The sequence below is a fragment of the Desmodus rotundus genome, chromosome 1, assembly GCF_022682495.2.
Source record: "Desmodus rotundus isolate HL8 chromosome 1, HLdesRot8A.1, whole genome shotgun sequence".
Lineage (NCBI taxonomy): Eukaryota > Metazoa > Chordata > Mammalia > Chiroptera > Phyllostomidae > Desmodus > Desmodus rotundus.
The window spans coordinates 110,907,966-111,484,681 of record NC_071387.1 but is presented as its reverse complement, the minus strand read 5'-3'; the positions used below and the strand labels follow the sequence as shown (position 1 = coordinate 111,484,681).

Below are 576,716 nucleotides of genomic sequence, written 5' to 3'. Positions count from 1 at the left end.
CCAAAATGCAGCTGAAGGTTCTGGAAATACTCTGAGCACTGGAGAAAGGAGTAAGAAGGGCATAGAGCTGGATGTTGAAAATGCATATACATCTTGGCTCTGCCACAAAATGCTTTATGACCTTGCACAAGTCACATCATCTTCCCAAAAAGGAGTTTACTCTTCTGTAAAATGGGGGTTATCAAGAATCTTTCTATCCAGAACAATCCCTCCTTCAGTCCTGCTCTCTGGTAACAAGGCTGGGAGGCCACAAAGCTGCAGACCTGAACCCACAATCTTCAGCCCTCTGCTCTATCACTAATGAACTGTTAGTCACCTTGGGCTGCCATAACTGAATGCCATACACTGAGTGGCTCAAAAAACAGAGACTGATTTCTCAAAATTCTAGAGGCTGGGAAGTCTGAGATCAAGGTGCCTGCAGATCAAGGTGCCTGCAGATTAGTTCATGGTGAGGGCCCACTTCCTGGCTTGCAGACATCTGTCTTCTCACTGTGTCCTCACATGGGGGATAGAAACAGGGGAAGCTCTGGTGTCTCTTCCTCTTTTTATAAGGGCACTAATCCCATGGTGGCGGCTCCACACTCAGGATGTCACCTAAACCTAGCCACCTCCCAAAGGCCTCACCTCCTAATACCATCCCATCGGGGTTAGGACTTCAACATATGAATTTGGGGAGAACACAAACATTCAGTCCATAACAGACACCAAAGCTTCTTGTACAACAGCCAGAATCTCAGTATAAAAGAAGAAGGTCATTTGTGCACCCTTCCTTCCTCCAGTTCAGCAGACGCTGTCACTGCTGCTCACCCCTTCTCACCCCCAGCAAGGCTGTGCTGCAACCTTTAGTCATCCTCAAACCGTGAAGATGCCCCTGGACCCTTATTGTAACTTCAGTCTGTTCTATTTTTCCTTGACCCATAACCAAAGCCACTTTCTGTCTCCTTTATCCAAGTCTGAGATGAAAATAGGCAATTCGAGAAATAGGTTTCTCTCAGTTTCCCTATTCAAGGCTCCTGGCATTTTGCTCTGATTAACTAGAAGTGGCTGTCTGGTATTGAGAAGGATCCTGAGGCCATGTGTGGGCTGAACTGTGATTGGTCAGTGATGTCTGCCATGGATGCCATGTGGGAGATTGATGGTAGATACACATGCTTGTCATCTCTGACACCTAAAGCCTAAAGCAGTGGTTTACCAACCCTGCTGCACATCAAAACAACCTAGAGTGCTTGTATAAAGCACAGGTTCCAAGACCCCACTCAAGAAATTCTGATGTAGTAAGTGTGGTGGAGCCTGTGCATCTCGCTGTAGAAATGCTCTGTGTGACTCTGGTGCACACCAAAATCTGCATGGCAAAGATTTGGGAAGAAACTCATTCCCTTCCAATCTTAGTGACTTAGTAACCTGGGAATCATAGTCATCCAGCAATCTTTTAACATAGATTACTTAGAAATGTGTGCCTTGCCCACGTGCCTCTGGCCTTGCCACTTCAGCGTGAGTAGGGCTGACATCCAATGTCGGCATTTGCACCTTTCTGCAGAAGGGTTTTCTCAGGCCACAGGGCCCTGCTTTACACACATAAGGCAAAACAGAAGTGCCTGTGACCTTTTGTGCTCCAGAAAGCAGCAGCAACCACTGAAGCCCCACAAACACACATGAGATACTCCCCGAGTTCCCCAGTTGCCCATATCACTGCCCTGGTTGATGACACACCCTTTACTGGCCACCTTCCCTTCCCTGTCTCACATTCCAACTCATCTCCCCCAAAATATGTCCAGAGGTTATCACCTAAATACACTATCTGCCCTGTAATTCTTGACTTGGCAGCTGCATCTGGGTAAACCTGCATTGAAACAAAATAAAAAATAGAACTACCCTATGATACAGCAGTCCCTCTTCTGAGTATATATCCAAAGATAATTAAATCAGTACCTCCAAGAGATATATATACACCCCATGTATATATATGGGGTGTTCATTGTAGCATTGTTTGCAATAACCAAGTACAGAAGCAACCTAAGGGTTAGTCAGTGGGTAACATGGTTAAAACAGTGGTAAACATATACATAATTCAGCCTTTCATAAGGAAGGAAATTCTATCATTTGTACCAACATGGATGAAACTGGAGGACATTATGCTAAGTGGAACAAACCAGAAACAGAAATACAAATACTGTATAATCTCATTTATATGTGGAGTCTAAAAAAGTTGAACCCTTATAATCAGAGTACAACGGTGATTAACAGGGGGTGGGGGTGGGAGAGTTGGTTCATGAACTGGTCCCTGTATTCAGAGGGCAAGGAGAGACAGAAGGAAGAGGAAGGCCATGCAGACTGGTAGGTGGCAGGTTTAATAAGCAAGGGAACTCACATACAAAGTTTGTCTTGGGTGCCACAAAATGAGTAGATTTCTACATCCACCCACCAGAATCTCAAAAGTTTATTAAAAAGCCTTAACACAGTTAAGTAACATGCACCACCCAGATGATCTCAACACCTTACTCTCTCGAGGCTATGTCCTTGATACAGCTCTGGCTATGGGAACTTCGGGTGGAACATACACTCCAAGGAGAAGGGAGGGGTGAGGAGCCTCCAATTACCTGGGTTGAGCTCTCGGGTCAATGGGGGCCGCATCTTCTCAATGACCTCTGCCAACAGGGAGAAATCAGGAGATGGTGGTAGAAAGTTGCAGTTATGTAGGGTGAATAAGTTCTAGAGCTCAACGGTGACTACAGTTAATACTGTTGTATTATGTACTGGAAATTTGCTAAGAGTAGATTTCAGGTGCTCTCGTCACACAAACAAGAAATGGTAACTATGGGTGGGGATGGCAATGTTAATTAGCTTGACTGTTGTAATCATTTCACTGTGTATATTAAAATATCATGCTAGACATTGTAAATATACACAATTTTTATTAAATAAATAGAGTTAATTTCAGGCATAAACTTTGTGTAAAACATCATAGCCATGTCAACATTATAAGCATAATAGGTCATTTTCCCCTTACATTCCTTTCCCTCAAAACACGCAGCTGTAATTCTTTCTCCCAACTATACCCCACATTTCATTCATAACACAAATGATTCTGTGTATTTGCAGAGCAGCTTTAACTTTTCAAAGCACTTCTGCATTTAAACATCCTCTGGTATTTACAGAAGATCTGCCAGGTAGCAGAGGCAATAGCATTATTCTCTTTAGGTAAATAAGATCAGCCCTTTGAACACAGGCCCAGAGACACAAGTCAAACGGCACAAGGCCCCACACTGCGTTGGCCTCCAACCTGCCACTAGCATCCCCACCTCTCCAGGGCGGCATCATCTGTCGTGGCTCATGCAGTCCCAGGGGCAGGGATGGGGAGGGGCTGTTTCTAATGGGCAGCACAGCACTGTACCCAGCCAGAATCAGGCCTTCCTACGAGAACACTCTTAGAAGACAGTCACTCTGGGGCAAGGAGATTACTTTAAAAGAAGGGAAAACTGCTGTTCAGCTACCACCCTTGATGGCAGAAACAAACTAATTGAGCCAGTGTTTGTTGAGCTACAGCCAATGATATTCAATTCTTTATCTCCAAATCATGGATTCCCAACATTTTCAGAGGCAAATAGAAGTGAATGAGCTTATTTGATACAGCAATTCAAAGGTCAGGCCAGTGTATTTACAGGTATAAATGTCAGATACAGACTAGCACACCTGAAGAGAAGTCAGCTTGTTAAAAAAACAAACAAACAAACAAACAAGAACAACAACAAAAAACCCTCTAAGTCAATGGTTCTCTGACTCCAGTGTGCATGAGAATCCCCTGGAGGGCTTGTTAAAACCCTGATTCGTGGTTCTTCCCCAGGGCTTCTGATTCAATAGGTCTGTGTGGGGCCTGAGAATATGCATTTCTAAGAAGGTCCTAGGTGAGACCAAAGAGGCAAGTCTGCCTATGAGTCTGCTTTAAGACATGCTTTCCAAATTCAATGTCTACAAATAACCAGAGCTCTAGTTAAAATGCAGATTCAGCCTCAGGAGGTCCTGGCTGTCTTTCTAACAAACTCCTGGTGATGCTGACACTGCCGGTCTGTGGACCACAGTGAGTTCTGAGACTCTAAGCCAGCATCTCTAAAGGGATGTGCAGCTACCCCCATATATCAGAGTCATCAGCAAGCCTATTTAAAATGCAGATGGGAATTCTGTAATGACAAGAAGGTGAGTTGAGAATGATTGGAACCACACGATGGGGTGAATGGACACATTTGCCACACAGACTCATGGACAGTACAAAGGCTGCCTGGCAGGTCCCACATTGGTCCCCAGCTCTGTCTCCCCAGTAGCACCATCTCAGGGCCTTGAATGCAGCTCTGGCTCTCTTGGGTTTGCACCAAAGGTGGAATTCTCTGAGTGTCTTAAAAACCACAAATTGCAGAAACCGTCTCATAAGGGAAAAAGAGAGAGCCAGCAACCCGACTTGGCTTTGGAGTGCCACAGTCCTCGTGCTGGACACCAGTGCGGACTTTTAGCTGAGCCAGAGTCGAGTTGGACTATCATCACTTGGGCATCCCTGAGGATATTAATACAGCCCTTCTCATCTCGAGTAAAAAGAGAAAGACAGAGGGAAGAGAGGAGGGAGGGAGGCAAGGAGGGAGACAAAAAAAAATGGCAATTGTGCTCTCATAACAAGATGGCATTTGGAATAATGTAGAATTTCAAAACAAATATTGAACAACTTGCAAATTGAATTTTCCTGGGACTTCCTCTTGGCTTTTCGGGGTTTGCTTGCTTTAATTGAAAGCCATGTGCTGCAATGAGCTCACGTGACATGCCATATTCAGTTATTCCTAACGGCTGGAGCCACATGATGCTCTATTTCTCATCAGCTGCAGAACACATTTTATGTTCCAGGAACTACAATACAATCACTTTCTAACTATCTTATTGCACAGAAATGGTTTTGGCGCTCAGGTACAATGGCACTTCCTGAGTGATTGGCGGGGGTGGGGGTCATCCCTGGGTCAAAGATGAACAGGGATCATGAAAAGCAGATGCTTCCCTGCGTACCACCTGGGCAAGGGCAGGAAAGGAGACTGGGAAAACCAGCTGTGGGCAACAGCCCAAGAATGTGGCTGGAGAGCTGGACGTATTGGGGCAGAGAGGAGATATGAAGTCATCCACTTTATTTCCAGAGAAATTCCAACCAGCAGTGTTCCTTCTAAGTATCTACCCAAGACAAATGAAAACATATGCCCACAAAAGACTTTTAGGTGAGCATTCATAGCAGCATTATTCACAACCGCCAAAAACTGGAAATAACCTCAATATCTTCAAATGGTAATAGGTAAAGGAAATACCCATACAATGGAATACAAGTCAACAATAAAGAGGAATGAAATGCTGAAATATGTTAAAATATGGATGAATCTCAAAAACATTATGCTAAAAGACATTGTATACAAAAGGCTACGTATTGAATGGTTGTACATGAAGTATCAGGAAAGCTAAATCTATGAGCCAGAACACAGACTGTGGCTGCTTAGAGCTGGGGATGGGAACGGCAGTGCCTACAAAAGGGCGCAGGGGTCTTTTTAAAGCAGTGGAAACGTCCTGAAGTTGGGCTGTGGTGATGGTTGCACAACTCTGTAATTTATGTCATTAAATCATTTCCTTAAAATAGGTGAATGTTATGATATGTAATTTATATCTTCAAAAGCTGTTTTTAAAACCAGTTATGAGGAACAGAACGTGTCTCAGGGACCCCTGACCTTATAGTCAGAAAAATAGAAAAAGCTGAAACATCTAAAATCTAAATAAAAATTTAGAAAAAAATAAGTGGCCATTGATTGTCTGGCAAAGGACCTGACAAGCACATGCCAAGCACTGACAAATGTGAGGATGCCATTTAATTCTTGCTACAAGGCCTCCCTCCCTCACCACTAGTGCTGTATGATGTCACTCCATGCACAGAAGTTCCCATGTCCCTCTTGGGCAATACAGAACCTGACATGCAGGAGCCACTCAGTAAGTGCTTGCAGAACAGAGCAATACCGTTTCATGATTATGAGGTCAGTCAAATCCTGACTTACTAGTATTCTTCTAGGACCATTAGCTATTGTTAGTTTTAGAATTTGAATACGTTAAAACATATGTGGAATAGCATCTGTGGAAGGTAATGCTATTTGGCTGACCCTACAGCCATGTCAATCCTCCTTTCACTCCTGCCACTTTCCACTACTGCAGCAGGGAAAAGTTAAATACTCACTTTCCTAGATCCCCTCATTAGCCAGGTGTGACCCTAGCTAAGAGAGATATCAAGCTAATATGTGAAGGAAAGGGGGACAGATTCTGAAAAGTGTTTTTGCTCTCCTGATAAGAGCAGCAATTGCAGTTGGTGCCATCCCTGCCTCCTTCTCTCTGATTTGAATACAGACATGACATTAGGAGCACAGCAGCCACTTTGTGGTGATGAAGTGGGAGAAAAGTCACAAAAGTTCTGACTTTTCATTGCTGAACCATTAAACCAACACCAGCAGCCCCATGCCTGTAGACTTTTGGACATGTGAAAAAAAACTTGTTTAAGTCTCATTTACATTTTTCTATTACTTGAGGCTGAATGCATTTCTAAGTAATATTATTAAAGAATGTCCTTGTTCTTAGGAAAACCCAACTGGAATATTTTGTGAGTATGCAGATGCCTCTCGCTTAGTCTTGATGGTTTAGAAAGAGAAACAAAGAGAATCTGAAGGAATAATAATAGAGAAAAATGTAAACAATTGATGAGGGTATATGGAAGTTCTTGAAACTATTCTTGTAATTTTTCTGTGAAAATTCAATCTTAAAACTTCCTGGCTGCACACAGGAGAGGCAAATGCTTCCCGGAAAGACATTTAAAAATAATGTGTATATAGGTATATAGAGAGAATATGCAACTTGTAAACAGTGAGATTATGTGTACTTCTTTTTTGCTTTTAAAATTTTTCTCCCCAAATATTCTGTAATAAGCATGTATTACAGTTGAAATCAGAACAGAACAAATGAAGTGATAAAATGACTCTTTTCATGTACATACATAAAAAGAAGCTGAACTACAGTAGTGGTTTTCTTCCTTATTATATTGCAGGTCTCTTGCTTTGTTTTCTCTCTCTTTCTACCTTGCTCTTCCAACTGTATCTACTGCATTTTTTGGACTATAAGATGCACTTCCCCCCCCTAAATTTGGGAGGAAAATGGGGGTGCGTCTTATAGTCCAAATGTAGCTTACCTGGCTGGGGGCTTGGGGGCGGGGGGGGGGGGGGGGGGGCGGCGGTGGAGCAGAGTCACAGGAGGCAGGAGCAGGACCACATTTTTTGCTTCAGAATTTTTTTCCTGTTTCCCTCCTCTAAAACCTAGGTACATCTTATGGTCCAGTGCATCATATAGTCTGAAAAATATAGTAAGTTCTTTGTTGTCTCACTACAAGACTGAGGCACACGTCTGGGCTGTCCCTCCTTTAGCTCCGGTTCTAAATATCCACTTAAGTTCCTCTTTCTTGGTGCTAAATTCACTGGAAATGTCCCAAAGTAGCAGCCCCAGTGGGAAATGAGTCTAATTCCAGAAAAGACAAGCCCATTTTTCTCCTTACTAGCAACCTCATATAATACAATAGCAATCACCAATAACAACAATAGGCAGATACTGCAAATTCACCATAACCAATACTTCTCACCATGAGCATCTTTCATTTTTCTCATGCCCAATGTGGAAGAGGGAAATTTCACTGTGGTATATTCCAGAAACATGCACTAGCCCTTCAACTGGCCACCGTGATGGCACCTCCCTCAGTTTTCAGAATAGGAAGTCAGGACCCCCAACAGCACCAGAGTATTCTGCCTCTCTCTGCAGCCAGACACCCAGTGTGCTGATCTCAAGCAGGTTTGATTTAAATTGACAGAGCTTCTCTTTAGGTACCTGGGTGACTCATGATGGAGAAGCTCCTGAAACCTGACACTAAGGTTCAAGTAGTGATCCAGTCCAGTGGGAACCAGAGTGCAGCAGGATGTGTACCTAGAAGACAGCTGGGGTGAGAGGATGGGGTACAGGAGAGAGGATTAGGCATGTACGGTAGGCAGCTTCTGACACGGCCCCCAATGTCTCCTCCCCTTTGTGTGCATCAGACCAGGAGGCTCGCTTCCAACAGAGAGAATAACACTTTCCATCCTGCTATTATTCTCTCTGCAGCTCTTCTCACATGCTTGTTCCAATGGAGGGAGCCATATTGCAAAAGAAGTGAGGATGGTCTCTGGCCAACGGCCACCAAGAAACTGACATGCTAGGTCTGACAGACCATGAGGATGTAAATCCTACCAAAAAAACCCTGAGTAGGCCTGGGAGCAGAAAACTGCTGCAGTTGAACTTGAAATGATAAAGCCCCAGCCAACACCTTGATTGCAACCTATGAGAGACCCTGAAACTCAGGATCCAGCTGAGTCATTCCTAGAGTCTTCACCCACAGAACTGTATCATTTGAAACTGCTAAACTTTGGGATCATTTATTATGTAGCAATAGATAATACAGGGAGAGAGTTCTTAGTGAAAAAAATACACACATAAATTTGAGTATTAAAATCCTCTCTGTACTCCACATTAGAAGAGGTTTTTTTGTTTTGTTTTGTTTGAGAATTTCTTTTTGTCTGTTTGATTTTGTTTTGAAGGTTTTTTGTTTTGTTTTGTTTGTATGTTGTTTGTTGTGCTCAAGCAGCTGCTGATTGAATCTGGGCATTTTTGTGTTAATCAGGAATGTTAGGATGATTTATTTAACCCTCACAACAACCCAGCGGAAGAGGCACCATTATCTCTCCCCCTTTCACACACAAGGATGGGTTTAGAGAGTTACGTTCTTGCCCCCGTCATTTACCTAGTAAGTCACAGAGCCAGGATGCTAACTCAGGGACCATGACTCACAGCCTGTCCTAATCACTTACCTAAGCAGAGCCAAAGTGGGGAAAGGAGGCAGAAAGGCTAGAATGACATACCAGGAAGGGTACATATCCAGAAGTTTGGGGGTAGGGTAACATGGATGAGGATAGGGTGACTAGGATCTGGGAGAGAAAGGCTGGGCAGGTTGGAAGGAATAAAGGAGCGACTGGGGTCACCACCAGGCAAGCTGATGGGAGTGGGACTGGGGAGAGGAACTAAAGGAAAGGGGAGGAATGGAGAGAGGGAGGAAAGGAGAGACTGACTGAATAATCTGGCTGTACATTATGTACATAATCCCTTTCCCCGCATTTCCAGGAGATGCAGTAAAGATTTAAACTTCTTTTAATGTAAGAGACGGGCAATACACAAGACAACAAAAGAGATGGGCATTGCATCATCATTACTTTGTCTCTTCCCATTCAATTACTTTCCCCATTTGCAGTTTCTGTGATGCCGACTCTGTTTCTCTGACCCCCTTCTTTGTCTTATGCAGATCTGAGCTTACTCCTAATTATCTTTCCAATCTCTCTCCTCCAATGAATGCCACTGCCGATGCCCCAGTTCTAACCCTTGCCTTCTCCCTCCTGCACTAGGCCAACAGCCTCCTAAAGAAGCTTTCTGTCTCCATCTTAAGCATGACAATCTCTTTTCTTGACTAGTGACTAGGCAATCTGTTTATTATACAAATCCAATGAGGACGCCACTCTGCTTACAGCCTCACATGTCGAATCAGCTCCACACTTCTGCCCATCATAGGAAACACTGCCACCATCCTTGCTTGAACTACAGTGATCATTGCCATGGGGAATAAAAAAGAAGTAAAAGGTAATTCCTCTCCCAACTCCTGACCCCCAGGATCCACCTGCACCCTAGACGACTGTAAGTCTTGTTTATATTTCCAGAGATGTGGTGTGAATACATAAACGTTATATAGAGAACTCACAAAAACTCACCTGTAAAAAAAAAAGTGCCAAATACAGTCAATGGACCTTTGACAAAGGAGCAGAGGCAAACCAGTAGCACAAAGACGGTCACTTTAACACATGGCATTGGAAAAACTGGACATACAGGAAAAGGAATCTAGACTCAGACTTTGCCTTTCACAAAAATTAACTCAAAGTGTATCATAGATGTAAAGGTAAAGTGAAAAACTATAAAACTCCTAGAAGATAACATAGGAGTTTTAACTTACATGACCTTGGGTACAGGGATTTCTTTTTAAATATAACACCAAAGATATGATCCATGAAAGAAAGAGTTGATAAGCTATATTTCCTTAAAATTAAAAACTTCTGCTCTGTGAAAGACAAGAATTAGAAGACAAGCCACAGACTGAAAGAAAACATTTGCAAAAGTCACACATCTGATGGACTGCAATCCAAAATACACAGAGAACTTTAAAACGCAACAAGAAGAAAACAAACAACCAAGTTAGTAAATGGGACAAAGACCTTAACAGTTACTTCACAAAAAAAAAATGGCAAATAAGCACATGAAAGATGCTCCAGGGAATGCAAATTAAAGCAACAATAATATACAATTCCATACCTATTGAGGTGGCACCAAATGTTAGTGAGGATATGAAGCAACAGGAACTCTCATTGGTTGCTGGTGGGAATGTAAAATGATACGGCCACTCTGCAAAATTGTCTGGTGGTTTCTTACAAAACTACACATACTCTTACCATATAATCCAGCAAGCTCACTCCTTGGTATTTATCCAAGAGTTAAAAAGTATGTCTTCACAAAAACCTGCACGAGGATGTTTATAGCCACTTTATTCATAATTGCCGAAATTTAGAAGCAACCAAGGTATCTTTCAGTAAGTCTATGAGTAAATAGCCTGTGGTAAATTCAGGCAATGGAATATTATTCAGCACTAAAAAGTAATGAGCTATTAAGCAAGGAAAAGACATGGAAGAAACTTAAATGCATATAACTAAGTGAAAGAAGCCAATCTGAAAATGCTACATACTGTGTGATTCCAACTGTACAACATCCTGAAAAAGGAAATCTATGGAAATGACAAAAAGGTCCATGATTGCCATGGGTGGAGTTGGTGGGCAGAATGAATAGGTGGAGGACAGATTTTTAGGGAAATGAAAATATTCTGCGTGACACTAAAATTGTGGATACACATCATTATACATTTGTCCAAACCTGTAGAATGTACAGCACTGTGAGTGAACCTTAAAGTAAACTAGGGACCTTGGGTGACAATGACATGGCACTGTAGGTTCATCAGTTGCAACAAATGTAGCACTGTGGTGGGTGCTGTTGATAGCAGGGAAGCTGTGCTATATTATATGTGGGCAGGGAGTATGTCTATGGGGAGTCTCTGTACCTTCCTCTCAACTTTGCTGTAAACCTAAAACAGCTTCAGAAAAAGTCGTTTTAAAAATGCAGCAAACTTTATATTCCTTGATATCATCTAGTTCAGAGCCCATTCCAACTTGGTAGTGTGAAAAACACTAAATATGCCAGATTTTATATCCTCATCTCAGAAAATCTAAAACAGTCTTGAGTTGGTTCAAACTCTGAGATAAATATTCAGTCAAGCATAGAGAAGTTCCAACTCTATGCCAGAACCGTTTCTCTCTTCCACAAGACATCACACGGGTGCAGGAAAAGGTGTGTGTGTCCTCAGAGTGTTACAGAGCAGAAGGGGGGGTGGTTCCTTCATGATAAATTATTACAGAAAGGATTCCCCCTTTCTGTCTCTGGAGGTTCCTTCCCCCACGCCCACCTGCTAGGTTCGCAATGCCCGCCGCCAGAGGAAAGACGTCTCTCAATGCCAGAGACTGGTGAAAAGGAAAGGAATTGTTTATTCAAAAGTTACACAAACTTAGAATAATGACCTAATGTCTTCAATAAGATACTAAAGTCCTCTAGAATACCCACAGATGCACAGTCCTTCCCTCTCCCTGTGCCCAGTCCGGGGTACCGTGTCTCAGGAAAAGAAGTAGAAGTCCGTGATTCAGGCTCCCGGCACCATCAGCTGTGTGGCTGCTGCAATCTCCAGTTAATCCAAAGCCATGTGGCACCTTCTCATGGCCCAGCAGCAAGAGTCCTTTCTCCCCTTCTCTATGGCTGCAAAGTCTCTCCTGCTGCCTAAGCCGCGTGGCAAAAAGAAGAAGTCCAAAACCTCGTGGTCCTCTTCCTTTCCCTCAGAACCGCGTGGTCCTTTTCCCCACTTCAGAACCTCGTGGTACTCTCCTCTTTTACTTCAGAACCACATGGACCTTTATCTATCTACTTGCTTCAGAACCTCGTGGGTCTACTCTTTCCTTCAGAGCCGCATGGTCTCCTCCTTTTCTCCCCCAAAACCTTGTGGTCCTCCCCATTTACTACTATGGAGCCACGTGGTCTCTTCTTTGCGAGTGGTCTACTCTTTCTCCCCCAAAACCTTGTGGTCCTCCCTACTCTTTGAAGCCGCGTGGTCTCTTCTTTCCTTCCCCAAAACCTTTTGGTCCTCCCTACTACTATGGAGCCGCGTGGTCTCCTCTTTTCTCCCCCAAAACCTTGTGGTCCTCCTCATTTACTTTGGAGCCGCATGGTCTCTTCTTTTCTTCAGAGCCGCATGGTCTCCTCTTTTACTATGGCTGCCAGGCCTAGGTTTAAATCCCAGTGCCCATCTTCCTTTGCAGCCCCATTTCTGACTCCTCCTACAGTCAGCTACACCTGCCAGCATCCCTGTATTCTTCCAGCTTTACTGGGCTGCCATAGTAAGTCTGGGCAGGTGTGGCCCCATGGCATGGAGCCAATCATCTCCACGCTCTCACGCAGACCTTGTAACCAGGGGGAGTTACTTCCCAGTCCCATCCTGGGTGGAATTTGGTCCCATCCCCCTGGCTCAAAGCATGGCCACAGCTACTTAACACATCCATGAAACCAGTTAAAGGTTATAGATATGTTAAATGACTGTGCCAGGGGTTAGCTGCAAAGCTCTTGCTACCCAAAACAGCTCTGAATGGCCCTGTTCCATGTGTCCCATCCCCCTTGGCTCAGGCCTGTGGGGGTGAGGACATCCTACATACATTTTTCTAATATTTCCTGGACACCCCGAGCTCTGGACCCCATTACAAATCCCTTCTTGGGGCCCTCCTCTTGGCTGCACCCTGCTTCAAGAGGAGCAGAAGACAGCAGCCTCACATCCACCAGATTGCCTCTGGGACTTGTCTGATTCCTGGGCTGATCTGTTCCTGCTGTCCCCAGAAGGGATGGCAGGCCTCTTTTGAAGTTTGAGGTTTCATTCTCAGACCTACTTCTTTCTCTGGCCTCTTGCCTCTTGTTGCAAAGTCTCTGTCCTCTGAGTCCTGCTTGCTCTGGTCCCAGGTGGCCCACAGGTTCTCTCAGCATCTCCACATCACTTTGGACACAAGTGCAGGGAATTCATCCCCACCTTCCTCCTTCATTATCTACCAGGTTCAAAACAGGACTTCTAAAAGCCAGGGATATAAAAATATTCACCCAGCACTGCAGGAAATCAGGAACATGCCCCACAGTACTCTGTAAGACCCCCGCCCCCGACAGACTTACCTTCCTGTTTCGAATATCACTGAGACACACACACCTTTCCTTCTCCCAGGACCAGACAGCCTTCCTCCAGCACCTCTGCAGAGCAGGACAGTATGCCCTGCCATGAAACTTTATGATGTAAGTTGGCCAGGCTTGCCCGTTGGTGCATAAAAAAGCCTTTTGGAATTCAGAAAGAAAGAGGAAAGGAATATACAAAAACCTTTATCTCTTAATGAAGTTTAACTCAGAAGATTATTTTCTTGGCATTTACTGGGAAAAATACATACATCATCTTTGAGACTCCACATTGAATACAATCTCTTTGTTCCATTCTGTGTGGTCCTCTCCTTCTTTGGGGCAGTAAGCCTCATGGCTTTGTCTCCATAACCGTGGGAGTGCTGTGAAGAGAGAAACTGGCTTTTGAAGAAATATAATCACCAAGGGGTATTTCAAAAACATCACCCCTATCATCCTGTACTTGGTTTGTGTAAGTATATGTGTGTGCACTCTTTGTGTGTATTTGTAACACAAGTGGAGACATGTTCTACACCAAGCTTCTACAGACTATGGCCCACAGGCCAAATCCAGCCTGCCTCCTGTTTTCTTTGTATGGCCAGCAAGCCAAGAATTATGTTTTTCATTTTTAAATAGTTGGGGGGAAAGAAGGCTATTTGGTGACATGTGGAAAATTTTTGCATTTCACGTTCCAGTATGCATAAATAAAGTGCTGTTGGAACACAGGCGCAGTCCTTTATGTCTCGTCTATGGCTGCATCCGCAGGACAAGAGTAGAGACCATACAGGCTGCAGAGCCTAAAATAGTTACCATCTGGCCTTTTAAGGAAAAGTCTGCCAACCCTCACTTCTATACTCTTAAGGTTCTTCATTTGTTTTGTTTTTTTTTAATCTTCAACTTATCTTGGCGATCACTCCATACCATATGTTGGTCTACTAGATTCTTTCAGAAGGCTTTTTCCCTCAGGGTCTCCTATTGCCAACACCACAACAATGGATTTTCTTGGAAATCTGACTTGTTTAACACCCCACTCCTCTCTCCCTATTATTCCCCCTCTAGGACCATGAGCCCCTTGAGGATGGCAACCCTGTCTATTTATCTTTATGGTCCCAGAGTAAAACTAAATAAAAGCATTAATTGATTGATTACAATAATCTGGTTCTAAGTGTATAATTAAAATAGACTTGGAACCCTCTACAAAAGTTGAACATGGTTCAGACAAAGAGATTTGAACTTCAGTAAATTCCATGTCCTTTAATGTGGAAATCTATCTTTTGCACCTTTCTTTGTATGCATAAATATTTACTCTGACTCCCTTTTTCTTAGCAATTTGACTTATGTCTAGCAGCCATTTCCCAAGATAGCATATTCCTCTGTGACAAGATTTAATTAAACTTCCAGCAAAATAATTAGCAGGGCTATCTAAAAAGACTGTTTTAAAATACCAGAGTGATACCAAAGAGCAAATAGAGTTAACACTGTCATCAGAGATCAAAGCCATTCCAAGACGTGACTGAAAATTCAACCTCCGGCAGCCGGCTAATGAAGAAGTACACACTGGAACAGTTGTGATATCCTCCCTCTCAGGTCCCATCGACAAATTCATTTGACATGGAAAATTTCCCCGAGGAAGCTTAAAAATGGCACATTTCCATTAATTACATAGTAAAGAATGTTCTCTTCATAATTTATTATCCATTAGGAAACTTTTGAGGGAGCTCTATGGTCTCTTTTTATATAGACTATCCTTCTTTCCCTGGCGATGCTGATGGGAATTCTTAACTGATGTGGGAGCTCATTTGGGGTAAGACTCTTCACAAAACTACCTTGACCGTGAGGGTGGTGATTTCTATCTTGGCAATGGATCCTCTGGTGCTGGTGGCAATGGGGGTGGTGGTGGAATGGTGACAATTTCAACAAGCCCAGCTACCAATTTAGGACCCATACTCTCCACCAGGACTCTTGGGAAGAATGGAAAAATTCAGAAGATCCAAAATCAGGGGACTCAAGTTTGTACCTCTGTTATACCACTGGGTCACTCTATGGTCATGAAGAAGTTCTTTGTCTTCTTTAAGCCTGATTGTTCACCTGCACAGTGGGTATCCTACCATCCTCCTTACCTGTTTTGCCCAGTTGTGGAGATAACAGGACATGTTGTCAACACATGGTGTGGTGGTGAGAAGAGTGCTTCTACTCAGTGAACCCTGTTCTTACTTGTCATTTTCACAGTCTCCCATGAAACGTATCTATCTCCAGGCAGCCCCAAGAGATATAAAAGTGGAAGAACAAAGATCAGATTCTGGTTATTTTGCAATTAACATAGGAGTGTTGGGACTCTCATTTCTTTCTTGGGGTCCACAGTTGAATATTGTGCCTTAATTTTTCCCCTATTTTGGGACTATATTTACAAAGCTTTATTTACTTTTTTGGAGATGTAGATTGAAGTGCTTTCCAAACACTTGTTATTGATCTTTCATGTTTCTTAAGTACTCAGAAAATCACAATTATTATTATTCCATACAAGAGGTATTAATACCCAATACTTAAGCATGAATTATGTGTCAAGCATGATACTAAGTACCTTCAAAACCAGTACAATTATTGCCATTATATAAATGAGGAAACTAAGGGCTGTCAGTATATTTCCATGTCTGTAAGTTTTTCTTAATTTTCTCTACCTCTGACACCCATATGACTCTCCACTCTTGTCCAAATCACCATCTCCCTACTCACCAGCATCAACCTAACCATTAATCAGAGATTCACAGATCCTGCTCTTTTGTTCCTCATCTTCCAAATTGCAATGACACACATCTTAGCAAGCATTTAAATAGCTAACTGAACCAGTGCATGCAATGGACCTAGCTTGCTGCCCAAGAGAGAGTGACTGTTTAGTAGATGTTGGCTGTACTGTTGCCTGCTGGTTCAATACAGGAGCTCAGGGTTCCAAGGTCTTGGTTCGAACCCGGGCTCCTCCACTTAATAAGCAGGGAGATCTTAGCCAACATGCTTTATTTCACCAACATTCAACTTCCTCATGGGAATAATAATTCATTTAATCCTCTCCTGTTAGGATTAAATGAATCGGACACACATACTGTGCTTGGGACCTCCATCCAGCACAGCTAACAGTCCGCACATGCAACCCCCACTACTACTGTTATTTCCCAACAACACAAAGATTCTGTTAAGTGAGCTCTTTGCCCCCACTCCCCAATGCGGTGCTCATGCCAGATAAACCAAATTAACCTTAGGAAGCTTATTACCTTTAAATCTTGATTGTAAACATTTCCCTTCCCCCTCCCCCAGAAGACTCTCCCATCCTTTCAATTCCTCTGTTCATATTTCTGCTGATTATTTTGCTTAAATAGAGTTAGATTGTTTTTCCCCCAATAAGCTCAGTGGAGAAAATAGAGATGAAGGGGGCAAGTCTGTTTTAGCCATTAACTTTGTCTCTCATGCTGCTAGTGATTTCAGTGAGGCCCTTGCCAACCCTCATCAACTCCTACCCTCACTCAGGTTTCCTTTAATTTTAATAGAAACAGTAATAGGTCAACCTACCACAGCCTGTGACCTTGTGGACAAAACAAGCCCCTACAGTGTCACATGCAGTTCAGGGAGTGTCCAAGTGCAATTTAAGATAAATAGTCACATAGGTGTTACGGTCAGCTCTTGGTATTGGTCTCAAAGTGATTTGCATATTCAGAACCATATTCTCCAATGCTTTAGCCCATTGCAGAGTGATTTGCATTCAGAGAGGAAAGGCTAATATTCTAGTCTTAGCAATTATTGAAACACATCCAGTCAGTACACTAATAAATTATCTTAACCCAATTACTAAAAACATTGCAAAACACTACTGTGCATCGAAGATCATTCTGCCCAGAAATCTTTATTGGCAGGGTAATTAAAAACGTACTAGCTATGGCTGCTGCTGAAATACTTGGGGCTGTTTTGTGCCATTTGAATTAGCTCTATTGGACTCCCAGGAGAGAGAAAGAGCTGCCTGCTCCTTGTTTTCCCCATCCTTCCCTTTATTTATCCCCAATTCCTTGCTTTTGGAGCCACTCATCACTGGCGTCTCCTTCCCTCATTAATGCCACCTGCAAGTTCCTTCCTACCCTAATGCTTAGTACAGAAAGAAATACCATAGACAAGCTCAGTCCCCTTTTCTCCATCCTTTCTTTCTCTGTTCAAAGCAGAATATTTTTGTTAACTGTCATGTATTGGGTGCCAGAAACATTCATGTTATCAGAGTAAATCCTAGAATAATATTGTAAGGAATGATACTCTCATTCCATGGGTGAGAAAATTTAAGAAGTACAAAGATTAAGTGAACTTCCAATGTTCACAAAGCCGATAAGTGGCAAGGCCAGGACCAAACTTAGGTCTGGTGGTTCCACAGCCTTTCTTTCATCCTTCAACAAGTATTTATCAACTGCCTATATATGCCAGGCAATGTGCTAGGTTCTGGAAATTAGATATTGAACAAGACAAAGTCCCTTGTGGATCATGAATGCATCCCTCAGGTATATCAGTCAGGGTACATCAGTCATGCTGAATAACAAGCAAAACCAAAATCTCGACTGGATATAGCAAACACTGCTTTCCCATTCATGCTATATGTCCCCAGGGGTTGACTGGGACCATAGCAGGTCATAGGTCCACATCTAACTTTACTTTTTTTTTAAGATTTTATTTATTCATTCATTTATTTTAGAGACGGGGGATGGGGGAGAGAGAGAGAGGGAAAGAAACATCAATGTGTGGTTGCCTCTTGTGTGCCCCCAACCAGGAACCTGGCCCACAACCCAGGAATGTGCTCTACTGGGAATCCAACTAGCGACCCTTTGGTTCTCAGGCCAGCACTCAATCCACTGAGCCACACCAGCCAGGGCCCACATCTAACTTTAAACTAGATGGGGAAATATAATTCTACCAGAGGACTGAAAAGTTGAGGATATTTGGTAAATGGCACTAATGACAACCTCGGCTCCTGCCAGAGAGAGAGGAGGGATGACATTTTCATAACAGCAACTAGGAGCTCTGCAGTGAATTTACAAATGAGCTGTAATACTGGCCAGGGTCCCCAGCACTCCACTGACATATCCAACATTCATCTTCAAACACTATCTCTATCAGACCACGGGAATCCTAGGCATCAAACTCTGCCATGATCACAGGGACACAGGACAGTCACTCCTTCGTAATTAGGCTCATCGTCACACCCCCAGTGTGTACCAGGCAGCTAGACTCAGGAGCCAAGATCTAAGAGTGCAAATAAATTGTGCTTGGAGCCATAGAAAGGAGGTGATCTGGACAGCTCTGCCTACTGGATTAACTTTTTAGAATCCCTAAAAATTTATGAACTTTCTCACCAAACAGCCACAAAGATGGGGCTCTCCCTCAACATCATTAAGGACACCATTTGACATTGGTTCTCCTTTCACTATTGGCTAGGTCCTGGGCTGAACTGCACTATCTAATTTAATCTGCACCAATACTACAAGTAATATATTAATGGTTCCATTTTACAAATGGACGCAGGAACAAAAAAATTAACTAAACAGCTCACAAATGGCATAACAAAGCTTTGAACCCACATCTCTCTGACACCTGAGCACACAGCTGCCTGGGGCAGCCAGAGCCTCAGTCAGAAGCACCATAGCAGAGAAAAATCTACAGGGCCTGGTGCTGTGGCTAACTGAGACTAGAGATAAGCAAAATGGCCCAGAGCCCAAGTCAGAAGTGTCTGAAAATCCAAACTCACCAGCATTTAATGCAAAATGAAAAACTGGTTTGTAAACATCTACCAAATGCCAGAACACCAAACAAGTCCAGATTATGCACTTCCACAGTGCACATAACCTAGGCTCAAGGCATCAACTCATTTAATCTTCCCAACATCACTGCACTGGGTATTTAGTGGATATGAAACCTCAAAGAGGATGAGTAACTTGCGCAAGGCCACACAGCTTATAGGAGGCAGAGTTCACACATGCTATGCTACCTGACTTTATATTTTCTACTCCACCATGGTGCCTGTTGAGGGTCCCAGGGAAAGGCCAGGGATTCAAACATACACACACACACATACACACACACAGATTTTTATGATTGTCTCAGAAATAGCACAGCATTGCTTGGGAATGGGTTTCGGTCTTTCCCCCAAATTGAACTGTGAACACTCCAAACCGAGCCCATTAACTTGCCTGGGCATAGCAACTCTTCCACCTCTACCAACAACAGCAATAATATAGTAGGAAGAAGCAGGAGTAGGGGAAGGAAGTGAGAGGGAGAAGACAAAGGAAGACCATTGTCACTCCCTCTACCACCGTTTAGAATTTTGTAAGTACCAGAAATGTTCTGAGTATTGTACATGCACTACCTCATTAAATCTTCACAAAAAGCCCCAAAGGCAGTGAGTACCATCTTCCCATTTTACAGGCAAAGAGACTGGGGCACAGAAAGGTCAGGTACCCTTCCCAACGTAATCCAGCCAGTGGGTGGAAGAGCCAAGATTTAAACGCACATCTACACGCTCGTCCGTTCTCTGAATTAGCCACTGCCTCTGCCTCTGAGAAAAAGCAAAAAGGGCTTTATGTGGACAGGGCTTCAGGAGTGAGGGATATAATCTAGCTTCCTTTGGGGGTGGGGGGCAGTGAATAGACTTGGTTTCTTTCCAAAGGGGACTCTTTTTTAAGGGTCTTCCTGTAGCCGCTCCATCCTCCTTTTGTACCCCACACAGATGTCCTTTCTGGTTGGTGCATCCCTCCCCAGCTGCTGTGAGAGTTGGTTGACAGCAATTCACAGCTGCCTGTCCCTTTCTCCCAAGAATTTCTTGGACAGACAGAGGTGGGACTAACTTCATGCTATAATTCAAACTCCAGAGCTCCCCAGGGATCAGTGTGAAGCTGGTCTGCCCCTTTGCTGAGTCCCTTTGCACCCCCATCCTGCTTCCCTCACTCTCCTGTCTCCTGAGAGCTCCCTTTAAGAAATCATTTGCTTAAGAATCCACCTCAGGTTCTGCATCTGGAGAACCAGACTTGAGACACCCCACTTCTCCTGCTCCCCATTTCTGCTCTGTTCACATGGGATTCCAATACATGAGCTTCTGCTTCTCAGACTCAGAGGTGGGAGAGACAGGAGAGGTAAGTGAGGGACTCAGAATCTGGGGTTGCAGGGAGGCACGAGGCCAGGCAGCTGAGCAAGGGCAGCCAACTCAACCATGCTGGCAGTGCCTGCCGCCCCCATGCAAGCCTGCCCCCAGCCTCTGGGTAATTAAGAACAGATGGCCCAGCACCTCCACCAAGCCCCATTAACTCCTTAATGCTGCTCCTCTGGAAGCTGAACTGGCGGCCAGAAAAGCCAGCTTTGGAGGTCATCTCATTAAATGATGCCCGGCACAGAAGGTGCCCAGTCTCTCTTCTCAAGCTGGCAGCTGCCCCTGCTGCTTCATCAGAGCTTCCATCAGTGACCAAATGGGCTGGGAAAGGGGCCTGGGTATGCTTAATGGGGGAAATGTGTTAAGTGTGAGGAGTACTGGCTGAGGAGTCAGGGGGACAGGGATAGTTGTTGCCCTGTGGTCTTGGACAAGTCACTTAGTGTGGGTCTCAGTGTCATCATCTGCCAAATGGCAAGAGTTATAATAACAATAATATGAAGACCAATAGTACTAATCCTAATGTTGTTCTAATGGCAATTGTTATTCCTTTAATTATGATAATTATTCTAGTGGTCATAAAAATACTGTGTCAGACACCTTACATGTAATCTCTTCTTTAATCTTTATAACTGAACTCTGGGGTGGCATCTCTTATGATCTCCATTTACAGGTGGGAAAACAAAGGCTCAGAGAGATTAAGTAACTTGTCAAGTTCACATGCCTGGCAGGAATCAAAGGCAGGATTTGATCCCTGGTCTGACTGACTCTAGGAGCCCTGCTTTTCATTCACCAGCCTGCTATAGTGCCCCCTGCCACTTACCTTGCAGGATATTCAAATCTCAGAGAAAAAGAAGAAACCACAAGAGCATTCCCTGGTACTTGGCACACAAAAGAACGTTTGACTTTCCTTCCACCAAAAAAAAAAAAGGACTCCATTCTTTATTCAGTCCATTCTTCATCCAGATTATCTTCTCAGACCTAAAACCCTAAGACCCTAAGACTGTCCCAAAAATTCCAGATGCTTTGTAATGCTTCTAGCCACCTTGAACCAGGGAAAGGTAAGACATGCACATCTCCATGTTTTGGATAAAATTGATTAAGGAGGAGGCTCTGAGAAGGTGACTGTGTCCTTGGTCAATAAAAGAACCCAGGTAACTTAAATCTAGTGTCTCATTTGAGAATCATGGACAAATCAGAGGGGCTACCAGTGAACAGAGTAGAGCAAGAAATGTGGGATTCAGGGAGAGTCACGGGGTTGACCACAGAGGCACAGGGAACCAATTTCTGCACAAAGTTGGGGGTGGCTGACTGAGGTGGAGTTTGCTGACCGACTTTGCGCACTGCCAGGAGAGACCTCAAAGAAAGAGTTAATCCTAGTATCTGGTTTTGAAATTAAAAAATGCTTTGGCAGAAAATATTTTGTTTCTTGATCTGGGTGATTGTTACATGAATATATTCAGTTGGTGAAAATCCATTGAGCTGCTCACTTATGTAAATGTGCTTTTCCGAATGTATATTATCCTTCAATAAGAGCTTTTTAATGAAGGGAAAATACCCCTAATGAAATACAGAAAGTGCTTTGGAAAGCCCAAACTGCTACCCAGGTTTACTGTTTCAATGATCTTATCATGTTGTAAACAAGTCCCTGTCACCTAAAAAGTCTGTTGCTCATCTTAAAACAAATGGGTACTCAGCTCGCTGGATATCAGCTTACTTTAGTCTCCACATCTATGCAGGAATGGCCCCCAATCCACCTCCAGAAGAGTTCATAAGCATCTTCCAGGCAAAACTTTATTACTCTCTGCGTGCATCCCCTATCACACCCACTCCTTGAAGCTGGAGACCATGACACCACCTGGTGGAGTCCCTCACCCTGGCAAACACAAGCTTTGTTGCCACAAATGCTGGATGCTGAGAGCATTGGTCAGCACTCCCAATGTTGGTGGACCCCGTCTTTAGCCTCCTTCAACACCCCCACCCCATGTATCATCTCTGCCCTCTCTGACTTTGTCTTACTGTGTACCTTGACTTCTACACTTTGTCTTCTAATTCCACTTGGGTCTCCTCATTCTTTTTTTCATTGCTCCCTACCTCCCCCATTTGCCCCACTTCCCCCTCCAGTCATCCACAATCACCATCACCATCCACCTAGTTGTTCAGGCAAAAACCTCAGAACCACGCTTGATTCCTCCCTTTTCCTTAACCCTCAGTTCTTGACTCCTTCTCTCTACCTCCACTGACACCACTCCACAGCAGGCCACCTGCCGGACTGCGACAGCCCTCACTTACCCTCTTTCCAAACCACCTCACACCCAACAGCCAGAGTGAGCTTTGAAAATGGAAACCAGATTATGACAATTCCCTGAACCTCCACTCAGAGCAAAATCCAAACTTAGTGCTGTGCTTACAAGGCCCAGTCAGGTCGGCATCTGCTTGCTCATCTCAAGAGCGGCCTCTCTCAGCCCCAGTCACATTTCTTAATCATTCTAAGCTCATCCCTGACACAAACCTTTCACACATGCTGTTCCCACAGCCTGGAACACTTTTTCCCACAGCTGGTGCCTCCCTATCCTCAAGCCTCAAAGAACAGTTACCACCTTAGAAAGGCCTTCCTCGACCACTTATCTAAATTGTCCCCTGATTATCCTGCATCATACCATCCTGTTCTATCTCATTTATAGCACTTAATCAGAATTTGTCATCACCCTTATTTGCCTACTGTCTTCTGCCCAAACAGGAAGGATCATGTACCAGAGACCCTGTCTATCTTGCTCTGTCGTGAGCCCCTGTGCCTGGCACATGGTCAGAACCTGATGGATACACCTGGCACCCTCCAGTAATGCAGTAACAACAGTGTTACTTCTCTTGTAGTGTTGCTTACGAGAGAAGTGCCTGTCTCTGGCCCATTCCAGTTAACGAAGTGATAAATGGGACATGAGATAGTGGTTCCAGATCCTCCCTGAGATGCTTCTGCTTCCTTAACCTCACCCTTTGTGCTCATAATTCTAAAACCAATGAAAAAGCAAGGTCTGTCTTGACTCAGGCTTGTATCCTTCCTCTCCAAGTATCAGGGTCACTTGGGCTGATCCACACTCCCCATTCCACTAGAAACCAAAGGCCACCAAAGGAAATAATAGATCAAAGAGTCTGGATTCTGGGAGTGAAAGGGCCCAAGGCCAAATTCTGGCCCCATCACATTTATTGGCTATTGTATTAGCTATTGCACTAATAAGAATCCTCCCAAGTCTGAGTTTCCCCTTCTGTAAAATAACAATGTCCATCTGCCCAAGACAGCCTGTGACATTATGGAACTGTTCAGGGGGGTAAACAATCACTACCAGAGTGGCATGAGGTCTGTCTAGAAAGTGCTTAGTGTAGTAGATGACACAAAGCCCTCGATGAATGTTATCTATAATTAACTGTAATATCTCTGGGAAGCCTGCAGATCTCAGTTCACATTTTCCTTCCTCTGGGAAGACTCCTCTATCCCATCTCCCTCTAAGTCTGACTGAGAGTCTCCTTCCATATGCAGCTCTCAAACCCTGAACTCAATGCATTCAGTGGATCCATGACTCATTCAGAGTAGAAGCCAAATTCCTGTACTGAGACTCTACACAACCAAGTCCCGTCACCTCTTTGTCCGAGCTCACATCACTCTCCCCATCACTCAACTCTGCTCCAGTCACCTTGGCCTGTGCTATTCCTCAAACTTTCCCAACACTCTCCAAACTCACCCACTATTCCCTCTTCTAAGAACTCACTTCCCCCCAACTATTTGCATAGTGCCACCCCCCTCATCTCCTCAGGAACTTGATCAAAAAGCTCTTTCATGAGGTTTTCCTTGGCCACGCAGTGGGTTGATTGATGGCCCCTTAAAGATGCCCACGTCCTAATCCCTGGGACCTGTGAACATGTTGCCTTCTGTGACAAAAGTAACGTTACAGATGTGACATCAGGAGATTGTCCTGGATTATCCAGAAGGACCCCATGTGATCACAAAGGTACTTATAAGAGGTAGGCAGAGGGTCAGAGTCAGAGAGAGAGACTGGACAATGCTAAGATGCTGGAGGATGGGGCCATGAGCCAAGGAACGCACTGGCCTTCAGAAGCTAGAAAATGCAAGAAAACTGATTTTCCCCAGAGCCTCCAGAAATGATCCAGGCCTGCTGAACCATTTCAAACTTTTGCCTTCCAGAATTACAATATAATACCTTGGTGTTATTTTAAGCCACTAAATTAATGGTAATTTATTACAGCAACATTATAGAACTAATGCAGCCATGTAATCTAAAGTTACATTCACCGAATGTGCACATGTGCATATATTTACACAAACACATAAACATGTATGTGTGTGCACACAAAGCCCACACACTCCTTATCACCTTCCTCAATTTAGTTTTTACCACACCACTCACCATCTGTCAATCAAAATATATAAGAAAAGTATGGCACACATCTCCTACACATGCACATACACTTTTATCAGAGAAATAAAAGTTCTGTGGAATAAAAGTCACATTCACTATGAAGACAGTGAGTTCTATCGATTTTGGTCAATGCTACCTATAGCCACTGCGCCTAGAAAGAGGCCTGGAATTACTGCCTGGATAGACACTGGGTAGATTTGTTAACTGCATGCTTTCTTCATCTTAGTACTTATATTCTGTTCATATTATTTATATAAAATCTATCTCACACCCTGAAGTTTAGCCTGTGAGGGCAGGGACCTGTATCTCTTAGTCACTGCTGCTTGGCCCCATCACTAGCACAGAACTTTGCCCCAGCCCACAAGATCCCCACAAACACACTGAATGGTTGGGCCAATGCTACCACATTCTATACATCTGAGCCACACCGTTGTCAGAATTCCAATCCATGGGGAGCCCTCACATTTTATTTGATTGTAAATATGTCTAATTCTCAGTTCACTGAAGCCAGAAGAAAAAAGAATGACACTCGAATCCATAATTTACAAAGCAAATCTGCCCAGCCGAAATACTCATCTTCAGAAGACAGTGGGATTCAATCATTTTTAAAAAGGGAAAAGAGAGAAACCCACCCCACTCCTCGTACTTTCCAGCTGTATTGTTTGCAAACCTTTTGAAAGCAGTTTGAGGCTAAGGCTAATCATTTTGCTTCAAAGGGCTTATTTCCTGGGGCTGGTGGTACTTTTGTCACTGAGGAAGAAACGCAGCAGGCAGGAAAACTGAGCTTGTCCTTCCTGGGGAAAGGATGTATGAAAATCCAGTCAATTCCACTTGGCCTGCTAATTAGAATTCCAGGAGTACAGGAGCAGGGTGTCCCTTTGAATCCTTGGAACAATTAGATGAACAGGACTCTCTCTCTAAGAGGGAATGCGCAAGGGCATATCTAAATTACATTACTTTTATTTTAAGTACCCTATGTTGTCATGTATAATGCAGTTTTTTGCCCAAATTTTTGAGGGAAAAATAAGGATGCGCATTATACATGGGTGGTACCTGTACATAAATTTCTTGTACCCTGTATGTGTTCTTGCATTTTGTAAGTATTTGTTACATAAAATTTCTTGCACCATAAAATGTTAAAAAATAAATGCCAAAATTAATTTATCATACAAAAAGAAACCCCCAGGTATCTAAATATAAATAAGTAAATATTTGAATTAAAAAATCAAAATGAAAGATTTTTTTTCCTGAAAGTTAGTGCCAAAAACGTGGGTATGTATCATACATGGCAAAATATTTAACCACATAGAAGGAATTGGTGACTAGTACTTAAATTAGGTGGGTTTGAGGGAAATGGCGTGTATTAATTGCCTTTGCTTTTTTATTTCCTGTCATAGATTTATGTCATCATGCCACATTGTAAAGGACACTTCCTTCTCCATTTCCAGACCCATCTCTGGGCCCCTAAAGCTTAGGGATCATGTGTCATTTTTCTTTGCATTCCTGCTAGCCATGATAGTACCGGACACATACTAGACACTGTGTCGAATAACTAGATAGATGAATAGATGCCTGAAGGAATGGATGGACGGATGAAAGTTTTAAAACAGGAATGAGTGCACCTGCACCAAATGCCTGTGTCCCCATTTGCCTGATAAAAATCAGCAGCTTCCCAGGAACACTCCCCACCCCCGACAGAGCTTCTAATTCAGTCCAACTCCAACAGAACTTGAGAATGTTCTTGAACATTTAGTCCAGGTGGCTCTGCTCATCAGGCAAGCTTGAGCAACACGTGCTGCAACCACCTGTTCGATGCACCCTTACCTGAAACGTCCTTGTGTTTCCCATCACAGTGTAACCTTCTGATGAAGTTTCTCACATTCAAAATGGAAAGCAGGCCCTTTCCACTTACTAGCCACTGTATATTCCCTCCCCGCTGCCACTCAGTCATTCCAAATGCAGCCCCACATTTCCATTCTCCCCTCCTTCCCAGAGCATTCGAGTATTTCTAACATAAGACGGAGCCGGCAGAGCCCACAGGGTCTGCATTCCGTCTGACATCCACACAGCGATGGGACTCGATCCCCTGGAAGACCTTGCATCTAAAAGCAGGGTCTCCTGGCCCAGATTCCCTAGCACACAGTGGCCTTCATGCAGTTCAGTGAAGGTACCAACTTGGGAAATGGAGGTGGAGATCAAAGTGTATGTTCACTTTATCTCCTTTGAAAAATGAGGCCTAGCTGGAGAACCAAGATGGCGGCGTAGGTAGACACACTGCGCCTCCTCGCACAACCAGAACTGACAGAGAATTGAACAGCAAGGGGGACCAACACCAAGGAAACAGAAAATAATCATTCATCCAGACTGGTAGGAGGGGCGGAGACGGCACTGGGGTGGAGAGGACTCGCGTGGCTGTGGCGGGACTGAGACTGGCGGAGTGTGGGACAAATGGCGCAGGCAGTCCGAGCACTAGCAGACCCTGCGGTCCCACATTTGCACAGATAAACCCAGAGGGCCGGACTCAGAGTGGCGGAGAGTGGGGCAGGCAGAGTGGCGGATAGCACATTGCGGCACCACATTCGCCCACAGATATACCGGACGAACGGCGGGCAGCGAAGCAGACCGCTGCGCAACCCAGGGCTCCAGCTCGGGGAAATAAAGCCTCAAACCTCTGATTGAAAGCGCCCCTGGGGGTTGGGGCGGCAGGAGAGACTCCCAGCCTCACAGGAGAGGTTGTTGGAGAGACCCACAGGGGCCTAGAGTGTGCACAGGCCCACTTACTCGGGAACCAGCACCAGAGGGGCCCAGTTTGATTGTGGGTAGCCGAGTGAAAGACTGAAATCCGGAGGAGAGTGAAGCGGGCGCCATTGCTCCCTCTCGGCCCCGCCCCCACGTACAGCATCACAGCCCAGCGACCAGCATTACCCCGCCCCGGTGAACACCTAAGGCTCCGCCCCTTAAAGTAACAGAGGCGCCAAGACAAACAAACAAAAAAAATGGCCCAAATGACAGAACACTTCAAAGCTCCAGAAAAAATACAACTAAGCGACGAAGAGATAGCCAACCTATCGGATGCACAGTTCAAAGCACTGGTTATCAATATGCTCACAGACTTGGTTGAATCTATTCGAAAAACAGATGAAAAAATGAAGCCTATGCTAAGAGAAACAAAGGAAAATGTACAGGGAACCAATAGTGATGAGAAGGAAACTGGGACTCAAATCAATGGTATGGACCAGAAGGAAGAAACAAACATTCAACCAGAAAAGAATGAAGAAACAAGAACTTGGAAAAATGAGGAGAGGCTTAGGAACCTCCAGGACACCTTGAAACGTTCCAACATCCGAATTATAGGGGTGCCAGAAGGAGAAGAGGAAGAACAAAAAATTGAAAACTTATTTGAACAAATAATGGAGAACTTCCCCGATCTGGCAAAGGAATTAGACTTCCGGGAAGTCCAGGAAGCTCAGAGAGTCCCAAAGAAGCTGGACCCAAGGAGGAACACAACAAGACACATCATAATTACATTACCCAAGATTAAACGCAAGGACCTACGTCCAAGATTACTGTATCCAGCAAAGCTATCATTTAGAATGGAAGGGAGGATAAAGTGCTTCTCAGATAAGGTCAAGTTGAAGAGGCTCATCATCACCAAGCCCTTATTATATGAAATGTTAAAGGGAGTTACCTAAGAAAAAGATCAAAAATAGGAACAGTAAAAATGACAGCAAACTCACAGTTATTAACGACCACACATAAAACAAAAACGAGAGCAAACTAGGCAAACAACTAGAACATGAGGGTTGTCAATAAGGGAGTGGGAGGGGGAGAGGGGGGTAAAGGTACAGAGAATAAGTAGCATAGATGATAGGTGGAAAATAGACAGGGGGAGGGTAAAAATAGTGTAGGAAATGTAGAAGCCAAAGAACTTATAAGTATGACCCATGGACATGAACTATGGGGGGGGAATGTGGGAGGGAGGGGGTTGGGCAGGATGGAGTGGAGTGGGGGGGGAAATGGGACAACTGTAATAGCATAATCAATAAATATATTAAAAAAAAAAAAAAAAAAAAAAAAAAAAAAAGAAAAAAAAGAAAAATGAGGCCTAGGCAGTGGCCTTCAACTTGTGCTCTAAGGAGCCTTTAGGGACCAACCAGCCTCCAGGACTCCACCCTCTTTCCACTGGGGCACCAACCTGTTTTTCTAGGTTCTATAGTGGACCTCCCCCCTGCAAAATTTGATTCAAACAAAGTGATTCCATGGATCAAAACGATTTGAAAACTACTAGTCTAAAGTATCATTTTTAAGCCAATGGGTCATATGGACATTTCCTCTCTTACGCTAACATCACAACAGAAAGGAATTGCATTTTAGGTCATTGAGAAGCCAGACCCTAGGACTGTAGTTTCCACTTATACTGGGTGACCTACCAAACCATTCCCAATGCCTGGACATCACTTCCCCTCTCTCCTACTCCTGTTCTTTGAACCTGTCACATAAATCACTTGTACCCAAATCCTTGTCTCAGTGTCTGCTTCTGAGGAAACTCAAACTAAGACTATACTATTATCATTAACCCCATTTTCAGATGACAGAACTGAGGTGCAGGGAGGTTAAGTAACCTGCCCAAGGTCAGACAGCTGGGGAACAGTAGAGTCAGGATTCAAACCCAGGCAGTCTGGCTCTTAACATTAAACATGATGATAATTTTTTCTCTCTCTCTGAACTGGGGAGATAGAGTAAGAATAGTAGCCTTATGGGGCTGATGATAAACCTTCTACACCAAAGCACCCTGTACCCAGTGGCCGGGTATTCAAATGGTTTCATGCATTACTGCGAAGACCAACTCCATTCCCGAATGAAAATGTCATCAGCTCCCCAGCATAGCCAGCTGTGATCCCACTGAAAGATGTGATTACAGAAGCCATGCAAATGGTGTTATCATGTAGCAAGGCTTTCTGGTGTGCTTGTAAACCTAAAACTGTAATTGTCTAAAAGAACCCATCCCCCACACATCGAGTCCCTCTGCACTGACAATTACATCCGGTGTTGCATGGAATTTAATGCCTAAATAATGAAGTCAAAGAACAATGCTGGAGATGGAGCATGCGAATATACTTGATTGATTCATTTCTCACTCCCATTTAATAACCCACTTAGTCAGTAACGGTTAAGTGCAGCAGACTTAGAAAGAACATAACACACCAGAGAGAAAACATTTCACAGATTAATAACTGGATGTGGGTACAAGCTGGCGCTCCCCTAATAGCAGCACAAAAATAGGTTATCGTCAAAAATCTGGATTTAATGTGACAAAATGGGGATTCGTGCTTTTCTTTTATATGGTTCCATACTTATCGCCACAGGCTAATGAAACATAAATTAGAAATTGGGACCTAATAAATACAGTTCTTGGGGGGAGTATTTTTTTAATTTAGTACCTTCCAAGATTGTGATCTTTGTTCAAGATCTTTAATGTGCAAATTACAATGTGTGAATATTAGGGTATTTGATTATGATTGAACTCTCCAAAAGGCTAATTTATGAATCCTGCAGCCTAGCACGTGTGCCCCATTTGAAGGAGGACATGGCTACAGTTCGTCTACACCAGTTTCTCCAGTACAGAGATAAAAACCCTTCAACTGTCTGTATGAATAAAGTCACACCCAAATTTATCCAGCTGGTTTGTCTGATTTGTACAGAGGGACATACAATTAAATGATATTGACTCAGTGTTTCAAGCAATTTTGGCAGGAATTTTGCTTTGGGGAACATTACCTTAAGTTTCTTTCTTGCTGTTCCAGTGAAGGAAAGAGGTGGTTAGCTCAAGGAAGGGTACTCTCTCAGGTTGGACAGTGACAAAATGGGCTTCCTCTCCAAACACAATTATTTTTCTGAAATAATTTCATGACACCTGTGGGAAAATAGTTGCCCCCAATGAACTTGGTCTTAGTGGGAGTTTAACAACACCCTCATTCCCTTAATTCATTATGAGATTTGCTACCTTTTTTCCCTGTTTATCCTACAATGGCCAGGCCATTGGGCCTGATGAGAACTGCTTCATGACTTTCCAGGTGCCCAACCAGCCTGGAAGGACATATCACCAAACTTGCAGGAAACAAGTGGAAAAAAGTTAAAGGTGTTTCCCATGGGCAATGAATCATCCCAGTCTGGAGAGGACCTGATCCATTTATTCTGAAGGTTATTGACTTTTGCCATAGTATGATTTATGTATTTATTTTGTTGGCAAAGGGACTATATGATACTGAGTGGGTATAACTGAAATGTAAAATTAGAACCCAGATGCTAGGACAAGACTGGATAAAATATGATGTGGAGACTTACATTTCAACACCCTACCTATTTATTCCAGGGAAACCATTTGATGCTGAGCCCCCTGGCAGTCGAGATAGAAAGGGAAACGTGCCCCTTAAATGGCTCCCCCAGGAAAGCAGACATTTTCCAGGCCCTGAGCGAGCACTGCCGTGACCCTATAAAGTGCCTCTGGGAGATTTCGTCACGTCCTTCCTCACCTCCCCCCCACACCCCTCCCATGAGCAGGCTCCTCTTGTTGGCACGCAGAGTCTTTATCCATGTTTGCAATACATCTAACCCTGTCCTGCCAAAGCAGCCCTGTGGGTGGGTACAGGCAAGGTAACTGTGCCTTCCTGCAGGGAAGGAGGCATCTCTCCCCCTAGGAGGACCTGGCCAAGAAAAACAGCTCAGCAGGAAAATGCTATCTTGATACCAACTACCACTACTCTTTAGCTGGGCTGTGCACACAGACCTGGATTTAATTCCAAAACTTTTTAATGCAGGGCTTCAAATGCGGCCACGGAGAGATAGGATAAACAAAATCCCCAACAATGGGAACAATACTGGGTTCCCTGAAGCAATGTTTCTGCCTTTGGTGAAAGCCAAGAACAGTGTCTAAGGGAAATTTGAGGAAAAACAATCCCATGGGGGCCAAGATAATGTGGTTTTAAAGCCCCCAGCAGCCTACTTCAAAACTACCTCATAGAGTAGATGGACTGAGTGTGCTTCAGCCAATCCTCTAAAGCCCCACTTCCCCAACAAACTCAAGATGCTTCCAGATAGGTTGGATAATTGTGAACCATCCATTCGGCTAAGTCGTGGTGCTAGAGGAGCCATTCTAATGCAACCTCCAGGCCAGGGGTCATCTTGCCAGGACATTTGAGTTTTATACCATGGAGTGAGAATGGCAGAATGGAGGGATGGCTGAGCGATTGGGACAATTTCTATCTTCTCTCTTTTATTTCAATAAATAAGCCTCCTTTTCCTTCCTTAAATTCCCACTCTTGAGGTACTTGGTTTAATGAGCCATTATTCAGGCAGGCTTCAGAGCACAGAAACAGCCTATAAATTAAGAAATCGTTTGGTTGCATGGAGTCAAGGATAACATGAGGGCTCGATGCTTAAACAGGCATGCCAGAGTTAAGTCCCTTTGCCACTGGAGAAGAAACAGAAGGGAACAGAGAGGACAGACTGAAGTTCTGAGACTTGCTGATTTGCAGGAATCCTCTGTGGTCCCCTGACATTGAAGAGCCAACCAAAGACACCAAATTGGCATATTGGGCTATTATATTTTCTACAAACATGATGTCACACAGTGGGAGGGCTTCTTGTTCCTCAGAAGAGACCCTCCTTCTGGAAATCTCAGGAGCAACACCCTCAATCAGGAGGGGAGGAATCTACTGTTGATATAATTGATGCTGGCCATCTAGGAAGCAGGAAGCAAATTTTGACTGCCCTGATTGGCCAGAGCCTGGTAAGATGCCAACCAATGCCCATTTGGCAGGGTTTAACCCTTTCATTCCTGTTTTCACTGTCAATCTGGGACCGAGAATAGCTTCCGCCTCAGACTCTGAACTCATGAAGCTGGCAGGAAAGGTTTCACCAAGGTGGTGCTTGAGCTAAAAAAGGCCAGCTAGTACTGTAATGAAACACCCCAGGTCATACTGAGTGTTGTTTGTGACCTCTCATATTATGGTCAGCATCTGGAATGAACACTAATAATTGCAGCAGTGCCTGGAGGGGCTTTCACTATTTACATATAAATAGTTCCAACCAAAGCTGGCCACCAACAATGGTTAATTTAATTTACTATCCCCTGGCAAAAGAATAGTCATTGGTTTTCCAGCACTTTTAACCTTGGTAGACCCTTGGGAAATAAAAATTAGATTGAGAGAAAATTACCAGTGGTGGAGAGCAGTATAAAAGTGACAGTAACATATATAAACCTCCGGCAGGAGTGGAATAAACTGGCATATTATTGTTCGCTGCCTCCCAAAGTTCAATATTTCTTGTGTGATTTACACCTCCGCCATTGTCTTACCCCCTGGAGTAATTCTGGCCACTGCAGGCCATCTCTCCCAAGATTCATATCCTTGTTACTGTCAGAGAAAGGACAGATTACCTGGCTAAGCAGGGAGATATGTTTGGACAATGAGCCATGAGAAACAGAACTCAACAAATAAGAATTTAAAGAGATGTCTAGAATGAAGGAGCAGAGTGCCTGTGGTAGCTGAGTCTGTGGTTCTAGCACACGCTGTGGAGTTCTGTGACTAAGCACTATGTGGGAGCTCAGCTCTGGTTGAGGTTCCGGCCAACGCTGCCCTCTCAGCCTCCTTGCTCACCTCCGTATGCTTTCTCTACATGAAGCCTCCTGTATTTTCACACACATACACACACACACAACTATAACACAATTGTTTTTCTTCAAACCTTTGCTTATGTGGCAAACTCTACCTTTACCACCATTTCTCTCCTTACCTGTCTTGTTTGTCCAGCTCCTAACTGCACTTCAAAACTTAGCCAAGTTGCCCTGGCTGGTGTGGCTCAGTGGATTGAGCACTGGCCTATGAACCAAATGGTCGCTGGTTCAATTCCCAATCAGGGCACACACCTGGGTTGTGGGCCAGGCACCCAGTAGGGGTTGTGAAAGAGGCAACCACATGTTGATGTTTCTCTCTCTCCCTTCTCCTCTGTCTAAAAATAAATAAGTAAAATCTTAAAAAAAAATGCTTAGCCAACTTTCACCTCCAGTAGGGAGCTTTCCCTGATTACCTGCAGGCCAGGTGAGTGCCTTCTTTAGTATCAGACTCCTGAACTTGCCACTTACATTATTTGCATCCATATATTCACGTATCTTTCTACCCCACCTCCAGAACAACTAATAAGTCTATTCTGACCTCAAAAGAATAGAAAGTTTAAGTCCAATATATTTAGTATAGACAAACTTAAGTAATAAAAGTGTCTGGAATCCACCCACACATTTTACATGTAATGAGTTGGAGCAAGATTTCATCCACTTACCCAATGGCGTGGTAACTTCTCATGGAGAGAGCACTATATTTGTTTAGGACATACTCTGATTAACAGTTTGGAGTAGAGCATGAGACCCCAATTTATGCACAACTCCTAACAGAAGAAACATCAAAGGACCTTGGACAAGTGGTGATCACCATTAACCTTGAGTTCATTTATTTTGCCAAGTACTATGTGAGTTGAATTTGCAAGTTTGGGGCAGAAAAGAATTGCTCTGGTAATGGAGAAGAGGGGACCTGGGGCACCACACTGGGTGTTGGGGAAGAAAAGCATAGGGTTTTATAATAGTAAGAGATGGGGACCTTTCAATTTGCTTGCCATGAGCGATGAGAGTAAACTCTATCCTCTGTCTCCCCTAACAATATCTTCAGTAAATTCTGCTTGGTTCATTATTGCTCTAGTGTGAGTAGATTTTTATTCAAGCAGGAGGAAGGAGGACTTAAAGAGCCAAATAACTGAGCAATTGACATTGACATTTGGTTGTTTTTAAAAATGGGGAAAATGCTTCCTAGACAAGCTGGCCAACTTGGCAAAGGAGCCACCCAAATTTTACGACTCCCATTCCAGTGGTCTTTCATTGCAACAAGCATCAGACAGAAATGAAAGCTGTAGTTGAGGTATCTTTTGTTCTGTCCAAATACCTGAGTTGCCAATGTGGGCTGGATTTTGCTCCAAGAAAGTCCTGCTTCTTGGAGTATCATTAAAGGAAAGTACCTGACTAAGAAATGCTGCCTATGGATGTAGAAAGTTGACAGAACAGCTCTGGAGGGCCAGATGGACTCCAGACAGCTGTGACTTGATGGAAGCACTCCATTTGGCAGGACCAAGGAGAACCCAGTGTGAAGAGCATCAATTAGCAACCTCTTTCGAGAGAGGATGATTACAGCACATCACTACACTCCAGCTTCATGTAGCCACTACAAATAATGGTTATAAAGTCTCCATAGCAACATAGAGACATGTTGGATATCATTTTAAAAGAGAATACACCTGAATTATCCTTCATTACTAAAGGGATTATGAATTGATTGGTACATATTCTCTAAAAAGTAATTTTGCAATATGTATCAAAAACCTTCAAAATAAAAAAAAAATCATGACTTTTGATTTAGTAATTATCCTCATCTCCTGTGAGAATCTATCCTAAACAAGTAACCAGGAATGCAAACAGATTTTCTATGCAAGGATGTTCATCATAGTATTATTTACAATAGTGATAAAAGAAAATTGTGCCCAAACGCCAAAGGTAGAAAATTGATGAAATATAGTATGGTGTAAAGCCACAGGATGGAAAATTATGATAGCCATCAAGAATATGATTAAGAAGAATCTTAAATGACATGGGGAAATATTCACACTTTGGTAGGTTAAGAAGCAGGACACAAACTCATATATAATAGGATAATCAGTAAATAATACATAATGTGCATTTTCACTTTTACCTCCCTGCACATGGTGATGACATGTTTCTGCTGTGGACTCAGGACTCCTCTTATGGGTTTGTTTGCTTTTCTTCAGCTAAAGCGTCAGCAAGGAGATGGTAGGAGAGTTCCTAGAGAGAGAAGAAAGCAAGCACAATTAAAGGGATGTAACGATGTAACAGCATTTGATCCCAAACATTGATATTTTAGAGGCTCCCTTGCTGAGGGAAAGTTCTAGGCAGAATTGACAGATCTCAAATGTAACTTCTTTAGGGAAGCCTTCCCACACATCAGGTCCCATGCCTCTGATACATGCTGTCCAAGCACTTCATGTTTCTCCTTCTAAGCACATAATAAATGTTGTCGTCATATATTGAGATGATAAGACATTCTCACCAGTCCTGCCTCCTTGAATACAGTGGCCACTATTTTTAAATAGCATACGGCCACTGAAATATAAGTGTAAATAAAATAAAACAAAACAAAAATCCACCAGCCATACTTCAAGCGCCCCATAGCAGCATGTGACTAGGAGCCATCATCCTGGACAGTGGACAGTGCAGATACGAAATATTTCTGTCATTACAGTGTCTTAGGACAGTGCTGTCCTAACGGTGACCCCAAGTCTTGCAGGCTATCCCTACTTCCTAAAGTCTAGTACGTTTTGGGCACTCAATAAATATTTGCTGAATGAACACAGTAAGGACATGTTTAATTAAAAAAGAGGTCCTTGGTATAGCAAGAGAAATAAAATCACACCTTCCCTTTAGAGTTGTCCCTTTTTCTAACAACGAACACCTTCAAGATCTAGTTATGAACACACTTTGTCAGATAGAAACATAATAAATAGTAATAAATGAGCTCTGAACTTCAACTAGTCACCCCCGTGCGTGGCATCAGCCCTTGACAGCAAGGGTGGCATGATGACACAGATCACGTCCAACTGCTCAGGACTAAGTCTGTACTGGAAGTAGCATATCCCTGTCACTGGGGCCTGGGTGGTTGGGATGACAGAGCTGAGGAGCCGATGGTGGCCGGTTCATTCTCTCTTCACCACCACTCATTTTTTTTCTGACAGCAGAAGAACAAGAGTATTAACAACGTGGTCATGAGTGCTCTGAACTCAGGCGCTCTAGAAGACCCTCTCTGTTCAAGCTTTGTATGCTTCCCCCTCAAAATCAAACAAACAACAAAAAAGCCAACATTCAAGATCTTCAATGAGGCCTTGCCAGGTGGTTCAGTTTATTGGACTGTCATCCTGTGTACCAAAAAGTTGAGGGTTCAATCCCCAGTCAGGGCTCATACCCAGGTTGTGAGTTCATTCCCTGCTCAGGGCAAGTATGGGAGCCACCCAATCAATGTTTTTCTCTCTCTCCCTTCCTCTCTATCTAAAAGGAATGAAAAAATATCCTTGGGTAACACTTAAAAAATTTTTTTGATAGAAAAATCCAGCCCTGGCTGGTGCAGCTCAGTTGGTTGGGCATCATCCCCATACACAGAAGGATTGTGGGCTCGATCTCCAGTCCAGGAGCATAAGACCCCCAGTCTAGGCCCATACGGGAGGCTACCAATCAATGCTTTTCTCTCATCTCTCTCTATCTGTCTCTGGCTCTCTCTCAAAAAAGCCATGGGGTGAGGATTAAAAAAACAAAAAGATAGAAGAATACTGCTATCCATCTTTTCCCAAAGGCCTCCCACCAAGTCACTGACCCTGGACAGGTAACAAAAGAGCAGCCTCCCCAGGTTGGTCCCTGACCACCATGCTGCTGAATTTTCAGAGACTCTCGCCAGCCACTCAAGGCACTCCCTTGCTAACTGGGGCTCCTCTCCCCACTCAGTTCCCCAAGTAGCAACTCCTCCCCAAGTGCCAATAAACTGGCATATACATCTTGCAGCTGACTTCATTATAAGTCCCAAGTGTGACTGAACCCCAGCCAACTGATGTCCTGATCTCCCACAGGGCTGCAAGGAAAGCACATACAGTTGTACGCAGATGAATGACTCACAGTGGCACACACACCTGGAGCCTCATTTTACAAAACACACGTAAACACATTCCTACTCTAATCATCCATGTGAATGTCAGAAACACACAAGTATGCATAGCTCACTGTCAAGCGCACATATACACACATGCACACACACATATCATATTTTACCAGGGATTCTCAAATTTGTCTGCACATTGGCCTTACTTGGGAACTTAAAAAAATTCTGATGCCCAGGCCACAGCCCACACCAATAAATCAGGATCTCAAAGTAGGACACAGGTACCCATGGTCATAACAGCTACCTGAGTGGTTCCAATGTGCAGCCAAGGTTGAGAAATGATCCACACCATGGCCCCATGACACATAAGAACAAGGAGAAACAAGAGGGTCTCAGCTGCTTTAAGAAAGGAAGACATAAGAGCAAAGGAGCAAACTGGAATTCAAAGACTTCCAAGGTCTCCTATAGCATCCCTTGATTCGCAATTATCTGGGCCATGTCTAGCCAAGGCGGAGGTGTAGGTAGGTACACTTTGCCTCCTTGCACAACCAAAAGAAGGACAACAACAAATTTAAAAACAAAAAATAACCAGAACTGCCAGAAAATGGAATTGTACGGAAGTCCAACAACCAAAGAGTTAAAGAAGAAACATTCACCCAGACTGGTAGGAGGGGCGGAGACTGGCAGCCAGGACAGAGAGGACTTGCAGCAAGGCAGTGGCTGGAGGACCAGGCAATCCCACATTTGCATGCTGATAAACTGGGAGGAACAACTAGGGAATGACATAGACCGTGCAACCCAGGGTTCCACTGTGGGGAAATAAAGCTTCAAAACCTCTGACAGAAAAAAACCTGTGGGGGTTGAGGCAGCAGGAGAAATTCCTAGCCTCACAGGAGAATTCACTGGAGAGACCCACAGGGTCCTAGAGCATACATAAAATCACACACTTGGGAATTAGCACCAGAAGGGCCCAATTTGCTTGTGGGTAGTGGAGGAAGTGATTGAAAGCCAGTAGAGACCGGGCAAATGGCATTGCTCTGACACTTCCCCACATACAGCACCACAACACAGAGATATGGGTTGCCCCACCCTGGCGAATACCTAAGGCTCCACTCCTCACTACGTAACAGGTGTGCAAACATCTGTTTGTTTTGTGTTTGCAAACACACACAAAAAAATGGCCCAGATGAAAAAACAGATCAAAACTCCAGAAAAAATACAAGTAAGCAATGAAGAGATAGCTAACCTATTAGGTGCACAGTTCAAAACACTGGTAATCAGGATGCTCACAGAATTGGTTGAGTATGGTCACAAAACAGAGGAAAAAGTGAAGACTATGAAAAGCAAAATAAAGGAAAATATACAGGGAACCAACAGCGATGAGAAGGAAATGGGGACTCGAATCAATGATTTGGAGCAGAAGGAAGAAATAAGCATTCAACCAGAACAGAATGAAGAAACAAGAATTCAAAACAATGAGGAGAGACTGAGGAACCTCTGGAACAACTTTAAATGTTCCAACATCTGAATCATAGGGGTGTCAGAGGAGAAGTGGAAGAGGAAGAAATTGAAAACTTATTTGAAAACATAATGAAGGAGAACTTCCCCAATCTGGCAAAGGAAACAGACTTCCAGGATGTCCAGGAAGCTCAGAGAGCCCTAAAAAGTTGGACCCAAGGAAGCACACACCAAGGCATATCATAGTTACATTACCCAAGATTAAAGATAAGGAGAGAATCTTAAAAGCAGCAAGATATAAGGACACAGATACCTACAAAGAAGTTCCCATAAGACTGTCAGCTGATTTCTCAAAAGAGACCTTGCAGGCAAGAAGGGACTGGAAAGAAGTATTCGAAGTCATGAAAGGCAAGGACCTACATCCAAGATTACTCTATCCAGCAAAGTATAATTTAGAATGGAAGGGCAGATAAAGTGCTTCCCAGATAAGGTCAAGTTAAAGGAGTTCACCATCATTAAGCTCTCATTATATAAAATGTTAAAGGGACTTATATAGAAAAAAGAAGATCAAAAATATGAACAGTAAAATGACAACAAACTCACAACTATCAACAACTGAACCTAAAAAAACAAAAACAAAAGCAAACTAAGCAAACAACTAGAACAGGAACAGATTCACAGAAATAGAGATCACATGGAGGGTTATCAGTGGGAAGGGGGAAGGGGGAGAATGGGGGAAAATATACAGGGAATAAGAAGCATAAATTGTAGGTACAAACTAGAGAGGGGGGTGGGTTAAGAATAGTATGGGAAATGGAGGAGCCAAAAAACATATATATATGACCCATGGACATGAACTAAGGTGGGGGAATGATGGTGGGAGGGGGCATACAGAATGGAGGGGAATAAAAGGGAGAAAAAAATGGGACAACTGTAATAGCATAATCAATAAAATATATTTAAAAAATTAAAAAACCAATTATCTGGACCACTCATCTGTTGTTTCTTTTTTTAAATTTTAATATTTTTTTTATTTTTCAATTATAGTTGTCATACAGTATTACATTAGTTTTAGATGTACAATCCAGTGATTAGACACTTATATAACTTACAAAGTTATCACCCCAGTAAATCTACTACCCTCTGAATGACAATATGACCTATGTTGTACTTTATATTCCCGTGACTATTCCGTAACTACCAATTTGTACTTCTTAATCCCTTCACCTTTTCCACCCATCCCCCCAACACCCCTATCATCTGGCAACCATCAAAATATTCTCTGTGTCTACGAGTCTATTTCTGGTCTGCTCGTTTGTTGATTTTGTTTTTTTAGATTCCACATGTAGGTAAAATTATACGTCATTTGTCTTTCTCTCTCTGACTTATTTCACTTAGCATAATACCATCTAGATTCATCCATGTTGTCGCAGATGGAAAGATTTCATTGTTTTTTTTTTAAGGCTGCGCTGTATTTCAATGCATATCTGAGGGGGGACACAAAAAATGGAATTTATTTATAAAAAATTGTTTCTTTATTCTTACATGTTTAAACTCCAATCACCTTCAGAGTACCCTCCATTTGATGCAGTGCACCTATCGAGATGTTTTTTCCACTGCTCAGAACAGTTTAAACTTGTTGATTTTGATGCCTTTTGATTTTGAAGAGTGCTTCCAAAGTTTTTTTTTACCTCTTCCACTTCGGCAAAATGTTTCCTTTTGAAGACTTTTTCATCTGAGGAAACAAAAATCTTTAAAAAGGTTGCTTGGGGCAAGACTGGGTGAATAGGAAGGGTAAGGCATGGGAGTCATGCCATTTTTGGTCAAAAACTGCTGAACATGCCCCAAAGTGTGGGCAGGTGCACTCATAAATCTCCAATCATGAAATGGGAAAACACATTGAAGAGTCTTCAAAAAAAATTCACCAAGTCCAAACACAGCCTCTCACAACAATGCCAGCTGATACACTGATACACATGGGTTCCTAGAACACCCATCTAGAGGGGAAACCCTGTACTATAAGGGGTCTGCCACCCATAAGGTAATGCTGGGTTTTTTGGGTCCCTTCCTTGTATGCACCACTTTTTTTTAACCATTCATTTATCAGTGGACACTTAGGTTGCTTCCATATCTTGACTACTGTAAACAGTGCTGCAATGAACATATGGATGCATATGTCTTTTCAATTTAACGTTGTGGGATTCTTTGAATAAATACCCAGAAGTGAAACTGCTAGGTCCTTCTTTGTCTCTTGTTATAACCTTTGTTTTAAAGTCTATTTTGTCTGGTATAAGTATTGCTGTCTCAGCTCTTTGTTGTTGTTTCTATTTTCATGAAATATCGTTTTCCATCCCTTTACTTTCAGTCTGTGTGTCTTTCAGTCTGAAGTGAGTCTCTTGTACACAGCATATGTGAGGGTCTTGTTTTGTTACCCATTCAGCCACTGTAAGTCTTTTCATTGGAGCATTTAATCCATTTGCATTTAAAGTAATTGTTGATAGATATGTACTTATTGGCATTTTATTATTCATATTTTATATCATTTTTCTTCTTCTGAAAGAGGGACCTTTAACATTTTGTGTAATGCTTGTTCGGTGATGATGAACTCCTTTAGTTTTCTCTTGTTTGGGAAGATCTTTATCTGTCCGTCAATCCTAAATGATAGCTTTACTGGGTAGAGTAATCTTGGTTGTAGGTCTTTCTTTTTATCATTTTGCATATATCATGCCAATCCCTTCAGGCCTGCCAAGTTTGTTGACAAATAAATAGCATGAGCCAAGACAGGCCATTTCAATAGAAAACCTCCTGGAATCAGCTTATGTGAGCCCACAGTTTGGACGGGATGAGTTCTCAGGGAATCACCAGAGCAAGGTGAACAGTGTGAGCCAAGTTGATGGAGACTCAGATATGGCACCTGCCTGCTGGTTCTGTGGCAGGAGGGCTCAGCAAAGAAATAATGGCCTCTGTCAGCACTTCTATCTTGGAGAAAGCTGCTCCTCTGACCCCAGCCCCAAAGGCAGACAATTCAGTTCCTCCCTATATGACTCTGGCATCTTTTGAGCTGCTGCCCCAGCTCTGGAGCTCAGAATGAGTGAGTAAGTCTGAGTAAGTCCAGGCATGGGCCCTTTAAAAGGAATTCCTGGGACTCCAGAAGCCCTCTGTCTCACTCAGCCACAATCTCCCTGGTTTTCACAGCCAGAAGTTATGGGTACTTCTCTTTCAGGCATGGGAACCCTGGGCTGGGGGTCCTAGTGTGGGGCTGAGGCCCCTTGCTCCTCAGGGGAAACATCTCTGGGCAAGATATCCCTCTTGATTTTTAAATGCCAGACTTGGATGTGGAACCAGCCAGTTTCAAATCTCCACACTTCCTACCAGTCTCAGTGTGGCTGCTTCCTGCTCCGTGGAGTTCAGGCAGTTCTGAATGCTGGTTGTTCTGTAGCTTAGTTGGAATTTTGATGTGGTCATGGGAGGATGCAAGCACTGCATTTACCTACTCTGCCATTTTGACTGGAAGCCTCACCTGTTGTTTCCTGAATGCTTCTTACCAAGTCTTTTTCCATTTGTTGATGCCCACTAGTGAAAAGACCACTGGGAACACCTTTTGGTCAAAGTTGGTCAATAGACCCACTGCAGTGAAGGAGATGGCAAACCATGGAGAACCATGAGACATCTCAGTAAGAGACGGTTAGCAGGAACTTACTGTAGAATTTGGGCTGGTGTTATATAATTTGGGGGAGGTTTCACGGAAGCAGGTCTTTACTCTGGATTGGATGTGTCAAGAAGTAAGGATAATTCTATGAGTCAGCATCTTAATGAATTTTATCTAGAGGTCAAGAAGAATGAATTAGAGCTAAAGTTATAATTGATAAAAAAACAGAAGTAACTCCCATAAGCCAGGAAATAAGGATGCTTGGCCATTTTTGTGATTTTGACAGTGTTATCATTTTGTGCTAAGCTATGATTATAAAGTGTCTGGAATTTGTCTAGCCTCATTATAACCACACAGCAGCATTGTCTGATGTTGGTCACTTGTAGAATAGTTGGTATTCAACAGGAAAGCACCAGGGATTAGCTGCACATACCAGACCAGCTCCCAACTGTCAGGTACTGCTCTGCTCTTTCTCACATCTTTGTTCTCCGTGTTTACACTATGTTGTCTCTTTGCCTTTTAAATGTGTCTGTTTCTTCCTTTAGGAAATGAACATAAGAACACATAGCACATAGCTGGATATGCAGACAAGTCATTAGGCTCTGAAAATTACATTAGGTTTAGATTTGGAATCAGAAAGCCCAACTTTCAATTTCCACTTTCTACTTGCTAAGTGCACAACCTAGGCAAATGGCTCAGCTCCTCTGAGCTTCAGATGGGGATGACACTCACTGTCTACCCCACTGGGTTTCCGGTGGGAACAAAATGAGACAACTCCCAAACCAAAAGCATGGCAAAGCAGCCAATTCTCAAGAATTGCACATAGGGTAGGTAATTACAGTGCACAGGTGGTTGGTTTGATCAATACCTTCCTCATGGACAGCAAAGGACAATTGACTTAAGGGATCTCTAAAGACTACAGAGTAGGTCCAGGAAGTTGAATAGTAGGTGGAATTCCAGTCACTTAGGTGCCCCTTCAGCTCTTAGAAACAGGCTTCAAGGGAAGCGACCGGAGGTTGATTTTGCTTAGACTGTCACACTGTAACATTTTCTGGATACTTACTATGTGCCAGGCATTGTGATACAGAAATGGAAAAAAATACATAATTTCTTCCCAAAGATGTACCTAGTCTACTAGAAGAGAGACACAAGCAAAACAATTGCAATTCAATGTATTAAAAAATAGAAGCTCTTACAAGGTACAGAATAGCATAGAGAAGGGAGGAGTTCATTTTATCAGAGCCTGGGGAAAGAGTGATAAAATGTTAGGAAAAACTACACAGAAAGGGTAATGCTAAAACTGGGTTTTTAAAGGATGAATAGGAGTTTGCCAGGCAGATGGAGAAGGAAGTGTCAAGGGAAAGTAATTCTTAGCAGAAGGGGCAACAGATGTGAAGATATAAGAGCATGAAATACTCTGGTGTGTCCTGGGATCTTGAAACCCATTCATAAGTCAGGTTAAGGGGTCTAAGACTGTCGCATCAACTGGTATATCCCCAGGCCATAGCAAATTGTCTAGGGCACAGTGATTACTTGTCAATAGAGGAAGCAATGAATGAAGTTCATAGGTGTTACTATCAGAGGTTTTAACCACTGTGATAGAATTCCAACCACACAGAAAAGTGTGTGTGTGTTGAAAGTATAATTATAATTATAGCTACCTTATAATTATAGCTACATTATGTTTTCTTATTCCATATTTACAATTCTTTGGAATGAATTGCATGGCTAACTAGTTTCCGTACTCAAAAACAGCATTTTTTTTAACAACAACTGCACAAATATCAAGGGATTTTAAAAAAATACTTTATTCATTACTTAGTTGGTAGCTGCTGTCTGTCTGCCTTGAATAACTTATTTAGGAAGGGATGACCCAAGGGCACAAGACTCACTCCTCAGCCTCATCCCACTTTGGCTTCCAGAAAGTCAAATTCAGTTAGTTATTTGTAAGATAATAGGCCACCAGAGTGCCCTGGGCTCTTCCCACAGTCCTTGCTTTTTTAGCAGAGACTCAGAAGCTAATTCTAGTTGTAGCCTCCAAGAGATCTTTGGGCTTCACAGACTATGTGAGCAAACTTCCCCTGAGTGGGCCAAACTTAAACTGATCTATCTAGCCAAACATACTGGCCAGAGAGGTCTTCCTTGAAGGGTCCCTTTAGGATACAGTACGTACAGCTCACATGAGTGGGTACCCTTCCACCAGAGTGGATATACTCTCCAGCCACCCTGTCTGAATCTGCCACACAGCCACTAGCTCACCAACCACTCCCCACATGTCAGCTGTATCCAGAGCTGGCCAGCTGTGAGAGACAGATCTCCACTAGGGCCAGCAGAAGGTGGTGCTCACTGATAGATGCCTCTTCTGGGTAATTCAGGGAATGATGGAGACACAGATGCCGCAACACATAGGAAGAGTCCAAATGAAATGGTTTCATGATATGGGAGCATGAGGGGAAAAAAAAAAACATGTTCTAGAATAACCTATTATTTTACACACAAATTGAAATTGGCACGTTAACTAAATAAATTAAGTAGACAATTGATATTTTCATCTGCATCTCTGGAAGTTTTTGCACTTACGTTTGTCCCCCAAAAAGCATTTAAGCACTTCATTGAAGAAAATAGTGTCACTGTCACTGTATATTCAGGGATTCAGAATAATTTATTATTAAGTGCTATGAGACAGGACCAGAGACCTGGCCAGGACCAGGAAGGAATATTAGGGTGGCCATACCTTTAAGCTACTGCCCCTGTCCTCAGGTACCACGTATAAGGGGCACTTCACCCCCTTGTAGGGCTCACATTCCTGATCTGAACTTTTCCCCAGGACCTCTCCTCTAGCTCTCTATCCTGTCTTTGACATTCCCAAGTACTGACCTCACTTCCTGTTCTCCTGCTGTCACCCCCTCTCCTCTCTTTAAGCCTTAGGCTTAAAACTGCTTTCCTGACCATGTCCTTACTTTATTTTCCTTTTTACTGTTCACATCAGCATCATGGAGGTACAATTTATATATTGTACATTAAAATGTAACCATTGTAATTGTACAGCTTGATAAATTTTAACAAATGTTTAAACCCCATCTACCCACCATCCCATTCAAATGGAAACCCCAAGGTGTGCCCTCATGCTTCTTTCTGTTCAGTCCTTTCTGTCACTACAGTTTGTCTGTTCTAGGGTTTGACATGAATGGAGTCAGATTGCATGTGCTCCTTTGTGTCTGGGTCCTCTCCCTCAGAGTGACACTTCTGAGTTCATCCATGTTGTTCACATGCCGGTAGTTTATGCTTTTTTGTGGCTCAGGAGCATTCGATTGTGTGAATCCATCACTATTCACTTATCCATTCACACTGAAAGACACTTGAGTTTTCCCCGTTTTTGAGTTTGACATACACACAGAGTGTCTGTTAACATCATAGTCCTGTGAGGGCTTTGTCCAATGTTGGGAAGTGGTATTTCATGTGTCACATCCAGTTGTGTAACTGCTTACAGTGGCTCCACCATGGCCAGGGGTGGGATGGAATCATCTTTATTCTCGTCAGCAGATTTGCCTCATTGCCCCAGAGCTGCTGTGCCCATCCTCTTCAAGAAGGTGCTATTGGGCTCACCTCTCAAACCCTCCTACCCCAAAAGCATTCCCTAACTAGCTATGCTCCTGCCCTGAAGATGAAAAACAAATACTTAAAACTCAGACTTTGGTTACCAGGTTAACTTCACCACTGACAAGTCATGTTGGTGGCACATGGCCCCTGACATGATAGAACTGGAAGGGCACTCCACTGTGTCAAATCCTTCCCCAAAGCCCTTACCGCCAATCTCATCAAGAGCAGCCCAGACTGGGGGACAGTCTCCAGAACACCTGGCCAGTACTCTCAAGATCATGAAAAACAAAGACAAAAACTGTCACAGATCAGAAGAGACTAAGGAGAAATGACATCTAAATGTAATGTGATCTCCTGGACTGGATGCTGGAACAGAAAATGGACACAGTGGAAAAACCAATGATATCTTAATAAAGTATGGAGTTTAGCTAATAGTAATGCACCCTGTTGGTTACTTAGTTTTGATAAATACACATGATAATGTAAATCAACAGCACAGGAACCTGGGTAAGGGGTATACAGGAATGATCTGTAGCATTATTTGCAAATATTCAGCAAATATAAAATTATTCCAAATTTTTAAAAAAATATTTTTAAATGTCCAACTTTAACATTCTAAGCACATAAGAGCCAATAAAATAATAAACCTTATCAGTGGTCATCCCACTAAACCCGCTGTGCCTCCCCACTACGCCTGCACTTGCTGGGAGAGGCAGGATCATCCCTTGATTATTTGCACACTATATTCCACTCCTTATTTCCCCTTTGTGTAGATCTGCCTGGGATTTGTGATTATTAAATTGCTCCCCTGCTGACATAGAAATCCTTATTGTGACCTTTCTGCACAATAACCACCCCCAACCAAGGAGAAAGAGGCATGTCTGACCAAGGAAACATGTGTTCTAACACACATCAAACCCTAACTAGCTCCAGGAGGAGGAGGACAAAGCTGGAGGGGACACGTTTTATCCAAGGCTCTTTAGGTCACAATACACCACCTAATGCCCTGCCGTTTCCATCATTTTCTCTTTTCTGCTGCCAAGTAAAGAGCCCCAGTGTGGGTGAGGCGACCGTTTTACAAACCCTGCACTAGGCTCTAGTTTTATGTCCTGAGGTTAACAATCTAAATAAATCTGGTCTGCCTGACCTCTGCTAAGCTGCTTGAGAAATAACACCTTATAGTCAGCCTGGATCAGATCTATACTTTCTCCTGTTGAAAGCTGCCATTGTTAAAAGTTCTCATTCTATCTAATGAACCACTGTTAGTTTAACTACATGTTGTTAATTACAAGCAGAGTTCTATGCAAGTTTTTTTCCCTAGGGGGAAAAAAGAATAGTATACTTGCAAAGTTCCCGAAACATATCGTAGTTCTAGAATTTATGTTTCTCTTAATGGATATGGTAAAAATACCTTTTAAGAGTGTCTTACCCTTAGAGGTCTTATTCTTCTTCCAAGTAAGATCTGACCACAGATCACTCTCAATGTCCCAGGTCATTTAGCTTTTATGTGTGGGAGAAAACCTTTCATCCTAGGTTCTCAATCTTTTTTTAAAATATGGAACCATTTTCTTGGCAAGTCAACATGAATTGTATGCACAGGAAAACAAAAGCCACGGTCCTACTGGTTCCAGCTGAGACTTAAAGAAGCGTGTTCCTGTGGGTTCCTCCAGAAGTAAACCCTGAAATAAGGATTCAAGTCAAGTAATTTATCAGGAGGGTCCAAGAACACATGAATAGGAGGAAAGCCGTGAAACAGGGAGGGGAAGCAAACCAATATAAAGGGTGCCATCAGCTAAGTCACGACTGTGGGCAATCGGGGCTTAGCCACACTAGTGCACTTGGACCAGTGCAGAACATGCACTTTGGACTCACCTAGCAGAGAAACCCAAGAGCTGTGTACTGTTCCCCAGCTGTCAATCATCAGGGGATGGGGGCTGCTCCTGGGGCGTGTTTAGGTCCCCATCCTTCTAGACTCCCATAAGCACAGGCAAAGTGAGTGCAAGTGGCCACAGAGAGCCTTCAGGCAAAGAGACACAAGTGCCAGCCTTTCAAAGTTAGGCTAACATCCATGGAAATGGTGAGAGCTGAAGGAATGTTGGCAGGGCACCTGCAAGAACAGTGGGCCAGAGCAGAGATGCGGATGGAGCCCAGACCTCTAGCCTTATTGGGTAAGCCTCGTTTCTGCCTTTGGCAGCAAGAGAAGAAAGCCTGCCACACTTTCAAATATGGTGTGGTAGTTGGTTCGGCTCCAGGAACCTGCTGGGGGAAACAGCAGGCAGTGCCTGGCTTTCCCTCCTCTCCTTGTGTGGTCCTCGGAAATGGCACAGTAGACATAAAGTGGACAAGAGCTTTAAAGGATTGTAAGACACATTAAAGCCAAATATAACCCATTATTCTTATTTGCATCCTGGCTTTAAAAAATAAGTATAAGACAACTGGAGAAATTTGAAAATGAACTAACTAATTAGATGGTATTAAAAAACTACTGTTAATTTTTGTTGTGTGTAATAATGGTATTGTGATTATGTAGAAAAATGATCTTAGTCTTTAGAAATGCCAATTTGCATACTTAAGGGTGAAGTGTATGTGTCTGTATTTACTTTTAAATACGTAAGTAAAAATGGCAAAATGCTAACAAATTCTAGGTGATGTGTCTATGGGTGTTCATTATACTGCCTTTTCTATGTGTTTGAAAAGTTTCATAATAAAAACTTCACAACGTTTTTAAGAGTCGAAAATGTAATTGGGACATAAATGTTATTATGTTGAACCTTAGCTCATTTATTTTTAATTGTAATTTTTATTGAGATAATAGTAGATTTGCATACAGTTGTAAGAAATAATAGAGAGTCCTCATGCACACTTTGCCCGGTTTTCCCCAATGGTAACATTTTACAAAACTATAGTATACAGTTGGCCCTCCACATCCATGAATTCAGTATCTGCTGATTAACCAACTATAAAAAAATATTTTTTAAACTCCTAGAAACTTCCAAAAAGCAGAACGTGAAGTTGCCGCGCACTAAGCACTAACTACACTGAATCCACATAAATGAAGTGACGTGTACCCTGCTGCAGCCTATCTGCAAAGAAGCTATAGACAAATGCTGCTCCATTTTATCTAAGGGGCTCGAGCACCCCAGATGCTGGCTTCCAGAGAGGGTTCCGGAACCAATCCCCCTTGGATACAGAGGGACAACTGTAATATCATAACCAGAACATTGACAGTGATAAAATCTATTGATCTTATTCAGATTTCTCCATTTTCATCTATGCCCATTTTTTTAAATCCTCACCCGAGGATATATCTATTGATTTTAGAAAGAAAGGGGGCTGGAGAGAGAGAGAGCAGGACAGAGAAAGATAGGGAGAGGAATATCGATGTGATAGAAACATGGATTGGTTGCCTTCTGTATGGGCCCTAACTGGGGATTGAACCCACAACCTAGGTGTGTGCCCTGATCAGGAATGGAACCCACACCTTTTGGTGTATGGGATGACACTCAACCAAATGAGCCACCCAGCCAGGGCTATTCTCATTTTTGTGTGTATTTTTAGTTGTACACGATTTTATCACGTGTAGGTACATGTATGAACCATCACATCAAGGTACACAATATTTTCATCACCCCCAGTATCCCTCATGTTGGCCTTTTATAATTGTACCCACCTCTTTCCCAGCAGCACCTTCCCCTTCTCTAAACCTTATCTCATCTCTTTCTGAAATTACATTACTTCAAAAATGTTATATAAATAAGAGTCATATTGTATGTGACCTAAAAAGTCAACATGCAATGACAAGTAAGACTACACTAGGAACCAGAAGACATACATTTGAGCTCAATTCTGCCACTAGATAAATGTGTTTCTTTGGTATAGCGCCAATTTACCATGGCCTTTGTTTCTTCATTTGTAAAACCAAGTCGCCCCTGGCCTTCTAGGATACAGGGAGGGCTTTGTCCAGGAGAAAAAAAACTGTGTCCTTGGCAAGAACCCTAACGTGAATGGTACCCCCTAGAGTTATGCAGGGCACTGTCTGTGCAACTAAACGCAAAAACCTGGCTCCAGGCCGCTGTATTTCTTCATGTTAAGTGACTATGTTAGCATTTGGGTGTTTTCTCCATTTCTGCGAGCATCGTTGAATCAAGCTCTCCCCCAGCACCTGAGAGAATATCCTGCTCTCCTGCACTGATGTAGAAAGTCTCTGAGCCTGGGAGGTCCTGGACTGTGATAAATCAACCCCCCAAATAAAGGCCACCTTGTGGGGCCCCTTGTCGACAAATAAAACTCTCCTGGTGACACCCTGACTTTACTACTAACTTCTTTTACGTTTGAGCAAATGGTCCGACCTTTTCAGGGTCTGCCTTCCACCCGTGAAAAGAGTCTGCAACACTGAGAATCCCACACCCCCAGAAGAAGACAGACAACTGCAAGAAGAGGGTGCTTTGCACTCTTGGAGTTTCAGTCATGACACATGCACCTGTCTTCAGCCAAAGGGACTCCAATGCTGTTTAATTTATGTTCAATTATTTGTTATGCTGTAATGTCTTCTCCAATTACTAATAGATGATTGCATAAGAGGAAATGAAACCCAGCATGCTGTGCTAATGTGAGATCATTTTATGGGCAAATTCCTGGCTTAGAAACACTTGCCGAAATGGGGTCCAGGTGACTGAACGCAATGAAAGCAGGTAGACAGGACCTGCCTTACTTTCCTAACTTATTTAATGATGCACTGTGGATCCTGGAAGCTGTAATTGTTTTAGAGTCTAGCGTGCTGTACAAGTCAGGGACAGGAGCCTGGGAAGGAAAAAGGCAAGATGCTAACTGGTGACTCAGGTTCTTGGTGTGACTTGTTCAGTACCTCAAGCACTGCTGGCAATGGTTGTTTTGCTTTCTTTCTCCCTTCTCTATGTGTCAGGTATTAGTAGAAAGGTCCTTTTAGGAATTTTGTGCAGCCACTGGCCTCAAAAGTTTATAGTCTTGCAATTATGTGTATTTCTACTTCCTGCCTCAGCACATTCGCCACCATCAGCAACAAAGAACTAATTTTTTCCCTCTAAAGTTATTCTTTGTCTTGGGTAAAAATAAGATCCAAAGCAGATGAGCAAGAAATGTAATTATTTTCTAAAACTGAACTTACTTTGTATTTCCAGAGCTCATGTCAAAGGGAGGGTAGAAATGCAGTCCCAGTGACTTTGGGGTTCTCCTCTGCCTGGGGCTACCCGGTTACCTTTAAGTATGTATGGCTTCTCCTCTCCATGCAATGCCAAACTGTGTCTAGCCCCTGCTTTTCTGGGTGAGTGTCAGGACAAAACACAGCCTTCCTATCAGGGCAAGCATGTATATTCTAGGTAAGCAGTGCCTGGATTCAGTTGTTCTCCTTTTTCTCCTCTCTCTGGAGCCATCTCTATTTTCAGCAGTGTCCTCATCAATACATTCTCCCGTCTAAGTTCAGCTCCTCCTGTGTTTTTCCTCTCATTCAACTTATGCACCTTTTGTGGCCTTTCCCACATGAACCAAACACTGGGGATTACAAATCAGAGACTTTGAAACCTGGAAGAGAACTCAGAAATAACTTCATCCAATGCCCTTTACAGTGAGGTCAGCCGGAAGTCAAGGTGGAGTAGGACTATAGAAGAATAGGATAGGAGAGTTTTCTGGGGTGATAGAACTTTTCCATATCCAGATTGTGGTGGTGGTTAAATGAATATAAATATGCCTGTGTTCAAGTTCATTGAACTATACACCAAAAAAAGAAAAACAAAAAAACCACTTTTACTATATAACTTAAACAACACAGAACCAGCATAGTTGGTTGGGGTTTGGGATCCAAACCTTGGCCTCTTGAATTCTATAAAACTATTCCCTATAATAACTATGACTTAGTTGACAAAGCATATATACTCATGTTCCCCTGCCATCTTGACCTACTTAATACAAGTATCATATTATTTACATATGTGTTTTCTTCTCCCAAGAGCTTAGCATAGTGTCTGGTACAGAGTAAGTGGTCAAAAAACATCTGTTGAATGACAATGAACTAGCACTTTGCATAGAGGAAGCACCATGAAAGGACAGAAGTGAGAGACCAGATAGATACACAAGTAGGGATAGCTTAAAGCTTTGGTCTCCTGCACTCTATTTGCTTACTGCTCAAAGCCCCTGCCAGGTGGGACTCCTCTAATCATATGAATAAAAAGTCAGTGTTAACAGAAACTATCATATTCTGTCCTTCAGCTGGGAGCCTTTCAAGTCACCCATAATAATTTTTACTCTGACCTGTCCCTTGAAGTCTGGGTTTATATATGACCTGCAGTTTTAACAGCCCAGTTCCCATGATTTCCAGTCACTTCACACTCAAAAAACCTAAAGAGAATTCCTATCCCCTAGGTAAAACTCCAAGCAAAACCAAACTGCCTCTTTCCCATTTCAGTAAATAGCACCACCAGGCACCCAGTTGCTCAAGCCAAAACGAAAAGGTCACTCTTGATTCCTGCCATTCCCTCACCTTCCCATTGTCAGTCCATCCACTGTAGCAGGTCCACCACCCTCTAGCCATCCTTACCCCACCCCCTCACCCTGCTCATCATCTCTCACTTGGAAAACTGCCAGAATCTTCTCACTGACCTCCAGCTTCCACGCTTGCCCTGCTACCGGCCATTCTCTGCACAATGAACTGGTCTTTTAAATTTAAATTACATCATGAAAAAAAACCACCTTACGGATTTTCCTTTCACGTACAGACTACAGTCCATTGTCAGGCTCTCTGTGAGTTGACCCTTGCCCCCTCTCCAGTCTTGTCTCTTTGTACTGTCCCTCTTACTCACACTTCAGCCACTTGTGCCTTTTTTTTATTGTAGATCAAATATGCCAACCTTGTCCTTAGGTCCCTGTCCTTATTTTTCCTTGCCCTGGATTGTGTCTGGCTACTTCTTTTCATGCAGGTCTTGCTTCAGACTTGTACTCCACATAAGACTTCTTCGACCACCCAACCCAAAAGAGCCTCTTTTAAATTAAAGAGTATTTGTTATTTTCATCGAAGAATCTGATATTTTTATTTATAAAAATAAGTTGTCTGTTGTCCTCCTCTGGAATATAAGCCTCATAAGTATAGGGTTCTTTTCCACCTTATGCTCTGCTATACCTACATGCCAAGAACAGTGCACATAGGAGGGATGTAGTGAATGTTTAATGAATTAATTAATTGGAGAGGAAATGCAGGCACTGCATGCAAGAAAAAGTAATGAGATATCCTTGGAGAAACTCTGAAAGATTGCCTATACTAGCTTATATATCCCACAACACATTTAAAGGAACAGTCCCTAAAGTACAAAAGATTTCAGTGAAAAAAAAACAAAACTATAGCCCAGGGGCAAGAATGTCCTTCTCTTTGTGTTAAAACTTTAACACTGGATCCTTAGGAACTCTTCTGTCAGCCAGTAGGGCGCTTTCTCCTGGGTAAAGAGCATGGCAGGTATTCAGGGCATGAATTAGTATGTGTATTGGACGGCATCCCCAGAGACAGGCCACTTGTCTCCTCAAAGTTACAGCTGTCTCCAAAACGTGGAAAAGCTCTCCAATTGGCAATTTACATGGGTAAACTTAGCATGTTGTACGATGTTGATTTATGGTGACAATTAAGAACAAATTACCAAAGTCTATTTCACCATTAACATCCCTGGGGACAGGATAAATTTTAAATCTTCAGGCTGCTGCTCCCCTAAAGGCTTGGATCTTGGCTAAAGATTTAGAGATTGTAAATTTAACAAAGGATAGAAATTGCAAGAAGAGAGTCTTAAACAGCAAACAGTGAGTTTAACTGGCACTGCAAGTTCTCAGCCAGATTTACGATGCCTCCCTGCTTAAGGCCAAGGAATCTTTTGTTTTGAAGTTTATAGGCACTATCGCTTACTGTTTTCATTCCAGATGTGAGAGTCTGGACCTTAGATGGGATTCTTTATGAGAGCCACTGGTCATTGCTTCAACAAAACTTTCCTCCTAAGGACCTTTTTGAAGAATAGTACTGGGACCAGGCAGCCACAGCTGTCATTTCCAAACACCCAAAGAGGCACCTACGGTTTGAACAAGTGCTTAGCAAACAGACCATCAGTTGCACACTCACTTGACCAAAAAGCCCAATAGTAAGATTTCTAACACTCTGGCTTGAAAGAACCCTGGGGCTAAGAGAGGTTGGATTCTCACCTCAGGTGGGTTGGGTCACCTTTGAGATCACCAATCACAGCAAAGGAACACTAGAAAAAAAGAAGAAAAAAAGAACCTCTTGTAGTGGAACTGACAGAGTTTGAAGGTCAACTGAACCTAGTCACACTTTCCCAAAGTCCAATACAAAGCTCACCTCCATCAGAATCATCTGGAGTTCTTTACAAGGAAGTGAAAGTCCCTAGAGGAAACACCACCACACCCACAGAACAGCAGTCTTCGGGGGTGAGGTCTAGGAATCTTCATTCTTCACCTGCTCATCAGATTATTCTCATGCATACTAAATGCTGGGAAACCCTGATCAAGTGTTCTGAGGAGGGAGGAAAGCTGGCCTGGGGGAACAATGCACCTCCCCCGGGCAGAGCTCTCATGGGTACCTAAGTAAGCACTGCTGTTTGCTTTCAGTTATTTTCCTCTGAAGACGCAGCCACATCAGGGCCTGTGGAGAGGAAAGGAGAAAGATTCCTGAGGAACATTCATCTCTTCTGAGACATTCACCCTTAACTGCACCGCCCACTAACATGGCAATACTTCTGTATAATCCTACTCACATATCACTTAAAAATACGAATCTGCAATATCCTGGGTACCTCACTAGGTACTAGAATTTTTTAAAGACTAAAATAACTTGAGAACTCACATAATGAGTAGCCAGTAGAAGAATTTCAGGTGTTATGGACGCTGATGGGGAAAAATATTTTAACTCTGACTGTTTACAGGCAAATACTACCTTATCCCTTCTCTCAGTCTCTCCCAAGAGAGCCACACGAGGATTCGTTCCCGTGACCATGGATTGGTGACTGGAAGCTAGCTCTATCTAGAAGTGATGGCATTTTGAAAAGAGAGAATCACCCATCAGGTGCAGTGTGTATTATGTACACATACACACACATGCACAAAAATAAACTGAGGAAATGTAGTGTTCAGCTTGGCAGGTACTAGCAGAGGATGGTGGCTTAGTAGGTATGAAGTTTACCCATTCTTGTCACCAGAACCTTAACTACAATAATCGAAAGGTGTTCAGAAATACCAGATAGCCATGTATAATAATATAAATCCTTTTCTTACAGAATATATTTTCATAGCATGAAATTAATATAGTATGGCATGGTGGGGTGATGATTGTGGGAACTAACATTTGTTGGGAGCTTACTTTGTACTTAAGAATTTTACATGCATTGTGAGTGATTCTCACCACACTGTTAGGAGTTAGGTAACTTTTTTTTTTTTTTATTGTTATTCAATTACAGTTGTATGCCTTTTCTCCCCGTCCCTCCACCCCACCCCAGCTGAACCCACCTCCCTCCCCTCTCTCCACCCTCCCCCTTGGTTTTGTCCATGTGTCCTTTATAGTAGTTCCTGTAATCCCCTCTTCCCACTGTCCCCGCCCCCACCCCCCACCCCTGCCCTGGCTATTGTTAGATTGTTCTTAACTTCAATGACTCTGGTTATATTTTGTTTGCTTTTTCCTTCTATTGCTTATGTTCCAGTTAAAGGTGAGATCATATGGTATTTGTCCCTCACTTCCTGGCTTATTTCACTTAGCATAATGCTCTCCAGTTTCATCCATGCTGTTGCAAAGGGTATAAGCTCCTTCTTTCTCTCTGCTGCGTAGAATTCCATTGTGTAAATATACCATAGTTTTTGGATCCATTCGTTTGCTGATGGGCACTTCGGTTGCTTCCAGTACTTGGCTATTGTAAATTGTGCTGCTATGAACATTGGGGTACACAGATTCTTTTGGATTGGTGTTTCAGTGTTCTTAGGGTATAATCCCAGCAGCGGAATTACTGGGTCAAAGGGCAGTTCCATTTTTAGTTTTCTGAGGAAATTCCATACTGTTTTCCACAGTGGCCTCACCAGTCTGCATTCCCACCAACAGTGCACGAGGGTTCCCTTTTCTCCACATCCTCTCCAACATTTGTTTGTGGATTTGTTTATGTTGGCCATTCTGACTGGTGTGAGATGATACCTCATTGTGGTTTTAATTTGCATCTCTCTGATGGCTAGTGATGCTGAGCATCTTTTCATATGTCTCTGGGCCCTCTGTATGTCTTCCTTGGAGAGGTGTCTGTTCAAGTCTTTTGCCCATTTTTTAATTGGGTTGTTTGTCTTCCTGGAGTGGAGTCGTGTGAGTTCTTTATATATTTTGGAGATCAGGCCCTTGTCTGAGGTATCATTGGCAAATATGTTTTCCCATACTGTTGGTTCTCTTTGTAATTTGGTGCTGTTTTCTTTAGCCATGCAGAAGCTTTTTATTTTGATGAGGTCCCATTTGTTTATTCTTTCCTTTATGTCCCTTGCTTTAGGGGATGTGTCTGTGAGGATGTTGCTGCGTGGAATGTCTGAGATTTTCCTGCCAATGTTTTCCTCAAGGACTTTTATGGTGTTACTACTTATATTTAAGTCTTTTATCCATCTTGAGTTTATTTTCATGTATGGCGTAAGTTGGTGATCGAGTTTCATTTTTTTGCACGTAGCTGTCCAGATCTCCCAACACCATCTGTTGAAGAGACTGTTTTTGCTCCATTTTATGCTCCTGCCTCCTTTGTCAAATATTAATTGATCGTATAGGTTTGAGTTTATTTCTGGGCTCTCTATTCTGTTCCATTGGTCTATGTGCCTGTTTTTATGCCAGTACCAGGCTGTTTTGATGACAGTGGCCTTGTAATACAGTTTGATATCAGGTATTGTGATCCCTCCTGCTTTGTTCTTCTTTCTCAAAATTGCTGCTGCTATTCGAGGTCGTTTATGGTTCCATATGAATTTCTGCAATGTTTGTTCTATATCTGTGAAATATGTCATGGGTACTCTAATAGGGATTGCATTGAATCTATAAATTGCTTTGGGTAGTATGGCCATTTTGATGATGTTAATTCTTCCAATCCATGAACATGGTACATGCTTCCATTTGTTTGTATCTTCCTTAATTTCTTTCTTCAGTGTTGTGTAGTTTTCTGAGTACAGGTCTTTTACCTCCTTGGTTAGGTTTATTCCTAGGTACTTTATTTTTCTTGTTGCTATATCGAATGGGATTTTTTTCCTGATTTTTGTTTCTGCAGTTTCGTTGCTGGTGTACAGGAATGCCTTTGATTTCTGGGTATTGACTCTGTATCCAGCTGTTTTGCCAAATTCATTTATTAGGTCGAGTAGTTTTTGAGTGGAGTCTATAGGGTTTTCCATGTACACTATCATGTCGTCTGCAAACAGTGACAGTTTCATTTCCTCCTTTCCAATTTGGATGCCTTTTATTGCTTTTTCTTGTCTGATTGCTGTGGCTAGGACTTCCAATACTATGTTGAATAGGAGTGGTGAGAGAGGGCATCCTTGTCTAGTTCCTGATCTTAGTGGGAAAGCTCTAAGTTTTTGTCCATTGAGTGTGATGTTGGCTGTAGGTCTCTCATATATGGCCTTAATTATGTTGAGGACTGCTCCCTTTATTCCCACTTTGCTGAGTGTTTTTATCAGAAATGGATGCTGTATCTTATCGAACGCTTTTTCCGCATCTATTGATATGATCATGTGATTTTTGTCTTTGCTGTTGTTGATGTGATGTATTATGTTTATTGATTTGCGAATATTGTACCATCCTTGCATCCCTGGGATGAATCCCACTTGGTCATGGTGGATGATCTTTTTAATATATTGCTGGATGCGGTTTGCTAATATTTTGTTGAGAATTTTAGCGTCTATGTTCATCAGCAATATTGGCCTGAAGTTTTCTTTCTTCGTTGTGTCTTTATCTGGTTTTGGGATTAGGATGATGTTGGCTTCATAAAAAGAGTTTGGGAGTCTTCCATCAGTTTGGATTTTTTCGAATAGTCTGTGAAGGATAGGGGTTAGTTCTTCCTTAAATGCTTTGTAGAAATCTCCTGTGAAACCATCTGGTCCAGGGCTTTTGTGTGATGGGAGTTTCTTGATGACTGCTTCAATTTCCTTTACTGATATTGGTCTGTTCAGGTTTTCTGCTTCTTCTTCAGTCAGTTTTGGAAGATTATATTTTTCTAGAAATGTGTCCATTTCATCTAGGTTTTCAAATTTCTTAGCATACAGGTCTTCATAGTAATTACTTACGATCCTTTGTATTTCTGTGGTATCAGTTGTAATCTCTCCACTTTCATTTCTAATTCTGTTTATTTGGATCCTCTCTCTTTTCTTCTTGATAAGCCTACTTAAAGGCTTGTCGATTTTGTTTATCTTTTCAAAGAACCAGCTTCTGGATTCATTGATCCTTACAATTGTGCTTTTAGTCTCTATGTCATTTAGTTCTGCTCTGATCTTGGTTATTTCCTTCCTTCTGCTTGCTCTGGGCTGTCTTTGTTGTTGTTCCTCCAGTTCTTGTAGGCATAGGGTTAGGTTGTTTGTTTGAACTGTTTCTAACTTCTTAAGGTAGGCCTGTATTGCTATGAACTTCCCTCTCAGGACTGCCTTTGCTGTGTCCCATAGGTTTTGGGTTGTTGTGAGTTCGTTTTCATTTGTTTCCAGGAAGTTTTTGATTTCTTCCCTAATCTCGTTCTTGACCCATTCATTGTTTAATAGCATGCTATTCAGTCTCCATGTTTTTGAGTGTTTTGGGTTTTTACCCTTGGGGTTGGTTTCTAGTTTCAGACCCTTGTGGTCAGAGAAGATGCTTGATATGATTTCAATTTTCTTGAATTTGTTGAGGCTTGCTTTGTGTCCTATCATGTGGTCTATCTTTGAAAATGTTCCATGGACACTTGAAAAGAATGTGTATTTTGCTTCTTTGGGATGAAAAGCTCTGTATATATCAGTTAAGTCCATTTCCTCTAGGGTATTGTTAAGTGACACAATATCTTTGTTGATCTTTTGTTTGGAAGACCTGTCCATTTTTGATAGTGGGGTGTTAAAATCCCCTACTATAATTGTGTTGCTGTCAATATCTTTCTTGAAATCCTCCAAGATTTTCTTTATGTATTTGGGTGCTCCTATGTTGGGTGCATATATATTTACAATGTTTATGTCTTCTTGGTGGATTCTTCCTTTGAGTATTATGAAGTGACCTTCTGGGTCTCTCTTTATGGCCCTTCTTTGGAAGTCTATTTTGTCTGATATGAGTATTGCTACCCCTGCTTTTTTTTTCCTGTCCGTTTGCTTGGAAAACTTGTTTCCAGCCCTTCACTTTCAGTCTGTGTAAGTCTTTTGTCCTGAGATGGGTTTCTTGTAGGCAGCATATGTGTGGGTCATGTTTTCTTATCCATTCAGCTGTTCTATGTCTTTTGATTGGAGCATTTAATCCATTTACGTTTAAGGTTATTATCGATAGGTAGTTATTCACTGCCATTATTTCCTACCTGTGTTCCTCTGTCTTTCTCTTTTCCTTCCTTTCCTTAAAGCAGTCCCTTTAGCATCTCTTGCAGAGCTGGTTTGGTGGAGCTGTATTCTTTTAGACTTCTTTTGTCTGGGAAACTCTTTATTTGGTCTTCTATCTTGATTGAGAGCCTTGCTGGGTAAAGTAGTCTTGGTTGCAGGCCTCTGGTTCTCATTACTTGGAATATTTTTTGCCATTCTCTTCTGGCTTGGAGCGTTTCCATTGAGAAGTCAGTTGCCAACCTTATTGGGACTCCCTTGTATGTTACTTCCTTTTTCTCCCTTGCTGCCTTTAAGATCCTCTCTTTGTCTTGGAAATTTGCCATTTTAATTATGATGTGTCTTGCAGTGGGTCTCTTTGGGTTCCTCTTGTTTGGGACTCTCTGTGATTCCTGGATTTGGGTGGCTTTTTCTCTTCTCAGATTAGGGAAATTTTCCATCATTACTTTTGCAAACAGGTTTTCTATCCCTTGCTCTTCTTCTTCTCCTTCTGGTATCCCTATTATACGGATATTGTTACGTTTCATGTTGTCCTGCATTTCCCTTGTTGCCTCTTCATTCTTTCTGAGCCTCTTTTCCTTTTCTTGCTCCTTCTGGGTGTTTTTTCCTACTTTATCCTCCAGCTCGCTGATCTGATCCTCTGCTTCGTCAAGTCTGCTTTTCATTCCTTCTACTGTGTTCTTCAGTTCAGAAATTGTATTCTTCATTTCCTCTTGGCTCTTGTTGATATTTTCTATTTCCTTTTTCATGTTTATATAGTTTGCAGTGAGTTCATTGTAGTTTCCTTGTAGTTTCTGGTAGTTCTCTTTGAGCTCAGAGAGCTCAGTGAGCTTCCTGATGACCATTGCTTTGAACTCAGTATCTGATAGTTGAGTTGCCTCTTTTTCGGTTAGTATTCTTTCTGAGACTTCCTCCTTTCCTTTCATTTGGGAATTGTTTCTTTGTCTTCCCATTGTTTGTGAGGCTCTTCTTGTTGGCCTCTGCTTCTTAAATTGCTTTGTTCTGACTCCCTGGATTTATGATATGAACTTCTATGGTAGAATGCCAATGGGATTCGGTGGTGCTGTCTCCTTACTCTCCTGTGCTCACTGGTCTTGAGCTGACATTTATGTGTTTAACAGGGTCTAACTCTAGTCTTTTCAGCACTCCAGGTTTTGTTGTCTCACCTGTGGGAAAAAGAGAAAAGCGGGGCAGAAAGAAAAGGAAAAAAAAAAAACCCCACAAAAAAAACCAAAACAAAGATGGGAAGGAGGGAAAAAGGAAATAGGAAAGGAGGAAAGGAAGGAAGGAGGGAAGAAGGAATAAAGAAAGATCGGAGGCAAGATAAGAAGGAATTTTAACAAAAATTAAAACATAGAAATAGATAAAAGAAGGCAGGAAGAAGACATAAAAATGGTAAAGGATGGGAGGAAGAAGGAATGAAAAAAAAGAAAAAAAGAGAGAGGAAGAAGGAATTCAGGGGGAAAGAAAAAAAAAAAAGAAAAAAAAAGGATAAAAAAAAAAAAATCTTCTGTTGGCTTTAAACCGGTCAGGTTATTTCTGCTGGTGTCCTGTCTGTGCAACGGGAGGGGATGGTTAGAAGGATTGGTTTCACTTTTCTCCCTTCCTGGGTCACACTCTTCGCTGTTTTGTAGGTGTGGTCCCTGGCAGTCAATCAGACCGTTGATCAGCCAATCCAGCAGCTTTGTTCTTGGGACACGCAAGCGGCGGCTACAGGCGCTTTGGTTTGGGAAGTGCGTGCGCAGCAGGGGAATCCAGCCGCTTTGGGTTGTGACGCTATTTTGTGCGCTGAGCGTGCAGCGGGCCGACCAATCGAGCCGCCCGGGCTTGGGCCACTGGCGCGCAGGCGGCATGTTCAGCCGCCTTGGCGTTAGGACCCTCGCCAGCAGCTTTGTGTTTGGAAAACGCGAACCCAGCCGGCCCTGTGCTTGGTGAGCGCGCAACCGGCCGAGCCTGAGGTTCTAAGCTTGGGGGCCGTTCCAGCCGCCCTGGGCTTGAGTCTCTCGGGCGGGCGGGCCGCCCTGGGACTGAATCACGAGGCACTCGGTTCCGAGGTTTTGGGCCTGTGGGTGGAGCAGCTAGCCTCAGCTCCAAATGATCTCGGCGGTTTCAGGTGTGGGCGCCCCTCCGGGGTTTCTTGTATGGGCCCCGTTCGCTAATCTGCGCTCGCGCACGCGTGCGACCGGACCTCAGGTGAGCGCCGTCACTCCGTTGCTGCCCTTCCCCCGCTCGCAGTCCAGGGGCGGAGGGGGGAGGGGCGCCAGGGGCCTCGGCTACCACTGAGAGTTCTCTAACTAGCCCCTGAGTGTCTCTATTTTCTTTTTCTTTTTGAGAAATTCCTCCTTTTCAAGCTCCCCTGGTCCAATCAAGCACCTGGCTGCTCACAGCGCAGCCTGGCCCTCTCCCAAGACTCCTGCAGCCGCCCCTGCGCCAGGGCTGGCGCTTCTGCCGCCCTTGTACCGCGCGTCCCGGGTCCCGGGGACCTTATTGTCCTTGAGCACTCTTCTTACCGTCAGATCTTTCAATGTCCTCTATCTTTGGTCTCTGATCTTCGTATATGCTGGAATACTGTTGGCTGTTTGCTCTGCTCCTCAGATCAGCTAGGTATTTCCCTGGCGCTGAGGGGAAGTGGATTCCGCTCCCACCTATGTTGCTGCCATCTTCCTCCTTTTCTTCAGTCAGAACGAGTTATGAACCTGGGTGGTGTGGCTCAGTGGATTCAGCATCAGCCTTACCATTAATCCTTCTCGAACTTTACTTGGATTTTTAAAACTGTTCTAGGGCAATGCAATTGGTCTTCATGGGCTTGGTCTTCTTTATTTTTATGGAAAAGGAGTTCCTCTGATTGAAAACGCCCATTGGGGTTGGGGCGGCAGCAGGAGAAACTCCCAGCCTCACAGGAGAGGTCCTTGGAGCAGGAGTTAGGTAACTTTTTATCCCCATTTTACAGATGGAAAAAACAAAAAAGTTTAAGTGACGAGACTATACAGCAGAGAAGTAAACTGGGATTTGAATGTAGATGACCTGACTCCAGGGGCAGCTCTTTCTATACAACTCTAGATATTAAATGGTTTAGGCTTTGCAGGCCATATGGCCTTTGTCACAACTCCTGAATTCTGACACTGTGGCCTGAAAGCAGCTATTAGACAATAGGTGGCTTATGCAAATGAGCATGGCTATATGCCAATACAACTTTATTTATAGCACAGAAATTTGAATTTCCTATAACTTTTATACATTGTAAAATATTCTATTTTTGGTTTTCCCAACCAGTTAAAAATGTAAGAACTTCTGTTATGACATGGTTGATACAAAAATGGGTGATGAACTGGATTTTGCCAACAAGCCACAGTTTGCAGAGCCCTGACCCATACCCCTTTCCAGTCTTGGTATCTTGGGCAGAGTACTTAACTCTCAGCTCCCTCATTCTTAATCACTAGGCTATGACTCCTTGATTGACAGTGTGCAGTCAGTCATTTCCTTATCCACATGTTCATATTTTTATTTAACAAAGATTTATTGAACCATGCCGTGGGCGAGATGCTAAAGATGCTAGATTCAATCCCTGCCCTCATTAAGCTTATATTTCAATGGGAGTAATAGACAAGCAAGTGTTCTACTTTGTGACAAGTGTATGACAGCAAAGTACAGAGTGCTATGGGGCAACTAACTTGAGAATAAGGAGCTCAGAATGTCTCAAAGGTGTCATGGGAAAATAGAGACTTTTTGGACATAAGAGTCCCATACCAGAAGGAAGCTGCAGCTCATATTTTCACTTATCCTCCTCAGGTTGGGCCCTCTTGGAAGACTGATAAATTACCTTAATCACAGAATCCAGTCCATTACTCTAACCTCAAGGTAAGATGTATTTGGTTTTTTTATTGCTGCATGTAACAAATTACTACACACTTAGCACCTTAAAACCACATACATTTATTATCTCAGTTTCCATGGGTCAGGCGCCTGGAATGGCTTAGTTGGCCCCTCTCTTCAGGGTCTCAGTAGTCTGTAATTAGAGTATCAGCTGGGCTACGTTCTCATCCAGAGGTTTTACTGGAGAAAAATCTGCTTCCAAGCACATTCCTATTACTAGTAGAATTCATTCACTTGGGCTGTAGAACTCAAGGACAGCAGGAGAACAAGCTTGTCTTCTCAGAATCATATTAATATAAATATTTATAAGTACATATATAATAACATAATTAAGGGGATGATGTCACTCTTGCCATATAACATAGCTTAGTCAGGGAAGTGGCACTCCATCCATCACTTTTGCCACATTCTATTGGCTAGAAGCACATCACAGGGAAGGGCTCATCGACGACATTACACACAAGATCATAGGGGTCACCTTAGCATTCTGCAGCCACACAAGACTTCATCTGAAGCATAGGACTGACAGCGGTACCTGGGTCATGGGTTGGCTATTCCGTTAAAGAGCTTACAACACTGCCTGGCACATAGGAAAGGCTCATTGTCATTATCTTTATCACTTGCCACCACCATTATTAAGAAGGTTCCAGCCATATTCCATGCAGCTCAGAGCATCATTCAGTCTCTTCAAGATGATTTGGGGTATTACTCTGCAGAGGGCAACTCCTCTTCTTTATCTTCAGGTACTTCCTGCATCATACTGAGTCCACATTCCCTTTCACGTCTCGGGATCTTCAGGCTGGAGCTACTGGCTCTGTGCCATCTCATTTTCTAGGTAGAAATGTTTCTGTCAGGGCTGGGTTATGTCAACTTTTGCCCATAACCTCTGAGCTCCCAGATTCCAAATGCTAATTTGCTCTGATTCACAGAATTCATCCACAGTCTTTTATTGCCTGCCGACTGAATGTCAGGTGTTACGCTTTCTCCTTCTCAGTAGCTTTGCTTCAACACGTATCCCCAGAATTTTCTCATTTTGCCTGTTTTAATTTGGATTTAGTGTCACTTTTCCCCCATTCTATTTAGGATTGAGTCCATTTTAAAAAGCAATATCTACAGCTTTGAGGTGCTAAAGAAATGGTGCACCTCACTGACCCTCTCTTACACTGCATTGCAGTGCATCGCCTAAGCTTTACTCTCTCCCTCTCTTTTCCTACACTTTTTCCTGTTAAGATTCAAAATTGCTCCTTGCCTCCTCAAAAAAATTTAAAAAAAACCCTCTGGTAATTCAATTGACTGCTTTTTTTCTCTCTCTCTCTTTCATTCTTTCTCTTTCTTTCCTTTCCTTTTCTTTTTTTGGGGGGGGGCGGGGGGCTCTGATTTCCTAGGAATTCTTTCTAAAAGATTTCACTCACATTAAAAGATTCAAGTGAGTGTTACTATATCATTAGCAATAATGATGATGTTATTAATAACAACTAATACTGCTAGAACCCTAATTATATTCCAGGACATGTTCTAAGATCTTTGTACACATTAACCCATTAAACCTTACCTCAGAAATCAGAAAACTGAAGCACAGAGAATTTAAGTAACTTGCCAAAGGTCACACAGCTCCTAAGTGGCAGCAGGATTCACGTGTAAGTGGTCTAATTCCAAAGCTTATACTTTTTATTTATAAAGAATTATGTATTTATTCTTTTTTAATTGTTGTTCAAGTAGTTTTCTGCCTTTTCCCCCCACCCCAGTCCAACCTCCGGCCCTCCCCACCTCCCTCCCATTTTCACCCCCCCCCCCCCCCGTTATTGTCCATGTGTCCTTTATAATTGTTCCTACAAACCCTTCACACGTTTCCCCTGAAATTCCCTCCCCTTTCCCCTCTGGTCACTGTCAGCCTGTTCTAAATTTCAGTGTCTTTGGTTATATTTTGCTTGTTTGTTTGTTTTGTTGATTAGGTTCCTGATAAAGGTGAGATCATATGGTATTTGTCTTTCACCGCCTGGCTTATTTCACTTAGCATAATGCTCTCCAGTTCCATCCATGCTATTGCAAAGGGTAGGAGCTCCTTCTTTCTTTCTGCTGCATAGAATTCCATTGTGTAAATGTACCATAGTGTTTTGATCCACTTATGTACTGATGGGCACCTAAGTTGCTTCCAGCACTTGGCTATTGTAAATTGTGCTGCTATGAACAAAGGCTATACTTTTAACTGTTACGCTGTTCCACCTCTCTGCATAGACTTTAGGAAAATTTGAGGGGAGTGTGATTCCATTTCCAAAAACAAACTTTGACTGCAAATGAGGGCTGAGGTAGTAAGAAAACAAGGGAGAGAGGGGAGAAGTCTATCCCGTGACATGCGAGGGAGGGGCAGGCTCCTTCTCTAACACCTCAAAGCTCATATATTACTTTTAAAAAATTGGCTCAAATGAAATTGAATGGGACAAAAGGTGATACTGAGTCCAGATTAAAACAATGAGAGAAGGCAAAGAAACAGTGAGAAAAAGTGTTTGGGTATGGATTCCAGCAGAATTGCTTCAAATCCTGGCATGAGACTTAATATCCAGCTGAATGTTGAGGAACAAGGTCAGCCCCAAATTTGATTAAATAAATGTTTATTCCTTAAAGCAAGCTAGTGATCACAAATGGATTCCTTTATATTCATTAAAATATTTATTCTTGCATACTCTAGAAAGTGATATTTAATTTACTTTAGTCCTATTGCTTTATACTTTTCAAGACAACAAAATAAGTCTATATAGTCATATATAATATTTGACCATTAAATATTATATAATAGTACTCAATATTAGACTTTTTACTGTATTTATTTTTATAGAGGATTAAAGTTTTCCATGTTTTAACTTGTGATATTTGATGGGGGTAGACGTTCCATTCATTCAGTAAACAGATACTTACATTTACAAGGATAATAATATCTGCTAAGCTTCTATGTGACACTAGGTTCTGTGCTAAGCCCTGCATGTAGAATGGGTTGTCTAAACCAGACCCAATCTTACCTTCCAGTGCTGAACCAAGTGGGATTGTCAATGTTCAACTATTTTTTGCTTACAAGAGTGGCAATTTCCTATGTTTCAACCTAATAATAGGGATATACAGGGTCTGGCAGAAGTAACGCCTGCTTGAGTGTGGTTGGTAGGGTAATAATATGGGTGTAATAACTTATAGTTTTATTTTGAACATTTCATCTAAAATGTCATATGGTGTGCTTGAGTGCGGTGTTGTTATGCTTTAGAATTACATGCTTATGATTTTGTAATAAAAGATTTTATAATAAAAGGGGTATTATTTGTGTTGGACCCTGTATATTAAATGATTACACAAACAGAAGTACAATTATAATCTGAGATAAGAGCCATGAAAAAAAATATGGGATTCTATGTAAAATGGATGGGCAAGTGAGTAAATCCTGGTTTCAGGGTGATGTTGGGGGTGCCCCTTCTCCAGCCTTGTGTTGCTTCCCAAGTGCAGAGAATTCCATTAAAGAAACAGTCCCACCCTCCCTCCTGCCTCCTCCCAGGGTGAGTTAGGGAGAGACTGCTGCTGCTGAACCCCTGTCCTTCTTCCTTCCAGGAGTCACCCACTGCAGAAACATCTGCTTTGCTTGCTTCTTCACGCCTAAGTTTTTCTTTCCCTTTTTTGCAAAATACACATAATATGAAATTTACCATTTTGACCATTTTATGTGTAGAATTCAATGGCATTAAGTACATTCACACTGTTCTTCAACCATCATCGTCATTCACCTCCAGAACTTTTTTCATCAGGCCCAGATTTAGGTGTTCACCTCAGTCATTCACTGGAAACTCTATGAGGTGAACACTGTTATAATCTCTACCTTACAGATGGGTCAGCAGAAGCTTAAAGAGGAGTCTGTCTAAAGGCCTACAACTACTAAGCAGTGGATTCTGAACTTGAACCCAAGTAGCATGATTCCAGAATCTGTCTTGTAAGCACTAGTATTACTGCTCTTGGTATTAACTTCCAAGTTATTATAAACAGCAGAAATGGACTCTATTTTAACGAAACAGAAAATGGATTGTCAGAAGAGTCCCCACCAGCTTACATGGTCAAAGAAGAAACTGAAAATTAGAGTTGGAAATAGGAAAGAATCAGGGGAAACTAGATGGTCAAAATTATAGTGAAAATCTCACCCCAAGAAGAGTCCACTGAGAGTGTCTCTACCACCTCCACAGCCCATGTCTTTGTCTCAGTAGCTCTCAATTCAAGGTCCTAGGAAGGAGGATGGTATTGGCTGAACTGAGGTCTAGAGCCATCTTTTATTCTCCAGAAATCATGGGAAACGACTATCTAGCCTTTCAGCTTCTGTGGCAGAAGCACTGACCAGGCACGTCTCTCTCCAAGGCAGCCTGCAGCTGATGCCCAGTCAGAGGAATGTACTGCCTTCCCAATTTTCTGTCCTACTGGTGCACCCCTACCCCTATTATTTGCTTAATAATTCTCTTCAAACAGACTCTACATTCTATTTAATTTATTTTAAAAGGAAACTTTATATTACTGCTGAGGAGATGGGTTTGAAGTGCTAGCTATATTTTGTCTCCTAAGTAAGAGTCATTCAAATAAACATAAAACTCTGAAAATTCACCCAGGAACCACCCAAGAGCACCCTGTGCTCCAGGAGGTGCTGCTGTAGTATCAGTACCACCTTCTCCTTTGCTATGAGGTTGTGATGATAGGGTACAAATGATGATGTCCAGAGAGACTACAGGAGGCTCCACGTTTATCACTAAAATTCAGAGTCAGGGGCCTCTGGGAAATCCTCCTTTGCCATCACTCTTCTTTCTTATTTGGCCTTAATGGAGCCCCACAGCACCACTGCTTCTTGGACCACTAGACACTGGCGTTGAGTAACGAAGACGGAATGCAAGCACAGCCCCACCTTGGGTGGCAGGTGTGAATGCCCTTCTCTGCATTTCCCAAAATGTTATTTAGGCCTAACATTTATTTTCTATTAAGAAACAGAATTCAGTCTCTTAGACTCTCTCAATTTCTTCTTTCCCAGACCAACAGACTGACCAAATAAACAAGCAAACATGAGCCTTACCAAAAAACAGGGAGAGGGAATGGGAGATAGAAGCAATTTTGTTTAGGAAATATAGTCTTTGGCTTGCAGTTAAAGTGATGAACAAATTTATTTATATAATATATATATATATATATATATATATATATATATATATATATATATATATATATATATATCCATCCACCTAGGACTACCCTCACACTGCAAGAATATAAATGCTGCATAAAAACTGCCTTCTCTCTGCACAGAAAGTCCTGTAAACACACCTGCTGTGAATACAAAGCAGGACCCCAGGTGAAAGGAGAAAGGCCTTTGGAGGAATCTGAGGAGGAGATGCTACACATTCCAGCCCTGCACATGTCCTCCCATCCTCCCTCCCCAAGCCCTCTCCTTCATCTCCTTCTCCCTCCCTCTTTCTCCTCCTTCTCCTTCATCTTCTCCTCCCCTCCTCCTCCACATCCTCCTGCTTCCTACCTCTCCTCGAGAAGGTGGATGAGCTGGTGGCCTGGAGAATTCTAGACAGAGCTCCAGAGGTGCTGTGCTGGAACAAGAGCTCTCGTACTGGTTTCCCTAAACTGAGGGAGCCGCTCTCAGCATCTCTGATATTCTGCCCAAGAAGCAGACAGGCCACAGGAATTTATCTTGGAGCAGTTAGTCATAAATCCTCCTCCTTAATATAGTGGACCAAATGAGATAATCAATTAATTAATAAGTCATGATGCTCTCAACTAATACATATGCCAACACAGCAAGAAGCTGGAAAAGCACATGGGAAATGAAGAAAGCGAGAGGCTTCCTCTGTGAGACAGGAGTACTTACTTTGAGAGTAGCATCAGTTCAGCAAATGTTGGTTTATTCAGGATACAAGCAACCAGGGAACTCAAAATAAGCAGAAAGGTTTCTTGGAATTTTGAAAGAACAGTTAATGAGCATAACCATAAGGTGCTCAGGCCTTAAGAGATCTTGACGTACACTCCAAATCAAAAGGAGGTGTTTTTTTTGCCTATGGAGTTTTAGAATAAAATGGGTTCCAAGTTTCTGAAAATTAGCTATGAGGGTGTTTTCCCTGGGGCCATTCTCAGTTAATGTGGATATTCTGTCCACCAAATAATCTACTTTTCAATGATTCCAGGGCACAGGGGCTGAAGGATGAGGGAAACAGCATGTAAGCCATGTCCTGGGTTTCCACAGGAAAGGTTGTGTCACAGTTTAAAGAACACTGAACTTGAAGTCTAGAAAACTGGGTGGGAACTCTGGTTCTTCCACTTACCAGAAGAGAAGTGTCACTGTTAGGGCACGAGTCTCAGCTTCTCAATCTGTATGACGGGAAAATCATTTTGTCTTCACAAAGTGGCTATGGATGAAATAAGAAAGGGTGTGTGTGAGTGCTTCACATGTTATAAGCGTATGCAAATGCAAGGCAAAATTACTGTCATTTATAACAACAGACACTCAGGTTGGAATTACGCCCTCAATTCTCTCTCCCCTTCCCTCCCTCTCTCCCTCCTAGGGAGCATAATGATATTGGTGATAACTACTGCTCATGGAAATTACATCTCTGCGTTTGTTCTTCCTTCCAAATAAATTTCAACAAAATCCATTAAAATATTTTAGGCAATATGCCTACCCTAAAAGTGTTATTAATCACTATTTTATTTCAAGATGTTGGTCTAAGGACAAAGAAACGAGAGTTTAGCTATTTTGTGATGCAGTTTGATAGGGAGGTGAATTTCGTGAGACTTAGCCCACTCCCTTCAAACTGTCAACAAACAGAAAGACAGAGAAAGAAAGTTGGACAGCCATGAAATGTCCAGCAAGTAAGCCAATGTCAAGATCTCTAAGTGCTTAAAAGGTTGTGATAAGTTAAGAAGAGAATGTTTCCCACAGACTCAGCATCCACCCCAATGGCAAGTTTATACTCTGCTTAGTGTTGAGGGATTGAAATGTTTTAGAACTTTCCCCTATTATTTCTTGAGTCCTTACGGAATGGGCCCTGGAGACATGCTTGATGGATGATAGACAGATAGATGCAGAGATGGATTCCACTGAGATAGAGCCTTTCTTCTGTTCCGAGGGGACACAAGACAAAGGGATTTAAGAAGAAAAGTGTGCAATATGACTGAACTAGAAGGAACCTAAAAAAATAATCTTTAGCCCACCTTTTAATTTTTAAAAATAAGACAACTGACAAATGCAAAAAAAGATGTTGAACATCACTAGTCATTAGAAAAATGCAAATCGAAACCCCAATGAGATAGCACCTCTTACCTGTTAGATGGCTATTATCAAAAACCAAAACATAACAAATGCAGATGAGGATTTGGAGAAAAGGGAACCCTCATGCTCTGTTGATGAGAATGTAAACTGGTAGGGCCACGATGGAAAACAGTATTGAGGTTTCTCAAAAAATTAGAAGTAGAACTACCACACAACCCAGCAATTCTATTTCTGGGTATGTGTCCAGAGGAAATGAAATCATTATTTCAAGAGATATCAGCATTCTCATATTTATTACAGCATTATTCACAATAGCCAATGTACAGAAATACCCTAAGTGTCTGTTGACAGATGAATGGGTAAAAAATGTGGTATATACACACCATGGAATATTATTTAGCCTTAAAAAAGGAAATCCTATAATTTGCAACAATATGAATGAACTTGGAGGGTATTTTGTGAAGTAAAATATGCCACACAGAGAAAGACAAATGCTGCACGGTATCACTTATATGTGCAATCTTAAAAAAAAAAAAAAAGAGTCAAACTCATAAAAATAGAAAAGTGGTTGCCAGGGCCTGGGTGGGGGACTGGGATCAAAAGAGATTGGTAGAAGGGTACAAACTTTTAGTTATAAGATGAATATGATCTGAGGATCTTATGAAACACATGGTGTCTATGGTGGATAACACAATATTGTATATTTGAAATTTGCTGAGAGAGTAAAATGTAAATGTTCTCACAAAAAAAAGGTTAATATGTGAGATGATGGAAGGGTTAATTCTATGGGGGAATTCTTTCACAATGCATATCAAATCAAGGTGTACACTTTAAGTATCTTATAATTTTATCAATTATGCCTCAATAAAGCTGGGAAAGAATAAAATCTAAAAAAGAAAAGGTCACAAAGCCAGTCCTGCAACTGTTGTCTATAATAGCTGATGTTGCCCTGGCTAGTGTGTCTCAGTTGTTTGGGCACCATCCTATAAACTAGAAAGTTGCAGGTTTGATATCCGGTCAGGGCAAAAGCCTGGGTTGCAGGGTCAGTTCCCAGTTGGGGCACGTGCAAGGGGCAGCCAATCGGTGTTTCTCTCTCACATCAATGTTTCTCTCTATATATTTCTCTCCCTTCCCCTCTAAACATGTCCTCAGGTGAAGATAAAATAAAAGTAGCTAACGTTCCTTAGGCACCTACCATGTACCAGGTTTCACACTAAGCTCTCTATGTGTGATGTCTCATTGAACATTCCCAGAACAATCAGAATACCGTCTTACTGACAAGGAAACTGAGGCTCAAGAAAGGAAGGCAACTCAGCCAAGGTCACTCAGCTGATAAGACACAGAGACAGGATTAGAATCTGAGAGGAACACTGAGCTACACAGAACCCAAGACTCCTTCTAGTTTCCAATCTGGCACAAGTTCCCTTTACATATCTTAATCTGCAATTTTAATTTAAAATGTTTCTTTCATTCCAGTGGTAAGTGGAAAATTCCCTTTTTTTAATGAACATATGGAAAAATAATCACCTCCTCAAATTGCACATTCCCTTCCTTCTAGTAACATCTATTGCAAACACTGAAGACTACAAGCTCAGCTGGAGTCAGACTGCCCCATTAATAAGCCATGCCCTGGCTGAGTCTGTGTGGCTGTCACTGTTATAAAATAGACGAGACCATGTCAGAGAGCAGCCAGCACTCACCTCCACGAGCACTTGTTTCCAAATTGCCCTTGACAGGTTATGAGCAGAGTGTTTCAAAGGGATGCATTAAATATTGGCACAAGTGCTCTGAGAGTCTGCCCTTCCACTTCCTGGGGCTGGCACTTTGATTTCTTCCACTTCCATTTGGTTTTGCCTTTACTACCAGAAGGAAGGAAGCCGATAGCATCTCCTGGAGCAGCTGGTCTGGCTGCAGGGTTCTCTCCTGGCCTCTGAATAGCAGGAGGACATAACTATGAGTTGATGAGGTACATGGTCTCCAAGGCTAAGAGATGTGGGTTTGAATCTGAGCTCTATGATTTTCTAACCATGTGGCCCTGGGCAACTTCCTGAGCCTCACAGGTTTTCAACTATGGAATGGGGATAATGCTGGCCTCCAATGGCTGCAGTAAGGATGACAAAAGTGTGTTAATAATAGCCAATGTTTATTCAGAACTCGCTATATATGAGACTCTTCAATAAACACTGAACATGTATGTTTTACTTATTCTCACAAGAAGTAGACAATATTATTATCCCCATGTCATAGATAAGGGAAACTGAGGCATAGAGGTCATGTAACCAGTCCATTGTCCCATAGCAGACTTTGCACCAGGCAACCTGGCTCCACGTCCAACATCCTTTAGTGAACACAGTTAACAGGGTGCCTGGCTCATAGCAAGTGCTCAGAAGATTTTAGTTATGTTTTGTCACTGAGCTGCCTCCTAATTGCTCATCTATTCAGAAAGCACAATCATCAGTGTCTTGAGGGAAGAACAACAGAATTACCATTTATATACTACAGGTTTGTGCCAGAGGTTTTACTTCTACTTTCTCATATAATTATCACAGAATACTGTATATTAAGCCCTATTATCCACATTAAATATATGGGGAAATCATGATTCTAAAAGGCTGAGAAATTCTTCCAAGGCAAATAGGGACACTGGGATTGTAGTCCAAACCTGTACAACTCTGAGTCCACACTGGCAACCCCTTGTAACACACACCATCTAAATCAAGCAGATCCTTTCTATTCTGATTCACCAGGTCTTAGGTGGGAATTGAGACTCTGTAACTCTAACAAGTACCCAGGTGATTCCATTGATATTGGTGTATGGACAACACTTTGAATAGCAAAGAGGTAAGAGAGCCCTTCAGCTCCTCCATGTTTTCTCACTCCTTGCCACTTGAGTCTCGAGAGGCTTCTAAGGGTGTAGAATTGTGACTGAGAATTAGTTTTGCCTTCTTTATCTCTATGGAGTAGGATTTCCCAAACCACTCCTGCCTCCCACCCATGCCAGCCTCACCACCAACATTACTACATTGCACACACACACACACACACATTCTCTCTCTTCCTCTCATTCTCTCTCTCTCTCAACCTCTCTTACGTTTATATGTCTTTTGTCACATGGTTACTGCACACATTTCATATTAAATCATTCCAAGGTCAAATGAAAGTTCAAATTGTTACTAGGCATATTTAACGCCAAATGGAGAATTTCACCATAAGGCAAAAGGCAGCAGCACCAGCAATTTACCAGTAAATAATGACTTAAGTAATGATAACGAGCCTAATGACATTCAGTCGTACTACATGGTTAAACCTTTCACAGAGTAGTTAAATCTTTCCCATTCTCAAATTTAAAACTAGAAGTATATAAGAGGTTCTTCATAAAGCAGCCCTCCCTTTTGCTGCTACACCTGTTGCTAGCCTAGGATTTCATAGCTGTTGTCCTTCCAGTTCAGCCTTATTTCCCTATATGTTCCCCAAGACCCCCTTGGCCCAGCTGTGCAGGTCTTTCAGATCCTTGACTGCCATGATCATTCCTACTTCAGGGCCTTTGGCTAGATACTTCCCTCTTTCTGGATTCTCTTCTCCCATCTGTCATTCCCTGGAGGTCCCCCTGGCTCCAAGTCCAGAGTTTCCTTCCAGAGGACAGAGTCTGTGTACAGGACACACTCACTGACCCTGGTCATCATTCCAAGAGGTTGACTTCATAACCTCTCCAGGCAGAACGACCCTTTTTGGTGACCTGACAAGAAGGAAAGAAAGCAACCAAGGTGAAAGAATGTCAGAAGGGCTAGTAACCCAGGCCAACTCACAAAAGTCACTCGGATGACCTCTGTCACCACTCACTCAAGGATTTCCTTCACAAGTCAATGTCAAGAGGTAGGACAGGTGAAACAACATGAACTCACAAGCATTGCATTTGTATATGTGGTGGAAACAACACCAGTGGAAGAAATAATAAAAAGACACCACCACCAAGGGGACCTTGCACATAAAACCCAGTACATCCTCTCTTGGTCACAATTCAAACCTCTTGTATGATCTCCATTATTGTCCTCTAAGAACTTCCCCTGGATTCCCCTCAATGATTTTCTCTTTCTTGTGATGTGAAAATGTCAAACAGCAACATCACTTCCTCTTCATTGTGCTTGAGTCTTCACGCATCTCTCTAACAAAGACTTAGTCTTGCTGACCAGGTTATGTTTGCCTAATTCTACTGATTTAATATATGCTGTGTACAATAACAAAACAAAATATACAAAATAATCGCTAGCACATAGAATCTCTCCCAGTTACAATTATATACTTCCTAATAATAATTATTATAAGCAAACACTCGATCTGTGATGAGCACTGATCTAAGCACTTTATTTGTACTCGCTCATTAAACTTCAAAATAACTCTGGAGGAAGGTCCTATTATCTTCCCCATTTTACAAATTAAGAAGTTGAGACACAAAGAGGTGAAGTGATTTGTCCAATGTCATGCAGCCAGTAAGTAATAGTGTTTAAATTTGAACTCAGGCTGTCTGGACCCCACGCGCTTAGACCACTACACACAATGCTACTCTTGTTTACAGGATACGTATGCACACTTACTGCTTAACCTAATAATTTCTCCTTCTGTTAATTCATTTATCTCTTGGTCAGCACATTCTATCACACCATATGTTGTTTCAAGTGCCATGGAAATTTGAAGACAAAAAGAGCACTGTGCTGTGAGAGAGAGAAACGATAGGGATCTAATTTCAACTGGGAGAGTAAAGGAGGCACTTACTGAAGAATAAAACTTGAACTAAGGCCTGAAGAATGAGAAGGGGCCAAGAAGATGAGACCTGGGGTGGAAGAATGTTCTAAGAACCCCAAGGGCAGAAAAGTGACTGGCACCTTCAAAGAACAAATCTACCATATTTTTCAGACTATAACATGCACCCCCCCAAATTTGGGAGGGAAAGGGGGGTGCATCTTATAGTCCGAATGTAGCTTACCTGGCTTGCTGGGGGGGCGGGGGTGGCAGTGGAGCAGGGGTTTTTTTTTTTCCTATTTTCCTCCTCTAAAACCTAGGTGTGTCTTATGGTCCGGTGCATTTTATAGTCTGAAAAATACAGTAAAACCTTTGTGGTTATATTAGAGTAAGAGGAAAGTAGTGGGTGTGTTGTCAACCATTTCACAAAATGTGACAGTGAATTGGGACCAAGAACCGGTAACCAGAGAGATGTGGAATCAGGAATTATTTTTGTTTGGGGGATAGGCATTTGAATGTTTAAGGGATGATTGCTTAGAGAAGAGACTTAGATGAAGACCAGAGAAGAAAACAGTGTTGTATTAAGAGCTCCCCAGATGACTCCAGTGGGGGCCTAATCTTCAGAGGTGAAATGAGTACCAGCTGTGTGACCCTCAGGGAAACTCACCAGAATGATGGAATATTGAAATGGAGGGCAGAATGGAGTGAAGAGGAAAGAAGGAAATGAGGGAATCCCTCAACCCTAACACCAAATCTGTTTTTTCTGGAGATCCTCTTCCCACCTTTGCCTTCCATTGCTAATAGAAAGTCCATTGAATGACAGAACCACAGATAACAAAGCTGCTCATCCAACATTAAGGACCAGAGTGGGGGAGTCACGTAGCCAGATGGCTACATGGTTGGCTGTCTTTGCTCCTTCTGCCCTACAGGACTACGCACAGGAAACTCTGAAGGGATGTGTGACAGAGAAACATCAATTCAGCCACAGAGCCTCAACTCACACAGATCCCTTTAACAGGTCTTATTCGAGCACTCTCATAAAGCTGCAGACTATAGCTCCTCTTTCTTTTATACTGGAAGTGTCAGGAGCCTCTCGAGCCATTTATTTGATGGAGAGGTTGCTAAATGTTACAGCAAACGGCCACATCAATCTGGATAATAGCTGGGTGTTGGTGTCTGCTGAACCCTAAGACCTCACCAACCTGCAAGGAAAAGTTTTCCTGACTTCCAGACCATGGTCTGCATAAATATCAGGAACAGGATGGCCATGCAGTGCAATAGACTCTGGCCTAGATGTAAGGGGTGTTCTAGCTTAGCCCTGATTCTGCTGCCAGCCTGTGTGACCTGGAAGAAATCACTTATTCTCTCTGGGGAAGCTCTTACTAGAAGGGAAAAGAGCCTAATATAAATAGCCCCAAACGTTACACACAGACTTTAGAAGCAAGTGCATCCTCTTAGAATTGGGTGTTGCCAGTGAATTCCTTCACCCCTCTATCAGCTGACTGTGGCTACCATACTGCTTACTGCTGTGTAACAACCACAAAATCCCAGGGGTGTGCAACAATCAGAATTTACATAGCTCATGCATCTGCAGCTTGGCTAATGTAGGCTCAGCTGGGCTGGCTGATGTAATCCAAACTTGGTGGGGGTAGCTGGCTCTGCTCCATGGGTGTCTCATCATCTCCTGGCTCTGGCAGACTGGCCCAGGTATCTGCTTCTCATGGTGATAGCAGAGGTGCAAGAGAGCAGGCAGAAACACACAAGACCTCTTAAGGCTTAGGCTCAGAACTGGCACTCTGTGACTCTCACACTATTCTGTTGGCCAAAGCAGTCATCCACATGGGGAAACCCAGGGTTAAGGGGCAGGGAAATATAATCCATTCCTTTAATGCAAGAACCTACAAAGTCACGTGGGACAGGGCATGCACAGAGGGAGGAGCCAATGAATTGCTCCACCTGCCAAACCCAACAACCAGGCCACTGTTCTCCCAACTACATAGTACCCTCACCTGGAATGAGTCACCATCCACCTATTTAAACTACCTGTTCCACAAGTCCCAGATCAGCAGCCCACCTCCCCTACCATGAAAACTTCTCCAGCCCCACAGTTGACCACTTGGGGCTGTCAGTCCTCTGGTTTTAGGTATGTGCCTCCTATGTCTCTGGCCAGCTAGTGACTGCCTCCTGGAAGACCATATGAAATGTGTCTGCGTCAGTACCCAAGGCACTAGCCCCAGTCAACAGGGGTTGGTTGTTAGATTAGGCTTGTATGAAGGGGATGTGGTGTTGGTTCTTACTTTTCTAAGAAGAGGAGGAAATGTTGATTGTCTCTGATAAAATTGCCTTACCTAAAACCTGCGGGGAGCCAAAAGGTGTCATTCCCTTTCTGGAATAAGTGAGTGGGAACCAACCTATGGCTCATCTGTGGTCCCTGTACTTTCTCACATGGGCTTCAGAGCAGTGCTACTTGTGCATCAATTACCACAAGGCCCCCTTCAGCTTGTACAAAAAGCCTTCATTCTACTGACAGCCCAGACCTAGCCCATGCTGTGGGGCTAAGGAGCAGACCACATGGAGTCCCTCTAGGGGATCCTGAATCTCTCATGTGAACCATGATACTCAAACCTTTCTCACTGAGGAACGCTTCCCTCTACAAAGTCAACTGCTGCACAAAGACCCAAACATCCAGACCTCAACTTAGATTTATCCAATCTATACCCAACTACAAATTTAATCTTGTAAAAGTGAGAAAATTAGGTAGAAGAGAAAACAAAGGTAAATTTAGAAAATGAAATCAAGAGCATGTCTAACACTCACAATTAATTACATTGCATCTTTAATAATACCCGGCTTTCAGGGTGCTGGGAGGAATCAATGATAAAACATGTGTGGATGTGACCAGTCCAGTTTCTGCCACAGAGCCCAATGAATGATCTCCTTTCTCCCACTCTTTGGATCTTCCTTATCAGGCCCCTTCATTCTCAAGGTCTCTCTCCCCTCTGGCTGCAGGACCACACCTGGTGGGTCTCAAAATAAACACAGCCTGATCCCCACATAGATGCCTTATCATCCCCCAAGGCCACTCAACATTCTGTTCTGCCACTTTCTTCAAAGTCAGAGGCAGCCCAGCCCCCTGCACACCAGGCCATAGATCCTTTCCTCCCCTCTCTGTTAAGTGCCCAGGGACTACTTTTCACACACCTCTCAGCAGCAGCTGTAGCAGACAAACACTGTAGACCTACGAGCAGAATTTATTAGCTCCGTAAGTGCTTACCGTCCTCAGCACTCCCATTTCCACAGGCATCTGCAGGCTCTGGCAGAGTAAAGAGCGAGAGTCCAGCATCCCCTGATGCCCCGTCGTGGCTCCTGTGGTCACCTGGAGCACATCAAAGCAGCTTCCTGGTTTTGCAGGCACGAATTGGAGCCTGGCAGAGGCTCTTCAGGCCTGGCCGTGCTGCTCTGCTCAGAGTACAATTTAGCACGTTTTCCACACTATTCCAGAAAGTAGAGACCTGCAGAGATTTGGTAATTGGCATCCCAAGTCCTAGTATGCCCTTGTCCCCACAGAACGTCTTGTTACTCTAATTGCTTGGAGACCCATTTTCATATCCCAAGACCAGGAGCCAAAGACTGTAATAACCTGAAGGCGACAGGTACTAGACTATCTCATTGCCTCTGCTCTGGACAGAATGTTTTCTCCTGTGTACACCAAAAAGTCCATTTAGTTTCTTTTCCGTGTGATGGCTCTAGTCGTGCTTAGTTGTCTTTAACTTCATTCAAAACAATTTTGTTAGATTGTATTGTGATAGCTGTCATATCAGCGTGCATTTAAAAAACATCAAAAATTGGTAAATTTTTGTGTGGCCATTTTAACATTGAAGATGGAAGAAAATCTGTAACATTTTTGGCGTATTATGCTTCTTTATTTCAAGAAAGGTAAAAATGCAACTGAAACACACACACAAAAAAGATTTGCGCGTGTAGGGGGAAGGTGCTGTGACTGATCAAATGTGTCAAAAGGGTTTGCAAAGTTTCTTGGTACTATTGACATTTTGGCCAAAATCCTTTGCTGTGGGGCTGTCTTATATATTGGAAGATGGTTAGCATCACCCTTGGCCTCTACCAACCAGAAGCCAATAGCAGGAGATATCCAACATACTCAAAATATCCAAATCAATAGAGTTATTGGTGAAAATGAAAAATGTGTCTTTTATTTTACAGAAAAAAACTAAATGGACTTTTTGACCAACCCAATATTTCAGCTGTAGTGGCACGGCAGGATCATCCTAGGGACACCTGTGATCTAAGAAGGACACTTAGGTCAGGGTCCACAGGAGGAAGGAATGCATCAGAGTTACCCCAAAGTGGAATAAGCTGGCTTGGGAGGTTGTGAGCACTTGAGGGGTTCAAATTGACCCCCTCAGTCAAGCTAAAAACCTCAGCATTATATATAGTTCTTCTTTCTCTTAGGCTTGCTGACTCATCAAATCTGCAGTCCTGACAATGTTAACCTGCTACATAGCTCTTGAATCTCTCCCATCCTCTCCACTTCCATTACCACAGCCTCAATCCACGTCTTATCTAGACTATTCTCTGAACTCACTCCTCTCATCCCGTTTGAGTCTCCAGCCCTCTAAACCAGGGATCAGCAAACTACAGCTCAGGGACCAAATTGGGCCTGTCATGTGTAACTACAGATTTACTGGAATGTAGTCACACCCATTTTCATACACATTGTCTGTGTCTGTTTTTTATACTACAGAGTTGAGTAGTTGCAAGAGACCATGTGGCCCACAGAATAAAAAATATGTACTGGCCCTTTAAGAAAAAGCCTGCCAAGCTCTGCCCTAAACCACTGCTAGTCACTTATCTCAGTCAGGATTCACCAACTGTTCTCCCTGCCCAACAGGAAAAATTTGAATTCTTTGGCATACATGCAGCATTCTTTATGAATCACTCTTTAGCTACTGCAGGAATTATAAGTTTCTTGTGGCATATATCTTTTGCAGTTCACATAAAGTTTAAAATATTCAATTAATTGCCAATTTTTGAAAATTATAAGATTATACTTAAAACGCAGATGCTAACTTATCTTAAAAAATATGGAACTCTGGCAACAATTGGACCCCATTTCCACATGACATCTACCAGCCAGAATCAACAGCCTCTGCCCCTATTGGATGGTGCCTGCGCTTTCCAGGGCACCAGACTCCACACTCCCTAGCGCCATCACCAGGCCCACTTCGCTCATGCAGGCACGCATCTGACAGCCCCGGCCCTTCCTTCTTCCTTTACCAACCAGCCCTCTTCCTAGAACTGTTTCCTACAGTTATACCAAAAGACTGAGTTTCCAAAAGAGCCATGCTCTCTTCAATACACTTCTACACAAGCTATCCCCTTGTATCAGACTTCTAGGGCTGCCATCACAAAGTACCACAGACTGGGTGGTTGATACAACAGAAATTTATTTTTTCTCACAGTTCTGGAGGCTGGAATCTGAGAGCAAGGGTACAACAGGGTGGTTCCTTCTGAGGCCGCTTGTCGGTGGCCATTTTCTCCCTGCATCTTCACATGGTCTTCCCCGTATATGTCTGTGTCCTAACCTCCTCTTCTTATAAGGACACCAGTCATATAGTCATATTGGACCAGGGCCCACCTATGACCTCATTATACTAATTATCTTTTAAGGACCCTATCTCCAAATACAGTCACATTCTGAGTTACTGGGGGTTAGGACTTCAACCTGTGAATTTGGAAGAGATACAATTCAGCCCATAATACCTCTCTCCCAGAAATGCCCTCCCCTACCTTATTCATCTAAGAAAGGCTCACTCTTTCTTTGAGAATCAGATCAGGCACCACCTCCCCGGTGAGGCCTCCTCAGAAATCCCTTGCAAAAATCCATCTTATATTTCTTTGTAACTTGTGCACACCTTCACTAGAGAACTATCGCCTGGCCCTGTAGTGGTTTAATTTCCCTTTTTCTCCCATTGAACTGAGTGCTTCAGGGGCAGTAACTATGCTTTTCTATCTTTATTCATCCAATAAACGTCTATTGAGGCCCTACCATGTGTCAGGCGCTACTGATGTCACTGAAGATTCAGCCAAGAAGAAGTGGACCAAGTCCCTGCCTGCATGGTGTCTATATGTTAATGAGGGGAACGGACAATAATTAAGCACAGAAACAAAAGTGGTAAATCTCACGGCACCATGCTTAACTCATCAGAGGCGCTCCCAAAGCACTGAATGATGCTACGGGGGAAATGTATGAGAGGCGGGTCTGGACACCTTAGAACATTTTCAAATGTGGAATCCTGGGACTTTTTTGACTGAGTTGCTGAGGCAGTTATTGTATAGGATGTTAGGCAGCCTCCCCTTGTGCAGAAAGCTAGTGTCACCAGCCTGGTTTACTGTGTCTCAATACCCCTCCTTAAACTGTGGGACTCAAAACCATCCCTAGGAAAAGACATGAGACAAAGCTCACCAATGTTTTCTACTGCCCCTGACTCTACACCCACAGAGCCAAGGTCTGGCTTCCAGAGATCAGACCCCAGAGATGGGCTGTAGTTTCCTGTGTACAACTTTTGGGTGAATTTGTGAAGGAAATGGGAGTGAGGCTGGTGACTACCCCATTCCAAGTAAATGATACTCATTTTAGGTGCATCACAGACCTTATCACCCTGTAAAGAAGTGATGGACAGTCTCTAGAAATTGTCTGGTAATACATGAGAAGCAGTACACACCACCCTGGGATCCCCACTCTGCTAAAAGCACAAAGACAGTGGGAACTCAGTATGGCCACCCATAATGTCCACTCTCTTCCTATTTCCCATGATTTTCTTAAAGTATTTTTTGGGTACAACTGTATGTATTTTTAAAAATGTCTATTATAGAAAAATTTAAGTGGATTAGAATGTAGGCACAAAATTCACTCATGGAACTCTCTGTCCTCACATACTTATTCATACAGATAAAACTCAGAATCATTTTTGACACATAAAAATTTGTTAAATTTACAGATTAATGTTAAATTTATAGGTTAGCAGGAATTGGCTTAAAATTTGGGGTATTCCATTCTAGAATACATCTAATGGCCTTTTACAGTTTTTGGCAAATTTTATCAATATAATCCAATATGTCTTGTCTATCAATTACCTATTGCTAGGTGCTGTAGATTGTTGGTGCCCACTTTCAGTGAAATCTTTTAAAATTATTATATTTTCTACCAGATTATTGTTGGCAAAGAAAATGGAAAATTCAGAGAAACTGAATTCTCATTACTTCTAATAGTTTTAGGTGATTTTATGAGATTTTCTACATAGAGATGCCTATGCCTATCAGTGTATATAATCATTATTTTGCCATGTTCTTTCCAATAGTTATCCATAGTTTATTTCCTTCCATAATTGCATTGGAGAACACCCAAAGTGCTTGTAAACAACAACAGAGAGAGTAGTTTCTTCCCAGATTCAGGGGAAATGCTTTTAGTATCTCTCTGCATCAACAGCGGTAATATTGTCGGCTGTCCTATATCAGTAATAGGTGTCAGGTTTTATCAAATAGCTTTAGGGATCTGCCAAGATGATCTTAAGATTCATACAATACTTTTTGCTATGCTATAGAGTTCCACAATCCTACATTTTCCTGTGTTGCAGGCCCAGCAGTGGAATTACTGGATCAGAGATACAAACATTTGAAGGCTCTTCATGCATTTTGTCAAACTGTATCCCCAAAGGACTGAGCTAATTGACACTGGCCCAGCAGTGGGTGAAAATGCCCATTATACTAAATTCTCACCAGCACTGTGTTTTAACAACCAAAATCTCTGTTGACTGATACAACTATTGAATGTCAGCTGTAAAATACCCAAGATATAACACTCTTTCCCACTCTCCATGCATTCTCATGGGGCCAGTAGAAAATGCACTTGAGCAGGAATGAGAAGATCCAGGGTCTGGTGCCAACAGGCCAGAAAGGGAGGGTCCATCCTCAGATAACTCATAAATCCTGAGAGCCTCCCTTTTCACATCTGCAAAATAGGGAATAGCATTGTACAAGTATATTGTGCAGGGTTACATGTGTGTGTTGAAGACGGCATGCATGTGTTTTCAGTTATGGGGGTAGGTTGCATGGGAGGGAGCTGCATGTTGTTTATGATTCTGTACTTGGGTTGTGTGTGTGAGTTTTGCATGCATGTGTGTATTGGAAATAAAGCTAAAGGCTAGGCTGAGCCAGACTGCAGATGGCACAGGAGATGCCATTGGTATCCCACTGGTAGCCCTTCTTTGATGCAAGGTACCTGGACTCCAAATGCCTGCACAACACCACTTTGCCTGAGGACCTTCTCTGGAGCTGGGTCCCACTTTGGCCCCGCCCTCAGCCGGCTAGTTGTGCCACTGAATTCATGCTCCCCAATCAATGACTGATGAGGGTTGGAGAAGGTGACTCTGAAGTACCTGTTCTGCACCCTCCCCAGAGCTCCCTAGCAAGGATCACCCCCTAAGTGCCCATGGTGCTAATGCACAAGCCTGGCAGTGTCCCTGAATCACTTTCATGATCCTATAGGGGCTTTCCTGAGATCCTTCCCAAATAAATGACCCGTCCTGGTCCATTTCTGGATAAACATGAGCTAACACGGCCTTCTAAGCCACGCTGAACTTGACATTGTGGGCAATGTACAGTTGTGAGAATCATCCATAGGGACATCACACAATTTGGTATGTGTTTAAAAAAATTAAATAAATGAGACCAAAAGCTCCAGTGACTTTTCAGAACCCACAGTTCACACCCTGAGGGGGTGCTTGAAGCCCCCCAATCAAGGAAGGGTATTTGTACCTGCCAGGCAGGGGTGGTGTCACCTTCCAGGGGTAAGTGATTCATTGGAGACCTCAGCTAGGAGCAGCCAAGCCAACACTCAGGGCCAAGCAGCCTGCTTCTCAGCCCATTCTCACTGGATGTTTTTCCAGCAACACCTTCAAAATCATTTTTGTCCAGACAAGTCAGGAAAGGACCCTCAGCCAACTCAAAACCTGTTGGTCAGAGCTGCTACTACTGGTGGACTCTGTCACTTCCACTCAGCCTCCGCTTGGAAAAGGGAGACCAGAGCACATCTTACCCATGGACAGGAGCCAGGAGCCCATTTCCTTTGCAAGCCAGGCAGCTGCTGGTGAACCTGCTTTAAAGGCAGGAGTCCAGGCCATTACAGACTCTTAGTCCTGCCTGTGTGGCTCTCCTGGGGATCATTGTCACTGTCAGGCAGGTGAAGCCCGAGGGTCTGTCACCCGCTGAGTGTGATGGACAACACAGCCTTCCTGGCTGAGGCACTTTGAAGTTCTTCTGTGTCAGTCTTGTCCTTCATCCTTCAGCATGAAAGAGAAAGCACTGAGCTGCAGCCTCAGGGTAGCTGGAGGAGGCATCAGAGTAGCCTGTGCACAGGTGGGAAGGGAGGACATCGAATAAGAAGATGAGATGCCTTCAGGCCGCTGGGATGGATGGACCCTGTGCTGTTGTTGGGCTGGCATCATGGCAATAAAACGGGGCCAATAATACCTATTTTATGACATTGCTGAGAGGTTTAACTGCAGCAATGTGTGTGAAAACCCCAAACGGCATTCCTAACACATACTGTTAATTACAGACACTCTTCGAGTAACATCCCAATGAACCCATCATAGGTTGAAAATATCAGAAGTCAAAAATGCATTTAATACACCTCACCTAATGAACATCATAGCTTAGCCAACCTAACTTAAAGGTACTCAGAACTATATTAGCTTATAGTTGGGAAAATCACCTAACATAAAGTCAATTTTATACTAAAGTGTTGAACAGCACATGTAATTTATTATGCGTATCACTTTCACACAATCCTAACGTTGAAAAATTATAAGTTGAACCATCATAAATTGGGGACTGCCTGTATTCCTCTCCTTTACCATTATAACAACTAACATTTCGGGAATACTTACTACCTACCTGCCAGGCACTATTGAGAGGACACTATAAATATTACCCCCTCTAGTTCTCAACAACCCTGTGAAGGAGGTCCTACAATTCACCCCATTTTATAGATTAGCAAACTGAGTCGGAGAGGTTGCACACAGGCCATGAGTTCCTGCACTTGCAAGGAGTAGCACCAGAGTTTGGACCCACCAGTTGTGATTCCAGGGCCCAAGCTCTTCACGATTCTACCTCCCCCCACTTCCAGGAAAAACAAGAAGGCCACCTTTCCCAGGAAGAACACATATATCATTAGGCATCTAGTTAATCTCTTATTTATACTAGTTTCAAGACATAAGGCTACAGTAGTGTCACTGGTGTTGTATTTTATAAATCTGGCTTTAAAACCGAACAAAACAAAATAACAATGCTGTGCAGCAATGGTTTGCCAGTGGGTGGCCCATGAACCAGCCACATCAGTCTCACCTGGAAACTTGTTAGAATGCAGATTCTTGGGCTCCAGCCCCGACTTGCTGAATCAGAAACTCTGAGGGGGGAGCCCAGGCCCCTGTGTGTTACCCAGCCCTGCAGATGATGCTCATGGACACTGAAGTCTGAGCACCACTCTAGTAGTAGACTGACTGTACATTTTCATTCTGCAATCACTACAAAGCATGAAAATATAAACAAAAATACAAAGAAGCACACAAATTATAAGATTGCTATTGTTCTATTTCCAGCTGGGGTTGGTAGAAGACAGTGGTTAGTGGATGTGGCCATTGAGGACAGACAAATCCATTTATTCATTCATTCATTCATTCAATCATTCACTCAATATCTATTTTCTGAGCACTGCTTGTGTGCCAGGCATGATGCCAGGGAGCAGTAGTATATACTTAAAAAGACAGATGTATGAGGCTCCTAGTTTTACAGTCTAACAATAGAGTTGGGAAGCAGTTGCGTAACACATAATTACATAGCTACTACATTATACTTGGAGTGGGGAATGTAAAAGAGAGAAGGAGTGAGCCAGGAAAGCATGATGGGGGCTCTGATCTAATCTCCATTGCAAGTCACAGACATCCTCTGGGAAAGTGACATTTGAGGCAGGACCCTGTTTCATGAAGCAGGTTGAGCTGGGAAGACCATGATGGAAAGTGGGAACGAGCACACCTGGTAGGGGAGTGGCCTGTACAAAGACCCTGGGGCTGGAAGGTGCTCCCTGGGGTGGTCTTAGGTGGGCCCACCACAGTCTTTTGAGCCAGTTTTTACATGAATTCCTCCAGTCAGGGTTCCCAAGCTGTGTGATGGGCAAAGTCAGGACCTGCACCCACACACAGGGCTCCGTGTGATTCCAGCTCTACTCAGGGGACTCTTCCTACCCACAACCCAAGCTCACTTGCTTGCTACTCACCTACACCAGCAGGTGGGGAGTTTTGAGTTCCCATTCCACTGATGGGTAAGTTCTGCATGAAGCCAGGAGCTCAACACTCACAGGAGATACCTGGGCTGTCTAGATGCAGCTGCTGTTCCTCACTCTAGCTTTTAGTTTCCTCCTTATTCCTGCTACTGAAGCTCTCCTTCCTTTCTTCCAAACTCAGCTACATTTCTTTTCTCTTGTTATGGTTTACCTAGAATTTTTCTGTAATTAAAGAGAAGCTGTAAGAGTGGATTCACCACATCAACTCAATCCACTCTGATTACTTTTAAAATTCCCTAGTCGGGCTTCCAGCCGAGATGGAGGCGTAGGTAGACACACTGTGCCTCCTCACACAACCAAAAGAAGGACAACAACAATTTAAAAACAAAAAACACCCAGAACTGACAGAAAATCGAACTGTATGGAAGTCCGACAACCAAGGAGATAAAAAAGAAACATTCATCCAGACCGGTAGGAGAGGCAGAGATGGGCAGCTGGGGCACAGCAAGGTGGTGGCTCATGGACCCAGCAAGTGGCAGATTGTGGAATGGGAAAGGCCAGGCTGCAGCTAGCAGACCCCGTGGCCCCACATTCACACATAGATAAACTGGGAGGAATGGCGGGGAAGTGAAGCAGACCACGCAACCCAGGGCTCCAGCACAGGGAAATAAAGCCTCAAACCTCTGAGTGAAAACACCCGCGGGGGTTGAGGCAGCAGCAGAAGAAACTCCCAGCCCCACAAGAGAGTTCGTTGGAGAGACCCACAGGGGCCTAGAACGTACACACCCACCCACCCAGGAATCAGCACCAGAAGGGCACAATTTGATTGTGGGTAGTGTAGGGAGTTACTGAAAACCAGCAGAGAGTGGAGCAAGCGCCATTGCTCCCTATCGGACCTTCCCCCACATACAGCTTCACAGCACAGCAACCAGCATTATCCCGCCCCGGTGAACACCTAAGGCTATGCCCCTTTAAGTAACAGGCACGGCAAGACAAAAAAAAAAAAAAAAAGGCCCAAATGAAAGAACAGATCGAAGCTCCAGAAATAATACAACTAAGCAATGAAGAGATAGCCAACCTATCAGATGCACAGTTCAAAACACTGGTAATCAGGAAGCTCACAGAATTGGTTGAATTTGGCCGCAAATTAGATGAAAAAATGAAGGCTATGCTAAGAGAAAGAAAAATGTACAGGGAGCCAATAGTGATGGGATGGAAACTGGGACTCAAATCAACGGTATGGACCAGAAGGAAGAAAGAAACATCCAACCAGAAAAGAACGAAGAAAGAAGAATTCAAAAAAATGAGGAGAGGCTGAGGAACCTCCAGGACATCTTTAAATGTTCCAACATCTGAATTATAGGGGTACCAGAAGGAGAAGAGGAAGAACAAAAAATTGAAAACTTATTTGAACAAATAATGAAGGAGAACTTCCCTAATCTGGCAAAGGAAATAGACTTCCAGGAAGTCCAGGAAGCTCAGAGAGTCCCAAAGAAGAAGGACCCAAGGAGGAACACACCAAGCCACATCATAATTGCATTATCCAAGCTTAAACAGAAGGAGAGAATCTTAGAAGCAGCAAGAGAAAAGGACACAGTTACCTACAAAGGACTTCCCATAAGACTGTCAGCTAATTTCTCAAAAGAAACCTTGCAGGCAAGAAGGGGCTGGAAAGAAGTATTTGAAGTCATGAAAGGCAAGAACCTACATCCAAGATTACTCTATCCAGCAAAACTATCATTTAGAATGGAAGGGCAGATAAAGTGCTTCTCAGATAAGGTCAAGTTAAAGGAGTTCATCATCACCAAGCCCTTATTATAGGAAATGTTAAAGGGAATTTATCTAAGAAAAAGAAGATTAAAAATATGAACAGTAAAAATGACAGCAAACTCACAGTTATTAACAACCACACCTAAAAAAAAAAAAAGCAAACTAAGCAAACAACTAGAACAGGAACAGAACCACAGAAATGAAGATCACATGGAGGGTTATCAACAGGGGAGTGGGATGGGGAGAGAAGGGGGAAAGGTACAAAGAGTAAGTAGCATAAATGGTAGGTAGAAAATAGACAGGGGGAGGGTAAGAATAGTATAGGAAATGTAGAAGCCAAAGAACTTATATGTATGACCCATGGACATGAACTATAGGGGGGTAATGTGGGAGGGAGGGATGGGCAGGATGGAGTGGAGTGAAGGGGTGGGGAATGGGACAACTGTAATAGCATAATCAATAAATATATTTTAAAAAATAAAATAAAACCCCCCTAATCTATGTTAGGTTTCACTGCAGTGCATCTCCTGAGTATCATGGGCTCTGCATCTGAACCTGAACTATACAGATGATTGTAGTCTCATTATAATCTATACTTTCAGCAGCTCCCTATTAAACTGCAAATGGCCACACAGGAATGAGCTTTCTGGCTTGCTCACCAATATTCCTGCACTTAACACAGTCCATGACATACAACAGGTGTTCAATAAATATCTTGGAATAGATAAATGCATTCGTTGCTAACCTTCGTCCCATCCTACAAGGTGGATAACACTGTTCTTCTTCTTAAAGATGAGGAAACTGAGGTTCACAGCATTAGGTTGCTCACCAAGGGTGGATCATAAAGTAAGTTGCCGATCTTGGATTCAAAATCAGGACTGCTGGATCCCAAAGACCTCTGTTCTCCATGCCTTACACTGCCTCTTCAACAGCCCTGCAACTCCAGAAAGGCCAGATTTGTAGGTGAGCGCAACAAGATGGAAAATAGGGCTGCTCTGTCTGCCCTGAGTCAGGACAGTGTTGGCATGATTGAAAACGAAGGGCACGAGCCCAGGGGCAGGAAAGAGTAATTGGGTTGTTGACAGAATGGGGTAAAGGCAGACATCCCTGCACTGTCGCAACAGAGAGGAGATGCTGTCATCCTAATAATGAAGTTTAATCCCTCATAAAGAGAGCACCATATCTGCCCTGAAATGTAAAGAGCAGCAGGATCTTCCAGAGGAAAAGCCAGCTCAGACTGGCGCGTATGCCCTCAGGGCCCACCCCTGGAAGCTGGGCTCTCGAGCATGAAAAGCCGACCACTGAGGAACCAAACTGTTACTGAGAAAATCACAGGAAGGAGACCAGCAGCTCCCTGTGGCCCTCGGTCCAGGTGATCCACCTCCACTTTAGGAGACATTCAGAATTCTGAAACCTTAGCGGATTTGAAATAGTGGTTATTACCTCAACATCATGAAAGTTGAGTGAAGAAAAGCAGGGCATAAATTGTATTTCACGTTGATTTCAACTTTGGTTAAAAGCCAAATAAAAATATGTGCAGCATGAAAAAAAAAAAAAAAACTGAAGGCAATCCACTAAAAGTTAAAGGAGTAAAAGTCATTTTTCCCCCTCATTTTCTATATTGGCCTAATTTTCATTAATGAACCTACCTCTTCGAAATAAAACAAAATTCTACTTTAAAGGAATATAATGATACTTGCCTAGTGCTTGTTAGCTGCCTATTTTGTTCTACTTTACATAACCCAGGGAAGTACATATTATTATCTCCTTTCATAGGTGAGGCCTGCAATGGGCTGAGTAACTTGACCAAGCTGTAGCTGGTAAGTGCAAAGCCAAGGTTGAAAAATAAAGTGGTAAGTCCAACCTTGACTGCACATCAGAATCACATGGGAAGCTTTTAAAAATCCTGATGGCCAGGCCACACCAAATTAAATCCAAATCTCCCTGGGTGGGACTCAGGCATCAGCACTTGCATAATGTCCCCAGTGGTTACAGCATGTAGCAGAGATTGAGAACTATTGTTCTCAAGCCCGTGTGTTTAACCAGCATGCTACAGAATTGCTCAGTAAATGAGAACACCTGTCTCCAACAAATGAGAAATACAAACAATTTTTTAAGAACCCTGAGTATCAACAAATATTGCCTGAGCCCCTATGGATTTCAGAGCCTTGTCCATGTGTCCGTGTCAATGTGTGGAAGGAGCTAGTCGTCTGACAGTACCAGTGTTCACCAGTCTGAGTGGGGACGACGCTAAGAATGAGGCAAGACGCCTAAAGATGGAGCCCTTTTAAAAAGGTTTACTGGTTGACCACGTCCTGGAAAGAAGGGGATAACTTAAGCAACAAGGAGAGTCAATGACTAAAGGGAAAGTTCCAATGTATCAAGACCAGAGTGAATTCAAGTCAACAGCGCCTACCATGTAAAGGCTACCATGTGCTCCTGTAGGGCAGTCACACCAGGCAGCGACAGAGGGTGAGCTGCCTATTCACACAACTAAGCAAGTAAGCATGGAAGAGGAAACTGAGGCCTGAGGGAGAGGCAAATGAGAGATTTGAGACTGGTTCACAGGCAAGAGTTTTAAGCTAATGTACACATAGATCAATCAGAGGTTAGAGGACCAGGCTAGGGAACAAAGACTGAGCTAGTGCAGAGTAATGACTCATAAAACACATTTGCCGAGTCCTCACTGTGCATGAGAGGTTGTTTGGCTTATTGTTCTGCTCTCCTTCTTACTAGGGGCAGAGTATACCTCCCAGACCCAACAACTTGAGGCTTGGCCATATGACCCACTTTGGCCAGTGTGATGGGAGCAAATGTTAATAGACACAAAAGCTTGTACTGGTGTGGTTGGGCTTGCTCTCCTGTGCTCCTGCCATTCAACCTGTAAAAAACATGTCGTAGGTAGCTGCTAGTCCAAGGAGGATGAGAGATGTGGAATAGGCCTGGGTCAACCCCCAACGTTGGAGGCAAAACTAGTCTAAATCAACCTAGCAACCTGCTGGTGCATGGACAGGAGATGGATGCTGTATTAATCAGGGTTCTCCAGAGAAAGAGAACCAATAAGATTATATATATTTCAAAGGCCTACGAATCAGGAGAGCCAATGGTGTAAATTCCATCCAAGGGCAGGAGATCAATGTCCTAGTTCATGTCAACCAGGCAAATTTCCCTCTGACTCGGCCTTTATGTTCTAACCAGGCCTTTAATTGATAGATGAAGCCCATCCACATTAGGGAAAGCAATCTGATTTATTCAACCTACTCATTCAAATGCTAATTTCATCCAGAAACACCCTCTCAGACACACCCAGAATAGTGTTTAACCAAATGCTTGGGCACCCCACCCACGGTCCAGTCAAATAGACACCTAAAAGTAATCCTCACAGAAGCTTACTGTGATAGGCCACTGAAATTCTGAGGGTGTTGTTACAAGGAGTTATTGCAGCAAGAGCTAACTGAAACACAGGATTACCTCACTTCACCCTTTCCACAACCCAGGTTGGTAAGCATTGTCACTGTCCCCATTTCACAGTGATAGAAACAGAGTTTGGGGGGGGGGGGTAAGTAACTTGCCTGAGAGTAGTAGATGGCAGAATTGGGTTTCTAATTTAGATTCCCTTTTAAAGACCATATTTCAAACCGTTCTACTATGCTGCTTCCTTGAAGGTTCAGCACAAGAGCCAAGGGCTGCTCCAGCAGTGAAACTTTTCCAGAGCTCTTATCAAGGTCTTGTCTGAGCAGGTGAAATTTAAAAGCCAGAGAACAGAGGCTATCAAGTGGTCACAGTGACATTGCTCTGGAAATGTCCATCTCTGGGAAAGGACAACATGAGCATTGGGGCTATGTTCCAAATGGTCAACATTTAAAGGACTGGCATGTCCATAGCTCATACAAGCTGTTCTGTCTACATGCTAGAGCATGTTCTGTCTGTCTAGAGCATTAACATCTCTAGAACAATGATGTTGTAGGGTCTCGGCAAAAATGAGCACCCTTTAATGTAGGGTTTCTCAACATTAGTCCTATCCATATTCAGACTTGATAATTCTTTGTTAAGGTAGCCTGTCCTGTGCACTGTAGGTGTTCAGCAGCATCCTTGGCCTCTACAAATTAGATGCCAATATTATCACCTAGATGTGGCAACGAAAAATGTCATGTGAAACATCTTTTCAGAAGATAGCAACATGAGGAAGCAGGCATGAGGCAGAATCCACCTTTCTGGATTCTGGCAACAGTGGCTGGGGCAGCAACTCACTCTTGGAGCATCAAAACATGTTCAGACTCAGTACATGACCTGGGTGTCCACACCTTAGGACGGCAAGAATGAAGTCTTTAAAGACCAGCCTCTTGGTATGGGGAGGATCCTGGCAAGCCCAACCTCCTGCCCTTTGAAAGGGTCTCTGTGCTCCCTCAGAGCCTTTAATAAGGTATGAAGAAAAGGTAACCACTCCTCATCTGGAAAATAATTAGCAGCATTAGGAATATGATGTAGGTGTCCAGAGCTTGGAGAAGGAGATTGGACTGCCTGGACTCAAATCCCAGCTCTGTCACACTGTTGCTCAAGTCAGTGACATCGGCTTTCTGAACCTCGGTTTCCATTGTGTACAATGAAGATAACATATTTTACCAAGTGTTTCAAGGATCAAAATGGAGAGTTCAAATGATGCTTTGCACATATCAAGGGCTTGAATATTAGCCATTGCTATTGTTTGGAGTTGGTGCTATAAAGGTTTTACTTCCCACAAGACCACTACAACCCTATGCTCCAGGAAATCTAATCTCCTCCAAGATTTTTAGAGATCAAGCCATTCCTACTTTCCTTTGCCCCTGTGAGTCTCCTGCCTGGGATGACCACCCAGACTTTTTACTTCCACCTGTCCAAATCTTTCTGTTATCAAATGGCCTCCAAGAGATGGGCTGGCCCTGCCCAAGCAAGGTCTGGGACCTTTGGCATGTCAGGTGATCTCCAGGTTTTTGACTCAGGCAGGAAAAATCTCAAGACACGAGTCCAGGTGAAAGTGAGTATGTTTATTAAAGCTTGGGACAGACAGTGAGGCAAAGAAAGGGCCCCTGGAGACTGGATCAGGGGGTAAGCCCTTTCTCTTGGGGAGGCAGGACTTGTCAGGTAGAAATGTCCCTAATACACGAACACTGTTGTCCCAAAAGTGCCACTGCCCATTGCTTCCCCTGGGCTCCAGTCTCATAGGGACTCTTAGAGCTTAGGACAGAAGCAGCGAAGTACACACCTGAGGAAAAAGGTGTGTTGGGTGCTCAAAGAAGCAAAGAAGATTGCCTGCTGGTGTCATCTTGAGGGGTTTGTCTATTTTCTATAGGCAGGAATTTTAGGGGAGCCCCCAGGGAAGGATCTCAAACAGAATATTCATTAGATTTCTGGGTGTGTCACTTGGTATGCTGATGTATTAAAATGAGCAGGGAATAGAGTCAGGGGTCATTTTCTGGATTAGTCTGACTCTAATTTGTCGTTGTTGTTGTTGTTATCTATCTCCCTGACTTAGGTGATTTAAGCCACCTGCTCTTAGATATCTTTGGTTAGGGAGGATAGAGCCTTGTGATTTATTAGCTGACTTAATTGCTCAGCCTTCTGGCCATTTGTTCAGCTATTTCTCTTTTTTCATCCCACTTGCCAGGGAATTTTCCTAGCTTCTTACTAACCTCCCTCATTTCCAAACCCAACTAATCTTCCTCCTTCGCAAAGTCCACGCTACTATTTCCCTTCTTCAAACCTATATAGCATCTGGCAATTCCCGCTGCATAATTTAGTACTTAATTATGCGTGGCTGTGAGGGTCTAAGTGTTTCATTCTGGATGTGTCTTATCTCAACAGCTCAACTGTAGACTTCTGAGGGCAGGTCCCTCACCTCATATGTCTTGGTCAGCTTCACTGGGCTGGTGGGCACTTAGGAGGAAAGAAAAGAAAAATGAGTCACATTGAATTGAGCAATTCAACAGAGACCAAGTCAACGTCAGGTCACAGGAGCAGGGGAAAGTCCGAAGTGAAACCAGGAGTGGGCTTCCAGGCAGCCCTGAGCTCCACACAGCAGAAAAGACTCTGAGGCTGTTCGGCAATTTGCATACAGATGACATTCTACAAAATACAGGTGCCTGCCTTTTCACCACAGAGGCCAATTAAATGCTTTACATTTTAAAAGCAGTCTCTTTAAGAAATGCCTGTGAGAACAATTAAGAACACAAAACACAGTAAATGAAACTGGAAGTTAGCAAGAGCTACTGAACGAAGTTGAGGAAAATGGCCAGTGGCCAAATGGGAGGAAACAGAGTCCTAGGGGATCAGATTACGGACCATGGAAGCCAATAGTTACAGGTCCCACTCCCAGCAGAACCTCTCACAGACCAATTGTAAAACAGAAATAATAGTACTTGCCTCAGAGGGTGGTTGTTAAGTCGAATGTATTAATATATGTGAAGTAATTAAAACAGTGCCTAGTACTTAAGTGCTCAATGACTGTTGGTTGCTATGATTATAATGATTATTAATACAGTATTATATATGCTCCAAAATAGCAGGGACCTTTTCCGCCTTGTTTTCCCAGCACCCCAGCACTTCCAGCACACCGGAGGAAACTCAATAAATGTTTGTTGAATGATCGAATTAAATGGCAAGCTTAGCTGGTGACAAATTATGATCTGGAGAAGCTGCCCAAGTGCTTATAACTGCGCCTTCCTTCCCACGGCAAAGCCTCAGGAGCCTTTTGTAAGTTTCAGCCCCGGTTTGATAGCCTCCCAGGCCCCCTCCTGATTCACCCACTCAGTCTCCCGGCCAAGGGCCGCTCTTTTCCACAGCAGATCTGGTCCCGCATCTTGCCCAGCCCCCTTTCAACCTGAACTTTCTGAGTCCTCCCATGGCTCCAAGCTAGAGCTCTGGAATCTTCCAGAGCTGGGTTTAAATCCTGACATTTGGAGTAGTCTTGCTGTGGCTGAGTGAAATGCTTGGTCTCTCTGACTCTGTCCTAATTCTAGCCTGCAGTTTTTCCATGGCCTTCAGGCATAGGGCTCCTGCTATTGATGTGCTAATTATTAGAGGAATTCTGCTTGAGGCTTGAGTTTTTAGAAAAACGGCCTCTTGCCAGAAGGTACCTCTCCTGAAGAGGTGGAAAAACATGTACAAAATAATGACTGTTTATCACCTATATGCAGGAACCTCAAAGCCAGACTCAGATGGGCAGGGTCAACAGTCCTGGAGCAGAGACTCGGAGATTTCTGAATCCCCACCACACCCGGACGTCTGCGGTCCTGGGTCTCCTGCTGCCCTGCCCATTCTCCCTTCCCTAGACCTGAGAGAAGCCTGGATTCTGGGCTCTTGGAAAATGGATTTGAGGAGTCTCTAAGCTCCCCTATCTTCTCCAGTTGGCACCTTCTCAATCAATAAATCTTTCCTCACTCCAGACTCTGATGTTTTGAATACTGGCTTTTGAAACGTTGGGCACACGGACTTTGAACCAGTAACATTGCTAACCCGTATCCTTGGACGTTTTACCTCATCTCTCGGACCTCAGTTTCCTCACCTAAAGAGTGTATTAACAATGCCCACTTACGGATATAAATGCCTGTAACAAGCCCAGCATACCATCTGCACAGAAAAGGGGATGGCCCAAAGTTAATTCCTTCCCGGCCTGCTACTTCCACAATATGGTGAAATCACTAGAGCCCCATAAAAACACAAGATGAACCATTTGGCCAGCAAGAGCCTAGTGATTGAAATCACGAGCATCAGGTCTATTTTTCCAAAAGAGAGCAAAACTTTGTAATAAAACTGAGTTGTGGTGGAATGCTAGCAAAGGCTGTTCGCTGCAGCCTGAACGGGTAGGATATAAAGGGCACATTCTCAGAGGCCAGGGGACAGGTTTATTAATAGGATTAAAGCTGGGAGAGCCGCTGGAGAGTCAGGGTGGCTGATCAGCAAGAAATAGTGTGTACTCACAGATAAGATCACGCAAGGAGCGGCCACGAGGCCACTTCAGAAATTAAAAACGTGTAATGGGCTACAGGGATAGGAAGTCCCAGTGGTCCCCCAAGTGCTGACCCATAATCCTCTGTAAGGATGGCTACATAGGGGTTACCAGGGGAGGTTTGTCAAGTACAGAACCCAGACCCCATCCCTGGAGTTCCTAGTGCAGTGACTGTGTGCATGGTCCCCGGGAATTGGTTAGCAATTTTTAAAAGGATTGCAGGCGACAATGCTGAAGAGGCAGCCAAGTGTTGGACTGCTTGAGTTCCAATATGAGGATTATCTCATAACTACTTTAGTAGCAATCCAGACACCTGGATTTATCCATTCATTTATGTAACAAATACTCAATACATGTTTTTGCTAAGAAAGAAATAAGAAGAAAAAAATGGTCCCATTCCTCACTGAGCTTCCAGTTGACTAGTGGAGATACTGATCAAAGAGCCAAATAATCAGTCATTTATTCATTCGAAAATTAAGTGCTGACAGTGTGCCAGGCTCTGTGCTAAGGACCTTGGATTTTGATTGGGCCCTAAAAATGGGAAGCAACAAAAGACTTGGGAGGAAGTCATATTTTAGTTGGGAACCTACCCAAGGGAGGCATCACTGTTTCTTCTTTCTTTTTCAGAATTATGTCCTATATTACTCCCTGCAAGGGGAGAGAAATATTTCTTAAAATTCAGAGAAAAATATTATGTTTGGCAGAGAGGGTTGCACAATCGAAAGACTGATAGTAAGTTCTCAAATGATACTAATGAGGCAGAAAAACATGAGAAGACTAAGAGGGAAAAATAATAATAGCAGCAGTAATAATATCTAACATATTAACCATTCACTATGTACCAGGCACTGATCTCAGTGCCAAAGAAACGTTAAAAAAATAAAAAAGAAAATAAAAACATGCTTAGCATTTTCATTTGCTACTGGAGGGAGCAGCCATCCTTCAGAAAGGTGACTGCACATGGGCATCAGTGGTTATAAAAAGCATTTTTGCCATTTAACCATGTTGTTTCTTTTCAGACAAAGCATCTTTTGAAGCTAGCACAAAGTTATGCAGCACTGGTTTATAATGGCACAAAACCTGCACATAAACTGAGGGTCCAAAAAGAGAGGTTGGCTTAAATCACCTCTGGTGCGTCCACATAACAGAAGGAGGCGACTCTCGCACTGACATGGAACCCTTTCTGAGACTAACCGTTAAGTGAAAAATGCAAGATTCAGCAAAGTGTGTGCTATCTTTCAAATTTTATGTCATTTGCATATATTAACTTTGCAAAAACAATTTGAAGCAATATGCCACACTATTTATAGAGTGTAATCCAATAATCTATGCAAGGACAAGAAAAGTTGGGAAAGAATTTTGGGAAAGGGTTCACTGGTTTTGTTTGGGTAGTGCACCACTGGATTTTTTTCCCTCCCGTTTTTCTATATTTCTAAATTTAGATGTGTGGCAAAATGAAAAACTTTTATCACACATGCAAAAAAAGATTTTTAAGGAAAGAAATCATGGATCCAGGCTAAAGTTTAGCTTTGATTTCTAAAACCTTACAACATATATAAGAAGGAACCCATGATCAAGAAACAGACATCAAAGAATGGCAGAAAACATCAAGGATATGGTCAGAAAGGCATAAATCCTTGAATAATTCACCCCAAACCAAAAACCCAAGGGCCTCTCAAAATCAAGTTTTATAGTCCCAGTAATCAAAAACAAGGAAACGAGAAAATATCACAATCAAAGAGGATTGATTCTAAGGAGACATGACAACTAAATGTAATATGGTCTCCTCCTGGGCTCCCAGAACAGAGAAAGTATATTAGGTCAACACTAAAGAAATCTAAATAAAGTATGGACTTTAGCTAATAATACTGTATCAATATTAATTCATTAATTGTAACAAATATATCATGTCAATATAAAATGTTAATAACAAGGGATACTAAGTGCTACCTTCTGTTACTAGTTACCTGTCCCTGGGCAAGTCAATTGACATTGTACCATCTTCTTAATTTTTTTTTAATTTAAATCTGTTCTAAAAAATATAGTCTATTTTTTAAAAAATTGAGTTTTAAAACACCATTCAGAGGTTTGATTGTGTTTGTTTTTGTTTTTGTTTCAGGGTTTATATTGAAAGTGTATTGGTTAGGACTCTTTTTATTGCAATTGACAGGAATCCCAACTCAAAGAATATTAAACAAAAAAAAATAGATTTATCGGCTTACAGAATTAAAAAGTCCAGGGGAAGGCTGATTCCTGGAATAGCTTGGTTCTAGGGCTCACTTGCATCTTAACTTTCTCTTTCTTAGCTCAGTCCTCCGCTGTGTGGGTTTCACTATCAGGCCCCCCGTAGTGACTCTAGGAATGCTAGGCTCACTTCACTTTTATTACAAGCAGTTCTAGAAGAGCCTCAGCCTGTTTGCCTAACAGAGGCAATAAAACCTAATTCACAACAGCTGGGTCACATGCTCATGTCTGAACCAATCCCTGCCGTCAAGAGAATGCAATGCTCTGATTGGTCAGGGCAGGACACACAGCAGACCCTAGAATCCTGGGGAATCAACACCATCTGAAGCATATTGTTCCAGAGAAATAGCAGGTACCAGAAGAAGAGACTGGGCAACAAAACAAAAGCTGTCCCTTCAGGTAACAAAGAAAATTGCAAAATTCCTATGGGACCATTTCTTTGATTTAAAAAAAAGAATTGAGAGAAAAAATGAAAACACATGCACCATTAAGAACTTGAAATCTGACATAAATAAGCAGGTAGCTAAAAAAAGACTGCTTTACATAAGTTCAGAGGCCAGAGAACAGAGTCTCACAATTTGTGGTTATGTCTATGGAGCTGCCACCAAAGACCTGGACTTGGCACTTTTGGGGGAACAAAAAAACTAATGGGGCCACAAAGGAGACAGGGGTGAGTTGAAAGTTGATATCCAAGAACCAAAGACAGCTGCTGATTTCTGAAGAAATTATTGAACAGATTATAAAATAGCAGATTTCAGAGGGATTAGAGGGGAGTTGATCAATAAAACCCACCAAGCTCACCAAGAGCTTGTTGCCAAGTGCACTCCCTGCCTAGGAGTACCAGGATGGGGCCATTTTAAAGACAGCACATGTCGTTTTCGGAAGCGCTGGAGAATTTGAAAACAAGTTCTCATGATAAATCTTTGGATAGGTAGAAGGAATGTGGGTTTGATTTAACAGCGAATGGGCTCTCTGTACCAACTAAAAGCCACCACCGTCATCATCATAGGAACGGCTATGCAGTGTGTTTACTCTGAGCTAAGAGCCAGGCAGTACTGCAACACCATCTCACTTAACTGCCTCAGCAACATAGGAAGTGTGTACTTACTAGTTTCCTTTTACAGGTGAGAATGCTGAGGGGTTTAAGCGGCAAGATAGCTGGTCAGATTAGTAAATGATGGAGCCGGCATTCTGACCAGATCGGTCCAACTGCACAATTTTTCCCAATAAACACTCTCCTAGACCGATCTTGTGCACAGTGAGTGTTCATAACTGGCGGCTGCTCTCATGGGTCATTAGCATTATCCCAGACAAAGCACCTGAGTGGTGAGCAGCCCTGCCTAGTCTCTGGAATATGCATGTATCACTGCGGTGGACACTTCTCAGAAGCCATGTTTACTTCCCCTTTCATTTATTTTTCTACTAGTCAACAAATGCTTAAGTGCCTACTATGTGCCAGCTGCCATGCTAGGTTCTCAGAATACAGCTGTGAACCAGATAGACACAGTCCCTTCCTAGAAACAAAATCTGGGCCACCAGGAATGGTGGGTCTAATGCAGCTCAAGAAGTAGATTTACCAAGCACCTTCTCTGCACCAGCGCTTACAGAGGATGAGGCATGCCCAGGTAAATGAGACACAGCACCTGCTTGGGAGAGCACATGGAATAGTAGAAGAAACACATCAGAAAATGAGATAAATTATTTTTACTTTTTTACTAGCTTATTATTATTAACTGAATTTATTCAGCACTTACTATGTATCAGGCACTGCATTAACTCATTTAATCCTCACAAAACCCTTTGAGGTCAGTACGACGACTATCCCCACCTCACAGCTGCTGAGTGATGGGGTTGTGTGTGACTCAAGCCCAAAGCCATCTGTCTCTGAGACACTTTCCTTGTCTTTACCATGCTATCGCATTCCATGGCATTCACTTCTGCTCCTTCCCCAGCAGATTCCTCCAGGCTCACATGACTCTACCCTCTTCTAATCAATTTGTGCCTGAGTCTCCAAACCTTAGGGAAAAGCCTTACTTGAACTAGAGTCTATCAATAGCTACAATGACTGAAAATTGTGTCACGTACAACAAAGAATATCTGTTCCCAGGGCACCCAGTGAGACGGAAATAGGTCTCTGTTAATAGTATTGTATTCCACATTCCACTTGGAAGGTTAATATTCAGGGTCAAATTCCCCCTGAGTTTAAAACCAGGGACATCAAAGTAATGAGGGGTTCCAGCCTTCCATGAGGTATGGACTAATGGCCTGTGAGCCTCTATTCAGCCCTGGGCTCCTGTGATTTTGGTCAAAAGACGCCTTGATCATTTAATGAAAAAGACCAACTGGTCAATATCCCACTACCAATTTATTTTTAGACCAGTCTAAGTCATAATTCTATCCATTATTTTACCCCCAACACCTCCCTGTCCCAGCCACACACCCAATCACTGTCAGCCTCTCTGGGGTGTAAATGTTCTGCAGGCGTCTCCCTGCCCTGCACGATTCCCTAAACAGTGCTGCCTCAGCTGCAGGCGTGTCATTATCTGTCTTCATAAAGTATCTTTCTGCTGACTGCACTGACTGCTCGGTGGCTCCGCCAGGATCCCTTTCTTCACTGTGCCGGCCCTTCCCCAAGCTCCCATTCTCCAATCAGACCCTTCAGTTCATTTCAACAATGTTCTACAAAGCCTCTGCTCTGGGCTGGGCACCAGGCTAGGCTGGAATAGAAAGCTGAGTGAGACCCAGCCCTTACATAAGATCCATATACTCGTAGACAGAAAGAAAGGGTAAAGGACTTATACCAAAATTCAAAAGAAAAACAAAATAAAGAGGAAGGGTAGGAGACAACAAAAAAGAAGTTTTCACAAATGAGGGTTTTAAAGGTTGAATAGGAGTCTTCCAGGAAGAAAACGAGGAAACAAATGCAAGAAATTATGAAAGGCCATGCTTGGCAGGTTGGGGGTGGGGGGTGGGAAGAAGAAAAGACGGTTACACGTAACTCAACGCTGAACATGGGAGAGCAGAGTGGTGGGAGATGAGCAGGACGAATTGTGATGGCCCCCAACCACTTTGCCTGCTTTGTTTTGTAATTTTTTTTAGGTTTTGGAATGATTTCACACTAACAGGAAAGTTGTAAGATTCATATAAAGAACTCTCATGTACCCTTTTCATCTAGTTCCTCAGAACAGTCAAGGTTGTCCCGCACAAGCTGTGTCATCTTTCCTCTGTACATACAGATTCGTATTGTTTCTGAGCCATTTGAGAGTGAGTTGAGGTCATGATACTCCTTTACACTTACACACTTCGTTGTCTACTTCCTAAGACTAAAGTCATTTCCCTGGATAACTACTACATAAAGTCAGAAAATTTATATGGCTTAATAATATTATCTAACCCACAAACCTTATCCATATTCACCAGTTTTCTGAATAATTTCCTTTATAACAATAACAACAAAAAAGTTGACCACCCTCTTTTATTATTTTCTTAAATTTTTCATCTATAGTTGACAATATTATTTTATATTAGTTTCAGATGTACAGCATATTAATTAGACTATCATATACTTTACAACATGTTCCCCCGAATATTTCCAGGACCCCCTGATACCATATATAGTTATTACAATATTATTGACTTTATTCCCTATTCTGTATTTTACAGCTCCCTGACTATTCTGAAACTATCAATTTGTACTTCTTAATCTCTTCACCTTTTTCACGTATCCCTCCAACCCCCTACCCATCTGGCAACCATCAGTTTGTTCTTTGTATCTATGAGTCTGTTTTTGCTTTGTTTGTTTATTTTGTCCTTTAGATTCCATATATGAATGAAATCATATAATATTTGTCTTTCTCTGTCTGAAGTTATTTCACATAGCATAATACCCTCTGGGTCCATCCAAATTGTTACAAATAAGATTTTTCTTTTTTATAGCTGGAAAGTAATTACATTGTATACATGTACCAAATCTTCTTTATCCACTCATCTATTGATGAACACTTAGGTTGCTTCCATACCTTGGTTATTATAAATACTAGAACATAGGGATGCATATGTCTTTCAAGTTAGTGTTTTGGATTTCTTCAGATAAATACCCAGAAATGGAATTTCTAGGTCACAGGGGAGTTCTATTTTTAATTTTTTGAGGAACCTCCATACTGTTTTCCAAAGTGGCTGCACTAATTTACAGGCCAGCCAACAGTGCATGAGGATTCCCTTTTCTCTACATCCTTGACCACTTGCTGTTTGTTGACTTATTGATAATAGCCATTCTGACAGGTATGAGGTTACGTCTCATTGTGGTTTTAATTTGCCTTTCTATCATGATTAGTGACGTTGAGCATCTTTTCATATATTTATTGGACATCTGTACATCCTCTTTGAAGAAATGTCTCTTCAGGTCCTCTGCCCCTCTTTTAAATGCATTGTTTGATTTTTGATGTTCAGATGTATGAATTCTTTGTAAATTTTGGATATTAACCCCTTATCTAAACACCCTAATTTAAATTGGAACCCCACCACTCTCAACATGCCTTGGGCCTGTTCTATTTTTCTTCATAGCCCTTTCCACCATCTAACTTATAACATATTTTTCTTATTTTTAATTGTCTCTTCTTTCAGTCACCCCACTAGAATAAGTCCTATAAAGTCAAAAATGTTTATCTACTTTATTAACTGTTGTATCCCCAACACCCAAAATAGTGCCTGGCACATGGTAGTTATTTCATAAATATTCTTCATGCAACGTAATGGCCAAATCTGAAGGTATCTCTTCACAACCTTGTGTTCCCTTTATTTTTTTAAACAAAAAACCAGTGGGATACTCATGTGAATAACCCTGAGGTTTCATGTTAGTGCTTTCCCTCCTTCACAGTACTTTAGATTCTTTGTCCTTTTATATGTATGTAGTCCATGTTGCAAGGGAAAGGGCTACCCCAGGACAGCTAGGGCTTCTCCAAAGGCTAGCCCAAGTCAGCTGAATCCCCATTGGGCCATCCGGATAGATGCAAAAGTCTTTGAGATGCAACCGTATCTACCCCTCTGCAAACAGAGTTAGCATCTTTAGATCTAATGGAAAGATTCAAAGAAAATCCCCAACTGGAAGGTCAATTTATAGATTCAACTGTTAAATCAAGCCATATCATTAAGCACACAGGACACAGACCTCGTATTAAATCAAAGACTTAATCTGAGTTAAGCCACTTTGGTTGGGAATGTGAGCTGGAGGCATGTAATTAATATCAGCCAGTCCAGCTCCAGCTGCTTCAGCTGACAATGGGCAAACTGGACAACCTTGTTTCAATCTCCAGAGCACTTTAGGGATGCTTCCCTTCAAGTTGCAGAGATAGTGGGCTTCTTTCTGACTGACCTCATCTGCCAAGACTCACCCTGGGCTCACAACTCTCAAGCCCCATCTGCCTCTTTGTGCTTCTCAAACACATCAAGGATGCTTCAGTGTCATTTATATCTGCTCTCCACCTAATTTCCCTTTGGACTTTACTCAAATGTCACCTTCTCAGTGAGAACTTCTCTCTCACCCTATTTACCTGCTCCCCTCTTCCCTCCTTTATCCTTTCCCACAGCACGTACCATCTAACACACTGCGCATTTTATTTAATCATTTACTCTCTTCCCTGCAGTAATATTTATGACCTATGATGGCAGGGTCTTGCTTTTTCACTCAATGCTGCCTCCCCAGTCACCTAGAATAGTGTCTGGTATATATTAGGGATTCGACAGCTAAATATTTAATTAACTAATTGGTTATTTATTTGATTGATTGATAAAGGAATTAATTAAGTGGTGAGTTAATTAACTCCATTCCCATCCTGGCCCAGTATGGTCACTTAGATAATAAATTTCATCAAAGACTGTTCTGGTGCTCAGGTTACCAAGTCAAATAAGATCTACATAGGAAAACCCTAACCCCAGATGTCTCTAATATCCCACCTGAGTTATTGATGCAGATGAAGTTCAACTTCTCTGTCCCCAGAGTTTTCATCTCCTGGACACCCCACCCTCCACCACCCCCAATAGTTCCTCTGACCTCCAATGACCTCTAACTTCTTTCTGCTCTCGCATGTGAGAAGAGCCAAAGTCATTAGGTTCTTCTCACAGGCAATGCTGTTCTTCCTAGAACAGTCCTCTCCATCATCCCCTGCTCTTCCAGCCTGGCCACCTCCTACTCATCCGGCTCATCTCGTGTCACAGCACTCATCACACTCTGGTAATTTTCTCCTTGCAGGTCAGTCAGTCTGCTAGACTGTGGGTTCCAGGAAGCTAGAACTTCACCTTCTTCCTCCCCACTGTACCCAGTGTCTAGGGCATTGTCAAACTCCTAGTTGAATATTTGCTAATCTGGACAAAAGTTATCATCCATTCCACAGATGGAGGTTAAATATGGTGTAAGGTCATGACCTTGAAGACAGTTCTGAGTTCAAATCTTAGCTATCTTTTCCATTTAATGGCTGTGTAAACTTAAGCACATTTCTTAAGCTCTGTGAATTTTTTCTCATCCAATAAATAATGAACATAGTAAATTCATAACTCAGTACTGTTCTGATAGCTGGGAATGTGGCAGTAAAAAATAAGTCTGTAATAATATTTGACCCAAGTCCTAAGTGATCAGAAGGAGCTGGTGACCTTGAACACTAAAGGAAGAACATTAGAGGCAAAATGAACACAATACACCAAGACATTGAGGCAGAACAACCATGTAGTGTTCAGGCAAGAGAAAAGAAGGCCAGCAAGGCAACTGGCATTCTCAAAAGCAAGCCTCCCATACCCTTAAGAAGTGCAGAGCCACTTTTCCTGCCCTGCGTTCAGGCTGCTCACCCAGGGCTCCCAGCCCACCCAGCTTTAGACTCGGAGGGCCGTCTCGAGCTCTGATGAAGAATACTGCTTGTCCACCCACAGCTTTCTCATTTCTTCTCAACCACTGTTGGAATCTCCCTCTGCCTGTTCATGTTCACCCTGGTTATTTCCACTAACCTGACCTTCTCAATCCCCTACATCAGTGTCCCATTGGGTGTCACTGTTCACCAAGTTTGCCTGGTTCTCAGGCTGAAAATCCCTAATACAAAAATCAATGGGCAACGGGGAGATAAGTAACATGTGGGGAACAACAGCTCCAGATCTCGATGCCACTGGGATCTAGGCAGGTCAGAGAAAACTACAATTCCACACCCCCAAAACCCAGATTTCCATCCTCCTCTAACTCTACTACCCCTAAACATTACACTCGATGGCCTGGACCATGGGATATTTTATCTTTGATTACTACTGTCTGCTTCACTCTGGTCCCTTTACAGCACTGATTCTCAACTGGGCACACCTTTGCCCCCAAGAGGATACTCGGCAACGTCTACAGACGCTTTCAGTTGACACAGAAGGAGGAAGGTGGTCCTGGCCTGTGCTGAATATCTTACAATGACCAGGAGAGCCTGCCCCCTACAAAAAATTATCCAGCCCCAAAAGTCAACAGTTCCAAGGTTGAGAAACGCTGACTTAAGGGAACCCGACTCATATACATAAATGTAAATATATATAAATAGAAGCTAAAATGTATTTGTATGCAAAATGCAAATTAAAATGTTCATGAATTATTTCACACCTAGTATGCTGACAAAGTTCAAAAAGGACAAGTATTGGCAGGAACGTGGGAATATAGATGACTTTAGGCACAGTTGGTGGGAGTGGACACTGGTGTGCCCCAAGCAACCTGTTACTATTTAGTCAGAGAAAGAGTCACAGATCCAGTGATCAGCAAGCAGTTCTGCAAGAAGTTCTGACCGAGCTTCTTAAAAGGACATATGCAAAGACAGTCATTGCAATGTCATTAGTGGTTTCAGGAAGTTGAAGGCACCAACGGTGTCCATCACTGGGGAAGCAGGCAAGTCAAAGTGGATGAGTGAACACCATGGAATATTAGAAGTGACCTCTTAGATAATATATGGCAGTAGAGATGGACCTTCCAGCCATAATGAGAGGGGGAGGGGAAGTAAAAAGAGCGTGCGGTCATTAGTACAATTCCACATACATCAATTTGTTTAAGTGTACACATTAGGAGAGTACATTAACACAAGCACTTTGGAAAATTGTTTGGCAGTATATACTAAAGCCAAATATAAAAACTATGACCCAGCAAACCACTCCTGGTGGTGTACCCAAGAGAAATGAGTGTGTCCCCAAAACACATGTACAAGTATGTTCACAGCAGTTAAACCTATAATAGCCCCCAAACTTGCAACAGCCCATTGTTAAATAGAGGGGTACCTATACAATGGAACAGTACGTACAATTAAGACGGAAAAACTACCACTATATGCAACATGGATGATCTCATAGACATAATGTTCAGCCAAAGAAGCCAGATACCAAGAGTATATACTCTGTGATTCCTTTAATGAAGTTCAAAATCAGACAAAACTGATCAATAGTTTTAGAGGTCATTACAGTAGTTCCCTGTGGGGATGGTAGACTTTAAGAGTTCACAAGGGTTGATCTCTACAGTGCTGGAATGTTCTTTATCTTAATCGTGGTGGTGATTATGCAGGGATCTATACATATGCAAAAAATCAAGCTATGCATGTAAGATTTGTGCTCTTTATGTTAATTATAACTAAAAATAAAACTTGGAGGGGGCACTCTCAAAAGACATAGATTCACCTGACAATACTAAGTACTGGCAAACATGCAGTGCAATTAGAAATTCTGACACATTGCCGACAGGAATGCAAAATGGCACAGCCGCTCCGCAAAATAGTGTGGTGATTTCTCACAAAGTTAAGCATATTCTTACAATACGGTCCAGTAACTCCACTCCTGAGTATTTTAAAGAAATGAAAACTTATGTTCATACAAAAATCTGTATACAGATACACAAATGTTTATAGCAGCTTCCATTCATAATCACCAAAAACTGGAGACAATCCAAATGCCCTTCAGTGAGCAAATGGATAAACAAACATCCCTACCACAGAATACTACTCAGCACAAAAAGAAACAGCTGACACAGGCAACAACCTGAATGAATCTCAAAGGCAATATCCTGAGTGAAAGAAGCCAATCTCAAAATGTTACACACTGTATGAATGCATTTATATGACTTTCTTAAAAAAACAAAATTATAGTGGAAGAGACAGATCAGCGACTGCCAAGGGTTATGGGTGGGAGAGAGTGTGACTATAAAGAAATAACACAAAAGGAGTTCTTTGGGGTGATGGAAGTGTATCCTGACCGTGCTCGTAGTAGTTACATGAATTTACAATGTGTTAAAATTCACAGATCAATACACCAAAACAAAAAAGAGGCAACTGTACTGTGTGATAATTCAAGATATGAAATAAATAAGCTATTGATTCAGAGTCTTATCCCACAATTAATAAAGAACTATGTTAGAAATAGGATGAATACATTTTGGGAATCTACTGTACAGCACAGTGACTATAGTTAATAATGCTGTATTATAGATTTGAAAGTTGCTAAGAGAGTAAATCTTAAATGTTCTCACCACAACAAAGAAGTGGTAATTATGTGACAGGATGGAGGTGTTAGCTAACGCCACAGTGGCAATCATTTTGCAATATATAAGTGTACCAAATTGATGTGTCCTACCTTAGCTTACACAATGTTACATGTCAATTACATCTCAATAAAGCTGGAAAAAAATATGTAGATAGGCACACAAAATACAAATGCTGCACGAACACACACAAACAAAATGACATACATTAAGCACCAAATGGTGGCCTCTTAAGGGTAGTGAGTGTGAATGAAGGGTAGGGAGTCGGGCATGGGGATAAAAGGACGTGAACCTGAAGGACTGAGAGGCAATGTACTCACCGGGATAGTTCATCACAAGGATCAGCAAGGGGAGAAATACACACCAGCCACGACCTGGAGGAATCCACGCGCAGGCTCCCAACACTCCCCTGCCTCCCTCCGTCCCCAGGGATTACACCAAACGCGCCCCTTCCTCCAGCAACGTGCAGTGACCTGTGTGCAGTGTTTCTGCACGGGGAAGCCCACAACAGCCTCCGTTCAGGGGTTTTATTGAGAACTGGTCGTGTAGGCACAACAACCAGATGCAACTTTTGAAATGCCAGGCTCCTAAAAGGGAATCAGGTGTTCAGTGCCCCAGGTGAGCAAGACAGCCTTACCGAAGTTAGGGAACAATCCGGAAACTGAGTTCTCTGATGCAGTCAAGGGTCAAGCCCCAGAGCAGGCCCTTTGAAAGACAAGAGACGGCAACCGCAGGCCCGTTATGTTAACTTTCCCTTACACTGGAACTTTGCACTGACCAATGTTGATGTGTGATGAGCCTAACAGTTCAAAAGAAAAAGTAAAATAAAATCCACACTGTGTGAGCCAAACAAAACAATGGTTTGACCCGAAACAGCCATGGGCATGTGCTGTGACCCTGCTCTCAGGGCTGCCACCACGGGGAAAAGGAGCCCCATGGGGGCAGATTATGGCCACCAGTGACCGCAAGCCGAAGAGACCCTTCCCTTTTTCTTACTTTAAACCAGCACTGCCCTTGGCAAACCAATCTGAAGGTATTTTTCTCTCACCTGTGCCTCACAGGTGACAAACAAAAGTCACACACGTGTATCCTCAGCAAGCATTTAAAAATGGAGAAATACACAGGAGCAGGTCTCCTCAGGATAACATAATGATGGAATGATTCTCACCCTTCTGCAATGACCCTCCCAGCCCTGCAGCTCCAAACCATCTCAGATTAAAAGAAGAAATTCTCTAATGTTTGCAATTTCAGTTTTTTTACAGTTTCAGGCATGAAAGCGTTTTTGCTCCCTAATGATACCTCTCAGATGTAGCAGGACCTACGCGCTGTCTAGCTGAAGAAGTGCCTTTATATTCACCACAGACTTCCCTCACCTCAAAGACAGACCCTCTGATATTAATTAATCTGCTCCAAGTTGTCTGTTCTTCTGATCATTATGTAAGCCATGCTAGTGTGTTACCCAGGCTCACTATGGGTAGTGAATGAGTAGGTAAGTGAATGGATGGATGGATGGATGAATGGATGCATGCACATGTGGATGGGTGAGTGGATGCAGGGATGAATGCCTGGGTGGAGATAGGCAGATATAGACAGAATAGAGATAGAGATAAATAGTTCAAGACAGACAGAGAGAGGCGATTTATCCATTCATTTAATAAGCACTTGTTGAGTTATCTACTATGAGCCAGTCACTGTCCTGATGCTTGCCTCACCATTGCCTGGCCATGCACCTTCCCTTCCACAGCCCTGAAAGGAGAATGGCCACTGTCTATTTTGTAGAAATAGAACATCATACACTCCAATTCCTTTCAGAAAGCCCCCCAAGTCACCTGCTAGAGCTCTACTTCACTCTCCTTGAGAGGCACATGTTAGTCCATGAGCAGATGCACCATAACTTACTCAGTTATTGCCTTGTGGAGAGGCATGCACTTTGCTTCCCATTTTTCCCACATGAGAAACCAGACAGCAATAAACACAAGGTGGTCTGATGCTTGCAACCACCCTGTAAACCACAAATATCCACATGCATCTTTCTTCTCATCCCCAGAGACACAGCAAAATGCCTGGCAAGCCAGCCTTGACACCCTAAGACTCCATCTCTGGTTGAGGAGGATGATAATAATTTATATGAGATCATGAACACAAAAAAACACTTTACAATCCACAGAAGAATTTGTCAAAGTCGGCCATTCAGGCAGAGTGGCCCGGTTCTCCATGGCCAATCTATCCACAACCTGGCTTGGCGGAGAGCTGTTCAATAGCATCATTAACAGCCCATTGATCCAATTACCTTTCTTTCTGTTCCACTTCAGAATGACAATCTCTCACTCCCCACCCCACCCCCTGAAAGAACCCGGATAGATTCCTGATGATCAGTGGAAGAGGTAGCTGCCATCAGGACTCACTTAATGGACCCAAACACTCATCTAATTGCAGCACGGGATGAATTAATCTGATTTACACACCAGACCTCTCCGTGGGAATTTGCCATTTTCTCCAGTCTCTTTGTTTTTCTGGGGAGCTTTAGGGATGCAGCCAAACTTAGGTCAATTCAGGAACATCATTGGGCTGCTCTTATCATGTAGTGGGCACTCAATAAATAACTGTTGAATTGAAAATTGCCCAAAGGAACATATATTTGGGCTTAAAGTAGAGCAGATAAGCTGAATAAATAGGATTTGTCCAGATTATCTCTTTGCAGGATTGGCCAGTATGGGAATTGGAATCTGAATCCAAAAGTAATACATAAAATGAAAATATACTCTAAGGCAAGGCAAAGTCAAGACCTTCAGTGACAGCAGAGGGCAAAGTAGAGGGAACTAAATATACACTCTAAGTCCAATGGGCAGGATAATGAAGGAGAAATAGACAGAAATAGGACCAGAAGAGGAAGCATTCACTTACTTGACAACTAAACCTATATGGAATACCTACCAAATGCCAAGCACTGAGCTAAGCATTAGTGATATGGTGGGGCAGAAGTCATAATTCTAGCCCTCAACTGCTTGTAGTTTTATGGAGGAGACCAAGATATAACACACAGTAAAATAGAGCCATGATAAGACAGGACAAAGTGAGGCACCTAAGCCAACCAGGTGAGATATAGAAGGTTTCCTGGAGGAGGAGATAGATGAGGAAGAATTAGCAAAGACGAAGGGGAAGAGAGAGAAGATTGGCAAGTAAACAGTTTGTACCATGACGGGCCATGGACTCAAGTCCCCTTTGAGTCCCCTCTACCTTTGACTTCTACATCTAGACTCCTGAACAATGAGAATTTATGCCCATAATCATGTCCCTGAGGTGTGACCAGCCCAGTGCTCTTCAACCTCCATTGTCCATGCTGTTCCCTTTGCCTGGACAACACTATTCTGTCCTCTCTCCCCAGTCTGCAAAACCACCATGTCTACCCCCAATCAAGGCCCAATGCTTCCTCCTCCATGAAGTTTTTCCAAAATTTCACTACTTGGAATTAATCTCTGCCTTTCTCCCTGAATTCCATTAACACTTTGCTTGTACCTCTCTATAGTACACAGAATTCTTGACATTGTATTATAATTATTTGTGTATTTGCCTTATCTCCTCCACAAAACTATAACTCCACTGGGTCAGAAAACTTTGTCCTAACCATCTTTGTATTCCCCATAGTGCCTTATCCAAGGCAGGTGCTCAATACATGTTGAATGAAGATTATATTCACCAGATTCCAGGTGAATGGGGGAAAGTTATCAGACAGCACAGCTGGAATCAGTGGGCTGGGCCAACTTTCTAACAACTGCTGAAATTGCCTACTTGCTAAGGTAGTGAATTTCACATGAATAGAGAGATTCTTTAAAAAACAGTGGGACAAGATGATTTCTAAGCTAACCTCATCTTTACCAGGTTACTATGATGGAGAATAGTGATCTTCAAAGACAACAGAATCCCACTAACAGGTGAGACAGAAATAAATGTAAGTTAGTTGTCAGTGTTCTAGCACCTGGGCTGGATGACAGGTGCCAGGGCATTTATTTGATTATTAAATATTTAATCAATTAAAGTAAAATAGATTCATTCTTAGAGAAATGACAGTGCCTCATGAACACAGACTATAATTAACCTAAATTTGAACATCTGAGATCTATTTAAAAAGTTTAACCTAAATAAGAGCTGATCCCCCAATCTGATTTGGTGTGTCAATGGGGTCAAGTGATGAGGGCCTTCTAAAGCACAAATTTCAGTGTCATCCTGCTACATAACATCTTCAATTGCTCCCCAGTGCCCCAGGACATACTCTTTGGCCCTCAGCATGACATTTGAGGTCCTGAATGATGTAGCTCTCTCCAGCCTCACCTTCCACCATTTCCCTGTCACACTCAATCATGTATCCCAATCTCAAAGGCCAAAAGGGACACAGTGGAGGGTACTGAGAGAGAAAACCTCAAGGACATGCCCCCACTCAAGGCCTGAGCAATTCCACAGGTCCAGCTCTTTTTCGCAGTAGGAATAGACTCAGTGTTGCAAGCTCCACCAAACTTTCAAAAGAAGCAGGAAATCCAAATTTATTTTAGTAGGACCTGCCATTTTTCAATACTGGCTCAAAAATTTTAAATAATGCGTAGGCCAGAAGCCCTGGCCGAGTGGCTCAGTTGGTTGGAGTGTCGTCCCGTACACCCGAATGTTGCAAGTTTCCTCTGATCCCTGGTCAGAGCACGTGTGGCAGGGCAACCGATAGACGTTTGTCACATTGGTGTTTCTCTCTCCCTTCCTGTCTCTCTAAAATTGATAAACATATATCCTCCGGTGAGAATTTTTTTAATTTTTAAAGAACAAATAATGCATGGGCTGGAAAAACCTCAGCTGTGGCCCATGGGTCCCTACCCTGTGCTTTGTTTTGAATCTATTTATTACATCTACTTAGTGTTACCATAAGGTGATATGCTTGCTCATCTCCATAGTTCCCTCCATGAGGTTGCCTCCACTTACATTATTCCTCCCCCTCTCCTTTTCCTGAATTCATTTCTAACCTTTAGTTTTTGTTTCTAGTAGCAGTTAGTCCTGTAGAATTCTCCATTTCTTCATACTTTTCTATGTTTTCACAATTTTTATCATAAACATGAGTAGCAGATGCTGTCACTGCTCTCCCATGTCCCTAAGGATCCCTGTGACATTTTCATGCCTACCAGCCCCCCATGTGCTTTCACTCTCAATAACCTCAGGCTCTTGGAACCACTCTCTCTTCATGCTTGGAGAGCCACAAGTTCCTGGGAATTTATGTCCCCAAGAGCAGCACTTAGCCAAGGAATGGCAGGGGCAGGGATATAATAAATACTCCAGGTCCCTTGCTTGCGATGAGGATAACTCCAAAATATGCTGTCTCCAGATCTCACCTGCAGACTGAGCCGAAGTTCTCCTCTGTGGGACTTTGCATGCTATCACACACTTACTCATGTATTTCTTGGGAACACTTCCTAAGAGATCAGTTTCAAAGGAGTCCTCATTCCAGGATCTGTTTATGAGATCTGTGATAGACAGCTCTGGCATGGCATCCAGCGATCTCCATCTCCTTGTGCTCCTGCCCTCATACAATCCCTTCCTTTGAGTGTGACTTGCTTCTAAGTTTAAAGCTGATTGGTGTCACTTCTGTGATTAGGTGTCTGGACAACACTATTCTGTCCTCTCTCCCCAGTCTGCAAAACTACCCCATCTTACTAGCAGACTCCCATCTTACTAGCAGACTCTCTGATGTCTTCTCATCTTGCACATTTTGATAAAAGCAAGCTGCCAAGTGGCACAGGTGAATGTGGCAAGGAGCTGAGGGTGGCCTCTAACCAACAGCCAGGAAGTAACTCTGTGCTGCCAACAACCACTCAGTGAGCTTGAAATGGATACTTCCCCACTTGAGCCTGCAGATGAGAGCACAGACCTTGGGCCAACACTTGATTGCAGCCTTGTGCAAAACCATGAAGCGTAGGACCCAGTTAACCCACAGACAGACTCCTGATCCACAAAAACTGTAAGATAATAAATGTGTGTTGTTCTAAGCTTCTTGATTTTGGGGTAATTTGCTATGAAGCAATAGATAACTAATACAGGATCTCAACTTAAGAAAATATATAATACTTCTATAATTTAAAAAATCCCATCCTGGACATCTTCTCTAGAAAGCACTCTCTGAATCCCCAGGCCAGAGCCCTTGGGTCCTCTCTGTCGTGGTCCTTATCACTCTGAATTTAATCACTGATGTCACTCATCTCTATGTCTCCCCCACTCATCACATTGAGGGGCAGACTTTTGGGAGAGAAAAAGACTGGATATATTTCTTTATCTTAACACTTAAGCATAGTACCTGGTATATAGTAGATGCTTAATGAATGTTTATTAAAGTGATTTATTTATTTGTTCATTGCTTCTGCCATGAGACTTTGGCCAAATGTCACCCTGTGTCTGTCATTCTCCAGAAGCCAAATGAAGGGTAAAACGGAGCTTCGGTATTCAGCAAGATCTCCCCTTTCTGCCTCCCCCCTGTCATTTTCCAAGCAGTGTCTTCTTTTCCATCACCAGGGTGCATATCAATTTCACATTGACACTTCCTCCCATCTGTTCGATTCATCTGTTGGACGGTCACTTGCTGCCACTTCAGAGCAACAGGGAGTTCACTCTTCCTTTCATAGCCCTCTGGGAAGCCCAGGGAAATTATCTCTGATTGATGTGATTTCTTCTTTTGGTCCTAATGACAAAATTACAGCAAAATCCAGCTCTACTTTGCACCACACTTGGAAAAAATCTGCTCGGCTTTTGTCTGCCAACCACAACAGAAACTTGATTAACCAGGGCTCAGCACATATTGGTTTTGTTTTGTTTTGCTTTGTTGCTGGTTAGCTGAGGAATAAAACTGAAAATGCCATTTACTTCCTCCCTTATTACTTGAAAAAAGAATCAATAGGTTAGCCCACATTGCTGCCCACTGTAAATAAATTCCCCCAAAGAAATGGAGTGTCTCTGACAGAGATGAGCATCCTCCAGGCCTGAGAATCAGGTATTCTGGGGCTTTCAGTGGTGTTAGAAATTAGGCTGACTCAGCAGAGACCTTTGGCATGTAGGACTTTGATTTAAAAATTTATTTGCCATCACTCATTTTCCTTGTTTTTACTCTTCTCCTAGAAGCCCAGGACAGAGCATGTGTTCTAGTTATTTGAGGGTTCCTGATTCTTGAAGTCTGGCTCATGTAAGTAGTATTGTAGTCTAATTTATACACAGTCTAATCTTACAGATATCTGAATCCAAGCTTATTATCTGAGTCCATCTACTCAGTGGTTACTCACAGTCTCCTAAGTGCCTTGGATTCTTGTCCCCCTCCCTCTGAGACACATGAAACTCCTCTTCAGTACCTTTCCTTGGTCTATGGCATTGAGAGAAAAAGGAAACTGCCTTGTACCTTGCTACTAAAATAATAGATCCTTTTAGTTCTAGGGGAGGAAGAAGAAGCCAGAATGGTACTTTGATACCTTAACCAAAATTCAACCATACTTTAAGGGAAAGGAATTATAAAGTAAGGAAATAGATTATTGAGCACTGGCTCTGTGTCAGGCACTGGATTGAGATTTTTTTTTTTAACTGATAGCTTATGAGACCCTACATAATCTAATCCTCATCTACCTTTTTGACTAAATCTCTACCCGGGCCTTCACATCACTTACTATACTACTGCCATACTGGCTATTTCCTACCTCAGGGCCTTTGCACTTGCAGTCACTGCAGCTGGCAACGCTCTTCCCTGGCTATGTGTGTGGCTCACTCCAGGTCATCCCTCATTTCTCAATTCACTGTCATCTCAGGGAGATCTTCCCCAGCTAAAGTGCCCACCTTCCATGCCAAGCCATTCTCTATAATGTCCCTTTATTGTGTTTTCTTTATAGGTCCTCACCACTTTTAATTAATTCATTCCATTCCTGTCTTCTCCCCAGGAGAATATAAACTTCATGAAAGCAAGGAACTTTTTTGTCTTGCTATTGTGAGACCAACATGCTAGTACTTGCCTGCCATGTTATAGAAGCTCAAAAAATATTTGTAGTATAAATGAATAAATAACTTTCTAATCCTCCCAAGATAAATATGTTTATCACCCCATTCACAGATGAGGAAGTTGAGGCTCTGAGCAGATAAGGAAACTCCACAAGTTTACACAGCAAGTAGGTGACAGCCAGACTTTTGACCATAGAACAGTCTTAACTCCAAAGCTTGAATTCCCCATCACTACTGAAGACTGTTTTCCAACTTCTGTTAGTGAAAAATGTCTGAGCAGCTGTGACAAGAAAAGAAAATCTTTTATCAGCCCCCAATCATGAGTATGTCATACCAGGGATGTATCTTTCAAACCAAACATTGCTATTTTGTCAAATACCTGGATAGAATGAAATTTCAGGAAACCATGGTCTGTGCTTCTCTCATGCTCCCCCTTTTTGGGGGGTCTTCTCAATAGGCAGATGAGTCCAAGCAGTGGAACGTTAGATGCAGGCATCAGTCTAGGATGACTGGAGTGGTTGGATCTGATGAACAATGCTGGGTGTGGGCTGTCTGCCCTCATGCCAGACCTCCTCACCGCAGCCAGTGGTGCAGAATTGTGGGGATTGGGTCCTGCACCCCACTGGTAGCCATTTTCCTAGGACTCTCTCCTTTCATTAACACCATTGCTTATACTCCCATCTTCATTTCAGTAAACACTCACCCAAGTATCGCTCCCTTTCCTTTACTTCTTGTCTCCAGCTCAAAGCTCAAAAGTCTCACAGAAAGGATTGAATTTTACTTTCTGAATTTTGAACCTTGGGGCTACCAACATTAGGGCCTGCATGCTACTCACCTACCTCCCAGTCATTTCTAAGCATGTTTGATTTAGGAAATTACTTAAGCAGCTTCAGAGCCCCAGACAACATACCCAGTTCTAGACATTCCTGTGTAAGTCTCACTTACAAGAAAATAATCAATTACCTCACCATACTTACTGTACTGAAATTTTCTGGCCCGAAGAAAGAACTTTATGGAGGTGACCTGACAGAGAGGTGCTCACAGCTCTGTGACTGACTCCAGAATCAAAGAGAAATTGGAGTTCAAAGGCAAAACTTGCACTATCTCCTCATTCCCATTTTTTTCTTACTTTAAGCCTTTTTATTAAGAGAATCATAATGTTCTTTATCTACATGACACTTTCCATCTTTAAACATTAACTAATTAATTGACTGAAATGGTATCTCGGGAGCGTTTATCATCTATCCCATTAGCCAGAGAGCCAGGCGACTGTCTGTAAAGCTGTCGAACACTCAGTGAAGGCTTTGGCTTTCCGCTCCCCTTCCCAGAACGATTTCTGCATGTGTCTGTGTCTGAATGTGTAATGGAAAAAATGAAAGGAGAGGATTTTGCTTCCACCAACTGCTGTAAAACTCTACCTCTGGGAGACATGGAATTTCAATTGTGAAATAATCAGTCTTGGAAATTGTCCTGTCCTCCAGGAAAAGAAAAAAATAAGTAGTTTAACAGCAATTGCCCTTCAAAACAATTACTAATTATAATGTCTATAAAGAAAAATACCCTCGATACCATTGCTCCTAATAAAGCCAGGCGAATCTATAGAAAGGAATTAGTTGGCATGTCTAAAGTCTGACCAGAGAGCTCTTGGGAGTGTATCAGAAAGAACAGGGGGGTGCTCCAACTGGCTTATAAACCTCAATCCAAAGCTTTAGGAAGCTTACCACCTGGGGCAAGCCCCTTTCAGCAAACTGGGAAGATTAACACATGCCTCAAGGAAATCAGGTCAGGACAGTTATGAGCTGAGAACCCCAGTTCTTTTTCCTGACCTTCCTTTTAGCACCTCCCATCCCACATTTCTTCCTGCCCCTCTCACCTCCTCCTCAAGCAATTGCCACAGTGCCAGGGATGCATGCCCCAGGGTTCAGTATCACACTGTCCCACATAGTCCTGTGAGAGATGCGGACATGCCTGGGAAGGGTTATATCACATCTCTACGGCCTTAGAATAAATTTAACCGTCAGATCCCATTTGATTGGAATAAAACATGCTGTGGGGAAAGAATACTGGAGGAAATAAAGTGAGAAAAGGAGCCGAGAGAGGAGACCTTAGAGGCAGCACTAAAGATAGACAAATGAAGAGAGTCAGTCTGGTTTCAAGTTCTCCACCACTTGTATACTCTGAAACCTGAGTCAAGTCATTGGAACTCAGATTCTCAGGCCTCGGGTCCTCATCTGTAAAATGGGGCAAGGGGGCAAGGTACAGGACACCTCGTATTGAGATAGTGTTCAGTTGTAGACAACAGAAACCACTCCAGCCACTTTAAGCAGAAAGGAATTGAGTAATAGGTGTAAGGAGGCTTAGAAAAACCAATGGAAGGCTCAAAAGAGTTGGACCTTCCATGAACAACTCCCTGCCCCCCAAAGCTCCCTGCCTCCACAATGATAAGAAAACTGCCACCATTGCCATAAGAAGTCACCAAGTCAAGAAGTTAATGGCTGAAGAACCAACAACCCCAACTCTGCAATGACCCACAGCATCAAGGTAGATTGCAGTATACCTTTCTCCCTTCTAACTCAGTTCTGAATTCAAGACTCACAGGAGTGAGTCGGACTTGCAGAACCTAAGTCATATCCAGGATCCTAGCTGCAAGAGAGTCTGAGAAGTGTAATTTTTAGAATTCCAGCCTCCGCAGTACAATGGCACAGTCAACAGGCTGGAATGGAAGCTGAAGGAGACCATCTATAAGGTACATTACCCACATGTTACAGAGTTGTCAAGAGAGTTTAATTAGATGGTATTTATAAAGTACCTCTCACAGTGCCTTTGAGAAAATAATGTCTAAGCGAAGAACTGATGAATAACAAAACCAAGTAAAACAAGTCAACCAAGTAAAGAGTGGGAGAGAAGAGCATTTCTGGCAGAGGAAATAGCAGGTGCAAGGGATGTATGTTTGAGAAACCAGAAGAATACTGGCATAGCTGGAATATTCTGAGTAAAAAGAATTGGGTGAGAATTACCGTGGCTATGTACCCTAGACTATTATCTGGGGGTAACATTTCCTTTGAGGTTGGAATCAGAAGTGTGAGGCAGTTAACATTTCACAAAAATAGCATGTGAAGCAATTTTTGTCTACTTTTCTGCCTCTTAATTGTCTCTTCAGTAAAAGAGAATAATATGAAACTTTCATTGGTTAGTTGTGAACTTTAAGTGACCTAACAAGTATAAAGTTATTAAAAGACAGCTGGCCACATCTTGAGCACCAGCATCATCGTAATCATCCTTGGTGTCTATGCATACCACTCCAGAGAGTCCATCAGGTCTTTCTCATTTGCATACCTTCTCAGAGACCCACTCTAGCCTACACACAGCAGAGGCACTCATGTGACACTCCTGGCCAAAGCCAATTGGACCACAATGGACACCTACCACCACCTGGACCTATCAGATACTTACACTTGCAACTGTGAAAGGGATGCAAAGGCTGAGTTGATTAGAGGGTGTTAGAAGCAGGATGAGAAAGAACCAGAGTCCTGGGTAAATGGAAAGTAATTAAGAGCAATACTTGGAATCTCAATGGCAGATGTGGTTCTGCAGAGGGAAGAATGGAGCAAGTGTGGAGAAGTAGGCTCCAGAGAGTGAGATGAAGAAAGCAGTGGCTAACAACATTCCAGGCCCATAAGGGCCAGCTGTTACACTGGATTCCCCAAGTCCCTTCTGTGTCCTGACAATAAAAATTGCTACTCACTTTAATTTCTTTGGATGAGTTTCTATTCCTTAAAATTAAATAATCACTGCTGAAAAGACTCATCGCAGAAGAGAGCTGAGGCCACTTTTCTGATCTGAAATGTAACCCCACCTTGGAAACAGGTCCTACTAACCATGACCATGTGCCCCACCACCATGTCAAGGCTTTGCACAGGCTGTTGCCTCTGGATGGAAAGCTCTTCCACTCACTTTTTGCAAAACTAGCTCTCACTCACCTTCTAGACTGACCCCTTTGAGGATCACTTCCACAGAGTCCTACTCTAACGTGGACCCTTGTTGTGGGTTCCATAGCTCTCAGAACTACCCCTTTGCAGCTGCAAGTCTCTTTTGGTCACTTGTCCAATGGCTGCCGCCCTGCCTGGAGTTACACCCCACATGGGCTTGCCCTGTTTCCTGCTATGCCTCCAGGGCTTGACACAGAGTCAGGCATGTAGTAGTAGCTGTTCGAGAAACATTCACGGAATGAGTGATCAATAGTCTAAAAGAGCCAAACTGACTTTTTAGCTCTCTTAAAGTTTTATTTTAACCTACTAGGTGCTCTACCCTGTGCAAGGTGCTGGAGGCACAAAGATGAATTAGACGTGATCCCTCTGTTTAGGGCTTCACCATCTAAGGGAACGCATGGATGTGTGAATAAATATACTTATTGTAATGCAACATGAATATTAGGAGGGAGAGAGAGAGAAAGGGTAAGACTACCATAGGAGTATTAAAATTATTTTGGATTTTTGGATGAGGGAGGAGGAGAAGGGTAGAAGAGAGGGGTACCACCATCCCTTTGAATTTCCCCAGAGAATAAATGTTGTTGGCAGACATTTGTTGTTTGGCGGCCCAGCATCTATTCCCCCTTATTGCAGAAATGGCACCCCACTTTCCCTTTTGGAGAGACACTTTCCCACCCTATCAGGCCAAGTGGGTTTAGATGGAGCCAATCTAACACCCTATCCGCACCCCCAGTATTAGGGTGGGTGCGTGTCCCAGGTCTAGCCAATATTCCAGCCCACAATGAGTGGTTCAGGGATGATTATATGGCAAAGGTTAGCCAAATGAGAGTCAATCTCAGGATTCTTGGGGAAAATCAATGAAGAAGGCATCTCTTCTTTCACCAAAGATCCTGAACTGGTAGCGGCCTTGAGCGGCTGAAGCCCATTTTGTGACTATGAGGGGTACAACCTCCCTAAGAATGAAGCTTACTGGAAAAGTAGCAGGCCCAAGAGAAAAGGATGCTTCTAATGACACTGAACATCTGAGTCCAAATAGATATATCCTGGATTTTCAGTTATGAGTCAATAAACTCTATTTTTTTCTTAAACCAGATCCTCAACCTCAGCACCATTGATTTTTGAGGGGGGATGGAGGGAGGCTGCCCTGTGCACTGTAGGGTGTTTAGCATCATCTTTGGCTTCTACCCACTAGATGTCAATAGTCATGTTCACCCCACAATTGTGACAACCAAAAATGTCTCCAGCCATTAACAAATGTTACTTCAGAGCACATCACTTCCAGTTGAGGACCACTGGTTCAAATCAGTTTGAATCAGTTTTCTAGGGCTTGAACGAAAAACAGTCATGACCATATACCAACCCATCAAATAATTTCCTACCAAATTTCCAGGAATCACTTTCACTCCTACGTTTCTTTACTTCCCATGGTATCTGAAACATCTTTCTATTGGCTTTGCTTGCTTTCCAAACATTTTTTTTAAAACATTGGAGTAAATGAAAGTCAGATCAAGAAAAACTTAGATCTCAGTTCCAGCAATACTTTTATAAACTCCAGGTTTGGGTACATCGATTACACCCTTTTCTCCCCTTTAAAAATTTAAACATCTTCCCTCATTTACTTTCTTTATTTTAGAATTTTCAGCAGTCAATTTTCTTTTATCCACAGACCTTGTCTTCGATGGGAAATTAATCAATAAGAAATTATATTTTCGCCAGGCTATTTTAAAGTAATGTAACCAACATATTTCTCCCTCATTCATGGCATTATTGATTGTGAAATGAAAACAGAAAGACAGTGGAAGAGTCCACACTGCACTCTTGAACCCCCCTTTTCATTAGGCTCCCTCACGGCCAGCTTCATACATCAGAGCCATTTCTCCTGATAATACTGCTTTGGAGGGAGTTGTGTTTAATTATCAGCCTCATATTGTAAAGTGAAGCTCAGCTAGAAGTGAGTTAGGCACTTAGAATAGAGGATGCCAGGGTGGTGATTAACAGCAAAATGCAGGCAGATGGGCTGCATCCACTAAATCTATCTGAAATGTATTGATTTTTTTTTGCCAGTTATGACTTGTACATGGCAATGCTGACCCATGTTTTGGTTTCTAAATTGGAATATCCCTTTCAAGAAAATGTCACATTGTGTTAAATAAGAAAATCAAAATGAAAATGGAATTTCAAGAGGAGAACAGATACCGTCTTTTCAACTATCTTTTAAAACACTCGTGGAAAAGCTTTCCACACACAGGCACAGTTAGACATGTGCATTTGTTTCATAGATGCCTTGTGTATCTGAAAACAGCCATAATGCCTCTGCAGATGGAAAAGGAAAGAGAATGGACAGCCAGTGCACTTCACCCAGTGCACAAGTAGGCGCTGGGTGTCTGGTGACCTGACTTGGTTTCTCAGGGTGGAGGAGGGAGAAGGGATTCTGCCACTGGGACCATCAATAATGGTAATTGTAAAGCTGTGCTGATCTTTTATTAGAGGGGGAGAAATCCATCTATTTGAGGGTAGTGGCTTGAGAGTATGTCAAGTCATTGATGGAAGGCACATGTACGGGTCAGCAGGACATTGGGAGCACGCTAACCAAACACCTCAGAGCACACACATTCTTGCAGCCATAAGACCAAGAACTCCTGTCAAATGAAACCAACAGTAAATGGGTCCCCCCTGGACATCTGGCTGTCGTAGAACTCTATTCCTGGTTGCTGTAGCTCCGTACCACCCTCCATGCTAATGTCATTAAAGCAAACACAAATGAAGAAAGAAGCAATAGGATTGGACATCACTTCATCTAACCAATTCCTTATTGAAGGCAAACAAGGGATAGAGGTTAGGAGGGGTTTGTGCATTTATTCTTTCAACAAAATGATCGAGCCCAGCACTGTCCTAGGCATTTGGGATACAAACAAAATAAAAATGCCTGTACTTTGGGGGCATATGCTAGAGCAGGTAAGTGTGAAATCTCAAGGGGGTTGTCAAGGGCTGTGGGTAAAAGAGACTGTATTAAGGCTGAACACTTTCCACATCCTATAAGCCCATAATAACCCCACTGACTTTGGGGGATGTGAGTGAAGAAACAAAATGTTTCCTGCATCCACATGTTCTCCTCTATCTTGGCTGCCATGGAAGTAAACTCCAATCTCCAGGACAGGGATATGGAAAAGCAGGAGATGGAGTGACAACTTGAGCTGTGGCCAATTTTGTAATTCTCTGTTTAGACGACTCACCCATCCCTAGCTGCCATCATTGAAGTTGGAGCCTCCATGAAGCTGTTAGGATGGGTTCACAGGAGAGTCTGCAAAACATCAAGAACTAACACATGCTGAGTCTGCTCTGCCCATCCCTTCACAAGTGTCCTGTCTCATTTCATCTTCACAGGAATCCAATGAGGCACTGCCTCCATCTCACAGATGAAGAAACCGAGGTTCAGAGAATCAATGACTTGCATCAGGTCTGTCTGACTCTGAAAATCTATGTCCTTTCTGCATTGTTTTGCTGCCCAAGGGAATAAATGACAATAAAACCCAACTCATTAGCATGTGAGTGTTAACCTGAGTCTTTCCTGGGGCAGCTCTGTACCCATCCCCAGGAAGGCACAGTGTAGGGTATGGAATTAAGGTGCAGACTTTGCTCTCCTGGGACTAACAGTCTAATTAAAGAGACAAAGTAGAAAAAATACTCATCCAATTTTTAACAAACAATATGGACAGACATGTCACCACACCCGCCTTCCCTGTACAAATAGTTGTGGGTCCCAGAATGTGCTCTGCCTTTACACAAGCCTGCAGTGCCTTTGTCCTTCTCCTCTCTCCTTCTACCCCAATCCTCTTTATCCCCCAAGAGTCAGCTCCTCTGGGAAGCTCAGTTAACCCCTGAGGCTGGTCAGTTGCTTCTTTTCTATGTACCCTCAAACCCCCTGTGCTTACTACCTCCACCAGGAAATCTCTAAGAAAGGGAATGTCAATGAGAACTTCAGAAGCCAGGGAACCCCTATGGAGAGGAAACAAAAGCCTGGATGGGGAGGTGGAAAAAGATAAAGGAGATGAGGAATGTATATTGTGGTCCAAGGGGGGACCATCTATGACTGGAAACTGACAGCCAGATAACGGTAAGACAGAGAAGTCAGAACACTCAAAACCCAACTAATTACAAGGTTTTACTTTTACTTATTTTCTCTAGGGGCTTCTACATGGGAAGTATAGCTGATCACCACAAGGATGAGGTAGGAAGCAGATATTGTCATCCTCATCTGGTGGAAGAAGAAACTAAGATACTCAGAGAAGCTAGGTGAGCTGCTCAAGGTCACACGACATAAGACCCCCAGGCAGCAGCCCCAAGTGGTTAAGATCACACATTCTGGTGTCAGACAAAAAAATGGCTCTCAGCTTCTTGTTCCTGTGACATTGAACAAGAAACTAAACTTTTCCAAGACTCAGTTTCTACATCAATAAAAGGGGATCAAAACTCTCTACTGCCTAAAGTTGTTGGAACCATCAAATGATTATAGAAAATCTTAGTCAGCCTTTGACATCTGTGACCACAAACCTTCATGCCACCCTTCACGGCGACTTCTGTTTTGTCTAAGTCATCTGCAAAACCACTCATGTGAAATTGGTCCCAGGTCTCTCCAGGAACATCAGGGTTCCCTCTGGAAATGTGCTGGACAAGATGACTTTGAACGCCAAGTTTCTCAGCTCTTGTCCAACTGCACATCCTCTTCCTCAAAAAGCCAGCGACTTCACATTCCTTTCTGAGCTGTCAGGAAACAAATGCCATGGGCTTGCTTCACAGAATGGTTTAGGAAATAATTAGTTTGCCTTCCACAGAGGCCAAAGTTCACTGCTGAGATACTTAAAACTCTACTGGTGGCTTAAAATAAATATCACAATGGAGACGTCAAAAGAGCAGTGTGTTCTAATGCATGACATTTGGGGGAGGGGGAGAGCAAAAAATGTAAATGGATTTACCAAAATAATCTCAAGGTAGGACCTTTGAGGTTTGATACCATAGAAATGTCATATTGTTTCAAGTTTCTTTTCTTTTTTCTTTTTTTGTAAGTTTGTTTTCCTCCTTTGAGGGCACCAATAGGTTTGTAATGAAAAAGAACCAAGAACTTTTCTCAAAAAGAAAAAAAAACATAATTGTATTTTTTTAAATCAATGATAACAATTTTCAAATTTTTAAGTCAATTTTTAAATTAATCAGAATAATTTTCCATTTTTAAATCAATCCTAACAATTATTTCTTTATGAGCTTAACACAATTCCCAAATGCAAATAACTGATTACTCTAAATGGAAGATGTAGTGAGTACCCAATGGGTGCTAAATTCTGGGCTGGGTATTTTTAACATTTCTTGCATTTTAATCCTCACAAATGCTGGGTAAAACAGGTACAATTTCCTCTCCTCTGCAAAGCAGGAGATGGAAAACTCAGGTACTCGCCTAGGAACATGGGCCTAATAAAACATGCAGTCAGGATTGAGCCTAAGTCTTTTTCTCCTGGCTCCATGCTCTTTCCAGCATATCCCCAAAGCCCTCTACTCCATCCAGACCTATGAAGGCTAAACACCCGGCATGATCTGAAAAGGCAACAAATACAGTCTCATAAAGTGGAACCCATGGCAAGTATAAAGCAATAAAGGGTAAATCTCAAATATAAGCAGTTCTAACACATACCCATAAACTCAAGAATATGTCCTCTTCCCCTGGCCTGCCTGGCAAAACCTTCTTCCTCATCTCCAGCACTTCCCACTCTGCACTTCATGCTCTGTTGAACACCAAATCACACATATTACCCAGAACTATACATGTGTCATGTCACTATGCCTTTGCACATGCTGTTCCTTTTTCCACATGCTCTTCCTCCACAATACACTTGGTAAACTCCTGTTCACCCATCAAAACCCTGCTGAAATACAATCTTTTGGAAGATGTCTTTTTCATCTCTCTCCCACTCTTATACCCAACAGAATTCATCAGTGCCTCCCAGTCTTTTCTCTGTATCAAGTACACACTTTCATTTTTGTAATTAGTACCATGTTTGGGGTTTTCTCCTTTTGGTTGGTTGGTTGGTCGGTTGGTTGGTTGGCTAACAAATCTGTTCCCCTTACCGGAGTGACTTTTGTGTAGGTAGGAGCTGTGTCTTAATCCACCTGTGTATCCCCCGTGCCCAGCTCAGTGTCTGAGTCAAAACAAGCATCTAATTGAACTGAATGGAAATTGAAAATGAAAACAAATATCACAGAAGAAAGGGGAACAAGTGCTAATGTTGTGAAAGTCTATTACAGAGCAATCAACCAGACCATGTTTTCCTAATACAGATTACAGAGCTGGCATGGAGACAGACAGAGGAGCGGTGGGGACTCTGACTCTCTGGACATCTGCTGGGTGTCTCATCTGATCAGCCTTCGCCTTGCTCTGCTGACGACTGCATCTTTCAGAAGTCAGAGGAAACGACAAGGGAAATGCTTACTTGGCACCAAGTCCTGGCAACTAGGAAATGCTGGTTGATGAGAATGGTAGAATCCTTGGGAACAACAAATCAAGCACATAATCTTAGAGTTAATCACAGTGCAGGAAAAGGAGAAAGAAAAAAGCATTCATTAAACACCTACTGGATATTGTTCACATTACATGTATCACATTTAATTCTCATAACACCCCTTAGAAGGTGGGTATAAGTCTCTTGTATTTACAGGGAAAAAAAAAAGGACAGCAAATGGACAAAGGTAAAGTCACTTGCCCAAGGTCATACAACACAAGTCTGTCTGCCTGCAAATCTCAAGTTCTAACCTCACACTAAGCTGCTGAGCAAAAATAGGGCATTACCTGACTTGCCACCTGGACTCGAAGAAAAAGGGGTGTCAATCAGTATAACATAGATAATGCTACAGCAACAACACACACACTCCACAGTCACAGAACTATGACACGACAAAAGTTATTCCTTCACGGTTGGGCAGCTTTCTAGGAGGGCAACTGCAGTCTTTTGCATGGTGGCTCAGTACTCATGGAAACCGTGGGCTCTCCATGTCAACACAGTTTGCCTCAGTTGAGGGGAAATGCACTGGAGGATCTCACACCAGTACTGAAATTCCTCCGCCAGGAAGTAGCATGCGTCACTTCCATGCATGAGGCCTACACGAATGCCAAAGGGGCACAGAAGTGCAGTCTCTGCCCACATGGAGAAAGAACCAGAGATGACTGAGCACCAGAACCCCCTACCACAGCAGCTTTTGTAGAGAAAAGTAGAGAAAGCAAGCTGCCATGTGCGGCAACAGGCACTTGACGATCCTGCTTCTGCACACTACCCAGAGAAGAGAAAACATGACAACAAAAAATAGTAACTATGTAGCTGTTCTCTAAAAAAGAGAACGGGGACACTCTTGACAGCAGGACTTGATTACGAAAGGATTTCACAACCAAGAATCACAAGCATGTGGGGAAGCTCCGTTCCCTATAAACAGGGTCCTGTAGCCACAGCTCCAGAAGTAAGCACCTTGCAAAATGAATGGGGATATCGTAGTCAGCGTTGGCTGCCATAACAATATACCATGAACTGTGTGCCTTGCACAACAGAAATTTATTTCTCAGAGTTCTGAGTCTGGAAGTCCAATATGAGTGTGCCAGCATCGTCAGGTTCTGGTGAGAGCCCTCCTCCTCGTTCACAGACAGCTGCTTTCCTGCTGAATCCTCACAAGGTGGAGAGAGAAAGTACTGGTTCCCTTCTCTTCTTATAAGGCCATTAGTCCCACGATGAGGCTCCACATTCATGACTGTACCTAAACCTAATCACCTCCCAAAGGGCTCACCTCCAAATACCATCCCATGGGAGTTAGGGCTTCAATGCACGAACGGGGGGGGAAACACTAACATGCAATCCATAACAGGGAGGCCCAGAGAAACTGTGTCTGCTCGTTCCATTTTTGCTATTCCCAATGAGAAGGAAAAGGAGGCATCAAAAGCAATTGACATGAATACACAGGAGCTTCCTGAATGCTTTTAGGAGAAAAGCATTGAGCAAAAGCTGGAAAATGGGACACAAATAAGTGTTGATTTGGAAATGAACACAGGACGGCATGATAGAAAAGGTACTGAGCTTTTGCCACTGGCCTGTGTGGCTTTATAAAGTCACATACCCTCCCTGAACCTTAATTTCTTCATATGTGCAATGGGAATGTTATACAATCGGCCTCAATGGTTACCATGAGGATTGAGACGATCCTACAGGTAATGCACATGCCAAAGTGCCTCACAAGTGAAAAAGAACAAAGAAAAGAGTGGTAAGAATAAGGATGATAATGACAGTGAGCCCTTCCGTGGGAAAAATATCAAGTTGATTGTCCCAGGAAGCATTAGTCTTGTTAGCTCTCTGACTTCCTTTCCCATCCTCCAGTTCTCCTTTGGCTTTGCTCCGTCCCAGGTACGTTGGCCTTTCTGCTCTTTCAGACATGCCAGGAATGCTCATGCCTCAGTGTCTAGGCACCTTGAAGTCCTCTCTTCCTGGAATGCTCTTCCTACGATACGAAAGCATGTCTTGCTCAGTCTTATTTACTCACTGAAACTCTCCATAACTACCTATGTGAAATTACAATATCCACCCCCTTGCACTCTTTATCCTCTTTCCCTACTTTATTTTTCACATGAGCACGTATTACCTCCTAATATACACAATAATGTACTTACTCATTTTGTTTATTGTCTGTTACCCTCATTAGAATATTCTGTCAAATTTAGATAAACCCTCAGCTTATACCAGGCATATGCGTGCACTTATCATTATGTGTTGTTTGTCATTGTTATTGTTACAGTGACTTTGTATCTCTTTCCTCTGATCCAGTATTTATTATTTTTATGTTTTAGCCAAGGTGCATGCCTTGTGTCTAAATCCTGGGCCTCCTGTACCTTCTACACCCATTACTCTGACATTCTAAGCTTCCATCACAAAACATCCTGAAAAGTTCATTGTCAAAGGGCAAGCCACCCTCCCCACATTGTCCTGCAAAGACCTGTCCTTACTTCAGTCTTGCAACTGCCCATCACATCATCCTTGAGCTTTGGAGCTGCTTGGGCATCGACTTGGGGCAGATGACCGCATCCAAGATGTCCAAAACTCGCAGCATAGTCAGCACAAGTGCCAGAAAGTATTGTGCTTCCTCAAGTGCTGGTCAAGGTACAGCTGTCAACATCGGTCTGGCTCTGCCCACTCTGTACCGCCCATGTGTTTTTTTCAGGGGGAAGGGATGTTCTTCATTTAAACTGGAATCCAGTTCATGTGATTCTGTGCCATAAATAACATGAAAGTATGTGCACTGTGCTCGATCAGTATTCTTGCACTCAGAAGCAATGGTTTGCAAGTAGTTATGACATCTGAATTCCTTGGACCATTTCTGATTACTTTTGCAACACAGTGACAATATACAAGGGCCACTTTAATAGCAGATTTTATTTGAATAAAAATATCAAAATCCCTAGAGGCAACAGGACAGGTATCCAGCTACAAGTTGTCTGGGGCACATCCTGCACTTTCTTCAGGATGAGGAACTCACGTGCCCTGAGCACTTTCGCAGCACCAGTCCCCGTGATGAGCGACTTAAATGTTATCCATTCACGTCCGCAATAAGGGTTATGGCAAGATAAGCTCTAATAGCCCCATTTTCCAGATTGAAAGACTTGAGGTTCAGAGCAGTTAATATCATTACTTCAATCCATGAATTTAACAAGGTGCCGAGGAAGAAGTCAGAGAGATGCCTGCTTGATGCTACAGACTGTGCTTTTTTCCACTACAAGGGATGGAAATTGGGGAAAACAAGCGACTAAAAAAATGAATGGGAATACTAGTAGATCCTCTTCTTTGTGATTCTTGAAGGAGCTTCTCTGAAGTTACTGAAGCCAGTCAAGGTGATGTGTTCAGTCTACATAGGTCCTTCACCCCATTTGATAATTGATCACTGCTTCAAGTAGATCTAGCTCATTGGAGGCATTTAATTGAATCAATTTATCCACAGTTACTAACTGACCTCTATAAACCAACAAAAGAAAGAATCTGAGCCTGACCGGGTGGCTCACTTGGTTAGAGTGCCATCCTGTCCACCAACAGGTTTGATACCTGGTCAGGGTACATACCTAGGTTGTGGATTCAGTCCCTGCTAGGGTGCATACAGCGGGGGCAACTGACTAATATTTCTCTCTCACATCAATGTTGCTCTCTCTCTCACTTCCTCTCTGTCTAAAATCAATAAACATATCCTCAAGTAAGAATTTTAAAAAAGAAGAAGAAAAGGAAAAAAATCTGTTTACCTAACTGACCTTGGGGCTAGGTGACCCCTGGTCTCAATGCTCATCCAGATGGAGAGAAGTTCTCCAGACTGGAAAACTGAGGGCCCATCCCCCAAAGCGGGCAGCTTTTTGAAAGCCATCAAGTTAACATCACATGAGATAGGGAGAAGCAGATGGCACGTAAAGTACCTGGAACAGCCCAAAGACACATAGGACCAATGAAGTAACTTCTATTCCCACATTACTCCAAAACAGCAGCATTCTCTCAACCTGATTATCTTATGAGCCAAAGTGTTGGGGACGACTTTGTGTGTTATCAGAGACTGCAGCCCCACACAAGCACAGCCTTGAAAGAGGCCTGTAAGAGTTGACCAGAAAGCCAGAAATGCAGGAGGCAGACATGACCCAATGATAGCACCAAGGGCTCCCGTGGGAAATCAGGCCTTAAGAATACGTTGTATCCTTTGAAGCTTGCTTTGCTTTGTACGGCCCTGTTGATATAAGCTGGATGTTTAAGCTCAAAACATAAGGAGTGAACTCCTTATCTCATGAAACACGCCTTAACAACCATCTGGCGTCAGCATGTCTAACAGACCCTGACCGGAGGCAGATCCATGTGTTTCTTCAATTGTTACCTATAGATAATATCTGTTTTCCATAACTGTAGTCTTTGGACATTGATTGATGAGCTGTGCATGCATGCTGTATACCCCTGCACACACCAATCCCAATAAAAGCCTTTTTGGAGAAGGGCTCAGGTCATTCTCCACTAGAGAGAATTGCCACCTCCTTTCCTTCCAGACAGATTGTGTCTGGGATGACTCATTTCATCCAAGACCAGGAGAACCCTATGGGACAGGGTTCCCCTCACCAAAGCACCTTTTGCAAAGCCTGATACACTCAGCCCTGAATTTTAGAAACTTAGGAGACAAGAAAAGTAATGAAGAGTCTTAGCTTACAGTCAGCCAGACCTGGTTTGCATTCCAAATCCACTGTACACTGGCTGTAGGGCTTGAGCAATTAATGTCTCCAAGTCTCAGTTTCTTCATTTCTGGAAAAGGAATAAACATAGCATATTCCTGCCATCATGGTGAGAGTGTTAAGTGAAGAAATACAGATAAAGTTTTTGACACAGCACCCAGCTGACACAGTAAATATTCAATATATGTTGGCTATTATTTCTAAGACAAAAAATGTAGCTAGTCTATACATTTTATAGGTCAACATCAGTACTAAAAATAACTTTCTGCCATACCCTGAATCCCCTTCTCTTGATTGATACACTTATGATTCTTGAATTCCAAGCTTCTCCTAATTCATTATTTGGGAGGAGAGGTCTATGGGGTAATTAATGATCCCCAGGACTCTCTTCTTCATGCCCTGCATGGCTCATGTTCTTCCTGGGCAATCTCAGCCACATTATGATTTCACTCATTCCCTCAACAAATACGTACTAACCTTCTATAAATCACCAATTACTACGCTGGATTTATGGAACAAGGCACCCTCTATGTTGCCCAGCTACACTCAGAAGATGAAGATACCTAAACTCAAAGTGCAAAACTTGATTTTCCATCTTTCTTTTAAAACATGTTCTCCCCCCTCCCACCCCGCTCACCTCCTTTCTTGGTCGAAGGCTCTACCGGACTGAAATCATTCTAGGCTTCCTCTCCCCACCCCCACTCTGTACATCCAACTGACCCCAAACTGTTGGGGACTCCAGGTCTGAATGACTCTCCCATCCCATTTTTCTCCATTCACAGCTGATTCTGACTCATCTACAGCAGCTCCCGTCACAGCCCTGCACTTCCAGCTTCCCCCAGCAGAGCCCCATGTGCAGGACAAAGCCATCTGAAACACGATTCTGAATCTGCCACTTTCCTATTTAAAAACCTTCAAGGATTCACAACACCTCCAAGATAAAGTCTGCTCCTTAGTCAGGAGGAAGGCCCATCATGATCTAGCCCTGCCTACTGACCCAGCCCTCTCTTTGGCCATTTCTTTAAAAAGCCCCTTCGCTTCAGATGCAACAACCTACTTGCAATTCTCCCATATGCTTTTTCACACCTCTGGGCCTTTGAATATGCCGTTCCTTGTGCTCACAATTTCTTTCCCACTCCTTGGCTGCTGTGCTCACACTCAGTCACCATCTTTCATGAGTTCAAATTCCCCTAAAGTGCTTTTCTGATGTCCCTGCCCCAGACCTTCCTCTGTGTTCCTTCTAACATATCCCTCCCATCATAAGTATGGTATAGTAGTGTTATTTTTGTCTTCTTTCCGTATCCCCCCCAAACCAGATGGTCATGTTTTTGAGGATATAAATACTGTCTGACTTATTTCCAATGTCCTACATGTTTTTAAGATAAAAGTCAAGGAAAAAAATAAAGTTTTTGCAACAGTGCTGATACCAGAAATTTCTGAAAGCAAATGTTTTATGAATACTAGGGGAATAATTATAATAAGAATACCAACTATTTCTAAGTGCTTAGTCTGACTAAACACTTCATAGGCATAGCTCATTTAATCCTTTTAGCCACTCTGTGAGGAGGTACTATTTTTGTTCTCTCTCTCTCTGTTTTTGGATGAGAGAATACACACACACACAGATACAGTTCCTAATGAGGCTGTCGTTTACCTTCTATATAACCTTAAGGCAATTCACTTAGTCTCATTTGTTTTCTCGTCTCTGGAATGAGGATTTATTGTGATAATTTAAAATTCTATTTACAAAAGTATTGGCACATAGTAGATGCTCAATGTTAATGCCTCTTTCCCCAAACAATAACCTCTGAGGACATGTGCAAACTCTGACTCTTTAAAAATATTATTAAATTCTAAAATCAGAGAAGTAGACCTCTGATTGGCTGGTTCAGCTTAATCATACCATTAGCCCAGCTTTGAGTCTCTCCCATCCTCACCACCCACCCCCTCCACATCCCCCACCAACACTAGCTAGCTTCATGGATAAGGAGGGGCTCAGGGCAAGTGACCTGGGATGGGGTTAGAGTGAGCATGACTCCCACACAGTTACTTGATAACTTAAAAAAAAGCCAAAAGCTTAGCAGCTTGGTTTTCGGTTGTGAAGCAAATGAGAAAAGTGTTGGATGCATTATGTATTGCTGTCAACCACAGCCAAAGACCACACTGAATGCCACATGTGCAGGCATGGAAGCATCTGGCATAGGTGGGGATTTACCATGATAGGATTTAAACGGCAACCTGAAAGCCTGGTGATAACTGAGGCTGTCTTCCCATCAGCTCTGGCCCCCCTTTCCCATCCTCCTCCTCGCCCTCCCCTCCTTCTCGCCAGGAATACATTGACATTTCAAAATGTATTGATTACAGGAGCAGACCAGGTTTGGGCAGGGGGAGGGGGAGAAATGGATTGATTATATTATTTGTGGGAGGGAAAAGAAAGAATAAACAAGAGTGTTTTTGTTTGGAGGACAAAACCAGAATTATTGGTTGAATAGGACTGAATTAAGCACGGAAAGTCCAGTCTTTCCAGAGTGCTGACAATGCAGGTGGAGATCAATACGGAAACAATTTGCACCGTGGGGAGCCTGGGCCTGGGTATTAACAACTAATTATATCAAGTCTTCTGCAGGATTAGGTCAGTTGTCTTAAAGGTTGTGATGCAGCAGGACTTGTCAGCAATGTCAGATCCAGGGACGGAATGCGGTTCCCAGAACAGCAAGTCCACAGCTCAGGATCAAGGAACTCCCAGAGGCCTCTGCTCTGAGGAGCTCACTTCACAGTTTACCACTCACAAACCAGGGTATAGGAAGCCCACCACATTTGTAACTGAATTTTAAAATATGACCACCAAGACCAAGACTGATATTTAACCAGGAGCATCAGTCTGGCCATACCAGCTGTTAAAATAAGGAAATCCTTCCATACTAGTTGGTCAACATCCATCCTTAGGACCTCCCAGACCCCCACCCCTCATGGTCTAGGAACTAAAGAGTGAACGCCTGGCATAGAAAGACTTCTCCAGAACCTGCCCCAGTATCCATTCTGAGCATTCATGATCAGCCACCAGCAGCTAGTCCACAGACCCAGATCCCTTCCTTTGGGGGAGAAGGTATTTATTGCATGTGAATAAAGTCACACACATTACATATGTATGTGTGTACATATGTAGTAATATATATAGCTACATGTATAGTTATATATAATTATGTATATATTAGGTATAGTTTTGCATATACAGATAGATATATAGTTTATTTAAACTGGGTATGTTTGGGTGATATTGCGATGTTAGCACATATAATTTATCTTATCATTTTAACAATTATGATGTCACTCCCTCATATGGGTGTACCATAATTTAGCTACTCACTCCTTGATGGATATTTAATTTACTTCCACTTTTTCATTATTATAAAAAATGATGTAATAAACATGTTGAATATGTGTTATTCCACATGCACCTGGACATTTCTGTAGGATAGATTCAAGAAGTTGGATTGCTGGATCAATGAAAATTGCATTTCTCATTGCATTTCTCATGTTGATTGATCTGCCAGACTCATCATACTTTCTTTTATATGCAAATGACAACAGCATGTGCCCCTCTTACTTGGGTGGTTTTGTAGGAATTAGCCCCCTCAAAGTCTCTCTAGTCAACTTGAAGAGCCAAGGCATGATGTACTGTGGCCATCTGCATTTACAACTCAGAGGCCACAAGCTCTTCCTCGTCTGCACTGGCACACATTTGCCCACAAAGAGGCTGAGGGAAGCCGCATTGCTGTTTTGGGCCAACAGATTACTCTAGATGCCCCCAAAGCTTCCAGTCTATTGAGTTGTCTGAGAACAGCAGACAGCAGGTTTGCCTGTAGAGCCTGGGGGAATGGCACGCAGTGCCAACCCAGTGTCACCAGTGGTCACCCAGACCCTGAAGCTGTTCTACTTGTCTTTAGAGCCATAGAAACTCCCTCTGAGAGTTCTGCCAACTTCTGGCCACCACACCTCACCTAGGATATCACCAAGCCTCTTATGAAAAGCAGCTGTCAATCTACATCCCTCTAATCATACAACCTCAGACCCACTGCAAAAGGCTAAATGGAAAAGGGGCTCTAGTTCATCCTCCCTAGTGTTCATCTTCCCATAAAAGAGCCTGAGAGAGGGTAAAGGAGAGAGAAGCACTGGCCACAGTAAAAGCATCTAGACTCTCCCCCCACCCAGCTCAGTCAGCCAAATGCCCTGCTACATGAGCATTTTTATTCATTCCACAAAGGACTTAAGGCAGCTTTTGAAAAGGTACACAACACAATGAAATTGGAAAATGTGATTAAAAGACAAAGCCAGGGAAAGTATATATGGGACAGGACATGAAGGCCAAGGGGAAATGCTTCTGTGCAATCCACGAGGTTCTGCACAATTTTTAAGCATTGGAACTCCAGCTCCCTGGTGGCCAAAGCAAAAAGAAAACAAGGGGGATGGAGGAGAACTAGAGTTAGAGTTAGTATCCAGATCCACAGCGTGCACAAAGAGAATTCCCACACTGACACTTTGAGAATAACTAAGGAGGAAAAGGGGAAACAAAGATGACATCACTCTCCATATCTCAACAGTTCTTTTTCTCCTTTGAACATGGGTCCCAGCAGCGGACCACCAGACTGCCCCTCAAACCAGCCTGGCAAGACCTATCTGAGCTGACCTGAGGCTCCATGCACTCTCGTAGGTCCCCCACCCCTGACTTCCATGTCTGACTATCTCCTGCCTGTCCGCACTCCCTTCACCGGAGTTCTGCCCAAACCAGACAAAACCCTCAGCACCCAAGATCCTTCCATACAACCCTCCAAGGTCCCCATTCTCCAATGAACATAGCCCTTCTCCTCTCTGGCCACCTGGATAACCAAGTGTGTTTCACAGGATACAGTAGGAGGTTACTCAGTTTGTCTACACCAGAGACCACATATAGTATTTTCATTCCCTCACAACTTTTTTACTTAGTTGATAACTCTTAAACATTAGAAAATATAAAACCCCAGATTTCTCATCTTTTAAAAATCAGGCGAAAAAAAATTTTTTTAAGTGGGTAATATGGCATCTCCTCTTAGCTGGAACTGAGACCCCACTTGCCACCTGAAACAGAGAAAGGAACCTCCAGTTTGCCACAGTCTTCACCACTCTGTGTTTTATACCCAACCCACTTCCCTCTTCATGTTCACAAACCCCAGTCTACGCGACAAATACTTTAAATTTAAGGGAGCGAGAGGGAGAGAGAGAGAATGAGAATGGGGTGAGCAAAACTGCACTGAAGGGCCTGAATTAAGACCCGTGACTTAGTCATCCACCTTCTAGATTCACAAAATGAGGGGTCAGGCACAGAAAGAGAAATTCTTTCCACCTCTGACAATATTCTTTCTTCTGACTACAGAAGGCCCTGCTTTCCAGGGTGGGGGAATTGGCTGACATCTACAAACCATGGCAACTTGATGAACGAGTCAACAGAGGGGCTCCCTGTGATGGGGAGCCTTCACTTTATTTTTTGCCTGAAATGTCTCACCCTTGCTGGTACCTTCACCGCCCCAACCTCAGGGCTTTGCAAGCATATTAGGCTCATGGAGCTACAGAGATGAACTATAGACTTCGAGGCAATAGATTAGGTTTCCAAGCAGAAACAAAAACAAAATAAGGACAAAAAATTTATTTTAAGCTCTTGCTTTCCTTACAATAAATTGTTGCATAAAACCACCAGCCTGTTTACCAGAGATGGTTGGAGCGCCAGGTGTGTCCTGGAAGCTGAGCCTTGCGCGCCATCTAGGAGCAGAGGGTGGTACTGCAGGTGGTGGTCCTAGAACTGCTCCTCCCAGCTCTCACTGACCCTTCCCTTCCATAATCCCTTCTCCCACTGCCTGAAGGTCTTGGTAGACATCATGTGCTATAACGGGGAGCCATGGGCTTTGCAGTCAGACCCTGCCACTTCATTAACTGTGCGGTCTTGGGCAATTTGTTTCCTTATCTGCAAAATGGGGATAATCATGCCATCTTACTGGGTGATTGGAACACTAAGAAAAACTACATAATCTGGCATATAGCATGGACTCAGTAAACATTTATTCCCTTCCCCCACTGCACTGTAAATTTACTCAGCCACAGACAAGTAACTCCCAAGGGTTTGTTTTGTTCATCTGTAAACCGAGGATGGTACCCTTGGAGGGCTGTTGGAGGCAGACAGAACATAACCAATATATACAACTCCTGGCTCACGATGAGTGCTCAACCATTAATAAGGGGAAGGGAAGGGAACTGTAAATCTGGCCCTGATCAGTTACAGCCACTGAGGTTATACAAACACATATGACAGTTATAAAGATAGATAAGACAGTCTTGTAGCGAAAGAGCCAAATGTAAATAATAATACGGGGTAATAAATTAGATGCATAAACAAAGTGCATGTCGATACAGCTCTCCAGGCTATACCAATTACCTCACTTAATCCTTATAAACAACCTGCAACAAAGGATCATCACCCTAACTTACAGATGAACCAGGGGAGGCTCAAGAAGTGTAAGGAGATGAACCCTGGACTTATCGCTATTTGTATCCCTACCTCCTCTCTGCTTCTATTCTAGATCTGACCCATTCCCCAAAATGCATTCCCCAACTCTGTCACTGAAGTAGAAAAAACTCAAAATCTGACTCTTCCTTCCCTCTCTCCTCCCCCCTGCCCCCAGTGCTTTATTGACCTGAAGTCTGATCTGTTCCAATTCTCCATGTCTCTCCCACCCAGCCCCCTCTTTACATTTCCACTCTTCTCTCTCCAGTTAGACCCCCTCCACTGTACCCCTGCAGAAGCCTCCTATCAGAGCTCTCCTTTTGCCAGCTCTTCTCCCTCCAATCTCTCCTGCAGTGGCTCCCAGGAGGGTCTCAGCCTGTCTAGTTGCAAGTCTAACCTCTCCAGGCTGCTTATCTTCCTCCAGGAATCTTTTCCCAACTACACAACCCCACAAGCATCTCTGCTTTCCTTCAACACAGACAGATTGTTTCACAACTCTGCCTGCACATTAGAATAACCTAGGGAAGCTTTACACATTGTCCACCAACAAGCACGTGAAAAGATGCTTGACATCATTAGCCATGAGGGAAATGCAAATCCAAACCCCAATGAGATACCACTTCACACCCACTAGAATGGATATAATAAAAAACATGGGCAATAATAAATGTTGGTGAAGATGGGGAGTAATTGGAACCCTCGTACACTACTGGTGGGAATGCAAAATAGTGCACTGGCTTTGTAAAACAAAGCTGGCAGTTCTTCAAAAGGCTAAACATAGAGTTACCCATATGACTCCAACTCTACTGTGTATAGATCCATGTAAAAACTATATACAGGTGTTTCTAATAGCATTATTCATAATGCCCAATCATCCTGGATTAAAAACCCTGGGGCGGGGCACAAGAATCTGCCTGCGTGTTTAACACGTGCACCTTATGAGACATCCTGAAGGCTGAGCTGCACTGACCTACAGAATCTAATTCATCCAAGGCCTTGGGTCAAAGTCCACAGGATCAGACATTTAGAGCCTGGCTCCGCCTGCATCTCTGATTCATCTCTCATCATTCCTGCACAGCCCTGTGCAGCTCCACCACCACCTGCTGTCCCATGTAACAGAAATGACCTCTGCCTTCCCCTTCACCAGCTCCTACAACTGGCCTCCAGGCCTCCACTCTGATGCTACTTCTAGCAAGCCATCCGGGCTCCCAACCTCCTACAATTGCACTTACTGTAACCCAGTGGTTTTCAGCCAGGGGTAATTGTGCTCCCAGGGAGAGCGTTGGCAAATCTGGAGTTATTTTTAACTGTCACAACTGGGGTTGGGGGGATATTACTGTCTATTAGGTAGAATGTGTGGATGCTTCTAAATAAACTGCAGTACACAGGACAGCCCTCCCCCCAGCCCCACAACACACACACCACAAAAAAGAATTAACTGGCCCAAAATGCCAGTAGTGTGACACTGAGAAACCCTGCCATAGCCTATGGTCATGTAAGGTCCTCAAGGACAGGGAATGAGTAAGACTTAACCATGTAATAACCTCAGTACCAGCTACAGGGTCTGACCCACAATAGGTGCTTGGTAAATATTAGTGGAATGGGTTATCTGTAACCCTCATCTAGCATTTTAGGTGTGTTCACTTATCCCCACCTTATTCAAGAAAAGAACTGGAGCTGCTGACAACAATCTATGCAATGCAACAGGATAAAATAAGTGAAGGTGTCTTAGAAGGAAAAGAAGATAAAGCCATAGGTGGGTTGGGATCACTTAAGCATCAGGAATGGTGATTACAGTCCCAGGTAGACATGAGCTGCAATTTGACTCTGGGCTTCCTGCTGGCCACAGCAAAGAGGGAACATGAGATTCACGGCATTTGTCCAATAAAAATACTCTGTTGCTCAAGGGAAGCACAGCTTTCTCTGATGCAGAAACATGGCAGGCCCTGGGAGGGGAGGGAAATAGGCAACCCTCTCAATAGCATCCACAGACCAGGAGTCTTTTGAGACTGGTTTTTTTTTTTTTAAGATTTTATTTATTTATTTTTAAAGAGAGGGGAAGGAAGAGAGAAAAAGAGGGAGAGAAATATCAGTGTGTGGTTGCCCCTTGCATACACCCTACTGAGGACCTGGCCCAAAACCCATGCATGTGCCCTGACTGGGAATCAAACCAGCAACCCTTTGCCTCATAGTCTGGCACTTAATCCACTGAGCCATACCAGCCAGGGCTTATAACTATTTCTTATAAGTTTCTCAGGGTTATTCTCCCCTCCCTGACCTCATTCTCTTTGCCTCCACTCATTGAGTTTGGACTAAGCTATATGACTTTCTTAATCAATGGGATGAAGACATGTGATGCAAGCAGGAGACTTGGGTCTGAACGGTTGGATGTGCTTTCCTGCATCTCTGCCATCACCATGAGAAGGACACGCCCTGGCTAGCTGCTACTCCAAATGAGGTGAGAGCTATGTGGAGCCAAGCTGACTCATTAACCCACAGACCTGGAACCTGTAGCAGAACCACTCAACTGAGCCCAGCCTGGCTCAGCAAATCCCCCGGTGAGCTACAGTTGCAAGAGCAAGCCCAGCTAAGTTCAGCAGAGATTCCCTAGCCTCCTTCGATGCACTAGCTAAATACATGTTCACTGTTACTTATCACTGAGTATGGGAAAGGTTTGTTATGTGGCATTAATCTGACACTAACTAATTAAAACATCTCCAAAGTGCAAAGTGAAAGGATAACACCAAAGCATGGCAAACATAAGTAAATAAATATAAGCAATCTTTTGCAGGGCTAAGATGGAGCAAGTGGTTCCCATGAAGTTTCCCACCAAACTAGGCAGTAACTCCTTAGTGACAGAACACATTTCCCCCTAAGGGACCACCACAGAGCTGGGCACTTAAAGACATGATGCAAATGTGTCTATTGGTATTTGGGAACATAAGCAACTCAAGGCATTTCAGCAAAATGCTGGAATAAACCAGTCAAAATGCTTGCAAAACTGGGCACTCGATTGATTGAGTTAGACTGTCTACGGATTCAGGTGCTCTAAATGCCCTCTGTCACATTAGATCTGCCAGAAGACCTAAACCGGACAATGCACTGACAGGTTTTCCAGTCTTAGCCCTCATGTGGTATCCAACCTCCCATAGATGATTGAGTTCTTTCTGACCCCAGATCCTTCAGAAATGGATCCAAAAACCCTCCTAATCTCTCATTCTTGCACATAGCTGCACTTAAAACTCAGAGAGACCCTTCATGTACTTCTCTCCATTGGGTGACTGGCCTGGGATCTCTGGTTTGACTGCTCAAAAAGTAAAAGATTTTGCCCCATCTATACTCACATTTTCTCAGCTCCTCATCTAACAAAATGGCTAAAGGCATGGACTACAGAGCTGGTCAGTCCTAGGTTTCTACCACTGTGTGCTGTGTGACTTTTGGAAGGCACTCAATCTCTTTGAGTCTTAGTTGTCTTAACTGTACAATGGACATAATGAACATTTACTACCTTAGCTTAGAGTTGTTGTTAGGGTTAGAAAAGTTATATCATACAAAATACTTAGCACAGCCCCTGGCATACAGTCAATGTCTAATAAATGTGAACTATTATTATTTGGCTTGGAACTCAGAGAGTACACTGATCAGATAGAGTTTCTGTGGGTTGGAATGCAAAAGTTTTGTGCCTCAGACAGACCTGCTGTCAGCCAGATTGAGGTCAGAAATGCAACACCACAGGTGGCAGTGTGCACAGTGGGCTGCCTTCCTGCACTGGGTGGCACACTGGCAGGATGTCTATGGTCCAGGCCACTTTACTTAATCACCTCTCCAACAGCTTCCTCTTTGGCGTTGAAGACTGTTCTCAGCAATGACCCTTTGTCCCCTCCAGGAATGAGAGACAATTGTCCTTTCAGCACCTTGATCTCTGTGTCACAATCTGGATTTTTTCTCCCAGTAACTTGATGGGCAAACAATATAGATCCTGTAGTTTCTTCACTAAATTGACAACAGATGAGCTATGGAAAGGTACTTTCACAGAGGCCAGTGCTGGAGCAAGAGAAGGAAGAGAAAAGAGAGCTAGAGAGAGAGAGAGAGAGACAGAGAGAGAGAGAGAGAGAGAGAGAGAAGGAAGGAAGGTTTTGAACAGGAGTTAGATTATCAGTGAAAGCTGTAGTGGCCTCCTATGTATGTCCTGGTCCGAATGTCCCTCTTGTGAGGATGGAGCTGTACCAACCATTGCCCCCAAAAGTAAAGAACAGGAAAAGGTGGAAGCTGATATCATCCAGCAGCAAGAAGAGTGGGACCAAAAGAGGAAGATGAAGCTTAAGCAGGAGCAAGGCTGGAGTGGAAACATAAGGTTCGGAAGTGTCAGTTTTGGCCCTCCCAATCCTGGTCCCAATGGAGGAACATATGATGATTTTGATGCCAGGATACTTGAGGTAAGAAATGTTTTTAATACGACAGCAAAAGAGGAAAGAAAGAGATCAGTCCATGTCCTTGTCACCATGGGAAATGGCAATGGAGCCGCAAGCTTTGCCACTGGGAAAGCAAGTGAACAGATGACACTTTCAGAAAAGTAAGAACAGAGCAGTTGACTACTTGCATTATATAGAATGATATAAAGACCATGCAATATTCCATGACATCTCTTTAACATTTATTTTTTTCCTTTTGTTTTATTTTTAAAATTTTTTATTGTTATCATATTACAGTTGTCCCAATTTTTTTGCCCTTTGCCTTCCACTGCCCAGCTCAACCCCTGCTCTCACAGTCAATCCCCATACCATTGTCCATGTCCATGGGTCATTCATACATGTTCTTTGACTAATCCCTCCCCCTTCTTTCCACCATTATCTCCCTCCCCCACTCCTCTAGTCACTGTCAGTCTATTCCATGTTTCCATGCCTCTGGTTCTATTTTGCTCATTAGTTTATTTTGTTCATTATATGACTCTTACAGGGGAGATCATATGGTATTTGTCTTTCACTGACTAGCTTATTGCACTTAGCACAATATTCTCCAGTTCCATCCATGCTGTTGCAAAAGATAGGAGTTCCTTCTTTCTTTCTGTTGCATAGTATTCCATTATGTAAATGTACCACACACTCACCTACTGATGGGCATATAGGCTATTTCTAGCACTTGGTTATTGTAAATAGTGCTGCTATGAACACAGGGATGCATAGGTTCTTTTGAATTGTTGATTCAGGATTCTTAGGGTATAATACCAGCAGTGGGATCACTGGGTCAAAAGGCAGTTCCATTTTTAATTTTTTGAGTAAATTCCATACTGTTTTCCACAGTGGCTGTACCAGTCTGCATTCCCACCAACAGTCCACTAGGGTTCCCTTTTCTCCACATCCTCACCAGCACTTATTGTTTGTTGATGTATTAATGATGGCCATTCGGACAGGTGGGATATGATATTTCATTGTGGTTTTAATTTGCACCACTCTGATGGCCAGTGATGTTGAGCATCTTTTCATAGGTCTATGGGACTTCTGCATGTCCTCCTTGGAGAAGTGTCTATTTAGGCCCTTTGCCCATTTTTTAATTGGATTGTCTGTCTTCCTGGCATTGAATCGTATGATTTCTTTATATATTTTAGAGGTTAAACACTTTTCCAATGTATTATTATAAAGGCCACATACAAGAAACCTACTGCCAACATCATACTCAATGGGCAAAAACTAAAAGTTTTCCCCTTAAGATCAGGAATAAGACGAAGGTGTCCTCTTTCACCACTCTTATTCAGCATAGTACTGGAAGTTCTAGCCACAGCAATCAGACAAGAAAAAAAATCAATAGAAGGCATCCAAATTGGAAAGGAGGAATAAAACTGTCATTATTCACAGAAGACATGATAGTGTACATAGAAAACCTTATAGTCTCCACCAAAAAACTACTTGACCTAATAAGTGAATTTGGCAAAATAGTGGTATAAAAAATCAATATTCAGAAATCAATGGCATTTTTGCACACCAACAATGAACTATCAGAAAGAGAAACTAGGGAAAAAATCCTATTTACTATAGCAACCAGAAAAATAAAGTACCTAGGAATAAATTTAACCAAGGAGGTAAAAGACCTGTACTCAGAAAACTATAGAATACTGAGGAAAGAAATTGAAGAAGATACAAATAAATGGAAACATATACCCTGTTCATGGATTGGAAGAATTAACATCACTAAAATGTCCATACTACCCAAAGCAATCTATATATTCAATGCAATTCCTATAGATTAAATGCAATTTCTATTAAAAATAACAATGGCATATTCCACAGATCTAGAATAAATATTTCAAAAATTTATATGGAACAAAAAAGACCCCGAATAGCCTCAGCAATCTTGAGAAAGAAGAACAAAGTAGGAGGGATCACAATACCTGATATCAAACTATAATACAAGGTCTCTGTAATCAAGAATAGACACATACATCAATGGAACAGAATGGAGAGCCCAGAAATAAACCCAAGTCTCTGTGATCAATTAATATTTGGCAAAGGAGGCACGAGTATACACTGGAGTAAAACAGTCTCTTCAATGAATGGTGTTGGCAGAACTGGACTGGTACATGCAAAAAAAAAAAAAGAAGAAGAAGAAGAAAGAAAGAAACTAGACCACCAACTTACACCATACACAAAAATAAACTCAAAATAGATAAAAGACTTAAATATAAGTTGTGACACCATAAAAGTCCTAGAGGAAAACATAGGCAAGAAAACTTCTGATACCTCCTTCACATTTAAAAGAACATACATCAAGATGAAGAAACAACCCAGAGGCTATGGCCTCTGCTGCCACTGGGCCATCATCACCATTTGCCATCTCACTTGCATCAAAGACATGTTTGCCAAGGTCTCGGGGTCCCCGAAGAGCTCGACCTCACCCAGGGCCTCTTCCATGGGCTCTCTCACCAGGGAATCTGCCAACAGCTGGCTGATAAGTTCCAGGAAGAGCACAACCCTCTGCCCACCTTGGTCGCTTCACATCAGGGGGCCTTGAGAAAGGATCCAGAGCCAGAAGATGAGGTCCCCAAACATCATTGGACTAGGAGGAGGTGAAGACCACCCAGGAAATCAAGGATGCATATGGTCAGGTTTAAAGAGAGCCGCCCCTGAGCTCCCTCAGCCTCACACACCACAGTGTCAGTGGGGTCAGCCTCTGGAGGAGACTCAATCTCACGCTGTGGAAAGTCAGGGGTTTTGTTGTTTGTTTGTTTGTTTGTTTTCAGGAAAGACCAACCTTAACTTTTTTATTTACAAATAATAAATAATTATAGTTTTAACTTAAAGAAATGTTAATCCCACATCTACAGCTCTTACAAGTTAAGTGAAAGGTATGCCTTCCCCTTTCTCATTCCCTCCTCTCCACCTCAACACCTTAAGGATGGGGTAAGGGGGTATAAAGAGCTAAACACACACCCACCACCATCACCACCACCACCTCTTTGCATGTCTGTCATTGGAAAAGGAGAGAACTTTTCATAGGATCTGAAATTGGAGGTTTAAACTGGACCTGGCTATGAGTTTTAATAGCTGGAAGTAATCAGAAAGTTATGGGATCCTCTTCTACCCAGTAGGGTAGAAATTTAACACACAGTTGATAATAGATTTTAAAACAAAAACCAAAAAACCAAACTGCTCCATGTTTGTACCCTGTGGAGTTGAAACTTCTTCCCAAATTATCCGTCATTTACTACACATATTATGCTAAGACCTTTACAGACTTTACCTCACTTAAACCCCTCAACAATCCTGACCCCCATCTAACAGATGGAGAAACTGAGGCTCAAAGAAATAAAGTAACTTGCTCAAAGGACTCCAGCTAAAAAATGATCAGAGTGAAGATTCAAACCCAGGTTTGCCCACCCACACAGCCCTGGCTCTTCCCCCTACAGTGAGCGGTTACCTCTATATTACCTTCACCTGACTCAGTTTGCAAAACCCCCCTGGGCCTCCTCAATTCCACTCTGAAGGCGGTAGCCCCAGCCTGTTAAATGGGCTCTGTGGGAGAAGATTATAATTGTGCCTGACCGCAAGGTCTGCAGGGAGTTAATAAATTATTCCAAGAGAATATTTGTACTGAAGGCCTTATTGACTAGAGTCTATTTCCTGAGCTGGCACATTTTTTTCTCCCCTCAGTAACTGTTGCAAAGCAAGTTCAAATGCATATGTTGATGCCTCATCTATAGGACCCCTTGCTTATCTCCAAGGATACATTGCCAAAGCTGGCCTGCCAGTCCAGGCCATTGTAAAGGGACAATCCTAGGAGAAAAAAAGGTAAATCTTAGGGGTCCCAGGTTTTCATAGAAAAAGCACTTTGGTTCCTTTCTTTATGTTTTTCAAATGACTATCACTTTTCTCCCTCCCATCCTCATCTTTTTCCCTAAAATAACCACAACTGATTCATTGCAGTACTACGATATCCAATAAATAGAAACAACCCAAATGTCCACCAGTAGGGAAATAGGTCAGTAAACCATGGTACGGCCATCCAACAGAGTGCTGTGAAATCATGCCAAAGGATGAGCAAGAGCTCTGTGCCCCCAATGCAGAGTGGTCTCCAGTTTATATCTTTTCAATGAAATTAGCAAGGTTTAGAAAAGAACATACAGAATATTTATTTACATTAGCAAAATGAAAAACAATAGAAGGATAATCAGCAGAAAATGGTTCCCCGGGGTGGAGAGAGAAGGACAGCAGTCATAGGAGGGCAAGCAGGGCTTCTCTGACCCAAGGAACAGGGGTACAACAAGGAAGGAGGCATGGGGAGTGGTCCACCTGGCCACATGCAGTCAATAAGGTACACAGTATGTAGAGAATTTTAAAAAATTAATAATAAAAGTAAGTACGAAATGCAATGTGATGTCATGGATTGGATCCTGGGGCCAAAAAGAGAGACATTCATGGAAAAACTGGTGAAATCTGAGTAAAGTCTGTAGTTTCACTGATAGGTAGTATTATTTCAATGTTAGTTTCTTAGTTTTGACAAACGTACCAAGGTTATGGAAGATGCTGATATTCAGGGGAGTTGGATGAAGGGTAAATAAGGGAATTCTCTATGCCATCCTCACAACTTTTCTATAAATCTAAAATTATTCCAAAATAAAAGGTTTATATTTTTAAATAAATGAGGTGTGTGGAATGGCATATGAATGAATAAGCATGATGAAATCACAGGGAAGCAACTAAGTTCATCTGTTTTCAATTATCATCATGGATGGCAATGCTAAACAATATTCATGATAGAACGCCCCCTGTCCCCACTGGGGCCACCACTCAGCAGCACCCCCTCTTCATAACCCTGTGCTCTAAGGATACTTTCTATACCATTTTTAGTTTGCAATAATGTAAACATTTTCTTTATACAAAAATAAAATAAAATTTCAAAACAAAATGGAAAGAGCCATGATATCAGGCATAAATAACCCAAATGTGAGATTCCCTGCCAAGAACCCCTGTCTCGTCCAGGTTATGGCAACTCTCACCAAATCCTTCAGGAGTAAAACAATCATGGTGGGATTCAAGTCCAGGTCCACCCAAGCCCAGATCCCACCAGCTTTCTGATGGACCTTCTCAGGGGCAACGAAACATGAATCACACATCAGAATGGGAACCTGAAGTTCTTCTTCTGTCCTTCTAGAGGTGTCAACAGGGACACGAAGATTTCATCAACCGGAGGGGCACTTTGCCCTTGTATTGGAAGTCTGCTCTTCCAGGGAGGTCAAGTTGGCAGAGCCTCAAGCACTGAACCTGGTGCCCAGAGGCAGTGGGCACAGCAGAATAGCAACCGAGCACAGGCCTGGTCCGTTCAGGTCAGCAAAGAATTCCTTTGAGCACAGGTGTCTCAGGGTTCTTTGCTGAAAGGAAGGCCCCTTCTCATGGAAACTCCCCACAAAGCACACATCATTGCCTCAGCCATGTGATTTCATACTTAATTATGGCTTATTTGTGGCATGTTTTCTGATAAGAGCCATCATTTCCAAGACCTTCAGGTAGGTGCCCACCTTGGAGCCTTTGAAAGAGTTTCTTCTTTGTCTCATTTTCCCCAAGATATCTGCATGGTGGACCCCCTCAGTTCTTCCAGGTCTTTGCTCAAAGCTACCTCCTCCTAGACGCCTTCCCTTGCCAGGTACACCCTCCTGTCACTCTCTATCCACTTACCCCGCTTTATTTATCCTCCTAATGCTTGCTGTCTCTTGGCATCTATCCACATGCTAACTTATTTGCTGTCTTCCTTCTCTGAAAGCTCCATAGGAGCAGGGTCTGTCCCCAATGCACTCCCAGAGCCTGCAGCTTCTCAGAGTAAACCGTAGGTGCAAGTGACCACGGCATGCTTACAAAGCAGAAAGAAGACCAGTGTGGCAAGAGGGAGAGTGCTAGGAGATGAGCTAAGAGTGATAGGCAGGGGCCAGATCACAAAGGCCTTTGTGGACCATGGCATGTGGTTTGGGTTTAATTCTGAGTATAATGGGTAGTCTCTGGAGAGCTGTAAGCTAGGATTCCATTTAATCTAAAGATCATTCTCACTCTTATATGAAGAGTACACTGAACAGGGCAAGAGGTAAAGCAGGGGGGCCAGTTATAAAAACTACTGGAATGCTCCAATGGAGATGGGATGGTGGCTTGGATTAGTGGGATAGCCCTGAAGATAAAGTAGAGAGACGGCTTGTGTATGTATCTTGGCCACTTGCTGATGAACTGGGTGTGGAATGTAGGAGAAAGAAAAAAGGCAAAGATGACTCCAAGTTTAAAAATCTGAACAACTTAAGGGAGATAAATGTTAATGGAAAAAATACAATAAAAATTAATAAAGAAAAGAAAAATTATTAATGTGAAAAAAAATCATCATTAATGTTTATTTAAAAATCCGAGTAACTGAGTGGATGGTTGTGGCATTTACTGAAATGGGAGAGTCTGGGGTCAGAGGGAAATATGCCTTGGGTGGAGGCAGGGGTGAAAAATGAAAAATGGCTCATGTTTTGTTCCATGAACACCAAGGAGCCAGAGGGGCTTGATAAAAGCTTTTGGAAACTACTAACCACTCCCCTCATCAGAGCTCACAGCCCTTTCCCTTCTAGCAAAAACTTCTTCCTTGCTTAGCCAAGCTCAGCTTCCTTGCACAGACAGAAAGGAAAGCAATTGTTGGATGCTCAAAAGGACCACAGCACAGATGGGTCTGTATTAGACTTTGTACCAGAACCCACCGGGTTCCTAATTTCCAAAGATGGCCCCCAGCATGCATGCCATTCTTCTTGTGAAGAAGCAAAGCCAATTTCCCCTCTCCCTTAGGCTGCCCTGGCCTTATGATCAGCAATGAGCAATCGAGTATGTGATGGAAGTGACGTGCCAGGTCTTCCAAGCCTTAGGAGGACTGGCAACTTTCACTCCCTGCCCATTAAAAACCAGCTGCTATGCTGGGAGAAGCCCAAGCCACACAGAGAAAACACATGGATAAGAACTGAGGCAATTCAGTTGAGCTCCCAGTCAATAGCTAGAACCAATTCAGCAACCATGAAAGTGAGCCACGTTGAACACTCCAGCCGAGTCGAACTCCCACATGACTGCAGCTCTAATTATGTCACACAGAGCAGGCCTGCCAGCTAAGCCTAGCCAGCTTCCAGAATCGTAGTGATAATGAATTAGTCTTAACATAAGTTTGTTGTGGTTTAATATCCAGCAACTGATAACACTCAATCTAATAACTACCATGTTTCCTTCACTCTAGGATTCGTTTGATGGAGTAGTAGGCCTATGCTAAGTGTACATATCAAATGAAATGAAAAATACATAATGATTTTAGAAACCTGAAAAATCTGTTCAATGTTTGTCTTAGAATCAAGAATGCTAAGACAAACAATGTCTTCGAATGTTTGACAACATTCTAAGGGGGATCCCCAAAAACCAGAATCTATTTATAAAAAATTATTTATAAACAATTACATGTTTAAACTTCAGTCACCTTCAAAGTATTCTCTATTTTATGCAATACACCTATCAAGACTTTTCTTTCTGTTACAGAGCAAGAGGGGGGGTGGGTCCTTCACGATAAATTATTACAGAAAGGATTCCCCCTTTCTGTCTCTGGAGGTTCCTTCCCCCACGCCCACCTGCTAGGTTCGCAATGCCCGCCGCCAGAGGAAAGACGTCTCTCAATGCCAGAGACTGGTGAAAAGGAAAGGAATTGTTTATTCAAAAGTTACACAAACTTAGAATAATGACCTAATGTCTTCAATAAGATACTAAAGTCCTTTAGAATACCCACAGATGCACAGTCCTTCCCTCTCCCTGTGCCCAGTCCGGGGTACCGTGTCTCAGGAAAAGAAGTAGAAGTCCGTGATTCAGGCTCCCGACACCATCAGCTGTGTGGCTGCTGCAATCTCCAGTTAATCCAAAGCCATGCGGCACCTTCTCATGGCCCACCAGCAAGAGCCCTTTCTCCCCTTTTCTTCCTGGCAAAATCTCTCCTGCTGCCTAAGCCGCGTGGCAAGAAGAAGCACTCCAAAACCTCGTGGTCCTCTCTACTCTCCTTCAGAACCACGTGATCCTTTTCCCCACTTCAGAACCACATGGACCTCTATCTATCTACTTGCTTCAGAGCCTCGTGGTTCTCCCATTTACTTCAGAGCTGCGTGGTCCACTCCCTATTTACTTTGGAGCCGCGTGGTCTCTTCTTCTCCCCCAAAACCTTGTGGTCCTCCCTACTCTTTGAAGCCGCGTGGTCTCTTCTTTCTATGGCTGCCGGTCCTAGGTTTAAATCCCAGTGCCCATCTTCCTTTGCAGCCCCATTTCTGACTCCTCCTACAGTCAGCTACACCTGCCAGCATCCCTGTATTCTTCCAGCTTTACTGGGCTGCCATAGTAAGTCTGGGCAGGTGTGGCCCCATGGCATGGAGCCAATCATCTCCACGCTCTCACGCAGGCCCTGTAACCAGGGGGAGTTACTTCCCAGTCCCATCCTGGGTGGAATTTGGTCCCATCCCCCTGGCTCAAAGCATGGCCACAGCTACTTAACACATCCATGAAACCAGTTAAAGGTTATAGATATGTTAAATGACTGTGCCAGGGGTTAGCTGCAAAGCTCTTGCTACCCAAAACAGCTCTGAATGGCCCTGTTCCATGTGTCCCATCCCCCCTGGCTCAGGCCTGTGGGGGTGAGGACATCCTACATACATTTTTCTAATATTTCCTGGGCACCCCGAGTCCTGCACCCCATTACAAATCCCTTCTTGGGGCCCTCCTCTTGGCTGCACCCTGCTTCATTTCCACTGCTCAAAACAGTTTTTGAACTTGTTGATGCCTTTTAGTGCTTCTGTCATTTTGTGTTTAACCTCTTTTACATCAGCCAACCATTTTCCTTTGAGGACTTTTTTCACCTGGGAAACAAAAAATAAGTTGCCTGGGGCGAGATTGGGTGAATAGGGAGGGTGGGGCATGGGGGTCAAGCCAAATTTAGTCAAAAACTCCTGAACACTCAGCAAGGTGTGGGTAGGTTCACTCATAAATCACCCATCATGAAATGGGCAAACACACTAAAAGAGTCTTCCAAAGAAATTCACTGAAGCCGAACCAGCCTCTCACAGTAACACTAGCTGGTACACTGAAACAGATGGGTTCCTAGAACATTCACCTAGTGGGGGAAGTCTGTACTACAAAAGGCCTGCCCTCCAGAAGATAATTCCAATTTGGGGGGCTCCCCCCACCCTTGTATGGCTACTACATGGTTCCAAGTTCTGTACCCTCCAGATTCTCACACTGACTTCAATTACATGCAGATAACAGAATTAATCTTTAGACAACTCATATTGCATCTGGCTTATCACCTGGTTTGTCCCTAAATTTACTGTTTCTTCAGAGTGAGCAGACATGTCCTGCTTTCTCCCTCTCAGGGCATCTTTCGATAACACCACTTTTTTTGATGAAGTAAGATACAGAAGCTGTCCTAAAACTCAATTTATGGAAGTGAGTGGAGGTCAGAGTTCAGACTGAAACTCCCAATCTTGCCTAATTAATGACACACGTTATTGCCCTGGCTCCCCTAACTGAAAGCAGCCTCCAGAGCTTGATGTGTTTTCCCAACAATAAAACGCAATAAATGAATTAGTGTCCTGAGGGAATAAAGGGAAAGCCACGAAAGATAGATGATGTCTCAACTAATTTTATGATTTATCGATCTCCACACTGCTCATTTTGCAATGTGGGAGAGCTCATTTTTCTGCCAGGCCCACAGTGGTGTCACCCTTGCTAATAGATATGATTACCATCCCCAAAACTGTGTTTGTGAAAATAAGAAGTGTGGCTTCTCTCTGCTGCTGACCTCAGCAGTTTTCTTTTATTATGTGTGCTGGACCTGCCAAGAACCCAAATTGATGCACTTATCCAGAAACTTGTTGGGCAGTCACGAGCATTTTTCTCATTTTTCTTCCAAACAAGTTCATCTTTAAGCAAGTGCAGATTCATGGTTTAAATTACAGAGTTGACACATCATCTGTTTCCAGTGTATGTAACCTCACAAGGAGGATCTTTTGTGAGGTGGGAGAGTAGCAAAGGGGAGAAAAGTGTCACCACTAACTGTTTTTGGCCCATATGACAACTTGAGTTTAAAGATATATTTGTCAGAACATAGCACAAACCAATTTGGATGGTTCAACAATTCCATCCAGCAAATATTGATTGGGTACAAGTATTGTGCTAAGTATTCTGGAAGTAGTCAGTCAGCCTGTATTCAGTAAATGTTCATTTAGTACCTACTATATGCTAAGTGGACGACACAGAGTGAACAAAATGGATGTTGCCTCTTTGCTCATAGAAATTATGCCCCACCGAGCAAAGACTGAATTTCAAAAGAAATGACTATGAAGAGAGTAGAACAGGATGTGTTAGCCAACCACGCCACAGCTGTGCTACATGGCACACAATCAGTGGCTTACGATTTATATCTGCTCCTGCCACTACGGTCAGCTTGGGTTTGGCTGATTTGGGCAGGGCTGGGCCCTAGGCCATCAGTTCAGATCAGGTCTATTCTGTGTGCCTCTCATTCTTCTGGGACCAGCAAGTTTCCCAGGGCATGTACCTCTCATGGCCATGGCAGAAGTGAGGAGTGGGAGCCCCAAACTTAGTTGACTTCAAATCTCTGCGCACTAACATCCTATTGGCCAAAACAAGTCATAAGGCCAAGCTCAAAATCATGGGGTAAGGAATTAAACTCCATCCACAGTTGGAGAGGGATGGGAGTGAACATCTGATGGGAAATAATCCAATCTACCATGGAGGGGGCCAGGGATTTAGGGGAGGCAGTCTTTCAAAGACAAAGCCTCAGAATTGAAACCTGAAAGAGCAGACCCATCTTGCCCCCAACCGGCTTAGTGATTTCTTTGTTCTTCGGTTGCCTCATGTGTGAAATGACAGGAGTCGCATGCCATGAGCAGATACTGCACTGCAATATATGGTGCATTCTAGACAGAAGTGTTGGGTGAACAAATGAATGCATATTTAGTGCAACATTATTTATAATTGTAAAAATATAGAAATTACTCAAAGGCCCTCAGTGAGGTAATAATTAAATAAATGGTGTGTCTGTACCTTGGAATATTATGTTACTATACAAAGTTTTCTCATTATAAAAATTCATCATTAAAAATTTGGAAAATACAGAATGATGCCAAGAAGAAAATGAAACTCATTCCCCAGAGGTAGCCCGTGGAGGATGTCCTGTCACTCTCTGTGGTATTTCACCCATGCACCCTCATGCACACACGTGTTTTTATCCAACACAACTGAAAGTATAGTGAACTTATGAATCAGAGTCCTGCTTTTCTCCCCTTAATATCATGTTGAGGTATTTTCCCATCTCTATAAATTTTTAGAAAAAGGTTTAATGGTGTGAGAAGTTGGTACTAATTTTATGAGGGTAGAAAACTGGAGTACAAACTTGTGTGTTCAACATGATTTCAATTTTACAATCATTTCACAGAGACAGGCATGTGTGTGCTGCATATGTCTGGATGAATGACTGTGAAGAAAGAGCCCCAATGTGAAGAATGGCTGTCTTTGGGTTGTGGGACTACAGTTCGCTGTCATCTTATTGTTGATATTTTTCTCCATCTTCTTCATGGTATATGATGAACATGTATTGCTATTCCAATTAAAAAAATGTGTTTAAACAGAGAGAATGAATTTGAAAGCAAATGAGGACGAGCTGGCTAATCACCTCTGATATATATATATGATTCTGTGGATCCATAAAACAGAAGTTTAAGGGAGCTCCAGGCTCACCTCAAACTCCCAGAGTTGCGTCTTCTGCTCAGGCTGAGCTTAGCAGTCACGGGACTGGCTGGAGAGGAGAGGCCCAGGCCAGGAGTCCATGGGACCCAGAGGGTCTGCCCCATTGGCTTGGGGGTCAGCAGATAAGGTGATAGATCCAGGTGGTCAGGCAAAGCCAAACACAGAGAAAAGTAGGCTGTAAGAATCCAGATGTTGGGAGGTCAGAAGATGGTGAGTGGCTACCCCTCACTCAGGCCCCAGACTCTCTGAACTAACACTCCCTGCAGGGCAGGACTGGAAGAAATTCTAAAGCCTGACCCTCAGGACTTCCCCACATCCTCACTCTCCTGACCAGGATGGGAAGGACAGTCTTGAATGTCACTTTCCCCATAGAAATTAGTGGAGAAGTTAAGGGCAGTGGAAACCTAACAGCATGACCTGTTAGGGCATCAGCAAATGCTGCCCCAGAACCCTTCAACACCCTGCTGTTGTCTGGGGAGAAAAGTCAAAGCTCTGTTAGCAGAGCTTCCAGGGCTTCCTCAAGTCCCTTCGGCAATCAGCCTCATTTCCCCTCTCTCCACTCACATTCATGCACACACACAGACATGCACATGTGTCCACACTTGCCAGGGCTTCGTTCATGCTGTTCCCTCTGCCTGGAATGCCTTTCCCTCACTTCCACTCCTTTAAACTCTACATCTCCAAAGCCATGTTCCAAGAAGTCTTTTTTAAAAACTGCTGTGTGAATTAAGCAAAAGAGAGGTTCTTTTTCGATCCAGGCCCCTATCCTTGCTGGTTGTGTGACCTTAGGCAAGCTGGATCATCCGTCTGATCCCAACTTGCTCATCAGTAAAATTAGATTATAAGGTAGCTGCTTCAAGGGTTAAAAGAGAAAATGTATTTCAAATATCTGTCAAAAATTAGGCAAATCAATTTCAATAAAGGCCAACAAATGTCAGGTGCCATGTCCTTCCTAGTATCAGTTCTCCACCCAGTTTTTTAGGTAGTATCTTGTCTATATTTTCACTACCTTCTGTCAGAGTTTCCTTTTAAGTTTCCTGGAGTCAAGGATAGTGCAATTGCTAAGAACAGCACCTCCAAATTTAGATGGAATTGGGTTGCATCCCAGCTATGACATCTCCTAGTTGTGTGATCTTGAACAAATCATTTCATCTCTCAGAGCCTCAGTTTTTCCCATGTGAAAATAGGTTTAAGGTTTAATATTGGGAAAGTTAAGTAGAACAGTACCTGGCACACAGGAAGTGCTGGAAGGGGGTTTATTACTGCTTCATGGGGTTATGATGAAGATCCAATGGGCTTGTGCCTGCAAAGCCCATATCCAGAGCCCTGGCTGGAATGTAGGGAGCCCTCCAAAACCATGAGTAACATAATCTGGCATTTGGTAAATAAGTCCAATGTCCCTCTCTCTCTACCCCCTCAGCAATTGTAGAGATGTCAGTCAATTCCTTTTCAGGCCAAAAATGCCTGTTCTCTTCAATTTGCTGTGGTCCCCTGAGTTAATTTAGCCATGCCCCCGCTCACCCAGGTCCTAAACCAGAGGACTCCTGGAGTCAAATAGGATCATCCTCTTGCACCTTGAGGACCCAGGGGCTAGGTAATGCACCGTCTGGCTAATTTGAAGCCAAGCAGAAACTGGCTCTGGAGAACATCCACCAGGCTCATTGCATTTCCTTCCCCGTAAAGGAACCCTACAGTCCAGCCCAGCCAGCTTCTCTCATGGACCAGCTAATGGGGTTACATGATTTCCACTCCCCAGGAAGCTGACTTTAATAATGGGATGCCAAGGAAAGAATGGTGCTAGCAGGGAGAGAGAGGGAAGGCAGGTGAGGGTATGACTCTGCATCTGAGTGACACATCCTATATGAAGTTGATTCATGTCGGAGCAAATCTGGGCAGGGACCAGCTGATTCCGGCAGTGAAGTTATTGCTCTGCCAGTTTAATATTTTGCCATCTGCTAACTGAAGGCTCCACTGCCTGCTGGGTCCTATAAAGACTTTTATTTATTATATTACACATGGCAACATCTGCCACCGGATGAGGCTGTACTCAGCGCCCTAATTAAACAAACACACACTCCTGCAATGGCAGAGGGCTGGGTCTCACTGTGAATCAGCAGAACTGTTGCAGGTAGTTAAAACTTGGAGAGTCCAGGTCAGAGGACTTTTCCAGAGAAAAGGCAGCCTGTGGGACACTTGGCTCCCCTCCTGATGGTGGCTAAAGATGTGCAGCTGATTAAAAGTAGGCTGGGGAAAAAAATGCTTTAAAAAATAGGCTGGTTTTAATCTCCTGTACCCTGCCTCACTCCCAAACAGAACTTGAATTTTCAGACCTGGTTTAGCCAGCAGTCAGAATTCCTGGTCTGCTTTTCCCACCACTCTCACTGATCCCCTGTCACTTTACATTTCCGTCTCGTTGTGCACACTCAGAAGTGCTGAATGTCCTAACTAAAACAAGAAGCCCCGCAGATGGGAAAATGAGTTCTGGAAGTTCCATTTATTTTTTCATTCGCGCATTCATTCATTCAATAAATATTGAATCTATTAGGTGACCTGCTGTATGAGATGAACTATATCTCTGTCTTCATAAAACTCACAGTTGACTGAAGTCTTCAAGTCAACGAACAGAAAAGACAATCACAGACTGCGATGTGTGCTAGGATGACGGTATTCATTTTCCATTGCTGCTGCAACAAGTCACCGCACACTCAGTGGCTTAAAACAACACAGATTCATTATCTTACAGTTATGTAGGTCAGAAGTCTGATGTGGGTCACACGGGGTTAAAATTAAGGTGTTGGCAGGCCTGTGTTCCTTCTGGCAACCCTAGGAAAGAATTCATTCTCCTGCCTTTCTCGAAAAGCTTCTAGAAACCACCTGTGTTCCTTGGCTCATGGATCCTTCCTCCATCTTTGAGGGCAGCAGCACAGCATCTCTCTGACCCTGCTCTTATTTCTTTCTCTGACTCTCCTCTTCTCCCTTCCTCTTCCAATTTTAAGGAATCAGTCTTGTGATTACATTCACCCAACCCAGATACTCCAGGAAAATCTCCCTAGTTGAAGGAGATCAATAGCCTTGAATCTATCTTCATTCTTAACTTACCTTTGCCATGTAACCTAACATATTCACAGGTTTGGGGATTCAGATGTGGACATCTTTGGGGAGTTGTTATTCTGCCTGTCACAATGGGCAAGGGGCTATTTTAGATATAGTGGCCTTAGGAGGGCTTCTCTGAGATGCAACAGTGACAATAGCTTGCAAGCAGAGAGGAAAGGAAGTTCAAAAACCCAGAGGCAGGAAAGAATTGGATTGGTCACAATATGAAAGGGAAACTAACCGTGGGCTTGAAACAGTCATAGAGAGTCATGGGCAAGGGAAAGGTGGCCCCAGCTGAAGCTGACAAAGTAAAAACAGGTCAGATTACATCACGTCTTACATGCCTTTCAGAGGCAGCCTGGTGCAATACTTAAAAGGTCAGATATAGAAAGGGAACATACTTTCACTAAGCACCTAGTTTTTAACAAGACTTGTGCTAAGACCTTTAAATATATTATCTTGTTTAATTCCTGTAACAAGTACATAAAATATGCTTTGCAATTCCCATCTTTCAGATGAGGGAGTAGTGACTTGTACAACTAAGTGGTAGAGACAGCATGTAAACCCTGAAATATCTGGCTCCAAAGCCCAGACTCTCCCCACCACACAATGCTGCTATCCAAATGATTTTGTCTCCGTGCATTTGTGATATGACTCCAGGATACTCTATCTCCCTGTTCCTCCTTTCATTGGATAGACAAGCTTCAGAACCCTAAAATAACATGCAGCCAAGGATCCCACTTAACTTGTGCTTTGTTTCTGTCTCCTTTATCAAGAGATGTATATGAAATTCCTCTTTATTGACCTCCCTGGGGAGACAGAGATGGTATGTTCTCCAATCCCCCCAGGGAAAATGTATATTAGGACATTGGTGGAGCTGCTAGAATAAGAGACCCTCAAAAGAAAATGGCTCAAATAAAATAGGGATCTATTTCTCTTCCACATATTAGACCAGAGGTAAATAGCTGGGGCTCTCATGGTTCTTTTGCCCATTGTAATCATCCACAGGCTCCAGTTTCTTCTATGTTATTGTCTTTTCTTCCAGAGTATAATCCTTACCCCTAGAGTTGAATGAAGCAGGCTTAACAGAACCCCATCGAATTCCAGCCTATAGGCAGATGGAAGAGAGGATAGAATGCAAGCATTTCCCTTTCAAATGATGAGTTGAACTTGCACACATCACTTCTGCTTACATCTCATTGGCTACAACTTAGTTACGTGCCCACACACAGTTGTGAGAGAAGTTGGGAAAGGTAGTCTCTAGCTAGATGGTCATATTGAGCTAAAGCTTGGGAGGTTCTACTACTACCAGGAATAAGGAGGAAATAAATGCCAGGGTATAATTAGCACTCTCTGCCACAAAGGATGTCTAACCTTTTTGTTAATCTAAGTTCTAGTTCTTCCTTTCCCTCTGCATATTGTTTTAAAAAAATATTTTTAAGGCAGTACATCTCTGTTTTCCAGAAAAGGAACCAAATAATTTTTTTCCTTTCAGAGACTTAAATAACTATGGTCCGGATTTGAGTCGATCTTCCTAAGCTCTGTCCCTGGAAATGCCACAGGAGTTAAGGGACTCATGGCGGATGGATATGATACGCAAACCTGATCTGGAACAGGACTCCTGAGGGGAGAGCCCTTGGAACAGAAAGCTCTGTGAATAAAAGGAAGAACTGGTACAAAGAGCTGTAGCTGGGGAAGGCCAGTGAGTCAAATGTAGACGTGAGGGAGAGGGTTTACTCTATGGAGGTAACAGGCTACACTGCTGTGTAGCCCAATGCTGCAGATCAGCGTTCAACAGCACCATCTGTGGCCATGAGGAACACTAACAGGCCCACAAATACTGGAGCTTTTCCCTTGTTGCGAGTAAGTACAAGGTGTGAGGACCACTTTTCCTCATTTTACAGGAACTCTAGTCTTAAGGGAAAAACTTTCAGTTTTTCACCATTGAGTATGATGTTAACTGGGACCTTGCCATAGACCCCTGGGATTGTTGGATGACTCACAGTTAAGGAAAGTACCAGTAAGGTAAAATAGAACTTGTGGCCAACCCAGAAAGTGGAAACTCAAGCAATTTTTATTTAATTTGGGAAATAAATAAATAAAACATGTAACAGTACTTGTTTCTGTGGTGTTTGTGGAAATGTTTATTCTGTCACCAAAAGAAGTGAAAATAAATTCCCCGAAGATTTGATTAAATGTGATGCAGAAACATGGATCAATAAGGTGTCAAAGAACTGGCTTGTAAAAGTACAGAGAAATTCATGAAGACCCGGGAAGACCCACTAAAAACACTCTGTATGTAATCTCTGAACAACATCGCACTTAAATAATTGTTTGCCTGAGGTGTGTGGAGGGCCAGGCGAGGCCCTATGAGGAAGGGACTCTCAATGGATCTTTGAGGCACAGATGAACAATAGTAATTCTCTGACACTCATGTAGGCTTGTGGCCTCTTCTCCACAAATGCCCATAAATGACCCCAAAGGCTTCATCTGTGAAATGGAATGAAAATTCTAATAGCTGGACTAAATTGTTATAAGAACACATTATGCTAAGTGAAAAAGCCAGGCAGTGAAAGACAAATACCATATGATCTCACCTTTAAGTGAAACCTAATCAACAAAACAAACAAGCAAGCAAAATATAACCAAAGACATTGAAATAATGAACAAACAAACAGTAACCAGAAGGAAGGTGGGAGGGGAAAATGAGGGGAAGAGTGAAGGGTTTTCAGGAACACGTATGAAGGACATATTGGACAAAACCAAAGAGGGGTAGTATCAGGGGAGGGAGGTGAAGATGGCTGGGGTGGGAGGGAGTGGCGGGGGTAAAATGCAGACAACTGTCTTTGAACAACAATAATTTAAAAAAAGAACAGACAGAGGGGAGCAAGAAGCTAAGAACAGTTCTGTGGCTCGAGGTTGGTGTCAGTGAGAGGGCAGCATCTGAGATTCCCGTTGAAGGGGGGTGGTTGATGAGCAGAGACTGTGTGGCAGTGCAGGACATCAAGAGCATTGCGAACCTCACTGAGCCTGCATCTCATCAGTGAAGGGGGTGACAAGGTTATTGGGAAGGCCAGAAACAATGTTTGTGGAACATCCAGGACAGTGTGTGGCTCCTGTTAAAATAACAACCAATCAGTGACTATGGCAAGGCAGGGCATAGGAATCTGAGATTTCCACATTGCCGCAGTTTTCTTAAAAGAAAACAGAGCACTCTCCTGGCTCCTAGTAGAAGCAAATGCAAATCCTCTCTGCTAGGAAGAACCTCCTACTTAGGCTCTCAGGATTTCCATAGATAAAACCTCTATTAGTTCACAATAAAAGATCACCAAACCCACTACAAAAGATGCCAACCTGAGTGAGAATTAGCACAAATAATAAACAACAAACATTTACCCCCACTAATTTCAGATACTGAAAACATAGAAACAACCTGATACATAATATAAAATAATTGTATCTAAAACACTTATTTAAAGAAATAAAATATGGAATTAGAAGAATAAGAAAGTAAACAAAGAGTATCAGAATGAACAGGTATAGTTGAAAAAGAACCAAATGAAAATTTTAGAAATAAAATATATAATGGTTGAAGTTATATACTCAATTAAGATTTTTTTTAAATAGCAGAAGAGAGAATTAAAGCAAAGATATATCAGGAGAAATTATTCAGAACACAAATAGACAGGAGATGAAAACCCTCAAAGAGAGTTTAACCTATTAACTATTTGATAGAGAAGTGAACCACTCTATTAAAGAGAAGTTTAATCTCCATAGAAGTTTCTATATAAGGATAGAAAGAAACAGACTATTTAATATAGGTCTAATTGGAGCCCCAGGAGAGAAAAAAATAGAAAGAATTAATGAGAGGCAGTATTTAAAGTGATAGAGGATGGGAAATTTCCAGAAGTGGCAAAATACATAAATTTTCAGGTACAACAAGCACAATATATATAAGCAAGATTATTTAAAAGAAACACATACCTAGACATATTGCAATGAAACCACAGAACATCAAAGACAGAGCAAAGACTTAAAAGTTCTTAGAAGAAAAAGCAGACTACCTTCAAAATAGCAATGTTTAGATTATCAACTGAGTGTTTAGCCACAACAATGGAAGCCACAAGACACTGGAATAACATCTTCAAAGTTCTAAAAGGAAATGATCATCATTCCAAAAACTGTGAATCAGGCAAGCCTATCTTTTAAGAATGAGTGTGAGATGATGATATATCCATATGAACAAAAACTGAGATATTTTACTACTAATAGAACTTCACTAAAGGAATTCTAAATAAAACAGAAAAATAAGAGTGGCCCAGAAGGAAGTTCTCAGGTACAAGAAGAAATGAATAGCCAACAAATAAACTCTTAAACTAGTAGATAATCTATATTTATCAATGTCTATATAAAATATTAGTAATAATATTATTATTTGTGAGGTTTAAAAGACAGGCAAAATTGAAACAATTTATGACATTGGCCTTTGAGTCAGGAGGAAGACTCTTGGCATTCGAGCATTGTAAAGTCCTTCTATCATTTGGAAGGAGAGGTAAGACATTTAATGACCTTTGATTATGTTAGATCTACACAGTAAAATATTAAGGGAAAAATAAAAGAAAAGGGAGTTAAAATTTTTTAGAATTTTAGAATCTGGGGACTTTTAACAGTGGAATTTTGGAATTTTTAATTCCAGAATTTAAAAATTCCAAACAAGGAGGGGGAAAAAACATACCATGAAAACAAAACAAAAGCAAACAAGCAAAAACTTCAAAGAAAGGAGAGAAAAGAGGCTTTAAAAAGTGGGGTAAATCTTAGAAACCACATCGAGTATAAAAGGCAAAACCCAAAATATTATTATAGTATGTTACTATTTTTGTAAAGTTCAAAAGCAAACAAAACCAAATATACATAGTGAGTAATAGATTTGTGATAAATGTGCTATCACCATAAAAGGTAATAATAAACACAAAAACAGGATAGTGGACTTTTGTATAACCATGGATGGGGTCATGGAAAAGGTAACTAATACCCAGGTAGATCCAGCAGTATTGATAATTTTAGTTGAAAGGATATGCAATGATTTCATGGGTCCTCATTTATTAATATGCATCATATTTACATACCTTATATATATTCTGTGTGTTTTAAATATTAAATCGCAAACATCTAAAAATAAATTAAATGGTGGAATAATAGGATGTTTCCTGAAGACAAGCAACACCAACACGCTGCTGTAGCCCCCATTTATCTGCAAACAGTGAACCCTCAACAAATACCTGCTTGCATTACACCTAGAGAATCTGCCATCCTTAGTGAGTTCTAAAAGGATGAGGAAAACCAAGGCTTCTCATAAGCAAATGGCAATGCAGCAGAAGGGAGTCTAGATTACAAGATAATATAGTATATAATATAGTATAATGGACATGATACAGGTAATAGTAACAGAAAAATAAGTTAGTTTTTCAGCCATCAATTACACTCGTGGCTTTGGGAAGGAAGCATGCCTGTAGCTCCCCTGGGTTTCAGGTTGTTAAATCATGATGGATGACCCCATAAGGAAACAAACAAGATGAGTGGAATTCATTCATTTGCCTGGTGCTCTGGGAACTCTTTCATTTCCCCCAGCCCTGACTGCCTCCTCCCATTCCTGAAGGCAGCAGGGCCCACGCCACACAGACCAGCCTTGAGGTAGGAGAGAGACCCAGGACCACAAAACTAGCTGGCATCCCAAGTTGCACCACAATAGTTAGAAACTAAGCATCTCTCCCATGCTACCCAAAGGAACAGCAGGTCCTTAGGGAGAGCAGGACACTCTTAGGAATCAAGTCTGCATCTGAAGCTTGCTGGTTGTGTGTCTGGGGGTAGACTACTTTCCCTGCATGTGACTCAGTTTTCTCCTAAGGAAAATTGGAATAATAGTGTGTAATTCAAGGATTATTGGGAAGACATCTGCTTCCACCAGTTCTAACACCTGGTAGGTGTCCCCCAAAATATCAGTTCCCTTTCCTTGGTAAGTTCCCTACACATCTTCACCTCTGATCCTGACTTTAAATAAAGAGGCGAGTGCAATCATGAGTGACGGAGAAAAATGTTATTTAAAACTACTCTTGACTGCAGCTGCTTCTGCCCCAAGGGAGAGACATTATTTCTCTCCAGACTAAATATATTTTCTTTAGCAAAATACTTTGCTAGGCAGCTTTGGTTATGACATGTGAGCCCCTCACCCCCATCCTGGGGCACAGTTTAGAAGAAGACAGTGAAACAAAAAGGTTCTGCATTAGAAAAATGAATAGAAAATGCCAGGGTTTGGTGGCTTGCTGAGAAATGGGACGATAGGAGAAAACAATGCAACAGCAACCCCCATCTCTACATGACAAAACATCCCATCCTCTTCCTCTGCTTTATTTCTCTCATTAGAAATTATCAGCATCTTCTGTACTATGGATTCTACTTATTTATTTGCTTACTTGCTTGTCAACCCCCATTAGAATATAAGCTCCAGGTGAGTGATGATTTGGACTCAGACCAGTTTGGATTTTATTCTGTTCCATCATCTCTTAGCCTCTGTTTCCTCCTCTGTAAGGAGTAGATCCTCAGAGGTAACCGTAAGGACTAAATTGACAATTTTTCTCATAATAAGCACTCAATAAATGGTAACAATTTTGATACTTGATGAGTTCACTTAGTCTCCATGTAAGATTGGTCCTGCTTAAAAAAAAATGAACATATGATTTGGATCCTATACAATTTGAAATTAAATGTGTGGAATTCATGATAATATTTTTGCCCATAAGTTAACAAAATATAATTAATTATAATATTCAAAGTTTATGGCAACAAATGATGGTTATGCTCAATCATTAAAAATTGATATAATTTCCTTTTTTAAGTAATAGGACTATATTCTATTAAGAAAGATGAAATCTGTAGCTATTTTAGCCCAGTATCTACCCTAGAATCTATGCTAAAAAATTATCATAAGTAAAAAAAAAAACACTTAATGAATACAGATCTCTAGTAAAGTGTAATTGGTTGGCATTCTACTTCCAATTCAGAAATAGGAAGTCACCACTGAATGCCATTCTCACCCCAAAAAACTAGATAAGCTACAAAAATCAGTTTTTAAAAACTCTTCAGTGAGCTAAGGACACAGATAAAGTCAAATGAACTAAACTCCAGAAAGTATCATTTCAGAGGAGAGGAGAGATTTACCACTGATCTTATTCCTGGCAGAACTACCAGAGGAAGAACGGCTATAGATGAGATAAAGAGAAAACAGCCGAACTGGTCATGGATGTTTGTAGTCTGGGTGACAGGTTAGAATCCCAGTCACAGAGCAAGTCTCCACCAGCATTGAACCCTTTCTCATGGGTCTTTAGCAACACTCAGGGGTGTCAGTCCAACACCGGGGGCAGGAGAAGGAGGAGTGAGAGAGTTTCCTTGAAATATGTGGAGCCTCCCATGAAGTGGAAGGTAGCTGTTCTATGAAATGAGGAGAGAGAGGTAGGCAGGGCAAGAGAGCTGAAATATACACCAAAGTATTCTGAACAGGCAGAGGCAGCAGAGATTCTCCAAAGCATTGAGGCTTTGACCACCAAAGCCTAGAGGAAGGGCAGGAGAACTAAAAGACACCCCTTCAAGGTTTGCTGGACTTCACAGAGGGCTGAAATGACCTCTTCAGAATACCCAAGGGCAAAGCAACAGGGCTAAAATAGCTCTTTGAGGTTCAGAAAGCAGGGAGAGTTGGAACCAGTGAGCAAAGACAGCTCTCCAGTGATCCAAAAGGTGAGTATCCAAGTGTTAAACCATGAGAACTTCCTTATAGTCCCAAAAGCTAGTGTCTCAGCTTTAAATAATAGGCAGTTTTCTGGAACCTCTCCAGTGCTCAGGTCCCAGGATCTGTTGAAGAAGGTTCTGATCCAATGATCAAACTATTTGAAACCAGTCATAAGCTCAACAAAGCTAAAGCTACAGCAAAGTCCAGGCAGAGCTCAACTACAACCAGATGAACTCAGCTCCCACTCTGACAGCCTGACATTAGAAAAGGCATGCTCTTTATTGGAAGTAAATATTTTATTTGTGAGTCTATTGTTCTTTTCTACAAAATGCCTGGCATTCAATCAAACATTAAAAGATACATTAATAATTTTAACAAGAGAAAAAAATGTGGCCCACAGTTGAGAGGAAATAGTCTATAGAAATTGACCCAGAAATAACCCAGAAGTTGAAATTATTACACATGGACTTGAAAATAAATGTGATAAAAATGCTTTTAAAAATCTAATAGAAATGGTAGATAATATGCATAAAAAGATAGTAAATTTCAGCAGGAATATGTGCAGCAGGAAGTAAACATGGTAGGTGGAAGTCAAATGGAATAATTAGAAATGAAAAACAGCATTAGACATGCATACTTTGTTAAAGTAGCTTAACAGCAAACTGAAAAATAAAAAACAGAGAAAAATGTCAGTAAACTATAAGGAAGATCAATAGAATATCCAAACTAAATCATAAAGAGAAACAATAATGAAAAAAATCCGAACAAAATATGCAACATCTATGGGACAATACCAATGAGCATAACTTGGTATCGAGTGATATGAAGTTCCAGAAGGAAAAGAGAAAAAATAGGGCAAACAATATATTTGAAGTACAGTCATACACCAAATAATGATGTCTCGATCAAAGACAGACCTTATACACATGGATGGTTCCGTAAGATTACAATGAAGCCAAAACACCTAGTAATGTTGTAGCCATTGTAACGTTGTAGTGCAACAAATCACTCATGTGTTTGTGGTGTTGCTACCAGTCATAAAAAAGACAACTGAAAAAAGAAATAAACAAATCCACAATTGTAGTTGCAGAATGTATATCCTCTTTCAGTAACTGATAGAACAAACAGACAAAATATTATGTAAAAATAAAGAAAATCTGTACAACTCTATCAACCAAATTGACATAGCATTACAGGATACCACACCAAACAATTGTAGAAAACACATTCCTTTCAAGTGCACATGGAACATTCACCAAAATAGAATATATTCTGTGCCATAAAACCAGTTTTAATAAATATCAAAGAATAAAATCATACAGAAAATCACAATAGTGTGAAATTAGAAATCATTAACAATGAGCTATCTAAAAAGTCTCCCAAGTACTGAGAAATAAAACTCTCCTAAATAACCTTCAGTTCACCACCTGGCTTATTTCACTTAGCATAATGCTCTCCAGTTCCATCCATGCTGTCACAAAAGGTAGGAGCTCCTTCTTTCTTTCTGCTGCATAGAATTCCATTGTGTAAATGTACCATAGTTTTTTGATCCATTCATTTACTGATGGCACCTAGGTTACTTCCAGCACGTGGCTATTGTAAATTGTGCTGCTATGAACATTGGGGTACATACGTTCTTTTGGATTGGTTTCAGGGTTCGTAGGATATAATCCTACCAGTGGAATTGCTGGGTCAAAAAGCAGATCCATTTTTAGTTTTCTGAGGAAATTCCATACAGTTTTCCACAGTGGTTGCACCAGTTGGCAATGCCACCAACAGTGCACTAGGATTCCCTTTTCTCCACAACCTCTCCAACACTTGTTGTTTGTTGCTTTGTTTATGATGGCCATTCTGACTGGTGTGAGGTAGTATCTGATTGTGGCTTTAATTTGCATCTCTCTGATAGCTAGAGATACTCTTAATGTCTTTAAATACTTACACAGTAAAAGAGAGCTATAAAATTGACTATCTACTTTTCCATGTTAAGTAAAGTAAGTAAAAGAACCTAAAGTGGAAGAAAGAAAACACTAAAAGTAAAGTGTAAATGCAAAATCTTAATAATTATCAAGAAAAAGGAAAGAAAACATGGATCATCATCAAGAATGAAAGCAGAACATCACTAGAGATCCTACAGATATTTTTAAAGGTTTTGTTCATAGTAGCACAGTTTACAATAGCCAAGTGCTGGAAGCAACGTAAGTGCCCATCAGTAAATGAGTGGATCAAAAAACTGTGGTACATTTACACAATGGAATACTACTCAGCAGAAAGAATGAAAGAGCTCCTACCCTTTGTGACAGCATGGATGAAACTGGAGAGCATTATGCTAAGTGAAATAAGCCAAGTGGTGAAAGACAAATACCATACGATCTCACCTATAAGTGGAACCTAATTAACAAAACAAACAAGCAAGCAAAATATAACCAGAGACATTGAAATAAAGAACAAACTGGCAGTAACCAGACAGGAGGTGGGAGGGGATGATAGGGGTAATAGGAGAAGGGGCATCAGGGAACATGTATAAAGGACACATGGACAAAGCCAAATGGGGTAGGTTCAAGGGTGGGAGGCAGGGATAGGTGGGGTGGGGGTGCGTGGTAGGGAGAAGATGGAGACAACTGTACTTCAAGAACAATAAAAAAAGAAATATCAAAACAACATTATGACAGCAATTCAACAACTTACATTAACTAAATAAAACCACAATTTACCAACCCTGAAGCAAAATATAAATAAATAATCCTGTATCTATTTAAAAAATTGAATTTGTAATTTTAAAAAAGTCACAAAGGACACTTCAAGTTCATATAGTTCACTAGTAACTTCTAAAAAATACTTAAGGGAGAAATAATATCATATATGCACAAACTAAATAGAGGAGAAGGTACCACTTCCCAACTTAATCTATATGGCCAGCATAACCCTGACACCAAAGTCTGACAAAGATACTATAAGAGAAAAACATAACAGGCCAATATCTCTCAGGAACACAGGCACAAAAATTCTAAACAAAATGTTAGCATATGGAATCCAGCAATATATAAAAAGGATAATAAATCATGACCAAGTGGAGTTTAGTCCAAGAAAGCAAGGTCAGTTTAACATGAAAATCAATCAATGTAACTTATCACACTAAATGGAATAAAGGAGAAATCATTTGTTCATCTCATGATACACAGAAAAATGCATCTTACAAATATCACTACACTTTCATAATAAAAACACTCAGTAAACTAGAAATAGATGAGAACATCTTCACTATGATAAAGAACATTTATGAAAAAACCTACACTTAATATCATAATTAATGGTAAAACACTAAAAGTTTTTCTCCTAAAATCAGGCACAAGGAAAGGATGACCACTCTCATCACCTGTATTAATATTTGCGGAAGTTCCTAACCAAGATATAAGTCATATAAAGAAACAAAAGACATAAAGTTTGAAAATAAATAAATTGTTACTTACAGAAATAGTTTTTAAAACCTGGAAGCAAAACTAAGTTCCTGAAATAATGGATCCTTTGAATAAATTTTGGCAAATCCATTCAATACACTATTTTATAGTCACTTAGAACGAGATTGTAAAAGGAATGCTAATAAAATGGGAAGATATTTGCTACAACCACCTGTAAAAAAAGCCCTAGGGGAATTCTGGGTAAATACAGACTTATTATGAATGATTTTAAGGAATTATGTTTAACTTTGTTCAAAGTAATGGTGATATGTGCTTATATGGAAATTCACATTTTAAAAATGCATTCTTAATAATTTAGGGCAAAGTTTTTCAACCTCAGAACTACTGACATTTGGAACCAGACAAACTGTTGCTGGGGGTGAGGGCTGGCCTGTGCCCTGTAGGATGCTTCCTGGCAGCCCTGGCTCTACCCACTGGATGAGTATTCCCCATGTGACATTCAAAATTGTCTCTGACATCGCCAAGTATTTTCTGAGGGGGTCAAAAATCACCCTCAGTAGAGAACCACTGCTTTAGGGTTAAATACCATGACACGTGTCATTTATTTTAAAACACTTTTGGAAAGAAAAGACATGGACAACATAAATAACAAATATTAATGTTAATTCTAAGCAATAAATATGTGGGTGTTTGAAAGTTTCATAATAAAAGTTAATATAATTGTAATATGCCATAGGTCACAAACACAATACTCACAATTGTGTGTGCTCTTGGATTATAAAAATGTAAAATTATGTGCAGAAAAATACTCAAAGAAATATATCAAAGTGGTTGTGGATGAGTTGGAGTGTGGTTCATGGTTGATTTCCTTTCCCAGATTTTAAAATAATCTATAATTATATGCTTTGGGATTGAAAAAATTGACAAATTTGAAATGCAGTATTATTAATCATTTGTGGTCTAATATTAGAAGAAAATTAGCAGTAAACACAGCAGGGACAGAAAACTTTCAGATTTGGAATCCCTCCTCTGCTTCACTGCAAAGCAAGCATCTAAAAGCAAAATGGCTTTGAATGGGCATCCATCTGCATAATGACTTTCCTTTGTTCTTTCCTTGCTGCCTAATTGAGTAACGTTAAACAAACATGCCTTCAGACTTCACACCAGATTAGAGCCCTTTGTAAATAAAATTGTAGTTGGGAATATGCTTCCCCAGGCTGGTAAATAAATTTAGGAATTTTAGAGATTTGTCATCACATGCCAAAATGTCTAAGTAAATATTAAATTTGTCCATACTTATGAGTAAATGCCAAGGATCATTAAATGCCAAGAGTTTATCTCACTCTGCATTGGGGACCCATCCAATCAAAACGTCCCACCTGAAAACTGGTCCCTTTTTCTCCTTCCCCATTATGTGCACAGTTAGTCACTGATGTCATGCTGGGCAGGGATTGCTGATTGGTTTCTACGACAACCAGGACAATAAAATCACTTATGATTCTGTAACAAGCAGTCTCTTTCTCCAGAATTCATGCATTTATCCCTGTCTTTGTTAGGCATGAGTGCCTCTTGTGGTGCCAGATATTTTTCTAACCACTGGCATTACAACAGTGAACAAAACAAAAATCCCTGCCCTCACAGAACTTCCTTTTTAATGTATTTTTATTCAAACTGTCCCCAAACCCTAAGAGTTGTGATCACACAGCTCTCAGGGGATGGACCCGGTACCTTTCATCAAGAGTGACATTGTCTGGGCTGTGTAGCTGATGTTATTCATGTGAGGATAAAGGTCTTCTGATTCTGTGCTCATTACAAGGCATAAGTCTGGACCATTTTAGGAGAAGCTGACCAGAACTGCCCTTGAACCTTTCTGACAGAATGGTGGCATTGGCCTAGGAAATGAGGAAGCCAGACTTGGTGACAGGGAGATGAGAAGGGAACCGATGGCTCTGGGGGATGAGTACTGCACCCATGAGGTCCTTTTCTCCCCGGGTAGCCAGGTCTGCAGCCATCACCCAAGGTCACAAGAACGGGAAGCAACAGTAGAGGAGCGTTCTGAGAGAGGCCACCTCAGTTCAGATAAAAAGCTCTGCCACAAAAGGGAAAAGGACTCACGGACATGGACAACAGTGTGGTCCAGCAGGGTGGAGGGCCTGGGGGATGGTATAAGGGGATTAAATGGTAATGGAAAAAGATGCAATAAAAATTGTTTTTTTAAAAAAAGCTCTGCCACTTCCTAGCTGTGTTTCTCTGAACAATATACTCAACTTTCCCACATCAATCATCCTTCCCTAAAGCGAGGATAACAAGTGTACTTCACAGAGATGTTTTAAGATGTAAGTAGAATGTTTAATGGGAAGCAGTCAACACAATGCCTATCACATAGTAAACACTCAATAAATGTTAGCTATTCGACACTAATGTAGTATAGTACCTGGAACATAATGTATGGTAATACAATGCTGGTTAGTTGTAATGCTGTAATGAGTCATTCCAATCTTAGTTACTCACCCAGAACCCCCCATTACATAGTTAGAGCACCCACTGTGGGCCAGGCATCATGGTAGCTGCTGTCTATCTGCTCTCCTTTAGTCCTCTAGCAGCCTATGATGCAAGTATTATCATCTCCACTTTACAGGTGAGAATACTGAATTCAGAGAGGTGAAGCAACCTGCCCAAATCCACACAGCCAAGAGTACGGAGTCACTGTATGTAATTGAGAATTATACGTGCACTCACCCTTTGACTCGGCCATTCTACTCTCAGAAAGTATCCTACACCTGTGCAAAATGACGTGTACGGTGTTGCTCGCTGCAGTGTGGTTTGTAACAGCAGAGGATTGCATCTAGCCTAAGCGTCCATCAAGAGCGGAATAATTAAATAAATCACACTATCTCCATATAATAGAAAAAGATATAACTATAAAAATGAATGAAAGAACTCTTTCTACACTGATTTGGAAAGGTAAACAAGATACGTCATAATTTTTAAAAGGCAGAATACAGAACTACATGTGTAATAAAAAAGGAGTGTATACATTTTTGTGTTTGCTTACATATATCTGAAATTCTACGGAGATAAAGAAACCAATAACAATGGCTGCCTATAAAAAGCAGGGTCGGAAGTAGGAAGGACACTTTCTGCTGGGTACCCTGACATCCTCTTTTTTTTTAAATGAATTTTAAATCATGTAAATGATTTTCTTATTCAATTTTAAATGTTTTTAAGAACATCATATTTATTTAATTCTTTAAATAATTTTTTAGGAGCATCATATTAGGAATCAGGTATCTGAATAACAGGGCAAAGTTGGACAAATTACTTTACCCCTATCAGCCTCAGTTTCTTCATTAGCAAAGTCTCTGAACCCCAAAATACTGCTGTCACCTCGTGACAGCATGATCACTGCCATCACTGCTACCACTTCCTAGACGCTTACTACGTGCCAGGGCCTGTAATGAGCCCTCAGTAAATCATCTCAAGCAACTCTATGGGCAGAAATTATTTGTATGCCCATTTCACAGAGGAGGAAACTGAAGTTCAGACGGGGGGTGTAACTTGCCCAAGGTCACGCAGCTAGTACATGGCGGGCCCAGAATTTGAACCCAGGTCTCTCAGACCCAAGGCTTCTGTTTCGACTCCATGGTTTGATTCCTCCATGCGAAGTGGTAGTTTTCCTCCTTATACTCCTTGCCCTTTCCAAAAACCCCATCCACAAGTTCCCTTCGGAGCACTGTCAATTTCTACCAGGCCTGGCACTCACTCATTTCCAATCACCCTTTATCCACCATAGCTTTGGAAATGAACTGTTACTAATGGCTAGCCATATGTCAGCCTAATGAATGGGATGCAGACTTCCATTAAAATAATGAAATTAGTGAGTTTTGAATTTGGTTACATTACATGGCACACAGCCTTAAGTAATTACCACCCCATGCTCTTTCCCTCAAATTTAAGTCAGTTTATTTATTTAAGGTCTTTGGCTAGGCCATCTCTATTAAGCTCACATCATCTATTTGGGGATGGAATTTTTGGTGGCTTGTTTGTTTAAATGATGTTCGGGCTGTTACCCTGATTAATAAAGTAGTAAATACAGCCAGAAACAGCTTCTGAACCATGTACAAAAGCAAAGCATATGTCAAAGAGTAATTCTTTGGGGGCTTGGGTTTTGTTTGGTTGGTTTTTAATTTTTTTTCCAAAGGATGAAGACAATAAGAAAGAAGCTCTTTGAGCTCCAGGAACTCCAATTATGCTGACATTTCTGCAGCAGAAATATACCAAGATCCATTTTGCAGGAACCCAGTGAACTAGCTAATCAGATTTCCTTGGATAATTTGCTCCAAAGGTCAGCTGCCTTAAAAGAACCCAGGGTCTCATTATTCGGTAAAGCAGGCTGCACACAGGCTGGGATTTGGGACTCAGCCTCCCATGGCAAGGAAGTAAATCTGAAATTTCTTTCAGCACAGGTCCTGCCGCCTTGCCCTTGGATAAAGTCTCATCCAACTTCCTGATGAGCCTACTGACAAAATTACCTCCAGAGAAACCACCCGAATTGGTGAGTTCTCTGTCTCCAAGATGGGTCTCTCCTGTATCCCAGGAGCACCAAACTTGGCTCATCTGGGATCTTCATGCCATAGTAAATTTCAGGAGAAGCTTTCATTAGTGTGAGGGGTGGTGGCCAAACCTTGATTAAAACCACAAAGTCCAATTCTGCAAAATATCTGCCTAGTACTCCCTAAAACTAGCGAGATCATGGGGGGGGGGGGAGGAAAGACTAAGAAACTGTCACAGACCAGAGGAGACGGGAGGACATGAGACTAAATGGAATGTGGACTCGGGATTGGATCCTGGACACACAAAAGACATTACTAGAAAAACTGGTGAAATCCAAACAAAATCTGGAGTTTAGTTAACAGCTAGGTTCCAGTGTTGGGGTCTCAGCTGTGACAAGTGTAGCGCAGTGACAAAAGATGACAAAACATTAGGGGAACTCTGTACTGTCATTGCAACTTCTCTATAAGTCTAAAATTATTTCAAAATTAAAAATATATTTTAAAAACTTATATACTGTTAAAAACTATACTGTGCATTATGTGTATTTGATGAAAATAATTACATTTATTCTATAATGAACTTGATATAATGGTCTGAAAATAAAATGAGACACTAAGTCAAGAGAGAAAGTCAGTCCTAAACTTCTTTTTTATTTATTTTATTTTTTTATTGTTGTTCAAGTACAGTTGTCTCCATTTTCACCCTACCACTCCCCTCCACCTCACCCATCCCTGCCTCCCACCCTCAAACCTACCCACTTTGGCTTTGTCCATGTGTCCTTTATACATGTTCCTTGATGGCCCTTCCCCTATTTTCCCCCATTATCCCTCTCCTCCCTCCCCTCTGGTCACTGTCAGTTTGTTCTTTCTCAGCAACATGGATGGAAGTAGACAGCATTATGCTAAGTGAAATAAGCCAGGCGGTGAGGGACAAATACCATATGATCTCACCTATAAGTGGAACCTAATCAACAAAACAAACAAGCAAGCAAAATATAACCAGAGACACTAAACTCCTTTTTTTTAATTCTCTTTTAAAATCCCAACAAAAGCATAAATGAGCAACAAAATATAAACTAAAACTAAAATTCCCTCTACCAACTGGAAGAGGAAAAACCTGACAGAAGAAATGTTTCTCAGTGTTGACTGGCCACTCCCACGTCCCCCCCACGCCGCCTCACCACCCTGAGGGACTGACTACTTTATGACAAGAAGGACCATAGAGGCAAACATCAGTGGTTCAGCTCTGACTCTGATGGGCTTGTAAGGACCCCAGACCCACTCTGACACTCTGATTCCTCCTCGCCCTGGGGTCCCCTTCATGGAAAGAGTAAATGGAGGCACCCACTGTGCCCCACCAAGTCAACTGAGACCACGTCCTCGCCTTCAGGAATCACGGAAAACCTGGGGGAGGAGTGTCTGAGCTGAGTCTTGAAGGAAGAACAGGAGGAAGTTGGATGAAGAAAAGAAAGAGGACTCCAGGGAGGGAGCACGGTGCACACCAGGGCGCCGTGCAAAGAATCGGACAAAATCGAGGTGGAAGGATTAGAAAGGGCTCCTTCATAAAGGCTGCTTTCATCTATTCAGGCTGTTACAACAAAATACCAATGATCGGGGGGGCTTAAACAACAAACATCAGTGTCTCACAGTTCTAGAGGCTGGGTAAGTCCAAGATCAAGGTGCCAACAGATCCAATGTCTGGTCAGAGCCCACTTCCTCTTTGGCAGATGGCCATTTTCTCACTGTGTCCTGCCTGGTGGAAGGGGGAGGGAGCTCTCAGGGTCTCTTTGATCAGGGTACTAATCCCGTTTGTGACCTAATCGCCTCCTAAAGGCCCCACCTCCTAATACATTGAGGATGCAGCTTCAACATGTGAATTTTAGGGGGACACAAGCATTCAGGGTGCTAAAAAATTTAACTTCATCCTGAAGGTGATGGGGAGTTTTAACCAAGGGAATAAAATGGCAACATTAGCATTTTAGGAAGATTCAACAGATGCAACAGGAGGGTAGATGAAAGGCAAGGCAGTCAGCAGTCAGGCCAGAACGTGAATACCCTGCCTAGGCACTCTGCTAGCCTTACCCTGCAAAGTATGGTATCATTATCCCCACTTCACAGATAGGAAAGTTGAGGCTCCACGAAGTTACATTACCTCAGTGTACAGCTCTTAATGAGGGTAGGAATGGGATTTGGACCCAAAAAAGCCTGATTCCAATCACCTTTTCCGTGGTACCTCAATCTCTCACTCTCAGTTTCTCTTGCTCGTTTATTGCAAGTGGAATCAAACACAAGAACAGATGGCTGGACCAGAATAAAACTTGAAGAGCCGTACCTAGCTGTTTTTAAAATGCCCAGTCTTCCCTGACTGATCTCTGACATTCACACACTCCAGCCTTGGAGTGGCCGGCTAAGCAGCAAGGGCAGTAGTTCCAAATGTCTTCTGTAATGGATCAGTGAAACAAGGTTGGTCTGCCATCTAAAATCAAATAATGGCTGCCTTTTCCTTGTTCCTGAAAAAAATACTACATCGATGGAAGAATGGATGGACAAACAGATAGATGAATATGCATTTGCAGCTATAGAAGATTTCTAAAAGAAAACATGGGAACTATCAACAGTGGTTGTCATTCTGGGGAGGGGACACAGTGGCTGGGAAAAGGGTGGGCGTGGGTATTACCTTTTACTGCACAATCTTTTGTATCTTTCAGATTTTGACCCATGGGTGTAATAACTCTGTTAAAGTAAATAGTAATAGAAAAATAATTTTATAACACTCTGTTACATATACATTAATACATGAGTAGGTGGCTGGGAGAGGGAATAAATCCTACAAATTTTTTAAGTGTTTTTTTAAATTACTTTTAACTTTTAAAAATTATGTTTCTCTCCCATTGAATTTTCTTTTAATCTGGGCACCAATTTCTACTTATCTGTATTAGAATATAATGTCATGTGGTATCCAACTTGGCACATGATCAGTTACACAATTTGGTTATTTTAAGTCAAATGTGTTGATAACATTGTGGTGTTTTGCAAAAAGCACCTTTTTAAAAAATATATTTTTATCGATTACAGTATTTTGTCCCAATTTTTCCCCCATCGCCGCCCTGCACCTAGCCCATCCCCTCTCCCACAGGCAATCCCCACACCATTGTCCGTGTCCATGGGTCATGCACATGTGTTCTTTGACTAGTCCCTTCACTGGCTTTCAGCTAATTCCCACCTCCCCTACCTCTCTTACAGCTGTCAGTCTGTTCCATGTTTCCATGTCTCTGGTGCTATTTTTGCTCATTAGTTTATTTTGTTCATTAGACTCTACTTATAAGTGAGATCGTGTGGTATTTGTCTTTCACCAATTGGCTTATTTCACTTAGCATAATAGTTTCCAGTTCTATTCATGCTGTCTCAAAACCTAAGAATTCCTTCTTTTTTACTGCTGCATAGTATTCTATTGTGTTAATATACCACAGTTTTTTTATCCACTCATCTACTTATGGGGACTTAGGCTGTTTCCAAATCTCGGCTATTATAAGTAACGCTGCTGTAAACATAGAGGTGTTTGCTCATATATTCTTTTGAATTGGTGTCCCAGGATTCTTAAGATATATTCCCAGAAGTGGAATTGCTGGGTCAAAAGGTAGTTCAGTTTTTAATTTTTTGAGAAAACTCCACACTGCTTTCTATAATGGCCACACCAGTCTGCATTCCCACCAACAGCCCACTAGGGCTCCCTTTTCTCCACAACCTCACTAGAACTTGTTTGTTGATTTATTAATGATAGCCATTTTGGTAGGTATGAGATGATATCTCATTATGGTTTTAATTTGCATCTCTCTGATTGCTAATGATGTTGAGAATTTTTTTTTATATGTCTGTGGGCCCTCTCCTCTGTATGTCCTCCTTGGAAAAGTGTCTATTTAAGTCCTTTGCCCATTTTTGAATTGGATTGTTTGTCTTCCTGGTGTTGAGTCATGAGTTCTTCATATATTTTGGAGATTTAACCCTTATCCGATGTATCTTTATGTAGCTTCTGCTGGGCGTCATGGACCCCAGATCCTGCCTTCAAGGGATTTATACTCTAACCCAGGATATAAAACATAATCCAAAAGCGGGGGAAGCACTATCTGTATGTCAAGGCCTAGAGCAAGTACCAAATTACTCACAAGGACGGAGGGTGGTGACGAGTGTGTCACATGCTCCTTCCCAGTCCCCTGAGTGTGGGGCTAGACTTTTTAACTGTAGGCAGTATGACTGATAGCACTATCAGAGGTATTTTAAGTCACCTGTGTTAACTGTGAGATACCAGTCACAGTTCTATTCCTCTGGGACAGTTTGGAAATTACAAATTTCTCACCAGGAAAGAAAATGAAAACAAGGAAAAACCATGTTGGCAGCAGAGTGCCCTGATTGACAGTAATGACTCAATAGCGCCATCTTGTGGTAACCTGTGCCACCATGCCGTGAGTGGCCCACGGCCCCTGCCCTGCCTTTGCCCTGCCCTTGCCCAGATGTTTCACTCTTGGTGTAGCTGAGTCTCAGCAAGCACTGTGGAAGGGATCTGGACAAGACAGAGCAACCTATAGTCTGAGACAATAACAAAAGGCACCTTACGAGGAGACATTTTAGCTGAGTCCTAAAGAAATAGATAACCAGGCCTCAAGGAGCAAGAAAGACACTTTTGACTGAAGGATGTGGCGCAGTTTGGTGACTAGAAAATGTAGGGTCCTCTGAGGCTGGAGAGTCATTCTGGTTGATGAGGACTCACTCTCCAGCTGCGGGTAGGAGGCCTCCCTGCAGAGTTGTGGACTTTCTGGGATGAGCAAGTCATCTATTCCTCCTGCGGGCACCTGCCACCCGTGATGATGGGAGAATTCTTGTTTCCCTGCAGCAGCCCCACTTCCTCAGTGGCTTCCTTTGGAGTCTCCCATCCCACCCTTGTGATTGTCCCTAAGGACCAGCACCACCGCTAAACCACACACATGCATTACCTCATTTAATTCTCCACACCCTAAAGGAGGGATACTACTGTTATCTTAGTTTTCCAGATAAAGAAAGTGAGTCTCAAGAGAGGTTAAATCCCGCTCCCGAAGTGACTCAGCTGATAAGTAGCAGAACTGCGATTTGAACAAAGTTCTCTGGCCAACCCCAAAGTATGTTCTTGTCCTTCTGCGGGATGTTCTGAAGTGCAGGCCTTGGCTATTGCTTGTGACAAAGACAATTGTCACATACGAAGGTGCTCAAACTGAAGCACTTTTGCTTGCAGCCTAAGTGGTTGCCAAACGGTCTGTCAATGTAAAACTGAAATTCCCCGTAAGGCCCTAAAGGTTTGTGTCCTGGACCCTCTTGTCCCCTGGCTAGCAGACACGGCAAAATGGGTAGGGTTGGGAGGCCTGGGACCCAAACCCCTCTGACCCTGATTGGCTCAAGTGTAGTTTATCCAAAACTGAGAAACTGATCTTGCCGCCAAACCTGTTCCTTCGGTGCTGATCTCATCACCTTCAACCCTCCTTCTCACCCACTTGTCTCCAGTCAGAGTCCTCCTTGTTCTTCCCGAAACACGGGAGGTCCCTAGCTCAGGACCTCTGCACCGGCCCTTCCCTCTGCCTGGAAATGCTTTCCTCTCAGATATGCACATGGTATGCTCCCTCACCTCCTTCAAATCTTTACACAAATGTCACCATCTCATCGAGGCCAAGCCCACTGCATGCCCCCAAACCCTTTGCGTGCTCTGTATTTTCCATAGCAGTGGCCACGTTCTACGACACTATATGATTTACTTATTTATTTTGTTTTTAGCTTATTGTCTGCCTTCCTCCACTAGAATAAAAGTACCCTAGGGAATGGTACAATCTAGGTAGTAAGTATTCAGGTATTCCCTATGAAACTTTTTTAACTCTGATATATGTTTGAAATTTCTCATAACAAAATGTTAGGGCGATATACCCAACAGACAGGAATCTGTCAGCATTGTTTACTGATATATCCCCAGTGTCTGGAACAAAACCTGGCATACAGTGGGTGCACAATAAACATTGTCAAGGGAAGGAATTCGTGAAAAAATAGAGTTGCTTTGGGCAAGTAATTTCATCTCTCCAAAACTCAGTGTCTCAACTGCAAAGGAGGCAGAATAGTAGCTACTTTTATTTATTCAACAAGTATTTATTGATCATCTACTACACATCTGGGCTGTGGTAGGTACCAGGATACACCATGAATAAAGACCAGGTCCTCCTTCTCATGGAGCAAGCACTCCGGTAAGGATTACACACAGGTAAACACAATCACAAGTCCATATAACTTCAACACCACCCATGAAATCTCCTAATGCCTGTATATTCCCATCAGTCTAGGGGCTTCAGGAAGGAACGCTGAGCTGAGTGGCATCTAAATTGAGAGCTAAAGGATATGTAGGAATTATCTCATTTAATATCCATTTCCTTCTTTTCCCTTATTATCAAAATCCTGATATTTTGTTTTATTTTGTTTCCTGAGGGTAACAATGTATCCAGTTAAAAATATTCCTTCACTAGCATATCTTGCAGCTAGGGCCGGCCATCTGGCACAATACTCACAGTACTGACCAGTGAAAGCAAGGGAGAGTGTACCTTTAGCCCTTCGGCTCCTTTTCCTCCCTCAGCTTCCACACCCGCCGATGTGACACTGGGAGTTGGTCAAGCAGCCAATTTGGAACCATGAGAATAGAAGCTACAGGAAGATGAGAAAGCTGGGGTCCCTACTGGCATCTCCAATTCACTCTACCAGCCTTGGCCTGTCTACCACCAAGCTTATTATTCTTCAATCCAAATAAAACCCTGCCTATTCAAACATTACAGTAGAGTTTTCCAGTGCTTACAGGCATGGGCAATTCTGTTATCCCATGCAAGATATTAGCGAGGGTAACAGTATGAAAGTGAAATATTCTAAGCCCAGACCATACCATGGACGAAGGTCCAAAGGTGCAAGTGAGAAAAGCTAATTCAAGCAACAGAAAGAAGTTTAGTGTGGCTGCAATGGAGTAGATAAAAAGAAGTTGGTGAGGCCCTGGCCAGGTGACTCGGTTGGTTGGAGTGTCGTCCCGTACGCCAACAGGTTGTGGGTTCAATCCCCAGCCAGCCATGCATGGGAGGCACCAATCCATGTTTCTCCCTCATCTCTCTCTCTCTCTCTCTCTCTCTCTCTCTCTCTCTCCCTCCCCCCCCCCACCCCTTCCTCTCTCAAAAACCAATGAATGTCCTCAGGTGAAGATAAAAAATATATATGAGGTCTGTCTGGAAAAAGTCCAGCCATTGTTAATCTAACAAAAACAGTTTGTATGACATCGATGTAACCAGGCAGCTAAGCAGAGTAGATTGGAATGCATATGTGTGAACAATGGCAACTTCACTGTCCTAGTCAGTGGGGGTGGTAGATGCCCTTGAGTGAGCACGTGTACTCTGTGGCTATTGCATTCAAAATGAGCAAGTACAGCAATGAATCCACGTCAAATTTTTCATTAAGCTTGAACATTCCTCTACAGAAACTATTCAGATGATTCAGAAGGTTTTCGGGGACAATGCAATGAGTGCAGCACAAATAAAAGTGTGGCACAAATGCTTCAAAGGTGGTCAAGAATCTGTTGAAAGTGATCCATGTTATGCAAGACCTGCAATAAGCAGAACACCTGAGAATGTTGAACGTGTGTGGGCTGCAATCAACAAAGATCAGCGACTGACAGTGCGAGAACTAGAAGCTGATCTGGGGATTCCAAAAACTACTGTGTCCGAGATTTTGACGTAGGATTGTGGCATGAAACGTGTTGTGGCAAAATTCATTCCACAGCTTCTGCTACCAGAGCAGAAGGAGCATCGTGCCACAGTTGCTAATGACTTGATTCAAACCACTACCAATGAACCAGATTCCTCCAGAGGGCCATAACTTTGAAGGGGACTGAGGCATCAATGTCCTATGTACAATGTTCTTGTATCTTGTATCTTCTTCTATAAATGTCTCTATTTTTCATATTACATGGCAGTATACTTTCTGGACAGACCACATATATAAAGAAAAAAAGGTGGTGAATGATGAAGTTGCAAAAGTAAACAGGGATCCCATCCAGAGGGGTTTTAAATCAAATTAGAGAAGTAGTGAGGAGCCATCACAAGTTGCTAAGAAAAATGAGTTAATTTATATAAAGTATCCAACATACAGTGGTTGCTCACAAAATGATAAGTATTGTCTCATTTTTATTAAACCATTTTATTGTGGTATAATTGACATGTAAATAGTTGTACATATTTAATGCATGCAATACTCAATTTGGGGTAAATATACACCCATGAAAGCATCACCACCATCAAGGCCATAAACACAGCCATCACCTCCCAAAGCTCCCTCCCTTTATTATACTCACTGCCATTTTTGTGTGTTTGGTAAGAATATTTTGCATAAGATCTACCCTGTGAGCAAATTTTAAGTATATAATACAGCACTGCCAGCTACAGGCACTAGGTTGTGGAGTAGATTCCCAGAACGTGTTTATCCTGCGTGACTAAAACTTCGCATACTTGGACCATCACTTCCCCTCCTGCACTGCAAAGTGCAGGGCTGCATTTTCATCTTTCCAGCAAGATGAGACAACCTGTGATGGGAAACATATTTGCAAACCATGTATCTGATAAGGGATTGCTATACAAAATATATAAGGAACTCATACAACTCAATAGCAAAAATATAAAGAACCCAATTTTAAAAATGGGCAAAGAACCGGAACAGACATTCCAAAGAAGACATACAAATGGCCACTAGGTACATGAAAAGGTGTTCAACATCACTAATCACCAGGGAAATGTAAATCAAAACCACAGTGAGACACCAATTCATGCCTGTGAGGGTAGCTGTTATTTAAAAAAAAAAAAAAAAAAAAAAAAAAAAAGATAAGTGCTGGTGAGGATGTGGGGAAAGGGGAACACTTGCACACTGTTGGTGGGAATGTAAATTGGTGCAGTCACTCTGGGAAACAGTATGGAGGTTCCTCAGAAAGCTAAAAACACCCCTGCCATATGACCTATTCTGGGCATCTACCCAAAGGAATTAAGGCCAGGATCTTGAAGAGAGATCTTCATTCTCATGTTCATTGCAGCATCATTCACCAGAGTCAACCACCTGAATGTCCATTCATGGGTAAATGGATAAAGAAAATGGGGTCCTATCCATACACTGGAATATTGATCAGCCTCTCAAAAGAAGGAAATCCTTTAAAAATAAAAACTAAAAATCAAAAGAAGGAAATCCTGGAATCGGACACCATGGATAAGCCTGCTGATGCTGGGTGAAGTCAACCAGACACAGAAGGACAAATACAGTATGACCGCACTTTCAGGTGACTGTTTTTTTAACCTTTTAATTCACACAAACAACTCCAACCAAATGGAGCTACAACACTGGTATCTGCAAGCCTGCCAGAGACCGCAGACACACGCAGAGGAAACGCAGTGTGGGGCGCAGAGCGGAAAGGCCCTCCAGCAGTCGGACAGCTGGGCGCGGCGCTGCCCACATCTGTGGCTGTCTGGATTTGCTCCCAGCGACTCCACAGCGCCAGCCCCAAGGCCCCTCTCTAGCTGACCATGATGCCCAGTGACGTACAAGCTCATCTCAGCAAACAGTAGAAACCCCAAGGCAAGGTGGCCTCCTGAAGCAGCCTTTTCCCTCCCCTCCCTGTCACTGGGCTGCTTTGCGCAGATGGCAGCGAACACCTAAATGAGGGTTTGATCAATGGAGGCCAGGTTGATATTGATAAAGTGGCTGCAGTTTCTGCAAATCACCCAGTGCTCATAGATACTGAAGATTAATCTTTATAAAGACGGGGCAAAGGGGGAGAAAAAAACAAGTCGATTTAGTTTCCGATTATTACTTTCTCTAGAAAGCACTGAAGAGTCAAAAGTTTAACTGATGTACATTAGACAGGGAGACAAATCCAGATATATCACCCAATTACCCAGTAGCTTCTAGAAGGTATTTTTCATGACAGCAGGTGGGTTTGCCTTTTCTAAATCAGGAAGGAGACAAGACACCACTAAAAGGATGTTGACTTGGCCCGCTGCACAAGCACTAACCTCACCAGACAAACTCAGGCCTGAATATTTGTCCTCACTCTACAGAGTGTCCTTGAAAACACATTTCCACTGACTTCCTACTTATTTTTATTTTACATTGTATGTATCTTTAGGAGTTATATGAATTGTTCCTTTCTGGAACAAGATAGATTTTATTATTATTTTTTAATATTGTATTTATTTGTCTTCAGAGAGATGGGAAGGGAAGGAGAAAGAGAGGGAGAGAAACATCAATGTGTGGTTGCCTCTCACGCACCCCCTACTGGGGTTCTAGCCCACAAGCCAGACATGTGCCCTGACTGGGAATCAAACCGGCAGCCATTTGGTTCACAGGCCCACCCTCAGTCCACTGAGCCACACCAGCCAGGGCTAGATTTTATTTTTTTTACTACAAGGAAATTACAAATGAAAGTGCTTAGCCTCCCTAGGCCTCTAATTTCACATCTGAAGAGTGGCTACAGGCCAAGATGAGATGCATAGCACAGCTTCACAACCTCGGAGTCCCAGGCATAGGGGCCAAATAATTCTCGATTGTGGGGGCTGTGCTGGGCACTATAAGGATATTTAGTGGCATCCCTGCTCCACCCACTAGATGCCAGTGGCACCCACCCCTCTGTGCCCCCACTGTGACAACAAAAATATGTCTCCAGATATTGCCAAATGTCCCCTGGGGAACAAAATCACTTGCCTATAATAATGAGCAAATACATAATATTCATAAGAGTTCGAAAAATGCCATTCAAAAAATCTTCCATATTGTACTCACACAAGCAACAAAACCACATTCTACAAGAGTTACAACACCTCATTCACATCCACGTCACAGTCAGACAGCCCAAGGCAGAGTTTTTCACAACACGGATCACAAAGCATTTCCTGAGGTCAAGACTGGCTCCATTGGTGTGCAACCTGTGTGGCCGCCTTGTGCTCAAAGGGCCCGCCTCTGCTGCTGGTGTCTTCAAAGTCCTTGTAATTTTTTTAACAAGAAGCTCATTTTCATTTTTCTCTGGACCCTAAAAACTCAGCCTTATCTGAGTTGTTTATTTTAAACTTGGGTTCTTGAATAAAATGACTATTTCAAAGAGATATCTGCACCCTCATGCTCACTGCAACATTATTCACGGTGGGCAAGACACGGAAACAACATAAGCGTCCCTCGACAGATGAATAGAAAAAGAAAATATGGCATATACATACAATGGATTGCTATTCAGCCACAAAAAAAGAAGGAGGTCCTGACTTTTGCAACAACACGAATGAAACTTGAGAGCATTATGGCAAGTGAAATAAGCCAGACAGAGAAAGACAAATACTGTATGATCTCGCATACTTATAAAATCTAAAAAAGCCAAACCCACAGAAACAGAGAGGGAAGTGGTGGTTACCAGGGGCTGGTGGGGGGGGGAGGTATTGGTCAAAGGGTACAAACTTTTATATCAGATGAATAAGTTCTTCAGGTCTAAAGTACAGCATGGTAGCTATACGAGGGAGACCCAAGGAAAACAAGAATTATGTTCTGGAAGGCAAGCCCCTTATAGCACAGGCTTCCCCTGCCAGGTGAGTGTTCTGGGAACCCATCTGTATCAGTGTACCAGCTGGTGTTGTTGTGAGAGGCTGCATTCGGCTTAAGGGAATTTTTTTGGAAGACTCTTTTAACATATTTGCCCTTATCATGTTGGGTGATTTACAAGCATACCTGCCCACACTGTGCTGAGTGTTCAGCAGTTCTTGGCCAAAAATGGCATGACCCCTGTGCCTCACCTTCCATATTCACCTGATCTCACCCAAGCAACATTTTTTTGTTTCCCCAGATGAAAAAAGTCCTCAAAGGGAAACACTTTGCCAATGTGGAAGAAGTGAAACAAAAAATGGCAGAAGCACTAAAAGGCATCAAAATTGATGAGTTCAAAAACTGTTTTGAGCAGTGAAAAAAGTCTCGATAGATATATTGCATCAAATGGTGAGTATTTTGAAGGTGACTGAAGTTTAAACATGTAAAAGTAAGTACATAATTTTTTATAAACAGATTGTGGTTTGGGGGGTCCTCCCTTGTCATTAACAATGCAGTATTATATACTTGAAAGATGCTAAAACAGTAGATCTTAAATGTTCTCACCACAAAAAATGGTAACTGTGCGAGGGGATGGATGTGTTAACTGACCTTGTTGTGGTAATTATTTCACAATATATACATGTTATCATCATGTCCTACACCTTGAACTTACACAATGTTATCTGTCAGTTATTTCAATAAAGCTAGAAAAAAAATAAAATAAATTCAGGTTCCTGGACCCTACTATTTTGCAATAGCTTAGCCTGCAAGAGATACTTCTTTGATTCTCTGACTTAAAATGAGAGAGAGATTTCTCTCTGAAACTGAGAGAAACCCATTAAAAGTAACCTCTCATTTTAAATGTGTAAAATATATAGCAGGCACACAAAACAGGTTAGAAAACAAAACTTTGATATTAGTCTGGTAGGGTCCAATGACTTCATGGAAATGAATTTTAAAATATTTAAATTGTCTATTCTTTCCATGTTTACTTCTAAGTGAGCTAAGAAAAAGTCAGATCATTTGAGAGGAATGAAAAAGATTAACTTTTATAAAACCAAAATCATTCCTGAACCCCCACTTACACGTAGGGGAGGAAACTGACCTGGAATTTTCCTTATGGGAGACGGAGAGCTTTGCTGATTAGATTTTCCCAAGTGTAACTTATACTGGTTCGGGTTTGTTGGTGTTAATCACTTGTACTCCAACTACTCCCCCCACCCCCAATGTTAAACCAGCCACTGCTAAAGAGGAACAAAATAAGTGTGCCTGGCTCAGACCAATCGAGGCCCAAACCCTAGGGATGGGGAAGGAAGCAGGGTATCTACTCTGGGCATTTTGGCAACTGACGCATGAACAAAATTAGGGAACTCTCAGCAAAGTGTTAATGCTATTAACCCAACCAACACACACCTAGCAGTAGATGCTCAGTAAAGGCTGTTTCAATATATCAATGCACGGTCACTGAATTTAAACAGTGGGTGGCAACTTTCTAAAAGAAAGACAAAATAGAACAGGCCATCCTGGACACAAAAGTGGTGCAGAATGAGCCCAGAGTGACTTGGATATTCAAAGGAGATCTTAGAGGCTTTAGCTAGTTCGATCACATGACTCAGAGCCATCAGTGCAAACTAAAGGGGGACGGGAGGGTGCATTTGTTACAGTCAATTGCAAACATGTTGTTCCCTGGCTAATAACGGGCATAGCATTTTACAGTTCACAAAGCTCACGTCCATCCATTAGTCTTACCATTTGCTCCAAAACACAAACAGAGGTAACAGCCAGGTAGGGTACTGAAAAGCAGTAAAAATACTGTTGAGAGAAATACTGTTGAGAGAGAATCAAAATAAATGTCTACAAGTAACAAAGAGTTCATTAATTAGAAAACTCAATATTGTTAAGAGGGAAATTCTTCCCAGTTATCTGTAGAATCAATGTCATCACACTCGAAATACCAGCAGGGGTGTTCTGGAGAAATTGACAAGATGGCTCTAAAATTAATATGAAAATGCCAAGTACCAAAAAATAACCAAGGCCAGTTGGAGGAAAACAAAAATATGGACTTATATTTCCACATTATCAATATTCATTCTGCAGCTGAGATCATGAAAACAGGATAGAAATGGTGAAAAGTAGACAACGGAATAGAAGAGGAAGTCCAAAAACTGTGTGACAAAGATGCCACTGTAACTCAGTGGGAAAAGATGGTCTCCAGCCAGCACTGCTGGGTCAACGGGACCCAGTGTAAAATGTCGACAGTGCCACAAGTCAACCTGAGCTCCCACACTTCACCAGTGAAAGTGCGGACTGGCACGGCACAACCACCTCGGGCGACTGCTTGGCTACATCTGCTAAAATAAATGTATGTATATCCTGTAACCCAGCAATTTCACTTCTGGGTATGGATGTAATAGAAATTAATGCATATATCCACCAAAAAGTTTATTGTGAGAATGCTGCAGCAGTTTTAATCATAATTGCCATAAACTGAAAACAGCCCAAATGCCCACCACACGTGGTTTGTTTTATACAGTGGAATGCTATACAATTAAAAAAAAAAGGATGGCTACGTGAAACAACATAAAAAAATCTCAGAAATATGTTGCACGAGAGAAGCCATGCACCAAAGTAGTACATAAAGTACAATTCTCTTCATGTGCAGCCCACAAGTAGGACATTCATTACGTGAGGAAAGAATAGCAGCTGTCTCTGAGAGACGGTGACTAGAAAGGGGCGCAGGTGAGCCTTCCGGGGTGCTTCAAGCGTTCCAGATCTGGTGGTGGTTTTACAACTTCATCCACACCTAAACACTCATAAGCCATACACTTCAGATCTGTACCCTTGACTGTACAAGTCGTTCTTCATTGCGAGAGATTAAAAAAACAAGGAAACAGAGTTAATGTGTGTTCTGTGACACATTTTTGTCCTCAGAAAGTGTCTTTTTTTAATCAAGACTTTGAAACCCTGTGTTTCTTTGTATCACGTTTTTGCAGGCCCCTTAATCCCTCCCCAGGCAAATCTCGCTTTTCTTCCGGATGTCACAATCTGCCCGAAGCAGATTCCTGGATCTGCCCAAGAGGCAGCTTTGCCTGGGGAACTCCCTGTTAGCCTGGCCAAAACTTTCTGGGAACTGAGCAGACCCCTACGTCCTTCCCTCCCTCCTTTGACAGGTGTCAACCACATCAAGTCCTGAGGCTCTCCCTGCCTACCCTTGCACCCTCCACATTTTCCTCCACAAGCACTTCCCCTCCAATAAATTTCTTGCACAATTACTCCTGTTTTGTCTTCTGCTTCTCAGAGAACCTGCACTGACATACCTACTATATAAAGACAACTGTTACTTTGTGTGTATTTTCTTCTTTTTTTAATACACTTAATTTGTATGGTTTTCATTTTGTTTTCTTTCCCTAGTTTATATTACAAATATATGCACCATCTTATGTTATTATGCTTCATGCATATTATTTATAATCTATAAGATTCCATTGTATGGAAAGATGGTAAATATTATCTATTCCTTTTTTTTGAACATTCAGAGTCTTTCCAATTTTTTCCTAACTAAATGATACAACAATAAATGCCTGTGTGAGGGCCCGGCGAGGTCTACTCAGAACAGGTCAGGGTGCTGGGGGCCTCTCCATTAGGGAAGGGGTATTTCAGGGGCTGCCTGGGACAAAGAAGTTCTTCACTGGCAACCAGGCAGCTCAGGTTCTGGTTCTGATTCTGCCATATCCTAGCTGATTGACCCTGGAAAGTCACTTAGTGTCTCTGGGATAATGTTTCCTCCCCCATCAAATGGAGAAAATACCAGAGGAGGAACCTTTCTGAATATCAAATTCATGCTATCATTTTCAAGAAATTTTGGTTACCAGGGCTAGAGTAAGGGTTGGCCAATGGGTACCGAATTGCATTATGTAGGATGAGTAAGTCTAGTCATCTAACGTAAAGGATAGTGACTGCAGCTAATAATTCTCTACTGAACACTGGAGACTTGCTAAGAGAGTAGACTTCAGGGACACTCGCCACACACACGCACACACCAAGTAGCTGTGTGAGGAGATGATGCATTAATTAGCCTGACTGTAATAATCAGTCACTATGTACATCAAATCACCATGTTGCACACCTTAAGTATAGACACTATTTAATAAAATACACAAAATAAATGAAAAGTGGATCCCAGAGAGCTCTCTCCACCCTCCACCATGAGATGACACAACGAGAAGTCAGCAGTCTGTAACCCAGAAGCAGGCTCTCACCAGAACCCGACCCAGCTGGCACCTGGACCTCAGACTTTCAGCCTCCAGAACTATGAGAAATAAATGGAATCCACCCAGTTTATGGTAATTTCTCACAGAGGCCTGAGTGGACTAAGACAGTATGGATCCAGGCAGGAAAATCACTGGGCCTAATTTGCAATCACCTACCATAGTGGGGCTCTGCATGAATGGCCAGGGAGCAGACTGTTAGAAGCAAGAAATAACAGGAGGAAGTAGGACTGTAATGCTTTAGGGTGGCAGCTGCTACTGAGAATCTTGTCCCTCAAATGCATCTTCCATAGTGAGATTTACAGATGCAGCAGCAACATGCCTAGAGAACCGCTCTCAGAAGAACTACCCTTGGTGCCTTCCAGAGGACCTGCTCTCCAAGCAGGCCTGATGCACCCCTCAGGGTGGCCACTGGCAGAGCCCCTAGTCCATGGCCACTTTCAGGAGGCCAGACCCCAGGCTCAGAGGCCCCCTGAGCCCTGCCTGTCACTATAATCATGAACCCATCCATCGGTTCCCACTTCTGCTTCCTCACATTCTTCCACATTCTTTTAAAGTCTTATTGCGGAAGAGCTGAATCTGGAGAATAAAAAGCAACACAGCCAGTATTTTTTTTGGAAATCAGCTTGAAACACAGTCAATAGCCCTGCCAAAAACAAAGGGGAAAATGCTAAATATGTTCATGTCCCTTCCATTGCTCTGACCAACACTTGAGAGGACACTCCAAGTGGGGAAATATACTCGGGGCTCTGGCATCTGGAGTCAGGAAACAGACCAAGCTGACCTATCCTGGGAGTGGCTTGACCACACCATTTCCCTTGGGCCCTTCCCCTACCACCTCATGACCCCACTCCCATTGACCAACAAAAATACAGCCTTTGGAAAGAGAAGGAAAATAACTAGTTAAAAATAACACATCCCTAGCATTTACTCACCTTCTTCATCCTCACCCTCTCCCCTGCAAAAAAAAAAAAAATCTCATTTATAATGTTGATTTTTCTCATTTCTTTCGCATAACACACAATTGGGTAAATAAGTTCTGTGTTCAATCTTTTAATGGGGGTTATTCAATTTACTCAAGCCAATGTGAATATTTCCCCCTGGTTTCCATGACAACCTCTCTGCACATTCAGTCTTCATATAAATGAGTTATTGCTTTTATGTTCTCATACCCTAAGACAATGGGGAAATTAACATAATGTGGTCATACCAAAAAAAAATCAAAACAATCAAAATCCTCATATCCTCCCCAGAAATTCATAGACAGCATTCTGTGAAAAAGAACCAAAGAGAAATGAGGCCTCCGCGTCTGACAACACTGTTAACATTAGAGATTTCATTTCAGATGCATTTAAATGAAGCCAGACCATAATGGGGTTTTTTAAAGTGTATAGTAGGAAACCAAAATGAAGGGGAAAGCGAGGTAAAGGCAGGGACCCAAATTCATCTCTGGGCCACACATCTTCCCATGTGACTGGCACGCTCTGCCTCGCTCCCAGCATTTGGGCCATACCAGCATTCCTGCCCCAGGGCCTCCACACATGCTGTTTCCTAGGCCTGGAACATTCTTCCCCTGTGAGTCTCCCCAGGCCTGCTTTGTTTAGTTAATTCCTACTTATCTTTCAGGTCTAAGCTTAGAAAGGTCACTTCCTCAGCAAAGTCACGATTTGCCACCTGTGAATACTAGGGGGGGCTTCATTGTTGCCTGGGTTTTCCCAGAAGCAGATCTTAAGAGAAGGGTTGAAGGCAAGTGGTTTATTTGGAAAGCAATTCCAGGAAACGCTGATATGATAACAGAGAAGTGAGACCAGATAGGGAAAGAAGCCAATCTGGGGTGTGTTGAGTAGTTAATTGGGCAAGTGGAGCTCAGTCCCACTGGGCCTTGAAAGAGATAGCACAGAGCATGTCCCTTCTTAGAGGTGAGAAAGGTAGGACAACTACTTCCAGTAACTGTTGAGGTACCCTCAATTACTGGACAGTGTGCATTTCTCTGCATTTCCAGCCTGCCCCACTAGGGCCTAGCCCGAGAAAGCCCCAGGCATTGTTACAGGTGCCTGCAGGAGAGTGAATACCAGAGGATATGGGCAAGGCACCAACCACATCTGCCACATCCTCCAATGCAAACAACATAATTATTATTAGAGACTGGAGATCAATGGAATAGGAGACAAGAAGTTCAATTCAGAGCCAACAGGCAAGACAAGATGGGAATACAAATGAAGACAGAGGCACAGGAACAGAGGGGAAAATATAAACTCAAAAGATATTGAAGACCTTGACTCTAGGTCTGGGTGACTGAGTGGATGTTGGGGTACAGGTTTTAGCCAAAGAGCTGGAGACTTTTTGGAAGGGGGTATCTAAGGTCTATCCTAAAATCCTCCATCATCTCATTTGCTAGCCAGAGGCATACCTGGTAGGATGGTCCAACCCAAGGCAATTCCAGTTCACAGGGCAAGGAAGACCAACATTTGGTCCCAGGCGAAGGAGTGGCTGCTCCCCCAATGGGCTTTAGAATGAACCCAGCCTCTGATTGTTGAACTTAGAATCCTAAGTTTCCTGATGGTTCTCGTTGAAGAAAGTAATTTGATTAACCATCAATAGGAAAGTGCATCATTAAATAGTGATATAACTATTCAATCAAATATTATGCAACAACTAAAAAATGGTGACTGTTTGGGGTAGGGATTCATAAAGATGTGTGTGTAACAAGACAATAATAGCCAACATGAATTATGTTTCTTGTTTGCTCACCATCTTCCCACACTTCCGTGAAAGTCCAAGAAAGGCAGGATCTTTGTTCTGTTTCACGCTGGATCCTCAGCACCTTGGAGAGTTCCAGGCACAAAAGTACCCAGCAGCCAACAGGGTGAAATTCACAGTCTGGCACCCAGGTAAAAATAACTAGCCTACCCTGGGTTGGGGCAAGGGCTGGCCTCCACCACACCCACAAACTCTCTGAGGTTCTAGGTTCCCCAGTAGCTGCTAAGAGAGGCTGGGTGATCAAATGGAAAGTACAGGACGGAGCAAACTTTGACCAATAAAACAGGAGGCAGGAGGGAGCTGGCAGATAAATGGCTGCCCTTGAGCACCAAGGACAGGTCTGACATGCAGTCCTTCTGCAGAACCTCTCCAGAGGTGTCCCATGCAACAAGTTATGCTTCTGCAAAGCTGTGGCCAACTCAGTCCTATGCACCTCCTTACATTTGCTCTCTCTCTCTCTGTCTGCCTCCCTTCCCTCCTTCCTCCTTCCTCCTTCTTCCTCCCTTGGGATTATAGCCCAATGAAGCATTAGTTAAGACATTTTCTATCAGGATCCACTGCTAGGCTGAGAAAACCCTTCCAAAATCTGTCACTCATGGAGTATCTCTGGAAGGGTAGTACTCTGGTTAATTCCAAACTTAATGGCTTAAAACAACCATGGTTATTACAGTACATCTCACAATGATGAGCATCTGGAATTCAAGCAGGACCCAGCTAGGAAATTCTGCTCCATGTGGTGTACACACTGGAGGCATTCAGTAGTATTCACCTGGCTTCCAGGCTGCTCTGAAGGGTCCTAACAGCTGCAGTGACATGCCAGGTGCTCTGATGGGGACAGGTGGAAGCTGGGCCCACTGGGACCCCTCTCCTTCTCCATGTCATCTCTAGGTCCCTCCATGTGTCTCAGCAGCAGTGCCATCAGACTTCTTACACAGTGGCTCAGGGCTCTAAAACTAAGAGTCCCAAGAGGCTGGAGGCAGAAACTTCCAACCGCTTAAAGGCTAGGACCAGAACCAGCATGGCCTCACTTGTATGGCTTTATTAGCCAAAGCAGTCACAGGCCAGCCCAGGTTCAAGAGGAGGGGAGGCAGACCACCACTTTCAATGGTGAAATGTCAGAAAGGTTGCAGCCATCCCATAATCTCCAGACACAGACACAAAGCACATAGGGGACAGGGGCACAGTGGAGCTGGAAGCGTTAGGGTAGAAGTGACCCTTTCCTCCTTCTGCCATGACTTTCCACATGCATGTAACGCTTTTTATCAAATAAAAAATGTGGCGAGAGAAAAAAGGAGGGGAGGCGGGACGATGTCAATACTTTGAATCCTCGTCTTCTATGGCAGAGAGTCAATAGAAAATGTCTTACATTGATAAATCAAGAAACGGCTGCATACGCATCTCATTTGGAGTTAAAGAGATAAACACCAGAAGACCTAGAAATAGAAACAGCATTTCAAGCAGTCGCCTCTGGGGTCTAGGGACAAGGGGAGAGAGGAGAGAAAGGGCCAGGAACTGCTGCTTTCATAAGAAGCCATTTTGTCCTTTTTACTATGTCTACATGTTACTTTGATTAAAAAAAATTTTAAGGGGAAAAATAAGAAAACATGGTGATGGTTATCTTTAAAGCTAAGTAAGTAAATCTGGAAAAATCTCATTTTACTAAGTAAAAAATAAGTAGCAGGATATATAACTATATTCATAGTATGGTTGCAAGCATGTTTATTTTTTATAAAAAGAAAGAAAGAAAACACACATATGGGAGAAGGGAAGACTCTAAAGAAACGTACCTACCAAGTGACAGTGGGTAGGTTTCTATGTTTCCCAAAGTTTCAGCAATGTGATTCTCTTATTTTCATAATGAAAAGAAATAAATTCATTACTTTAAATAAATAAACTGAGAGATGATTAAATTAAAATGTCAGCAGAGTCTCTGAAGAACTCTCACCACTACACTAGACCCTTGTTTAAATTCCCAAAGCCTCCCAGGTAGGGGCATGGTTCTATGGGGGGGGGGGGGGCCTCTGTCCACAAGCTCTGGCAGACTCTAGCCAGCCAGGCCTGTGGATTTGGTTATAAAACCTTCCCAGAAAGAATTTAGTCCATGTAGCTTAATTCAGCTGATCAATGACTTTTGTAAGCTGTGAATATATTCAGTTGTGAATCTGAAATGCTCAGTCATTAAATTAATATTTATTGAGTACCTTACTATGTACCAGATAAAGTGCTAGGGGCTGGGTTACAGTGATAAATGAGATAGGTAAATTCTCCATCCCATTGGAGCCATAAATTAGTCAGGGAGGTAGACAAGTTACCTGGAAGTTACATACTTTGAAAGTACAAGTGGGAGGAGATAACCTGGAGGACTTCCTGCAAGAGGCCAAATCTAAGCTCAGCCTCAAGGCTGAACCACAGCATATCAACCTCAAAAGGGAGAAGTGTTTCTAGCATAGAGAATACAATATGCAAAGGGTCACAGAGAAGATAGAAAATGGTGAATTAAAAAATCCACGAGTGTTCCTTAAAAAAGATACCTATGATCAGAAGAGCAAGTCCCAAAGGACTGCTTGTTTGAGGGCTGTGGGGCTGAATTGCCTCAACCAGAACTCTAGCCCTGCCACTTATAAGCCACATGGCCTCAGCCTAGGTAATTCACCTCATTATGCTTCAATCTCCATAGCTTGTATCTTACTCTGTTCGGGCTGCTGTAATAGAATATTAGAGACTAGGTAGCTTATAAACAATAGAAATTTATTTCTCACAGTTCTGAAAGTTGAAACACCCAAGATCAAGGCACCAGCAGATTCAGTGTCTGAAGAGAGCCTATTTCCTGGTTCATAGACAGCACCTTCTCATTGCGTCCTCACATGGCAGAAGGGGCAAGGGAGCTCTCTGGGCTCCACCTCTTAATAAAACTTGATGGGTAGGATTCAACATATGAATTTGGGGGCAGGGACACAAATATTCAGTCCACAGCACTGGGCTCTTTCTCCTTCCCATCCTTTCCCTCCCTTTCCTTCTCCAGAGAGCCCTCCCACAATTCTCCACACCCACCCAAATCCTACATCAGTTCCGGAAGGAGCCCAACCTCAGTCACACAGCTTGCAGGGACTTGGACCTGGCATTCCCACTGCACAGGCCACGTGTTAGACCACCAGACTGCACTGTGCTCACTGCTGGGTCTGTACCATAAAATCAAGCACGGTTGTGATGCCAACCCCATGCAGGCATACAGCTCCCTTCTGGGAAAACAAAAGTGTACCAGATGTCATCTCAGACCTAGAGGGGCTGATCCAAAGGAAAAGAGGATACAATTTACAATATCCAGGTGCTGGAAGCAACCTAAGTGCCCATCCGTAAATGAGTGGATCAAAAAACTATGGTACATTTACACAATGGAATACTACGCAGCAGAAAGAAAGAAGGAGCTCCTACCCTTTGCAACAGCATGGATGGAACTGGAGAGCATTATGCTAAGTGAAATAAGCCAGGCAGTGAGGGACGAATACCATATGATCTCTCCTTTAAGTGGAACCTAATCAACAAAACAAACAAGCAAGCAAAATATAACCAGAGACATTGAAATTGAGAACAATCAGACAGTAGCCAGAGGGGAGGTGGGAGGGGATAACGGGACTAAAGGGATAAGGGTTTTCAGGAACAACTATAAAGGACACATGGAAAAAAAAACAAGGGAGTGTGGGAGCAGGGGAGGGAGATGGGGATGGCTGGAGTTGTGGGGGAGTGGTGGGGGTAAATGTGGACAACTGTAATTGAACAACAATAAAATAATGTTTTTAAAAACGGAAAAGAGGACAGAAGTGGATGCAGCTAATTCCAGCACAGCGTGCTGAATTCTGAAGGGGTGTTGCTGAAGTACACCAATAAGGGCAGGACCCGAGCTTTGGACTCAGACCTAGTCCTGCAAGTTCTGGAGCCTCAGTTTCTTCATCTGCACCATAGCAATCATACGGTTTATCTCACAAGTTAGATTGCACAGCTGGCTGTGTGTCTGGCTTCTACCACATACTTGGTGTGGGTCCACTCCCTCCTCTCTCGTCCCAGGCCACCTCGTCCATGAACTGCAGAGCTGACAGCCTTCTCTTTAACCAAAATCAAAGAAAGTCTATGAAACAGAAACTATCCCATACCCCCTCCTGCCACCACCTTAATAGTTCATCTCTAAGTTATTCAATGCAAGAGACTATCCCAGCTAAAATTATTCAAAATCGACCTTGAGATCAGGAACAAATTGGCTACAGCAGTCAGCGATTGGCAAATGCAATCTAAATGCCCCAGGCGGCATTAGAGCCTTCCACATTGACAGGAAGAGTCAATGTGCATCTTGGAAAATTCTGAAAAGAATTTAAAGGTCACCACATTTGTAGTCAGAATAGATTTTCTTGAAACCACAACAAAGAGACGGCCTAAACTGCAAAGATTCTAAGCTTGACAGCTCCTGGTGTCAGGAGAGGGGGGGCGGGGCTTCAAGTGGAAAGACCACCACCCACCCCCAACTCACAAACATTCAAGCTGCTCTGTGGGCATCTAAAGCCTCTCCCATCACCCATTCTCCTGTTGGAGTTACATGACCAGCCTATGATACCCTGATGAACTGGGAGTGCCAGACTGAAGCCAGCACTGTGCTCCAAGGATGTGACCAAGCAGAAAAGCCAAGAAGACATGAATCAGTAAGATGGGCTCATACACGTCTGTAGGGAGGAAATCTTAGGCCAAAGCAGGAAGACCAAACCCCAAGACCAAGCCCAGAGGGAAAGAGTAGGATCATAACTGGGAAAGAGAGTGGGTCAGAGAAACATAGGCTGGGAACCAGCAGGGACAAGCTAGGATAATAGCCTTGAGCAGCTTTACTCATGCTGTCCGTTTTTGTTATAGGAATGGCGATAATATTAACAATAGCTGATATTTATTGGGTGCCCTGTGAAGCCAGTCACTAAACTTTTCCATGCATCTTCTCACTTAGTCCTCACAATGCTGTATGCAGCAGGGGCTTGTTCCATCCCTATTTCACAGAAAAGAAAACTGAGGCTCAGAGAGGCTTCTCCAAGGTCACCCAGGTCATCACGAAAACCCAGGAAATCTGGCTGTGGAGTTCAAGACCCTGTCTGTGTCATTTTATTGCGTGGGGAGCTCAAGTGTGTGTCAGCTTCACTCAAATAAAAAGCAAAAGTTAATTCAGAACAGAAGCCAGGTATTTGCATCCCATTTTCCAAACAAGCAAATTAATGCCCAATAAAAGTGAGGAGAATAGAGTTCTTCGTGGAAGGTGGGCTCATGGGATCAAAATTAAAATTTATATACATCTATATATAATAAAATATATTAGTGTACATTATTATTCAGTAAATATTACTTCTCCCATTCTTTCCACCTTGGGAGGAATAAAATTCCCTGCCCCCATTCATGTTGGGTGAGCTTTGGTCAATGAAACACTAACAAAAGTGACAGTGTTCCAGTTTCCGGCTTCAGCCTTAAAAAGCATCAAATATTTCTACCCACTCCTCTTGACACTGCCAGCTTTCACCAGGAAACCGCTGCTTCCCCAGTCTGGGCCTCTGAAGGGAATGCAGAGATCAGACCCGAATGCAGCCTACAGCCTAGAGCAGCCTCCCCAGCCAAACCACAGACCTATATGCAAGAAATGAATGCTTATTTTTATAGCCCACTGAATTTTTGTGGTTGCTTGTTACACAGCTAGAGGTGACCGATACATTTACACATGGATATGTGTACATATTGTGCATGTACCTATTGTACAGGACACATATCTGTGGGTGAGGCATGGAGATAACAGTTGTAAGAATACTGAAAGTATATTTCCACATATAAGAGATAGTGTAGGACAGTGATGTAGGATTTGGAGAAAGAATTAAGTTTGCATTCTTGCTTTGACACTGACTGGCTGTGTGTTGGGAGAAAAGTTATTTGACCTCTCCAAGTATGTTTTCTCCTTTTGAACATGGGGATACAAATTGTTCCTGCCCCATAGCATTATCGTGAGATTAAAGTGAAATAATACACATAATGAGCTTAGCATAGAGCTCAACACATACTCACTTACACACTCAGCAAATACTTATTGAGAAACTACCTTTGCCAGGCTGTTTTCTAGGTGTTTGGAATATAGTTACCAGCTGTGGAGGTGAGGCAGGGAGGAGGGGGAGGTAAGAACAGCAGGGTAAGATGAACCAGCAGTCACCACGGAGAGGAGGGAGTCATTCCATGAAGTGCTCAGCACCTAATAAGTGCTCGATAAACAGTAACATTTGTTTGTTTTCAGAATAATTAGTATACAAGAATCATGTGTTCAGCTGCAGACGAGAAGTAAATCAGCCTCTCTACTCCCCAGCAGACCGGGTCCTTGGAAGCCTCAGCAAACCACAGCAACAGACCCAGGACCTACACTGTGTGGACACAGCCTCAGGCGCTTTTGAAGCTGACATGCAAATCCTACAACTCAAGCCAGACTCAGACAGTAGGGCCGAGAACAGGCAGGCCAGCTGCTTATGGGAGACTGACTGGAGCTCTGCTTCTCCATGAAAGAAGGAGGTTCCTGGGGCCTGAGCCACACTTCAAAGCCAACAATCACATCAAATACATGCTGCTGAGGGGAGCAAGCTGGGCGCAGAGGAGCTGGGGGTGAGGTCAGCTGCTGGGGACCCTTCATGCAGGTACGGGGGAACCATCGATGCTTCAGGGATCTTAGAGGGTGGTGAAACACACAAGCCTTTTCAAACACATTTAATGTGCTGCCCTTGAAGCTGCCTCCTGGTTTTTGGCCCTAATTGGCAGGTTTTTCCATCTCAGCAACAGCTGCAGAAGATGTCACATAGCAGTACAAGTGTGGTCTTCGGCAAGACAGTCTGGTTTGCATCCCGGCTGTCACTCACCGGCTGCCTCCCTGGGCTAGCCACTTAACCCAAAGAGCTACCCTCTCCCGTTGTTGCGAGAATTAAATGAGTTAACCTTACAACTCCTTATGTGCAAACACCTGGCAAACAAAGTGCTTGGCACAGTACCTGGTACAAAGCAACTACTCAGTCCTGGCTCTTATTAACAACTCATTCTGCAAATGAGGACTCTGAGATTTGGACAGGCTAAGTGATTTGCTCACGGTCAAATGGGTACTCTGACCTTGCCAACAAACCATGGGATTTTCCTCTACCACACTATCCCCAACTGAACTATTTCTCAAACAAACCTCAAAAATCCTCTAGGAATAAATGATGATGTACCCAGAGACTTGCTGACTTAACTCAAGGGCCTAACATATAAATATTTTCAGGACAGGGGCAAAGTTGGCCTTGAGCACTATGGATGATAAAGTCATTACAGGTGATCTTGGGCCTGAGGTTTAGTCCCTATATCAATAGCAATTAGCACATAGGATGTATGAACCTGACAGATTAAGTATATTGGTCAGGTCACAAGCCCAATGTTTACAGTCTGGATGGTAGTGGGGTGGCCATATGTCCCGACTTGAGCGCTGAAAATCCCTCATCCTGGGACACAACTCACTTCAGGACAAAACAGGACAGCTAGTCACCTAGGTTGTAGCATAACTGATTAAATGAGTATAAAGCTGTGCTGTCTCTGCTTGTCTGGGTTTTTCATTTCTGAGAAGCAATCATATATAGTGGTCAGAGCAAGCAAGGGCTCTGGTGCCAGCCTCACTTGGTTCACATCCTAGTTACATTGCTCATCAGCCATGGGCCTTGGGGAGGATCTCCCAACCTCTCCATGCCTGTCTCCTCACCTACAAAAATTGACCTAACAGAGCACTGACCTCTAGGCAGAGGTTCTCACCCCCAACACAACTGACATTTGAACCCATCATTCTTTGCTTTGGGGGCTGTCCTGTGCATTGTAGCATGTTTAGCAGCATCCTCGACCTCTACTGACTAGATGCCAGTAGCATATACACACACATATACACACACACTCTAGTCATGATAATAAAAATGTCTCCTGGAGGCACAATTGTCCCTGGTTGAGAACCACTGGTCCAGACAGTGTTGTGAGCATGAACAAGGTGATGTGTGCATTAGACTCCAGATAGTCTGTTTCTACAGTAATGAACAGACTGAATCCTTAGCAATAAAGCAGAAAGGTGGCAAGCTAAGAGCTTGGATGGGCCAGAGGCTGTGCAGCCAAGTCACTGCAAGGTGGGTCAAACTGCACACAAAGCCGGCCTGGCCAGCATCCTTCTCACATAAGCCTGGGCTTCCGTGTCACCCCAGATACAAAAAGTTGAATGAACTACTCCTCACTTGCTGGCACAGAACCATCATAGAGAACAAACACCTCTCTCATTAAATATATTCCTTTCTCTCAAACGTGTACATATTCTTGTAAAGTACATTTGTTCATCAAATATTGAATGGTTACTGTGTACCAGGTATACAATGGTGAAAAACAGACAAAAGTGTCTGCCTTCATGGGGCTTTAACGTATTGTGTTGGTTTGTGTATTATGTGTTTTTAACCAATAACTGTGCCGTGCTGTAGAGCTGACTCTGTTCCTCATGATTTCCCCCTCGCCACTTTGTAATATCTATCCATATTGCTGTGTTGCATCAGATCTGTTCTCCTAACCGCTGCACAGTAGTGTTTACGCACTCCCCATGTTTTATTTATCCACCCCACCCCCACCCCTGAAAATCCCTGGTGTATGAATCCAGGAGCAGAATCGTAGTGTCTTGGGTCAGGGTCACTCAGACTTTACTGTGCACATGGCTCACCCAGGGATCTTGTTAGAAGGCAGTTCTGTCTCAGGAGATGTGGAATGAGACAGACTTTTCATTTCTAATAAGCTCTCAGGTGATGCTGATGCTGATGCTGCTGGTCTGGGACCACACAGGATACACTGCCAGATCTCTCTCCAGAATGGCTACACAAGTCGACAGTTCAAGTACTTGCCTTTACAAGGAGCCAAACCAGGGTGGGGTGGAGGGATGGGGAGAAAGGGCAGACAACTATAACTGAATAACAATAAAATTTTTAAAAAAAGAAAATGAGCCAAACCCCGTTGGACTCACCGACATGGTGTAGACTTGAGGGGCATTGCCAGTAGCCTCCCATAACCAAAAGCATTATGTCCCGCGGTCAGTGAATACACATGACCATTCACCGTCTGCTGCCCTTGATTTCTGAGTATATCACAAAATCAGAGCCCCTAAATGCTGGAGTGGAGTAACCAGGAGGGCAGCCAGACTAACCCTCTGGCTTTACAGAGGGAGAAACTGAGGTTCAGAGATGTGCAAAAAATCACAGACATTTTTGGCAGGGCCGTGTTTATAAATTCCTGTCGCTTGGCACTGCGTTCCTCTGCGGAGTCCAGAAATCCATCCATGACTTACAGGAGTTAGTGCACTTTACTGATTTTGCTCCATCCCTCCTACCCAGCACCGCCCTCCCCATCTCATACTCCCCTCCCTACCCTGCTTTTTAATTCTTGCAAGAACCATCCATTTTGCGGCCAAGTGTTGACTTCAAATGATGTATGAAACGATTGACATTTCAAATCTTGCAGGCAGGATAGAGAATTCTGATCACAGCCCCATCGGAAACATCTCCACAACTCCTTCCTTACTCCTTCTGGGCCACAACTATCCCCCCACCAGCCCACTCCCTTCCCTCCCCCCCAACATTAATTTCCCCTGATTCATTTTTCATGCCTTTGAGTTCTGCCTTTTCAAAGCAGAATGTGTTTCTGTAGCTGTTTCTCATACCTCCCTTGCCCTCATGAATATTTCAAACGCAATAGTGATATGATCGCTCAACCTTAGAGGCACACCAACTTTATCTTATTTATCTTACCGAGCTGCTTCCGATCCTGGGATTAAGTCCAAAACATCCTGAGAGTTTGTATGGGCTATTTTTCCCCAGGCTGTTGCTGCTGTCTGTGTATGTACATTATAAAGAGAAACAGCCTCCCCCTCACCCCAGCCCCAGCCCCAGCCCCAGCCTTGGCTGTAGGGCCCCGGCCCCAGATACCCACCTGGTGACAATCCTGTCAAACCTCCTCAAAGCAAGGTACAAGGTGCACTCTTCCCAAAGCCAACTGGCAGGCCTCCTAATGTGTCCCTGCATAGCATAAATCTCCCCTCACTTTCAGCCCAAAGGTCCCTTGGAAGCACAAAACTAACTCACCATGTGATCTTGGGTAGGTCATTTCACACTTTGAGGCCAAGTTTCCCTGTCTACAAACAAGGGGAGCAGACATGTGACTTTCCAGCTCTAAAGTCTTTCCAGCTCTAAAGCTCCATGTGATATAGTGTAACAAAGCTCTACCACTAACTAGCAGTGCAACCCTTAACTAACTGTGTCTATATTTAACCAACTGTGAACCCTCAACTGTGTCTATGGACTGGAGTACTACTTTTATAAAATGGGTGTTGAATTTATTGGGGTGACATGGATTAATAAAATTATATAGGCTTCAGGAGTACAATTCTATAATACATCATCTGTATATTGTATTGTGTGTATACTACCCCAAATCAAGTCTCCTTCCATCACCATTTATCCCTCCTTTACTCTATTCTGCCTCCCCCCAGCCCCCTTTCCCTCTGGTAATCACCACACTGTTGTCTGTGTCTATGAGGTTGGTTTGGTTTTTTTCTTGCTTAATCCCTTCACCTTTCTCACCCAACCTCCACTCTGACAGCTGTCCATCTGTTCTCTATAACTGTCCCTAACATGCAGTATAATTCTTAACTCTGTCTACCACTAACTAGTTGTGTAACCCTTAACTATGGCTACCACTAACTAGCTGTGTGACCAGTATGAAAGGTGCAGAAAGCTCTTGGAGCTTCCGTTTCCTCCCCTTTAAAACACATTTGATTATAACAGCCACCTCCTGGGGTTGTAGCAGGGTGACGGGTTTGCCTGGGATTAAGGGGGTCCCCCAGACATGGGCCTTTCAGTGCGAAAACTAGGAAAGTCCCGGGCAAGCCAAGACTCATTGGTCATCCTCAGTTGCTGTGAGAATTAGAAGTAAATTAGGTGACAAAAAGAGAATGTGTACATTGACATAAATTAGCAGTAATTGTTGTAAATTGTTATGTCCATATGACTATAATGGAATTATATGACTATAATATGACTATATTATATGTTATGACTATAGAGGAATTATTTTCACTTCTGATTTTTACAGATTTTTTAAGTTTCATTTTACCAAAGCGTATGATAAAAACAAATTGAAATGGAAAGCAAAGCTGTCATTCTGCCTCTCCTCTCAGTCCAATCCCTCTCTCCAAGACAAGCATCTGTGGCCCTTTTTAGTCTCTGGTCTCCCAAGGCAGACCCTGACACACTCACTCTTTAACTGCTCCTCTGTCCCCAGTAAGTCTGGCCTTAAGGATCAGCTTCTCGCAGAGAGTGGTATCCCACAGGTAACAACTCTGCAGCAGGGACACTGAGGACCAGAATAAGGAGGAGAAGCAGGCCCTGGAGACCCCTCTACTAGGCCAGGCATTAACTCTTTAGATACATGAGGAGGTGGGAAGCGTGGACGGCAGAAAGAAGAGCCACTCTTTACCATGGTGTGAATGTATTTCAATACTGGACACTGTCAGTGAGCATCAGCTCGCTTGTGAAGGACTCATCCACTTCAGGGGTGAGAACATCTTCCAAGCAGAGAGACTGGGGTACTAGCCAGACACCTGGACCTCCAGGCAGAGCTACGGCAATGCATCCTAGACACCTGTTTTGCATCTGGGTCTCCCTGGTAACACTATCTCCAGGAGATCACAGTCAGCTGATCCAGGTCAATGGCCGTCCATTTGGAGAGGGAGAACATTGGCTCCACAAGGTAGATGTAATCAGCTGACCCTCCTGGAGTCCAGGTGGCAGAGGTGTCTGTCGGGCTCTGGACAGGAAGAAGGTCCTACACCAGCTGCTGACTGCCCTGCCTGGTGCAGATGGGCAGTTTTCATTATCACCACCTGACAGGTGAGCAGGATGGTTCACACTCCTGTCAGCAGGCATGCCTTTTCAAATTCTGTTGAAGCTGTCACCCACAGAATCCAGACTGAGAAAAGAGCAAACCAGTCCTAGAGAAGCAGGGTCCCCCCAAGGGGGTCTTGAAATGGGCAAAGGGAAGAGGGGACATTCCATATCCCTATGGTGCTATCCCAACCAATCAAAACCCCATCTGAGAAAAGCCTGTAGTGTCACAGAAATATCTGTAGATTGAGAGGCCAGAGGAACTGAATATAGCCTTGATTTTTGCTTCTCATTTCTCAGGCTCTGTCAGTTAAAGGTCCTTGGTTGCAAGCAAAATAAGTGAAATCCAACACTTAAAAGGGAAAGCTCATAAAATCAAAGAAAGGATAGAGTACCCATGTGGACAGACCTAAGGAGGTGCCAGGAGTCTCCCTGCTAAAAACACCTGGACCATCTTTCTCTCTATGGTGGTTGTTCTCAACCAAGGCTGCAGGTAAGTCTCAACTGAAAAGCCTTTTACAAACCATTAATGCCAGGACCTCACCCTCAGAAACTGAGATTTAATTGGTTTAGATGGAGCTATCTGTCTCATTTCCAAGATGCCCCACTGGTTCTAATGTGAGGCTAAAAATGAGCTTCACAGTTCTAGAGATGCTACTCCAAGGGTGGTCCACAAACCAGCAATACCGGCATCACCATCACCAGGGAGCTTGCTAGAAATGCAGGCTCTCAGAATGCCTTGGACCTTCTGAACCAGAATCTGTAGCAGGATCCTCAGGTAACTCTTGAGCAGATGAAAGTTTGAGAAGCAAGGGGCTGGAATGTGACTGAGATTAAACCATTGTTATATCCCAGAGAGTCTCTCCTGAAGATGCAAATCCCCAGAAGACAAGCATTTGATTGGCCATGCTTTTGACATTTGATGGCCACTCTATGACAGAGGAAGGGGGAGGGCAGAATGATGCTCAGAGCCCCACCAGACCACCGCCCCCCAACCTGCAGGAGAAGGGCTGCCCCTGAAAGGAGCAGGATGCAGGGAAGATAAGGACCACACATTGACCTTGGACAAGTTCAGAGACAGTGGTAGCAGCTACCCCTCCTTCAATGCTTACCATATGCCAGGCACTGTGCCACAGACTCAGTTTAGCTCATATCACCCTCCTTTTAATCCCCAGATAGACATTACTGTTACTACTACCACCGTTTACAAAGGAGGAGAGGGAGGGTTAGGGACGTAGAACTCAAACTTTAGTGTGCACCAGAATCACCCAGAGGCCTTCTGCAATTGGGTCTCTGGGCCCCACACTCAGCATTTCTGACTCAGTGAGTTTAGGATAAAGCCTGAGAATCTGTATTTCTAACAAGCTCCAGCTAATGCTGATGCTGCTGGTCCAGTCACACAATTTGGGAGGCAGGCTCTAGCCAGGGAAAGGCAATAAAAACCAACTTGGTGACTTTTCAGGGAGCACTAATGCCCCCAAAAAAGGCAAGGCAAAATATTCAGCAAGTCCCTATCTTCACAGTGAGAAACCAGCTACCTAGCATTTTGCAGAGAGCACATTGGAGGAAAATAGACCCACTTAGAAATACAGTTAATGAGAATTCTTTGGCATTCAGAGAATCAGGAGAGTCATCTCTCTCAGCTATACACCTGGCTGGGAAGGTGACAATTTCCTTAGGAGGGGGAGACAGGAAACATGTTAATACCAGAGCTCTGACTTTCATTTGCAACATGCGCCTCAAGTCAGATCTTCAGAGAGCTGTGCACAGTGCAGCTAACCACTGGGTGGAGTCACCCTTAACTATTCATTTATGTCTTGCTAAAAATGTAAATAGTAACACTTGTAAAACTCAGACTGCCAGGACTCAGATCTGAGGTCCACCATTTACTAGCTGTGGCCATTAAGCAAGTTGCTTAACCTTGCTGGGTCTTCTAACCTCATCTGTAAATGGGGGAATTATTATGATCCCTAACCTATAGGTTGGTGGAAGGACTAAATGAGATAACAAATGTAAAATTCATAGCAAAATAGCTGGACTATTACAAGCTCCCAATAAGTCTCTTATTATTATTATTATCACTATTGTTAGTATTTATTGGTGGAAGTGCTGAGGTGTTAAAATCCCACTGTTGGCAATATCTTAACTAGCTGGATCCCTGTCAATAATTGCAATCATAATTCGGACACATGTTGCTAGTGTGAATGTAAACAGGTACAATTTTTCTAGAAAGCCATTGGGAAATATACATCAAGAGCCTTACAAATATTCCCTTGGACCCAGAAAGTCCGCTACCAGGAATATGCCCTAGGGAAGCGATCCAGTGTGAGGACAAAGATGAATGCTCAAGATCCTATCACATTGTTGCAAGTAGTGAGAAATAAAGTGTCCACCAACAGGAAGACATTTCTGAAATTATGCTATGTTCATACAATAAAATCTCCTATTATTATTAAAAACAATGCTCACAACTTTTTTTTTTATTCGGTTACAATTGTCTGCATTTTCTCCCCTTCCCTCCACCCCACCCCAGCCAGTCCCACCTCCCTCCCCCACCTCTACCCTCCCCCTTGGTTTTGTCCTTGTGTCCTTTATAGTAGCTCTTATAGACCCCTCTCCCCACTATCCCCTCCCCACTCCCCTGTGGCTATTATTACAATGTTCTTAATTTCAATGTCTCTGGTTATATTTTGTTTGCTTTTTTCTTTTGTTGATTATGTTCCAGTTAAAGGTGAGATCATATAGTATTTGTCCCTCACCGCCTGGCAATTCCGCAGCTAGGATTACACCCTAAGAACCCTGAAACACCAATCCAAAAGAACCTATGCACCCCAATGTTCATAGCAGCACAATTTACAATAGCCAAGTACTGGAAGCAACCTAAGTGCCCATCAGCAAATGAGTGGATCAAAAAATTATGGTACATTTACACAATGGAATTCTACACAGCAGAGAGAAAGAAGGAGCTTATACCCTTTGCAATGGCATGGATAGAACTGGAGAGCATTATGCTAAGTGAAACAATGCTCACAACTTTTAACATAATCTATGTTCTAAAGCTGTATTTTAAAAAATTTGTATGTAAAATTTCATATAGACTATGAACTCAATTATGTAAACATATGAAAGGCAAAAGGAATAATTCAAAAGTTATCTTCTCTGAGCCTTGGGATGGGGCTTCTTACGGCTTTGTGTGTTTTTCCAGATTTTCCTCAATACTCATCTTTATAATCAGAGAGGGAGGGTAGAATCTGGGACAGGAGATGTCAGCAAACTATATAGTTAGGCCAGAGAGATTATTTCTGTCTGAGTGTGGAGGAAGTTACAGGAACCTCTTGCAAATGTGGGTAATAATTCAAAGAGGGGTATAGTGTTGGAAAGAGAGAAGGAAGGTAAAGAGGAATGAGGAAAAGTGGTAGATATCTCCATGCATTCTTGAGAGAGATTAAGAATGAGGAGGGAAAAGAAAGCAGCTGAAGGATTAAGGGAGCAAGATCAGAAGTTCTGGGGTACTTCCACTTGATGGTCACAAAACTGATCAATAGCAGAATTGAAGTTACATAATCTGATTGGGAAAGAGAATGGGAAATATCCCATGAAAACACATGGCCTTTTATAGTTGCAAATTGACAGAAGCCCAACACAAACTGGCTTCATTAAAAAATTAACTCTAGGTGAGATCTGTCTTCAGGGTCCATGAGATGGCTGTTCATACATAGTGTGATGAGCTTGCTTTTCCTCTTCCAGCTCTGCTGTCCTTCTCAGGCAGGCTCTCCTCTCAAGGGGATGAGGATGACCACTGGCAGCTGCAGGCGTCCATCCTACCAGCCTCGCAGCCCCAGCAAAAAGAGACACATCTTTCCCTACAGATATAACAGAAGTCCTGCAATTGACACTCATTGGCCCAGCTTAAACACCTGTTCCAGAACCAGTCACTACAGCTAGGGGAATGGCACTCTGTGATCTGCCCAGCCTGGGAGGTGACATCCCTTTCCCCCAAGTCACCTACATAGACAGAGAATGAAGAAGAAGAAGAGGCTCCCCCAAAGAAAAGTTGGATGCCAGTCTAAGATAAGGGGGCATGGAGACTGAGCAAGCAAAATCAACAGAAAATCCTATGCAGAGGTTTCTCCCCAGAATGTGAACCCATTACTCAAGTTACCCCTAGATGACATCAGGAGGAAGGATTCAACCGTGCCCTCTAGGTAGAGCCAAGGTTCTCAACTAGAAGGAATCCATCCTCCCTCTCTCCAGAGATTTTTTGGCAATGACCTGGAGGAAGGGGTGCTACTGGCATCTAGTGGGTAGAGGCCAGAGATGCTGCTAAACATCCTAAAATGCACAGAACAGCCCCTAACAAAAAAAAATCACCTAACCCAAAATGTCACTAGTGCTAAGGTAGAGAAACCCAGAACTAGGGTGACCATCTAGTTTACCATCCAAATCAGAACACTTTTGTGAAAGGCAAACCCAAGAAAGTATTTGTATCAGGGACCATCCCAGCAAACAGGACATATGCTCACCCAGCCCCCTGCACACTACCCAAATAAGAGGTGAAACCATCATCACTGGAGGCTGAGGAGCAGGGGCCACATTTCACCCCCACATTTGTGGTTACAGGACCACAAAGGTGCACCTCTCATGCAAGGCTTATTTTACCCCTTCTGCCCTCTGTCACTCCTGGTGCTGCAGGCAGTCTCTGACATCTAATTCTATGAGGTCACTAAAATCTACCAGGATGGACACAGTGGCCTGAGAGGAGTTGACCAAAGGCCACTGTGAGAAATTGTCCCTGGCATGGCCCATGCTTCAGGGAGAGAAGCAAGCTGCCTTGCTTGATAGAAGAAATCCCACCTCAATTAAATTGCAGGACCCTGATGGGAAGGAGGCAGAGGAGAAAGGGAGTCCAGAGCCTTGCCAGCTGCTCCTGACTTTCCCTTTTCATCATGGAAGAGCCAATTTTAAATTTGCCTTGGGTCATAAAAGAAATTAATTTGATTCTCTCAACCTTGCTCAGAGTGGACACATGTCCTCCAGTGGAGCATCTGCTGCTGGTACATCCAGAGTGAGGAAACCTCCTTGAAATGATTCTAGTCTCAGGACTGGGCCAAATCATTTGCCCTGAAGCCTGACAAGCAGCTGCCTCAGAATTCTCAGGGCTGTAATTCTTTCTGGCAAGTTCCAAAAACAGTTCTACCTAAGGTGAGTCCCAGGTTAAATGAGGTTTACCCAAAGAGGCATGCATGGGGGCTGGTCCTTGATAAACACCCGAACAGAATTCAGCATTGGTGTTTGCCCACCCCAACTTCATATTAATAAGCAATATTCATGATCACACTGAGTCCTGCATGTGCCAGGCATGGTCCCTGGGCCTCATTTGTGAGGGACATACCTAAAGACTCCTCCCTTTGAGTGCAGGCAGAAACTGTGACTTGCTTCTAGCCAAAGAACGTGGCAAAAGTGCTGGGTGTGACTCCCTTGATTATGTGTCATCGTAAAAGACTCCATGTGAGCAGGCTGGAGAGAGAGACTCCCCCACTGGCCATGGAGAAGCAAGCCACCATGTTGAGAGAGCACCACATGGCAAAGAATGCAGGCAGCCTGGAGGAGCTGACACAGCTCCCAGCCACAAGTCAACAGGAAAACAAGGACTTGATCGTACAAATGCAAGGAAATAAATTCTACCAGTTGCTAAGGGATCTTGGTTGGAATCGGATTCCCCCCGCCAGCCTAGCTTCAGATGAGACCACAGCACCAGTCAACACCTGGATTGCAGCCTGAGAAGACCCTGAGCAGAGGACCCAGCTCATCTGTGCCCAGACTACCCATCTTGCTCTGTCTCCTCCTTGTGCAGCAAGGCCTCCTATCACAAGATGGCATCTGGGCTATCAACTCCACATCCCCCACAACACACATCTAAGTCAGAAAGGAAGGGGTGGGACCCTTTCTCTTAGGGGTCCCTTTAAAGCTGCTAGAAGGTTCCTGCCTTATTCATCAACCAGGATAGGATTACATGCCCATCCCTAGACCAACCTCTAGCACAGTGGAAGGGCCTCCATGGGTCACATCTTGGGCTAAGGACAAGCCCCACCTTCCACAGGGACATGGTCACCTGATGCCTGAACAAACACAGGGTTGTATCACCAAGAACAAAGATGTGATTACTTTTGTATTACTTCAGTTAATATTTCACCTTGACACCCAACATATGACTGGCTTTGAAGCTTTAAAACATCTCTCTGGCTGCAGGGACAAGACTGGAATGGACGGGACCAGAGTAAGCAGCAGACCAACCAGGAGGCTGTCTCACTAGTTTAGCCAGAGGCACGCAAGGATAGAGCAGAGGGCAGCCCAGTGACTGTCTAAACCTGTTCATTGAAAAATAAAACAATATTGAATATCACACAAAACAAATATGTAGCTTACTGAATTATTATAATGCAAAATCTTTGCACTACTTCTACTCAGTCAAAAATTAAAAGTTAAAAAAAAAGAATTTAAAGTTTTCCACCCCCACCCCCAGGGGAAGCATCACCATGTGCTTCATCCCAGTCACAGCCCACCTAGCCCTTTAAAACGCTCCCAACTTCTACAGTCATCCCTTCCTTATATTTCTTTTTTTAATATATTTTATTGATTATGCTATTACAGTTGTCCCATTTTCCCCCCTTTATTCCCCTCTGCCCTGCATCCCCCTCCCAACTGCATTCCCCCCACCTTAGTTCATGTTCATGGGTCCTACATATAAGTTCTTTGGCTTCTTCATTTCCTATACTATTCTTACCCTCCCCCTGTCTATTTTCTACCTACCATTTATGCTTCTTATTCCCTGTACCTTTTCCCCCACTCTCCCCTTACCCCCTCTCTGCTGATTACCCTCCATGTGATCTCCATTTCTGTGGTTCTGTTCCTGTTCTAGTTGTTTGCTTAGGTTTTGTTTTTTTAGGTTCAGTTGTTGATAGTTGTGAGTTTGTTGTCATTTTATTGTTCATATTTTTTATCTTCTTTTTCATAGATAAGTCCCTTTAACATTTCATATAATAAGGGCTGGGTGATGATGAACTCCTTTAACTTGACCTTATCTGGGAAGCACTTTATATGCCCTCCCATTCTAAATGATAGCTTTGCTGGATAGAGTAATCTTGGATGTGAGTCCTTGCCTTTCATGACTTGGATTACTTCTTTCCAGCCCCTTCTTCCCTGAAAGGTTTCTTTTGAGAAATCAGCAGATAGTATGATGGGAACTCCTTTGTAGGTAACTCTCTCCTTTTCTCTTGCTGCTTTTAAGATTCTCTCCTTATCTTTAATCTTGGGTAATGTAATTATGATGTGCCTTAGTGTGTACTTCCTTGGGTCTAACTTCTTTGGGACTCTGAGCTTCCTGGATTTCCTGGAAGTCTATTACTTTTGTCAGATTAGGGAAGTTCTCCTTCATTATTTTTCCAAATAAGTTTTCAATTTCTTGCTCTTCCTCTTCTCATTCTGGCATCCTTATGATTCGGATGTTGGAATGTTTAAAGTTGTCCCAGAAGTTCCTAAGCCACTCCTCATATTTTTGAATTCTTGTTTCTTCACTCTGTTCTGATTGAATGTTACTTTCTTCCTTCTGTTCCAAATTGTTGATTTGAGTCCTTGTTTCCTTCCCATCACTGTTGGTTCCCTTAGACATTTTCCTTTATTTTACTTTGCATAGCCTTCACTCTTTCCTGTATTTTGTGACCATACTCAACCATTTCTGTGGGCATCCTGATTACCAGTGTTTTGAGCTGTGCCTCTGATAGGTTGACTGTCTCTTTGTCACTTAGTTGTATTTTTTTTGGAGATTTGATCTGTTCTTTCATTTGGGCCATATTTTTTGTGTCCGCTATATGTCTGTTACATAGTAAGGGGAGGAGCCTTCAGTATTTACCAGGGAGGGACAACTTACCCCACTGTGTTATGATGCTGTATGTGGGGGAGGGGTCCTAGAGGGAACAATGCTGCTTGCTCATCTCTCGGCAGCTTCCATTTACTTCCCCTGATACCCACAAGCAAATTGGGCCCTTCTGGTGCTGATTCCAAAGTGGATGAATTTGTGTATGCTCTAGGACCCTGTGACTCTCTCCAACAAACTCTCTTATGAGGCTGGGAGTTTCTACTGCCACCTCAACCCCCATAGGATTTTTCATTCAGAGGTTTTGAGGCTTTATTTCCCCATGCTAGAATCCTGGGTTGCATGGTCTGTCTCACTCCTCAGTTATTCCTCCTGGTTTATCTGTACACAAATGTGGGACCACCCACCACCAGCCACCACCTTGCCAGGTCCGTAAGCAACCACCTTGCCCTGAGTCCTCTCCACCTGGCTGCCCGTCTACCAGTCTGGATGAATGTTTCTTCTTCAATTCCTTAGTTGTGGGACTTCCATACAGTTCAATTCTCTGGCAGTTCTGCGGGGGGGGGGGGGGGGGGGTTGTTTTTAAATTTGTTGTTATCCTTCTTTTGGTTGTGTGAGGAGGCACAGGATATCTACCTAGGCCTCCATCTTGGCCAGAATCCTTCCTTATATTTTTTTCTGGTTTTATCACCCACAAGTGCAGTCTTAGACACCACAGTTTAGTATGCCCCAATTTTTTAACTTGATATGTCTTTTTTGGTGGGCAAACTTTATTTTGAAATTATTTTAGATTTGTAGAAGATGTGCAAAGATAGTACAGAGACCTCCCACTTACCCCATTGCCTATTTTCAGTTTCCACTAATGTTAGCATCTTGTATTACCATCATACCTTCATCAAAACCAAGGAGCCAACATTACTATTGACTAAACCTTAGACTGTATCTTGATTTTGCAAGATTTTTTCATTAATTGTTTTTCTGTTCCTGGATCCCATTTAGAATACCATATTACATTCATTTTTTTCTTTCATTTTTTTTTCTGTCTTTATTGAAGCATAATTGAAAATAAAATTGAATATATTTAGGGTATACAATATGATAATTTAATATATGAATACATTGTTAAATGATTACCACAATTAAGTTGACACATTCATCACCTCACATAGTTTCCATTTATGTGTGTAATAAGAATACTTAAAATTTATTCTCTTAGCAAATTTCAAGGACATAATACAATATTAACTATAGTCACTATGCTGTACATTAGATTCCCAGAAATTATTCATCTTGTAACTGATATTTTGTATGGCTGTACATTAGATTCCCAGAAATTATTCATCTTGTAACTGATATTTTGTACGCTTTGACCATCATCTCCCCATTTCCCCCACCCCCCAGCTCTTGGCAACCACTGTTCTATGCTCCATTTCTGTGAGTTTGACCCTTTTAGATTCCACATGTAATGCAATACAATATTTGCCTTTCTGCGCCTGGCTTACTCCACTTAGCATAATGTCCTCCAAGTTCATCCACATTGTTGCAAGTGACAGGATATCCTTCTTTTTATGACTGAATAATATTCCATTGTGTGTACATATGCACCACATTTTCTTTACCTATTATCCATCAGGGAACACTTAGATTATTTCCCTATGTTAACTATTGTGAATTGATAGGGCTTTTGTAAATGAATTTTTTGGATATGACACAGAAAAACCCAGGCAACAAAACCCAATTTCATGTAGTCATCATGTCTCTTCAGGCTCCTCAGTCTCTGACAGTTTCTCAGTCTTTGCTTGGTTTTCACGACTTTGGCAGTTTGGGAGAGCACTCATCAGGGATTTTTGTGGAATGTCCCTCAATTTGCAATTTGCATTTGATTAGGCTGGCGTTGTGGGGTCTTAGAATAAATATTACAGAGGTGAAGTGCCCTTCTCTTCATGGTGTATCTTTTTAAGTTCCTTTTAATCAACAGGTTCTTTTCTATCCCCTTCTTTACTTACAACTGATTGTGGAAGAACCCAGGACATCTGGCTGGTAGTTACCCAGTCTGGATTCTGCTGACTGCTTACTCGTGGGGCAGTTCAAAACCTTCCTCTGTCCTGTAACATTACTGCAAGTTGGCAGCTGGATCTAGATGCTCAGACTGAGATAATCTCATCACGAGATATAACTCACTCAAAAAGGATACAGTATGTCTTAGTTTGTTAGGGCTGACAAAGTACCACAGACTGGGTGGATTAAAACAATAGAATCTTATTCTCTCAGGGTTCTCAAGGGCAGAGGATGAAATCAAGGTGTTGGCAGAGGGATGCTCCCCTCAGAAGCCTGTCAGGAAAGATGTTTCCTTGTCTTTTCAAGCTTCTGGCAGCCCCAGGCATTCCTTGGCTTATGGCATCATCACTCCAATCTGTCTCCTCTACACATTCCAGTCTTCCCTCTGTGTCTTTGTCCAAATTACCCTGTTCTTATAAGAGCAGCAGTCATATTGGATTAAGGCCCCATCTTACTCCAATACAACCTCATCTTAATTACATCTGCAATGACCTAGTTTCCGAGTGAGGTCATATTTTTAGTACTGGGGGCTTAGGGCATTTAAGATACCTTTTGAGGGGACATAATTCAACCCTTAACACAGGGGTATTCCCCAAAACCCAAAGCACAGCAAGGCTTCACAGTAGAAAGCCAGCAGGAGCCAACACAACCTGTCTCTGTCTTTCCAGGACTGCCTGATCCACCCTTCCAATGTCCAGTTTATGTGTTTGATTTATCCTTTCTCATCCTCACTCCTCTCTCTCCCTCCATACCTGTTTTCTCTGCTACTAAATTCAAGCACCCACCAAAGAAGAGCTCAGAGAACCTCAATTCCAAATTCCTGTTAGAGAGGCCACATGGCCAGTTCTGATCCTGTATTTGCCCCTTGGTACAATCAGCCATGGCCAGAGCCAAAATAGTCATGTATACAAAGTCCTGAATCTTACAGTTCTCAGGAAAGGACGAGTTTCTGAAGAAGGAAAAATGATCAACAAAGAAAATAGTTGGCGAGTGAAACGGCATTCCTGGTAAAGTACGCAAGAGACTGCTACGTTTCAAAACACAAAGAAAACTCCCCCTGAATTCTCAGGACTATCTGAAAAGGTTTTAAAAGCAGCTGAATTCTCACAGAAAAGGCAGAGTGGAATCAGAAAAATACTGTTCTGAGACATTGGTTCACCTCCATGTCCCATGTCTTTGTGAACATGGGTTATAGCCATGTGTACACTGTCTCCTTCCATTCTTCTCACCCTTCTGGACCAAAGTTTTAGTTTGTGGAATCCAACCTCAGCAAAATGCAGTTTTAGGGACACTGTCGACTTCAGCTCAGATTGTTATCACAAAAATACCATGGACTGAGGGGCTTAAAAAGCAGACATTTGTTTCTCCCAGTTCTGGAGCCTGGGAAGTCTGAGATCAGGGAGCCAGTGTAGCTGGGTTCTGGAGAGAGCTCTCTTCCTAGCCTGCAGACAGCCATCTTCTCACTGTGTCCTCATAGGGCAGAGAGAGAGAGCATGTTTTACATCTTTTCTAGTGAGGGCATTAACCCCATTCATGAGCGTTCCACCCTCAAGACCTAATCACCTCCCAAAGACCTCACTTCCCAATACCGTCACCTTAGGAATTAAGCTTCAGCATATGAATTTGTGGGGACACAAATATTCAGTCCATAGTGGACAGTGAGGGAGTAGAAAGCATGGTAAGATTCATCCTGGGAAGGGCTGACATTGAACTTCATCACCAGGAGCCAAAAGATACAAGAATGGCTGGGGTGAAGGATTAGAGAATGCTGAGGGTGCCAAGCATCTCAACAAGCAGTTTTCCTCGGCTTACCCTGAACTCACTATATTATTTGCCAGGCTGGAGGGATGGGTCATCCAAGACAGAGAGCCGGTCAGTTTTTATGTCAAGGCTGTGAGGGACAGGACTGGATCACTGTCTTCCTCCGCAGAGCCCGCAAGGTGCACCAGGAAGAAGTGATTGCCCGGGCATTCTCTTCCCCTCTCTACATGTGGCAAATAGAGTTATATTTGACTGTGTGCTAGTATCTCACTATGGTGACATCAACTTATTTACTCCTCATACCAGCTCTGTGCTATCTACCCCTATTTTAAAGATGAGAAAACAGAGGCACAGCAAGTGTAAGTAATATCCCAAGATCACTCAACTAGAAAATGGCATATCTATCTGGCTCCAAATCCCTGGTGTTTTCACACTGAACCACGCTCTCTCTTGGATAGCATTGGTTAAAGGAGAGCAGCAGGAAAATGACAGGTGCTTTCAGCAGATGTCTGAGATAGTTTGTTATACTTTTTACTGTTACCATCTCAGACTTAAAAATAAATGCAGTTGGCTACATAATGATTTTCAGTAATTCTCCTCCTTTCCTTTTACCCTATGGCTCCATGAGGTAGCCAGAATTTTGTCTGATGCAAATGAAACAGAAATCAGACTTGCCTAAGCAAATATATACATATATAGTTTATTAACTTATACCCAGAGGTAGATTCAGGCATAGCTGGATCCCAGCATTGACGATGCAAACAAGAGCCTGTACTTCACCTCTGAGCTCTTTTTTTGTTGTTTGTGATGGCTTCGTTCTCAGACAGCTCTTCCCTACACTAGCTCTTCCCAACAACTTTCAGCTTATATTCTCCCAACTCAGAAACCCCAGTGGACAGCCCCCACAACTCTCAGACCTGATGCTCATTAGCTTGGCTTGGTCACACCGATTGGTCCATGCTTGAATTAATCGCCACAATTAGGATGCTGGGTAGGCTGATGGTCCAGAACTGGATCAAATGCCCGCCTCTAAATAAGCAAGTGAGAACCAGTCTCTAACAAACCACATAGCCTGGAAATAAAGAAGAGAGAGGAGTGATATTCAGACTAGTTAACCACTAGCATGGTCCAGGACCTCCCAGTCAGAATGGATACCAGCTATAAATAACCAATGTTCTGTGTGCTGGCTGAACATCAACTCTAGGGAGCAATGATTACCCAAACTAGATATTGCTTTTAATGGAAAAGCAGTGGATAAATGCTGAACAAACAAAAAGTACGGACTTCCTCTACAGGGCTGCTTGATATATATCCTTCCCCCATCCTTGTTCACATGGCAAACTCTTATTCGTCTTTTTTAAGACCCAGCCAAAGAAACTCCTTCTCTGTAAGCTTTTAGCTTCCCACCTCACTCTGCTCCAAGTGATTCATTCCTTCACTGGGGCCACTTATGGGCCTTATGCTGCCTCTACAATACCACCTTTTACACACTGTCCCTAGTTTTGGTTTATAGTCTATGAGGTCCTAGGGCTGGGCCTCACCTGTCTCCTTCATTATGGTATCTCTAGTATCTAGCACTGGGTCTTTCACATGGGAAATATTCAATGGACATATCATGGATGGATGAATGCGCAAATGAATATGTAAGTTCCCCCAAGGAACCATAGGGTAAAAGGAAATGGAGAAGAATTACTGGAAGAAGAAAGCTTTCCTAGAAGAAAAATGTAGAGCAAGTCAGACAAATCAAAAACAGTATTCAACACAAAATTAAAGTTCAAAAAGATGCAGGAGTTTCCCCAATTTTGCATAACTAGTAAATGATGGAGTTGACTTTTCCCAAACACCGTATAGTAGAAGGAAGAGGGGGATTTCTGCAAAAATGTCAGCTTAATAACAAAAAGTTCATCATCAATGGATGGGGCTGGAGTTACCCTGAGGAAGCAAGCAGGAAAATTTAAGCAGGGTGGCTGGTATATCCACCAGGGATTCCCAATATATTCCTGTCACCCCAGTAGGAGGCAGAGAACCCAATGCCAAGTCAGCAAAGAGAAGATCCCCAGGACCCAAAGGGCTTGGAAAGCCCAGGAATTCCCAATGCAATATCTCACATGTCTTGGTGCCTAAAAGAACGATACACCAGCCTCATCTTGCATAACTTCAGTGAGAAAGAAAGGGCCAGTCCCTTAATATATGCCCCAATTACCTTGATCTCTTGTAGCTGCCACTTTAAACTACCCCTGATTAGTACTGTGGTGGCCACACAGCAAACTCTCACAAGTAACCCTTACAGCATAAATGCTGAGAAAGCCCAGACTTCTCACAGCTTCATATACATTTCATTTATTGGTTTAACCATCTACTATCCATTTACTTAATTGTTGAATTCCAGTATACACATACAGTGGTTTTAGATTTGTTAACTTGTATGATGTGGGGAACAATTTTATCAACTAGAGTACAGTGGTTATATACATTTTACCATTTCTATAGTTTCACCTTTTCCAGAATGTTGTGTCATTGGAGTCATACATTATGCGTTTTATGAATGGCACAAGCCCTGGCCAGTGTGGCTCAGTTGATTGGAGCGTCATCCCATAACCAAAGGGTTGTGGGTTTAATTCCCAGTCAGAGCACATACCTGGGTAGTGGGTTAGATCCCCATTTGGGGCACATACTGTCCCTGGTCTGGGCACATACAGGAGGCAACCAATTGATGCTTCTCTCTCACACCAATGTTTCTCTCTCTTTCCTCTCTCCCTTCCTCTCTTTCTAAAAGCAATGAAAAAATTCCCTCAGGTGAGGAAAAAAAGGGCACCTTGCTAGCTTCATATACATACACTTTAGATTTCTGCTCAGTTGGCCCTTGATAAAGCATGTGGCCAACCTCATCACAGAAAGCAGCTTCCTCCCTGGGCCTAAAATTAGAAGCCCTGACTGCCAGCTGTTGGATACATTGCTCACTGCCTCTGACATTCCCCTCCCATTTATCTTCTGCAGGAACATTTCAAGTTCTCACCAGCTCTCCCATCAGCTGGACTGCAGGAAGGGCAAAAGGCAACAAGAGGGGCAAGCCAGTAGATGAAGAGGTGAGTGGTTGAGGAATGACACTGGTGACAGTGGGACCAGCTGGTCACTGGAAAGCTTCCTGCCAGCAGGTCTAGAGTGGAGAACTCGGACGCCCATAGAAAACAGTGTAACGTGGCAGAATTAGAGACAAAATCTAGTGCCAGATTCTGAACTGTGACGGGGCCCCTAACATATCACTTTGTCTAAATGATTCACTTTGATAATCAACGTATCCCAATTCCCAACCTCTGAGAATTACACTAAAATCAAAATAAAAGATAACACATTATTATTCTTGAAATAAAGTTGTAAAGAAAGATCGATGAATGCTATAAAAAGTATAATGGTGGATCCAATTGATTGGGGGATCGGGAAAATCCAGATGGGCTTCCCTGAGGTGGCATTTAAGCTAAGCCTAGAAGGACAACATGGAGTTCTCCAGGTATAAAGTAAGGGAAAGCATTTATACAGTGGTAGCAATATGTGCTAAGGCCCTGGGGTGTTGGAGGAACTAGGATGTTAAGAGTGATGAGAGTGTGGTGAGAGAGATGAGTTGGAGAGGCAAGCAGGGGTTAGCTCAGACAGGATTGGGTAAACTCTGTTAAGTATTTTATATGTTCACAGAAGTTCATCAATACTTCACAAGATACTGATATTTACTTATTGGGGGTTTGGTTCTGCTTAGTTAGGGGTTTTGTCCATCTTCCCCACTAGTATGTAAGTTCCATGAAGGTCTCCGTCACAACTTAGGCTCATAGCTCTATCCCTGGCACCTAGAAATATGGAATATCCTCCGACTCGTCCCCACACCTATTACCCATGACCTCTACCTCATTAGGAAGCTAAACAAAGATGGTCACTTTCTACAGTGACTATTATCAGGGGTCCCCAAGACTTCCCTCAGGCTGGATAGTATACCAGAAGGACTCTCAGAACTATACAAGCCATAATACTCATGGTTATGGTTTATTACAAGTGAAAGATACAGATTAAAATCAGCAAAAGCAAAAAAATTATATAGGCCAGCTCAATATGGCAAAATAACAGTTTTCTACAATCTGCCCCCCAAAGAACACCAATTTAGACAACCACCCAGATCCAGAGCCTTTGTGAAAGTCCAGGTTCCCAGGGAGAAGTTCCAGCACACCATTGGGAAGAAAAAAAAATCCAAGATTGGATGAATTGAGGAAGGTGAAAGGGACCATTTCACTTTATCCATGTCTCTTCTCCCCCAAGGCAGCACAGCTCTTCTCCAAAAAAGTCCTTCCTGGCCTGTGATTTCTCCCACAGGGGAAGTGAGGGCATGTGAGTGCCCAGTGTTCCCAGCTTTGCAAGACACTGCCAAAGAGACCCACTTGTTCCTGTCCCATCCAGAATACTGTGCATCCCACAAGGAATCCCACAGCATCCCACAGGAATGCTGTGCCACTCAGGGACCGGGAGAACAGTCTCTCATAGGATATCCAAGGGGCACAGATCCTACTAACCACACTGTGGATCCATCAGGAAACCTGCCTGTGAGCTGCTGGGGGCAGGCCCACTTGCAGATCCCCCTAACTGGACCACGAGAACCCCCAATGTACCACATGCCTCACCCACACCTCCCACCCAATGGCCGGCTCCCTGTGTGCACCCCCAATGCCATGAGAGCAAGCCTTCACAGACACTTGGCTTTGATACCAAAAGTACAACCACCAAAAGCAAAAATCAACACATGGGACTTCATCAAAGTAAAAAGCTTCTGTACAGCAAAAGAAACAAAATGAAGTGATAACCCATAAAATGGAACAAAATATTTGCAAACCATATAATCTGATAAGGGGTTCATATCCAAAATATATAAGAAATGCATACAATTCAGTTTTAAAAATCTGATTTAAAAAATGGGCAGAGGACTTGAATAGACATTTTTTCCAAAGAAGACATATGAACAGCCAACAGGTACATGAAAAGGTGTTCAACATCACTACTCATCAGAAAAATAAATCACAACCACAATGAAATATCACTCAGAATGGATATTTTCAAAAGACAAAAGATAACAAGTACTGGAGAGGATGTGGAGAAAACGGAGCCCTTGTGCACTATTGGTGGCAATGTAAATTGGTGCAGCCACTGTGGAAAACAGTGTGGAGGTTCCTCGAAAAATAAAAAATAGAACTACTGTATGATCCGGCAATCCCCCTCTGGGTATCTGGGTACATATATGAAGGAAATAAAATCAGGAATTCGAAGAAATATCTGCACTGCCAGCACTGTTTCACAATAGCCCAGACACAGAAACAACCTAAATGTCAACTGCAGGGTGAATGAACAAAGAAAATGTGGTGTATAGGTGCAATGGAGTATTACTCAGCCATAAAAAGAAGGAAATCCAGTTATTTGCAACAACAAAGTAGAACCTTGAGGGTATTATATTCAGTGAAATGACTGGGATGGAGAAAAACAAATCCCACTTACAGGTATAATCTAAAAAACCCTAACCCACAGAGAATGAGAGTAGAAGAATGGTTGCCAGAGCTCAGGAGGGGGAACGGGGAGATGCTGGTCAAAGGGTATAAACTTTCAGTTACAAGGTGAGTAAATTTGGGGGCTCTAACATGAGGCGTGGCATTTATAGGCAACGGTACTCTACTGCATACTTGAAAGTGGCTAAGAGAGTAGGTCTTAAGTGTTCTCACCACAAACAAAAGGATGTCTATGTCAGGTGATTGAGGTATTCAGATTTTATTTGGTAATCACTTCACAATGTCTGTGCGTAAAATCCTCACTTTAAGCATATGTAATCACCTATGTTGATTATATCTCAATGAAGCTGGAAAAAAATTTTTAAGAAGACAGTCCAAGAGCCCAGACCCAAGCTTCCAGTCGTCCTCTCCCAGGGGAGTCCACGAACAGCACTCAGCTGTCCAGGAAAGGACGTGTGACGACACATACGGAGCATCACCATGCAAAGCAGTTCATCCCAGCCTTGTCCAGGGTTTGTACTGAGAGATGGTGACGGAGGCTGAAACTCCCTCGCGGCTCATCTTAGTTACTCCATCTCCAGCCTCCCTGGAGGTCAAACTGATACCACAGGGCCCAAAGCCTGAGGCACGCAAAAACAGGCATTCACCATAAGTCACCTTGTTAGCATAGTTTATCTGGCATGTCCTGAGAGCCCAGGTACACAAAGGTGATTGCTGGGGGCAGAGAGGTATAAAGGGACTAAATGGTAATGGAAAAAAATACAACAAAGATTAAATTTTTTAAAAAGGACTATTATCAGGCAGAATATCACAAGGACTTTGAGATTGTCTCCCAGCAGCCAGTCAAGGGCCAAACCTTTCTTTAGATTGGGCAGAATTTGGACACCCCAGACATGCTGAGTCAACCCTTTACTGCATGAAGACAATATACAGATGAAAAGATGCCACACTCTTTAGCTTCTGGGTAGCAGAGTAAACAAATGGAATCAGGTTGAAAGGAGACACGTGCAGGTAGAACCAGGAGCCACCTCTAGCCCCACCCTTCATGGGACCTACCCCATGGGCAGCAGGAATATCATCCCTCCCTGGGAGCACCTGGGAACAGATGTCCCTCAGCAGGCTACAGGGGTGGCCCTTTCACACCACATGCACACCCTGTTGTGGCATTTATGAGCCTATCATAGGTCAGGCTTTCAGGAGACAACCGCAGGGATGGAGGTCTGTGTGCAGGAGGCCTACTGGGGAGCAGCACCTGAGAGGAGTGCCAGAAGCAGCTCTGGGCGGAGTGAGGAGTGGGACAAAGGAGCGGAGGCAAACCCACAGAGAGGCTTGAATCTGGGATATCCCTTCAGATGTCCCAAATCAAGGCAAGGGCCATGGCCTTTGTAACCCTCAAGGATCAGTCCCTGGACACGATGCCTTGGGAGGAGGGAGGATTTCCTAGAACTAGGTATCTCCCTTTGTCTAGAAAGCACAACTCAGCTCTGAGGCTCTGGGTGGGGGGAGGGGTGCATAGCAGGGCCCTAATTGTCTTCCATGGAGGGCTGGGTGGTACAGATCCCAAGACCAAAGAGGGAAGAGAAAGCTATGAGAACTCTTGAATTAATTAAGGATTAAAACCCAGGTTGACTTCAAAATCTTGAACTGACTGCTTACTCAAGAGACCTGGTTTTAAACCACAAGGGTCTGGGGTCGCCTTGACTTGACATGACTGAGCATTCTCACACTGGAGTAGAAGGGAGCTGGCGTGGATCCATGGTAAAGAAGGAAACTGCTGGATAAAGAGGTTCAGGATAAAGAAAGAAACACACCAGACCTTGTGGACGGGGGCAGTGGATATGCGGTAGTGTACTGTATCTGAGCCCAGGATCTCCGTGGCACAGTCAAAAGCCCCCAAGATGCAACAAGAACAAGGTGGCCACGGCATCTGTGGATGGTCGCCTAGCTCTATCAATCTGCTCTCCCTGAATCAGGTAATGTTCCCTCCAGGAAAAGGAAGAAACCTTTCCTTTTAAACTAGAAGACATAATATTTTAAAGACATATCCCCTTTGCACAGCGATTCTACTGCTAGACATTTATCCTACAGACAAACACACTGATGTGCACCAAGAGGTATATAAAAGCACAGACTGTGGTAGAAAATAACAGCAAACATCCTGAATGTTCACTATGAGGGAACTGGGTAACTAATTTATACATACCCATATACCAGAATACTACACAGCAAAGAAAAAGAAAGAGGCAAATCTGTATGTACTAATATGTAACAAAGATACATTGTTATAAGTAAAAAAAAATCAAAATGCAGAATAGTATGAAAATACTGGGGGTGGTGTGCTATCATTTATATCTTTTAAAACTAGGAGGAGGCCTTGGCTGGGTGGCTGACTTGGTTGGAGTATCATCCTACACACCAAAAGGTTGCAGATTCGATTCCCTGTCAGAGTACATACCTACAATTCCTGTCATGGTGTGTACAGGAAACAACCGATCGATGTTCCTCTCTCACATCAATATTCTCTCTCTGTTTCTCCCCTCATCTCTCTTTAAAATCAATAAACATATATTCAGGTGAGGATTAAAAAAAAACCTAGGAGGAGGCTATATATACATTCATCCTTCTACACAAAGAGGGTATCTTCTGGAAGCCTTTAAGAGAAGTCTGCCCTAGCTGGTGTGGCTCAGTGGATTGAGTGCAGGCCTGCAAACCGAAAGGTCACCAGTTCAATTCCCAGTCAGGGCACATGCCTGGGATGTCGGCCAGATTCACAGTTGTGGGCATGTGAGAGGCAACCACACATTGATGCTTCTCTCCTCCCTTTCTTCCCTCCCTTCCCCCACTCTAAAAACAAAAAAAGTAAATAAATAAAAGCTTTTTAAAAAATGCTAAATTTGTAAAAAAAAGAAAAAAGAGAGAGAGAGAGAGAAGTCATCAGCATTTGTTACCTTTGAGAAGGGGAACTGGTAGTTAGCATGAAAAGGAGACTTCCTTTACACTGTATACTTTTTTGTACATTTAATTTTTTTCACCATATGCACATATTCCCTATTCAAAAAAGAATTTTTTTAAACCGAAAACAATGAAAAATTAGATAGGCATGCAAACTAAATTAATTAGCCATCTCTATAGCTTCGATATGCATTTAAATTCACAAGTATCCTGGACTTTAAGATTGACTGGCTGTAAATTGAGAGCCTTGGTGTTTTCCTTTCACAGGGACAGATGCTGACATTGTTCCCGTGATTTTTCACAGATGTTTGCCTTCCAGCATCTTTGAAATCGGGTTTCTCTGTCATTCTGGAAATTCCAAATCTCTCATATCAAATCAAAATGACAGGAAATTTCAAAACCATTATCACATTTCGAAAGGGTTTATAAGTAGCAAGTAACAGTGGGAAGGGAGACATTTTTAAGGAGGAGCCGTGACATCCCTTCCACATGCCTCAATTTCCCTGACTGCACTGGCTGGAGGGGAAGTCTGCATCAACACATAGAGGCAGCCTTTGGAGTCAGAGCAGCAATGGGTCCTAATTTTGGCTCCACTCCTGCGCAGCTGTGAGACTTTAAAACTTCCCTCCCCTCCGACCACTTTCTTCATGTCTTCTTTTTGCTTTGAGACATCTGGGACTCTCATGAAATTCCCAGGTTTACCCCCTGTTGAGACATTAGGCAGAAATGTCCCCCAACCCAGAACTCTCCTGACTTGCTCTGCTCTACCTAAATGACAGCAGACAGGAATATTATCCACCAATAATATAAAACCAAACCTCTGCTGATTGTGCACCTTAGATAATGATGCCCAACATGCATCAAGCACTATATTAGGCTCTTCATAGGCGATTCACCTGCATTTCGCCATAAACGTCTCTCAACAATAAAAAGGCACTATCATCATTCTTATTTCATAGATGTGGAAACTGGGCACCAGAGGTGATTTAACTTGTTAAACACCTGAATGGTAGACCTGGGAATCAAATGAGCCTGAACCCCAACCACAGACACATCTTAAGGTCATTAATAAGGCATTATGCTCCCTGGACGGATATGATGCAGTGGTTAATTCTGCTCCCATGGCTGAATGCAAGTACTTGAGGAAGTGGCACTTATAAATTGTGCAGCATGGACAACTCAAGGCGTGTCTTGGAGTGTTCATTTCCTTCTCTGTCAAGTGAGAATAGAGACAAGAAGGACAGAGACGGTTTAAGGTGGATTTTTAGAAAAGGAATTACTGTGGACCAAATGTTTGTGTCTCCCCAAAATTCATATATTGAGACCTCTAATCCCCAAAGTGATGGCATTTGGAGATGGGACTTTGGGAGGTGATTAGATTTAGATGATGACAAGAGGGTGGAGCCCCATGATGGGATTAGAGGCCTTATAAAAAGAGAAAGATTGTGTCCCACCACCAGTGACTCCTCCAGCTGTGTCTTCAGGACCACCAAAACCACAGAGGAGAAATTCTGTAACAGAAGTCTAATCCCTAACTTCCAATGATGCCCCAAAAGTCCCTTTCCTGCCTCCCCAGTTCTCCTGCATTTCTCAGTTTCCATAGAACAAACCCCAGAAGAACCCTCTGACCTCAGACAGCTGATATGTTCTTGTCCCTCCCCCAAAGCCATGTCTCTCAACCCTTGTCAAGCAGATTAACTTAACGCTGTTTCCACTTTGCAGCTGTCTCCACTCTTTTTGTTCCGCAGATTTTACATCATAAAAGTTCAAGAAACCAGGCAAGACAAGAGCGGGCTCTCGTTAGAAGGCAGGAAAGATTACAGACCCTCTCAAAATAAGTCTTTCTCCCATGGAGACAGAACTTTTGTGCCAGGTACCTACTTATGTAGATCTTTGAGATACAATAGTTCTTATCACCTATTAGGGAGATGATTAAGGTAATTATTGTTCAGACCAGGGGTCTACAAACGACAGTCTACAGGTCAAATCCAGGCCATTTTCCTGTGGCCTACAAGCTAAGAATATTTTTTACATTTTAAATGATTGGAGGAAAAAAACAAAAAAGGAATAATATTTCATGATATAGAAATTACATGAAATTCAAATTTCAGAGTTCATAAATGAAGTTTTACTGGAATACGGCCATACTCATTTGCTTATGTATTGTTTACGCCTGCATTCCTCCTACATCGAAAGAGTTGAGTTAGTTGCTACAGAGCCCATGTGGCACGAAAAGCCAAAAATATATACCACCTGGATCTTTACAGTAAAATTTGCTGACTCCTGGTTTAGACAGAGGATAAGTGCTTTCAAGCACCTACACTGCCAGGCACTGAAGTTAGAGAGAGGAAAGGTGATCACCAAAAAATACTCCTTCTCAAAAGGTTCAGAAGCATGTTATTCAGAATCATGTAGACTCAGGATCCCGTCTCGGCTCTACGGACCTCTAATGTGTTTCTTGATCTCACTTTCCTCATCTATAAAGCAAGGTTGTGAAAGACCCACCACCTCACACAGATATATGCATACCAAATGAAGCAACCTGTGCAAAGTGCCTTGAACAGAGAAAGGAGATCAGCAAATAGACAAGATGACCTCACTCACTCATTCTGGCCTGTTTCTCAGCACATGTTCAAAGCGAGGGAGAGATAGAAAGGACATGTTGTTTTATAATTTTATTAATCAATGTCACCCCAATAAATTCAGTAAAAATTAGAAAAAAAATAAAATATATATTGTTGTTCAATTACAGTTGTCTGCATTTTCTCCCCACCCCCCTACCCCACCCTAGCCAAACCCACCTCCCTCCCCCCCACCTCCACCCTCCCCCTTGGTTTTCTCCATGTGTCCTTTATAGTAGTTCCTGAAAACCCCTCTCCCCACTGTCCCCTCCCCGCTCCCCTCTGGCTATTGTTAGATTGTTCTTAACTTCAACGTCTCTGGTTATATTTTGTTTGCTTAGAAAAAAATTAAAATTTAAAAAAGTTAATGGCACACTATGCTAACATACATACATACATATATACATACATACATATATAAATAAGTAAATATTTTTTGGTTAGAAAACATGTTTCTTATTAACATTGTTTCCTACATTTAAAAAAAAACCCACCAGAGGAATATTAAAAGGCCCAAACCTACAGTTAGATGCCAGGCAAGACTGTGCTCTCACAGCTCAATCATTTTAGTCTGCCTCTGTACCGATCTCACATTGCCCTGCTCCACAAATAATAGTAATAATACGAGAGTAGGAAGTGGAAAACTTCATCCTCTGGAGTTTTCAAAAACTAATTCACTTGTAATCACAGAAGATGGAAATGAGGATTCACGACACACTTCTCTTCCTCCCGGACAGATGAGTCTATAGCGTGCATTTGATTGTAAATGTGATCCCCCTGCATCTTCAGTGAGTTTGATTGATGGAACACAGGAGGCCACTCAGTAAAATGATACAGTGGAGATCAGAGCATGAGAGATAATTTTCACTGAAACGTCTGTAGCCAACGGTGAGTTATAAACCTTTGTCTCCCACTCTATGGAACGCAATTTCATTTTAAAGCCCAAATCTGTCACTTCAGCATTGTTTACCGAAATGCATCCTATACCACGGTCCCCCAAAGAACAGTGTCAAGTCAAAAGGTAGAAAATCAAATGGGTAAAAACATCCCAGGACGAGATAAGTAAGGGGAATGGCTTCTGCTCTGCATAAATATTACCCACCAGTGATGCATTTAGGAGAAGAAATGAAGTCATTTGTCTGCAAGGTAAATACATGGTGTTGTCAGAGGTGCCTGACACAGCCCCATAAACCCAGTGAGTTCTGCTCAGCAGCTCATACATCTCTATTTCATAACTTTGCTTTATTCATGGGCCTACAGAGAGAGTCACAACTGGGTTCTCATCTTTGCACAACTTTTTTTAAACTTTTTTTTTTCTTGGATTCATTCATATCTTCAATCCATTATGATTGAGGATCTACCCTGTAGACCATACAGAGATATCTAGAAGGCAAGAAAGCAGAATACTGGGACCTCTGGTTAAAAGAGCAGGGGTCAAGTCCAGACACTGCCACTTTCCAGCTGTGGGCCCTGATGACCCTCCTGAACCTCAGTTTCCCCATTACAAACTGGAGGGCAAAGGAGACCGTGGACTTGGAAATGCCTGTATGTTGCTGAGTGCTGCCCAGATGGAAGCACCGTCTAGTCACTGTCACTGATTCAGGAGGACTGAGTTGCCCCCGATTCCATGAAGGTGTCTCTACAGCTAAAGATCGATGGTCTCAGCAGAAAGGTTTAGTGGAGAAAGTGACTCTGCTGAGGAGTCTCAATTCTTCTGCCACCAATGGACTCCATGACATTGGGACAGTCACTTTTAAGATTCTTGGGTTCTGCCAATGTCGTCAGAATGTCATACTCTCGAACCTTCCCAGTCTCCAGCCTCATCACTCACAACACACCACAAGCTTTGCCTACACTTTGGTAGATGCTACTATTGCTTATCTAAGAAAGATCCCATTCCTCTTTGTAAGGGAAACGCAGTTTTTTAGGTATTGAAGAGCCAGCTGATTCAGGAGAAGCTTCTCCCCTCCTGAACCTCAAGGAATAAATCTTGATTGATCTAAACCAATAATAGTAATACTGGCTCCCTTTCTAGGGATTGCTTTGGAATACGCATGTGACCAATTCTGACCAATGAGAATTAATGGAAATTATGCTGTGAGCTTTGGGGAAGTTTCTCCTTGTTGTTAAAGAGAGATACAAGGGGGACAAAATTTTCTCTCTGGTCTTTGAACATTGTTGTGCAAGAACGTGATGTTTGGAGCTGTGGCAGCCACCCTGTGACCATTAAAGGAAAGGATTCACTTGCTAACAAATACATGGATTCGGAGTTATTTCCTTGTATGGAATTCCCCTAACACAATTTACCCCTTGCTGGCCTCAGAGGCAGGTGGTGGCTAGACTGGGAAGGGTTCAGGAGAACTTTTCAGGAACACAGTTGCAAGGAATTGCCATATATCTGATCCCTGCTACTAGGCCTAAGTTTTTTGCTCCCCTCCTCCAACACCCTACCGCCTCTTTGTTTGACTAATTCCTCATCCTGCTTCAGGTACCAGCTTAACACTCATTTCCTCACCAAGGCCACCCCTGACCAGCCCCCCACCCAAGATCAAGATACACTACAATTTATACCTTTTCAGAGCTCCAATAGTTGTTCTTCATAGCACTTATCATAATTTGTTATTATACATTTATTTGTTTGACTATAATTAATGTCCAACTAGGTAAGTGCTATGAGGGCAGGGATTACATTGTGTTTATCGCTCTAAACTCAGCCCCTACGATAAAGCCAGACACATAACAGTTGCCTCAGTAAATATTTATTGAACATGCAAATTAGTTGCTTTAATAATTTCAGTCATACTGATTTCCTGCGAATATCAAAAAATTCCACCTGGAATGTCTTTCAAAGCCCCCATTGTGTGCAGTCTTGGGAAACAAAAGCCAAAGGGGACAGATTCTCCCTCTTCCCACAGCCAGGGGACTGAGAGGTTTCTTGGGATGCAGAACTTTCAGTACTAAAACTGTTATGGTCCTAGGAAAACCAAGATGGTTGGGCATCCTACATGTGACTGAGCATGTGACTGGACTCAGCCAATCAGGTGATTTCTCCTGGAATTTGACTCATGATGCAAGAACACAGGGCTTTTGGGGATTCCCTGGATTCTCTGCAGGGCTGGCTGTGGTCTGCAGGCCACCCCATCCCTGGCATGCGCCCTTGGTGCAGTTGCCACTGAACTGCCCTCTAGATCAACTTTGTTTGGGGGCCCTTTTTCAAGGCTGATCCTTCAGCACATACCTCAGAATATTCTTTTTTCTTTATAGTCAGCTTCTAGCGTGAACAACTGAGAACAGAGGCAGAGATAAGAAGTCCTATCTCATTCTTTAAAGCCCAGCACAAGTCCTGGAACACAGTAAGTGTTTGTGGGAGGTCTGATGCATGAATAAAGGAATAAGAACATTAAATGAACCTACTCCCCTCTCTGGGACAGCGTATCAATCAGGATCATGGCAGGAAACATAGGGCATACTCAGATGGGGCAATTGGGAAGAGTTTAATAAAGGGATACGTATAAGGGTGCAAGTAGGATTAAGGAAAACAAAAAAGGATGTTGCAGAACCCCGGAACTAGGAACAGTGAGGAGCCATCACTACCCCTAGGCCTGGAGGGTAAAGGAGAGGAAACAGTTACCGGACCCCAGAGAAAGCTGCCTGGCAGGAGCTTTGGCCTTCAAGAGAGAGGCAGCCAACCCATGGCAACTCAACTGGAAGGAGCAAGAGGAATAAATACCCCAACCTCTCTCACCTCCCAACCTCTAATATCCTATGAGAGTCGTCCATTGGCCAAACCTAACCAGCCACAAGAAGGTAAGGGGGCCCAGGTGATATAGTCCACAGAGATCAGCCTCCAAGGCACAGGAGGGAGGGGTGGAGAGAGTGGGGCTAGAGAGGCAAAGGCAAAATATTCAGCTCAGATACTATCCAGAGAGTGGACAGACTAAGATCATCTTCATCAAGAACCTCCAGACCCAGAAAGGGCAAAGCTCTTTGGAGAGTTAATTCCACCCACTGCCACCAACGTAATCAACCAGCAGCAGGCTTACCCCAAAGTCTGGCATAACTCTTTCCTCTGCACAAACTTCCACCATTATTTTGCTCATAAGTGAAACTACTCTCCAAAGCCCAGAGTAATTACAGAGCACAGAAGTCTTGGGGCTTTCTGACTTTGAAGTACTCAAAGGGCTCAAGAGAGCCAAGAAGTCATATCAGGGATAGAAATCTGGACCTCAGGCAGACAACATGGGTAAGCTGCCTCAGCAGATGTGAAAGCTCTCTTCCCATCTCTCCAAAGTAGTAGACACATTAATTATTCACTGTGGTCCCTTTGCTTCCCACGGGCCACAGCAATAACTTTTACAAGTTCAGAAACATCCTATATCACAGTCCCTCCCTTCGTGCACAGAAAACAGAAACTCACTCAACTCTGGACAGGAAACTGGAGTTTAGATCCCTTCTTCTCATTTTGTGTCCATTAAACCCTCAGGAAATCAGTTATGGCTTGTGGACTTTTAAATAGTTCTGGGAAAGAGGGAAGGATTTACTAGTGATAAGAAGTAAAAATGCAAATGCTTTATTAATGAAGTATTCATGTAAAGTGCTTGATATAGAGCCTGACATGGAAAAAATGCTCAATAAATACCAGTCATCAGTATTTATTAGCATCATTCTTATTAGTACTGGCCACTTATTGAGCATTTACTATGGGGTAGTTATATTATATACACTTGATCCTCACAGCAATTCTGGTTGAAGATTTTCTGTACTACTTTCTGCCAATCATCCCTTTTCTAAGAATTTCCCCAGCCCTCCCCTGATCAGTTACTGAATCCAGGGATGTGCATATCACTCAAGCTGGGCTAAAGGTTCTTTCCTTGGGATTTTGGATCTTGGGGCCAAGAGAACTGAGTCCATCTCATTTGTGTCACTGAACTCATAAGATATTAAACTTTAGATGTGTTTTCTAGAGAATGCTGCTCTACGCAAGAGATGCAAAAACAATCCTGGAGATGCACCAATCCTGGAAGCAGTTTCCCAAGGCCCAGTGGCCACACTGCCTTTCTGTGGCTTCTTGTGCTATGAACTACCCCAGTATCCTCCCAATAAATTCCTCTTTTACCCTTAAGATACACTGAGTTGGGCTTCTGGTACTTGCAAACACAATCATCCCAAATAATACAAATCTTTTGAGAATATTATTAACACCTCTATTTTCTAGACAAGAAAATCAAGGCTCAAAAAACAGCGAAATAAGTAATGGTCCCAAGATCTCTCAGGTCCCAATGAGTAAAAACCAGCATTTGACCTCAGAATTATCTGATTCCAGTGCAGGCTTATTATATCAATTCTCCTCAGATCTGGATTGACTTAATTATTCTCTTCTGGTATGCAATTTTAAAATAAATAAATAAAGAGGTTAAGGAAGAGGCACCCAGCATAGGTTTGCACTTAACCAGGTTGAACTAAACAGAGTTGAATTGAGGGATTCTGTTTCCAGGAATCTAAGCGACATGGTTTTTCACATTTCGTCATTTATGAAACCTATTTGTCTTACAGTCAATGTGAATATTTAATGTAGAGTCTCTTTTTCCCACAAAGAGCTGTTATCAAATCAATGATCTAACTTATAATCAATGCTCCCTTATAAACAAGGAAATATAGTAAAACATTGTCACCTTGGGAAGGTACCTTCTCAAACATTCATGTTGAGGCACCTCATTTTTGCAGGGAAAGAGACCCGGGGCCTGGGCCCTTTCTGTTTCCACTCTGTGCCTGTGCCATTGTTGGCCAAGACCACGTGGCAGCAAGTGTTAAAAGAAAACTGAATTTGTATCCTCAGCAAACTCAGAGAACACACTGGTTTCATTTATAAATACCAAATTTTGAAAACAATTTTGAAGATTGCCTTAGTCCTAAGTAAAATAAACTCTTTGGAAGTATACTTCATTAATTCATTGGAATTGCAGAATTTGCATCAGTTCAAATCCAGCCAGCTCTCCTTTCCCCTCCGGGGAGACAGGACTCTCACATGCAGCTGTGGAGGATGGGTAAGGAAAGGTGACTTGGTACAACCCCCTTGGAGGGGAATCCAAGAAAATTAAACTTATAAATGCACATATCCTTTTGACCCAGCAATTTTACCTCTAGAAACAGATGCTACATATGTATACAAGATTATTCACAAAAACTGTAATATCAAAACATTACAAATACCATTGATAAAGGACTTGGCTAAACAAATTATAGCATAGCCATTAGGTGGAGTACTATTCAGCTATAGGAAAAAAAGGGGAAGATTTTTCTATATTATTTCTATGTACTAATATCATATGGAGAAAAGCAAGATATAACATAGTATGTAGGAGACTATGGTTTGAATAAAGGGGGAAGGAAGAATCTGTATTTATATTTGCTTTCATTTGTATACATAAATTATAGAAAAAACAAACTCTTGAGGGCGGGACGTAGTAGGTCTTTATTATTATATAATAAATTACCCAAAACACTGCTGCTTAAAACTGTGAACATTTATTTTCTCAGAGTGTTTATGGATCTCAAGTCTATAAGGACAATAGCTAGAAGGTTCTGGCTAAGGGTCTCTCATGAGGATGCAGGTCAGATGTCAGCTAGGACTGCAGTCATCTCAGAGTTGCCTGTGGCTGAAAGATATACTTCCAGGCTCACTCATGTGGTCATTGGCAGGCCACAGTTCCCCACTAACTATGAGCAGAAGAGCTCAATATCTCATCCCAACAGGTCTCTCTCTAGGTTGCCTGAGCATTCTCCTAATATGGCAGCTGGCTTTCTCAACAGCAACTGATCTGAATTGGGGGGTGGGGGAGAAGAAAGTAGGGAGAGGGGGAGGGAATGATGGAGGGAGTGTGGACAAGCCCATGATGGAAGCTGTAGCCTTTAAGAACCTAGTCTTGGAAGTGACATACCATTGTTTCTGCAGTGCTGCGTTGGTCACAAAGACCAACCCTAATACAGCCTGGGGGAGGATGACAAGGGTGTGACATCCATTAGGCAGTGACCTTTGTGGGCCATCTTGGAAGCTAGATGCCTCAGGGGGGTACTTAAAGACGGGGGACAGGGATAGGAGACTTTTCAGTATTCTTCTTCTATTTCATTTTTAAACTTTAAACTATATATCCTGCCCAAACGTTGGAATTTGAAAGCAAGAGAGAGAATGCCATCAGGGACCACCAGCAGCATGGGGTGCAGTCTGAGATTCCCTGTAACAGAACCATGGGTCTTAAAAACTGATTACAAAGGGGCACCTAATACAGGCTTGCATTCAAGTGATTTGAACTGAACAGAGGTGAATGGAGGGACTGTGTTTCTATGAATCTAAGCTACATGCTTTTTCATATTTCATCATTTGTAAAACCCATTCATCTTACAGCCCCAGGGGAACCTTGCTGTATCCCTGAAACACACAAAGCTACAATACAAACATGACCAGCATCAATAGGCTTTACTCCATACGTGATTGAAAATTGATGTAGCATGAAGTAGAATGCAGAATTCACAAATATCTAAGATAAAACATGAAACTTCAAAGAAATCCTCACCCTTGAGAGACTTTCAAGCTATACTTGCTGAGTTTGAATTTAATCTCCTTTCCTCCTAGGGGTAGTTTGTTAAAACTTTGAAAACCACTGTTCTGTGAAAACTGCCCTCCAGAACAGCACAAGAAAATCAATCTTGTTACTATAAGATAAATTTCACTTCAATAAAAGTTATAGTAACAAATTGATCACCTACTATTTCACCTAACTTGGCCACAAATGACTTCCAACTGTTTTTTTTAAAAATCATATCCACCCTCAGAGGACCAACATGCAATTAATTCTAAAGATTACAGCTAAAGAGGTTGCCCATGTTCTGAGCCTTGGGGTGAGTATCAGAATAATACTCCTAATGGTGGCTATTTGGAAGGGGCAATCCTCAAGTGAAACCCTCAGTTTGCCTCTGTTTTTTAATATGGCTCATGACCAGCAAACGGATTCTGGTTTCCTTGCTCTCTGCTTCCCCATTTGGTAATTTGCCTTCTCTCCCCTGTACTCCTCTGAAAACCAAAAGTGAGTCATGTTACCCCTGGAACAACACATGGATGATGAAATGATAAAGGCCCTGTACTCTAGAATCTGACTGTCTGAACCCCAGCTCTAGCTTCCCCGCTCAGTTGCTGTATGACCTTGGGCAATTTCTTAAACTCTCTGAGTCTGTTCCATCACTTGGAAAATAGTGAAAATAAAAGTATGCATGAGATCATATTATGTAAAGCTCTCAGCCTGGAGTTGGCAGAGTAGCCATTCAATAAATATTAGTATTATCACCATCAAGGAAAGGCTTCTGATAAATTAATGATCATTAGCAATGAACATCTGCAACAGCAATGATTTCTGACCAACCGGCCCAATGGCTAACAATAGATTCATAAAACATTGTAATTTCCCTAGGTTTTAAATTCTCTAGAATGAACAAGTATAGCTGCTCGTCCTGAACACCAGCAATTGGCCACTGTCGTCTAGTTTGTCTGTTCCACCTTTACAACACAGTTAATTACTCCAACTACAGACAGACTCTCACCTTGCCTTTTGTTGTTTTTGTAAAATAAAATAAAATAAAATAATAAAATAAAATAGAGATACCCACTAGGCAGCATGTAACTTCCTAAACTAGAGAGAGCAGGGGGAAATTTAAAATGCCCCAGCTCAAATGCCCCATTCTCTTCTATCTGCCCACCCTGGCCTCCAGCACTCTGGAGAAAAATTATAAGTGGCTAACTCTGTGCTTTCCCTCTGGACAACATGAGCAGAAGCAGGGGGTGAGATGGCCCTGATGTGGAATAGTGGGAGAAATCAGAATGAATTAGGGAAGCATAAATTCTGGAGCATGTTTTAGAACCCCATTAGCTTTAGGCACATGAGGATTTCAAATCAAGGAGCATCCACACACTTACCCTTGGACTATTTAAGAGACGAGGCATATCCAAAATTAGCATACATATCAGAGGCATGTAGGTAAGTGCTGCTAAATTTGGCTATTAATGACTAGAAAACAGTTATTTTTCTGAAAAGAACTTTATACCACTCCAAAATCTTGCTCAAGACGTGAATTGTAAGTCAGATGAACCCCACTCAAGCCCTGGTTTTGGCACCTAACTGTTGTGTCTCCTTGGGGAAAGTCACCCAACCTCTCCACACCTTTGTTTCCCCTACCTTAAAATGGGTATTACTGTCTCTCCTACCCACTTCACAGGCCTGTTGGGATGATCAAAAGGGACAGTCAGCAAGTGCTTTCTAAACTGCAGAGAGTTGTCCAAATGCAAGACAGTGTTAATCTCTTCTTAGAGACTTATGTATACTCTACTTTGTTACAAAAAAGGATTGAGGTAGATATCAGCAAGACTCTTTATTTTACTTTGAATTTCAAGACAGAAATAAATAAGAATCTTTGTTTTCTATAGGGACACAAATACCAATTCCATGAGGATACAAATATAATTACTTTACCTAATAAATCCTTTGCTCAGACATAGTAGAAAGATAAATTCCTCCTCAGTCTCATGAGTTTTCAGTTACTTAAACATTTAGATTCATTGAACAAAAGTGCTTTTGAGTGCCTAGTATGTGCCATACCTAACACAATGTCTACAAAGAAACACACATCACATACACCACCACCTCCACCACCCCCACATGCAGCACATGCAAATTACATCTTTGAAAGTGGGAAGAATATAGATTTTGGGGAGTTCAAAGTGTCTTAATGTAAATTGGCTCCCAGCTCTATCTTTTCTTTGAGACTTTGGTTAAGTCTTCTCTGAGCCACCATCTCCTCACATGGAAGTTAGAGCAACCATCCTCAAAGCTTCACAGGATAATTGGAGATATTAAATGTTAAGGACCTAGCAGGGTACCAATAGATTGTCCACAAATGGCAGCTACTATTATTCTTCATCACTGCATATTTTAGAGTGCCTATTCTTAGAGCACTTCACACAAACTCCCCTTTTTTAGGCAACAAACAACAGCATTAACTTTCTTTTTAAAATTAATATGAGTTCTCATATTGTTTACAACAGAGATCACAATGACAAATGCTTGTTTCTGTCTCTCTTTTTGAAAAATGTATGGTTCTTACATGTGACATATAATGTAGTACTTTGTGTCACCCTACAAAGAATAAATTTAAGTCGAAGAAGCAGAAACATGGGGAGAGTCCTTGTTTGGGCTTAATTGGTACTCAAGTACAATAAAATCCTATTCTAGAAACTACAGTAATAAAACTAAAAGTCAGGAAGAAAAGAATGGCTAATTAAGTGCTGAAACTAGAAATTCTTCCTTTATTGCTGTTTCATTGAGGTCTAACAATTGGTCAGGCACAAGGGCTTAGATGTGTCATTCTAGTTAATGGTTGATTACAAATTTCCACCATAAACTCATCTTCCTTCCAACATTAAATCTCAAGCACTGGGAGCTAATAAATACAGATAGCTCTTAGGCCCAGGGCAATCTCTCTCTCTCAATCTAATCTTCCTCTCACTCCTACCCGCTCTGCCCTACCATAACTGTTCATAAGGGCCCTTGATTGCATTCCCAGAAACCCAGCTCTAGTTAAATTAATCAAGAGAGAACCTACATTGGTTTATCCAGCTGGGGCAGGTTACAGAAAGGGAGGGAATGCAAGAACTAGATCCCCAGGGACTAGAAAAGGGATTCACTGCCACCAAGACACATACTCTTTTTCCCTCCATTTCTCCTCTCTGTTTGTCTTTGCACAGCCTTATTCTTCATCTCTCTGTCTACATGGGGCAGAAAAAGTAGATGCTAACAGCTACATATTCACATCTTTCTTGTTAAGGAACCACAATGAATTAATAACAGTGGGAGATCATGATGGACCCTACTTAGGCCATGTGCTACCCCAAGGGAAACACTGCTACATGGATAGAGCACTGCTGTTGATGAGACATGTGCCATTTGCCCATCACAGCAGACACTGGTGATGCCCCAGTGTGTCATTTGGATCCTCGTTATCTCCATACAACCCAAAGGCATCTCATTGAAAACACATGATACTCACCCCTGGAAAGCTTGATCTTGGCCAAGGCAAGATGGGCCAGAAGTTCTAGGAAGTAAAACTTCCTGAGAGCACATCTCAGATAAGTTAGACGGGAGATGCAACATTAAAATCTCAGTTATCTCATCACTCAGGTGAACCATAATGTCAACCAGAGCTCACCAAAAGAATTGAGCCCAGTTGCCGCAAGAAGTGGCTTACTCATTACCACACTCTATATTGGCTTAAATTCCCTGGTCTCAGTCCTCCCTGTGAAGGTTAATTTTATGTGTTGATATTGCCTGGACCAAGGTTAAGCCAGAGAGCTGGTAAGACATTATTCTGGGTGTGGTTTTGAAGATGTTTTTGGAAATGGTGAACATTTAAATCAGTAGACTGACAGAGATCCAAGATGGTGGAGGAATAAGTGGAAGCTACATTAACCTCCTCCCAGGACCATTCTGGAATTACAACTAACTTATAGAGAAATCATCCAGAATAACCAACTAAACATTGGCTGGAGAGAAGACTTATAACCACTGACAGACAGAAGAAACCACTTCACCACAACGAGACCGGTAGGGAGTATGGAGGAACCATGAGAGGGCTGACTGGGCTCCCACGGGTGATAGCTGAAGACCCAGAGGGCTATTTTAGTGACTGGGGGGTTCCTCCTGAGAAGTGTAAAATTTAAACCACAAGCTGGGCTCCAGCCTACAGCACCAGAGCTGGAAAGGAAACCAGATAACATCCAGCTACGAAAAGCAGCAGGGTTTCTGTCTGCCTGGGAGAGATGGCTGGAGACTCAGAGAGCCTTTTAAAGGGCCAATACACAAATTTTCATTTGCAGCCACTTACTCTGGGCTCCAGCAGAGGGAGGGCAGAGTGGACTAGAAACAGTTGAGCAGAGTCTCGGACTGGTGGCTCTGGGGAAGGAACTAAAGGAACAGCCGCCAGGATCCCTCTGCTGAGTCATTCCCCATACTGCAGAAGCCATCATTCTCAGGCAGAGCACTCCTCTCCAACTGGCATCAGCCCAAAGGAAAGCAATAGCCCTGTCCACAGGAATTATTCTGCCTCACCCTATGGTCCTTAAGCCAGGCTGCTGATTACAGCTTAAGGCAGGGGTGTCAAACTCATTTTCACCAGGGGCCATATCAGCCTCACAGTTGCCTTCAAAGAGCTGAATATAATTTTAGGACTGTGTAAACGTAACTACTCCTTAACTAGGGGCAAGGAGCTCTCGCTGCTGCCAGCTAGAAACAAGGTACTGGGGCAGATAAAAGAAGGTGAAGGGCCAAATTCAGCCTGAGGGCCTCGTGTTTGCCTCCTGTGGCTTAAGGCTATATCACCAATTAGTTTAACAACTATGGCAGATACAAAGCAGCAGCCAAAATAGGAAGACAAAGAAAAAGACCCCAAATGAAAGAACAAAAGAATTCTCCTGAAGAAGAACTAGATATAGTTCTTCTATATGAACTGTAGAAGAAATGGATATAAGCAACTTATCAGATTGAGAGTTTAGAATAATGATAATAAGGATCAACATATCATTATCAATAGCATGAAAAAAAAACAGAAACCATAAAAAAGGACCAGTGAGAAATAAAGAATGCAATTATCTGAAATAAATAATACACTGGAAGGAATAAACAGTAGGTTAGATGAAGCAGAAGATTAAATCAGTTATTTGAAAGACAAGGCAGAAGAAAACACCCAGCCAGAGAATCAAAAGCAAAAAAGAATTTTTAAAAATGAGGAGAGCTTAAGAAGCATTTTGGACAACATGAAGCATAACAGCATCTGCATTTTGGGAATACCAGGAGGAGAAGAGAGCAAGCAAGGGATCAAGAACCTATTTGAAGATATAATGACCAAAAACTTCCCTAACCAGGTGAAGGTAAAAGGCACACAAGTACGGGAAGCTCAGAGAGTCCCAAGCAAGTTGGACCCAAAGAGGCCTAAACCAAGACACATCATAATTCAAATGACAAGGCTTAAAGACAAGGAGAGAATCCTAAAAGCCACAAGGGAAAAACAGGTAGTTAACTACAAGTGAGCACCAATTAAGACAGTGAGCACTGTCATCTGATTTCTCAACAGAAACATTTCAGGCAGAAAGGAGTGGCATGAAATATTCAAGATGATGAAAAGCAAGGACCTACAACCAAGGCTACTTTACCCAGCAAGGCTATAATTTTAAATGGAAGGAAAAAAATGAGCTTCCCAGACAATAAAAAGCTAAAGGAGTTTTTTAACAACAAGCCAGTACTGTAACAAATGTTAAAGGATTTGCTTTAAGAAGAAGAAGAAGAAAAAGGGAAAGAAAAAATACAGAGGAAAATAGCCTAATATTAAAAAGCACTAAATATGTATCATTCAGGACTTCCAGCCAAGATGGAGGCATGGGTAGACACACTGTGCCTCCTCACTCAACCGAAAGAAGGACAACAACAAATTTAAAAACAAAAAAAACAACCAGATCTTACAGAAAATCAAACTCTGTGGAAATCCGACAACCAAGGAGTTAAAGAAGAAATATTCATCCAGACCAGTAGGAGGGGAGGAGATGGGCAGCCGGGTGGAGAGGACTCTTGGCAAGGCTGGAGGACCTGGGCAGGCAAGGCAGCGACTGACAGACCAAGTGAGGCAGCAGCTGGTGGACAGAGCAGTCCCACATTTGCATGCAGATAAACCAGGAGGAACAACCAGGGAGCGAGACAGACCATGCAACCCAGGGTTCTAGCATGGGGAAATAAAGCCTCAAAACCTCTGAATGAAAAAACCTGTGAGGGTTGAGGAAGCAGGAGAAACTCCCAGCCTCACAGGAGAGTTCATTGGAGAGACCCACAGGGTCCTAGAATGTACACAAACCCACCCACTTGGGAATCAGCACCAGAAGGGCCCACTTTGATTGTGGGTAGTGGGGGAAGTGACAGAAAACTGGCAGAGAGCAGAGCAAGCAGCACTGTTCCCTCTCAGACCCCTCTCCCACATACAGCATCACAACTCAGTGACCTGGGTTGCCCCGCCCTGGTGAAAACCTAAGGCTCTGCAGCTTACTACATAACAGGCTCTCCAAGACACACACAAAGAAAAAAAAAAAAAAAGGCCCAAATGAAAGAACAGATCAAGACTCCGGAAAAAATACTACTAAGCAACAAAAAGATGGCCAACCTATCAGATGCACAGTTCAAAACACTGGTAATCAGGATGCTCACAGAATTGGTTGAATATGGTCACAAATTAGAGGGAAAAATGACAGCTATGAAAAGTGAAATAAAGGAACATGTCCAGGGAACCAACATTGATGGCAAGGAACCAGGAACTCAAATCAACGGTTTTGAGCAGAAGGAAGAAAGTAACATTCAACCAGAACAGAATGAAGAAACAAGAATTCAAAAAAATGAGAAGAGGCTTAGGAACCTGCAGGACATCTTTAAACATTCCAACATGCGAACCATAGGGATGCCAGAAGAAGAGGAAGAGCAAGAAATTGAAAACTTATTTGGAAAAATAATGAAGGAGAACTTCCCTAATCTGACAAAAGAAATAGACTTCCAGGAAGTCCAGGAAGCTCAGAGAGTCCCAAAGAAGCTGGACCCAAGGAAGCATACACCAAGGCACATCATGATTACATTACCCAAGATTAAAGATAAGGAGAGAATCTTAAAAGCAGCAGGAGAAAAGGAGAAGGTTACCTACAAAGGAGTTCCCATCAGACTATCTGCTGATTTCTCAAAAGAAACCTTTCAGGGAAGAAGGGGCTGGAAAGAAGCGTTTGAAGTCTTGAAAGTCAAGGATCCACAGGCAAGATTGCTCAATTCAGCAAAGCTATCATTTAGAATGGAAGGGCAGATAAAGTGCTTCCCAGATAAGGTCAAGTTCAAGGAGTTCATCATCACTCAGCCCTTATTATATGAAATGTTAAAGGGACTTATCTAAGAAAAAGAAGATAAAAAATATGAACAATAAAATGACAACAAACTCACAGCTATTAACAACCGAACCTAAAAAAAAAAAAAAAAACCCTAAGCAAACAACTACAACAGGAAGAGAATCACAGAAATGGAGATCAGCTGCTATGTAAATTCATGGAGGGTTATCAGTGGGGGAGTGGGAGGAGGAGAGAGGGGGAAAAGGCACAGAATAAGTAGCATAAAGGGTAGGTAGAAAATAGACAGGAGGAGGTTAAAAATAGTATAGGAAATGTAGAAGCCAATGAACTTACATGTACCACCCATGGACTTGAACTAAAGGGAGAGAATGAGGGTGGGAGGGGTGCTGTGTAGGGTGGAGGGGAATAAAGGGAGGGGAAATGGGATAATTGTAATAGCATAAGCAATAAAATATATTTAAAGAAAAGACAGGTGACAGTGAATATTGGGGGAAGTGTTTGTCTTCGTTAGAGAGAGATGGGGATGGAACAGTGAGATAACAGGTTTCATTCCTTACATTTGCAAATTTAAAATTTAGTAAATGTCAATATGTTTGAGAGCATAGCAAGTCACACATTCTTGTTATGTGGGGGAGTGTCAGTGACTGCCAATCTTCCCCAAAGCAGGTTAGTCACATATGCTAAGACTTACTATTGTTCTCTTCTCTCAGAAGAAAGTGTGGGAGATGAGGCCTGTTACCTCACTGTTTTATTTGCCTTTCTTCCTAGTGAAGATGAATATTTTCCCTAATGTTTGTTCTCATTTGTCTTCTTTTCTGAATGGTCAGCTTATGAACCACTATGCTGTACACCTGAAACTAAACAAAATAATATTGAATGTAAACTAATTGAAAAAAATAAAAATAATAAAATTTTTAAAAAATAAAAAAACGTATCTATCAATAATCACCTTAAATATAAATGGCTTATGTGCTCCAACCAAAAGACACAGGGTAGCTGAATGGATAAGAAAACAAGACCCATATATATGTTGCCTCCAAGAGACCCATCTCAGATCAAAATATACACACAGACTAAAAGTAAAGGGATGGAAAAGATATTTCATGCAAATGAAAGGGGGAAAAAAGCTGGGTTAGCAGTACTTATATCCAAGAAAATAGACTTTAAAACCAAGGCTATAGTAAAAGACAAAGAAGGACATTACATAATGATAAAGGGAACAATCCAACAAGAGGATATAACCCTGTAAACATTTACACACCCAACACAGGAGCACCTAAATATGTGAAGCAAATCGTGATGGACATAAAGGGAGAGATCGACAGAAATATAGTCATAGTCAGGGATTTTAACATCCCATTGACTTCAATGGGTAGATCTTCCAGACAGAAAATCAACAAGGAGACAGTGGCCTTAAACAACACACTAGATCAAATGGATTTAATTGATATCTTCAGAGCATTTCACCCCAAAGCATCAGAATATAATACTTTTCAAGTGTACATGGAATGTTTTCTAGGAGAGACCACATGCTAGGACACAAAAAAGAGTCAATAAATTTAAGAAGACTGAGATCATATCAAGCATTTTCTCTGACCACAAAGCCATGAAACTAGATATCTACCACAAGAAGAACACTGAAAAACATGCAAAGATGTAGAAGCTAAATAACATGCTATTAAATAATGAATGGGTCAACAATGAGATAAAGGAAGAAATCAAAAGAGAACTTGAAACAAATGAAAATAAGGACACAACAACCCAATATCTGTGGGACAATGGGAAAACAATCCTAAGAGGGAAATTCATAGCAATACGGCCTATCTCAAAAAGGAAAGAAGAGAAGAGAAGAGAAGAGAAGAGAAGAGAAAAAGGAAAAGAAAAGAAAGTAAAGAAAAGAAAAAAGATAAAAAGGAAACAAAGTAAAAGCTCAAATAAAGAATCTAATTTCACACTTAAAGGAACTTGAAAAAGAACAACAAGCAAAGCCCAAAGTGAGTACAAAGAAGTACAAAATAAAGATCAGAGCAGAAATAGATGAAATAGAATTTTAAAAGTACAAAAAAACTCAATGAATTCAAGAGCTGTTTCTTTGAAAAGATAAACAAGATTGACAAAACTTTAATCAATTCATCAAGAAAAAAAAGAGAAAGAAGCCAAATAAATAAAATCAGAAATGAAAGAGGAGAAATAACAATTGACACCAAAGAAATACAAAGGATCGTAAGAAAATATTATGAACAACTATATGCCAACAAAATGGACAACATGGATGAAATGGATAAATTCTTTGAAACATACAATCTTCCAAAACTAAATCAGAACAAATCAGACAATCCGAATAGACAGATTACACCTAGTGAAATTGAAACCGTAATTTAAAAACTCCCAACAAACAAAAGCCCTGGACCAGATAGCTTCACAGGTGAATTTTACCAAACATTCTGAGAAAAATTAACATCTCTCCTCAAATTATTTCATAAAATTCAAGAGGAGAGAAGGCTCCCAAACTCATTTTAAGAGGCCAGCATTATCTTAATTCCAAAATCAGATGAAGACACTACAAAGAAGGGAAATTATAGGCCAATAACCCAGATGAACATAGATGCTAAAATCCTCAACAAAATATTAGCAAACCAAAGACAGCAATGCATCAAAAAGATCATATCCCATGATCAAGTGGGATTTATTCTGGGAGCACAAAGTTGGTAGAACATTCTCAAATCAATAAATGTGATTCACCACATAAACAACATGAAGGATAAAAACTACATAATCATATTAAGAGAAGCAAAAAAAGCATTTGATAAAATCCAACACCCATTTATGATAAAGACACTCAGCAAAGTGGGATTAGAAGGAACATACCTAAACATAATAAAGGCCATGTATACAAACCCACTGCCAGCATCATACTCAATGGGCAAAACCTACAAGGGTTCCTCTTAAGATCCAGAACAAGACAGGGATGTCCACTCTCACCTCTTATACTCAACATAGTGTTGGAAGTCCTAGCCACAGCAATCATACAAGAAGTTCTCACCTTTAAGTGGAACCTAATCAACAAAACAAATAAGCAAGCAAAATATAACCAGAGACATTGTAATTAAGAAAAATCTGACAGTAACCAGAGGGAAGTGGGAAAGGTTAATAGAGGGAAACGGGGGAAAGGTTTTTAGGAACAACTATAAAGGACACATGGACAAAACCAAAGGCAGGTAGAATCAGGGGAGGGAGGTGGGGATGGCTGGGGTGGGGGAATGGTGGGGGGTAAATGCAAACAACTGTACTTGAACAACAATAAAATAATTTTAAAAAAATTTTTTAAAAGAAGAAATAAAAGGTATTCAAATTGGAAAGGAAGAAGCAAAACTGTTATTAATTGCAGGCGACATGATTCTGTACACAGAAAACCCCAAAGATTCCATCAAGAAACTACTAGAACTGATAAATGAATTCAGCAAAGTAGCAGAATACAAAATTAGTATCCAGAAATCAGTTGCATTTTTATATGCCAATAATGAACTAACAGAAAGGGAAATTAAGTAAACAATCCCATTCACAATTACTTCAAAAAGAATAAAATACCTGGGATTAAACCTAACCAAGGATGTAAAAGACGTGTACTTAGAAAATCCTAAGATACTGAAGAACAAAATTGAAGAAGATACAAATAAGCGGGAGCACATACTGTGGACAGGAAGAATTAACATCATTAAAATGTCCACTCTACCCAAAGCAATCTATAGATTCAATGCAACTCTTATCAAGTTTCCAGTGACATATTTCACAGAACTAGAACAAACATTTCAAAAACTTATATGGAGCCACAAAAGGTCCCACATAGCAACAGCGATCCTGAGAAAGAAAAACAAAGTTGGAGGAAACACTCTACCTCTTATCGAACTGTACTGTATTGTTTCTGGTCACAGAAATCAAAATAGCGTGGTACTGGCATAAATACAGGCACACAGATCAATGAAACAGAATAGAAAACCCAGACATAAGCCCCCACTTTTATGGCCAATTCGTATTTGAGGAGGAAGCAAGCACATACAATGGGTTAAAGATAGTTTATTCAATAAATGCTGCTGGGAAAACTGGACAGATATGTGCAGGAATATGGAACTACACCATATATGAGAATAAATTTAAAATGGATCAAAGACTTAAATGTTAGACCTGAAACCATAAAAATCATAGAAGAAAACATAGACAGCAAAATACCAGACATTGCTCATAGCCACATTTTATCAGATATATCTCCCCAAGCAAGGGAAACAAAAGAAAAAATAAACAAATGGGACTGTATCAAACTAAAAAGTTTTTATACAGTAAAGCAAATCATCAACAAAATAAAAAGACAACCCATATAATGGGAGAATATATTTGTCAATACTATCTGATAAGGGGTTGATATCCAAAATTTATAAAGAATTTACAAAATTCAACACTACAAAAACAAATGACAGAATTAAAAAATGGTCAAAGGACCTGAATACACAGTTCTCCAAGGACATATAGAGGACCAGTAGGCATATGAAAAGAAACATCACTAACCACGAGAGAAATGCAAATTAAAACCACAATGAGATATCACCTCACACCTGTCATAATGGCCATCATGAATAAGCCAACAAACAAGTGCTGGTGAGGATGTGGAGAAAGGGGAACCCTGTTGCACTGTTGGTGGGAATGCAGACTGGTGTGGCCACTGGGGAAAGCAGTATTGAAATACCTCAAAACGTTGAATATGGAGGCTCTGATCAAGATGGCGACATAGGCAGATATGGCTCACCTCTTCACACAACCACATCAAAATTACAACTAAAATACAGGACAACCGTACTCAGGAACATCACAAATTGAGTTGAAAGGAAGTCCAACAACTACAAATTCAAGCTGAATATAAGTCTGACAAGTACGGAATTGAAGAAACCACATCCATCCAGACTGGTAGGAGTAGTGTGGAGGCAGAACAGGCTGCCCCCACCACACCCATATGGATAAAAATTCGGGAGGGATATCTTGGGAGCAAGGAGACCCAGATCTACACCCGGCCCCCCAGCCCAGGATTCCTGTGCCAGGAAGATAAGTCCCCACAACTTCTGGCTGAGAAAACCAGTGGGGATTGAGTCAGTGGAGGAGGTTGCCAGAGCCCTAAGCAGTTCCTCTTAAAGAACCCACACACAGACTCACCTATTCAGACTCACTCCCTCTGACCTCCAGCACCAGGGTGGCAGCTGAAAGGGCACCAGTATTATATAGGAAGAAACTGAAGTGTCTGGCATTGAGGTGAGCAAAGGCCATTGTTCCTTTGCTGAGCCCTCCCCCCACAGATCCAGTAGGCTGGTGCAATAGATGAGACTCCATCAAGCTGTCTAACACTGTGTGGCCCACCTTGGAGATCCACAGAGGCTCTGTCCCACCCAACTTATGGGCCAAGCCAAGCTGCTTTTCCATGTGAATGGCTGCTCTTGGCTCCTAAACCCTATCAAACAAGTAACTGCTGGTTTCATTAAGCCCTAGTGGCAGCCAGATTAGCGTCACAGTTTGGCTTCACCTGGGATTCTCCAAGCCCAGCATAAATAGCAGCCATCTCAGATTGCTTTACAGCTCAGGCGGGGTGCCCCAGGTAAAACACAAGTGGAGCTTGACCTTGGCCTGCACCCACCCAGGAAACCCCATGGCCAACCCACCCAGTGGACAGCAACAGACCATGTACGAGCACCACCACCCTGCCCCTGCACAGCTGATCCTCCACAGGGGCAGAGGGTGGTGGTAAGTGGTCACAGCCAGTCCTTGCAGCTGACTGGCCTGGGTAAATCCCTCCCATTGATCTTCCAACAGCAACCAAGACTCAACTACAAGAGGAGGGTGTACTCAGCCTACACAAAGGGTGCACTTCGAGTACCCAGCTTGGGTGATAGGGAAGGCTGTGCCACTGGACCCTACAGGACACCTACTACATTAGGCCACACTACCAAGACATGGAGTCATAACAGCTCTACCTAATACATAGAAACAAACACAGGGAGGCTGCCAAAATGAGGAGACAAAGAAACATGGCCCAAATGAAAAAGCAGATCAAAACTCCAGAAAAAGGGCTAAACAAAATGGAGATAATCAATCTAGCAGATGCAGAACTCAAAACACTGGTTATGAGAATGCTCAAGGAACTTAGTGAGGACCTCAGCTGAAACGAATGATTCACTAATTGACATAAAGAACAATTATGAACAGGGAAATAATAGTGGAATGGATGAAACCGAGAATCAAATCAATGATTTGGAATATAAGGAACCAAAACACAACCACAAAACAAAATGAAGAAAAAAGAATCCAAAAAAATGAGGATAGTATAACCCTAGGGCAACTTTAAGAGGTCCAACATTCCCCTCATAGGGATATCAGAAGGAGAAGAGAAAGAGCAAGAAATTGGAAATCTATCTGAAAAAAATAGTGAAAGAGAACTTCCCTAATTTGGTAAAGGAAATAGACATGCAAGTCCAGGAAACGCAGAGAGTCTCAATTACAATGGATGCAAAGAGGCCCACTCCAAGACACAACATTATTAAAAGGCCAAAAGTTAAAGATAAAGAGAGACTTTTAAAAGCAAGAGAAAAGAAGTTAGTTACTGGAAGGTTGACAGATGGAGGGTGGAGGGAAAATGGGTGAAGAGGTAAGGGGGTTAATAAGTACAAATAGGTAGTTATAGAATAGCCATGGGGATGTAAAGTACAGTATAGGAAATAAAGTAGCCAAAGAACTTATCTGCATGAACAATAGTGGGGGGATTGTCTGAGTGAGTGGGGTGTGCTGAGTGGAGCAGGGCAAAGGGTGAAAAATCAGGACAACTGTAATAGCATAATCAATAAAATATAATTTTTTAAAAAAATTTAAAATGGATCTGCCTTTTGACCCTGTGATCCCACTTCTGGGAATAGATCTGAAGGAACTCAAAACAGTAATTTGAAAGAACATAAGCACTCCTATGTTCATCGCAGTGTTATTCCAAGATATGGGAGCAGCCCAAGTGTCCATCAGTAGATGAGTGGATAAAACAACTGTGCAATATTTACGCAATGGAATATTACACGGCCATAAAACAGAAGAAAATTTTACCTTTTGCAGCAGTATGGACAGACCTGGAGAACATTATGCTAAGTGAAATACACCAGTCAGAGAAAGACAAATACCATATGATTTCACTCATATGTGGAATCTAATGAGCAAGCTGAACTAACAAGGAAAATGGGGACAGACTCAAGGTGGAGAGCAGGATGACAGCTAGTAAGGGTTGAGGTGAGGGGGTAAGGGGATTGAGCAAAAAAGGAAAAAGGACTCATGGACTTGGACAACAGTGTGTTGATTGCTGGGGGAGAGGGGGTATAAGGGGACTAACTGGTAATGGAAAAATACAGTAAAGTTTAAATCTAAATCAATCAGTAGACTGAGTAAAGTAGATTGCCTAACCTAATGTAGGTGGGCCTCAGCCAATTAGTTAAAGGTTAGCATAGAGCAAAAAGGCTGACTGTCACCCAAGTAAGAAAGGATTCTTCCACTGTGACTGCCTTTGAGCTGAGACACCAGTTGTTTTTTTTGTGGGGGGAAGGGGAGTTCCTGCCTTTGGACTAGAACTGAGACACTGGCTCTTGCTGGGTCTTGAGCCTGCAGGTCTTTGGACTAGAACTACACCCTTAGCTCTCCTAGGTCTCCAGCTTGCCGAGTCACCCTACAGATCTCAGGACTTGTCAGCCTCCATAACGGTGTCAGCCTTATGCCAATTCTTTATAACAAATAAGGAAATGTCTGTTTATTTCTTATATTTATTTATTACAAAATAGGATATATACACACACACAGGGTAGGCAAACATAGGTTTACAGTTGTGAGTATGTGAAACAGTTTATTCTTGTAATATTATAAATTATTGTATTATTTTCCACAGAACAACTCTAAACCTATTTCTGCCTATACCAGCCTCCTTATTTTCCATCACAGGCATTTTGCCTAATAAAAATCATGCGTGTTTAATCCCATATTGGAGTCTGTTTTACAGAGGAACTAGGCTAAGACACCGTCCTGTAAATTCTGCTTTTGAGACAGCTCACACTCACTTATATCCTCTAAATTCAGGTCTAATTCCATCCCAGCTCCAACCCCTGGATCCTCCCCTCTGTGGGGATTTCCCACTGCCTACCAGGAAAACACTGCAGCCTAAAGAACTCAACTCTAGAAGGCTCTGTACAGCGTGATGACCTTAGCCCCTTGCTGACTGAATGAGGACCATGCACATGGCCCTGGAGCAACTCTAATGCCTACAGGTAAGAACTCTTTTCTTAAAAAAGAAGGACTGAATTTTCCTACCAACATTCCTTGAGAACAAAGAAGGCTTCATGCTAGCCTGTTTCTGTTTATTTTCCAAATCCCTCTCCCCAGCATCCTACCTCTTGTGCAGACACTGGGGAATGTAGTTCTGGAGAAACTCATGTAAACTCTGCAGGTGAACCTTTCATGTCCAGCCTTGGCAGTATCTGGCTGTGCCCCTGAGGCAAAGAAAGGGTGCAAGATACAACTTGATCAGAAATCAACTGGTTAATGTATGGTGATCAGAAATCAACAAATAGTAGCTGGGTATGGAAAAGAAAGCAGTGAACTTGTAGTCAGAAGACCTAAACTTAAGTCCTGGATTCTCGGCCATTTGCTGTGTGATCTCAGGCAGGTTACTAACCCCTCTGTGCAACCACCCACATCTCTAAAATGGAGCCAGGGATATGCCCCTCACAGAATGGTGTGATACCAAACTGAACTCAGAAAAAACGCTTTGTATTTGAAGAGCTCAGATTGTCCCTCCCATTTTCTTTTTTTAATTTTTTTCTTTTTTTTTAAATTGTTTTAAAGTAGAGTTGTATCCATTTTCCCCCTGCCACGCCCCGCTGCCCCACCAACCCCCACCTCCCACCCCTGAACATACCCCCTTCGGCTTTATCCATGTGTCCTTTATACATGTTCCTTGATGGCCTTTCCCTTATTTCCCTCATTATCCCTCTCCCCCATCTCCTCTGGTTACTGTCAGTTTGTTCTTTATTTCAATGTCTCTGGTTATATTTTGCTTGCTTGTTTGTTTTGTTGACTAGGATCCACTTATAGGTGAGATCATATGGTATTTTTCTTTCACCACCTGGCTTATTTCACTTAGTATAAGGCTCTCCAGTTCCATCCATGCTGTCGCAATGAGAAAGAGCTCCTTCTTTCTTTCTGCTGTGAAGTATCCCATTGTGTAAATATACCAGTTTTTTTTTATCCACTCATTTACTGGTGGGCACTTAGGTTGCTTCCAGCACTTGGCTATTGTAATTGCACTGCTATGAACATTGGGGCGCATAGGTCTTTTTGAATTGGTGATTCAGGGTTCTTAGGGTACAATCCCAGCAGTGGAACTGCTGGGTCGAAAGGCAGTTTCATTTTTAGTTTTCTGAGGACATTCCTTACTCTTTTCCTCAGTGGCTACACCAGTCTGCATTCCCACCAACAGTGCACTAGGGTTCCCTTTTCTCCATAACCTTGCCAGTGCTTGTTGTTTATAGATTTTATGATGGCCATTCTTACCAGTGTGAGGTGGTATCTCATTGTGGTTTAATTTGCATCTCTCTGATGGCTAGTGATGCTGAGCATCTTTTCATATGTCTCTGGACCCTCTGTATGTCCTCCTTGGAGGAGTGTCTGTTCAGGTCCTTTGCCCATTTTTTAATTGGGTTGTTTATCATCCTGGAGTGGAGTAGTGTGGGATTTTTATATATTTTGGAGATCAAAACCTTGTCAGAGGTATCATTTAAAAAAAATTCTTTTTAATATTTTAATTTATTTTTAGAGAGACAGATAGGGAAAGAGAAAGAGAATGAGAGAAACATTAGTGTGTGGTTGCCTCTCGCACACCCCCCACTGGGGACCTGGCCCACAACCCAGGTGTGTGCCCTGACTAAGAATCGAACCGAAGACCCTTTGGTTTTCAGGCTGGTGTTCAACCCACTGAACCACACCAGCCAGGGCTGACCCTTCCATTTTCAATCAAATGATTTGTTCAGCACATCAGAAGAATTTATTCTTAGAGTGATGTCAACAACGTGGCTGAATACATGAGTGTATTAAACCATCATGTTGTATACATCATGTTGTATACATTCCTCCGTGGAAATTATTCAGATGATTCAGAAGGCCATAGCTACGGGAAAATGGTGATTGGCAGCTTCATCACAACAAGTCCACTCATGCATCACGTCTAGTGCAGTTTTCTGGTGAAACATCAAATTACTCAGGTGACTCACACCCCTACAGCCCAGATTTGGTGCCCTGTGACTTCTGGCTTTTCCAAAACTAAAATCACCTTTGAAAAGGAAGAGATTTAAGACTGTCAATGAGATTCAGGAAAATACGACAGGGCAGTTGATGGCGATTGGTTGAACTGTGTGAGGTCCCAAGGTGCCCACTTTGAAGGGGACTGAGGCATCTTTGTCCTTTGTATGATGTTTCTTGTGTCTTGTGTCTTCTTCAATAAATGTCTCTATTCTTCATATTACATGGCTGGATACCTTCTAGACAGACCTCGTATCAACAACTAAAAATCATTAAATTGTACACTCACAATGGATGTACTTTAGTGTGTACATTATACCTAAAAGAAACTGTCAGAAAAACAAATAGAAAGAATAATAATGACCTTCTCTTAACTAGTCCTTACCAGGGCCTTCCAGAGCTATGTGATTTGAGCCCTGGCTGGTGTGGCTCAATGGATTGAATCCTGGTCTGCAAACCAGAGCTATGTGATTTGGCCACTGCCTAAGTTTCCTAATATCATCGCTTAGTACCCTTTCTCACTCACACTCTCCTCTGGCCACAGTGCCCTCTGTCAGTCCCAAGCTTGTTCCCGTCTCAGGGCCTTTGCACTTGCTCTACCCTCTGCCTGGACACCTTTCTCCAGGTCATCAACCAGCCATTTGCTTCCCATCAGGCCTCAGCTCAAGTCTAGATGCCTTGATGTCACTCCCACTCCATCACAGTGATGCCAGTGTTGGTTTATTCAGAGTACTTCCTACTCTTGAAAATCTTTATTTAATAACTTATTTATTGTTTGCCTTCCCAACCCTTATGTGAGCTCTATGAGTGCAGAAATTGTGTCTGTTTTGTCACTCCTGTGTCACCCACACTAGAATTGAACCTAGCACATAGTGAGAGCTTAGTAGATACTTGCTAAATGAATATCAAGAAAAAACATGAATTTGATGCACTCATAGCCAATATCTCTTAAGCTCGGTTTCCTCATCTGTAATGTGAATATACTATCACCTGCCTCCTAAGGGGTAATGTGAAAATTAAACCAGCTATTAATAGACTCAACAAATGCTAGCCATCTTTTCTCCCAAACTCTTCCCCTTCTTTCCTTTCTCCTTATGACTAAAAAATCACAACTAAACAAATTATCTTTTAGATTGACATCAGCAGCAAAAATTTTAGCATAATCAACCATTTGCCGATGAATATTGCTGATTAAATTTGCTGCTGTGGATCCTGCTCATGCTCCCTGGGGCAGCTGAGACATCCTGACTGGAAATAATGAGCAAGGCGGGTCCACTCCAACCTCAAACCCCAAGGCATGAATCTGACAAAGCCTTGTAAGCTTCAGATTTCAACTGTTGGTATACACATCTGGTTTAGTGAAATGACCTTCTCCCACATTGAGAACAATTCCCTTTCACATGCAACAGAAACTGAAGTTGCAAAGGAAAGCTATAAGGCAGCAGGGAGAATAGCTTGCCTGTTGAATGCCTGCTACTTTCAAATCACAAGACCAGACACTCAGAAATAAAGCTGAACACCAGACCTCTGAGCCAGCCCCTTTCATCATACAGATAGGAAAACCAAGGCCCAGAAAGGGTTAGTAGTTGAGAACAGGCACACAGCCAGTTTGCACCTGAGCCAGGAATAGACACCAGCTCTTCTGATTCCCTATGTATGTTTCTTTCTAATAATCTAGGCTAACTGCACACATAGCCATTACTTCCGCTCAATCAGCATCCATCCTCCTTTGCTAGCAACAGAATTTGTTTTCTTTGGGACAGTAATCCTTCCTTCATTGTTCATCTCTGTAGTTTGGGCAGGATTGACACCATCCCCTAGCACTAAGGGTGAGCACATGACCCATCTTCTACTTCAATAGGCACAATAATTGGTTCAGAGATGAGCACATGACCCTTATGGTCCAATGAGAGTAAGCCCTAGGGGTTCAGTCAAGACTCTTGTCAGTGGTAAGTTCTTTTTTCCCTAAGGTTATTAGGCTGGTGAGAGATAAGTCAGGAGCTACTGATGACACAGGAAATAGCTTGAGAATGAAGCCAACATGGATGAAAACAGAATTAAGAGCTAGAGATCAGAGAGATTCTAAAGTACCTCATTTAAGCAGCTTGATCTACCCATACCTGAAGTTCAGGTCTATTTGTGGGCTTTAAAGTTGCATGGGACAATAGCTGGGTATAACTGAAAGAGTTTGGCTAATATACTACCTCGCTTTTCATCCAATTTCATGCAACATAAAAGATATTATCTACTAAACTTTACAAACAGCATTGATATAAAAGCTCTGCTATATTTAAAATGGATTTTTCCCACTCTTTTACTATGGGACCTAGAAATATTTCTTATATATTCTGAGCTTCAGCTTTTTTGTCTCTCAAATGGAGCATATACAAAATATCCTACTTGCCTTGAGGGGGAATCAGACTGCCTTATCCAGGAAAATTATAGAGAAAAGTAAAAAACATTATTTTCCAAGAAATTCTAGTAAGTCCAGGAGCACATGAACGTAGGCTCTAGATTCAGGCTGATAAATTCAGGACAATTCCATCACCACCACTCTGGCCCTCAGTTTCCTCATCTGTAATAGGGAGACCCCAATAAACACCATGGCATTTGATAATTGCAGAAAGTAACAGATATATAAGGTGCTTAGTACAATATCCAGCACACATAAACACTGAAAATATGTTGTATGGTTGTTGGTATTATTTATATTGTTGATACTATAGTAAATGTTGCTAATATTATAACAAATGTCATTAATGTTATTACTGTTGAACTTGGTATTCTATTCCCAACTCTACTTCCTCTAGCCAATGGGAAATTCCATCCCACAATCCACCAGCCCCCTTAGCAGACCCAGCTAGATGATGTGTCAGGAAATTACTTCTTCTCTAATCAGGACAACTTCAAGGAAAAAAAATAAAACCCAAGTAGCCTGCTTCAACTGACATTCAGGAAAGTTTCCCCATTACTATAACACTTCCACACATCAAATGTGAATTACACTAATTGCCCCCTAAGAATACAGTGTTGAAACTTCTGACTTACCCAGAACTAACTGTCTGTCAAAATGATAATTTGCAGCCAAGAAACTAGCTTAATTGAACAGCTAATTTAACTGAAACATTTTTCCCTTCTTATTTCATGCTTTCTTCCCTTGTTTTTGTCAAATTGTGAATGCTGGGCACTGCTTTCAAGAGTAATTTATCTTGTTTTTATCCTATCGTAAAAGTAATATATGTTCATTATAGGAGCTGAAAATTTTCAAAAATGCAAAGGGAAAAAATAAAAACAATTCCCTCTAGACTCACTGCTCAAAGAAATACAATCAAAACTTTAGCAAATTTCCTTCCCAATTGGTTTCTATAATAGACTTTTCTACATAGTTAACAAAAACATATATTCTATTTTGTAGTATGAACTTTTCACTTTATATTTTAAATTGAATGTTTCTATTTGCCATTCCAAGATCTTCAGAACATTTTTAGAAACAGCAGAATACTTCCAACTATAGTCTGCTTAACCTCCCACCTAATGTTGGACCTTCTGGTTGTTTATGAATAAATTTCTGCTTGTGTTTCAAATATATGTCCCTTAGGAAAGATTCTCTTTATTAGGAGACAATTCTCCATGCACCTGTCACATTTCTGTGCTTCTTGTCAGCTTTCATTCCCAACTACCTTTGCAAGGTGTCTGTATAAGCTAAGAGCACTGGTAGGCAGAGATACAGAAGGCAGATTCATTTGCTAACCGGGATTGAAAAGATAATGCCTCTCTCCAGGGCAAACGTTGGTCAATCCCTTTATATAAAGACTGGGATTCCTTTCTATGCAGCAGAAAGAAAGAAGGAGCTCCTACCCTTTGTGACAGCATGGATGGAACTGGAGAGCATTATGCTAAGTGAAATAAGCTAGGTGGTGAAAGACAAATACCATATGATCTCACCTTTAACAGGAACCTAGTCAACAAAACAAACAAGCAAGCAAAATATAACCAAAGACACTGAAATTAAGAACAAGCTGACAGTGACCAGAGGGGAGAGGGGGGGGGGATTATAGGAGAAAAGGGTGAAGGGTTTGCAGGAACAATTATAAAGGACACATGGACAATAATAAGGGGTGGGGGTGGAGACAGAAGAGGGAGGGGGGAGGAGAGGGGGGAAGGGCCTGTACTTGAACAATAATAAAAAAAGGTTTAAAAAAGAAAAGCCTGGGATTCCTCAGCCAAGATGCAAACCCACTGTGTACACAGCATCCCCCTGGGTCCACCTCCATGTCATTCCATGTCACCCTTCAAGGACTTGGGGGTCCACGGGAACTGGCACAAGCATGAAGCACATGCTTCCTGCTGAGTGACAAATCGTTAAGTCCTTTGTCACCAACCCAGGAGTCTCATGTCTCCTGCCAACATCCAGAAAACTGGCAGATAACTTGCTGACTTGCATGTAGGGTAATATCCTAGACCCTTTGTAGTTCTTGACACTCTAGAAGTGAACTTGATGGGTAAAAGGGCATGAACAATTGCTAAGACTCTAAATACCTATTTCCAATTAGTGTTTCAAACTTAAATGTAAAACATTGCCTGAAATTTGTCTCATCTTCAGGAAGGAATATATTTGCCTGACTTGCGTTTCAGGCAGCCTTTCTTCTGGAGCCTACGACTGCCTAAGCCACCATTCCTACCAAATGTTCTATAAGAAATTATATTCCTCACTATTCAAGTCCCTCAGTTGTGATGACTTTCTTCTCCAGATTATTATTCAATATAATAGAAAGTGGGCATGGGGGTAAAATGAATGGGAAAAAGGGGAATTCATTTAATTTCTACCAAGTGCCAAGCACAGTACAGAGAGCTTTTAGATGACACAGTGTTACCAGACAGCCTTGCACTGTTCCAGAACAGTCAGTGAGGTTCTATTGCTCACCATCTGGAGGCATAACTCTGGAGACAAGAGTTTGGTGAAAAGGAAAGAGGTTATTTCTCTGTTAAGGGAATTGCCCTGGCTGGATGGGGGGTCCCATTGGGGTTCTCTTGGTGGAGACATTGGGCCTCTTCATTTGCCTTATTTATAGCCAGCTGTCTCTGAGCTGCAGTTAACACGATGTTAAGGAGAGCCTATACATCTGTCCATTTCAGATAATGAATGGCAAAAATGGAGGCAATAAGATCTGCCATTCTGAAGATCCTCCTTATATGAGGGGTTGGAATTCTTCCAATTCAGTAAGTCTGATGTAGAGAATGGGCTGTGGGCCCAATAGCAGCCAGTGGGCTGGCCTTCCTGACTTACTCCACCTATAAGTCACTGCCTCAAAGGAAACTGACTTGCTCCAGATAGGAGGCTCCCTGGCCAAATTGGGCACCCTGACAGGTCTTCAAGGGGGAGATCTGTCCCACGTCATACTGGGGTAGAGTCGTTGGCTCAGTCAGCCCCACTCCAAGAGAAGCTAGCAGTGAGGTCTTCCTGCCACTAATCCTGCATCTCCTGGGTTCATGCCATTAACAAGACTTATTTTCTTAATCTTCTTTTCTTCCTGTTTCTTACTGTCAAGGCCATGTTTTGAGACCATTTCCCTTCTCTGCACCATCAAGTGGTCCTCTGTCCCTGGCAAAACCCTGTTGCACAGTGACAGAATGCATTGACACAACAGATTTCATCCCATCTGCCTGACAATTGGCAATACTGTTTCAGTTGCATGATGGTACAGTAACTTAGGGAGCCACGCAAGGACCACCTTTCCCCACAATCCAAAACATACGTAGGCCACACAGTATTACAATAATAAGTCAATACCTCCTTAGACATTGGATAATAGCAGTACATGCTCCAGTCTGCCAAAATCCTACCAAGTGGGCTCCCTCCAGGAACCGACACAGAACAGCTCCTATTGGCCCAGATGTATAGGCCTAAAGGGATGACTGAAAGAATGCAGGCAAACTATGAACACATAAGCAAAACTTGAACCCACAACTCCATTGTTCCAAATGAGTGCTCACGAGCAAGCTTTCTACCAACCAATCTCACAAACAGTGGCTCCCAAGCAATGGCCTCCCCAAAGCTTGGCCAGTCCTCACCCAGACCCTGGTTCACAGCCCCTTCCCAGACAGGTTTCCTTTCCACCTGCCAGGCATGTTTAGGTGGCCAACGCCGTGAAGAGGCATGTGGAGAAATTCTCAGAGACTGGGAAACTCTACAGTCTCGCTCTCCCACTCCTAAGGTGGGGGACGTTGACCTACCACAAGCAATTTACCATCTTGCTGCAGTTGCCATTGTGGCTGGACTAGATGGTTGAGTAGGTGAGGTATGGGGTGGTCTATTGGCTTCATTTTGAAACTGGTTTCTTTTCTGTCTTAACGGTTTGGACCAGAAAAGAATACAACAAGGTTGCCAGCCTGTCCAGCAATGCCATCCTTTGGACATTGCACATGCTACTTTCCAGGGACAACCAATGGACCTGGACTTTGCAAGATTCTTCTCCCTCACATTAAGACTCCCCTCCACCCCCAAACCCCTTTTGTTAGGTAACTCTGGACCAGGAAACAGACAGGACTACACTCTTGGCCAGTAGGAAGTAGCTACGGAAGGATGAGACCTTTGTCCATTTGCCCTTGTAAGATTACAAGTGTCCAAAGTGTTAAAAGGGGGGAGTTGTAATAGGGGATTACACCCTTGGAAATGGGGGAGGGGTTGAGCTGTGCATGTGTGCATAGTCCACGTGCTGGGCCACACAAGGGATTCTGGGGGAGATCATTTAAAAGGAGTGTGCAGAAACACAGCTTCCTCTTTTTAATCTCCCCTCCTTCCCAGCCGCTGAGGGCTGGAAGTCCTGAGGCCCAAACATTAGGGCTGATAAGAAGGGAGAGGAGGGGGCTCAGGCCTGCCAGTGGCAGGCCCATGCCCTCCCCCGACACAGACCTGTCAACAGTCGCTAGTGCAGGCCTGTAGGTAGTGCAGGCTCCCTCCCTCGGCCCTCCCCCATGTGGGCCCATCAGCTGAGCGTGGGCCTCTCAGACTAAAATATTAGTTTCTGGGGATTTTCAGTTATTGAATCTATGTAGAAATTGTAATGACAAATATTTAAATAACCTTTAAATGGTTATTATATGATATATATAATTATATCATATGATATATAATTATATTATATGATATATACTAACCATTTATTACATGATATTTAAATAAAAGTTTCCTTTCTTTTCCAGCAAACTCTGTCTTTAGAGTTTTGCCTGGTAGCAGTGAGCAGTAGGACCATCCCTATTGGTTGGGTTCAGTACCAATAGGAGGCATCCATTATTTTTATCTGCCAAGCAGCCTCTGCTCTAAGATGTAATAAAACCTGCAGGTTAGCCCCTGACTAGGTCACATGCATGACCATTTGACCTAAGCCAAGCCAATTAGAATCCTTGCCTGGGATTTTTCCCATTGTAACCACATGAGAATGTCTCTTCCATTCTGAAACATGGAATGCTATTGAAGCCATGGTTCTAGGCAAGTAGGTAAAAACAAAACCACCACAGTAAAAACAGATATAAGAGGCATGGGGAATGGTTCACTGCATGATTCCAGTTGCTCCTCCTGCTCAATTGCATCCTACCCCTCCTGGACTTAGTTGTTGGAGTCAATAAATTCCCCTTTTAGTGCCTAAATTACTTCCAATTGAGTTTCTGTCCTTTGCAACCAAAATAATCCTATTAATAGTAACTAGCATTCTGTAAGTGTTTAATGAGTTATGGCCACTAATGCACCTAATCCTCTCTACAATGTGGGAGGTAAGGTACTTTTTTAATCCCTAATTTCCAAAAGAGGAAACTGAGGCTTAGTGAATTGAAATGACCTGCCCACAGTCACTCACCTAATAAGAGGCAGAGTCAAAATTTAAACCCAGAGTCAACACTTCACCATTATGCTATGAAAAAGATATGTTATCTATTTTCATAGTACTGGGGAAGATGAAGAATTGGGAGTTGAAGGAAGAGAAAGAGCTAAGATGAGCACTAATCAGGTCGTCCTTCACAAGGTGAAGGCTGTGGGGGGCAATGGTCCTGCTCAAGTCCAGCCATATCCCAACATGGACAGCAGCAGGGTAGTGCTCTCTGCAGCTATCCATGGTATTATGAACCGAATTGTGCCCCCCCAATCCACCATGTGTTGAAGCTCTAATCCCAAACATGACTGTATTTGGAGATAAGGCATTTAAAGATGTTATTAAATTAAAATAAAACCCTTAGGCTGGAACCTAATCCAACCTGGCTGCTGTCCTTATAAGGAGACGGGGTTAGGACACACACAAAGAGATAGCCAGGGATCTAATACACAGATGAAAGACCATGTGAGAGCAGAGCAAGAAGGCAGTCACCTGCAAGCCAAGGAGAGAGGTCTCAGAAGAAATTAAACATGTCAACCCCTTGATCTTGGACTTCCAAACTCCATAATTGTGAGAAAGCTAATTTCTGTTGTTTAAGCCACCCAATCTGTGGTATTTGTTATGGCCCTAGCAAACTAACATACATGGTAACTTATGTCAGTCCCGGGCACATAGTAGGTGCACTCATACACACAAAGACTTTGTGAAAATGAAGTCAGTGGACACTGCTACCATGCTGAGAGCAGTTCGTGCATAATTGGCGTTCACTGAAAGAATCTGGTTTGTTTTCGATTTCCCTCCTATCTGGCCCTTTCCACCTGCTGGGGAAACACTTGGTGTGAACACCTTGCTGCTCTAACAGACAGTCAAAGAAGCTTCCAAATTAAATACAGACAGGGTGTTTGTCACCTGGTACCCTATCTGTATTTTCATGGGAACTCAGTGACCACCTCCTACATTGGTAGCTTTTATCCAGCATGAGTGAGGCTATGCTTCATTAACAAAATCCCTGAATTGCAGTAACTTAAAACAGCACAATGTTATTTCTTACTCACGCTGGATGTCCATTACAGGTCAGATGGAGGTTCCGCCCAGTGCCAACCTCACTCCTGGACCCAGGCATAGAAAGCAGCCACTACCTATAATGTTGCCAGCATCTGAAGCACAGAAGAGTGTGGCAGCACCATCCTGGCTCTTAAAGCTTCCACCTGAAAATGACAACCTTCACTTCTGTGCCGGCATCATTGGCCAAAGCAAGTCCACAGTCGTGTCTAACTTTGGAGGGGATCCTACATTCACCCAGAAGACAGAGAACTGGAAATACTTGGTAAACAGCATCAATGACTAACCTGAGGCTTAAATGACTTACCACATTTTATTCCCACCTGGATAACATCAGATACCTTAATATCCGAGTCTCCATCACAGAGGTGGGGAGAGGAGACACACAACTTACCGGTAGTTGTCCAGAAAAACTTATTAAAAAGTCTGGGTTGAGGTGTTTTCCTTCAAATTGTTTCCCATTTGTCAGACCCTGTTGGTCCAGCATATAATTCTGTCAAGACCCCTCCAAACCCAGCTAAGATTCATCTATCCATGATCCCAAATCCTTCATTCAGAAGGAAAATGATTCCAGAAATACCCCCAGCCTCATTGCCTTGAGCATGACCCATCCCGACCCTGCAGCATTCCCCTGGTCAGGGCAAAATGTGCTGAACCCTGAAGACAGATGATGTCAGTGCCCAAACCTAATGGGTCACAGAAGGCAGAAGCTGCCCCCCCAAATATCATCAGTATTAGTTATCAAATATTCTATGTCTAGCAAGTTATATCTCTATACCCTTATTCATTTGCTCCATCAACAATTTGCTGAATTAATACAGCATTGCAGTCACAAGCAGCTCTGGAGAAAGATGTCCTCACGTCTCCGCTTCCCTGCTTATGAGCTATATGACTTCTCAGCGTCTCAGTTTCCCCATCTAGAAAAATGAAGACCGTGATTAATAGTGATCTACTTCACTGGGTTGAGGGGATTAAATGAGTTAATATGTATTTATCACTCAGAACATTGCCATCTCCTTACAAAGTCCTGTGTACAATAAATATTTTTTATTATTATCGTGATGTGCCAGGCACTGGTCTAGCTGATGGAGAAGTCAGCGATGGAGAGAAGAGAGAAGGCCCCTGTCCCATGGAGCTTATATTCTAGTGAAGGAGAGACTTTATTATCAAGCAACCCCTGACTCAGCCATGCCTGAAGCTATTTCTACATCCTTGAACTTTCTAATTTCCTGAAGCATTATGTTCTTTTTCTTGTGTAGTTTCCTCAAGCATCAGGGCCAGTTTGAGCTGAGTTTCTCTCCCTTGTAAACAAAGTATCTTGACTAATATGAAACCCCGTAGCCTAAGCTCTTTCTACTCCTTCAGCCTCTGTTCAGCTGACGGTCTGGCCGTTTGCACCTAACACCTCCCTGAGGGTCTCTTTAGTTTGCACCTAACACCATCAGTGCCAGCGCGTCAAACCTGCTCAACCACCTGGTGAGGCCCTTGAATATTCAAACCAGTCTCTAAATAGAGTTAGAAACTATAAACAGTCAATTATAAGGAGCATGAAATGGGAGCATGATGTGGATCATTACACAGGAGAGCAATAAAATCTGTCTTGGCGCCTGCAAGTTTTATGCAAACCATGACTGTGTTTAAGTTTTTTTGATAAAGAATAATTTATGAGGTAAATTAGATTTTCTCATGTTTTACCTAATTAATCCAGTCCTTAACATAAGAAAGATAACTTCTTAATTGTCAGCTAGTGTTACCCATATAATGCATCTGTCTCACTCCTTCGAGGCCCCTCCACACCCAGAGGATACCTGCCACCCTGACAGGCAGAGAGCAAGGTGGACCCGAGGGGTGTGGCTGCTGGTGAAAAACACAGGACTTGGCATCTGACAGGCTTAGTTTTAAATCTTGGCTCCATCAATTCTTAATTGTACGCCTTAGTTTGGGCTCCACCAGAAACAGACCCTGAGACGAGAATCCAGTGCGAGTAATTTATTTGGGAGGTGAGTGAAGTACGGCCGAGGAAGTGAGACAGGTGAGGAAAGGCAGCCGACAGACAGCACATCATCAAACAAGTCTCCACTTTGGACAGGGAGCTTAGTTCTGATGGGAAACCCTGCGAGACAGGGTGGAACACATCCAGATGCGTGCTGGCAAATGATTAATGACAGACTCTCCAGGAAAAAATAAAAAATAAAAAGTCCTGATTTGTCATTTTTGCCCATTTCTATGGTATATATGCTCCCACTACGGCTGACTTCAACCAAAATGTTGTCACTGAGCAAGGAATTGGGGAAAGATACACACAACTGGCCCTTGCGTACCAGGAGCGTACCTCATAGTTATCTCACCTGGGCTAACCAACCCGCGGTAGCCATCCACCACCACCCGTCAGTCCCCGATCAAGGAACACTCCCTAGGGGAGCTGGGAATTCCCCTGCCACCTCCATGCTGGTGTGCAGGTGGCCAAAGAAGGCTTTAAACCACGGAAAGTCCTCAGGCAGAGAAACACAGATGCATTTGGTTGGGCCAGTAGACACTTAAGAGGTAAAGATTTGGAGGTGTGGCTGGAGCACTGAAAACATTTGCTACCTTGTGTAACTGTGACAGAGCTATTTCACCTCCCTGTGCCCCAATACTCCATCTGTAAAATGAAGAACTCCTAAATCATTCGACAAATATTTATGGAGCATGTACTATGTAGCAGGAACTATTGAGGTCACTGGGGATATGACAGAACTGAGCAATACCCGCAAACACACTGTTACAGGGCTTACATTCCAGTAGGAGCAGCAGCCTCTAACCATGCAAACCGTGAAGTAACAAGGACCATTTCAGAGATGCTAGAGAGAGTGATGTGAGGGAGATGAACTTGGGGGAAGGGGTATGAATGAAAAAACCTTCTGCAAGGGCAAGCTGTAGGGTGACAGCTACCAGGTGAGAATGAGTGTGTCGTGATCTGGGAAACAGCATACCAGGCAGAGGGAACTGCAAACACAAAAGCCTTGAGGTAGGAAAGCTTGGCTCACACTCAAAAGAGAATGGAGACCAGTGTGGCTGGATTGGAGTGACTCAGTCAGGAGGCAGCAGGGGACGAGAGCACAGCTGGAAGAGAAATCAGTGTACGCAGCACCTGTTCTGCCTTCATAAGGGCTCTGGGTAACAGCACAATCTTAAAGATCTGTTATCAGAGGGAAATGAGTTCCCGTGTGTTTAACAGGCGCGATGCATTTTATCAACCCAGGAAGCAGTCACATCTCATTTTCCCAATTAGTTTCATGCCTTCCCACTATGCTGACAGGAGCAAGAAGTCCAGTATCTCCCTCTAGATTTCCTTTCCCATGGTCCAAAAATCCTGAAGGTGGAGCTCATCCAAAGGTCACTTCCAAACTCCAGGCAGAGAGAAACCAGAGGAGTTGACCCATTCACTGGCAGCCCCATTTCATCTCCCTTCACCCCCAAGGCTGCCACAGGGTGTTGCTGAAAGCTGGTTCAGTACAGTTGGGGTGTCTGCCTACTGCTGTGACAGTGCCTACACCGTCCAGTCCCTAAACAGGACCCAATGATCCTCCTCCACACTCCAGCTCCCAGGTTCCAGCTCTTGGAACTTACATACAAACACTCAGACCTTTCACCATATGTTTCCCTCTGTTGCCTTTGGGGTCCTATCCTGCAGACCTGCGTTGGGGCCTCCTAATCTATTCGTAGTCTAGTGTTAAGCCGGGTCCATTTTATTTCCTGAGTTTTGTTTCCCCTCTCTGCCATCAGCCATTAGTTGGGAATATTCCCATCCATCCAAATAGATCTCAAAATCTCTCAAAGAAGAGACTGGGAGAGAAATGAGTAATGGTTGATTTTTTTTTATTCCCTCTGCCCTGCACCCCTCTCCCACCAGCATTCCCTCCCCAGCCCCTTAGTTCATGTCCATGATCATGTAAATTCTTCAGCTTCTCCATTTCCTAAACTATTCTTAACCTCCCTCTGTCTATTTTGTACCTACCATTTATGTTTCTTATTCCCTGTACCTTTTCCTCCATTCTCCCCCACCCCCTCTCTGCTGATAACCCTCCATGTGATCTCCATTTCTTTGATTCTGTTCCTGTTCTAGTTGTTTGCTTAGTTTGTTTTTGTTTTTGTTTTTTTCAGTTCAGTTGTAGATAGTTGTGAGTTCGTTGTCATTTTGTAATGGTTGATTTTAATGACTATATTTATTAAGCTCTCACTCCATGCTTGGCCCTATACTGAGTAATATAAATATATATATATTCTTTTAATCATTGCCATATCATCCCATTTTATATATGTGAGCACTGAGATACAGGGAAATTAAAATTGTTGCCCAAGATCACATGCAAATAAGTAGCAGGAGCATGATTTGAAACTAAGCAGTCCAACAAGAGAGTCTAAGTTTTTAAGCACTATGCTATATAGCCTCACTGACCTGCTTCCTACTAGAACATTATCATTGTTCCTTAGGCAACTTGATGCACCTTCACCCTGGAAATACCTCTGGGCACCAGAGATCTTGAAATGGCAGGCTTGCTCGGGTCAGAAGACTTTTGTTGCACCCTATTCCCAGAACAACTTCCAAAACAAAGAGGGTCAATGTAAGTGATTGACCAAGAATGAGGGACTGCCCCTCCCAGGGTTAGCTAATTCCTAGAAGTAGCAAACAGCATGCCTTCCAGCTGCCTCCGATATGCAAGCCAACTAATTCCCAGTCCACATGCCCCCCATCCACCTCTTTTTCTCAGGCTCCTACAATCTGGGACCACTGTCAATCTGCCCTTAACCACACCAGGGCCAGGTACCAGACAACAAAAGACCACTCCTATAACTTAGAGTTTTCCAGGATTATTCAGTCTCATCCTGTGCTTGCTCAGTGTACCTACCCTGCCTCACCCATGAAATCCACAATAAAGGCTCAGGCCCAGCTTTCCTTTTGCTCTTTCTGCATCCTGACTGACCCTGTTGCTTCCCCACATGGCCCTGCATGGCCTGGCACACCCCTTCCTCTTGGGAACTGTAAGTAACAAACTATCTTTTCAATGGTGATGGTCTCCCAATCTGTTGGCCTCACCAAACCTGAATAAAACCAAATATCTTTAAAAAGAAAGGAGTATCACAGTGCCAGCTTATGGCATTATTTGCTTCTGAGTGGCTAAGAGTGTCTAAATAAAGGAGGTAACATGGTTCTCTGGAAAAGTGCTCTTCTGTGTGGCACCAAAAGATCACAATTCTTATCTAACTGCCATTCATGGGCTAGGTCATCTTGGGCGTGTCCTTTAATCTTTCTAGTCCATAGTCCCTTCTTTCCAATAGGGGGATAACAGTGTTCGCTCTACCTGCCCCACAGAGCTTTGTGAGAACCAAGTGAGATCAAGATGTAAAAGCTCTTTGTAAACTTTGAAACACCACCAGGAGCAAAAATTCACTGGGCATGAGCTACAAGGAGGCAGTATAGCATGGTGGTTAAGACCTGAAGCTTTTTAATCATGTTACTTGGGTTTCAATGTAAAACTTCTCTAAGCCCCAGTTTCCCCACCTGTAAAATGGGTATAATAATAATAATAATAATAATAATAATAATAATAATAAATACCTTCCTTACATAGTTGATTTGTGGATAGCATAAGGTGACCTTAGAGAACTCTATTAGATATCTGTTGGGTACTTCAAACTCAGCTCATCCAAAAATGAATGTATCCTGCTTCCCAAATAATTTTACTCCTATGTCTAGGCTTCCTTTCTCAGTGAATATTAACACCATTCACCTAGAAACCACAGTTAAGAACCTGAACATCATCTTTGAGTTCTTCTCCATTATACCTCACATTCAGCCAATTGTCATGTTCTCTTTAATCTACCTCTTAAACCATAGGCTTACTTTGGGAAAGATGATTTCTCATTTGGTCTTGTCTTCATGATCAAGTACAACATCTGGGGATCCAACCATTGCACCCCAATCCCAGGCCAGCAACAGGAGAAGTGGAGAAAGAAAGGTACACCTCTGCCTCTGAGAAAATTTCCATGTTACCTTTCTCTTTGCATATCATTGGCCAAAACTAAATCACATGACCATAGCTAGTTGCATGATAGATTGGAAATTGAGCCCATGTCTCCTAATTAAAATTAGGGTGTTAGCTTCTTTCTTTCTTGAAAAACTTAGTCTTAAAGTCACTAGATGGAATCAAACAGGTAAGCATCCATGACAAGGAGCAGAGACCAGTGTGGAGTGTTGAAGCATGAGATGGGTATATAACCTGAACCTAATCAGAGAGAAAACATGAATTATAACCCAAAATGAGAGACTTCATACAAAATAAATAGCCTGTACTCTTTAAAAGTATCAAGGTCAAGAAAGTAAAAAGGAGCCTGAGGAACCCTTCTAGAATAAGATAAGACAATTCAATGCTCTGCAGGTTCCTAGACCAGATCCTTGATAAAAAGTGCTATTGGAATAGTCAGCAAAACTTGGATGGGGTCTGTGGATTGATGGTGGTAATATATCAATGTTAATTTCCTGGTTTTGATGACCATATTATGATTATGTAAGAAAAATACACACTCAAGTATTAGGATGAACATCATATCAGAAACTTATTCACAAATGACTTAGGGAGAAAGAAGTTATTTGTACTGCAGTTGCAAATTTCTCTAAGTTTGAAATCCTTTTATAATAAAAAGGAAAAAACATGGGGCTTTATTTCAGAAGAAAAAAAGGGAATATGGATGTTCGGATATGCAAATAGCAGACTCCACCATAGATGGCACTTAAATAACATATCAGAGAAGGTCATTCCAAGGAATATTTAAAGCCATAGCCAAAGATGAAAACAAAAAGAAGAAGCCAAGTATGTGGAGAGCTGGGTGACAAACCAGGCAGAGGGAATAGCAAGTGCAAAGTAGCTGAACTTGTTTTCAAAGGTATAACCCTTGCATTATGGTTGTAAATAAATAAATAGCAATATGGTTGAAAATAACAAACTGTCATTGCTTCAGAAACATGAGTAAGCACCACTGTGAGAAGGAGCTTGTATCAGTCAGCTATAGCCACAATAATGCTGTGAAACAAAAACCCACAAATTCTTAGCAAGCATTTGTTTCTCACTCATGCTTTTGTAGGGTGGCTGGTGCAACTCTGCCAGGCAACAAGTCTGCTGTTATGCTGGAGTAACTGCTGCATACTCTCACTCCTCTAGGACCAGTGACTAAGGCATGTTGTTCTCGTGGAGAAGGCAGAAGCACAAGAGGGCAAGCCTTATCACACAAGCATATATCAAGCATCTGCTAGTTAGGTCCTCTCACATCCCATTGGCCAAAGAAAGTCACATGGTCAACTATCCATCAAAGTGTGGGGAAGTACAATACACCCTCCATGAAGACATGGCCTTGCTGAACATCAATGAGGTAAAAAGGGAGAGAATGAATACTTACTGAACAATAAATAATCTAACTACCATAAAGCTCAAACACTTCACACAAAAAAAGCCACCATTAAAAATAGCTTCTTTCTAAACTATTTTATAGGGAAGTGAAGAGGTAGAATAAATAACAAGGTCTTTTAAAGAATTTTGTGTACCCTAGACACACTTGCTTTTGGAGGCCTCATCAGAGAGTATTTCAAACATATTACAAGTTTGCCTACATCCTGCACTAAATGGATTTTTGCTATCAAATATTTTAGAAAAAATTTCTAAATTTTTCTTCTGAAATTATTCAACAAGTGACTTATTTAAATTTTGATTGGATGTGATTTCTTGGCAATTTGCATACTCAGAAGCTCTTGAAAGTGGGAAATTCTAATCTACCAGCATTTTCAGATGTAATAAAATCTCTATGAACACTAAATTTAACAATTAGTAATATTGACAAAGTAGCACAGTTTGTAGGAATTTTTGAAAGTATTCATTAATGTCAACTTCGCTGCTTTCTTTTTGCATTTTAGAGCCAATAATTTTTCCCCCAGGCATTTTGTAAACCCTTAGACCCTTGAAAAACTCAGATCCAGAATGACTCTGTGTCTAATGAATTAAAATCATATTTTGCCTGGAATCAAAGTTAATTGGGACTGGCCATGAAATGGGTACCTTTGAACGCCAACCTCCTTGCCACAGAAAAATGACAGCAGCTAAATGCAATTGAACTGAACCCATTTTGAAGGCTCTACCTGCAAAGAAGGGTGAATGGTTTGTGTTTGCTGATCTTCAGAGCCCTTCATTTCATTCACAATGCCATTCCCACTGTATCCACTGCATGTGTAAGGCAAATGAAAATGTCATTTTCCAATCTTGGCTCATTTCATCTTGTATGAAGTCTCCTTGCCAATGCCTTGCTGTCCTTTCCCTGCTGTGATTTTAAAGAAACAACAGGTAATAAAAGTTGGCCTACCAGTTGGTCCCCTAAGGACCAAGATGTGATTGAAGGAGCAATAACAAACCCCAGTGCCCCAACAAAGTTTCTTGACAATCTAACAGAGCTAGAGTTCACAGTGGCAAAGCCAGCTTCACTGATAAGTATCAGCACCATAAACTACTCATATTCAATTAGTTATATCATTCGTATGGACAAAAATGTACCTCTCTGCCCCTTCTGGTGACTCGGCAACGTGGGGATAATCAGCAACCATAGATGAGATTCTGGAAAAGTAGTAAATGCTAATCTCTATGGATGCCCTTCCTCAAGCTCCTGCTCTGTGCCAAGCACTTAACACATGTAACAGATCCGTACGAGTTTCCAGTGAGGTCACAATCATGTTCAGCACCTGGTACATGTTAACCACTCAAGAAATACTTGTTGGGTGAAGCAATGAAAGAGTCAGTGGCTCCAAGAAACTACCTTCCAGTTTATCAGATCCATGGCCCTGCTTTTGAGGTCCTTACATAAGCCCCCCAGTACGTCTTGGGGAGCGTCTGGGGGTGTCTCACATCAACTGCTCCAACAGTCCACGCCTCTGTTGCACCACTGCCTGTCTCCTGATCTCATCATTATCATTCCTTCCAAAGGCCACTGTTCGCAACCTTAACAGATCCTCTGCAGTTCTGGGACCCCCTGCCTCTTGGCACAAGGCCAGGACTCTCACACCAAGCCCACAGGAGGGAGATCGTTGCCTTCCTGAACACTTGCTATTCATGGTACATTTGCTATTTGAAAAAATCAAGTTACAGTGCTGTATAAATAAAACACATGCAGAAACACAATTTTTTTTAAAGAATCAGAAACATATGCACCAAAATGTTAATATGGCTATCTCTAGGTGGTGGGATACTGGTTGATTTTATTTTCTTTCTTTTTTTTTTTTGTATTTCCCAAATTTATATTTCAAGAACAAGTGTGCATTGTTTTGGAATAATAAACATTTGGCTTATTTAAGCAGTGTTTTTGATAGCAGGTCAGGCACTTAGGAGGCAAGGACTGTTCTCCCTATACCCTGTAAGGCCCTACGGTGGGTTAGGCTACTCATTCAGCAACACCCATTTTACACGGGGTAAGCAAGGGAGAACAAACCACCTCACCAGCAACAGCTCTATTCGCTAATAAAACTTTGTCCCGAGTTAGAAGCCAGATGAACCATGATGAGAAGGAAGCCCATCAGCTGACACTGCACATGCTCACTTCCTTCACAAATCTTCCCTAACAGTCCATCTGCCGGGTGTCAGGAGCAACCCAGCTCCACCACGCTATTTTCTGTCTTCCAGTGACTTGTCTCTCGTTCTTCTTTCTTCAAGAGTAAGACTTTGTAATTTCGAGCAAACATCTTGACTGCATCTATTCACCTATGCATTCAACAAATTATTTGATGAATGGCCACTACACGTCAGTTACTGTGTCAGGTGCTTGGAATGCCATAGGGAGCAACCCCCAGATTTGGTCCCTGCCCTCATGGAGTGCACAATCCAGTAGAGGAATTAGACATTAATCAAGTATACACAGTAACAAATATACAATCAGAAACCAGAATAAGTGGACATTTCAGAGAGCATGCCTGGGCTCTGAAAAATGAATACGAGTTAAATGGGTAAGTAATGTGGATGAAGGTATTTCTGCAGAAGGAGCAGCCTGTGCAAGGGCCCCGTGGCCCTGTGTCAAACCCAACGAGCAAAGAGAAGTGAGATATGAGGCAGGAGAGATGAGCAGGGGCCTGACCATGCAGGACTTTGTAAACCATGAGAAGAATTTTGGTCTTTATCCTAAAATCAACATAGAACCATTGAAGGGTAGCAAGCCCTTCATTAACCAAAAACTTCAACTAGTTAGATCTGTCTCTGCCGTTGCCTTTTAGGGAACGGAGTCCAGAATTCAAAACATGAGATGATGTGATTTCAGTTTAAAAGATTTCCAAGGTCTGCCTCAGGTCAGTACATCTCTGGACCCGTCTCATACACTATACTAATTGTTCCTATTAATCATTCATCATGGGCCAGGCAGCATGATGGCATACACCTTATATACATTATCACATTTAGTCCTCACAATAAGATGTAGGTATTATCACTATCCCCATTTTACAGATGAAGAAATGGAGGTTCAGAGAGGTGAGCAGTAATATGTCCCAAATGTCATGGCTAATAAGTGACAGAGCCAGGACTCAAACCCACATAATTCTCTCTCCCTTAAGCTACACTGCTCCATCTGGGGTCCTGGAAACCGGATGACAAATTTTCAGAAGTATAAGACTCAGGTCCTGCTCCTAAATCATCAAAGAAAGTCTGGGAAAAGGAGGAGATGTTTGCAGAAAGTCACATCAGGAAGAAGGTTTCAGACAGGAGAACGCACCTGTAAGTACGGCAGGGAGGGGATCACAGAGAGACAGAAGACACAGAGGGAGGTGGGCCAGGCTACAGCAGGTCCTGGATGTGCATTAAGTAAAGTCACAGCAACGTGGGAGTCAGGAGCGGTAAGGCAGCTACAAGACACACAATTATGTAAAACCATCACATGTCTTCAAGGCGCAGCCCACTTGCAGATCACAGCAAAATGCTTTATCAAACCTCTGCCTGCACTTTGAGCTTTAAATGGTGCATTGTAGTCAATCAACTTCAATTTGGGGAAGAGACAGACACAAAGGGAGAGAAACACCATCCTCTTTTGAATAAATGTGTCCAGGGAAAAGCGTTGGCCAGCAATGTACAGTCTCGGAGGTCTGCACATCAGCAGTGGCAAGGGGGACAATGGGACAAAAAGGGTAATAGCTGGAATAACAAGTAACACCTTCAACAAGCCAGAGGACTCATTTCTTCCTTTCTTTGTTGACTCTGGGCCCTGGAGAAATGCCATAGCAATTTGTAGAAAGAACAGTTAAAGGTAGACAGTGCCTAGATATTACTTCTGCCAGTTCACTTTAGTTCATTTGGTAAACATTTTGCATTTGCAGTTGACACAGTTTAATAATAACCGCCTGTGTCAATGACGAATGCCATCGTGATGGTGCAGACACCCTTCTGGCTCGAGGGCGTGCAGCAGGGGCTGAGCTCCTTGTCTCCTGTCCTTTCAGTTCTCCTTAATGATGATGATGATGATTCACATTTGTATGACTTCGTGATTCCAGAGAGCCTTGGGCTTTCCTAGAGCTCTCTCCTACTGTACTTATTGTCCCCTCTACAATGTGCAGTGTCTGTTTTGGCCCACTCTGGGAACCTGCAGTTTGACAGGGATCACTGAATTGTCTGTGAGGCCATACAATTCAGGGATCTGTGTGAAACAAGAAGCACAAATCATGAGGCCTGCAGAGCACTGGCAGGTGACACAAATAAAGAAAGAGGAAGAGATGACAAGCAGCAGAGAACGGTGGGGTGCGGCAAACTGGAATGCATGCAGCGCAGAAAGGTGGGGCCGGCTGCTTCTCCTCTTATACCCACCAACCTTTCCCATGTGGAAATAGGAGCCCAGTGCTGCCAGAACTTCCAATGCACTAAGAGACGTAAAAGGCCAGGTAAATCTCCCAGTTATTAAATGATTACAACTGGATGTTTTAATTAATTTTTTAAGAGTTTATTTATTTTTAGAGAGAAGGGAAGGGAAGGAGAGAGGAAGAGAAACATCAATGTGTGGTTGCCTCTTGCACGCCCCATATGGGGACGTGGCCCGCAACCCAGACATGTGCCCTGACTGAGAATTGAACCCATGACCCTTTGGTTTGCAGGCCAGTGCTCAATCCACTGAGCTACACCAGCCAGGGCTACAACTGGATTTTTTAATTAAAAAATGTATTCACTTAGAAGCAATCTGAATGTCAACAAAACTACTTTTTTGACATTCAGCTACAACTTTTTTCTTTTTTGCTGTTTTAGAGTGGTATTCAGTTAACAGAACAATTATTTCGTATAGGCTACATCAGAGACAACTGAAGATGAAAAACTACTATCCCCATATATAACTAATTTGTGCTGTGCACCAACAAGAACCTGATTCAAACTTCAATGCCAATTCACAACCCCCATACTGTACCAGGCAAAGTTAGCTGCTTATTGAAAATACCAGCAGGATAAGGGCTCTCCAAAGACACATTCCGTTGTGTGTTAACTAGACAAAAAAAAAAAGACATTGTACAGTTTAAAAACAAATCTTACACAGCTTTACATTTCAACTTTTTCTTCAAAAGGAATGAGTTGTGTGTACAGGGAGGTTAAATGCTTTATAGACTAGAAAAAAAAAACTGCACCAGAATCAACTTATTTATTCATCATTACCATTTTCTTCATCCTCATCCTCCTCCTCTTCATTTTCCTTCTCTTCCTTCTTTTTCTAGCTTTTTTCAGCCTTGATGACTCCCTTGTCCATCACATCAGGCCTCCCTTTAGCTCAGTATGCAGTATCCCATCTCCTTTCAGGATTTCTCCTTCAGCGTGGCCGCCACCTTCCTTTTGTCTGGCTGCTTGTCACCTGCAGCCGTGTGACTCCACATCTCTCCCAGCTGCTTGGTGGCATCACCAGTGGACAGGCCAGATGCTCCCCTTTGATTTTTGGAAAATACTCAGAACAAAACAAGACAAAGGCCAAAGGAGACCTGCTGGGTGCACTGGGACACTTGAACTTCTTTTTTGTGTCCCCTTTAGGAGGAATAGGCTTCATTTCTCTTCCATAGCAGGCCTTGTCCGCCTTTGCCATGTCTTCACATCTTCCTTTCTCCTTAGCAGACATGGTCTTCCACCTGTCTGAGCACTACTTAGGAAACTCTGAGAAGCTGACTGAAGCATCTGGGTCCTTCTTGTGTTACTTCCGGCAAGTTTGCACAAAGAAAGCACGTGTTGACATTCTGCCTCTCAGCCTCTTAGGATCTACTTGGCCCACATTTAATTATCTCTCCTCAGCAAGCATAGAGTCGCCCGGTGCCTGACCACCTCTCACTTGCCCTGGTGTTGCCTCTGTAGAGTTCCATGTACTCCCGAAACTGGATTTTTTTAAACACCATACAACCCAACAAAATATCGTTGAGGGCTGGACATAACCATTGGGTCTAAACCAGCTTCTACACCACCACCCCCCACCACCATTGCAGGCCTTTCCCCAGGCCTTCCTGCCCACAATGCCCCTTCCTCATGCCTTCAAGCCCTCTCATTCCTCAAGGCTGCATTGGGTTCCAGCCTCTCTCCTAATGGTCTTGCAGATTCCTGCCTCCCTCCCTGAACTTGGCCGCTGGGTTCAACGGCCTGAGGTCTTGGTCCTTGATAAAATGACCTCTGCGGGGCCCACATTTTCTGGGTGTATATTTTGGAAAGTTCCCCTCATATCTTATCAAGGCACTAGGCCTCCAGGTGAGGCTGGCAGCTCCTTGCACATGGGGCAGAGATGAGTTAAGGAGCTGTGTTACAGACTGAAAATGCCTCCTCCCCCAAATTCAAAATTCATATGTTGAAGCCCTAACCCCCAGTGTTATGGTATTTGGCAATAGGGTTATTGGGGATTAGGGTTAAATGAGGTCATGACAGGATTAATGACCTTATAAGAAGATGGAGAGAGAGAGAGAGAGGTCTCTCAGCCATGTGAGGGCACAGGAAGAAGGTGGTCACGGAGAGAGTCCTCACCAGAAGTGAAATTGGCTGGCACCCCAGCCTTGGACTTGCAGCCTCCAGAACTACGGGAAGTCTACGTCTGTGGTTGAAACCACCTACCTGGACTGTGGCATTCTGTTGTGGCAGCCTAAGCAGACTAAGACAAGCTGCTTTTCATTCTCAGTGATGCTCAGCCCATTACTGTGCACAGAGCTGATCTAGACTTTGTTCAATATCACATCCTTACATTAGCCTGGTGGGAAAGTCTCAGGCCATAGAAGTGCAGTGCAGGGATGGTGAGGGAAGAGGAGGAGGGACCAGACAGAGGCTGTCTGGAAACAGCCTTCTGACTGAGTTGCTGAGAGCCCTGGGAGCCGCTGGCCACGCCTCCCCAGCAGTCTGCACCTGCTCGTGTCCCCAGCCACTACCAACCCCACGGCCTCCCAGCCCTCTGCCAGCTCTTTCCTCAGACACTATCAAGATGGGGGCCACACCCCTCAGCCCCCTCCAGGACAGTCGGATGGCACTGCCAGCAGCACGGGGTGCCAGAACCCCACCCACATGGACCCCAAGAGCTCTGTCTCATTTCAGCTTGTTCCACAAATCAGACCCTCAGCAGAGCAAACTGAGCTTCCTGACAGCTGGCCACAAGATTTCAGATGTCCCACAACACAGGGAAGAAACTGTGATGGGGCCGTGAGGAGCCACAGGCCAGCAATCTCTTCCATCCACACCTCCCACTAACAAGCCTGAGAAGAGCCCTGCAGAATCCAGGAGCAGAGGCCAAGGGAAGGGCATTAATGGGGAAGCAGAGGTGAGAAGATCGATGTGAAAATACATGTTTATTGTGTTCGGTAACCTGTTTCAAGAAAATAAGTTACTTGACCTCCCCCTGACCTTTCTGAGCCGTTCACAAGGAAACGAACATTAGCTTTGCAGCCATGGAGCTGTGACCATCTTTATTTAGTTGATGCGGGTTTGCAAGGTGAGGCAGTGTGCCTCTGGGAGACATATATTTCTTAGCGGGACCCCAAACTTGCCTTCAGGGTGATGGTATTTAACTCTCTTCCTCCCTACTGAAATGTAATTTTTGTAATTGATATATAATTGGCATAAAACATTGTGTAGGGCTAGGGGGTACAATGGGTTGATTTGATACACGTATATATTGCAATATGATTACTAACATAGCATCAGCTAACACCTCCATCCCATTCTCTAACTCAACAATTTGGTGACGTTTCCCAGAACAAGTGCTAAAGAGAGCCTAAGGCTTCCAGACTTGCCCTCAGTCTGAAATGTCCTTTCTTTCTGAGCAAATAGCAGGCCAGAACTTCTCTCAGGTGAAAGCAATTCTGTTCATAAGAAGATGGTAGGACCACAGGTTGAAAATACAGATAACTCAAAAGCTGGTTTTGACTACCTCCTCACAATCAGGATTTATAGCATAGCTTCAGTTTGCATTGTTCTGAGAATTCTGTGCTGTGACCTGGATGTTTAAAGCAATTCCACCCTCACGACCTAATCACCTCTCAAAGGCTGCACCTCCAAGTCCCATCACATTGAGGGTTACAATTTCAACATATTAATTTGTAGGCACAAACACTCTAGCAATAGCCAAGACTTTGAGGAAGGGGTTCAAGTCACCACCAGAAGGTGGCACAGAGAATACAGGGTGGGTTTTACAGCCAGGCAGCCTTGGAGACTTGGAGACTGCAGGATTTGGGGGCTGAACAAACAGCCCTAGGTTCAAATCCCGGCTCTACCATTTAGTATCTGTGGAATCTTGGGCTAGCCACTTAACCTCTCTGAGCCTCAGTTTCAACCGTAAAATGAAGACAATAATCCCTGGGTGTTTATGAAGATATGATGTATATTTTGTTGGTGGTGCCAACCCAGGGACATATTTAGAATAAATCAAGGCTCTTTCTTTACTGCAAAAACTGACACATAGAGAAAAACAAAACTGGTCTTGCCTAGCCATTACAGACTATTGCTTTTTCTCACAATCTGACATGATGTAGAAACATCCAATGAAGAAGCTGGCAGGTACTGAAATGTCAATTATAAGATAATTATCAATCACTGCAAGCCCAGCCTGTTCCAGGGAAGCTGAACTTGCGTGGACACCCTGGGCCTCTGATCCAGGCTCCCAGAGCCCAGGTCTTCCACTTTGGCAGATGATGGGGCTCTGTCCCCTGGGAAAAGGAGTTTCATACAAGAAAGAACTTTCATTATCTTTGCCCTGAAGCAACAGCAACTGCCTGCAAAGAGCAGGGCAAGGAATGAAGGGCAGTGAGATGTAAATTACTGGGTTTCCTCCTTGGTGGTTAGTCCCTTTAAACATGGGTAGATTCAGAGAAGCGTTGTGTTTCTTTATTTGGTCCCTCTATTTCCACAGTCTCAGAGATGAGCAGGTGACCAACCTTGACCTCCATCCATCATTCAGCCCCCTTCTGCAAGTGGGGAGCAGAGGCTGTGTTAGACCAATGTATCCCCCAGTTCTCCGGAAACCAAAGGAAGCCGGGGTCTTGGTGGAGTCCGTTGGGAGAGGAATGTTACTGCCCACCCCCACCGTTCACGGTTCTTGAGTCTATGACTCCCTGATTCTGGGATTCGACACAGCAAGCTTGTCCATTTATGCAGTCAGTATTTACTGAGTGTTACAAAAGTTACAATGTGCTGGGACGTTTTCAATGTGTCAGGACCAGGCTGAGCACAGAGGACACAGAAGTGACTGAGACAGCATGATCCTTGCCTTCAAAGAACTTGTTCTGAATTCAGGGATCCTCAACCTTGACATCTTAACACTATCGAAATTTTGGGTCAAATAATTCTTTGTCGTGGGAGCTGTCCTGTGCATGACGGGGTAATCACAGCACCCCTGGGCTCTCCCCACTAGATGCCGGGACTGCCCTTCACTCAGTTGTGACAACCACAATGTCTCTAAACATTGCCAATCATCCGCCGGGGGTCCATCCGCCCCATCACCCCACAGTTAAAGAACCACTGTCGTGGTGGGAGAGGCCACACAGCGGAAAGGGCTAAACGGGCCAGAATTCTCTCACCCTCTTTCTGCTTGACCTTGGGGGAATTACTCACTTTCCTGAACCACAGTTTCCTTATTTGCAAATTATGGGTGATAATCATACTTTTACAAGGTTGTTAGAAGAACTAAAGAACAAATATGTGCATTGGAAGATGGCGGCAACATAGGTGGGAGCAGAATTCACTTCCCCTCAGTGCCAGGGAAATACCTAGCTGATCTGAGGAGCAGAGCGAACAGCCAACAGTACTCCAGCATATACGAAGATTAGAGACCAAAGATAGAGGACACTGAAAGATCTGACGGTAAGAAGAGTGCTCAAGGACAATAAGGTCCCCGGGACCCGGGACCGCGCGGTACAAGGGCTGCAGAGGCGCCAGCCCTGGCGCAGGGGCTGCTGCAGGAGTCCTGAGAGAGGGCCAGGCTGCGCTGTGAGCAGCCAGGTGCTTGATTGGACCAGGGGGGCTTGAAAAGGAGGAATTTCTCAAAAAGAAAAAGAAAATAGAGACACTCAGGGGCTAGTTAGAGAACTCTCGGTGGTGGCCGAGGCCCCTGGCGCCCCTCCCCCCTCCGCCCCTGGACTGCGAACGGGGAACGCGGGGTAAGCAGCACCGGCGCTCACCTGAGGTCCGGTTGCGCGCGGTAGCGCGCGCGCAGATTAGCGAACGGGGCCCGTACTGAAACCCCGGAGGGGCGCCCACACCTGAAACCTCCGAGATCTTTTGGAGCAGAGACTAGCTGCTCCACCCACAGACCCAAAACCTCGGAACCGAGGACCGCGTGATTCGGTCCCAGGGCGGCCCCGCCCACCCGAGAGTCTCAAGCCCCGGACAGCTGGATCGGGCCCCCAAGCGTAGAGCCTCTGGCTCGGCGGCGGGCTGCGCGCTCACCAAGCGTAGGGCCGGCTGGATGCGCACTTCCCAAGCACAAAGGGGCTGGCGAGAGACGTAACACCAAGGCGGCTGAACCAGCAGTTTGCGGCGCGCCAGCCTCCCTAGCCTGGGCGGCTCGATCGGTCGGCCGGCTGCGCGCTCAGAGCCCAAATAACGTCACAAACCCGAAGCGGCTGGATTCCCCTGCTGCGCGCGCACGCGTCCGGAGCCAAAGCGGCTGGAGCGGCCACTCGAGAGTCCCAAGAACAAAGCTGCTGGATTGGCTGATCAACGGCCTGATTGCCTGCCAGGGACCACACCTACAAAACAGTGAAGAGTGTGACCCAGGAAGGAAGAAAAGTGAAACCAATCCTTCCAACCACCGCCTCCCGTTGCACAGACAGGACAACAGCAGAAATAACCTGAACGGTTTAAAGCCAACAGAAGATTTTTTTTTTTTTTTCCCTTTTTTTTTTTTTTTTTTTCCCTTTTCCTTTCCCCCTGAACTCCTTCTTCCTCTCTCTCTCTTTTTTTTCTTTCATTCCTTCTTCCTCCCATCCTTTACCATTTTTATGTCTTCTTCCTCCCTTCTTTTATCTATTTCTATGTTTTAATTTTTGTTAAAATTCCTTCTTATCTTGCCTCCGATCTTTCTTTAATCCTTCTTCCCTCCTTCCTCCCTTTCCTCCTTTCCTATTTCCTATTTCCCTCCTTCCCATCTTTGGTTTTTTTCGTTTGTTTGTTTGTTTTTTCCTTTTCTTTCTCCCCCCCTTTCTATTTTTCCCACAGGTGCGACAACAAAACCTGGAGTGCTGAAAAGACTAGAGTTAGACCGTGTTAAACACATAAACGTCAGCTCAAGACCAGTGAGCACAGGAGAGTAAGGAGACAGCACCACCGAATCCCATTGGCATTCTACCATAAAAGTTCATATCATAAACCCAGGGATTCAGAACAAAGCAATTTAAGAAGCAGAGGCCAACAAGAAGAGCCTCACAAACAATGGGAAGACAAAGAAACAATTCCCAAATGAAAGGAAAGGAGGAAGTCTCAGAAAGAATACTAACCGAAAAAGAGGCAAGTCAACTATCAGATACTGAGTTCAAAGCAATGGTCATCAGGAAGCTCACTGAGCTCTCTGAGCTCAAAGAGAACTACCAGAAACTACAAGGAAACTACAATGAACTCACTGCAAACTATATCAACATGAAAAAGGAAATAGAAAATATCAACAAGAGCCAAGAGGAAATGAAGAATACAATTTCTGAATTGAAGAACACAGTAGAAGGAATTAAAAGCAGACTTGATGAAGCAGAGGATCGGATCAGCGAGCTGGAGGATAAAGTAGAAAAAAACACCCAGAAGGAACAAGAAAAGGAAAAGAGGCTCAGAAAGAATGAAGAGGCAATAAGGGAAATGCAGGACAACATGAAACGTAACAACATCCGTATAATAGGAATACCAGAAGGAGAAGAAGAAGAGCAAGGGATAGAAAACCTGTTTGAAAAAGTAATGATGGAAAATTTCCCTAATCTGAGGAGAGAAAAAGTCACCCAAATCCAGGAATCACAGAGAGTCCCAAACAAGAGGAACCCAAAGAGACCCACTGCAAGACACATCATAATTAAAATGGCAAATTTCCAAGACAAAGAGAGGATCTTAAAGGCAGCAAGGGAGAAAAAGGAAGTAACATACAAGGGAGCCCCAATAAGGTTAGCAAATGACTTCTCAATGGAAACGCTCCAAGCCAGAAGAGAATGGCAAAAAATATTCCAAGTAATGAGAACCAGAGGCCTCCAACCAAGACTACTTTACCCAGCAAGGCTCTCAATCAAGATAGAAGACCAAATAAAGAGCTTCCCAGACAAAAGAAGTCTAAAAGAATACAGCTCCACCAAACCAGCTCTGCAAGAGATGCTAAAGGGACTGCTTTAAGGAAAGGAAGGAAAAGAGAAAGACAGAGGAACACAGGTAGGAAATAATGGCAATGAATAACTACCTATCGATAATAACCTTAAATGTAAATGGATTAAATGCTCCAATCAAAAGACATAGAACAGCTGAATGGATAAGAAAACATGACCCACACATATGCTGCCTACAAGAAACCCATCTCAGGACAAAAGACTCACACAGACTGAAAGTGAAGGGCTGGAAACAAATTTTCCAAGCAAACGGACAGGAAAAAAAAGCAGGGGTAGCAATACTCATATCAGACAAAATAGACTTCCAAAGAAGGGCCATAAAGAGAGACCCAGAAGGTCACTTCATAATACTCAAAGGAAGAATCCACCAAGAAGACATAAACATTATAAATATATATGCACCCAACATAGGAGCACCCAAATACATAAAGAAAATCTTGGAGGATTTCAAGAAAGATATTGACAGCAACACAATTATAGTAGGGGATTTTAACACCCCACTATCAAAAATGGACAGGTCTTCCAAACAAAAGATTAACAAAGATATTGTGTCACTTAACAATACCCTAGAGGAAATGGACTTAACTGATATATACAGAGCTTTTCATCCCAAAGAAGCAAAATACACATTCTTTTCAAGTGTCCATGGATCTTTTTCAAAGATAGACCACATGATAGGACACAAAGCAACCCTCAACAAATTCAAGAAAATTGAAATCATATCAAGCATCTTCTCTGACCACAAGGGTCTGAAACTAGAAACCAACCCCAAGGGTAAAAACCCAAAACACTCAAAATCATGGAGACTGAATAGCATGCTATTAAACAATGAATGGGTCAAGAACGAGATTAGGGAAGAAATCAAAAACTTCCTGGAAACAAATGAAAACGAACTCACAACAACCCAAAACCTATGGGACACAGCTAAGGCAGTCCTGAGAGGGAAGTTCATAGCAATACAGGCCTACCTTAAGAAGTTAGAAACAGTTCACACAAACAACCTAACCCTACGCCTACAAGAACTGGAGGAACAACAACAAAGACAGCCCAGAGCAAGCAGAAGGAAGGAAATAACCAAGATCAGAGCAGAACTAAATGACATAGAGACTAAAAGCACAATTGTAAGGATCAATGAATCCAGAAGCTGGTTCTTTGAAAAGATAAACAAAATCGACAAGCCTTTAAGTAGGCTTATCAAGAAGAAAAGAGAGAGGATCCAAATAAACAGAATTAGAAATGAAAGTGGAGAGATTACAACTGATACCACAGAAATACAAAGGATCGTAAGAAATTACTATGAAGACCTATATGCTAAGAAATTTGAAAACCTAGATGAAATGGACACATTTCTAGAAAAATATAATCTTCCAAAACTGACTGAAGAAGAAGCAGAAAACCTGAACAGACCAATATCAGCAAAGGAAATTGAAGCAGTCATCAAGAAACTCCCATCACACAAAAGCCCTGGACCAGATGGTTTCACAGGAGATTTCTACAAAGCATTTAAGGAAGAACTAACCCCTATCCTTCACAGACTATTCGAAAAAATCCAAACTGATGGAAGACTCCCAAACTCTTTTTATGAAGCCAACATCATCCTAATCCCAAAACCAGATAAAGACACAACGAAGAAAGAAAACTTCAGGCCAATATCGCTGATGAACATAGACGCTAAAATTCTCAACAAAATATTAGCAAACCGCATCCAGCAATATATTAAAAAGATCATCCACCATGACCAAGTGGGATTCATCCCAGGGATGCAAGGATGGTACAATATTCGCAAATCAATAAACATAATACATCACATCAACAACAGCAAAGACAAAAATCACATGATCATATCAATAGATGCGGAAAAAGCATTCGATAAGATACAGCACCCATTTCTGATAAAAACACTCAGCCAAGTGGGAATAAAGGGAGCAGTCCTCAACATAATTAAGGCCATATATGAGAGACCTACAGCCAGCATCACATTCAATGGACAAAAACTTAGAGCTTTCCCACTAAGATCAGGAACAAGACAAGGATGCCCTCTCTCACCACTCCTATTCAACATAGTATTGGAAGTCCTAGCCACAGCAATCAGACAAGAAAAAGCAATAAAAGGCATCCAAATTGGAAAGGAGGAAATGAAACTGTCACTGTTTGCAGACGACATGATAGTGTACATGGAAAACCCTATAGACTCCACTCAAAAACTACTCGACCTAATAAATGAATTTGGCAAAATAGCTGGATACAGAGTCAATACCCAGAAATCAAAGGCATTCCTGTACACCAACAACGAAACTGCAGAAACACAAATCAGGAAAAAAATCCCATTCGATATAGCAACAAGAAAAATAAAGTACCTAGGAATAAACCTAACCAAGGAGGTAAAAGACCTGTACTCAGAAAACTACACAACACTGAAGAAAGAAATTAAGGAAGATACAAACAAATGGAAGCATGTACCATGTTCATGGATTGGAAGAATTAACATCATCAAAATGGCCATACTACCCAAAGCAATTTATAGATTCAATGCAATCCCTATTAGAGTACCCATGACATATTTCACAGATATAGAACAAACATTACAGAAATTCATATGGAACCATAAACGACCTCGAATAGCAGCAGCAATTTTGAGAAAGAAGGACAAAGCAGGAGGTATCACAATACCTGATATCAAACTGTATTACAAGGCAACGGTAATCAAAACAGCCTGGTACTGGCATAAAAACAGGCTCATAGACCAATGGAACAGAATAGAGAGCCCAGAAATAAACTCAAATCTATACGATCAATTAATATTTGACAAAGGAGGCAGGAGCATAAAATGGAGCAAAAACAGTCTCTTCAACAGATGGTGTTGGGAGATCTGGACAGCTACGTGCAAAAAAATGAAACTCGATCACCAACTTACGCCATACACGAAAATAAACTCAAGATGGATAAAAGACTTAAATATAAGCCGTAACACCATAAAAGTCCTTGAAGAAAACATTGGCAGGAAAATCTCAGACATTCCACGCAGCAACATCCTCACAGACACATCCCCTAAAGCAAGGGACATAAAGGAAAGAATAAACAAATGGGACCTCATCAAAATAAAAAGCTTCTGCATGGCTAAAGAAAACAGCACCAAATTACAAAGAGAACCAACAATATGGGAAAGCATATTTGCCAATGATACCTCAGACAAGGGCCTGATCTCCAAAATATATAAAGAACTCACACGACTCCACTCCAGGAAGACAAACAACCCAATTAAAAAATGGGCAAAGGACTTGAACAGACACTTCTCCAAGGAAGACATACAGAAGGCCCAGAGACATATGAAAAGATGCTCAGCATCACTAGCCATCAGAGAGATGCAAATTAAAACCACAATGAGGTATCATCTCACACCAGTCAGAATGGCCAACATAAACAAATCCACAAACAAATGTTGGAGAGGATGCGGAGAAAAGGGAACCCTAGTGCACTGTTGGTGGGAATGCAGACTGGTGAGGCCACTGTGGAAAACAATATGGAATTTCCTCAGAAAACTAAAAATGGAACTGCCCTTTGACCCAGCAATTCCGCTGCTGGGATTATACCCTAAGAACACTGAAACACCAATCCAAAAGAATCTGTGCACCCCAATGTTCATAGCAGCACAATTTACAATAGCCAAATACTGGAAGCAACCGAAGTGCCCATCAGCAAACGAGTGGATCCAAAAACTATGGTATATTTACACAATGGAATTCTACGCAGCAGAGAGAAAGAAGGAGCTTATACCCTTTGCAACAGCATGGATGAAACTGGAGAGCATTATGCTAAGTGAAATAAGCCAGGAAGTGAGGGACAAATACCATATGATCTCACCTTTAACTGGAACATAAGCAATAGAAGGAAAAAGCAAACAAAATATAACCAGAGACATTGAAGTTAAGAACAATGTAACAATAGCAAGGGTGGGGGTGGGGGGTGGGGGCGGGGACAGTAGGTAGAGGGGATTACAGGAACTACTATAAAGGACACATGAACAAATCCAAGGGGGAGGGTGGAGAGGGGGGAGGGAAGTGGGTTCACCTGGGGTGGGGTGAAGGGATGGGGGAAAAGGCATACAACTGTAATTAAATAACAATAAATAAATTAAAAAAAAAAAAAAAAAAAAAAAAAAAAAAAAAAAAAAAAAAAAAAAAAAAAAAAAAAAAGAACAAATATGTGAAGTACTAGGGCAGACATTGTCAATAACCATCCAAAGGCCAGAAGCCATCCTCCCCACCCCAATCTTCTTGCTAACAGAGCCCCAGTCCTGTCCAAGGATTCTGATCTCAGGAAAGTGGCTCAGTACCTTGGTTGGCGGGAGGATATGACCCAGGTCTAGACAATGAGCTGTAAGGGATCACTCAGGAAGGGAGCCCTCTGGAAAACATCCTCCTCTCTGATTTAAAAAAAAAAAAGAGGTGGATAAAGAGTGTGGTGATTTTAAAATGTGTGTACAAATTCTTCAGTACTCCCCCATCAAAATGGGAAGCCTAATGCAACTTCCTCTTGAGTGTGAACTAAATTTAGCAACTCACTTGTAATGATGAGGATGTAGCAGAAGTGACAACGTGTGACTTCCAACATCAGAACGTGTAAGGCATTGTGGCTTCTCCTAGTGCTCTCTCGGGCCATCCACTCTGGGGGACAAGGCAGACATGGTATGAGGACACGAACGCAGCCCTGTGGAGAGTCCCATGTGGAGAAGAGGCCTCCAGCCAACAACCGACATCACCTTGCTGGCCGTGTGCGAGATCCATCTTGGAGCGGATCCTCCAGCCCCAGACAAGCCTTCGGAGGACTGCAGCCTGGGCCGACGTCTAGTCTGAAACCTCACAAGACGCCCTCAGCCAGACCCTCCCGGCTGGGACACCTGAATGCCTGGCCACAGGTAATAAACATTTGTTATTTTAAGCTGCTTCATTTTGGAGAAATTTGGGTAACTATCTGAACTCCCACATGCTCCATCACTTTCCAGTCCTGCCTTTGGACCTTATCAGACGTGGTTAGAGGCACCGCAGGCAGCCTGAGACCAGCTTGAGAGGAAGACCAGGAGAGTCTCAGGGATGCTAAGCACAGCCACAAAACTACCCCCAAGCCACCACTTCCAGACATCTTGTTATTAAAGAAAAACACCCCCTATTTGCTTAAACCATGGTTTCCTATAGCTTCATGTCTCAAATACAGTAAGTTCTAGAAAGACAGTTATGGTCTATGATGCTGTTTCTACTATAAATTCCCAGGGCTCTTCCCATGAATTCCAAGCCCTCTCTACTCCATACGAGGTGGTGGCGGCAGGGGGTGGAGACCACCAAACTGAGAAGCTTATTCCCAGCGATCTGATATCCCTGCCAGCAGAGGCCCAGGCCCCCATGCTCCTAGACCTCTTGGGCTGCTAGAACTAAACAGCATAGAGTGAGTGGCTTAAACAACCGAGATTTATCGTTCTGAGGGCCAGCAGTCCGAGATCAGGATGCCAGCCTGGCTGGAGCTGGTGAGGGCATTCCTCCTGGCTTGCAGACTGCCACCTTCTTGCTGTGTCCTCAAATGGCAGAGAGAGAGAGAGACCAGAGGTCCCTCATAAGGACACTGATTCCTCCACAGGGGCCCAATCTTCATGACCTCATTTAAACCTCATCACCTCCCAAAAGCCTCATTTCCAAATACCCTCCCACTGGGAGGCTAGGGCTTCAGCATGCGAATTCTGGAAGGATGCAGTCCAGTGTGGCTCACGTCAAACTGTGGAAGCTTCAGTTCTCTATTCTCTACATGAGAGAGGAAAATAACAAAGCATTTCCCTTTCCTACTGATGATCTTATTTATAGAGGGCTAGAGCTGGTTCTCAGATTTAGAGGTATGTTTCGTTAACGCAGTATTAGACCTCAGTGAGCCAGGCAGAAAGCAACAAAAGCAAAACAAAACCATTATATTCGTGTTGAAAAGGCTTCTGGCAGGGGGTGGGGTAGGAATGGCAGAGTTAAAGTTTGCAGTATATTTATTTCAATTCTATTTTGGTACTGGGCCTCCTCCAGTGACTAATCAAGTTTGGGCTCTGAAGCCCAACAGCCTGGGTTCAAACCTTGGGTCAGCCACCCAGTTCACTAGTGGTACTTCAGGTTACTTCACCTCTCACTGCCTCTTTCCTCACCTATAATATGTGGATATTAGTTCGAGGAAATAATGTATATAAAGTCCTTAGGATGGTGTCTGGAAGAGAGGAATCACCCATTTGCAAGGTGGCTATTTTTTATTGCTGTTGTCATGTCAGTATCTTTATTATCTTTTACTAAGGAAAGAGGGAGGCCAGCAGCCAGACCGCAGGACTGCCAACCCTCCAGGGAGTAGCCCCGAGAACTGGCAGGAAAATTGCATAACTGGGAAGCCACACTGTAGCTCTAGATATTGTGCCTCTAAATCTTTTGATACTCTGTTGCTCAGTTGCCTCATCTACAAAACAGCAGTTGGGAACTCCATCTTAGAGGGTCACAAAGAATGTGCAGGGAGCTTGAAATAGTGTCCTGGACCCCCGTACTGTTGGTACTGTTACCCTCCCAGACTCTGATGCCACCTGGGATTATTAGCTGGTGTTTCAGGTATAAGAACAGATTGTGTCAAGTCTTTTCAGGACAATAAAGACTGTCTTCAGTGGAAAAATGGAGAAGCTGCCTAAGGAATAAAACTGAGTCTAGACCAAAAAGCAAGACATTGAGTAAGTTGATTCTTGGCAAGAACAGTCCTGCTGCCCAGGGCTTGGGGTCTTGCTGTGACGAACGCTGCCGGTGAAGAGAGGATAGCAATGTGCCCCGTCTTCCTTGTAAACCAGATCTCAGTTTTTTAAGGAGTTGGGAGTCTCTCTGTTTCAAGGGCAGCCGGGCTCTCCCCAGTGTCGGGGGGGAAAGCATGATCCATCCTAGCCAGGATTGGCAAACCATGGTGGCTAAACCCAGACCACCACCTGGTTTTATGGGGCCCAGGAGCTGAAAATGGCTTTTACATTTTTCAGTTGTTAGAAAATATCAAAATTATAATAATATTTCCTAACATGTGAAAATTATATGAATTTCAAACCTCTTTCCAGGCATAGGCCCATTCACATGTGCATTACCTTGGCCGCTTCCCCACTAGACAGCAGTGTTAAGCAGTTGCTACCAAGGCCGGATGGTTACAAGGCTGGAATGTTTACTGTCTGGCTCTCTACAGGTAAAGATCCCTGGTCTATTGTCCATCAGAATCACCTGGAGGCCTTATTCAAACATGGGTTGTGGAGAGAGAATGCAGAAGCCCGCCAGGAGTGACACATGGCGGTCCATAGGTTTGCCCAGGACGGCAGCCCTGGAGGAGGAAAGAGCGTTGTCTGCGGTACTCTTGGGTGCCAGGCCTGACGGACTCCTAGGCATGGAGCAGAGTGACGAAACAGACCAGTTTTTAGTAACAGAGAGCGGTGGGACCATCATCCTCCACGAGGTGAGGGCAATAGGAGCGGAGGGCCCTCGCTGTTGTCTCCCCCATTGCTGAGCGCGGAGCCAGAGCCTTGGGTTTCTCGTGGCTTCAGTGGAAGATCGTGGCGTGATCGTGTGCTGAGAGGAGGCACGCAGAGAGTCGGCTTGGCTTCTCCGGGTCGCTGAACGAAGTCTGGAATGTGACGTGGTTGTTTTCCTAGAGAGAGGGGAATATTGCCGAGTTGCAAGCGGCAGCTCATCTAAGTCCACAAGGGCAAGACTCCAAAAGAAAAGGACACCTGCCCTTTTGCTTCAAATCTCCCTGAGATGGCCTTGCTAAGATCCCCTCCTGGGGTCTCCGTCACCCCAGCCACCCACTGAGGGTTTCAGTGAGATCGTTTGGGCAGGAGAGGGTGATTGACATGGTGGAAACTGGTCTATCCCTGTGTCCACAAGCTTCTTCCCTCGGGGAAAAGTGTTGTGGGTTGTTTTGCTGGTATCTTCATGGGAATCTTGATTATAAATAATCTGTTGCCAACTAACTGCCCTTGAGTCCCAGGGAAATCTATACACCCCACCCCCTATTCATCCGAAGTCATGAAGGCACACCTTTTAAGCAGCTTTACTTTCAGTGGCCCAGTAGGAAGTAATTGTTTTTCCTGGGATGCTGAACAACGTTTCCCATGTCTTTAAGAAGCTGGATAATATACTTTGAAGTTTTGGGAACAGGTTGCAAACAGTTCCCTATTTTGTTTACTTGTTTTGACTCTTCTGAAGACAGTTGCTTTTTCCCTGGGCTGTCCAGTGGCCTTACATTTTGCAATTCCTGCACAGGAATGCAGTGGCCGATTGGGACTGGCATGATCCCGGCTATCCCTACTTCATTTCCCACACCCCTGTTCAAAGGCACAGTGGAATCAATTTTGTAAATGTACTATTGTTAATATTTTCATTTTAACTATTTTTAAAAGATTTTTTTTTAATTTTTAATGGTGGTACAATACACATAACACAAAATTCACTACCTTAACCATCTCTGTAAAGTATACAGTTCAGGATATTGAGCACATTCACCTTATGGGCAGCCATCGCCACCATCCCTCCCCAGAGGTCTTCCATCCTGCAGATCGAAACCTCGCCTCCATTGCACAGCGACTCCCCACTCCCCAGCCCCTAGCAGCCGCTGTCTGCTCTAACTGGAATCATGGAGTATGCCTTTAGTGACCACTTATACTTTTAATTGGGGAATTTGTCGAATACTATCATTTTAATTGTAAATTTAATTTTTTGTAGTCGGAAATTGACTTTTTAAAAATTGTATGCTATCGTAAGTTTGCTAGGTTTCTGATCAGAAACCCCGGGGAGCCAGCTGGTCGGTGGAACAAGGTCAAATCATAACGTGTCCACCTGGGCACAACTTTCAATCCAAAGAGTGCATTGTCGTCCACCATAACAGGGTTTTGAGATTACAGAATAAGGAAGATGCAAACCTGGCTATAGTATTTAAAGCTATGTTGTCACCTGACGTATAGAGGACACATTCAATATAAGGGACATGCAGGGAAGGGGCCCCTCGTGGTTTGCAGGCCTTGCCTGCAGAGCCCCGGCAGAAAACTGAAACTCTTACCTCTGATGAAGACGTGATTATGCAGACAAAGTTTTTCAGGGTATCCAGGCATCCTCTTTTAATCTTTATCACTGAAAAACATGGACATTACTTTGCTTATGTACAAATGTTTAACTCCTGTGCCCTAAGCAAATACACCTTCCTACTTGGGCAAGAAGAAAAGTCTGTTACACAGAGTTGTACTGCATCTGCGGGTCAGAAATTCATCCCTTTGATGTCATTAAGCTCTGACAGATGTACACATGAAAACTTGATACCAATACGTCCGAGTGACCCAGAGGAAAATCAAAACCAGAGGGCAGTTGGAGTTCTGTTGCTCAAGACTGCAGTGTCTGGAAATGCTCGAAACGGTGTCACGCTCACTGTCCTGGATCAAGATGACCCAGCAGTCCTGGGACAACCCCTACCAGCTTCCAAGGAACGCCTCCCCATAGGGAACACAAACTTTCAAACCTTGCAGACCTCAAAGGACCAGTGGTCCACTCTGGTGTCACAGGGAAAATTTGTTTATGCTGCGTGGAAAATGACTTTCTTTCTTTTTTAAATCTTCACCCAAAGACATGCTTATTGATTTTAGAGAGAGGGGAAGGAAGAAATAAGAGAAAGAGGAACATCAGTGTGAGAGAGAAACTTTGATTGGTTGCCTTTTCATAGGTGCCCCGAATCTGCCACCTGGGCTTGCGCCCTGAGTAGGAATAGAACCTGCGACCTTTTGCTTTGCAGGACGATGCCCAACCAAGCCACACTGGCCAAGGCTCCATGGAAAATTGCTAACTATGATTCCATGCAAGTGTGAAGTGTCATCACTAGCAGGTGCTCTTGCAAAACTCGTGCATAGTCAAGATCCAGGCACTCACGCCGTGCCTCACTTGTAAACTGGGAAACCTCACAGGGGTGTGGACTTGAATGAATCCCAGAACTCAGAGCCATCAAAGAGAATTTTAAGGAGAAGAAAAAATGAAGCAAGTATATAGTCAGAGGTTCCAGCATCCAAACAACCTTTATCACCCATAAAGAAAGATTCAGAAAAGACACTGAAGTACAACTATGGGAAACTGTTCCAAGCATGGGAAATGTGGCCCAGCCTCCACTCGGAAAAGCCAGTGGGGAGCGAGGTTCCGAGGGCAGGACCCACACCCACAGATAGGTTCTCCCGTGGGGAATCAGGCCCTCATTGTACCTAGGCCGCTTTGAGACTTGCTTTTGCTAAAACTCCCTCACCCTGAATTGAGGCAGCAAACGTTTACTGCATATCTTTAAAGTAACTTCCTAAAATCTATGCTAAACCTTCCAAGGACCAGTGTAACCAGCTTAACCACTTTTCCCTTTACATTTGCAAATATCCTTCCTCTTTTATGTAATCAGCAACACCCTCTCCTTTGTTTTCTGTAACTAAAGCGAACCTGTGCAGAGTAAATGAGTCAATGTAATGTGCCCAGAAAAGCAATAAAAGCCTGTGAAGGCAAGGGGGGAGAGGGCGCTCTCCTCTTGAGAGAGTGGCTGCACCGTCCCTTTTCCTCCACAGGACTCAGTAGTCCATGTGTATTTGTCTATTGCCGCCACAACGTAGGATCCTGCAGGCCGGGATCTGCATCATAAAACTACATGCATTTTTGGCTATTATGCAGACACCTGACTTTCACACGATTATTAGAGACATAGCATTAGGACTTCTGGGAAGATGCAAAACAGAAACGTCATTTTACCCCTGGAACTCTAATGCAGCTGATCCAAACACACATGCTTCCTTACAGCTTGTGCCCTGGCTCAGTGGAGGTTGCCTCAGAAAAGACAGATGGACAGATGTCACAGCTCTGTCTACAGCAGTTCCCTGACATTCCTGAGGCAGGCAGTCACCTGTGCCTGCTTAAAAATTTCCTTGGGCATTGGCGATGACAGTCTTCAAGGAGCAGATGTCAATACAGAGTCAGTTTCTGACTACAGTGATGCTGTGCAAGGAGGGAAAATGTAAGAGCAAACTGAATTTCTTCCAAACGGCTTCAATCCTAAAGAAGGCAACTGTGATAAAGAGTTCAACAAAAAGCCTCAGGACACAAGGGAGGAAACCACGTCCTGCCCTGTCACACCAAAAAGAGCGGCTCTCCTAAACGCAATTCTTGGTTCAGCATAGAGTGAAACGTCTCTTCTGCCTCACTTGAAAGGCATCCCGGAACAATGTATCACTGTGTTTCTCCAGTACTTGGGTTTCCTTTATCTGAAGTGGAGTGAAAATGCTGCTAATACCACTCCTCCTGGACTACACCCTCCAGCCCAGAGCCAGATTGTGGCTCTGAGAGGCCTACTTCTAGAGGCTGACTTTGCTGTTGTGGTAACAATACCAGAAGCAAAAAGGCTACTGTTAAGTCTTTACAAGTTTGTGAAATCTCAGATATGCATTTGATCTGAGCTCAACAAGATCGAAGCTTTTGTGAGCTACAGAAATTAAATCAAGAGAAGAATAATGGAGATTATATTCAATTGAAGTGCTGGAACTCTTCTGATATGGCCACAGGCATTTTATGAAGCTCTTTTAAAAGTGAATTCTTCCTACTCATCCAAGCAAGAGGTATGTTTTGTTTGCGACTGACTCCGTGACAAGAGAAATGTGTCACAAGTGCCCAGACCATCACTTATTGACGCTCTGAGGTTGGACTGCAGGCTGCATGTGAACCTATTCTAGTTTATGGATGTTGGCGGGGACAGGTTCTGAAACTTTAAAAAAATATGTAACTGAGCTAATTTTAAGTAAACTTATTTGTGATGCTTAAAAAAATAGATTGTGGGCCCTATCCCAGAGTTTCTGATTTAGTAGGTCTAGGGTGAGGTCCAAGAATTTAATTTATAACAAGTTCCCAGGTGATGCGGCTGATGCTGGTCTGGGAGCCACACTTTGAAAACGAAAGGTCTAAGCTAATGATAGCAAATTCATTTTCCTTGCCAGTGACTGGCTTAGGAAAGAGCATACAATACAGTTCTGACCAATGAAATCCAAGGGGAAATCAGCAGGGGCTTCTGGGAAAGTGCTTATAAAAAGGGAAAGGTCGAGGGCTAGGCTCTCATCTCCTCTTTCTGTGTATCTTAAGACCACGAGGGGCATCCCTGAGGATAGAGCTATCTGCTTCGAATGGCAAAAAGAGCAGACAGGTGGAAAGAAACTGAGTCACTACTACAGAACTAAGCCACTGAATAAAGTAACCATAGAGCCACCTTCTGTAAAACAGTAACTGCCATTATTGTCCGAGCCCCTTGCAGTTGAGTTCTCAGTGATTCGAAGCCAAGCACATCCCATGAAGTATCCCTCCTCTGCACAGCCTCATTCTAGCTAGGCTCCGACTCCGCCCTTCACCATGAGGGCTGGGGTCAGGCATATGGGCCACACTTCCCACTTCCCACCATTCTACAGGAGACAGGGTAGATCTGGAGTAGAAGATAGCATTATTTTGAGAGCCATAAAATTCCAGGTCGAAACCTTAATTTCACCACCCAGTAACTGTGTGCCCAGAACACCGTTCACCCCATCCTCCAGGATGTGACTTACACCTGTGCGGCTGACTGGGGCAGCCCTGTCTGTGGGTGCGGGCAAGATCATTTCATCTCTGGACTATCATTAACCATTGGGGCTGGCACGCCCTGAACACTCACCGGGTGTCAGACTCTGTGCTAAATCCTTTACCTACAGGATCTCATTTAATCCTCACAACAACTCTAGGGGGTAGGACCTACCTTACAGCTCAAGCAACTGAGGCCCTGAAAGCCAAGTGGCTTGTCCACGGTCATATAACTTGTAATTGCAGAGACAGGATTCCAGCTCAGATCCAACTGGCTCAAGAGCCCACATGTTTGAGTTCTACACATCAGGGACCCCGGAAACATTATTGTGTCTCGGTATCTGACACACAGTCTCATTCCTCACTCATCACCCACCAGTCAGCCTAGAAAAGGAGGGAGAATGTTGACTTCACTTTCAAAATCCAACCAGCTCTGGCCAGTCAGCCAGAGTAGAGCTGACATGAGCATTAAGGGAAATGCTGCAAGATAACTCAAGACGCGGGCAAGGAGACGGTGCCCCTCGAGACGTGTGGCGGCAGCGTGACTGCAGCAGTCCAGGCCTGCCCAGCATCTCATCAGCTTGTTCCGGGTTCCGGGGCCGCAGCCTGGTCATACCTGCCAATTTCCACGCCTGGCTGAGCATCCCCCGCCGCCCCTCTGGCTTCCAGGTGTCTAATCAGCCTGCTGATTCCGCCCTGGAGGACTGGGCTGTTTGCCTTGCCCCTCTGGAGGGCCGGCAGAGGCAGTGGAATGGGCAGCAATTCTGGAGCCATCACAACTCCTGGCTGAAACCAAACATGACAGATTTACCATTGGGCAGGCTGTTCCATTTATTATTTAACGCTTGCAATAAATATTTGCATGACCCAGTGCTGGAGGGAATGCTCTGTGATAACTCACTGCATTTCCCTGCCAAACACCGCTACAATCAGATTCCAGAGCTGCGGCAGGGATATTTTCTGCTGTTCTAAGGAGCCAGGTGATATTCCTCTGGTTGAAATCATTTTCTCGCCTGTGTCCAAAGAGGGGAAAGGGCACAGGGAGACTGTAGTTCCAAGAAGTGACTGGACGAGGAGGGAGATGAAGATGATGGTTAACCTGCACTCAGCTCGCTGCACACCAGGCTCTGGACTAAGCGCTTCACATTCATTCACTCAGCACGGATCTCTTGAGGGTCGGGCTGTCAGACTTAGCAAGTAAAATACAGGACACTCAGTTAAATGTGAAATTCAGATGCCAATGAACAATTTTTAGTACCAGTGTGTTCCATACAGTACTAGAAAATTATCCGATGTTTGCCTAAAATTCAAACTTACCTGGGACCCTGTTTTTCCCTGATAATCCTGATTGAGGTTATGCCCGACTGCGACTGAATAGCAAAAGGGGTTCACTTTCAAATGGGGCTCAGGGAAGGGCCTTGAGGAAGGTGACACTCGAGCAGAGATGTCAAAAAATGGAGACATCATGACAAAAGGGGAACAGAGTTCCAGGCAGAGAGAGGAGCCCTGCAAAGGCCCTGGGGCTGGGGAGACAAGTGGGGCATTGGAGGAGTAGAGGGAAGGCCATGTGGGTGAAGGAGGGGAAAGGGATGGGAGGAGACCACAGGGCCTGTGGTCACGACAAAGAATTTGGATGTTATGCTAAGTCAAAAGAAAACCACTGAAGGGCCTTTCAGGTGGAAGTGGCCAGATTGGGGTCTGACTCCTGCTGCCTGGATTTCTGAATCCTGCTGAGACACAGAGGACCTGACATTGGCAGGAAAGGAAAAGAGGAGGAACAAGGGAAGAAAAAATTGCTTTGGAAGAGAGCTGATCAGGTCCCACAAGAGCCATTCACACAGTAGCAAACCAGCCACCCTCAACAGAAACCTCCCCGTTTCCCCTGAGCTGTCCCCCCAGCCAGGCAGCCAGAGGAGGGACGACGTCGGCGGCCATGACAATGCTATCAATTTCCATTTTGCTTTTGCCAAATACAGAAAAGGACATTTCAAAGACTTTTAAAAATAACTTCCAAACAACTCAAGGGTAGGGGGGAAAGAGAGAGAGAAACGTTAAAATCAGCCTGCTCGAGAATAGTGATAATGACAATAAGGGATGCAAATAAAAACAACTGTATCATGAGGCAGGCACGGCAGATTATGTGTCCTCATTTCACAGAGAAGGAAACTAAGACTCAGCAAAGCAGGGCCAAACAACTAGGAAAGGGCCAGGTAGGGGTTAAAGGTAAGTTTCTCTGTCCCCAAAGCTCAGACTCCCCAAAGCCCTCTGGGACTTCCTATGGAGTTGCAACCCCCTCCTAAAAAGTTCAGATGCTGAAGCCCTAATTTCAGTGTGACTGTATCTGGAGAAAGGGTGTCGAGGAGATCATTAAGGTTAAATGGGGTCATAAAGGTGGGGCCCTAACTGTATAGGACTGCGGCCTTATAAGAAGAAGAGATGCCCTCCTCCCTCCCTCCGTCCCTCTCTCCCAATCGTGTGAGGACACGGCGAAGGCAGCCCTCTGCAAGCCAGGAAGACACCCTCCCTAGAACCTGACAGTGCTGGCACCTTGATCTCAGACTCCCAGCCTCCAGAGGTGTGAGTGATCAGTGTCTGCTGCCTGTGCTATTTTGGTACGGCAGCCAGGCAGACTAAGAGAACTGATGTGAACCCAACCACAGCCCACCTCTCAGCGAGCCTACCCTGTCAGCCCAGCTATGCAAAGCAAGACCCCCTACCCCACCTCCTCTTCAGCCTTCCTTCTTACCTGACACCTGTAGGGGCCTCCCACCTGGCAAGCCCTTCCCTCCTGCCCTTCTTCCCCACAGGACTCACGTGCCTCGGTAAACATCAAGCAGTAAAAGGACTCCTCTGGAGAGGAGCACAGTGGCAGAGTGGAAGGAGCCCAGCTTTGATATTAGAAAACTTGAGTTCTGATCCGAGTCGCTAGCCAATTGGGTGGTCTTGAGCAAAGACCTGAACTTCAGATCCCCCTGCTGAGAAGTGAGGATAATACCATCCCCCTCACTAGATCATTGTGGAGTTAAATAAGATGCTAGGAAAAAAAAAAAGTCAACACAGTGCCTGACACACGGTCAGCACCTGGTAAGTAGTAGCTGTTAGTAGCAATTACAATAACATTCAAATTGTGGGATTTCTTCTACAAACTTTTATTGAACACCTATTATGCGTTAGACACTTGGATACAACAGAATACAAGACACACGTGATTCCACCTTCCTGAAACTTCTATTGGAGGAAACAGACTTACCGTATAATGAAAGAAACACATTTGTAAAAAATCAAGGATAGAAAGTACTGAAAGGGTTGAAGAGTACTTCCAAGGAGGAAGGAGGTTTCTGTAAGAGAATCTTCTACTTCAGCACCAGAGAAGACCTCCAAGGACACTTCACTTGAGACCCGGGGGTGTGAAGGAGCCAGCCAAGCAAAGACCAGAAGACACAAGCCTTCCCAGGGTAGACCGCAGCCTGGGTAAAGGGAGGGAGGCTGGAGAGAAATGGGCCTGTACTGGGGGTTAAGGAAGCCCACCGGAGGAAGTAAGGAACGGAGACGCAGTTAGAAAGGTCAGCCAGGATCAGAGCATGCAGGGTCTGATCATCCATTTCTACGTTATTCTGAAATCAAAAAGTAGCAGGCGTTCAAGCAAAAAACAGCACATTAGCTGGTACAGAAAAAAGGCTCAAAAATTTTGAGCTCCCTTCCCTACCCTGATACAACCAAAATAAATGAAAATGGCCCCTCTGTTTTGAATGCTGGGGTTTGGCTTTAAACCAGGGACTGGTAGGGTGAGGTGAGGTGAGAGAGGGAATGTGAGGGAACATGTTCAAAATCAAACGAGACAGAAATGCCTGGCTGGGAATTTTCTCTGTAGCTCTCTGCAGGAATGGCCATCAGCGGAACTGCAGGAGATAGAACAGCAGTCAGCAGAGCCTGGAATTCTTTCTGCAACCAAGCCCCAGATGCCAGGCAGGAAGCGAAGCTGCCCCCACCCTACTTCCACCCATGCGGCCTGGCTGAGGACAGAGTCTGCCAGCCTCTTCCTGACACCAGACTCGTCCATCATAGCCACTCTAGGCTGAAGCCATCAGCCTGGGCCAGGAAAGCAAAATACATTGCTGTTGGGAAAAAAGCTAAAAAAAAAAAAAAAAAATCAGGCAAGTGGTGAGGACAGAGCCACAGTCTAAGACTATGACAATTCATCCAGCATGGAGTTGGGTGTTGTGACTCAGGCCCTTCTTGGACTTTTAAAATTCACTACATTGTGTTTATGCCATCACCACCCACACAGAGCTCACACTGGACTCCAAGAAATATGTATGACAACATCATAAAAGATAAATTAAAAGCTGGGACTAGAGGAAAATAATTTGGAATAAGAAGTAAGGACAAGAATAGAGCGGGATAAGAGGTAGAATAAAGATAAATAGGCCAGAAGGTCAGTTACTAAACTGGTTCTAAAAATGTGGCTCTGAGTTCCCTGTTGGCCAAGTCAAAAAGGGCAGGAGAAGCTGTACGTGTGGTCCACAAGGAGACAGGCACTCAACTGTCTAGAACCAGCACTGCCCTGCCATGTGACCTCAAGTAAGTGATTTAACCTCTACTTGGACTCAGTTTTCCTCATCTCCAAAAAGGGATGAGAAACTATTGAGTTTTTATGACTCCCTCTTTATCAATTAAAAAAAACACACTATAATAAAAACCAAGAATGGCTCATCTTTCAGCTCAGACTCCAAAACAAGAATCCCAAGCCCAAATGTCTATAGGGGCCAATCAGTAACAAAAACGAGAGATGCAGCGGGGCATGCTGCAATGGGGCATGGCGGGGACTGGGAGGACTCAGAGCCGGTGCTCTGTCCAGAGAGGAAGCTGCTTCTCCTCCCCGCTGATTGTTGCCTGCAGGAATGTGGGCCCCTGCTCTGATTTCTAAGAGGAGTTCAAAGTCAGAGTTCTTCATGTAAACCCTTGTAACTTTTAAATGTCTGCTTTTAATTCAAATTTACTTAAAACAATGTACAAGTCAGATATAGCCCCATCTGAAGGCCAATTTCCAGAAAGAAACAGCAAATCCCTTTAACGTCTTACACGTGGATTCTTCTATCTTCAGGTTAAATTGCATCCCTCATACCCTGTCCTCCCCCAGCTAAGCATCTCAAAGAGTATATCCGAACAGAGGTATGATTCTTTCTGAATCCCAACCCTCACACACTGTTGAGTCCCTACGGTATTTTAGGGACAATGAAGGACACATCAGTGTGATAAAGAAGTCTTCACCAAGTAGCCAGATTGGCCTGATTCTCTATGCCAGCAGAATGCTGAATTGCTCCCAGAAAGTTCTCAAAGTTAGGTGACGTGTGCACGGAAATCAGCCCTTTCTAAATCACCCTCAAGGCATATTGCTGGATTTATTTCTACTAGGAACCAGAAAACATCCATTCCTCTCCATTTTTCCTCTGTCCAGCCCCTGGATAAACTTCGTAGAGCCCTGCCACTGCATTCACTGCCAGTTCAGTACAGCCAGCATTTGCCCAATGTCCACTGGATACAGGTACTGTGCTAAGAGTTGCGGTTATCAAGATGATATGCAGTGCCCTGGCTTGGTAGCTCAGTAGGTTAGAGCACTGTCCCGATACACCAAGGTTGTGAGTTCAACCCCCAGTCAGGGCACATACAAGGGGGAACCCAAAAAAAGGAATTTATAAAAAATTGTGTTTATTCTTACATATTTAAACTTCAGTCACCTTCAAAGCACTCTCCATTTGATGCAATGCACCTATCAAGACATTTTTTTCCACTGCTCAAAACAGTTTTTGAATTATTGATTTTGATGCCGTGTGGTGCCTCTGCCATTTTTTGTTTCACCTCTTCCACATCGGCAAAACACTTCCCTTTGAGGACTTTTTTCATCTGAGGAAAAAAACAAAAAAAGTTGCTTAAACTGAGGCTGGGTGAATAGACAGGGTGGGACATAGGGGTCATGCCATTTTTTGGTCAAAAACTTCTGAACACTCAGCAAGGTGTGGGCAGGTGTGCTCATAAATCACCCATCATGAAATGGGCAAATGCATTAAAACAGTCTTCAAAAAAATTCACTTAAGCCGAATGCAGCCTCTCACAACAACACCAGCTAGTACACTAATTCAGATGGGTTCCTAGAACACTCACCTAGCAGGGGAAGCTTGTACTACAAGGGGCCTGCCCTCCAGAAGATAATTCCAGGGGTTTTTTTGAGTCCCTCCTCATACAAGAATCAACCAATGAGTGCATAAATAAGTGGAACAACAAATGATTGTTTCTCTCTCTCTTTCTCTCTCTCTCTCTCTCTCTCTCTCCTGCTATCCCTCCCTCCATCTCTCTCTCTAAAATCAATAAATAAGAAATACAAATTTTAAAAGATTTTAAAAAATAATATTCAGTGTCTAGTACATTATAGGGGCTCAAAAAATAAAACCATTGCTAGTTTCAGAAACCAACTAGAAAATAAAACTTGGTTTTCTTTTTCAAATTTTTTTAATTTTTCAATTACAGTTGGCATTCAATATTATATTAGTTTCAGGTCTATAGCATAGTTTCAGGTGTACATTTATATAATTTATGAAATGATCTCCCCAGTGACTCTAGTACCTACCTGACACCACACAGGTTTACTGGCAGTTAAAAAAGAAAAGAAAAACAAACAACCTTGATTGTCTTCCCTTCTCTTTCCCACCATCTTTTCACCAAGAACCTCACTACATGAAACGAAACACTCCTGAACAAAGAGGACCCCTCAGACCCAAGCTGAGCCCTTCTCATCCATCAGCTGTGGACTGCACTGCACCCCCCTCCAACAACCACAGTACCTGTCCTGGGGCCTTGATCTATGCCGCTGCCACTCCTGACTGGCAGTCTCTGTGTGTACAGCACACGGCCCTCTGCCCCGCCTCTGCATTCAGGGGGCCGACGACAGCTTGCCAGTCCATACTCTTCCCTGGTTCAGAGTATGTTTCAGGGTCCCCAGACCTGGAATTTCCTTTCCCTTTTAAGCTTCCGATTGTCCCAAATGTTTAATACAGTTGGCACTTGTCTCTTGCCTGCTTACTTCGGAGGTGGTATTGGCCAGGTCTCCTTCCATTGCAAAGCAACAGAACAGCAACTGGAGCCAGTTAAGCAAACAGTGAGTTCACTGTTCCACAAATACAAAGAGTCCAAGGGGAGCACCGGGGTTCAGTAGGATTCAGAACCCTGAACAATACCGTGAATCATCATCCCCATCTCCTGATTCTGCTCTCCTCCTTGGGGGGGCCCAGTGGTCGCTTTTGGCGACTCCAGATGTTAAGAGCTAAGTAGAGACTTCCAGCCAGAATAAAAAGCAAACAGGACTTCAGTTTCATGGAGCAGCCTGAGTGCCCCCCATTTCGCTTCGTTGGGCCTGCTGGGGCCTGCAGGGAGGCTGTTTCTTATTCTCAGGTCCCAGCTGGTCGGAGGTCAAGGAGACGACGCTACCACGGGCTGATGCTAAACTGGGCAATGGTGTGCGCCCACCCCCACCCGTCCTGGGAAGGCACACTCCACCTGCTCTTCCTGTGCTAGCAGCTCTTCCGAGGGCACCGAAAGCACGTGGAAAGAGCACGGCGTCCTGAGACCATCTGGACGGGACGTGTGACTGAACCTGTTAAGGCTGCTGATCATCTTTAACATTCTGGCGGGCGGGCGTGGAGAGCTCATCTTACGATGCCCAAGACAAGCCTCGTAGGTAAGTCCACTAGCGTGTTAAAACCGCCACCTACCATTCCCGAGTGGCTGCCTTTTCTGCCTCTCTTCGTCCCTGGGTATGGAGCCAATTTCAGGTTTCACCCGGGGAAGCCTAAGCTTGTGAACACCTTCCCAAACCCGGGAAACCACCTCATCTCATGCCCACGACCGAGACAGAAGCCCCTTCCCTTCCTGCCTCCCAGGCCCTACTACTGCATCCTCTTTGTGTCCGAAGGGAGGCTGTCAGCGTATTTGATTGTCACACCCTGCAATCAATGACTGGTAAAGTTCGTTCTAGTATCTGTCCCACTGACTTTCCCTGAAGGACTCTCTCATCTCCCAAGTTTCTAAATGATTTTTGTTGCAAGTTATAGAAGCCCAACTTATTAAAAGGATACTGAAGAATCCTGTAGTTATTACTATTATTATTAGATATAATAATATTATTAGATATAATAATGATAGTTTTACTAGTAGTACATTATTAGATTATGATTAGATATAGCATGTTATAGTTATTATTAGATATAATAATAATATTATATTGGCTACCAGTGCTGAGAGGTAAGGGCAATGAGATGCTGGACAAATTTCCAGCTACAAGATGGATTTGTGCTAGGGAATCTAATGGACAGCATGATAATCATAGTTAATAATACTATATTATAGACTTGAAAGTTGCTGAGAGAGTAGATCTTAAACATTCTCACCCCATAAGAGAAGTGGAAATGATATGATGTGACAGATGAGGTGGTGATCATTTTGTGATATATAAGCATATCAAATTAGTTATACACCTCAAACTTACACAGTGTTATACGTCACTTATACCTCAATAAAGCTGGGGAAAATGATGTATATCTAGTTATTAGCAGTGGTACTGGATAAATTAATAACATTGTTGCTATTATTATTATTATTATTATTATTATTATTAGGATGTGGAAGGGAGGGGTGAAGGAGAAGGAAACTATATGAAGCATTTCAAATCTCTCCGGTGCTATTCCAAGCACTGTGCTTGTATCTCTTCCATTCCTCACAACCGCCCTGTGAGGTAGGTATTCTCATTTATCCCATTTTCCAGAAGACAAAAAACTGCTGTCACACACCTAGTCTGTGAGCCAGGGTTTGGACCTAGCTGGTCTGGCCCCAGAGACTGCATCCATCACTATTAAACTATATTCAAAGGAAGAGGAGCCAGGAGAGCAGACGTGTGCAAGTACGACTGAAACCGAGCACTTGAATTCCAACAGGAATTCATCGCTCTTCATCTCTGCCTCTGTCAGCTTTTTCCTTCTCACAGTAGATAAGCGTCCCTCCTATTGCAGAAGATAAGGCTCCCTACAGCCCTAGCCTCATGTCTCACAGCCTCCACTATAGAGAAGGACTGACTCTCTGCTTCCAAGTTCAAAATCCCGGCGGAGAGCTCTCATTGCCCTAGCTTAGGTCATGTGCCAACCTCTGGACCAATCATGTGTGGCTAGGGGGCAAGAGTACTGTAGTTTCAGAGCTTTGGTGTCAAGTCAATCAATTAATGGCAGGTGAAGGCAGGACCCCACCAGGGAGTCAAAGTGACAGGGATGGCAAAGGGGGTAAAAGCCGTTGTCATGAGAAAGGAGGCATGCTGGGGACACCAGCACTTAATTCATCCTGAGAGCAAGGGAAGTTTGCCAGAAAGCCTCACTTGGAAGAAGCCAGTTGGCTGAGGATTGAGGCCCTCGCAGCTGCAGCCCTTCTGACATCTGGTCCAGATGCCAGACATCATTCATTCAAAAGTGCACATGCAGCTTTAATGAGGGACTAAAGAGTACAGTCCTCTGGGACTCCCACGAAGAGGCATTAGCATTCATTACCCTCCTGCTCTGCCTGCCTGCATGAAATATGAAGGGGGTCTTTGAAGACACATTGAGAGTATTTAGCAAATGCTCCTGACCAGCTCTTCTGAAAATATCCCAAGTGCGGGACTCTGTCATCTGTTAAGTCTCACAGTTGCAGTTTTGGCAGGAGGTGGGCTAAATTGACAATTGACATTCATTTTCACATCATCCTATTTGTCAGTTCTACTGTTTCTTTCTCCCTCAGCCCAATCCTGATTTATATCTCAAGTCCCGTAGGGTGGTGGGGCAAGAAAGCAGGCTCTATAATCAGTCAAAACTGTGCTTGAATCTTGGATTTGGGGCTCACCAGTTGGGTGATCTTGGGAAAGTTATTCAACCTGTCTGAACCTCAGTGTTTTTACCTGAAAAGTGGAGACATGAATACTCTCCTCGTAATGTAGCTAAGAGAATTATAAATAATGGGGGAGTCCTATATTAAGATGGAATGACTATGCTGTCTAATAAAACCCCAAGAATCAGTAGCTTAGTGCCACAAAGGTTTTCTCTCATTCATTCCACATTTCCTGCCACACAAGGGGAGCTCTTGGCTGATAGGACAAAATAAGGCCAAGTCACCAAGAGATGCTAACATTAGCAAAGGTGACCAATGGACACATGTATAAAGCATCTTGATGTCACCGAGTCCCTAGTCCCAGGTCCATGCAGCGACTCCTTCCATCCCATAAGCACTAAGTTCCAGTTTTGCTTAAATGTGCTTGAGATGGGCTTGGATCACTTGTAACTGAAGGAGATGCAACCAGTCGGATTAGCCATAGGGGTGCTGGTGGGCCACTGGCTAAGTGCTGAGTAGACACCGGGCACCGTCGATCGGGTTTTCTGAGCATGCCCCACGCACCATTGCTGCTAAGGGTTAGTTCCATTTCCACTGTGCTCAGTTCACCTGTCTGTGAGTCCATGATTATTAATGCCTCATTTCTAAGTTAGGAAACTGAGGCCCAGAGAGGTTAAGTCATATGTAATCTTAGTTTGGGCTCCCCGGAAACAAACATGAAGCAAGTACAAGTAGTTGATTTGGGAGGTACAGAAAAATAGCTATAGAGAAGTGGGGACACGGGGTAAGGAAGAGAAAGCAGCCGATGAAGACTGTTCTCCAGAGGGCTCTGGCTGTGGGCCACTGGAGCTTAATCCTGTGAGGGAATGCTGTGAATCATCCTTATCCCAGCCGAGGGGCCAGGGAGCCGAGCACTTACACACCTGTCAGTCATTGGTAGAGGGATGGATGTTCTCAGGAGCATCAATTCCCAGACACTTCCAGCATGTCTTCTGCAGGGGCAGAGTAGCATTCCGCAACTTTGAAGAAATTCTTCAGGCAAGGAGAGGGAGACCTACCAGCAGCTGGAATTTGGCCAACACTTGTTGATACAGTAAGGCCACAGCGGTGGTGTGGTGGTAAGTGTTTAACAACTGTCTTTCTAGATTAGGGGTGAGGGAAGAAGGAGGGAAGGGAGGGAGGGAGGAAGGAAAAAGCCTTGATTTGTAATGCTTGCCAATTCCATGGTGGAAATACTACCACTATGGACAATTTCAAGCTACCGATATAATGTAAACTGGCTTGCAAAATTTCTGAAAATTCCTAAAATAACAGCTGGATCTGGAGAGCTGGTTCTAGCTGACTCCAGCCCACCACTAAGCCAGAGGGATGTGGGCAGGGCGGTCAAAGCATCTGCCACAACTATTGGCAGGACACTTGGGGGTTCAATGTGGTAGGAAGGGCTTCCATTCTACTGTGGTGGGTACTATCCATCCTATTCCTTCTTAGCCCAGCAACTGTGCGGATTGTGGTGAGAAACAGACACATGGGAAGAGGAAGGAGAAGCTGGTGCTAAAAAGAGAGGGACAGAGCTATTAATATTGAGAGAGAGCTTCAAAATCATCTATTCTGACCCTACATTGAATGCTGGGCTCCTTCTGATGGGATCCCTGCCTGCCCAGTGATCATCCAGCTTCTCCTTGCACAGCTCCTGTAAGGGAGCTCACCACTTCTCCAATAGCCAGTCAGCCTCTGAAGAGCTCCACATCACCAGACGCAGATGAGATTCAAACAGCCAAGTGCCTGTGAAGGAGGAGTCATTTCACTGCATTCAAGGCAACGAACGGATGGACTCGGTGCCAGAGGAAGGCACTTGAAGAATGAGCAAGCCGCTGGATCGGACACATGGAGCAGATGAAGTGCCTGGTCGCAGACCAGCTTAAGCAATGGCTCCTTTTGTCAAAGCCACTCACCAAAAGGGAGACTGTTACATGATAAATGCCGGGCCGGGTCGGAGCAATGAAACGCAGCGCACGGGGTTCTGTCTCCAACAGGCTCCCCCTCCCCAGCTGTAGGATGAAGACAGAGCCCGAACTTTCCTGTGCATGAGAGTCACCGGGAAGCTTCCTGGGCCCCACCGCCAGGGATGCCCACTCAGCAGGTCCGGGGCAAGGCCTGAGAGCCTGCATTTCCCAGGTGGTGCTGATGCTGGGAGCCTGATGGTTGCACAGCTTCACGGGGTACAGCTGTGCAACTGCACAGCGCCCTGTGCTCAGAAGAGCCCCGTGCTTGATTTAATGCTCTGCCGTTACCATCTTTAAGTTCTTAACAATTTTTTAGCAAGGGACCTCGCATTTTCATTTTGCACGGAACCCCACAAATTATACAGCTAGTCCTGGTCACTGGTCCCCAAACCAAACCTCTGCAACATTAAATTAAGGAAAGATCACAAGCAGACACGCTTCTCCTAAGGGGAAATGTAAGTGTAGTTCATGCAGTTCAGCCTACGTTTACAGAGCACCTACTGTGCGCGGGGCACTGGACTAGGTCCTAGGGAGGGACAGAGTGCGACGGTCACAGAGCTTACGAGGGCTGCTGTGGGAGTCTGGAGTGAATGGAGGATCTTACACTTCATTCATTCAGTCCGCATGTGCCTGGCAGCCTGCAGGGGACGCGCATGTTGTGTTGAACAAAAGACCAGGCTGTGTTCTGGACAAGCTTGAACCCTCCTGAGGGAGAAAGACTACTCCTCCCCCACCAAAAAACTGGGCAATAACGCTGAACCAACTTAACAATTAAAAAAAAAAAACCAATGGATCAGAACAGAGATGTTCAAAAGTCACAGAAACGTCCTTCAGAAGTATAAATTAGCAAAGTGGAGCTGTCAGCTATGGAGGTATGAAGAGAGGACCAACAGGAATATTTTTAGTATCAAGAGCTGCCTGTCATTTTGTGAGCCGGTCCTGCAGCTGGATGCTCACCCGGCCTCCCAACAACCCCAGAGATGGGACTCTTGGCTGACCCTGGTTTATAGTTAAGGAAACTTGAGGCTCAGAGTTACATGCCCAAGGTTATGCTGGCAGCAAGTCGTGGGGCTCAGGGCTGCCTGGCCTCCAAATCCACACTCGTGACTGTTAATCTACACAGTTGAACACCCAGAGTTGTCTCTAGGAAGAAGGGGAGACCTGGAGAGCCCCCATGCTGGCAGCATTCCTGCAAAGGCTCTGCAAACAACCCTCCCCCCTCCGCCCTGCCTGGCAGACTCCGAGCATCAGATGCAGCTGGGACTGAGTTACAGTCCTCGTCGGAGGTGGGAGGTAGCGTAGCATCATGTGTGATGGGGGTCACCAGGGCCAAATCCTGACCTTGTCACTCCTTAGATGTGGGACTTGGGCAAGTTACTTGGTCTGCAGGGTTGGAGTGACTACATTCCAAGCTCCACTCAGCAGGCTCCACTCAGATGTAGACCCCGAAAGACTGTAAAGTTAAGACTTTCAGTACCTCTCCAAGAGTCGTCTTTGAAAGACAGACGGATTCCCAAGGCAGAGCAGCTCGTGTCCATTCAACCTCTGAAGCACATTCCCCATCCATCTGCTTCTCTGGACTTGTGTTTCCACTGCTCTGGTCCAAGCCACCACCCCGTCTCCTTCACTTAATCCAGTGATCTCCCAGCTGGTTGTCCCATCTGGGCTCTTAATCCCTACAGCAGAGATCAGCAAACTATGGCCCTCAGGCCAAATCTGGCCACCCACCGGTTTGTTGTCAATAAAGTTTTATTGGAACAAAGCCACATCCATTCATGTGTGTACCTTCTAGGGCTGTTTTCCCAACACAGTGGCAGAGCTGAGTCGTTGCCATAGGGACTGTCTGTGGTGCATGAGGCCTAAAGTACTTGTTATCTGGCCTTTTGCAGGAGTTTTCCAGTCTCTGCTCTTCAGTCCTTTCTCCCCACAGCATCCAGTCGTCCTTCTGAAATGGCAAGATCATTTTCCTCCCCTGCTTAAAGCCCTCCAGTGTCTGCCAGGGGGCATCAGAAAACATCTCACTTCTGCATCCCATCTGGCAAAGTCCTATGCGACTTCATCCCTGTGTATGTCACTGGTCTTCTCTCTTACCGCTCTCCCCCTCGCCCACTGTGCCCCCACCAAACGGTCCTGTTTGTTACTTCTTCTGGACCCTTGACCCCACCCTCAACCCACCCTCCATTCTTATTCTTCCCTGGGGCCTCTGCAGGTGCTCTCCCTCAGTCCAGAATACTCTTCCCTCAGCTCTTCCGACAGCCTGCTCCTTCTTCTTACCAGGGGGCTCAGGTTTCCATGGCACCTTCTCACAGTGGCCACCCTGAATATCCCCCACCTAGAACCGTCCTGTCGGCAGTTATGGGATTGCCAACTGAAGTGACCCCATATGTTCGTGCATTTACTGGACCAATGTCTGTCTTCTGACTGCAACATAAAGTTCCACGAGAGTTAGGACTTTGTCTTTTTTTTGATTCAGTATAAACTAGGTCCTAGACCATTGTCTTTCACACACCAGAACTCTCAAGTTTTGTTGAGTGAATAAATGATTTTGTCACTTATTCAGAAGACAGAAGACAGAAGGGACTACAATTACAGTAGGCATGACTCGGACCAGATATACACACAGAAAATACTTCCTGGCTCACAGTGTTGACTCCTGAGAAAGGCTATTATGATAAACTAAGGAACCATTTTCCAACAGCTGAATTAGAAAAAAAACACGGCACCCAACGCTAGTAACAGTGTGTCATTGCAGATAGCTGCAGAGCCTTCGGAAAGCAGTAAGGTAGTATGTGTCAAAAGCCATAACAATGTTCACTCATTAGACTTCGCATTCCCACTCCTGAGAATTTAAAGAAATAATTCAACAGTAGCAAAGGTTTAGGCCATAACATTGTTTACTGTTGTATTTGAAAAAAATTGGAGCAAGCTAACTGTCCAACAACTGGTATACACAGCTTATAACCATGATTGTTATGAAAATTCAGTGGAGCCACACAGAAAAAAGGTTATGATAAACGAAAGAACCCAAGTAAAAATAAGAATACATATTATGGCTCCGAGTAGGAAAACTACAATGAACAAGGACTAGAAAAAAGTAAGAAATAATAGAAATACCTATTACATGTGGTAGAGACTGCTGGCTGCCCATCGATTTGGTCCTTTCCTCCTCCAGGACAAACAGCTCACCAGATTCCCTTGTAGTCCCTGCACCTAGGTGGGGCCACATGCCTAAGTCCAAGTCAGTGGAACGGGATGGAAGCCACATGCTGCTCTCTGTTCTGGCCCATGAAACCCTGCCATGTATGCTTCACCATCCTGTGACTCTAAGGTGACTTTAGAAGCCGCATGTTGGAGATGGCAGAGACTCTGTCAGCCTGTCCACCAAACAAGTGTGCATAACATAGACCTGTCTCTCCCCGTTCACCTAGAACCACCCTTAACTGTAACATGCGTCATAAATAAACTTCAGTTGTGTGTGTGCCATTCAGTCTGGGCCTGTTTGTTACAGCAGCTTAGCTGACACTAACTAATACCCTTACACAATGGCCGGTGGGTAAGAGTTCAGGCTTTAGGGTCAGAAAGACTTGAGTTCATCACAGTGACGTCACTTCCTGCGTGACTTTGGTACGTAACTGCTCTGAGCCTCAGTTTCCTCATCAGTTTGTTTTTGAGAATCAACTGAGAAAATCACTAAAAAGTCCTTCATGCTATACCTAAGATGGAGAAGGGGCTTGGTCACTGGTTCCAGGTGTTCCTGCAGCCAGCCGCATCCTGTCCTTCTTTGGTCCTAGAGACACGTGCCTAAGCTAGCTTGAGCTGGGCTTCTAACCTTTGCAAACAAGAGTGCTGACTGATTCAACACTGCGCTAAACATTACTGTCTTTGTCCCAACCCATCACCCTGGCAGAGGTGGTCCAGCCTGGGCAAACGCAGGGAGAAGCTGGCTTAAACCCTAGGCAGGCTTAAGATGGACCAGTGGGCAGTAACTAACCCAAAGTCTTCTGCCCCTAAGTGGCAGGACCAGGTCTCAAAGCCAAGAAGACCCCACAGCAGCCTTTCCCAAGACACGGCCCCCCCACTCAGGTCAGGCTGGACTGTTTTCCTCGACAGAAGAGCAGGCAGCAGTTAGTGGGCTGTGCCCAGCCGAGACCTTTCCAAGGCCAGATGGCATCTCTGGCAGGCCCTCAAAGCCAGCAGAGGTTACGTCATGCCCAAGAGGCCAAAAGGCCCAATATGGCAGGGATGGTCCAGAGTCCCAGTAAACAAGGCATCCCAGCATCCTCCTGTGCCAGCTGGCCACCACTCAAGGGGCCCAGAGCAGCAGTCAAGCAGGACCATCCCAAGCGGGGGGCACTGAGCCAGAAGTAGGGCTCACAGGCTCAATCTCTCTCCCTCTCTCTCTCCCCACCTCTCTCTCTCTCTCTCTCTCACACACACACGCACAAATGCACACACATAGCTGCAGCCACGAATTACACACACAGACACTCCTTCCAAACCCAACGCCTGCTGATAGCACAAGACGGAACAGAGCCACACTATGGCATAGAGGAAACCACAGTTTTTTGCATGTGTCACTGTGATAAAATATTTGACAAAACCCTTAAGTTGCATCTCTCACGACTGCCTGCTGTCCCCAACAAACCAGCTCCGTGCAGATGGCCCTCAGACCCTTCCTCACTGGTCCTTAAGAATCAACCACTGCTCTGGCAATCGCAGAAAGATCAGGACACTGATGGCCGGGTTTCCTGGAAGCAGAGCCAGAGACAGGGACTTGGGCGCATGTGGGTTTTTCAGGGATGGCTTCCAGAGGAAAACGAGGACCACAGGAAGCAGAAGGGGAAAGAGCCAAGCAAGAATGTGGTCTCTAACATCTAGCCTTAGCCTGATCCCACAGGAGCTCTGGCGCAAAGACTGCACCCCCACGAGGCAGGGGCGGCAATTCCTCCTGCTGAATCAGTCGGTCATCAGGCCACAGCATCTCCTCCTGGGTGAGGCAGCTCCCCTCTGAAGATGGTGAGTCCCCAGGGAAGGACAGCTGTGAGCTCTGAGCAGCTGGCACACAAGGCAGCCGGCAGGTGCGCTGGCCAAGTAAAGACCTGGGTAGGACCCCAACAGTGTTTGCCCCAGGGTAAACCACTGCAATTGTCTGAGGTCCTGAAGGGAAGGAGAGAATTCGTCTCTACCCAGAGATGGCTTTCAAATACTGAACATCTGTCAAGGAACGGGCCCCGACCAGTCGACACCGTGACCAGTCCCGCGACTGGCTGTAAAACATGGGCAAAGCGGCAGCAGTGGGTATCAGTTGAATGCCAACTCCATCTCTGCCATGGGATTATACTATGAATCAAACCCCGCAGCCATGGCTCCATGGCAGCATTTCATGGGACCCTCACAACTGCCTGAAATGCCACTGGTATCCCCATTTTAATGCAGAACGGCCTGGGGCTCAGGGGCATTGGGCAGCTCGGCCAGCGTCACAGGGCCCAGTCAATAACAGGCAGGACTCACACTCAGACCTGTCTGCCCCCAAAGCCAGTACAAATTTTCCATTCTGCCTTGCTGGCTTGAGAGAGATGAAAAAAGAAAGCAAGAAGCGAAGTTTCACTTCCCAGACGCAAAGGGTCCTCAGTGACCCTGGGGTTGTGATTTTATCGTGTTCCGAGAGGAAGGAAAGGGACAGGAAACAAGCAAGGTGTGATCTCCTGTCGTGTCAAGAGACGTTCTTTTCAGAGAAATGTACGTTTCTCGGCATCAATATGCTCTGAAGCCTCACAAAGCCGATGAAGACCCCGTTACGAGAGGCTGTAGAAATTAAACTGAGTCATCTAAAGCAAGGAGGTCGTAAACATTCAAAATTAATGACCCATTTCAGTCCCAAAGAAGTGAGCTCTTGTCAAAAGACTGACTTCTCCCGAGACGGCATTCCTAGCCCTTCCCGCTAAGGAAAATGACAGATTTTTGTGTGCTCGTTCAGGGGGTTGGCAAACTTTTTTCTGTAAAGGATCAGATAGATAGTAAACATTTCGTGGGCCCTACAAATCTCTGTTGCAACCGCTCAGCTTATGCCTGCATCTCCCCCACCTTATGGCCCTGTCCTCTTGGTCTTTGGCGGGCTCCTCCTCCCTGCGTATCCTCTGGAGGTTGAACGGTCCCAGGACTTGACCTCTTTGGTGTTCCTCAAACTCATGAAGTGTGTTTCCTCCTCAGGGGCTGTGCAATGATTGTCCCCTCCAGCTGGCAGCTCTTCCAGATCTTTGCATAACTGGCCCCTTCTCTTTTTCAGGTCTCAGTTCAAAAGTCACCTCCTCAGAGAGGCCTTCCCTGATGATGCCAATCACCCTCTACCACATCGACCAGCTCTGCTTTTTGTTTTATAACACACCAGTTACCCAAGAAGTCCTCATTTAGATGCCCATTGCCCGTCTCCCCCGGTAGCATCACACTTCAGGAGACGGGAGGTCTGGTTGCACGTTCTCACCACGGGATGCCCGGAACACAGAGCAGTGGCTGGCTCTGGCTAGATGCTCAGCTAAGAGCTGTTGAATGAACCAAAGACTCCTCCCCAAAGATCAAACTTTACAAAGTGCTCACTAGACTAGTGGTCAGCAAAGCTTTTCTAGAAAGGGCCAGATAGTACTTACTGAAGGCTGGGCAGGCCACACTGTCTGTGCCACAGCCATCCACCTCTGCCTTTGCAGGTGAAAAGAGGATCGGACAACCCGAAGTTGCATGGCCGCCGCGGTGTTCCCACGACACTTCACTGACAAGCACAGGTGCCTCGAGCGCGTTTGCTAACCCCTGCACTCAACCAATGCGTCTCAGACCCCATCTTCATATGTGAAGTTCTTTGTCATCACAACTGAGTATCAGTCATTGTAGGTGAGGCATTCTGGAAACTGTGCGAGGAAAGAAGCATTTTTAGGAGGCAGCAAAATATTCTTTCTCCACATTCCCGCTACCCCAGCCCATGAAAATGAAGCAAGAAAGCCCTGTCCCAAGTTTGATCACTGAGCGGCCGTTAGCCACCCCTCCCTCTTGGCGCGTGGAGCAGGGACAGGATGAACACGCAGCGGCTGTCAGCTCCCTTGCTCTTGCCAGCTGCCTTCCCCTCAGAGGCTAGACAGGGAGGGGCCGCTGTCAATCTCTGGAGGCCTGGATTCTGCACAGACTCCGGGGACCAATTGTTCCAACGCATTCATCTACTTTACAAAATCTTCCAATTCCAAAAGGCAACTACAAGATAGGCTGCTGTTTCACCCACATAGTGGGACACTGAAAAAATTCATTTATCCAAAGGATGTGTAAAACGGCGGCATATGAACCCCAGTCATAGGGGTGTAGTTACAATATTCGTGATCCAACCACTATCCCACCATTGTATCATGAAGCATAAACACCCACTCCCACCGGGAACGGGGCAAGAAGAGGGTGATGTCATATGGTCCTGCCTGCCACCAAGTTCCAGGGCCAGAAAAGAGCCTCTCATCCTAGCACACAGTAGGCCTACGAGAACATTAGTCTCTCCCCTCATCTAGGCATATCATGATAAGATCATGGTCATTTTGCTAATGAAAAGATAAAGCCAAAAACAGTGGGTGACTTTAGCCAGGCCTTGTCGAGTCTGTAGGAAGAGGATCTGACTTCTGCTGGTTTTATGCACCCAAGGCCATCTGTTCCTCAGGGAAACGCAGCATCCCAGGTCACAGAAGCTACCCATGGCATGGACGTAGGTGCGGCTTGGGTCTAGCCAGGCTCCAGTGGGTCTGCAACTTGCCCATCACTTCCCCCAGGACTGACACGGCGCTATGAGATGGAAGTTCTCTTTTGGTTGATCCTGCAAATTGAGATGAGGTACAGCCCAAAGCTGCTGGGTGACGCCTCCCACAGAAGAAGAACAAGTCAGCAGAAGCCAAAAGCCAGTCTGCCCGAACCCCGCTCACAGTTAACTGTCATCGTCTCCACCTTTATGAATGTGTGCCCCGCGCCTGCCGCTGCCCCTGCTCCTTCCCCTGCCTCAGGCAGAGCAGTGACGGACCAAACAGCCCTGGACCTGCTTAAAATGTCTGTCACTCTCTAGCAAGTAGCCTTTCAGGGCTGATCCCTGAGGGCTGGCCTAGAGCCTTGGTGGAGGAAAGAACAAGGTCAGCACAGAGGGAAGCAGAGCCAGGAAACTAAGACGGACCCCGGATCTGGCTGTGCACACAGCCAGGCACCCCCAGATTTCTCAATTACGTGATCAGTGAAATGCCCCGTTTTGCTTAAGCTAGTTGGAGTTGCATTTCTATTACTTGAGACCAAAATAGCCTTGACTAATTAATACACAAGTAGAAATGCACCCCCTTTCTGGGAGTCTCTGAGTCCCTGTCCACTCGTGTAACAGATATTTATGGAGTACAGTTCCAGCACACTGTATAATGTTACCCCCACACTTAGAGGCCTAACACCGTCACGCCTCCTGTGCACTCATTCTGCAGGGCAGGAATGTGGGGAGAGCTCATCTGGGGAGTACTCACTTGGGAGCTCTGAAGTAGCTGCAGTCTGAGGTCTGCTGGGGCTGCAGTCATCTGAAGGCTTGACCAGAGCTGGGGGTCCACTTCCAAGGTGCCTCACGCATGTGGCTGCCAGGCTGCACTGGCTGCTGACCACAGACCTCAACCCTCTCCACAGGACAACTGCCTGAGCATCCTCAAGCCGGGGAGCTGGCTGCCCCCAAAGCCAAAGTGGGAAGTGCAATGCCTTTTATGACAGCCTGAGAAGTCCCACATCATCACTCGCTTTTGCCATATTCCATTGGCCAAATAGGGCCAGCCTTGGTTCAATGTGGGAGGGGACCACAGGGCAATGTGGGTCGCGGAAGACCATCCTGAGGCTGGCACCTATCCCAGGCACCCGCCATGTACTGGGGGCTGGAAATGCAGGTAATTAGGTGCAGACCTCGCCCCTAATGGACACCCACCGTAGACTAAACAGAATGCAGTCACGCAAACTCTATCCCCAAAATCCTTCTCAACTTTGCTCATCGGGTTGTTCCAGCTTTTAAGAAAAGGGGAATCCTGCTATTAAGGAACTGGATTTAAGTGGTTAGCCACCTAGCCCTTTGGTTCTAGAAACAATGCCAACAGAAAAGTTAATAGGTCCTTCGGCATCTAGATCTTTCCCATGACTCCACTGCACACATGGCTTCACGTCCCTGTGCCTTTACTAACTTCATTGTGGCCACATCTCTTGCACATGATTCATTTTCTAAACCCCTGAATCATCCCCAGACAACCTGGCAGGTAAATACAGCCCCATTTTGTACAGTGGAGGCAGTATATCCTGGTAGTTAAAAAACTCTTGGACCTGGGTTCAAATCCCAGCTCTGTCACTTAGTAGCTGCGAGATCTTTCGATCTGTTACCTCCTCTATAAAACAAGACTGAAAGGAGATGCATTTCAGAAGGTCATGGAGGACCAACAGACCATGCGTGAAAGGGATCAGCACAGTGCCTGGCACATGTAAACTACTCAGGAAGTTCCTAATGCTGCTCTTAACTCAGGAGGGCGATCATTCCCGTTTGTCTAATTTCATGAATCTACTTTCCTCACAATTAGACCATTAAGCGCAAGCACTGCCTCTTCCCTCTGCCCTTTTCTTGCAGTGCCAGCCCCTCCCCACCTGCACACACCTGCACCCACCAGCACACACGAGCATATACGAGCATGTACCTACTCCTGCCCACGCTCAGCCCTTCCCATGCTCCCACTTCCAACAATCCTTGCTGGGTGGTGGAGAAAATTCAAAATAAGAAAACCTAGCCCTGGCTGGTGTGGCTCAGTTGGTTGGAGCATTGGCTCGTAACTAAAAGGTTGTGGGTTCAATTCCTGGTCAAGGCACATACCTAGGTCGCCAGTTCAATCCCCAGTCCAGGTGCATATAGGAGGCAACCAATCAATGTTTCCCTCTCTCCCTCAAAGCAATGAAAAAATGTCCTCGGGTGAGGATAAAAAGAAATAGAAAGCCCAGAGAATAATACTGAGATGAAGGCAGCATCTTAGAATGACACTTTCCTAAAGGTCTTTAAAGTGTCTTCATTGAGGTTTTATGGCCATTTTAATAAGCAAAAATGTGCACGCAATGGAGTTCTTCAACAGCTTACTATTTTTGGACATTTAAAAATTTCACCAGGGGGAAAAATCTCTCATATAACTTTTGCCCCATTCGAAATCCTGTACCAACATTAGCACCTACATCTCACAGGGGATCAGGGCTCTGTTCCATGATTGCCAGAAAAAATGAAGAAAATTACAGACAACTTCCAAATGGACTGAGAAATAGAACCACTTTTCTCCAGGAGCAGAGAGCCCTTTGACGTCCCACCAACACCAGCAGTGACCCATAGGCAGCCGTGGGGGAAGACTGACACTCTATGGTAGCCTCGGGAATTGGATGGAATATATTGACATTTAGTTGTATCTTTTACAAGCTCTTAACCTTTACACTGTGTCAATAAAAAGCCCCATTAACATTTAAAAGGGATGTTACAGGGTGTCCACTTGGAATAACAGTAAGAAAACACTCCAAGAAATGGATTATGTATCTCATCGGTCCCACATCTCCAAGAGTTTACTTCCCTCCAGGGTCAAAAAGCAAACCAGTGAAGTGGCAAACAGCCTGAGCCACTGGTTGGACACACAGCCAACTCTTCAGGTGGCCAAGAGCCAGGAAGTCCTCAAGTGGACCTTCTGCATGGGTAGTTGCACCCAACAGGACCTCCTGCCCTGAATATCCTCTCTCCATCCAGCATCCTTCCAGACTTGTCTCAAACGTCCCACCCTGGAAGCTTCCCTAAGACGTCAGGGGCATCAGACCTCTGCTCAGTGCTCCCACAGCCACTTGGGCCTCATCCACCAAGAGGCCCCCAGCCTCCTGCACTGCCCTTGTGCACTTCCTGGCTGGTCTTCCACCCAACGACAGGCCATGCTCTGTATGAAGGCAGGTACCATCTACCTAGCCATTCATTCATCCACACACGCATCCGCTCACTCGTTAGACTGCTCACTACGTGTCAAGCACTGGGGCTATGGGAAGTAAATGGACTTGGCCTCCAGCTCTGCCAACTCCATTTATAGTGTCATCTGCTCTTTATATCCCCAGTGCCTGTCATATGTGGTACTCAGTAAATGTTCAAAGGCTGTCTCCCCTCCTTCAATATAACTTAATGAATTCAAGACCTGTAAGAATTGAATAAATGTTCAACTGCCAGGAATTCCTGTGGCTCCCTTGTGCAAACCACAGCCGTCAGGCCTCAACCGTCCTTCATATGCGTTTTGTTTGGCCAAAAGTACATGGTCTTCTTAAAAATGTAATTTGCTGCTAACATTTAAAACTTGGAAGATTTCACATAAGGTGCTCTTTCTGGCTTCTCTAGTAACACAACCACACATTCCTGCAGAGCCCCAGTGAGCCGGAGAAACCAGCTCCTTTAGACAGGGGGGGTGCGCTTCACTCAGCACAAGCCCACCCTCCGCTATTTTCCCACCACAGCAGCCAAGCAGCTGCTGTGCATCACCTTGCCTTTGCTGAGGGTTTTCTCGCCCCAGCCCTTCACTCAGGACCTGCGGGCCCCTCTAGGCATCTTAATTTGTGGCCCCGGCATTATGCCAATGTCATCCGAGCAATATATCTGAGATGAGCTACAACACAAATGAACGGGCAATTTTATTGATTTTACCTCCTAACATACCCTCCTAGTAGTAGACAAACGTTGTGGTTTTTTGTTCCAGCAGGGATCTTGGATGCAAAGAGACATTAAAGGAAAAGGTAACTCCAACAGGTACTTCATGAGGGGCCAAAACCGCGTTTCTTGCAAATGAATGCTGAAGATGAATGATTACATTCTCACACCACCAGCACAGCTTAAATACCTTTGACAGAAATAATAATAATAAATTATCTTCAACTCAGAAAATAAATTGTGCTCAGCAGAGTGACAGGAGGGTCCGTTCATTGCACTGCACCCAGGGGCCAGACGAGGGGAGGACGGGTACGGGCGGCCGAGCCGACAGAGCGCACGGGCAGAGAGCACGGTCTGAAGTGAGGCTCTTGCATGTTTTCACGCCAGCGGCAGCGGTGCCCCTTGGCTGTGGCCTGTCCCGGGTGCGACTTCGCTGTCCCTCCTCCTCACGTCCGCCTTGTCTTCTGTTTCTTGGCTTGTCTCTTGGCATCTTCTGGGCCACTACTGTCAGAGGCTGTCTGGCCGAGAGCCCGGACGCCCTGCAGTCGACTTGTCAACTGCAACAGCAAGGGAATGAGCTAAAAAGAGAGGAAGAGTGTGAGAGGGAGGCCAGGGGACTTCCATCCAGGTGGACACTGGGGCCTGCCTATCAGCACAGCTCTGTTTTCAGGCACCGTTACCACCCACCGTGCACTAAGGGGAGGGGAGCCCAGGTTCAGAACGAGGCAGGCCTCTGCACTTCGGAGGGTCAGCAGAGACGGGCCTCTGCACTTCGGAGGGTCAGCAGAGACGGGCCTCTGCACTTCGGAGGGTCAGCAGAGACAGGCCTCTGCACTTGGGAGGGTCAGCAGAGACGGCTGGCTCTCTGAGCAACACATGCCCAGAAGTGCTTCAGGTTTCAGGATTAGGAGAAACATTATGGACGTTTACGGCCCTGAAAGGAGGCCTTGGGGTTGGATTTGAGGCCTTTACGTTCCTTTCCAACCCTAAAATGTTGTAATTTCTGGAACACTAAACATTTTTCTTTGTCACTTCACAGCTGTGAGGGACCTCACTCGCTGACATATCTGCTTTCTCCTGAGGTCTCTGGGTTTCCTACCTTATTGTGGTTGTAGCCAGCCAACAGGACAAGCAGCGTCAGAGGCAGGGCGATGTAGGAACCTTGTGCAATGTCTTGCTCAGGCAGTTTCCTCTGCAAACACAAAGACCACCATCTCTTACCTGCCTTCCACTATGACGCAGCCGTGACCCACCAGCCTTCTGAATCAGCCACCCCTGGACACCTGGGTAACCCACAAGATCCAAACTGTCCACATTAAGAAACTGAGGCAACTCGGATCAGTTTTCAGATGCACCCTCCACTATCCACACTCGTTATTTGCTCTCTGAAACTCAGGAACAAACAGTCCACCACAAGGTATTCCTCAGCCCCGAACTCCACTGTCTAAACTGAGGAAACGAAGCGCCGTGCAGAGCAGGATGTCCCTGCAGCCGAGAAGTGAACAGGTCTGGTGTTGTGGAGTCCCAGCTACACACGGGCTTTTTCCTGCAAGGAAGTATGGAGAGCCCGCTGCTCCAGGCTCAGACACACAGTGACGAACAAGCCAGCCCCAGAGATCACACCTCGTGAGGAGATGAAGCAGCTGCTACCTGTTCCCCTGGGGCCATTCGCCCGTTCCTCCAATAGAGCTCTCAACTTTGATCTGGGCCAATCAGAACACAGACCACACGTCTATTCTTTTTTCATGGTCGTTTGATAGAAGGTCCAATGAGGTCTACACATGCAAATGACTGATAAACTGAGTAATTTCTTGTAATCTACAGGTATCTCTTCCATAACTTGTTTCTTTTTTCTCTTGCAATTTGTCGTGTAAGTCAGGTTTCACACTGTGGTCCTGCAGTCCTCCATAACCTAATTTGGTGGTGTCCATTCCATGCCCTTGCAGCCTCTGTGTATGTCCTGGAACGTGGCAGCTGGCTCTGGAAGTTTGGGCAGGTCAGGTATCATGAGCCTCCTGTAGGACCACAATGCCACCAATCGTCATGGAGTGGTGTAGTGGTGACCTTCTTCCCAAAAGTCACACCTGAGCACTGACCTAAACAACTCCAATGCCCTCGTGGCTAGGTTCCTTCTCAAAGAGGACTCCGGCATCAGCGCTTGGAAAAGTACAAATGCATCTGGGGAGATCCAGAGTATATCGATAAAATCCAGGATGCTAAAGGGGCCCAATGCGAGGGCCCTTTAAACAGCAGTCCTGTCTCTACCCAATACCTAGAGCTGAGGTTGGGTGAATTTTCCTTCTCTCACTAGCCCCGGGGGTTTTACAAAACTCCCCCTCCTCCTTACCGTGGGATTAAAAATCAGGGTGATATGCTTATGGTAGCCCACTGCAGTGAAAGAAACTTGAGGCAAGACGTAGTCATACTGGGATCTGGGGAGCGTGGAGTCCAGAAGCACAACGTAATTCTGTGCACAAATAAAAGTTATTGTTTTATAAAGGGCAGTTTGAGCAGAGCAAACGAAAGCTAAAACCTAACGTATGGCCGCAATATAAAGGATGTTACATTTTCAGCGAAATCCCTGAGTTTATACATCCAAAACCAAAGTGGCCACCTTCAGAGCAGGAACCTCGGGAGGCTATCCCATCAGGGACAGCCACATGTCTCCGGGTTCTCTGAGGTTGTGCCTTCTCAGAAAGCTTACAGGCCGGGGCACTTTCTATGAGCATATTCAACCACAACAACTGTGGACCTCTGAGGATGTGGCTTCATGAAACACAAGAATTTCTCGCGAGCCAATCCCAGTGACGGAGGGACACGATCAAACGGAGGAAGACGGTGTGCAATCCAAACTGAGGTCCACTCTTCGGGGACCGCACTTGCGTGGCTCATTAGCTGGCACGTTTTAAGAACATAGCGTCTCTGGAAAGGTACCAGGGATGCGTGCAGCCCTGCGTGCTGGGCCCCGTGTGCCAGGTCAATGCCTGCTCTGTTCTCAAACACTGACAAGATCGGGATGGTTACCCCCCGTTTTATGGATGGGGAGAGCAAGCCCTGGAGACCTTAAGGGTGACCTGCCCAGGGTGAGCTCCAGCTGTTTCCACAGTGCTGTGCTGCCTATAGTACCTAATTCAGAGGGCATCTGGAGAAAGGAAGAGGAACCCCAAAACTCCATTTCAGCTGATTTCATTACTTTACAGCCTTTTCATGCTGAGAAAGGCCTTAGTGCATCATCCCTGTGGCAGGCGGTAGGAAGCCAGGAGAGGAAAGGGCACACACACGGCTCACTAGTGACCCCCTCAGGCCAAGTCCCCCAGAAAGGAACCAAATTCTTTGCAAAGGTTGCTCCCACGGTGCTACCCACAGCAGTTTTCTCTGCCCAATTAGAATTGATAATAAACATTCTGTGATGGGTCAATGATGTCCAACTTTAGCACTTGGGTTAAATCAATTATAGTATTTCCTGTGCTATGAACTACTGTACAACCATGTCATAAATGATTTATGATGGGAAGAGATTTGTGACATAGTCTTCACTGAAAAGCACAGATTACAAAATGATGTACATGAGTCCCAGCTTTGAGTTATTAAAATAAATATGTCAGTATATTTAAATACATATGTGCACACACATTGAAAAAAGACCAAAAGGATACTTATCAACATATCACTAGTGGTTATTTCTGGATGAGCGAGTTATGCCTGATTTCCCCCAAAACTCTCCTGCTGTGAACGTGGGTTATTTTTGTAAACAGGAAAACACTAATTAAGAAACATAATCAGTGTAGGGCCCAATCTCCTTTGATTCAGAGAGGAGAACATCAACCATTTCTGAAGAGTGGTTGGTATTTAGAGAGAAAGTGAGAGAACTGTGCTTCCCTAAACTAAAAAGTGGACTTATTAAAACAAAGACAGGAACGAGAATGGCGCTGCGGCCCTTACCTGGCCGTCTCTGAGCAGCGGCGGGAAGTGGAAGAAGAGGGACTGGCCAAGAGAAACCGTCTGAATTGGGTTGTCGAGGTTTTCACTTTTGTAAAGCTTTACCTAGAAAGCAGAAACAAAGCAAGATGGACTTTTGAATTGAAACACAATAAGCCTTTCGTTTCAGACTCCTCAGGAGAGCTTATCTCTTGGGGAGAAAGGATCTTCGGAACAACATCTGAAAGAGAAACCATCCTCCCCCGTCAGGCCACATGTAATACACTCCTCGATCACCCGAGACTCCCGTTACATGACATGCAGAGAAATGCAAGGCTGAAGCAGATTCTGACGACTTACGTGAACACTCAAAAGGGTCGATGGTAATATTAAAGAGAACAGCGTCTAACCTGTCTATAACACACCAGGCACACAACAGGCGCCGTATGTGTATTATCACCAACCCCGACTCCTAAGCCTGCATCATTACGATCGCTGAGGAGACTCAGGGAGCCTGCGTCACTTAAGGTCCCACAATTTACACATGGTGGAGTCCGGGATTCAACCCACATCACTGATGTCCTGCCACCCTGGCACGGCCTCCCCGTGTGCTGTAATATTAAACCTGAAACACATTCCCATCGTGCATTCGGTTCTCTGGGCTGCTCCCAGCAATGCAGTACTTCGTTTCTGGCCTTTCTCTCCAGTCCAGGTTTGCTGCCTGTTACACCATATGGGATGGGCTATGAGAAGAGGGAGGCACAGTCCCGGCCGATGCTAAAGGCTGTGGGGGCCCCTCCTTGCACCTGCCCAGGAGAATGCCAGAGCCCCCCCTCCCCAGAGGCCACACTGACGCTTTTCTAAATAACACACAAGACAAGAGGAGTTTTCTTAAAACAAAAGTCACAGGAAATACTGGAGACCTATAGGTCACACCTAAGACCAAATATACGTTCTTCTGATTTGTCCAGTGTTTTAAGTAAATTTGAATTCATTTTTACATTCAAAAATCAGGTGATTTCAAATAACTCTAATTTCCATCTTCTTGGAAAATTGAAAAGTGATGTCAACCCTGGGTCAGAATTCCCAGTGCAGAAATAATCAAAGGGAGCAGAGGAGAAGCGCCGTCATCTCCCATCTGCTCCCCTCGCCTCCCTGGGACGGGGCACGGGTTCTCCCACCGGACCCTCCCCCTCCCTGGCGACATGCCTGCAACCCCGGTCCTGCAAGGCAGTTAAGAGGTGAGTTAAAACCTAAATACACATTCTCACCCAAGTCTAATACTTCACCGTACATCGAATTACAAGTGCCTCTGAAAATAACACTCCCAAAGAAATTCGTTAACATCTTTCAAGGGATCACAGGGCACAGTATAAACATTTCTTCATTAATTACAGACATGACATTTTGTTAGAGCTCAGAGACCGTAAGAGGTCATTGAGACTAACACTCTGGCTTCACAGAGGAGAAAACCAAGGTCCATGGGAATGAAGTGAGTGCCAAAGGTGGCCAGGTAAGTAACCACCCGCGACAGGAGACAGCCCAAACATCTGAGTTCCAGTCCGCTGCCCACCACCAACACCCTGGACAGAATTTAAAGTTACAAAACACTCTGCCTTAAAACTGTATTTCTTTCAGACTGTAGATCAGTAATTTTCAACATTTTTCATCTCATGGCACACATAAATTAATTATTAAAATTCTGCAGCACACCAAAAAATAATTTTTGCCAATCTGAAAAATAAGGTATTATTTTGAGCAATTTATAATAATAATAATAACCTATCCTTTTTGCTCCAAAGTTAACTTTTTAAAAAATCAGGTGCCTATACTTGTATATAAGTATTTCTGGTACCAAGAATTAACCAATCAGATGCAACCTTATAATACAACGTGACCAATAAGATGCAACTCTATATATATTAATGGTTCAAAACAGGGCATTCACACGATGGCTACTGTCGTGTTGCCTGTTTTCATTTTTTATTTGACAGTCTCGGGGAGAAGAGGTGAGTACCCCTGACTAAATAGTCAGGTACGGCATGTTTTACAAATTTTTGTGGCACAATGGTTGAAAAGCACTGCTCTAGATGGTAGTGATGATTCATCAGGCTTCTTTTGCAATACTCCCAACGATACATACTGCTAGCAAAACAGTGATTTGAAAGCAGAACACGTTTCTCTCCAGCAATCAGCAATCATTCTCCCAGAGACATGCTGGGATCGAAGTTTCTTAAATCTCAACCCGGCGCTCAGCATCTCTACCTTTAGTATGCTAAAGCAAGCGCCAGGGAGGCCCAGGCATCCTGTTCCTGCTCATCTCAAAGCTGAAGATAACATGGTATTTTGACCTTAAAAAGCTGGCCTTACCCATAAAGTAGAAAGGTACTCGGAGGAAGTGATCACATTTCCACTTAAATCAAATTGATTAATCTGCCGGAAAACTATGATGTTTATATCATCGATGTCGTTATTGCCCACCTAGAAAGAAGGGATGCTGGTGTTAAGGAAGCTGAAAAAAGAACTTCTACTCTTAACTGTGTGATGTCCCAGGGGCTATTTCATAACACACTTTATTCCCTACATTAAGGGAGCAAGTTTGTTTACCAAGAAGTAGCCAAAATCCGAGGTCACAGTCTGACAACAAGCAGATGGGCTACACCTGGCCCACAGACACATTCTGTTTGACAAATGCAGTGTTTGTTTTCTAAGTGTTAATTACTTGCCAACATTTTTCAAAACTTCATATACCAAAAAATCCTCATTTTCCGGTTTCTTTTGAAAAAAGAGAAAGATGTTCTTGCCTGGCAGCGATCAGCAAGAGCTGAGCCACAGCTGCCCCCTGTGGGTGGGCGTGTGCGCTCCCATCTGTCACCTGTTCATGTCCGCCAGGCTGCAGTCCCTGTGACTGCTTGTGATCCTGGACTAAGTCACCACAGCAAGGAAATACGCAACTGGAAGGTGCAATCATTTAAAATGCCAGATGCCATAAAAACATCAAAAAAATCCACTTTCTAGGCTAAAAAGTCCTACGTGGCCCGCCACCCCCCTCTCTAGCCCCCCACAAACATCATGCCTAAAGCCCCCTACTAAAGATACCAAGGGGCAGTCCCTCTTGTCCCACCCAAGCCCTCTAGTCTAGCAAATGAGAGTTATTTTGTGGGAGAAAAGCTCCACGTCAAGCGATTCCCAGCCACTTCCCGTGGTCCGGAGGGTTGCCTCTTCAGGGGTCAATTAGCTAAGTCGTTATCTGGAATATCAAAAAGACTGCCCACCAAATGGAAAAAACAGGGCCATTGGAATGTAAGGAAACTGGGTGGCCCCGCTACCAATTAAGCCCATGTTCTCTTTATTACACTCTCTGGACTGGAAAAGCTACTTGTGCCTTAAGATCCTTAACTTGCAGAATAATGATCAGAGCTCGCGGGGGAAGTGGGGAAACAACAGTTCGAATTTCTTCTCTGGATGCCTGACAGCCACACTGTTCATTAAAAACCCCACAAGATGCTGCTTCGGAAGATGACACTATTCTAAGAGGGCCCTTAATTAGGATTTGAAGTCCCCCCACAACAGATGAAAGGCAGACAGCCACAGGAGCACTAAAGGATTTTTGATCAGGGAAGCAATCATACCACGATGCCACTGAAGAACTTCATGCCTTACCGTAATTACCCGGTGGTGGGGGAGGGCCCGTTCAATGTGATCGTTGCCTTCTGCCTTGAGCTGCACGTGGTACACACATCCTGGCTGCAAACAAACCCAGGCGTCACTTCTCTAGAACGAGGCTTGTCACATGCAACCTCAGCTGAGCCCGCTCTGACTGCGGGTCCTCTCCAGGACAGAGCTTCTCTGCCTCACCCATGTCATTTCCCAGTTTGTGGCCTGTCAACCTTCTAAAGAGTTCCTTTGAAACACACCCTGATGAAGAAACATTTATCTGACGTTCTGCAATTTCTCAGTCCCCATTCAGTTTCCTCTACCCAAGGAAAAGTTTCTTATTTCAAAATTGCGAACACAATGTGCTTCGTCTGACAAAGTTCTTTTTCCCTGCTGTCCCCCCTCCACTCTATTGTCTATCTGCACCGAGTGGTGTCTGGAATGATACTCCCAAATGCTTACCACGAATATTATTTCTGGGTAACGCGATTTTGGGTTTATCCTTTTTAAGAATTTCTTCTTTATACTTTTTATTCTATTGCTCAAATTTATAGACATATCTCATGTTTACCAAAAAGTCACCATTCTAAGACAACTTTTTTGACACTGAACACATGACGCATATACCAGGTCTGTTCAGAAAACGTCTAGCCGTTGTTAATATAACGACAACGGTTTGTGTGACATCAACACAACCTGGCAGCCAAGGACAGTGGACTGGAATGTGCATGTGTGAACAATGACAACTTCGCTGTAGTAGTCAGTGGCGGTCACAATTCAGTGAGCATGTGTACTGTGTGGCTGTTGCATTCAAAATGACAGAGCGGGTAGAGCAATGAATCTGCACCAAATTTTGTGTTAAGCTTGAACATTCCTCTGCGGAAACTATTCTAATGGTTCAGGAGGCCACAGCTATGGGCAGCTGGTGATTGGCAGCTTCATCACGACAACGTGCCCGCTCAAGCATCATGTCTCCTGCAGAGTTTTTTGGCAAAACATCAAATCCCCCAGAGGACTCAGCCCCACTACGGTCCATATTTGGTGCCAAAAACTAAAATCACCTTTGAAAGATGAGATTTTAGACCATTAATGAGAGTCAGGAAAATATGATGGGCAGCTGATGGTGACTGGGGGAACTGTGTGAGGTACCAAGGTACCTCCTTTGAAGGGGACTGAGGCGTCATGTCCTATGTACAATGTCTCTTGTATCTTGTATCTTCTTCAATAAATGTCTCTATTTTTCCTATTACATGGCTGGATACCTTCTGTACAGACCTCATATATTTACTCAGATAATTTTTTGGCAAGCAGCAGTATTTTGTTCTAAGAAAGCCAGCACATGATGATAATTTTCCAATAGATGGAAGTAAACTGCCGTGATGAAATGAAGTGTTTTGTTTCTTTACACTGCTGTACGGGTTAGTGGCAACTGATAAAGAGAGATATGAGTTCAAAGGAGAATTTCTAGGAAGGCTGCAAATCAGATAAATTCAGCTTGAAAGCAAGGCTTTAATAGTATAAATGAACCCTTTGTAAACTTCTGAATTACTTTTTTCCTTACACATTTATTTGGAAAAAAAAAAAAAGATCAGTATCTTTCCCCTGGCTCCTGACCTGACTTCCAGGTCCCCCGATATCTGACAGCGGGGTGCCCTGAACATTGGACACGAGTACTCTCGTCTTTGGGAAAGAACAGCATCGCCCCAACGCGCCTACGTGAACTAGCGGACTGAGGAGCATCTCAGCTCATGTGATTTGGGCAAACATCCTCCTGTTGCCTAGAAATGTATGACTATTTCTGGGGTTGCCTGAGAATACAGTTTGTCAATCTGAAAGGCTGTGACCCAACCCCAAATCCAAGCGACCCAGTCCATTGGCTGCCGTCAACCCCCACTCTCTGTGACTTCTACAGTACACATTCGCCATCTGTTGAATGACCATATGAATAGATGCACAGATAAAAATTGAGAAAAAAACACTATAAATCCAAAACCAAATTTTGCCATTTAGCAGCCAAAAGGACAAATAAGGTGGTGGTCTAGTCCACACAAATAATTTTTTTTTAATTAGTTGTGAGCATCTAAAGATCAGGAGATTGCACATGGAAATCTGAATTTCTGACTACTCTTAAAAATTCAAAAATGCAGCTACCCTCAGACTGTCCTCCCACATGGCCATGAAGAGCTAGGGCTGAGCGGGAGCTTCTCTAGACCTTGACACGGGCCACGCCCTCTCCAGGCCCCCACAGTCCTCTCCACTCCCTCTGTCCACCCAGCCTCCTTCCACTGTTCCCACCTCTCATTTGGCCCCAAAGGCCTTTGGTTGGAGAGCCCCAGCCTAAGCTGTAACCACCCAGTGCCAGGCAAAAGTTACACCAAATCAATGGGTTTCCAACTCTACTTTGCCACAAAACCCCAACCCAATATGTCAGCTAGGTGAAAGGTAAGATGTGTCAGCTATGAGAAAATTGAGAGGGTTCCAGAATTTGACCTACCTCCTCAGCCCTCTGGCCTAGCCCACTCCTAGCAGTCTGGTGGGGGAGGGGGGCACCACAAGACAGTATGAAAAAATCCCCTAATAAATCATGTTCAAAGTCTCACCAGCAAGCCACGTAATCGGAACTTTCCCTCTTCATCTGTCACAGTGTCCTCTCCATAAATACTACAGTCGTTCTGTCCCACCGCTTCCACGGCAACACCCTGCTCTGGTTCCCCATTTAAAGAAGAAACCATGCCGTAGCAACTAGAGCAACAAGAGAAGAAATGGAACATGATATTCTTGTGATTCTCTGAAGCACACAAGGATTTCAGGTGAAGTGTCCTGCATTAACCAACAAATTACTGTGCAAAACAGCTCAGCGGAGAACTGCGCACCAAGGACCCAGCCAATGCAGACTGGCTGTATCACTTGCCAGTCCAGCCAGGATATCACCAGTATCTCTTCTCACACATTTTAAGGGACGCTCCAGAAAACTGTAATTTCAAAAGGCTAATTTTTATTCCATTTCACTTTGTTTTTGTTAAGCTTTATTTTACATAATGAAGCATTCAATAACATTAAATCATTTCCTCTTTTATTCCATTAATGAAAATGGTCCATTTTTCTAAACCCCCTCTTTCTGACTAAGCAATGTTCACTCAAGTGCTTCTGTAAATGTGTACAAACATATGTGTGTGTTTATACACAAATACACACACGGACACACACACTGGTGTTGGCACAAACCATCTCTGGAAGTATTTAAAACACTGGAAAGCTTGGGTAGCTGACAGGCAAGGACGGGAGGAAATTTTACACTGCGTACCCTTTTTAACGTCTTGAAGTTCTACTCAAGTGAACGCATGTCTTCCTTTTGAAAATTTAATTCAAGTTTCCAACTTTTTAAAAAAGTTAAGAATTTTAAGCAACTATATAGGCTCTCTCAGACCTGTTTTAAAATAGGAACTTTGTGACTGAATCACTAGTTTGCGATATCAGAAGGAAAGGGCAGCAGCCAAAAATCTCTGAACCTCGTATCTCCTCTCACTGGGCTCCCAATAAAATCCCTGGGAAGGCTGGAGTGAGCGTCGAGATGGCAGAAGCTCGAGGGCGATTCCACAGCCCAGGCCTAGACGAGAGGGAAGCGGGCATGGGCTGCTTACCTGTAGGCCGTTCGGTACCCGGTGATGGTGATCTTTAAGTTCTGCCCTTCCTGCACCTCGATCATTTGGGAGGATGGCTCAAACCGGAATTCCTTCATCATGGGCTTGAAGTAATACTGCCCAGGGCTCTGCGAGAGACAACCACAAACTGAACCTCTGCAACCCCATCTAGGTCAGGCTTCAAATGGGGCGAGTAAAGTCACGATGGACTAGAATTATGCCATGAGAGCTCTAGCACTTCCTGGACCAACAGAAATGACACCACTGACTCTACCATAAAAAGTTACAGTAACAACAGTTATAATTCTACAGCAGCAGCTGTCATTATCATATGCCTTCAGTAACTGTGTAAGGAGGCAATCATTTGAATTTTAGGGATGAAGAAACTGAGGATCAGAGAGTTCAAGTAACCTGCCTGACGTAACACAGCAAGTAAGTGGCAGAGGGAAGATTTGAACCCTGGTGTGCATCACCACACAGCGTGCAACCTCTCAGATATACCTCATTGCCTGCTTGTGACATCCCTGTAATAGTCACTTTATTCCCAGGACCGACAAGATGGCCAATTAACACACACTTCCTGAGTCCCCGTCAGCCAAGGGCTCAGACTACATCTGGAATGAAAAACTGGTGCTTTCTTCACACCACGCCGAATGTGCTTTGCAGGAGAAACACAAGCTAAATGCTGAACAAGGATCAGCGTTCCAAACAACAGGATCCTGTGGTAAAACAAAGGGCCTCCTGAGACAGGAGCTGCTGTGGCCAGGGTCATTAATTACATTGTCTTCGAGACAAGTGGGTGACCAGAAAACAAGAAGTGTGTGCAGAAGGGAACATGAATCAGCCGCATTAAGTTCTAGTAAGAGCAATACTCTAATTACATTTGGTCCCTGGAGAAATCTCACACACTCCACGCCGGTGTTCTGTTCTCACGTTGTCAAGCAATGTGTAAGTCACACACACCGTGTCCCTGCTCCCTCATCACTGGGCACAGAGGCGGGTGCTAAGTTGCAGGACATCTTACCAGGTTTGAGAAAGTCAAAATGCCATTGTCCTGAGTCAAGAGGTTGGAACGAAACACGCCCCCACTGAGGGATAAGAGGACCCCAGGAAGGGGCTGGTCATCTTCAGCTTTTATCTGGGGATGAGAAAGGAACACCAAAGCAAGGTGAACTCGTGTTAACCACGAAGACATATTTCACTTGTCAAGAGGTAATTTTTATGGGTTGTTTTTTCTTTATTGTTATTTGTTGAGGGAACAAAAGGTCTGTTTTTCATCTCTAAGGGTAACTGGTGTTAACAGTTTGGTGTGCAGTCTTCCAGAACTGTTTGCTGCCCACACAAAGCTTATGAACATTATGGCTACTGTTGACAGACGGGCAGGTTTACTGGGGGGCCATGGGGGGTAGGAGAGGAGACAAAAATGGTACGCAGTACACATGCTTTCCCTCAACCGTGTGTCCTGACGTTCCTCGTCTATCAGCCCACAGAGATCGGCCTCACTGCTTAGCAGCTGCATATCGTTCTGATGCAGAGGCTCGTCAGCCATCTTTGTGGTGGAAAAGGAGAGACAATCTAAAGGTCCCCGGACATGTGTATCTTTGTGCACTTAGTTTTTTCTCTCTTCCTGAATAATCCTTTCCTAGGAATGGAATGGTTGGGTATGTGCATTTTAAACTCGGAAAGTTACCACCAAATTGCACTCCAAAGTGGCTGTAACCATTCATAGCTCCAGAAGTCATCCACGCATGGGAAAACACACTCTCCGAAACACGGATATTGTCTTCATCATTGCAAACCTAACTCAAAACCCAGTGTTTCAAAGGTAACTTCCTTTGCATTTCTTCAGTCACTACCAAAACTGAGCATTTCTTCTAGGTTTATTAGGCATCTGTGTTAGTTCTGTGAATCGCTTCTTTACATCCTTTGTTCATCATCTCTCTACTGGGTTTTTCTTACCAATTTTAGAAGTTCCTTATAAACTGGGGATCTTATTTATGGTGTAAATATTCCTTCCCAGTTTGACTACCTTACAACTTAGTTTCAAATGTATCCTGCAATCTAGGATATTCATTTTTTATGTGAGGCAATCTGCCATCCTTTCCCTTTGTCTTCCATGTTGAAAATATTCACACCCAGGCTCTCCAGGCTCCCTCTGAGCATATCATGGCATGCTTCTTCCCAAAAAGGACAGAGGGAAGAGAAAAAGACAGTGAACACCAGGAGAGGAACATGGTGTGTCCTTCGGCACAGAACGGTTAAGAAAAGCTTCAATTTTCGAGAACCAAGATGGCGGCGTAGGTAGACACACTGCGCCTCCTCGCACAACCAGAACTGACAGAGAATCGAACAGCAAGGGGGACCGACACCAAGGAAATAGAAAATAAACACATCCAGACTGGTAGGAGGGGCGGAGACAGGCACCGGGGTGGAGAGGATTCGCGTGGCTGTGGCGGGACTGAGACTGGCGGAGTGTGGGACAAATGGCGCAGGCAGTCCGAGCACTAGCAGACCCTGCGGCCCCACATTTGCGCAGATAAACCCAGAGGGCCGGACTCAGAGTGGCGGAGAGTGGGGCAGGCAGAGTGGCGGGGCACCACATTCGCCCACAGATAAACCTGACGAATGGTGGGCAGCAAAGCAGACCGTACAACCCAGGGCTCCAGCTCGGGGAAATAAAGCCTCAAACCTCTGATTGAAAGCGCCCCTGGGGGTTGGGGCGGCAGCAGGAGAGACTCCCAGCCTCACAGGAGAGGTTGTTGGAGACACCTACAGGGGCCTAGAGTGTGCACAGGCCCACTTACTCGGGAACCAGCACCAGAGTGGCCCAGTTTGATTGTGGGTAGCGGAGTGAAAGATTGAAATCCGGAGGAGAGTGAGGCTGGCACCATTGCTCCCACTTGGGCCCCTCCCACACATACAGCCTCAGGGCGCAGCGACCAGCATTACCCCGCCCTGGTGAACACCTAAGGCTCCGCCCCTTAAAGTAACAGACGCGCCAAGACAGACAAACAAAAAAAAAATGGCCCAAATGACAGAACACTTCAAAGCTCCAGAAAAAATACAACTAAGCGACGAAGAGATAGCCAACCTATCGGATGCACAGTTCAAAGCACTGGTTATCAATATGCTCACAGACTTGGTTGAATCTGTTCGAAAAACAGATGAAAAAATGAAGCCTATGCTAAGAGAAACAAAGGAAAATGTACAGGGAACCAATAGTGATGAGAAGGAAACTGGGACTCAAATCAATGGTATGGACCAGAAGGAAGAAACAAACATCCAACCAGGAAAGAATGAAGAAACAAGAACTTGGAAAAATGAGGAGAGGCTTAGGAACCTCCAGGACCCCTTGAAACGTTCCAACATCCGAATTACAGGGATGCCAGAAGGAGAAGAGGAAGAACAAAAAATTGAAAACTTATTTGAACAAATAATGGAGAACTTCCCCGATCTCGCAAAGGAAATAGACTTCTGGGAAGTCCAGGAAGCTCAGAGAGTCCCAAAGAAGCTGGACCCAAGGAGGAACACAACAAGGCACATCATAATTACATTACCCAAGATTAAACGCAAGGACCTACATCCAAGATTACTGTATCCAGCAAAGCTATCATTTAGAATGGAAGGGAAGATAAAGTGCTTTTCAGATAAGGTCAAGTTAAAGAAGCTCATCATCACCAAGCCCTTATTATATGAAATGTTAAAGGGAGTTACCTAAGAAAAAGAAGATCAAAAATAGGAACAGTAAAAATGACAGCAAACTCACAGTTATTAATGGACACACATAAAACAAAAACGAGAGCAAACTAGGCAAACAACTAGAACATGAGGGTTGTCAATAAGGGAATGGGAGGGGGGGAGGGGGGTAAAGGTACAGAGAATAAGTAGCATAGATGATAGGTGGAAAATAGACAGGGGGAGGGTAAAAATAGTGTAGGAAATGTAGAAGCCAAAGAACTTATAAGTATGACCCATGGACATGAACTATGGGGGGGGGAATGTGGGAGGGAGGGGGGTGGGCAGAATGGAGTGGAGTGGGGGGGGGGAAATGGGACAACTGTAATAGCATAATCAATAAATATATTAAAAAAAAAAAGAAAAGAAAAGCTTCAAGCACTTTGCAAAAGCTAACAAGCTAAATGCAACAGATCTCCAAATTATGCTAAGTGAAAAAAGCCAGACAAAGAAGACATCCTGTATGATTCCATTTATAAAACTCTGAAAAATGCAAACTAACCTACAGTGATGGGAAGCAGACCAGATCTGCTGGGGGAATGGATTAGTACCCAAGGGTACAAGGAAACTTTGGGGTCGGGGGTGACATTTACTACTTTGATTGTGGTGGTGTTTTCAAGGGTGTGCCCATATGTTGAAACTATGTTGATAATACATCTAATTATACACTTTATGTGCAGTGTACTGTATGTCAACTATATCTTAGTACAACTGCTTTTTAAAAGCACACAGTGTTACCTCAAAGCTAACACCTGCCAAGGCATAAGCCTTAAAGTCTCCTATGGTTCCGTCCACCGCAGTCAAAACGTAGCCCTCCTTCTGTGAGGACACCGTGTACTCCAGGTCACTGTGCAGGGGCCCAACGCTGAGTAAAAGAGAGCAAATGCAGAGTCGGCTTTGCATCAAATTCCTGGAGGAGGCATCACCTAACCGCAAGGAAATCTGGGCTCCCCAACTGGTCCCAAGCAAGTGTTTCTTAATCACGGACTTACCTATAGGCACCTTTGTCATCAGTAAAGACTGTGATCAGGGGTGAACTTGCTCCCTTTTCACTGATGACAATCTCGACTCCTTCCAACTCTGGGTGGATCTGGCCTTCTAGGAATAAGCCTGCTTTCCCATGGATTTCGATCAGCTTCCCCGGGCAGCTTTCTAAAAAGGGAAGAAGGGAACAGAAGAACATGACCTAGCTGCAGAGAGAGAGGACCTTCCGGTTGGGGGCTTCCCAATAAAGAAGGGCCTAAAACTGAGATATTTAGAGCTAACCTCCAAATGAGGTTGTTTAACGTTCCAGAAACTTCAATGACTACAAGTGTCCCAAGCCTCTCTTCATCCGGGAAAGGCCTCATTTAACTGTCAATGACATTAGCAGGTAAACCTAACAAAGGCTAAGTTTTTACTACTCCTCTCTCTTGGTTCTCACAAGGCCATAAACGGGGAGAGAGGTCTTTAGGGCAGGTAAGAGGCCATGCTGCTCGACCTCAGAGGTCCCAACACAAACGGCCCCCCAAACAGGCTGCCCACTGGAAAGCCGGGCTCTTCAACGCATCTACTTCCAAACATGAACCACACAAATGCCCAGGATTTAATGAGCCCTTAATGCTAAAAAAAAAAAAAAAAAAAAAAAAAAAAACAATCATGGGCCAAAAGGCAAATGCCCCTTAAGCAAGCACTTCTAATTATCCAGCCCTAAAAATAACCCTCCCAACACCCCTACCAAAAAATACAAACATCGTGAACAATTCAGACACAGGACGACTAATGCTCACATTTCAGCAACTGATGGCTTTGCTTTCCACCGACCTCTGGTTGTCAACCTGGCAATGTCAAGAAAAGCCAAGTCCTTTTCCAAAAAGATCACCCCTTCCTAATAGTAAAAGTTGCTTTTATGCATTTCATTCATTCATGCATCAAATAGTAACATCTATGTGCCTTACAAAGACACCTTCACTGGAACAACGACAAAGAATAAATGTTTAAATGCGGGCAGAGAAACATCTCCAAAGTGTGTCACTGGCTCGATGAGTGGGCATCTACCTCCACTGACGGTGGCTTCCATGGAGGGGGGATAAAAGAGCAGCTCTTTAGATGAGGGTGTGACAGTGATTTTCTCTCCAGACCTGAAATAATAAAAATACTTCAATTTGGCTGGTCCTGTCCCTCCATTAGGAAGAATATCAGAAAGGAGGACACTGCAGAGAAAAGCCCAAGAGAACGTACCGAGCCCAGTAAGAGAAGTCATAGGAGAAGGGGCCTTGTAACTCATCCACCATCTCTTGAACAGGGGGCTTGGTCCTTCCTTCCCCACCTTCTTCTTTGCCCTTCTTCTCCCGCTCCTGCCTGCGGCTCTCAATCTCGGCCAACTGCTGCTCCCTTCGCAGCTCCTGCACAGACTTCAGGGGGCCTAAGACCAAGGCGGGTTCACTGTCAATGGAAGACCTGGAGGAAAGGAAGGAGCAGCCCAGAGGACGTGGTCACTTGTCCCTGTCGTTGGTGAAAATCTGACACCTGCAAGTGGTCACCCACAAGCAACAAAACCAAACACCTGACAATACCACTACATGGCACAGTCATCTCCTGAGCTGAATAAACTAACAGTTTCAAAAAATAAAGACAGAACTTCTGCAAGATGGTAGTAGTATCTGGTACATCTGGGCTGGGATGAAACACCACTGACTTTATGACTCGATGAAAACATGTCAGATTTCCCGAGGACATGGAGCTCCCCCTGTGCCACCATCCTCGGTCCTTCGTTCAACCCTTATTGAGAACATCCTCTGCCAGAGAACCAGGCACCGGGACACGGCCATAAACAGGACAGACAACAGTCCCTGACCCCGTGCAATACACGTTCTAGTGGGATGAGGCAGATGACGGAATGAAAAATGATGTCACGGGACAAGTACAATGAAAAAAATAAAGCAGCGTGGGAGGAGAGAGGCATGGTGGTACTATTTCTAGGGGATTAGCCAAGGCCTTTCTGATCAGGTAACCTTGAACCAAGACCTAAAAGAAAGGAGAAAGGAGCCAGGAGGCTCCCTGGGTGAGGAGTGTCTCAAGCAAGGGGAGGGCAAGTACACAGTCCGTGGAGTCTTGGAGGGGGAGCTCCCTTGGCATGCTCAAGGGACAGCAGGGAGACCAAGGCAGCCTCAGCAGAGGGGCCCAGGGAAAAGTCCATGGGCCGGGGGGTTCCCAGGGGAAGCAGACGTCAGACTAGGGCTTCACAGACCTTGGTGCAGACCTTGAATTTCATTCTGAGTGGAATGGAAAACCCCTGGGGTTTTAAACAGAGGAATGATATGACTTCTACTATTAAAGGATCACTCTGGTTTAACACTGTCCCCCACCAGCTTGCCTCTCCTGAATGGCCCCCATCCTCGACAAGGTAAAATTCAGACCACTTAACACACTTATAACTTTACAGTTCCATGTCTGATTCCTGAACTAGGTGCCTGCCCATGAGACCAGGGCAGGAGCTGCAGCCTATGCCCAGTCACACTGAAGACTCTCAGTCAATACCATCTGAAAGGACGGACTGGCGCAAAGGGGGCTGACAGAAAGAAGAAGACATCGCTGGGAAGGCAGCCCCAACCAGGGCAAGGCCAGCGACAGTTACTCAGATTTTCATTCTGTTTGACAGAGCTGGTCGTGTTGCCAAAACTCTTTCATTTCTCGAGAAAATCAGGGTCTCAGATGCACCACACCACACTGCAAAAATTCCTCTTAAAGGTGGCACTGACATAAAGCTGACCCTCAGTGAGGGACGGCCTTTCCCATCCTTTCTGTGTCATTTCCCAAGTCTTTGAGGAAAGGTCTAAGAAAAACAGGCAAGACTTCTGAATTCGCTAAAGCACTTGAAATACAATGACCAAACCAGAGATGTCTTTCCCCCCAGCAAAGACAAGAAGTATAAAGAGTTCAAACATAAATTTAAGACACTGGGAAGAGCTGTCAGGACGCTCTCCTTCACCCAAAGTTAATTCTTGAATCATACAAGGAAAGGAGCAAGGCTGCTGTAAATTTATGGCTGCGTCACGTAAGTACGAGAAAGAAGGCCGTCTGTATACACACCGAAAGATAAGAAGTCAAAAATAATTTTCAGAGAGTCTGGCAGAGGAGCCCCCAGGCCTCACCCGCACCCTCCCATACTCGGCCACCGTGGAGCCGCGGTCTTACTTGATAGTCACAGTGACATCCATCATTTTGTCAGTGGTGACAGTTCCAAGGACATGGTGGCGAATGGCTGTCAATGTCAAGATACTGGGTGAAGACCTATATAAATCAAAGAAGTGGAGAGAACACACTAGCAATCTCACCTAGAATTCTCAGAGGGCCACAGACAACACCCTTCATGGGCCACCTTCCTGACCCTAAAACATACTACAGGAAAGTGCTCTTCGTTCAGGCTGAAGTAACTCCTGAATTACCTGTATCAGGGTTTTAAAGAATAAACTAATTTTCCTCCCCAAATCTTTACTCCTCCAATTCCCAGGGAAACCCAGGCATTTGTAAAAGTAAAGAAATGATGGGCTTGAGCTTGAGAAATTTCCATCAGGGAGAGCTGGAGGAAGACTTAACACAAATTATATTTAATCCACTTCAAAAGCCCAGCCTTCCATCTCAGCTCACAGAATTCTTGGGAAAGAGATCCTACCTCCATTTTCTCAATAATTCACCCAAGTATTATGCTAAGTGAAATGCATCAGACAAAGGAAGACAAATACCATATGAGTTCACCTAATGTGGAATCTTAAAAACAAAATAAGCAAACAAACAAAGCAGAAACGGACTCATAAATACAGAGAACAAACTGGGGGTTGCCAGAGTGGGGCTGCGGGCCTGGGTGGAAAAGGGGACGGGATTAAGAAGTACGCATTGGCAGTTACAACAGTGATGCAAAGTACAGCACAGGGAAGATAGTCAATAATATTGTAATAACTACGCATGGTGCCAGGTGGGTACTAGACTTATTGGGAGAATCACTTCATCAATTATGTCTAATCACTATGCTGTTCACCTGAAACTAATATAATATTGAATGACAGCTCTAATTGAAAATGTTTTAAATTTAAAAATTAAAAAAAAGAAAGAAATAATTTACCCAAGTGTCTTCAAATCCTCATGTAGAAACTCTTTTTAAAGCCTAAACTTACTTCTGCCAGAAAAACTATTAAAAAACCCCTTTTGTTCTCAGAAATGACTAGGAAGAGAATGTACACGCATTCCCTACGGAAGACACACAAACACCACAGAGCAGTGAGCACCCAGCTTACGTGTCATAGGTATAGAACGCTTGCTCGAACCGGTGGCAGGAGCGTGGGGTCACCTTGTACACGCCTGCAGCCAGAAAAGCAAAAGTAATTTTCAGAGAAGGGCGTCTGTTACGCTGAGCAATCTCAACATTGGACATCTGGAGGCAGCCCCTCGGTTGAAGACCCACAACACACCACAGAGGTGCAACAATGAGATCGGAAATGCCTTTTTTGCTGCCGCTGATGGCGTCTTTCCCTTAACCCAAACCATTTAATGGCCTACTGTCAAGCTCAGGATTTTCATTTCTGTAATTTAACAACCCACAGCCATTTAATCCACACAGACCGAGCTGACAGATCATGTGCACGAGAAGGGACAGAAGTACATTTCTACTGCAACTTAGACTGAGAGTTTTCTACTTAACAGATTCTGCTAAAAATTCAAAAGATAGCCACAGCTTAAACTCCTTCATATAAAGTATTCCTTAAAGGGGGCATGGGGCAGGGAAAGGCCCAGAAAATTATGAAACCACCACAGAAAACACGTTCATGCAGGATAACAGTGAATTAGGGGCGTATGTGATCACTGCCAGTCAGTTTCAGGAAGGGGCGGAGTCTAACAATGTATTCTAACAAAGGATCACTAGCCCACATCTCTGTCATATGTCCTACCGAAACTGGCATTACTTCAAACCATCCCTGCTGGGAGTATCACACGGAGTAAGCCCCAGTGCAGTTCCTAGTAGACAAAATGATTACGTTTCTACATTGATTTTGTTTGTTCTTTCATTTGCCAGATATTAATGCACCAGCACCTACTACGAGTCAGGTATTGTGCTAGGTATTGATCCACAGCAGGAACAGGCACGGCCCCTGCTGTCACGGGGCTTACCATCTACAGAGAGAGGCGTCTGGCAGCCACAGCAGACCGATTATGCTAAGTGCGATAAAGGAAAGAACTGAGTGCTGTGAGCAACAGGGGGACATAAACGACAAGGGAGTGCCCTCCCACCCTCAGAAAGTACATGTGAACAAGAAGTGACAGCAGGGAGGCACAGCTGGGTGCAGAGTGGGGCACTGGGAGCAGGGAGAGCACTTGAGCAGAGAACACCTGAACCACAGTCTTCCTGGTTGTTTCTCCAACAGCTGTCATTCCTTCCTTGACATCAGACCTGGGTTATGTTTAGGGTGGCAACGTGTCCAGCCCTGGCAACAAATTCAACTGCCCCAGCCCCCCTTGAAGCTAGAAGTGGCCATGTGATGTGGTTCTGGCCAGTAAGACATGAAAGGAAGTTTACCGGAAGAGTGGGGCACAGAAAATGACTGCCTGTCCCACTCCTGGTCCTTCTGCCTTAAAAATAACAAGTTTTCTGAAGCAATGGCAATTATCTTGAAAACACAAGGAACTAATACAGGGAACAGTCTAAAAGAATCACAAAGACAGCAACCCTAACACCTACAAGCCACTGAACCCACGCCTGTAGCCACATGCTGCTAGACTTTGTTATTAAGCCAAATTAAGCCCCACTTCTTGATGGCACTGCTGTATGGATTCTGTTACTTGCAGCCAAAGGCATCCTAACCAAACACAGGGAAAGGAGCCAGACTAAATACCAGTATTACATGATTTCAATTATATGAAATGTCCAAAAAAAGACAAATCCATAAAAACAAAAAATTCATTACTGCCCAGAGAGGAAATTAACTGTAAACACAAATGAAGAATATTAGTGGTTGATGAAAATGTTCCATAGTGGATTATAGTGACGGTTGTACAACCTGGTAAATTTACTAAAAATTGTTGGATTGTACATTTTAAATGGGTGAATTTTCTGATCTGCAAACTGCATCTTAAAGTTGTTAAAAGAGAAAGAAGCCACCCAAGTATTTTAAGCAAGGGGAGAGATGATCCAATTTTTATTTTAAAAAGATGGCTCTTAAGGAGAAATGGTATAATATTTTTAAAAGTGGAAGGGTCTAATCACTATGTTCTACACCTGAAACTAATATAATAATAAATGTCAGTTGTAATTGAAAAATAAATTTAAAAAAATAAAAGTGAAAGGGCCCAGCAGCCTCCACCCAACTTGAACCCAGGACACTGGCCAGTCCCAGCTCCCATTCCTGGGGTAAGAACACTGCTCCCTCCAGAGGAGACGGAAAAACAATCGTACACTGACCACAGCCAGAACTGGTAACCTGATGCAAGTAGAACTGAGGTAGGAAAACGTAAATGTCTTTAAAACCATCTTCTGGTGCTTTTCTGTTTCCCTAACACGTAGCACATCCATCCTCCCAGACTCACCAGGCTTGGACAGGCAGAAGCGGTTGACTCCTTTGGAGAGGTTATAAATCCCCACATTCTCAGGCCCATTTCCATCCTGATAGAATTCCTAAGGGACCAAAGCCAATACAATGACTTACTGGGGGAGACAGAGACACAAGATGATTAATAATATTTCTGTTTCAGAACCAGTCATCTGTTTTGTCCATTAATCATTTGAACAGTTGGGTGCCACGGGAAAATTAAAAATCTTCAAAAACTTCCAACAAAAAGGTGCTCTTTTTCATTCAGTCAACTAATGTTTACTGAGCACCTGTTATATGACAGACCCAGAGCTAGGGGCTGGCAAGGCTCCTGTTCTCAGGAGGCTTACATTCTAATATAAGCAGACAGAAAGTCAATGTGGTCAGCAAAGAAACAAGTGGGTTTCCACTGGTAAGTAACAGAGCCATAAGGAAAATAAGCAGGAGCTCAGCACACAGAGCGACCCTGGCAGCGGCGTCTTTAGCTTGATGGTCTCAGGGCAGTCCTGCCCTGCGTAGGAAACACGGGCTGCGGCCTGGGCGATGAGGAACACCCACTACAAGCATTTTTGGAGAAGACAGAGCATTCCAAGAAGAGGGAAGAGCACGAGCAAAAGCACAGAGGAGGGAATGAGCGTATTGCAGAATGGAGAAGGCAGTGTGCTGGGGTGCAGGGAGCTAGGCGGATGCCGTAGGGGGTAAGGTGAGAGTTAGCAGTGGGCCTTGTTGGCTCTCAAAGAAATATGGATCTTATTCTAAGGGAAACAAATATACTGTAGGATTTAAGGAAAGGAAGGTTTCCTAAATGTCTATCACTTATTCTCAACTGGATTAGTTAACCCGTCTCCTGGAACAAAGCTGTTTGTTGAGCATTTGTAGTCAACCAGTTAGAGCAGTCAGCAGCCAAGGAAAACGCCACTTTCGATTCCTCCAGTGTCTAACATAAGCAGTCACTTAATTGACATTTGCCTGAGTTTCTCTACTGGTACCTGACAAAGACACGCATCCTTGCTTCAGTCAAAAAGTTATAAAAAATTCATATATGGACCTATATAGGTCTGCACAGGTGTTTGCTTTCCAGAAGTCCACCTGGTACACTACCTATCAGGCCATGGAGACCACATCACAAGAGAATAAGATCCCGTCTAGCAGCTCTGTCCTCTGAACCAAAATAAATACACGAGTCCTGGGGAAACTGACTCAGCTGCACCTGGTAATAAATAATGGAGTGTCTGCCAAGGAAATTTTAGATGTGTGAAAGCTTTACTTTATCCTCCCTACAACCCTGGGAAGTGGACACTATGACCCCACTGCTGGAGGAGAAAACTGAGGCTCAGAAACACTAAACGAACTTGCCCAAGGATACAAAACCACCTTGCTTCGTACCACTTCAATGGCTTCCCCAAATCACCAAAGTTAGAATTTAATGTGAAGCCAGGAAATCTCCCAAATAAAGGCATCTTCCACTGAAGGATTTTAAATGCTTCCTAATGATACTTTCTGTATCAGGTGGCTGAGTTGAGGGGCAGAAAAAGAAATCTGACTAGACTATGATTATAACCTTCTTGGCACGCTAGTCCTTCCTGCTCTCCAAAGGCAAGGGCCCTTCCAAACGAAAGGACCCTCAGAAGCCGTGCGTACCAGAGTGATGGCATGAGAAAGGGAGCATCGCAGCATATAGCCCGTCTGCCTAAACTCAACCGCCGACACGTCGTCTTCCAGAACCTCCACCTCCAGGCTCTTGTTCTTCCAGCACCAGTCTTCATGCATGATGCTTACTGCAAAAGCACACGACACAAAGAGACCCGTGGGCATGGGGCATGCCGCCCCTGACCATTGCCAGAGAAAACCATAATGAATGCACTCGTTTTTAAGAACACACGTGTATATATACATACATATTTTAAATATGTATACATTTGTATATTTAAACATCTAACTATACCTACATGCGTATATACAAACATATCAATAAATATTATACACAACGCAGTAACAATGCTTGGAAAAGGAACTATTGAAGAAAAATTGAAACCAACGGTCACTAAAATGACCAAGAAAGAACTCTGTTTTCGGCGTACAAGCGGCCACAGACGGCATGTAAACAAGCAGGCGCGGCTGTGTTCAAGGAAAACAATTTACGAACACAGCCTGCTGGCCCTCAGGCCGCGGTTTGCCAACATCTATATGTAATGAAAAATATATATAAACACACATATATAATGAAAATATAATTCCCCAGAAAAAGCAGTAGACTTTATAAACTATTCACTGCCAGCTACTCCAAGCTAAGCTTTGAAAAAGCAGAAATACAGGCAATGGGTAGTTTCCTGAGAGGGGCAGAGAAAAGAGAACCAGTGTTTGCCGGCGCCTACGGCTTACCAGGCACCGGACAAGGGCTTACCAACTGTATCTCATTTCGTGTTACATTCCGCAGAAAGCCCATTACTCCTCTTTTACAGATAAAACTGAGTCTCAGGGGCTGCCAAGGTCACACAGCTGCTCAGTGGCAGAACACACTGTATTACTTCACTCTTTTCCAGCATTTAGAAACAAAATGGCACGGATGAGGGCACCCTCCCACAGGAGAAGTGTGTGGGTTGCCCTGATAAGGTGGCAGTTGGTTCCCAGAGCCTCAGCTCCTGCATTATTGCCTGATGCTAAATACAGTACATTTAAGGTCAAGGGCCAAAGAAGAGTTAAACAAGTAAAGATATACAGTTGGGATGCAATTTGAGAGCTGGATTTCAGAACGTTTAGAAAGACAGGAAATGTGTGAGGCCATGAGAGGCTGTCTTAGGGTCTCACTTTTGTATTTTCCAGGGAGAACACTGTCAAAGGTGAACGTCATGGAGTTGACCTTGCCAGAGAGCTGGAGGCTCCGCTTCTCACCCTGGCGGCTCACAGACTGCAGGGTCACCAGCAGGTCACCGCAGGTGTCTACGGAGAAAAGACAGGAGGGCTCGATTCGACGGCCCTCAGGAACCACAGCACACGTTCGAACCCTCGACCTGGGTGTGCTACATGCTACCTACCGCTCACCTCCTGAGGGCAGTGCCAGGGCTCCTTTAAAGCTAAGGTGCAGCTACTTGATTCTACAAAGTGCCCCCCATGCAGGCCATCAGTACCAAGCAAGGAAGCCACCAGTGGTGAAAGGGGCTCTGCCATTTACTGAAGTGGGGAAAGTAACATTTATGGAGCACCAAGGGGGGCCAGAGAAAAAGAGAGAAAGGTGCTAAAACCTTACTTAATGCTCACTTTATACCAGGCATAGCACTGGGCCCCTTATCATAATAACAACATTAGTATTACTAATAATAGCAAAGACTTAAGTGGTTCTTGCTACGTTCGAGGTATTTCCACAGGCTCTGCGTATACTAACTCATTTGATACAACAAGCCCCTAAGGCAGTTACTATTATCATCTCCATACAGACGAGGGACTCAAAGCACAGAGAGGTTAAATAATTTGCCCCAGGTCCCACAGCAAAGGTTCAAGCCCATGTAGTCTGGTTCCAGAGTCTGTGTAGTCACTGTGCTATATTGAATCTTGACCACATTTGAGCTTCATTAGAACCCTCAGAAAGCAGCAGTGTTCCTATTTAACAGAAGAATCAGAGGCTGGGCAAGTAAATGCTTATATTCTCATACCTGGTAAGCAACAGAGCTGGGACTGAAACCTGGGCCTAAGTCCACCTTCCTTTCAGAATCAGAGGAGGGGGAAAAAGAGACCCCCATGTTTTTTCGGGAGCCAAGGCAGAACTACTCCAAGAGAAATCCTTCTGTGACCCTCTGTGGCCATTCTTCAGAAAGAACTGGATGCACTACGAACTCTCCAAAACCACTGCCCCCGGGCAGCTCTGCTTTACTGCTGCCTTGTGAGGGCAAGCCCACTGAAACCCCACCTCTACCCGCCTGATTTGTTTTAACTATCTGTCCTTGCTTTCAATGGACACCTTACCCAAACAAGAGACTTTCCCAGAAACTGATGCCAAAAACTGCACAAAGGCCACGTCCATCACAGGCCTGTCCTTCACAGTAAGAGGAAACGTCCGGGGTTTCAAGGTCAGCCCCGCTCTCATCTCTGCCTCGGGAACCACCACCTGTGGGAACACAGGGCAACATCAGCAGCGACATCGGGGCTGCTGCTCCCTGGCCTGCAGGGCGCCAGAGCACTGATCTGGGCCCAAGCGAAACAGACTTTGAAGGACAAAGGTTCATTTCTAGGCCAAGTTTTACAATCACCATAAATATGCGAGTAGCCTGTGTGAAGACAACACATTTCTAACCAGATGTAAGAACTCATCCTCAGCAGCGCCACGGTGAGCACAAGCCTATCGGGCACAACTCTCCCCAGAGACACGCGAGCCGTCAGCCAGCACCTGAACACTGGGTGGGGACCACACTGAGTCCTAGAACCTTGGCCTGGGTGAGATCATAGATGACATAAGCTACAAGCCTGCCGATGCCATGTGGATGCCCAATAGAGAAATCAGGCCATTTTCTTCTTGTCTTCTAGGGGTCTTTCTCAGGCTAACAAGGACTGGGCAAGAAGGCGATGGTCACATTTTTCATCCATAGTAGAGATAACACTTCAGAATTGCCCTTCCTCAAATAAGTCCCTACTCATGCTTCCGAAAGGGCTGCCAAAGGCTTGTCCATGTGGCCAACTTTGCAAGAGGCTACTGTCTAGTTAAGGAGCTGTTAGCCCACACACCATACTGTTCTCCAACCTCAGCTCCTCAGAGCTGGGGGGCCCACTTGCCCTAGAGGAGAGCGAGTCTTAAAAGGAACCTTCCTTCACTTGCTCGTTCTCAGGGAGGAGGCGCAGCAGCTGACTTGATGGGTGAGGGTCTGAGACCCACACAGACGGGGTCTTGCCGGAGGGCCGGGCCACTGCATTGAAAGGCACTGTGGGCTGACCGCTGGTTCCGTCTTGTCTCCTGCCCGTGGGCCTCATCTGTGCTCAGGCCTTCACCCTCGCAGTGAGACCAAGGGCCAGCATCTCCCCAGCTTCTTCTCTACCTGCCTAGATGGAGAAATCAGATGGTGCCTGCCTAGTATCTTCAATTCAGAGAGGCAAGAAAAGGCCGCGGGTTCCAGAAGCCATGCACTATGGAAATTTTTGAGCTGCCGTTACTAAAGAGTTCATTTTAATTCCTTTGGGACTTATGGATATTCTGCAGCCGCCAAAAACCTGAGAGGGTGGAGGCGTGACTGGCAGCCTGAACCTAACCCCTGACAAACATCACACTGCAAAAGTGAAATGCCTGCTGCATCATTTTTAAACTGACTGCCTGCCTGCTCTACTAACAGTGACATGCAGAAATGAAAAGTTTTCAAAATAAGAGGCTGGAAATGGAAATGCTCCTTCTCTAACCCATTGTGGCTAATAATAACCCTTTCTAAAAAATTATCGCTCAGCCCTGACCAAGGAGCTCAGCTGGTTGGAGCATCGTCCCAATACACCAAGATTGTGGGTTCAACACTCGGTCAGGGCACATACAAGAGTCAACCAATGAATGCATAAGTAAGTGGAACAACAAGTCAATGTTTCTCTCTTTTCCCTCTTTCTTCCTCTCTCTCTAAAAGCAATAAATAAATTTCTAAACAATCATTGCTCTTTTTTCAAATAAACAAAACTCATCATACCTGGACTTTGTAGGCCCCTGGTTTTGCTTTAAAACAAAATGACCCATGAGCATCCGTCTCCACAGTGACCAAAGACTTGTCCTTGTCTTGAGACGACAGGACAACTTTGTATTTACTCATCTGCTTGACAGCGTCAGGGAAGCGAGTGATTGATATCTGGCCGCAGACACTGAACCTGCAACAAGGGGACCGTTCATTCCAGCGTGAGAACTCAATTGTAACAGGAAAGGCACTTACCAACCAAAACTACACGTCCGTCTTCTAGCCCTTGTCCCTGAGACGAGTTTAGTCTTAATAGACAGGAATGCAGCCCAAATGGCTCCAGTTTTAAAAGCAACCTTTGGAAAGATTGGACCACCTTCTGAATAAGGAAAAAGGCAGAGTGGGGGCCCAATGCAGAGCTGTGTGTGTGTTCGGGGTGACATCTGGCAACCCCTCACTGTGGAAGTGATTTTCAGAAAATCTGTAGATGATAACAAAATGTTTCAGGTAATTGAATCACCGACAGTGGAGCAGCCTCAGCCTGAGAAAGTGGGCTAGTCCTCAGAAGCAAGAGCTGCCTGCTGCTGCCTAAGGAAGCGCAGCACTACCCCAGGCATAAAACAAGGCAGAGTTATCAAAGACGCCTTCCTCGCCTGTGGCTCCGTATAATGTGTGGATAAGAAAAGCAATCTGGGAGATCTGAACAGAAAAGGTAATTAAGTGGGAAAAATGCAAAGCTAAAGTTGAACTCCTTAGGAGTTAGGAGCCAGCAAAGCAACTCATAACTGACAAGCCCTATTAAGGTAATGACTCAGACTAGAGATGACATGAGCAGCGTGTAAAGTGCTCTGAAGTGCATCTCGAGAGACACGTGGAAGGCACATCCACTCCCTGAAAAAGACCAACAGAGACCACCATCCTCAGGAATGTTCTTCGTTTTCCCGTCAGTTGATGAGTACGATAAGGTGCCACAGCTGAAGGCCACTACTGTTTCCTCAACTAAACTAAAGGTTAAATTTTCTAATCTTAAAGGATCATTTTCGATAAAAATCTGTCGCCAATTTTGACAGAAAGGTAATAAAATGTTGGATTCAACGACGGACAATTGCAGGTACACTAAGTGATGAAATACCCACTGTGCCACAAATAAAAAGATACCAGAAAGAACAACAGAGTGGTGGAATACGGTGTGTGTGAAATCAGGGAATAATAAAAAGTCACTTCTCAGCGACTGGCCCAGCCATATGAGCTCACAATCTAGTGTGGGGGCCAAAATCCACGTCCCACCAGCTACCTCTTTTCGTATGCACCTCAGCTGAGGATGGTTTTCACATTTTCATTCTCACACATTTAAAAGGAAAAAATCAGAAGACTATTCTGTGACACATAAAAATTATATGAAATTCAAACTTCTGTGTCTAAATAAAGTTTTATTGGAGCACGGCCACACCTGCTCAATTTAGAAATTATCGCTGGCACCTTGCATCGCAGAGACCACAAGACCCACGAGGCATCAGATATTTATTCCCCGGCCCTGGACAGAAAAAGCGCGCGAGCCCCTGATGGAGATGGAAAGCTGTGCACATTGGTTCTCGTATTCCCCCTACTGCGTGCTTTCAGAATAAAAGGACGAGAGAATACTGATAAATTATTCCTAAGGACCTTTCACGTTCTCCTGCTTCATGTCCATGTCAGGGGCCTGTCACCTTATTTATTCCAAGCTGAATCTCTTTGCTTCTCTACGTTTTAAATATTGTAAGCATAGGATCCGTTTTAGCTCATATTCCCAATTAAAGAGAAGTGTTCGTATTGCATGTCAGCTGTAACTGAAAAAATAATTTTTTCACTGCAAACCCCAAATGCATATTGGCTTAGTTTAGAAAAATACGCTTTAAAAAAGTGGTAGGAGAGCGTCTGCTGTATCAAAGCCCTTAAACACTGAATTGCGTCAACACCTTCTTTCGCTGGGGCTCACAGAAACTGGTGATTTTGGGGCACTGTGAAATAACTATACCCTCAAAGTCATCTGGACAAGTAAAGAGTTTCTTTTTCAAATAAGCTGAGTTGTTTACGTAACAAATAGCAATGAATTGAGAGGCAAATGTGCTATGTTGGCCCAAAAGGAAAATGATGAATTTTTTCAACGATGTTCAACAAATATTTTTCTTTCTTTGACCCAAACATTCTACTTTGAAGAAAATAAATGGATTTCTCCATCTCCATGAGCAGCACTTCCTCCGTCTAACTCCCGATTGTTCAAGTAAGAAACCTGGGACTTGGACAACACAGACTGCTGACGCTCTCTCCACACTACCCACCAGGCCCCCACTCCTCCCTCCCCACGCCCGGCGCACGGCCCCGCCACCACAGCTCCTGCAGACAACTGTCACCACCTCCTGTCCCATCCTGTCCCTCCATTATATACTCCAGCTTCCCTCTGGTCCATGCTCCACACAGCAGCCAGGAGGGAAAAAAAAAAGAGAGAGAGAGAAAACCTTTCTAAATGACCTGACCCATATCCCTCACTTGCTGAAAACTCTTCACCGGCTCTCCATTGCATCTGGGGAGAATCCCGTCTCCCTACCTCCACGAGATGGCTGCAAGGTCACACAGCTCTCCAGCCTCACCACTGCCTCCAGCCGTGCTGGCTGTCTTCCAGAGAGCTCCCTCTCTTCTTGCCCCTCCGGGCTTGGGACCATGCTGTTCCCTCTGCCCAGGAAGTTCTTCACTTAGCTAACTTTTAGTCCTCCAGAAGGTCTCAGCAACACAGAAGGAACTTCCAGAACTCCCAAATTAAGTCAAGTCCTCTCAGACCCCCTGGTCTCTTCCCTGCACAACACCTACCATAATTTACAATCACAAATTTATTTGTCTTGAGTCTGCTTTCCCAGTAAGATGAAAGCCCTGTTTTGGAATGGTACGTATCTTTTCACTATTATATACCCAGCTTTTATGACAGGGCCTCACCATGCAGAGTAGCTGTTCAAAATGTTTATGAAGGGAAAGAGGGAAGACTGAAGTCCAAGAACTGTTTTCTGACCTCCATGAGAGAGACACAGTACCAGGTTCCACAGGCGATGTGCTTCCTGATTTCCCATCCAACACTGAACTCTTAACTTTGACCCCCACCACCTATCCACAGAAAATGGTCACTATAGCCGCCTCAGTGACCAAGCCCCAATGGACTGTGTTTTCACAGCTCAGCACCCTGGACCTCCCTGCCCACAACCATACCTAAAACTCACTACCCCAGGTTCTCCTGAGGCCACCCCTCACTGGCATTTCATTTTTGGTCTACTGCTTTCCCAATTCTACCTGCTTCTATACACTCAAGGTTCTGGCTGCTGCCTGCAGCCAAATCTTACATGCAACCCATCCAAGCATCTATTGGAGAGCTCCACCTAGTGGTCCTACAGACCCCAAAACTGAACCCTCATCATCTGACTGGCTCCTCTCCCTGCCCACAGCCAGTGGCACCACAGGCGTCCTGCCCCTCAAAATGGGAACCCCTAAATATTTTTCCAATCTGTCCTTGACTTCCCTGTAAGGCAAGCCCTCACCAACTTTCTTTTCAGGCCTCTTGACCCCAAGTCTTGTCCCCAAGTCTTGTCCCCTTCAAAGCCATTCTCCGCCATGCCACCAGAATGCCTCACTGAATACAAAAGTCTAACCATGTTCCCCCATGCCCACACTGTTCACTGGCCCCTCGACCCCGAGTGGAGAAAGCCCCCACCTTCCAATGGGGTGTGAAGAGGCCTGCTCCTCCTGCCTGCCCAGTACGCCACGTGCCTGCCGCACCAGCCTTTACACTGCCACCCACGCCTGCTGCTCAGGAACTGCGCGCCGTTGTTCATGCCGCCTCTCTCCAAGCAGGCTATGTCCCTCTCCTTTTATGTTACTGTTTATTGAGCACCTATTGCTGTTTCAAGAAAGATGCCAGTGCCCTGACCCGGTGGCTCAGTTGGTTGGAGTGTCATCCTGTACACCAAAAGGTCACAGGTTCAATTCCTGGTCTACCTAGGCTGCGGGTTCAATCCCCAGGTGGGGTTTGTGTGGGTGGCAGCCGATCAATATTTCTGTCTCTCTCCCTCCCTTCCTCTCTAAAAATCAATAATAAACAACATCCTCGGGCAAGGACTAAGAAAGAAAGAAAGAAAGAAAGATGGCAGCGTCCCCACTGTACAGGTTACACAAGGTGAGAGGAAGGGCAGAGACCTGACTTCAAGGCCCGGACGCTTCGCACCTCTGCCTGAGCAACCTACACGAACTCAACCGCAGGACGTCCCCACATACGATAAACACAACAAAGCAGGAAGAACTATGACAATGGCTCAAAGCATCTTACAACCAGCTTTCTCAACCAACCGTAACACCTTCTGAAGTCCTCAAAAATTAAGCCAATGACATCCCACAGATATGAAGTCAAACACGAAAGATCCTTTTCTGACTTAAATGCATTTGAATTTTAAAGCAAGATCATTTTCTTTAAGCATTCAACATATAAGTAAGTACCTTCAGATGATAAGATTTAGCACTAATATTTCTAAAAAAGCCGGCCTGAACTTCTCGACAGGGATCAGGCTGAAAGTGGGTCCTCAGCAGAAACCCAGTCAGACTGAAGGCTGCCGATGTGAGTGAGCACTGGCGCTTCCAGCCCCAAACCCGATAACCTTACCCCGTGGCAATGATGTCAGCCAGCTGAGGCGTGTTAGGTGCAATTTTGATCATGACGGTTTCAAAGTAGAGGTGCTCCTTCTGCGCGTGGATGGTGTACGTGCCGGTCGTTATGTTCTCCAGGCGGAATGAGCCATCAGCTTTAGTTTTGACTGCAACACAAAAACGCCAACAAAGCTGAGCCAAAAAAGAAGTGCACAGCCCTCCATATTCACAAGAATACGTGAGGCAAAAAATTGGCACATTTTTGTAGAGACGTTAAGATTTTGTTCCCTTCCCATTTCTCTCTGTGATCAAAAACTAGCACTAGCAAACAGCCCGGGGGCCGACATGTCTGCCCACCTTTGATTTGGTTATTCAGAGTGACCACTGCCTCCGGAACACCTTCTCCTTCAGGCCCGTTCAGGACCCTCCCGGTGACAGAGAATCCCATGACGTGGAACACGGGCTAGAAGACAAAGAACAGGAAGACGGTTCTCATGCTTGAGCTGCAAAAGCCTCTCTTCTGCCACTCACGCCACCGGTCAGCACATCTGCTTTCACTGGCTTCTCCCAGTCCCATAGGCCAAGCAGGTGCCTTCCCAACTCACCCACACACGTGGCTCCCCCACCAGCAGCATACTCCCCAAGTCTGTCTTCTTTCTTATGTTCCCAACATGGATGTATGTCAAAGAACCGAGTGAAACAGATCTATTACAGACTTACTTCCCCAGTGAAAGGTCACTGAGTCAGACTGGTGGAAGCCTCCCTATCCTTTCTCCCTTCCTGCCTCCTACCCTCCAGATGCTCCCATTTGAGTGAGCCAGGCCATCCTCCAGGCTCCCAAACGTAAAGCCAGCATCACCTCAAACTCCCACCCCCAAACCTCCCCACACTCCAACATGGATCAATCCTGCGTCTTTCACCTCAGCAAGGTCTCCCAAGCCCTTCTCCTGCCTCTTCCCACCACAACCTGAATTCCAATCCCCATTAACTCTGACCAGACCACCTCATTCAACCCAGCTGCTGCGTGGGCCACAGCGTTCTACACCTGGTTGGTGTGTGTCTGCCCGCCCCACTCAGGAGCGCCACGGCTTCGCTCTCTCTGCAGTCACTTCGTTCCAGCCACCCTCATCTTTGGTTACTCAAGCTGACCGCAGGGGTGCACCACGTGCATTCCTCACAGGGGGCTTCTACCAGCTGCTCCCTCGGCCCAGGTCTTCTCCCACCTGGAGGAGATCTGGCAGGAGGCTACTCCTTGTCATCATTCAGGTTTCAGTCAAACTGTCACCACTTCCAAGAAGCTTTCCCTGACTGTTCTATCTCTAGTCCCTGCCTCCCACCCCAGCCAGTTGCTGTCCATCACACTAACCCATTTTATTAGCTTAAAAAAAAGACCAGTATCTGAAATGTCCTTGATTGGTTTCTTAGTTTGTCTACCTCCTATTGGAATGTAAGGTCCATGAAGATGGGGACCTTTTCTTAGTCACCTGGTACATAGTAGGCACTCAGTAAACAACCCCTGGATGATGGAATGAATGAATGAATGAATGAATGAATGCAAACATGCCACAGCATTTGAGAGAACTTGAAGAAAATAAAATGGCTTCCTTTTTATTCTGGTAGCCTTTCTTGATCCTTCTAAAAAGATGTGGTTTACCCACTTATTAATCCATATATCTATTCAACAAACTTGTTTATTAGGAACCCACAATGTGCCAGGTGCTAAATCACGGGTTAGGAATACAGTGACGAGTAAGACTGACCTCATGCGGCTTACAGGCCCTCTCACTCCTGAAACTCAGCTCTGTTTGAAAGCTTGTATCTGGTCATGATCTGGAATGCCTTTCCCCACTCCCCCGCGCCCACTGGTCTCTGCAAGCCCCCGAAGCACTCAAGGGATGCATTTTCTCTACCTTCTCATCCCCCCGCCCAGGGCCCAGCACAACAGTCACATGCTTTACTGAATCTTACAAAGCGGGGTAGGAACCCCTACTGAGCATGTCACCTAAACACTAGCTAGCTCCTACCACTTTATGCTACTTTCAAATGTAATATTAAAAGAAAATGATTAAAATCTAATTTTTTCAATAACTGTAACACTGGGTGGTCTTTCTAGGAAAGACCGTTATTTTCTTTCGGGATTTGCTGTATCTAGCTAATGTGCTACAGTAACCATTTTCAAACTCTGTAATTAAAGCTGTGTGTTGAAAACCACACTTAGCATCCTTCCCATCTCTTTTAGGGTGTAGGGGGTTTACCAGACTGCCTGTCATCCCACCCATCCCTACTGCCTTGGCCCAAGACCTGTCAGCTCTCACCCAGTGTACTGCCACAGCCTCCTAACGGTCCCTCACTTCCACCCTGCCCTGGGGAACTCTTCTCAACACGGCAGCCAGAGGGAAACGCCTCTCCTCTGCTCAGAACCTCATCCTCAGTGGGGCCAACTGTCACCCAGAGTGGCCCAGAAGGCCCTGTACAACCTGCCCCATCATCTCTCTGACCCTCTCTCCTCTTCCCCCTTCCTCACTCCCTCCATCCCAGCCACCCTGGTCTCCTGGGGTACCCTAAACTCTCTGGGCCTCAGAACCTGCCATCCCCTCTGTGTTAAAACCCCCTTCTCACAGATGAAAGTACAGTTTGCTGCATCTTCCCCTTCACGGTGTCACTCAAATGTCACCTTCACAGTGAGGACTTCCCGAGAATACCTTACAAGATCACAATCCATCTCAACCTTGAAACTGTGGAATCTTCTTTCTTGCTTTATTTTTCTAAAGAACACTTATCACTTTCTAATATACGTTCTAATATACTTATTTACAAGTGTTCTTTTTCTGACATTAAAACATGAATTCCACAGAACAGGAATGTCTGCCTCTTTTTGGTCACTGCTATATGCCCATCCCTAGAATAGTACCTCTAACGTACACCAAAAGCCCTCAATAAACACATTTCCCTGAAGGACGTAGATATAACTAAGGCTCTAGTTCTCCAAGACAGAGACACGTAAGAGGGGTGAGATATCTAGTGGATTCCCACTAACCTGGAAGAGTACAAGGTTCTGGTCTTTCCAACGGTCCGTCTGGATAAAATACTGATTTTTTTTTTAACTTGTTTGCAACACCTGTGCCCAGGGATGGGCGCTCGAACACCTACCCCTCCAGAAGATGGGGAGTTCGTACCTCAATTCTCAGGCTGTCATGTTCCACTGTAAAGTCAAGTCTGGAAGGAGCAACATCAAAGGTAATCCTCTCCCCTCTATAGAATGGAATCTGAAAGGAAGAGTGTGTTAATTGCTAAGAGCCAATAGCACGATTCAACCACCAATATTAATTACCAATTCAGTAGCCCACAAACAACAAGGGGTTCAAGGCAGGCCAAGAGAAACTATTCTAACTATTGCCGATTTTAATAGAGAAAAGCTTGCATTTTTGCAGCTACCACAGACGGGTCAGAGTCTTATCCTAAGTACCTGCTAAATAAAATGTTCACAAAACCGCCAGTCAACCGCTTAATCCTCACCACCCAAATGGCATCGGCTCTCACTGTGCTGTAAGAGTCCCAAACATAAACAGAATGGAAACTGCTTCACTCACCACAGTGTAGCCCCCACTTGGCAAGGAGTAGAAGGAGAATGAGCCGTCTTCTTTAGAGACCGCATAGCACAAATACACCAGACTCCTGTCTCCGGGCTGGAACCCGGGCACTGGCGAGACGTTGCAGCCCAGGACGTCCTACACCAGGAAAAGCAAAGCATTTGACTTCCTCTCCACTTACGTGTTCTGACTATCACCAAGTAGCCCCCCTACAGGAAAACCTGCCTAAGTTTTACGTCACAAAACACATATTTCTGAAATCCAGGACACAGTAGAGATAAAAGGAACAAAAATGTTTACACTCAAGTTAAAAATGGCTTAATCTTCTTGGAAAAATAACAGGCACGGTCATCCTTCCCTCCTCTGGGTCACCATTCTCCAGACAAGAAAACGGAGCTCAGGAAGGTGAAGAGCCTGGCCCACAGTCACACAGCTAGCAAAGGGCAGAGCTGACACTGGTCCGCAGCGGGTCTGACCGATTTCAAAACCTGGCCACTTTACACCAAACTGCACCACCTCCCCGCGCGTACATTCGGTTTCTTGTAAGTCAACCAAGAAACACAATGTTCTTCACTGTTGAGACTATGAATCAACCTTGACCTCATTTTAAACAGTATAATCTCAGTCTCCATAGTTCACGTTTCTTTGCTCACCTCTTTGGTTACTGAAGAAGAGAAGAGAAGGAACTTCACCCCTTTCATGGGTTCCCCGTCACTGCGCACAGAGCCAGACACGTTGTAGCCAGCCACTATCAGGGGACCGGCGGCGTTGGCGTTGGAGTTGGTCACTCGCACAGTGGTGCTCGCCTGCAAGAGAAGATTTCAACTTCCAAAAAATGAACTACTCAGAAAGTGTTCAGGAGCATGGGGACATGCTTAAGCTAAAATAATAACCAGGAAAAAAGTAACATGTAAAATCACATATGTAATATGATCACTCTTTTTTTCACATGCAAAATGACGTACAAGGAAATGTGGCAAAATGTAGATAATGATGATTTCAGCTATATGTGGACATTTTACATCCTTTACACTTTTCCACTTTCCAAATTTTCTGTTTCCACTCCTTTTCTCTGTACGTTTCGATTGTTTAAAAATGAGCATGCTTTACTTTTGCCCTATGTTTAATGGTATACATGCATCTATTTTTTAAACTAAAGTACCATTTATATGGAGAAAAGTGTATATATTCTGAGAGCCCGGGGCAGGGGCTGAACACACCATGCGAACAGTGCCAAAACCAGAGGGAACCAGCACCCAGAAGCCCCGTTCGTGCTCCTCGGCAGGCACTATCGCCAGCAGGGGGCAGCCATCATCCTGACTGTTAACAGCACGCTTTACTTTGAAACAGAATTCTATATTAATAAAATAAAATTCCTTTATGCATACAATTAACAATGTAAGCCTTAAAATTTATTCTACTTATATAACGTGTAAGCCAATGAGTTTTTAAATAAAACATTTTTTAATCCTAAATCGAGGACATTTATTTCATTGCTTCCAGAAAGAAAGAAGAAGGGAGAAAGGGAGAAACATCCATGCAAGGGAGAGGCATCGGCTGGTTGTCTCCTGTACATACCCAGACGAGGGCTGTGCCCAGACGAGGGGTTATACACTCTCACGCCCAGACTGGGACGGAACCCACAACCTAGGCGTGTGTCCTGACTGGGAATCAAACCTGCAACCTTTCAGTTTCAGGATGATGCTCCAACCAACTGAGCCACACAGGCCAGGCAAATAAGACATTTCTGAAGTCCTGAAAACCTAAAGTTATAAACAATAGACGCACACATCTAGGCTAAAACCATACCATCAATTACAACTGCCTAAAACCTACAGAATAAAAACTGAAATACTGACTCTGATGCTTCCTGAGAAAGAATGGGACACAGCCTCAAAACTAATACAACAGCTAACATGTCGAAATGTCCTTTAAGTCTTATTTCAATTTGTTTTTCCACAGTTATTACAAAATCTCACCTATTGTTTCTTTTTATCTTTTATTATAAACTATTTCAAACAAAAATATAAAAGAAATACTCTAAAAATCACCTCCACACGCTCTAACCAGATAAGAAATAAGAGTAGAAATACTATTCAACAGGGCAGTGACTGCTGCAGGGAGGGGGGTGTACGGGAACTAAATGGTAAGGGGAAAAATACAGTAAAGATTAAATAAAAAAAAAAGAAATGCAATTCAAGACCCTGTGTCTCTCCTTCTCCTCCTTCTACAGACATCAATTAACACGGCGTCTGCCATTCCCACGCACGTCTTTGCGATTTTTCCACATATGAATGTATCCATAACTGGTAGTATCATGAGTGTTTTTAGTTACCATATAAACGTTACCATATCTCCTTATCCTTCAGCGACTTGCCTTTTCCTTCAACTTGCGTGTTCAAGTGTAGTCACACTGACGAATGTGGCCCTGGGGCCTGCACTGCAGCTGACGTACAGAACTCGAGTGCGTGATGGAGCTACGACCCGTCCTCCTCTTAATGAGCATTTAGTTGCCTACCAGACTTTGCTGTTACAAACAAAGCTGCAATACACATTCTTATACACTCTCCTTGGGCACGTTTACAGCAGTTTCTAGAATGTTAAGTATATTTACAGAGCATTGTTTTTGACTGAAAAAAAGCACAACAAATAAACCCCTTTGTGCTCTGTTTAATCAGCATCAGCTTCATAGAACTATATATGTGTACTCTACTTCTTGATCAAAGAATGCACTCGGGATTCATTTAGAAGCTCAAAGTGACAACGTAGGGGGCTTTCACAGTTAGCGGACATGCTGCCAGACCTTAAGGATACACGATGGAAGGCTGTCTGAGGTTGCTGGCTAACTTTATTGTTCGCTGAGTTAAAAATAAAGTTAGGTCCTTCTGGTATGGACTTAGCTTAAAGTAGCTATAATTAACAACAAACCTATCTCACAGCAGGAAGGCAGCATTTTCACCTAAAACTGAAACCAACATAAGCAACTTCCGCTACAGTGAGGGAGTTTTACCCGACAATACCACCACCTCAGCAGCAGCACCACTGTTTCTGTACCTACTTCCAGGAAAACTGTAAACTCATTTCCTATCCTGAACTGAAAACCCCCGCGCCCGCCCCCAAACCAGCACACCGTCGGCACCCTGACGGCTGAATGGAAAGGCTTACCTCTTTCAACGCCCAGGTTGGGTGAGTTGCAAGGATTTCATAATCTCCAGGAAGAACTTTAAAAAATGCAAACCTAAAAAATACAAAATACCACTTAACTTATTCCCAACAACCTGAGTAGTTCTAATTGTATGGCTAATATTGGGAAGCACAGGAAAATGTCTGAATTATCACAAACTTGCCATTAGCTACTTAAGTGAACACAAACAAAATGTAATACTTCATTGCGTGAAGCCACATCCGACAGCACTTACTGAGCACTCACTGTGTGCAAGGATGGGTATTCCATGTGCTGACAGAAAGAAGGGTTTAGGCCCAACGATTTCTGGCCTAAAAACCAGTCACTGTGGTTTAGCAGGGATCAGTCATAGAAGAGGCAGGTGAGTTTTGACAGAGGTGACAGGCATGAGTAGACAAGAAGGGAAGTGACGTGTCCACAGGCACAGAAGTGGGAAGGGAGGAGTCACATGTAAAAACGGAGAACAGATCCAGCAGGCTAGGCAGACGCTAACCCAAGATGACGCCAGTGATACGGGAGGGTGAACGGTAACAACCTTTGAATCCAGTGCAAGAGAGTTTGGGTCTGTCACCAGAGACAAATATGACATTCTGGGCTCAAAGCAACAGTGATGACGCCAGAGCCAATGCAGATCACTCGAGACCTACAGACTAACCAAGACCGGAGTGAGACGAGCTGAGGATACAAATGGAAGGATTCTGACACCTTTAACCCTTTAAATCCACAAGGCACCAGACAATGAGGGCCGGTTCTAATGAAATGAGTTACAAAGAGCATTCAATTTCTTCTTCTGTGGTGGTATTTTATTCTACCAAGTGCTGCCTATAATAACTGGATAGGGCGTGGCTGTCATTTTGTTACAATAAAGTCGAAACTGCCACTGCATTTTGGTCTTCGTAAGATGTAGCTTCCACTTCACTCATGGTTATCCCCATTCTGCAAGTTACGATCTTCGTTTAGTTAGGGCAGGTGGAGCTTCTGAAAGGTCATTTTTCCCAGCAAGGTCAACAGCAAACTATAAGCCCAGAGAAAATGGAAACTTCGCTTTCCTCTATAAACCAGCAGGAGAGGCATTAATCGAATTGAAGTAAATGTTATTCCAAAAATAATTTCAGTGCTCATCATTTAAAAATTGAATGACTTACTGACAGACTCATTATCAACTTCAATTTTGCAGCTTAGTCCATTCTGTGTATTGAAGTAGTTAGTAACGATCTGAATGCTTTCAAAAGTATCAGTTGGAACTATTCTGGTATTAAATCTGGCACATCTGTTAACATTTACAACTCAACAATATAAATCCATTAAATAAATGCTTTAAATTTGACTCAGCAAGGTTAATTAAGTAATGATCAGTTGTAACTACAAAACAATTTTGATGTAATTGTGATAAAAAGATTTGTAAAAATCGTAACTGAGCTAACCTATATTGAGCTAATAGTTATTAAGCACATATGTCATGCCAGAGAGTTTCAAACACTAATATAATTTGATCTCCCCAATAACCTTAGGAGGTAGATTTCATGATTATTACCATTTACAATGAGGAAACGGAGGCCCGGAGGCATTAAGTGACTTGCCCCAGGTCCAACAGCTAGCAAACAGGGGATTCAAACCCAGGCTCTCAGGCTCCAGAGCCAGTGCCAACCATAAAATGAAGACCTACTATGTGCCAGGCCCTGCAGTAGGTGCTTGACAGGTATTATACTTTCAATGCTAGATGCAACGGGTCCAGTGACTTCCATTCTACAGATTAGGAACTTGAGGTCCTAATAGGCATGAACTTGTCCAAAGTGAAGAAGCCAGATCAGGATTTGAACCCAGGTCTCCCTAAATCCAAAGCACGCCCAACCCCTGTCACGGCCCTGCTCTAGCTGTGAGGCAGGACAACACAAGCACAACTCACTTCCCGCCAGGCTGTGTAACCGTGGACTGGATCTTTGCTTCAGTCCCCGTGTTTCTCAGAGACACCTGAACACCGGCAGGACCCAGGGGCTGCCCTTTGCTGAGAACCTGCCGTGGAGAACGAGGTTAGAACTTGGCCCAGCAGCATAGTGCTCCACTCAGCACATCCTGCTCATACTCCCAACATGGGGCCTACAATGTTCTTTGGGTGAAAATTCCTTTGAAAAGGTGATGGAGATTGTGGATACCCTTCCCAGGGAGGGTTCAGGGACTGTGAGAGGAAACAGTCGCAGTATAATACTACTTTGTTTCACTGAATCTAAGACAACAAGTTAAAGATGCACAGTTGTTTTACAAAGTTTGGAGTGTACAGATGGTCCTCCTCTCTAACAGGAAGCCCACACGTAAGGCTGGAACAAGCGGGCCTCGCTCTCAATGTAAAGGTAAAGTAGACCCACCGTGCAGAGAAGGACGGCAAGCAAACGTGCACATCTCCGCCATGCTGCTGGGGGCAGGGAGGAAGAAAACCCTCCCCTGAGATTCTGTCCCCGTAAAAGGCCACCCCTGGCACTTACACACTAACACCCTCTACTCTCACAGAGTAAGAGTAGCAACCTAGATCTGACACCTAAAAACACCCACTACACTTTCTACTCAATTTTATTGTGTTTCCAAATCCTCTTGAAGCTTATCTGCAGGTCCCTTGGGCAATCCAAGTTCCCCAGGTTACAAAGTTCTGCTTTTTTAAAGGGAAGAGAAGACTCAGGGTACACTACGGAGCAAAGCTAACAGTAACACAGTACTGAAACCAAACCTTTCCGTTCACAGAGAAGCCCGTGAACACAAAGTTGATGTCCCCGCCCTTCGTGCAGATGTCGTTGACGCCGTCCACATAGAGCTCCACGTTCGTTGGCTCTGAAGGATGCAGATGGGATGGGAGGACAAGACAAGAGCAGTTCAGTTCTGGGGTAAGGGAGACTGTCCACGTAAAATTCATCTCATTGGTTAACTCATTTTATGCATTTCTGAGCACTTAATACATTCACATGGTTCAAAATCCAAAAGTACAGCAAGTAGGCAGGGTGAGTCTCCCTCCCACCCCATATGCCTTGGACACTCAGTTTCCTGCCCCAGAGGATAATATACTCCTGTAACAGTCTTTCAGCCAAGATGTATCTCAGAGTCCCATGAAAAATTCAGTGAGCACCAAATATTCAAAAGTTTTAGTCACTGAACGTTTACCATAGGCCAGGCACCGAGCCAGGTGCATTTAATCCTCACAACTACATTAAGAGGTAGGGAGTAACATTTACAATTGATTGAGGGGTAAACTGAGGCATAGAAAGGTTGATGGATCTCTCAAAGTCACAGCGCTTGGGAGTTACAGGGCCCTAATTCAACCCCCAAAAATCTGGCCCCAGTTCTGTCCCCTGACCAAACACATGGGTTCAGCCATATAAAACCAGGGCCATCAACCCCAATGCCCCAGGAAGCAAATGGGGAAAAGGCCAGCAGACAGGCCAAGCGGGGACTGTGGGGCTGGAAAAGGGGAAGCCACTACTCAGCTTCCGTCGACCACAGCCATCCATCAGCCCAGTGTTGCCACAGCCTCCAACTTCTCAAGAAAAACTGGAAATCCAGATTATAGGTGCCACCTCCCAACTTTTCAATATTAAAACTACTGGTAATTCAATTTTTTAAAGAATGAAGTTGAGGTTTTAAAAGATTAGGAAGAATGTGGAGTGTTAACTAGAGAGAAAAATGGGAAAATCAAAGAATTTCAGGTGAAACAAAAAATTACCCACACAGGCAAAGACGTTGATAAAAAAATGGACAGAAGAGCCCTGGCTGGTGTGGCTCAGTGGACTGAGTGCTGACCTGCGAACCAAAGGGTCACCAGTTCAATTCCCAGTCAGGGCACATGCCTGGGTTCAAGCCAGGTCCCCAGTAGGGGGCTTGCAAGAGGCAACCACACACTGATGTTTCTCTCCTTCTCTTTCTCCTTCCCTTCCCCTCTCTAAAAATAAATAAATAAAATCTTTAAAAAAATGGACAGAAGACTTGAACAGGTACCTCACAAAAACGAAAACCCAAATGACCAATTAACCTAAGAGTGCTCAATCTCAACGACCCTTAGGGAAACGCAAATCCAAACCACAACGGATACCGCCACATCCCCACCAGAGTGGCCAAAGTGGAAAAGACCGTCCGCGCCAAGTGCTGGAAAGAACATGGAGCACCTGGAACTCTTACACACTGATGATACAGACGTAGCTACATCCACTTGGGATGTTCGGCCTTATCTACTAGAGCTGAGCTCGTAAAAATTCTATCGCCCAGAAATTTCATTTCTGGTATATAACTCCACAGAAATGCACACACATGTACCAAAACGTATGTACAAGGATGTTGGCGGGAGCACTAGTCTTGATGGCCAAATCGGGAAGGAACTCAAACGTCCATCAAAAGTAGAAGGGGTAAGACAAATCACTTTATATTCACACAGCAACAGAATGAAGTAACTAGAGACACACATAACATGAATGAATCTCAGGAACAACATTGAAAGAAAGAAACCGAATTCAAAAATGTACTTTGTGTGGTTCAGTTTATATCAAGTTCGAAACAGAAAAAAACTACTCTATAATTTTAGGTCGGGGTGGTGGTCACCTGGGGGTAGGGTGGGGTGGAGCGGTTAGTGACTGCCAGGGGGTGCGGATACGCTCCGTCTCGTCATCTGGGTGCCCGTGATATGAGCGAGTTCACTCTGTGAAAATTCCTTCATGAGAAATACACTTACCTGAAAGTATGTTACAATTCAGTGCAAAAAGCCTGTCAGAAGAAAGAGCACTGACAGGAAGGGAGGGGCTCCGGCACAACACTCGGAGTGGCTGCCAGTCTGCGGCCTCGGCATTATGTTAGGTTTGCTTTCCCCTCCAGCTTTCTGGGATGCACCAGCCAGATGCGCTCCTGACTTCCAAATGAAAAAGAACTTCTGCCACACAGCCAAATTAGGTACCCGAGGTTCCCTTTACCTGTCGTGATGGCAGGGACTCGATTCTGCCTTGTCTAACTCACAAGCCAGCCTGACAGAACCACCGTGGCCCCCAACTCCCTCCCACACCCAAGCTACAGAACTGGGATCACACACATCTCTACCAAAAAGTCAATATTCCCTCCTCTCCAAAATCATCCGCCAGGTCAAGGCACAACTCTCTCTTCTGATATCAACCCCATTCCCACCCATCCAACTTTGCTCAAAGGAAGTTACTTTTTGCTAAGAGCTCAGGAAAAAGTTTTGAGCTTTTATTTGTACATGTGCAGAAGGACTGCTTTTAAGCATCTACTAAGTAATTGCTAATTATGTGCCAGCCATTCTGAACACATAAATACACTGGCCCTTTAATCCCCCAGGTGGCCTATGAGGCAGGTGCTATTGCTCCCCTGACCCCCCGGCATGGAGATGGACACGGAATCAGGGGAAGGAACCTGTCCAAGGTCTTCGCAGAGCTGGTAAGGCCCGAGGCTGCCAGATCTTCTGCTCTCTTAGAAGAAGTAGATCTGGACTTTTATAGCAAACCTTACAATGTTTAATGTCACATTTAACTCACAAAAAAATAAAAATAATAATAATAGTAACACCGAGGGAGCTAAGAACGAAGCCACGCTGGGACAGGAACCACGTCCCGCTCCTGACCTCTATATACAATTCTACTGCTGTTTAAGCAGTGACACCGCAACTGCAGACTTTCTTGAGGAAGGCACCAGAAAAGATGTCTATTTTAAGGAAGATGACCAAAGAACCTCAAAGGTAGATGTAAGGTGAAGCCAATGTACTCTAACGTGATGAGGCAAGGGACCCCCTTCTACACTAGAAATGAATCTTGGTATTTTAGCAGTCTCTGCACTCGGTCCATTTAAATTAATACCCAGCATACAGTCTCATCATTTACAGAGTATGTCTAATTATTCAGTTAACTTACCAAAGCTCCACCCTAGGGGAGGCTCAATCTTCAGGATAAAATCTCCCTGAGAGGGGAAAAAAGTAAAGGAATGAGAACTGATGACCCTCCAAGTACCTTAACTTAGTTTAGTGCTACCATCTAATCCAGAATTTTTACACCGGAAGTGAAATCCCAAGCATAAGCTGAAGCTGATCACCTAAAGTTCCCATCGCACCAATCAGAAGACACCATGTGAAAGGCCAGGGGAGAGCTCTAGAGACACCATATCCAGCCACTTCTTGTTTTTCGATACCAAACATGTTATTAATGAATCTCGTTAACCCTGCACGCACCTGAGGTTGCTAGGGTCAGCACATGTCTTCAGGAAGTCAAGTCATTTCCTAAAACTAGATTTTACTTATACACCCTGGTTTCTTCAGACTGTTTTAATAGTAAAATAACAACAATACTAATAATAAAATAAATGTTAAAGGATTTCAAGACCCTGCTGTCCACCTCTGGAAATCAATCTTGTGTACAGGGTGGAGCCAAAGTAGGTTTACAGTTGTTCATATGGAAAATAACACAATAATTAATAAATAACGATACAAGAATAAACTGTGCTTTGCATACTCACAACTGTGAAGTTACTTTCCCCACCTCGTATTATGCATAAAGATCCAAGTTCGAAAATATTTATTGCTATGTTGTTTTAATAGTTTTAAAAATTGGGAAGAGCCTCTACCAATCGAGCAGCTGTCAAATGAATAGCTGCCTTGGCCGGACTCTGACGTGCTGCGCAGCTGGTGAAAAGACAGCAGTAGAGCTATACATGCTGACGTTGAAAGGCGCCAAGATGTCACCACAGGGAAAAACAACCAAATTACAAAGTGATTCCTATTGTTTGACTTCATTTGTATTTTTTAATCAACATCAAAACTATGTATACTGACTATTTTTGCAACGTCCCGTGACTCTATGCTTTTTAATGAAAACCTGGAATGGGGGGCGATGGGGGCGGAAGCATGAGGAAGCACAGACGGTCTTTTTTTTCTCACAAAGCTCATGAATTCATATGTTACTTATATAATTTATTTTAAACAACATTTTAAGCAGCTTGCAAACCCAGGGTTCTAGGAAGTCAGGGTTTCCCAACCTGGACACTGCAGACATTCGTCTGTCCCCGTGCAGCATCGCCGCGTGGGGCTCCCTTCCTGGCCTCTGCTCCCTACAGACCTGCAGCGCTCCCCTCCCCTAGCGCTGTAGCCCCCCAAATGTCTGTAGACTTTGACAGAGGTCTCTGAAGACTTGGAGAGACACTACATTCAATCATCTCCTCCAGAATTTGGCCAGAATTGTCCCATTCCAGTTATAATTTACAAATCAGATGGGCATGTGCTTTTGTGGGAAAGGCCATTCTCCTGGTTAGCAGAGCCCTGTGGGCCACACCACTTCCCATTATAAAAACGAAATGACTCTGTCCTCTCACCTTATCATACAAGGGGATCATAAAGTAACCATTGTTAGGGGCACAGTCTGTCTGGTATTTCAAAGTCCCATGCTTGGTGTACAACTTTATCTAAAAGAAAGGAAAGAAAAGAGATGTCGTAATTTCGCCTTTGACAATTAGCAACGTACATTACACCTGAATGCATTCAGTCCGTGCATTTGCTGAGAACCTAAAATGTGCTTCTATTAACACTGGACATGTGGCAGAGTGATAAGTATCCCAAAAATAACGTGACTCGACACTTTTCAGATTAGAAACCATCTGAAGTCTACTCCAAAAGTTCTGTTTTTCCATGCTTTTTGTAATGTTAGTAACTGTTTCTATACTGCTTCTGGGTCTGAAATGTTCAAATTTGCTATTAGGAAGGTGCTTGTCAAAAGCAATCCCTGAGCCCCCCTCTGTTTCCACACTAGAAGGACTGCGTCAGGCCAGGTCTCTGCACTGGAAACCCCAAACGATTCCCAGTACCTACAGGGCCCTCATCTACAGACTGCTCTGTTTTCTCTTTTATTCTCATTCTCGGGACAAAACCGTGTCAAAGGACATTTAATATATATTCTCTCCTCAAGGAGGAGAGTCTCTAAAACTCATGCATCCTGAGCATCCCCAGACATAAGCTGTCAACCCATTAAGATGGTCAAGTAACATCCGAGCCTCCCACATACAGTGCGGTGGGACCCTGGGCAGGCCACGTGCCCTCCTGAGGCCCTGTGTTTCTTCATAGGTGAAAAGAGAGCCCCTCCCCTCATGGTGGCTGTACAGATTCACATCCACGCATACTAAGCACCTGGTACTGAATATGGACTCAAAAAAAAAGTAGCTTGAATTGCTATTTACTAGTACTGTTTTACTACACTACTGTGTTGTATTACTAACATCTCTCTGAAGAATAAAGCAAAGTGGTGTCATTGTCAGGGCAGATACTGGATCCAAAAAACTTCCTCAACCCACCTGTAGAGACCAACCTCTCTGAGCCTAGTTTCTGCCTCTGTAAAAGGAAGCGTTGGATCTCACCTCTGAAACGTTAACGCTGAGACCACGCTATGGAAATGACAGTCACGTCACACCAGCTAAGGTGTAAAAAGCAGCAAACTCACAGTGTGTACATTTGGGAAAGGCACAGAGTGAAATTACACATGGACTGTAAGTGCCCTGTGGGGGTGACCACGGCTTACACTCCCCGGTGCCCGGAACAGTGTCTGGTTTAGTGCAGGTGCTCAATAATAATCAGTGAATCTGTGGACAGGCCGTAAAGAAAATCAGATGCACCAACGTAAAACACGGACTGAAAATTCACCTGTCCAGAGGGGCCGGGGAAGCAATGTCAACAGGCACGGATTTAAAGGGAGACAGATCACTACTCAGCCCGAGCCAAGTTTCGCAGCCCAAAGATCAGCTGGTTTTCCAGAGAAATCAGGAAGCCAGTTTTTAAAATGAAATCTCCTGATTATCAGTTTCAGCAAGCCATACTTTTTCTTTTGTAGGGGTTTTTGCCTGTTGTGTTCTCTGTACTGCTATACTGCTAAATCATCCCCACCTGGACAGTTTCAGTACGAGCAGGGGGGTTCGCTCATAGTTTCTGTCTGAATGAACACGATGGAAAAACACACAGAAGGGAAGAGGGCTGGAGAAGAGTAAAGGTAGTTTTTTTAGGAGACAGAAAATACAATCAAGAAATGATTGTGAAACATCTTGATTATCTGCATGACTTCCATGAAGTCAGATCAGGACGCGGGGTGGTAATATGCATTACACATATGAAGTGTCTGATCTCCTAGTCGGGAATTATGAAAGAATAAACGTGTCAGACCATCTGGACAGGCAGCCCTGGGGCTCCAGGAACACACTTCACACTGGGCCGCGACACCTGCCCTCAGCTCTCAAGGTCACTATCGTGATTGGGGTGGGGGTGCCCCCAACCACCTTCACCTCCCTCCCAGAGCCCCGGGAAACTACAAGCTGCAGAAGGCCTATCGAGGCAGCTTCCAAAATGCCCTGTCCCCACACACTGGGAGGCAGTGCAGGAGGTGGCGTGGGCACCCAGCTGTCCCTCAAAGCACTGCCACCGCCACCGGGTAGAGTCATTCATTAAACACCTGACTTCTTAAGATCAAAAACGGTGGAGAAACCAGACAGAGGGCCCCTAAAGGTGACGATTACCTTCCGGCATGAGGCTCTGCTGCTCCTCTCACAACCCCGTCCAACAGGAACAGAAACTGGGACTTGGGGCAAGGCCAGGGCAAAGCACTAGCAGGGTGTGCAATCTACGCCCGCCTGCTGCCCCAGGCCTCGGCAACCTTTGCAGAGCACTCTGGTCTATCCTTCCCCACAGCCCTCCAGCTGCCAGTACCGGGGAGGCTCGAATGTGCTTTCAGGCAGCCTTTGGGCTCTCAGGGCCCAGTCCCTTCTTTCTGGCACCTTCCAGCCAGTTCCTTTTTCCTCTTTCAAACCCCTTCTCCTGCCCCATCATCAGGAACCTCCTAAAATAGAGGCCACTTCTCCCTTGGGTACCTTCCCACCTACCCTGGCAAGTGACCCCCTATCCCTACTTCCATCAGCCTCCCTTCCTCTTCTCAAAGCTTTCTAGGTCATAATCCCACTGGGCTGATAATCATCTCACGAGGCTTTGCAACTTAATAAAAAGGCATCTGCACAAATCTCTAGTGAAATTCCAGTAACTACCTTGTAAGGCAATCAGGGCAGCTCACAACTCTCCATTTTCAAAGAAAAATAAGTCCCAAGGGGGTAAGAAAAGGAGGCCAGGGATTAAAAATACAGATTCCTAGCCCCAGAGATACCAATAGAGATCCAGTGGGTAAGAATCTGGGATAGGAACTGACGCTCTTTAACAGCAACCCCGTGGGTTTGGAGGAGTTCAGTGGATTATAACTTTTGGGGGCTGAGTTGTGGGGTTTGGAAGGGAAAGACTTGTGGTATCCAGGTTCTGGAATATTGCTTTTGGGAAATCTGGGTTTTAGGGGGTCTGAGTTTTGAGGACCTGAGTCGTGAGTCCCGAGGGGCCTGGGTCCTGCTGGGACTGGGTGTTAAGAGATCCGGGGCCTGGATCCTGGAGATGGTCTGGGTTCTGGATTATCTTGAATCTGGATTCTGGGGTCCTGGAGTTTAGGTTTTAAAGAATCTGAGGGTCTTGATTTGGAGGATCGTTGGTTTTGAAAAGTTATGCACAACCATCACCACAAATGTCCCTCACACCCCTGCGCACATAGGTTCTGCCCCCATCCCGACTGCACTGCTGACCCCACGGTAAAAAATACCTCCACTCTAGCGAGTCTGGGGAAGTAGGGGTGGAGGGCCCACGGCAAGCGGCACCTTTAAAAGGTGAAGGCTGCCAGAATGTGGGACTTGTGGCAACTGCTTGGTGTAAGAGGAAAGACCACCGCGACCCAGGGAGGCTGAGTAACTGGCTCAGGGTCACACAGGGAGCTCCGGCCTGGGCCGCAAGGTGGGCACTCACCTCGATGAGCGAGTAGTTGATCTCCACGTCAGATTTGACGAAGCCCCCGCAGCCCACCACAATGTCCTCGGAGCCGCGCGCCAGTCCCACGCTGTTCAGCAGCAGCAACACGGTGGCAGCCACCATCATGGGCCCCGGTGGCCTACCGCCCCGGTACACCCGCATGGCCCAGCCCCCGCTGCCCAACCCTCCGCAGACCTCGGGGTCCCGCTCCCCAGACTGCACGCTGTCCACGGCTTCCTCCTCCGGGGAGTGGCTGACAGCCAAGCCACACCCCGCCGCCACCTCGCGCGTGCGCGCTCTGGACCGCATCCACGCCCCCCACGCAAAATGACTCCCGCGCAAGCTCAACAAAAAGAGGTCATTTGTGCCCTCTGGAGGCCTGGAGGACTCCGTGCACCGTCTGACGGGTGCAGTTGTAAGGCGCATTAAGTACAGGTACAAATTCCAAAAAATTCTACTTTGGAATGCAGTATCCATGAAACTAGAAAGGATGAGAGGCTGTTGATGGAAGTTTTCAATAGTTTTCCCAAGACTTTCTGACCCATGTATCCCACAGGTGATACATAATCTCAAAAACCACTTTAGGAATTTGTGTAAGTTGGGGCATTTTTCCATGATAAATGATCAATAAAGTTTTTTGAAAGCAAAATATAGGTCATGTAAGTTCAGCATAACATTTAAAAGGTATGTAAGATCTATTTGGATCTCAGCTAGAATAACATCTGCATAGAAACAAATTTTGAGGGGTTTTCCCCATTAGCGAGTGTATGCAGTGTAATTTACTTTGAATTTCTCCTGTGAGATTAAGCCTGATTTGTCTGAAAAGAAGTTTAGGTTCAGTATGTTGTATTTTGTCCCAAGGTTGAATATATACAATAAGAGACTGAATTTAACTGTAGGTCACTACATTTGAAATAGACAAAAATTGCTTTTTCTGGCCTGGCATTTGGAATTCTTCCATTTTGCTCCTAAAAAAACATCAAGTGCTTTATTTTGATGGTTTTTATATTTTGTTTTTAAATAACGAGGCAAAAGAGAATTTCCCACTGGAATTTGCCATTGTGGCCAAGACTTAAGTAGTAAAAACCAGGAATCCCAATGATCTTAAACTATACAGAGGTCAAAGCCCTCAGACGGCTACAGCACATCCACTGAGGACCTCAGTCACCAGAGCGTCTGACTGCAGTTTCTCAGGCTGAATTCTCACACGAAATACAGTGAAACTCTCAACTGTTTGGTTATAGAGAGAAAATATTTAAATGATCGTTATATTGATTGAGGTTCATTATTTATATAACTACAATTGAAATATATGACCTTTACTCTCCCTAACATGAATCCCTGGTCTGTCTTGGCAAATCACCAGGGGTTGAAAGCCATCAATTAGGAAATGTTGGCCTATGGAACCTCCTCATCTTACAGAGAGAAACAGGCTCAGAGAAGAAAAGGGACCTGTCTAGGGCTCTCTGCATGCAGCCATGGGATGTTCAGAGAGCTGGAATGTAGATTTGGAGTTGCCCAAGTTCTGTTTTTGGCTCACCAACTGGTTTCCTCTATTTGCTTCCTGCTTTCCTGACAATTCCCCCTTGAATTTCCAACATTCCCTTCAAATTCATCTTCAAATATACAGAGAAATAAAGGACTAGGACTATGGCAATGCCAAATGGAGAGGAGGCTGCAGGCAGAGGGAGCTCAGACTTCCGCATTATTTCCAGCAGCCTCCACCAAAAACACCTCAAATAAACAGACACGGTTTAAATATAAACCGCAGATCTGCCACACTCAGCTCCAAAACAGATCCCCGGGTTCTTTGTGTCCCTGCTCTTCCAGAAAGAAGTCCCAGGCAAGAGGATGGCTGAAGGGGCAACAAAATGAAGGGGAGAAATTAGGCCAGGGGAACCCTTGTGGGTGAGGATACAGGAGGCAGAAGAAAGATGAGGGCAAGACCCCGAGAAGTAACGAGGCAGCAAGGAGAGAGCAGAGGGTTTCAATTCTGCACCCAGACTGAGCATACATGCTTGTCTGTCTGAAAAAGCTGAGTCTTTCCTTCCTGTCCTGAAAGGAATACATGCTCACTGCAGAAGGGAAGAAAACAGAAAAGGAGAGGAAAAGAAAATTAGGACTCCCATGATACTGCTGTAGCACATTTCTATCTTTTTATTTGTGCGTGTATGTCACAAAGAGACATTTCCAAAAAGAACTCACGGCTGAGGACACAACTTGCTTTAGGACCCAGGAGAAGAAGGTAAATGACGTGACTTTCCCACTTTCTCTGCCTTATACCTTTTTTTTTGCAAAATTATAGCCTATTTTGTACTATGACCTCTTTTTTCACTTAGTATTTAGCAACCATCCTTCCAAATTATCATATTTTTGTAATGGCACTTTGAACCACTGCTTAATAACCTATGAATGAAATAATAATACTAATGCTAATAATAACTAACTTGCTGAGCATTTATCGTGTGCCCTGGGCACTGTGCTAACCTCTTTACTAGTAGTCTTCTTAAAATCTTCCCACCACCGCAGAGGCAGACAATGTCCATCCCCACAGAGGAGAAGCCTGCAGCTTAATCAGACAGCTCCGCCACCCACCGCGCGGTTGGACACTTAGCACGTGCACACCTGTTGGGTTCTTTCATCGGCATAAGTTCCTGGCATCGCTGTTGCCCAGTGTTCAGGAAGTTTGGGGTGACAATTGTTGCGGGGGAGGAAGTTATATAGAGATGCCACTGCACTTTCTGGAACTGGGGAATCCCCTCCCCTGGAGCCCTTTCTGAGCCACGTTTCACCCCTTCTTGCTCCACCCCCTCGGCGGCAAAGCTGGACCTTGCCCGGGTCTCGCAATACAAAGCTGGAATCCTGGCCAGGCCTGCAGGGCTCCGCCTCTTCCCGGTCTAAGGGGCTGCCAGGGGCTGACAGACAAACCTAAAGACAGACAGACGGATGGACAGCGCTCCGATGGCCACTCCAGGACAGCTGAGCATCGGACCGGGAGTGAGTGTTCCCTGACCACCCACTCCCCTTTTCCCACCTTGGTAGATCTCTCAGGAGATAGCCCCAAATTTCAGGCCAGATGAATTAATGGCAGGAAAAGTGATCCTTTTAACCAAGCTGGGCCCAGAAGAGCCCAGCATGGTTAAAGGGGCCTCCAGACCTCCTGGCTACAGGGACTTTGACCCTTATTTACTTAAGGCTTTAGGACCCCCATTTCTCTGATGTAGGCTCTTCACAGAGGACTCTAGGGAGTGGAGTTCATGGGGTGGCGGGGAGGGTCACAAAATCCCAGGATTTCAGGGGTCAGGTAGAAAAGGTAAAAATAATAGCTGATGTCTATTTATTTTTAGGGGTTTTTTTTATCCTCACCTGAGGACATGCTTATTGCTTTTAGAGAGAGGGACTTTCTTCCTCTCTCTAAAGGGAGAAAGAGAGAGACATCGATGTGATTGCTCAATCCGTTGACTCTCCTGCTTGCCCAGACCAGGAATCAAACCCACAAGCCTTCAGTTTACTGACCAAGGCTCCAACCAACTGAGCCTCACCAGCCAGGGCAAGAGCTGATGTTTAAATGAGGGTTTACTTTATGCCCAGCATCGTGCTATTAATACAGCTTGAATCTCTCATTATCCCCCCTTTGCAAGGAAGGAAACTGAGGCACAGGGAGGTTGCAGTTTACAGAGCTGGTGAGCGGTGAAGTAGAAGGAGTAAACATCACTAGTGGGAAGGGGTTGGGGGGCTAGTAACACAACAGGGAGAGAACTGAAGAGGCCGTGTTCTCTACTTCATATTCAGACTTCTAGGGTTAGAGACAGACCCGCCAAGGGGCTAAGGTAAGAATCACAAATCGACAACAAGGTCTGGGGTCAGACAGGCCTCCATGGAGTCAGCTCTGTCTCTTCCTACTTGTGTGAGCCCAAAGAAGGCTCTTCCCCGCTCAGTGCCTCAGTTTCCCAGTCTGTGAAATGGGAACAGTAACACCTACCTCCTAGAGTTGGTATAAGGATTAAGTGACTGTCTGTGCCCAGGACTCATCAGGGAACCCCGGTCTCCTAGACTCCCAGACCCAACCACCTGTGTTCAAATCCCAGCACCACCACTTTCCTGCTGGGTGACATCAGCCAAGTTACTCAGCCTCTCTGCGCCTCAGCCTCCTCATCTGCAAAATCAGTGCGATAATTGCATCTACCTCCTGGGGTCGATGTTAGGATTAAAGGAGCTGAGAGTTATAAGGTATTCCAAAGAGCGCTTGGCAGGTTTTCGTGTAAATGTTACGGGTCCAAAAAGTCGCCTGGCCCTGTGAACAGGCGGGTTTGGGGCCCCTGTGTGTTACCATCAGAAGGGTCACCCGAGTGTTCCCTCAGGTCTGGAACCAGACGGAGGCTGAGCCCACCGCCGACAGCCTGCTGAGCCTGTGCTTCCTGAAAACAGCAGGAGTCTGGGTGCCCCCCATGTACCTCTGGGTCCTCGGCCCCATCTACCTCCTCTACATCCACCGCCATGGCAAGGGCTACCTCCGCATGTCCCCTCTGTTCAAGACCAAAATGGTAGTTACTACCTCGGAGCCTGGAAGCAGGCAATGGTTGGGCGGGGGGCGGGGAGGAGCAGGCTGGAACCCAAAGTGGACATTCCTCCTATCAAGGAGCGCACAGGTGGTGATGAGAAGGGAACTTGTTAACTAAACAGAGCAATACTGCACAGCACACAGAGGAGAACTCAGGGGAACAAGGTCCACCCAAACAGGCTGGTAGTAATGAAGTCCACAAACACATCCAGACACTCACGCGCTCCTGAGCAGGGTCTGGCCGCCACGATCGGACATTCTGCAAAGCGTGGGGTGCGCAAGGTAATTTTAGGATAAACTCTTTACGTTTTTAACAGTTATACATTGATTTTTATGTTTCCCTGCTGTCTGTACTAAAGCACAGTTCTTAAAATTGTCTGGCACTTATTTTAGAGAGTTAGAAAAACACTGGCATTCTAAGTGCGGGCCTTTATGCTCAACCGTGCCCTTCTCCCCCCGACCGCTAGCAGGGCACCCTTCAAGGCTCATTCATTCCCATTCCACCTTCTTACCTTTTGTCCTGCAGCCAACCGTCTCTGGTGTTGACGCACTCTCCCGGGAAGGGCCCGGTAGCACATATCTGAGGCTTTGGGGGTCACACGCACGGTCTCTGTCCCAGCTCCTGAGTTCTGCCATTGCAGCAGGAAAGCAGCAGCAGGCAACCGTCAACAAATAGTCACGACTGTGTTTCAATAAAAAAATTCATCGACACTGAAATTTGAATTTCATGTAATTTTCACGTGTCACGACATAGTTACTTTTTTGAGTTTTGTTCAATGATTGGAAAATGTCAAAAACCATTCTTAGCTCCCAAGCAAGACAAAAAGAGGCCGTGTGCCAAACTCAACCTGTGAGAGGCAGTACGACCACGGCTTTGAATGACTGAGACACGTCCCCGGTGTGCCAGGTCTGGCCTTCGCTCGCACGCAGGCACTCTCCCTTTCTCGCTTTCTCTTATTCAGAAGAGAGGCTGAAGCACTTCAGACAGGGCCCAGAGACATGCAGGTTCCAACAGACAGTTGCCCCTTGATTCAATAGTAGGGATTGGAAGCGACGTGAGGGAAGTGTAAGTCCGTTCCACTCCACTCCGCTCCGTTGTACCTCAGCACCTCTCCCGTGCACTGCTGGAGCTCCGCCAGCGTTTCGGAAAACACAGGCTTGGCTCGGACCCTAGTGGTCACTACTATAGACAGTTACAGGTCAAGCTTGATCTGTAACACCCCTCACAGCTGTTTCTTACGCATCTTCCACATTGGCACTTTAAATTATGACATTGGTACGTGGCAGTGCCCCATCCAGAGTCACAGTGACGTGGGGTCACTGTGCGGTTTGCCACCACCTTTCCACCCACCAGCCTTACCTAAGCCTGTCGCCCCAGGTGCTTGGGTTCACCCTCATAATCCAGTACACCTCCAGCGTGTCTGTCGATCTTTGGAGAATCCAGCAGGGGCAGTCCCAGGGCCCTGAGTTCCTCATTCATCCCACTGTGTGGCTCACCACGATGGTAAGACACCCCCAGGCTTGCTGGCTCACTCTTGGATATTGGTCTTCCTGCCGAGGTGGAGGGTGTGGGGCAGAGTGGGGGTCTTCCCTCCCCAACCCTCCCCAACCCTCCCCCCACCTTAAAGGGTGTGTCCTGACTCTCTGGTGCAGACCTTTGCAGTGTTCCTCATCCATGTAGAGAGGAAGAAAGGGGTCCAGGCGTCTGGGGTACTATTTGGGTACTGGCTGCTCTGCTGTCTCTTACCAGCTATCAGTGCCACCCAGCAGGCCTCACAAGAGGTAAGTGGGGGCCAGGGCCACCTGGGGAAACCCAACATGGCAGTTTCAGCCCTCGGGTCCCATCCTTCCTCCTCCCTTTCCACACACGACTTCTTCTCTACACAGAGACACAAACACCCCAGCTGCCTAAACGCTAGCAACTCACAAGCACAGTCCCTCCCATAGACGTACCTATCATCCCACGTCTTTTTCAACACAGATTCTCATTGTCTTACACACTCATGGCACACATTTTACTTGCACACCACACTCTTCATGCATCACACAAACACAGACTCTGAAACATCACACATGCACACACCTGCATACGTCCACTCACACTCATTGCCACCCAGTTGTGGTTGTGCCTTCAAGTTCCCACCTGACTCGGGCACAAACTTCCCACACCACCCGCGTATTCACACAGCCCTCCCACACTGCCTGGCACAGACACACTGGGCCCGCAAGCTCGGAGCTCCTGCATGAAGTTCCACACTGGCCCCATACACAGGGGGCTAGGGAGGCGGAACAGGCAGCCACAGCAGACTGGTGGTTGGTGGTTTAATAAGCAAAGGGAAGTTACCTACAAGGCTGGACCTGGGCACCGCAAGACAGGATCTCCACACCCGCCCACCAGGATCTTAAATAGTTGATAGAGTGGCCTTATTGGAGATGCGTCACATACACTGTCCAGAGGGTCTTGTGACACCGTGCTCTCTCAAGGCTGCCTCCTGGGAACAGGAGGAAGGTGAGGAGCCTCTGATTGCCCAGGGCCAGCTCACAGATCAACCAGCAGTCACATCCTCTCGATGACTCCCCCAGCACACACCTGCGCACACTCCCCCCCACGCATGCAGGCTCCCCCTCCTCCTCACCTGTTCTATCCCTCACCCATGCCCCCAGCACCTGTACCTCCACACTCACGTTGTACATGCACCCATATTTCTGCTTCCCGATCTGGAGAGCAGCATTTCCTTGTCAGGGGGCATGATGGACCATTTTATCTGCAAAGAGAAAAAATGTGCAACCTAGACCAGGGTTTCTCAACCTCAGCACTCTTGGCATAATTCCCTTTTGGGTGGGGAAGCCGTCCTGTGCATTGCAGGATGTTGAGCAGTATCCCCGGCCTCCACCCACTGGGTGCCAGTAGCACTGTCCCCCCGTTGTGGTAGCCCCGAATGTCTGCTGAGATTGTCAAATGTCTCCCGGGGGCAAAACTGCCCCTGGGTGAAAACCACTTGCCTAGAGGGAGCTCACCGAAGACTTCTTGAGCCAAATGGTTACTCCATCTTCCTCCTTTTTAAAAGAAGACAGAGAAACACCCTTCTGTCCTTAAGGACAGATTTTTACAAAGTAACCTTTGTAACTAATGGGGAAATTCCACAGGCCACCCACTAATTGATTCATAAAGGGTGGGTTCCCACAGTTGACTTGTCACTCTGCCCGCCTAGACTCAGAGGGACTCCTGCCTTCTCTCCCACAGGGCTTCCAGAGCGACCCCTTCCGCCATCTGTCAACCTACCTGTGCCTGTGTCTGGTGGTGACCCAGTTTGTGCTGTCCTGCTTGGCTGATCAACCCCCCTTCTTCCCTAAAGAACCCCAGCAGCCTGTAAGTCTCCATGTCTCCCGCCCCATGCCTCCCTTGTCCCCGTTCTATGTCCAGTCTCAGTCCCCTATGTGACTGAAGAGAGGTGACTCCAGCACAGGCCTGTGCTGTTTTTATTCATTCCATCATTCAGTAGAATGTGTGTTGCACAGCTCTGCCGTGGCTTCGCCAGCGTTCTCTGTCCAGAGCAAGACGGAGACGATGTTAGGCTTTGTGGGCCACACGGCCTCTGTGGCAACTACTCGACTCTGCTGCTGTAGCATGAAAGTAGCCAAGACAGTACGTCAACGGAAGGGCGTGCATGTGTTCCAATAAAACTTAATCTGCAGAGACAGGCAATGGGCCGGATTGGGCCGCCACGGCTGCAGTTTGCCACCCCCCGCTCTGCACCCAGCTGGGTACCGAGGATCTACACTGAAGAAGCAGATGTTGTGCCTCGCCATGCAGCTAACACCCAAGTCAGAGAACCAAACGTTCATCACACCATTACACAAACACATGGAAAATTACAGCTGGGGCAAATGCTCTGCAGGAGAACCTCATGGTCCCTGAGAGTTTACAGCAGGTAACATTGAACTAGTCTGTGAAATCCAGAAAGAATTGTCTAAAGAAGAGACAGTTGATCTGAGTTCATCTAAAAAGATGCTCAACTGCATAAGTAATGAAGTTGAAACTATAATAAGACCTTTTTTCCACAATAATGACAGGAAAAAACAAAAACTGATAACCAGCTGTGATGGCAAAAGTGTGGTGAAATGGGCACTCTCATGCCATATTGGTGAAGGACACAAGTCTGTGCAGTTTTTCCAGAGCAGGTGGCAAAGTCTCAGGACAGATCCCTCTCCACTTCCTCACCACGTTCACTGAGGGATACGGCTCAGAATGCTGTCCATGTCGTTCACGGTCCTTGCTTTGAGAACTGCCTGGTCTCAGTATTAACAACAGTTGTCCTTCTGGGAAACTGTTAGGTCTTGCCTTGTGAATGCTGTCAGTCCTGTGGCCCAATCCCTTTTTGCCTTGCCTGCCAGGAAGCACTGAGCCCACTCGTGTCTACCTCTGACCAGTAGGCACTGCACACTGGTGTGCACTTTCAGTACTAAGCTGATGGTCACTTCACCCCATCCTCCTGTCCCCGGTTCCCCTTGCCACATACTGGCCATGGAATGTGAGACTGAGTTCTCCCTCTACCCCATCTTTTGTCCTTACAGAATCCATGTCCAGAGGCTGGGGCCTCCTTTCCCTCCAAGGTCATGTTCTGGTGGGTTTCTGGGTAAGTAAGGTAGCTGGGAAGGGGCTGGGGTGCCGCCTCCACCCACTTGCATTTGCTGCCCTGATTTGTCACCACACCTCTCCCCTGCTGGGGTTCCTCCCAGGCTTACCAAGGTCTGCGGGCTTTCTCTATTCCAGCCTCAGTGTGTCCCTCTCAGTGTGCCTGTCATACACATCCCACTCCTACTCCCTCGTTGGAGTGACATCTGGGTTTGAATCCTGGCTCTGTCTCTTAGCCAGCCGTATCACAAATACTTGGAGTCTTACTTTTCCACTCTGTAAAATGGGAACAACTCTACCTTCATTGAATGTGGAGTGCTTAATGCTTATACATAGCAGGTGCTCCATAAAAATCATCTCTTACTTGGCCTCATTCATTCCATTAACACTTAATAAGCACTTACTATGTGCTAAGCACCAAGGGTGAGAAGGCAAAGATCAAACCTTTATCCCCTGGAAGCTCCCAAACTGGTAGAGAAGACAGATGTTTCTCCGGGGTCAGCATGCTGGGCACTGAGGACGTCCCTACCTGCTGGGCCCCATCCTGACCACACTATGGTCAGACTGCATAGTACCTACATTCGAATCCTAGCCCCACCACTTCCTAGCTGTGTGACCTTGGGAAGGCTACTTAGCCTCTCTGTGCCTCAGTCTCTGCACCTGGAAAATGAGGATAGTAATAGCATCTACCTCATAGGGTTGTGAGAATTAAATGAGATAAAATTTGTGAAGTGCTTAGAACAAGGTCTGGCCCATAATGAGTATTATATAAAATAGCTACTAAATAAATGCTGAATAGAATGCTCTGGGGATGTGGAATTGGTGGAAAGAGCACAGAAATACTAGAAGAAAACAGACCTAGCCCTCTGCTTCCCAAACGTAGGTTCCTTCAAGCCTTTTTTCTTACTAGGGTATCATTCATATACTATTTACTTAATGTTTTTCTCTAAAGCAACTCAGTTTTTTTCCACTTTAATAGCCTTTTTAAAAAAGGAAACTTACTATTACTGCCAACTTGGAAAAATCTATAGAGTCACTTTCCATGTAGAACCCCAAACATAATTTCAGTGAAGAAGCAAGCAATATGAATAATTTCTAAATCAGAAGTATTGCTTGCCTGAGTTTGCTCTGCGTTAAGAAAGGGAACTTGGAAAACCTTGGAGAGGAGCTCAAGAGCAGCACCAAACAAGACCGCCTTCTGCTTGGCGTCACTGGAAAGATTAGAGAGACCTGAAAATAATGCTCCTGCTACGGAAGTCTGTATTAATTCATGTCTTGAGTTTGCGTGTTGGTCTGCAACCTGGCCCCGCACCCAGAGGGCAAAGGGAGATGGGAGAGACAGGCTCCAGAAGGGTAGGCGGCGTTTTTAACAAGCAAGAGAAGTGACCTGCGGGGCTCCTCTTGTGCGCACCAGCCAAGACCTCCACACCCACTGGTCAGAATCTTCACAGTTTTTACAGAGGCCTTACTGGGGTTCAGTCACGGGTGCCATCCAGATGGCCTCAAAATATCTCCCTCTCTCAAGGCTCCTTGAAGCAGCTCCTAGTGCAGGAAGAGTGGGCAGCGTGCACATTCCAAAGACAGGGGAGGGTGAGGAGGCCCCAGTTGCCCAGGTCTAGCTCTTGGGTCAACCAGTGGTTACATCCTCTCAATGACCTCCTCCAACAATGTGCCACCCAAGTCGTCTCATGTACCAGCCCCATGTGTTGGGAAACACTGTCATTTTAAGGTGAGGAAGTGGAGGTCCACTGATGAGGAGTGACATGCCCAAACCACAGAGCTGATAAGTAGCCTCATGTGACAAATCTTGTGCCCTGTGCCAGGAGGTGAGGACAAAGACAAGTACTGTCTTTGCTCCCATGGAGCTTAACGTCCAATGGAGGAGAAAGACACTAAGTAAATAATCAGACTGAAAGGTAAATAATCATAATTGCAACAAGCATTATAAAGAAAAAAGCTCAAGGAATTATGGGATTTTATAATGGGGGAATCTACCTGGACAGGGTTCAGCAGGTGTGCTTCTAAAGAAATCCTGCCTAAGCCAAGGTGAAGGACAAGTGAGAATGACCAGGTGAGGAGTGCAGGAAAAGAGTTTGGAGCAGAGTGACATGTGTGTGCAAAGTCCTGAGGCCAGGTGGCTGGAGCAATGAGGGAGGAGGAGAGTGGGAAGGAACATTTAACACTGAAAGAAGAGTTCAGGTTTTCTCAACAGTGGTAGTTTTTTTAATTAAAAAAAAAAATCTCCCCCAATGACATGTTTGTTTGTTGATTCTTTTTTTAGAGACAGGGGAAGGGAGGGAGGGAGAGAGAGGAAGAGACAGAGACAGAGACAGAGAGGGAAACATCAGTGTGTGAGCGCAGCATTGACCAGCCACCACCCACACACGCCCTGACCAGGGACCACAACTGCAGCCTTTCACTCTGTGGGACCACAGCCAGCCCCCTGAGCCACACACCAGCCAGGGCTCCTCAGCGATAGCTTTTAATTCTGGACTCCTGAGTCCTAGGGAGGTTTATTTGCCCTTCTACACAGGACATCCCTTGGTTAAATCACTTAATCTATCTGAGCCTGTGCTTCCTCATCTGTAAAATCGGTCAATAATAATCTATCATATAGGCTCCTGTGAGAATTAAATGAGATGACCTTTGTAAACTGAAAAGTGTCCGGCAAATATTAGGTGCAGTTAACGGCTTTCATCTTACCCAGGGGCCAGCAGAGGTGCCAAGAGGTAAAGCAACTTACCCAGGGTCCCACAGCTACCAGGCCAGGACTTTCTTGAAGGGGCAGAAGGCAGAAGGAGCTTGCCCTGGTGACCCTCTTTTACAGGCTGGTCTGGAGGGGCTACAAGAGGCCACTGGGACCAAAAGACCTGTGGTCACTCGGGAGAGAGAACTCCTCAGAAGAACTTGTTTCCCAGCTGGAAAGGGCATGGACGAGGAACTGCAGCGCAGCCCAGCGGTGAGTGTGTGGAAGTGCAAAGAGAGCTCAGCCCGCGCGCCCAAATACAATCTCGGACCCACCCCTGGGCTCCACCTCCACAGTCCCCTTCTTGCCAGCTGATCAAACTAAGCACTAACTGGTCAGGCTCAAGGTAAATTTCCTCCCAGAGTGCTTTGCAGGTTTCCAAAGGAGATGGACAAAGTGGCAGCTCCGCCAGATCCTCAGAAGGAAGCTCGAGTGGTGAAATGGCAGGCAGGCAACAGAAGGGATATTTTAAGGTGGGGAGTGCAGAGTTTAGTGGTGGGTCATAAATGCAGGCAACTATTCACTTATTATGTCACCTGAGTGATTAGTTCCCTGGGCCTTGGTTTTCTTACCTGTCCAATGGGCATGTCATTAGCCCCTAACTCATAACTTCTGGGAGATGATAAGAAAATGATTTTAGAAAAGAACTTAGCGAATTCCTCGAAAATGGCAAAAGCTCAAGCAATACCAGTTACCCAGAGGATTTCAAGCTCTTTCCAGTCCTGTGCACTCTGCCTCCTTCTTGCCCTCTGTGGCATCTCTGGAAACTTGTGTGAGGTCCTTGCAGTCTGAAGAACTACTTTGAGAACCTTTGTTCTAGAGAAATGAGCGAATGACATTAATTAAACCTGGGGTCACATGCAGACTTGCCATCAAGTAGTTGATTTTGGACAAGTCATTTGACCTCACAGGACCTTGGTGTCTCAGGGGACAGACGAGAGCAACTTAGCTCTGTGGGAAGAGTTATAAGGTTCCCCTGCATACTCTAGGATTTTGTGGTGGTGGCTGCAGATGGCTGAATCCCACAAATTAGCAGAAGTGAGGGAGAGACAGAGAGTGAGAGACTATTGGCTCACATAGTTGAGTCTGGCTGGATCCAGGGACTCACATGGTGTCCAAATTCTTTCCCTCCATCTCTGAGCTCAGCTGTTATCTGTGTATTGGTCTATCCATAGAGCCATTTCTCCTAGCTTCTGTATAGAAAAATCCCAAGAAAAATCTCTGATTGGTTGGCTCAAGTCATGTGCCTCTCAGGGGCCACTCCCATGGCCAGGGGCCAGGCCCCATGATTGGTTCCTTCAGAGTCACACAAAGAGGGGAGGGTAGAGGAGGGGCTACACCCCAGACAAGGGAGTGTGTTGTTCCAAAAGGGGTAATATGAACAAATCAAAACAGCAGCCCTCTCTCACCCCAGACATATCTTGTTGAGCTTCCCCTCCACTTTTAAATGACTTTTGAGTGGCAGAATTCATTCAGAAAAGCCCTGGAGGTCTCACCCATTCTCTTCCAGCTCTGGCTGCCCCTGCCAGCAAGAGAACATTGGAGCTGGTGGACAGATACGTGCTTTTCAGAGAAAGCCAAGGATCCATAAACAATTGACAGAAAGAAAGGAGGAAGGCATGGTTGTACAAAGGTCCAGTTCAGTCGTTTTCTGAGATGACTGATTATTCACACAGGGAATTTTGCTTCTGTTTCTGAAATATCTTTATTTTGCAACTTTGGGAAGAAGGGAGAGGATGTCATCCTGAGAGGTCAGGTTCCCAAGTCATGCTTGGCCCACATGGTGTAATGTTCTTCTTCTTCGGGATTTTTTGTTTTGTTTTTAATAAGTTGCCAACATGTAAAATTTGGAGATATCACTTAAAAATCTGGAATTCTGATTTCTCTTAATGTAGACTGGGAATGCTGGGTCACAGCCCCCCACAGGGCAACAGGCGAGTGGACCTGGGTGGCAGCTGCCCCATTAGACAGGGCAGATGCTTGTCAGCTTGCCCCAGCCTCCACCACTCCCTTTTATATCCCCCAAGTTACACCTGGCCACTCACTCACACCTCTGCCTCACCCTGTGGTCATAGACAAATGTCCTGTGGTCCAGAGAAGAAAGATTAGACACCAGTCTAGAGGCTTTCCTTGAAGAACCCACTGGAAAGTAGAACTTTTGCTACAGAGCCTGCAAGCTGACCTCAATGACTCAGAATTCTGGGGCAGGCAGCTAGAACAGAACCGAGCAATACATACAGCTGAAAAGAAGCCCTCACAGTCACCTCTTAGCCCACCACGTTTTACAGATGGAAACACTGAGGCTCTGAGGGGAGCGAACAGAGCTGGCATTTGAACTTCAGTCTTCTGGCTCCAAGGCCAGCTTCAGTCCAGCAAACCAAGTTGCTTGTTTGCTTGCTTGCTTCCTTCCTTCCACAAATCTTTATAACACTAGGCACCAGGCACTCCTGTTAGGCCCATTGCCCACATCCCCTGTCATTTGGCAAGTATTCACTGAGTGCCTGCTACATTCAGGAGCTCAACTAGGTGCTGGGGGAAATACAAGCAAAAAGTCTCCGTACCTGGAGTTCTAACAAGATAAGTAAGTAAAGGAGAGAGCTGGAGCGCATGAGCATGGCTGTGAAGGCAAATAATTCAGTGATGGGACCCGAGGGGGGAGGGTGGTCAGGGATGGCCTCTGCAAGAAGGAGATATTCTTTTGGTTTTCAAGACCCAAATACCAAAATGTTTGTGAGCAGCAGGCCACGCAGAGCTCAGTGACAAAGACCAAACCACAGCTCTCTGAGATGCCAAACCAAACAATAAGCCAGGCCAGGGATGAGGGGCAAGACCTTTGACCTTGTCAGTGGGAGTCTGGCCACCCACACTCGCCAAGCTTTTTTTCTTTTCCTTTTTGCTGGGTGGCGAAGGCCACAGAGAGGCACTGTGTGAACCATGAATGGAGAGCTGGGCTCAAATCCCTGCTCTGTCCTTGCTGTGTGACCTCGGACAGTGTCACCACCTCTCTGAGCCTCAGCCTTATCTTAAGTATAGTGGGGGGCCTGTGACACCTGCCAGGCAGGCAGGTTGAGAGGAGTCAGTGCAATCTGCGCCTGGTCCCAGTCCCAGCTCTGTGGCTGGGCATTGACATTAATGACAACCCCTCAGGCTGTCAGAACTGGACAGAACACAGAGTGAGGCCGGCTCCATCCTTTCACACACAAGGACACAGAGGCACAGAGAGGGGAGCAGACTGCCCCAGGCCACACAGCAACCGGGCTGTCAGCAGCTGCATCACCACCGGCCCCTCCCTATGGCGGAGGACTGCCTGTCTCAGGAGGGGTCCTCTGGCTTCTCCCTCCTCACCCTCCCTCACCCTGGCTCTCCCTGCAGCCCCTGGCTATGGCCGAGGGCTAGGGCAACAGCAGGATTCTAAACCCGTTCCAAACCATTTCTAAACAACGTAAGGGCTAGCCAGTTGTGGAAGAAGGGAGGGCTGCATATTGGATCAAAAGTGCCTGAAGGCAGAGTTGGGTTCTTTTACTTCTCAGCTGCATGTCCTTGGACAGGTTCACCATCTGTGTGTTAGTTTCCTCATCTGTAAAATGGGGTAACACCTTACTCACCAGGTTCTTAGGAGGACTGAGGAGTGCCTGGTACACGGAGGGTGCTGAAAAACATACCCATCATCATTCAGGAGGGCTTGGGGCTGCCCCCTGCCCGCCCCACCCCTACCCTGCCTAATTGTCTCATTAGTAGGTGATCTGGGGCATGAGGAAGAAGAGGTGAAGAGGTGAGGCTGGATGCATGCTCACCCACCCCGCCTTGTTGAGAATGAACCCTGAAATGCTGGGTCCTGCTGCTGACAGCTCAGCTGCCACCTCTGAGAATGTTAGAAAGATTGTCTTAGTCCTTGGGAGCTGTAGCAAAGTTGCATAGACAACGTGCTTTATGAGCAACAAATCCACCTCCCGCAGTTCTGCAGGCTGGAAAGTCCAAGATCGAGGCACCGCAGACTTGTTGTCTGGTGAGGGCCTGCTCCCTGGTTCACAGACACTGTCCCCTCTCTGGGTCCTTATGTGGCAGAAGGGTCAAGGCAGCTTTTACAAGGTCACTAATCCCATTTAGGAATGGTCCACCCTCACGACTTCATCACCTCTTCAAAGGCCACACCCCCAAATACCATCGTGCTGGGGGTTAGGATCTCATCTTATAAAGTTGGGGAAACACGTTCAGTCTATTGCAAGGACCGAGAGCCAGTGTCTCCTCTCCCCTAAGGCACACCGAGAGGGCAGCGTTGAAAAGGAAAGGAAGCCTCCATCGCAGCGGGGACGCCTCCGAGACCGAGGCCTTTCTACAGCAGAAAGGGAGCAGGAGGGGCCCGCTGCTGAGGGCCATCTGGCAGGTCTCCCGCTCCACCTTCCTCCTGGGGACCCTCAGCCTTGTCATCAGTGACGTCTTCAGGTTCACTGTCCCCAAGCTCCTCAGGTGGGTTCAAGCCTTGGGGGCCTTGCTAAGGTCGGTGGTCCCACATTGGCCTTTCCAGGGTCAGCAGGGGTTCTGCTCTCCTGCCTCTGCCTAGACCTCTGGTGCTCAGGGAACAGGATGGTGGGAGAGAGGACGGTGACGAGGACAAAAATAAATGAGAAAGTGACTGACCTCGGGGAAGAGAAAATGGGTGACCTCTACCCTGACTGGATCAGTTAGCTTTTGCTGTATAACAAAACACCCCCAAAAGGAGGGGCTTTAAACCAGTAATTTACTTACGATAATGTGGGTCAGCAATTCGGTTCATGCGCGCGCGCCAAGTGCCTCCTTGTCTGTCCAAATTTCCTCTGTAACAACACCAGTCACATTGGCTTAAGGACCGCCCAAACAGCCTCATTTTAACTTCTTTGCCTCTTGAAAGACCCCATCTCCAAGTGCAGCTGCATTCTGAGGTCCTGGGGGTTTGGACTTCAACCTCAACTCTTGTGGGGTACAACTCAGCCCATAACAAGAGGGGATAAGAACGTCACCTCTTGACTGGAGCTGATGCAGGTCACTTTGAAAATGACCATGGACAGTGGGGAAAATAACTGTGGTCCTTTGGGGGGAAAAATCTGCTACACCGGCTGGTCCTCCAGACCGGGCCAGGTTTGGGCAACACCATGGGCCCCTTCTCTCACGAGCTGCACCTTCTCCCTTCCTCTTGCACAAGCCTTTTTCTGGAGTTTATTGGTGATGCCACGGCCCCCGCCTGGAAGGGCTACCTGATCGCGGTACTGATGTTCGTGGCCGCCTGCCTGCAGACGCTGTTCGAGCAGCAGCACGTGTACAGACTCAAGGTGCTGCAGATACGGCTGCGAGCCGCCGTCACCGGCCTGGTGTACCGGAAGGTGAGCCCAGGGACAGGTGCGGGCTCTTCCCTTCTCTCCGTCCTGTCCTGGTTTACATGCAAGTGCTCTGGCCAGGCAGTCACCTCACTGAACTGTTCATGTCAGCTGTGCCTGAAAACACACTCATTCATTAATTCACTAACAGTCACTTACATTCTTGGTCATGTCTGTACGGCCCTTTGTGATCTGACCCTAGGGACTCTCCGACCCCATCACATCACACACCTCTTTCTCTCTTGCTCACCTGCGCCCACCCCAAATGCATTGAGCACCTCTTACCTCAGGACCTGTGCACTTGCTGTTCCCACTGCCTGGGCACCCTTTTCACAGCTCTGCACACAGTCGGCTCCCACACACCTGCCATGAGGAGAAAGAACTAAGCTTTGGGTTGTGCAGAGACCAGATAAAAGTGGACTATCAGCTACATTACCAGGCAACACTGCTCGTGGTAAAAATGACCCCTGACCCATTGGAAACCGCCTCTGGACCGGAAGTTCTGTCAGGGAACTGTGAATACCTCGTGGGAAGCCAGAGCTTTGGGCTTCTCTCTGTCAGGTCGGAGTCGCTCAAGAAACCAGAGGGACGCAGCGAGCTGAGGAGCAGGGTTTATTAGCGGGAATAGGAGGGAAAGTGGAGCCAACCTAGGGAGGTTAAGACTCACTCGGCTGTTCTTAGGGCAGCGTTTTTAAGCACAAAAACCCTTGAGGGGTAACTGGTTGGGGTGTTAGAGTCTGATTGGCTACAGCTGGTTGCTGGGTACCATTTCTGCTGGCCGTTGTTCTTGCTATATCTTGTTGGGCTCAAGTTAAAGCTGCATCCTGTTATGCCGGATAGGCCAACCCCAGACCCCAGTCTTAGCCGGGCATCTGTTTGTGCTGGGTAGGGTCAGCAGGCAGTTTCCCAGGCTACAGCTTCCCACGGTACAGTTTCCTGCCCGGTGGTTTTCCATCCCTCCTAGGCCCACCTAGGTCTGTCACTCCCTGAGTCGGGACTCTTATCCCCTTGAGGAACCCTGGAAGGGAAACCCATGAGACTGCTGCCATAGGAGACATTGGCTCCATTGGGTCTGGAGCATCTCAGCCAGGGTGACTCTGTCCCACGTGAGTCTCCTCTCACACCTGAGCTGTCACCTGGTGAAGGAGGGGGGCAAAGGGAGCAGCTCCTCAGCGGCCTCGAGAATGGCGCCGGATGCTGCCCTCCCTGCCTGCTGTGTTTCAGGCCCCTGCCCCTGAGCACACTGGAGCTATGTCCATGTGTCCTGCCCATGCTGTGAGTGCGCCTGTTGGGTTGAGGCTGATCGAACGATGGCCTGAGGGCCTTGCCCACCCTTAGAGAAGCCTTCTTCTTCTCCTGTGAGGTCAGACTCCTCACAGTCCTCTCTGGGCTGCTTCTCTGTGAACTGTCTTCTTATTTGCCACAGCTTGTGTTTTGACACCTGGGGCTTTACTGACCCAGAGGGACCGTGCCTCCCTGGCTAGCCAGTTCCTAGAGATGGAAAATGACTCACCTGGGAGCATACCTTTCATACTCACACCACTCAGTCCAGAGCCCACCCCCCTGTATGGGGTTCTCACATTCTGGTGCACTATCCACGCCACCCTGCCCTAATCACTCCTAGGTCAGACAACTAGACACAGCTCCCATGCCCAAGAGCCAGCTGGAATTATTGAAAGAAGCCAACCTAACCCTGCCTGGCCTTCCTTCCTGTGAAGACCATAATACAGGCTTTTGCTCCCGGTTTCCCGAGCCTCCCTCTGCCCAGCCCTGGTGTGTGTCTGAGTGGCCCCTCTTGGCATGGAGTGCCCTCCCCACTGAGATTTATGAGTATAAAAGCTCCTTGTCAACGGCAGCCCTCTCCCAGCCTGTGGGCCTTGCCTTACTGAATACTAAGCCCTGTATTTTCAATCACTTCCTCATGGCACTCATCGAAACTGCCACTGAAGAGCGAGCTATGTAAGTCTTCATTTAATTTTGTTCCCCGGCTCAAACCGCACTCCCCGGAGAGCAAGCCCCCTGCCTCTGTGTCCACAACTGTCCTCTCCGTACTCAGCTTAGGCGAGGCACAGAGATTCAGAGATTCCTTAGAGAATTACTACACTCATTTAGTCCGGGCTGCTTCCTCCACCCCCTCACTTTCCCCCCTTACACTCGGCAGAGAGAGGATTGCAGGTCAAACTTAGCATTCAACAGGCTGGAAGGGGTCCACCGTGGACCGAGGGTTAGGGCAGACTCGGGGCTGCCTGAGAACCGGGTTGGTATTTGACAGACACATCAAACGCCTGCCAGGCCCGCCTAACACCCCCCTGAGCCCGGGCCGCGCCTTAGGCATCCTCGATTCCAGTCCTGCGCTAGTCGCTTGTTGGGTTGGCCACAAATGTCTTTTTAGTTTTTCCTGTAAAATAACAGACACATTTTTTCAGTTTCACCAAGTAACTTTATCGGTTTGAATATTTTGAGTATGTTGGCTATCTCCTGCTATTTGGCTTCTCATGGGTAGAGGCCAGGGGAGCTGCTAAACATCTTCCAATGCATAAGACAGCCCCACAGCAAAGGATTATTTGGCCAAAATGCCAATAACAGTACCAAGAAACTCCGCAAACCACTTTTGACACGTTCGATCACTCACACCACCTTCTTCATACACTGCACAAATCATTTTTTGCATTTTGGTTGCACTTTTACCTTTCTTAAAATAATAAAGCATAACATACTAAACATGTTACGTATCTTCTTCCCTCTTCAATATTAAAATGGTTGCACAACAATTCACCAACTTTGATGTTTTTTAAAATGCACGCTGATATGACAGCTGTCACAACACATTCTAACAAATCGTTTTGACTGAGTTAAAGACAACTAAGCACTGCTAGAGCCACCGTACAGAAGAAGCTACACCACCTGTTTTGGCCAGCCCAATACGGGCCCTCTGTGTTCCTCAGCTGTGAGGAAGCTGTCTCAGTTTCCTCAGCTGTAAAATGGGTTAGTAATTCTGCAGCTGACTGATTCTAGTCTTTTTTTTTTTAACACTTTTGAAATCAAAATGCCTTCTGTCTTAATTTAATTGGCATTGATTTTCTTCTTTAATGATCCAAAAACAGGGAAGGTTTTATTCGTGGTGTTTTAAATCGAGTGAACTGTGGCAGAGCCTGCCCCACACAGTGGTGTGGTGTGCTCGTCACAGAAAACAATGACACCGTGTATCGAACACGGTGCCCACGGCATAGCACTCGGCGCCTGGCCACCACTACCTGTCCTCACAAATCCGAGGTTTTCACGTATTATGTGATTGGCTATTACTGCTCCAATGCTTAGGGACTCCGGAGTATTTTCATCTTTGTCATCTCCCCGGATTCTCACGAAGGCCCCGGGATTTTGGCTAGCCCACTTTCAAGACGAGTGAGGCTCCGGTGGTAAAGAAACCTGCCCCGTTCAGCTAGGACAGTGCGGCTGTGCTCTCGCTCCCTCTGCACCTTGGGCTCCCCCCACCATCACCTGGCTCTTCCCTCAGATTCAGGTCTCCTTCCTCCTCTTCTGCCCAGGTCCTGGCTCTGTCCAGCGGCTCCAAAAAGACCAGCGCTGTTGGGGACGTGGTCAACCTGGTGTCTGTGGACGTGCCGAGGCTGACCGAGAGCATCCTCAACCTCAATGGGCTGTGGCTGCCGCTCATTTGGATCATCGTCTGCTTTGTTTATCTGTGGCAGGTGTGCTGGGCAGAGGGCACTGGGCTTTGAGCTGAATCCTAACCCCCTCCTCCACCTCCTCCTCCATCTTGACCTCTTCTTCCCTTATGCCTTTCTCCATCTGCACACTGTGGGCTGGTACAGTGGGCAAAGTCTTAGACAAGGATGGCCTTCACTTGGCCTTGGCCAGGATGCTCTTTCTCTCTGGGCCCCAGTTTCTTCATCTGTAAAACATGGGTGATAATGATGGCAATGGCACCTTGGGCACACTCTCGGGGCACCAAGGAGACAGATTAAGCCTGTAACACTGGGGCCTCAGCACCATCAACAAAAAAGACAAAACATCTTAGGGGAAAGAACTGGCTACCTAATGTTCAAAGAGCATAAAGTGGTCATGTGGCAAAAAACAAAAACCAAACAAGCTTTTTCTGACTTCTGTTCATCTAGTTTATGGCATAGGACTTTTTTTTTAAATTAAAATCACAGACTTTGGAGTGGGACTGCCTGGGCTCACACCCTGCTTTCACTACTCACTAGCTCCAAAGCCTTGCCCAAGCAACTCAGCTGGTCTGCGCCCCATGTCCTCGTCTCTAAGGTGAGACCCAGGACTGACAACCGTGCCCCGCCCTTGATGCTGAGGTGGGCGATGAGCTGACGCCTGTGCCCACAGAGAACAGTGTCTGGTGCACAGCGGTATTCTGTACACGTTCGCTCACATTAATAACCATGCGCCAAGGAGGGGCAGTTCATCGGAGGGTCTTACTCCAGCCCTGCTCCAGGTGCCGGTGCGAGGTTCACGTCTCTTCTGGAAAGGACCAAATCATAAATATTTTCAACGTTGGGGCCATACGGTCTCTCTCAAAACTATTCAACTCTGCCCTGCTAATGCTAAAGGGGCCACGGACAACACCAAGCAGGTAGACAAGGCGGTGTGTTGCAGTGGAACAATTTATGAACACGAAATTTGAATTTTGCATAATTCACATGCCCCCAAGTAGTCTTCTTTTTAAAATTTTCTTCAACCTTTTAAAAATGTAAAAACCACTAAAATTTTTTGTACAGCTTCCGGCCTGTACAAAAGCAGGTAGAGGGATCTGGCCTATTGCCACAGCTCGCAGGCCCCTGGGTGGAGGGGTCAGTGGCATCTTGATGGTGAGGGAGTGTGGAACATTCCCACATGCCTCCTACTGCGCGCTGGCATCATTACCGCCCTCTGCTGCTGCTTCCACACGCCTGCAGGGCAGGGGAAGAGAAACTTTCTGACTCAGTACTTTGTGTTCCAGGGCCTGGCATACAGTCGGTGCTCAGCAAGTACACATAGGGCACTTCAAGCAGTTACTGACGTGAAGTACATAGATGCCAGCTCTTGTGATGGGAGGGATGGACATGGGGAAATGCAGGGCAACTGCATGGGCCGACCCACGACCCAGGTGAATCCGCAGACAGCACACCGTCACTTTCCTGGCCCCTGGTCCCTACCATGAGAGGATCGCCCTGAGGTCCTGGTTAAGGAGAGGTGGGCATCAAGACTGCTATAGTTAGAAGACTACACTTTCAGGGATCATTTCTATAGTTCGTTACTATGCTTTCAGGGATCATTTCTATAGTTTGTTACTATAGTTGTAGAGCTGTCTGCTCTACAACTTCTGGTGTAGAGCAACCAGCAATAAGAAAACTAAAGTACCTAGGAATAAACCGAACCAAGGAGGTAAAAGACCTGTACTCAGAAAACTACACAACACTGAAGAAAGAAATTAAAGAAGACACAAATAAATGGAAACAAATACCGTGCTCATGGATTGGAAGAATTAACATCATCAAAATGTCCATACTACCCAAAGCAATCTATAGATGCAATGCAACCCATGTTAAAATACCAAGGAGATTGCTATAGTTAGCATTTGTAGCATTTAACCTTCTATCAACATATCTTCGAGTATCTTCTGAACCTTGGCTGCAACGGCTGGCATTTGCCTTCTGGGCACTTCTCTATTTCACCACTGGGTGGCACTATTGCTATATAAATGAAACAAACTGGCTTGCTGGGTTGTCAAGAAAATTTCAAAAATTGGTTTTGGCTAATAGAAGAAACCGAAGCCCACAGACTGGAGAGAGGGTGAGGCTTCTAGAGAGTGGGCCCAAATGACCTCAGAAGGAATCTCAGAAAGTCACAGCCACTTAAAAATCATTTATTCTACCCCTCACCTACACGGTTTTTTTTAAGATTTTATTTATTTAATTTTAGAGAGAGGGTAAGGGAGGGAGAGAGAGAGGGTAAGGAAGGGAGAAAGAGAGGGAGAGAAACATCAGTGTGCAAGAGATACATCGATTGGTTGCCTCTCGCACACCTTCAACTGGGAACCTGGCCTGCAACCCGGACCTGTGCCCTGACTGGGAATCAAACCAGCAACATGACATCTTGGTTCACAGGTCGAAGCGCAATCCACTGAGCCACACCAGCCAGGGCCACATTTTCCATATAAAGAAAGCAAAGCTGAGAGGGAACACAACTGTCCTGAAGTCACAAAGCTGGGGGGTCTGCCAGACAACATACAGGGTGTCCAGTTAAATATAAATTTTAGATACATTTAATAATCCCTTAGTATAAGTATGTCCCAGTGTTCCACGGGACATACTTAGACTAAAACGTATTCATTGTTTGTCTGAAATCCTAATTTAACAGGGCGGGTGTCCTATGTGTTCATTTGCTAAATCTGGCACCCTTGTTGGGGTGAGAGGAAGACTAGACGGCAACGGGATGTATGACGTGAGCACTTACCTTAGGCTGTGGGGACGGCTCTGGTTCCACTTAACAGCTGAGGAAACTGCCGCTTCGTTTCCTTGGGGAAGTCACTTGCCCGAGGCCACAGGAGTGAGTGTTAGAGTTAGGATTTGAACCCAGGTCCTGAATCCAGAGATCCGACCTCACCACGCTGAGCAGGCCCACCTCCCTCGTTCCGCCCGTCCAGACGCACATCCTGTGCCGAATACACGCCCCGTGTCATGTGAAGTGTGTCACTTCCACTCCCTAATGTGGAAGGCGTCTCCTCCTAGGTGTCTGCCCCGTAAGTCTGGGTCTCCATGACCCGGTGGCTGCCTCACCAGACTCCCTGCCACCTCCCCGCCTTTGGAACCAAGCCTGAACCCCCAACGCCAACCCAAACCCCCAGTCCTGACCCACTCCCCCAGAGTCTCCAGATATCTTGTAACAACCTCCCCTCTGTCTCCAGCTCCTAGGACCCTCTGCCCTCACAGCCATCGCTGTCTTCCTGAGCCTCCTCCCTCTGAATTTCTTCATCACCAAGAAGAGGAACCATCATCAGGTTCGGCATCTGCCTGAAGGGACACCTGGGGAAGTGCGGGAGAGCCTGCAGGGAAGTGGGAGGGAGGTGGTGTGGGCCTGGCTTGGCCAGCCGTGGTGTGAGCCTTTTCAGTCACTCAGGCTGGTGGTCCCACAGCCCCTCTCGGTGGATGGCAGCTCTGTCCCTCCAGCATTCAGGCCACAGAATAACTAGGGGTCAGCGCTGATGCCTCTAATTTTCTCACATCTCCCAAGTCAGCTAATTTGACTGGCCTCACCTTCATATTGTTTCCAGAGCGTTTCTCCTTCTTACCCCAGGCCCCCCAACCCCCCTGTCTGTCACCCGGCTGAGCTCCCACTCTGTCCTCACCCCCACCCAGGCCTCTCCACGCAACAGCCAGAGGGCACCTGGGAAACAAAATGGCACCTCCGTCCCATTTCCCTAGGAGTCAAAGCGGAGACTCCGCCGTGGCCACCTGCCCAGTGACATGGCCTCCTCGCTTCCTACTTCTTTCTCACTCCATGCCCTGGGCTGCCCTCCCCGGGGTCCTCAAACCTGCCCAGCTCCTGCCACAGGGCCTTTGCTCCGGCTGTTCCCTCTGCCTGGAACACCCTCACCCTGCAGACGTCAGGTGTCCCTCCCTCCCCAAAGTCAGGGCAGCCTCTCCCCTCTCTGGTTACAGTGCAGCACACCCTCCCCCCCACCTCCTGCAGCTGGGCTCCTGGGCCTGTGCGCTTTGTCCCATGGTGCTTTCACCTTCTAACCTGCCATAGGACACACCTAGTTCTTCCACGTATTGTCTCTGTTGTTAGAAAGAGAGCGTCCCAGGAGTAGGAAAAGCTTGTTGATGCAGCCTCAGCTTTTAGAATAGTGCTTGTCGTCGATAGTGTTCAGTAAACACTTGGGAGGGAGGGCGGGAGGGAGGAGCCGTGTAGGCTGTTTCTCTAGCCTCTGGTCTGGCCTCTAAGACACTGTCTGCACAGCCGCCCCTCCGACAATGCCTCTCAAGGGTGCAACAGAGGGGCCCCAACTCCTCTGCCTGACCTCCATGTTCCACTATGACCCAGGCCACTTCAGCTTCTCAGTCCCCGCACACACCCTCCTCTGAGCCCTGCTGTCCCCCCCCATCTCCCCCTGCCCACCCCATACCACTCTCAGTGTGCTCAGCACCTCCACATCACTTCTGACCTAGCTCATGTGTCACCCCCACCTCCAGGAAGCCTTCCTGATGGCACCACATTTATCTGGATCAGGGCCCTGCCTCTGTTTCCGGTGCATTGGGGGCCTCCCTTTGTTATGGCGCATCATCCCCTGTGATGAAGGCAGGAGCAGGGGCCAAAGGGAGGTGACGTGGTCCAAGAGGAGATGACAGTGGCTGGGCCAGGACTGTGGGGACGCAGATGCCGAGAGGCAGACAGCCTGGGGCCTGGTTTGAATCAGTGGGACATGCTGAAGGTGTGGTGTGCTGGCTGCAGGGAAGGAGAGCTCCAGACTTGTCCCTGTCCTCCCCCGTCTCTTCCCTCTGGTCGCAGGAAGAGCAAATGAGGCAGAAGGACTCTCGGGCACGGCTTACCAGCTGCATCTTCCGAAACATGAGGACGGTCAAGTGCCACGGCTGGGAGGGGGCCTTTCTGGACAGAATCCTGCGCATCCGGGGCCAGGAGCTGGGTGCCCTGAGGACCTCCGGACTCCTCTTCTCTGTGTCTCTGGTGTCCTTCCAAGTGTCCACATTTCTGGTGACGTCACCCTGGTCTCCCTGCAGAGTGTGGACATGGGAAGGGAGTGCTGCGGGAGTGGGGGATGAGTTAGGCAGAGCCTCTGAGTCCTGGAGGCTCTCTTTGCAGACCACCCTGCCCACCCAAACGCGCCTTCCTGCATTCTGCTCTCACTCAGGGTCCCTGCTCCCTGCTGGTTAGCGAATGGGCCAGATCTTCCCTCTGAGGGCAGCAGTGTCTGGTGAGGCCTGTGGTTCTCCTGGTGAAAGGCCAGGCTTGTGGAACTGCTGCTTCCACCGCCACGGAGTTGGGACAGGTGCAGGGAGCCGCAGAGGCAGAGCCCCGAGCTCACCCTGCGGTGGCCCCCTCACTGGGCACGGTGCCTGTCCTTTGTCCAGTTGATTTCACAAATTCCCGCCACGTTAGCTTTCTGAATCACGGCCCTAACTGCAGTCACACCGTTGTGAATACACCTGCCCTGACTCACCGCCATGTCCTGGATAAAACTCAAGCCCTTCATATAACAGTCCAGGCCGGTGACAAGTGGGCCACAACCACTGTTTCTAGAAGGATCTAGAATCGCAGAGGCCATCTGCCATGGCACCAGCTATCACCAACACAGTCACCACTTAGAGCTGCAAGTACCATCACTTAGAACCTGAGGGTTCCCCAGCAAGGATGTCTGACACACCATGACAAGTGACCAAGTGACCACACACTGAGTGACCACCACACCGAGTGGCCATCACACCGAGTGACATCTAGAACCACAAATGCCACCAGTACCCAGAGCCCTCCGGTGCTGCTGACACTCTCTATTTTCAAGGGATTCTCCAGTCCCAAGTCCCAGCCCCACAGAACCACAGAAAAGCTGCGGAGGTGGAGACCTGTGGTTGGCCCAGTGCCTGGAACCGAGTGTCCAATGCCCACTGGCACGGGCAGGCGCGCTCCCTTCACCAACAGCGGAATTGGAGGGCAGATCTGGGTGGAGACTCCCACGGAGCCCTGGAGAGAGTGCAGCTGGCCCAGGCTGCCCTGGCCCCACTCAGCGGCGCTCATTCACCTCTGTCTCACCCAGGTGGCGCTGGTTGTGTTTACTGTCCATACTCTGGTGACCGAGGAGAATGCCATGGATGCCGAGAAAGCCTTTGTGACCCTCACGGTTCTCAACATCCTGAACAAGGCGCAGGCTTTCCTGCCCTTTTCCATCCACTCCGTTGTCCAGGTGAGGCGCGGGGTGGGGAGGCCAGCTCCGAGGAGCCTTTCCAGTCTCCACCCACCCACCGTCAGTCCAGGCAGAGGCGGAGGACAGAGCGGGTGAGAAAGGGGACAAAACAGAGCAGCAGATGGGGAGGAACGGGGCAGAGGCTACCACAGAAGTTGTCAGCAAACGTCCGCAAAATACACAGCCTCACCAAGCCAGCCATTCCACGTGCAAGCATTCATTCCTGTTCCCTTTTTATACAAAGTAATTTTATCTTATTTCTCTGCCTTTGCCACCTCCTTGGGCGTGATGAAAACGAGACAGCAGTTGCTGGGCTGAGCCATCCCTGTTTAAATGGCTGCTTTTTTCAACACCAAAGATGGGTTTGGAGTTGGGGGCAGAGGGCGCCCCCAGGTGGACGAAGTTTAGAATCGTTCCTGATAATGGCCTGGTGATGCTATTGGAAAGGCCGCTATCCCCTGCCAGGGCGGGGTCTGCAAAGTGGCAGCTCCACTGTACCAGCTATGCTAATTAGGAGCAAGGAGGAGGGAGGGCACCACCACCGTCCTTGTCACCGCCTTCAAGCGCATCACTTTTTTGGTCACCTAAAAAGCTTTGCAGTATTGCCTTGCAAGATTTCCCCACCATCTTGAGGCACCTGAACCCGAGGCCTGAGTTGTTTTCCTGCTCTTCCTGCACGGGTGACCTGGGGCTTTGGTTCCCCCAGGCCCGGGTGTCCTTTGACCGTCTGGCCGCCTTCCTCAGCCTGGAAGAAGTTGACCCTGAGGCTGTGGACTCAAGTCCCTCCAGAGGCTGTGAGTGCCGAGGTCAGCAGGAGCGCTATGGGAGGGATGAGGGGACTGGCAGGAGGCTGGGGTCCCAGCGGGATGGTGGGGGAGGGGCGTCTGCTGGCGCAGGATGGCCTGTGCAGGCCACACTATCAACCACGTGACTTGTAACTTAGCACCTCAATGGCGCTGCCTGTCAGTCACTCAGCGCCTGCGGCTGTGCACTCTGCGCAGCAGTGACCACGTGAAGTGCCCAGCCCTTGCCCTCACGTGCGAGGTCAGGCGGGTGAGCGTGGCAACCTGTTCGTCAAGCTGAAAAAGAAAACCGGAGAGATCCCCAGCGCCACTGTGTGATGGGACATGCAGGTTGGCTGGGCTTTCCTGCCCTGCCCCACCCATTTCTAACCTGGCACCTACAGGCCTAGGGCCACTGGCTGCACTGCTGCAGAGAGAGGCGACCCCCTCAGGATTGAGACCCTCCCCTGGTTGTAACTCAGACATCACCAACCTGCTTACCTGGAAAACACCCACATGGTGATTAAAAGCGTAGCTTGTGGTGTTGGACTGCCACAGCCAAAATTTAATCTCTGAGCCTCACTGTCCCATCTGCAAAATGGGCATGATGACCTTTATGGCACCTCGGCATAGGGCCATAGTCGGGGTTAAACAACTTAAGTTTAAGTACCATACTGAGAGCAGGGCCCTGCACAAAGTCAGCATTCAACGCATTGTAGTTATTATTGTAAACATTATTAGAGAAAAAGAACTATGAAAGTCGGCAAAGAGCCCTTTAAGTAACCCCACGTTGGCGTATCTGAGGCTTACTCAAAGCTCTGGCTTATTTTCACATGGGCACAGCTTCGTTCAGCTGAATCTGTGTGATGCGAGCGGTCAGAGCTGGGCAGGCCCTGGTTCAGATCCCAGAAAGCCGTTCCCGGCTGGGTGGCCCAGCAGTAACTCCTCCAGCTCCCTGCTGCTGCACCCCACCTCTGGCAGGATATCCTGAGAGCCACCAAGAGCCAGCAAGCCCCCAGCTCTCAGGAGCTGCTCCATAAGTAGCTTTGGGCCCATGATCACTGTGCCTCTGTCCCCCCTGGAGGACCCAATGGGCCCTGCACCAGAGACCCCTGGGTCTTATTTGAGCCACACATTTGACACACCTGGCCACCTCGCCTGGGGCCAGAGCCTCTCTCTCCCCTGTCCTTGCTCTTCGCCCAGAGGCGCACCACAGTGAGATCGGTACAAACACCAGCACCTAATGGGGGCTCACCACGTGTTCATTGGAACTGCTCCAGATAGGGGTGACCTCACCTCTCCTCACCACCCATATTATAGGTGGGAAACGGGGGGGTAATCCCCGCACCCCAGACTGTCGAGAAGAGACCAGCCCCCAGAGTAGGGCAGTCAGATTCACAAATAGACACACAGGACCCCCAGTTAAATTTGAATTTCAGGGCCACAGAGAATAATTCTTCTGAGTATACGTGTATCTGATGTCACACGTGGGGCATATTTATACCAAAAAAAGTACTTGTCTGTCTGAAATTAACAGTCAACTGGGCACCATGCCTTTTATCTACAGCGCTTCCCTGAGACCATGCGGGGTAGCAGGTGTGGGAGGGTGGGCTGCTCATCAGATGGCAGATGCTCAGGCCTCACCCCGTGGAGATTCTGGTTTTGGGGTTTGGGCTGAGCTAGGGAGAGATTTGTGTTTTGTCGTGTTGTAAAATCTTTCTGGCTTATTCTAAAGTGTATGCAGGGCCCCAAACCATTGATCTGGCTCCTAAGGAGCCCATTGTCACACCTGTTGTCCCAGTAAAACTAATAACTCCCTTCACTTTCCAGAGCCCCAGGTTGGATGATAAATTGTCAGAAGCCCGGTACCTTTTCTGTAAAGGACTAGACTGCACACGTATTAGCCTTTGCAGGCCATTTGGCCTACGTCGCGACTGCATGCCTCTGCTGTTGCAACGTGAAAGAATCCATTTAAAAAAAAACATAAATGAATGGACATGGCTGTGTTCCCATAAAACTTTATAAAAATGGATGGCAGGCAGGATCTGGCCCCTGGGCTGTGGTCTGTGGGCCTGTGAGTTATTTAACCATCCCACAGGGTCACGCTCAGGCCAGTGAATAGCAGGACAGTTTGTTCAGGGGGAGAGATTTCCTGCTGCCTCGGGGTGGGAGGGCGGACAGTGCCTGGGGCTGTGTGGGACAAGGAGGCCAGCCAGGAAGTTCTGGTGTAACTGGTCTTTTCTGCCTGCAGCTGCCAGGGAGGATTGCATCAGTGTGCAAGAAGGCACCTTTGCTTGGTCCCAGGAGAGCCCGCCCTGCCTGCACAGGTACAGAAGGGCTTCCCTGGCACTCCCTTCCCGTTGACAGGGAGAAAATGCCAGAGGCTCTTGCTGCTTGCTAGGTGAGAGGTGGTGCAGGTTTGCAGGCTGAGCTGGAGGGTGGGTGAGCCTGGGCTGGCATTCTACCAGGGAGACTCCCAGGACCAGCCCTGGCAGAGGGAGTCTTGGGAGAACAAGATGGGGTACAGGGCATCTGAGCCTCCCCAGCAGGCAGGAGACAGCCTCTGCTCCCCAGACCAGTCAAGATGCAACAAGAGGGGCCTGGCCAAGAAGAAGCCAGCTCCATCAGCCATGTCCGCTGTGTCAGTCCCTACATCTTTGTCACCTCAAGCCTTCCATCTATGGCTGGGTCTTTGTAGCAGAAGACCCTCAGCCAATCCCCAAATGCCCTATGAAGGGAACTACAGTATCCTGGCCAGTGTCTGTCAGTGGCACTTGCTACGTGCCAGGCCCTGGGACTCAGGCTGACAGTCTGATGGAGGGACACACAAGTGCAAAATCAGGGTAAGGTGACAGCGTGATATTGACAGGGTCATGTGTGGTAAGAGAAGGCTGGTTATTTAAACTGAGGTCGTAAGGTGGAGACAGGCTGAGCCTTGCACACACCCGAGAGCAGAGCTTCCTAAGCAGTGGAAACAGCATGTACAAAGGTCCTGGGGCAGGAGTATGCCTACACTTCTTCGCCTCATCATTATTGACATTGGGGTTGGACAGTTCTTTGTTGTGGGACTGTCCTGTGTATTGTGGGATGTTTAGCAGGACCCCCATTATACACCCTCTAGATTCTAGCAGCAACCCCCACCAGGTGTGATAGCCCAAAATATCTTCATGCATTGCCAAGTGACCCCTGGGGGCACAGTCTCCCCCAGCTGTGCTTGAGAAACGCGAGGTCAGTGTGGCTGATGCAGAGCAGGAGGAAGCTGGGCATCTTTTAAGGGTGTCAGAACGCTGAGTGACATGGGAACCACCAGAGGGCTTCAGCAAGGGATTGTCATGATTAACTCAGGTCCCTCTGGCCTCTGGGTGGAGAGTGAACTGGGACAGGGACCGAGGGCACAAGCAGGAGGAGCAGTGAGGAGCCTATTGCAATGACTGAGGCAAGAGACAATGCTGCTTAAATCCTCCTGCCAAATAAACTCTGGGTGGTACATGTGTGTGCATGTGTGTGCTCATGTAAGAGCATGTTTGTTCGCCTGTGTGTACTTGTGTGTGTGCATTGTGTGTGTGCACATGCATGTGTGCACTCGTGTGAGCGTGTGCATGCAGTGTGCATACACATTGTGTTCTGTGGGCACCTGTGTGTGTTCATGTGTGCATGCATGTGTTCCCATGCACATGTGTGGGGCATGATGGCCACTTGCTAGCCAGACAGGGATTGGGAGAAGGAAGGACTGCACAGAACGTCCTGTTAGCAGCCTGCTGGATGAATCACCAGTGGGAAGGGCTAGTTGTGTCTGGGGTTCGCCTGTTCTGCACAGACTCAGGCTGGGCCCTACCCAGGGATGCGTCTTTCCTCCAGGATAAACCTCACCGTGCCGCAGGGCTGTCTGCTGGCTGTTGTTGGTCCTGTGGGGGCTGGGAAGTCCTCCCTGCTCTCTGCCCTCCTCGGGGAGCTGTCAAAGGTGGAGGGGTCTGTGAACATCAAGGTGAGGCTACACCCCTGCTTTCCTGATAGATTGTCCCCCATCCTAGAGCCCTTGCTATACCTCCCTGCTCCTCCCCCTCCTCTCCATTCACTCTCCGCCTTCTACCACCAGCAAGAGCCTGGTGCCTACTGCTCCTCCATAATCACTCCTACCTCCATCCCCGTTGGCCTCCTCGTTGCCAAAGTGAGCTGTGTTTTAGGGTCCTGTGGCTTACGTGCCCCAGGAGGCCTGGGTCCAGAACTCGTCTGTGGTGGAGAACGTGTGCTTCAGGCAGGAGCTGGACCCACTGTGGCTGGAGAGAGTCCTGGAGGCCTGTGCTCTGTGGCCAGATGTGGGCAGTTTTCCTGCGGGGGTCCACACCCAAATTGGGGAGCAGGTGAGGGGCTCGGGCCTTCCTGGGACAGGGAGGTGCTATGGCTGCACCCATTTGCTTCCCTGAGCTGTGGGCCCTGTGGCGAGAGGGACAAAGGGGAGACAAGGGAAGTGGGGGAGAAAGGGAGCCCAGCTTAGGGCCAAGCACATACTAGGTGCTCAATAAATCATTATTAATGAGTGAATGAAAACAGAGACCAGGGAGAGGCAGAAAGGCGTGGCAGGGATTGGTGGTGATGGGCTCTCCAACTGGGAGTGAGGATACCTGGGCACCTTTCCTGTCCTGCATTTTTGGGTGACATTGGTCAAATTGCTCCCCCTCTTTGGAGCTCAGTAAAAGGTCTGGGCAGAGATACCCAGTGAACAGGATACTCTATGCACCTGGAGCTATGGATTGGGCAGGATTGGCAGACTGTGACCCACAGGTCAAATCGGGCCTACAATCTGTTTTTGTAAGCAAAGTTTTATTGGAACACAGTCATGCCCATTTACTTACCCATGGGCCATGGCTGCTTTTGCAGAACAAGGGCAGAGATGAGCAGTTGCGATGGATACTGGGTTGCCCACCAAGCTTAACATGGTTACTACCAGGCCCTTTATAGAAAAAGGTTGCTGACCCCTGGATTAGAGCATTGAGAGTGGAAAAGTAGGAGTTAACGTTAAGGAAATGGGTGGACTTTCTTATCCACCCATGGGAAAGAAGGGGAGAGGTTCCCCTGTGTGAGAGGAGCATCCAGAGAGGAGGACGAGGTTGCGGAGGCCAAGGGAAGGTCGCTTCGCAGCAAGAGGGTGCTTGCTGTCCTCGCTGTCTGACCAGCTGTGCCACATCCTAAACCAAGCCCATGCTTTCAGGACCCTCTGCCCCGTAGCACACCTGCCCCAGGCGACAGAAGCTCCACCCTTCCAGAGCTGAGCTCCAAAACCTGGGTGTTACCCTTGAGGCCTCTCCGTTTCTTACGCCCACATCTAATCCATCAGCTGATCCTGTTGGGGCCACCATCGAGGCAGACCCAGGGTGTTCTGGTCCCATCTACACCCAACTCTGCCTCACGCTGCCACAGCAGCCCCTGGCTGCCCTCCCTGTTTCTGTCCTCCCCCCTGACAGGTTAATCCCGGGGCAGCAGCTAAAGGCAGTCCGTTCAAATGTTCCTTCTCTGCTCAGGATCCTCCAGAGTATCCCCACTCAGAGTCAGAGCCAAAGCCCTGACCATCACTGACAAGGCTAGCCCTCCATCTGGCCCCAGTTATCTCTCTGACCCCATCTCCCATCATGTTCCCCTCCAGCCACATGGCTCTCCACAATGTTCCTTGAACACCCCAAGCATGCTCTCACCGCAGGGACTTTGCACCTGCTGTTCACTCTGCTTCTAAAGCTCCTTCTCAGGAGTCCACATGGTCCATCCCCTCTTAGTGGAGTGACCTTCCCTGACCACCTTACCCAGCACAGCAACCCTGCTCACACTGGTACACACTGCCTGCACCCTCCCCCTGCTTCATAGCACATAACACCAGCCAATAGGTGATATATTCTACTTGTTTGCTTGTTGAATATCTGTCTCCCAACCCCACCCTCATTTGAGTGGGACGTCCGTGAGTGCAAGGACAGGGTTTTGTTCAGTGCTGGGTTGCCAGAGCCTGGAATGCGGCTGGTATAAAATAGCCATGTGGTAAATGTGAATGGAATGAATGGATGGATGGGTGAACAAAAATAAGGACTGAAAAGCTGACACTGGGTTAGACAATGGGGAAATGAAGCCTGGTGTCCTTGAGGAAGGCAGTATCAGTGGAGAAATGGGAACAGAAGCCAGATTTAAGTGGAGGAAGAAGTGAATGGGAGGAGAGGCAGCCTTGGAAGGAGTCTCCAGGAGGCTTGACTGAGAAGGGGAGGTGGGAGGCTGGGTAAAGCCTGGGGAGGGGTGTCAGCTTGAGAGCAAGTGTGCACAGCTGGGAGGTGGCCTGGAGGACAGGCACAGGGAGCCGTACCTCACTCTGATGAGCAGATGTGGCTGTGTCGTACCAGCCTCCCCCAGCATGCGGACTCCGGGCTCTGTCCCTCTCTTGTGGCCACAGGGCATGAATCTCTCTGGGGGCCAGAAGCAGCGGCTGAGCCTGGCCCGGGCTGTGTATAGGAAGGCCACCGTTTACCTGCTGGATGACCCCCTGGCGGCCCTGGATGCCCACGTCAGCCAGCATGTCTTCAACCAGGTCATTGGGCCTAGTGGGCTGCTCCAGGGAACAGTAAGTTTGGGAAAATGTATCAGAGCAATGTAACATTGGGAAAATGTAACAGGGCAAAGACCGAGAAAGTTTTAACCGAAGTCTAGCTTACCACCACCCTCCTTGAGTCCAATTTTCCTCTTTGTAACAGCCAGCCTTTGCTGTGACAACGCTACATGCTAAACAACCCCCAAACCTCAGTGGCTTACAATAGCAGGGGTTTCTTTTTGCTTATGGGTCTGTTAAACTCTGCCTCACTCAGGTCACTGGGTTCAGGCAAACTCCTTGTTTTGAGATACAGGTTGAAGGAGCCCCTCTATTTCTCTATTGTGACATGCTGTTTTTAATAAAGAGTGCAGGTGTACAGGAAGAGGAACTTGCCTCACTCTAGCCCCATGCACTTCCTGCCCCCACACCCCAGCTCTGGAAGGCATGTGAGCACCTGAATGTAACTTCCGCCCCTTCCCTGCCCAGACACGGATTCTTGTGACCCACGCCCTCCACGTCCTGCCGCAGGCTGATTGGATTGTGGTGCTGGAAGATGGGGCCATTGCAGAGATGGGCTCCTACCAAGAGCTTCTGAACAGGAAAGGAGCTCTGGTGGCCCTTCTGGATCGAGCCAGACAGCCAGGAGATAGAGAAGAAGGAGGTACTGGCTGGACTTTGCTGGTTCTCTGTCCCTGGCTCCTGCCCAGGATCCCACTGGCCTGAGGGGACTGCTCTGGCCACACCCTCCCTGCAGGCCCAGGCCTGAGGCAGATGGCTCCCCTGAGAGGCCACCCACGCCCCCGGTAAGAGCTGGTGCACTGCCCATGAGCCAGGGCCTGTGCAAAATGCATCTACAAACATACATTATTTCGTTTTATCTTCACGATGCCCCTTTGAGGCACATGCAATTATTGCTGCAATTTCACAGACAAGCAAATTGAGGCAAAGAGAGTTAAATAATTTGCCCAGGGTTGCAAGATTAGAATTTGAGTTTATGCTTATAACTGCTACAGAGACTGAACAAGGTCATTTGGTGCCTAGAGGCCAGGAGACCCAAGCCATGCTAGCTAGGGCTTCTAATGATCCAGAGAACACAATGCTTGCTGGGAAAATAATGATGTTCTGGAAGTGAAGTCAGCAACCCAAGCTTGCCCACAGTGAGTGAGGACGAACTGCCCTTGGCACCTCACCTGCAATAACTCATTTACTCATCACTATGCCCCTGTGAGGTCAGCACCTTAATTACTTCCATTCTACAGATGAGGAGACTGAGGCCTAGAATAAGGAACTGGTCAGAAGTTATGTGGCTTATAAGTGGCGGTGCTGGAATTTGAACCCAAGCAACTTGACCAGAGCATGTGGTTTTTCATCACTAGGCTGTCTACTGCGCCTCCATGATGAAGCAAGGACCCACAGCCAGCTGCCCCCTAGCCCCAGACTCTGCCTCTTCTGAAAATATCTATTGAGCACTGGCTCACCTAAGTGGTGATTCACAGGGCCATGGTCTTGGAGCTTGGAGATGGAACCTGCCCAGCCTAGGGGGATGATCAGGGGGCCAGGGTCCTTCCTGGGGAAGATGACACCTGAGGTTGGATAAAAGTGTGAAAGGAGTGTTCCAGCCCTAGTGAGCTGCTTGTGCAAGGGTGTCAGGGGAAGCCACAGTAATATGATTATGTACATGTTTACTGATGTTTTCCAACCCCAAGTTCGTAGCAGGTCCTCGATTATATTTGCTGAGTGAATAAGTGAAGGAATGAGTGATCAATGGATAATGTCCCTGGAAGAACCCTGGGAGGATGGTGAGCGGTTGCAGGAGCCAGAGCAGAAAAGACGGATGTTACGACAAGCTCAGGCCACACAGCCAGGGGTGTCAAAGGCAGCACCTGGAGCCTGAGGTCTTGACCCCTATCGTGTGACAGGACCCCCTTACCTTGCAGAAACAGAACTCACAACCAGCACTGAGGACCCCAGAGGCTCTGTTGGAAGTGGGAGGCCCATGGGTGGACCAGAGAGGTGAGTTCGCTATGTTCCTGAGCACAAGGAGGGCGCAGACTGAGGCTGAAGTCTACCTGCAGCTCAGGCAGGGAGGGGCAGCCAGAACTGTTCTGGCCTGAACAGCTGCTCAGTACCCACCATGGTGCCCAGTTACAGAATACTGCACCCAAAACTGTTTGACAATCCCATACTGCACCCAAAACTGTTTGTTTGACAATCACATACTGCACCCAAAACTGTTTGACAATCACATACTTCACCCAAAACTGTTTGACAATCAACATTATTAAGCCCCCAAATGTCCAGTTAACAGGATGACCAATTAGTCCTCAAGTGTAGGTAGATAGGTAGGTAGATAGATGAAGGATAGATAGATGGTAGATAGGTTGATTTGACAGTATTGATGGATGAATAGATATAGAAATAGATAGAAATGGATGGAGAGACAGATGATAGATACAGATAGATGTTAGATTGATGGATGAATAGATGATAGATTGGTTAGTGATAGATAGACAGACATAGATTATTCCCTTTTACAGCTGAGGAAACTGAGGCACAGAGAGGTTAAATCAGCTGCCCATGGTTTCACAGTTAGTAGATGCCAATTCCCATTTGAGGTTAAGTCAGCCCCACTCATCCACAGATGAAAGGAACATACAAGAAGTGTCCAGCAAGTGAATTGTGCAAAACTGATATTCTGCCAACCTAGACTGACAAATCTGAGAGTAAACAGCAGGGACAAAATGATTGCAGCAAAGCTTAGGCCAAAATGAAAATTCTGAAAACCAAGTTCTGAAGGTGGGCAGACAAGCTCTTTCAGTGGAATGGCCTGGGGAGAACAGGCTTGCTCGGCCTGGGGTAAGAGATGGTGTTCAGCTGGGCGCCACAGCGGGAGGACACAGCATGGCACCTATCTGGTGCTCAGTACGTTGATTGAATGAATATATGAATGAGTGAATGAGTGAAGGAATGAATGAAGAGCACCCCCCAGAGCTCAGGGGCTAGCAGCGGCCATGAAGGTTGAGCACACACCCCCCATGGAGAGAGACACTGATCTGTCCTCATTTCCTCTAACAGGCCCGTGAAGCTGATCCCTGAGAAGGACAGCACCGCCGCAGAGGCCCAGACCAGGGCTCCCCTAGGTGACCCTGAGAGGGCAGGCCTGCCAGCAGGGAAGGACAGCGTGCAGCACGGCAGGGTAACACAGCTGCCCCTCCCTCCACACCCACTGCTACTGCTGCCCTCAGGGGCCCAAGACCTGCCACCAGATACAGCACAGGGGGCAGGCAATCACCTTTATTGAACACCTACTATGTGCCGAGTAAGATTCCAGACGCTTTCTCTTTCTTAATGTCACAAATACCCTAAAAGTAGATTGTGACAGCTCCATTTTAGAGACGAAGAAACTGAGGTCTTAAAGAGTTGAGAGGCTTCCCCGTGTTCTCATGGTTAGCAAGTGACCAACTTGGGCCTCAAATCTAGGTCAGTCCTAATCTGGAGCTTGTACTATTCCTTCTCTGCTAGTTTCTCCACTTACCCACCCATGTACCTACTCATTCATTCACCCATCCATTCACCTACCCATCATCTACTCACTCACCTATCCCTCTCACCCATCCACCCACCCATCCACTTACCCATCTTCCATCTACCCACTTGTATATCCATCCTCTCACCCATCCACCCTTCCATACACCCATCCACACGTCTATCCACCCACCCACCTACAGACCCATCCCTTTATTCATCCATCTACTCATCTACCCATTCGTTTACCCATTCACCCAACCACCCATCATCCCACCCACTCCTCCCCAGCAAGCCTTTACAGAGTGCCCGTCATGTGCCGGGTAAAGTCTCTATCCTGGTGGAGATTGCTTGCTAGTGGGGAGAGACAGCAAGCAATTAGGTTAACAAGCAAAGTAATATCAGATAATGATAAATGCTGAAAGAAAACAATGGAGGGCAGAGAGATGCACCCAACCGAGGGTCCAGGGCCTGCGTGGATGGGATGCTCTGAGGAGTGGCATCGGAGCTGAGCCCTAAGGGATGCAAAGGAGCCAGCCCTGATAAAGGCAGGGAAAGGGCATCTGGGCAGAGGGTACAGCAGGTACAAAGGCTCTGAGGTGGGAAGGAGCAAAGAAAGGGACCCCGAGAGACCGGCAGATAGCAAGGCGGGGGTAAGATCAGAGAGATAAATGAGAAGTTGGGAATTTCTTCTGAGAGCAAGAGAAGGACACATGCAGGTCAGCGACAGCAGGATGGGGTTGGGTGGATGTTTCTAAACTTCACTCTGGCTGCAGCTGTGAGGAGAACTTCAGGTTGGTAGGAGGCAGACCTTAAGCAAGTAGCTTAACTTGTGTGCGCCTCAGTTTCCTTATCCATCAGAGGGGGATAGAGACATATGCCTGTCTCATAGTAGGTGTTCAATAAATCATTCCAAAGCCAGAAAATACCACAGCCTATCACCTTTAAGGCCCCCACTGGCCCTCTGGGGCTTCCATAGAGGAAGGGGGTCCTGAGGCTAGGTGGGGCCTATAGGGGAGATGGTGCTCCAGGTGGGAGGTACTGAGAGAGGACCTGCAAGGTCTGCATGGTGGCTCCATATGCCCCGCAGGTGTGTTTTTGGAGCCTGACCTGCTTTTCCTCTCTCCCTTCCCCCGGGCCTCCCTCCCACTCTGCCCCCATCCTCCCTACGTGTGCTACAGGTGAAGGCCGCCATGTACCTGACCTACGTACGGGCTGTGGGCACCCCACTCTGCCTCTACGCACTTTTCCTCTTCTTCTGCCAGCAAGTGGCCTCCTTCTGCTGCGGCTACTGGCTCAGCCTGTGGGCGGACGACCCCACCGTGAACGGGCGGCAGACACAGGCGGCTCTGCGCGGCTGGGTCTTTGGGCTCCTGGGGTGCCTCCAAGGTACCCCTTACTGGCTGCCCTCAGCCTCCGTCCTTCCAACCCCCTCCCCCGTGGTGCTCAGGACTCCCTGGCCCACTCATCCCTGGTGTCCACTCTCCTCCCCGAGGGTCTGTGCCCATGTCCTCAGTCCAAGCCCAGACCTGCGTCCTTAGGATGGGAGGCGTGGGGTGCACAACACATCCCTCCCTTTCTGGAATCCTCGGAGTCTCCACCAGACTCATTGGCAAATGCAGATCATTGGCCCCCAGATGTCGGCGCAGCTGAGCACTCAGGTGGGGACAGACATGGCAGCGCAGCTGGCTCTTCCTCTCCCCCCTCACAGAGGGCAAACCCAAGGTCTGACTGCTGGTGACTTCAGCGCCCCACCCAAACATCCAGATGAGCCCTATGTGTTTTGATGTCCTGCTGTTAGGGACAAACCTGTGAAGAACTGTTATGTCTTCTTGGAGAATTGACCCATTTGTCATTAGGCAATGGCCCCTCTTTTTCCCTGATAACTTTCCTTAATCTGAAGTCTGCTCCTTTTGAAATTAATAAAGATACTAACTACATAGCTCTAATATACTAACTATATACCTACATATCTCAAACTTGTTTAAGCAGCAAGAGAATTTATTAGCTTATAGGACTGGAATCCATAGATAACTAGCTTCAGGTATGGCTGGATCCAGGGGTCCAATGAGGCTGTCAGAATAGCTCCATTTTCTTCCTGTGATAGCTTGCTGTCCAGGCAGCCTTCTCCCCCTAGTTGTAAGATGGTATCCCACAGCTCCAGCTTGGACACCTCAAAAAAGCAAGCACCTCTTGCCCAAAAGCCCTAGCAAAGTCTAGGTCTCACTCTCATTGGCCTGACTTGGGTCATGTGTTCATTGCCGAACCAACTGCAATGGTTTGAGTTGACTGGGGATAAAATTTGCTCCCACCCAGAAACAGGGAGTGAAGTTAGGCCCATTCCAAGCACATAGATTGGCACTGGGAGGAAGTGGATATATTCATTTCCTAGGGCTACCATAAACCAAAAGACCACAAACTTGGTAGCCTAAACCAGGCGTTCTCAACCTCTGGGCTGCAGACTGGTACCCATCTGGGCCTGTTAGGAACCAGGCCACACAGCAGGAGGTGAGCTTGAATGTAATGCACTTGAGTCATCCCAAAACCTTTGCCCTGGCTCCCCGGTCCATGGAAAAATTGTCTTCCATGAAATTAATCCCTGATGCCAAAAATGTTGGAGACTGCCGGCTTAAACCAACAGATACTTATTCACTCATAGTTCTGAAGCCAGAAGTCCAAAATCAAGGTGTTGGCGGGACTGGTTCCTCTTGGAGGCTCTGAAGAAGAATCCATCCCATGCCTCTGTCTTAGCTTCCGCCGGTCGATGGCAGTCCTGGTGCTCCTTAGCCTGTGGCATGTCACTTCAGTCTCTGCCTCTGTCTTCACAACACCATCTGTCTCTGTGGCCTCTCCTCTTCTTAAAAGGACACTAGTCACTGGATTTAGAAGCCTCCCTAAATCCAGAATATTATCTCAATGTCTTTCATTAATAACATCTGCAAAGATCCTCTTTCCAAATAAGATCACACTCTGAGGTTGCGGGTGGACAGAGTGAGTCCATCTAGGGGTCATGAGAGTGGCCAGACCACAAGATGGCCACCACAGGGTGGGGGAAGGTCTCCAGCCCTCACGCTCTGACCCCCTCTCTCCCCCCAGCTGCAGGGCTGCTTGCCTCCATGGCCACAGTGATCCTCGGGGGGGTCCGGGCCTCCAGCCTGCTCTTCCAGAGGCTCCTGTGGGATGTGGCACGGTCTCCCGTTGGCTTCTTTGAGCAGACACCCGTCGGGAACCTGCTCAACCGCTTCTCCAAGGAGACAGACATAGTAGATGTGGACATCCCAGACAAACTCCGGTCCTTGCTGATTTACACCTTCGGACTCCTGGAGGTCAGCCTGGTGGTGTCAGTGGCCACCCCGCTGGCTGTCGTGGCCATCCTGCCACTGCTGCTCCTCTACACTGGGTTTCAGGTAAGGAGAGGCTGGGGAGGCTCCGGGGGCCAGTCCCCTGTCCCTGGGCAGGAATCAGTGTAAGAGGTTCTGCCCAGCTGGGCAGCTGGGGGCACCCCGAGAAGAATCCACAGCGGCAGAGACTCCACAGTCTGTTTCTGACACCTCTACTATCTGTGTCTCCCAAAGGCTCACATCAAAGTTCTTGATATCTAACACTTTGTCCCGTTGCTGCTGAAATGAGCTTCCTCTCCTCCAGTTATCTGGAAACCAAGAAGGCATTGCCAGGGCTCAAAGACTCTTGTGTATTAGGCTAGACTCTTTCAGTTGCCCAAACCAGAGGCCAACTTGAATTAGCTGACACAGAAGAACAGAATTTAATGGCTTATGTACAGTAGGTGCAGTGGCCGGCTGTCACCAAGATGCGGTCACTCTTTGCTCAGTGGTTCTCAAAGTGTGGCCTTGGACCAGCAGAGGATCACCTGAGAGCTGGTTAGAAATGCACATTCTCAGGCCCTGCCCACTACCTACTGACTCAGACACTATAGGTGTTGGGCCCAGAAATCTGGGTTTTAATAAAGCCTCCAGGTAATTCTGATACATTCTAGGAACCACTGGCTTAGCTCTGCTTGGCCCAGTTGTACACACAGTCTCTTTTCAGGGGGCAGGTCTGATAGCCCCTGGCAACCTGACACTCACAGCACCCCACCTTAGCAACCCCAACACAAAGAAAGCTTTTCTCTAGCTCAGCATTCCTATGAGTACATCAATGCCAGGGAAGATTCTGATTGGCCCTTTATAGAGCACATGTTCATCCCTGAGCTAATCACTGGGACTGAAGGGACAGTCTACTCTGACTGGTTAGGCTGTGTCCTGTGACCACCTAACCACAATTGACAGCCCCACCCCCGGAAATTAGGAATAGAGTAGAACAACCTTGGTAGTCAGACAAAAACCATGGCTACCACAGTTCTCCACAAATATCCCAGGTCTTCTCGAGGTCCTCTTGACTTGGGGAGGGACTACTTCTCCATCAAGAGCTTGGGAGTCAGGCAGAGGTGGGTTTGAATCCAGGCCCTGCCACTTACTGGAGAGAAAGGCTTGGACCAGCTGCTTCATCCCTCTGAGCCTCAGGTGTTCTCACCTGTAAACTGCGAATGCTACTGTCGTCCACCTCACAGTTACTGGATACTGTTTGTAAAGAGCCTGGCATGCAGCCTGGGCGTCCAGCAAATGCACGTCCCTGCTGCCTGCCAGCTGTACACACTTGCAATCTCAAATCAAAAAACCACATATACTACCTGTGCCTCATTATGTTCCCAGCACCTGGCTAGTGACCCTCAAGTTAAATAAATGAATTCGACTTGGCTGACTACTTTTCTTGCCCTTTATGGTTTTGTTCCCATGGTAACTGGCCCTAAGGGAAGCAGCTGGCCTTAGAGCTGGGAATGAGACATTTACACTGGATTGGTGGTTTCTTATCTGTACCATAGAATTACCCAGAAGATGATTTAAAAATATCAAGGCCAATGTGATAACACCAGAGATTCTGACTGAATAGTTCTGGATTGGGGTATTGGAGATGTTTGAAGCTTCCCAGATGATTTTTAAAAGAACCATGGAACTCTGATTTTGCCAGGAAATTGGAGCGCAGAGAGGGGAAGCAACTGGTCCAAGGTCACACAGCAAGCTAGCAACAGGGCCCGATCTGGCACCCTGGACTTAGGGCTCCCTGTGCTTCTCAAACTACCTCTCTGTGTCTGTGACTTCTCCCTTCCTCACCTGCCCCACTTCAGAGCCTGTACGTGGCTACCTCGTGCCAGCTCAGACGCCTGGAGTCAGCCAGGCACTCCTTCGTGTGTTCCCACGTGGCAGAGACATTCCAGGGCGGCGCAGTGGTCAGAGCCTTCCGGGCCCAGGGCTCCTTCGTGGCTCAGAACAATGCCCACGTGAATGAAAGCCAGCGAGTCAGTTTCCCACGGCTGGTGGCTGACAGGTAGGAAGGGGCCAGAGAAGGCCTTGCAATCCATCTGTGTCCCCAGAGAGTATCATACTGTGTGGCCAGAGGGATCAAGTGGCCTGCCCAAGGTCACACAGCGAGTTGGGAATAAAGTTGAGGCCAGATCCCATGGGTGCACTTGGCTTACACTGTAGCAGACAGAACCTGGCCTGAGGGGTCCTCGACAGCATGTGGGCAAGGAGGCACAGATGTCTGCAAAAGGAAAGAAGTCTCTGTTGCCAGGCTACTGGACCACCTTTCTTGCTTTGGTGACAAGGCAGCTACATAAGCATCCTCAGCCTCTCCTCAGTACTAAACAAGAGTAAGACACAAGCTTTGAGCATAGACAGATGCAGGTTCGAATCCCAGCTCTGCAGCTAATGAGCTGGGTAATCTTGGGCAAGCTACATAACCTCTCTGAGTCTCATTTGTCAAAGTGGGATTGCACTCATAGGATGGCTATGAGGATTAAATAAGTACACTCATAGCTAATACTTGTAACATGCTTACTACCTGCTCAGCACAGTTCTGAGCAGTCTACGTGGATTGAGTTTATTTAATCCTATGAATAACCCCACGAGGCAGAGACTGTTTCATACATGGTGAATCTTAGGCACAGAGATTTAAGAACTTGCCCAGGACCACACAGTGAATACATGGAATCAGAATTTGAACCCAGGGAGTCTCGTGCTAGAGTATGGAGAGGGTCAAGCAGACAGAAGGTACTCAATAAATGTGAATTCTTTTCTCCTTTCTGCCCAGGTCCCCAGTCAGCTGGGGCTCTCAGGCTTCCTGGAGTCCTAGCCTAGGGAGGAGGAACCTTGCAAACAATTAGAAAGTACCTACTGTGTGCAAGGCTCAGTGATTTCTATGCTATATATGGCATCTCATTTAAACCTCTCAACTGTAATGAATCAGATGTTATGTCATGCCACAGATGGGTAAACTTGGGTTCAAAGAAGCAAAGGGACTCCCCCAAGGTCAGCTGTCTAGGAAGTGGGAGACCCGAGGTGGGTCTTTGTTTACTCATTTGTTAGTTGGTTCACTGAAAGGAAGCATGACCTGTAGGAAAGGGTATGTGCTTTCTGGTATCATTCAGACAGTGTGGCTTCAAACCCTGGTGCTTGTTATATGTCTGGACTTAAACAAATACCTAACCCTTCTGAGCCTCAGCGTTCTCAGCTGTCAAATGGGGACAGGAATGTCCCCCTTTGTAGGGTTGTTAGGAGGACCAGCTGTTATGTGTAGTAAAGCTCAGAGCTTCCTAAAGACAGGGATTTTAATGTTTGATTCATGGCTGTGTCTTCAGCACCTCCAATATGCATGGCACATAGTAGGTGCTCAATACGTATCTCTTGAATGGATGAAAGAATGGATGGTAGAGTAGAAATTCAACAAAAGGGGGTAAGCATTTACTCATCCACTCAGAACGTATTTGGTGAGCACCTGCTCTGCGCTAGGCCCTGGAGACAGAGCCCTGAGTAGGACAAAGTCACAGCCCTTAGGGAGCTCACAGCTGCTGATGGAGACTGAGAGTCAAGCACTGATTAAATGGTTCCATTATAAAGACTGATAACTGTCATGAAGGAAATAATTAGTGATGTGTTAGAGAGAAAGGGAGGAGCAACCCAGGAGGGCTCTGTGAGGAGGTGACGTTGGAGCTGACTGCATGAACATAAGATGTTGGCCATGTGAACATGGAGGTTGGGTTCACTGAGGAAGCACAAGGGCATATGGCTTGGCATACCACAAGCACAGAATATTGGCAGCATGGCAAAGCTTTATAGAGCACCTACTGTGTACTAAGCCCAGAGCTGGGCACAGGTGAGACAGGACAGTAACTTCCCCCACCCACTGAGCGTTAGTGGGGCCTGGGGAGTGGAGGAGACCCTTGTGGGCTCTCATGCTGGCACCATGATCAGCCCTTGTGCCCAAGAGGCAGGTCCCACAGAGGAGGTTCCTGCTGACCCCACTGTTCCCTGCCCCTCCCCGCAGGTGGCTCGCTGCCAATCTGGAGCTCCTGGGGAATGGGCTGGTGTTTGCTGCTGCTGTGTGCGCTGTGCTGAGCAAGGCCCATCTCAGCGCCGGCCTCGTGGGCTTCTCTGTCTCCGCTGCCCTCCAGGTACTCCCGACACCCCAACCTGACTTCCGGGTGCAGGCAGAACAAAGACAGACAGAGTCCTGCCAGCAGGACCTTCCAGGGCCCGAGCCCAAACCACAACCAGTGAGGAAAATGCAGCTCTTACAAGAGCGTAGCTGAGGTGACCTTGCTGGACCTTGAGCTGGAGTCTGCTGGCTCCGAGCCTCAGTGTACTCATCTGAAAAATGGGGTAGCGATCCCTCCACTTCACTAGCTGAGATACAGTGTACAGAGTGCATTTCCAGTGCATTGTTAAATTTTTGTTATCTATTAATAACAATACTTGATGTCAGGTCTTGAAATCTATGAAGAAAAAAATATATATCTAAGTAACATTCATTACGATTGAGGCATTGTTCTAAGAGCTTTATAAACATTAACTCATTTAATCCTGCCCACAACATCATCAGGGGTACCATTATTATCCCCATTTTACAGTTGAGACAACTAGGCTTAAGGATCAAGCAAGGTGAGAGGTTGAAGCACAATGGGGGGTGGTATTACCCTAGTGCATGTTCTGGAAGGCCTCTCTGAGGAGAGGGCTGTGAGCAGCAGCCTGAAGGAAGTGAGGGAGGGAGGCAGGAGGGGGAGCTTTTCTGGGGAGGGAACAGTAGGAGGAGAGGCCCTGGGAGGCAGAGAGGGGTGTGGCCAGTGTGTTAGAAGAACAGCAAGCAGGTGGTATGGCTGGAGAGGGTGGAGGGAAATGGGTTTGGGGAGAGGAGGGAGGACAGGTGCGCCCTGGTGAGGAGGTGGGCATGGTTCCAAGTGTGAAGAGCAATCAGTGGAGGGAAACCTCTCGGAGCAGAAGTCAGCGGGCCTGTTCCCGCTGGGTGCCCTTGGGAGGGCCATGCACCCTCTCTGGCCGTGTTTCCCCACCTGCATCAGACAGGTTGGACAAGCTGGTGTCCGAGGGCTCCTGTCTGCTCTGCTTACTCTGGTTGTACTGAAAGGAGAGGATTCCTGGTGGCTGCAGCCAAGTCCAGTCCCCTTTTCTGCCCTGGGCCCTGCCTCCCAGGCCCTGCCTTAGGGGAGCTGAGCAAGCCCGTGGGGCAGTTTTGCTCAAGTCAGTCTGAGCTGTTTCTCACACCAGGTGACTCAGACGCTGCAGTGGGCTGTTCGCAGCTGGACAGACCTGGAGAGCAGCATCGTGTCGGTGGAGCGGATGGAGGACTATGCTCGGACACCCAAGGAGGTAATGGGTAGCAGCTGGGGGTGGAGGGTCTGCCCCACCTGGGACTTACAGCAAAGGGCGGTGGGCCAAGGTGGACGTCTGCCAGGGGCTCTGGAGCCCCCACCACTGCAGGCTGGAGTCCCGGCCAGGGCCGCAGTAATGGCTAAGAGCGTGGAGTCTGGAGCCAGGTCAGATCCTGGGTCCTTTGCTTCCTCAATTAGGCAAGCAGGTCATTCTTCTGAGTGACAGGGGACGGAGCCACAGCCATGTAACAGCAACATGGTGGCAACATAACAGGAACAGAAGAGCAACACAGCCCCTGGTGACGCAGGGTGTCCTGCGAGGGTCAGATGAGATCCCGCAACAAAGAACCTCATACAGTGCTGGCACACTCGGTGCATGCCACCGCTCTTATGAGCCCCACTTCACAGCTGAGGCTCAAGGGGTGGAGTGACCCGTTCAAGGTCACAGGAATGGCAATGGCAGCATTGGACTCCCTACTGCCCAGACCCGCCCACTTCACAAAGACAAAAAAGAGGGCCTAACCCTACTAGAGGAATAGAGGATGTTATTGGACAATTAATAGTGGCTAATAATAATTTAAAAAGATACAGAGTAGCCAACACCATCATTATTTTTATCATACCAGATATTACTTTTTAGCTTTGCTCTGTTCCAGGTCCCTATAAAATAGCAGTAAATATGCCCATTTTACAGAAGAGGAAACTGAGGCTTAAAGAGTAGACCTTTCTGTGAGAAGCCTGGGAGAAGGGCTCCTCTGACCCAGTGTCGCTTCCTGCCACAGGCACCCTGGACACTGCCTACCTGTCCAGCCCAGCCCCCCTGGCCTCATGGGGGGCAAATCGAGTTCCGAGACTTGGGGCTGAGGCACCGACCTGAGCTCCCTCTGGCTGTTCGGGGTGTGTCCTTCAAGGTCCACGCAGGAGAGAAGGTGGGAAGCTTTTCCACACCTTCTTCCTCATGGGAGCCAGGCAACAAGGAAGCTGGTGCTCAGGGCCTTGGGGCCTCCTCTACACCCCCACCTCAGGGCCCCTTGTCTCCAGGATGGGATGTACAGGGGACGGCTTGGGGAAGGAAGGAAGGATGAGGCATGATGGAGGGCTGTGAATGGAAGGATGGAAAAATGGAGAAACAGGAAGGGTAGGGGTATGGAAGGAAGGCTGGGGGAATAGGTGGGAAGATGGAGGGATGTGTTGGGGGAGGGAAGACAGAGAAGAATACGCAGGCGGAAGCTGGATGAACCGATGGACACGTGCAAGGAAAGGTGGACAGGTGGAAGGGTGGGTGCTCAAAGGACGATGGCGGGATAAACAGATGGATCTCGGGTACGAGGTGGGGGACACGTCACAGAGATGCCCGGGAACCCTCTAGGCTTTTGGCTTGCCTCCTCCTGGCCAGGCCTACTCACGATGGCCTTGCCCTCCCATCCCCTGGCAGGTGGGCATTGTTGGCAGGACGGGGGCTGGGAAGTCCTCCCTGGCTGGGGGCCTGCTGCGGCTCCTGGAGGCAGCTGAGGGTGGGGTCTGGATCGACGGGGTCCCCATCGTCCACGTGGGGCTGCACACACTGCGGTCCAGGATCACCATCATCCCCCAGGTGAGGCCTGGGGGCAGGGTGGGCAGAGGTGGGATCACAGCTGGGCCCAGCTCTGACCCACCGTCCCTCCTGCAAGGACCCCATCCTGTTCCCTGGCTCTCTGAGGATGAACCTGGACATGCTACAGGAGCACACGGACGAAGCCATCTGGGAGGCCTTGGAGACGGTGCAGCTCAGAGCCTTGGTGGCCGGCCTGCCTGGCCAGCTGCAGTACAAGTGTGCTGACCAAGGCGATGACCTCAGGTAGGGTCGCCCCGCCACAGCCAGGACCTGAGGGGAGCTGGAGCGAGAGGCAGGTGTGGCCAAGGCTCCCCCCAAGGGCAGTCTGCTCTGGAAATGTGCCTTCCCTGTAGATTATCAACCCCATTCTGTCAGTAATCACAGAATGATTACCCCTTATCAGCAGTCCCAAACTCCAGTGCAATCTCTGAATATCCCGTTTTCTTTTCCTAAACTCGGCTTCCAAATGTATCTGGGGACAAAACCTACCTCGACTGACACGAGGCTACTTACAGCCTTTAGCTGCCCCACTCAGCGCTTGTTTCACTGGAGAAATAACGTGGATGATATTGGGCGCTGACCCCATCCTCACAGAGGGGGTCAAGCATGCCCTAAAAAAGCTTTTCTTTTAAATGTAGTAAAACACACACCGTAAAATATACCGTCCTACCCATTTTGAAGTGTGAACTTCAGTTGCGTTGAGCGCGTCCACATCACTGAGCCACCCATCTCCAGGACTTTTTCCATCTTGCAAAACTGAAACTCAGGACTCCTCAGAGAACTATTTCCCTCCTCCCAGCCCCTGGCAACCAAACTCTATGGATTTGCCTGCTCTTGGTACTTCACTGTAAAGAGTATTACCTTACCTGTCTTTTTTGTGACTGGCTTATCTCACTCAGCATAGTGTCCACTGTAGCAGGTGTCAGAATTTCCTTCCTTTTTAAGGCTGAGCAATATTCCGCTGCATGCCTATACCACGTTTGGCTTATTTATTCACCTGTAGATGGCCACCTAGGTTGCTTCCATTTTTTGACTATTGTGAATGTTGCTGTCGTGAACACAGGGCACAGGTGTGTGCTTTTTTTTTTTTAACTGAGATGTTCTAAAACCCACCTGCCCTGAAGGTGTCAGGGTACAGGGCTGTGAGTGGCAGTGGTTTCCACGTACTAGAGATGCACGGCAGCTTGGTGGCTCAGAGCACAGACAGGCTTCAAATCCAGGCCCCCCCACCTACTAGTTGTAGGACCTTGGGTGATTTACTTAATCTCCTGTGCCTCCGTTTCCTCATCTGTAAAATGAGAATACCAGTACCTACCTACCTGTACGAGGATTGGGCTACAAGTGTAAAATTGTTGAGACATGTCTGGCACATAAGAACAATAAACACTCATTTTAGTCTTGTGAGCCGCACTCTCACTAATCCCATTCCACAAAGTTAGCATCTGGGGCTTGAGACTCACCCGGGGCTTGGTCCAGGGGTGAGGCTGCAGCAAGGCCCCGGCCCCCGGCACCTGCACAGCCGTGGCAGGTTCTGATTTGCTAGTGTTTACTGTGAGGGAAGGCCGAGCACAGCAGGGAGCAGACACCCAGGGGTCACCGGCCATGTGGCTGTGAGTCTCAACTTCTCCATTTGTAATTAGAGTAAAAGAAGCGACTGCACACTGAAGGCTTTCCCTGTGGCAAGCACTTTTATGGCTTATCTCATCCTCACAACCCAGAAGAGAAACACCCATTAATACACTACCCAGCTTTGTGGTCTTTATGAAGGTCGGGCCAGTATTTACACAGCACACACGGATGTATGTGTCTGGCACACGGAGAGCTGTTGCACAGATGGGGAAACAGAGGCACAGTGGGTTTGAATGACTTGCCTACAGTTGGCAGGGCGGGGACTCCTACCAGCTCTGTGCACTGGGCACCCACGTGCACACCCCCACCACATCTGCACTGTTGTGGGGGCCCATCTGTGGGCACACCCTGCAAACCCTGATGTGCGGGCACACAAACATGGGGCCTGACTGTTCCACTCATTCCCAGTCTCGGCCAGAAGCAGCTCCTGTGTCTGGCACGCGCCCTTCTCCGGAAAACCCAGATCCTCATCCTGGATGAGGCCACGGCCGCCGTGGACCCGGGGACGGAGCTCCAGATGCAGGCCGCCCTGGGGAGCTGGTTTGCCCAGTGCACAGTGCTGCTCATTGCCCACCGCCTGCGCTCCGTGATGGGCTGCGCCAGGTAAGTCCCCCGCGTGGCTGGCCCCGGGGCCCCTGCAGTGGTGAAGGGAGGCGCTGGAATGGATTGTCAAGTGCCCACTGGACAGGGGGCCGCCCAAAGCGGGAGGGATGAGCCCAAGGACTCACACCCCACAGACGCCTCCCACTGGCTGTCAGGGCCAGGAAACCGCTCAGAAGGCCAGGCTCCTGGGGAGCAAACCTCGGAGCAGGCATGCTGGGCTCTCAGAGCGACGGAGTGCCCAGGGTGTGTCCTATCTCCCTCTCCCCTGCAGGGTGCTGGTCATGGACAAGGGGCAGGTGGCGGAGAGTGGCAGCCCCGCCCAGCTGCTGGCCCAGAAGGGCCTGTTTTACAGGCTGGCACAGGAGTCAGGCCTGGTCTGAGCCAGACCCCTCAGCCCTCCTGCCACACCAAACCTGGAGAGATGTGCGATGCCCTGGAGATACGAGTGACCTGGGGGTCATCAGTGGTGCTGTGGTTGTTGGGTCTACACCCTTCTCTGCTCTCTGGGGTAGAGGGTGGGAAAGGCAGGAAAGTGGATGCTCAATCATCACAGACCCGGGAGGATGCAGCAGCCCCCAAGGCTGGCCTGACCAGAGCCCATCCAGCCTTGTCCATCCTGGAGCCAAAGTGGACAGCGGCTCTCAGCCCTGGCTGCCCACTGGACTCACCCGCAGACCACAGGACCTGCCCATACCCAGGCTTCACCGCGGACCGATGAAATTGTTATCCTTGGGGCTGGGGCAAGGCTGTGTGTACTTTTCCAAATTAACCCTCACTTTGAGATGACTGACTGCAGACTGACAAGCAGTTGTAAGAAATAATCCACAGAATGCCTGTGTACCCTTTCCCTGTTCCCCCAAAAGCAACACCTTGCAAAACGCTAGTATGATGTCACTCCAGGATGTGGACACTGGTACGGTGCACCGATCTTGCTCAGATTTCCCATTTCACTTGTACTTGTGTGTGTGACTTCTGCACAGTTGTGTCACATGTATAGGCTGCGTTCACCACAGCTGGGATGCTGAACGCTTCCATCACCACGAGGACCCCTGGGCTTGCTATTTTGTCACCGCAACCCCTCCCTCCCACCCCACAACCCCTGACAAGTTCCCTCTTTCCGTGTACCGTGTATTTTTAGAGCTCCCCGTGTGATTCCAACATGCCCTGGGACTGAACTCCATGCCTCCTGCTGCTCCTCCCACCCTTGCATGTGAGCCCCAAGGGGCATCTTGCTCGAATTGGACACACAAGCCACAACCCACACCACGAACGGGTCCCTCCAGGCACAAAGACACAGCAGCGCGCAGGTTCTGTTACCAAGGGGAGAGGGGAGGAGCCGGGACTTGGCCCCCACCGGAAGAATCTGCTCAAGACTTGGCACGTATCATGCATTTGTTTGTTAAAGACCAAGTTCTGGCTTCTCCAGGGAGCCCCAGAAGCAATCAGAACACCCAGGGCGTTTCTGTTCACATGTCTGCTCCCGAGGGGGCCGTGTGGGAGATGCTGTTGGAGGTCAGAGGTCAGGGGTGGTGAAGGTCCCTCGCTTGCTTCTATGCAGGACAGCGCACAGCACGCCCATCCAGTCCCATTTCTGACAGCGGTCACAATTCTAATGCGAGGCTCATCAAACTGGCCTCAGGCACCAGGACAGGAACTAAAGTCTAAAGTACCCGAGACACCCCAGGTCCTTCAAGGACACCCTGCTGTTGCTACAGGGATGAAGTGAGTGAATACGTGGAAACGTGTTCAGAGCGTAGGTGGCACTAAGTAAGTGCTCAACAACCATGTGCTATTGTCACTGCTGTGGCGTTTGCGAGCCTCTGCGGGCAGCAGAGAGAAGCGTGTGCACCGGGATTTCTCTAACCGTCACTAGCTACACGCAGGGTAGGCGGTTCTGTTGTGGGGCCGTCCCGTGCACGGCAGGGTGTTTAGCAGCGTCTCTGGCCCCCACCCTCTGGACACCAGTAGTGCCCTTACCTCCAGTCGTGTACAAACACGTCTCCAGACCCTGCCAAATCACCTGTTGAGTCGCTGGGCTGACGTGATCCACTGCCATCGATAACCCACTGATGCTCGGGTGACGGCTGCGTTGGTCAGGAGGGGCCTGGGGACCCCCACCTGCCTGCCAGGACAGCCTGCTCTGCCTCGGTCAGGTCACAGGGACCTTCTAGTGGAATGTCCTGACACAGGTGTTCAGCCCAGAGAATCTAGATTTAATTGCAGCTTCTACCTCCCTTTGCCAAGATATGGCCAGAAGCACATTTTGATGACCTCGAATTCGGGCAGGGCACCTGCATGCCTTGCTGGTCCCCCGTCATGACTACAAAGTGCTGGCCCCACCATTACTAGCTCCATTTGCAGATGAGGAAACTGAGGCTCAGAAGGTTGATGTGACCTGCCAAGGTCACCCAGTTAGTAAGTGGCAGAGTGGGGATCTCTATCTAACACCAAAGTCCCATTCATCCCATGGGGGTTGTCTGTCCAATTTGGAGGCAGAAAGCAGGACCAGACACTTCTCGTTTCTCTGTCGGGAGCTGAGCCACCCGACATCCCGGCAGAGACCACAGGCAAAGGCGGCAGCAGCTGCATATTTGGCACACTCACTTGGGATCGCTCCAGGGTCACAAATGCCTACTTTCACGGAGGGAGGTGGTTTGCCAGGGAGCAGTGTGGGCTGCAGGAACCAGCGCCCATGAGAGCCTGCTAACAAGGCTGCTGTTGGCCCACACCAATGCTCCTGGGAGACCAGCCTGCACGCCATCCAGGCCATTAATCCCCCGGCTGTGGGCTCCTGCCAGCAGGCTGGCAAGTGAGACACAAATCCAGAAAAGCCACACACAGACCTCCCTGGTCAGTGCCTCTCAGTAGGTCCTTAACCTCACCCGTGTCCCACTGGTCACTGTGAACCCGCACAAAGCCCTGCTCTACGTGCCTTCAGAAGGAGGGCAGTCTGTCATTCTGCACACCACTAGGAGGCTTTGGTGAGGACGTGCTATCATCGGGCCCCTTTCGCAGAGAAAGCTGAGGGGTTAAGGAGGGACTGAGCCAGGTGGCCCGGCTTGAGTACCCGTCCCAACCACTGGGCCATGCTGCCTCTCACACACCTTTTCAGTTCTAAAACACCAGCTCACTGATAAAGATGGAATTTTCTAGAACCCCATCAGAAGAGAATGACTCCCACAACTTGCTGAGGCAGGGGATTTGTGCATTCTCCCCAGCACCGGGCCCAGTGCAGAGCATGCAGGAGGACTCAATAAATGCCCATTGCTCGACTAAATGAATGAAAGGATGGCTAGATGGTCAAAATCACGAGTGACTGAATGGCATCGCCACATCCGAAGGTGCCCTGAGGGCAGGACATGGTGCTGCACGCTTTCCCCAGATCTGGGCGCTTTCATCCTCACCACTACCTGGCCAGGTGAATGCAATGGTCTCACTCACACCAGTGAGGAAGCTGCTGCTCCTCAAAGTCAAGTTCTACAGCCCCAGGGACATCACTCTTGGCCAAGGCCTGGCACAGAGGGCTCAGTCCTGGACCGGAAAGTGCAGTCACGAGCACTTGCTATGTGCCTCTGCTCCGGAGTGCAGATCTGGGAAAGAATAAACAGATTCAGGCCCTTCTCTCACAGAGCTGCCATCGTCAAATAGAGAATGGAGCAAGCAAAGCTGACATCTGGGGCAGAAGGAGGCCCCAAGGCAGGACTGCGCCCCACATGTTAGGAGAATAGCAGAGAGATGTGTGTGGCTGGATTGGCCTAAGTGGTGGCCAGTGGGGCCAGCTGAGGGCAGAGGTCGCAGGAAGCAGGTTGTGCAGGGCCTGAGACCAGACTAGCCGCTGCCCCGAGATGAGGACCACAGGAGGGTTGTGAGGTATGCTTTCACAACATCACTACGGCTGCTGGGTGAACAGACTGCGTGTGGGGGGAGGGGCTCGCCAGCGGCAGGGGCAGGAGACCACTGAGCTGGCCATCGTAGGCACAGAAGAGACAACTGATGTGTTGGCACCAGCATGGCAGCAATGGGAGGAATGAGAGGTCGTCAGATCCTGTATGTTTTGTCTGATTCTGGAAGAAAGAAGGGGCAAGCAGCTCAACACTGGGAAGCATCAGGCCAGGTTCCCCATGCCAGTCTGGCCCTGAGAACCCCTTCCCAAGGGAAAGCTGTGCAAAGTGCTGAGCCCAGGGCCTGACATTTAGGCACACAGCAAAGCTTAACCCTCCTTGTCTGCCCATGGTACTAAAGGACTTACCTGGAGGAGCAGGTGTAAAGGTTCCCACCCAACCCAACCTCAGTGCCTCTAGCTCCACCCTCTTCAGGGTTAATGATGCACCCTGCCTCCTTTCACAAAGCAGACTGAACTTGAACCCAGTCCCAGGATCTCTCCCGAGTACTCGGATGAACCACAACACACCCACGGGAACACACCAGGTTACTCACTGTTAGGGATCTGGATATTAATACTCAGGGTCAGCCGCTGAGGCAGAAATACACCTCACATTCAAAACTGATTCCACGTGGCCATCCAAGTACCGCTCACTAATGGCAGTAATCTCGCCAGCTTTTCCCTCCTCCTCCACCCCAGCGCCTTCACACTCCTATCCCTAATGCAAAGCAACAACCTCCGATCTGGGACAGCTGTGCTGCAGGGAATATGGCACTAGGATGCTCCATCTGCACATGAACTTGGCGCATGGTTTTGGGGTTCAGCAGAAATGGCATGCTCCCCCAGTACAGGCACTCCTTACTATCCAGACTCACCCAATTCAAACTAAGAAACCCAACACCCCAGTCTCACTACCTTACTATCCAAAATTAAGAAACCACATGGATTGCTCTTGCTTATGCACCCCTACATTTCCCAGCTTCCTCTGTGGTTTGCTATGGCCAATAGGCTGCTAGTAGAATTGAGTTCACTTCAGGTGTGAGACACTTAAGAGTGGGTATGAGTCATCCCCATGTGCCCTTCCCCTGCTGTGGTGCAATGCTCTTGAGAGGCAATGTTGTCAGGCCAGGAGTCTGGACCTCTCAGTCACCGCACGGAAGGCGGGGACCCCGCAGAGGCACCCAACCTGACCCTCATCAAGAAATGCATGAGCAAGAAATAAAACCCTCGCATTCATTTCCCAAGAGTTCATGGCTACAGCTTGGCCTAGCCTAGCCTAATGCAAAGGGATTTTGAAAGGCAATTTTGGCCACACAACTTTTGCTTTGCCAGCGTCTTAGACTCCGATATGGGCCACAGGTGTCACACAATCACACCATCTTCACCACAACCTCATCATGCAGGTACAATCAGCTCCATTTTACAGATGAGGCAACTGAGGCACAGTGACTAAGTGACTTGCCCAGGGTCACACAGCCAGCAAATGACAAGGGCAGGACGGACTCAAGCCAGGTCCACCCGACCCCAGAACCCAGGCTCTCCGCCATGCCATGCTGACTCCCCACTAAACCCCGCCCCGTTCTTAACCTTCTGACAAGAGCTCCCACTAGTGATGACACGTGTGCCCAAAGGTCAGGACGGAGGCAGACAGGTACCCGTGGTGCCTCCCAGAGGAGGTGGCCGAAGCCTGAGCTAATGTCCCAAAGAAAATGGAATCATCATTTAGAAAGAAATAAAATATTTTTTTTTACTGCAAATTGCTTGTAAATATTCTCCTTTCCAGTGTAAGTCGTTACAAAAAGATTCCCAAGAAAAACTTGGTTTATCTAATGTGAAAGAATGGTATAACTTACAAAAAATAAATATATATTTCCACCTAAAGGAAGAAAGATGCTTCTCTGGGCTTGAAGTCAGCGACGTCATTCATAGCAAGTCTGACTCTTGGGGCTCAGTGACCTCTCTCTGCTTTTTGGGTCTTCCTTTGGTCTCCAGTTGTGAGGCCTGAAGGACAGGCCTTGAAGGTCTTCACTCCTGTTTGCTTCCAGGAACACGCAGACCAACTGTCAACGGCCGGGCCAACCTGGCTATTCCCGGGGAGTGTTCCCTCCGGCCCAACACTTCCTCCTAAGAAATTAAAGTCGAGAGGTTTTTTTTTTCCCGGGAGTAATAAAGAAAAAGAAATCATTGATATTTGTGAGTGAGTTCTTTTCCTATCCTGGAAGACACGCAATAACTAGATGCAGGTTCTCTACACTGCCACTTTTGAGAGCTGCCCAGAGGCCACAGGTGAGAAACTGAAACCTATCACCAGGGAGAAGACTCAGCAGAGCTCTTTTCGGTACCAACTGGCCATGCTTGGAAGTGCCCAGTGCTCTCGACTTTGAATGCCTCATAACCACGAGCAGACCTCTTTCAGGTGCCTAGAGGTAAACCCATCATGACAATGGGTAAACAGAGGCAGGAGGAAAAGCAAAGACAAGACTGAAGTGGGTGAGGAGGTGAGCAACCAATCTGGGAAGTCAGCACTGAGGGAGGAGCCCCCAGCCCTGGAGTTCCAGGTCCAGGCCCCCTGTCAGTGAGGAGTGTGTGGGCAACGAGGATGCCCCCGGTCTGTGAAGCAGGTCTCTATGCGGGCAGTGCTGGGACGTTGGTTCCCCGTGTCTGAGCACCAGGAAGACCAGAGGGTTGGTCAGAGGGGTGTCCATGGCCCTCAGGACACTGCCTGAGGGTGAGGACGATCTTCACCAGGCCCCTCACCTCCAAGCTGCAGACCCAAGGAAACGAAGCATTCTGGGCGGACTAGATGAGGATGGCCGAGGTGCCGGGACAGTAGCCGGAGGCCGAGTACTTAGAACTCCAGACTTTGGCTGTAGAGATTTGAGGCAGTTGGCTGGATTTGGTCACTAGCATATTTCACGCAACCAATTTCTCCAGAAGTCTGGCTGCCAGAGCTTCCCTGCAGAGCACCAACAGCAAGAGCAAACATTCCCAGGGGTGCGAGAACACGTGTGCATCTTATAGGGTAACAGAGGCAAGGGTGTGCGTGTTTTTGGTGGGCTGCGTCTCTGTGTCTCTCCTGTTTGTTCACAGCCAATTCCAGGCAGTGACCAGATGGTGGCTTCTTTGTGAGTGTTGATTTTGATTTCGGGATTTGGTTTCTTTTCTTTTTGGTTTCAGTATATGGGAGGCGTGAGTTCCCAAGGAGGCTGACTCATCCTGGACACTGGCACGTGGGCCTGCAGGTCAAACCAGATGCACTGGCTCCAGGGCTCACACCAAGCCAGCATCTTTGACCATGCTGTAAAATAACCCTCTCTGCTGCAGGAGGTCAGAGGGGGTGCCGCACTCTCGGATTTCTCCTCTGTCCAGAACGATCACCCTGCATGGGGAGGAGACGCAGACATGAGTGGTAGGGAAGGGGTTGGCATCTCATGTCCCCGAGAGCCCACCTAGGCAAGTCCCTGCTTTCGGCCAGTCCCCTAATACCTTCTGCTGGGACTGTTGCAGTAGCTCTCCGACTGGTTACCCATTCTCAATCCCTACTTCTAGTCACTGTCGAAGTCCCGCAATGCTACACATGGTACTCTCCATCACCTTCTCTATTTCCTTCTCAGCATAATTTGCTTTTATCTGTTGCTGTGTTTATTATTTGTCTCTGCACCCAGCCCCCAACTAATTTATAAGGTCCCTTAGGCAGGTTCCTTACCTGACAACTTCCTGCTGAGTCCCCAGTACTTGAAAGAAGGCCAGCTTTGTAGCAGGCACTTCCATACGTGTTGAGTGAATAAATAATTGAATGGTACCAAAAATACCTGTTAGTACCAGGGATAAAGAGAGGTTTCCTGGGGCTGTCACTAGGCATAAGGATAGTGTTGAATGAATGAATGAATGAATGAATGAGTGAGTGAGTGAATGAGGTGAACACTGAGGCCTGGAGGCCTTCTGTGCCAGGGGCTTCACCTTGTGTAGTCCATGATGGTATTGAGACGGTGAGCGATGGTGAGGACAGTACAATCGTCGAACTGTGTCCGGATGGTGGACTGAATGAGGTCATCTGTTTCTAGGTCCACGGCCGCTGTAGCCTCATCCAACACAAGGATCTTTGTCTTCCTCAGCAGGGCACGGGCCAAGCAAACAAGCTGGCGCTGCCCAATACTTGTCCAGGAGAAAAAGACCAGGAGACAGAATGTCAAAACCACCCCTGACCCTGAGCCCTGGCCTGAGCTGGGAGAAGGGAGAAAAGACACTTGGTGTTCCTTAGACGAGGAGAATACAAGGGGGGCCCCCAAAAACCCGGAATTATCTTCTGGAGGGTGGGTCCCTTGTAGTACAGGCTTCCCCTGCTAGGTGCGTGTTCTAGGAACCCGTCTGTATCAGTGTACCAGCTGGTGTTGTTGTGAGGGGTTGTGTTGGGCTTCAGTGAATTTTTTTGAGGACTCTTTCAACCCATTTGCCCATTTCATGGTGGGTGACTTAGGAGCACACCTGCCCACACTGCTGAGTGCTCAGCAGTTTCTGACCGAAGACGGCATGACCCCTGTGCCCTGCCCTCCCTTGCACCAGATCTCAACCAAGCAATGTTTTCATTTCCCCAGAAAAAAAAATCCTCAAAGGGAAACGTTTTGCAGATGTGGAAGAGGTGAAACAAAAAAAGGCAGAAGCACAAAAAGGCATCAAAATCGACAAATTCAAAAACTGTTCTGAGCAGTGGAAAAAGCATCTTGACAGGTACATTGCATCAAATGGAGAGTACTTTGAAGGTGACTGAAGTTACAACATGTAAGAATAAATACACAGTTTTTTAATAAATAAACTCCAGGGTTTTTTTGGTCTCCCCTTGTATGTCCACTCCCACCCCTGAGCCTATGGCAGACACCACTAGTCAATCAGAATGTTTTGCCTGTTAAGCAAACTCCAAATCATTCTCAGACACAGGGCTCAGAGCAATATCCAAAATACTTGACCAGTTCGGCGTGGGCGGTGTGACAGACAGCAAAAGGGGCCCATATCCAGGCCCTCACAACAGAGTCGGGACTCAACCACGTGCCTAGCTTTGGCCAGTGGGGTGCTGGCAAGCATAAGGCCGGCAGAAGTTGACAAGGAATGCACGCCAGGGTTTACACACGCATGCACCTCGGTGTCACCATGACAGCATGCCAGGGCTGGACTGCTGGAGGAGGAGGAACACATGGAGCAGACCACAGCTGCCCCACTGGAGGACAACAAGATTAGCCACAGCAGTGGACCCCCAGCAACGGACCCCCAGCTGCATGAGCCCAGCCATGAAACCTGACTGAAACCCACTCTACAGATACAAACTGAGGCTCCAAGAAACAAAAGGCTTGTCTGTGGCTGAGCTGGGACTCAAACCTAGATCTAACACAGATGCAAAAGGACAGACTCTTCAAACAACCTGGCTGAGGTGAAGCTGAGGAGACCCCGCCCTGCCCCCCACCAACCTACCTCAGGTTCTCCCCACCCTCCGCGCACTCGTGGTTCAGCTTATCAGGAAGAGCTGATACAAAGTTCTTCAGGTGAGCCAGCTCCAGTGACGTCCAGACTTCTTCATCCGAGTACTGGCTGAATGGGTCCAGGTTCATGCGCAGAGAACCCGAAAACAAAACGGGGTCCTGTTCAGAGAGAAGACAGCAGGTGGCATGTGAGGCTCACGTCAAGCTGGACAGGGCTGGGGCAAAGAGGAGAGGCACAGAAAGCTCCTGCCAGAATTGTTCAAGACGGGGCTGCAGAGTTCCTCAGAGTCACTATTTCTGGAGCTATTAATAATGGAAAAAATCTGGAAAATTCCGGGTTAAGTGAAATAAAACAGATTACTTTTTTTTTGCAAGAGTTCCTGGAGCCTTCAATATGCTAATGTGTCAGGAACCTTTCAGAAAGAAGGTGCAATATGGGTAATTCTTAATCATTAAGTACTGTGGACTCCTCCCCATCCCCTGTCCAAAAAAAATCTTAGAAGAAATTTTAGGGAAAATAACACTAAAAGGCAACATATTAGGGAATCACCACCTTCGGAAATCAGTCTAGAAAATTCTCATTTCTCGTTTAGCTCCTGGAAGGGTCAGAGATTCTTATCCTGACTGAGGGCCAGCAGACAAGCCAGTGTCTTGGCGGATCCCGTTAGGTGCTCAGGAAACTGCCGGCTGGGCGGCAGAAGTGAAGGGATGGTACCTGGCTACTTCCCACTGTTATTTATATGCTAAGAGGGGATTTAGTGGAGAAGAAACAGGGTAATTTTGATAAAAGTAATAAAGTAGGAGCAATTTAAAATTGTACATTGAAAATACACATTCACTACTTTCAGTGGGACCTGGCACAGCCGTGGCCCCAGCCCACCTGGGGGATGATGGTGATCTTGAAGCGCAGATCGTGCAGGCCAATCTTGGCGATGTTGACATTGTCGATGATAATCTCTCCCTCAGCAGACTCATTGATCCGAAACAAGCCCAGGGTCAGGGACGACTTCCCAGCTCCTGTCCGCCCCACGATGCCAACCTGTGGGACAGGAAGGGCCCAGTGTGAGGTGGGAATGCTGCTCTCTGGGGGACACCTCCTGCTCCAGAATGTCCTCGCTTCAGGTTCTGCCCCGGAGCAGTTCAGTGATCTGGTCAACCCAAACTCCGTCATACCCCCTCTCACCACTTCCTAGAGACACCCCTTTAGGGGCTGTTTGGCCAGAGGCCAAGAAGGACTCTCTTCTCTTTACTCTTCATATAAGTTAAAATTATAATTAGCTCTTTTTGTAAGCGACTAGAGACCTCCAAAGACCTAGGCATCAGGCAGGAGGGATTTTAAATAAGGCCCTATTATTTTCAACTCAAGATAATATTAAGTAATAATCAGGTATTCCCCTCACATTTTTTTTTCCCATTTCTTTGATGGTGAGTTTTCCATCCTGAGCAGCTGATAGCTCAAAGATTCAAGGAGATCCCCCTGCCCACCCCTCCTCCCCATCCCAGCTGCGTGAGCCCTCAGGGGTTACAGATGTGACCTGGTCTCCACCAGCCCTCTCTGGAGGGAACTGGGCTCCCATGTCATGGTCAATGATTAATGTTCCTGACATTCAAATACAACTCCCCTTCCACCTGGACTCTGAGAAGTGGGCTTCCTCTCCCCACTAACAGCAATGTCACAGAGCAGAGTCTCATGGTACGACAGAAAACCATAAAGCCTCAGTGAGAACACCACCCACCTGTTCTTCCCCTCAGTATACGTTACAGAATTATCTCATGGGATCAGGACATTCTGAGCCTGCTGGAAGGGGCGGTTTAACAAGTCCGTGTGTTCAGAGATGAAAGCAGCACTGTCCCCTGGAAAGTGGCCAGGAGGAACTATGCTCTAATAATTCCTGAGGAGAGTCTGAGGGTCTCAGGGGAAGGACGTCTTCCAGGAACAGCTTGAGACCAAGGGTATGTTCCAAATTTTGACAATCTCACATGTCCCTTGAGTCATCCCTAGCAGTGATGGTGTCATCTTTCTATCCTAGAGACCCCAAACTCAAAGCCCACAGGGTCCAGATAGGCACCTGAATGGAGTGGAGGGCAGGGACAAGGTGAATAGGGAAACTCACATCTTGTCTAGCAAGAGCCAGGTGGGGAGACTTTTGGTCAAGATGGCAACATAGGTAAACACAGCTTGCCTCCTCACACAACCACATCAGAACTACAACTCAATTACAGAACCACCATCACTCAGAACTGGCAGAAATCAAGTTGAATGGAAGTCTGACAACTATGGAATTAACCACATCCATCCAGACAGGTAGGAGGGGCAGAGACATCGAACGGGCTAGTCCCACGTACATGTGTAGTGGATAAAAATTTGGGAGGGATATCTCAGGAGTGAGGATTTCCAGACCCACACCAGATCACCCAGCCCAGGGCTCCAGTCCCAGGAAGATAAGTCCCTATAACTTGTGGCTGTAATAACCAGCAAGAATTGAGTCAGTAGAAGAAACCACTGGAATCCCATGTGGTTTCTCTTCAAGAACCCACACACAAACTTACTTGGACTCACTCCCTCTGAGCTCCAGTATCAGGGTAGCAGCGTGAAAGGCACCAGTGACATACAGGGAGAAAGAGAAGTATCTGGCATCAAGACAAGAGCTGGGGGAGAGCTTTCTCCCAGACAGAAAGGCAAGAAGAGCCACAGAGCCAGCAGGCAGGTGCCATATCTGAGATTCTATCAACCTGGCTAACATAGTCTGCCCCATCCAAGAGAACCCCTGAGGCTCTATCCCAACCAACTTATGGCTGTTAACAGTAGCTTTTCCATATGAAGGGCTGGTCTTGGCTCATGCTTCACAACTTCCTAATTCCTTTCAAGCAAGCAACAGCTGGCCTCAGTGAGCCCCCAGCTCCTGTACCTCTTGCTAAGTGGCCCTAGGCCCAGTACTAGCAGCAACCAGCCTAGATTCACAGGTTGGCTTTGCCTGGGAATCCCAGACCCAGAAAAAATAGCAGCAGTCTCACATTGCTTTATAGCTCATGTAGGTTGGCCCTGGGCAGAGCACAGATAGGGGCTGACCTTGGCCTGCACCACCCAGGAAACCCCAGGACATGCGCAGCCAGTGGACAGTTACAGACCACGTCAGAGTACCAACACCCTGCCCCTGCACAGCTGATTCTCCACGGAGGGAGGAGCTTGGTGGTCTGTGGTCCCAGCCAGTCCTTGAAGCTGACTGACCCGGGTAAATCCCTCCCATTGACCTGCTAACAACAATCAAGGCTCAACCACAAGAGGAGGGTGTACTCAGCCCACATGAAGGGTGTACCTTGAGTACCCAGTTTGGGTAATAGGGGAGGCTATGCCATCAGACCCTACAGGACACCTACTACATTAGGCCACACTACCAAGTCATGGAGTCACAGCAGCTTTACCTAATACACAGAAACAAACACAGGGAGGCTACAAAATGAGGAGACAAAGAAACATGGCCCAAATGAAAGAACAGATTGAAACTCCAGAAAAAGAAATAAACAAAATGGAGATAAGTAATCTATCAGATGCAGAGTTCAAAACACTGGTTATAAGGCTGCTCAAGGAACTCAGTGAGGTCCTCAACAGCACAAAAAAGATCCAGTCAGAAATGGAGTCAACATTAATTGAAATAAAAAAGAATTTACAGAGAAACAACAGTACAGTGAATGAAGCTGAGAATCAAATCAATGATTTGGAATATAAGGAAGCAAAAAAACAACCAATCACAACAACAAGAAGAAAAAAGAATCCAAAAAAATGAGAAATGAGGATAGTGTAAGCAGCCTCTGGGACAACTTCAAGAGGTCCAACATTCGCCTCATAGGGGTGCCAGAAGGAGAAGAGAAAGAGCAAGAAATTGGAAATCTATTTGAAAAAATAATGAAAGAACTTCCCTAATTTGGTGAAAGAAATAAGACATGCAAGTCCAGGAAGCACAGAGTCCCCAACAAGATGGATACAAAGAGGCCCACTCCAAGACACATCGTAATTAAAATGTGAAAGTTTAAAAGATAAAGAGAGAATCTTAAAAGCAGCAAGAGAAAAGCAGATAATTGCCTACAAAGGAGTTCCCATAAGACTGTCAGCTGATTTCTCAAAAGAAACTTTGCAGGCTGGAAGGGATTGGCAAGAAATATTCAAAGTCATGAAAAGCAGGGACCTACAGCCAAGATTGCTCTACCCAGCAAAGCTATCATTTAGAATCAAAAGGCAGACAAAGAGCTTCCCAAACAAGAAAAATCTAAATGAGTTCACCATCACCAAACCATTATTACTTGAAATGTTAAAGGAACTTGTTTAAGAAAAAGATTAATACTATGAACAATAAAATGGCAATAAATACATACCTGTCAACAATTCAATCTAAAAAACTAAGCAAACAAGAACAGAAACAGAATCATGGATAGTGTTTTGATGGTTGCCAGATGGGAGGGGAGTGTAGGGGAATAGGTGAAGAGGTGAGGGGATTAATAAGTACACATTGGTAGTTACAGAATAGGCATGGGGATGTAAAGTACAGTACAGGAAATGGAGTAGCCAAGGAACTTATACGCGTGACCCATGAACATGAACACTGGTGTGGGGATTGCCTGGGGTGGGGATGGGGGTTGCTGGGTGGAGGGGGACAAAGGGGGAAAAGTTGGGAGAACTGTAATTACAAAAAAACAGAAGAGCCAGGTGGGGTATATGAGCTCAGTGTTGCCAGATGTGATCTTTCAAGAAAAGCAGAAAATAGATATTTTATTGAGAAAAGTTCAAGATTTTTCAATATTTGCAATTTATTCAGATTTTTTTCAAAACCTATCTGTGGGCCATATTTGGCTCTCAGGCTACCAGTATGCAACCACATCAGACACTGAGTGGCTTTTACTTCCCCTCCAAAAGAAGGCCACTCCACCCCATGGTATGGAGCTCTGATGGACCTGGGGAATGACAGCTGGTTTCATCTGCCTGGTCATAACCTGTGCCCAGTTGTGAACGGGTGGGAGAACAATGTGCACCCACCTTTTCCCCTCCATCGATGGTGATGTTGATGTGCTTGAGAACCATGTCCAGGTCCTCTCGGTAACGCAGGCTGTAGTCCCGGAATTCCACTCTGCCCACCTCGGGCCAGGTGCTGGACGGAGCCATCTCCTCGATCCTCCAGGGAGCCTGCAATGGGCGGTGGGGGGCAGGAGAGGGGGACAAATAAAGAATCTGAGGTCCATCTCATGGGCCCCATGGCTCTGTATGGGCTGGACTCCACGACCCCTCTGACCTTACCTCCCTCTCATTCACTCTGCTCCCCACAATGACTTTAGGGTGATTCCTCCAGGCCTTTGTACTTGCAGCTTCCTCTGCGTGGAACACTCTTTCCCAAGCCCCGTATTCAGCCTGCTCCCCCACATCCTGCAGATCTCAGGTCAATTCGGACCACCCTCCTAGCCCTGTGCCCATCTTTCTTCTCCCCTGCTCCACTCTCCAGACCACCCATCTCTCTTCTCCCCTGCTTCCTTCTCCTTCAGGGCCCTTGCTGTTGTAGGTGTGCATCTGTTTGTTCTGTCAGCCATGCCCACCGGAGTATCCACTCTGTGAGGACAGGTTCTTTTATTGTTTGTCCATTGTTACATCCCAGGGCCCAGGGCACACAGTAGGCAATAAATAAATATTTATGGACTGAATCACAGCGGTCTTCTCTGAACAGACACGAGGTTGACTGACTGCCTTGTAGGTCTGGAATGCAACATGAACGTGGCAGCTACCACTTAAACATCACTCCATCATATTACCTCACTTAATTCTCATTAGAGCCTGGTACGTGGGGTCCTTCCATCACCCGTTTACACATGAGGAAACGGAGACACAGAATATAGGATAATAACCTGCCCCGGGTCACACAGCCCCTACTTCTGAAACCTTTCTCAGTCCAGTTCAGCGCTTCCTTAGATTTACAAGTGGACATGCTCCAGGCCAGCCTCAGGGCCGTCGCAGGGGAAAGAGAGGAATGGAGAGAACGAAGGAGAACTTCATCCTTTCTCCCCTGTAATATTCTTGTATCGATTTTTTTTACAACAAGCACATTTCCCTTTTACAATTTATGTGTGTAAGTGAAAGGGACATGCTGTAAAAGCACAGGAGGGATTGGAGAAGTAGATGGGACTTTCCAACTATAAATATCTATTATACATAATATATAATATATAAGCAATAAATAAGTATATATCTCAATAGTGGTAAGATTCTGGGTGATCTTTACTTCCTCTTGTATTTTTCACATATACTTATTCTAAAAATGTAGCACTAAATAAAAAAATAAAAAGTAAAATATTTTTGTAAAATAAATTGAATTTCACAGTTTAAGTGGATGACTCCTTGACATGTGAATTATATCTTAAAGCTGTTATTAAAATTCAATGTAGGGAGGGAAACTCCTTGGTGTAATACACTCTTATTTCCACAGGGGTCGCTCACACCATTCTGGCTGATGCTCTCTGATGAAATGGGACCTGGGTCACCATTTCAGAGCATTAAAGGACTGGGGCCATTGGTCACTTTTGCAAATCCTTTAAGGTGGAGTTTAACTGGAGCAGCCTCGGTCTCATTCCCAAGGGACATTCTCTTGGGAGGCAGTGTGGCACAGTGGCACAGACCCGACTCCTAAATCCTGGGTCTGCCATTTACTTCCCCCCACGTGATCTTAGGCAAGTATTAGTAACTAAACCTCTCTGTCTCTCAGTTTCCTCCCCTGTAAAGTGGGAATAATAACAGAATGTGAGTTATAAGACTGTACAGAGAACACATAGATCACGGGAAATGTTTAGGACAGGGCCTGGCACCTCCATAAGGGCACGAGACATGTCCCTATTATTATTATTGCTGGCCATGGAGGTGGTGGTGGGGCTGCTGCTGTTGGTGGTGGTGTGGAGACGGAAAGAGGCAGCTATTAGGGGCAACATGGCACTGGAGTCTGGAGACTTGGGTCCCACCGACTGCACATAACCTTGAATCAGCCATCGTCTCTCCCTAGGCTACCTTTTCTCCATCTAGAAACAGTACAGTCCAGGTTTCCCCAAACTTGGGTCAATTCCTTACCGCTTTCGTGATTTTTATAATATCCATGTACTGATTCTGGCTATTGACTTTGAATACTTTTAATCACCTTATTTGTCCTTAACGTCAAAACTTATTAAAAGAAGAACATAGTCTCATTTCCCATATCAAGTCCCCCATAAAGATACGTAACAAGTAACATTAAGTTTGTCAGACAGAGGTTGCCTGTTGCAGGCATGCATGGTTTGGCTCAGAGAGTTCTTTTGGGTAAAGCCACACTGAAGATCAAGGTCCAGAGGTAAGGGCAGGGGCTTGTTCTACCTCCTTTTCGGTTTCTGAATACTCCTTGAGTCTCTCCACAGCCACAATGTTGGTCTCCATTTCTGACGACATCCGAACAAGCCAGTTCAAGTAGGTGGTAACCTGCGAGTGGAAGAGTCACATGGAGCTTCCAGAGCAGGGATACCCACCCCCTGCGCCATGGACCAGTAGTGGTCTCTGGCCTGTTAGGAACTGGGCCTCACAGCAGGAGGTGAGCGGCGGTTGAGCGAGTGAAGCTTCATCTGTATGTACAGCTGCTCCCCATCACTCACGTTACCACCTGAGCTCCACCTCCGGTTACATCAGCAGGGGCATTAGATTCTCAAAGGAACTTGAACCCTACTGTGAACTGCACATGTGAGGGATCTAGGTTGCGTGCTCCTCATGAGAATCTACTGCCTGGTGATCTGAGGTGGAGCTGAGGCGGTGGCGCTAGCGCTGGGGAGCGGCTGCAAATACAGATTGTCATTAGCGAAGAGGCGTGACTGCACAGAGACCATGATAAATCAACTGTTTGCAGACTCATATCCAAACCCTGTCAGTGAGTGGCAAGTGACAAGTAAGCTGCATCTGGCGTCAGGCTTTAAGTCAGAATCTGACACTTATTTTAGTCCACGTGTGGACCACCCATTATTTTATTTACCGCGTCTGCCTGCACCTCTTTCCTGCACGGTGCACTTGTCTCAGTCACAGTTTTGGTAAGTCCACATGCTAACACTAGCATGTGGTGGGTGGCATAATTAGTTCATTACATGTTACAATGTAACAGTAACAGAAATAAAGTGCACAATAAGTGTAATGCACTCGAATCATCCCCAAACCATCCCCTCCGCCCCCTGTCCACGGAAAAATTGTCTTCCACAAAACCAGACCCTGGTGCCAAAAAGTTGGGGACTGCTGTTCTAGAGTGAGCTTGAGTTGCTTATTTTAATGAATTGTGAGTTGTGAAATATTCCAGAGAAGAAAGGTGTAGGAATCAGCAACCCCACACAGAGCCTTCAGCAGACTTGCTGCACAGCATCTCTTAAACACATTTCAAAATCACCCACGGGCCACACTGGTAGCCAGAAAGGAAATGAGAAAGTATTTTTAACTAGAAAATAATAGGAAAAAAGAATGTATCAAAATTTGGGAGATGCAGTTAAAGCAGTGCTTTGAGGGGAATTTATAGTATTAAGAGCATTTCCCTTGTAGTTGGAGGGGTCCAGGCCGCGTGTCTAATTTCTCTCCTGCCCCAGCCAGTCACTGGGATCTACACCTGCTCCTCAAACTCCACGCAGCCCCTTCCTCTCCCACACTCCCACTAACCAAGGACAACTGGCTTTCCCATGAAAAGAAACAGAAAATCCAACAAGAGCCTCCCCTCTTACCTGCAACGAGTACGACACGGAGAGGCCCACCAAGCCGGCGCTGAGGCTGTGCCGGGAGATCACTGCGAACAGGGCTGCAAACAGAACGATGCAGTTGCCCACACACTCCAGCCGCACAGCCAGCCACCTGCATGAGACACACAGGCAGAGAGGTGGACAGGCGCACACATCCCCACAGTCAGCTTTTCAGAGACTTGGTTTCCAGTTCTGGGGGTTGGGGGGGGGGGGAGGAGGCACTTGGCTAACTGACACAATCCCTTTAAAATACAGCCATGTGTGCATTTTTATAAAAAGATGTCCTGAACAATTAATAAATACTAAGAAGTCGTCAACTGTAAGAGGCACCACTGATTTAAAATACCTTCTCTTGGCAAGGAAGGATAGCAGTGAGAAAAAAAATACTATTTTCAACGTAACTATTTTCAATACTATTTTCAAGCGTTCCCAGACCCAGATCATCCTTATCTCAGAAACATTAAAATGTACTATTTTACCTCTTAAAATATAAACAGATATTTTGACAGTTTAAAGATAACCTCTAGAAGGTATCAACACAGCATTAGGAATATTATTTTAATGTTTCAAAGTGGAAAGCACTCCAGGGAGACGGTTTAACCTGTTTCCACTGCAGCCCTTACAATCCGCGTGACCGGTCTTCACGGGGGTGAGTGGCTCACGCAGACAGACCCACATTCTGGCAAACTCCCTAAAATCCTGCAGGGGAAGGCAAGGTCGCCAGTAACTCATGGTCTCCCACCCAGTCTCCCACTATAGTTTTTTTTCTGTACGAGGGGCTACCCCTTCCCCAGCATTTTCTGCCTCACATTTCAAAAAATCTATCGGGATGCAAGCGAGGGGAATATTTTAGGGATATATCAGACACTTTTCTAAATTCAGTCAATAATTAGCAAACTTCTTTTCCTTTTTTTGATTAATGCTATTCATTCTTGATGCCCCCAATGGCAATTTCACATAGTTCAACCTAATATTAATTTCCTTCTGATCACATCTGGGGGGTGCAGTTCAGGGGTGATTACTCTTCAGCTGGGAACTACGGTAGGAAAACAGTCAACAGCTGAATCTGCCCATCACTGAGGATCGTGTATTTCCAGGATGACAGTGAAAGAGCAGGCTCTGCAGTACTTTCTGGCTGCAGAGCTCTCTGCCCCTGCACTTCACTGCCCGAGGAGCGCTAGATGATCAGGGTGCCCTTGTCTGCTTGTAATGGTCAGTCTGTCCTTGCCAAGTCAAACCATTCTCTCCGGGAGGGTCTGAGTCTGGCTTCACACCCTTCTCCATGAACTACGGTGGCTTCTCAGTAGGCCCACCTGTTGGCCACGATGCTGGGGTAATAGGCCTTCTGGTTCTCATCCACCTTCAGGTCACTCTGGTGGATGAAGCGCTCCTGTTCCGCAAAGGCCCGGATGACACTGACCCCCAGCAAGGTCTCGTTGAAGTGCGAGTAAACCGGGGAGCGGCTGACTGATTCCAGGCGCTTCAGCTGCCGCGAGGAGGCCACGTAGAACCTCTGGGAGAACAGAATGGACAGGGGAGTTAGCAGAGCTGCCCTCTTCCTAGCTTCCCAGGGCTGGGCTGGAGGAAGTCTGGATGTGAATGATGATGGGAGGCAAAATGCTGGAGTTGGGCTGCCTTTAACAGGTGTCTCCACTCACCTGGTGACCGCAGGCACAGTACCAATGATGATGGCAATGATGACAATAATGCTAACACCTACACACTGCGGTCACCTCCTCTCACTGGCTTTCTTTCTAAGCATCCTGGATGGAAACCGTTCTAAAGTGTTTCACCTGCTCAACTGACTCTACTTGTCAGATCTTCAGAATTTTATTCCCTATAAAAATCTAACCTGAGACAAAATGTTTTTTTAAAAGATTTACTTATTTTTAGAGAAGGGAAGGGAAGGAGAAACAGGGAGAGGAACATCAATGTGAAGTGAAAACATAGATCGGGCACCTCCCACATGAGCCCTGACGGGGACCGAATCCACAACCCGGGCACGTGCCCTGACTGGGAATCAAACCGCCGACCCTTCGCCTTGCAGGACGACACCCAACCCACTGAACCACACCAGTCAGGGCTGAGACAAATTTTTGTTAAGGAATAATGTGATAAAAAAAAATATTAGCTTCCATTTGAAACTCTATTCCAGAGATACAATCCACACTCTGGACTTGCCTTACTCTTCAGACACCAAGACAGCACCTGGTGCTCGTGAATGAAAACGGCCCCTCCACGGGCACCTGCCCGGGCCGGCAGTGCGCCCAAGGCTCGATGCTGAGACATACCGGCCAGTGGAGGCCACACAATTCCATAAGGCACAAACTCCAGCAACACGGAAGCCCCTCAGAATTCCGCATCACCTTACCTCATACATTACCGCTTTATTAAAAATGACTTGTTTTTAAATTATAACAGTAAAGAATATCCATTTTTAAAATGTTGAGGGTAGGAGATATAGACAGGGAGAGTAAATAAATACTATATTAAGTACATATCCTGAGACAAATAAGCATGATTCAAATTTCAGTGTATAATATAGCCTTTCAGATCTTTCCCCAAAAGAATGCATATATACATATCCCCATACATACAGGGATGGGCCACCAAAACCAAAACCAAAACCAAAACCGAAACCAAAACCAAAACCAAAAAAACCCCAGAAGTATCTTCTGGAGGGCAGGCCCCTTGTCGTACAGGCTTCCCCAACTAGGTGAGCCCATCTGCATCAGTGTCCCCGCTGGTGGTGTGAGGGGCTGCATTCAGCTTCAGTGAATTTTTTGGAAGATTCAGCACATTTGCTTATTTCATGATGGGTGACTTACGAGCCGGCCTGCCCACATCCCGCTGAGTATTAAGCAGTTTTTGACCAAAAATGGCAACACCTCTGTGCCCCACCCGCCCTATTCACCCGACTTCACCCCGATGTTTTTGTCTGTTTCCCTGGATGAAAAAAGTTCTCAAAGAGAAACATTTTGCAGATATGAAAGTGGTGAAACTAAAAAATGGCAGAAGCACTAAAAGGCATCAAAATTGACAAATTCAAAAACTGTTCTGAGCAGTGGAAAAATGTCTCAATAGGTATACTGCATCAAATGGAGAGTACTTTGAAGGTGACTGAAGTTTAAACATGTAAGAATAAATACTCAATTTTTTAATAAATAAATTCTGGGTTTTTCTGGGTTCCGCCTTGTACATGTGTCTAAAAGCCACTTTTTAACGGAGATGTAACACATCATTTATTCATACTGGCACACCCACTACCTGATCAAAACCTAGGACATTTCGGCACCCCAGAAATCCTCTCACAGCCCCCTGGAGCCAGTGTTCTGACTTCTCTGAACCACACAGTATGTACTCTTGAGTCCCGCTTCTTTCAATCACTACAGCAAGTCTCTGCAAGATTCATCCCTGCTCTGTGCAGCAGGAGTGCCTTTCTTCTTATTGCTGAGTCACTTCCACTGTGTAAACAGACCACACCGTACTTACTCATTCTTCTGTAAGGGGCATTTCGGTTGTGTCTAGTTTGGGGTTTTTATGAGTCAAGATGCTAAGATCATTTTAGCATAGTTTTGGGTTTGTTTTTTTTTTTTTTTTGGCAAGATGCGTTCTCTCATTTCTTTTGCATATAAATTCAGGAGTGAGAGGGCTGAGTTATAGGGTAAGTATATATTTAGCTAAAAGCCATTAAAAAAAAACTTCTGTCGTAATCCCAACCCTTAGGCAATGTTTCATTTTGGCCTCCTTTCTCAGTCCTGCCCACGCACGTTATGCACTTCGTCTTAGTTAAAATGACGGCAACACACAACATGATCCTTTGCTAAATTCACTTCCTTTGTGGTTTAGAAATAAAGCTGGTGGTGTTGCAACAGTGTCTTCCTTCTGATCCCCATCAAAGAGGTACGTATGAGTCTGTCATGGAATCACTCCACGGTTTGCTCACGGTCCTGCTTACTAGAGATATTTGAGCTGCTTCAACTGTTGAATTTGGTCTATTTTGTTCTTTTGAATTGGGTCTTTCAGGAAAATTTCCAGCCAGGGTATGACCATGGGTGACATTTTTGGTAAATGTAGTCAGATGATTTTCCAACGCTGGCACCAAGTTGAAGCGAATACAGGGAGGGTTGGGGAACTGGACCTGTTCTGCCTGATTCCACCCTTGTTCACACTCATCAGTCACTGGGCCCCTGTGTGGTAGGGCCCAGGGGCTGGGCTGAGTGGCCCAAGGCCTCCCGGGGGGACCCTATATGAGCAGGCCCTAGGTGAGCTGAGGCACAGAGCACTTCACAATTTCTTACCCTTATTTTGTGTTGCAGTCATTACGCTCCATCTAAACTACTGTCCCCACCAGCAACCGTGCTGCAGCTCACCCTTTAGGGGAAAGAGGGACCAGCAGCCTCGGGTTACCAGCACAAGCTTTGGAATCAGAGACGTGAGCTCACACTGCCAGCTCTGCCGTTAGGGCCTCGACAAGCTCGTCTGTCAACTGCAAACACTATCTGTGCTGCCGGGGCCTAAGAGCCACAGGGATGCTGACTCAGCTGCCGTGCGCTCCCTGCCCTGTTCCCCTTCCTCAGCCCTGTTTTCTGAAATACAGATGAAAAGCAGTCTGGGGTATTAACAAACTCATGGAACTGCCCTACCAGCCCTGAGTGGCCCACCTCAATATTTCTATTACACGAGAGAAAAACAAACTCCTACCTTATTTAAGCTGATCTTATTTGGGTCTCAATTATCTGCAGGGAGCTTAGGAACTAAAGAATTTCATAAAATTCTTAAGGAAATTTCAATAATAAAAGCATCTTTACAACTATAGCTTTTTTTCTTTTATAAATCACAGCTACAAAAATAAAACTTGTTAGAGAAAAAGTACATTTGGTTACGCAAGCTAAAAACGATCAACTGAGGTACTCAGAACTGACAACAAATCCAGTGCCGCCAGCAAACCCTCAACGGCTCCACACTGGGGAACCGGCACCATGAAGTGAGCCCTGCGCCCACGTGGGAGCACAATACACAGGAGGGCTCCTTCTGGACACCGGGAGCCCACCTCTTACCTGGACAAAGAAGTAGATGAGGCCCAGGGGCGGGATGATGACAGCAGCGATGGGAGTAGCCAGTAGGATGATGATGCAGGCGCCAATGACATTGAACATGGAGCCCATGAACATCTTGATGACCTGCGGGATCATGGAGTCCACTGTGTCCAACTCCTTGGAGAAGCGGTTCACCAGGTTCCCACTGGGCGTCCGCTCGAAGAAGCTCATGGGTGAGCGCAGGACATTGTGCAGCAGGTCCAGGTGCAGGTGGCGGGAGGCGAAGATGCCCCCGATGGACAACGCCATGGAGTAGCCAAACACCGCAATACCTACAAACACACTTGTGTCAAAGTCCACACTGGGAGAGGGGCCGAGCTGCGGGCTGGCATGAGTGGCCCCGCGACTGTATGGATGAAGCAGGGCTTGGCCCTCAGCTTATAGTAATAATAACAGTAGTGGCTATTATTTATTGAGCACTTACTATACGCTAAGCACTGTACTGGAGTTTTACATATATCTAATCATTATGACAACTCTGTAGAAATTAGATTACTACACACTTCATAGATGAGGACACTGAAGCTCAGGTGATTTCCGTCACCCCCAATATTCTCAGCCAATCAGCAGCAGAGATGGGGTTCCACTCCAGGCAGCCTGCTCCAGGTCCCGCTCTCCATCGGTAGGTCTGCTACTCTAGAGCAGCCCAGTGCGATGGAGCCTTCTGTGATGGCGGACGCAGTCTCTGTCTGCACTGTCCAAGGCAGCTGCCATGAACCACGTGTGGCTGCTGAGTACATGAAATGTGGCTATTGCAACAGAACTGCATTTTTACTTTTATTTAATTTAAATGAATGGAAGCTCAAATAGCCACCCGTGGCCATTGACCACCATTACAGGACAGCACAGCTCTAGAACAGCCACTGCTGCTGTGTGAGCCCAGGGAAACATCACACCCTCTCTGTGCCCCACCTCCCATCAATTATAATTTGGAGTCCATAGTCATTTGCCCTATAAGGGCGGTATAGGAACTGAGAAATTTAAGACATCCGTGTCTGCACTTCTGGGTTTTTCCCAAAGCCATCCCCTAGAGTTCAGGAGGCATTTGTGGCTCCTCCAAACAACCCACAGATTGGCGCCCGTCCTTTGCAGAGAGGTGATTTCACAGGGATAGAGAGGCTTGTATCCTCGCCTCCTTAATCAAGGAAGAAACCCAGCAGGAGGGGCTAAAGTGACAGGCTCTGGAGCCAACACTGTCAAATCTTGTCTCTGTCACCTACCGGGGGTGGGACCCTCCACAAGTCACTTAACCTCTCTCTGAGCCTCAGTTTCCCCATCTGTAACATGGGAACAATACTTATAGCACTGTCAAATGTTAGGGGTCTACCCAGCCATGTGCCCGGTGCACAGAAAGTGCTCAAAAATGTCAAATACGCACACACTTACTGCATATAACGTGTGCCATGGACACTGAAAGCACACGTGCACACACCAACGCACAACTTGATGGGCACAAAAACACGTAGCTGCTGTACTGGGTGGCGTGGTGCTTACGAGCGTGGGCTGCAAGCCAGACTGCTTCGCTCACAGCCAGCTCTGCCGCATACCAGCGTGTGACTTGGGGCAACTTGCTTAACCTCTCTGGGCATCAGTTTCTACATCTCTAACATGGGGAAATATTAGCTCCTACCTCATGGGGTTGCTGCAAGGGTCACTAAAACAAGTTAAAATACATAAAAGTGTTTAGAATAGAACTAGGAACCAAGTATATGCTCAGTAAACACCAGCCATTGGTATTAATGCTGTTGTGTCTGGGGACTCTCGTAGGACACAAGAAGGGTAAACAGCAGGGTTTCTCCACCTTTCACTGTGACTTTCGGTGCTGGGGAAGTCCTCTGCTGTGGGATCTACACAGTGCACCGCAGGGTGCTTAGCGACACCTCTGGTCTCTCGATGCCAGTAGCACCCACCCCCACTCAGAAGTTGTGACAACCATAAGCATCTCCAGACATTGCCAAATGTCACCTAGGGAGCAACACTACACAAACGTTAGGGATTCTCATTCCCAAACAGCAGGGAAATGAGACTGTGCAGAAGCACCAATGCTCCAGGTGGCCTCTCTCAACTTCCTCATCTGTAAAATGGGCACACTGGAGCTCCCCTCTACCTCCTCGGGCCACATGAAACAAAGCATTTAAAAAAACATTCTTTCCACAAATATTTGAGGGTCCACTGTGTGTCAGGTACCATTCGTCTGGGTTTGGCTTGGTTGGGGGTCTATAAAACCCTGACAAGTGGGGGGACCAATTCTCTAACAAGACACAGAAGTGATTCCAAGTGCCAAAATCAGGTGGGGCAGGGGAGGGTGCCAAAGGGCAGCTCCCACCTTGTGAGATGCCCAGGGCTCCATAGACGCTCAGCCGGACTTTAGTGTGCTCCTGGGTCCCGTTGACGATGGGGTCATCAGTCCACAGACTGAGCCAATAGTTGGAGGCCAGGGCGGCAACGTGGTTACACAAGAAAAGGAAGATGCTGAGAAAGGAGATGAAAAGTCCAACGGCCTTCATGTACTCCCAGTACACGGAGAGCTTGACCTGGGGGCCATGGAAAGAAAGCATTTTACACAGTGCGCCACACCCACCCAAGGCCAGCACCTGTGCAGTTCAGTCCCTCCACCTGCGCTCCCGTCTTTGACCCTGCCCCTTTGCTGTTTCACAAAGAAAGTCAGCAAAAGACAAAGCCAAGGTCTCTGCCCCTGCTGGGCTTGGCTTCCACAAACTCCAGGTACCCTTCCTCATGTGTGTGCTCACCGTCGTGTCAGACTTTCCAGGCTGAATTCTGCGTCATAAGAGTCATGTCTGGATTACAGGCTGGTTGAAAGGCAACAGTGAAAGGTCAGAGGTCTCATGTAAAACTGAGTGCTTCCTGTTTTTCTTAGTCTCTGTTCTTCGAACTCAAATTGTGGGAAGAGGGTGTCAGAATAAAGAAAATATTTTTTGGACCCCTTGGTTCCTCATGCAGCTGAGCTGCCTGTTGTGTCCGAGTGACTCCACGGGACTCGGGGCTCCTTCCTCATGAGCAGTGGGACATGGTGGTGTGGGAGGCAGAGGTGGCCGGGTGGGCTGAACCCTGCTCCACTCTTGGTCCAACTTTGGCAATTTACACCCCCACCCGTCTCCATTTTCCTTGTAAAAAAAATGCAGGTAATCCTCGGACACGTCTCCCCTGGAGGGCGGGATTCGACGGGCCTGGAATCTCTGGCCCTCCCTTCTCAGGTCCTTGGTTCGGGGTCATTTCTCTGGCTCCCTGAAGGGTCAGTGAGAGCAAAGGGGAAGGACACACTACAGCCACCTCTGCCCCCCCGCAGGTGTGATGGCAAGATGAGGGGACAAGCTGGGGACAGAGGGTCTCAGGAGACGCTGGGTTCACCCAGGCAGGTCTGAGCAGAGCGCCCCACCCTCACATGTTGCCGTACCACCTTTCAGGATTGGTTGTTTTTCTTTATGCACTATTCTCATTTATTTTAAAAATGCTATTCCCTGTTCTTTAAAAAAAAACAAAACACACACTTATTTTTAAAAATAAACTTTGGATCATTGCCACAAGTGGAAAACTACTGACACTTGGCCAATATAGATGATAGTAAAAACAAAACACAAGACAACAAGAGCTTTAAACCCACTCAGTTTGTTACAAAGGACAGTTAGCAACTGTCAGTGGCAGAGACTTGAATGTCTGCGTCCCCCTAAAATTCATGTGTTGGAATCCCGGCCCCCAATGTGATGGCATTAGGAGTTGGGGGGCCTTTGGGACGTGGTTGTTTCATGAAGGTGAATGGGATTAGTGCTCCTATAAGGGGAGGATTCCAAAGGCTCCCCACCCCTTCTGCCACGTGAGGACGCAGGAAAAAGATGGCTGTCCAGGAACGAGGAAGGGGGTTCTCGCCAGACAGCGAATCTGCTGGTGCCTGGATCTTGGACTTGCCAGCCTCCTAAAGTGCGAACAATAAATGTGTATTGTTTGTAAGCCCCCCAGTCTATGATATTCTTGCTATAGCAGCCCAAATGCACTAAGCCAGTTATTAAATTAAAGACAAGCTAGCAAACAACTTTCTCAGTGATACAAGGGCTAGAAGAGATATGAAAAAAATTTTTCTTCTATGTAATTTCACATTCTTTAGCTCTATGTCTCTAACAGCCTAAAACTGTCTCACATAAAATGAAACCCCATATGGTAAGAAACCCTAATTTAAGGCAACCAGGTCACCTACTGCTAATGAGAGGTCCCCAGCTGCTCAAAGGAGGTGGCAGTGAGTACCGCAGAGACTACAGATGACCGCCCTGGAGTCGGACTGTTAGGGTTCAAATCCCAGCTCTGCCACTCATCAGCCGCAACCTTGGGTAAGTTACCTAGGCTCTCAGGCCTCGGCTTCCAGCACGTAAAACAGTACTTCTACAGGCTCCTTGTGAGGACGACATGAGCTAGTAGAAACAAAGTCCAGTGTACAGGGCCCAGTGCACATGCCACTCCATAAACGCCCACCATCGCCCTCGTTTAGGGAGCCAGCCCTCACCTGCCCCGTCTGAGCCTTGTCCACCTCCATCATCTTCCAGGTGTCCTCCACGTTGGCCCCGGCTTTCTGCAGCTCGGCGGTGCTGTGGTGGTGCCGGCTGACATCCCCGCTGTAGGAGGAGGAGTTGCTGAGCTGTCTGGGAAAAGTGAGGCACAAGAGGGTCAACCAGTGGGAGCCTTGGGCAGGGGCAGCAGTCCCAGCAAAGTACCAAACCAGTTCAATCTTCTGATTGTACAGATGCAACCCAAAGAGAGGAAGGGCTGTGTGTGCCCCAGGGCCCCATGAAAGAAGTGCTCCTTTGTGCAGGCATTATTCAGAAAGCATTTCTTGCCCACCAGTGGCCATCAGTTTTATGCAGACTATTGCAGATTATCACAGATCATGTGACCCAGAGCTCTTTCTTGCCTGAGGCAGTCCTATTCCCTGGGGACTTTTAATCTTGGGGCATGACATACATTGTGTGTGTGTGTGCCCATGTGTGAGAACACAGACTTACACAAGTGAAGGTAAGGAAGTGTGACCCATCTCGGTCACTGACTCCCTTGCCTCCTTGGTTTGCCTGCCTCAGTGAAGCAAGCACCCAGGCTGGAGAGACGCTGGGAGCTGGGAGCTGAGGATGGCCTCCAGGCTGCTACCAATTAGGAAATGAGGAACCGAGTCCTGCCAACAGCTGCGGGAGCTTCGAAGTGAATCAGTCCCCAGCTGAGGCTTTGGTAAGACCCCAGCCTGGTCTTGGCTACGGCCTGTAAGAGACACTGAGCAGAGGAGCCGGCTAAGCCACACTGGACCCTCCAAGACACAGAAACCATGAGATAACAAACCATTAAGGTGTGGTACTTTGTTACACAGCAACAGAAAACAAATACCCCAGTGTTCTGCTCATTTCTTCTGTCTGCCCACGGACCTCCCCAGTGTGCGCCCCATCATCACCTGCCCCTGTATCCCAGGACCACCCGCACACACAGCCTCATCTCAGCTGCTTCAGCACATTTTTAGACGGCGGAAACTGGTTGATTATGCCGCCCGCCTGCCTGAATGTGGCAGTGCCCCCTGGACCCCAGCGTGACTCTGGGCGACAGTCTTAAGTGCTTCACACACACACACCTCGCCCAACTGGCACCCGCCTCAACAGGCGTACCGACAGAGAAGGAAATGTTTTCACCTGTCCCGGATGACAAAAATCTGAGTCCTGGAGGGCACTGTGGCCAGGGCTCTACGGGCAGAGCTGCTCATACCAATCTCCACCCCAGCCCTGTTTCTGTGAAATACCCCCACCCCCAGAAGTAGGTCCAGGCAGCCCCAGCTCCCCCAATATAACTGCGTGCTGGTGGCACAAGGCACTGCTCTAACTGCTTCACGTGCACTGTACCGTGTAAGCCTTACCACGACCCTGTGTGGCAGGTACACCACAGTCCCTATTTGACAGCTGAGAAAACGGAGGCACAGAGGTCAAGCAACAAAGTCCACAGAATGCAGGTCCCCCAAATACCCAATGATCTCACCAAACGCAACCTCCTTTAAAGCCACAAAGCATAGAACTTAGGAGCAGTGGCCCAGAGTCCGGACTTGGGTTCAAATCCCAGCTCAAATTCTCTCTAGCTGTATAAGCTATGGGGAGCTCCCAATTTGCTCATCTGTGAAATGGGAAGACGACAGCTACTACCTCCAGATTCAATGGACTACACAGGGCTTGGCACTGTGCTGGGTCCTAATGGTGCATAGAATGTAGTGGTCACCATCGCTGTGACTATTTTGAATTGAATGCTGGTTCTTAAAGCCTCAATCTTCCAGCCCCTCGGAGTGACTTGAGCATAAAACCATACCATGTAGGGAACTTGAACGTCAGAAGTCCAGCCCAATGGTTAAATCACAAGGCCCGTGTGGATTATGCCACCTGGTGGGAACGGTGCCAGTCTCTCCCTTCAGGCCTCTGTGTTCTGGAAAGTGAGGTTCCCAGAGGATTTGGGGAGAAGGAGGAGGCAGAAAGCCTGCACTTTCCTTAACCCTGAAGAGCTGAAGCCCTTTTTTGGTAGGTTGAGCCAAGCCACCGGCACCCTGTCCCTCCTCTCTCCCTCCCTGTCCTTACCTCTGCACTTGCTTCCCGGCAGCGTCCATCACCACCATGCCATTCTCCATTTGCCTTGTCTCCTTCCCTGGACCGCTCATGCCTGGTAATCCTAGCAGAAGACAGAGAAAGGGGGGATTGTGGTTTCAAAAGCCAATGTCAAAACCAAAGACAAGGAAAACCTGTCATTTTCAGGGGAGGTAGCAGACAACCTGGCCTCCAGCTGGGTGCAGGAGCTAATGGAACCGCTAGCTAGCTAGTTCCTTGGGGCAGGAATGATGCTTTGCAAACATCTTGAGGGCCCCATTAGCTGAGGGTGTAGGGCCTAAGTAGAGGCCCTGGGCCAGCAGCAACGGGTACAATCCAGTTCATGCACAGTCTACCTGCTGCATGAAGCTTGGCCAATGGGGCCAGGGTACAAGGAACCAGGCAGGGGGAACAGGCACAGCTCTGTGGTCCCCAAGCATCCCAAGCAGGGTTGATACTCAAAATAAATAACCAGTTTTGACAGGGGTATCCTGTCATGCCAGGAGTTAACCCTTTGGTTGCATAATCATGGGGTGGTCCAGAAAGTCTGGGGCAGGGGGTACCTGGGGCGGTGGCTGCTTCCCTAACAGTAAGGGATTTTAATAACTGATGCGGCCACCATGGACATCAGCAGGGTATCTACCCAATCCCAGGAAGTACCCAGTCATCAACACTAATCACGGTCACTTCCACAGTGATTGCTGACATTTATGAAGCGAGTGGTGGCTGCTGTGCTGTGCTGAAATAAATTATCTCCTTTAATCTTCCCAACCACTCAGTGAGACACTGATTACCCCGACTCTGCTCTGATCTCCTGACTCAGGTGCTGGGAGTAATGGAGAAGCACGACGCAGGGCTCTGAAGGGATGGCCCCGGACGAGGAGGGGAGGGATGCAGGAGAGAAGTTACAAAGGGGGATAAATACGCAGCCAGGGTGACCCCGGGAACATGATGATGTGACATGCACAACAGCAGAATCCAAAACGGCAGGCTCTCTGGGGTGACAGCCACAGGAAGACAGTGAAGACAGAAAGCTAGGGCTCAATCCTGGGGCGAGGACAGGAGTTCCATGCCATTGTTCTCAACCTTGGCTGTGAAGACCTTGGGGTCCCCGTGCTGAGTAAGAGCACAGTAAGGTGTGAAGTGTTCTCTCACCTCCTAGCTGCGCGTACTGGGGGAGTAACAAACCTCTCGGCCTCAACTACCACCTCTGCACAATGGGAGTAAGAACACCACCTACCCTCGTACGCAGGAAGAGGAATGAGCTGTGCCTGGCGCTCGGTAAGTCTAAGGTAGTAGCATCACGGTGCTTACCGTTACCCGCATTATACGTGTTCTACAGATAGTTCTGGCACACAGCCAGGATTGAGAGTCACTGCTTTAAACACTTCCTTTGATGTCAACATCTCTGTTTTTAATTAAAAAAAAAAAAACAACCCACTAAACCAAACAAAAAGAAAAGCAGAGACAGGCAGGACCTCCATGCAGCGGCATGCTGCCCACCCTCGTGCACATGCACAGCCTCCGGGGCCCGGCCTGCCCTTGGCCAGCTCTCTCAGAGCAGGGGATGCCTGAAAACACTCCCAGAGACGCCTGTCCTGTGGACAGGTGCTTCAGAGAGCCCGGCTGCCCCACCTGGCTGCCCAGGCCACCCTCAGTAAGCCTCAACCTTCTCTTCTTCTCCTGTTCCTGCCTTAGCACCAGCCCCCAGGACTAGAGAGCAGCCCCCACAGGGCCTCCTGTGGCCGCCTCCCCTTCTCAACCCACTGAGCTCACAGGCTGATGTGCCAACGGGGGCAGCAGGAAAACTCTCCTCTGTGAGGAGAGTCTAAGAAGGACAACATGAAGGTGTGTTGCCCACCAGCCCATATGCCTTCTTTGCAGGGGCTCAGCCCTCCCCCCATCCTATGGTCTGGGCAGGACTGTCTGCCCCAGGATCCCCCAGCCAAGGGTGGGGCCCTTCCCAAGGTCAGCTCACTGGCCCCACAAGGACCAAAGATAGCTCCAATTGATGTGTCCTAAAGAAGTCTCATTCCCAGAGTTCCCGTTTCCCGAGTCCTGTTGTCCAGTTTTGCCTCTGGTTTATGAGCTTCCAGCAAACTCCCTTGTTGTTAAGTGGCTGGAGTCAGCCTCTGTGGCTTGCAAAGGGGCTCTCTGTCAGGAACTTCGGCCACACAATGCTGATTACAGAAGGCAGGCAGGATGGGTCTGTGCCAGTGGCCAGTTCCGGCCCTTACATCACCAGAGGGAGAGAGGGCAGACTTTCCAGCTGAAATTCTGCCTGAAGTAATCCCTCCCCTGGGCACCCACTGCCACCTGCAGTTACTCCATCAGGTGCTCATCACCTGCACTGTTACGATCTGCCAAGGTCCTGACCACGCCCAGGAGGTATGAGTGGCATAACAATCAAACAGTCAGTAATAATCAAACTTTGCCATGCACTGTACATCTACCGCGTGACAGGCATTCCACAGCCAGGATCTCCTTCAAGGCGTGCTAGCCATGGTCATTTGACCTATGAGACAGCAAAGCTTAGCCAAGGTCACGCAGCAGATGAACAGGAGAGCTAGAGATTCAAACTGTAACCCTATGTGCCCACCAGGAAGCCTGGAACATAGTAGGTGCCCAATAAATGTTTATTGGCTGAACAATGGAGGGGGTGCAAGAGCGGACGTTCAAGGCTCCCCCCTCCCCCAGGCATGCAGCAACAGGACAAGTCTAACCCACATGTCGCTGACCTTCCTCCTCCTCGTCCACTGCTCTGCTGCCTGGGAATTCACAAGATCCAAGAAAGTGGTAAGAACCGAGGCAAAACTCCCTCCCTAAGCCCCCATTTTAAACACCCTGCGGGGATGGATGGAGGTATTCTCTTAAGGGTGAGAGGCAAGGATGGCTGAGGGACCTTCTGCATTTGTGTCTCAGTTTCCCTATCCCACATGTTCTGGGTGAATCCCTGATAAGCACACTACACAAGACCAGGCCCTTCCTCTGAAAGCTGAAACTGAGTTTAAACAAAAAAGCAGCAGACCAACTTTCCGTCTTTACACCTGTTTTCCCAGCAGCAGAGGGAAAGAAATAAAGTACCACAGCATGTATGCAGGGCAGGCAGGACCGCTGGGAGGCGGCACAGGCCTCAGCTCCAACTCACAGCCTTTGGCTCTCAGAGGATGGGAGACCTTACTCTGAGCCAGCTACTCAGGGAGCCGAGAAGAGGGGAAGAGAAGGTAACTTGGCTCAGGTGTCACCCTGGACCCTCCCAGGCTAGAATGGGGACCCCTTCTTGGGGTTCTCACAGCCTCCCATGCCTACCTCCACCACCACGATGTCCTTGATTATTTAGTGCTTATCTCCCCCATCAAACTGTGGGTGGACTGGGTCTCCTCCACTGCTCTATTCCCAGCACCAGGCACATCAGACGGCCGTGTGAGTTGACACAGGATGTGCACGCACCATTCAAGGGGCACCAACCCGCACAGTGGTCCAAGTGCCAGGCAAACACAGGCAGCCTGTGCACACCTGACGGGCAGAGGACAGACTAACAAATGAATGGCCAGGTGAACAAGCAGAGCTGACCTCCTGATGCCAGAAGGGGCACCACCTTGGCCACAGTGGTGCCACCTCATGGTCCATTGCCACGGAGCTGGTTTCTGCACCGGCCCTGAGAGCAATGGGGAAAATCAGCCCATCTTGTTCTCTAATTGGGGATAAGTATGCAGCTGTGGTAAGTCCAAAGCCCACAGACCTGTAGAGACCACTTACACAAGGAATGGCTCCGGCAATCAAAGGGGAATTCGTGCACTCAGCACAGTTGCTGAGTATCCACTATGTGACAGTCATTGTTCTCAGTCCAGAGGTGACCAAAAAGCCCTCACAGAGCTTAAATTCCAAGGGGGCAGGGGAGACGCAATAAACTAACTAGTAGATCCAGAATTTACTATCAGGGAGTGATAAGCACTACGAAGAAAAATAAGGCAGGGTAGTGGGGAAGACCAATGATGTGATGAAATAATCCTTTTTTTTTATCCTCACCTAAGGACATTTTTCCACTGCTTTTTTAGAGAGAGAGGAAGAAAGGGTGGGGGGGAGAGAGAGAAACATTGACAGGTTGCCTCTTATAGGCTCCCTGACCGGGGACTGAACCCACAACCTTTCAGTTATGGGATGACACTCCAACCAACTGGCCAGAGCTGAAATAATAATTCTTGTTTTTTACAAGAAACCTGTAATTCATTGAACATTCCTTGAGGCTTCAAAGCACCACGTATGGGGCTATGATGTTGGTGTGCCGGGCACCACCCCTGCCCTTGAACTTAAGTGCTGCCTGGGCTGTGTGCTCAGCCGGCTGCGTGCTCAGCCGGCTGCTGGCCCTCACAGTGGGCGCCTCACAGGCTCACTGTTTATTCCAGCAATACTGCCTTTACTTAAGAAGGTTCTGGAACTCTGCTTGGGCAAGGGCCAGCGGGCAAGCCTCCCTTAAGGGAAAGATCCAAGTCACTGCTTTGCAGTCAACGCCTCACTTTTGACCAAAAACGGAAGTGACTGGCTGTATCACCCGACCCTCCTACCTCTCCCCCCTTGCATTGGGCCCTGAGGTTCTTCATACTCAAAAGAGGAAGAAATATGGCTACTGAAGACAACCGAAAGGAATGTGCCGTCTGCAGACGGATTCTCCAGCAGCTGTGAGGTGTTTACAACAGACTTTTGTAATACAGGGAGGGTTCATGGCCCCGATGGGGGTGGGGGCAGGGGAAGGGCAGGAGAGCTGATGAAGACAGAGACAGGTGGGAAGAGGCCAGATGCCAGCGCAGCGCCTCCCTCTCTGTGTGCAGGGAGAGTGGAAGGAGGTTCTTTTTCCTGGTTCTCTGGTTCTTTTTCCTGGTTCTCTGTGTTTTTTGCAGTTTGCTATTGTCTGCAAGGAGCATATGTTGATTTTATAATCAGTAAAAAGAAAAGGAGCAAAAATTTGAAAGAAGGAAAAATTAGTCACAGGGTTGAAAGAAACTGCCAACAAGGTTGGGAAAAGTGGACGTGTTGTTGGAATCACACTCTTTTCGGCAAGATGACAAAGGAAGGACCTGAGCGGCTTGAATTTGGAGCAGAGTGGCTTCCTCACCATCCTGCGGGCCGAATGGTGCTCTGCTGTTGGCGGGCGGAGGGGGCGTGCTGTGTGTTGTAGGGTGTTTAACAGCATCTCTGGTCTCCACCCACTAGATGCTGTAGTACCCACCTCCCAATCCCAGTTGTGACAACCAATCTGGTCTGCAGATGTTGCCAAGGTCCCCTGAAAGGCACAAATATTCCCTAGTGAAAACCACTGCTCTAGGTTTTAGGTTCCTAATAAAGAAACCAAAGTAAATAAAAAATTTTCTTCACTTTCCAGGTACAAAGGTTTTGAGCCAATATGTAAATCTCTTTTTGAAACCAAAAAAAACCCCTTTCCTAGAAATCAGTGTAATGAATGTCCATGGCGAGGGACATCTCCCCACTCCGAGCCTGGTTCCTGTTACATCTCCCCCTTCCCTGCCCCGCTGAGAAAGAACCCCCCAAACCAAACACTCCCCCATCAGCCTGGGTGTTCTAAAAAAAATCTGATTAAGTCAACAAGGAAAATAAAGTTTCCCTTTAGGAAGTGCCAAGAATGTGGTTCAAGCAAATCCAAGGTCTTTGGCACTTGGTACTGGCTAAGCAAGACTACCCCTGACGCTGAGCCTTATTGCCGGGGAGGTAGGAAGGGAGGGGCCGCCCGGTCTGGTTTCTGACACAGGGCTGAGGACTGCTGTGTCCTGTCGAGCGGGACGCTGAGGAGCTGAATTGGGGAAATGACTCCACGGTGCTGCTAGGGTGGTGGACGGTATTTTCGTCACCAAATTAAGTGCTGACATGCACCAAAAAAAGGGAAAGAGAAAAAAGAAATGGGCAGTGCTCCATGTTCTGCATAAACTGCTTTGGACACGCCTGCAGCTGGAAAGGAAGGGAGGGCGGAAAACCATCTGTGGTCAGCAGAGTCCAAGGACGTCCCCTGCTTACCTGGACAGGACGCAGACAGGGACCTCACTCTGGGGGGGAAAAAGACTCAGTAAATCACACACGTTGATTTGGAAAGCATTCAGGGTCATTTTCGCCTCACTGTAGCTCACCGAGCAGGTCGGTGAAATACAGTGATCTCAGAGTAGCCACCACCCACTCTGTGACCTCGGCTTGACTTGGGTTCAGAGGAAGAAGACCTCGCAGCAAGAGGAAACAGGCCAGACCTGAGGCAGAACTTTCTAACCACGAGAGCATGAACATCTAGAAACTGATTCCAACTAGGGAGTTTAAAAGCTGAAGGGAGGGCCAGCTATCTCATGCTGGCAAAAGAAAACATTTTTAAAACTAGGGTGCATAGCGGCACTATTTATAATAGTGAAAAAATGAGACCAACTCAAAAATGTCCATCAGCTGACAAAGATAAATTAAATGAGGTATGCTCACACAATGGCATATTACTAAATAATCCAAAGAAATGAGATACTGACACATGTTACCACATAGATAAACCTTGAAAACATCATGCTAAGTGAAGAAAACCAGTCACAAAATACCATGTGACAGAATCCCACTTACATGTTCAGAATGGACAAATCTATAGAGACACCAAGTAGACTGGCGGCTGCCTAGGATTTGAGGGGCTGGGGGAAAATGGAGAGTGACTGCTAATGAATATGAGGTATCCCAGAAGGCTGATGAAAATGTTCTGAAATTGACTGTGGGTAATGGTTGCATAACTCTGAATATACTAAAAATTACTGGATTGTATACTTTCACTGGGTGAATTACATGGTATCTGAATTATATCACAATAAGACACACACTAAAAACCACTAGGACCCCCACAGCACACTCTAAGTCAGAGGAATTCGCTCCCACCCCAGGCAGGCCTGCAGACCACTCAAGGAGCAGAGGACTGGGAACCTAGAGACCAGACCTGAGAGCCAGCCCCACTTGCAGCCGTCGAGTGTCCTCAGACAAGTCGCTTCCTCTCTCTGACACTCAGCGGCTTTCCACTGCATTTAGACCAACATCTAAACTCCTCACCCAGAAGGCTTGGGTGGGTGGCCCCCCGGCCAGCCTCATCTCCACCCCCATCCTGTGCCTACCACAGGCTGGACACAGCGGCCTTCTTTTTGTTCCTTAAACAAACTGAGCTCATGCCTGAGGCCTTGGCACTTGCTGTTCCCCGAGTCAGAACACTGCTCCTCACATTTTCTCCTTGCTGGCTCCTTTGCACGCCAAGGCCACGTCCTCAGAGGGCTTCTCTGAGCACCCTGTCACGCCCCAGCACATTATCCGGCACTTTTAAAATTCATAGCCCTTGATGCTGTATGAAACCACCTGTACTTGTTGATTTGTTTGTTGCCTTTCTCTCCCAGTGGATAGTAAGCTCCATGAAGATAGGAATTTGTCTATATGTTGTTCACTTCTGTCTCTCCAAAACCTAGAACAGTGCTGTTAGGGGCTGAATTATATCCCCACCCACACCCAGATCCATATGTTGAAGTCCTAACCCGCAGGACCTCAGAATATGACCATATTTGGAGAAAAGGCCTTTGCAGATGTCACTAGTTAAGATGAGGTCATTAGGCCCAGCTGGTGTGGCTCAGTGGATTGAGTGCTGGCCTGCAAACCAAAGGGTTGCCAGTTCAATTCCCAGTCAGGGCACATGCCTGGGTTGCAGGCCGGGTCCTGAGTGGGGGGCGCATGAGAGACAATCACACAATGAAGTTTCTTTCCCTCTCTTTCTCCCTCCCTTCCCCTCCCTCTAAAAATAAATAAAATCTTCAAAAAATTTTTTAAATTAAAAATCCCCAGAATTCTTTTTGAAGCTGTCCCCCACAGCTTAAAAAAAAATCTTAAAAAAAAAAAAAAAAAGATGAGGTCATTAGGGTGGGCCCTAATCCTATATAAATGGGGTCCTTATAAAACAGGGTAGATTTAGAGACAGACACACAGGGAGAATGCCATGTGAAGATGAAGGCAAACTGGGGAGATGCTTCGACAAGCCAAGGGATGCTGGAGATTTCCGGCAAAGCACCAAAAGCTGGATAGAAACATGGAACAGTTATTCCCTCACAGCCTTGGGAGGAACCAACCCCGCAGACACCTTGACCTCAGATTTCCAGCCTCCAGAACTGTGAGACAACACATTTCTGCTGTTTAAGCCACTCAGTTTGTGGTGCTTTGTTACGGCAGCCCTAGGAAAATAATGGGAGTACTTAACACAGGTAGGTGCTCAATAAGCATCTGTTACATGACTAATCAGTGAATAGTAAGTAGCCTTCTTAGTGATCAGCCCCTTTCACATAGACAGGGCATCGCCTGCTCCGGGCGTAGAAGGGACTAGTTTCTTTAAGCCTCAGTCTCCTCACAGTGGCCTGGGAGTGATGATTCCACCTCCCTCATGAGTTGTTAGGAGGGTTTGGCAAGACGACTCCTGTGGAGAACGGGGGCTCCAGCAGGCACTGTGTCTCAGCTGTGTGCCTTCAGATCACAGACACGCCGGCGACAACCTTGCCCAGGGGAGCTGGGCAACGTGGCAGCCCTATGGTCCTGCCCTTGAAGACAGTCTGTCTGAGACCTGTTTGGAGACCAAGTATATAACAAACATGCCACAGAGGCTCAAGAAGTCTGTAATTAGCTCCTGGAGGAGGGAGATCAGGGTAGGACAGTTGACCTCTGTGTAGTTCCACTCTTTTTAGCAACAGCTGAAACCAAAGCCGAAAAGGCATCAGATGACCTCTCCGTGTTAACACAGGTCGCAGCTCAGAGAAGAGGTGTGCAGAGGGCTGTCTGAGATACCAGTCTGACCAACGAAACACAGGGCAACCTGGAAAGGCTGCAAACCAATCCCTTGACTTCTAACCAAATGATAAGAGAGAACAGGATTCTTAGAAGTCTTGCCCTATCTGCTCCAAACAAAGACAGGGTGAAGTCCCAGCCTAGAATTCAAAAAGCACCTCCGAGAGGTCCCTGATCTCAGAGTCCTGGCCTGAAAGGGGAGACAGGGTGCAGCAGCTGGGGAGTGGGCAGGCTCACCCTGACCTGGCAGGTGCCAAGGGCATGGAGGTAAAAGAGAAGCAACTCTTCCGAGGGGAGTAGTGACATCAGCTGTCATTGACTGAACCCTCTGTGCCAGGCACCATGCCAGAGGCTTCACATAATATAGCACATTAAATCTACATCAAATGCTAGAAGGCTGGTTTTGTTGCTATATTGCTTTGTCAGTGAGGAAACTGAGGCTAAGAAGGGGTTTGAGGTCACACAGCTGGTAAGAGCTGAGGCTGGGATTTGAACCCAGGTCCTGCCAACTCCAAGCCTTCATGTTCAACCACCTTGCCTTATGACCCCCACATCTGGGTTAAGCCACATGTCACTGGCTTCTCACAGCCTCTTGGGAGCCAAGAGGACTATAATTATCACTGTCCCTATTTTTGTCACAAGGACCCTGCAGCTCAGGAGGCCCAAAGCCACACCACAGAAAAGTATTAGGACTTGTGCCCAGGTCTGTTGACCAGGCTGTAGAGCACTGGGACCCCTTTCCAATTTAGCCTGAAAGGGTGAAAATGGTCCTTCCAGGTGGTCCCAGAGGGAGCCTAGCCTAGCCCCTGCAAGGCACCACGCACACTGGAGGCACCGGCCACCATCCCTACCTTCGTCCTGCTCCGTCTGCTCCTGTTCCGCGCTGGAGTATGTGCGCAGGAACTCGGCAAAGGCCCCGTCCTGGGCCAGCAGCTCCTGGTAGGAGCCCATCTCAGAGATCTTGCCGCCACTCATGACGATGATGACATCCACCTGAGGCAGGTAGCTGATGCCATGGGTGACCAGGAGCCGAGTCTGTGGGAAATGTAGAGACCAGGCAGGTCAGCACACACATATGAGAGGGAACTGCCCTGTGCCTGGACAGCAGAGCTCCCATCTGCAGGCGGATGCACGCCCGGCATAACCTGCGGGTGTTTTCATGCGACACGGGTGCCAGGACCTGGGGTGGGGGCAGCGGTAACAGGGAAGCAGAGCCCTGTGCCTGCTTCCAGGGCGGGGGGAGAAACGCCAGGCATACGTAACTCCGGGCATGTGTGCTGGACGGCGACATGCAGCACAAAGCGGGGTGGGGCACCGAGGGTGGGGGCCGTGTTGCGATTTTAACAAGGGTGATGGGAAGGGGTATTTTTGAATAAAAAGCTGAAGGATAAAAGGGAGAAAGGGAACCAGGCATGTGTGGACAAATAAAAAAAATGACTCTGATGCAAAATAATTTGCACATAATGGCTTCATTTTTTAAATAACCACCCATTCCCATGCCTCCCCCCAAAAAAAGCTTAAAATTTGTACATGTGTCTATCTTTTATCAATGATCTGCAAGTCCAGGAAGACACTCATCAAACTATTCACATGAGTTGACAAACTTTTCCTTAAAGGGCCAGATGGTAAATACTGTCAGCATCACGGGCCCGCCTGTCACGGTGGCAGCGGCCAGCTCTGACGGCAGTGGCCCACAGACACACAAACGCAGGGGCCGGCGGTGTTCCCGTGAAGCTTCATCTATGGACACTGATATTCAAATTGACACCGTTTTCATACGTCACAAAATTATTATTTTTCTTCAGATGTTTTCTGACCACTTAAAAATGTAAAGACCATCCTTAGCTTGAGGGCTGTGCTAAGAGAGCAGGCCAGACTGCTGGCCCTGGCCCTCGAGAGAAGAGCTGGGTGCAGGGCAGGGGAGGGCCTGTTTGTTTTTACTTCACACAGACTCTTCCCAGTCTTTGTCTTTGTTACCATGGGCATGTGTGTCTTTGATAACAATGTTTTTTCATAGTGAAAAATTATGCCTCTACAGAATTGCTTGTGGTGTGTAGAGAATGCTTACAACAGGCCCAGCGGCACGATGCCCACTATACATATGCATGACATGATAACCTTATCAAAAAAGCTTATATACTCAGCAAAAAACAAAAAACAAAAAAACAAAAAAAACCCTGAAATACAAAAATCTCTAATCAGTGAGAAGATACATAATTGCTTTTGTTTTTCTTTTCGTGTTTTTCTGAATCTGCTATATTTTCCCCATGGACATGTGTTATTTTTTTAATCAGTGAAAAGGAAAAGAAAGAACCAGTACTCCCACCTGTAATTCCTCTAAAAGATAAAATAAAATAATAAAAGAGGACAGGAAATTTTTCCTGTCGGGTCAAGGTATTGTGGCAATTTTCCTGCTCCCAACTTCTGTCCCTCGGCCCATGGTCATTTTGGGAAGGAAGGGAGAGCTGCGTGCTGTCACAGGGGACCTTGAGGAGGGACTTCCTTCTAAAAAGCCACCCCCATTTTTAAATCAGGATGAAGGGCCTTTTTTGGCCAAGTGGAGGCGCTGACTTCAAGTTAGTGCCAAGGACTTCCCCCCCTTAATGACAAGAGCATGAAGGCCATCCTGGGAAGGCTTCCAAGGGAAGCATTAGAAAAGTGTTCTGAACTCCAACTTAAAAAAAAAGAACAGCCTGGGAAGTGCAGGACTCACACATTCCGACTTAACCAATGCACGAAAGGGCCAGACCTCAAGCCCTGCCCCTTCCCCCAGTACCTTGTTCTTCAGCATCCCCTTGGGGCCAATCACATTTTCAAATATGTGTTTTCCCACGTGGGCATCCACCGCCGACAGGGGGTCATCAAAGAGGTAGATGTCAGAGTTGCAGTACACGGCCCGGGCCAGGCTCACGCGCTGCTTCTGGCCCCCAGACAGGTTCACACCCTGGGGAGACACATGGCAGAAGGTGGGTTTGCTGGGAAACCTCAAGACATGCAGAGAGGGCAACCTGCTTGGGATGCACCAGACCCAGGCTGGAGACCCTGCAGGGAGGCACCCTCCTCCTCCTCCTATGCAGCAGCAAAGGCATAAGATTACACCTGCACGGATGTGGGTTCAAGTCACAGGACAGGATTTAGCCTCACCTGCAAAACAGGTGGAAGAGAAAACCTGAGGGTCCAGGAAGCGGCTGAGCGAAGACCCAGGAAATAGAGGGTGTTTAGCAAAGGGTAGCTGGTGCCACTAAATAAGGGTGGCTACAGGAAAGGCTCCTGATCTCGGAGTCTGATGGAAGGCACCAGAGGATGTGGTAATGATGTCATTATTGCTGTTATGGAGCAGAGTTACCCAGCGGAGCCCCGTCTGGGTCAGCCAATCACAGTCCACTCACATACCCACAAATAAGAGAATGAGTGTGATAAGCCACTGAGATCTATTTTTGTGATTGTTACACAGCAATAGCTGACTGTCACAAGGGCCATACTGAAGCCATACTGACCTTCTCACCGATCTCTGTCCGGTCCCCGCTGGGCAGGATTTCCAGATCTGGGAGAAGGGCACAGGCTTCTATCACAGCCTTATAATACCGTTCCTGCAGCTGACGTCCAAAAAGGATGTTTTCCCGGAGAGAATGATTCTGAATCCAGGCCTGCTGGGGGACGTAGGCCACTGAGCCCTAGAGAGCAAGCGGAGACGAAAGCAAGGGAAAGAGACACAGACTTGGTTAACAAGACAGCAGCCAGCTCACCCATGTGCCAGAAAGGCCTGACTTCACAAGTGACTCTCATCCTACCCACTGTCTCAACAAGAGAGAAACTGAGTCCCAAAGGACAACGGGTGCCAGAGATGAGATCAGAGCCCACACTGCTCAGTATCAGGACTTCAAGAGTTGAAACCCTCACCGGGGAGATTATAGTTATGTCTTTAGTAAATATTCACTGAATGCCTCCATTACTGAACAAAACTCCTGACTCCCCAAAATGGGAAATTCCTGACATGATTGTAAAAAATTAAATGCTAAGAGAAAAAAATATGAGACCTTTAAACAGTCCCTTAAAAAGAAAGACTTAGTTAGGAACATCAGGAAAGCATTTCTTAAAAAAGTTTCCTTGATGAAATTTAAGCAGAGACATCTGTATCAAAATTGTCCACTTCAAAAGCTGTTGTGCCTTTATTTCCATATAATGTATGGTATCAAGAAGACCATGAGAAAAGGGCTGGCACTCCCTTACCAGGGCAAAATAACAAGTCACAAATAAGCCCGTAACCTCGTCAAACCAAATACTCAGCGCACCCTCAAATTCCAGATCCATCACTTTTGTATGTAAAGACTTTTTTCCTTTAAAACAGTGGTTCTCAATGAGGGGTCACTGTGCTCTCCAGGGGCCATCTGACAATGTCTAGAGACACTTTACGTTGTCACAACTGGAGGCTGCTGCTGGGATCTAGTGGGTAGAGGCCAGGGATGCTGCTCACCATCCTACAGCACAAAGGACAGCCCCCAACAGGGAATTATCCAGCCCAAAATGTCAACAATGCTGAGGCTGGGGAAATGCAGGGTCAACAGAACGCAGTGTGGGTTCTGCCATGGTTTGTCATTTTCTTCCATTAACCTAGCTCACGTCGCCCACTGATCTGACTTGGTAACACGTACTTGAAAGCAATGACAGAACGTTTCCTAAAACATCAGTTAGATGTTATCAGTTTGGACCCAACTATGGTAACGTATACATTCTTCTAATGCATATTAGGCAGAGGGTCATTGTCTAATCAACAAAGAAAAGATTTTGCACTGAAATAAAGACAATGGCACAAACCCGCATCCCCAGAAGCAGAGTCCCAGAGACAGTAAATCTGGGGACGTGCACAGCTGCTGCAGAGACAACGACGAGGTGCAGGCACATCCACACACATGTGTGGTGGGTCATGCTGGCTTAGCCCGAGTTAAATAGGATCCGCCCCCCTTGCAGGACTTCTCAGAGCCTTTATTAATGTTTATTCTAAGTCTCCAAGAGACAGAGAATCAGACTATGCAGTATTTCCCAAGCTTGTCTGAGCTGGGGAGTCTTTATTCCCAAAACATCCTGCCGGATGAGTTTGCTACAGAGCCCACTCCTGGTAACGCTGAGGTCAACGAAATTTCGAGGGAAGTATTCCTGCATCAGGAAAAGGCCTTCGTGGGTTGAACGCAAAACAGGGCTCTTGATTTCTAGAGGACTCATTTGTTCACTAAAGCAGCCTCTCAGGCTCTCTCTTGAAGAATATACCAGCTTAGTTCAAAGTACTTTGTGTATTTAAAAGCAATAAAACCACGGTCTGTTTTAGTCCCATATTAAGAATTCAATGAACACTCAGAATTTAAACAGTTCCCTTAAAAAGAATTCTCTAACATCATGTTCCGATGACATAAATCAAAAATTTAAGTTTTGTTACTTTTACAAAAAGAGATATGCAGAGAGATCCATAGAGAGAACAAGCCAGAAGGACTCATGGATAGAGAGACCACGAGATACACAGAGGGACAGAGGTGGGGAGGGAATGAGAGACAGTGAGCAGGCCAGGAAACATTACTAAGTATTTACTGAGTGCGCACTACATGCCAGGCGCTATTCTAAGTGCTGGGATACAGCAGGAAATAAGTGACACTCTTCTAGGATGGCACAGAGAAGAGTGGAAAGAATGAGAGAGAAAAAGGAGGGGAGAGAGAGGCCTTGCTGCTCTTGTTCATGCTCAGGGAACACGATAAAACACAGCGTTGCACTTGACCTTCCTCTCAAACCCTCAGCCTCCCTCCCACCCCCCACTCACCCAGCTGTCCTCCTACCTTGATAGCCACGTGCCCCTCCAGCTTGTCCATCTCGGCCAAGAGCGCTGAGAGCAGAGATGACTTTCCACAGCCCACCTGGCCCACCACAGCCACCAAGGAACCTTCTGGAATGGAGAAGGTGATGCTGAAAAGACACAACACACCATGTCTCAGTCATGCTCTTACCTGAATGAGGCTGACGGGGCTGGTGTACCAGCACCCCTGGAGCTGGGTTTACCCCGAGTGGAGAGAGAGGCAGAAGGCAGGGCTGTCACAAGCCTCTGAGATTTGAAAATTCCTCCTGCATTTCTGCTGCTGAGCTTAGTTCAGTGAAGTCTCAGAAGTCTTTCTGAACCTGAAAGTACAGATCACACTGTACCTGAAAGTGGCCCTCTCCAGTTATGCCAATGCATCTGAGAAACCGGAGACAGCAGGAGAGTCCTGAGCTATCAGCCGCATGGAGGGGTATTAACTTTGCTTCAGGGCACAACACGGGGGCTCTGGGGGAGAGAGGACCCCTCAAAATGAACTCGGAAGGAAGAGTGTGTACCAGACACAGAAACTTGGGAACAGCTTAGGAAAAGGCCAACACTGTGAATCACAGGTATAATCAGGGGTGGACATGTCAATGACACAAGACAGGGCAGGGAGGGCAGGCCAGTCCCGAAGGTGGGTGGTGGCCAGGCCTGGGAGGACATGAAGGACCACTGAAGGGTTTGAAGGGACCTGATACAGATGAATGTGAGTTTCAGAAACGGGTCTTTAATGAAATTGCCCTTTGACAAATACTGGTAAGCAAAGCACAAGACAATAAGCCCGACGTTCTGCCAGTAAGATTGGATGCCATACAACACGTGTCAGAGTTGTGACTCCACCCACCAGCGAAGGGCGGGCCAGTCCAGGACCCTGTTGGGTTTGCTTACATTGTCTGTGCTCTTCTATAACCGCTATTATGATTTTCAACATATTAGTGGAAATGGTATTAGATTTTGCTGTCACTCACTGCCTAATTCTTGGGAACCTGCTACATAGTCATAGATTATTCTCTTGTTCCTGTACAGTGAGGGGAATGGATTACAGGGCCCAGTAAAGCAGCTCTTGCAATCATCCAGGTGAGACTGGAATATTTTTAGAGGTTGAGAAGAAAGTAAGTTTGGATGGAGAAAGATTTGGGGAGTCAAGATGGGTGAGGGAGACTGGAACAGGAAAGCCTTTGATTCTGGAAGAACAGAGGAAAGGATGAGGGCACAGATATTATTTAGTTGTGAAGTAGAATGAGAGAGAAAAGCTAAAATTGAAGCAGGCAGTAGTAGAGTTAGACATAAGGAGGAACTTCCTGAACATGCAATTCCACCATCAATTTTCAAAGGAAACGTTATATAGATCCTTTTCCTTAGGCAGTTTGTCCTCCACCCCCAGCCTTCTCCCCTCAGTAAAATACAGCAGTAATTTGGCTACCCAAGAAGAAGGAACTTGTTCAGGGGCATGGGGGACAAATTTGGCCTTTAAAAAGGCACCCCCGGCACTGTGTTTTGGCAGTCTCTTAAGGAGGCCTAGAAGCCACTGAGCAACACCTCCAGTCAGAAGGAAAGAAGCACTTGACAAGTTGTCTGGGGAACAAGGTCAATTCCCTGGACAGCAAGCACTTTGTGGGAAAAGTACCAGGTGGGAGGTAGGTGAGAAAGGCTGAGTGAGGCAGCTGGGGAACCCTGGAAAGGACAGAGAAGAAGTCCATCCTAAGAGCAAATCCCAGTGGACAAGAATTCCTTTCACAGCCCCAAGCCTGCCTGCCACCACCAGCAGCATCAGCGCCTGGGACCCAACTTGGCCAATTAGTGTGCTAGGTCTCTCCTGGAACAGCAATTGGCTCAGGAAGGGTACATGACCCAAACTGGGCCAATCAGAGGCAGGCAGGTCTCCCAACGCAGTAGGAGGTACACCTGGGGTTGATGGGGGCAATTTGCCATCATGAGGGGAGAGGCCATCTGAGAGGGAAGCAGAACAAAGACAAGATGGAGAGGATCCTTATGGCACTGGGTCCCTGGATCACCCTGTACCTGAAAGTGGCCCTTCTCAGTTATGCATGCCACAAGTCTCCCTTTGTTACTAAAGGTTATCTATGCAAGGTTCACATCACCTATAATGAAAGGGAACCCTCTGTGCCGGGCACACTCTCATCTGCTTCTCACCAAAGCCCAGGCAGGTGTGAACGCATCTATTTCCCAGATGGGTAACTGAGGCTCAGAAAGGCAAACTGACTTATTCAAGGTCATGAAGCTGCAGTGTGGCTAGAATTTAAACTCACATTTAACCAGAGCCCTGTGCTTCTCTACATGTCCTGGCTTACCCATTCAGTGTGGGAGGGTCATTCCTGGCCCACGTGAAGGTGGCATTCTTCACAGTGATGCTGTTCAAGCCCCCGCCTGAAAAGCACCAGATGTAACACATCAGACATAGATAAAGTCATGGAACCGAGAGTGAGCAGGAGGCCTACTTTTTTTCCCCTAGTCAAGTAAAGTTCAACCCTAGAGACTAGACACTTCCGATAGGCGTTATCTGGTTACATCTGTCTCAGTTGCTAAAGAAGAACACAATTAGCAGTTTTGGAAATGGTCTCTGACCCAGAAAGCAAAAGAAAACCGCAAGAGGGCTCCACCTTGAAAAGCAGGAGGTTGCGCCATCCAATGCCCATCTCGCAGAGGAGCGGGGACCCACTGGGTTACTCCACAGGGCTCCAGGGACCTCCCTCATTCGGTCTTGGGGAGGTTCTGGCAGCTCTGGCCGGAAGGGCCAAGCAGAAGCCAAGGTCAATGGCCCTCCCCACACCCCCAGAGCCCCTTCCTTTGTGTTCAAAGCAGGACCCTCCCCAACTCCTGGATTTCTGGGCTGCCTCCTAACTCATCTCCCTGCATCCCCTCTCCTTCTCTGCCTTCATCCACCCTGCTCACATCACAGCAGGTCTTTCTAAAGCTCCAGCCACAATCAACCGTGGAAAAGCAGGCTGTGGAGCAGGAAGTGGGGTGTCCCGGCCTAGGGGAGGGGTGTTTGAGACAAAGCCTGCACTGTGAGAAGCGCCCATGTGATCTCGTACCTCTGTCCTCACTGACTTCCCGCCCCTCACTGTCCTTGTACTCCCTGTCCCACACTTAAAAAAAAAAAACAATTTTTTTTGACTCTATTACAAGCCATCTCAAAACCACCTAGAGATAAGACAGGGATGTTTTTCAGTGATCAAATGAAGAAATAAATTCTCCCACACATCAAAGAATCAAAAACTTGGGGTAAGAGGAAGTTAACCTAACTTCACCTTCTCCCTCACCACTCCCTCCATCCCCCTTCCTGAAAACAGAGAACAAGGAAGAAAGTGGAAAGTGCTATTTAAGGAATTTAAGAAAAGCCACTTGAGTCTGACAAGCTAGTGAACCATGAGACTGGGCCGGGGGCTGCCAAGGTGGCTGGCTCTGGCACCCGGAGGTGTGGATAAACATCTCAGAAAGTCAAACTGCCTTGGAGACTGTCACCAGGGCAGGAAGCGGGGAGCTGAGGTCTCCAGGGACCAGGAGGCCCAGGGACTTTCCAACCTGACTCTTACAGTGAGCTGTGAACAACTTCAGTAGCTCAAAACCTCCACTGCCTGCCCCAAGTTTTGGCCCTGTGTTATGCAGGGAAATTGAACCCTGGGTAGATGGCACTATTCCCGCATCCTTTGGTGGGGAGGGAGACAATGGTCCTCAGGACAGCGGGACTGGATGAACACAGGCCAGGTGAGTCAGGAGGAAGATTCCAGCATCCAATAAGCAGTGGTTCTCAAGTGAGGGTGACTCTGCTCCCCAAGGGACATAATATCTAGAGACACTTTTGGTTGTCAAAATTGGGGTGTGGGCTACTGGCATCTAGTGGGTAGAGGCCAGGGATACTGTTCAGCATCCTGTAATCACCCCAGAGCAAAGAATGACCCACCAGAACATCAGTGTGCCGAGACCGAGTTGAAAATGCCACAGCTCACTTCTCACTCACACTAGAGAACTAGGGCGCACCATCATTTAGCAGGCTTAGCAGGTTTAGCAGGCACTGTGCTAGGTGTTTCACACAACACTGAAGACACCTGAAAGCCTACTAGGCGCCAGGTGTCTGCTCACACATTATAACCAATATGTACACACATTCACTCCTCTGACTGTATTTATTAGGCTCTGGAACCAGACTGCGTGGGTTCAAGTCCCTTTACAGTCACTTCCTAGCTGGAGAGCTATGGGAAAGTTACTTCACTTCTCTGTGTCTAAGTCTCCTCATCTGCAAAACAGGACTGATGATATGGGGATTAACCTCATAGGGCTGTGATGAACAGTAAATAAGGCAATACACGGAGTCCTTAGAACAGTGCTGGGCACATAGTAGGTGCTCAGTAAATCTCAGTGTGGATCCCAACTCTGGTTCTTATCAGCTGTGCAATCTCGGGCAAGTTACTGAGGCCAGTTTACTGATCTATAAAATGAGAGTTTCCAAAGCCCCTCTCTGTGTGCCTCAGGGAGCAGTAGGTAGGTGGGTGTTACATCAATGTCCTTAGAACAAACACCCGTGGCCGAGTGGCATTGACATGAAAGTGGAAGCAGCCGTTAGTGCTATTAAAATAGATCATTAAGTGCCTGGAGATACAGCCATGGATCGGATCCTTGGTCAGGGGCGTTGACTGGGAAAGGACAAATTAATAAGCTGCAAAATAAAGAAAACTACCAATAAAATCCATATACCTGCTGCCAAAGAAAAGCACCTTCATTCCCATTCTCCAGATGGGGAAACTCAGGCTTAGAGCAGTGAAGTGACCTGCCCCAGCACACACCGCTAACAGGTGTTAGAGGCTGGTCAGTCTCCAGCACCCTACTTCTGTCTGTGTGTCTGCCCAGAATGGAGTCAAAGTCCAGGTCCCCTGGGAACTGACCTTCAGGGGGAGACCGCACCCAGTGGCTGCCTCTAAGCAAGAAAGCAGAAGTGCAAGGTCACCCTCCTGGGAGGTGCAAGATAAGGCCCTAGAGTCCACCCCACTCCGCAGAGATCCTGCTCCCTGCGGCCTTGCAGACAAGCTGCTGGGAAGAGTCAAACAGAGGACAGCCTTGGTGGCAGGGCGGCCATCCCTGCACAGGGGGACCAAAGGCACACACCGTCTTTGATGGGCCGTCGCTCAATGCTGTCGGGCTCCAGCTCCTCATGGGACAGAAAGATCCTGAGGCGTTTGAGGGAGACACTCGCCTACACAGGAAGCAATTACAGGGTGCAGTTACTTTTAAAAGCATTTTTGCAAAACAGACCCAAGGCTAACATGCAGTGGTTTCCCCTGGGTGCAGAGGGGCCCACGTCCTCCCCCGTTTCCGCAGGCTCTGTGTTTCCTCCACTACAACCAGCGCATGCCTTAGAATAAAAAGTAAGACAGGTTTTGGTTCTTGTTTCTTTTCCTTTAAAAACCCACAGCCAGTATTAAAAAGGACTGTCCTAGACGCAAAGGGACTTAAGAAACATAATAACCACAAGCAACAGTCCCCTTTAAGGCACAAATTTGCAGCTAGGAGATAAGCAAGTCCTGGAGATTGAGTACACAGCATAGTTAGTGCTCCGAGTCAACAAGACTGGATTATAAATTCAAAGTTGCTAAGAGACTAGGTCTCACCTGCTCCCATCACGGAAGGGAAATGGAAATTACACGGCGTGACAGAGGTATTGGCTGACACTGCAGTGGTGGCCACACTACAATGTATCCACGCGTTAAACGTACACAACGCTACGTGTCAAATATATCCCAATAAAAATAAATTTAAAAACACAGGTTCTGAGTCAAACAGCCCAACTGTAAAGACATCCATGAGATAATCCAGAACATTTTAATATGGACTGCATATGATTTTTAAAAATTACTGTTTTGTTAGCCATGAAAATGGCCTTATAATTATGTAAGAAGAAATGCACGCTGAAGTATTTAAAAGGTCAAGAGGTCTTGGATTTGCTTCAAGTTTTTCAGCAAAGAAAAAAGAAATGAAGGGAGGGAAGGACAAGTGAGGGAGGAATATAGAAAAAGGATTAGATACAGCAAGTGTGACACAATGTTGAATCTGAGTGACGGGTACACAAAGTTCATTATACTAGTCTCTACTTTGGTGCAAACTGGAAATACTTCACAATAAAAAGGGGTTTTACTTGCTTGTTTGTTTGGTTTTTTAAATAAAGCCTACAACCAGAGTTGTACAACCAAATATTGAGGCTGATTCATCTGTGTGGTTGAAAATGGGGTTTTCAACATGAGCGTGTGCGACGAAAGGGAGAAGAGTGTGAAAAACACTGCTGGCGCGAAGTGGTAGAAGTTCAAATGGTGCAAAGTGTGGCGGAGCAGTTTCCTTTCTCTACAGGTTCACTGCATGAATTTTAGGAATTCTAGGGGGTCTCGGTCAAGGCCTACGAGTAGTCGGTAAAATCAACTTAGTGGGTTAAGAGCTGCATTTTTGAAAAGATAGAATAGGGCACAGGGCAGGGCAGAACAGAGCAGATTGGAATAGAATATTTCGGAAAGAATCTTACAGAGCATGGGAAAGCCTGGTTGCATTAAACTTTTGTTCCATGTACCTACGTGTGAGCTCCCCGTCAACAAGTAAAACGTATTTCTTTCTTTGGGCAACAACCAAAAGGCATAAAAGCCACCGGTCCAGGCCTCACCGCACCCATGGGCACAGCAGGAAGAGTAATGCAAGAGGGAGCCGCCTCGAGGGGGATTGTTAAGCCCCCCTTTTGTTTTGCTCCCTCCTTGAAGTCCCCCAGCCTCGCCTGTACCTGCACGATGCTGCTGATGACCATGGGGAGAATATTCAGGGGAAAACGGAGGATGTTGAACAAAGCCAAGGACACAAAGGCTTTCTGGGCATCCAGGATGTTGTGCTCGTCGATGGTCACATAGACTGCAAATGTACACAGGGCCACCTGTAAGCAGAATGCCCGTCACTGACTGTGTCCCTGAGTCAGAGTCAGAATCTAGCAGCAGTTACACTCCCCCAGCCATGGGTTCAGGCCCTCCCCAGGGCAGCTGCAATCACATGGGGCTGGAGGCAGCAGAAAACACCCAAAGCAATGTCTAGCACACGACAGGCACTCACTAAACACTCAGAGAATGAACAGGATAAATGAATGACCGTGCTCTCCCACCCACTCCCTCTGAGGCACGCTGGAATTCCTCAAAACTCGTATAATCACACCTCTGGACCTCTGCCTTTGCAGTGTCCTTTGCCTGAAACAACCTTCCCATCCAGGTGGTGGCTGGGTTACTCTGTCTTACCCGCCCCTCCACCTGAAACAGCCTGCCACTGCTCCCCGTCCTCCTCTCCTGGCTTTTGGTCTTCACAGCACCCACCCCCACCTTTTGTCCTGTTATATGTATGAACTGCCTGGTTCCCCCAATGAAATGTAAACTCCACAAAGGCAGGGACTCCATCCTGCACACAACTGCATCGTTGGTGCCCAGAACAGACCCTGGGTCACAGGAACACTGAGTAAGACCTCGGGCAAGTTATCTCCTCTCCCCGTGCCTCAGTTGTCTCATCTGTGAAACAGGGGTGAAGGCAGAGAATTAATGCCAGTGTTTAAAGTTCCTTCCAGCTTATAAAGTTTTATGTAATTTTACACTCCCAGGACAGAAAAAGTTACTTAAATGAAACGAATGAAAAGAAAACAAATAACTACTCACCACTCCCTCCCCCACAAAGTCAGGCCAGCCTTAAGCCTTGTGGATTTTACTGCCTTGCCTAAATTCCTGGGATTTACCACCCAGGTGACCAGGTTTGGGTTCGGTTGTTAGAGACAAGAGCACATCACTTCCCTCACCAGGAGAAATGAGGGATGCCCTGAATAATCCAGGGCCAGGCTGCTTGGCTTAGGGGGGAGGGAAAAGATCAGTGGGTGAATTTCTGTGCCCCACCCTCACTGCTGGGGAGACAGCAGTGCCAGGTGTCACCAAGGGTGGGTAAGAACAGGCGTCCCACAAGGTCGTCTGGCACCTGCTATCAGAAGCAGTCTGGAAAACCTCAGACCTGGCCAATGAACAAAAGTCCCCAGCCCTGCACTAGCCCCAGACTCCCAGAGCCATTGGGGTGGGGGGATAGAAACTGAGCCCAGGGCGGGGAGCTGGAAGTCAGGAGATTCAAGGTTAAGCCTCTGGTGTGGCTGTGGTTCAGTATATTTTCAGGTCTCAGCCGCCTCGTTTCTTTGTTACCCATTAGAAGGTCGTAAAGCTTAAAAATTAAAACCATAAGTTTGGCCACATATTAGCTGGGTGTGCCACCTCACCTCTCCGAGCGAGCCTCCACCTAGAAAGCGGGGATCCGGATACCCTTTGCCGAGCTGCTGCAGCAGGAAGTCGGGCACTTAGGTGCAGCACTTAGCGCAGTGCCCAGGGCACAGCCAAATGCAGCGTACGGCAGCTGTTTTTATTTGTTACAGGACTCAGTGCAAGCTCCTTGGCCTGCTCTTAAAGAATCTATAAACCAGTCCCAAGAGCGAGGCACCGGGGAGTCAAGCTGGTTCCTGTTCTGGCTCCGACTTTAACAGGCAGGGTGACCCTGCGGCAAAGCACACCCCTGTTCCCGACTCCATGGCCCAGAGGGAGGCGAGGCGCTCAAAAGGCCACGGGCACCTGATGCCTGGGATGCCTGCACACACCGGCTCCCCTCTTCCAGGCAGCGATCTCTTGTCCGAAGGTGCTCCTCACTCGAAATTCCCCAAGCACATCACACAAAGGAAGAGCGTTCAGCCATAAAAAGCAATGGAGCACTGGCACACACAGTGTGAAGGACCCTGAACAAGGCATTAAGTGACAGCAGGCAGACGCCAAGGGACACAGAGCAATATGTCTCCATTTGAATGAACTCTCCAGAGTGAGCAAATCTGCAGAGACAGAATGCAGATTGGTGGGTGCGAGGGCTGGGGGAGTAGGGGGAATGGGGAGTGACTGCCAATGAAGGTTTCTTTCTGAGGCGATGGAAATGTTCTGGAATCAGATAGTGGTGGCAGTTGCACAATCTTGTGAACGTACTAAACGACACTGCATTTTACACTTAAAAATGGTGAATTACATCGCAATAAAAATAACAAATTATTTTTTTTAAAACCCACCTCACCGAAGTCAGTCTATTTTCCTTACTGTAGCTGCTAGGCCCTGGGGCCCACACTGTCTGCAGCTGTCCAGCCTCTTCTCCTACCGTTCTCCCGCTCGCTCACTCTGTTCCAGCCCCACTGGCCTCCACGGTCTTTTTTTCTATGGGGCGGGCACAGCCCAGCATTAGGGCCTTTCCACTCACTCTTTGCTCACCCGGATAGGGCCCCTCACCTCCATCAGGGAAAGACTCGAGTGTCGCCTCCTCAGTGAGGTCTTCGGGCGTCCTAGGTACAACTGTAAAACGGATGCCCTCCCCATGGCTGTAACCTGAATCTTTTTCCCCCACAGCACCTATGACAGTTTAGCACACTCTGTGATGTGTTTATTATGCCTATTGTTTGCTATCTGTCTCCCCCAGTTAGAATGAATGAACACTCCATGAGGGCAGGGAACTCTGCCTGTGGTATTCACTGCTCTATCATCACTGCCTGGGACAGCACCTGGACCAGGGCAGATACTCAGGTAATGTGTGTGGGTAGGTGCATAGATGGACAGATGATGGGTGAGTGGGTAGGACCCTCCTGAAGGCAGGAGGGCATACACTCAGATGTATCTCTTCAGCAGTAGAGATAACCAGGCCTCAAGCATCTCACCACCAGAACATACCAGCTCCCTTGGCCCACTGCCGGGTGCCTGCCGGCAGCACAGGGCACAAGCAGAGAGGGAGCAACACCACATGGCCCCTGTCAGACCCACAGGCCTGGCTTCTCCAGAAAGCAGGGGTCATTCATTCATTCATCAATTACTAACTGGGCACCGACTATGTGCCAGGCACTGTGTGCTCTGAGGTGAGGCAAAATGGAGATCCTGGTATCAGCACCCTGAGTTCTTGTGATTTCCCAGGACGGAAATCAAGAGACCACCAGAAACCGACGTAGAGCCTGGTGCACTGGCCAGGAACCAAACCCAGGAGGCAGGCGAGAATCCTACCACTGAACCACCCTGGGTTCTGGGAACTCCTGAGACAGAAATCAAGAGAGTTCCCGATAAAGTAGTACTTAGGTGAGAGGTTTATCATATACAGTTTGTGTGCCAAGGGAGATAGCATATAAAGGGAGAAAGAGAAATGCTGCTCCCCAAACAAAAGCTAGGGAACAATTTTAAATACGCTGATGCAGGACAGATGACATCTAAGTGTGATATCTAAATATGCAGAAGTGGGGACTCTTTGGTGTCTGCATAGTGTAACTACACGCTTCTTCATGCATCACATGTCTCATTAGCATATTAAATCTCCACCCAGGGGTGTCTTTTTTAGTATTTAAATGATGGAAGGTCACCGAAAGGACAGTCTATCTTGCTAGCACGCATGCATGAGTGACCACGGAAGTAAATCTTGCAGATAGTCCTTCAGTCTAGCTGCTAACAGGGTGTAAGGAGAAAGGGAAGCTTTCAGGCAACTAATGGGACCCCAGCTTCCTGCCAGCTGGACCCAGGGAGTAGCCTGCCTATCTCACTGAGACTCACAGTCTAGTAGGAAATAGGTACTAGCCAGGTTTTGTCTATCAGGGGGTGTTTAGAAGTGTGTGAAGGTGACTGGGGTAGCAGGTGGTGGGGAGCTGGGGTTGGCTACCGCGCTATAATGGGTGAGAGTAAAGATGGGAGAAATCCCTCACAAACAATGAAGAACAACGGTCCCACTCTACGTGCTAACAGTGCCACCACTGAGAACTGCAGCAAATGGCTAAACTATCGACGCCAGCCCAACCCCTAAAATAACTTGACATCTCCTTGTGTGGGCATCTGTTCTTTCTGCCTGCCCCGCATCCACTCCCCTGGTGCTGGTAAGAACACCTCAGTTTTCTTTGGGGAACTGAACCTCCCCCAATCTCAGTCTATGAGCTTCAGCCACAGATGAATCACCCATACTCCACCCCAAACTCATGACCAGGCAGGGTCAATTCAAGCTTCCTGTCTCCCTGGCTGTAGTGATTCAGGATAAACATGTAGCCAAGTGGAATCAACAAGACTCAATCCCACAGCTTTACAGGAACTAACAGAGAAAGGAGGTTCTCTCCTCACAGGAGTTATACTGAGGTGACAGGATGAATTGTAACTGCACAGTGAGCATATATCTGACCAAAGAAAAAACCACCATGAAGAAAGCAGAGCTAATAGATGGATATGGATCACTGGAGCACCTAGATCCAGCCATTCCTGAAACCCTCGCCATACTTAAAACCAGCACTTTCCTAGACTTTCAGTTTTGTGACTCAAAAATCCCTCTTTCTTTTTATTTCACTCTAGTCAATCTGAGTTAGAACTCTTTGAAAGAGTTCTGCCTCTTTCAAAGAGTTCCTGACTAACAGTTTCCTCAAATATTTCATTCATTCATTTATTCAGTCATCCCTCTACATACACTTACAGAGTGTGCACCATTTGCCAAGTCCCCTGTGTTCTAGGGATACAAGCAAAAAACCCACACTGTCCATGTATGATCTGGTCAGCAGAGAACTACAACAGAAACTACCACCTGGAATGGTAATTATCTAATGAAGGGAGAACAAGGTAAGCAGAAGGCAAGAAGCGCACAAATCTTCCAAGACGGAAAATGCTAAATATTGCTGGCTGCCTGCAGATGCTATTTTAAGGAAAGTGCATTAAGTGGATAAATGCCAGGCTCCATACCCCAGAAAAACAGTCCCATCAATCCCACTACATGGCATCCCCACTCCTGTCTGACTTCCCCAGGCCTCTGTCTTCCATCACACCTACAGTGGGTAAACATCTCATCATCCTTAAAGCACAGGAATTCACCAGTGAATGTGCAAACACCTTCCAAAGAAACCGAGGGCCACATATTTTATCCTAATGTAGTCAGAGGCCTTGGTGTCTCAGCCATGGCCCAGGTCCCAGCTGACACCCAGGCTCATCTGTTTCACGCCCAACAGTTCAACAAACTCCATCTTGGGAAGCCCATCACCCACCCCAAAAATGAGTGGCAGATTCAAGGTCAAGCCAGTCCCACTCTTAAGCTTCTCTTGCTGCAGCTTCCTAGTGGAGTCCACGGCAGGAGATGATACATGAAGGGTCAGCACTTTCTGGTGACAAGCTGGAAACTCAGTCTGATCAGAGGATCTAATGTGCAGGGGAAAGGGTAATGGGGAAGAGGGTCCCCTGTCCTAAGAGCATACAAACCATAGACTAAACCCTGACACTTGCTCCCTCTGACTGCTGATATTTTCTTATTTAAAAAAAAAGCAATTCAAATACCTTGGATTTCTGACTGACTGCTATCACTTGTATAAAAGTAACTAAAAGAGCTATACGTTTAATGACACTAATTGCACATAGTCACTGTTATGCTGCATATGTAGGTTTCTCTGTAAATACACAAAAGAAGCCGGGCTGGGGGGAGGGGGGGGCGGCAGTGTATTAGCATGTCTGGAGACTGTTTTGTCACAACTGGAGAAGTGGAGGGACAGGCACCACTTGGCTGTCTAGAGGGTAGAGGTCAGGAATGTTGCTAAACGCTGTACAATGCAGAGGACAGCCCCCACACCAAAGAAACAAAGAAAGATCGGGTCCCAAGTGTCAACAGCACAGAGGTCACAAAACCCTGTTGCAAGTCCTTCAGGACAGCTTTAACTATTTTTACCACGGCAATGCATGGCTGTTTTTAAAACAAAATGTATCACATATACAAAATACAATAAACAGTTATAAACACGTAGAGACTATTTAACAGCTTAAAGAAAAATTGCCCTGGCTGGTGTGGCTCAGTGGATTGAGCGCTGGCCTGTGGACCACAGGGTCGCTGGTTTTGGTTCCCGGTCAGGGCTGGGGGCGTGAGAGTGTCAACTGATGTTTCTCTCTCTCTCTTCCTCTTTTCCCCTCTAAAAATAAATAAGTATTTTTTTTTAAAGAAAAATAATAAAAGGAACATGCTATACAACTACCATCCAGTGTTATACTGTTTTTACTTTTAAAACTCAAAGAGGGGTGTCAAGTACCTGGGGACGGTCAGGGAGACTGGAGTGTGAACAGAATGACATGGCAGAACTTTCTAACCCAGAATGCTGGAGTGCTTGAGCTGGGGGGGGGGGGGGGGGGTCTTAGGAATACAGAGTCCCAGAACAGCTAAGAGATGTCAAGTCACTTCTTGTGCCAACTCTAGGCAATTGACACTGGTCACCTGGAGTGTTGCTCGAACGTAACTTGGTAGGAAAGAACACCCCAAATGACTGCGGATGTCTGGTGTGGGCAGGGACGTGGGGCAGGGCAGGGCTCTGCATGTGACATCCCTGTGGCCTAACCCCTTCCCGTTTCATATGTGAAAACCCAGAGGCAGGGAGGCAGCACGACTGGCTGCAGGTCACGATGTGAGCTGGCAGCAGAATTCCGCAGATGTCCTGACTCTCAGAAGAACACTCCATTCCGGGGTCAGCATCCTATGGCCCGTGGTCCACATCTGTTGATGTCTGGCCCTTGGGCTTAGAATGGCTTTTACATTTTTTTAAATCAAAATAATAATACTTTTCGATGCAAAAATTATATGAGTTCAGTGTCTATAAATAAATTTTTATGGGAACAGAGCTGCACCCATTCATTTATGTATTATCTGTGGCTACACTAAGTAGTTGTGATAGAGACCATATGGCTCAGAACACATACAACACTTACTAGCTAGTCCTATACAGAAAGTCTGCTTACTCCTACTTTTTGTCATTGTTTCTCAAACCACCTGAGGGGAGTCTGCTAAAATTCAGATTCTGTTTCACCTGGTCTGGGGTGAGGCCTGAGGGTGTGCATTTCTAGTACGCAACCAGGTAACACCACGCTGGTTGTGAACCACACTGAAGAGTGAGGATTTACTCCAATGGTTCCCAAAGTGTGCACCCCAAACCGACAGTATCAGTAGCACCTGGGAACATGTTAGAACTACTAATACTCAGGCCCTACCCAGACCTACTGGACCTGCAACTGTGGGTGGGGTCCAGAGAGCTGTGCCTTAGCAAGCCTCCTAGGTGATCCCAATACTCCCTCGAGTGTGAGCATCACTGCTTCTCCCCACACCGCCTTGCAGGAGGGTTCGGACTCTGGAGACATTAAGCTGAGCCTAATAAAATCCAGTGTCAGAATGAATACACTTCGACAAACACTGAAAAGACTGGTGCCCTGGCTGGTGTGGCTCAGTGGATTGAGTGCTGGCTTGCCAACCGAAAGGTCGCTGGTTCAATTCCTAGTCAGGGCACATGCTTGGGCTGTGGGCCAGGTCCCCAGTTAGGGGCCTCAGAGAGGCAACTGATCAATGTTTCTCTCCCTCTCATTCTCCCTCCCCACCCCTCTAAAAAAATAAATAAAACCTTAAAAAAAAAAAAAAAGCAGGAGTTTCCTTAAACATTCCACCTGCAACTCAGCTGTGATGAAGCAAATGTTAGTCTAATAGAAACTTATGAAAATGTGTGCTTTTGGTTCATAGAACTTCCCATAAGAATATATATTTGCTGATATAACTAAGTAATAACCATTATTAGCACAACATTTTAAGACATAGTTAGAATACCAAGACAGAGAGAAAAAAAACCACCATGGGCATCATCTGAAATCATCCTTAACAATTCTTAACTATCAACTGCGTGTGGTATGGAGATGTCCATACAGTCTCTTGGTTTGGGACCACCTTTGTAAAACACTAGCTTGCACTGTCATCTTTAAACTTTTCAAAGCTAGCCAGCCTGGGACAGTCCCATTAAACTACCCCAAACCATGCATATATTGGAGCATCCATTGCAGCGTGGATCATAAGAGCAAAGGATGAGAACCATCCTAAAGAGCCAGGACTGGGAGACAGGTTAAGTCAGCTACGGCACACCTACATACGCACAAGCATTCGTTAAAACAGATGAAGCGGATCTGAGCAGGAACTGAGAGGTTATGTAGTTAAATCCAAAAAGGCCTAGAACACTAAAGTATAGTATGACTCCATTTCAATATATTAAAAATATTTTTTAAATATCCAAATACATAAATGTATACATAAATGTATTTCATGTATCTTTTTTTCTGAAAAGATACATGAAATTGTCGTTTTGGAGGAGAGGGACAGATGGGAGGGAAGACAACATATTTTTCATTTTATAACTTTCTGCATGGTTTGAATTTTTTTTTTTTTACAATCAATGAAAAATATTTGTTGAGCACCAACTTGCACTGTTTTAGGCACTGAGGATACAGCAGTGACCAGATAAGACAAAATCCCTGACTTCCTGGAGTTGACAGTCCAGTGGTGACACAATAAATGGAACAATAAGTAAATTTTGGAGTGTGTTTGGCACTGCCACTCAAAGTGTGGTGCGCAGGTCATGGCCAATACAAGTGTGTGGCCAGTCAGCAATAGATAAGGACCCGACACCATAATGTAGCTCAACTACGGCAATCAGCATGCAGTTTGGTTCAGCGGACGCTTCTATGCTTAGCAAGACTTGCTCGATGAAGGACGCAGAGAGTGCTGGTGGACATTCTGGTGCAAACCCCTCATTTCACAGGGGTCCTGTAGCAAACAGTTCCTGAACTGGCTGCTTTGAGTACCCTGGGTTAGAAGCTGCCGAGTATGATGAATAAAATAAAGGATGTGAGTGTGTGTGGCGATTTTAAAGGGAATGATAGAAGAGCACCTTGTTGGAATAGTGACATTCCAACAAGTAAAAACTACTTAGGTATAAAAACAAAACAAAACATAAAATAATATGGGCCAAGACAAATCTGGCTTCACTCACCAGGAAAGGTGTGCAGACCCAGGTGAAGGTCCCCACGGCTGCCAGGTAGGCAGATTTTTTCAGCACCTTCAGCTCCTCCTGCCTGATGGCCAGCACCTTGTCTTTGAAAGCCAGCTCCCAGGCGTAGAGCTTGAGCACTTTGATCCCGTTGAGAATTTCATTCATCAGCTTAATCCGACTGTCTTTGCTCTTCATGTGGGCTACCTTCAAAGAGAAGAACGATCAACCCGCATCTGGGGCTGGCCCACTCACTTCTGGCCCTGGCATCAGACCATCACTCCACACCCCTACCAATTAAGGAGGGGCCTTCCTAGGGTGCCAAAACTGAGTTGAACCTATAATTGCCATGAACCCTACTGCTGACCCTGAGAGCACTCCAAGGACTCTTATCAATGAGGAAAAACCCTGCTTCGAATCACATTAAATTAGACACAAAGAAACCTATTAGATCGAGAGGTATCCAGGGAAGAACGGGATCCAAATATGAGAGAAATCATATTGGGTTTTTCCTCTCCTTTTGTTATTTTCTTTATGAATTTGCAGCCAGTGTGTGGTTGTTACAATACCGAAGTGCTCCTACAACAGCTGCGACTGGTTCCGACCCCTGGGTGCCCGCGCCATATATTGTTAAATATTTCTAGTAGCATCTGGCTCTTGCCATATGCCGGGCACGTTTCTGAGCACTTTACATGCATTTAGTCATTTAATGCTCACGAGAACCCAATCATTAAATGCTATGGTCATGCCTGGGCCGCAGATGAGGGCACTTTAAGAAGCTGTTTCAGAGGTGGGCTGCTCAGGGAAGCCTACATATCAAGATGATAAGTTGACACAGCCACACACCCCCTTCCTTGCCTACCCTCCCCTGCCCCTGCCCGCACCCCCCCCCCCACCCCGGCCGCGCCTGAGGAGGCCTCATTCCAACAGGCCCACACCCTGAAGTCATCTCTCCTAAGGCATCATCAGTGAGGTCAGGCCCCCTCCTTTGAAATGCTACAGACATGTTGTAAATAGCCAAACAGCCATCAACGTGGGAGCAGAGAAAAAAACTCTGGCCCGTCTCTGCTATGGACCATTAGGCACCAGTCAAGAGAATGAAGTCAGGCTGTGGCAAGCCCAAGATCCCCAAGGCATGGTGTCAAATGACGACATCAGGCTGCCAAACAGGCCCATTTGTGTAAAATATATGTGGTAACAACACCAAAAAACAAACAAAAAAAACCCCAAAAGCCCCCACACACATACAACACCAAACCTAACTATTTAACCAGATCTCTACATTTACATTAATGCATAGAAAGTTCTAGAAGAATTTGCTTCACAGTGTTCACTGCAAATGAAGGTAGGAAAGGGGACGTCCCCTTTTAATCTATAAACCTTTGTATTACTTCGACATTTTTTTTAATAATGAGAAGGCATTCACTCTGCTACTTGGGTATTTAGAAACTTTAAAAATACAAAGTGTCTCTGAAACTAAGGAGTTTAGCACTGCACCCAGGTAAGAGGGGGAACGTAGAGGTAACTTTTACTTACCTCTTAAACACACACACACATACATAAATGAATACATTCCTGGGAAATAAGGAATTTCTTGGAGGCTCAGGAACATGCTTTCAGTCACTGGCTCACTAGATGGAATGATTTCAGGAGCTCACAACCTTGGCTGCCCATTATAATCATCGGGGAAGCTTTAAAGATTCCAGATGCCCAGGCTGTACCCACATTGACTCAGAATCCCAGGAGTGGGGTCTGGACATCAGCATTTGTTAAAGCTCCTCAGGGGATCCCAACAGGCAGGCAAGGCTGAGAACCCCACATCCAGAGCAGAAGGAACTCAGCTAAAACCCACACAGAAAGACCACAGGCTAGGGCCTGGAGTCCTGTGGAGACAGGAAGCCTACCTGGTAGGTCTTGGTCTTCATGGCCATGACAGCATTGAGGGGAACCATGAGGATCATCACAGCCACGCCAGCCAGGACAGAGGGGCCCAGGTTCTAAGGGAGGAAAGAGAACAAAGGCCTTCACACAGGGCTTTCCCAGGCTGAGCCTCCCCGCTTCGACTCTGCCAGCAACCTTTCCGTAGTTATGTTACTTCAAACCAATGAGGGGCTATTACATTTTTTCAGATCTATTCCCGACCAGCTCAGGGGATGCCACAACCCCTTTAAGAACATGCTGGTCCATGACCCTTTATTGGAACCCTTGGGAACAGATGAGTTTTGCAAATTTGAACTTTAGAATTTTAGAAAGGTAGTAAGGTCTTGAGCAGAAAACACTTAACACAGCTTGCCTAAGGATTTACCCTGTGTGAAGCTCTGCTTATAAATCTGGCCCTTGGCCAGCATGTGGGAGCTCGGGTCTGGGGAGGGTTCCCACCATTCTCAGAACTGATCCGAGCAGCTCCCTGTGCCTAAACTGTTGGTACAAACAACATGGTGTGTGCTGAACTCCCTTTTCCTTCAGGGAGTCCAGGAGCTAGGCAAGTGTCTGGCAGAGGCTGACTATGTGACCAGCCCCCAATAAAAACCCTGGACTGCAGGTCTCTGCCGAGTTTCCCTGGCTGGCAACACTCCCCACGAGCTGTCACACCCGGCTGCTGGGGAGTCAAGGGCATCCTGTGTGACTCCACTAAAAGGATGCTTGGAAGGCTGTACCTGGTTTCCCCCAAAATTTCAACCCTGCAACTACCCTCCCCACAGCCTGCTGTAACAAATTGTAGCCCTGCGTTCTCCTGCGTCTTCGACCCGGCACGCACTTGGGGACTCCTGACACACAGGTATATGCCCCTCTACTGCATCCATCCCCACCAGGCCTGGCACAGCACTCCATAACCACATGTACTGATTTTTCAGCAGCAAAGTAAGTATATTCACATGGAGAAAAACAATATTATAAATAGTTCACATCTGTTCAGGTCAAGGTTTGCCACCAAATGAGTTAAGAAAAACTGGATTTTCAGAGCTGTTTGAGATTTCACTGTAGATTTTTTCTAATCCCATTTGCAAACAAGGAAACTATAGTCTCTGAGAGGTTAACAGGAGGTGACAATATAGATACCTTTCAAATTCCACAAATACAAGGAGACAGCCTGAGAAGTTGGCCCTGTGTGGATTACTTTGCTGAAACATAGAGATGGAATTATAGGGTTGCGTGATTCTTTTTTTCCCCTTACACAATCAGAAAAACAGGAGCATGAGTCCCTTCCCAGTAGTCACCTGCAAGGGCTCCAGTCCTAGTTCCAACAAAATACTCCTGTTGATCCAAATGGCTTCGATGAGGTGAAGATTAATCCACCTTTGAGAACAGAGGTGATTTCTACCAGCAAACTGAAGCATTCAGAATGCTCACAGCAAATAACAGTAACTAAAAGAAACTGAGAACATCTGTGTACAATGCGCTGTTCCCTAAACATTACCTGCGTTAATTCACTCTACTGTCTCAATATCCCTCTGATGAGAGGTACCGTCATCACCACCAGTTTACAGAAGAGGACACTGAGGCTTAGGGACATTTGGGATTAAGTCATAGAGCGAGTGATGGAATGAGGCAGGATTTAATAAACCCAGGCAGTCAGAGTTCAGAGCCCACACTGTCACCCACTCTTCTATACCATGTCTTTGAGGATCAAAGTAGAGAAACCTATATTTGGTCTAAGCCTGTGGTCTCCAACCAAATAGGAATTTCCTCCCAGGGGACATCTGGCAATGTCTAGAGACATTCAGGCCACCACAAACTGGGGAGTGAGAGGGGTTCTGTGTTATTGGTGTCTTCTGGGTAGAGGCCAGGGCTGCAGCTAAACACCCTACAACACGTAGAGCAGCACCCCACAACAGACAATTAACCAGCCCCAAATGCCAATAATACATTCTGCAACCCTCACTGAAACAAAGCAATTTTTTAAATATATTTATTATGCTATTACAGTTGTCCCATTCCCCCCCGTCACTCCACTCCATCCTGCCCACCCCCTCCCTCTCACATTCCCCCCTATAGTTCATGTCCATGGGTCATACTTATAAGTTCTTTGGCTTCTACATTTCCTACACTATTCTTACCCTCCCCCTGTCTATTTTCCACCTATCATCTATGCTACTTATTCTCTGTACCTTTCCCCCCCTCTCCCCCTCCCACTCCCCTATTGACAACCCTCCATGTGATCTCCATCTCTATGGTTCTGTTCCTGTTCTAGTTGTTTGCCTAGTTTGCTCGTTTTTGTTTTAGGTGTGGTCGTTAATAACTGTGAGTTTGCTGTCATTTTTACTGTTCCTATTTTTTATCTTCTTTTTCTTAGATAAATCCCTTTAACATTTCATATAATAAGGGCTTGGTGAGGATGAACTTCTTTAACTTGACCTTATCTGAGAAGCACTTTATCTTCCCTTCCATTCTAAATGATAGCTTTGCTGGATACAGTAACCTTGGATGTAGGTCCTTGCCTTTCATGACTTGGAATACTTCTTGCCAGCCCCTTCTTGCCTGTAAGGTCTCTTTGGAGAAATCAGCTGACAGTCTTATGGGAACTCCTTTGTAGGTAACTGTCTCCTTTTCTCTTGCTGCTTCTAAGATTCTCTCCTTCTGCTTAATCTTGGGTAATGTAATTATGATGTGCCTTGGTGTGTTCCTCCTTGGGTCCAGCTTCTTTGGGACTCTCTGAGCTTCCTGGACTTCCTGGAAGTCTATTTCCTTTGCCAGATGAGGGAAGTTCTCCTTCATTATTTGTTCAAATAAGTTTTCAATTTTTTGTTCTTCCTCTTCTCCTTCTGGCACCCCTATAATTCGGATGTTGGAACGTTTCAAGATGTCCTGGAGGTTCCTAAGCCTTTCCTCATTTTTCCAAGTTCTTGTTTCTTCGTTCTTTTCTGGTTGGATGTTTCTTTCTTCCTTCTGGTCTACACCGTTGATTTGAGTCCCAGTTTCCTTCACATCACTATTGGTTCCCTGTACATTTTCCTTTGTTTCTCTTAGCATAGGCTTCATTTTTTCATCTGGTTTTCAAACAGATTCAACCAATTCTGTGAGTGTCTTGATAACCAGTGTTTTGAACTGTGCATCTGATAGGTTGGCTATCTCTTCGTTGCTTAGTTGTATTATTTCTGGAGCTTTGATCTGTTCTTTCATTTGGGCCATTTTTTTTGTCTTGGTGTGCTAGTTACATAAAGGGGCGGAGCCTTAGGTGTTCACCAGGGCGGGGTAACACTGGTTGCTGCGCTGTGAGGCTTACGTGGGGGAGGGGCCAAGAGGGAGCAATGGCGCCCGCTCCACTCTCCACCGGATTTCAGCCACTCCCTCCGCTACCCACAATCATATTGGGGCCCTCTGGTGCTGGTTCCCGAGTGGGTGGGCTTGTGCATGCTCTAGGCCCCTGTGGGTCTCTCCAACGACCTCTTCTGTGAGGGTGGGAGTCTCTCCTGCTGCCGCCCCAACCCCCACAGGTGTTTTCAATCAGAGGTTTGAGGCTTTATTTCCCTGCACTGGAGCCCTGGGTTGCGTGGTGTGCTTCGCTCCCCGCCGTTCATCCAGGTTTATCTGTGCGCGAGTGTGGGGCTGCGGGGTCTGCTAGTGGTCAGACTGCCTGTCCGTTTGTCCCACACTCTGCCAGTCTCGGTCCCACCATGGCAACGCGAGTCCTCTCCGCCCCTGGCTGCCCGTCTCCGCCCCTCCTACCAGTCTGGATGAATGTTTATTTTTTATTTCCTTGGTGTCGGACCCCCTTGCCGTTCAATTTTCTGTCAGTTCTGGTTGTGCGTGGAGGCGCAATGTGTCTACCTACGCCGCCATCTTAGTTCTCAATCAGCAATTTTCTTAATAGTTCATAAACCAACCCCGAAGGTAATTCTACATGAAGTATTCCAAAAATATTTTGCTCACGGCAGCACTTTCTGGGGAAGTGGGTGCCAAAAAGACATTAATTTTGATATCTAAATTCTAGTATTTATTTTCTAAGTTTCATTAAGAGAAAGAATTTATAATCATTTGCCATCTGCTCTATAAATACACAAAAACCGTAAAATACAGCCCAATCAACAGGTAATTTGTGGCATACCTACTATGCAGCAGGCCCCACTGGGACTGCACCCACAGGTTCCAAAAACAAGACCCTGCGAGTCTGTGAGTCTCGGGAGCTAACACACTCCCGAGAGGTGGGGGTGTTACACTGAGTGTGCAAAACACTATTTTAAAAGGTAAAATCAGACGAGATTCTATACTAAAGCTATTGGGATTCAAAAGAGGAATAAGTCCATCTAATTGAGAAGGAAAAAAATCAACAGCCCTGGTCACAGTCTTGAGGGATGGAGAGCATTTCATCCTTAGGGAGGAAGGATGGAAGGGTGCTCCTGGTGGAAGGAAAGGCACATGCAAAGGCTCAGAAAGGAGAAAAGAATAATCATGTGACAGGATATGATCATCTTTGCTCATCATCTTCTGATTTTGGAAACTGCCCCTCTTCTGGTGGAAGGGCTGTCAATCATACCTCCACCCCTTCCACAGTGAGAGGGCTTGTGACCTAGGCTGGCCAATCAGAGAAGCCTATTTTTGGTCTACACCAGTGGTCCCCAACCACACAGGAATTTCCCCCTTGCCTCACAGTGATTGGTTCAGGGATGTGAATAGGACTGTGCCAGGCCAATCAGAGTCCTCCCTAGGACTCTGGCTAAGGTAAAGAGCAGTGCTCTTTTCTCCCACATAAGTATCTGTAAAAGTAATACAAGCCCAAAGCTATAAAAGCCACTTAGGGAAACCCCATTGGGAATAAGGTTAATTGGCAGGAAAACATGACTAAAAAATGATTAAAGAGCAAAGCTAAGTCCCTGCAGCATTCCTTGAACTCCTAGATCCAACCATGTCTTAAGTCCCTGGACTTTTCAGTTACACACATGCACCCCCAAAATTGCCTTTATTTGCTTAGGTTATTTTTAAATTGTGGATTTTTTGAAATTTTTAGGAAAATGTACTCAGATGTTGCAATTATGCCTGCAGCCATAACACTGGATGTTGTAATCCTATCTGCCTCAAACACAAAATTGTATCAAGAGATCTCCAAGGAGCCCTAGCCAGTGTGACTCAGTTGGTTGGAGCGTCACTCTGTAAACCAAAAAGTCGCTGATTCAATTCCAGTCAGGGTTTCAGGTTTTGCCCTCAACCACAGTGCATACAGGAAGCAACTGGCTGATGTGTCTCTCACATCAATGCTGCTCTCTCTCTCTGGAATCAACTACTATCCTCAGGTGAGGATTAAAAAAAAAGGGAGGGAGAGATCTCCAAGGAACCAGAGGGCAGAAAAAGTGTTGTTGCCTGAAACAGGGGACGCTCTAATCACCTTATCACTCAGCAGACATTGGTAGCAGACTCTAGTGCAAATATTTTGAATGTAGTGCCTTCTTTCTACCCTTGCTACTTTTCCCAACTCATTTTTTCTTCTTTTATTCCCATCTGTCCACACCCCCGCCTTTGGCAACTACCAGCTTGTTCCCTGTAACTATGGGTCTGTTTCTGCTATTTTATGGATCACATTCTGCTATTTTAGATTCCACATATAAGTGAAATTATACAGTATTTGTCTTTCTCTGTCTGACTTATTTCCCTTAGCACAACACCCTCTAGGTCTATCCACTGTGTTGCAAATGGCAAGAATTCATTCTTTTTTATTGCCAAATAATATTTCATTGTGTATCCATTCATTTGGGTCTCTTTTACATCATGGTTATTACTAGTAATGCTACATTGAACACAGGAGTGCACATATACTTCCAAACTAGTGTTTTTGTTTTCTTTGGATAAATATCCAGAAGTACAATTGCTGGATTATAAGGTAGGTCTATTTTTAATTTTTTGGAACCTCCATACTGTTTTCTGTAGTGGCTGCACCTATTTACACTCCCACCAACAGTGCACACGGGCTCCCTCTTCACATCCTCTCCGACACTTGTTATTTGTTGATTTATTAATAATAGACATTCTGACAGGTGAGACAATATCTCACTGTGGTTTTAATTTGCATTTCCCTGATGATTAGTGATGTTGAACATCTTTCACCAGGTCTGTCGGCCATTTGTATGTCTTCTTTGGAGTAATGTCTGTTCAGGTCCTTTGGTTTTTTTGATGTTAACTTGTATGAGTTTCCTCATATATTTTGGATATTAATCCTTTATTGGATTAATATCATTTGGAAATATCTTCTCCCATTTAGTGGATTGTCTTTTGTTTTGGGTCCTTCATGGTACAAAAGCTCTTTAGTTTGATATATTTCCATTTATTTATTTTTTCTTTTGTTGCCCTTGCCCAAGGAGGCATGTCCAAGAAGATGCTGCTTTCTTTCTGTGTCTATTTGCATGGAATATCTTTTCCCACCCCTTCCTTTTCAGACTGTATGTGTCTTTCAATCTGAACTGAGTCTCTTATAGCCAGCATATCGATGGGTCATGATTTTAAACCATTCAGCCATCCTATGCTTTTTCACTGACGCATTTAATCCATTTACATTTAAAGTAATTGTTAATAAGTATGTACTTATTGCCATGTTGTTCATTGTTTTTAGGTTGTTTTATGGCTGTCTTCTGTTCCCTTCCTTCTTCTCTTTATCTCTTCCCTTGTGGTTCACTGTTGTTCTTTAGTGCTCCTTTCTCTTTGCACTTTGTGTATCTTTTGCAGACTATTGGTTTGTGGTTACCATGAGGTTTTTGTACAGGTGGGGCAAAAGTAGGTGTACAGTTGTTGAATATGAGAAACAGAGTTTATTCTTGTATCATTATTTATTATTGTTTCCTTTTCCATATGAGCTGTAAACCTGCTTTTGCCCCATCTCATCTATCATGCTTTATCTGTAGCAATCTATTTGAAGACAGTAAGTCTGAACGTATTTTGTAAGGACCATGTTTTTACCTCCCCTTCCATGCTTTATGTTACCGATGTTACGTTTTAGATCTTTCTGTGTTGTGGATCTCCTGTGTATTTGTTTGAGTTGTTTCATGCTTTTTTCTTTGGAACTTCATAGTAACCTTTTAAATATCTGATTTGCTGTATTTATTAAATATTTGGCATTATCTGTGAGATTTTTTTCTTTCCCATATATTCTTATTTTTGGTTACAGCCTTTCCTTTTCTGCTTAAAGAAGACCCTTTAACAGTTCTTAAAAAGCTGATTGAATGGTGATGAACTCCCTTAGTTCTTGCTTGTCTGGGACACTGTTTCTCCTTCGATGGTGAATAATAGATAACCTTGCTGGAGCAATTATTGTAGGTTGTAGGTTCCTTTCTTTCAGCACTTTCAAGATGTGCCACCACTCCTTTCTGACCTGTAAATTCGCTGATAGTCTTATAGGGTTTTCTTCATATGGAACTTGTTTTCCTCATGCTGCCTTCAAGATTGTCTCTTTATCTTTAATTGTGGCCATTTTAATTACAGTATGTCCTGGTGTGGGCCTCTCTGGGTTCATCTTATTTGGAACTCTCGGTGCTTCTGGTCCTGGATGTCGGTGCCCTTTCTCAGGTTAGGAAAGTTTTTAGCCATTATTTCTTCAAATAGGCTTTCTGTCCCTTTCTTTCTTCTCCTTCTGGGAACCCATATGATGCAGATGTTAGCATGCTTGATGTTATCCTAGAGGTCCCTTAAACTATGCTCATTTTTTAAAGTTCTTTATCTTTTTGCTTTTCTGACTGGTCGATTTCCACTAGGGTTTCAGGTCTTTGATACATTCTTCTGTGTAGCTAATTTGCTGTTCATTCTTTCTAATGTATTTTCATTTCAGTTATTGTATTCTTTGAATCTACTTTCTTCTTCCCTCTACTTTCTCTTTGTTGTTCTCCCTAAGTTCCTCTATTCCACTCTCGAGTTTGTGAGCATCCTTATGACTGTTTCTTTGAACTCTTTATCAGGCAAATTACTTATCTCCATTTCCTTAGGGTTTTTATTCTGGGGATTTTTCTTAATTCTTTCATTTGACAGAAAGACTCTTCTGTCTTTTCATTTTGTTTGACTATGTTTGTTTATACAAATTAGACAAAATAGCTCTCTCTCCCAGTCTCGGAGAAGTGGCCTTATACAGAAGCAGTTTCTGTAGGCTGTGTGTGTCAGGTGGTTCTGGCAGCCAGTAGGAGCCCAGCAGGTGCCTAAGGCATATGGGGCACTGGCCTAACTAGCTGGAGAGGCTATGGGTGGAGAAGCCACATGTATGTAGTAATGCCCTGTTGGCCCTGCTTGCTCCCTTTGTTTGGGGCTGAAATGGGCTTGTGTGGTGTGTCCAGAAGCACACTGCAGCAACCTTGCAGGCAGGCCAGAGCACTTGGATAGAGCCCTCCCACGCCCCCTATGGAAATAGAGGGGGATATACAAATGGCTCTCTCTGGCCCTGGCCAGGTGGGTGAGTTAGTTGGAGCATCATCCCACACACCAAAAAAGGTTGCAGGTTTAATTTCCAGTCAGGGAACATACCTAGGCTGCAGGTTGATCCCCAGTTGGGGCACATGCAGGAGGCAACCAACTGATGCTTCTCTCTCTCTTTCTCTCTCCCCCCTCCTTCCTCTCTCTCTAAACCCAATAAGCATATCCTCGAGTGAGGATAAATAAAAAAAAATTTAATGGCTTTCTCGGGCCCCTCAGACCCTGGAGAATCCCTGCAGTCCCCGGAGAGTTCCTGCAGCTCCCCAGTTTGCTCTCTTAAGTCTCTCTTGTTTGTTACAGAAAAAAAATGGTCTTGTGTAGAAATGACCTCTGTGAGGGCTCATGGGCTGGGTAGTTTGGGGAATTCAGCTAGACCCAGGCAGGTGCTGATGGCTCCTGGGGCACTGGCTGGTCTGACCACAGTGGTCCCAGCAGGAAGGCCAGGTACAGGTGGTGAAGCCTGCTGCTCCTGCTTGCTCCCTTTGTTCAGACACAAATGGTTCTGGGCATTGTTAACTGCTGTGGTGACCTTGCAGACAGGCCAAAGCCCAGATCAGAGCTCCCATCAGCCCTATGGAAATGGACCTTAGGCAAGGGCACCACCTGCTTCCCCAGCTTCTCTCCCCCAGGGAGAGTCCCCGCAGGGCTTCTCTAGCTTTCCAGCCATCTCTGTTTAGTCTCCATCTCTATTTAGTCTCTTTATGTTGTTTGTTGTTCAGAAGCTGTTTGTTCTCAGCATACCTTTGCTGATTCATCTGATATATTTCTGTCCTTTGCAACCAAGAGATATTATTTTGACCAACATAATTTAGGACCAGTGAGTAAGTGGGTAGGTTAGTATGTGGGAGAATACAGTGGCAGAAATATGGTGTATATGTTGTAGGGTTGTTAATTACATACACTTTGAAGAAAAAGATAAATGCAAATACCATTCCACCAAAGGGAACATAAAACAACTGAGGAAAGGAATAAAATATCCAGAAATTGGCTGATGGGTCAGAAGAAGAAAAAGCAAATGACAGCATAAATACCAGTGAGTTACATGACTTCTTATCATGGACACCAGCTCCCTCACCCCCACCGCCCACCCTTGGAGGTCCCTTCCCACATGACTGGGAACCACATCAAACACACACCAGCCACAGAAGGTAGAGCGCAAGGATGACTTGCAGAGGGGCTGACCAGATCATGTTAATGTACGTGGTCAGGTCCATGAACCTCTGGGCATCCACGGACATAAGGTTGACGATCTCCCCAACCGTGGAGGATTTTCTGGCAGAATTGGTGATCACCAGGGCCTGTGGGATAAAGGAGAGGGCAAGAGGGTCAGTGTGGCAGGTGAAGAGCCCTGGACTGCCTCCAGGCGCGTGTGAAGGAAGGAGACTGCTCACGCGTGGAAAGGCCACTCTTTCCTCCTCCCCTGCCAACTTACCTGCCTTCCCAGCTCGTCCATCTCATCACAGAGCCCTCACTCTTATTGATGGCACTCACTGCCTCCCCATCTTGAGCTCTTCAATGTGGAAGGGACCATAAAAGTCGCCTAAACTCGGGCTTTGCACACTGGTACATGTGCACTAACCTCACCTGGGAAGTTTGTTACCACTCAGGCTCTGATTCAGCAGGTCTGGGGCAGGTCCTGAGACTCTGCATTTCTAACAGGTTCCCAGCTGATGCCGATGCTGCTGGTCCCCAGACACACTGAAGAACCAAGGTGTAGGCCAGGGTTTCTCAAGGTTGGCATTCCTGGCATTTGAGTCTGGGTCTTTCTTGGTGGGGCGGTCCTGTTCATTATAGGACATTTAGCAGCATCCCTGGCCTTTCCCCACTAGATCCCCCCATCCCCAGTTATGACAATCAAAAATATCTCCACATGGCCAAACATCACCTGGAGGGACAAAATCACCCTGGTTCTCAAACATGATTTCACAATATTACTTGGGGACTTTTAGAAATACTGATGCCTGGTTCCCATCCTCAGAGATCCTAATTTAGTTGGTTGGGGTGAGGCCTGGGCATCAGAAGATTTTAAACCTCTCCCAGTACATCTATCTTGTAGACAGGGCTGAGAATCGATGATCTAGTCTATTTTTTCCGACTATCCTAACCCATGGGGCCCAAGTGGTGTCCTTGCCCTAGAGGCTAAAGAATGCAGGGACTAAGAAGTTAATCCGGTTCCTTTAAAGCGGTGCCCAAATGCCTGCCAAGCACTCTGTCATCCAGGAAATGGGCTATCTTCTCAGTTCAAATAGAGAGTTAGAACAAGCTCAAACACAGACTAGGAACAGCAGAACAAGGATTTGAACTTGGATTTCCCCAAATCAGGTACCACCTAAGAAATTCAACCTCCCGTGGCTGACACGGGGACTCAGAGACATCCTACGGACTCACCCCTGAAATCGTCCTTGCTGAGGCCTGATGCGTAACTGTCAATCCTTGCCACTGGCAGTCATTTAGCCACCCCAGTGCTACTGCTCCAGAAGCTGGGCTTGCAATCTCCATGGTGGTCCCAGGGTGACCTGGCCAAGTCCCTACAGATTCTGAAGCCACAGCAGATGTCAAAGTCAGCTCACCTGCCCACAACCCGGCCTCACCCACCTTCCGGTAGACGGCGCCGATGACGGCGGTCTTGATCCTCATGCCACTGACGAAGCAGATGTGGAAGTACTGGTGCAGCACGAGGGTCTGCAGGCAGGCGCACACAAACAGGAGCGCCGTGTAGAAGTAGCCCTGCCAGTCTGGGGCCTTCTTGTCGTTCACAAAGCTGATGAGCAATCTGCAAAGGAGCAAGGACAGAGCCCAGAATGACATCACACCATGCCATGCACGTGGAGGGAAAAGTCCTTCAGGTTCAGCATTTCTGACCGTCTCCCAAGCCGGGTGAAGTGAACATCAGTACTTCAGGTTTACAGATGGTGACCTGAGTGTGCAGGCTGCCCAAACCACTCTTGCGTGACAGGGGGCCTTAGGCTTCTCACACTGACTGCTCCATTTCACCATCTTTGAGTCACCCAAAGGTGACCAAATAGAGACCATAAGGGAACAGAGCAGGGAGGGTTAGAGAACAAATGTGTGGCCCAAAGAGTCACACAGAGAGAGGAAACAAAGAGACAGTGAGAGAGTAACAGAGGGAGGGAGGGAGGTAAACAGAGAAGTGGGGACCTCCTTTCTAACTTTCTGGTTGAGGCTGCAGTTTTCATGTGATCTGGCATGCTCTCGCTTCCTAAGACAATCCTCTATCTTCTCCCTTTTGGCTTCAAGGGAGCATAGTAGGTTTCTGTTACTTGCACTCAAAGTGGCCTTAATTAAGATGCTAATAAAGCAAAGCACTAAGCATAGCAGGCAGAGGAAGAGACTGGGCTGTAAGCCCCCTGGGGCATGTCACATGACCCCAAGGGAGAGTTAGGAGCATCACAAGAGAAAGGTCAAGGACGTGAAGAGTTGCCCAGCTGGGAGGGAAGAGGTCTTACTTCAAGAGCTCCGGGCCGGCAAACATCATAAGGTCGTGCAGGGCCTTGAATAGGAAGCTCATGAGAAAGTAGGGCCCAAAGGTCTTGTAGAGCACCTTGAACAGGGACGGCTCCCGCTCCTTCTGGGGGGACTTGACAATCAGAGCCTCAGCCTCCTCATTCACATCCACCTTGGAGCTCCCTTTGGGTTTGGCGGGATCCTTGGAGGAGTACACGATCTTCACTGGCTGCCTGAAACATAAAGAAGGTGGAGCCCTGTGGGGTCTGCCTGAGACCCAGGCCCCCAACTACAGGAGGGCCAGAGAACCTGCATTCCAGGGAGGCCTGGCCAAGGAAAACCAGTCATCACAGAGGCATCTTAACATGGTGGTTATGAACATGGACTCAGGATCCTGGCTCAGCCATTATTGGCCAACAGTATGACTTTAGGCAAATTCCATAACCTCTATAGGCCTTAGTTTCCTCGTCTGTAAAATGGGGATAAGAGTAGGACCAACCTCATAGGGCTGTTGTGGAAATTAAATGAGTTAAAATACGTAAAGGGCACAGAAAGGTGCCCGTTCCAAGCAGATTCAATGCAATCACTATCCGAATCCCAGCCGGCTTCTTTGTAGAAATTGACAAGCTAATCAAAAATTTATATGGAAACAAGGGACCTAGAATAGCCAAACTATCTTGAAGAAGAAAAACAAAGTCAGAGGATTCACACTTCCCGATTTCAAAACTTACTATTAAACAACCATAATTAAGGCAGGCATAAGGAGGTGGGCATACATGGATCGGTGGAATAGGATTAAGAATCCAGAAATAAACCCAAATGATTTTTGACAAGGGTGTCAAGACTATTTAAAGGGAAAGAATAGTCTTTTCAATAAATAGTGCTAGAAAACTAGATGATACAAAGGATGAAGCTGAATGCTTACCTCACATCATATACAAAAGTTACCTTGAAATGGATCAGAGACCTAAATGTAGAGCTAACACTATAGAATTATTGGAAGTCAGCGTAGCAGTAAATCTTTATGACCTTGGAATTTGGCAATGGACTCTTAGATACAACACCAAAAGCATGGGCAACAAAAGAAAAAAATAGATAAATTGGACTTCATCAAAATCCAAAACAATGATGCTTCAAAAGGCAGTATAGAGAAACTGAATCCTCACACAGTCTTTGAGAAGAGGGGAAAAAAAGAAAGTGAAAGACAACCCACAGAATAGAAGAAAATATTTGCACATCAAAAGTCTGGCCCTGGCTGGTGTGGCTCAGTGGATTGAGTGCCAGCCTGTGAACTAAAGGGTCCCCAGTTCGATTCCTAGTCAGGGCACATGCCTGGGTTACGGGCCAGATCCCCCGTTGCAGGTATGGGAGAGGGAACCACACATTGATGTTTCTTTTCCTCTCTTTCTCCCTCCCTTCCCCTCTAAAAATAAAATAAATAAAATCTTTTTTAAAAAGTCTGATAAAGGACTTCTAACCAGAGCCCATAACAAATTCTTCCAATTCACTAAGAAAAAGACAACCCAATTTGAAAAGGAGCAAAGAACATATGCAAATGGCCAGTAAACACATGAAATGTTGCTTAACATCATTAGTCATCAGAGAAATGGAAATCAAAACCACTGAGAGATATTACCTCACACCTACAGGGTTGGTGATCATCAGAAAATCAGATAATAACAAGTGTTTGCAAGGAGTAGAGAAATCAAAACCCTACGTGCCCCTGTGGAGTCCCCTCTTTCAAAATAGGATATTGCAGAAATGATAGAGCACCTCTTCCAAGATCAGGTTTAGAACACACTGTGGCTTTCGCCCTGCCATCTCTTACGGCATTCCCACTGGACACTCAAAGGGCCCTCTGGAAAGCCACTATGGTGAGGCCTTACCAGGAGCCAGCACTAACTTGCCAACCATGTGTAACCTGGGAGCAGATCCCTCGCCCTCATTGAGCCGTCAGAGGCCTGGGGCTCTGGCCACCATACTGACTGCAATCTCATGGAAGGCCCTGAGTCAGACCACCCAGCTAGGCCACTCCCGGATCCCTGACCCAGAGAGTAAATGTACACTGTTATTTTACGCTGCTAGGTTTGGGGGTAACTTGCTGTGCAGTAACAGATACATCCCCGGTTCCCAGCTACCAAAATGCAGTTAAAGCAACATCCTCAAATGGCAAAATGTGGACTCTAAGCTTCATCCCCACCCAGCTCTAACATTTACAACTTACAGAATTCTTCTACAACATGAGTTCACTGAATAGCATTCAATTTCAGAGGACTCTTCCTTGTCACATCTATGCCACATCTGCCCACCCGGACAGACCATGTGAAACTCTCCCCTGGAAACCAGAGCCTTCCAACCTGCCCTGGCTCTGCCCCCACTCCAAACTGTGGGCACCAGACTAGGCTCTGTCAAGTCCTTATCTTTCTCCCATGTGCTCCCTGCCACAGGAAAGGCCCAGAATCTTGGGGGTCATCCTCAACCCCTACCTGCAGGGCCCCAGGTCTGATCAGGGGTGTGTCCCATCCGTTCCATTTGCAGGATGTGTGTGGTCATCTATTCACCCTTTGCAGCTCCACAGCCTCCAACCCATGCAAGTGACCACTGCCAGGACCTCCTCACCACTCCCCATTTCCTCCCCTCACAACTATCTCCCCATACAGCAGCCAGAGGGATCATCCTAAAAACTCATCATTCTCCTCCAACTCCACTGGTGGCCTCCCACCACACCCAGAGTATAATCTGAACTCTGTGCGAAGCTGTACAACATCCTGTAGCCTCTGTAACAAATGACTACTAACTAAGCATCTTAAAATAACACAAATGTATCATCTTGTACTTCTAAGGTCAGAAATCTAAAGTGGGCCTGCAGGGTTGCGTTCCTTCTGGAAGCTCTCGGGGAGAATTGGTTTCCTTGGCTCTCCAGCTTCTAGAAGTCACCTCCATTCCTAGGGTCGAAACCCCTTCCTTGACCTTCAAAACCAGCAGCTCAGCGTCTTCTTCCCCGCCCCACCTCCTCTCTGCCCATCTTATAAGGACATTTGCAATTTTTGGCCCATGCAATACAAAACAGTCTCCCCATTTCAAAATCCTTCACTTAATCCCGCTGCCAGGTCCCTCTGCTGTGTAAGGTAACATATGCACAGGTTCTGGGTATCAGGGTGTGGACGTCTTTGGGGAAGAAGGGCATCATTCCACAGACCACAGAGGATTATGTTTTTCCTGTTGTCCGTGTGACCACGTAAGGTCTCTTCCTACCCACTTTACTGACTTTTCCTGAAGCTAGGTTTCTGACTAGGGTTTTGGTGTTTCTTCTAGCACACATGCCTTCTTGGCAAGGAGGAGAAGGCAGTGAGCAGAGAGGAAGGGAGTGGCTCAGCCCTCCAGTGTCTGTTCTCTGCACCACCTCCCAAGCTGGGCCCTGGTCCTGGGCCTGCAAGGCCTGGCTAACCCAGGGCTGTTTAGGGCCAGGGAGGTTTCAAGCAGATCCAGAGGACGGCTCAGGCCTGGATGGAAGAGGTCAAGAACAGTGGAAAGGATCAGCCTAAGGCCTGGGAGGGAAACAAACAAACAGTGGTAGGAGGCCTGTGGGGAAGGCGCTCCAGCAAGGGAGAGGAAGCAAGCAGGACATCTGAATGGTCAGGCTGGGAGGGGAATGTAAAGTTAAATGGGGAGGGTCTGAGTTGGGAAAACTGCCCAGAACAGGGCAGCAGAAACAGATGAGGAAGCTGGAAACAGGGAGGAAAAGGGACTTGCTGACTTGACTGGATTCTGATGTGGGCAGAGGTGCCCATCGGTCAGTCACCCATGAAGGAACTGGACACGTGCTTTAGGCCAAACACTGGGGAGAGCCCCACCATTGAGGAGCCTTGTTAGAGAAATAGATCTTCACAGACCTGTGTGAGCCACGACCTTCAGGGTAGGGGAACGGGTCCAGCCATGGAGGGAAAGGGGGCTCCAGGCAGGGGGAACAGGATGAGCAAGGCCTAGAGCGAAGGATTTTGAGAAGAGGTGAAGAGAGCAGGTTGGAAGGGCCTGGGACCAACCCAACAGCAGTGAGGAGCTACTGATGACTTTGTCTGTCATTTGTTAAATAAGATCTCTCATCTTCTGGCTAAGGTGAAATCTCAAACTTAAAAAGGCTTTAACTTCACTAAAATTCCACATCTGCAGATATACTCTGAGCATGGTCTTCAACTCATAATACTCAGTATGACAGAGAAGGGTGGATCTGATCTACAATCATGGAGAAAGGACTTTATAAACTTAAAGTACATTTCCACTCTTCTTAGAGCACACAATATGTAGGACAATGGTTTTGGAAATCACAGATGAGAGAGATCTTCCCCCCGAACCCCATCCCAAAAAGCCCCTCCTTGGAAAACATAGTCCTGGAAGGATTTCAAGTCACTTACAAATGCAAATAACTCAAGATGTTTTTCCTTTTTATGTTATTTTTTGTTTTGTTTTGTTTTTTGAGGGCTTTTTCCTTCCTCAAAAACACAGGTTTCTCAAGAGGGCTTGTTTTGCCAATTCATATTCTCTGTTTTTCGTAGCGACTGAGGCAGAGACAGGACCTTCTGTGAGGCGCAGAACAGTCCCAGTGGAGGAAGACCCCAGCAGGCATCCACATAGGTGAAAGGCCTGCTTCAAATTACCTAAGTCTAGAATCCAATGCCAGCTTCTGACAGAAATCCACACACTGTGTGTATTTCCTTTTTTACAAATTTAAATATGCCTCAAATTTTTTTCAGGAATGCAAATGAGACAGGATAGTAAGAAGTTAGGAAATTTCCTTGGCAAGTGGAATGGGACACTGAGGCAGACAGCTGAACACACTGGCAGAGCAATTTACAGCCAGATACAAAAGGTCACCTCCCTAGAGTTTAACTACTAGGCCTCAGTTGTATTTAGGCTCCATGCCCAGAAAAGTGGCAAAACCATGTGGTGCAGCCAGAACAATTGCAATGACTAAAGACCCTCTGCCCTGTCACTGACCAATCACAGGGGACCGTGACCCTGAAAGGGCACACCTGGAGAACTCATGAATATTCTGCTGAACCCTCCCATGGGACCTCCCCTAAGATTCCCACCTACAAGGAAGAGATAAAAGCCTCTAGACAAAGGACCCTCTGGGGAGCAGCCCACACCATTCCCTCGCCTCTCTCCATTTCTCTCCCCACAGGCACACGTCTCCCAAACTCTAGGAAGCAGGCAGCTCATCCCAGGCTAACCCTTTAAACCTGTCCCCAAAGCCCTTTTTTCTGACTTCCCAGGGAGCTAAGGCAGCCCAGCCAAGGCTCTCCCATTGCCTCTTCTATGCTAAGCCCTTGTTTCTTAGCCCCCAGATCTGATAAACAGTACCGTCAGAGTCACCAGGAAAGAGTTGTGAAATGTTTCCCACAAAGTCAAGAACCCATGCACTACAGCTGGCCCCACGCAGACCCGCTCAGGGCCGGGCCCCTGTGCAGTAACACAATGACTGTGCAAATTAAGGAAAGACTATATTTTGTTTGGGATTTGCCAAGCATTGGTGTTCATTTAGCAAAAACCTGGTCTGTGAGGGCGATGGCAGGTCTGGTCTCCAGACCCGCAGATCCAGGCAGTTCAGAGCTGAGCTGTCGCAGACAATTCCCCAGTGACTCCTCGTTTACATTCTAGAGCACACCTGAGCATTTACATACTGAAATACATGTCATTTGTATAACTCCCTCACCTTTTTAGTTTTCCTTTAAGGTCTAGAGAGTATTCTGTTGATTTTTTAAAATGGATATGTGGTGGGTTATTTCTGTTTATCTATTTCCTTAAAGTTGAGGGATAAAGTGCAGAAATAAAATGCAGTCACTATCATCAAGCAGCTAAATTGCTAAAATCAAGGTGGTTGAGGCTTGAAGAAATGATTCTATTCTTGTCTGAACTATCCTAGAACTTAACTGGTTGAACTTTCCAGTCCTGCGTCAATACCTTGATACACTGCACATCAGACCTGCAGGTGACCCTGATCACCCCCTGAAGGCCAAAGGAAAGAATGTTCATGTATCCAGACCCCCCGACGTCCCGGAGCCAGACCACCAGTCATCTAGAGGATTTCCATGTCAGACCAGGCCAGAGGCTAAGAATGTACTGCTTACTGTTAGAACTCTTACCAAGGGTCCTCATGACTTTGTTTAAATTTAGTTTTAAACCCTAGCACTAGAAATCGTATCTCTTTCTCTCTATACCCCTCAGTGACCTATCCTTTCCCTCGGATAATCAGCAACCCCTGAGGTAGCAGAAGACTGTAGCCCAGCCCTGACTAAAGGTCACAGGTCTGGACCCCTGGTGGGTTACAGATAACATCTTGCTTGGCCTGTGTTAGAGCTCACCTGGCTACTTTCCCATGAGACCAGACAGAGACTCTAGGGCAGACCTCAGAACTGTCCTCAAGAGCTGAAGAAATGATTTACTTACATCCTTATCTTACCTCTGACCAATCAGCTCCCAGCATGACTTCACACCCCCTAACCCTTGTTGCCTTACATATAATCTGATTTTTGTCTTATATATAATCTGTGCCATTGGGAGTCATGTCTCAAGCATTAGCTTCCTGTCTCCAGCCTGGCCAGTTCAGTATTAAACTGTTTTTCTTTCCATACTGCAAACTCCTGCTTGTGCATTTCTTTGCACCAGGGCATGCAGGCCAACAGACTCAAACACTGGGACCCAGGACCATACTCTGGGCACTGCCTAGCATGTTCCTGCTTTGCATGCCCTAAACCCCTTAAATAAACCTTTATCATTTATTTCTAGCCAAAGCCTCCAGACCTTTTGAGTTTGTTCAACCAAAGCCAGTAAAGGAGGTGTTACAAAATCTTTGTCTTGGAGGGGACAGTGATTCTGAAAGGTTGGGAACCACTGCTTAACATGTGTATTTTGAAGACTTTTGTTTTCTTTTGTTTTCGTTATTTGCTGTTTGCATTCCTTTATGAAAGCAGAGACAATTAAGTAAATGGTCACCCTTTCTTTAAGCACTACTGCTTTTTTAATATATAGCTTTATTGGGGCATAACCGATATACGAAACTGCACATCTAACGAACGTGTACAATGCAATGAATTTTGACATACACATACGCCTTGAGTCCACCAAGGAAACAAAGAAAGTGAAACAACCATCACCCCCAGGGGCTGTCCTATCCCTTTGCCATTTCCCCATCCACCTCTCCACCTCTCCCTCACTCCAGGCAACTACTGACCTGATTTCCCTTCCTACAGAATGGTTTCCATTTTCTAGAGCTGTATATAATGCAGTCACCTAGTATGTACTCTCGTCTGGCTTTGTTCACTCCATATAATTATTTCAAGATTCTTCCATGTTGTCAAATGTATCAAGAGATAATTCCTTTGCATTGCTTAGACCAGGGGTGTCAACCTCATTTTCACTGGGGGCCACATCAGCCTCGCGGTTGCCTTCAGAGTGCCAAATGTAATTTTAGGACTGTATAACTGTAACGACTCCTTAACTGTTAAGCAAGAGTTTGGCACTGTTGCTGGGTAGAAACAAGGTGCTGGGCTGGATTAAAACAAGGTGGAGGGCCGGATTGGGCCCTCGGGCCTCTGTCTGCCACCTGTGGCTTAGTATTCCCTCCTATGGCTGCACCATGATCTGTATGCTGTCACTGGCTAATAACAGTTGTCTGGGTTGCTAAGCTGTCACAGACAAAGCTGCTACACAAGTCTTTCATGAACATGGCTTCAGGTCTCTGGGGTATATACCTAGAAGTAGAATGGCAGGTGGTACAACAACTGTTTAAAACTTTTTTAAAAGATTTTATTTATTTATTTTTAGACAGAGGGGAAGAGAGGGAGAAAGAATGAGAAACATCGATTGGTTGCCTCTCACATGCTGGGGACCTGGCCTACAACCCTGGCACGTGCCCTGACCAGGAATTGAACTGGTGACCTTCAGGTTGCAGGCCAGCGGTCAATCCACTGAGCCACACCAGTCAGGGCCTTTAACTTTTTAGAAAACTGCCTAACTCCTTTCCAGAGCCATTGAAGTTTTTATAGTCACACCAGCAGGAACCACACTCCAAAATGGACTTAACCTACAGGAGGCCAAAAGTCAAAGAGAAATTTCCACTCCATTTTGTTAAACTCAAAACCATTTGATAGAAACCAATGGAGCACTGCATTTTAAAATCCGAAGATGGAGACAAGGGGGTGGGGGATGGGTGGGATAGAAGGCAGCTCAGACCTGACTTTTGAGAGGAGTCACTCAAGGCTAAAGAGAGGAACTAGAGGGGATGGGTGTTGAAACCCGAGGCCAAGAAGTCAAGCCAGACACCCCTGCCCAGGCTTCCACTGCCTGTTCCCCAGAAGGCCCGGGACCCCCAGCAGCCCAGAGCCAACATGGGCTACCTTCGTTCTCTAGCTAACTAAAGAGGCCTCACTGCAAGAGGCCTCACCAAGAGATTCCAGCCTAGAACAGGACTCTCCTCTCAGCACCCTTACGTCAGCAGGGGCTGCAGGCACCAGATCTGACTTACACCTCCAGGAACAAAGTGACCCATATGCCAGTGTCCCAAGGCAGTGAACACCCAAGCTGAGACCCCGTAAAGGCCAACGTGTTCTAATGGAGCCAGCACCCCTTGGGTGGCCCACGCTCAAGCCCAACGAGCAAGTTCTCAACATGTTCTCCCAGGCAAGATTGAAGTTCACAGATGCATAAACACAACCAGTACAATATCACCGGCCCAGGTTTTCACATGACTTATCAAAGGTTAGATAGCTTATGAGATGACGTTTATCTTGCTGAATTCTCAGAGGGCCCTCTGAGTGGAAAACAAAGGCTCCAGGGCATAAAGGAACTCAGGCAGCCTCTGAGGCCCTCCCTGGTCTCCCCCATGATCTGCCTTCCCTGGGGCAGCCCCACTGGGTGGTATAAAACAGAATTCACCAAATGCCACCTCTACCTTCTCACTGAACTTGGGATCAGACCCTCACTCACCCCCACGGCCTGGGAGACCCCAGAAAATACTTCTACTTCATCTCCTCCCGGGGACGGGAAGGAGGTGACCCAGGGGCCCTAGAGTGTGTCTGGCTTTCCCCTGTGGCAAGAGGACTCACACTTACTTTCTGGATTTGGCACATTCCTTCTTCCAGTTCTTGACCAAAATGGGCACAACTTGTTCTGACATGTCCTCCTTATTCAGGGACCAGAGATCTGTGCCCTCCAGGGGCTGGCGGTAGCCACGGATCATCAACCTGGGCAGAAACACAGGAGGGAGGCGATGAGAGCCGAGAGGAAGAGGACCACGGCCCTCCCTGCACACACCCGCCACCGCTACCTCCACACCATGGCAGCCCCGCGGCCAAAGACGGCTGAGCAGCAGGGGCAATCCGAACACGGACAGACACTGCGCACACTGAACAATTACTGCTTAATCCTGTTAGGTCACCCAGGAAAATGGCCTCGCTTCTTAGAAATACGTACAGAATATTTAGGAGGGAAATATCAGGATGGCTCCAAGTTACTTAAAAAAATTGTTAAGGCCAATATGGCAAAACATTAACAACTGTTAACTCTGGGTGACAAATTTAGTGAGATTTATAGGTTTGCACACTGTCATAGTAAAAAGTAAAGCTGATATTTTAGCTGGCTATTCTGAAATGACTTCAGGAAACTTACAGAAAAGTTACATGAACTATACAAAGAATTCCTGTCTACCCTTCACACAGTTCACCACTATTAACGTTTGCCACATTTGCTGTGTCACTTTCTCCGTCTCTACAAACACACACATGTGAACACATTTTTTTCTGAATCGTTTCAGAGTAGCTTGCAGACGCTATACACCTTCACCCTAAATATCAGTGTGCATCCCCCTGAGAAAAAAAGACATGCTCTTACATACCAATGTACAATGATCAAAGTCAGAAATACTAGAAATATCAGAAATGCCACGGATGGAAGGGCCCACAGTCAGTATCTAAATTATACTAACTGTCCCAATGGTGTTCTTTAACAGTAATTTAAAAAATAATTAGTTATGAAAAATATTCAATTTAAAAAATGCTTGTAAAAACTTTATAAAGACAAGGAACAACGCTTAACAGAGGGAGAGGGGAAGACTCAAATAACCCCCAGTAAGACGCTGACAATGTGCAGGCAGTGGGGGTAGGAGGGACGTACAAAAAAAAAAAAAGGACAAGAAGGGAGCTTATCGAAGTGTTGACTGAGTTGCCTCGGGTGTTTTAGTCGTTGATTTGCGCGTGTCTCTCTGACCCACATGTCCTACGGTGCACAGGAGTACATTTCTCATGGTGAGGGGTTTGAAACAACGCCAGTACTAATAATTATTCCTAACGTAAAAAAACTCCCTACTCCAAAGTGAAGCCGAGAGCATTGTCACGAGTGTGTTCGGGACGCTCTGCACAGGCGTGCACCTTCTAACTGCCCCGGCCAAGCTGCCCGAGGGGGTTCAGTGCTTTACACTTCATGCGGTTCCAAAGTTCAGGAATGTGCCAACAGGGTCAGTGTCTCAGAGCCCCCTGGCCAGGGCAGGCACCCTCAGGACACAACTCTGCCACACACTCCCCTCTCCCTCGACGCCCAAACCCCCTCCCCCACCCTGCACCCGAGAGGAGGGCCAGGCCTTACCCTGTGATCCACCAGAAGGTGATCCTGGAAAGGAAGGATGCGCCGGATTCTGGGCAAGGGTTCTAGTGGAGAGAAAACACGGGACGAGGGTGAAAAGGGAAATGAGTGGTTCAGCTTCTCATCTATGACGGCTCCTGCCAGGGAGCTGTCAGCAGACCCAACTCCCTCCCAGAGGGCCAGCAGCTACTCTCACGCCACTGATTTGCACCCTGAAAGGATGTCTCTCCTGGGACCCAGTGCCCTTAAATGAACACATAGCAGCTCCTCCACCTTCACCCAGCAAATATTTCTGAATGTCTACTACGTGCAAAAACAGTCCAGTGCTTTATCTTATATCCCCACAGCAGCCCAATGAGCATGGGGTTACCGCTGTCCCCATTTCATTCCCTGAGTTCTTTCATTCACTTTCATTCAACGAATATGTTCTGAGCATCGACTATGTGCTTAGCACCATGTAGACAAGTCTCAACAAACAGACACAACCCCTCCCTTTAGGAAGCCCAGGATATACCAGGGTGGTGGTGGTAATAATAACAATAACACCTGCTAACATTTTCTACTAGCTAGCTCTGTTCTGAGAGCTTTACCTAAATTTTCTCACTTTATCTCCAGAACTACCCAACAAAGTAGGTAAAAAAGCATCAGCCTCATTTTATAATAAAAGAAACTGAGGAGCACGAGGTGAAACGAGTGGTCCATGGTCCCCAGCGAGAAGTGGCAGAAACAGGGTGTGAGCTCTAGGCAGGGCCCAGGGGGAGACATTAAGAAATGACCTCGTGAACAAACACAAAACCACACCTGCGATGGGGACCACACCATGAAGGTCTGTCAGTGGGGTCACTGGTATCTTCCTGGGTCTGCAGTAACAGCCAATAGGGGGTGGGGACTGATCTAGTTGAAGGAGGCCAGGGAAGGTATTCCTGAGTGAGATGTTCCAGCTGAGGTCTGAAGAGTGAGTAGAGGACGAGGAAAGGGGAGAGGCAAGGCGGCCCCAGCAGTGAGAGCAGTGTGTGCAAAGGCCCGGTGGTGTGCAGGAGCATAGCCTCCTCCAGGGACCAAGAAGGGGTCTGGGTAGTCTCCACAGGAGGCCACGTAAGGAATTCTGGTCTGCATCCTAAGGGCGATGGGAACTCACAGACAGATTCTCAGCAAGCTTCCAATGAACCTGCTTCCTAAGGCACAAAGGTGAGCTCCAGCTGAACAACACACAGACTAGGAAAGGGTCAGCAGCTTGGAGCCTCGGGGCTGCTCACAGGGCGGGAGGGCTCTCGGTGTGGACACGCTCAGGCCTAAATTCTGAAACACCAGCTTTAGTGAAGGGGGTCACCATGCAGCGGTGAGCCCTTAGGCTGAAGGCAGCACTCAAGGTCCCAGCAGTTCTCAGAGGTGAGGCCTTGAGAGATCCCTCAGCCCAAGCCGTTTTCCATCTGGGCTGGGAGCACTTTCAGAAAACACCTGTTATCTGCCCCTCACCACCCCCCCAAAAAAAATTCTGATTAAACTGGTTTGGGGTGGGACCAGGATAATCTGAGTCTTTGTTTTTAATCCCCAGAGTCTCCTTGGCAAAGGTTGGGCAGGAAATGTACAAGATAAGCCTAGAACACCTTGTAATACCCAACACCAAGGAAACTAAAGCTGAGTAGGATTGCTAAAAGTTCTCGGACGCCACCAGGAGTGGCTCCCACTAGCCCAAAAATGGATAACCTGAGCTTCAATAAGGATAGTAAATAGAATGGACTGAATTACATCACATATGTTTAAATACACAACTTCATACTGATACTGAAAAAAAGAACCACCTCTTGGTGTCAGTGATGAAAAGATGCTAGTGAACCAAGTCGTTATCTTGAAAACAGAAAAGGGTAGGAAACAAATATTTTTCCCATCTTTTCTAAATGACCTACACCAGCAGGGGACCAAAGAGATGAGAGGAAGTCTCTCTGTCTACAAACAGTCCAGCTAATAAGCGAAGGAATGATACAACGTAAGAGAGTGCACCACGTTGTGACCACACTGGAGTATTATTTGATGATATTAAACAATTATTATTAATGTTTTTAGGCCAGATAATAGTTATACTGTTTAAAATACTTATCTTCCAGATACCATCATTGGGGCAAATTGAGTGAAAGGTACACAGGAACTCCACTATTTTTTTATAATTTTGTGAGTCAAGTTATTTCAAAATAAAAAGTTATTAAAAATTTAAAACTCCTTATCTTTCAGAGATACATACTGAAATCTTTGCACATGCAATGCAGGGCGAAGAGTCCATGGCAGTTCATCAAACTATGCTGCCCACTTTTGTATACACGTGAAAGCTCCCATCGTGTTAAGTCTGTCCAGTGATTCAAACACACGCCCTGGACTGAGAACCAGTAGGCTCCACTCTGGGGCCACACGGCCTGGCTGCCCTAGAATCCCCCTGGTGCCCAGGGTCCCGAACCAGACCAACTAGATCAGTACCTCTGGGGTAGGGCCCTGCATCAGTATATTTTTAATAAAGTAAGTCAGCTGCAGCTGGCACAGACCTACACTCCAGAGCAACCTAAAGCAGAGTTAAGTTCAGACTGTGGAGCCAGACAGTATTGAGTTCAAATCCTAGGCCTGCCATTTTCTAGCTGAATGCCATTGGACAAGTCTCTTCACCTCACAGCCTGTTTTCCCATCCGGGAAATGGGAGCAGTTAGTCCTACCGCTCAGTCTACTTTACAGGACTGCAAGCAGGAACAAGTAAAATGAGATCCGTGGGACTGTGTTATAAGCTGGAACTCTTCCAGCAGAAGGCAGCAATATTATTCACGGAGGAGGTGGTGGTATTTGCCGTGTAGGCTGTTTGTTTTTTTCCAGAAGTGGGTGGGTTATTGGGGAATCACAAAGGCACTTCGATTGTAGTCCAATCCCTACCCTTTGTGAAAGGCTAAGCGGCGCTGGAAGAGAAGGGTGGTGGGGTGGGGCAGGGCTGGCAATGACTCATTTATATCTTGAGCAAATATTTAGGGAGGACCTGCCTATATGCCAGGAGGCAGCTAAGGGGTGAGGACAGAGCCAGGAAGAAGAGAGCAAGGTCCCTGCCCCATATACAATGTCCCAACTGAGGGGGAGATGGACAGGAAGCAAACCAATGTGCAAATAAATATATAACTATAAATGATGAGAGCTGCAACAAAGGGAAAAAAAAACCCCAGGATGCCAGAGAGAGAAGGGGTGGGGGAACAGGGGCGGCTTACGTGTGAAGCAACACACAGCTGGGTTAGACAGTTTCAGGCCCAGCTCTGCCACTTACCAACCATGGGATCCTGGACACGTTACTTGATGATGAGATTAAATGAAATAAAGCATATTAAGTACTTAGAACAGTGCCTGGTGCAGAGTAAAAAGCTCAAGAAATGGTATTAGCAGTATTAGTATAGACAGGAATAGTAAATGGAATGAAAAGGTCTTCCATTGCTGGCAGGCCCATGACACCTCGAGCACTGCACCGGACGCTCTGCCACTGAGGAGCAAAGTTTAACTGGGACACAGTGATGCTCATTCATTTACAAATGTCCATGGCTGCTATGAGCACAGACTTCACTAGTTTTGACAGAGACCGTATGGTCTGCAAATATTTACTACCTGGCTCTCTACAGAAAATGTCGGCTGACCTCTGCTCACACCAGACCTCATATACACCCAAGGACACAATGGTGATTACAGGTGAAACTAGAACCCAGCCTTTCTTCAGTCTTGGCATCAGCATACCATTGTGCAAGTTAAACCTTGCACACAAAGATACCCGGCTGAGGGGGCACTTGGGGCTGAAAGGCACTCTGTGCCCAGCTTAATAAGGCCGCCTGGTCCTATGCCAGGGAGGGGCTCCATCAGCTTAAAAGAAGCAGGGTCTGTCTCAAATTCATCCACCCAGGGGCGGGGAGAGGTAAGTCATCTTTTTCTAATTTGCACAGAGGCGTGGTGCAAATAGCAGCGGTGTTAGGCATGACCCACAGGGGCCTCACAAATCCTGGCCTTCTTTCACAATCAGGCCAGTCCAGCTGTGGGTCAAGAATGAAGCGGCCTGTAGACTGTACAACTGAGGTCGAACTTGTTCCCTTCGTACCCAAACTGCACATAGATAAGACCGTAAGAACTGATGGCACAGAGGGAAAACATTAATCCTCCCTCCAGCCCATATGAATCCCAACCCCGGTGAGAAAATTTGCCCTGCAAATTCAGTAAGGCCGGGATATTGCCGTGAGCATTCCAGTTTCTAATTTGTACACTCCAAGAGCTTTGTCAAATTCGTCTCCCCAGCCCTCCTCCCTCCAAGTGATCCAAAAGCAGATTTTCGGATTACTGGAAGTCTGGTCAGCTGACACAGAGTCCCCAACACCAACACAGAGAAGGAAATACTGTATCAATTTGGGAGCCACTTTCGGGAAGTCCCTACCTGACATGAAAGGCCTCATTCATTAACAGACAACTGGAGGGCTTATGAAGCCAAGAATTGATAAAAAGAAGAAGAAAGGGCTAATGGAGGAGGATCCAGAGAGCAGACCGGTCAACCGAAATCAAGCGAATGTTTTGGTGTAACGCATTAAGCACACAGGCAGAGCTGCCAGCTTGCCTGTGGTTTCTGGCCTCTGAGACTGAAATGGACTAACTCCTGACCCAGGGTGGAGGCTCACTAACTGGTCCCCCATTCATTTGGAAATGAGAATAATTCACAAGTCCTGGCTTAAGGCAGAAGGAGAGAAAGTCTGATTTATGCAAACAGGGCCGCGTTCTTTGGCATCATTATGCGGCTCCCAGTAATCTGGCCAGAAACCATGCATATGAAAGCATTGGATATAAGAGCCCCAGGCACTGGTTCTTTAACTACTCACTCATTTACCTCTCACTTGGTGCCGAGGACCTCTTCCAGGCCCCCACACCTTTTCTGGCTTTGATTCTGCTTTTAGTTTGATTGTCTGCCAGTGACTCCCACTCTGCACTTCCTAAATGCCCAGGAATAAGGGGTGAATAAACAGCAGTATAGCTCTGAACAGGGGTTTTCGAATGCGGCCACCATCCCCGGCATCCACAGTGCCTGGGAATTGGTTAGAAATGCAAATACTGGGGCCTCATCCAGACCTGCTGACTCAGGGGTGCTGGGGCTGGGACCTAGTGAGCTGTGTTTTAACAAGCCCTCCAGGTGATGCCATGCCCACTCAGGCATTCGAATCCAGAGACAGGGCTCCCAGATCCAGTGTCGTGACTTAAGCGAGACACTCCACCACTCTGACCCTCAGAAAGATTCATAATCCTGCCTCACTGGGTTGATTCCAGGATTAAATAAATTAATAACTAAAGACAGCACACCAGGCTGCCATCATTATTACTGGTTGGAATAATTTACGTGTCCAACAATAAAAGAGATTTGTTGCTACAACTTGTAACACTGCTGGTTTTTGTTGGCTCTGTTGCTTGGAGCTGTGCAAATCGCCTCCACGCTCAGGACCACAGTTTCTTCTACTGTAACACACACCGTGTTCACACTGCCCACAACCTCATCCATTTTCTCCTGGATGCGGATGCACACAGGGTCCCTGTCCAGCTCAACCCTCCACTCTTCCAGCCTGGGTTGCTACAATGGCTTACTAAATGCCACCAGCCACTCCATGTCCCAGGAGTCCTCTTCCAGTCTTTAGCTGAAGGGATCCCAACCAGAGTGTGTCACTCCCCCACTGAAAAATCCATCAGGTCAAAATTCCCAGTCCCTATAGTGACACATGCCCCCTGGCCCGTGTCACTATAAGGCCTGGCCTACCCAGCCAAGCAGAATCCATGCCGTCCCCACTCACAGGATCCAGCCCAACCCCAGACCTCTGCACCCGCTGGTTCCTCTACCAGGAGCATGTTCCCACCCCCACCCCCACCCCCCGGCCTGTATCGTCATTAGCCTGGCCAGGCCTCTCCTTTCTTGGACTCATGTCTCCGCTGCCCTGGATGCTGGCCTTGGAGCCCCCAGCACTTCCCTGCCTCAGAGCCCCACTGTCCGGCCTGTAGCTGCTGGCTTATGGGCCTGCTGCCCCTCCCCCACCTCTCAGAGCAGCTGTCAACATCTGCTCATTTCTAGGTACTCAGAGCCCAGCTCAGCCTCTGGCACAATGCTGAATTATCATCACTAAGTGGCCAAAAGTATAAAGGAGACAGGAATTTTAAAAAGGGTGTTTACAATGCTTTCATAAACAGTCTGAACCCAGCCATGGTCTCAAGGAGGAGAGGGGTAGAGACCAACCATGAGGGGGCAGGGGAAAACTGCCCAGGTCCTGCTAATGTTGTTTCTTGAGAGAGGCTTAAGTTACTCATTTTACTCATTTATCAAAACCTCATTGAATCGTACTAAGATTCAGGAATGTCACTGTATGTAAATTTTACTTAAAAAAAAACAGTGAACTCTAGCTAATGATTTGCATGATGAAGTGTTTGGGTGGATACTCATGTATTTCAAAGGAAGTTTCAGGTATCAAAAAAACTAGTGGGCAGGCTGGCTGGCTGGCTATGTGATAAAGCACTTTAGCAAAAGGTAAACTGTACAGTCTAGTTGGAGGGTGGATGGGTTCTCCCCGTGCAAGTCTTTCAACTTCTCTGTAGCTGTGAGATGTTCGTAGTAACATGCTGGGGAAGAAATGTTTCATATTTGTGGATCAGGCTAAAAACACCTCTTACTCCAGATGAGCTGAGAGGTTTTAGTTAATGTGCACCAGTGCCTGCCTGTCCATGGGGAACCGCCCCCACCACCCCACCCTGGGATCTTGTTAAAACAAGAGGGAGACAGGAGGACTCAGGAGGCTGAAGACACTGCATTTCCAATGAGCACCTGGGGACACCAGTGCTGCTGGTCCAAGGACCCCACTTGGAGAAGTGTGGGTCTGCTAAAGGACCAGAGGCTGGGGACAGGCAGGAGCCTTGGTCAGCCATGCTCAGCTGCACCCAAGCTGGAGCCTGGGGGACTGAGGGGAGCAGCCCTGCCAAGAAACCAGGGCCGGAATAGATGTCCGTGTCACACAAGGGCAGGCCGGCTTGGTGACTCAGCAGAAGGGAGCCTGAAGAAGCTTATGTCTGCTGATCCTCAGAGAGAGAGAGAGAGAGAGAGAGAGAGAATATGTGGCCATGGAGTGTCCCCATCAGGAAACATTTATTAATTGTCAGGCTGTTCTGAGGAGCCAGGAATCCCACCAAACAAGTCAGCCCCCCAAGTGGCTGCAGACCTTGGATTCCTCTGAGTCCAGGTGGGGCTGACAGGCTGGCATGGGGGGCATCTGACCTGTCAGGCTGCCTCTGGGGCCCGAGAAGCAGCCCTCTCACAGTGGACCATCTTGGGTGCTTTGGTAGGGAGGGAATTTCAGATTTTTGGTCCTCTCTGGGAATTGGGATCAAGTTCCTTTCACTTCTTTTCTGGGCGTGTGTGCAGGGGAGGTGGCTCATAGAGTGGACTTCCTCCTCCCATTGTGTCTTCTGTGTTCCCAGCAGCCTTGGCCCTGGGGCCTGACTGGAGCCACCCTGGGGTGGCCTGCCATGCTCAGCTCCAAGAGCTGGTGGCTGGGCCTCGGGGAGCCAGGACACCCCAACTTCTCTCCCCAGTCCTTTTTCTGTTTTAGGAATTGAAGCTCAGAAGTGGGCTGTTAGACCCTAGCTTATACCCTAAATCTGATGGTGGAGGCAGCATGTGAGATGGAAGAGAAGCTTCAGTTTGGAGTTGGGCGAACCCTGCATTTTAATCCCACCTGGGTTCCTTTATCCCTTCAACAGACATTTATTAAGCATCTGTTGTATCCTGTGCTTAGTTAGTTCTGGGGGCACAGCAGTGTGGGAAATAGAGGTGGTTCCTGCCCTGAGGTGGGCCACCTCAGGGTTTGGCTGCCTGCTCTCTCTGAGGACAGGCGACAGTAGCTGCTGCTATTAGGACAGGAGGGAAGCAGGGACTGGACTCTCCCATCTGTCAGGGCACAATGTGATACTAGCTCTGAGGGTGACAGGGAGACAGGCATAGAAGGTACTAACAGTGTCCCCCCTCCTCAGGTCTAGGGCGGGGAGGAGGGTGAGGCTAGCATCAAGTGGAGCCTTAACCCATTTTCCAGACACTGACGTCCTGAAAGGAGGGGCGACTGGCCCAAAGTCCCCGATCCCAAAGTCACGTGACCTGCTTCCCTGCCTTCATCTCAATTGTGGTTCCGCAGTTTTGGTATTTGTCTGCTGACCTGCGTAACAGCTATTTCCCTGGAGACCAGAAGCTTCCCGAGGGCACATGGCAGACAGTATTTTCCAAAGATGGCCAGACGTGATCTGTCATCCCACGTGCTGGTCGCACAATGAGATCTGCCCACCCCCCACCGAGAGGTGGGTCTGTGTCCCCCCACTGCTCCCAAGCAGACATTTGTGATTGCCTCAGTCAAGAGAGTAGGGCAGGAGTGACACCACATGACTCTGGGACTGGATCAGAAAGGTGACAGAGCTTCTACCTGGCTCTCTCTTGAACACTCACAGTTGCCCTCCTATGAGGAGGCCATGCCACTCCGGGAGACCACAGGGTGCTGCCACACCTGGCCGGGGCCCAGCCAGTGCCTGAGCTCACCACCAGTATGTAAGTGAGGGAGCCAAACTCAAGCCCCTACAACCATCAGGCTGCAACTGTAGGACGGTCCCCAAGTGAGATCCACCAAGCCGAGCCCAGCTACACCCATGACTGGGAGGCTTAATAAACTACTGTTGTTAACAGCAACTGAAGTCAGGGCAGTTTGTGATGGAGCAACAGGCAACCACAGCAGGGCCGGAACCACCTCTATTTCCCACACTGCTGTGCCCCCAGAACTAACTAAGCACAGGATACAACAGATGCTTAATAAATGTCTGTTGAAGGGATAAAGGAACCCAGGTGGGATTAAAATGCAGGGTTCGCCCAACTCCAAACTGAAGCTTCTCTTCCATCTCACATGCTGCCTCCACCATCAGATTTAGGGTATAAGCTAGGGTCTAACAGCCCACTTCTGAGCTTCAATTCCTAAAACAGAAAAAGGACTGGGGAGAGAAGTTGGGGTGTCCTGGCTCCCCGAGGCCCAACCACCAGCTCTTGGAGCTGAGCATGGCAGGCCACCCCAGGGTGGCTCCAGTCAGGCCCCAGGGCCAAGGCTGCTGGGAACACAGAAGACACAATGGGAGGAGGAAGTCCACTCTATGAGCCACCTCCCCTGCACACACGCCCAGAAAAGAAGTGAAAGGAACTTGATCCCAATTCCCAGAGAGGACCAAAAATCTGAAATTCCCTCCCTACCAAAGCACCCAAGATGGTCCACTGTGAGAGGGCTGCTTCTCGGGCCCCAGAGGCAGCCTGACAGGTCAGATGCCCCCCATGCCAGCCTGTCAGCCCCACCTGGACTCAGAGGAATCCAAGGTCTGCAGCCACTTGGGGGGCTGACTTGTTTGGTGGGATTCCTGGCTCCTCAGAACAGCCTGACAATTAATAAATGTTTCCTGATGGGGACACTCCATGCCGCCCCCTGCCCCCCCAACACACACACAGGACCAGCACACACAATAGCCACAGATATCTGAGCCCCTCCTTTGCACCAGGCATGGGCCGGGATCCAATGGGTGCTGCAGGCATGGTTGCTGCCTCGGTGAACCTCATACACATGCAAACACACATGAACAAGAACACAAAGACATACACGCACACAAACACTCCAACACAAATCTACATACAAAACTTGAACATAAAAATACGAATATAGGCACATGTACAAACGTGCACACTTGCATGAATACACAATTTGCTTATTTCTCCAACCCAGTTCCTCCTTGAGCAGGGAAATCCAAAATGGGGCCTTTCAAGACACACTCCAGGACACGGGTGGTGAACTTCTCCTCCGCTGCTGCCCCCCAAGTCCCTTTATCACTGACAAAGGCAGCCTCAGCCTTTTCTGAGGCTCAGGCCAAACCCAGCATAATGACAGGAGCTGAAAGCTACTCCTGCTGCAACTTCACCCATTAACAACTGACTAACCAGACATTTACAAAGCACCAAATAAATGCTCCACAGGCTTCCTGCCCCTCTCAGAATAAAACCCACACAGCTCACCCGGCCTACAGACAACTGTCCCCACCTTGCAGATGCCACCCCTCAGCCCTCTCCTGCCTCGCTGCTCCAGCCACACTGGCCTCTCCTACTGTTCCCATGACATGACACCTCAGTTCCTACCCCAGGGCCTTTGCACTTGCCAACACTCTGCCTGGAAGGCTCTTTCTCTGGGTATTTGTTCAGTTGGCTCTCTCATTTCTTAAGGTCTCTGCTCCAGTGTGGCTTCCTGTGGGAGGCCTTCCATGATTGCTCATCAGTAATGCACACAACCCCCAACCACCATCTCTAGTTTCTTTCCCTGCTTTTTTCTTCTTAGCATTTACCCCACCTGACAGATACGTGGGTCCTGGGTTACTATTTGTCTGTACCCATGACAACCTATACTTCAAGTGGACAAGAACTCTGCTTTACTCACTGCTACAGCCCTATGCCCAGATCAGGGCCTGGCACTCAGCACTGGCTAGAAAGAGGAAGGAAGAAAGGGAAGGAGAGAAGGAGGGAGAGAGGGGGGAAGGAAAGAATGGACGGAGGAGATGGGAACGAAGGGAGGGAGAAAATAGAGAGGCAAGGGTGACAATGCCTGTATCCCCTTTTATTCTCCCAGCAGGAAAAGTGGCCATTTCCACCTGTCCCCTGATTTCTTTCTGCACACACAGGGTTTCCCTCATACTGACAGGACAGACCAAAGGACTCAAACTCAAATCCTGCAGGGGCCAGAATGCAACGGGAGTAGCGGGGACTGTAGTAAACAGGGCAACACTGCCATGTGGGAGAATGGCTCTGACACTGCCTGAACTTCTATTTTTTCTAGAAAACCTGGACAGTTAGAATTTATGTGAAACTTCCTGATTTTTTAAATGTTTGTTCACATTTTCTAAAACCACTATGCCAACCAAATTAGAAATCCTACAGGCCTGCAAGACACAGCAATTCACAGCAATGAATCAGATTCCCTCCTCAGGCTCCCCGACCCCAGCCACGTCTACAGTTCAGTTTTTCCATGCCAAGTGTAGCGGCTGATATAACCTATCTCCAGGTGTTTGTGGCAGATGGAATGAGATCCCACACAGACAATATGGCTCAGAACACGTGCCCAATCAACACTAGCCAACACTGTGCAATGCTTCTTTCTTGAACACATTCGTGGTCACACTTACGGGGTCGTTGACGGTTTCAGAGAACAGGGGCGAGCGGTCTGAGAAACAGGACAGGACAAGCTGAGTCAGCACGAGGCAGAAGTAGATGTAGAAAGTGACATCCCGAAACACGTCCATTTCGGTGCCCTAAATGTGAGGGCAGGAGGAAGAGAACACCATTGTCTGGAATTAGTTTGCAGAGGCCGGGCAGTGGGCTGCAGAAAGTCCACCGGTGACAAGCCTTGCTGCCCCCCCGTAAGTTAACACAAGAGAGGAGGTTCCATCACAGTGTGGCCCACACCACTGGTGGAGGGTGCCCCATGGTGGGAAGAGGCCCGGGCTAGGGAATGAAGCAGACCACATCCAAGCCCTGTCCCTGCTCGTACCGGCTATGGGACTTCATCACCTTAGTTAAATCTCTCCATGTCTCAGTTTTCCCACCTATTTACAGGGGTGATTTTACCTCCCAGGGAACATTTAGCAGTGTGTGGAGACACTTCTGTTTGTCCTAACTGGCACCCAGTGAGTGGAGGTCAGGGATGTCCCTAACATGTGACAAAGTATAGGACAGCCCCTGACAGCAAAGATGTCTCCGGCCTAAACGTCAATTATTGCTGAGGCTGAGAAACCCTGGCAGAGCAATTGTGAGAAGTCAGTATGATTCCTAAACAGAACCCAGTCCTCCATGTGGCACTGTGAAAACATAAACTCGCCCTGGCTGGTGTGGCTCAGTGGATTGAGTGCCGGCTTGTGAACCAAAAGGTCGCCAGTTTGATTCCCAGTCAGGGCACATGCCTGGGTGGCGGGCCAGGTCCCCAGTTGGGGGTGTGTGAGAGGCAGCCACACATTGATGTTTCTCTCCCTCTCTTTCCCTCTCTCTAAAAATAAATAAAATCTTTAAAAAAAAAAAAAAGAAAGAAAACACCAACTCAATAAATGTCAGCTGCCAGCACTACTAAAGGCGGTGTGCTGTGCGCTGCAGGTGCTCAGGAAGTGTTCCGTTTCTTTTCCTCCCTTTGCCTGAGGCCAGGTCCTGACCAGCTCAGAGATGGGGGCAACAACAGGATAGTGTGAAAAGCACATGCTCCTCAGAATTCCTGAGAGCAGCATCTGGCAGCCAGCATGGACCACTTCTTAGCCAGACTAGCAACTGATGGCACCAAGGTAACGCGGGACAACCTAGGGCCCCCTGGGGGAGCAGGCGCTCTGCAAATACTGCTCCCCATTCGGCTCTGTTCCAAGCTGAAGACATCTGGAGCTGACTTCCCTTGCTGTTTACTGCTGACGGAGGCTCACAGGGTGGTGTGCCTCAGCCTGCAGATCCCGCCCCAGGAGGACCCACATGGGCTCCTCAGGGCTACACAGACAAGCAGGGCAGTGAGGAAAGGCTACAGAACAAAGGCTGATGAGGTAGGGAAATCCCCAGGGTAGAAGCCAAGCCCATGTGGTACCCATCTCCTGGTTCCCCTGGCAGAGTGTGATTTCCCAAAGGAACAGGCATCTCTCCCAAGATCCCCTGCAGGAAGCTACAGAGTGAGGCCACCACTTACCTCTTTTAAGGCAGTCATGATTTTGGATCTCAAGATGGCAAGGGCACATAGTAGGGCTACAAGCCAGAATGTGAGCATGATCCCTGAGGACTGGACTCCCTTCCTTCTCTCGAGCTGAATTAAAAAGGTAGCAAGCAGCTAGAAAAGAGAAGCACACCACAGGAGTTGTCAGGAGAAGGCCAGGACCCCAAAGCCCCCGTGGTCCCCAAGGCCCCCACAGTCCAGAGGCCTGGAAGATGCTGGGCCTGGAGTAGGGCTGGCCTTCGCCCACTGCTACAAGAACAGCCTGGGGGAGAACTTGGCTCCAGTCCCAGCTCTGCTCTTGCCCTGCTGGGTGACCATGAGCAAGTCACCAAATCCCTCTGAGCCTCTACTGCCTCACCTACAAAACCGAGTTGATAACAGCACCTAGCTGGATGGCTGTGAGAATTTAACGAGATCATGTATAGGTCTGAGGTGGGAGGGGGAAGCTCAGTGTAGAAAAGAATGGGTACACTTTTTCTTAAAAGACCAGACAGCAAATATTTCAGGCTTTATGTGCCACAGAGTTTCTGTCAAACTAGTCGATATTGCTTTTGTAGTGTGAAAGCAGCCCTACATGATACATGAATGAACAGATAGGGCTGTGTGCCAATAAAGCTTTATTTACAAAATGAGGCACAGGGCCCACCCTTGATTTAGAACTGGAAAGACCTGTGTTCAAAATCTCCTTTGGGCAACAGTGGTAACTGTGCTTTCTGGAGCATCTGCTACCTTCGCCTCACAGGAAGCATTCTCGTGCACTCACTCAGCGCACCCCCTGCAGCCCCGAGAGCGGGAACCGCAGTTTGCATTCAAGGAAACAAGGTTACTTAGTCCGTCTACAGTCACACATCTTGTCTTCAGGGACTTTCATTACAACAACGGCAGGGGGGATGGATTGGGGTTTTTATTTCATTCCTGATACCTGGGGCTACTACTTCCATTTCACATGTGACTTCATGATCAGAGAGAAAATAAACAAAATTGCTTTTCCTTGAAAAAAGGAAACTTCACAGCCCTCCTCCAGAATGACAGAGTCACCCTCTTGAGGCAGATCCCCAAGGCCGGTCATGGTCACAAGCCAACTCCTAAGGAGCTATAGGTCTCCCACGCCACCACCCCTCATAACCCAGGTGCTGGAACCAGAAACACATCTGCCCACCTGTCCTCCTCAGTTCCCCCATCTCCTTCACGCCCCACATCTAATCCATCAAAAACACACATTGGCTGTGCCACCAAGGCCAGTCCTCAGTGCACCCACTGCTCACCCTCATCCCGGCCTCCAGCCCTTCCTGCCAGACGGCCCTATGCCCAACCGCCCCCCCCGCCCCCACTGACCTCCAGGCTTCCACTCCTGCCCAACTGTCTGTTCTCCACTCAGAGGCCACAGTCAGCTTTTAAATATGCAAAGCCAGGCATATCACATCCCTGCTGAAAACCTTTGTCTTTAAGACCAATGGCTTAACCTGGGTGCCAAGGACAGGTTGTGGAGAGAACCTGGGAGTCCATGAACTTGGATGGGAGACAATTACAGCTTCAGTTTCCCACATCAGCATTACCAGTTACAAATGCAGGCAATCAATTACAATGGTATTAGCAGCACCCAGGACTCTGTCACCATCAGAAACTGTATCTGAAAATACGTAGCCGAAGATGTCCCAACTACCTCAAATGGTCGTTGCTATCTGGAAGTTAAGGAGGCATCACACCTGTTGCTAGATCTTCATTTGAAATACATTAATAGAGAACCACGTAAATTTTTTACTTTGTTTTTTTAATCTTGTAATAACAGTATTTTAATACAATTGGTTTCCCAGTCCAAAAGTCCCGCAAAAAAAGAATGGAAAAAAATGGGTGGTAAAACCACACAATCTAAAATACTCAGCAATTAAAAAAAAAAAATCCTCGGACACACTCAACATGGTCGAGCCGCAGGTGCTATGAAGTCAGACTCAAACTGCCCCAGCTTGTGTGGTTCTATTCACATGACATTCCAGAAAAGGCCAAGTGACAGGGTCAGATAACACGTCAGCCGCAGGGAAGGGGCAGAGGTGGAGGCTGACAACAAAGGAGCAGCACGAGAGAACCTGTGGGGGTGACGGAACTGCTCTACATGGCTGAAGTGGTAGTTACAAGACCGTACATGTTTACCAATTAAACCTCAAATATAAATGTACAGCACACAATCTTCCTACACTTACGTGCATGTGACTGGTTTCCTTTGTAACCCTATGTGTTTTAGGAACACCGCTCTGAGAAGGTGATCAGACTAGCAAAGGAGAGAGCGGTCCATGGCACAAAATGGTTTAGACTCCAGCATTGGGATTGAAAAACAACACAAGACAAAACCCTTTTATCCTGAAGCTCAAGGTGTCTCAGAGCCAGGCCTCTGCCTTCATATCTCCCCTCCCTCTTCCTCAACCTCTCCACCCCAGCCACACGGGCCAGCTCGCAGTGTCTCCCTCTGACCCCAGCACTTTTGCATGTGCTATTCTCACCAACGGTTGGCCCTCTGCTCATGGCCCCTTCCACTTCTTAACATCCTGCTCATTCTTCAGGCCTCAGCTCCGTCATCCCTTCCTCCCTACCTGCCAGGGGCGTCCGACCTTTTGGCATCTCTGGGCCACACTGGAAGAAGAAGAGTTGTCTTGGGCCCCACATTAAATACATTGCAACACGGAATCATAAGAACATCTCATAATGTCTTCAGTAAATTTACGATTTTGTGTTGGGCCACATTCACAACCATCCTGGGCTGCATGAGGCCCGTGGGCCGCAGGTTGGACACCCCTGCGTCTAGACCAAACCAAGTTCACCTAACTTCACTCTCACAGCAATCTGAACACAATAGTTTGTGCCTTTTTTGGGAATCATTCATTGAATGTCTGTTTGCTCAGCTGGACTGCACACTTCCTGAGGATAGGCACTGCATCAGCTTTATCTTCAACTTCTGGAATATATTAGGAATAAAAAGTATTTGCTGACTGCCTCATATTCCTAGTGCCTGCAGATTCCAGTCCCTGGGGGAGTCGAGAAAATGTTCCTGCAACAGGAACAGCAGGGCTGGTCCTTCATCCTGTCATGGAGTCCTGAGGAGAGAGACTGAGGACCTCATGGGCCAGTTCACCTCTTGGCCAGGCTGGCTCAGAGCCCCAGGGGGTACAAAGCCCAGTGACCCTCAGCCCATCACATCTGTGTCTCCAGCATCACAGACAAAGGCATGAATGAAGAGTCAAAAGACTAGGAACAGGGAAATTTAAGGGAATGAGCTATTCCAGCCCAATGTAGTCCATCCTGATACTGCCTCACCAAAATGTAGAGCCCAAGACCTCCAGGCCAGCAAATCCAAGCCCTTTATTTCCCCATTCCCTCAATACACTTATAGAGTGCTTACTGCATGTCAGGCACAGTGCCAGGCTCTGGGGACACAAAGAACAACTAACAGAGAACACAGTGGGACAGACGCTGGAGCCACGTAGCCTGCATGTGAAGCTGGCTCTGGGGCTTACTGGCTGTGTGACCTTGGGCCAGTTCCATCACTTCTCTGTGCCTCAACCTGCTTATCTGCGAAATGGGGGTAATGAGCAAACATACTTAAATGGAATAATATACAGAGGGATTAGGACAGTGCCTGACACAGAGCACACACCGCTAACGGGAGCCGTGAAGATTCACGGTCCGTCACAATCTGGTTCCAACTTGCCATTCTTGACCCACCTTGTCACTTCCCCCTAACTGTCTACCCCGTAACTCCCACCCTATCTTCTTGCTTCAAGTAAGGCTCACCATCCTCCCCCAGATACTCCCTTTTGGCCTCCAACCTTCCCTTGGACATACTAGTTTCCCTGCTCCAAATATCCTGCCCCAAACGTGCTCCTTCCTCATTCTTCAACACTCAAGGGCTATGCTCGCCGAGGACCTTCTAGGTTTCTCAGAGGACCTAAGGTACATGGTACTTCATAGGACTGGCCCTTAATTCAGAGCATGTCACTGTGGAAAGCAAGGGCTAAAAGCATGGCCTCTGAGTGACCACCCCTCACTTGACTATGTATTAGCTGTGTGACCTTCAGCAGGGAGTATAACCTCTCTGTGCCTTAATCTCCTCACCTTAAAATAGAGACAAAGCAGTACCTATCTCACCAGTTGTTCTGAAAATCAGACATAACAAGTACCCAAGACATGCCAGCTATAATAAAGCAGCCCCCCATTTATATCTCCCACTAAATAAGAGACCCCCATGGTGCAGGGAGGTTTCTCATTTAGTTTTGTATCCCACTCCTTATGCCAGAGCCTAAAAACTCAACAGACCATTGGGTCCCAGGTAATTACTATAAATTACCGAGCTAGCCAGTGCACGAACAGAGTATACAGCAAGTACAACACAGGATGGCACCTTCACTCAGCCTCAGTGTCAGGGAGGGCAATAGGGCACAGCGGGGACTGTGACACACTCACTATGCATGCCCCAATTAAAGGTTTCATTCACCTCTCAGCCCCAGCTGATTACTGCCCTAGAAGACTACAAGTCCAGTTGTTACCACACCTTTGGGTTTCTCAAGAGAAGCCAGGTCTCTGGATTTTTACTGTGAGAAAAATCTGGATTTTTACTGTCATCTCATTTCTAAATACCAGCCACTGCTTTTGGTCTCCAGAAGTGTCTGACAGCCAGCCAGCTCCTACTTACCATGGTGATGCCCAACAGGGTTGGGCTGACCAGAAACACCGGGGCCAGGAACTTGACCCAACTTCTTTCCCAGAAAGAGTAGAAGAGGTCTGCCCAGCAGACAATCCACAGCAAAAACCCCAAGGCCTGGAAGAGAAGTACATACATGTCTTACAATGGACAGCACTGGAACTTCACCCAGCTCAGAGCTCAGCCTCAGGGGACCAGCCAACCCCTACACTGTCAGCTATGGCCCCTGAACACAGCACATACCCTCTGGGACACACAAGTGCTGAGTAGGGTGAGCCACCACCTAAGGCATCTCATGCTGGTCTGTAACCAGTTATACCGTCCCTTTCCACCCCCCAGGCATGACAATTTGTCTGGTCACTATTCACCCCAGCACCTGAAAACTCAAGAGCTCAGGCTAGAACTTATCTATCAGCAACCCCAACAGAATAACCACTCATTCAACAATAGTCATCCAGCCACAATTAACCTGGGGTCTGCTATGGGCCGCGTCCTTCTCAGGGGGCCAAAGATCCAACAGTGGCAAAAACAGACAAATGTGCCTGCCTTCATGGAGCTGAAATTCTAGTGGAATGGACACAGGCAAGAGAGTAAGTGATATGAGGAAAAATAAAACAGGTCAGATAGGGTAGTCACGGAAGGCCTCTCTGATCAGGTGACATCTGAGTAAAGAGCCAAGAGTGAGTATTTGAGGGAAAGAACAAGTCAGGCAGAGAGAACAGCAAGTGCAAAGGCACGGGGGTAGAAACACGCTGGGTGGGCTTATGGCTGCTGTGGGAAGAGCAATGGGTGCAGTAGGAGATGGTGGAGGAGGAGCCTGGAGCCAGATCAAGCTGGGCCACTGTAAGGACTTCTGGATTTTACTCCCTGTGGTGGGAAGTTACTGGAAGGTTTTTGAACAAGGAAAGGACAAAATCCGATTTACATTTTAAAGGCAGATGTTTTTTCCCAGGAAAAGTACAAAGTGCTCCCAGAGGTCTAAGAGGAAGACATCAGATCTAGCTTAGGTCAGAGAAACAGACAGCGTTTTGAGATAGGCTGGAATTATAGTATAAACAGGACAGGTTTGAAGGGCGATATAAGCAAAGGGACAGCGTCAGTAAAATCATTCAAGTTCTCCTCTTTACCGATGGTTTATGGAAATAAGTCTTGGGAAATGCAGCTTTAAGGTATTGCTGAGCGCTAGAGTTACACAGTTTAAATGATCTCTAGACAGTCTCACTGCGTACCTGGTGATATGGAGGCAACGGCAAAGCCGCGCTAAGTTACAGGCACCAGCCTTTCTGGCTCCTAGGCAGTTTGCCCTACATACTAGCCCTTCCACTTCTGAGGTTCAGATTAGCGCCTCAAAAATTATTTGTCACGTTTCATTTTTCAGCATGCACTGGGAACACTCGAAGACTCTTACATCCCCAGAGGCCAGGGGTCTTCTCCAGAGCCAGTGTGCAGCAGGGACAAACTCCACAATAAATGGAATTCATTCCACACATGCTTTGTTCAAGCACAATTAATAAGTAGCCTATTTTACAAAGGTCTTTTATAAATGTCAATATTACGATGAAGTTTTCATTTGCTACGTCAACCATGGTTTCAGAATTTACCTTTTGAACAAGCTGGTGTCAGAATCTGAAAAATGAACTAAGAACCTTGTGTAACAAATTAAGACGTGTGAACATAACGTGTTCATAAAGCATGGGTCTTGCAAAAAACAAAAAAATTACTGAGACATCTGCTAAGTTGACGGGAAAAAGTGGAATGAGGAGCAAGACATATACATGCTCTTAACATGTCTTCCCCTCAGATGGCTTACGCTTGTAAGGGGAAAAATAGTAACTGTACCTGCAGACACCAAATGCCATTTTGAGCAAATGGTCAAAATTAACCCCATCAATGAGTTGGTTACCTTGCAACCCTAGATGTAACATCTGAGGACACAACATCCCTCTGGTGGTTTTCCAGCCAGACAGGAGTCACCTGAATCCAATCATGAGGAAACATTATACAAGCCTGAGTTGGGAACTCACTCTAAAACAACTGGCCCGCATTAACTATGTCAATGTCATACAATGCCGAGAAAGGAGATCTTCCAGATTAAAGAAAACTAAACAGGCAACGTGATTCACTGCCATACGTGACTTTGGACTGGATTCTGAACTGTGGAGAAAAATGCTGCAAAGGAAGTATCGGGACAATTGGCACAATTGGAATATGGACAGATTTTTTTTTTAAAAGTGTCCATGTTAAACTTCCTGAATTTAGTAACTGTACTATGGTTACATGAAGAGAATACCTGTGCTGTGAGAAAAGATGCACTGAAGAATTAAGGGGCAAAAGGGGATGGTGGCTGCTACCTATTCTCAAATGACTCAGTAAAAATACTGTGTGTGTATGGAGAGAGCAAAAACAAATGATAAAACAAATATAACAAAATGTTAAAAATCAGTGACTATGAGTAATGGGTATTCAGGGCTAGAGGGGGTTCTTGGTATCATTCTTGCAACCTCTCTGTAGTTTCAAATTATTTCAAGATAAAAACTTCTTTTTGCCTTATTTTTTAAATTATAGTTGACACACAATATTACATTAGCATCGGGTATACAACATCGTGATTCCACATTTATACACTTACAATGCGATCACCACGATACACCCAGCGATGGTCTGTCGCCGCACAAGTCATGACAATATTGTTGACTGTGTTCCCTGTGTTGTACACTATATTCCATGACTTACATATCGTGTAACTGGAAGTTTGTGCTTCTTATTCCCCTTCGCCGTTTTTGAAATAATTTTTTATTTTTCAATTACAACTGATGTGTAACACTGTATTAGTTCCAGATGTACACCCCAGTGACTAGACATTTATATCACTTAATGAAGTGATCACCTTGCTAAATCTAGTAACCATGGGACAACATTCATATGCATAGTTCTTATGACATTATTGACTGCATTCCCTGTGCTGTACTCTCCAGCCCCATGACTACTCTGTAACCACCAATTTGCACTTCTAGATCCCTTCCCCGTTTTCACCCAACCCCAACACCCTTCCTATCCAGCAAAGGTCCAAGTGTTCTCTGTATCTATGAGTCTACTTCTATTATGCTTTCATTTATTTTTTTAGAATCCATATACAATTGAAATCATATGGCATTTGTCTTTCTCTGTCCAACTAACTTCACTCAGCACGATACCCTCTAGGTCCCTCCATGTTGTTGCAGATGGCAAGATTTTATTCTTTTTTATGGCTGAGTCATATTCCAGTGTACACAGGTACCGCTTCTTTACCTATTCATCTATATCTTGAGGGACACTTGGGTTGCTTCCATATCTTGGCTAGCGTAAATAATACTGCAGTGAACATATGGATGTATGTGTCTTTTTGACTTAGTGTTTCGGGTTTCTTAGATAAACACCCAGAAGTGGAACTGCGGGGTCCTTCTTTGTCTCTTGTTATAGCCTTTGCCTTAATGTCTCTTTTGTGTGGCACAAGTACTGCTACCCCAGCTCTTTTTTTTTTCATTTCCATTCACATGAAATATAATTTTTCTCCCTTTATTTTCAGTCTGTGGGTGTCTTTAGATCTGAAGTGAGTCTCCTGTAGGCAGCATATGTGAGGGTCTTGTTCTTTTATCCACTCAGCCATATGTCTTTTCACTGAAGAATTTAATTCATTTGCATTTAAAGTAACTACTGAAAGATATGTATTTAATGCCATTTTATTATTCATACTTCTCCTCCTCCTTCTTCTTAAAGAGGACCCTTTAACATTTCTCGTAATACTGCTTTAATGGTGAGGAACTCCTTTAGCTTTTTCTTCTCTGGGAAACTATCTCTCCTTCAATTCTAAATGATAGATTTGCTGGGTAGAGTAATGTTGGTTGTAGGTCCTTGCTTTTCATCACTTTGAATATTTCTTGCCAAATCCTTCTGGCCTGAAATGCTTCTGTTGAGAAATCAGCTGTTGGTCTTATGGGAGCTCCCTTGTAGGTAACTAACAGCTTTTCTCTTGCTGCTTTTGAGATTCTCTGTCTTTAAGCTTTGCCATTTTCATTGTGATGTGTCTTGGTGTGGGCCTCTTTGGGTTCATCTTGTCTGGGACTTCCTGTACTTCTTGGAGTTGTCTTTTCCTTTACCAGGTTAGGGAAGAGTTTTCGGGCATTATTTCTTCAAATCCATTGCTCTATCTTCAACACTTGATGTTGTCCTAGAGGTCCCTTAAGCTACCCTCATTTTGAAAAAATTATTTTTCCTTTTTACTGTTCTGATTGGGTGTTTTCTGATACCTTGTTTTCTAAATGACTGACCTGATCCTTGCTTCATCTAATGTGCTGTTGATTCCTTCTAGTGTATTCTTCATTTCTGACTGGTTATTTTGTATGGTTCCCATGTCCTTTTTAATGTTGTTGAGGTCCTCACCAAGTTCCTTCAGCATCCTTATAACCACTGTTTTGAACTCTGCATCTGGTAGATTGCTTGCCTCCACTGTGGTAAGCTCTTTTTCTGGAGTTTTGATCTGTTCTTTCAGTTGGAACACGTTTCTTTGTCTCTCCATTCCGGCTGCCTCCCTGTGTTTGTTTCTATGTGTTAGGTAGATCTGCTATGTCTCCCAAATTTGGTAGAGTGGACTTATGTAGTAAGGGTCCTGTAGGGCCCAGTGGCATCACCTCCCTGGTCACCTCAGCCAGGCGCTCCAGGTGTAACCCCCTCTGTGAGCTGTGTGCACCTTCCTGTCGTAGTCAGGCCTTAATTGCTGTGGCACATCAATGGCAGGGATTGACCTCTGGGGCCAATCAGCTAGAGGGAGCAGACAGAACTACAGCGGAGGAGCTGCTGTGCAGGGGCTGACTCCATGGAGCAGAACTTGCTTCAGCAGGGCTCTGGTGCCTGCTGAGTCTGCCCCCTGAGTGTGTCATTCGTGGAGGTGGTTGGGTAGTAATCTGGCATGGTCTGAAGTTGGACCTCCACATGCAATGGTTCTTGGGCCTCCCAAGAGGGTCTCACAGGTCAGTCACCACCTGTGCCCTGTCTATAGCCACCAGCATGAGCTACAAAGCAATCTGCAGATGGCTACTAATTGTGCTGGACTTGGAGGTGCCAGGGAAAGGACAAGCTGCAAACTGAGTCCAGCTACCACTAATACCAGGCCTGGGGCCACTTAGCAAGAGGTATGGGGCACATGGAGGCCAGATGCTGCTTGTCTGAGGTTTCTGAACCTTTGAGAAGATTTAGGAAAGTTTTCAGCATGAGCCAAGAGGAGGCTGTCTTGAAAAAGGTACTGGAAACATCTTCGGTGGGCCTACATGCTGAGTAGGGCAGAGTACCAGGGAATCACCAGGGTAGGGCAAACAGTGTGAGCCAGGTGGAGGGAGTCTCAGATATGGTGCCCATCTGTTGGCTCTGTGCGGGGACAGCTCATCAAAGGAACAACAGCCTCTACCAGTACTTCTGTCTGGGAGAAAGCCCCTCCAGCTCTTGCCCTGAAGACAGACACTTCAGTTCCTCCCTGTATGTTCCTGGTGCCTCTCAAGCAGCTACCCTAGTGCTGAGCTCAAAATGAGTTAAGTCCAAGTAAGTTCATGCATGGGCCCTTTAAAAGGAGTACCTGGGACTCCACAAGTCCTCTGTCTCACTCAAACACAATGCCCACTGGTTTTCCCAGACAGAAGTTATGGGGATCTCTGTTCCCAGCACCAGAACCCTGGGCTGGGGGACCTCGTGTGGGGCTGGGCCCCTCATTGCTCAGGGAGGACCTCTGTTGCCGAGATATTTCTCCTGATTTTTAACTGCCACACAGGGTGTGAGGCCAGATTGTTCCATGTTTCCGCCTCTCCCGCCATTCTCAACGTGGCCTCTTCTGTATACCCTTAGTTATAGAACTTCAATTCAGCAAGACTTCAGGCAGTTCTGAATGATGGTTGTTCTGTAGTTTAGCTGTAATTTTGATGTGGTTGTGGGACATTACCAGCACATTTACATACTCTGCCATCTTGACCAGAAGCCAGAAATTTTTTTTAAGTAAAAAGATAGCCCTGGTCCAAATAGGAAGACTTCCTTATTATCTGCTGACAGTCTGGTGAGATAGATCCTGTCATCCCCATTGCAGTCACAGGAAACTATGCTCGAGGTCCCATAGCTAGTAAGGGACAGAGACGGTGTGTGAACCCATGTCTGAATCCAAGGCCTCCAGCCTTGTCTGCCACGTTATTGTTCTGTCTTCTACAAAAAGGAACTTGGGGACAACGAAGTAGAAGAAACACATTAGTTTTCACCAACCGTCACTCCCCACCCAGGAACAGCCCCCTCTCCGTGATGACTTACAGTTTTGGCTTTGTTGAGATGTGTCATCTGAATGTAGCCCCGGTCATGGTGGGAGAGGTAAAGGAAGTAGAAGGGGAAGCAGACCCAGAGGTAAAGACAAGGCACCCACACGAGCACAGTGTTCTGAAAGCACTTGGTGAAGTCGGGATTGCTGGTGTGCCACGTGACGTTCCACTCCTGCAGACACAAACACAGGCATGGCGTCAATGGGACGTGCCAAAGAGGGGCGGGGCCCATGTGGGGTTCAAAACTAGCTGTCCTGGGGTTCAACAGAACAGACAAGACCCCTGCACCTGAGGCCCTCTCGGGCAACATGTGCAAACTGGGGAGTTCAGTACCAGAAAGACCATGAAACAAGGAATCAGGAATAAAAGAAACACCTCCTCACACATAACACGTTCCTGGGAACTGGCAAATTCCACTATTGTACAAAAGATGGAGATGGCCATTTAAAGGAATCTTGAAGGGTATTTTCCTGTAAACTGAAGAGCCCTTTAGTCATACAAATCATTCCTACTTTACTATCTTGTGAACTGAGGACTTTCTAATCTTCTTCATCACCATTATCGACTTCATCACCACCATCATTACCATCACTACGATTACAATCACTCTCATCGGCACCACCACCACCCTAAGCAGCAGCAGCAGCATGGATAACAGCCAACTGTAGTTCTATGTGTAGGCCCTATTCTAAGTACTTTACATGTATCAGTTCCTTCAGATCTGTAAGTACTTTACCCCTCCTTTTTCAGATAGGAAAACTGAGGCACAGAGATGTTCAATGATTTGTCCAAAATCACACAGCTGGTAAGATCTGAAGCAGGATTCAAACTCAAACAATTTGGTTCTGGACTGAGTCCCTGCATTTAATGACTAAGCTATCCGTCCTTGGCAGCAAATTTGTTTTGAATACTGATGTATTTTTTAAGAAACCACCTGCATTTTGCTAAAGAGACAGGTCAGACAGACAGATAGATAGATCAAGGATATCTGCCCAAGAATAAACTTCAACCCACTGTTAGATTTCAGTAACGGATAATTTAATTCAAGTCCTGATCTGACCACTGGCCAGTTACACAACTTTGGGAAAAGTTATTACCCTGTCTTAGAGTCTCAATTTCCTATCTCTACTTCGATTACATCAGATGAATTTAAAGGTCTGGCCCTGGCTGGTGTGGCTCAGTGGATTGAGTGACAGACTGCGAACCAAATGGTCGCAGGTTTGATTCTCGGTCAGGGCATATGCCTGTGTTGTGGGCCAGGTTCCCCGTAGGGGGCACGTGAGAGGCAACCACACATTGATGTTTCTCTCCCTCTCTTTCTCCCTCCTTTCCCCTCTCTCTAAAAATAAATAATTTTTTTAAATTCTTAAATAAAAAAAATAATAAAGGTCTGAATCTGTGGCCCTCAGGCAAATTTGGCCCACAGATGGTTTATTGTTATTATTTGAAGCATGCTTTTAAAAAATAATTTTAGATAGCTACCAACATTTCAAAGCCAGAAATTTCATATAAAAATTTGGATTTCTGGCTTCTCTTAAAAAAAAAATCAGAAAATCTGGCAGCCCTGGTCCCATATTCCCACTTCACAACCATCAGCAAGAGCTGGGGAGTAGGCAGTGTCTGGATAAGGTCCACGTAGGTGTCCCATGGGCCAGTCTCCATGCAGCCCACCTCTCTCCTAGCCTTCTCTGCCCGCCACTGGACAATGCACTCTCCAGATATCTGATTCCAAGCTTTCCCACAGCCAGGTAAGTGAGACCACCAAGGAACTCCAAGGAATCTGGAATCTCATAGCTCCATGCAAGTTTTGAAGCCACATCAACAAATGTAAAAGAAGAGAAAGTGATGGGAACAAGCAAATCATTTCACTTAAAGAAAACATTTGACAATATCATTAAAACATTATGTTCCAGGCATTTCAAAACAGAGACCCCTCGTCATGCACGGCAATGTAAGGGTGTCTAACACAACTGACTGTTTACTTAAAAATGGTAAAGATGATTAAAAAATAAAGAATTTGACTTTATAAAAAGAGAATGAGGTATTAAACAAGTACCTAAACTGGTTCTTTAGAGGTATAGTTGATAAACGATTCTATGATATAAACGTTTATTTTTCCAGAACCAAGGACAAGTAATCAATGAAATGTAAACTTTAAAATGATTAACACACACAAAGGTATTTAGCAAGGAAACTTTTAAACACAAAGAAACCTTTAGGACAAAGGTCATGCTTCTATGAACTTGGGCATCTGATTTTTGATCATAGGACTGATTTAAATCAAAGACTGACTATTTTAACTGGTTTCACTCCCCTTGTAATTCTTACGGTGATGGTGAAAAAAGGGATCCAACTGTTGGTGGTTATTATATACAGAACAGTTTCTGAGCAGTCGCCAGAAAAAGCCCATTCCAAAGGAAAGTGCCCTTCTACCAAGAAAACAATGCTGGGGCTTAATACCTGCAGTCACGTGTACAAGAAGCTCAGTTCACGTGTGAGACATTTCAGTGGCCCAATCCTTGTCCCAATTATTCCTTGCCTGAACTACTGCAATTAGCTTCCTGACCATTATCTTAGCTTCCTAACTATTTCCTGTTTCCAGCCCCTCCTGGCCCCACTAAGTCTTCCCAACTACAGCCGAAGTTATTTTACCTATCCGCACATCCATACAGGTATTTACAGGTGTATCTACCCACCCACTCATAAACCCACCCACCCATCCATTCATCCATCCACCCATGCACCCACCTGTGTCTATTTATTTTTAATAGGTAATACATTTATGTGCTAAACTTTTCCAAACTACACAAAATGTTATTCTGTGAAAAATAAGTTTTCTTCCCTGAACTCACGACCCCCCCCATCCCACCCACAGGCAAAACTGCCACTGCTAACATCTTATGTATTCTTCTAGATTATCCTCCAAACACAGTGTATTTATTTTCTTTCCCCAAAAGGCACCATAATGCATACCTGTTCTTTACCTTAGTTTTTTCACTTAACTAATATTAAAAATTGATCTTTACCAGTATTACAGATCTGCTTTATTCTTGATAGCTTAATTTTATTTCTTTTGAACAAAGGACAGAAGTGACCGGGCATCTTCCCATCCTGTCCCTAACCCCTCAGTTACGCTCTCAAGAGGCAAATGTTATTAGTTTCTCATGTATCCTTCCAGAAAACACCTTATACATATCACAAATAACAAATATGTATTTTCTGTTATCAAATGGAAGGAAGCATACTCCATATGCCACTCTGAACCTTGCTTTTTCCCCCTCTTAATAATAGGTCTTAAAGATCACCCCCCACTGTACATGAACAGTTCCCTCCTCTCTGTGCTGGTGCTTATTGCACGATGGACTTGACTTTACTTCATTAGTCGTCTGCTGACTGGGCCTTGGGTTGCTCTTACAAACAGTGCAGCACTGAATAAATAACTGGTGCTCACGTTACACACGAACAGGCATATTTGTAAGCACTTTTTAGATGTAAACCTGCTGGTCATAGGTGCACACATTAAAAATGTGAACAGACACTGCCTCCCAAATGAATCATCTGTACTCCACCTAATGAGGTATAAAGGCAACTACATCCCTAACCACTGTGTATTAAAAGCTTTCGATCTCTGCCAATCTGATAGCAGAAAATGACTCACGGTAGCTTAACTCCCTTTTCTCTTTATGACGAGTGAAACAGAAGATCTTTCCAAGTGTTTAAAAGCAGTTCCCGCTCAGAGGAAAATTCACAGACTTAATTAAATACATGTATAAGTATATGGGACAGATCTGATGGCCCTGTCTCCTCTGGGTGACAACTACCGATGGCTCCTTATTACCTCTGAGAGCCGATCCTTGCTATGGTGCACAAACTCTTCCACATTCGAGCTCCATCTGTTTCTTCTCCATTTCTCCTGCCCTGTTCCCCAGTGTGTCACCTGAGGCGTGCACTCAAATAAGCATTTGTCAAGCGTGTGTCGGCACTGTTCAAGGCACCGGTGACTCAGGAAGGCCATGGTCCCTGCCTTCAAAGCATTCCCCAGCTGCTAGTCACACGAATGATTCCTCAGCATACGTCTTGCTCAATGTCCTCCCTACATGTCTTTCCATCATAACAAACTCCTATCATCCTTCAAAACCCAACTCAGGTACCTCCTTTAAGAAGCCTTCCTCCTGGCTCCCAACCATCAGACACCCCTCATTCCCCCTCCCCTCTGCAGTGGTTTTCTTACATGTCTGCAATACCTCTGTCCTTCAAGGACTACGCAAGGACCTCACTCAGTGCCAGGACCCTGCTACATTTATCTGTGACTACCATCCTCCTAGGCAGCAGGTGGGCCAAGCCATGTCTTCCCTCCCTGGCATGATTTCCTACTTTACTTTTTAAAAAATAACAGTTCATTCAAGTACAACCTAGCACTGACCCCTGATCTCCTGTGAACCTGGACAGGTCACTTATCTATACATAGCAGACACTAATAATAATAACCGCCACTGCTACCACCAGCCTGCCCAGAGTCAGGAAGCTTAAAGAACAAAGAAAAGCTCAAGTCAAGAAGTGAGGAAGAGGAAATCGGGAAGCATCTAAGGACACGGGACCCCAGAAGGAGAGGTCAGAGAACCTAGAAAGGAAAGCACTTACTCTTCAGAGGGCAGCTTCCTGCTCAAAGCCAGATGGCCGACCCTGACCAGGAGGGCAGAGAGGGAGGGAGGAGGAAGGAAGGGGGCACATGGAAAGGGGAAATACGATTGTGAACATGAACTTCATTGCTGCAGAATACAGGCAACGCAGGCCATCCCGCCCCCAGCCCCCACACGGCCTCAGTTGCTGCTCCTACCACAGCCAACAGCGGCCCTGACCACAACTGGCACAGTAGTGAAGGTAAGAATGTTGGGGGCCCCCTGCATGTCCCTCGCTGGCTGGGACCTTGGTGTCTCCACCATCCAAACTCCAGGAGACAAGCAGTGTGGCCCCCGCTATTTGGGATTTCTGGGGGAAACAGCAAATGCCGAAGACCATTAGGGAAGGATGGATGGGTCACTGAGCCTGCTGTTCACTCACTATGCCCGACCGCCCGACCCCTTGACCCCCAGGAGAGCAGCTGCCCTGGCTCTCCTTTCAGAAGCTCTGCCTCCTACTCCGAGGAGCTTCAGAAATCAAGCTGATCAAACTCCCGCTTTCTGATTCTGTCCATCAGCCCAGCTTCTGGGAAATGAAATTCAGCCCAGCACAGGCCCAGGCATCGCACTCCAGGGAACCTGGCCCAAGGGCATCTCAACAGAAAAGGCACAGCCCCAGATTCCTCTGACTGAGGCTTCCCTGTCACAGGACTCCTCCACAGCTTAGTCATCTTCTAAGTCCCCCTGCCCTCAGCCCTGACAGTCAGGATCCAGGGAACAAGTTCAGATCTGCTTGGCCCATGAACTTTGGGAGTTCATGAAATTTCTTTGTGTGGTGGCCTCTCTTACCCTTCTCTCTCTGGGTGGAAAAACGACAATCACCACATTCTGAGCACTGACCTAAGTCTCCCACAGACAGGACTCTAGTCAGTTCTCACAAAGAGAGACACTGCTGTTATCCCCATTTCACAAATAAGGAAACCGAGGCACCAGGAAATAAGCCATCTTCCCAAAGGTCATGCTGCAGTGTGTCTATGGTCCCCACCCCAATCCCCATGCATATTTTCCCTTCTCTGCAATAGCCCCTGACTCTTCTTCATAAACCAACCCTCTGTTCTCAGCCACACACTAAGGGCAAAGCTCCAGAGGTGGGCCCTCATTAGCCTCAGCCAATCAGCAGAGTCCTTTACCTACATGCTGGTGATTAGTTCAAGAATGGGCACTTGACTCCAAGTGGAGCCAATCACAGTAAGGACACATCCTCTCTTGTCCCCAAAGATGCAGGGTGAGGGTATGGGGTTTTCAGGCATCTCAGCCACTTACGAGGGAAGCGCTGAGGGCTGGGAGGGGTAAGGAAGGGAAGTACCACCATGGCAAGTGTCAGAATGAAGCTGACACCATAAAAAATGGAGATGAAATAAACTGGTGCTTAGTGTCATTGTGAACTGCTGAATCGAGCTGTACCTGCAGCCGCCCTCCCACTGGACTTCCCCAATAAATTTGCTTTACTGTTTACACAAGATGAGAACAAATTTGCTTTCACAATACAAAGCATCCTAGCAGTACAAGTTTTGATCCACTGTGTCTGTCCCCTTGTCTTTTTCCTTACAAGCCCAGCATTCATCTCTTCTCATTCACTGTGTGACCTTAGACAAGTTACTCAATCTCTCTGAGCCTCATCTATGACTAAGGCTAAGAATACCTATCTCCTAAAGCTATTCTAAAGAATAAATAAAATTACATACACACAGGGCCCAGCTGAGTATAACAACATCCAATAAAGAGCTACTAACAATAACCTTAATTCTGTGTCAGTAATAAAAATAAATGAAGTTTATAGCATTATAACCTTACTATGATAATCTCATATTATCAATAATAACACAACCTAGCTTTAACTAAGCAATCTTCATGATCACTAAAAGGGAAGTTGTTTTTATCCCCATTCGGTAGTTGAGGAAACTGCGACACAGAGAAGTCAAATAACTTACCTAAGACCACACAGCTTGTAGGTAATGAGGTTGGGGCTCAAACCTAGGACACCTGATTACTGAGTCTCCCTAACCCCCACGCTGGCTCCTAGTGGTGGGTAATGTATGAACTTTAACAGGGCCTTCTGGAGCACGTGCTTTCCTCTTGACAAATCTGGGCCACGAGGAAGATCTCGGTCCTCAAACCACCACCAAGTTCAGAACCAGTTACCTGCATTTGTTATAAATTACCATAAACTCGGCGTGTTAAAACAACACAATTTTTTATCATACCAATCTAGAGGTCAGAAATCTGAAATGGGTTTCACTGGGCCAAAATCAAGGTGTGAGCAGGGCTGTGTCTGAAGACTCTGAGGGAGACCATTTCTCTGCCTTTTCCAGTTTCTAGAGGCCACTCACATCCCTGAGCTTGTGGCCCCTTCTTCCACCTTCAAAGCCAGCAGCATCAGCCAATCCTTCTCAGGCTGCCACCTCTCTGTTTCTCTCTCTCCTTCCTCCTCTTGCACTTACAAGGACCCTCGTGATGACCCTGGGCCCACCCAGATTACCCAGAATAATCTCCTATCTCAAGGTGAGCAAATTCAACTCCATCTGCAGTCTTCACTTCCTCTGCTGTGTAACCTAACATGTTCACAGATTCCAGGGATTAGGTCTTGGACATCACACCCCCTCAGTTTGACACTGGTTCCCCCTAACCATTTTGTGACATTCCAGGGGCACCATCGCTCCTCTCAGTGGGATCAGATTCAGAAGTCACCTGAATCCTGCCAGGTACAGGTGAAGTGGCCCTGGGCAGGCCCAAGATGTGGTCTCGTACCAAGTGACCCTGATGCTGACCGGCCCTCTCAGCCCAGCCATGCTTCAGCCAGAGCCTCTGTGGTGCTCTCTCCATCCCTGCTGCTCCAGCCTGGCTAATACAGCTCCCACAGGGACATGCCTGGGGCCTGCATAGAGACAAGGGAAAGGGCCCTGCCCAGCACCCAGCCAGGAAGGAGAGAAGGCTGCAGAGAGGAGGAAAGGTGGACAACAGGGGACGTGATTATGAATATGAACTGCTGCTCAGTGTCGCCAATGTCTGGGAGCCGGAGTTGCTCTGACGCTATTTAGAAACAAGGACTTGCTATTCACCTGGCCTTCCACTGGGGTCTGAACATCTATTTTCCAATTCAGTCATCTCAATAACTTACGATAGTTGGGTTTCTCCCCCTCAGTGACAATTATTTATCAGGACACTACTATGTGCCAATATTATTGTTTTAAGATTTTATTTATTTATTTTTAGAGAAAGGGGAAGGGAGGGAGAAAGAAAGGGAGAGAAACGTCGATGTTGAGAGATACATCAATCAGTTGCCTCTTCCACACCCCCAACTAGAGACCTAGCCCGCATGTGCCCTAACTGGGAATCGAACCAGTGAACCTTCAGTTCGCAGGCTGGCACTCAATCCACTGAGCCACACCAGCCATTGTGCCAATACTATCTGAAGGTTAATAAAGTTTCCACTCTCACAGAGTTTGTCTATCATAAGGCAGATACTACACAGATAAACAACTATACGCATGTCTCACGGCCACGAGTGCCCTGGAAAGGAATAAGAGAGGCAGAGAATAATGGCAGGAGGTGGGTGCTATTTTTATATCAGGTGGACAGAAAAGGCTTCTGGGCCAAGACGACATCTGAGCAAAGACCTGAAGGAAGTAAAGAAGTATGTGCCACCTTCCTCCACTGATGGGAAGAAAAAGCATGAGGGCGAATTCAGGTTCTTAGTAGCACATGCCAGGGCTGTGCTCAGGGCTTTATCTCACATTCAGTCATCGTGAACAACTCTGGGAGGCTGGCACTACAATTCAACCCATTTCACACATATAAAAACTGAGGCCCAGTCACTAACCTGAAAGCAGCATACACAGCCAGGAAACTGAATCCAAGCGTAGATGCCTCACTATACATAGAAAATGCACTGGTTCCATTTTTTGTTTATCACATACATGTACTACCGGTCCCATTTAAAATCAGCATTAAAGGCTATACAGATGCTGGTCTAGGTAGGGAAATTTTCTTAGAAGGAGACAAGAAAAACAAAAGCTAACAGTGACTATCTCCAGGGGGTAGGGTTGAAGCTGGTAAGAGGAAGCAACTATTAGTTTTTGTTTTATTATCTTTTGTACTGTTTGAATTTTTTACTCTGCATGTTTTCCCCCTAAAATAACAATAACAATAGCAAAGTGAGTTCACACTTTAAATAAATAAACAGCAGCAGCAGGATTTAAGAGTAGAAATTTCTTAATGCTGAGCTGGGAACAAAGAGAAAACACACACTGACAGGCGCCCATTAGCAGCAGTGTTTGCCAGGCCAGACACGGTGCTGTTTTCCATGCATGAGTCCATTTAAACCTCCAACATGCCTACTAAGTCAAGACTATTATAACTGCCCTTTTTCAGGGGAGGACTCTGAGGCCCAGAGAGGTTATGAACTTGCTCAGCCTCACTGAGCCAGGAAGAGGCAGAGCAGGGATTTGAACCCACAGAGAGTCTGACACAGCTCTTAACTCCTGGGCTCCACCACCTCTCAGCCTCCTGGCTTGAACTCTAAGGGCTTTGCAAAGTTAATGACCTCACCATTCAGCCTGGGACAGCTTGGAAGGCAACATTCTCTGGGGCAGGACATCAACTAAATGTCCTCAGGCTTAAGGGATTCCAAGCTCATCTGTGCAAAATGAAGAAGCAACTTTCACACTCAGACACAGAAATAGTCTACAACCCCTTCTACCCACCTACCCAATGTGAGCAATACAAGGTGATGCTTAAGAACACAACGTGCAAGGTCTGGATTTGCAGCCGGAAACTTTTTTGTCTTCAGGGGCTGCCCCATGCCTTGTAGGATGTTGAGGGCATCCCTGACCTCTACCCAATAGATGCCAGGACCACACATCAAGTTTAATCCTTCCAAACAACGGAGAGAGGCAGGTAGTATAATTAAACCCATTTTACAGATACAGAAACTTAGGTCACATAACCTGCAAGCAGCATACACAGCCAGTTCTGACAACCAAAAATGTCTCTAGACCCTGCCAAATGTGCCCTGGAGGATAACCTGCCCCCATTACCCTAACAATGGCCTCGATTTCTTCCTCTGTGAAGTAAGACTAACTCTAGGACCCACCTATTATAGAATAATCAGGCGGGTTTCCAGGTTGAGTTCTGGGACAAGACAATAATTAATGAACATAAGCATAGTTTCATTCATTCATTCATTCATTCATTCATACAATGAGTATTTATTGAGCACCTACCATGTGCCAAAATCTGGGCTAATCATGGGGATATGGAGATAAGTCAGACACAGTCTCTGCCCTTGAAGGACACTCAGTCCACTAAAGATAAAAGGTCTCAAATCAAAACAAAACTACAAAGGGCAAATACTTGCTAAGAAGAAAAAGGGAAGGGTGTTAGAACAGCAAATATCAGAGGTGGTCAGGGGTGACAACCTGGGAAGGTGACATTTTAGCAGAGACTAAAAGGGTCAGGAGAAGCCAATCATGCACAGACATGTGTGGGTAACATCTTTTCAAAAAATGAAGTAAGTGCCCTGGCCACCGTGGCTCAGTTGGTTGGAGCATCATCCCATACTCCAAAAGGTCATGGGTTTGACCCCCAGTCAGGGCACACGCCTTGGTTATGGGTTTGGTCCCTGCTTGGGGCATGTGCTAGAGGCAAGTAATCAATGTTTCTCTCCCTCTCTCTCTAAAATCAATAAGCATGTCCTTGGGTGAGGATTTTTTAAAAAAGAAGAAGGAAGTGAGGGAGGAAGGGAGAGAAAGGAGGAAGGGAATAAATAAAATGAACACAAACAGCCAAGAGTGAGGACCCTGGTGCTAGAATGCCTGGGCCTGAATCACTGCTAATTGCCTCTTGACCTTCAGAAAGTTAGCTAATCTCTTCCATCCCGGACTCTCTCGTGTGCAAACAGAATTAATAATGGAACCTAGTACACGCACATGGACTGCAGGGTTAAGTGCTTAGCTTGCCCAGAGCTGCCTAACAAGGGCTGGGGCAAGCAGGATGCAGAACAGACTGCTGGCCTGGCATGACCAGCCACTTTGCAGAGTGCAAGCCCATGGGGCTGAGACTCAGGCTAATAACAGGAATGATGATATGGCAGCTCTTCTGAAGCACTGCCTGTATGCCGGGACTATGTTCCAGGGTAATGTGTATCATTCCATTTCTTCATCAGAGCCACCTTATGAGGTAGATACGATCTTATTCCCATTTTAGAGAGGGACACAGAAGCAAACAAGGGTAAGAAGACTTGTTGGAAGGTCAGGGGCAGGACCTGGTGGAGTCTGCATTCAAACCCAGAGAGGCTGGCTCCAGAGTCCTGGCAAACTGTCCTGCAAAGCAGGGGAGGGAGAGCTGCAGAACACAGCCAAGGGCTGGGCCGCTGAAAACGGATGCAGGGCGAGGCAACAGGCCACGTATAAAGCCACAGTCAAAACCAACCCAGGTGCCAAGTCCCCTGCAAGGAGTGTTACCAAGCAAAGGAAAACTATGAAAAGGAAGCTGGAAGGCCACAACTGTCAGGGACCCGCTGGGCTTCTGGACACTAGTCCTGTTTACAGAACCAGCAAGGGGCTTCATTTGCCTACCAGAGTCCTGAAAGGGATCCAGTGAAAGGTCAAGCAGCGTGAGACACAGGGGGAGAAGGGCCACCAGCGCCAGCATCTCACTAGCAGGCACGTCCCCTGCCCACTGCTGGGCTGAGCGGCAAACTTCCCTCACTCTCTGACTCACCAGAGTAAAGCCCAGAAACGGAGGGGGGCGCAGTCTCCACACTTTACTCCCAGCACCCAGAGAGGCAGGACAAGGCCCGCCCAGTCAAAAGCCCCAAACCCCTATCCCTACTGGATCCTCATGCCCAGAATTCAGAACTGAACATTTTTTGTGAGAAAAGGGGCAAGAGTTTTCATGCAAAACCAGGACACCTGTCCTAACAGGACTTCGGTGATGAGAGGAAGACGGCCACGGCTGCCTATCACGAGTATCCAGGTGTCAGCAGACTGCAGCTTGATCTGACCTGTCCTGCACTCTCACCTGGGCCCTTCCCTACAAAGCACACACCGTCTTCGCATTCTCCAGCCAGCCCCAACCATTGGCTGAGTTCATCCCTAGCCACTTCCTCTCCTTTTATCAGACTCTGGAGCTTCACCAAATCCTCCATCAGGGGCCATGTTCCAGGGACTTGGGAGGGCTCAGGCATGTGTCCAGCATAGGAATATATCTGGGGACATGGCAGTAGGTAGAACTGGTGGCATTCATCCGTTTCCTGGGGCCTTTGTCCACCCAGCAGTGAACAAAGGGCTTGCCCTCCTGGAGAGTAAACAAGATAAATATAGATAGATAGACAGACAGACAGACAGACAGACATAGCATGTAGTGTGTGTGTGTGTGTGTGTGTGTGTGTGTGTGTGTGTGTGTGTGAGAGAGAGAGAGAGACAGACAGACAGAGAGGTTGAGAGAGAAAGTGAGTTGTGATTTAAAAAGGCTCAGCGAAGTGAAAAGGCCTCCCTGAAAAGGTGTACCGGTTGAAGGAAATAAGAGAGTAAGCCACCCGGGGGAAGAATCTGGGGGAGAGCAAAGGAAACAGCAAGTGCAAAGGTCCTGAGGTAGGAACCTGTCTGGCATTTCGGAGCAATAATACAGAGGCCAACATGACTCAACAGTAATGGGAGATGAAGTCAGGGAGGAAGGTGGGGGACAGGCCAGGGTAGACTGTGCGAGACGCACAGGCCATTGTAGGGCTTTTAATTTTCACTCAGAGTCACTTGGGGACCATGGATTTGATGTGTCACAATCTTATTTATGTTTTCACATAATGGTTCTCAACCTAAGGCAGGTTCCCCATCACCACCACCACCACCAGGGGACATCTGGCAACATCTGGAGACATTTTTGATAACACTACTGGGGTGAGGGTGGGGGAACAGGCATTTCTCCAGTAGAGGACAGGGATGCTCTAACCATCCGCAATGCACAGGACAGCCCCCTCAGCCCCACGTGTCAGTAGTGCCAAGGCTGGGAAACTCTGTTTTCACAGAATCCCTGCCCTTCCCAAGTTGAGGTCCATATTCCCCACAACTAACCCTGTTTGGGCAGATGCGGTGTCAGCTCCTCACCATGTGATACTAGGCAAGCAACTAAGCCTCAGTTTCCATATCTGTAAAGTGGGAACACTACTGAGATGACGCAAAAACACACTTAAGTAAGCATAGCCAGTGCACACAGTAGGTGTTCAATAAATGTCACTGCTATTACTGTGATTACTTCTACATCCATCTCTTGCTACATCCCTTCCACATATCCAGCCTCACCAAATGATTCTTTCTTTCATCCAACAAAGATGTTTTGAGCCTGTAATAATGTGCCAGGAACTATGTCGGCCAGGTGTCATAGGCAGAAGAGTCCCAAAGGTGTCCACATCCCCATCCCCAGAATGGGTATGTTACCTTACACGGTCAAGTGGATGTTACAGATGTGATTCAGTTAAGGCTCCGGAGACGAGAGGTCATCCTGGATTATCCAGGTGGGACCCCTGGACTCGGGGGAGAAAGGGAGCCAGGAGGGTCAGAGCCAGAGAAGGAGAGGTGCTGACAAAAGCCGAGGCAGACGCGAGGCAGGGCCCCAACTCCAGCAATGCAGGCTGGAAAACAAAAGGAAACAGATGCTCTCCGAGAGCCTCCAGAAGCAATGCCAGCACTGCATTCTGGACTTCTGGCCTGCAGACTTTAAGAGAATAAACCTCTTTTGCCTGAGGCCCTGTGTTTGTGATGCTTTGTTGTAGCAGCCACAGGAAGTCCACACAGCAGGCAACACAGACAGAGCCATCGGGAAAGGAGGCCTGGCTGCGCCCCCACCACACCGACGCTTGTGCACGCCTCAATGCCCTGTGCAGGCCTGGCCTCACCTTGCCCTGGCCCTGCAGAGGCAGCTCAGCCGTGCACAGTCCCTGCTCTGCACCGGCCCTCCCAGGCCAGCTCACATCCCTGCCTCCCCTGCAGTGGAGCTGTTTAGGAAAAGCTTTTGAAGGATGGGAGCGAGGAATAACAGAAAATACAAATTTATTTTCAAAGTCCAGAGTACTAACCATCACACCATGGGACCTGCTAAATTTTACTTTTTTAGGCAATACACAACTCAAATTTAAATATTTTTGCGTGGGTACACGTGTATGTATGTGTCACTCTGCCGCCCTCTTGGCCATGAGCAGTCCCCTCCGCCCAGCCCCATGGACCCCTCCCTACACACAAGGCACCCACATGTGTGAGTTTCTCACGCTGCCAGAATCTGTTATGCAAATAACAACTGTGCGTTCTTAGTTGGCCCTTTCTTTACACAAGAGGTATTATGCCGACTATATCTTAATGTTTTCACTTAAAAACTGGATCTCGGAGACTGGCCTTGTTCTCACTTCTTACTTCCATCTGAAAACATCCCCCCTCCTCTGCTAAATGAGGAGAATGTACTCTATTCACCCAGGTCCCTACTGCCCACCACTGGGTTGCTGCCAATCTTTGTCATTCCCAACAATGACCCAATGAATGACCTTAGAAATTACTCAAGGGAAAAAAAACCCACAGGAAAGTCTAGCCTGAAGTGAACAGGGCTTCTCTTAATCAATCGTTCATAAACCTCACAGGCGGAAAACAGTGCAGCCCAAGTTGAGTTTGATAACCTGGAGAGACACGGTGAGAATCATAAAAGTAATAATGAATGCTGACCCAGCCACCCCTGGGAGAATTTAGTCTTTAAAACATGGCTAAATATTTCCAGAAGAAATGGTATCATCTCAAAGGGATATCCGTACCCCTGTGTTCACTGCAGCATTATGCACAAGAGCCAAGACATGGAGACAAACTAAGTGTCTGCTGGTGGATGAGTGGATAGAGAAAACGTGATGTATGTGATGGAATATTATTCAGCCATAAAAGAGAAGGAAATCCTGTCTTTTGCAACAACATGGATGAACTCTGAGGGCACTACGCTAAGTGACGTAAGTCAAAGAAAAACAGAGACTGTACATTCTCACTTACATGTGGAATCTAAAAAAGCTGAACGTGGGGAAACAGAGTGGCGGTGGCTGGGGAAGGGGAAGATGCTGGTCAAAGTAAACAAGCTTCCGGTTACAAGATGAATAATTTCTGGTGATTTAAAGAACAGGCGGTGACTATAGTTAACAATACTATTATACATTTGAAAGCTGCTTAGAAAGTAGATCTTAAATGTTCACACCACACACACACACACACACACCCAAAAAATGGTAACTATGTGAGGTGACAGACGTGTTAACCAACCTTATTGTGGAAATTGTTTCACCAAACACACCGGTATCGCCTTGGCCCGGTAGCTCAGTTGGTTAGAGCATCGACTCACTATGCCAAGGTTGCGGATTCAATCTGTGGTCAGGGCACATATGAAAGTCAACCAATAAACACATAAATAAGTGGAACAAATCAATGTTTCTCTCTCTCTCAAATCAATAAATTTTTTAAAGTTTTTTTACAGAGACACCTGTGCCAAATCATCACATGGTACACCTTAAACTACACACTGAACACACGGCAGGCACCGTGTTGTCAGTTACCTTTCACTAAAGCTGGAAGAAACAAAACATAATGTAAATTCAGGTCCCTGGACCCCACCGTTGTTCATTTCACCCTTTTTTAAATGGCTCCTAGAGAATAAATCTCCATGGGTGGCTGGTGCTGTGTTTCTATTGGACAATGCTCATCTCACCACTAAGAGGCAGAAAAATCGTCAGGGAAATGACCACACCAGGGTTTGCTGCAGCACAGCACGGCCTCAGTTTCTGCTAAATGTGAAATCCTTTCACTAATATGAAATAAGAAAAAAGTGACACACCCCTAGAAGGTAGGTGATTCACTCTTCTTGTTCTACACCTCACAAATATTTATTCACGTCACCTGGGCAACTATAGGCTGCAGGATTCCCCTCTAGTCCACCCCACACCCAGCCACCGAGAGGATAGCTTCGGACTGCAGCCCTGACCCCGTCACACACTGGCCCAAACTCCTCTCTGTTGTCTCCAGGTCCAGACCTGGCTCATTCTCGGACACTCTTGGCCTCAGAGCCTTTGCACGGTCAGTTCCCTCTGTCAGGAGACCTCCTCCTCTTCACTAACCTGACTTCAACTCAGAAGCATCCTCAGCGAGGCCTGCCACCTGCCCACACCCTTCTCAACATGTCAAATCCCTCAGTTAACTAACACCTCGTGGGACTCCGTACATCTCCTGCAGAGCATCACCATACTGTCATTAAATATGTCCCTCAGATATTTGTTGGTGTCTTATATATTATTAGCTTATTTAGGACTGTAGGTATGTTGTGGAATATGGAACATGGCACACAATACACCGTGTATAACACCTGTGCCCAGGACAAACTACATGAATTGCCACTTGTGCAGGTCAAGGGTCAGCCAGTTCCGGTCCCTGGGCCGCACCTGGGCCACTGCCTGCGTTTGTACAGACTCCAAATTATGGATGTAAAATGTAAAAAAGATGATTTGCCCTTTGCCAAAGGCAGCCATTCGATGTTGCCTATTGGCCTGCAAAACTTAAAATATTTACCACCTGGCCCTTGATATAAAAGGTCTGCCAACCCCAGATACAGGTCCATTCGGGTGCCGACAATTACACACGGTGCCGACCTGATGGCATTTATCTTCTACATTATTTCTGCCGTTTCTCGCCCTCTCCCCAGACTGTCAGCTCCACAGGGGCAGTGATGCCCAGGCTCGGCCCCTCCATGGGTCACTCCACCCTCGCTGCAGCTCCTGGCACGTGGCAGGCCCCCAGGAAGCACCTGTGGAATCTATGAGCTACCAGAGCGAGTCTCAGCAAACTGTGAACTGGACGTGGCCAACATCTGTGATCACCGCGCCAGGCACACACCCTGCCAGGTCTTAAGAACACAAAGCTGAGTGAATGGGGCGATGAAAATGTTCCAAAATCAACTGTGGTGATGGTGTATTATACAACTCTAACTATTACAAAGCTGCCGAATGGTATACTCTACATAGGTGAATTATATGGAATATGAATTCTATCTTCATAAAACTGTTTTAAAAAAAAAGATGAGTAAGATCCAGGGCCATTTTGACTACATGCAGTTCTCACCTGACGTATGCTATCTTTAGTACCTAACACTCCTCTTCCAAAAAAAATTAATAAATACACAAAGACTTCATCACCTCAGTAAGAGATACATCATCTAGAAGGGACACATGTGCGTTTGTTAAAAAGACGTTTAAATGCGATGTTGTTTCCCATTGCTAGGCTGCTCTAACTAGGTACATGTCCCCTTCACCCAAGGTCTCTCGCCCTCGGCACAACTGACCCCAAACGGGGTCAGTAATTCTCTGTTGTGGGGCTGACCTGTGCGTGGTAGGGTGTCTGGCCGCATCCCTGGCCTCCATGCCCTAGATGCCAGTCACATCCTCCCTTCCAGTCACGACAACAAAAATGTCTCTGGATATTGTCAATGTCCCCTGGGGGCACAAGCACCCTGGTGGAGACCCACTGCCTTAACATTTATTCATCTGCCCCACTCCTGCCCCCAGTACCCAGGGACCCTAAAGACCCACCTACCTGTCTGCCTTCCATTCATTCAACACATTTACTGAGGCCTGTTCTGTGACAAGAGTTGAACCAAACACATCCACATTAGTGTCCCGCCCTTGAGAAGTTGAGAAGTTTGAAACCTTGGATGGGATAGGGCAGTATGTAACTGGCTATACCAAAAAGTTTTAAAAGTGCACATACCACTGAAGTGATACACATAAGTGACAAGAGAGGGGTTAACTCACAAAACCAAGGGGAAGAAAACGCAGTTTCCTCACCCACATGGCAAGGACAATAATCCCTGCTTTTCAGAGTCATTGTGAAAACTACATCCACACATTAAATTACTTCATCATCACCCCAACCCTTTGACATGGGCACTATTGTCCCTTTTGCAGAGGAAGCAACTAAGGCACAGGGAGATAAAGCAACTTGTCCAAGGTGGCCCAGCTGGTAAGTGACAGAAAGAGATAACGCAGGCTGCCTGGCTGGCTCAGCACTGCAGGTCCTGCCTCCCTGGGAAAACGTGTAAAATCACACATGTGAAGACAGATCGGTGAAAGTTAGTGCTACTGTTGTTTCCACTGGGGAGCTCAGAGCAGGCGTCTCGAAGCGGGTAAAAATCTAAGGAAAGCGGAGAGGCCACGATTTTCCAATGTGGAGACAGGAGGGAACGCTGTCCTAAGAGGAGCACACAGCGGGATCCAAGACAGTGGCTGGACAAGGTGAGGGTGCATAATAAGTACATCCAGAAGTGGGACAAAGCACCAAGAGAAAACTGGGTGACAATCAGAGCCGGAAGGGCAGGCCAGGGTCCAAAGGAGTGAAGCGAAGGAAAACGATGCCTCCCTTAGGATTCCCACCAGGAAAGTGCTGCATCGCCCACATGCTGAAAAAGTTCCAAGGAACTGTGAAACCCAGAGGGGGGTTCTGGCTTGCTCGTCTCACTCCCATCCCTTGAACTGGACCAAGAACGACAACTGGGAAAGCCGCCAGCATGCTCACACGCTCCCCACAGACACCCTTATCCCTGCCCAGGAGCATCCCAGCTCGCCATCTCCCCATCCCAAGGGGTCTCTACTCCTAAGTGAAATCTGAGCAAGGCACTCCCCTCCTTGCCAGGCAGCATCGCAATGGAGATGGACCAGGAGCAGGTGGTGCTGAAGAAGCCATGACTCAGCATTCAAGAGCACAGGCTTTGGCCCTGAGGAAGTCACTCCATCTCTTTGACTTTCAGCCACTCGTCTCTCATTGGGCTATTGACAGTCAATGACAGAGGGACAGGGTAGCCATTGGTTACTGCTACTTCTCCCATATGACTGCTACTATTGATGTTATCATCATTCTTTGAAAACAACAGTAGCTCATAAAGCCATGTGACAGAATGCTGAAGACCCACCTAGGAGATTTTCATTCCGTCTTGCTCATGAATTAACCAGTCATTCCGCATAGCCTGCTGGAAGACTCCACTCTGGCCCATCCCACAGCCCTCCTTCCTATTACACCACTAATCTGGGAAGCACTCACAATAGCTATTTTAAGAATAATAGGTCAGTACAGTGGCAACCAGGGACAATCCTAGCACAGTAGCAGGACAGTGCCATGCCTGAGAGCCAAGACTTGGGGTCAAACAGCTGGGAAGCCATCCTGGCTCTGCCATGTGTCAGCTGTGTGACCTAGGCCAAGTTATACAACCTTTCTAGGCCTCAGTTTCTCAATTTGTAAAATCAGGATCATAGTCTACCAAATTCACAAAGCTGTTTTGAGGATTCAATGGGAAGTGTTTTTATACAGAGCCTGGGACCACATGAGTTATTATTAATTATAGTTATTATTAAATCATCCCATGACCCTCTCCCCTAGCCTCTGATGCTCTAGGTGCAATGTCCACTGTTCCTCAAACACCCAGTTTTCCCCACCTTGGGACCTCCCACCAGCTGTTCTGGCCCTAGACTGCTGTTGGTCCAGCTACCTCCTTCGCAGCCTTCCTGTGTTGCCTGGAACACCAGCTGGGGGACAGTCCTCACCTGTCACAAGTTCCCCTTCTCCCCATTATTCACTGGGTCCAAAACCTGTGTATTTCCTTCAGCACCCAGATGTTCATGGGGCATCATGGGGCAGGGGGTTATCGGCCAGACTCTGCAGCCAGAGAGCCTGGGTTTGAATCTGGCTCTGCCACTTACTAACTGGGTGACTTCACCATTCTCTGCCTTAGTTTCCCACCCATAAGCTGACAGTAATCACAGTCCCTACTCCATAGGCTACGGTCAGACGAAGCCATTAGCACTTACAAAATGCCTAGAACAGTCCGAGGCACTAAGGAAATGAAGTCTACACTATCAACTATTTCCTTGTTGAGGTCCAAGTGTCTTGTCTCTGTTTCCTTCCTGTATGTAATCTCCCCAAAGCAGGACCGCATCCTTTTAATTCACCTGCATATAGTAGGTGCTCTTTAAATACTTTTCGACCAGTAAAAGAAGGGGTGAGTGTATCTATCTGAAGAGCAACCCAGAACCAGGCAAAGAAAAGGGCAGGACTCCATCCTCTCACCTTTGACCCAGTAACCCTAGTGATGGGCAAAGGTCCAAAGGAGCAGGAAAAGGAGCAATGTGCACGGGCTGGGACATTCATAGGAAAACTGGGAAGCTCCCAGCATGCAAGAGCTAAGCAAATGGTTATAGGAGATCCTGTTGGGAATGACCAAACTGTCACAAACCACAGTGGGGGCCACTTCCATTCCTAGAAAGGTAATCAGTAAAGAGGGTGGGCACTGGCTGCTTAGGGCTCATGCTCCCTGATGAGGATTTTTAACCCTCATACGAAAGCAGACTAAGAACTAAAGCAAAGACACCACCTCTGAGCAGGACTGCCGAAAAGGAGCTATAATTAAGGGTTGGGGGGATTCCAAATCAAGAGAACAGATGGTGCTTCAGGTTGAAGGGGAAGGGTATGTCTTTATTTCTCTGGAGAGGTTTAGATACCATCATAGCAAATCCTTAAAAAGTACCAGGCACAGATCTCAACTTGTCTAATCCCCAGGGTAAACCTACGAGGAGACAGGTACTATCAGTATCCTCTGTTCTACAGACGTGAAAATTGAGGTACAGAATAAAAAGGCTTCTTGACCTGGGCCAAGGAGACTGTGTTACCCAGAGAACCAGGAGATAACCATGGCTAGCTCAGAGGCCAACCTTGAACTACACTGCGGTCCAGCGCTTTTTCTAGCTCAGCCTCTTCCTAGATCCTCAGATTTCATGCTGGACTGCTATATAACAATAATGGTTATGCCAATTATAATAATAATAGCATGGCAATAGTAATAATAACAGCACATGAAAGACCTAGCACACTAATTGTATATTAACTCATTTCATTTTACAAGTCTCTGGGGCGCTCCCATTATCCCCATTTTTCACATGAGAAAACAGAGGACCAGAGAGGTACAGTCACTTGTCCAAGGTCACACAGCTAGTGAGCAGCAGAACCAGGATCTGAACGGAGGCTACACTGGCTCCCTCTGCTGCTATGTTCCTCTAAACATCTTCACAACGGTGGCCTCCATGAGACAGGAAGACTGTGTGTTTCACTTGCCATGTACTGTCCCTAGCAATTAGCATCAAACCTATGACAATAAAAGAATATACAGGAAGGGGAAGAGGGAGACAGGGAGAAACTGGAAGCTATTATATTGCATCGATTCTCAGACCTGTGTTTCTCCCCATTTTACTACCTTTGACATTAGTGTGTTTCTCGTAATTAATGCATCCTACAGTCCTTACTGGCCAGTTTCATAGCATAACATCTCTGAAATTGAGATGCATGTCACAACTGCCGGCCTCTTACATTCCATGAAATGTGGTATGTCCCTGTCAAGAGTCTGGCCTCTTTTCTGATCTAAGTGCAACATTAAGGGATGGCAAGAGGCTTTTTCCTAAGCTTCCAGACACAAGAAGGAAAAATGAAAGTGCCGTTGCATCTCAGCCAAGCTAACCCTAGAGAAGAGACAATAAGCTCTCTGGCTCCACCTCCTTACTCCAGCTCCCTAACAACTCAATTAACTTTAAAGGAGGGACGAGTGTGATTGCCAAGCTACCAGACCAGGCCAGCCTCAGGCAAAACTGCCAGCAGCCTGAAACGATCATCATCTGCCAGTGGCCTTCTTATCTCCACAGTCCCTTCCCCAGCCAGGTTGTTTTTGCCAGGCAGAAAGGAGGCAATAAAATCTCTTCCTCCGAGAAAGGGACTGCCCTTTCAAAGTGTATGATCACCAAGAGGCCAAGGCTTCTGCCTGGCCCCACAGAGAGATCCTCTCTGTAGCACAGTAATTTTTTCCAAAACACAGACTCGGAGAGGATTTGTCTGGTAAAAGGGTTATTATTTAAACCACTTCAGCTTCAGGGTCCATAAATCCTTTCTCCCCAATTTCAAAACAGAGAGAGTACGACTAGCACATGAGAGTATTTCAACCTCAGCACTACTGACATTTGGGCCCCAATAATTCTTTGTTATTGGGTGGGGAGGGGCTGCCCTGTGCATTTGCAGATAAGCAGCAGTCCTGGCCTCTATCCCACTAGATGCCAGGGGCACCTGCCCTCCAGTTGTGACAACCAAGAATGTTTCTAGATGTGGACCAACAGGGATAAAATCACCTGGAGTTGAGAACCACTGATCTAGGCAGTTTGCAGAACATCCTATTTTTTTTTCATTTTAGTAGTGACATATTTAATAGCTATGAGGTAAATACACAAACATGACCAACCTTTGACTTCATAGGAATTCTAAAGTGATATGAAACTTCCTTTGGGATATTTTTATGTGAGTTTTTTAAGAGAACTGATTGAAAGTATTATGTAAATAAGTACAGACACTTCGGCTGGCTTACTCGATCGCCCTTTCCCCACTCCCTTTCCTCTTGCTGCCTCCCACTAAAGAAGCACAAAACAAATGGTAGCTTTCCCTGCCTCCCTTCTGGCTAGAGGAGGTCAAGCCCGGGGCAAGGATATTCAGGGGACCCTCAGACACCGTGCACTAAATGGAGCCAGGCATGGGACCAATGCGTGAGGGCTCTGTAAGCATAACGCATGACCCTCAGAGGCTCCGCCTCCTTACTAGGGGCATCAAAGAGGGTGGGGACATGCCCCTCTGCCACCACCCACCACCCCACAAGCCCCATTTTCTCCTAGTACTCCCTTAGCACCCAAGTTAAGGAAACAAGATTAGGACCAACTGCCTCCAGAGGGAACAATTATTAGCAAATTAGTTAATTAGGGTCATGTTGACATTTCAAGTAAATACCTGTTCACTACAGATGGGCCATTTCCAACATGCACTAGTAAAGGAAAATAAAAAATAAATGTTTTCATAGGATCCCACTTTCATTTTTAAAAAAGACTATAATTTAGGATGTGTGGAGAAAAGAGACTGAAAGTTAAAACGCCACCGTGCCAAGAGACTGTCTCTGGAAGAGTGAAATTACAGAGAATTTTCATGTTTTACTCCATGTTTTCCTTCTGTTTCATTTTATACTGTAACTTTTATAACATCAAAGAAGAGAACCAGTAAAAGGGGAAAGTCCCTTTAAGTAATTCAATCACTACCATGTTTACAGCAACAGAAAACCTGAGCTTCCCAAGGATGTAAATGTCAGCAGCCCTCACAGCCATTATAACACACCTGCATTCACATGCCATTGATTTAGGTACTTAACAAAGTCTCCTTAACCCTAACCTACAAAGAAAATCTGCAGAATGAATTTCACACACATCAGCCCAATTTCAGAGCTGACAGCCAATACCTGGCATGCCTCACCCAGGCCCAGGCACCCCCAACTGACACCCTGTAACGACTGGGTGATCGACCCGAACTGTCTCAGATGGCAGGGACAGGTGCCCCTGGGCTCAGACTGGGCTCCATTCTGTTCTTGCTTCAGGCTGCAGGGGCCAGGAGGTCACAAGGAGATGATAAACCAGAAGAGAACTGCCACACCAGAAATCCCCACTCAGTTGTCCTCTGCTGCCCACCACGGTACCTTGCTGTCTTCCCCGGTAACCACAGTGAGAAACTACTGAGCTTGGCTAAGCAACCTCCACATCTTGCCTCTTTCTTCCTCACAACTCTGTAAGATGTGCAGCTTGATCATGACCCCCCGCCTGACAGATGAGGAAACTGAGGCTCTCAGAGGTTAAGTCAGTGGCCTAAGGTCGAACTTCCTGCTAGGAAGTGGCAGGACCAATTTTCAAACCCAAACTCCTGACTCTGGCCTCTTCACCCCAGCCACATGCACCTCTGGCTTTCTTTGGAGCTTTGGCTTCTTCCCAACCAAGCATCCCCACACCTTCAGCCCCCAGTGCTCATCCCTCCCTACTATATCCTCTTTGAGAACAAAGAGGGTCTGACCCAGGGGTGAGCCCTTTCTCCAACCCCTCCCCCACCAAGTATGTAAGGGAACTGGAGGCAGGCGGGCCCTGACTCTAGCACCAGGGGTGAAAGAACCCGTCTAGACCCCAGAGAGACTGTAATCTATAATACCTTGAGTCTTTTTCCCTCAACCCCGGGTCAGTGAATTAATGATCTTGAGGAAGAAGCCTCATCAAAGGCTCCTAGATAATCTAACCAAATTATAACTACCAGGTCACCTTTCCCAGCACCCAACAGCTCCAACTTTCCCCTGAGCCACTGGTCTCCAGCTTTGCAAGGCTGATGGGAGGGACCAGAGAAGACACTGCCATCCATATGTATCTACCACCTGTTCTTATAATATTAAAAACAGCAGCAATAATAATGTGTACCTTAGACCCTGCTAGAATGGCGAATTGAGCCAACCTCTTTTTAAAACAAACAAAGCTAAAGCTAGAGCAAAACCCTTTCAAATGTGCTGAGATACTCCACTCGTGAGAATATGTTCTAAGGAAATAAATCAACAGGCACTATCCATATGATAGTATTCATTACAATGTTTTCTTTAAAACTTTTTAAAACATTAACATTAAAAAACACTGTTTCTTTTAAAAAAAGAGGAGGGAGGATAGAACCTACATGTCAAACCAAAGGTAGTAATTATGTAAATTATAGTCTACCAATATCAGGAACTATTGCTTGGACATGTAAAGGTATAATTTTAAAAGTTCTGCAGGAACATGGGAAAATTCTTACAACTGTAAATAAAAAATGTAGGATAGGAAATGGCAGACAAGCCCCAGCCAGGTAGCTCAGTTGATTAGAGGGTCATCCCAGTATGTCAAGGTTGCGGGCTGGATCTCCCATCAGGGCTCATACAAGAAGCAACCGAGGAATGTATAAATAAGTGGAACAGCAAATCAGTGTTTCTCTCTCTCTCCAACCCCTCCCTCTAAAATCAGTAAGTAAAAAATAAAAATAAATAAGCAGGCAAGCTATTAGTGCAACCTTGTAAAACTGCATCAACTCTGGACAAGAATTGGACTCTGACAGGCCGACAGACCAACAATGGCTTATGAAAAAAGTATCTGCAACACACGATAGACACAAGGGCACGACTCCCAACACACCAAGAGCTCCTGCAAATCAACGGGAAAAAGGCACACCATTGTAAAGGTGTACAAAAAGGACTCAGAAAAACATGCACAAAAAAGAATGCCCAAGGCACCAGGGAATATGTTCCAGGATCTCAGCTTCTAACTTTTAAGGGAAATGAAGATGAAAATAATTTCTATTCATCGAATTAACATAATTCAGCCATGTCCACAGTTGGGAAGGATACAGAGAAAATGCAAATTCCCATTCACTGTCACTGGACCTGAACTTGCTACAACCTTTCTGGAAAATAACCACCCAACAGCTATTAAATATAAAAAATTTATATAAGTTTGGCCAATGTAAATGATGTTTATCGGAACACTGTTTACAGGAACAAAAAAATGGGAAATGAATGCAAGCAATGGTTATTAATAGAGAAATGGCTCAAATAATTGTGGCAAATCTATAACCTGAAATGTTAAATTACTATAAAGAACTAGTGAGATTCTATGTATTGACATGTGTGATATGTTAAGCAAAAATAAAGTGCAGAGTAATGATTATAACAGAATCTGTTTTAAACACTTGTGTTTGAAAATGTTTTTATGATTATAAAAACTAGAAGAATACCTTGGTTATCAGGTAACTCAAGACAGTAACTTGTTAATGACTTCATTATCTCTATGCTGTTTGTTTTGGAGTTAAAAAACTGATTAAACCGGAAGGTTGGTATAAAAATTAAATCAGAGTTGCATTAGCATGGTGGGATTATGAGTAAAATTTTTACATGCTGTTAAACTGTCTCATCAGTTTCAGAACATATCTTCAAAATTTGAACAAAACCAAGCACTCTCTGGACAGAATGTCCTGGAATCTAAGGTTTAACCCTCCTCACTACACAGGGAAGCAAGGAGTGCTTGGTCAATTCCCAGCTTGCTCAATGCTCCGCAATGCCAGGAACACAACAGGTGCTTCATAAATGCTGTGGGGCCGTTAACGGAAGCACAGACGATGGCAGCCGCCTGGCAGTCAGCATTATCACATCTCAGTACGCATCCACTCCTGAACCCAGCAGTTTCTCACGGGGGAATTTATTCTGCTGAGTCATTTTCATCTGCTTGCATACATGTGCAAGGTGAGTGCCCAGGGATGGTCCAGGCAGCAGTTTACCATGCCGAAACTCTGGAACCGACCTCAACAATGACCAAGAGGGAGGCTGGGTGAATATATGGCACAGTCATGTAACAGGAGAATATGTGGTCTGTGAAGAAGTGTTATGTCTTTCCTTTCAGTTTGCTTGGACTTAACATGGAAAAAAATTATCATTGGTTTTTAAGTTAAGGAAGTAAAATACAGAACATCAGTTAGAATATGAACCCATTTAGGGAGGAAAAAGAGATATGCACAGATTTGCATATGCTCAAAATTTTTCTAGAAGGACACCCAAGAAACTATCATCAATGGCTGCTTCCGGGAACAGAGCACAGGGAGGGGAAGTACCGAAACTTTTACTTTCCAATTATATTCTTCTAGACTCTTCACCTTTTTAAAAGTAATGGCACAATCAAAACTGTTACCGTGTAAGATCTTCCTCATGCAATCAGCCAGATCAATTCAATAGCTAGTTTTAAAAGAAGAGTTTTCTAGCAATCATCTTAAGATGATTTTAAGAGAAAATCATCTTAATCACCTAAGAAATCACTTCATCATCTTAACAGGTCATGAAAAGTCTTTGGACTTGGCCTGACCCTGAAGAGTTTCTGCAAAGGTTCTGAAACCGATGAGACTAATGAAAAAAATATATACACATATATGTAAACTTAATTTAATTTTAAAAATCTGAGATTCATTCAAACATAAATGAATTAGAAGCCCACACTCTTGTGGGGGCCTGAATATTGCTCCATTTCCTCACCAAGCTGGGTTAAGCTCCTTACTCAGAATTTCCAAGTCCATTTTATTACAAGCCATTTTACTAGTGCTTTACACATTTTTTGCAGAATGCTCTAGGCAAGATTTTTTATGAGACAGGCTCTACAGTTCCTTTGAATTAAGCTCCATGATATTTTGGCAATGCCAAGCACCCCAAGGCCTTCATACTTGCTGTTGCCTCTATCTGGGACACCTTTCCCTAGGCTTTGCACAGCCAGATTCAGGTCACGGGCCAAATGTTACCTTCTCTGAAAGGCCTTCCCTGGCCATCCCTCTCTCATAGCTTGCACCTGACCCTGGACCTTCCAGTGTATATCTTGGCAGCACTTAGCACCATTCAAAACCATCACTGTGGTCTTTCCCAGTGTAAGCTCCATGAGAACATGGACTTCGTCGGTCTTGTTCATGGCTGTATTCCCAGTGGCTAGAACAGTGCGAGCACATAATAGGTACTCAGTTAATAATACAAGACTGAATAAATGAATGAAAGAGAAACAGCTGTGGGAGGAACAAGACAACAAAACCAGTGCTTTAGGACTACATTCGAGTTCTCCATGCTGGGAAAACTTAGGCACTTGATAAATGACCTCCAAAGAGGAGGGCATCCCCAAGCAAGTAGCTACCTAAGAAGCCAATAAAAGGTAAACTGAGGTTCTCAGAGAGACAACTCACTGAGAGGGAAGGAGAAAGCCCTATCAAACTTCAATTACTATTTGAGGGTAATGGCCTCCCTCTCAGGTCACCTAGACCCACTTTCCAGAACTTGGCAACCTCCTCCAGGAGATGAATCCCACAATTAAATCAAGAAGACACTTCAGAAGAATCTTGACTTCATAATTGTCCACCTACCCTGGGGCAGTTTATAATGAAGGTGCAGAGCTTAAAAGCCGGCCTCAGGCGTTTTCACCCAGAAGCTGAACCACCACACCTCTCAACCAGCATGGGTTAGAGGGGATGGACGCAGCCCCTGGCTGTGAGGAGAGGCAAGCAGCATGAAAGCAGCCCCATGCTCCCTCTGCAGCTAACTGGAGTTTAACCTCCTTACCTTCTCATTAAGCTTCTCCAAGGCAACCCCAATAAGCCAATTATACAAGCAGTCCAACAGCCTAGAAACTCTCAGGGAACTGGAAGGATAAGGACCAAAGTCTGGCCCAAAATCTCTTCTCTAGATTCTTCCACACCAATGGCTGTGTGACCTCGGCATCCAGGGGTCAACTGACAATGTCTGGAGGCATTTTTTTTGTCACCACAAGGGGAGGTGCTACTGGCATCTAGTCCGTCAAGCCCAGGGGTGCTTCTCAACATCCTACAATGCTCAGTACCGCCTCCCACAACAGAGAATTATCTGACCCCAGAGGTCAAGAGTGTCAAGGCTGAGAAACTGTGCTCCACCCCTAACACCCCACCCCAAACTGGCTTCCTCAAGCCTTCAAGAAATAAGTACCGGTTCCAACCTCCACCAAGAGAGACACTGCCCCAGTTTCCGTGCGAGGCTGGAGGATATACTCGCCTCAGGATGTTCAAGCCCTTGTCATTATCCACCCCCACATTATTAGCACTTTTTTCCCCCCAAAATGTTCAGGCAAGAATTTATGGGCTAGAGTTTTACTGACCATTAAGATCTGATAATAAAAGCTACACCTTATCCCGCCTCAAACATCTGGCACTAACATACAAATTAGAACTAGAGGCTTGTTTCAAATTCCTCTGACAACATGACTGTGCCAGAGCCAGGATGTCTGTGTCACCAGGCTAGTGACTCATGTAGGCCTCAGTCACTTCACCGAAAGGCTGGGATTTGAAGCGGAGGATGCCAACTCAAATACCTGCAGGTGCCAGATGGATTCCAGGAGTAAGAAAAGCAGACCGGGTGGGAAGGCACAATAAAGAAGGACAACAGATACTGGACCTTAGAATTGAAGTTGCAATAAGGAGGTGCAGGGATTGCGGCAAAATGAAACAACCCAGCTGACCACTACATATACTAAAGCAGGCCCCGTGCTATCCAATCTTTTCATTTTTCAAGAGAAGTCAGAAATCCAGACTTTTCTGTGAAATTTTACAATCAATTAAATATTAGCAATTACAGTAACACACAATTAAAATAAAGCCAAACCAGCACACTTGGCTACATATAATCCGCAGCTTGGAACTTGTACCTCAGACACTAAAATTGAAATGTTAATTAAGTCCACTGTGTGCAAGGCACTGGGTCCTAGGAAAAGGCAGATGGACAAGAAGACTCAGTCTGACCCTTGCATGATAAAATATCAGTAGTCAAATGTGGGAGCTGGAGGGCTCGGGCTACCTGAGTAGCCATTCGAGACAGGTGAGTAACTGTCATCCTTAGGGGTACCTGGAGAAAGGCTTCCACGCAGCTCAAAAGCCAATCCAGTACTTCATGTCATTCATTCATTCAACAAGTGTTTACTGAGCGCCTACGGTGTTCCAGACGCTGTTCTAAATGCTGGGATCATGGTCATATAAACAAACAGGCAAAAACTCCTGCCCCTGTGAAGCTGACGTTTTGGTGGGAGTTTATAGAGTAAAAAATTAAAATTAAAAAAAGTAAAAAAAATTGGTGTATTAGATGGTAGTAAAGAAGTGCAATGGGTGGGCCGTGGGAGAGCAGGAACTACAGGGGCGAGGTGACCTGTGAACAAAGAATTGAAGGTGAGAGAGCATTCCAGGCAGGGCACACAGCCAGTGCAGATGCTGACGTAGCCTTGGAGCCTGCGTGGCTGGACTGAGACAGCAAGGAGCAGGCAATATGGTTAGAGGTGGTGGCTCCAGACCCTGCCAGGCCTAGTAAGACTTCTGAGCCCTTAGCTTTTACGCTGAATGAAGTAGGAGTGGCTGAAGGGATTTAAGCAGGAGGACAGGATCCCTCTGGCTGCTGGTTTGGAACTAGACTTTGGGGGTCAAGGAGGAAAGCAGGGAGAGCCATGAGGAGGTAATGTCCAAATACAGAAGTGAGCCAATGGCTCCAGCCAGCGAGGTAGTGGGGAAGGCTGCAAGAAAATCTGCTAGATTAGATGTGGAATGAGAGGGAAAGCGGGGTTCAAGGATGATGCAGGCATGATCTTCTGAAGACAGAGCTGCTGCCATTCACTGAGATGGGGAGACCTGGGGAAGAGCGTCACAAGTTCCATTTGGGACTGGATAAGTTGAAGATACCCAGTGGAGATATCAGTTCCTAAAAGCTGAGTCCACCAGTGGAAAGATTTTTCATCCACCAACATGGTCCAAGCCCAGGGAACCCCAAGACTCTCTCACAAATAAAGCTGGTCCAAGACCTTCATTAGTTTCTGACAAACAGGCCAGCCACGGCTTCCTTCTGCAAGGCCCAGGGGCAACCCAGGGACCCCATATTAGGCCTCGCCCTACCCTGTTCTCTCAAAGGTCCCTCTTTTCTCCTTTCAAAGCCATTTACCTTACTACCTTGTCACACTGCCATACTGGGCCTCAGAGTCAACCTGTCTGAAGTGAGGTGAGTGGAGGGGAGGTCCCATTAGTTCAAAGGTCCCTTTGAGCTCTAACAATCCACAGGGAAGGGAAGGGAGGAAAATAATTGGAAGGAGTAGTGGACAAAAAGGAGAAGAAAAGAGGAAAGCAAAATGATAAGCCTGAAAACCAATGGTGTACTTGGGAGGTTGGAAAAAATTTTGGCTCTTCGTATAGTGTTGGGAGGCCATGGGGATCTATTAAGGCAGGAATTAGACTGACTCCAAGGCGAAACCTAACCTTAACAGGGATTTCTAAGAGCTTCTAAGATATTCCCCCTTCTCACGACCATTTGACAGCTAATTCAAATATTCAAGGGTTTCCGTTTCCTTTGAATGGAGGGTATTTCCATTGCAAATAGCACCAAGATCAAATATTAACTAGAGAATTCTAGTTGGTGTGAACTGCTCACAATTAGTGAGTGCTAACTGCATAATAAGCAGCAACATTCTCAGTTCATGTCAAGAATTGGCTTGTTCATTCCTCACATCACCACTATTCACTTGGTCCTATTAGGTTGGCCAAAACGTTCAGCTGAGGTTTTTTTCCCATAAGATGCCTCTGGTAGCACTTAGTTGTCTTTAACTTCATTTGAAACAATTTTGTTAAGATTATATTGGGACAGCTGTCACATCAGCGTGCATTTAAAAAAACATCAAAATGGTGACTTTTTGTGTAGTCATTTTAACAGTGAAGATGGAAGAAAATATGCAACATTTTCAGCATATTATGTTTTATTATTTCAAGAAAAGTAAAAAATGCAACTGAAATGCAAAAAAAAAAAAAAGATTTGTGCAGTGTATGGAGAAGGTTCTATGACCGATCAAACATGTCAGAAGTGGTTTGCGAAGTTTCGTGCTGGAGATTCTCACTGGATGATGCTCCATGATCAGGTGACCCACTGAAGTTGACAGCTATCAAATCGAGACACTAAGAACAATCGACATTATACCACGAGGGAGATAGCTGATGTACTAAAACTATCCACACCAATAAAGTTATTGGTGAAAATGAAAAATGTGTCTTTATTTTACGGAAAAAACTAAATGAACGTTTTGGCCAACTCAATATGTTATCACTCCCATTTTCTATGTGGGGAAACAGGCATGCAGCGGGGGAGCAACTCACCTAAGCTGCAGAGCCAGGTGAGTTGAACCCAAGGAATGCGAGCACTCACTCTGAGCCACCACATTACACTGCTTACTGATTTGTTTTATCTACTTTTCTACACTTTTTAATTTTTCTACACTGGCCATGCAAATTATTTTTTTAAAAATTATCCTTAGTTAATTCACAAGGAGAAGCCCAGGCCCATCTTCTCAGCCATCATTCAAATATCAGCCAAAGAATAGACCCTCCTACCAGCCCACACCCCACTCCAGACACCCCCAATGATAAAAGGCAGCCAAATAATGGCATACTCAATCCTTACTTTCCCTTTAGATAAAGAAGTTCCCCTTCTTTCACCCCAGAGAATTTGCCTGAGTGAAGGCAGTATGTCAGTGGAATCCTCACCATGGGCCATTTCCACACTCTGGTTTTTCTGGAAATTTCCTGGGGCTCAGAGGCAGGGACTGGCCCGGAAACAAAGCTCTAATAATAGTGTCACCTGGACTAGTCACCTTGATTTCTAAACACTTGTCCTTGATCAGGGAAGGAACCGAGCATGAGTGAATGGGTGATTCGACCCCATCACTACCCCCTGAATGAAAAGTGGGTCCAAAGGAAGGACAAGCAACTCAAAACATACAACTTCATCTTCAGAAAGAATAATAATAACCATTGTTTAACTCTGTGCAGGGCACAGGCTGAGCCACTTATATAAATGAACTCATGTACTTTTCCCAACCCTAAGAGGTTGGGAATTTTTTGGCCCCTGCCCCAATTTTACAGATGAGAAAACTGAGGCATGGAGAAGCAAAGGGCCTTGTCCAGCAGTGCAGTTATCTAACAGCTGGGTGGCCAGTCTCTCCTGGCCTAGAAAACATAAGCTACCTGCTTTCTGTTACATTTGGTTTCTCCTGCTATCTGGAAGTTCTTATGTCTCAGCTGCCTACTCTCAAACTCTGGTTCCAGGGCACCCTCAGAAACTGGGGCATCCAGTGAGTCCAGGTATCCAGGGGGAGGAGAGGCAGAGGGAAGTCTGCAAGGCCAAAGACTGAGGGAAGATGAAGGGCCTCGCAGAAGTGAAGGCCAGTCACTTGGCAATTTCTGTAGCAAAAAGTCCCTGCAAGGAGGAAAAAAACCCAACTGGTTTCCCAGATGAGCTTCTTAAACTAAATAAATGAAGGACACCCCCAAACACACTCGACTCTAGAAAACCTCATTAGTCATCAATCAAATGTACACCCTTATGCAGAATCTAATTACTTTACGGTTGCCTATTTTTCCCCCTATATCATGTGGATAAAAAGAAACAAGGAAATACTCCAGAATTCGCAGCAACACTACACCAGATCTCCATCTGCATCCTTGCAGAAATCATCTTACTGCTGTCCTAACTGGCACAGGAAACAAGGACTCCACAGGTTTTTCTCTCTGCTAGAGTCTCACTTGGCAACGGCCTGCTTTCTAATCACTACCAGACCCTGAATGCAAAGCTGTCTCCAGCCCTGATTCCACTGGCCTGAAAATGGGAGACTACCAAGGTGTGCTTGGTTGTGCTACAAAATGATACCCCTCGAAAATAAAGCTTTCCCATGGCACCCTCAATGATGACTTTTTCAACACTCCAAATGCAATTTGTAAGTAAAGGACCACAAAACAGGACAAGAAGGTATTTTTGGATGCTAATCACCAGTTCCTAAGAGCCAAGGGTGTTTCTCTCTCCTAATTCCTAAACAAAAGTGGAAAAACTATGATGTCCAGATCTGTGTATTGTGTTCACAAATAATCAAGATGGCCTGACACAGAAATGCCCTCCTGAAACAAAGGAGGAAATCGCATTAGAGGGAAGCTAAAGCCACAGACCCTGGGATTAAACCACAGAAAGCGGACTCCCAGGAGCCACCCTGGCTCAGCACCAAACATTCAGAAGAAAACTTGCTGGGGTTAAAAACAGGCAGAGGTCCCACACAGAGAAGCCTCAAATTACAGGCGTGGAAGGGCACACCCAAGGGTACCAGGGTCCTGGGCATGGTCAGCAGTACCCCAAACCTAGCGGAGGGTCAGGCCAGACATGGAAGGGGTGAGCAGCCCTATCTTCTTTCCGGGCTGTTCCTCAAACTTCCCCCAATTCTTCCCTTGTTCTCCCAAACACCTCCCAGAGTAATTAAGCTGGAAGAAAGAAAAAGATGACAAAAAGGTGTGATCACCTGAGTTATGTGGATGAAAAACAACTGGGGCAAACTTCAACCAATCACTGGGAAGCCCCTTTCTACAGCCAGAACCCCTCCTCAGCTCAGCCCTGACAACCCGTCCTTCTTTGTGAAAGGGGGAACCCAACCCACAAAAGGAGATAGGAGAACTTCAAAGCAGGGAGACAACCCCTTTTTACCGCCCTCCATCGCTGGCGTCCTCGTCATTTTTGATCGGAGAGGGAAACCCAAAGCAGGAAAGACCCCTCTTTTCGACCCCATCCCCCAGGCTCTGGCCCCTCAACTTTACCCCCCAAACCCCGGACCGGGGCACATGCAAACCTCCTCCCCCTCTTTACCCCACCCCCGCAAGCCTGCTTCCCAGGAACTGAATCATCCAAGTTTTCTTCATCAGCTGCACTCCCGAAGGGGCCAGCCGCAGGCTAGCGGGGGAACGCGGCGCTCGGGTAGGTAGCCAGTGCCCAGGGGCTGCCGGGCCGCCCGCCCAGGCTGGCGCTTCCCCCGGCGCCGGCCTCCCAGCCTGCCTGCCGGCCTCCCTCCCCGGCCCCACGCGGCCCGGGCGGCCGCCGAGCACGTACCCAGAAGGGATCGGAGCCATCGGCGCTGCAGAAGCCCCGGAGCGCCATACGGTGGGCGCAGGCACCGGCGAGCACCGGCAGGCTTGGGGTGGCGGGGAGGCGGGCGGACAGGCCCGGCTGCTGGCGGCGGTGGCGGCGGCAGTGGCAGTGAGGGCGGGAGGCAGCGAAGAGGGGGCCAGGGCCGCAACGCCATCTGATTGGCCAGCAAGTCACGGGGATGCAGCGGAACCGCCCAGCCCAGGCGCCCGGCTGCCCTAGCAGATTCTCGGCTTGCTCCCCGCGCGGAGCTAGGACCCGCGCCCGCCCGTAGGCGCCAAGGGCCTGGAGACCGCATTGGCGGTCCGCCTTATCCCTGATCCCCGGCGCCCAATGCCACCTCTATGGGTTCCAGATGGGTGTTCTACCCCTGCCGGGATCTTTGAGTCCAGACCGACCAATTTTCAAATCCTGCTGTAACAACGACGATGACCACAGCAACAGTAATAACAAACGGGAGAATATAACGTGTCCTCGGCTCTCTAGGAGCCTGGAGCGTCCCAAACACCAGCTGCGTCCTTATTGGATCCTCTGACTTCGCTTTCATGAAGGAGGAAAGCAAGGGGCAGTCAGGGTGGCTTTTCCAGGGTCACAGGCTAACCTAGCAGCTGACTCCAGAGCTGACACAGAAACGTAGGAGGTGATACCCTTACGAATCTTTTGGAGAAACAGGCTCAGAGAGGGGAAGTGATTTGCCCAAGATCACACAGCTGCCAAATAGTGGAAAGAGAATTCAAATCCATGACCAGTCTGATTCCAGAGCAATCATGGCGGGAGCGTTCCAATCGCCATCCCAAACAGCTATTGTCCCCCCATGCGTGCAAAGGATCTTGGCATTTTCTTGACCCTCTTTGAACAACACTCAGGAAATAGTCAGGTTATGGATCCTCACTTTAAAGGTAAAGAAACTGAGGCCTACACACAGCAATAGTTAACAAGTATTCACAGTCATGATGGGTCTTCCTAAGGCTGTGTTCTTAACAATGAACATGAGTTAACCTGGGTAATGGTCACAACAACTCTATGAGGTAAATCATGTTATTATCCCCATTTTGAAGATGAAGAGACAAGTTCAGCAAGGAAAAATAATTTGTCAGGATATGTAGATAGAATGTGGCTAAACAGACTTTGGACCCAGGCAGGCTGATTAGGAAGCAGGGAATCTGTAATGCTAACCATTCTGCCATATTGCCTCAGAACTGTTTAATGCACAGGCCACCGGTGGCAGAGGAGCTAGGGCTGGGGCCGGAGAGTCTAGGCTTTCACTGTGACACCAGCAATGCCTTTCTTCCCTCCTCTCCTCCTTAATCCCTTGACTAATGAGTAGTTTCCATTACATACAGACACACACGCGCGCACACACACACACACACCAGCTGCACCAACTAAAACAGGAATACGGATTAAATTTGAGACCCTCCCACCAAAGGACCTAGTGAGAGAGGGAGAGGGGAAGAGGGGGGATTGTTTCCCATGATTTTTTTATTGGCCCAGGTTCCCTTCAGGGTGAGTGAGTTTTAAGGGGTTAATTAATTTCAGGTGATAGTGTTCCATGTGCTGTTGCTTTAACATTTATACATTCAACAAACACTTATTAAGCATCTGCTGTATGTCAGGTCTTACTAGGAACAACATTAAGTTGCTGCTCTTATGGAGCTTTAAGTGTTGAGGTTTCTTGTGGGGGGTTTTAATGCCTTTTTATGGTAGGGGAACAGGTTATCAAATAATCACATAAAGAAAGGGGTATTTACAGCTATGATAAATGCTAGGTGGAACAAGTTGGAGTAAGAGGGCCCAAAAGGGTCCTAGACAGCTGGTGATGAAAGTCAGGGAAGGTTTCCTGGAGGACAGAGTTTTTGAGCTGAGATACAAGTGATGAGTCTGATTTTGTGAGGCCTGGGTTATATTCCAGGCTGAAGAAAACAGCTTATAGAAAAATAAAGAACCAGGACAGACCAGGTCCTCGAGAGAATCTGAAGACCGTCTGGGTGATAGGAATCCAGAGAGAGAATCAGAAGGGATCAAAAAGGGCCAGAGCACACAGGATCTTGTTAGCCAAGGGCGGGATTTCAGCTTGGCTCCAAGAGCAATGAGAAGGCCCCTGGTGGGTTCTAGGCAAGGCATGAGACAGAATTACGAAATCCAAACATAATTCATTCACTCTTTTAATGGATATTTATTGAGCAAGCATATAAAAAGGTGCTCAACATCATTAGTCATAAGGAAAATGCAAATAAAACCCCCGTGAAATACCATCACACACCCATCAGAATGACTGAAACAAAATGCCAAATGTTGGCCCAGATGAGGAATGACTCAAACTCTCACACTCCGTCAGTGGAAGTGTAGATTGGTTCGAGCGCTTTGGAATACAGTCTGGCAATTTCTACTAAGAATAAACATCCAACTGCACAGAGACACAGCAATTCCACTCCTATCTGAGAGAAAAGCATGCTTATATCCATCAAACGACAGCTACAAAAAATGTTCAGAATAGCTATACTCAAAATAGCCAAAACTAGAAGCAACCTAAACACCCATCGATAGTCAAAATGATAAAGTGTGGCATAATGACATGATTGCTTACTACACAGCAACTTTTAAAAGGATCAGATTATTAGCACATAGAACAACAATACAGATGTATCCCATAAAACATCATACAGAACAAAAGAAGCCAGACACAACAGTGCATTTTCCATAAACCTATTTAAATGAAGTTCAAGAACAAGCAATAGTAACAGATGCTGATTGAAGTCAGAATAATGGTGACTTTAAGGGGTCTGATTAGGAAGGGGTACAAGAGAGCCTGCCTCAGACCTGGAAATGTTCTATACCTCAATCCAGTGGTAGTTACATGGTTCTTACACACACACACACACACACACTTTAAAATTCATTGAGCTGGGTGTTTAAGGTTGCTGTACTTTACAAAAGTTATACCTTATATTCAAATTTAAAATAGAGCCCTGGAAGGTGTGGCCCAGTGGATTGAGCACTGGCCTGCGAACCAAAGGGTCCTCGATTCATTTCCCAGTCAGGGCACATGCCTGGGTTGCGGGCCAGGTCCCCAGTAAGGGGTGCATGAGAAGCAACCACACATTGATGTTCCTCTCCCTCTTTTTCTCCTCTGTCTAAAAATAAATAAATAAAATCTTTTTTTAAATGTACATAGAAAATAAATAAATTAAATAAAAATATCACCGGGGCCGACCATGTGCCAGGCACTCTGTTAGGTGCTGTAGACACAGCAGTGCACAAAACAAAGATCACTGTCCCTGTGAGGGGGACGCAGAGGACACACCAAACAAATGAGTATATCTCCCCCCCCACTTTAGTGAGAGGGAAGTCCTGAGAATTTGAAGGAAAAGTTCTAGGGGATTTCTAGGGAAGAGCCTCTACACTGATTCAGAAGAGCATAGCAAGCCATCATATGGTTGTGAGAAATAAAATAGAGTCACTACAGTTGAGCTGCTAAATTCCTAAAATCAAGGAGGTTGAAGCCTAAGGAAATAATTCTATTCTTGTTTGAACTATTCTAAGAACTTAATCTGTTGAACTTCCCAGTCCTGCGTTAATAACTGGATACATTGGGTTAGCCAAAAAGTCTGTTACATTTCTTTCCATAAAATAAGACACATTTTTCTTTTTCACCAATAACTATTGATTTGGATATTTTGAGTATGTTGGCTATCTCCCACTAGTGGATTCTAGGGGGTACAGGCCAGAGGTGCTGCTAAACATCTTTCAATGCATAAGACAACCCCACAGCAAAGAATTATTTGGCCAAAATGTGAATAGTACCAAGAAACTTCGCAAACCACTTTTGACATATTAAATCACCTTCACAGTACCTTCTTCATACACTGCACAAATCTTTTTTGGCATTTCAGTTGCATTTTTACCTTTCTTGAAATAATAAAGCATAATACACTGAAAATGTTGCATATTTTCTTCCATCTTCAACATTAAAATGGCTGCACAAAATTCACCAATTTTGATACGTTTTTTAAAAAATACACACTGAGAAGGACAACTCTGGTCAAGACAGCAGCATGGGTAAACACAGCTCACCTCCTCACACAGCCATACCAAAATTACAACTAAAATATAGAACCATCACTAAGAACTGTCAGAAAGAGAGTTTAATGGAAGTCTGACAACTATGGAATTAAAGAAACCACATCCATCCAGACTAGTAGGAGGGGTGGAGACACGGAACGGGCTGGTCCCACAGCCACGTGTGGTGAATAAAATTCAGGAGGGATATCTCAGAAGCAAGGAGTCCCTGCCCCATACCAGGCCCCCTAGCCCAGGGTTCCAGTGCCAAGGAGAGAAGTCCCCATAACTTCTGGCTGCAAAAACCAGCAGGGATTGAGTCAGTGGAAGAAACTCTGGAGTCCCAAGCAGTTCACCTTAAAGAATCCACATGCAAACTAACTCAGGTATACTCTCTCTGAGCTCCAGCACCACTGGGGTAGCAGCTTGAAGACACCAGTGGCACACAGGGAGGAACTGAAGTGTCTGGCATCAAGGTGAGAGCTGAGGGACAGCTTTCTCCCAAGCAGAAAAGCAGGTAAAGGCTATTGCCACTTTTCTGAGCCCTCCCTACATGGAGCCACAGAGCCAGCAGGCGGGTGCCATATCTGAGACTCCATCAACTTGGCTAATACTGTTTGCCCTGCCCTGGAGGTCTCCTGAGACTCCATCCCACCCAACTTGGAGGCCCATACAAACTATTAACCATGATTTTTCCATATGAATGGCTGATCTTGGCTAATGCTGCACAACTTCCTAAATCCTATCAAACAAGCAACAGCTAAGTGGCCCCAGGCCTAGCACTAGCAGCATCCAGCCTAGGTTCACAGCTCGGCTTCCCCTGGTACCCTCCAAGCCCAGCACAAGTAGCAGCTATCTCAGATGCTTTATAGCTCATGCAGGGTGGCCCTAGGCAGAGCACAGGTGGGCGCTGACCTCGGCCTGCACCACTCGGGGAAACCCCAGAGCCTGCATATCCACTGGACAGCTACAGACCACGTCAGAGTACCAACACCCTGTCCCTGCACAGCTGATCCTCCACGGAGGGAGGAGCTTGGTGGTCTGTGGTCCCAGCCAGTCCTTGAAGCTGACTGTCCCGGGTAAATCCCTCCCATTGACCTGCTAATAACAATCAAGGCTCAACCACAAGAGGAGGGTGTACTCAGCCCACATGAAGGGTGTACCCTGAGTATCCAATTTGAGTCATAGGGGAGGCTATGCCACCAGACCCTACAGGATACCTACTACATTAGGCCACACTACCAAGACATGGAGTCACAGCAGCTCTACCTAATGCATAGAAACAAATACAGGGAGGCTGCCAAAATGAAGAAACAAAGAAAAATGGCCCAAATGAAAGAACAGATCAAAACTCCAGAAAAAGAAATAAGCAAAATGAAGATAAGCAATCTATCAGATGCAGAGTTCAAAACACTGGTTATTAAGATGCTCAAGGAACTTAGTGAGGTCCTCAACAGCATTAAAAAGATCCAGTCAGAAATGAAGGATTCACTAATTGAAATAAAAAACAATTTACAGGGAAACAAACAATAGTAAAGTGGATGAAGCTGAGAATCAAATCAATGATTTGGAACATAAGGAAGCAAAGAACAATGAATCAGAACGATAAGAATAAAAAAGAAAAAAATGAGAATAGTGTTAGCAGTCTCTGGGACAACTCCAAGTATTTCAACATTCGCATCATAGGGGTACCAGAAGGAGAAGAGAAAGAGCAAGAAATTGGAAATCTATTTGAAAAAATAATGAAAGACAACTTCCCTAAATTGGTGAAGGAAATAGAAATAAACATGCAAGTCCAGGAAGGACAGGGAGTCCCACACAACATGGATGCAAAGAGGCCCACTCCAAGACATATCATAATTAAAACACCAAAGGTTAAAGATAAAGAGGGAATCTTAAAAGCAGAAAGAGAAAATTAGTTACCTGTAGGGGAGTTCCCATAAGACTGTCAACTAATTATCAAAAGAAACTTTGCAGGCTAGAAGGGATTGGCAAGAAATATGCAAAGTCATGAAAAGCAGGGACCTACAACTAAGACTGCTCTATCCAGCAAAGATATCATTTAAAATCAAAGGGCAGATAAAGAGCTTCCCAGACAAGAAAAAACTAAAGGAATTCATCATCACCAAACCATTATTATATGAAATGTTAAAGGAACTTAAGAAAAATAAGAAAATCAAATCTATGAACAATAAAATGGCAATAAATACATACCTATCAACAATTGAATCTCAAAAACAAACTAAGCAAACAAGAAGAACAGACAGAATCATGGAGACAGAGAGCATTTTGATGGTTGCCAGATGGGAGGCAGGTGTAGGGGAATGGTGAAGAGGTGAGGGGATTAAGAAGTACACATAGGTAGTTACAGAATAGCCATGGGGATGTAAGTACAGCACAGGAAATAGAGTAGCCAAAGAACTATACACATGACCCATGACATGAACAATTGTGGCAGGACTGCCTGACGGAGTAGGTGTATTGTGTGGAGGGGGGCAAAAGGGGAAAAATTAAGACAACTGTAGTACTATAACCAATGAAATATAATTTAAAAAACAAAAATAAAATAAAATGCATGCCGATATGACAACAGTCACAATGTGAGCTAATAAAACTGTTTTGAATGAAGTTAAAGACAACTAAGCACTACTAGAGCCATCGTATGGAAAAATGAAACAAAATTTTTGGCCAGCACAATACATCAGACCTCCAGGTAACCCTCTGATTACCCCAGAAGAACTAAAGAAAGAGTGTTCATATATCCAGACCACCTGACATCCAGGAGCCTGGCCACCATCCAGGTAGAGGACTTCCATCTCAAACCAGGCCAGAGGCTAAGAATGCAGGACTGATTCTTCTCAAGAGTGTACTGCTTACTACTAGAACTCTTAGCTTTTCTTTGTTCTTCAGAACACTCTGTGTACTGCTTAGTTGTGTTTCCAGTTTGCAGACTGCCTAAGGCCCTTGAAACACCTTTATCATTTATTTCTAGCCAAAGTCTCAGGCTCTTTTTGAGTCCATTCCAGAGTTGCCGATTCTTTCTTTCAACCACAACAATGACTAATAACTGCCAGTCCTTATTGAGCATGTATGCTGTGCCAGGCTCTGTGTGGCCTCACTGCTTGCCCACCACAACCCTATGCATCAGGGACTGTGACTATGTTGATTTTACGGAGAGAGATGGAGACTCACAGACGTTAAGGGCTCACTCAAGGTCACTAACTAGTGGGTGGCAACATGGATTTTGAACTCAGGAGCACTACCCTTCTCTGCTGAGTCCATAGGAATGTTAAAGAAGGTCTTTGACAAAGGAGAAACTGAGAGGTCAGGACTGAACTGATAGGACCAGGTTCCATAAAGACCAGAAAGGCAGCCTTCATGTGGGCCAGTGGCAACGGTTCTGCTTGGCCCGAAGACTCTCCAAGGGCCATGTGCAAGGATAGGGTTTTTGTTTTTATTTTTGTTTAGCTTTTTATCATACGTACTTTCAAACATAAAGAAAAGTAGAAAGAGCTGTAATTTAAACAAACCTGTGCTCACTGCCCAGCTTCAACAATTGTTACCACTTTGCCATTTTTATCCTTTTCTACACGTGTAAACTATATTAATTTCCTTTTTTGTAAACATTTCAAAGTAATTAGACTTCATGACATTTTACCCCTAAATATTTTAATAAATATCTCCAAGAGATCATGAAATACCCACTACTCCAGTGTCACACTTAACAAAATTCCCTATCAGTCTAATACCCAATTCATATACAGATTTACCCAATTTCACCAAAAGGTTTTGGTGGTTTTTTTTAAAGCTGATGTTTTCAAGGCGCCTGATTGTTTTTAGCCCAATCAGAAGAGGCCACCAGGGACAAGCCTGTATTCTGACAAAGCCAGAATCTTTACAAAGAGGGAGAGCAAAGGTCAGAGCAATTATGGGATGCCTTACCAAAGGAAGGGGGGAAAATCAGTTATCAGAAGATTTGGGGAAGGGTCAGGTTTTGGTGAAATTTTTAAAAACCAGAGTTTTGATGGGCTTAAAAGAAAACAGGGCTGTGAGTAAAGGGTGGCTGCCAGCTGGGACTGAAGAGTGGACCCAGGGTCCTGTTTCCCTGAAACCACAAAGTTGAATAAATGGGGACCCTTGTGTTCCGAAGCTCTGTAGTTGGGGTGGCAATCAAGGCAGCTTCTTGGTCTCCAAGTGACTTCGATCTTGCAGGCAAGAGAAAGATATTTCATTTGTGCCGATACAATTTCAAACTGATTTTAGAGAATAGTTTACCAGCAAATGAGAAAGCAGTGGTTGCTCAGAGAAGCGGGTCACTCTGGCACATGACAGCTGCAGAGTCCTTTGTGGCTAGCTTTACCTGCGTCTGTTACCCCAGGGTGAAACACGGCCAGGCTGTTTCACTGTCTCAGTCAGGTCCAGTTTCTACTTCCTCACCTTCAGGATCGTGCACTGCATTTAGCTGTTTTGTCTCTTAAGAGGCTTTTAATCTAGAACAGATTCCCCACCTTTTTTTGAAATTATTGTTTATTCTATTATAGTTGTCCCCTTCCTCCATTTTTTTTTTACATTGTCCTGTTGAAGAGACCAAGCCAATTATACTTGAGAATATCCCACATTCGGGATTTCTCCTTTTGTATCTTCATTGGCATTGTTTAATTTATTCTTCGGTTCCTCATATTTTCTATAAACTTTAGATCTAAAGGTTTGGTTAGACACAGGTTAGTTAACATTCTTTCCAGAACAAGTGCTCTCAGCAAGGATGGTGTTAAGAGGACCTATTTCCATGTAGATTTACCATCCAACCCACTCTTAGATATTTAACCATGAGAAATGAAAACAGACTCCGCACAAAGACTTGAACTTGGATGAGTACAGCAGCATGATTCATCATAGCCCAAACTGGACACACCTGAATCTCCATCAGCAGGTGAATGAGAAACAACTTTCTGTATAGCTATACAATGACTACTACTCAGCAACAAAAAGGAACTACACCTTCCAGGGTCTCCGAATCATTATGCCAAGTGAAAGGAACCACATGCAAAGAACCACATATTGTATGTAGTGACAGAAAGTGGACCAGTGTTTACCTAGAAGTAAGGGTAAAGGGTGATTTACTACAAATGGGCACAAAGGAATTTTCTGGAATGATGGAAATTTTCTTTCTATATCTTGGATATAGTGGAGATTACATGGTCATATACATTTGTCAGAACTCATCAAAGTGGATACTTTAAATGTGTATGCTGTATCATATTAATTTGTATCTCAATAGAAGAGAAAGGGAGAAAATCTGTTTAGATCTCAGCTTGTTTGCGTTCTCTCCCCTAAAATGGATTTACCTGAGAAAGTGCCTGAGGTCAAAGGTGTTCCCTCCTTCACCCCTGTCCTTCCTCCACTTCACGAAAATAGGGCAATGCTCCCCACTCATGTGGAAACGTACTAAGGTGCCACACGTTACAGTGTAGAAACCTGGGTGCCAAACAAAGGCTTAGTGTGAAATAACAATGTGTAGCTAGGAAAGAGAATTACCCTAAAGACCAGATAACAAATCCTTTTGCAATTCCCATGGTTTCTATTTTGCTTTCAACCAACTTGAAATCACCTGCACTGCTTGTCGGGTGATTGATCCTTACAGACAATTTCTGACAATGGATCAGAATGTGATATGTGGTGAATCAGAGGGGAGTTCAAACATGTATGACCTTGAATTACTTAGCTATAACAAATTTCCACTCCAGTATCCTGTTTATGTGTAAAACATTTCTTACTATTGGCTGCTATAAAAACAAAAAATCAGAATAATGCTTCTTCCAAATTCTTTCCCATTCCAGCAATAAACAATATTCATCCACAGATAAACCTGGAAAACTACACAAAAAATAATTAGCCCCATTCATCTTATTAAAAGACTCACTTAGATTAAGACAGACTTTTTAATGTATAACAATCACTAATCACAATGTTTTGATCAATTATACAATAATGATCTTTGTAATGATAATTCAGAAAAAAATTTAACACTCAGAGCCTTATGAATACAGGATGGTTTTCAAAATTAGAGCCTTGGGAAATCAGAACTTATTAAAAAATATACATACATGACTTTATATAAGCATTTTTGTTACATGGAAGTATGATCAGGTGATTTATTTTAAAAAGAATTTCAAGTATACTACAGTAGGATAGAAGTGTGTGGGAAAAGTGAAGTGGAAATAGAAGTTCAAGGAGAAAAAAGAATGAGGTAAAACCTCCAACAGTTAAGGAAATTTCTTGTATTTTTCCCACAAAAATTTCCATATATTTTCATAATGTATAATTATGGTCATGGATTTTTTTTAAATAATGATGGTAGATATATTTAAAAGTGTGAAGTAAAGTTATATTCTAAAATGTAGATATTGTATAATTGGGAAATTAGACTTTGCAACTATTTAAACTTATGATAAACCAATTTTAGATGTCAACTTAAAATGTGCAAGGAAAGGACATATAGTTCTTAGAAATTCTAGGAAACTTCCGGCCAAGATGGAAGCATAGGTAGACTCACTGTGCCTCCTCGCACAAGCAAAAGAAGGACAACAACAATTTAAAAACAAAAAATAACCAGAACTGACAGAAAATCAAACTGTATGGAAGTCTGACAACCAAGGAGTTAAAGAAGAAACATTCATCCAGACTGGTAAGAGTGGGGGAGATGGGCAGCCAGGCAGAAAGGACTTGCCGCAAGGCCGCGGCTGGCAGACCCAGTGAGGCAGCAGCTGGTGGAGCTGGTGGTCCCTCATTCACGTGTGGATAAACCGGGAGGAATAACTGGGGAATGAGACAGACCACACAACCCAGGGCTCTAGTGCAGGAAATAAAGCCTCAAACCTCTGACTGAAAATACCTGTGGGGGTTGAGGCAGCAGCGGGAGAAACTCCCAGCCTCACAGTAGAGTTCGTTGGAGAGACCCACAGGGTCCTAGAACATACACAAGCCCACCCACCCCGGAATCAGCACCAGAAGGGCCCAATTTACTTCTGGTAGTGGGGGAAATGACTGAAATCCAGCAGAGAGCAGAGCAAGTGTCATTGTTCCCTCTCCAACCCCTCCCCCACATACAGCATCACAGAGAAGCCACATAGGTTACCCCGCCCTGGTGAATACCTAAGGCTCCACCCCTTACTATGTAACAGGCACGCCGAGACCAAAAAATGGTCCAAATGAAAGAAAAGATCAAAGCTCCAGAAAAAATACAACTAAGCGACGAAGAGATAGTCAACCTTTCAGATGCGCAGTTCAAAACACTGGTAATCAGGATGCTCACAGAATTGGTTGAATTTGGTTGCAAATTAAGATGAAAAAAATGAAGGCTATGCTAAGTGAAATAAAGGAAAATATACAGGGAACCAATGGTGATGGGAAGGAAACTGGGACTCAAGTCAACGGTGTGGACCAGAAGGAAGAAAGAAACATTCAACCAGAAAAGAATGAAGAAACAAGAATTCAAAAAAATGAGGAGAGGCTTAGGAGCCTCCAGGACATCTTTAAACATTCCAACATCCGAATCATAGGGGTGCCAGAAGGAAAAGAGGAAGAACAAGAAATGGAAAACTTATTTGAACAAATAATGAAGGAGAACTTCCCCAGTCTGGCAAAGGAAATAGACTTCCAGGAAGTCCAGGAAGCTCAGAGAGTCCCAAAGAAGTTGGACCCAAGGAGGAACACACCAAGGGCCATCATAATTACACTACCCAAGATTAAAAATAAGGAAAGAATCTTAGAAGCAGCAAGAGAAAAGGAGACAGTTACCTACAAAGGAGTTCCCATAAGACTGTCAGCTGATTTCTCAAAAGAGACCTTACGGGCAAGAAGGGGCTGGCAAGAAGTATTCCAAGTCATGAAAGGCAAGGACCTGCATCCAAGATTACTCTATCCAGCAAAGCTTTCACTTAGAATGGAAGGTCAGATAAAGTGCTTCTCAGATAAGGTCAAGCTAAAGGAGTTCATCCTCACCAAGCCCTTATTATATGAAATGCTAAAGGGATTTATCTAAGAAAAAGAAGATAAAAAATATGAACAGTAAAATGACAGCAAATTCACAGTTATTAACAACCACACCTAAAACAAAAACAAAAGCAAACTAAGTAAACAACTAGAACAGGACAGAACCACAGAAATGGAGATCACATGGAGGGTTATCAACAGGGGAGTGGGAGGGGGAGAGAGTGGCAGATGAGTTGGTCAAGGTAAGTCTCTCAGAGGAAGTGACATCTGAACTGAGACCTAAATGCTGAAGGTGTCAGCAACCAGTAAATCTGGGAAAGAGAATGTCAGGCTGAAGAAACAAGTCAAAGAGCCAGTGGCAGGAACAAGCATGGTGTGTTCCAGGAATAGATAGAAGACGCTTGTGGCAGAAACGTGGTGAGTGGGAGGAGTGTAGAGAAGGGAAGCTGGGATCCTCTAGGCTGTGCTGTGGAGTCTGAATTTTATTCTAAAGATGATAGGAATCTTTTAGAACAGAGTTTCTCAACCTCCACCCTATTAACACTTGGCCCAGATAATTCTTTGTGAACGGGGTTGTCCTGAACACTGTAGCATTCCTGTCCTCTACTCACTAGCTGCCAATAGCATCCCACCTCAGTCGTGACAACCAAAAATATCTCCAGACACCGCCAGCTATCCCCGGGGGCCGGGGAGGCAATCCATCCCTAGAATGTGATATTACACAGCCACCGGTAATGGTGATGCCAGTCTACATCTGATGAACAGGACGACGCCCATGACCCCAGGGACGCATGGCATATTGAACACACTTTATTTCTGTTCCCTCCCATAACCTCCCTGAAACAACCTTCAAGGAATAAGAAAGGTCAAAGTTAATGAGGAAAAGGAAAATGGGAGAGGAAACAGATGAAGGGTGCCAACAAAATTTTAGAAGGTGGAAAGCAGGTGGTAAGTAAACTAGCAGAACACAGAGATGGAAATAAGCTAATCCCTACCATGGAAGCCAGAGGCAGCTGGGAGACTGAAAATGTCCGTTACCTGTGGAGGCTGTGATGAGCTGTGTGGAAGTCAGTGTAAGGACAAGGTTAGGCTCTTCCCTGCCCATAGAGCGGGTGACTACCTCTTTCTGAGCCATAGTATAAGACAAAAAGTTTTAGAGTCTTCATTTGGGAAGGGGCACACAGAGGGTGGAATGAGTCATGGAACTGAAAACCGGAGCAGTAAGGAGAGTGTACCTAGGAACAGTGAGATTCCCAAGCTTTTGAACTGTGTGGATTTTGAAAAACCATGTACACCTATGTTTTCAAATGAAAAATAATTAAGATTTTTAAATCAGTATATCATCATTATTCAAACATTGAAACCATAAAAAGGTACACAATGGAAAGTCTCCCTCCCACTTCTATGTTCATTCACATAATCCCAACCCTCTCCAACAGGTAACTGCTGTTACTAGCTTCTCATCTCTCCTTCCAGAATTCTTCCCCCCCACCCCCTCCCTTCCAGAATTCTTCATACATATGTTGTAACGTATTATTTCCTCCTGGTATGGTCTGAATATTTGTGCCCCTCCCCCTACCAAATTGCTGAGTCTGCAAATCCTACAAGTGCTGGTTAAGGGACATCTCTGGGGAGATGTTCTTCAGTGTTACACTGTGTTCTCTCTAGAGCCCCGCCCCCTTTTTTTTTTTTTTACTTTTGATCATCATTTATTAACTTACAAAGAGCCAGGCTCTGTATATGCTAAGCACTTTCTATACTTGGCCTATTTTGTCTTTTCATCACTTTAGCAACACAATGATAAAATGTAGTTTAGATTTTTTTTTTTTTAATGGAGAAATGTTGCCTGGCCAGCAACCCTGCAAGATGGGTATTATTGTCACACAATTTATTCAAGGGAGGAAACTGAAGTCTGAGAAGTGACTTGACCAGGCCTAGGGAACCTTAAGGCTCTCATGCTTGGCCACTAAGCTAAAGGCGCTCTGGATCAACACTTTACCTCCAGGGGATGTGTGTGGCTGGAGCTGGACATGCATGAGGGTTTACCCTGGAAGAAGATTTAGAGGAGATTTGATACAGTCTTCGAATATTTCAGGGGCCATCATGTGGAAAAAAGATTAGCCCTGTTTTCTATTGCTCCTGAGAATGGAGCTGGATTACTAGGTGGAGTGAGGTTGCAGGAAAGCAGGCTTTGGCCCAGTGATACAATGCACATGCTGGAAGTAACAAGAACCCTGTTAGTGGTGATTTATCCTGAAAACCAAAGAGGGGAAGTTTGAGCCCAGACCCTGACAAGAAAGTAACTGGAGAGGATTGCTGCCTTGGGATGGAACTAGGACGAGAACAAAAGGAACTTTTATGTCCCTTTTAACTTTAAAATTCTATACTTGCACATATTAGTTCAGCAGTTTAGGGAAGTTGGGATCCTCCCCACCCCCACCCTGATTTTACCAGTCCTGATTGCGCCGTCTCATACACTCTTGGTGGCAGTATAAATGGGTACAGTCTTTTTGGAAGAGCTGTTGGTAGTACCTATTACTATTTAGACTGTTCATACCTTTTGACTTAGCAATTCTATATGGAAGAATCTATCCTATAAGTGCACAAATATGCAAAGATATTTGTCCAAGGATATTGACCCACGGTATGGTTATAACAGTAAAAGTTTGGCAACAACCTAAGTATCCCTCAGAAGGAGACTGGTTAAGTGAATGGTGATGGGTAGCAGACATATCATGCACTGTATTAATGATCCAGGCTCTGCTGTAGGCCCTAAGGATTCAAATATGAGCATGAGTGACAAAGGCCCCCATGCTGTGGACGTCTTCCTTAGCAGGGAAGATGTCACACAATAAGCAAACATACTTCATGAGTAAATCACACTGTATTAGAAGTTAGTAAGGGCTGTGTTGAGAATTTGGGAATGTAAGGTAGAGGTGGGTGTGTGTTACAATTTTAAGTTGGGTTAGGCCATACCCAGAAGGCCCTAGAAGAACAATAGCTATTGTTCATTTTAGTCCTGCAATTAATAAAAGCTCACAAAACATTTATCTACAGAAGATGCCTAAAAGCATTTCAGTCTGGAAATGAAGAGTGGGAGGGCTTGGGTGCTGGTGACTCTTTTATCTGTCTCCCCTGAAAGGAGTCAAAACATCTCAGCCAAGGGCAAGGTCCCTGCCAGAGTGTCCTGTTTGCCTGGGCACCTTTGTAGCAATCTGCTCATATGTTTCCATCACTTTAACTGTGGGTGGGATGCTCCTCAGCTCCCTTTGTCCTTGATAAAGGCCTACAGGGCCTC

General features: G+C 45.4%; 3 protein-coding genes, 2 long non-coding RNA genes and 3 pseudogenes across 9 annotated transcripts; 4 read left to right on the top strand and 4 right to left on the bottom strand.

The window, feature by feature from the left end:
- The first annotated feature begins 142,594 nt into the window (after positions 1 to 142,594).
- Positions 142,595 to 261,736, top strand: LOC112314782 (small ribosomal subunit protein uS5m pseudogene; annotated as a pseudogene).
- A 12,386-nt stretch (positions 261,737 to 274,122) lies between these two features.
- Positions 274,123 to 274,743, bottom strand: LOC112314784 (high mobility group protein B1 pseudogene; annotated as a pseudogene).
- A 13,733-nt stretch (positions 274,744 to 288,476) lies between these two features.
- Positions 288,477 to 292,938, top strand: LOC112314785 (nucleolar protein 11-like; annotated as a pseudogene).
- Positions 292,939 to 294,124: 1,186 nt separating this feature from the next.
- Positions 294,125 to 299,778, bottom strand: LOC128780649 (uncharacterized). The gene is made up of 3 exons (XR_008426603.1): positions 299,639 to 299,778; positions 294,536 to 294,705; positions 294,125 to 294,303 (listed from the first exon to the last, which is right to left on the bottom strand). It is a non-coding gene; the product is annotated as an uncharacterized lncRNA (long non-coding RNA).
- Positions 299,779 to 301,534: 1,756 nt separating this feature from the next.
- On the top strand, positions 301,535 to 305,432 carry LOC128780229 (uncharacterized). The gene is made up of 3 exons (XR_008426148.2): positions 301,535 to 301,651; positions 304,818 to 304,937; positions 305,308 to 305,432. It is a non-coding gene; the product is annotated as an uncharacterized lncRNA (long non-coding RNA).
- Positions 305,433 to 317,501: 12,069 nt separating this feature from the next.
- Positions 317,502 to 368,252, bottom strand: LOC112314797 (BOS complex subunit NOMO1). 2 transcript variants are annotated; one of them, XM_024571327.3, is made up of 31 exons: positions 367,952 to 368,252; positions 364,456 to 364,545; positions 363,006 to 363,051; positions 359,837 to 359,937; positions 359,024 to 359,130; positions 357,099 to 357,171; positions 354,587 to 354,739; positions 353,934 to 354,071; positions 353,520 to 353,609; positions 350,701 to 350,806; positions 350,360 to 350,510; positions 345,703 to 345,877; positions 344,012 to 344,153; positions 342,860 to 342,991; positions 341,693 to 341,829; positions 340,050 to 340,137; positions 337,766 to 337,829; positions 336,669 to 336,764; positions 334,713 to 334,931; positions 334,530 to 334,612; positions 333,485 to 333,644; positions 333,231 to 333,357; positions 329,782 to 329,895; positions 328,758 to 328,885; positions 327,717 to 327,858; positions 325,123 to 325,206; positions 323,830 to 323,940; positions 321,484 to 321,585; positions 319,889 to 320,008; positions 318,641 to 318,733; positions 317,502 to 318,119 (listed from the first exon to the last, which is right to left on the bottom strand). In XM_024571327.3, the coding sequence occupies exons 1-31, from the start codon at positions 368,114 to 368,116 to the stop codon at positions 317,988 to 317,990; spliced, it is 3,669 nt and encodes a 1,222-aa protein (XP_024427095.2). In that variant the 5' UTR covers positions 368,117 to 368,252; the 3' UTR covers positions 317,502 to 317,987. The 2 variants fall into 2 exon arrangements, with proteins under 2 accessions (XP_024427095.2, XP_071078366.1); XM_071222265.1 differs by lacking the exons at positions 359,024 to 359,130; positions 359,837 to 359,937; positions 363,006 to 363,051; positions 364,456 to 364,545 and having other exon boundaries at positions 367,952 to 368,088.
- A 2,547-nt stretch (positions 368,253 to 370,799) lies between these two features.
- ABCC6 (ATP binding cassette subfamily C member 6) lies at positions 370,800 to 424,043 on the top strand. Of its 3 annotated transcripts, none has more exons than XM_045204647.2 (31): positions 370,800 to 370,951; positions 372,316 to 372,498; positions 373,932 to 374,019; positions 374,169 to 374,297; positions 375,760 to 375,885; positions 377,091 to 377,152; positions 379,979 to 380,110; positions 384,155 to 384,364; positions 385,077 to 385,254; positions 388,794 to 388,955; positions 392,165 to 392,257; positions 393,769 to 393,972; positions 395,030 to 395,176; positions 395,883 to 395,982; positions 398,210 to 398,285; positions 399,817 to 399,943; positions 400,143 to 400,319; positions 402,386 to 402,553; positions 403,007 to 403,181; positions 404,458 to 404,533; positions 405,596 to 405,716; positions 407,227 to 407,434; positions 409,142 to 409,452; positions 411,228 to 411,427; positions 413,426 to 413,552; positions 414,661 to 414,762; positions 415,547 to 415,693; positions 416,200 to 416,358; positions 416,435 to 416,601; positions 418,396 to 418,590; positions 418,862 to 424,043. In XM_045204647.2, the coding sequence occupies exons 2-31, from the start codon at positions 372,452 to 372,454 to the stop codon at positions 418,968 to 418,970; spliced, it is 4,323 nt and encodes a 1,440-aa protein (XP_045060582.2). In that variant the 5' UTR covers positions 370,800 to 370,951; positions 372,316 to 372,451; the 3' UTR covers positions 418,971 to 424,043. The 3 variants fall into 3 exon arrangements, with proteins under 3 accessions (XP_045060582.2, XP_045060580.2, XP_024427269.2); XM_045204645.2 differs by having other exon boundaries at positions 373,894 to 374,019; positions 395,883 to 395,970; XM_024571501.3 differs by having other exon boundaries at positions 373,894 to 374,019.
- A 151-nt stretch (positions 424,044 to 424,194) lies between these two features.
- Positions 424,195 to 561,484, bottom strand: ABCC1 (ATP binding cassette subfamily C member 1 (ABCC1 blood group)). Of its 2 annotated transcripts, XM_053929491.1 has the most exons (32): positions 561,332 to 561,484; positions 527,254 to 527,430; positions 520,924 to 521,049; positions 516,219 to 516,356; positions 514,690 to 514,815; positions 503,434 to 503,495; positions 501,906 to 502,037; positions 492,798 to 493,028; positions 491,926 to 492,103; positions 490,467 to 490,628; positions 480,855 to 480,947; positions 478,954 to 479,157; positions 469,861 to 470,007; positions 468,207 to 468,294; positions 465,395 to 465,470; positions 463,066 to 463,192; positions 460,741 to 460,917; positions 460,020 to 460,187; positions 458,095 to 458,278; positions 451,147 to 451,176; positions 448,403 to 448,493; positions 446,317 to 446,452; positions 444,130 to 444,337; positions 441,765 to 442,075; positions 438,018 to 438,217; positions 436,690 to 436,816; positions 435,320 to 435,421; positions 432,974 to 433,120; positions 428,825 to 428,983; positions 427,937 to 428,103; positions 426,434 to 426,628; positions 424,195 to 425,852 (listed from the first exon to the last, which is right to left on the bottom strand). In XM_053929491.1, exons 1-32 carry the CDS (start codon positions 561,377 to 561,379, stop codon positions 425,744 to 425,746), a joined length of 4,626 nt encoding a protein of 1,541 aa, XP_053785466.1. In that variant the 5' UTR covers positions 561,380 to 561,484; the 3' UTR covers positions 424,195 to 425,743. The 2 variants fall into 2 exon arrangements, with proteins under 2 accessions (XP_053785466.1, XP_053785469.1); XM_053929494.1 differs by lacking the exon at positions 451,147 to 451,176.
- Positions 561,485 to 576,716: the final 15,232 nt, after the last annotated feature.

What these genes read in the sequence shown, in the direction of transcription:
- LOC112314797 (XM_024571327.3), bottom strand. Translation starts at nt 368,116, where the DNA reads ATGCGGGTGTACCGGGGCGGTAGGCCACCGGGGCCCATGATGGTGGCT. An exon ending in TCCCCTAGGGTGGAGCTTTG is followed by an intron (nt 359,938 to 363,005) that starts GTAAGTTAACTG and finishes TGCATCCTTCAG; the next exon opens with AGCCAACGAACGTGGAGCTC. An exon ending in TCCGATTACGTGGCTTGCTG is followed by an intron (nt 325,207 to 327,716) that starts GTGAGACTTTGA and finishes GTTTGTTTGCAG; the next exon opens with CCAGGATGTGTGTACCACGT.
- ABCC6 (XM_024571501.3), top strand. Translation starts at nt 370,901, where the DNA reads ATGGACAGCGCTCCGATGGCCACTCCAGGACAGCTGAGCATCGGACCG. An exon ending in CTGTGTGGCTCACCACGATG is followed by an intron (nt 374,020 to 374,168) that starts GTAAGACACCCC and finishes TCTCTGGTGCAG; the next exon opens with ACCTTTGCAGTGTTCCTCAT. An exon ending in CTGTCTCCGCTGCCCTCCAG is followed by an intron (nt 413,553 to 414,660) that starts GTACTCCCGACA and finishes TTCTCACACCAG; the next exon opens with GTGACTCAGACGCTGCAGTG.
- ABCC1 (XM_053929491.1), bottom strand. Translation starts at nt 561,379, where the DNA reads ATGGCGCTCCGGGGCTTCTGCAGCGCCGATGGCTCCGATCCCTTCTGG. An exon ending in GCCGGCCCGGAGCTCTTGAA is followed by an intron (nt 492,104 to 492,797) that starts GTAAGACCTCTT and finishes GCTCCTTTGCAG; the next exon opens with ATTGCTCATCAGCTTTGTGA. An exon ending in AGCCCTGGGCATCTCACAAG is followed by an intron (nt 442,076 to 444,129) that starts GTGGGAGCTGCC and finishes GTGTGTTTGTAG; the next exon opens with GTATTGCGGTGTTTGGCTAC.